The sequence below is a fragment of the Giraffa tippelskirchi genome, chromosome 14 (genome assembly GCF_054371585.1).
Source record: "Giraffa tippelskirchi isolate mGirTip1 chromosome 14, T2T-mGirTip1v1.2.pri, whole genome shotgun sequence".
Lineage (NCBI taxonomy): Eukaryota > Metazoa > Chordata > Mammalia > Artiodactyla > Giraffidae > Giraffa > Giraffa tippelskirchi.
In genome coordinates, this window is record NC_137288.1 from 22,177,501 (window position 1) to 22,754,216 (window position 576,716).

Genomic DNA, 576,716 nt, shown 5'->3' on the forward strand with positions numbered 1-576,716 from the left:
GCCCGGGTTTGATCCCTGGTCAGGGAACTAGATCCCACACGTTACAACTAAGACATTGCATGCTGTAGCTAAAGATTCCGCATGCTGCAACTAAGACCCGGGGCAGCCAAATAAATAAATATTTTTTAAAATTACAGCATAACAGAATGCGCTTCATGGCGACTCCACCGAGAACACTCTCAGAAGTGGTCCCTTCTTTAATTTTCCACTCCCACTTCTTCTTCAAGGCCTCAGATCATTAGATTCAGAATATTCACCCAACCTCATTGTGTGGGTGTTTAGATTAAAAGGCACCTCAGTGCCCAATTGTGTCATCAAATATACAATGTCGTTAATGCATTCATAGCCGATGGGGCTATTCAGCTGTCACTGCTTCTGGACTCTTCTGGTGGATAGAGCCAGGAAACTTAGTTTTAAATTTCATGAGTTTACACTGATAACTTTAATGCTAGCCTAGGAACACAGAGTTTTTCTCCTTGCCTCATTCCTTATTCGTATATCTCTTTTTCACAGTGAGAACCCTGGTTCCCTACAGCACCAGAACGAATGTATCTGTCATTTCCTCTACCCTGCAACCCCAGCAAAATAGTTTCATAATCACTCCTCAAGAGATACCACCTGCAGCATGTTGGTCCTACTTTACTACTAGGTGAAGTTTGAGTTCTTCTGTTTTGTTTTTCTGCAGTTGTTTTGGTACTTAGAATATAGCCTTAGTATTAAAATTCATAGAGAACTGAGTTCCAAAGTGGCTTGGATTAATTCTTCTTCTGTGTGGTTATATTTTTGATGTATACTTGGGTTCATTTTTCTGTGATCAATTTTAGTTTTATTTTTTAAATCCTTTAATTTTTTCTTTTGACCATGTAAAACCTGCATACCTCAAAAGTCAAAATCATCTAAAGAGAAATAGCCAGAGAGGTCTCCTTCCTATCCCTTTGTCCCATCTGCTTCCCACTAACCGCACATATAAATACCACCCTTAGTTTATGACTTATCCCTCATATTTCTTTTTTTTTAAATTTTTAATTGGAGGATAATTGCTTTACAATATTGTGTTGGCTTCTGCCATACATCAGCATGAATCAGACATAGGTATACACATGTCCCCTCCCGCTTGAACCTCCCTCCCACACACACCCCCCAACCCACCCCTCTAGGTTGTCACAGAGCACCAGGTTGAGCTCCCTGCGTCATACAGCAAATTCCCACTGGCTATCTATTTTACATATGATAGTGTATGTTTCCATGCTACTCTCCCAATTCCTTCTGTATTTCTTTTTGCAGTGTATACATTGCAATACATATATTGCTAAATATATACATATATATATGAAATTATTCCTCTTTATTAAAGAAGGGACAGAATGCTGTACATACTCTTTTGTACTTTTTTTCGTTTAAAGTATGTCCTGGAAGTCACTCTCCATGAGTTCAAAAGGCTCTTCCTCATTCTTAGTACTCCAGTATATGGATGTGCCATACTTTATTCAACCAGTTGTTCCCGATGTTTTGCTATCATAATAATGCCACAGTTGTTAAAAACATGTTCCTCGGTTGTTTTGTACTTGCACAGGTTCAGAGCAAATTCCTAGAACTAGAATTGCCAGGTCCAAGGGTCAGTGCATATGGAGAGTTTTGTTGCTCTTCCCAGGTTCTTTGTTGGGCGTTGGTCTCCGCCTCCTTGGCCATCACCTGTCCCTGGAGGATATGTGAGACCTGTCTCCCCAGAGGTGCTGTAGGATGCCTGTAACTTCTGGCCCACACTCCCCAGCATGCCCGAGTCCCACAGCTGTGATGCCCGGTTTCCAGGACACTGACAGCTGCCTACTTCCAGCACCTGTGTCTCCAGCCTCATCCTGAGGGGGACGCAGGAGTTCACTAGACCCAGAGGGGAGGCCCGTTTCAATGTGAGAGCACAGAGGTTGAAAGAGAATGTTTTGTTTGAAGAACAGCTTGAAATTCACTGCTGTGAATGTGACTGGAGTGTGTAATTTGGTAATTCATAAAGATCCATTGTGGACAAATTGTGAAGGACACCATATGCCATTTGCCAAAAGCAAACTCAAATGAGAGTGTCTGCTGTGTGTGGGACCTGTGTTCACAGTCACGTGGTCTAGGTGAAATGCTTTCAGTGCGTTCTCTCTCTGAAATTGACTTTAGCCATGACTTTCTCTTCCTCAGAACCAAGCACGTTCACATACTTTTTGTGCTCACATATTTTCATTCAGAACCCATTCAGGTCAATCAATACTTATTGAAGACTCTGTCCATATTTTCATGGATTGTTTTACTGCAGTAGGTTATACAAGGCTGACTGCAGCACTGATTTATCCACTCGATAAATAATTACTCATTTGCCTTTTTCATTTAAAATGTTCTTGTCTGATTGTAATATAATACATTTTCATGTGAAATTTGTAACTAAAGAGATTCATAAATAGAAAAATAGAGATTGCCTTTAAGGCATCAACCCAGACATCCACCATCATTTATATCATGGCATCATTTTCATTTCTTTAATCCCCCAGTAAAGTAATTCTCTAGTGGCAGGAAAAAATGGCAGATTCATTTTTTTAAACTCTTCCTTATCAAATGAAAGCATGCTCATATTCTAGAGAAAAAGAAAATATCATACCCATTCTACCACCTGAAGACAATGTAATGTATTTCTTCCTACTCTTTTTCTTTCTAAGCATAAGAGAAGAAAATCAAACCTTTGCCACTGTTTTACTGGTGTGGTGTCTTCTTTCACGTGCTGGTATTACCTGTGCTCATGTATCCTGCCTGCACAATTCCCCAGATTTCTTTTAAGTTATGGAGAAGAGGGAACTTCAATGTGTAGTATCTGCCGCTGTGTGGCGCAGGGGCGGAGCAGTGCTGCAGGGGCGGGGCCTGGGGGCAGGGGCTGCATGGCGGAGGGGGGTGGGGCGCTGGGGGTGGTGGCTGTGCAGCGCAGGGGCGGGAGCTGGGGGCTGGGGCTGCACGGTGCAGGGGGGTGGGGTGCTGGGGGCGGCGGCTGCGTGGCGCAGGGGCAGCGTGGCGCAGGCGCAGGGGCAGCCGGGAGGAGCTACCCCACGTCCAAGGTCACAAGCTGAGGCCGAGGGGCTACCCCACGTCCAAGATCAGGAGCAGTGGCCTAGAGGAGATACCCCACATCCAAGGTCAGGAGCGGCAGCTGCGGTTTGCTTGAGCAGCTGTGAAGAGATACCCCACATCCAAGGTAAGAGAAACCCAAGTAAGACAAGAGTGTAGGCGTTGAGAGAGGGCATCAGAGGGCAGACAGACTGAAACCACAATCACAGACAACTAGCCAGTCTGATCACATGAACCACATCCTTGTCTAACTCATTGAAACTAAGCCATGCCGTGTAGGGCCACCCAAGACTGTGGGGTCATGGTGGAGAGGTCTGATAGAATGTGGTCCACTGGAGAAGGGCATGGAAAACCACTTCAGTATTCTTGCCTTGAGAACCCCATGAACAGTATAAAAAGGCAAAAAGATAGGACACTGAAAGATGAACTCCCCAGGTCGGTAGGTGCCCAATATGCTACTGTAGGAGATCAGTGGAGAAATAACTCCAGAAAGAATGAAGGGATGGAGCCAAAGCTAAAACAGCACCCAGTTGTGAATGTGATGGGTGATAGAAGCAAGGTCTGATGCTGTAAAGAGCAATATTACATAGGAACCTGGATTGTTAGGTCCATGAATCAAGGCAAATTCATACAAGAGATGGCAAGAGTGAACATCGACATTCTAGGAATCAGTGAACTAAGATGGACTGGAATGGGTGAATTTAACTCAGATGACCATTATATCTCCTACTGTGGGCAGGAATCCCTTAGAAGAAATGGAGTGGCCATCATAGTCAACGAGAGTTCGAAATGCAGTACTTGGATGCAATCTCAAAAATGACAGCATGATCTCTGTTCATTTACAAGGCAAACCATTCAATATAACAGTAATCTAAGTCTATGCCCCAGCCAGTAATGCTGAAGAAGCTGAAGTTGAACGGTTCTGTGAAGACCTACAAGACCTTTTAGAACTAACACCAAAAAAAGATGTCCTTTTCATTATAAGGGACTGGAATGCAAAAGTAGGAAGTCAGGAAACACCTGGCGTAACAGGCAAATTTGGCCTTGGAGTACAGAATGAAGCAGAGCAAAGGCTAATAGAGTTTTGCCAAGAGAATGCACTGGTCATAGCAAACACCCTCTTCAACAACAGAAGAGAAGACTCTACACATGGACATCACCAGATGGTCGACACTGATGTCAGATTGATTATATTCTTTTCAGCCAAAGATGGAGAAGCTCTATACAGTCAGCAAAAACAAGACCAGGAGCAGACTGTGCTCAGATCATGAACTCCTTATTGCCAAATTCAGACTTAAATTGAAGAAAGTGGGGAAAATCACTAGACCATTCAGGTATAACCTAAATCAAATCCCTTACAAATATACAGTGAAAGTGACAAATAGATTTAAGGGACTAGATCTGATAGAGTGCCTGATGAACTATGGATGGAATTCGTGACACTGTATAGGAGACAAGGATCAAGACCATCCCCAAGAAAAAGAAATGCAAAAAAGCAAAATGGCTGTCTGAGGAGGCCTTACAAATAGCTTTGAAAAGAAGAGAAGTGAAAAGCAGAGAAAAGGAAAGATATACCCATTTGAATGCAGAGTTCCAAAGAATACCAAGGAGAGATAAGAAAGCCTTTCTCAGCAATCATTGCAAAGAAGTAGAGGAAAACAATAGAATGGGAAAGACTAGAGATCTCTTGAAGAAAATTAGAGATACCAAGGGAATATTTCATGCAAAGATGGGCTCGATAAAGGACAGAAATGGTATGGACCTAACAAAAGCAGCAGATATTAAGAGGTGGCAAGAATACACAGAAGAGCTGTACAAAAAAGATCTTCACGACCCAGATAACCATGATGGTGTGATCACTCACCTAGAGCCAGACATCCTGGAATGTGAAGTCAAGTGGGCCTTAGGAAGCATCACTACGAACAAAGCTAGTGGAGGTGATGGAATTCCAGTTGAGCTATTTCAAATCCTAAAAGGTGATGCTGTGAAAGTACTACACTCAATATGTCAGCAAATTTGGAAGACTCAGCAGTGGCCACAGGACTGGAAAAGGTCAGTTTTCATTTCAATCCCAAAGAAAGGCAATGCCAAAGAATGCTCAAACTACCGCACAATTGCACTCATCTCACACGCTAGTAAAGTAATGCTCAAAATTCTCCAAGCCAGGCTTCAGCAATACGTGAACCATGAACTTCCAGTTGTTCAAGCTGGTTTTAGAAAAGGCAGAGGAATCAGAGGTCAAATTGCCAACATTCGTTGGATCATCAAAAAAGCAAGGGAATACCAGAAAAACGTCTACTTCTGCTTTATTGACTACTCCAAAGCCTTGACTGTGTGGATCACAAAGAACTGTGAAAAATTCTTAAAGATGTGTCAACACCAGACCACCTGACCTGCCTCCTGAGAAATCTGTATGCAGGTCAAGAAGCAACAGTTAGAACTGAACATGAAACAACAGACTGGTTCCAAATAGGGAAAGGAGTATGTCAAGGCTGTATATTGTCACCCTGCTTGTTTAACTTATATTCAGAGTACATCATGAGAAACGCTGGACTGGATGAAGCACAGGCTGTAATCCAGACTGCCCGGAGAAACATCAATAACCTCAGATACACAGATGACACCACCCTTATGGCAGAAAGTGAAAAAGAACTAAAGAGCCTCTTGATGAAAGTGGAAGAGGAGAGTGAAAAAGTTGGCTTGAAACTCAATATTCAGAAAACTAAGATCATGGCCTCTGGTCCCATCACTTCATGGCAAATAGATGGGGAAACAATGGAAACAGTGAGAGACTTATTTTCTTGGGCTCCAAAATCACTGCAGATGGTGACTGCAGCTATGAAATTAAAAGATGCTTGCTCCTTGGAAGAAAAATTATGACCAACCTAGACAGCATATTAAAAAGCAGAGACATTACTTTGCCAACAAAGGTCCATCTAGTCAAAGCTACGGTTTTTCCAGTAGTCATGTATGGATGTGAGTGTTGGACTATAAAGAAAGCTGAGCACTGAAGAATTGATGCTTTTGAACGATGGTGTTGGAGAAGACTCTTAAGAGTCCCTTGGACTGCAAGGAGTTCCAACCAGTCTATCCTAAAGGAAATCAGTCCTGAACATTCATTGGAAGGACTGATGCTGAAGCTGAAACTCCAATACTTTGGCCACCTGATACAAAGAACCGACTCATTGGAAAAGATCCAGACTCTGGGAAAGATTGAAGGCAGAAGGAGAAGGGGATGTCAGAGGATGAGATGGTTGGATGGCATTACCGACTAAAATGGACATGAGTTTGAGCAAGCTCCAGCAGTTGGTGATGGACAGGAAAGCTTGGCGTGCTGCAGTCCATGGGGTCGCAAAAAGTTGGACACGACTGAGTGACTGAACTGATGATACTTTATATCACCATCTGTTTGAGGTGAGAACATCACAGGCAGTGCAGGAATTGTGAGTCTCAAAAGCCAAAGTTTAATACCTTTCTTAATGGCCCCTAAAAAGTGAATGAGTCCCCAGTTTCATGTCTTGGCAGGAGACACCTGGCAGTGGAGCACCAGAGAACCATCAAAGTTATGATATGTTATTGCCTTCTCTCTTTGTTTTAATTGAATTTTTAATTGAGATAATTGTAGATTCACATGCAGTTGTAAGAAATAATACAGAGAGACTCCATATATTTTTCACTCAGTTTCCCCCAACATCTTACAAACTTGAGTACAATATCACAGCCAGGACACTGACATTGGTGCAACCCACCTACACTATTATCACCTATGTAGATTTGCATATCTCTCTACTGTTTAGTCAAGATACTAAACAGTTCCAACATCATGAGGATCCTTTGTGTTGCCTGTTATAACAAATACTTCTCTTCCACATCACTCCCCATTCTTAACCTCTGGAAACTTCTAATTTGTTCTAAAATTTCTAAATTGCAAAAAATGTTTGTCATTTCAAGAATGTTGTATAAATGGAAAACATTCAATGTGAAAACTTTGAGGCTGACTTTTTTTACTCAGCATGATTCCTTGCAGACTGATCCAAATTTTTGCATGTATTGATAGTTTGATCCTTTTTATTGTTCAGTAGTATTATCCCATAGTATAGAATATACCAGATACCTGTCTTTTATTTTATTTGGAGTGAATGTAAATGGTATTATGTTTTAAATTTTGGGCTCTCTGTTATTATTTTTAGCATATGGAAATGCAGTTAGTCTTGTGGTGTTGATCTTGTATACTGCAAGATTATTGATCTTGCTTATTAGTTCTAGATGGAGAAGGAAATGGCAACCCACTCCAGTACTCTTGCCTGGAGAATTCCATGGACAGAGGAGCGGGACAGGCTTCAGTCCATGGAATCGCAGAGTCGGACATGACTGTGCAACTAACTCTCACTTTCATTAGTTCTAGAAGATTTTATAGATTTCTTGGGTTTTCTACATAGACGGTCATGGCCTCTGCAGGTAGGAATAGTTTTATTTCTTCCTTCCTAATCTGTATGCCTCTTGTTTCTTTTTCTTGCTTTATTGCAGTGGCTGGAACATCCAGTGCTATGTTGTATGTTGTGGTTGTTTAGTTGCTAAGTTGTGTCCAACTCTTTAATGACCCCATGGACTGTAGCTTGCCAGGCTCCCTTGTCCATGGGATTTACCAGGCAAAAATACTGAAGTGGGTTGCCATTTCTTTTACCAGGGGATCTTCCCAACCCAGGGATCAAACCCACATCTGCTGCATTAACAGGTGGATTCTTTACCTCTGAGCTATCAGGGCAGCACACCATGTTGCATAGCAGTGAGTAAAGCAGACCTCCTTACTTTCCCCCACAATCTTAAGGGGAAAGTATTCAGTCCTAGCTATAGGTTCTTTGAAGATGATTTTTATCAAGTTGAGGTAATTCCCCTGTATTTCTAACTCATGAAGGGCTTTTAATGTGAATGGGTGATATGCATTTTTCTGTCAAATGCTTTTTCCATGTCAGTCAATATGATTACATAATTCTCCCTCTTTAACTTGTTGATGTACTGAATTACATTTATTTGATTCTCAGATAAGAAGCAACTTTGGACAGGTAAAGAAGGGAGTAGACTATGTAAGACTTTGAAAATGAAACCAAGGTGTTTATATATGAATCTATTGCACAACATTTTCCAAAGTGTGTTCTGAGATGCAGCCTAATAGAGGATACATAAAGATGTAATTTCATGGTCAAATGGATTTGAGAAACAGTAGGTTAAACTAAATTCAGGGGGATTCTCTGCTGCTGAATTTATCAGGACCTTTAACACATTGAATGATGTCTGTATTCTAAAAGAGGAATAAAGTGTGTAAAGTTTCCAAAGCCAGTTTATCCACAAAAATCCACATTTTCCATAATCTCTGTGATAACTGGAAGATGCAGTTTGGGAAACATTGCCATGGGAAATAATTCTTCCTGTGAGAGTTTCTAACCTGGAGAGTGTCAGTGAGGAAAAGCAGCGCGCTCTGATGGCTCTTGCACATGGAACTTCAGACAGGTTTCCTACCTGCTGAAGGCTCACTTCATTATCTGTTGAGCAGAGGAAAAACCTGACTCCCATGGGGGAGCAGAGGGGTGCTTAGATGAAAAGCGTGTGCTCTACAGTCTAATCAGTTCAGTTCAGTTGCTCAGTCATGTCTGACTCTTTGTGACCCCATGGACTGCAGCACGCCAGGCATCCCTGTCCATCACCAACTCTCAGAGCTTGCTCAAACTCATGTCCATTGAGCCGGTGATGCCATCCAACCACCTCATTCTCTGTCACCCCCTTCTCCTCCTGCCTTCAGTCTTTACCAGCATCAGGGTCAGTCCAATATCTGAGTCCAGATTCTGGTTTTGCTACCTGAGATGTGTGGGGAACATTGAGCAAATTGCTTCAGTCTGTGCCTCAGTTCCCTCAAATGTAATGTAAGAATAGAAACAATTCCTATTTTCTAAGATTTTTAAAAGGCTTAGTGAATGACACATTTAAAGCATTAGAAAAGTGTCACTCACATGGTAACCACTTAATAGTGCTTTATACCTGTGCTGTTTATAGTTGAAGGATTAAGTGAGATGACCAGAAAAATGCCTAACATTTTTTTTTACTCAGAAAGTAGTTACTGAGGAAGTGGACCCACAGGTAGTTGTAGAATGACTTAGAAGCAGGTGAATATGCTCTCATGTTGGATGTTTTGAGGGTCAGTACAATGAGCGTGTGGACGGAGAGGTTGCTTTAAAATATTTCCTTTGCTTCTGTAGTACTTGGTGATTAACAATGAGGGGTTGAAAAAGACAACTCTAAGATGACACCAAGGTTCAGACTTCAGTTCAGTTCAGTCGCTCAGTCGTGTCTGACTCTTTGCGACCCCATGAACTGCAGCACGCCAGGCCTCTCTGTCCATCACCAACTCCTGGAGTCCACCCAAACCCATGTCCATCGAGTCGGTGATGCCATCCAACCATCTCATCCTCTGTCGTCCCCTTCTCCTCCTGCCCCCAAGGTTCAGACTTGGCATTAGGGAAATAGCTATTGTACCCCTGCCCGCCATGTATGAAGTGTGTCCTGAATATTAATGTGTCAGCCAGATAATTGTAACATTCCAATTAAAAAATCATAGATATTTCAATTTCTGGTTTTAATAAATGCAGGAAAATAAAGAGTTTCAGTCTGTTACGCTAAAGTATGAAATCGGATCAATGTTGGTAAAGGAACAGTCTGATTACATAGCTGTACTACAAGGAAAATTATGCCCGCGACACAACTTTGAACTCTGAGGACATCTCAGCTTTTTATTTAGGGCACTGATGTGGTGGAATGGCTCCTCAGAGGAAATTAAGAGAGAGAAAGGCTTGCTGGTGCTCAGGATGAAGAAAAACAATACAATGAGGAAGAATTGGAAAGGTCCCTAGAGAAATCAATAAACATAACCTAAAGAATGGGAGACAAGGAAAATGGGATTGCAATCGCAGAAAAGATTGAAGCAAATGGGAAAGTCGGTCAAATGACTGAAAATAAGCCAAGTGTGTACATTTTAACACACCCTGCAAGCAGAGTAAGGGACTTGACTTTGAGTTAGAATATAGCCCGATCTTGTTTTCATCTTATTTCTCATTTTCTTGTATACTGCCTTTGGATCCCAACTGTTGGGAACTGGCCAGAGAACAGAATGGTCTTACCTGTGAAACTAACAAGTCTAAAACATTTAAACGCAGGATATAAATATCTCAATGAGTTAGCATTTTAGTCAATAAATGTGCATGCATTTGTGTATGCTCAACTTTAAAGGTTTTCTTCTCTCTCTCTCTGCTTATTATCTCTTCTCCCAAATCACCTTTTCCATCAGCCCTCAGGACACCAAACTACAGCTCTGAACATCATGAATGAATTTTCTCAGATGATATTGCTTATTTCTGTGCGAAGTATTAGGGCTTTGAATAAACCAGAGTCAGTGCTTTGGGGAGGAATGAAGGAAATCAATTGATTTGCATTTTGTTGTTGTGATTGGCAGAATAGTGGCATCCCAAAGGTGTCCATGTCCTAACCCCAGGAACCTATGACTGTCTCACCTTTTACAACAAAGGAGACTTTGCAGATGTGATTAAAGTTCAGGACTTTGAAGTAGGGAGATGATCGTGGATTATCTGGGATGACCCAGGGCAATCACCGGATTCTTAAAAGTAGATGAGGGAGGCAGAGAGGAAAGTCAGAAGGAGCCGAGACCAGGGAAGAATGGTCAGAGAGAGGTGGTGTTGTTGACTTGAAAGATGGAGCAAGGGCTCCCTCTGGACCATCCACAGCTACCTGGAGCACGGATGCAGGGCATTTCCAGGGAGACCCTGGTGAGGAGGCTGCTTCCAACCCCCTCTCTGCAGAGCCCTAACAGCTGCCCACCACAGCTGAAGAACAGCAGTAAACATAGTTTCACAGAGAGCATGACTTCAGTTCAGCAGAAACGAAATTCTACTTCTCTTTTGATTTCCAGATCTTGTGCAGGTGCATTTCTTTGGCAGAATCTAACTTAAAATCCTCTGGCAGGGGTCTGGTAAATGCATTGCCCAGTATTCTAGCTCCTGAAATCCAGAGGAAAACATGGAAGGAGAAGACAGCACTGCTTGGCCAGGAGATGAGCTGGTACATCTGGTCGACCACAGTGTCCTGTCTCCTCCCAGGACTTCGTGAGAGCCCAGGAGGAGAAGGGGCTTCCCTGGTGCCTCAGACGGTAAAGAATCTGCCTGCAATGTGGGAGACCCAAGGTTGATCCCTAGGTCAGAAAGATGGCCTGGAGAAGGGAATGGCTACCCACTCCAGTATCCTTGCCTGGAGAATTCCACAGACAGGGGTGGTCTACCATGGGGTTGCAAAGAATTGGGCAGGACTGAATGACTAACACTTTCACTTTCAGCAGGAGAAAGCCTTAAACTCAAGCCAACACTCTTATTTTTTGCTTGTTTTTTGTTGGCCATTGAGATTGATTTCGTTACTGCTAATATAACCTCCCAACATCTGACCGACGCTTCATCCCCCTCGCCCTCCCAGCACAGTTTCATCATAAATATTGAGTGTTTCCATGGTCATGATTGTGTACATGCTCTTTCCACATGGTCCATCTAGGATCTCTGATGCTGTTTCTTTCTCGAATCCTCTTTGTTTTCCCTAAAGTTGATCGCTGCATTATTTTTCATTTGCTTAAAATTTTGTATTCAATCCTCAAATTCCTTCCAGTCTTCCAAGTCTCTTTTCAAATTGTTCAGATCTCATTTCTTTCAGAAATCCCTCTGCATCTTTGAAGGGCTTCAGTCTGGACTGATTGATCTCTGTGGCTAGTGCATAGCTATCACCTTGGGGTCACCTGGAGGTTCTGTTTGACTCTCTGCTGCCAACACTTATTTATCGAGCTCCTGTGGAGCATTTTGGCCCCCTTCCCCTCCCCTTATTCCAAAAACAACCTTGAGAATAAACGTTCGATCAGAGTTATTATTTGTTGAGACCTGCTGCATCCTGGGCATTGGCTTTGGGTTGGGGATACAGTTAGAGTGACCAGCTGCCCAAGTATGTCTGGGACTGTCCTGGTTTTAGCACTGAAATCCCAGGTCCTGTGAAACTGCTTGGCCTCGGGTAAACCAGGATGGCAGGTCATGCTTGGCACAACCATGAACAGGCAGTATTTGCTCTCAAGGAACTCATGTTCAAGTTGGAGAACCCAGAGACAGACACAAAACATGAGAATAAGACATAAGGCACAGTTTTACACATAGTGCAACATCAGGTTAGGAGAAATGTGAACTGTTTATATATTGGTTCATCTATACACATTTCTGTATATTAATTTTGCGTGCTAGCCCATGTATGTTTTGTGCTGTTTTAGAAAGTAAAAAATTTCTTTCAGTGACCTGGGATGCAGCAATATTGAGAGTGCAAGAGGCCGAATAAGATATTCAGAGCTTTGCGCCTGAAATTCCCCATGTGGATGGAGGGCATTGGCTGGGACAACATGAGGGTGGGATTTGCTGGCCTGGGTGCTCCCAAGGGACTGGCAGGGTTCGTGCTCTCAGCAAAACACTGGGAGCTGGAGGCCCCACGGCGCGTCCATGAAGAAGTGGGATTTGAACTCCAGTTCAGAGCCCACACTCTTTTGTTTATGGGGAAGTAACTCTTGCTCTTGCTCACTCACTAACCTTGGTGCAGAGGGAATATTGTCACTTAGCAGCAGCCCAGAGAGATGTGGGAAGCAGAGGGGGAAGGAAGGAGCTCAGTCAGGGGACAGCTGTGGGGATGAGATAGGAATATCTGCGAGTCCCTGTCCGTCCACGGACCGTGGCTTCTTCTGTTTCCTGGGGCCTCTGAACAAATTCCCAGAGAACTTAGTTCCTCACTCGGGCCTGATGCTCAGATCAGGAGCCCTGAAAATGTCTGTGCAATGTTTATTTTCTTGAGATCCTGAGACCATCAAGAGAGAGGAGAGGTATACATAGAGGAGGAGGAAGAAGACAGAGGCCAGCGGAGGCCCAGGTGCAGTCTGCTGGGCCCGGCAGTGCCACACCAGGTGAGGACAGGCCGAGGCTCCCGTCCTGGGCAGAGCTTTTCTGAATGGCTGTCTTATTTTTATGAGCATAAGTAAGTGTGTGTCAGTTGCTTAGTCATGTCTGACTCTTTGCAACTCCATGGACTGTAGCCCACCAGGCTCCTCTGTCCATGGAATTCTCCAGGCAAGAATACTGGAGTGGGTAGCCATTCCCTTTTCCAGGGGATCTTCCCGACCCAGGGATCGAACCCATGTCTCCTGCATTGCAGGCAATTATGAGCATATGTGTGTTGAAAGAAGTTCTTCACTTGGTACGTGACATATTTTGCACATTTAAGTAGAGATCTGCACAACCACCGAAGAACCGCAGAGCATCCCAACCTGTGGGTTTAGCACCGTGAGCTGAGCCAGTTCCCTAGAGAAAGGCACGCAGAGCGTTCCCAGCTTTCATTCATAGAAACGATGCTGTAATAGACATTTAGGTGTTTAAACACAGATCTTTGCTAAATGTGTTGTTCTGTAGGATAAATATCTTGCGGTGGCCTTACTGGGTCAGAGGAGACAGTAAGTCATAGCTTTAGTCTTCCACGTAGAAGCGGCATACCTGTTTGTGTCTACACTCACAGCATCTGGCATCTGTGTTTCTATCCATGCTTTTTTAAAAAAATTTTATTACTGTCAATTTACTTATTTGTTCGTTGGCTGCACTGAGTCTTGGTTGCTGCTCGGGCCTTTCTCTGTTGCGGTGCGCAAGCTTCTCACTGCAGTGGCTTCACCTGTTGCAGAGCAGGCTCTAACCTGCATGCGCTTCAGTAGTTGCAGCTTGCAGGCTCTAGAGCACAGTCTCAGTAGTTGTGGCGCACGGGTTTAGTTGCTCCGCAGCATGTGGGATCTTCCTGGACCAGGAATTGAACCCGTGTCCCCTGCATTGGCAGCTGGATTCTTATCCATCATGCCACCAGGGAAGTCCTCCATCTACCCTTGTTAACAATGATCACTTTCATTCTTTTCATTTATATATTTACATATGTGAAGTGGAAGTGGCTGAGTCATGTCTGACTCTTTGTGACCCGATGGACTATACAGTCCATGGGATTCTCCAGGCCAGAATACTGGAATGGGTAGCCTTCCCCTTCTCCAGGGAATCTTCTCAGCCCAGGGATTGAACCCAGGTCTCCCGCATTGCAGGTGGATTCTTTACCAGCTGAGTCACCAGGGAAGCCCAAGAATACTAGGGTGGGTAGCCTATCCCTCCTCCAGCAGATTTTCCTGACCCAGGAATTGAACCAGGGTCTTCTGCATTGCAGGCATGACATGCAAAAATTAGTTGGTCTTTGTTTTCATTTATTACAACTGGTGAGATTAAGTAGGCTTTTACACTTTTCTGTCTGTAGTCCTTCTGATGTGAATTAATGTTCAGCATCCATTGCCTGTTTTATATTGGGGCATTTGTGGGATTTTCTGGTCATTCATATTTAAGTACTTTGCACTTAGAAAATATTATACTTCTGTCACATCCCTCTCCTAATTGTCCCAGCTTTGGCTTTACTATTGTGTAATTTTTGCCAAGTCAGAGTTTTAAGTTTTTATGTAGGAAAAACTATCACATCTTCCCTGGCTTTGGCATTATATATATATGTGTGTGTGTGTGTGTGTGTGTGTGTGTGTGTGTGTGTGTGTGTGTGTGTGTGTGTGTGTGTGTGTGTGTGTGTGTGTGTATTGTTGTTTAGTCACTGTCAATATATATACTGTTTAATTGCCAAATCATATCTGATTCTTTTGCGAGCCCATGGACTATAGCCTGCCAGGCTCCTCTGTGTGTGGGATTATCCCAGGCAAGAATACTGGAGTGGATTGCCATTTCCCTCTCCAGGGGATCTGCCCAACCCAGGGATCGAACCCACATTTCTTGTATTGGCAGGTGGATTCTCTACCAATAGCCTCCAGGGAAGCCTAATATATATATATATATATATATATATACCCACATATACATATATGTATATATATATCTATATCTTAATATATTTTACATATATACATATTGCATGTGTATATAATCTCAAAGCCAAAATTCTGTCTTCACTCTCAGACTTGCAAAACTTATTCTCCCATTTTTAGAATATTTTCCCTATTCAAATTATCAATATATTTGAAATGTCAGCTGCTGTGAGGGCTGAATGCATGGATCAGGGTTCTTGGTCATAATTTTCCAAAACGCTTCTGTAAGTCGGGAAGGAAACAACTTGAATGGACTGGGGATGTGGAACAGGCCACAGAGTGAATGGGGTGAGTTGCAGGGAGCCAGCTCCGTGCCGCTGTACTGGCCACAGTCCGCCAGGACCGCCCCCCCCGTGGGCCTAGAAGACACCCCTGCGGCTGTCGTTCGGCAGCGGCAGCGGCCCCGCCACCGCCCGCACGGGGACAGCCAGCCCCCCACTGCCGGCAGAGCATATGCTGTCCAGGCCACGGGTGGGGCTGCAGCCCTGCGGCCCTCAGGCCAGAGCGGGGCTGTGGGGCCCTCCTGATATTTGAATCCTCAAGCTTTGGAGTCCCATTCTGATGGAATAAATGTATGGGCGGAGCCTAGGTCTGCAACCAGATGCAAGCTATGCGGGCCCTCAGGTGGCCGTGGGGAGGGGGTAGTCCTACTGCCTGGGAGTGGCAGATGTCCATGGGCAGGGATGGGAGCCAACGTCAGCTTTTCCCAGTAGCTAGGCACTTGCTCTAACACCATACGGTAGACAATGCATTCCTCCCCGCCCACCCCATGCTGAAATCTCACAGTTGTCATGTGCTGAAAATCTGCAGTTCTGTTTTCTTAAATCCCAATTGTGCTTAGTTGCTCAGTCGTGTCTGACTCTTTGTGACCCCATGGACTGTAGCCCGCCAGGCACCTCTGTCCATGGGATTCTCCAGGCAAGAATACTGGAGTGGGTTACCATGCCCTCCTCCAGGGGATCTTCCCAACCCAGGGATCGAACCCAGGTCTCCTGAATTACAGGCAGATTCTTTTACCAGCTGAGCCACACCAGGGAAGCAAACCCCAATTAATTCTGGGTTTATTAAAAAGAGGCCAACAACCTGACCTGCAGAGCCACCATCCACTGCCTACTCATTTCCGAAAAATCATTTTCCCTGTGACCTAACTACACATTATTTGATGCAACTTAATTATGAGAAAGGGCTTCCCTGGTGGCTCAGTGGTAAAGAATCCACCTGCAATGCAGGAGACATGGGTTCAATCCCTGGCTTAGGAAGATTCCCCTGGAGTAGGGCATGGCGACCCACTCTAGTATTCTAGCCTGGAGAATCCCCAGGGACAGAGGAGCCTGGCGGGCTACAGTCCATAGGGTCGCACAGAGTCAGACACGACTGAGCGACTAACACTTTCACTTTACTTTTCAATTATGAGAAAACATTTTACACATATGTGGACCATCTACCCAATCCTGACCGACTAAAACATCGGGTGACACAGGAAATGAGGTGTTAGCATTGGAGAGATGGTGAGCCATTCATCTAAGACAAAGAAAAACCCGGTTAGTGAGGTAAGAGAGTATTCCACGTCCCACAGGTGCCAGGAGCATCCAGGAGGGCAGGGCCCCTCTCCTCCTGCATGAGGCCTCTTCTCTTTGCTGGGCATCCTTCTGCGGAGATGGAAGGGCTTCTTACGCGAGCTGAGCTTCAACCACAGAGCAGCTTACTTCTTTCACTTGCTCCCTCATTAGCCAGAGGGAGCTCTGATGAAACAGTTGTAGACTGGCTTCCTTCAGGGTTTGCTGCTGATTATGACTTCAAGCCTGATGGAGGCAGAATGGCGATGCCTATGCAGGTATCCTTGCTGTTTCTTGGCCAAAGGAATGTAGCAGAGCCCCTTCCATTTCTTTTGCAATTGTTGAAGGGATCCTGGTTACTATTCAGAGCTGCTCTTTGGGCCACATGAGATCACTAGACCATCTTCATTTTTCAGGTTAGCAGCACCTTTAGGCCCAGTGAAGTGAAGTGAAGTGAAAGTCGCTCAGTCATGTCTGACTCTTTGCAACCCCATGGACAGGGGGTTGCAAAGAGTCAGATACAAACGAGTGATAACACCACCACCTCCACCAGACGTGGAAGGAGGGTGTTGGTGTAAGAAGGCTTCGAGGGCAGGCCCGCACATCTTGGCTGCAGCATCTGCCAGTATCACACACTCAGCACCATGTCACAGACGCTAGGAGCTACCTGTTCTTTTCCGAACAGCTGAACTGAATCTTGACCCCTGAACATATCTAGTTCTTTGGGTCTGCTTCTGAATTCTCAGTTCTAATAGAGTAAAACCTTTTCACATTGTTGCTTTATCTTGCATTTTAATATCTGGTAGTGCACGGTGACCTCATTCCATTTTTCTTCTTATTAAAAGTGCACTTTGCTCTTAGGCGTTTAAACAAAGCTCTTATTCATTGAGAAATGTTTGTTCTATGAACGTTCATACACACCAACCACACTGAGTGCTGATGAAAAGTACCCTGACTGCCTCCCATGGCCTTTGCCATCTCATGAGTCAACGAGGCTTTCACAATCAGTCTTTCCCAGCCCGACCTGCTCAAGAATATAGAAGATTTGAAAATTCCAGGTAAATTGAAACATTTTTGATATGTTTTCCCAAGATTGGTTCTTGCCATGGAGGAACATAGCATGCTACCTTCATTTATTCAAGACTTATACGTTATTTCCTTCAATAGAATTCACAGATTTTGTATAATTACTACAGATTCTTGAGGAACATTCATATATATTCATGCATACATATGTATATGCATAGACTTGCATATATATGTGTTCATTTTGCTACTCTTTTGATATGATATAAAGTAAAGCTGTTGAGCCTTATGAAATCATTTTGCTAGACATATCATTTATTCTTTTCTCAGTTCCTTTTTTGTTTGATTTCTGTGGTGTTCTCCACATACATTGTTGATCGTCTGCAAATAATAGTATGTTTAAAATAATTCAACACTTACAATTTTTATTCTTTTTTTAAAAACTTAGAACATCAGTGGAAACTTCCAGAGCAGTGCCAGATAGTGGCATTTGATAGCAGTCATCCTCATCTTAGGAATCTAATTACGATCCTTCTAGTGTCTTACCATCAAAGTTCACCATGTGTTTCTAATCAGTTTTCTTTATTATGCTAATCAGATTCCAAAATCATTCTGAGTTTTTATCAGGAAAAGATGCCTTTTGGGCATCTTCTGGATTAAATGGCATTTTCTCATGTTAACCATAATTTTCATTATTTATTGAGAACCCAAGACATTTGTCCTGTGGTATCTCTTGCTTTCTGTGTTCAGTTCATTGCTTCCTCACAGTCCCATTCTTCTAGTACCCATATCCCCAGACACTAGAGGCTGGTCCAGATGCAGGTTCCATCACTGGGGGGAGTCCTTCCCGAGTGGTGCTGTGTTCCCTTCCTCCACATCACGTCAGGAGTCCCTTCCTGTCTGGGTGGACCGTTTTAGTGCGATTAGGGTTGATCAGAAGTCCAGGTGTTGTCAGTCAAGAGTAAATGTCGTTATAAACCCCCCACTCACCTTTTGCCTAATGGCTTTAGCATCAAGTGACAATTGTCTCAAGCTATTACTTTAATTGGTGTTGAAAAGCAGTGATTTGAAAAGATCTATTATTGTTTTTTCCACTCAGTAGCTGAATTTTTCTTCAGAGAGAAATGTAGGTCACTCTGAAATGCAATTTGTATAGCAAAGGCATTTGTTACAACTTACCACTTGTTAGAACAACAAGTCGGTGCCCTGACCACCTTCGAGGAGGAAGGAGGTAGCAGGTGAGATGATGCTCTGTGCAGAGATGTGAGGATTTTAGCCGTGCTTTCTACTTCTGTCAACAAATGGTAACGTTAAAGAGTCTTGTGACTTTTAAACTGTTGAAGAAGTCCTTGATAAGAGTCAATGAAACCACTGGAGGGAGGACTTTTGCTCATCTCTCCGACTGGCAGATACCGTTCATCCTGACCCGCTGCTCTTCCTCGTCTTGACAGCACCGCGCCGAGTGGAACACTTAGAACTACCATTGTCTGGAGGTGTCAGGCAGTTTCATTTGCACAGGATGCTGTTATTGTCTGTTTTGGATTCATTATTGATTGTATGCTCTTTTAACGTTTCCCCTACTTGCTGAGCAAGACCTTGCTGGGGAGAACGTTGTTGCCTTCCTGGGGCCAAGACATTGAGATGCCAGTGTCCCCACAGGAGCAGATTCAAAGCTAATGGTTAGGTTCTCGCTAGATTCCGAAAGCCGCAAGAAGAAGCCAAAGGTGATCCTACAGAGAAGCAATAGAAACTGCCTCCGTTCCTCCTTCCTTAGTAATAGCAATAAATGTATTATGATACGGGTGATGATGACAGTGCATGCGTTTGCAGGTGGACGAAAACTTAGGAAGTGAGTATAGATGAGTAATTGTTGAAAAGCCCCTAACCTATATGAATCTGGATTTTGTGTGGAAGAATGAATTTGCAAGCCCAAGACCCAAGAAATGTAAATAAATAAAACCTACCGTTACAACAGGCTCTGATTGTCGATGCGATGTGAATCATCTGGGTAGATGGGGACGGTTCCCGGTGATGTTTGAGGTTCAGTTCAGGGCCTATTGTGTCATTTTGAGAAAGGGTTGGCCCCAGACTGCAACGTTTGTCTTTGGGTTGGTCCTGAAAAATCAGTGTGCATTTTGGACTGAGGCTTCTTCTTTGTCTTCTTTTTTTGTCTTATTCACTGGAGAAATAGAAAGATGAGACAAAAGAAAAAAAAATCACACCTTGGAATCGAGACAGATTCCAGATTGTAGTTAGAGCACATGTTGTGAAATCTAACAGAAGTCACCACTTCACCCACCCGCAACACGTTTTGATGGGACACCCACCACGTGCTGGGCACCGCGCCAGGCCCTGTGGATACGGCGCTGGACGAGAGCTCATCCTCACCTTGAAGGAGTTTAGTTAGGTATCATAAGAAATTCAGCAGCTAAATGGGCCATTGCAAAGGATGTGGTATGTGTTTGGATTCTCAGGAAATTCAAAGGAAGAATACCTCTCTGTCTTGGGGGATGTGCTCAGGGAGAGGACTCTGAAAGGGATGTCTAAGCTGAGACCTGCTGGGTGGAAGAAGAACAAGAGAAGTCACAGCAAAGTAACCTCTGCCCTTCAGAGTATGTTCCCCAAATTATCAACCGTTAGAAGGATCAGGAGTGCAGGAAGGGAGTGAGAGAATTTGTAAGACATGCGCCTCGAAAAAAAACGGCAGAGTTGAAGTGTGTCTGGCCTTGTAAGTCAGCGAGGAGTTGGATCTTCTCTTTGAGGATGGTGAGGCACTGAAGGGAGGACATGAGTCAGGCAGGTGCTTTGGGAAGCTTCCTTTGTCCCACAACAATGTGCTCGAAAGATGCTTGTGTAATAAAAGGCAGCACTTCAAGGTCTTTTGCACGCTTTCAGGCATCCACGTGGTCTGCGGAAGAGACCAGCCTGAGGCTGCGACCCACTGTTCAACGCTGGGGCCAGGTCATGCCTTCTCTTCTGTTTGATGCCACGTTTTCTTGCCAGTATTTCCACAAACTGCATGAACTCAGCCTCAGCCACAACCCTGTGTGTTGGTTTAACCTCCATCCCCTACTAAATCAAAAGAATGGTTAAAAACTAACTGCTGTCCTCTGGAACAACCTAGAAACTATTGTGTGTCTGAAACAAAGAAGCTGATAGATTTGTGGGGAAGGTTCTTAGGAAACAGCCAACCTGTGTGCTTTCTGTGTCAGAGAGTTGGAGAGGCAGAAAACAAAACCGAGAAGGGTACCTGGGAGGCCGTGCTCAGATCTGGGCAGAGATAAGCTTCCTGCGCCTCAGAGACTTCTGCCTCTGAAGTGCTTTGATTGGCAGGAAAACGAATGGGGAAGAAAAGGCAAAGGAACCAATTTCAGGTTTTTGCTTTGTGTGCGTGTAGTTTCAGTTCAGAGTTAGAACACTGAGAGTGAAAGTGCATCCTTTGAAACTGTAGAAGCTTACCAGGGGGAAAGAGAGGGACCAAGGCATATCTGACTTGGGAATGAGTCTGAGTGGCTGAAACAGTAGAGATGCTCCCAGAGAGAAGCAGGGCTGCCTGTTGATTGGTTTGAATCCTCCCGGGTGAAATACCAGTGATTTAACTTCAGCTCCGACCTAAGGGAGCCCTGGTGGAGGGGGCGTGGGACCAGGAGGCCCTGGGACGAACCAAGCCCCAGCTGCCCCCCGAGCTGCCCTTGCAGGGGATGAGTGCGGTGGGGAGATGGCCTTGACCGAGAGGGAGTGAGGCCAGGAGGCCACGGTAAACAGGAAGCCCTTACCCAAGACGCACACCGGGAAGAGGACTCAGAACGAGCCGAGCCCTCGCATCTCAAGGTTGGTGGTAACCTTCTAGACAAAGGCTGGATGTGGTCGAGCTCACACTTTCAAATTTAATACTGATCAGGGAGAGGGGGCTGTGGATCCAGAAGGATGACCAGCAGGGAAAGTGGGCAAGTTGCTGCAGGGAAGAGCTGCGACTGACTCCAGGATGATCATTTCCACGAGCATGTAAGTTTAACAGCAGGCGTAGTTTAGTAAAAGGGTGTCGCTCAGAGTCCTTTTTCTGTCTATTCCTGGGAAGGTCCGATAGTTTGGATCTTGAGAATAAGAAAACTGGGCCTTTTTACCAGTGTTAGGCTACCTGGCTTAACTTGGTCCCTTGCTAAGTCATGTCCAGCTCTTTGCCACCCTATGGACTGTAGCTCACCATGCTCATCTGTCCAGGGGCATCCTCCAGGCAAGAATACTGGGGTGGGTTGCCATTCCCTTGTCCAGGGGATCTTCCCCATTCAGGGATCAGACCCCAGTGTTCTGCTTTGCAGGCGGATTCTTTACCAACTGAGCCACCAGGGAAGCCCTCTGGCTTAATCTACCTGCCATCAACAAAGCCTAGGCAAGGATAACTTAGTCATAAAGGTTTGATTTCCAAGTGTAAATAACCCTAGGCAAGGACTGGTGAACTTCTTCTGCGAAGGGCTGGGGAGTTAACACTCTGGGCTCTGGAGGCCGCGTGGTGTCCGATGCAGCTCCTCATATGGCACGAAACAGCCGAACGGGCATGTCTAAGTTCCTGCTGAGCTGTCTCCAGAGATGGGACAGAGGGCTGGCTTGTTCTGGAGGATCCCAAAGCAAAGTCTCTGCCTTGAACGGAAGCACGTTTCCATGGCCCCTCAGAGGCAGCAGAACCTTTCCCAGGGGGAGGTCTGTGACTGGCCACCGGGCCCTGGTGGGAAAGATTCTCTTAAGGAGACTCGGTGAAGCAGGAGCCGACCCTGGACCCTGCTGCTCCCCCGATCGGCTGCGAGCAGGACCCACTGAGCAGCCAGGACCCCCAGCCACAGGCCCCGTCGGCTCTGCCTCTGAAAACCAGGGAGAGGACAGAGCACACCCGGTCCTGACCCTCCCGCCCCACTGCCTTGTTCTCAGGGCTTAGCCCAGGCTTTCTGTCTCACAGTCCTCGGGTCCTGGGCATGCGGGTTGTTGTCCAGGCTGGGGAGGAGGAGGTGGGAGTAGGGATGGGCTCCCGGACGCACCAAGACTCTCGGCAGGAGCCTGGGAGGGTGGACTTGGGGAACCGAGGAGAGAGCAGGATCCTCCCAGTCTTACTGGCACTTGGAAAAGCAGAACGCCTCACAGAGAGCAGAGCAGTGCAGCTGAGGAGGTGGAGGGGGTGGTCTGTGACGATGGCCAAAAGAGGGGCACCCAGCCCAGGACACCCAGCGGCCATCAGCCCTGTGCGATGAAGTCACACTTCTGTGGTTTGCGGAGATGCGGTCAACGGTAGAAAAGTCAAGGAATGTCTTGATTAATGCCATCCTCCAGAATGGGCTCTTTTACACAGACGGCTCTATTAGGAAAAATCTTTAAGCCCAAATCCCTTCATAAATCATACAAAAAAAAAAAAAAAAAAAAGGCTGCCTGCACAGCAAAAAATAGATCCTGTGCAGTTTCTGTTTGTCTTCAGCTAGATGTTGATCAATAGGGCACATCTTTAGCAAAGGTGTTGCAGCTGAACCTTATCTCCAGCCCCGTGTCTTTCTGAACCTTTAATTCACATCTGTGACCTCTAGGCCCCTTGAGTTTGGATGCTTCAGGTTGCAAGTGCCCTCTGCTCTCTTCACCTCTTAGTAAGTTGGCTGTGAATGCCTTGGGAATGAAGGGGTTACTACAAGTTGTTGTTAATGACACACCTTTCTCCGTCAGCCTCCTGCATTCCCCAGTCCTCACTCCCAGGGCGAGGAGATTCACTGAGGGTCTTTCTGTCTTTCTGATGTGAAGTGTAGATCATTTCCTTGATTCTTCTTGGGTCTACTCAGGCCCCACTTGGCTTCTCCACCTCCAGCCCCCAGATATGTCATAGTTCTCAGTAGAATGGCTCAGATCTGTCATGATATCCCGGTGGTGTGGGAGCCGATGCCCAAACTAGAACAGGTTTTTGTTAGGAGTGGGGAAAGGAAGATGGGTGATGCTCGGCTCTCTTTCTAAGAATTTAAAGCAGACCAGGTAACTCTGGCGTCTTAAGTGCCTCCAACAGCTTCCACTTGTTCCTAGAACCGTGTCAGAAGGTCTTCGAGGGCAAACAGCCTCATCCTGTCTTTCTGCACAGTTTGATCTCTTGTCATTTTCTGTCTCCGTCTCCCCTCAATGGCTCCAGCTGCAGTGATTTTTTACACTTCCTCCAGAGCTGGGATTCTTCGTGCCATCGACACATGTCCCAGGAATTGTGCTTGGTGCTGAAACAACAGTAGTAAAATAGCTGCCAAGTCCGAACTCCTCTCTGGATGTCGTTTAAGACGCTTTGGATCCAGACCCAACTTTATTTGTGTCCCTTCCCACCCCGCTAGGCTGTAGTCACATCATTTCCTGAAAATGCCGCATGTTATGCACCTTTATCTCCTCTTTCCATTTCTCTCTGTCTTTTGATATCATTCTCATTTTTCTTTGGCTGTGCTTGTGGAATCTTAGTTCCCCAACCAGGGATTGAACCTGGGCCCCATCGGTGAAAGCGTCCAGTGCTAACCACTGCACTACCAGGGAATTCCCCTCTCTTCCCATTTCTCTACTTGGAAAGTCTCATTCAGTTGGGAAAGCCCAGAAAGAGGTGCAACTTTCCTATGAAATCTTCCCCAAATCTGATAGGATGAATTTGTTCCTCTTTGAGATGTAAAACTGGATCAAACGACTTAAATAGAAATGATTTAGTTTTGTTATCATAAATTGCTCCTTGTATCTGTCTGGTGCGATGTGTTATGCGTGACTGGAAGGCAGAGACCATGCTTGTGTCTCCAGGACCTAATCAGGGCCCCTGAGACAGGGCTCAGTAAAATTTTTGTCAAATTGTTTCATCAAATTACTTACAAAACAAAGATGACAGTTGCCTCATCAGACTATGTCACAGAGCAGTTATAGGCACACATGACAGAGGGGAAATGTTTTGGAAAACAGAGTGCTCTGTAGACCTAAGGAAGCACCGTACGCTATTATATGGACACGTTAGAGTTTTGTTCTGACCGTTACTTTTTTTTTTTATAATTCTGTTTATTATGTTTGGCTGTGCTGGGTCTTCATTTCTGTGCCTGGACTTCTTCTAGTTGCGGCGAGCAGGGGCTCCTCTCTAGTTGCAGCGAGCAGGGGCTCCAGTCTAGTTGCGGTGGGCAGGCTGCTCACTGCAGTGGCTTCTCTGGTTGCAGATCACGGGCTCTGGGTGCTCAGGCTTCAGTAGCTGGGCTCCCAGCTCTAGAGCACAGGCTCAGTAGTGGTGGTGCATGGGCCTAGTTGCCGTGCCGCATGTGGGATCTTCCTAGACCAGGGATTGAACCTGTGTCTCCTGCATTGGCAGACGAATTCTTTACCCCTGAGCCACCAGGGAAACCCTATCATTACATTTCTGACATCACACTTGATTTCAAATTTCCTGAGAAAGTTCACACATTAGATACTGATGTGAAGGAGAAGATACGTACTGGCGAACTTTGGATGGAATCACGTAGGCTCAGAGTCAGCATCAGGCAAAGGTGCCTTTAATGGTTCCTGCTCCCCGTTTTCTCAATTTTGCCCACCTTTTATTTCGACCCTTTCATCAGGGGTCAGGTGCATGCTTTTTCATTGTCTCTTGTTACAGAGGCAATAATATATTTTCCTGCTGACATGGTAGTATGTTCCCAGCAAGTTCTCAGGAAATTGATTATTGTTTTACAAGAGAAGGAGGAGAGCAATGATGCACCTACTAGGATTATGTAAGACGAAAGCATCAGGAGAAATTGGGTGAAGGGTACACAGACCCTTTCTGTACTTTTTCTGCAAATTCCTGTGACTTTACAATTATTTCAAAATAACAAGTTAAGTTAAAAAAAGAACCGACAGTGGATTTGTATATGACCTGAGGCACAATCTGCAGAGCCTTCCGCAGTCCCTTAATTTACCCCCAAAGCAAATGCCTGAGGTCAACAGAGGCAGAGGTGACGGGTTGGCCACGACCCGAGAGCCGCTTGCGCTGGTGGAGTTCAGGCCGCTCACCGCGGCCGGCAGACTCTGCTCCCATCTCTTGTCCTCAGTGCAGGCTCCCCGGCCCTCCTTCCAGGGGAACACCACCAGCTTGTCCCCATCCACTGCCCTGCTTGGTTTTCCTTCATACACTCACCACCTCACTACACCGTGTACTTCCTTATTTTATTTTCTGTCTCCTCCCACTAGAAAGTAAGGTCCACGATGGCAAGGATTTTTTTTTTTTTTTTTTTTTATTCCTCCATGCTCATCACCTAGAGCAGAGCTGAGCACCAAGCACACACTCAGACCGTGTTTGTTTGATGAATGAATTTTTGTAGAAAACGAAAGCTTGAAAATATGCCATTTCTCCGAGAGAGAAGTAATTCAAATCTACCCATCCTTGTGCGAGAGTGAGCCTGACTTTGAAGCTCAGACCTTTTTTCCTGTGTTCACACTTCAGATAAAGAAGACGCTGCTGATAGGATCTGAGAGGAAGGAAGCAGTGTGTGGTGCCAGGGCTCTGCAGGTGACATTATAAATTGTCCTTCTAGAGACCGGCCTCCCCAACGGCTTCCAGAGATGGATTACCTCACTCTCCTCTTGGCAATTCTTTATGTGTACACAGGTAACGATAATGTCTTCATTTGAAGAATTTACTCCTTTTTCAAGTCTTATACTGTGACACGTTCAGAATTTATGATGCTCTGCGTTGGTTTAGATAACTTCTCACTTGTTCAGAAAAACTACAACTTGCAAATGCCAATAATCAGCAGTGGAAACCTTTTTAGGCTAAGGTAGAAACCGCCAACCTTTACCCTGATTCCAATTTATTTATAAATATTTATAACACTATCTTCCTAGGTCTAGAATAAGCTTCTGATATCTCTCTGGTGTTTCAGTCTCATTGAACTCACATGATGACGTGTCTTTCAGCACCATGTGAAGAGATTTTTTGGGACACGACTGTTAAACTTGCCAAGAATATGACCCTAGAATGTGTGTATCCATCAGCGGACACTTTAACCCAGATGGAGTGGTTCAAGATTAAGATGGAGAGAAAGACGGAGAGAGAGTCCATGGCCATCTTCAACCCTACGTTCCGTGGGATCATAAGAGAGGCCTACGCTGATAGGGTCTACTTCTCAAATCGCACCATGGCCTCTAACGACATGACCCTGTCCTTCCACAATGCCTCTGAGGCGGACGTGGGCTTCTATTCCTGCTTCCTGCACACTTTCCCACATGGAACCTGGGAGAAGGTGGTACGGGTGGTTCCATCAGGTAAGTGACGTTTTCATTTGCCTCTTCACCTGCCTCCGATGTTTGGTTCTACGGAGACCACGTAGAAGCTGTGAGACGCCTTATCCTATCTTTGTGTCATTGCCTAGTTGCACGTCCAGATTCTACATTGTTGAATCAATTCCATCTTTCTTAATGTGTATCATCTTGTGAATTCAAATGTCACGGGAGAAAGCTCAGGCTTTACCTTGTCTTGATGAGCACTTGAACCTCGATGAAGCTGGTGTGGACAGTGTTTGGGTTCGGGGCCAGTCACCCGCTGTGTGGTGGTCCCGTTTCCTTTTGCGAGACTCCAGGTGCTTCAGCCCTGCACGTTCAGTCCTTTCTGTAACAGCAAATCTGGCCGTATTCGTGCGTCCTGGGCAGGGTTCAAGCCCTGGCTCTGGTTTTCTCTTCACCCAAGTTTCACTAGGGAGGATGCTTTAGAAGTTGCAAGCTGTCATTTCAGGAAGAATCGAATGAGCTCTTTAAGTGTTTCCTGCCAGTGACTGTGGTTCAGGGCTTAGTGAGTGAGTGAGTGGGTCCTGCGAGGAATAGCCACATGGATGGGGTATTATATTTGGAAAAACTCGGTTTTAAAGCCTTTACTTCCTTTATAACCTTGTATTAGGTGCTCAGTCTCTCTGAATCGCAGGTTCCTAAACAGCAAATTGAATCAACAGCTCCATTCTCTTTGTTGAATGGTTTAGGGATCAGATATGTAAAGAACTTGGTCCTCGATAGCCGGGGAATCATTATTATCGGTATTATTATTGCCTGTGCTTTTACTTTTTTGGCTGTGCTGCATCTTCATGGCCGTGTGGGCTTTCTCTACTTGTGTGAGCAGGGGGTACTCTCTCGTTGCGAGGCGCCGGCTCCTCTTTGCGGTGGCTTCTCTTGTTGTGGCCCGTGGACCCGGGAGCACTGGCGCAGTCATTGCGACGCACAGGCTTGGTTGTCCTGTGGCACGCAGGTTCTTCCCAGACCAGGGCTCAAACCTGTGTCCCCTGCATCGGCAGGGGGATTCTTTACCGTTGGACCACCATTGTAGGCCTGTGCTTTTGGTACAAAATGACTAATGTTGACATTTTCAGATAGACTCGGGAAGGAAATAATTCAGGACTGTGTGTTTCCTGTCTGGTGTCTCTCAAGTTATATCCCAAACAGACATCCAGCAGAGCACATCGTATACCACCTGGTACAGTGCTTTCTTTTTAAGGAATCCATATGATAAAAGAACAATTTACAGTTGTATATAGGAATATCTAAGGGTCCAGAGGTGAGACAGACTTCCCTGTGTTAGTTTTCCCTTTCTCTTTAGGTGTAGCTAAGCTCAAGAACAATTCTGTGCATATGAATGAGCCTTACAGAGTGTCAATCAGCAAAATCTCTCCTTAAATACTCACTTATTAAAGACCCCATTTGTCACTCAAGCTCTCATTTGCTGGTAAAAGCTGTTAAAAGTTGTTGGCACATCTTGAGTGTCTCATCCATGCTGATGAGCGATGCAGGTGGAGCAGGGGACGGCAAGGGTCTTGAGGGTGAGCCCTTGGACACATGGCCTGAACCACCTGGGCCAGAGGCTGACGTGCCTCCCTACCCTGCCTCGTGCGGTGAGATTTTGTAGTTTGGGTTCCAAGTCAGGTATCCTGATCTCTGTCAAACAACAGTCAACTGAAAACAGGTGCACCTGAAACTGACCCAACACTGCAAACCAGCTGTACTCCAGTGAAATGAAAACATGAAAGTACTATGTCATGAAGCAGCAGCAAGGTGATATATTTTTCATGGGTGTATTTGAGATCTGTACAGATTTTTCTGCTTCTTTCAAGGTCTTGATTCAATAAGATTTATTAGCACTGTCTTCTTTATATGAAAAAAAAATGCTTTGTATAAAAGTTTGTGTTTTTCTTTCTCTAGAACTGACATTTCTATACTCAATTTTCTTAAAATAACCACTGTGAGTGAAAGGCTTTTCTTTAAAAAAAGAAAACAGTTAGAGCCCTGGTTACTAGGGCGGGGAGGTGGGAAGTTGGGGAGATATGTGTTGGTCAGAGTACAAAGCTGAAGTTATGTAGATGGAATCGCTCTAGAGACCCAACGTACAGCGTAAAGACCATAGTTAATATCATCATCTTGAACACTGGAGATTTGCTAAAAGAGTGGGTTTTGGGTGCTCTTCTCAACAACAGCAAATGTAACTGTGTGGAGAGAAGATGTGTAAATTAGCTTGACTGTAGCAATTATTCTACATATCATTTTGTGGTATAGGCCCTAAATATATACAATTTTTATTTGGAACAAAAACAAGTAGCTTGACCTCCTATGAAGGTTTAGGATACAGGGTAGCACTGAATTACTGTGAACTCAATTATGGTTGTCACCCCAAGGTAGGACTTTTAACATCATGTATGAATGACTTCAGCAATATTTTCCCATTTCTCTCATCCAGATTTACTTCTCCCTGTTGTTATTTTGAGGAAGAGGGAGATCTCTGCCGTATGGGACTTTTTCAGAGACTGTGGTGAGATTGTCAGTCAGTCATCAGTCGGAGAAAGGCCAGCTCTCCTTGTTGCTGGAATTCTGATGATGGTATTCTTAAACATATTTTGCTGTTGTTTTTGATCGTTTATATTTTTAAAGGATGGATTGCATTAACCAGCCAGTGAGAGTATTTCATTCACTTTTGAGATTTGGAGGGTTTCATTTTTTCTTTTAAGCTAAGAATGATAGTGAATTTATGAAATACAGTAGCTGTATTTCAAAATTAACCTTAAATATGCTTAAATTCTTCCATGCGTGCTTTATTTTTAGGACTGATTTATTCATTTATTTTTGCTGTGCTGGTCTTCCTTGCCACGCGCGGCCTTTCTCTAGTTGCGGCGGGCAGGGGCTACTCTCTAGTTGCAGTGCGTGGCTTCTCATCGCAGTGGCTTCTCTTGTTGTGGAGCGCTGGTGGCGGGCGTGCAGGCTTCAGTCATTGCCCCATGGCGCGTGGAATCTTCCCTCACCTGGGATCGAACCTGTGTCCTCTACCTTGGCAGGGGGACTCTTAACCAGGGGACCACCAGGGAAGTCCCACGTGTGCTTTTAGTAACAACATGTCAGGGTCTACAAACATCACCTGTTTGTATAACAGAGGGGTAGTTGATCTATTTAACAGTGAAAGATTGAACTCGGAATCCAGAGATCTTCATCTGTACAACAGATTGTACGATCTTCAAAAAGATGAAAGAATTGAGCCACATGCGCTCTAAATATACAGATTTCTCCTCTTTACTGAAAGTTGACAGTGTGTGAGGAGCTCAGTCAACCTTCCCGAGGTCTTGTCGCTTAACCCCCTTTCTTCCCCCTTGGACGTAGACGTAACTTTGATTTGTGGGTGAGGACGCCGAAGGGAAGTGAGGTCTAGTGATCTGCCCAAGTTCTCAGGCTTTGTGTCCACTGGATCAAGTTGCAAGTAGAGGACAGGAAGTGCTGGCTCAGGGGACATGTGAGCAGGCGGGGGCTGAGGGGACACCCATCATTGCCGGTCCCTGTGGTCCCTCTCCTTGAGTTTTCAGCGCAGAGTTGAAGAGCATATTGAACATCTCATTCTGGATAAATGATATTGTTAGTGCAAAATTACGTGAAAACGTGTGTTCCCTTCAGAGCGGGCATTTCTTAATCAGTAACTGATTTAGAGCATTTAATGGCAAGAATGGATACACTTATTTCAGTGCCTCATGGAAAACTATACTGAGGCATCTCGAGAGGGGACAGTTCAAAGGCAGCCCTTTCACGGAAGAATTTGTGGAGGAAGTGGGGTTGCGGAGAAAATGACTATGTAACCCACGTGTCTCTGGCCTCACTAGTCAGTTAGGGTGAATGTAGTTACATTGATGGAAATGTCCCCCCAGATGTGTGATGCACCCCAAATACTCCACCAGCTAACTCTGACTAGGTTAGCTAGCTGTAACTCACGCCAGGTGTGCATGAGGTAGATACTTATCCTCTGGTTTAATGCTCATGGAACAAGGTGGGGGGCGGAGGTAACGTGTTCCCGTTAAGTGTGTGCTGTCGCTCAGTCACGTCTGACTCTTGGCTACCCCACAGACTATAGCCCACCAAGCTCCTTGGTCCATGGGATTTTCCAGGCAAGAATACTGGAGTGGGTTGCCATTTCCCTTCCAGGGGATCTTCCCAACCCGGAGATTGAACTCACATCTCCTGCATGGGGAGGTAGGTTCTTTACCCCTGTGCCACCCGGGAAGTCCAAATACAGCTGAGGAAACCGAAGGGTCCTTAGCCAATTCAAGGTTGCCAAGTTGCAACACCAGGGTGAGACCAGGTGGTATTTTCAAAGAGGCAGAAATGAGAGGAAGGAGAGCGGATGCCAGCAGAGTGGATGTGAACAAGGAGGCTCAGGAGGAACAGGTCCAACTGGACCTGGAGGACTTGGAAGGATCTTTTTAAAAATTGAGATATGATTGCTGTACAGTATGATATAAGCTGGGCTCCCCTGGTGGCTCAGATGGTAAAGAATCTGCCTGCAACCCTGGAGACCTGGGTTCAACCCCTGAGTTGGGAAGATCCCCTGGAGAAGGGAATGGCAACCCACTCCAGTATTCTTGCCTGGTGAATCCCATGGACAGAGGAGCCTCTGGGTCCATGGGATCACAAAGAGTCAGACACGACTGAGGGACTAACACACACACGTACATACGATATAAATAACAGGTGTACAATGTAGTGATTTGCAGTTTTTAAAAGTTATACCTCATTTATGGTCATTAAAAAATATTGGCAATATTCCTCTGGTGACTCAGATGGTAAAGAATCTGCCTGCAATCCAGGAGACCCAGTTCAATCCCTGGGTCAGGAAGATCCTCTGGAGAAGGGAATGTTCACCTGCTCCAGTATTCTTGCCTGGAAAATTCCATGGACAGAGGAGCCTGGCAGGCTACCGTCCATGAGGTTGCAAAGAGTCGAACACGACTGAATGACTAACACTCCCTGTGTTGTACAATATATCCTTGTAGCTTATTTAATACATAATACATTTTTACAAGGGATTTTTTAGCATAGCCTGGGGGAGGGAAAGAGAGAAAATGGAGGGGAAAAAAGCGGGGGTGCTGATGGCCAGGAGAAAGGCGTGGGGAAGTGTGATTCAGGCAGACAGAGACTAGATGGTGTGACTGGATGGCAGAGCTCCAGGTCTCACCCGAGCTTCCTGCAGGGCCCCTCACGCCTGAGAGGCAGCCTCGAGGTCACAGAAGGAACTGTGATGGTGGGACCCTCTGCGCTCACAGCGGAGGTTCTCTGTGGGCCCAGTAAGGTTTTATACAGTAGATTCCATGTGTAAAAAAGAAGCCAAAGCCCACGGAGCAGCAGAAAGTCAGAGAAGAGCCTGGAAAGACTGGACAGCCCAATGTCGCTGTGCCTGATGGAGTTTGAACTTGACTCTGCAGTGTAGACCGTGGGGAATCTCTGAATGTTTTCAGAGGGAGACACATAATAACCCAGTTTTTTTCCTCACCACCTAGGTTAAACTCATTGCAGCCTTATAGAAGGGGAAGAGTTGAAGGGCGGGTGGACAAATATTAATAGTATTTTATGAGTTGGAACGCTTATCCACTGGTGGCAGGAGTGCAAGTTGGCGGATCTATTGTATTAATGATGATGGTAATACTCAGGGCTGTTCAGAGAAACAGAGTCAATACAGTGTGTCTGTGTATAGAAAGATTAATCGTGAGGAGCTAGCTCATGTGATTTTGGATAGTGCAGGGCGGGCCAGCAGATGGAGACCCAGGAGGATCCAGTGATGGTGCAGATGCCGTCGGAAAGCAGCCAGCTGAGGGTGGGAGGGGGGCGGTCTTTTTCTTGTATTCAGACTTTCAAGTGATTGAATGAGGCCCACACACATCAGGGAGACCAATCTTCTTGTTCAGCAGTCACCAATTTAAGTGTTAATCTTAACCAGAACGGACTCGTTGGAAAAGACCCTGATGCTGGGAAAGATTGAGGGGCAAAGCAGAAGAGGGCAACAGAGGATGAGATGATTGGATGGCATCACTGATTCAATGGGCATAAACTTGGGCAAACTCCAGGAGATGGTGAGGGACAGGGAGGCCTGGAGTGCTGCAGTCCATGGGGTCACCAAGAGTTGGACATGACTTGGCAACTGAACAACAACAACTTAACCAAAACCACTCTCCACCAAATTAATACCCTAAGTTAGCCACCACATCTATTTGGAAAATGATACTGCTTTAGTTAAAGAACCCGATTCCTAAGACCTAGTCATTCCACCCCCTTGTGTATTCTGGGGATTGCCCACATGTAGGAGACATGCCTGAGAAAGATTGGGCAGCAGGTCGCTGTGACAGCCTATGAATGAATGGCTGATCACGGCGCTCCCCGACCAGGATGAATCTGGGGAACGTCATGTGAAAGGAAAAAAGTAAGGGTTTCTGGAGAACACACAGGGTACGATTCCTTTCCTTTATAGTTTAGAAACATGCGGAACTAACGAATGTGTCCCTTAGAGATGCACACATATGCTGAGACTGAGGAAAGCAGGTTCCGAAGCACAGGCTGGAAGGAGATGAGTCAGGAAGAGATACAAGGGTCTCCAGTGTTCCCAGTCAGGTGTTTTTCTTATCCAGGAGCTTTGTTTCCCATCTGTCTTAAAAATGTTTTATGAAATTCATCTCAAATCTATTGAATTTCTAATAATAAAAAAAAAAAAACAGTGAAGAAGAATGCACTTGCGATTTTGAGCAGTTCACAGATAATTATCTAAGTTAAGGGTGAAATCTTCATTCCGATTTGGCCTGGAGGTCCAGAAGAGGGAAAACAGTCCAAATTTTTATGATCCAAGGGCTGAAAAATGATGGTTTCATTTAAAAAGATGGGAACTTAGGAGACTGGCTTGTTTTGGAAGAGAGGAAGTAAGTGCAAATGGTTTCAAATACATTGAGTTGAAAAGTAGCCTTTGGCCAGCTAATGGGTTGAGATTATGGAACAGAAAACCAAAAGAAAGTTGAGGACTGAAGACGTTTGGATGATCAGCCAGCACATGTGAAGACGATGGCTAACCAATCAAGTTCTTGTGAGTGGCACGGAAGCTGAGACCATAGCACCAGAGGATGGTCACACTGAAGCTGGTGGGGAGCATTCGTGTTAAAGAGTGGAGAGGGCGTGGGGTGGGGAGGGGGGTAGTGGGGAAGACTCGAGAGCAGGACGGGGGGCTCTTGGTTTGGAAGCTGATGTGTTCACAGGCGAGGTGCTCTGTGTTGCTGTATCACGTAGGTTTCTCGCTCTGTGATCTTCTACACTCCACTCCACTCCTCCCATCTCAACTCGGACAGTGAGGATGTTCCTCACTGTCTCCTTTTTGGTTTTGTGCTTTCCTGGGTGGGATGAGGCTCCCTGTATGTCGTCCATGCTTGGCCTTAGGTGGGTCTTATCGCTACTCCCATCAATGTCAATATTTGCTCTTGTCTTGCCAGTTGGTTTTTCTAAAGTTGGGGTATCTCAGGATTTAAATTTTATTTAAAGCTGGGAATGGGCAAGTGGCCCAGATCTGGCAGGTAGACCTGGCTGGCTGATTTGTGGGACCGACGTCACTCATCCACTAATTCACTCGTCAAGGCTTTACTGAGAGCCTGCTCTATTCAAGATAATGTCTGTGCTTGGGAAACCAGAGCGACATGATCTTAGCTCTAAACCGTACACAGAGTATTAGGAGAGATAGAAGTTGTATATCGCAAATTATAATTTAAAGCCAAGAGTAAATGCTATTTACTTTCAACTGGGAAATTCAGAATAGATTTCCTGGAAATGGGGAATTTGAAGTTTACCCTGATGGAGATATATCTGAATATTTGGATACGGAGATGGGTGGAGTAGCATTCAGGCGAATCGCTTCAAATATTATTCAAAAAATAGATAACTTTGGCTCTGCTTTAACCAACTGTGTAAGACAGCACCTAGGCGTGGTGCTCAGACGGTAAAGAATCTGCTTGCCATGCGGGAGACGCGGGTTCAATCCCTGGGTTGGGAAGATGCAGTTTATTCTGGTTTACAATTCATGGCTTGGTTTATTTCAACGTGTTGTTGGCTCAACGCTTCAAGAGGCATAGGAATCCAGATGTATTTGGTAATTATATTTTACAATCTATCTTAAGATATTTTCATACTCATTTCAGCTTGTGTGTTATCTATCCCAAATTCAGAAGAAAGGAAGAAAACAGAGAAACTGACACTACCTTATATATTAGTGACAAGAGATGGAAGAGGAGACTTAGTCTAAAAGGCTTCTTTGTCTATCGGTGGTAATTCCAGACGGGACTAAGTGGCCATGGGAAAGAGTCTTTCTTACTCTCCTATTACAAGTGTCACCAGGACACACCAGCATGTCTCATCCCTGCTGGATTCTTTCAGTTTTGCCCATGAGATGCATCGCTCTTGCTTTGAAGTTGGTTGGTTTTCTTTTTTTTTTTAAGTGAGGTAGAAACAAAAGAAAAAAATTCTGTAATATTTACTATTTAAAGAATTAACAAATAAGTACTAATAGATAACAATACATGATATTAATAAATACCAGGCTCTCTTAAGGTCCATTCTTACAAGCTCAGAAGTAAGTCATGAACGTTTCCCCATCTATACAACTGTGTGTTGTACACATATATGAGAAGAAAAAGGGGTTCCCTAAAATGTTACATTTCAGTAGCTTTTCATTTAAGGAAGCGAAAAAGATATTAAACAGTGTCAATAAGAAATAGTCAACTGAGGAAAACAGAAATATTTTAAAGGCTGAGAAATCTCGCTCCTTAATGAAATAAAATAGCAGATAGAGGAGGCAGACGACAAAGAGCATCTTAGGATGTATGGAAAGCGAGTTGATGGTCACTGCACTTCTCAAGGGTGAAAGTAATGGGAGCCTGAAAAGTGGAACAGTCGCTAATATGCGCGGGCCACGGTAGCTTCTGTTGATTGGCTCTCCGGTTGCTAAACCGAGAGAGGATGCTTGAGGGTACACATCACCATGAGATTCAGCTGTGGGGCTTCCGGGTAGAGCTCTGTAATCAAAAATCAAAAAGGGAGACATAAAAAACGACTCTGAAACAAGGCAATACTGGATTTGTATACAAAATTAAACTCAACAGTGGAGTGGCTGGTGAAGTTCAGTTTTGTTCTTGTCCAGTCACTCAGTCGTGTCCGACTCTGTGAGACCCCATGGACAGCAGCACACCAGGCCTCCCTGTCCTTCACCATCACCATCTCCCGGAGTTTGCTCACACTCACGTCCATTGAGAGCCATCCCGTCCTCTGCCTCGGTTTTAATGAGAGTAGTTTTTTCTGTTCATCCATCCCAGGGCATAGACCTCTCTCCCGGGTGTTGCCTGCGAGCCCTGTGAGGTCACTCAGCCCCTCCCACTCCAACGGGCATCTGCGTCCCAGGAGGGGATGGTCACTGCAGGCCTGTGGGAAGATGCACCCAGGCCGTCCAGAGCAGGGGAGGCCACACTGGCCGCGCTCTTTGTGCGAGCGCGGCCGTTTCTGCTGACCTCACAAGCCCTCCCCTTCCTTGAGCAGCTGCTCTCCGTTCCCGGGGTGGGGTGGCTTTGGCCCGACAGCCGGAAGGTGCGCTCCCGCCGAGGCTGGACCGCCGGCTGGCCCGCGGGCCTCGGAAATCACCTTAGTTCCACGCAGACACACAGCTCTCGGGTTTCCCTCCTCCAGCTCACACCTCTTTTGTCGCTCATGACCACAACCCTTCTCCTCTCCCCAGCGCTTAGGCGGCTGCCAACCGCAGCCTCTGGAACACGCTTCCTCTGCAGAGTGGGTGCTGCTGGCCTGTGGGTGTGAGTGCGGGGGGGGACTGTGGCTTCAAGTGTGAGTAAGAGCCCCCCACCCACTACTCCCGGGTTAACTGGAACCCCTTCAGCCCACACACGCCGAAACCTTCCCCTGCACCATCTCAGCTTCTAGAGTCTTTAAAAAAAAGTCCTCCCATCAAAGGGTGAGGAGGTGTGTTCACTGCAGCTTTGCTCAGAAGCTTCTCATAGGATTAGAGGTGGTGTCAGGGACTTTCAAAGAGACCTTACCGGGACAGGCATCCTGACAGATCGCAGTTCTGAGTATAAAGTGATACTTTGGCATTTTATTAGATAAAAATGCTGGATTTGGGATGTTAAAAAGCAGAGAAAGGAAAATAAATAACTGAAGCAAGGGGAAAGGTCAAGCTCTCACGGCCAGAGGCTTGGGGCTCCGCAACCCACTGTCTCTTTGAGCCAATGCTGGGAGGGCAGCTGGTTTAGCTTAGACGGAAAAATCGCTTGGTCTCTAAGCTCTGCCTTTGGTTCCTGGCTTTTGTTCTCCTTTAGTTTTTAGAGGGAGGGGAGGATGGCTCTTCTGTTCCTTCAGGCACGTTTCTGGAGACAGTTAAGATTTTGAAACAGTTAAGAATTTTAAGTTTATCAAGTCCATCCTTCAGGGATCAATGCGAAATTATTCCCCCAGGCACCATCTCTTCTCCTTACTCCACAACAGTTTTAATTAAATAACGTAGCTGATGGGGCTTCTGCTACTTCCCTGGAGAGATTATTCACTACCCAATAAATCTCAATGTGAGAAATTTTTCCCTGACTTCAGCTATTTAACCCACTTACATTAAAAAAAAAAGTCTTCATAATCTGCCTAGAGAGAAAGACCTGTGTTCCATAGAAGATTGATAGAGAAAGCTTTCTAAGGATGGAGATATTAGATGCAGAATTCACATTTAATAACTCTGTGAATGACCACATGCGTCATACCTGCTGGGCTTAGTGGGGCCAGTGAGGATGATGTCTGGGCATGAATTCTGTGAGTGTTTATGTGCACCGTTTAACTACCAGAATACTTAAGGAACTTAACAGTCTCATTTCAGCAAATTACCTCTTAAGACTATATTTGTCCCATATCTTGCCAGGCTACATGAAATCCTGTGTGCTATTAATACCAACACTGACATTTCCAGAATAGTGTACCAAAGGGGCATGCCTGTGTACAGGATAATTTCCTTCTTGACATAGAAAGACCCCAAGACTTCAGAAAAGTTTTGATTATCCACCTAATCCATTCCACTAATGGGGAGAGTACATTTATTTCTCTTTACAAACTGGACACTACAATTGAAAGTGGATGCACCTACCATTTTACATCTGAGAAGCAGCCAGGGATTCCATCCTTGTCTCTGAGGCAAAACTGAGTGACATTCGCATATGTCCCCAAATGAGATTATTTTGTGTCCCATTAGCTTGTGACACCACAATTTTCAAGTTATGTCCCTGCTATCTTTTAAGAAACATAGTTGCTCATTTAAATAAGTAGAAAGCATATTTATTTAACATAGGACTTGCTACTTCTTCCTCCCATTTTCCTGAAATCCTGCAAGTGTTTCCAGAAAGAATGAATATTTAATAAGATGGAAACATTTATAATCACTGGTATTGTGTTTCTTTAAGCTGGCACAGTGTTTGAATTTTGATTCTTAACACAGTCCTGACTATTATGTTTTCAGTGAAAGTAGTACAACTGAACCAGAGGGCTAGTTATTATACCTTATTGTTCGAATGACACTTTGAGATGTTCTTCTTTTATTGGATGAATGTTGATAACAGTAATGTAAAGCATTGTAAGTCCTCTCTGAAGATATTGAATAGACATTTACAGTTTTCTGTGATGAGAAGGAGAAACAAGTAAGAAGGTCATTATTTTCCAGAAGTTTATAATCTAAGACGGGGAAGTAGGTCCTATACATTATGTAAACACATGGACCAGGTAACCTTGATGTCCGGTGGAAGTTGATGAGTAGTGGAGAACAACACGTGGGGACTAGCTTACAGTTTGGGGGACCTTGAAAGATGTCTGCACCAACTGGGAATCTAGGTATGATTCCAGGAAAAAATGCATCATGGGAAGAATCCCATAAACGGGAAACACTCTTTGCATTTGGGGCAAATGAAGAATACATTCAATCGCAGGCGTGGAGGAAGGGCAGTGGTGGAAGGCGTAGCTTTGAACTTCTTCAGTGTTTAATAAAGTTTCCAAACTGTGGAAGTGGCACTTCAGTCACGATTGCAGCCGTTATTTGGGACCATTACTGCGGCAGGTACTTGTGGGCTCACTTAGAGGCAGGGCGGGGAGAAGAAAGATAGGAGATTAGGAAACAAGGGGAGAGAGTGTGCATGGCCCACCAGCGCAGTCTTCATGGAGTCTCTGTTTACCTCCCTAAGTCACAACCAGATACAGCTTTCTCCTCCTCAGGTGCCTGCTTCCTGCCCCCCTCCAGCTTTCCTTCAGTATATAGTTATGGAATGTTGGCTGTGTGCAGTTTGGGGGTACACAGAAATGTCCCAGTCTATGATCTCCAGCTCAGGGATTATTTGTAATACCATTCAATATACAGAAGAGGTGCTGGTAGTGACAGGGTGGTGGGGATAGCAGTATTTGTGTGTGTGTGTTGTGTGTTGGAAGAATGGTTGTTGGCAGGGATGGGGGTCATTTAGGAAGCCTCAGAGAACAAAAGATGCTTGAGCTTACTCATAGAAGGAGGTTAGAAACCTCTTAGGTTGGAGGATGATCGAGCTGTTTTCAGAGCAGCCCTCCTGCTAGAGGGAGCTCATGCTAATAATCGTTGTTGTTCAGTCGCTCAGTCATGTCCGATTCTTTGCGACCACATGGACTGCAGCATGCCAGGCTTCCCTGTCCTTCACTATCTCCTGGAGCTTGCTCAAACTAATGTCCATCGAGTCAGTGATGCCATCTAGCCATCTCATCCTCTGTCGCCCCCTTCTCCTGCCCTCAATCCTTCCCAGCATCAGGGTCTTTTCTAATGAGTCAGGCTCTTCGCATCAGATGGGCAAAGCACCGGAGCTTCAGCTTCAGCATCAGTCCTTCCAGTGAATAGTCAGGGTTGATTTCCTTTAGGATGGACTGCTTGATCTCCTTGTTGTACAAGGGACTCTCAAGAGTCTTCTCCAACACCACAGTTCAAAAGCATTAATTCATGCTAATAGTACAAAAAACAAATTGAGACTATGCTTGGGTGCCAGGCTGCTGAGTAAAACCCGAGTGTACATTAGTTTAAATGGCTAGTGATACCCAGGGGCAAGCCTGGAGGGGCTGAGAGCAGCAGAGAAGAAATTTGTTTTGTTTTCTGCAGGGGTTCCAGGTTTTGATTTGGAAGGGGTGGGGGCAGTTTTCAGAATACTCGACTTGGAACTGTGTGTGCAAGGCCTCATTCGGGCTTAGAGCGCAGCTTCTTTGCTGTGGGGCGGGAGCGAGGGTTCACTCTGGTTCCATCTTTGTGTCACAACCATACTCCATTCTATGATGTTCTACTTGATTTATTTTCTTTTAGGCAATGAAGAGCCGTTAAGAATTTTGATTAGTTGAATGATTTGCAATTTAGAGAAATCAGACAAGAGGCTACAGGGAGTTAGAGGTGAGGGGGATGTGGGGGAGATATGGAGGCAGTGGTGGGCTGAGTCACATCCCCCCCAAATTCATATATCGAAGCCCTGTACCCAGAAGGCGACTATATACAGAAATCGTCTGCAAAGAGAGAACCAAGCTGAGATGAGGTTGCTGGAGTGGGCCTTAATCCAGTATGACTGCTCTTACAAGAAGAGGACATTAGGATGCAGATACACGCAAAGCCAAGGCCACATGAAAACCCCGGGAGGAGCTGGCCATGCAGAAGCCAATGAGGGTGGCCTCAGGAGGAGTCGGCAGCTGGCAACGTGATGAGCGACTTCCTGCCTCCAGGCTTGTGAGAGCATAGAACTCTGTGGTTTAAGCCGCCCAGTCCGTGGCAGAGTCATACAGAGGCTAGAGAAATAGGTCAGACAAGAGAGGAAAAGGAGTTACACTGAGGCCACAGAAGTGGGGCTGAAGCAGAGGGGGTATATTTAAGAGAGAGTCTCTTTTTCGTTTTGGTTCTTTAAAATTTATTTTTCTATTTTACTGGAGGATAACTGCTTTACAATGTTGTTAGTTTCTGCCGTCCAACAGTGTGAATCAGCTGTGTGTATACATATGTCCCTTCCTCCGTGGACCTCTCTCCCTCCCCACCCCAACCCACCCCTCTGGGTCATCACAGAGCACCAGATGGAGCTCCCTTGTGCTTTATAGCAGGTTCCCACTAGCTATTTTACACCGATAGGATATAGAGTCTCTTTCTAGCATGCTTCTCATTATTTTGATTTCTTCCCTTCCCAAAGAGTCAAAACTTATATTTTAAAAAAAAAAACAAAAAAAATTACAGCTGCCAGCACTTTGGCTCAGAAATTGCTGGAGCACTGCTCCTCTGCCTTTGTTAGGACTTTGTTCACCTGCCTCTCCTGGTTCTCACTGTCTCTCTATCCTAAGCTGTTTTTTCCAACACACACCCTCCCATCTCTCTGAGAATAGAGACACACAGTGGTTTCATAATCTGTGTCTGACATTCTTATATCAAAAGGCTCTATTTCTAATGTGAGTTTTCCCCCCATTGCTGCTTCTTCCTCTTACTGCTTCATTTCCGTAAGGACTTGGCTGTTTTTGACTGTGTGCTGCTCATCACTCTTCATAAAGCGTTGCCGGTTGTTCTCTGAATGCAGGGACCTTCATTCACAGAGGCATGATCCTGCATTACTTTAGTCTTTGTAGAGCACCCGTGTAATGAGAATTTCGACTGAAAATTCACATGAGAACTGACTTGTACTTTACAGGTCCTCAAGGATTTTCTTTGTTTCCATGGTCTCCTAGGTGTGTGGATGAGGCCAGGTTTAGTTCTGGTTCATCCTCACCGTGAGGGTGTGCCCCCTCAGGCCTCTCAACAGGAAATCTTCTCGAGTCCCCTGCGAGGAGACCCTGGGCCATGACATCCGTGTCCCTTGCGTTGTGTGAGGCTCAGAGTCAGAGCCCAAGTCTGCTGAGACTGGCCAGTGTGCTTCTCCCACGTTCTGACCTCCCTAATTTCTTATGTGCTCCTAGGTTGCTCCTGGTGACTCCTATGTTGTTGGAAATCTGATGCTTTTAAGATATTTTAGATCACGTAGCACACCTATTCAGTTTTTAGTAGGAGGCTGAGTGCTAATAATGGAGCCTGGTATTTTACTAGAAATATCTGCATCTCTAAAGGAAATCAGTCCTGAATATTCACTGGAAGGACTGATGCTGAAGCTGAAGCTCCAATACTTTGGCCACCTGATGTGAAGAACTGACTCACTGGAAAAGACCCTGATCCTGGGAAAGATTGAAGGCAGGAGGACAAGGGGACGACAGAGGATGAGATGGTTGGATGGCATCACCGAATCAATGGATATGAGTTTGAACAGGCTCCAGGAGTTGGTGATGGACAGAGAAGCCTGGCGTGCTGCAGTCCATGGGGTCACAAAGAGTCGGACGCGACTGAGCGACTAAACTGAACTGAACTGACATTTCTAAAAAATAAACTCACCCCCCAATCTGTTCTGCTCCCAGTCTCTGTCACTGGAGTCACCATCTCTGGTTCTTTTCTTTTTACCTCATTTTCTCTCATTCTTCTTATCTAAGAGGCTAGACTCAAAAGAAGTATCTCATCCTTGTATCTCTGTCCATATTGTGCTATTATTTCTCACCTCTATGTATTTTTTAAAAAGTTTATTCATAATCTAGATGTGTTTACGTGAAGGTCTGATCTGAGTAACATAGCCTGTCATCTTCCCAGAATGACAGCATCTGTTGTCCTTGTTTTTGGATTCTGGACCTGCCAGGACTGTTTCCAGTTATCTGTGCTCCACATGCAGATAAGGGGTACCTAAATTCCTTCATTGCTGATCACCCCCAGATGAGGCAGGCAGTCTGTTTAGCCTCCTTATTTCTGGGAATGAGCTCAGATAGTGAGTGTGCAGCAAGAGAGTTGTGGAATGAATGTCGGGTGTGAAGAAGAAGGAGGATACTGGAGTGGTACCCAGTTTTAACCTGAGATCCCGGGCAGGCAGTGCTATCATTTCCTGAATTGGGGTGTATGGGGTGAAGGGTAGGTCTGGGGTGGGGCTGAGTGGTTTAATTCTGGACATCCTAGTGAAGCTGTCTCTTGTAAGTAGGAGGATTTTGAGTCAGAGCCCAAGAGAGAAATTGGGTTGGAGATGTAAACGCAGTGAAGTCATGAGTATGCAGAACTTTGGCTGGTGATTCTTTTGCATCAGTAACTGTGGTTTATTGAATGCTTATTACATGGCAGCCCTGGGCAGGGTTAAAGGCTTTACATGGATTCTTTCATTTAATCCTTGAAATACCCCATGAAGTAGATAGTCTTAATATAGAATTTTGAAAATGCATTAAAACAGAAAGTGAAGGACAAACCGTGAAAGTGTAGGGAGAAAAAGAACTTAGCACATAAGGGTGACTTGGTAAAACAGTGTTAAGTGAACATGAAAAAAGTATTTATTCCAGAGACAATTGTGTGAAACAGAATGCCCTCTTGTGAATAACTTCCTGAAGTGTAAAGTTCTTTCCTGGGTAGTAAGTAGAGATTTGATTTTCCCAGGTAGCACAGAGGTAAAGAATCCGCCTGCCAGTGCACGAGACGTGGGTTTGATCCTTGGGACGGGAAGATCCCCTGGAAGAGGAAATGGCAAGCCCCTCCTGTATTCTTGCCTGGGAAATTCCATGGACAGAGGCACCTGGTGGGCTACAGTCCTTGGGGTCACAATGAGTCAAACACCATGACTGAACAACTAACTTTCACTTCACTTTCTTCATATATAAAATAGTTTGGAGTACTTTGGGGTGTAGTTTTTTCCCTAAATAATTTAATTATTTATGTTAACTTCATTCTAAAAGATATGTAGAGGAGATTTTTTTTTACCCCAAAGTTTTCTTTCCATATACCCAAAAGATGGAAGCAACGCAGGTCTCCATGGAGGGATGAATGGATAAGCAAATGTGGTAGAGACATGAAATAAATGCTGTTTAGGCTTTAAAAAAGAAGGAAGTTCTTACACATGATATTATATGGATGAACCTTGAGGATATAATTCTAAGTGAAATAAGCCAGTCACAAGACGGCAAATACTGCACTATCCCTTTTTGTGAGTTACCTAGAGCAGTCAAATTCATAGAAACAGAAAGGACTGGGGTGGGGGTCAGGGGAAGGGGGCTCGTTTAGTGGGTGCAGTACAGAGTTTCAGTTTTGCAGGATGAAAAGTTCTGTGGATGGGTTACATAATGGTGTGGCTATACTAACATTATGGAACTGCACACTTAAGGTGGTGAAAATGGTCACTTAGATGTTACATAAATTTTATGACAAATATAAATACAGACATAGCATATATTAAATACACAATAGTGAGTTTAGTTACAGGATTAACTCATGGGCAATTTCACTGTTAACAATTTTCTGTTTAGAGAAATTCTCACTCTGGTTTGTGTGGCTTTTTGTCTTCGTGACGGTGAGAACGAAAATGGATCTGTTGGCAGAGGACTCTGGGTTCCGTTTCTGCCCTTCTTCCTAGTACTCCTGTGACATTGGGAAAGTCTCTTCCTTTTTACTGATCTTCCGTTTACTCATCTATAGAACAAGGATAGTAATGTGTACCTAGGGGGAAGGCTGGAGGATTGATGAGATCATGTGTGCAAGGCCCTGTGAGGTCACAGCAGATGCTGGGTACATGGTGGCCACATTGGATTCCCTTTCCATGCCCCCTAAAAGGTTGTATCTTCTTGTTCTGTGTCAAGAGCATTTCCACAGTGCTAGAGTTCTAATTTATATTCACTCAAAACTGTGATACAGTTCCATGTATTTTGGCATCTAGTATTATCACTAAAAGTCTAGAAACTCTGTTACCTTAGTGATTTTTAAAAATAAAATTTGAATGAGGCTTGAAACTTCTAATCCAATACTGAGGATATAAAGAAATACTATGTTTTACCCCCCCCCCAAATTAACGTGTGATAAAATATTATTAACTAAAGTATAGATTTTGTTCAAATTTCAAAAACAAAATTTTAAAAGCAGATCATATAGCTTGACCTCAATGGAAAGATATCTACAAAGGCACTGTATGAAAATATACCTATAAAGAACATAATAACTCCCTATTTTACAGGTTTATTGAGAGAGTTAAACCAGATAATATAAATACAATGTATAGGATTCAGTCAGTATTATAGCGGTACAGTGTAAGGTTCAATCAGTATTACCTATCATCACTGGTATTTGTTATATATGCAAAGAATAAAGGTTCAGCACTAATGTTAGAACTGATGCTGTTCATTATGTAAAGCACCTGATATATAATAAGCACTCAATAACTAATGGCTGAGTAAATGAATTACTGAGTCTAAAAAAAGAGATTATTTCCACAAATGCAGAGTAAGCAGTTACCAGTTGCCAGGCAGCCCATCAGGAACTTGAGATAATGTGATGAGTGAGAAGAAATAGCTCCTGCCCTCATCCCCATTATATGTTCATAGGGGAGAAAAACAGGTGGTCTTAGATCGTAGTATGATAGATGCTCTGATGCAGATAAATGCCAAAGGGGGCGGTCAGAACCATTAAGACTACCCTAGTTTTTCCCATTGTTCAAGCTGCTGACAGGGTATCTGACAATAAAAGGGGGGTAGGAGTTGGCCAAAGAGGGAGCCAAGTAGGCATGTCCTCTGTGGTAGGAGCAGCATGCATAGAGGTCCAGAGAACAAAGAACATGTGAGGTGTTAGAGATGGGAGCCCATGGTCCCGGAAGGTAAAATGGGAGGTGGGGTGAGGACAGGTCAATGGGAGAGGCAGGCAGGAACCAAACGTGATGCCGTTCTGTGTGCCAGGGGTGGGGGCGTGACTGAAGGGGAAGGGGAGTGGACTGGGCCTGGTGGGGAGGGGTTTGCGTGGGAGAAAGACTGCAGGGAGCCCAGACTGGAGGCTATTGTGGTAACAAAGTGGGAGCAGGTGTGACTGGACTCAAACAGGGCAATGGGAGTGGAGAGCAGGGGACATGCTTGACAAATGTTTAGAAGTAGAACTGACCTGATTGCATGGGCAGGGAAAGAAAGAGAAATTCAGATTGGTCCTAGATTTCTGAAAGCTGGGAGAGGGGGAAGGAGTCAGTTTGGAAAGGGGAATGTGGCTCTGCGGTATCTGTGACTAGAAAGTGGAGAAAGAAGTTCTGGAAACCTAAATTGGTGCATCCATTGGTGCTCCTTTGCTGTATCACTGTCTAGTTAGGAAATTCTAGGAGAAGAGTTGGATGTTCTGTTTGGAGAACAATGTTGCAGTGTCCTTTCTAGTTGCCATAGCATAGCTGCCTTGTGCAGGTGATGCTAGTGGTAAAGAACCCACATGCCAATGCAGGAGAGGTCAGAGATGGGGGTTTGATCCCTGGGTCGGGAAGATCCCCTGGAGAATCCCACGGACAGAGGAGCCTGGTGGTTACGAACCACAGGGTTGCAGAGTCGGACATGACTGAAGCAACTTAGCATGCATGCATGCCCGCACTAAGTGCTGTTCCAGTATGTTCTCCCAGTTTTCTGGACAGGAGGGAGCCTCAGTGAAGGCAATTTCATGACCTATCTAGACTTCCTGTGTTAGATGGTGCCTGCTGGAAAGATACTTGTTCTGAAGCATGGCACCCATTCGTAAATATCATGCACATTTCGTCAAACAAGTTGGGTCTAGCACCTGCAGAGAAACTTTGAGTGGAGGAGAAACTATTCCTGGAGAGGTCATTTCTCTGTTCAGTTCCTGAGTTAGGTCAGGTATTCATCATTTCCTTAAAGTAACCTGTGACTTCTCTGTTCTAATGGGGAAATTTGGAAATTCCCTAATGTAATAGCTTGGCCCAGAAAGATGGAATCAGATCATTCCTTAAGTGTCCTTATTCTCATTCTCTTTTTGTTCTCTTGAAAACTTGTGTGTGCTAGTTTCAAAGGCCATCAAGTTTCTGTCACTCAGCTTCTCTCTTTGATGTATTGTAAAACTTTTTGGCATTTATTCTGTAGTCTTTTGCATAGTGTTTTTCAAGTACTCTTTTGGCCTTGTTACTCATTTGTACCTCTGGGCTTCATCACTCTCAGTTGAAGGGTCTGTTTTTGGGTGAGAGCTTCATCTGTCCGCAGCACTTTCCCTTTGCCATCTAGCCCTGAGGGGTTTAGTTTTAGACACCCAGCCCTTTAGATCTGCAGCACTTACTTCCCCTGGGCTTTCAAAACAGTGTTTTTCAGTAGTCTTGGGGTTTCTTTTGGGATTTTTACCCTTTCAACTATATCTTTTATTTTTTTAACCAGGAAATGTGCATTTTGTTATCATTTCTACTTATGCAGAATTTCCAGTTTTTTAAATTTGCTTTTTAGTTAGAATTGCCTTTAGTTATTTGGATTGTGATAGGTGCTTCAAAGTGCATAGCATGTATTTATTCCCTTTCACAATGTGATATAAATTTTAAGGTATTTTTGTTTTCTGTGGACACATGGACCAGTTACATGTACGACTCAAATTCAGAGCATCGATAGCTTTTTTGGAAGGGGAATTCACGATGGAGTGTAGACACATCTAAGGAGTCCACTAGTTTAACTTTTCATTCCTCTTCCATTTTGCATAATATCTTCCTCTAAGTTACATAATATTGACTAGAAGGTCCAAAGAACAACCCAAGTCCAAGAAGATAGACCTTAAAGCTATTTATGTATAATTTTGTTAGTGAAACATTGTTTATGCCACCTACCTATATAAGCTTACTTCCTTTTGTGTTTTCTTTAACATTCAGCATTATATGTTGATTCACTTTTACCATTTTGAATTTCTCAATTAATACTTTCATTTTAAAATAACTTAGAGGAAAATACAAAAATAGAAAGAATATTTTTTTACTTACTGGTCTCTCCAGTGAACAAAATAAAATGATGATACTACTAACTTTCAAAAAAAAAAAAGAAAACCAAGAAGTTAGTGCCCACTTTGTAATTTGATGTTTCTGTAACATTTGCCTATTCAGACGATTTCTGTGTATGCTGTTCTTTTCTAAACGATGCTGTATCTGTCTCCCAGAAACATTTTCTTTTGTCCAAAGGCAAAATACCCCATTGATTTTTATTGAGTAACCCCTTTCCACCCCAAATCAGACATGTCGCTTCGATCAAGCTTGTCAGTTTCTTGTAAGTTTTCCATTAATCCACTGAATTTCCTTAGGCTCCAGGATAGGTGGAGATAAAGTTATGGCTTTCTGTTGGTCAATTCTTGGACTGGGGTGGGGTCGATGCAGACTTCACTCGGGGACTGCGTATTTTAAGAAAGGTGGAGATAAAGATGGATTTCTATTGGTCAGTTCCCTCCAGTCTCGACGTTCTGCAACCTGACTGCTCCTCTCCAACATTAGGCCATATTTTGCTATTTCGTTACCATAGTACTGCTTCAAATCTACTCTGAATGCCTCTCACTCTCCCATCTCCCACCTTAGATCTATTTGGGGGTGGAACCCTAGAGGGCTCCTCCCGTCCTGTTTCAGCACCGCGTGTCCCCAGTTTCGCCTGGGCCTGAGTATTTTGACTTGATGGGATTCGGGCAGAGAGGAGAGTGAGGTGGGTGTGGCGAGGGCAGAGAGGTGGAGCGGCGGACTGTGCTTGCGCCGGGGTGCTGGGCTGTGGGTCTGTGCAGCGGAGGCGGTCACCATCAGACTTACAACTGGGAAAGACTGCGCTCTCGGAAGAGAGGCGGATGTCTGTCTCCGTGGCCTGTGCGTGAAAAACAGATGCTGTTGAGGATGACAGTAACTGGTTGTAAGAAGATAAGAGGAGGACACCGATTTACACTGCACGTGGGAGATGACATTTTTATCGAAAGGGCTCCAGGATCAGTAGTTTATAGATGTCAAAGCAGGAGCTATGACGTGCTGTAAGATACACACCTACTATTCTGGTCCATCAGGAGCCTTTGGTTCTTTCTGTTAATCACATTTCGGATTCAAATACTGACTGTGGCTTCCATAGCCATGACTTTGTTAACCTTATCTTGAAAGTGAGAAGGATAAACATAGTGCCTTTAAAACATAGGGTGGTTTTGAGATTCAATGAAACACTCCCCAGATAGTGTCACATCTCAGGTCAAGGCCTAAGTACTGAGGACATGTTAAATATTATTTTCGTCAATTGGCCCAAATTACCACATCAAAGGGGCTTCCCTAGTAGCTCAGCTGGTAAAGTATCCACTTGCAGTGCAGGAAACCCCAGTTTGATTCCTGGGTTGGGAAGATCCCCTGGAAAAGGGATAGGCTATCCACTCCAGTATTCTTGGGCTTCCCTGGTGGTTCACACGGTAAAAGAATCACCTGCAAGGCAGGAGACCTGGGTTTGATCTCTGGGTTGGGAAGATCCCCCAGAGGAGGGCATGGCAACCCACTCCAGTATTCTTGCCTGGAGAATCCCATTGACAGAGGAGCCTGGTGGGCTATAGTCCATGGAGTCGTAAATAGTCAGACCCAACTGAGCCACTCAGCGCAGCACAGCACATCAAAGAGAATGTGCCAGAGTTGTTTTCTTTTGAGGGAAGAGCTAAGAGTAGTGCTGTGTAGAGTGAGAGATGCAGAAGACATATATTCATGAAAGTAAAAGAGAGAAGAGAGAAGATTCATCAAATAAGATAATAAGGAAAGAAAGGGATGCCCTAGGAGGACAATAAGGGCTTCTCGGGGCACCCTTTCATCTCATGTCTGAATGGACATTTGAAAGTAACAGAGTGTGCTTTCTTTCTTTCTTCTTTTTTAAGAAAAATTTTTAGTGGAGCACAGTTGTTTTACAATGTTGTGTTAGTTTCTACTACAGCAAAGTGAATCAACCATACATGTATGTATGCACGCATGCTCATCAGTCTCTGTGCGACTCCCTGGACTGTAGCCCACCAGGCTCCTCTGTCCGTGGGACTCTCCAGGCAGGAATACTGGAGTGGGTTGCCATTTCCTTTTCCAGGGGATCTTCCCGACCTAGAGATTGAACTCATGTCTCCTGCTTTGCAGGAGGATTCTTTACTGCTGAGCCACTGGGGGAGTATCACCTCTTTTTTACACTTCCTTCCCATTCAGGTCACCTCAGAGCACTGAGCAGAGTTCCTTGTATGATAGGTTCCCATTAGTCATATCTGTTTTACACATAGCAGTGTGTGTGTGTGTCAAGCCCAACCTCCCAAGTCATCTCAGCCCCCTCCCCCCTTGGTGTCCATGCATTTCTTCTTTATGTCTCTGTCTCTGTTCTGCTTTGCAAGTAGGTTCATCTGTACCATTTTTCTAAATTCCACAAATATGCACGGGAATGTGTTTTCTGTGGGGAAATTCCTGTGTTTCAGAACACGTGATGTGAAGCTTCGTAAATATGAGGCACAAAGAGACGAGGCCACCTTTTATCAGAACCAGGAAGGGAGAGCAGTGGGTTCATTTGCCGTGTCTTTCCTGAGGTAAGGGAGACAGGGAAGATTATCTTCAGTGTTTGCCAGTTTGGGGTTGAGTCTAGGCAGAAAGAGTGAGAACAGAGCAGATGACAGTAAGGGGGTGGTTCATGTTCCTCAGGATAATTAATTGACTCTCTTCTGGAAGAACTTGATTTGTAAAATCATCACGCAGCATCCCGTACTGTTCAGCAAATTCCACATCTCATTACCAGCACTCACGCACCAGCCACAATAAACCATCCTTTGTTGTTAGACTCCATGGTCTTGCCTTGTGTTGTTCAGCAAGATTAGGTGAAAATATGCTTTGCAGAAGGCCACTCACTTCACACAGAGATGATATGCTTGGTCTCTTCACCATTTATTTATTCTTAAAATTAAGATAATCTTCTTGCCTTGAGTTCTTTCAAAAAAATAGAGTCACGACTTTACAGTCATCAGCCATTGTTTGAAGGGTTTTGTCTACCTTCCAGATGACCCGGTAGACATCATGGTGCAAATGAAATATTTTGTTCTACGTGATAAATTTTCCTGACTCATGGCTTCCTTTGGAGTATGTTGGATATTCTATTGTAGTCGTGTAAAAGGTCAAGTTTTTTTGAAAACATTTCCCCAGCAGCTTTTCTGCAGCGTTTGAGTGGCTCGGGTTTCCCCAGCACTCTTGATGGAAGGACAGCGGCCGTAGCCAGTGTCAGGTCACCCTGGAGAAACGAGGCGGCAAGTTAGCCGAGATAATATCCAGTCTCATTCGATGCGGTGATTGAAGCCTCTCCCGTCAAAACACTTACCGTGTTAAGTTTCACCCTCTTTGTGGGCTTGACGTTTCTCTGCCTGTGGCTCTTTGGTCTCGTTTTGGTGGTCGGATCATTGCTCAGCTCCGTGGTTTCCCAAGTCTTCTTCATCATTCAATTTCTGGGCCCTACACACGCTCTCCTCTGCCTGTCTCCTGTGCTGGTTTCCCGTGTCCACACAGAGAACCGCATCCAACTCACTCCCCTGCACCATCACAGCTTTGCCCCAGACGTTTAATCTGCAAGACTCAGCATAAACGCACACACAGCCCTCCAGCCATTTCCAAGGTTTGACGCCAGGGGCGATCAGCAATTATCAAGCCCTATTACTCCTTTTCAGAGGAATTCCAAACTGCTCTTTTTTTAAATTTTTCACTAAACCTTCCCACTGTGATCTCAAAGCACAGCAAGCAATGGATGAATTATTACACTGGAGTCTCAGTTTCAGATCATTTTCTTTCTTTTTCCCTTTTGCCTGCACGCACGACATGTGGAAACTTAGTTCCCCAGCCAGAGACTAAACCCGTTCTTCCTGCTTTGGGATCGTGGACTCTTAACCCCCAGACCATCAGAGAAGTCCCTCTGGTCATTTTTAATGACATTTTTTTCTCTTTTGCCAACAAGTTATATAAGGAATTAAAAAAAAAAAGGTTTATACACAAAACTCAGGGCTTATCTGATGTTCTGAAGGATGAAAGAGAAAAGCAACAATTTGGAAATATGTAAATCAAACTGTCAAGACAAAATTGGGTAGGAAAATATGTAAGTCCTTCTGTTTTATTTTTTTAAAGTCAACAACTATACAGGCTAAACTATGGGCACAAGTTGAGGGAGGTTGGTCTAAACTAGCGGAAGGAGGAAAGGGAAGAGTGATACAGAGAAGCTTAACAGAAGAATCCACACCTGACTGCAAAGCCAGAGGAAGCAGCCAGGGAAGGGGCAGGAGGGAAGGATGGAGGGAGGTAGGGGGCGACCTCGTGTGAGCGGTGTGAGGGCGGGCAAGAGTGAACTCAGGGACGGGAGGACCGATGTGGACCATTGCCGCAGGGGCAGAACTGACCCCTTGCAGGCTTTGAGGGTACATTCAAGAATTTTGAACCAGGGGTTTACAGGGCCAGCCGTGTCTTTTCCCAGGATTGCTCTGACTCTGCGATGAGGGCTGGATGGAGGTGAAGTGGGCCTGAGTAGAATGAGTCGGTTTCAGCCTGTTGCTACCATCCAGGGCAGTGGGGACGGTAAGAATCTCCCAAGAGTGGGATGTAGGGAAGGGATGTGTGAAGGCTGTTAGGGAGCACAAGTGAGAGGATTTGGAGGTGTGTTAGCTGAGAGGGAGGAGCAGGGGAAGAGTAAGGTTGGCTTCTAACCAGGTAACAGGGCATGTGGTGGTGCTGGGTTAGTTGCTAAGTTGTGTCCAACTCTTCACGACCCCATGGACTCTAGTCTGCCAGGCTCCTCCGTCCGTGGGATTCTCCAGGCAAGAATACTGGAGTGGGTTGCCATTTCCTTCTCCAGGGGATCTTCCTGACCCAGGGATCGAACCTGCATCCCCTGCATTGGCAGGCAGATTCTTTACTGCATCTGGGGATGTGTTTACCAGCATAGAGACCATCAGAAGGATACCATGTCACAAAGGCTCAGAAGTGACATGCAGGAAGTCAGTTCTTTTAACACCTCTCAGAGCTGTGAGAGGTGTTGAGCTCATGAGACTATGACGAATGCTGATTACATACACATATTGAGTGTAAAAATCCTCCCTGGTGTTCTCTTGGATACAGAAGGCATATGTGTGTTCATGCCCTGAATAGGTTTCTGCTGTAGTTGATGAACCATTCAAGCATTCATCACAGAAGATGAAGTTAGATCTCTAATTCCTTGGGAATGACTCATTGCAAAATATTATTTTGTAGTTACCTTTTGTTGAAATATCAAGAAAATATATGTTTTCATATTACTCAAATGTAGGACTGTTTCTAGTTGAGATGATAAATGTTTTGAGTGATAGCTTTCTGGAAAACATTTTATTTCATGCAGATTAGCCTGACAGCCTAATTTTTTACCTTTTATTTTTAATTTTTTCAGAAGATGTATTTCATTTTAGAGTTGAAATAACAATTGGGGAGGGGGAAAATGGAGATGAGTGGATGGTCAATGTCATACTAAATTACTCCCTGAGGCTAGCATATTGGTAACTACTATTATTTAAAATCGGTTTTGGTTTATTTATCTTATATGATTTTATAAGTAAGTAAGCACTAAATTAATCTTTTCCTGAAATATGCAGTGAGGTTTTGGGTTTTATTTGTGGTGTATCACAACTCACAAATCATCATCTTGGTGGTTATTTCTGGTAGCTTGAAGCCACCAGCGATTTATTTTTATGCATCGCTTAGATGGCTAATTTAAACCCATGAGTGAATTACTTTTGCTCTTGAATACAGTTGATTCTATTGACAGACAAAAAAGATGCTTCATTCTCCTATCTGTTACTCTACACAGTATACTTCTGAAATGAAATAGACGTCTGTGATAAACCTCACCTTGATTGCAGCACATTTGGGAGTATTTGTAATCACCACGGCCAGCTCCAACACATCCTGTGATTAGACGCTGATCCCCCAATTGTACAGCTTTTTGTTTTGTTGTTAAAAGGCAAACCCATAAATGTGATAAATGTAATTTCAAGATAATGGAGTTAGGAAGCCATCACTGAAGGCAATTTTAGAGGAAAATGGAAAGTGTAAAATGATGACTTTAAAATTTTTAAAATGATGAAGGTGGAAATTAAATTGCAGACTTTGGAGGAAAGTCTCTACTGTGCAGGGGAATGGAAGTCACCCCTAATTTAGAGGAAGTGTTGGCAGCAAGATAGAAAGGCCGGGGAGATGGCAAATGCAGGGTTTAGATATAACCATTTTAATTAGTTTCTGCTTTTAAAAAATGACACATAACAAGAGGACATACACATTCCTAAGAGACATATTTATCTAAGTTCTTCAAGGCTGCAAACTGTGTTTGAGAACTAACTGTAATCTGAAAAAGAAATCTGTTTCTTTTTCCTAGTTCATATTTGCTTCCAGTGTTTACATGTTTAATGTGGCTTTTAGGTGAATTCTAACATGTGAAGAGCCATAGCAAAGAGAAAGTACCCAGGGTCTTTGGTCAGTGACTTTAATAGTGGATTCATTTATTAGACTAAAGAGTATATTGCAGAGGCTACTTGATCACTTATTACGATGCCTAAACTTGTCTGTGTATTTTCACTTACTAGTCAACTAAGGTAGGGGTTCCCTGGTGGCTCAGTGGTAAAGTATCTGCCTGCCAATGCAGGAGACATGGGCTTTCGATCCCTGGTCCCAGAAGAGCTCACATGCCATGGGGCAGCTAAGCCCCTGTGCCACAACTACTGAGCCCACGCTCTAGAGCCTGGGAGCCGCAACAGGAGAAACCGCTGCCATAAGAAGCCCGGGCACCGCAGCTCGAGAGCAACCCCCGCTCGCCACAGCTAGAGCAAAGCCCATACAGCAACAAAGACCAGCACAGCCAAAAAGAGATACACAGATAGAATTATAAAAATTAAGGTAGCAGTGATTCTAGACCCTGTTAGAGTCAATGTTACCTTTCATAATCAATACTTTATAAATCCCTGTAACTATTTTGAAATCATGTTCTTAGATAATAAAACCTACCTACACAAACCATTTTAACAGAGTAAACTTAGTGCTTTAAGCATAATTTCAAGGAGAAGTAACAAGAAATTAATTTATAAGATAGTCTATACTTTTCATACTGTTCATGGGGTTTTCATGATCAAACCAGTCCATCCTATAGGAGACCAGTCCTGGGTGTTCATTGGAAGGACTGATGATGAAGCTGAAGCTCCAATACTTTGGCCACCTGATGCGAAGAACTGATTCATTGGAAAAGACCCTGATGCTGGGCAAGATTGAAGGCAGGAGGAGAAGGGGACAACAGAGGATAAGATGGTTGGATGGCATCACTGACTCGATGGACATGAGTTTGAGCAAGCTCTGGGAGTTGGTGATGGACAGGGAAGCCTGGCGTGCTGCAGTCCTTGGGTTTGCAAAGAGTCAGGCATGACTGAGCGACTGAACTGAACTGAGTCTATGCTTTAATGCGTAAGTATTAAGGCTTTATTATGTGAAAAGCCAAATAAAGTGGTCAAATGTGTCCACTCCGGTTAGAATCACCGTGAGCCGTGACTTCATGTGCCACTGAAGATGCAGTTACCTTGAGTGGCGCTGTCACCAACAATGCTGTTTTCAAAATGGACAACTCACGGTGAAGTTCTGATACTTCAAAGTGAAATCTGCTCTGATTCAAACTGACCAGAAATAGAATTCCTAAAAATGTCAGGACATGTTAAAAGGGTTCAGAAATATTTCGTGGGCTTTTTCGTGTACCAGTTCATTTTCAGATGAGTCAGGACCTCTTACATTATTGATTGTAATCCCTTTGAATGTTGTTAGGTTTTGTCTCAGAACTCAGAACATTGTCTTAAATATAGTAGGTCCTCAATTGATGGTTATTTATGTGTTAGTTACTTTAGAGTGTGAACGTTGCTATTTTATTGGGAGTAACAGAATGACAGCTGAATGCAACTGAAATGGTTTTGGTTGTCATTCTCAATTAGAAAAAGGGCCAAAACTCTGGTCTCTCTTGGCCTTTCTTCTCTGTCCAATTTCTTTTGGTAGGACTACTTTTCTAAAAGAGGGATATATAGGACCTGGCAGAAATACTGAACTCTATAGCTCTGCAGTGAAAAAATCCAAAGAGCCCTTGCTAAGGAACTGCCAACCACAGGTTCAAATCGAAATAAAAATATTTTGCCCTGGGTCCATGCTGCTGCTGCTGCTTAGTCGCTTCAGTTGTGTCCGACTCTGTGCGACCGCATAGACGGCAGCCCACCAGGCTCCCCCGTCCCTGGGATTCTCCAGGCAAGAACACTGGAGTGGGTTGCCATTTCCTTCTCTAGTGCGTGAAAGTGAAAAGTGAAAGTGAAGTCACCCAGTCGTGTCCGACTCCTAGCGACCCTATAGACGGCAGCCCACCAGGCTCCTCTGTCCGTGGGATTTTCCAGGCAAGAGTGGGGTGCCACTGCCTTCTCCCTGGGTCCATGAATATATTGATGTAGGGTGTACACTGTGAGTTTCATTTCTCGTAGTGGTGATGAACTAAGTTCCACTGCTTCTTCTCATTGCCACCGGCACTAATAAGAGGTGATTGACAGGAAACAGTCAAGGAAGATCTCATCAAATTCCTCATGGGCTCAGCAATGCAGAGACTTTTTAGCACATGGTCACCTAGCAGAATAAGGGCTGCAGAGCTGTTTTGAATGTGGTGCACAGAATCCTTTTGTAGAAAGGATTTCAGAGCCAGAAAACGCCTACTTCCTGATATAAAATTTACAGACCCAACTCTTGGATAGTATTATAAATAATAGACACTTTTGACCACTGCTCTGAAATAATGCTAAGAAAATATGAATACAATAACACAGCTTTCCAAATTTTGGAAATGTTCTCTAATAACCATGAGGCATTTTCACCAACTTACTTTGTTTCCAGAAACTTCATTAGGATCACTAGGGATTATAGAGGACAAGCAGATCTGGCCCAGGGATGGAGAAGGCGTGAGATGCCAATTTCTTTCTTGCACACTTTGATGAGAAGCGTCTTCTTTCCTTCCCCCTTCTTCCTACCGGGTGGTCTGTCACCCTCAGTCTCTTGGCCTATCTGAGTTCTCTCCTGTTTCCTTTGGACGGGTTCTTTGCTCAATAACAACCATTTGACTAGGACTCCTGGGCCATGGAAGAAGCGTTCTGCATCCACAATGCTGGTGGAGGGACCACAACCACCCCCTTCTCAGCCGTCACTGGCGCTCACCCCGCTCTTCGAATGTAATGGTAAATGCTCTCCGGTTGTCACTCAAGAGCAAGATAGATAGAAGTTTGCCGATTTAAAGGTGATCTTTAAAAAAAATTTACACTTTAATGCATGAGCATGTGTGTGTGTGTGTTAAGTCACTTCAGTCATGTCCGACTCTTTGGGATCCTAGGGACTATAGCCCACCAGGCTCCTCTGTCCATGGAATTCTCCAGGCAAGAATACTGGAGCAGGTTGCCATTCCCTTCTCCAGGGGGTCTTCCTGACTCAGGGGTCAAACCTGCGTCCCTTATGTCTCCTGCACTGGCAGGTGGGTTCTTTACCACTAGTGCCATGTGGGAAAACCCACGAGCATAGATTATTCTATGCATGAGCATAGATTAGTGAAATCTGTTATGAATATATGCATGAATAGGTTAATCTATGCATTAATCGATGCATGAAGTGCGTTAATCTATGCATGAGCATAGATTAAGGAAATTCTGAATTTGCTGCAGGTAATTTTCCATTTTAGGAAGTAAAATTTTTTATTGGAGCGTAATTGCTTTACAATGTTGTGTTAGGTTTCTGCTCTACAATAAAGTGAATCAGCTATATGTTTATGTAAGCCCCCTCTCTCTTGAGCTTTCCTCGCATCTTCCATCCCCCCGACCCGGTCATCGCAGAGGGCTGAGCTACACTGCCTGTGCCATACAGCAGGCTCTCACTAGCCATCTGCTTTACATGTGGTAGTGTCTATACGTCAATGCTACTTTCTCAATTTGTCTCACCTTCTCCTTCCCCGGCTGTATCCACAAGTCCCTTCTCCACAGCTGTGTCACTTTTCCTCCCCTACAAACAGGCTCATCTACACATCTACATATGCATGTATTATTATCCAATATTTGAAATAGTAAACACTTTTGTTTGTTTTCCAATTGTAGCCAAGCCAGTCCTTCTTCCATTTTGACAAATGAGAAATATAAATGGAAAAATTATCCGATCTGTGATCTGTTGAGGATGTCAGATCCTCTAAGCATATTTATTAAAGGATTCATGTTGTGGTCAGAGCTCTCCCATTCTATGTTCTAAAACGCTCCTGTGTTCTTTTTTCTTTCTGTGACACCCTAGCTATTCTCCAGATCTCACTCTCTCTCTTTTCTCCACTGCTTTTAAAAATGTCATGTGGTGGAGGCTGGAAAGATGTCTTTATGAATCCGGATAAGATGCTGCTGGTGAAGCTGGGCCAACCAACCACGGGACAGAGGATCCCACCCCGTCAGGCCTGGGTCAGGGTCCCTCTCGGTGTGTTGGTTCCCAGGCACGGCAGGTTCCAGCCCCTGGGCGGTCCTCAGCTGCTGGCTGTTAAGGAGAAGCACACAGGGGTAGGCGCACCCCCACAGTGTCTAGAGGGCCCAGGGGGTTTGCAGGGAGAGCTGAAATCTCGTCAGTGTCCACGTCGAGCATGGCCCCTTCTCAAGTCTACAGAGCTCCCTGCAGTGCAGGGCTGTTTGGAGCTCACTGCTTGGAGACACCCAAGCAGGGAACCAGGTCTTTCCATTCTCCCCTTCATCACTTGCCTTTATCTGTTACGTAGGACACGAATGTCTGAAAATTCAAGCTCCCCAGAAGCCCTCTCCTTTCTTAGTGATGGCCCCATATGGTATAAGATGTTTTTCCCAAGTAAAAGAGGCTTATATTCAGATATTCAAAAGAGAGCTGTAAGAGTGAATATTCAGCTTGCTTTTATTTAAATGCTGTTGCTATTATTAATTGGAGATTTTTGCAAAGCCAAGGGAGATAAAAGGGCAGCAAGTTCCCATTTCCTTACTTAAAATGTCTTCTGTTTCATAGATCTTGTCTTCTGGCTGTAGAATTTTGCAGAAATTGCTTTCCAGTTTCTCAGAGAAATTTGAATTGGATAGGAATCCTGTTGGTAAAAATTGTGAACTCCCGATTTTTCTGAGCAGTGTGTTTTAAAGACTGGGTTTTGCAGTTCAGTTGATTTTATTACATCGTTTCCTTCTATGGCAGTTGAAGTAGGTGAGTCCTCAGACACGTTTATATAATGTGTGTGTGATGAATTGTGGGCATGTGCATGTGCCATTTCTGCTTTGCCCCTTTTAGCTTTATATCAGTTGCTCCTTAGTCATTTCTCATGTCATTCATCAGAAATTCTTTTTATTTGTTCTGCACAAAACCAACTGAAAATATTGAAGAAATGTAATGAAGTAGATACTAAAATAAATACTGTAAATAGTGATGTGCCAGAAAATGCTAAATGAGGAAAGAAATTGAACACGGGGTAAATGCTGTAAAACTTAATCAAGCATCTGCCTTTCATGTCCTCAGCAGATTTTCTTAGGGCGAATAACTTTGCATTTGGTCAAAGAGCCTTTGAGAGACCTTGGTGGGCCCAGAGTCGGCCTACAGAATGGCTTTCGGTTGGCTTGAAATCAAAACGACACTTTCCTATCCCAGGGTTTCTGTGAACATGGAGCCTCAATGGGCAATTTCTAGAGGCTCTGTTTTTCTAAGACTCGATTATGTGTCTGTTCATCCACTTAGAACTGTGCCTTATTTGTCTTTTTTTTAAAAATTGAAGTATAGTTGATTTACAATGTTGTGTTAATTGCAGGCATACAGTAAAGTGATTCAGTGATACATATATTAATATATATGTATAGCAGATATATGCATTGTTTTTTCAGATTCTTTCCATTTAGGTTGTTATAAGATATCAAGATAGAATTCCTTGTGCTGTGTATGCAGTAGGTCCTTGTTGTTTGGTTTGCCTCTCTCTAATAGTTAGCCATGTTGAGCATCTTTTCATGTGCCTTTTGGCTATCTGTATGACTTCTTTGGATAACTGTCTTTATTAATAGACCTTCTGCCCATTTTTTGATTTTTTTTGATATTGAGCTGTATGAACTGTTTGTATATTTTGGAAACTAAGCCCTTCTTGGTCACATCATTTGCAAATATCTTCTTGCATTCCATAGGCCGTGTTTTTCATTTTGTTTATGGTTTCCTTTGCTTTGAAAAAGCCTATAAGTTTAAGTCCCATTTGTTTATTTTTGCTTTTCTTTCTTTTTCCTTGGAAGAGTGACCTCATAAAACACTGATACGATTTATGTTAAAGACTATTTTTCGTATATTCTCTTCTAGGAGTTTTATGATGTCACGTCTCATATGTAAGACTTTCAGCCATTTTCAGTTGATTTTTGTGTATGGTGTGAGGGAATATTCGAACTTCATTGATTTACGTGTGCCTTACTTTATGTCAATATTCAGGGGTCTTTGTTGAATGAATGAATGACAAAATCAGTAAAACGTCATTGCCTCCCGTCCGTCATCCGTCATCCTGCTTGCATCTCCCACTGCCCCTTCCTGCACCCACAGGCGCCCCCCCTCCTCTCTGCTCCCCGGGGGGCACCGTGGCCGGTGAGAGGCTGGTTCCTGCTTCTTCTCTGTCCTCTGCTGCAGCCGGTCGCTCCAGGCCACCCGCCTGTGGGAGCCTGCCTCCTTTCCTTCCACCCAGAGAGCAATCTAATGGACAATTTCACACTAATGTGTGGGCGCCTGCCAAGAGCAGAGGTTGTTACGTGCATGTTAACAAGGACAAGTAAAGAAATTGATTTCTAATTATAGGATTTAAGGCATCATAAAATAAGATTTTTAGAGGCAAGGGCCTCCTGGGAGCCTATGTTGCCTTTGTGCGATTCAGCCTGGCTGCAGGTGGAGAGGAAAGCTCAGAGTGTCACGTGTGGTCCCTTCACCCAAGGTTTGTTGTTTTGCTTTAAAATACGTTGGAAAAGTTTAAAGTATCTGAGACCAAACATTTTAATGTAGTCTGGACAATTCACTAACACGATTTAGTCTCCAGTAGCTCTAGTGGTAAAGAATTCGCCTACAAGCGAGGCGGGTTCGATCCCTGGGTCGGGAAGATCCCCTGGAGGAGGGCATGGCAACTCACACCAGCATTCTTGTCTGGGGAACTCCATGGACAGCAGAGCCTGATGGGCTACAGTCCGTGGGGTCACAAAGAGCCAGACATGACTGAAGCAACTTGGCACACATGCACGGAAGGGTATGATTAGAGTTGGTGTTAATCTTTTGATTCTTTTTCTGGAAAACTCTGCCATGCAGAAACTCTGCATTAAATTTCCAAATCTGGGGGCGAGGGGGGTCAGTTGCTAACATTTTAGCAGAAAACAAGCCAACGTTCCTGGGCACTATTGTCATTTTTGGTTTTACAAGACCTCAGAACTAGACTATTTAAAATTCTTATATCCTGTGGGTCATTTCTTTTTCTAGTTGGGAGGAATTGCAGTGTATGCCCCAAAGTTAAACTATTTCAACAGACCTTATGGTACTGACTTAAATAAAAAGCATCATTTTCATTGTACCATGACTGAGAGATTGCAATGTGTTCTTTCAGCAATTAAAACCCATGAGGGTTAATTGGGAGGTTGGGATTGATGTATACACACTACTGTACATAAAATAGGTAACTAATAAAGAGTCTCTGTATAGCACAGGGAACTCTACTCAATACTCTGTAATAGCCCATATGGGAAAAGAGCATTAAAAAATAGTGAAATATATATGTATCTACATATAACTAAGGGCTTGCCAGGTGGCTCAGTGGTAGAGAATCCACCTGTCAGTGCAGGAGACACAGGAGTCTCGGGTTCGATCCCTGGATTGGGAAGATCTCCTCGAGAAGGAAATGGCAACCCACTCCAGTATTCTTGCCTGAAAAATCCCATAGACAGAGGAGCCTGGCAGATTGCTGTCCATGGAGTTGCAAAGAGTTGGACGCAACAAGCACACACATTTATTTTATGTGTATAACTGATATGTATATATAACTGATTCACTTTGCTGTACGCCTGAAACTAACACAACATCGCAAATCAACTGGGGTGGTGGTTTAGTTGCCATGTCGTGTCCAACTCTTGCGACCTCACAGACTGTAGCTTGCCAGGCTTGTCTGTCCATGAGATTTTCCAGGCAAGAATATTGGAGTGGGTTGCCGTTTCCTTCTCCAGGGGATGTTGCTGACCCAGAAATCAAGGTCAGGTCTCCTGCCTTGCAGGCAGATTTACTGACTGAGCTACGACGGAAGCCTGTAGTTAAAACAAAGCACCGCCCCCCCCAAAAAAAAAAACCATGAGGAAAGTTTGTTGTGTGAGAAGACCTGGTCATCCTTCACATAGCATCTAGGAGCTCCATGAAGCTGCTGGGGGCCGCCTGGGATCATGCTGGGGGTGTTGGGGCTGCAGCAGCTGCTTTGAATCATAGAGGGTTTTAATCACAAGTCTGGGCAGCCTGAGTTGCAAGACTTTTACTGTGATGCTCAGACAGAGGCATCACATTTTGGACATGAGACAAGCTTTGTCTTACTATGTAATTTTGGGGCTGAATCTCTGACTTAGCATCCAGGACACTTCTGCCTGATTCTAGTTACGTCCTGCATTTAAACAAATGACTGCGCTGGTCCTGCCTCCCTGATGGCTTTGTGGGCTGGTGTTTTTACCTCTTGACGCAGCTCTCATTCTTCCAGCTTTATCTGCGTGTTTCTGTCAAGCAGTCTTTTAGCTTATTTTTATCTTGTTTGCTTCCCTTACCTCTTATCTGCACTTTAAATGAAGGACATGGGGAGAGGATTTGTGAAGACCCCAGATTTCCCTAACCGGGTGGTCTTGCTTCTTCTGATCAGTTCTGGCGAGATCCAGATTGTACCAAAATTCAGCCACTGAAGTCCTCACTCCCCACCCCCCATTAGTCTTCTGGGGCTGCTGAAACAAGATAACAGGCTGGGTGACTTAAACCACAGAAGTGTGTTATCTCACAGCTCTGGAGGCTGAGCATCCAAAATCAAGGTGTCAAAGGTTTGGTTCCTCCCGAGGCTGCAAGGAGAGGCTGTGGCCTCCTGTCTCCCAGCTTCTGTGGTTTCTGGCCATCCTTGGCGTTCCTTGGCTTGTGGACGCATCACCCCGATCTCTGCCTGCATCGTCGCAGACAGACTCCCTGTGCGCCTGTCGGTGTCCCGCGTTCCCTCGTTTGCAAGGACACCCGTCCTGCTGGATCAGGGCCCACCGTGATCAGGGCCGACCTCGCCTTACCTGATGCCCCTGCGACCACCGTGTTTCCAAATAAGGTCCTATTCTGAGGTGCTGGGGATAGGACTTCAGCACAGGGATTTGGGGGCACGCAATTCAACCCACAACAGCCCAAACATCACCTGGGAGAAGTCCAGGTTTTGGAGAAATGCCGTCACTCCTTTTGGTGCTTCCTTGAAACGATGACACCTCAGGAATTTACGGCTGCTCAGAGCGTGTGGTCCATTACGGCTTCCTGTGGGCGCCCTATTTTAGTTCTGCTTGAAGCTGCTGGACTCTCGGTTCGGTGTGGCTCCGTGTCTGACCAGGCAGAGCTGGGGGGAGACAAAGTCACCCGTGGCCAATTCAGCCTTTGGGTCTAAGCTCTTCCTCCTGCCTGCAGCCTCTGCCTCCCAGTCCCGGTCCTGGGGGCCCCCAGTGGCCCCTGCTCCCCTTTCTGAACCTTACTGCCTGCTTGAGATCAGGAATTTGGGTTTCCACTTTTTTTTTTAAAGGAAGCTCTTTTTAATTTTATTTATTTCTTTATTTTCAATTTTTTTGACCATACTGCATGCCATGTGGGATCTTAGTTCCCCGACTGGGAATCAAACCTATGCTCCCTGCACTGGAAGCATGGATTCTTAACCACTGGACCACCAGAGGAGTTCTTGCAATTCTGTTTCTTTTGCTTGCCTTTTCCACCTTATGTTTTGCTTTAATTAATTAACTATTGAGATACAGTTGGCATATAGCATTATGTTAGCTTCAGACGTACAGCATAATGATTTGGCATTTGTCCATACTGTAAAATCATCACCCTATGTAGATACAGAATTTAAAGTTTTCTTGTGCTGAGAACTTTTAAGATCTATTCTCTTAGTGATTGCTTGTTTCTCTTTTTTAAAATCTTATAATTAAAGAAAATTTTTGACCTCACTGCATGGCATGTGGAATCTTAGTTCCCCGACCAGGGGTCAAACCTGTACCCCCTGCATTGGAAGCATGGAACCTTAACCACTGGCCCACAAGTCCCTGCTTGCTTATTTTTGAGAATTTTATCTCAGGTCACTTAAGAATACTTCCACAGTCCCATGCAGTCAACATTTTTTCTTGCGTTTGTAGGGGACACTTTATATTGGCGAGTTTTTAGAGAGGTTCTCAACTGAGCACTTACATGGTCTTGGCGCAGTTGGGAGTATACACGGCTTCTGCTCTGCTCACTTCTCATTAGCTGGTGTAGATGCGGTGCTCTTCTGTATGACGCAGGGAGCTCAGCCTGGTGCTCTGTGACAACCTAGAGGGGTGGGATGGGAGGGAGCTGGGAGGGAGGTACAAAAGGGAGGGGACATATGTATACCTATGGCTGATCCATGTTGATGTATGGCAGAAACCAACACCACATTGTAAAGCAATTATCTTCCAATTAAAAACAAATAAAATATTTTTAAAATGCAGTGCTCTTGCAGAAAGCTTCAGGCCACTCTGGCTGTTGAATTTTTATCCTGTTGGAAACATCAGCAGGAGAAGGTGTTGTCTCAGGCTCTGCCCTGGGGAGAGGTCTGACCAACCAGGGGTTATGGATGTGGCCTTTCTCGGGAGGGCGCGTGGGATGACCCAGGGATGGTGATTGCCGGGGCAGAGCAGTGGAATCCCGGGAGGACAACAGCGTTTTAAAAGACCAGCAAAGAAAGAGGGAAGGAGACTGGGACAGGTGAGGAAGGAGAGGGGGCAAGCAGGAAGTTTCTGTGTCACCGAAGCCGAAGCCAAGGCGTTTCCAGGAGGGCGAGCATTCAGTTCTGAGGATCAAGAGTGTGGGTGACTCTAGCAGCGTGGGGCCTGGTGGAAATGGTGCACCTGCGCTGAAGTCACGTCGGAACTGAGCAGGCGGAGTCCGGAGCAGCAGACGCCCTGCAGAATTCTGAACGGATGGGGAAGAAGAGGGTCAGGGTCCAAAGCAGGCTTTCAGGGCTGGGGGAGACCTTGTTCAGTGCTGAGGAGTTTTCTGTTTTCCGTCTTCCCCTGGAGTGTTGACCAGGGTGTCACATGGCACGCCTCTCTGCTCTTCGTAGGTCTGCAAATTGGTCCTTAGATTTAGAGGCTTGAGCACAGTCAGGTTTGATCATTTGGGCAAGGCTGCTGCTTCCAAGGTGGCGTTGTGGCGACTCCAGTGCCTTTGTTGTGAATTTGTCAACATGGATAATGGTTGCTGGGAAACATTAATTCATTTTGTTGTTGTTGTTTAGTTGCTTAGTTGTGCCCAACTCTTTTACCACCCCATGGACTGTAGCCCACCAGGCTTCTCTGTCCATGGGATTATCAAGGCAAGAATACTGGAGTGGGGTGCCATTTCCTTCTCCAGGGGATCTTCTCCACCCAGGGATCGAACCTTCATCTCCTGCATTGGCCGGCGGATTCTTTACCACTGAGCAATCTGGGAAGCCCTATTAATTTATTTAGGCATTCTAAATGTGATTCTAAGCACATTTCTTAATATTATCAACAGACACACATTGCATATTGTCTGCCAAGTGAAATTGCAATTTTTTTTTTTTGTTAGAAAAATATCAGTTGATGTTTTACTCTATGCCAAGCACCGCTCTAGCTCCTAAGGATAGAATGGTAAATAAAGGTCTGGGTTTATGAAGTTTGAAGTAAAACAAAACTCAGGGTTTTGTGAGGTTGGTGACTTTTGCGGCAGAGCTGCTCACATTGCAGGCAGAGCCAGTGAGGACTGTGAGGGAGGAGGGTGAGTGGCTAGGATGTGAGGTGGGCAGGCAGCAGTGGGATGCCCAGAGGCACCCAGGAATGCAGGTGGTGCCCAGGGACTGAATGGTGCTTGCAAACAGCAATGAAGCACTGAAGTAATTTTCAGAAATGACTCGTTACCTTGCCAGAAAAAAACACATACAAAGTGCAGAGGATTTCATCATGTTATTCTACAAAAAAAAAAAAAAATCACATGAAAGCAACACACAGACAAACCTATTAGAATGACCAAAATCCAGAACACTGACCATAGCCACTGCTGGCAGGAAAGTGGAGTGACAGGAACTCTCATTCTTTGCTGGTTTCCATGCAAAACGGTGCAGCCACTTTGGAAGAGTCAGTCCTTACACAACTAATCGTACTCGTGCCATTCAGTCCAGCAATCTTGCTTCTTGATGTTTGCCCATAGGAACTGAAAACTTATATCCACATGAAAACCCACACACGGTTGTTTATAGCGGCTTTATTCCTAAGTTCCCAAACTTAGAATAAGCTAAGATGTCCTGCAGTAGGTGAATGGCACTGTGGTACATCCTGATGATGAAATATTGCTTTGTACTAAAAAGAAATGAGCTATCAAACCATGCAAAGACACGGGGGAAACTTCAGTCGATATTACTAAGTGAAAGAAAAAGTGCAAGTGTTAGTCGCTCATTTGTGTCTGACTCTTTGCTACCCCATGGACTGTAGCCCGCCAGGCTCCTCTATCCATGGGATTTCCTAGGCAAGAATCCTGGAGTGGATTGCCATTTCCTTCTCCAGGGGATCTTCCCAACCCTGGGATGGAACCCAGGTCTCTTGCATTGTGGGCAGATTCTTTACCATTTGAGCCATGAGGAAAGCCCTGGGAAGAGACTACATATGGTAGGATTCCAACTGTTTGACATTTTAGAAAAGGTAAAACTATGAGGCAATAAAAAGCTCAGTGGTTTCCAGGATTGCGGGATTATTAGAAGCACACGGAGGGTTTTAGAACAGGGAAACTCTTCATGACATGGTAATGATGGACACACGTCTTTACACATTTGTCTAAACCATAGAATGTGCGACACCAAGGGTTAACTCTAAGGTAAATGATGGATTTTGTGTGATTATGATGTGTCATTGTGGGTTCAGCCTTGATAAAAGATGTTATCATTCTGTGTATGATGTTGATAATGAGGGAGGCTGTGTGTATGTACACACGCACACACACATACGAAGGCAGGGAAGTATCTTCCTCTCAGTTTTGTTGTGAACCATAAACTGTTCTAAAAAATAGTCTTTCAAACAAAAGACAACACAGACTATTCTACGTGTGCACTACAAATCAATATATAACTAAAAATATATAAAATTAACTGATTTTTATTATTTTTTGTTTCTATTTTTAAGCAAACTTTTCCTTCCCTCTTAATGATGTCATTCTGATCATTTAAGCAGATTTCCTTTCCAGTTCCAAGCACGTCCAGATGCTGGGTCGTCTTGTGCTTGTGGGGTCTCTCTGGTTGTTGCTTTCAGGGTCGTTTCATGTCGCTTTACATGTGCTGAGCAGGGGGACCCGGGGGCCTGGGCCCCAACAAGCCTGTGAGCAAGGCAGGCTCTGCAGCCCTCCTCTGGGTCTGGATTCTCATGGGACACCATCAGCAGAGGTTAACTGAGGGCGAGTCTGTGCTGCTGTCACCTGCCTCTGGGGTGGGGGCCTTGACCTTCACTTCCAGTTTGTGTCTAGTGACAGGTGGGCCTGTGCTGTGAAAACCTCCCTGTGCCTGCTCCCCAAGGGGCTGTCCACCCGAGACCCCGAGTGAGAGCCACAGAGGAGAACAAAGCAAAACAAACAGCGGCTTTGGTCCTGACGACAGATGGCAAAACTGCGGCAAGAGCAGGCGGGCCTCCTACTTCCCAGGGTCCAGCACGGCGCACAGAAAGTTTTGGGTTCTCTTTTTTGTTAAAATTGTTTCTGTTCTTTCATTCTCCCAACACGGTGCCCCCCTCTTGTTTAGCCTTTTATTTATACTGTCCCACGTTTCCTTCTCTTTTTTCATCCCTCCCTCTCCCTGTCTGAGTTTCAATTCTCATTTGTTTCCTTTAAGCTTTTCTTCTTCTGCATGTTCTCCCTTTCTTTTCTTCCCCTGATGTTGGGTCGTCTTGCTTAGAGAGGAAGTGTTTGCTCTGTGGAGTGTTAACTCTGGTGAATTGTTGTATGGCTGCAGATTGTAAACTGCAGGGCTGCGGTTTCTCTTTCCAACAGCATTTTGTCACATGGATCCACTCACTGAAGAGGAAGCTAGTTTTTGGCGGACGTGAGACTCGCATAGGCAGAGTATTTCAGTTTAACACAGATGGCATGTCTTATTGTGTTTTATAATAAACTGTTTTTTCAAGAGTGGTTTCCCTTCTCCTCTTCTGTCCTCTCATCTCTACTCTTTTTTTCTTTATTGGGAATATATTTTGCATGTAATATTATATTAATTTCAAGTGTACAACATAGTAGTTTAACATTTATGTACATTATGAATTGATCATCATGATAAGTCTTGTTCACCTGTCACCATACAAAGGTAGTACAATATTATTATTATTATTTGGCTGCTCTGAGTGGCTTGTGGGATCTTCGTTCACAACCAAGGATCAAACCTAGGCCCACATCACTGTAACTGCTGAGTCTAGTCCTAGCTCCTGGATTACCAGAGAATTCCCAGTACAGTAGTATTATCTATAGTCCCCGTGCTGTACATTACATACCTGTTGTTTATTTATTTTATAACTGGAAGTTTGTGCATCTTAATCCCTTTCCCCTGTTTCACCTAACCCCCCATTCCCTTCCCCACTAGCAACTACCAGTTTGTTCTCTGTATCTATAAGTTTGTTTCTGGTTTGTTTGTTCATTTGTTTTTCATATGGTATTTATCTTTCTCTATCTGACTTATTTCACTTAGCATGATACCTTCTAGGTTTATCCATGATGTTGCAAAGAGCAAGATTTCATTATTCTTTTTATGGCTGAGTATATTCCATTGTGTGTATATACCTCATCTTATTTATCCATTCATCTGTTGATGGACACTTCGGTTACTTCCATAGTCTTGACTATTGTAAATAGTGCTGTAAGGACTTCAATATTTCATTGTGTGTATATACCTCATCTTCTTTATCCATTCATCTGTTGCTAGACACTTAAGTTGCTTCCATAATCTTGGCTATTGTAAATAATGCTGCAGTGAATATACGGGTGCATTATCTTTTCAAATAAGTGCTTTCATTTTCTCTGGATAAATACGCAAAAGTGAGATTGCTGAATCATTTTGTAGTTACATTTTTAATATTTTGAGGAACCTCTGTACTATTTACACAGGCCGTACCAATTTATTATGTTCCCACCAATGGTGCACAAGGACTCCTGTCTGTCCTCATCCTCACCAATACTTGTTATTTCTTGTCTGTTTTATAATAGCTGTTCTGGCAAGTGTAAGGAGCTATGTCATTGTGGTTTTGATTTGCATTTCCCCGATGGTTGGTGATGTTGAGCATCTTTTCATGTGTCTGTTGGCTGTGTGTATGTCTTCTTTAGAAATATATCTGTATTTATGTCTTTATGCCAGTATCACACTCTTAGTTACTGTAGCTTTATAGAATAGTTTGAAATCATAAAGTGTAATGCCTCCAGCTTTATTCTTTTCCAAGATTGTTTTGGCTCTGATTCCATATAAATTTTAGAATTATTTGTTCCCTTTATTCTCTTAAAATTATCAGGGGCTCCAAAGAGTCTTTTGTTAATACGGCTTATAACTATCAATATTTACTGTATTAGAAATTAAAATGGTGTAAAACTGAAAAGATCAGAACTTACAAATTGTTGTTGTTCAGTCACTTAGTTGTGTCCAACTCTTTGAGACCTCATGGACTGCAGCACACCAGAATTCCCTGTCCTTCACTATCTCCTGGAGTCTCCTCAAACTCATGTCCATTGAGTCAGTGATACTATCCAACCATCTCATCCTCTGTCGCCCCCTTCTCCTCCTGCCTTCAGTCTTTTCAGGCATCAGGGTGTTTTCCAATGAGTCAGTTCTTTGCATCAGGTGGCCGAAGTATTGGAGCTTTAGCTTCAGTATCAGTCCTTCCAATGAATATTCAGGGTTGATTTCCTTTAGGATTGATAAGCTTGATTTCCTTGCAGTCCGAGGGAGTCTCAAGAATCTTATCCAGCACCAAAAATTGAAAACATCAATTCTTCAATGCTCAGCCTTCTTTATGGTCCAGCTCTCACATCATGTATGACTACTGGAAAAACCATAGCTTTGACTAGACGAACCTTTGTCGGCAAAGTGATGTCTCTGCTTTTTAATACATTGTCTAGCTTTATCATAGCTTTCCTTAGAAAAAGCAAGTGTCTTTTCATTTTATGGCTGCAGTCACCATCTGCAGTAATTTTGGAGCCCAAGAAAATAAAATCTGTCAATGCTTCCACATTTCCCCCTTCTATTTGTCATGAAGTGATGGGACCAGATACCATGATCTTAGTTTTTTGAATGTTGAGTTTTAAGCCAGCTTTTTCATTCTCCTCTTTCACCCTCTTCAAGAGGCTCTATGATATACTTTTAAATAACTTCTGTGTAGAGTACATCATGTGAAATGCCATATTGATAATTCTCCTGGCAATCTTGATTCCAGCTTGTGAATCATCCAACCTGGTATTTCACATGATGTACTCTGCATATAAGTTAAATTAGCAGGGTGACAATATACAGCCTTGACATACTCCTTTCCCAATTTTGAACCAGTCCGTTGTTCCATGTCTGGTTTATAAGTACATATCCCATTAGCCTTCAGAGCCTCTGAAAACATCAGTATATTCCTATATGATGAGTGAATTTCTAAGAATATATATATTCTTGTAGAATAAGATTTAAGACAGTAAGTTAAATCTTAATATAACTGTGAAAATAAGTTTGCTATTGCAGGTCTCAGAGCGGGAACTCCCTAGGGTCCTCAGACCATACTATAAGAACTACTGACTTAGGTAGCTGGTAACTATTTACTGAGCACTGTGTGCTGGGTATGCAGCTATGGTGGTAGGGAGGTGGGAAAGTATTAGAGAGCTTTCTTGGTATCCAGGAATTCATATCACATGTGGGTTCCTATTCTATCTACGCATAAGACAACCTGTATATCTGAAAGATGAGTTTATGTATATATTCTGTGAAAATGATTTGCTATCTCTTTTATGACCATTAAAATCTCAATCAGTAAGGTTACAATCTGTATATTTGATACTCAAACACTCAAAGTGTTTGAGTCAGCAGCTCAGCATCACCACAGAAGAGTCTTGTGAAATTGAGCCTTTTGACATGATCACCACCATGAAAAACTCCAGGGCGTTCAGTTATGTTTCCTATTGCTTGGTTAACCAAGGAAATCGTGAAGGAATATGTGTGAACAACCATATGCTCTTTCCTATTTGTGTTCCGGCCTCTTTCAAAAATCCTTTTCTTATAAAAAATGTGCTGTAAAGGTATCATTTACACTCAGTGAGACGATGTTTAATAACATCATCAATCATTTTCATAGAGTTTTCTGGGTATCTCCACCCCCACATCCAAGGATTTGAGGACCAAAATGTAATCACTTGCTTGTTCTTTTCAGACAGTTTTGAGGATGCTGGGCCACCAAATAGCCAGCTGGTCTCAGAACCTGGAAACAACGTCACGCTCACCTGCCAGCCTCGAGAGAAGGGACTGTTAGAAGAGGTGTCATGGGAAAAGGTCCAGCCCCAGCAGATCGACCTCTTAACAAGCTGCAACTTGTCCCAAGGAAGAAGTCACATGTCCAAGTACCCAAGACAGATACTGAGCAACTGCAGCCAGGGTATGAAAAAGGTCTTCGTCACCATGCCTAATGCTACAGGCTCCGACTCAGGCCTCTACCGCTGTGGCTTCAAAGCCAGCACTGGGCAAAAAGAAGCCTTCGTGATGAGACTGACCATAACCAACGGTGAGTAGGTGGCGTGTGTCTCCAAGTGTCAAAGATGGGAAAAGCCCGCTGCTCTGGGTCGGTTTCTTCCGTCTTTCTCATGATTTTCTCATACAGCATACCTTTAATGATTGAATTTGGTAAGTTGTCAGTTACTGAATGTTATTCTTTATCTTGCTGATCCGTCAATCACAGATTTAACCATAATAGAGCTTTCTGATATTTTTGGATCTGTCATATTCCAAAAATCTTTTAAAAATTCAATGAATCTGAAAAATACGTGGTATCAACACCCAATACGTTTTGACTATATAATTTCTTTTTTTAAAAAGTGTCTTTTAAAAAAAATTTATTAATTTAGTTAATTAATTGATTTCTGGCTGTGCTGAGTCTTTGTTGCTGCGCAGGCTTTTCTCAAGTCGCAGCGAGCATTTCTAGTTGTGGTGCGCGGGTTTCTCATCGCGGGGGCTCCTCTAGTTGTGGAACACGGGCTCTAGGGCGCAAGGGCTTCCGCAGTTGTGGCTCCTGGGTTCTAGAGCACAGCTCAATGGCTGTGGTGCCCGGGCTTAGTTGCTCCTTGGCATGTGGGATCTTTCTGGACTAGGCATCGAACCTGTGTCTCCTGCATTGGCAGGCCGGCTCTTTACCACTGAGCCACCAGGGAATCCCCTTAGCTGTATAATTTCTAACTTTTCAGTTCCGTTGAAACTTGCTAATGGTGGTGGCTGGGTTTTATCATCCTCATGGCTCCTCAGCAATGACAGGAAGGTGTTTGATTGGTGCCTGCTGAATCAGCATTGAGTAGAATGTAATAAATGTGTGGTAACGTGCTTGCTCCTTTGCCAGATCAGAGCTTTGGTTCCCTCACCTGTTTTCACACCTGAGAGCAGGAACAGACTGGCCTTGAAACTTGGAGACTGACTTTCAGGGCCTCTCACCTGAGCCGGCTCAGGGCCCAATGCTTATTTTCTATCAGTCATTTGTCTGCTGTGTCACAATGAAGCCCTAAAACCTGTGTGAGAGTAAGAAAAAGTGGTATTTCACCTGCTGAAGTGCAAATACAGAGAGACCTGTACGGACTTGTGTAGAAGTCAGTCCAGAGGCCCGAGGTACACCCGAGCAGGAGGAAGGCTGTGTCAGACTCCCCATTCTGCCTCTGGACAAGGGGAACCTGTCGGAGAAAATAATGTATATTTACCAATGACAGAAATTTTATTTCACTGTATTTTCACTCTACGTCCCTCCCTCTTCTCCTTCCTTTCTGCTTTCCTTCCTTCCTTTCCTCCTTCCTTCCTTCTCTCCATCCACCCATATCTCTTTCTCCATTACTTTCACATGCTTCCAGCCACCTCGTGTGCTTTGGCCTGTGTGTAGACTTTTGAGCCGAGGCTTCCTAGGACGTGGCTGCCCTGCATGCATTCTGCTCAGGCTGCCGGCCGGAGCACCTCCCTGCTTTGGGAAGAAGAGGAGGTTTCACGTGTACAGCAGCCTCTACAGCTGCGCCCCGGCAGCTGTATGTGTGAAGGATGTTCTTGGCCAGAGGTTAGCAGTTGTCAGAACATGATCACCTTGGATGGCATCAAAGCTTTCTTTGCTTCTCAAGTGAACAAGAGAGTTAATGGAATGTTTAGGAGGGAGGACATATTCAGGGGAGAAAAATTAACAGAGGTTCTTCATTTTAAATGTTAACTCCATTCCTTCATACATATAGAGAAAATGCTTCTTGCCTTAAAGAAATACTCTTGCATTACCGAAGTGTTGTTAACACCTGGCCGGAAAAAGAAAGAATAAAAGCAATCATTAAGGCTTCTCTGGTGGCTCAGTTATTGCAGGAGATGCAGGTTCAGTCCCTGGGTGGGGAAGATCTCCTTGAGAAGAAAATGACCACTCACTCCAGTATACTTACCTGGAAAATCCCATGGACAGAGGAGCCTGGCAGGCTACAGTCCATGGGGTGGTAAAGAATCGAACTTGACTTAGTGACTGAACAGTAACACAACAACAACAAATCTTCTCTCAGAGACCAAGGTAAGAGAGTGTTCTATTCAGAAAATGTCATAACCATTTTCAAACACATCTGAAATAAGATCTTGCCCATTATATGTTGAAAAAGTTATTATAAATATCTTAAATCCTGGAGAAAAATGGATTCTTAGGAGGTATAGTTATTTAACTCTAAATAATTAATAAAAATGTCTTTCATTTATCCAAACATGGTTAAATTCCTTGCACAAAGCTATTTCTTTCCTCTGTACATAAGCCACAGACAGTGTTGAAAATGACTGAATGTAATGATCAGTATAGTTAGGGTTCAAGTGTTTTGAATACTTGAAGAATGGATTTTTGACATTCAATTGACAGGTTGAAAGAATATCAACTGGGCCCATTAGTAAAATATAATTGACAGAAGATGATAGCTGTTGACTCAATATTTTGGTTTAATTTCTTTTCAAATTAACTGTAAGTAAAGATTGAAGATTAAAAAAAATCAGATGGAAAGCAAAAATAGATCACTTGTATTTCTTTGATATGATTTGATTATTTCAAGTCCTAGGGCTGTTTGGTGAAAAATCAATGTAGGGATGAAAGCAGAGAGACAGGTATGAGATGTAGAGGTGATCTAATTTATTTCAACTGTCAAGGGAAAGGTGATGGTGACACAGATTTTGTAAACTGCTGGGCATCCTTTTGTGAGCTCCCATCAACTTCTTTTATGGGATCCAAAAGAGATTTTCATGACTCTTGTATTCTACACACATGCACATGCATGTACACACACACATGCACATGTGTGCACATACACACACACATATACACACACGTGCCTCTTCCCCTGACTTTGCCTGCTTGCGTTCATCTTCAGACAAGTACCAGGTGCTGAGAGGCCACCAAAAAGATGATACGATGTCAACCGATACATCGAATATCCAGGCCTTGACTTATTTTGAACAGAGGCAGAAAGTGGCAGAAGCATTTTCTCTGCTGAATGAAATGTTTGTTTTCCCTTCTTTGTACTCAAGACCTGGGAAGTAGTCTAAAATGGGTCCAGACTGAAATTTCTGTATTTGGACCCTTGATATCCTCTGGATTTTCACTAGTCATGGGAAGAGTATTTTAACGTTCATCAGAAGGATTTTTGAGGTCTTCTAATATTAACTAAATAGCATTCTGACTACAGTTGTTTTTATTGATTATAAAAAGAATGAGGATCAAAGACATGAAAGCAGTCCTCTCAGCAAGTTTCTGGAGAAGACCTGTTTCTAACTCTGCTAAGAAATATAGTTACTTATCCTCCTCCAATCCTTTCCCACTAATGAGGGTATTCAGCTGAACCATCAAGTTTCAAATAAGACTTTGATGATCAGAGCAGAAGAGAGTTAAAGCAGAATCTGGGGACTTACACAGACTGCATGGGAAAGGAGGGGTTGTGTGTGTTGGGCTTCCCTGGTGGCTCAGATGGTAAAGAACCTGCCTGCAATGCAGGAGACCCAGGTTCGATCCCTGGGTTGGGGAGATCCCCCAGATAAGGGAATGGCTACCCACTCCAGTATTCTTGCCTAGAGAATCCCATGGACAAAGTAGGTGATTGCAATCAAATGACTAGGCTGGTGCTGAGATTCTGCGTTACAGGTTAATACAGGAGGTAGTCTCAGTTGAACGATAGCTTGGTGAAACTCTGGATGTTGTATAAGAGCAATGAAAGTTACTCTCAATCCTTGATCACAGGTGGCACAAGGATGTGTAAATCAAGTAGTATAGAATAAGAAAGAGAAATTGGAGACAAAGGGAATTAGCTAAGAGTTGGTTGCGACAGTCAGTGCATCAACAAGGGAGCCCTCAAATGGGCTGCCACTGTCACATTCTGGGTCTTTGGCCCACAAACAGGAGCCCACAATTTGATAGACAAATTACAAATGGCATATAAATTAGAAAAAGGTACCCCTTCCCTGCACCGAGGCGGACCCAAGCTCATATACAAGTTTGGTGATAGGTCCCAGGTCCCCTACCACTCGGCTGGGCACACGCAGCCTAGGGAAGCGGAAGATGCTGGTCAGACGAGAATGTCAGCCTGTGCTTGTCACCACCTCCACAGTCACTCACACCTTCCTACTCCCTCCTCTTCCTAACCCATTTACTCATTCTCACCACAGTCACCTCGGTTCCTTTAGAGTTGCAGTCAGATCTCACCATCTTCATGATATGTAGCTTCAAATGCTTCTCTGACATTGAACCATTAAGCAGCTTTAATTTCTCCAACTTTTATACTGGGAAAGCTGATATCCTCAAGTCATAGAATAACTGTATCTATTTGCAATGACCCAGACCCTTACATTAGAAATTACTTGAGATTGAGGATCATGATATCTCTGCTTAGAGATGTCAAAGTATCTTTCCAGAGTATGCTTAGTAAGTGTTCTTGACCCATACTGTGCATAACGATATTCCTGTATGTTCTGGTAAGAACTGTGTCTGTTTCATTTTCCAGTTTTCTAGCTGGATTGCTTCTGGGTTTTCTTCATCAACACTTAACATTTGAGATTTAGTGATTGCTAATCAAAGAAACCTGAGCTCTCAGAAGATCCATTGGAATGTTTGGGGAGAAAATCCTCATGAGCTTCGTTTACATATATATCTTTCAAGAAATATATCTTCTTTTTAAGCTTTTCTTGTTGTGCATGTTCTGTATTCAGTTCAGTTCAGTTGCTCAGTTGTGTCCGACTCTTTGGGACCCCATTAACTGCAGCACACTAGACTTCCCTGTCCAAAATCAACTCCCAGAGCTTGCTCAAACTCATGTCCATCGAGTCGGTGATGCCATCCAACTATCTCGTCCTCTGTCGTCTTCTTCTCCTCCTGCCTTCAATCTTTCCCAGCATCAGGGTCTTTTCCAGTGAGTTAGCTCTTTGCATCAGGTGGCCAAAGTATTGAAGCTTCAGCTTCAGCATCAGTCCTTCCAATTCTGTATTAATGGTGTGTAATTACTAGTCGATAGACATGAGGATAGAACTGGACATGGAACAACAGACTGGTTCCAAATAGGAAAAGGAGTACGTCAAGGCTGTATATTGTCACCCTGCTTATTTAACTTCCATGCAGGGTAGTACATCATGAGAAATGCTGGGCTGGAAGAAACACAAGCTGGAATCAAGATTGCCAGGAGAAATATCAATAACCTCAGATATGCAGATGACACCACCCTTATGGCAGAAAGTGAAGAAGAACTAAAGAGCCTCCTGATGAAAGTGAAAGAGGAGAGTGAAAAAGTTGGCTTAAACCTCAACGTTCAGAAAACTAAGATCATGGCATCTGGTCCCATCACTTCATGGGAAATAGATGGGGAAACAGTGGAAACAGTGTCAGACTTTATTTTTCTGGGCTCCAAAATCACTGCTGATGGTGATTGCAGCCATGAAATTAAAAGATGCTTACTCCTTGGAAGGAGGGTTATGGCCAACCTAGATAGCATATTTAAAAGCAGAGACATTATTTTGCCAACAAAAGTCCATCTAGTCAAGGCTATGGTTTTTCCAGTGGTCATGTATGGATGTGAGAGTTGGACGGTGAAGAAAGCTGAGCACCACAGAATTGATGCTTTTGAACTGTGGTGTTGGAGAAGACTCTTGAGAGTCCCTTGGACTGCAAGGAGATCCGATCAATCCATCCTAAAGGAGATCAATCCTGGGTGTTCATTGGAAGGACTGATGTTGAAGCTTAAACTCCAATACTTTGGCCACCTCATGAAAGAGTTGACTCATTGGAAAAGACCCTAATGATGAGTAGGATTGGGGGCAGGAGGAGAAGGGGATGACAGAGGATGAGATGGTTGGATGGCATCACTGACTCGATGGACATGGGTTTGGGTAGACTCCGGGAGTTGGCGATGGACAGGGAGGCCTGGCGTGCTGCAATTCATGGTGTCGCAAAGAGTCAGACGCGACTGAACTGAGACATGAAGATGGAATTTGTAAATGAAGATTGCAGAAGTTTTCACTAGGAAATCGTGGGCCCACAGTCAAGAGAATCTTCCCTGATCTTTCTTTTGTGAGGTATGGGTCGACAAAGGGGTAGTGTCGAGGAATAGCTGCTCTAGATTCTAAATCTTGCCTCTAATGGCTTGCAGAGATTACTGACTCTGGACTCTGTGCTCTTGAGTTGGACTATGAGACTGTTAAGGAAGAGGAATAAATTTCATTTCTTTATTTGGCCTTAGTTTCTGCTAAAATTCACTCCATTTTCTCCCAACTGATTTGGATTTCTAAAGAGTTTGAAGTTGTAGACAAAATATAAATTTCAGGGATTTATTAATCCAGAACTTTCTGTCCGACTCTTCTGAATTTATAATAGATGTGACTATTGTAGGCGTCGGAAAAGACCCTGAAATGGTAGGCATGGTGGTTGTCTGAGCTGATCCTCACCGGGCTCCGAGGTACGTCTGTTTCCATGACCTGATATAACGAACATCTGCCTTTTATGATCTCTTCCTCCAGAGAAAATCATGTCACGACAGCATATATGCTGGAACCACAGGTCAGAGTGCCGGTGTCACTGCCTGCAAGTTCAGCATCCTCTACCAGTACAGACCACCTACGGTTTTTAGCCCAGTTGAGTCATTATTAAAATTCTGGATGATAACTGGGTATCCAGATGAAACATACTGTTTCCATCATCACAAACGAGTTAGCTACTCAGTCAGGGCTCTGTTATGTCCTTGTAGCTTTACGTTGGGAGGAGAAAACGGCAACCCACTCCATTATTCTTGCCTGGAAAATCCCATGGACAGAGAAACCTGGTGGGCTACAGTCCATGGGGTCGCAAAGAGTCGGACACAACTGATCACACATCACAGCTTTACTTTACATTTGCCTCTGCCCACATCTTTCTTTTATGAGTCATCGAATTAAAAAAAAAAAAAAAGCAAGCAGTCAGTTTGTTTTATAAGCCCTACATCTTGATTTATTCATCTTTCCTAAAGCACACAATCCTGGAATTTTGGCCTGAAGTCATTTTTTGTACATACCATATTTATGTAGATAAACAAGATACTAAATTGAATAATGATAATGACAAGTTAGTATCAGAGAGAAGGAAATGTTGAAAATCTCATGTTAAACCGGTTTGATGGAGTTCTTGCATAAGGAACATTGTTGAGTGTTTATTGTCATCACTACTGTAAACAAAGTAGTTGGTGGTATTGTGTGTGTGCGCACATGTGTGCTCAGTTGTGTTCGATTGTTTGCGACCCCATGGACTGTAGCCTGCCAGGTTGCTCTGTTCATGGCATTCTCCAGGCAAGAATACTGAAGTGGGTTGCCATTTCCTTCTCCAGGGGATCTTCGTGACCCAGGGATTGAACCTGTATCACCTACATTGGCAGGTTGATTTTTTTTTTTACCAATGAGGCACCTGGGAATCCCTGAGTTGGTGTTATTAGAAAGCAGCTAATCCTAGGAACTGTTTTTCTTTAAGTGGATCTTTATCCTCAGCCTGAATTTTAAATAACTTTCATGACGCTTTCCTCTCCCTAGAAACTCAGAGTTCAGGTAGGAATTCAGATTCAGAAAAATGTACTGATTTTCCTCCCACTTAAAATCCATGACCACATTTACCTGAGAGACCTGTCTAATGACTCCAACTGCAAAATAGCCATTTGTTCTTCCTTGTCATGTGTGATTTTTTTTAAATTTTAAAACATCTGGGAATCGTTAACAGCTTATAATGATCTCTTAGAGCCTTATTAGGAACCGAACGTAGATGATTGTGTGAATTTTTCCCCAAAGGCAAGTAGAAAACTTCTTAAATTTTTAAAAAGACAGTTCTTTGTATAAGGTTAATGGCATTTCATTCTTAATATAAATTCTAGTTTTAAGTATTGCAGTTCAATTAGTCAGACAACTACTTCTAACTTCAACTGAGATATTTCCAACATGTCCTGACCTGACTCTTGACAAGCATTCAAAGGTGACCTAGTTCATTTGTAGAAGACTATACTATTTGAAAGAATAAGAAATGAAGAATAAACACAGGCCTGTCAGCTGTAGAGATAACATCTTTGAACCCCCATTTGTATTGTAAAGTTATGTATACTGAGATGATTCAGAGTTTTTTAAAGGTATTTATTCAACAGCATAGGGCTTCCCTGGTGACTCAGATGGTAAAAAAATCCACCTGCAATGCAGGAGACATGGGTTCGATCCCTGGGTTGGGCAGATCCCCTGGAGAAGGGAATGGCAACCCACCCCAGTATTCCTGCCTGGAGAATCCCATGGACAGGGGAACCTGGTGGGCTATAGTCCACGGGGTTGCAAAGAGTCAGACACGACTGAGTGACTAACACTTTCACATTCAACAGAAGAATATGCTTGGATAAATTTTTATAAAATAAATATTTTGCAATCCTCATTGATCCCTCTATACCTTATTTTCATAATTAATTGAATGTAGTTCACTTTGGCTAAAACTCAGAAGTAACTATGATGCTCACAATCTTTTAAATATAAAAGTGGTTTTATTTAATTAACCCACAGGAGACAATTCTTCCTTTCACGGATATAGGGTTGAGCTGTTTTAAGCTCTCCATAGCACTGGTCAGGAGTGTGAAATGGCTTTAGCAACGGTGAATAGAGAGTGAAATGAAAAATCCTTATCACAATGATGGACATGGGCAAGTAAAGAGTAAATGCTGAGATGAGAAGAAACTATATTAACAAAGGATAGGACATTTTTTGTGACTTCAAATCAAAGAATCTTAAGGATGTGATGGATATGCAAATGACCCCCAAATCAGGGCCACATAGGAGGCGAGTTTACAAATATAAAGCAATACAGGCTTGCAAAGTGTAATTATTCTCCTGTTGTTTTTCATGTTTTATATTGAGCATTGAGATAAATTCTTCACTCTTTTAATGTGCATGTGTGTATATGCATTTGTGAATTAAGATAACTGTGAATATTTGTTAGGAGGAACAATCTGCCAGATGGCAAACATTCAATAAATACATGTGCTTGTGTAGGCAATTTTACACTCACAGGAAACTCACAAGTCCCAAATACTTTAATCAAAACAAGTTGTTTTGCTTTTATGTTGATGACTATCTTTTCTTCCTGGTCTAGTAAGTAAAGATATCAGCTTTGAAATCCAACCACGCAATTCTTTTTTTTAATAAAATCACTGGCTATTTTAAAAATGGAGAGAATGGATGAAGAGTTAAACTCTAGAGAACAAAGCTGTAGATTTTGAAATTATTACCAGATTCCTTGTTTCTTATAACCAGATGTTGACTTTTGCATGTTTTGTAGAGCAATTAGTAAACATTTTTTCATGTAACATGACTTACAGTTGGGCAGAAAAATATTAATATTCAGCCCAATGCTTTCTGTCTGTTTCATATTCTGAAAATATCTGTATGACATTTATATATATGCCTTTATAAATGCCATATAGTTTGAGGTATAAAGTTTTCTAAGGACCCAAGGGAAAAGTTATAAATAGCAGTTATAAGAACTAAGTGGCACAAGGCTTTGTCTTGGCTACTATATGACAGACTTGCATATTATGTTTATGTCTGTGCCAGTCACTCTAAGACTTACTGATAATTACTCATGCCGTTGTCACAACAGCTCTATTATTATCCACATTTTATGGATGAGGAAGGTGAGGCATGAAGAGCTTAAGAAACTTATTCCAGGCTTCATAGCTGGTAAGGAGCAGAGCTGGGTTTCACAGCCATGAAGACGGGCTCCAGGGTTCTTGTTCTTAACCACGGCACTGTATTGCTTCTCCAAGTGGAAGGAAAAGAAAACGTTACTGCCACCAACAGCAGCGTCACAGGAGAAGCTGGCTACAGTGGAGTTCCACAGCCTTGCGCTCATCCTTTTGGGAGGTGCATAGGTGCCATAGATCACCTACTGAACCAACACATGGAGCAGGTGAGGGCAAAGGATGGGGGCTTTGATCACCCACTGTTTCTTCCAGCCCCCCCGTGCTTACGAGTGCTCAGGTCATCCAGGTGCTGTGTCTGTGGGTTCCCCACTGACTCGTCCCCTTTCCTGGGGCTTGTGAGTATCGTGAAGTCACGTGAGGGAGAGTGTTCACACAGTCTCACGTTGTGCAGTCACTAAGTCATTACTGACACTTGGCGACCCCATGGACTGCAGCATGCCAGGCTTCCCTGTCCTTCACTATCTCCCGGAGTTTGCTCAAAGTCCTGTCCACTGAGTCAGTGATGCCATCCAACCATCCCGTCCTCTGTCGCCCCCTTCTCCTCCTGCCCTCAGTCTTTCCCAGCATCAGGGTTTTTTTCCAATGAGTCGGCTCTTTGTATCAGTCTCATGAAGGACAAGCAAAATCAGGTAGCGAGTATTAGGGTCTGGAGGTGAGAGCTGGTCCAGTCCATGCCAAGAACTGATAAGGGGACTTGAGGAGTAACCCCTGAGCAAAGGCGAGTTAAGGTTCTTGCTGGAGAGAACTGGTGAAAGCTCAGCTCTCAGATGGCGTCTCGGCTTTGCAACCACCTGCCTCCTAGGTCTTCACCAGACCCACCCAGTACACTCTCCCCTTGGGAAAGCTCCGTTCCCTTGAGTGACTTCCCTGGAATCGGCTCAGAGTTCCCCACATCACCCTCCTTCCATTTTAAGTCTCTCCTCCGTCTCCTTCCTCTCAAATTCTGCTCTCCCTCTAGGTCTTGTAGACGATGAACAACCACTGAACCGAGAGCTAGAGTTATTAGCTATCAGAATAAGGGCCACGAAGGCTTAACCCTCAGAATCTCCCAAGGAAAAAAACAAGTTTCTTTTCTATGTTAAGTATTCTGAAGAGTTATAGTCTCTCATATTTATGGACCTTTACTTGAACAGCTAAATGCATAAAATATTTCAATGTTATGCCCACCATGTATGCCCACTATGTATGTATGTTATGCCCACCATGTCTTATTGCATGGGTGAAATGTTCATCTGGATTTTAGTGGAACATTTGAAAATTTTCCCATTATATCCTCTTGGATTAGCATAATAGTAACACTGTAAGGTAGAGTTACACTTGGTTAAACAACAGTAATAACAACAATGTGTTGGGGAATTAGTATTAGAAACAAAATCTTCTCCCTACCCAGAAAACGGCTCCACAAGGGTAGAAGGGAAAGAAAACAATTTTATTATTGAATAAGCATTAAACCAGAACCGTGATATGCGTCACAGGCAGTCCACTAAGAGACTGCAAAGATAGAAGGAAATCTCAACTTCTCATAGAGCCCCGCAGATGCAACTAAACGTACGTTCTCAAGGTAAACAGTAACTAGTCCTCAAGTAGGAGGACTTGGTAGCATCATTTGTCTCACAGAGCTCCTCCTAAATTCACCTGGTATCTGGAGTGACCACCTGTGTTGGCTAACTGGCTTTATCCAAAGGAAAAATGGGCTTTTTACATCTTTACACCAGAGGTAGTTTTGCACCTTGAAGCATGGTGCCCTTGGAACTTAGACTCCTATCCTCCCATAGAACTGGAAGATATGGGCTCTCTCTTCCTTGATGATTGCATTTCAAAGACATGGCCCTGATTTATTAGAGCGAAAGGATACAAAGGAATATCAGCTAATGGAAAAGATGGGTGGGGCAAAGTCAGGATTGGCTGATTCCCAGAAGGAAAGCAGGTGTTTAGCATAAACCACATTGTATCAACCATTCAGACTCAACAAACCACCTTGACAGTTAAGAAATGGTGAGAGTGCTCTCCAAACCCAACTTCCCACACACAGCCAAGGTTAAACCTTGTTAGCAGGGCTTTCTAAGGGCTGCAGTCCTGGGGCTACGACACTGGCTCTTTTCTACACACTGATTCACCATGGAAGTGAGCAAGATGTATGCAGGTGTTAACATTCTTGTTGTTGTTCAGTAGCTCAGTCGTGTCCAACTCTTTGTAACCCCATGGACTGTAGCACGCCAGGCTTCCCTGGCCTTCACCATCTCCCAGAGCTTGCTCAAACTCATGTCCATCAAGTCAGTGATGCCATCCAACTACCTCATCCTCTGTCATCCCCTTCTCCTCCTGCCTTCAATCTTTCCCAGCATCAGGGTCTTTTCTAATGAGTCTGCTCTTTGCATCAGGTGGCCAAAGTATTGGAGCTTCAGCTTCATCATTGGTCCTTCCAATGAATATTCAGGATTGATTTCCTTTAGGATTGACTGGTTTGATCTCCTTGCAGTCCAAGGGATTCTCAAGAGTCTTTTCAACACCACAGCTCAAAATCATCAATTCTTCGGTGCTCAGCTTTCTTTATAGTCCAACTCTCACATCCATACGTGACTACTGGAAAAACCATAGCTTTGATTAGATGGGCCTTTGTCAGCAAAGTAGTGCCTCTGCTTTATAATATGCTGTCTAGGTTGGTCATAGCTTTTCTTCCAAGGAGCAAGCGTCTTTTAATTTTGTGGCTGCAGTCACCATCTGCAGTGAGTTTGGAGCCCAAGAAAATCAAGTCTGTCACTGTTTCCATTGTTTGCTCATCTATTTGCCATGAAGTGATGGGCCTGGATGCCATGATCTTAATTTTTTGAATGTTGAGTTTTAAGCCAACTTTTTTACTCTCCTCTTTCACCTTCATCAAGGGGCTCTTTAACTCCTCTTTGCTTTCTGCTGTACAACAAAAGGATTCAGTTATATTAATACAAATATATATATATATACATATATATTCTTTTTATATATTCCTTTCCACTATGGTTTATTATAGAATATTGAATATAGTTCTCTCTGATATACAGTAGACCTTGTTGTTTATCCATTCTATGCATAATAGTTTGCATTTGTTAATCTGAATTCCTAATCCACCCCTCCCCCACCCCACCCCTCCCCCATCCCCACCCCCACCCCTTCCCCATCCCCACCCCCTTGGCAACGAGTCTGTTCTCTGAGTCTGTGAATCTGTTTCTGTGTCACAGATAAGTTCATTTGTGTCATATTTTATTTTACTTTTATATTTTTTAGTTTCAGCATTTTATTATACTTGTTTTTAACTAATTTTTATTGGAGTATCATTGATTCACAACGTTGTGTTAGTTGTGTCATACTTTGGATTCCGCATGCATGATCATACTTTTATTTTGAGGAGGAATAGTTACTATTCACTCTGAAGAAAAATTAGAGGTTGATGTCATGGTTCTTTAATTCTCTGCAAATAATTTATTGCGTAGGACCTTCTTGCTATAAAACAGGGAAAAGTTTCTGAAATACAGAGAATATAAAATTGATTTGCACAAAGAAGTTTGACCTTTGAAAACTTGGAATCATATCACCATGCCAAAACCCGCTTGATGCATATTGCAGGCATACAGGAAAGTTCAACAAACTCAAGGCTACCGTTATTTCCAGGGGTCCCCCAAAGGGACAGCCATCCTACACATGTTTATCAACACCCCTTCTACCTTTCCCCAGAAAGGTGAATCTAGTTACAGAAACAAACACCCTCTGTTTTACATGACTAGAACAACATGGAGTTTCAACATGAAAGAACAGAAGTTAGTTATTTAACTCTGATTTTGAATGCACGCATACAAAATATAAGCACACTCCTGATGATTTACGTTATGTGGTGCTTGAATATATAAAGCACCTCTACATGTTTTATCTATAGCCACCCCTTAACCACTCTGGTGTTGATTTCATCATTTTGCAGTTGCTAAGAAAAGTGTCCAGAAGTTCAAGTGTCTTGTATTGGGGTCTTCCAGGGAAAAGAATTAGAAGACAGAACTTAGACCCCAAGGCTTCCCTTCTCAATCTGCTCTTTTCAGCAAATCAATATCTAGCTTGGGACAGGTTGGATATTTGCATTGTACCGTGAGTCAAAAATTGAAGTTGACCTAATAATGCTGAGTCTGTCCACTCACACATCCATCCTGTGGGGACACACACGCTGAGCATACCCCATCTGTACCTAGAGTGAGCTCGAATACTTCTCCTGTTTAACGGGGTAATTCAGCACAGATAACTTTTACTGGTATCTACCGTGACCTACCCAGGGCTGGCAGGAGAGAGGGTCAGGACCTGTGAATTTTTCCCAGCATGTTATTTTGATCCAGATATTTAGGTTTTGAATTACCTGGTCTCCCCACGCCCTGACCCCACCCTAGACCGTAATAAAGGATGAACTGTAAACATCACTGCCTGCTCTTGCCTGCCTGGCTCTGAGGCAAGGACCAGGAAGCGTTTCTATCCGAGCCTTTCTAAAGAAAGGTTTATAACTCAGCCATAAATACTTGTCATCGGCAGAAACGTAGCTGGGAGGGCTGCAGTCCTGGAGTAAATTATTCATTTATGTCTCTCACTGACGTGCTTTAAATTGTTTTAACTGTATTTATCTTTTCTGATGGGTGGGAAATAATGGCTTTATGGTTCACGACACTTTTGTCCTCCCATGAATCAACACAGCATGGGGATGAAAGTTGGAAAAAAAAAAAATCAGCCAAAAAGTGGCTGCCCGAGATGAGAGAGTAATTTTTCTTTCTTTAAGAGAGGGGCTTGAGGGCTGACATTACTCAAGCTAGGATCTAGTAGCAGAATTTAGGAAAAAGTGAGCATTAGGAACTATTGACTGACTCCCTAAAGCTTCCACACCCGTTTGCTTTTCCCTTTTGTTTCTGGATTTAGTCACACAGGGCCCAGCAAGTTGTGTGGTCACACTAGCCCTGTCCAAGTATGGTTCACATTAAGGCAGCCAAGGAGTGGGAGGCACAGAAGAGGTAACAGTAGGATTACCCATGGACTGCCCTGGCAGGCCAGTGGTTAAGACTCCATCCTTCCAATGCAGGGGCACAGGTTCAATCCCTGCTTGGGGAACTAAGATCTCACATGCTGCACTGCCTAGCCAAAAAAATTTTTAAAAAAAGAAAATTTTAAAAATGTAGGATTGGCTTTAGGCTGAGATACCTGGATTGTCATACCTCTGGAGTGTGATTGAATCTCTACCAGACTCCCATGCTTTCTGTTTTTACCCACCAGTTCATCTCTAATGCCAGGTACACACGGTGCCTTAAAATACTGTGTTAAGAAATGAGTGAGTAAGATGGATCTGAGTCCAGCGTTTGCTAGAAGAGGTTGAAAAGAGCCAACACAGTTCACATGAAAGAATGCATCTGAAATTTAGATTTTGGTTTTATAAGTGAGCAATGTGAAACAAATTACCATACTTTTCAGTGGTTTCTACTTAATTATCATAATGCAGAGCCTACAAAGAAAGCCATTGTGATTCTTAAGGGTTCTGAGTACAGTTCTGCAGAGAAACTCTCTAAGTCCTGCACTTTAAATATAACCATTAAAAACTGGGAGAGTATTCTGTTTTAAGCAGGTGGACCTCTAAGTTTTTCTACTGTTTTTTTTTTTTTTCTGATTATTATCATTTAGTACATTTGGAAATAGCAAAAAGCCTAAAGAAATAATTGCTTTTAATTCTCTTCCCTGAAGCTCGTCACTTTAAAGTTTTGGCATGCTGTTGCCTGGTAGGCCTTTTTTCTCATAAGTTCTATCCTTGATTGAGATATCTTAGCATGCACATTTGTGAATTCCGGCTTTGAAATTTTACTTAACTTTCTATCTAGAGTCAACAGTTTGCCATTTCATTGGAATTCTTTACACATTATTCTAACGTCCAGGCCCTGATTCTCAAAGCGGTGGCCCCAAACCAGCATCATGCAGGACGTGCAAATTCCGGGGCCCTTCCAGCCCGCTGTGCTCAGCTGCTTAGTCGTGTCCGACTCTCTGTGGCCCCGTAGACAGTAGCCCACCAGGCTCTTCCGCCACCAGGTTCTTCTCTCCATGGAATTTTTCAGGCAAGAATATTGTAGTGGGTTGCCTTTTCCTTCTCCAGGGGATCTTCCCGACCCAGGGATTGAACTCAAGTCGCCTGTGTCTCCTGCGTTGACAGGAGGATTCTTTACCACCAGCGCCCCCTGGGAAGCCCTCCCCGGCCTGCTGAATCAAAAACTCCGAGGGGGGCGCTCAGCCGTCTGTAGTTTAACAAGCCCCCTAGTGATGCTAGTTACATTTGAGACCCTCCAATGTGTAGTCTTGCTTTAGTCTGCTCTTGGAAAATAAGGATTTTTTTTTTTTTGCTGTTATAAATGTTTCACAAAGCTCTTTGTTCACATTTCTGAACATTTCTGTAGAGAAAAATTAATCAAATGTGCAAGCAGCTCATGAAAGGATCGATGTACAGAGAATGCTTTCTTCCTGGAGGCTGGTCGCGGTAGATCTCTCTCCCTAAATTGAACTTGAGGTCATCCATCTTGCCACTGGCTTCCTTTCATGCAAATTTAAGTGCTTTGGTTAATAAGTTATCCATATCTTTCTTATTGTATTACTTAGCTTTTTCTTAATAGCAAGGGTATGTTAAAAATGCTAACTGATTTTTTTGTCTTTATATGTTGTTTGTGATGGCTTTGACCTCCAGATATTTTTCATTTTGACCCAGCTGATCCTATGTATTTGCTTATTTGTATAAACTGGGAAGTTATTTCTCACTTCAGAGATTAAATAATACTCACATTTTTCTCATGTTTATATTTAAACATTTAGATCTCTGTAGTCCACCCAGATCGGCTTTCTTTCTTTTTTTTTTTTACTGTAATTAAGATCTAAATAATATTTCAAAAAGTAGGTAAATAATTTTCCCAGAATACTGTCAATGAATTTTTTGATCATAACTTTCATTTTTTTTCACTACGATTGTCCATTTGACTTAACCTTAGCATCTACTGTATTCAAATTATGTCAGCATAGCAATTGTGGTCCTTGTATAAGCCTGTGTTATAATGCAGAATAACTTCAGATATTTTGTTTCCCTTAAATAATGTGCCAAGAACCAAAACATGTTAATTTCTTATTTGATTGGGAGAGAAATCCTTTTGCAGTGGTGATTCAATGTATTTTTGTTCTGAATAAAGTTCACTTTCCTTCTCCCCATCATATTTGAACAAAGCCCCGTCCTAGATGCTACGTATGAGGTCTTTAAAGTGGTCATATATTTTTCTAACTTTATTCACCTTATAGGTTAAACAAATTTAAAAGGTAAAAATAATGTTTATATGTGATTTAGCCTCTCTTTGTAGTAAACCTTAGCAAAGAATGAGTGGAGTAGACTTTGAGCTCTTATCATGAAAAAAAATCTCATCTAAATAGTGAGTCAGGAAGGAAGAAATCATTTGAATGAGAGATTGGGAAGACTGCTGTGAAAAGCATGGTTTTCAGGTTGCCAGGGGATTCCAGACAGCCTGGGAATCAGGAAATTAAAGCTCAGTTTCAAGAGGGAGAGCAGTTGTGCTGGTCTCTGCCATAGCTGCCCCTTTCCCACAGGAGGGGGGCCTGGAAAATTTGCCACCTAAAGAGAGATGGCCATAAAGACAGTGCCTCAGTTTCAATTCAATCCTACTTCCATCAACAACACATTCTGATGTCTTCTCGAAAGGAGCTCTGTGGGTGGCGGTGGGTGAGGGGTGCTGTGGGCAGGAGGACATCTGAAAGATGAGATGGTCTCTGATCTCACGGGATCTCGGTCCAGAGGGGAGCAAATATTGCCTCATGTTAGACTCTTATCCCAACTCCGTGATGTAATTAGGAGTGTTGGCATCACTTGACAGCCGGATGAAGACTGGCAGAGAAGGTTAGGAATTTGCTGGAGGTCAAATAGCTAAATAGTGAAAGAATCAGTGTGAAAATTTCAGATTTTCCCCTGACCAGTTAATCCCTGAGTTGGAAAAGTACCGTACTTTTCTTGATTAGTTTTATCCTGAACTGTCATTAAGTAGACAGTATTTCTTAAGCAAAATCCCACATATAATTATCAAAGTTACATACTGTTGTGATGTACTTATTATTATCAGAACTAAGAAGTAATCTTCATTTTTTAAAAAAGATTTTTTTGATGTGGACCATTTATAAAGTCTTTATTGAATCTGTTACAATATTGCTTCTGTTTTATGTTTTGGGTTTTTGGCTGTAAAGCAAGTGAAATCTTAGTTCACTGACCAGGAATTGAACCCTCATTGCCTGTAGTGGAAGGCAAAGTGTTAACCATTAGATCACCAGAGAAGTCCCAGCAGTCATCTTCATTTATATACTAGTTTGGTAGTTTCCTCCCCCCCCCAAAGATTTTGTGTTTCTGATTGGGAGTTCATTAGAATGAAGTGCTACCTATTGTGAGTAAATGCTTTCTATTATTCTCCTTAAGGTGTCAAACCCACCATAAGATCAAGGAAGTAAGGAAAATCTGTGAGGAGTCAGAGATACTTAGGAGACTCTGAAAGAAGAAGCCTTTCCCCCCACTCATCCTGTGTTTTTTAAATTGGATTCTTTGTTTTATATACATTGTTATTCTGTGATGATTAACATACCCCTTTTTAATTCCCCACCTTCCTCTCTTTTCTGGCTTTAGCTGAATTCCTAATTGCTCCTATAATTTATTTATTTTTTTCCTCCTAGGTGAAACCAAAACCCCATACATCCTCTTTGTGGCTGGTGGGGCAGTTCTGCTGTTGCTGTTGGTTATCCTAATTACCACCGTCACTGTCATTGCTTGTAAGAGGTGAGTACTGCAACCCCTCCTGGGTCTGGTTTCCCCAGGAATTCTGATGCTCGCGTTTCTCTATTGACGACCCATAGCTGGCCGAGCTGTCTTAGGACTCATGTACTGAGGCCACGTCCTTTGAATGCTGTTCTTAAAGGTAAAGGAGGAGCAGCAGGGGCTGTGGGGGTGTTAGAGGAGAAGGCTAGAGCAGTTCATCTCAGAATTAGGCGGAGTGGGCAGTCCGCCCCCTCATCCACAGGTTCGACTGCCTGTCTGTGGCTGTGTCTGTCTGCTTCCCCCTGCAGACACAAAAAGGCTGGCAGGTGAGGGAGGAGGTGTGTGTGTGACAGAGGGGTCAGGGAGGGGTGGATTCTGAGGACAAGACCAGGGCTGTGCACTGAATGCATGTGTGCTCAGCCATGTCCAGCTCTTTGCTACCCCAGGGACTGTAGGGTGGGACGGGTTCCACTATGAAATTCCCCAGGCAAGAATACTGGAGCGGGTGGCCGTTTCCTCCTCCGGGGATCTTCCTGACCCAGGGATCTATCCTGTATCTCTTGTGTCTCCAGCATTGGCAGGCAGGTTCTTTATCACTGTGCCACTTGGGAACCCCCAACACCTTCATTTATTCATTCATCAAATGTTTATTCTGACCATGGTGAATGAGATGTAATGGCATGCACATTCTAAGAAGCAAACAATGTGATTTTAAATGGTTATATAATGTCTGAAACAAGCAATATAGGTGCCTTTATTACAGATTATTGAGAAGAAAGGAGTTGGGAGGGGCTACCCTAGAGCGAGCAGGGGGCCCACCTGGCCTCTTCTAAAGTCTCCTGCCTTTTATTATCTGTGACACACTTGGGAATTTTCTGGGATGTTCTTGGTTGACTCTTTCCTCCTAGCTGCCCCACATTCATTGACTCACCAGTCTAGGTATTTGTTGCAATCTTATTTGTAGTCACATTAGGTTGGAATCATTCCTTAGAACTCATGATTCTGACTAATGTGTTAATTTATTTATTAAGTTATTTTTAATTGGATAATTGCTTTACCATGCTGTGCCGGTTTCTGCCATGAAACAACCTGAATCAGTTACTTATGTATGTATTCAGTTCAGTTCAGTTGCTCAGTCATGTCCGACTCTTTGTGACCCCATGGATTGCAGCACGCCAGGCCTCCCTGTCCATCACCAACTCCCAGAGTTTACACAAACTCATGTCCATTGAGTCGATGATACCATCCAACCATCTCATCCTCTGTCGTCCCCTTCTCCTGCCTTCAGTCTTTCCTAGCATCAGGGGCTTTTCCAATGAGTCGGTTCTTCGAGTCAAGTAGCCAAAGTATTGGAGTTTCAACTTCAGCATCAGTCCTTCCAATGAATATTCAGGACTGATTTCCTTTAAGATGGACTGGTTGGATCTCCTTGCAGTCCAAGGGACTCTCAAGAGTCTTCTCCAACACCATAGTTCAAAATCATCAATTCTTCTGTGCTCAGCTTTCTTTATAGTCCAACTCTCACATCGATACATGACTACTAGAAAAACTATAGCTTTGACTAGATGGACCTTTGTTGGCAAAGTAATGTCTCTGCTTTTTAATATGCTGTCTAGGTTGGTCATAACTTTCCTTCCAAGGAGCAAGTGTCTTTTAATTTCATGGCTGCAGTCACCACCTGCAGTGATTTTGGAGCCCCCAAAAATAAAGTCAGCCACTGTTTCCACTGTTTCTCCACCTATTTGCCATGAAGGGATGGGACCAGATGCCATGATCTTAGTTTTCTGAATGTTGAGTTTTAAGCCAACTTTTTCACTCTCCTCTTTCACTTTCATCAAGAGGCTCTTTAGTTCTTCTTCTCTTTCTGCCATAAGGGTGGTGTCATCTGCATATCTGAGGTTATTGACATTTCTCCCAGCAATCTTGATTCCAGATTGTGCTTCTTCCAGTCCAGCGTTTCTCATGATGTACTCTGCATATAATTTAAATAGGCAGGGTGACAATATACAGCCTTGATATACTCCTTTCCCAACTTGGAACCAGTCTGTTGTTCCATGTCCAGTGCTAACTGTTGCTTCTTAACCTGCATACAGATTTCTCAGGAGGTAGGTCAGGTGGTCTGGTAATCCCATCTCTGCAAGAATTTTCCAGTTTGTTGTGATCCACACAGTCAAAGGCTTTGGCTTAGTCAATAAGGCAGAAATAGACGTTTTTCTGGAACTCTCTTGCTTTTTCGATGATGATCCAATGGATGTTGTCAGTGTATGTATAGTATATCCCCTCTCTTTCAGCTTCCTTCTCACTCCCCATCCCACCCCTTGTGTTAAAGTCTCAGAGAAAGAAGGAATCAGACTTTTGATGTCTCTCTTTTGAAAGTCTGACACATTGTAGCCATTTATTGTATGCTTGTTGAGTGAATGAATGCATCCATCTCCACCCCTCTCCCCCAGTAATATTAATGTACACACACACACACTCGTGTGCTCATTGCTAGGGTTTCCCGCAGGGTTCTGCAGCTTGTTGCCGCGTCCCCAGGCTCCAGCTCTCGGAAGGCGACCCTCAGTGCCCACTGCCTTCTGAGACCCCTCCACCGTCTCTCCTGCTCCCAGGTGTCTCTGTCCTTCTAGCTCATCTGATGTTTCCTGGCTCCTCTTCTAAAAGTTAGACTGGCCACCTTGTCTCCCTGTTTAAAGACTGTGTATTGTCTTTCCACTGCCATCAGAATAATGCTAAACTCATTCACCTTGTGTCACAGGTGCCCTGTGTTCAGCCCGATTAATCTAACCTCAGTCTAATATTCAGGGACTTCCCTGGTGGTTCAGATGGTAAAGCGTCTGCCTATGATGAGCAGGGTTCAGTCCCTGGGTTCAGACCAGGGTTCAGTCCCTGGGTCGGGAAGATCCCCTGGAGAACGAAATGGCAACCCACTCCAGTATTCTTGCCTGGAAAATCCCATGGACGGAGGAGCCTGGTGGGCTACAGTCCATGGGGTCGCAAAGAGTCGGACACGACTGAGCGACTTCACTTTCTTTCAATCTAATGTTCATTTTTTTTTTCCACTTTACTTACTCTCCTGTTATTGACCAGTTGTATTAAAATACAACTTTTACTCTGTGAACACACCTGACTCTTCCCCTCTGTGATGCCAGCAAACTGCTGGTTCCCCCAGATTTAGCCTCAGCCCCGCGGATGTTCTCGGTGTGGGCGCGTGTCCCCTCTGGGGGCTGCCCTGCCCCCTGCCCCCTGCAAGCAGACGTGAGGTCACCGTCCAGAGTCCGGTTGCGCTTCTTACCCTCCACGCCTCGCAGCCTGCTTTGTAGTTTAATCATTTCCTCCTCACTTGTCTTCCCTGCTGTTCATAATCGCAGGGGTTGTGTTTTAGTCATTTCTTCGTCCTTGATGGCATTTAGTGCTAATCTTTCCACACAGTGGATGGTCCACAAGCATTTGTCTAATTAAGCTGAAACATGAAACCGTCGACGTCTCTTTCTCTGCATCGCGGGCTGCCCTCCAGTCAATCCCTGGTCAGAAATGAGCAAATCGAGGTGAGGAACCCAGGTCATTAGTGGCAGTGAGGGTTTCTCCCCTGCTTCACCTTGGTTGATAAAAAATGCCCCGAGGGCCGACGTGACAGCCGGAGCGCGTGGGAACACGGGGAACACAGCAGAGAGAGACTGAGCGACAGGCGGGTCTCGGGAGGGTCACAGGTGTCAGACAGGGTGGATTTTGAGTCATGAAAATGCATCACTTTTACATGAATGGCTAAATGGAACAGTAGAATATATTGTCCTACTTGGTTAAATGTGGTAAAAAGAAGATTAGTGGGCCTGAATGCACGATCATGGCCGAAACCACAAAGCAAAAATCGCGTGCTCTTTTCTACCCTGTCACTAATGTCGGTCTGTGGTCGTTGCTTAGAATAGAAATGTCTTGAAAAATGACCCAAGGGCCTGAACAATGACTTTCTGAACTCTGTTTTAGCAAACGTTTAAAATAATCCTGCCGCTTCAGCTTCAGATGTGCTGACCTGGAGAGAAGCCAAAATACATCACAGGGTGCCTGGAGGAATCGGAATTCTTCCTTCATGCCTGGCACACACCCAGAAGCCCCTGGGCACCAGGCACCCTTTCCTTCTCCAGGGGATCTTCCTGACCCAGGGATCGAACCCACGTTTCCTGTATTGGCAGGCAGAGTCTTTACTGCTGAGCCACCAGGAAAGCTCATATAGTGCTCTATGTCAGTTATATCTCAATAAAACTGAAAGAAAAAAATCATGTTCTCTTTTCTTTCATCACATTGTACACACTAAGGCTTATGTTAAAATATATTTGTTTACACATGTATATACACATATACACACACGTATATACATATTTATATATATTTGGACCTACTTGGAAAGTTAACTCTATATTATCATATAACAAGCCTTGTGAATGATAATTTAACAATGAATCAAAGGTCATAGATCTGCATATATTTCCTCACTTGTGAAAAGAGTTCAATCCCTGAGTCAGGAAGATCCCCTGGAGAAGGACATGGCAACCCACTCCAGTATTCTTGCCTGGAGAATCCCATGGACAGAGGAGCCTGGCTGGCTACTGTCCATAAGGTTGCAAAGCATGGGACACAACTGAAGGGACTCAGCAAGCAAAGCAATACAGATGGTTTAGTGAAATGCCTGAAAGAGTCTGTAAAGCTTAGTTATTTTGTCATTGTCATCCAAGAAGTTACACTGTGGGCATTTAAAAGGAACTTTTAATTGTGGGAAATGTCTGAGATTATTTGGAGAAGGTTGTCAGTCATATATGTAATAACCCACTCTGCACCATTCTTTAGTAAACTCCCTGAGATTAATTACTAAGCTCCACTACTGGATATCCATTTAGTTGCCTTTGCCATTTGTGGGCACATTGGAGAATGTAGGAAAAATGAAAAAATTTAGGTCAATGGAATTTTAACTGACTACATATAAAGTAGCTATGGACAACTTCAGCATAATCAGTAAGGGCATGTGGGTCAGGGTGCAGGTTAGGTATAGAGTGTTTGAAATAATGAGAGTTCTGGGACTTCCCTGGTGGTCCAGTGGTTAAGACTTCGCCTTCCAATGCAGGGGATACAGGTTCGGTTCCTGGTCGGGGAGCTGAGACCCCACATGCCTTGTGGCAAAAAACCAAAACTCAAGACAGAAGCGATATTGTAACACATTCAATAAGGACTTTAAAAATGGGCTACATCAAAAAAATCTTTGGGAAAAAAAAAAGAAGAAATACTGCTAGTGCTGACATGTCATTCTTAATTTCTCTTTTGTACATGTGTTCCCAGAAGGAGAAGGCAACAGAAAAGAGGCCTATTTAAAGAATCCTGGGAAATACAGAATAGGGTAAGTTTTCTCAGAATTGTCACTCACCCCCCGAACTCTTTCGTGCATCCTAAGTGTCTTGTCAAGTCAGTCCATTTTGCAGCCTGCAACCTTCTTTTTTATTCTTCTTTCAATAACCTAACCACACAGTCACCTGTTGTTCAAGTCTCAGCTATTTGATGAAGCAGTTCTTTTCTGAACTAGTCTCCTATGATTAATACCCTTGGACACTGTTTTACATCCATATAAATGAAGGAGCAATTACGCTTACAATAATAGCATTGCACGTTACCAAAATTTGTATTAGCTTCAGAAGCCTGCAACGACAAAATTACCACAAAGTGGGTGACTAGAAAGCAGAGTCCTGTTCTCTCACAGTTCTGGGGGTTGAAATCTAAAATCAAGGTCCCCGCAGGGTCGGGTCCTTTTCGGCAGGAGGCTCTGCTCTGTGCTTCTCTCAGTGCTGGTGGTTGTCCGCGATCTGAGGCTCGTCGACACATTGCTCATATCTCTTCCTCTGTCTTCACGTGGCGTTCTTCCGCGTGCACACATGAATGTCTGTGTCTCTTCTCCATTTCTTTTAAGGGCACCAGTCATATTGAACTAAGGGCCCATGGTTCTTCAGTACGACCTCATCTTAACCAGTGACATCTGAAGCAACCCTATTTCTACATAAGGTCACATTAATGAAGGTCTAGGAAGTACATACATTTGGGGGAGATGCCATCTGACCCGGTGCAGGGCATGATAATATTTCTATGTCATGAGGTTTTTGTGAGGGTTAAATTAAATTAAACTAATGCATAGCAAGCACAGAGAAGGACACAGTACAGGATATTCGTTACTGTGATGATGTTTGTATTAATTGATTAATTAATTAATGTCCAGATTATGAAGCTAAAGACCCTTCTGCTGGGTGGCAGGACTTAACTGTGACATTGTTCCCTTCATTCTACCTGCTCCTGCCCCTTCATGTTTAATTGAAAGAGGAGGAAATTTCCTTCTGGGTTTGCAGATAAGATGTATGCTTATTTTCACGCTCACTCATTGTCTCCACTGTAGGTCAAATATTCCCTCTAACGCACATTATTCTGTTTACCAAATCTTGCAATAAAACATTTCCCCAAGTGTTATCTAAAATTACATCCATTTCTCTTCAATTAAATTATTTGCACTTGAATGCTACATGGCCAAAACGTCCAGTACTAAAAAGCTTCTGACAATCCAGTGTGTGCGCTTCAGACTTCTTAATAATCTCTCAGTTTAGCTTTCTTCTTCTATTAAGGAGTTACTGTTTGCAAAACAAATTTTTGTCTTCCTCAATAACCCATGGTTTGCTTCTGGGCACCAAGTGCAAAGGCTGGAGAAGTCTGGCTTTGTTCTGTCACATACAATTTTTGGGTCTCTTCTCTGTCCTTAGCTGTTGTCCACTTAAGCCAATCCAAAGGCACACTTATTGCTATGAATTCCAGGGGAGGAAAGGCACTTTGCAACTTCCTCCCCTAGATATTCAATGCTCCCAGGCTTTTGCAGGCTTTTTGATATTTTGAGTGATGATTAGAAAGTTAGATAGTCAGCTGGTCTGTCAAAGATAAAGTAGTTAGACTTCCTTGATTCTTTGGGAGCTTTTTTAAAAAAGACAAATTGAGTAGATAGCAATAGCACTTGAACTTTCCTTTTACTGTCTCCTTGCAAACACCAAAACCACTCTAAATTTTTGAAAATTACTCACTACTCACCAAAGGGCCTCTCTCTCCTCCTCTTCCCTTCATTTCTGTCCCCTGCTCTCTCTCCCAGCTGTCACTTATGCCTCTGTATTTTCTGTCACACATATATACAGGTGGTCAAAGTGACTTGATTAGCTAGAGAAGATTAATGATTGTAAAACATCATCTTGAAAGTGAATGTCCTTTTGCTTTTGTAATTTTTAAGTTGTGTTCAGTTGTTTATTGTTAGGCCAGGACACGGTGTACTTTAAAAACATTTCTTTAATAATTCACCCATTCGACAAAAATTAATGGTTATCCACTATGGGAAAATACTATACAAGACCTTCCATATAAAAAAGGCGAATAATTGTTCTCTTTGAAATAGCATAACATCAGGAGAGAGAATTTTACATCTAAAGAGGTAATTTATATCACGTATATCAAGTGATAATCAAGACTAGTCTCTGTTGTATCTCAGAGTCGTGAGATCAAGAATGTGATTTCTCACGGAAAGTCCATGCAATGAAGAGAATGTTTTATGAAATTAATTGTAATAGAAATTTGACCTATATTATGGTTGAATTGAGGAGAAATTTGTTTTGAGTGTCTTAATTAAGTGCTGAAATGCAGTGAATTATTAACATCCTCTGTGTTTATCTTTCTAGGCAACCAACAACTACAGAAGTCCCGTCCCTGCCAATCCACCGTCAGATGGTGCAGGAGAGGACATTTATGTCAACTACCCGACCTTCTCTCGTAGACCAAAGGCTAGAGTCTAAGCCCATCATATGAGAATGTAAATGAAAACTATTATGCACATGGATCATCATATAATTTTCTTCCCACTATTTAATGTCTACCTTGGATATTGATTGACCAAATTTATTTAATTTGACAAGAAAAGTACTGCCTAACCATAGAGAGCATCCTTAACAGATATGTTTTAGAAAAACCTGACTCTAATTAGCTTATACATAAAAGGAAACATTGAATCATGTAACGGAACAACCCAGGGGAGATCAAGCTTCAGGGAAAGGTTATTGCCAAGGCTTAAAGATTATGTCCAGAATTAAGAATGGACATAAGACAGTTATTGGATCCCCTTTCACAGCATTGGATCTACTTCCCTTGATGTTAGCCTAACTCTCCTTCAGGCTTTCTGCTTGTGTTTCCATGACTGCCGACAGCTCTCAGCAAGTCATAATTCTTGTTTCTGCCTGGTAGAGAGCAAGCACATTTGATGACTTGTCCATCGTTAAGCAGTCATCATGGCCAGAAAGGAGATTAACCCTGAATATTCATTGGAAGGACTGATGCTGAAGCTGAAGCTCCAGTACCTTGGGCACCTGATGGGAAGAGCTGACTCACTGGAAAAGACCCTGGTGCTAGGAAAGATTGAAGGCAAAAGGCAAGGGGGCAACAGAGGTTAAGATGGTTAGACAGTATCAATGACCCAATGGAAATGCATTTGAGCAAACTCCAGGAGACAGTTGAGGACAGAGGAGCCTAGCGTGCTGTAGTCCATGGGGTCGCAAGGAGTCGGACATGACTTAGCGACTAAACAGCGATCACAGCAGCGTGGCCAAACAGGACGAGTGGGCTAAGTCAGGTAAGGGCTCGCCTCCAGAGCTGTGTAGTAGTAGGGCCCAAGTTCATTACTGGGAAGGAGAAGGGAAGAGGCTGAGGAGCGTGTGAGGAAGGAGGAAAAGAGACCAATGAATAGAAAGGTACAGAGAAGCTTTCTTTGCTTCCAAGTTTGACCAGGCACACAGTTGGGCCTTATGATATGACTCACAGAGCAATTAGACCATGCCTGTTGTCCAAGTTCTAGATGGAAGCAACAATGAAAAGTATCTGTGAAACTCAGCAACGGTCATGGTCACCTTGAAACCACAGTGATTTGGTAATGACCAAATACAGTGATCATTCCTGTCTCATGTCCTCATTGCTCATCTTTAAAAGATCCTCATTTCTAAAAGGTTCATCTCAAAGATTCATTTAGGTCTCAAAGTTGGAGACTTGTCATGATAATCTGAAATGAACCCAAAGCAAATTCTCACATTGTCTAGACAGATTCTTAAGCTGTAATTTACAGTTTTAGCAAGACAGTGGCTATGTTGTGGTTTTATCTTTAAATACCATGCACACCAAATAGTGTAATTATTCTGTGAATTATGGAAACTGTGAGTGCCCCTAACTGTTTCAGAAGGGAAAGAATAAAAATGATCACTCCCAGTTGTACTATGTATGCGCAACAAGAGTTAACTGTCATTTTTATTTGTTTGCTTATAGATATTTATATGTGGATTCAAGAAGTGTTTCCACAGATATATTTGTAACAACATGGGCAGGCAGTTTTACAAGACAACCGTCTACTGTTTTGTTAACTAGATCAGATCTATGGAAGTGTCCATGGCTGACTCTATGAGTTTGCATGGTGAAGCAAACTTGGCATCTTTTAAAAGATAAATGACTTCTTTTTCCTAAAAGTTAATCAAAATATCACTTTCTGGGAGATTCTGATAACCAGTCCTCAATGACTAAATGACATACATAAGAAGTAAAAAATTTCTACCATGGCAACATGATTTCAGGGAGGATTTTTATGTAATCCACTTAATGTATGATTTATGGAAACCACAATATTGGAAAATTGTCTCTTTTTCCATAGATGTTTTAACCTTTTTAAAAAAAGTCTCTCAAAACACTTATGAGAATTATTTACTCTGTCCCTTCTTTTCTAAATTCTTCATCTCCAGAGTTCAGAATTTTTAGGGATTTGGAACCTGCTTAAGTCCTGCTGAAATTTCTCCAACCTCCTCTGTAGATCCTGCTCCACTCTCAGCTAGTATGCCATCGAAACTCTGTTTGTTCATTTTCTTTGGACATCTTTACTTAACAAAGCACTTTCATTGTAGTCTCTTTAATATTATATTATACCTAACTTGCTAGAATTGTCAACTCTACCTAATATATTAGGATTGACAATTCTAGTTTTATATATACATATATATATAAAACTATGCCTACTGTATATATGTACAATATATGGTATCCATAGTAGGCGTATGGTATATATAGTATGTGTGTATATACATGTACACACACTAGCACACACACATATACAATTCCCTAACCTGTGGTACCTACTATTCCAGTTGTTACTAAGGCAACAGATCCACAGCAGGAAAGGTCAGAATTGAATTAAATTATGTTTTTAATCTTTTCTGCAAGGTGCTATTTAGGAAACAAATGCTTCCTAGGGTTCTTTTTTACATATATTTTTTTATTGGTAATATATTAAATAAAATCTATGTTTTATTTGAATGCCATTCTTTTAGTATCTACATTAAAGTAACCAATTATAGGGAGTTGCTGTGTGGTGACAAGATAGGTAAGTTTGTTAAATGCCATCATAGAGTACACAGTTTTGTCAGGGGAAGAAGACATCTTATTACCCTACAGTGATTAGGTATTGATTATATTATCATCAGAGAGACCTTGAAACATTATTTAAAAGCCTTTATGCACACTGGGAAAATAGAATAGGAATTTCATTAACTTGAAATCATGCTTATAAATGGGAGGCAGGTAGATGAAGTTATAATTTTTAGTTAGTAAATATTCATACTTATAGAATTTTAAGTAATTAAGTTTATTACTAAAATATGCATATACCTTTAAAATATATTATCAATTTATGCAGAATGAAATAAAAATGACTTAACTTTTATTGTAAACAGCCAAATTATGTTTGTTTATCTAAAACTGTATTAAATAAAAACTCCAGCTGCATTGCAGTAATTTTTAAATTGCTAGAGTCCACATTGAAATTAGAAGTCACTATGATCAAAGTGCTTCTTGATTTTTAATAATGTGCTGTGTTTTGTACCACTTGTATGAATTTCAGCAAGATTGAAGATACTGTAGAATACATATGCTTATAAAGTATGGGTGGAGGTGCTAAATTGTGAGTACAAAGTTAAGCTTTTTTCTACAATAATGATAAGAAAATATCTTTGAAAAAATATAAAACAATATAAACACGTATCACTATTGTTTTATTATCATCATTAGTTTAGCCACCGTTAGAATGTCTAGAAAGTATTGACCTTCACATTTAGGCTTTTTGCATAAATTAGTATACTTTTCCACTGATCTGTCATTGGATTATTCTCAATCAAGTCTCCAAGCTCTTATACCTTTTTCTTTTGCTAGTCATCCAATAGGTGGAACTGTAGCTTCTAGAATTAACTGAAATGCTTTCTAAAATTATTTTTTTACAAATCTTCAAGATTGGTTTACATATTTTACTGTCCCAGGTTTAAAGCACTAACTATGTTGTAAGAAAAGATCTAATTTGTGGGTATGGGTAATAAATGTCTGAAATAATCCCCATTTATTGTCTACTTTTCCCTGCTGGAATGATGCTATATAGTCACTCTCTTTAGAACATGTTTTGTTTCCAGTTTTATGTATAATTTTAGACTCGCGTTTTGTAGGGCATGCAAGTGTTTACCTTGATATACTATATTCTGTTGTTTGAATGAATAAAATGTAGAACTCCACCATCATTAGTTTCACTTGTTATCAGAGAATATTAGGGGAAAATTCCTGATAATATTAACATGATTAAATGCAGAAAAAACTCAAATGAGTGACACTTTGTAGCTTCTATCTCAATGCAATATTTAATGTATTTTGTAAGTGCATGTAGTTCAAAGAGTTGAAGTGTGCTGTACAAGGGTCATTTTGGCAAAAAAACAAAAACAAAAAACCCAAACAAAAAACCTGTCCTTCCGATTTTACCTCCATTGAAACAAAAAATTTCACTTCTGATTAGTTTTCGGCTGTTAAAAGAGTTTATTTGGCTGCACCAGGAGTTAGTTGCAGCATGTGGGATCTCAGTTCCCTGACCCGGGATTGAACCCAGACCCCCTGCATTGGGAACATGCAGTCATAGCCACTGGACCACTAGGGAAGTCCCTCTGCCTTTCTGAATCGTGTACATATATCACTACTAGATGTTTTTCCATTTTAGACATTCTTTATTGATTTAGATATCGTCTTTTCCACAAGCTCACCACACACACATACCTTTCTCCTGTATCCATCCTTCCAAAATATTTACATTAAAATTTTGATTATTTCAATAGTTGGTGTTTATTTTTTAATGATTTTGCCAGTGCTCTTCATGGTAAAAGTGATTGTTCATTCTCTCCAGAGTTAATATCTTTTTTTCTGTCTAGTGTTAACAGTTGTCTCTTTTCCTAGTTTACTATTTTGGTATTTACCATAACTTTGTCTCAGATTCTTCATCAGTGGTCTAAAGGATCTCTCCAGATGCTCTGAGATACAGTGAATATTTAGACAATCTCGTCTTCCTAGACCAGAACCTTGACCTGGGCTGATAATCAGTGGTTATAAGCACAAGTTATGACTGCATAACTGTCCTCCCGATGTCTCTCTTTATCCAGAAAAAAAGTGGAGAGAGGACCATAGAAGCTGGAATTGATTCTAAAAAATTTCCCAGTATAAAAGGATATGAGGTGGCAGATTACAGATTTTTAATCAGGGCCCAGAACATGGCACGATAAGAAGCCTGTTATGTTTGGGTTTGTGTCTATAAAAGTTGAGGGTATTGGTTTTAAGCATTAGAAGCAGATGTTGACTGTGTTATAGGAAAAAAAACCCAGTTAATTTATTTGAGTGATACAGGTGACTAATAGCAGTTCCAGGATGCTGATGGAGTAAGTTTGGAAAATGGAGAATAAGTGGCAACTCCAGGGGTCCACAAGCAGGGAACCACTTTGAGCATTGATAGCTTTCTTTCCTCACTCTTCAAAATTTGATATCAACTGATTCTGTATTTTTCTGCAAATTCAGTCTTAAGATGATCTCCTTGTTTAATCATTTATTCATAACAGTATTTATTCCAGATATTAAAAAATGCTTATAGTGAATAAGACCATTATCCTTTAAAGGCTTCCCTGGTAGCTCAGTTGGTATAGAATCCACCTGCAATGCAGGAGTCCCTGGTTCGATTCCTGGGTCCAGAAGATCCGCTGGAGAAGGGATAGGCTACCCACCCCAGTATTCTTGGGCTTCTCTTGTGGCTCAGCTCGTAAAGAATCTGCCTGCAATGCGGGAGACCTGGGTTTGATCCCTGGGTTGCGAAGATCCCCTGGAGAAGGGAAAGGCTACCCATTCCAGTATTCTGGCCTACAGAATTCCATGGACTGTATTTTTTAATATTCCAGATATTCAAAAATACTTAACAGTGAATAAGACCATTACCCTTTAATCTCATGACTGAATAAGACTGAACTCTCCAATTTACTCTCAATATTATTAAAATTTCTTGCTACAGTTTTTGATGTGGCTTCAGTTGAGCTAATTTATCTCACTTTTAAATTTTATTATTTCTAATGAAGATCTTCAGAAGCAAGTTTGAATTTTTTTACCTCATGTGGTAAAAGGACAAAGAGATATAATGGCTCAGTAGTTTCTAGAGACATACAAACTTCTTCTAGCCTTTTTATAATCTTGGATGTCTGTTTGATCATCATTTCAATGGTTAATGAATCGCAAGCTATTATAAATTTGGTTTATTGACAAAAATATCATTATATTCTTTTGCTGCGCACTGTCATTCTCAAAGCACTTTCTTACATTATTCTGTTTAATTTTTTTTAATTAGTTTATTTTCTATTTTTTAACTTTACATTATTGTATTTGTTTTGCTGTACATTGACATGAATCCACCATGGGTGTACATGTTTTCCCCTTCCAGAACCCCCCTTCCACCTCCCTCCCCATCCCATCCCTCCAGGTCATCCTGGTGCACCAGCCCCAAGCACCCTGTATCATGCATTGAACCTGGACTGGCGATTTGTTTCACATATGATAATTTACATGCTTCCATGCCATTCTCCCATATCGTCCCGCCCTTGCCCTCTCTCATAGAGTCCATAATACTGTTCTATTTATCTGTGTCTCTTTTGATGTCTTGCATACAAGGTTATCTTTACCGATTGACTAAATACCATATATATATGTTAGAATACTGTTTTGGTGTTTTTCTTTCAGCTTACTTCACTCTGTATAATAGGCTCCAGTTTCATCCACCTCATTAGAACTGATTCGAATGTATTCTTTTTAATGGCTGAGTAATATTCCATTGTGTATATGTACCACAGCTTCCTTATCCATTCGTCTGCCGATGGGCACCTAGGCTGCTTCCATGTCCTGGTTATTATAAACAGTGCTGCGATGAACATTGGGGTACACGTGTCTCTTTCAAGTCTGGTTTCCTCAGTGTGTATGCCCAGCAGTGGGATTGCTGGGTTGTATGGCAGTTCTCTTTCCAGTTTTTTGAGGAATCTCCACACTGTTCTCCATAGTGGCTGTACTAGTTTGCATTCCCACCAACAGTGTAAGAGGGTTCCCTTTTCTCCACATCCTCTCCAGCATTTATTGTTTGTAGTCTTTTGTACAGCAGCCATTCTGACGGGTGTGAAGTGGTACCTCATTGTGGTTTTGATTTGCGTTTCTCTGATAATGAGTGATGTTGAGCATCTTTTTATGTGTTTGTTAGCCATCTGTATGTCTTCTTTCGAGAAATGTCTGTTTAGTTCTTTGGCCCACTTTTTGATTGGATCGTTTATTTTTCTGGAATTGAGCTGCAGGAGTTGCTTGTATATTTTTGAGATTAATTGTTTGTCCGTTGCTTCATTTGCTATTATTTTCTCCCATTCTGATGGCTGTCTTTTCACCTTGCTTATAGTTTCCTTTGTTGTGCAAAAGCATTTAAGTTTAATTAGGTCCCATTTGTTTATTTTTGCGTTTATTTCCAATATTCTGGGAGGTGGGTCATAGAGGATCCTGCTGTGGTTTATGTCAGAGAGTGTTTTGCCTATGTTTTCCTCTAGGAGTTTTATAGTTTCTGGTCTTACGTTTAGATCTTTAATCCATTTTGAGTTTATTTTTGTGTATGATGTTAGAAAGTGTTCTAGTTTCATTCTTTTACAAGTGGTTGACCAGTTTTCCCAGCACCACTTGTTAAAGAGATTGTCTTTTCTCCATTGTATATTCTTGCCTCCTTTGTCAAAGATAAGGTGTCCATGCTGCTGCTGCTGCTAAGTCGCTTCAGTCGTGTCCAACTCTGTGCAACCCCATAGATGGCAGCCCACCAGGCTCCCCCGTCCCTGGGATTCTCCAGGCAAGAACACTGGAGTGGGTTGCCGTTTCCTTCTCCAATGCATGAAAGGAAAAGTGAAAGTGAAGTCGCTCAGTCGTGTCCAACTCTTAGCAACCCCATGGACTGCAGCCTACCAGGATCTGCCATCCATGGGATTTTCCAGGCAAGAGTACTGGAGTGAGTTGCCATTGCCTTCTCCAAAGGTGTCCATAGGTGTGTGGATTTATCTCTTGGCTTTCTATTTTTTTCCATTGATCTATATTTCTGTCCTTGCGCCAATACCATGCTGTCTTGATGACTGGGGCTTTGTATTAGAGCCTGAGGTCAGGCAGGTTGATTCCTCCAGTTCCATTCTTCTTTCTCAAGATTTCTTTGGCTATTCGAGGTTTTTTGTATTTCCATACAAATTGTGAAATTATTTGTTCTAGTTCTCTGAAGAATACTGTTGGAAGCTTGAGAGGGATTGCATTGAATCTATAGATTGCTTTGGGTAGTATACTCATTTTCACTATATTGATTCTTCCGATCCATGAACATGGTATATTTCTCCATCTATTTGTGTCCTCTTTGATTTCTTTCACCAGTGTTTTATAGTTTTCTATATATAGGTCTTTTGTTTCTTTAGGTAGATATATTCCTAAGTATTTTATTCTTTTGTTGCAATAGTGAATGGAATTGTTTCCTTAATTTCTCTTTCTGTTTTCTCGTTGTTGGTGTATAGGAATGCAAGGGATTTCTGTGTGTTAATTTTATATCCTGCAACTTTACTATATTCGTTGATTAGCTCTAGTAATTTTCTGGTGGAGTCTTTAGGGTTTTCTATGTAGAGGATCATGTCATCTGCAAACAGTGAGAGTTTTACTTCTTCTTTTCCAATCTGAATTCCTTTTATTTCTTTTTCAGCTCTGATTGCTGTGGCCAAAAGTTCCAAAACTATGTTGAATAGTAGTGGTGAGAGTGGGCACCCTTGTCTTGTTCCTGGTTTTAGGGGAAATGCTGTCAGTTTTTCCCCATTTAGGATAATGTTTGCTGTGGGTTTGTCATATATAGCTTTTATTATGTTGAGGTATGTTCTATTCCTGCTTTTTGGAGGGTTTTTATCATTATTCTGTTTAATTTTTAAACAACTCTAAGATGTAGGCAAGATAAATATTATTATCCCAATTGACATTTGAGGCAAAAAAATCCAGAGACACTGTGTGCCCAATTGTGTTTTGTCAGTTGGTTTAACAGAGGAACTCTTACATCCCAGAATCTCCTTTTTTAATGTGGTTATGGGTTAGAAGTGGCCAAAATAGAGCTTTCATGGGATGCGGGACACTGGGTATTGCTCTCTGTAGGTCATTTTGGACAATGTTGATGAACAGTTGGAGAAGGTCTATCAAGTTCTAGCTTGTCTTTGCCCACTGCTATTGTATGTCTTATTAATTTTTCTTATCTTTACAAAGAATCAAATTTTGGTTCCATTGATTTTTTTTTCTATTATTTTCAATTTCATTGATTTCTGCTCTGTGTTTAAAATTATTTTCTTTATTTGGCTTGCTTTAGGTTTATTTTGTTCTTTTTTCTCTGGTTACCTAAGGTGTAAGCTTAAGTTATTGATTTTAGATTCTTCTTCCTTTCAGTCTTGGCGTGTGTGTGTGTGTGTGTGTGTATTAGTCGTTCAGTCATGTCTGATTCTTTGCGACCCCATGGACTGCAGCCCACCAGGCTCCCCTGTCCGTGGGATTCTCCAGGCAAGAACACTGGAGCGACTTGCTATTCCATTCTCCATCAGTCTTGGCATATAATGCTGTAAATTTCACTGCACCCCCCAAATTCTCTGTATGTGTTAGTCACTCAGTCATGTCTGACTCTTTGTGACCCCATGGACTGTAGCCTGCAAGGCACCATGGAATTCTCCAGGCAAGAGTACTGGAGTGGGCAGCCATTCCCTTCTCCAAGGGATCTTATTGATCCAGGGATCGAACCCAGGTCCTCTACATTGCAGGCAGATTCTTTACCAGCTGAGCCACTCCGGTAAGCTATAATTTTATCAAATTAAAAAAATTTTGTATTTCTCTTGAGGCTTCTTGGGTTATTCAAAAATGTGTTTTTAAAATCTCTATATTTTCAGATTTCTCTGCTATATTTCTCTTATGGAACTCTGATTTAATTTTATTGTAGTCTGAAAACATTATTTGTATTATTTCTCTTCTTTTAGATTTATTAAGGTGTGTTTTATGGTCCAGAATATGGCCTACCCTAGGGAATATTTCATGTGAGCTTGAGAAGAATGTACATTCTGCTGTTGGATGTAAAATCCTATAAGTGGTCAGTAGATCAAGCTGACTGATAGTGCTGTTCAGGTCACCATACTCTTTCTGACTTTCTCCCTGTTTGATGGATCACATGCTGATAGAGGCAGGTTACAGTCTCCAGCCACAGCTATGGATTTGTTTGTGTCACCTCACATAGACGAATTTATAAATGTCACACAGACATTTTATCAGCTTTTGCCTCTGGATTTTGATATTCTATTATTAGGAACATATGCTTTCAGGACTGTCCATTTTTTTTTGGAGAATTGACCACCTTATCACATGTAATGTGCTTTTTATCCCTGATAACATTCCTTGTTCTGGAGTCTGCCTTGTCTGAAGTCAGATAGTTGGTCTGGCTTTCCTTTGAATAGTGGCAGCATCAGTCCACCTCCAGCTGTGGACTGCACCATGGCAAACGCCCCCCAGGAGGCCTCACAGGCGCCTGGCTGCTACACTCCGGAAGTATACACACTTGCCCTCCACGCATGTGCGTACATATCCCCCCTTGGCTGTGGTCATTCCTGCCCCTGCACGTCCTTTGGCCCAGAGCCTGGTCCCCACAGCTGGCTGTGCCTTCGGGGTGAGACCTCAGGGCACCGTGATTCTGACCGAGGGTTGGGGGGCCTTGGCATTGGCTGGGGCTTGCTTGAAAGATGTCATGAACTAGCTCCCATACTGACAAGTCTAGAATGAGGGCCTCCAGCAACTGGGGGGCCCCTGGTATTTCTCATCCAAGGGTTCTCATTCTCACCCCACCCCTCACCCCACCCAGGAGCTCCTGAGATCAGGAGACATCGGGCTCTGTCTGGGATGAATATTCCTGGCACTGACTTGGGCCTTTTCTGGGTTCCGCTTCCCTGCCCTGACCCTCTGCACATCTCAGCTTGTTCTCTACCTGAGCTTCTACCTGGACCCCCAATACACAACTGTGCCCACAAAGTGTGCCCTCCTTCCCTTCTTGGGAGGCTTCACGAAGAAGAAAAAAGACAAAAATGTACTGAGTACTCCTAGGTGCTGCTCAGAGAGATCGCCCCGCTCACAGCTCTGTGCTCTGCAGTCAGCTGTGCTTACACTGGATCCCTGCTGGTGTGATGGTAAGTGGTGGGGAAGGGGGTTTCTACCATCGTATAATTAAGTCTCCATCTTTCAGTCAGCCTGTGACTTGGTAAGGTTCACAGCTACCTCCCCGGTAGAATCTCTTGCCCTCTACCCCAGCTCCTGGCTGCAGAGTTTCCAGTCTATTTCCATGATGGCCTGGCACCTGCTGACTAGGTTATTATGATTATGACCTTTATTTCTCTCCCTTAGGTGAGACAGGAAGACTGCAGGAGTTGGGAGCAGGCTTGTGAATTGTGCTCTGACCGTGTCCTTTCCTCTGGACTGTTGTTGTTCAGTTGTTAAATCACATCCAACTCTTTGTGACCCCGTGGACTGCAGCCTGCCAGGCTTCCCTGTCCTTGACTCTCTCCTGAAGTTTCCTCAGACTCATGTCCACTGAGGTGGTGATGCTATCTAACCATCTCATCCTGAGTTGCCCTCTTCTCCTCCTGCCTTCAATCTTTGCCAGCATCAGGGCCTTTTCTAATGAATCAGCTCTTCGTATCAGGTGATCAGAGTACTGGAGCTTCAGCTTTGGCATATTGCTTTCCAGTGATGATTCCTCTGGAGTGTAGGTCTTTGTTACAGAGAAGGCGCTCAGCTTATTTCACAGTTTGATCCTGTTCTTTCCTGGCCAGATCTGTGAGGGGGTCTTGGATCCTCTTGGTGAGAATTCGGTGGCTTTTGGGTCCCTCTCAGACTGTGGTCCCCATGAGTTTCTCACACTCATATTCGTCCACAGCTGTATCCAGCAGTTCGTCCAGCTGACTGTTGAGGTGTCCCTGTTAGTTTTCAGCTGTGGCTCTCTGGCTCTGTGTGAGGAGATGCTGGTCACTGTAGGTCTCTGGATGGGTCTCTCTCTGCAGATTTTGGGGTGGAGGTTTGCCTTGGAACCTCGGTTTTCTGATAGGTTCAAGAAAAGAGATTTTAGTTTGTTCAGCCTTTTCTTATTGTAGTCATGGACATTGCCAAGTGCTTTCTGTGTTGGCATTAAAGCCAAAGTCCTTCCCCAAGTGCTTTTAATATGTATGTTTCCTGCTGTCCAAAATCACTGCAGATGGTGACTGTAGCCATGAAATTAAAAGACGTTTACTCCCTGGAAGGAAAGTTCTGACCAACCTAGACAGCATATTAAAAAGCAGAGCCATTACTTTGCCAACAAAGGTCCATCTAGTCAAGGCTATGGTGTTTCCATACAGTGGTCATGTGTGGATGTGAGAGTTGGACTATAAAGAAAGCTGAGCACCAAAGAATTGATGCTTTTGAACTGTGGTGTTGGAGAAGACTCTTGAGAGTCCCTTGGACTGCAAGGAGCTCCAACCAGTCCATCCTAAAGGAGATCAGTCCTGGGTGTTCATTGGAAGGACTGACGTTGAAGCTAAAACTCCAATACTTAGGCCACCTGATGCGAAGAGCTGACTCATTTGAAAAGACCCTGATGCTGGGAAAGATTGAGGGCAAGAGGAGAAGGGGACGACAGAAGATGAGATGGTTGGATGGCATCATCGACTCAATGGACATGAGTTTGGGTAAGCTCCAGGAGTTGGTGATGGGCAGGGAGGCCTGGCATCCTGTGGTTCATGGGGTCGCAAAGAGTTGGACACGACTGAGTGACTGAACTGAACTGAACTGAACTTCCCACTGTCTTGGTTTCTGACCTGTTTTTTCATCCTGATCTTGTGATGCTTCAGTAGGGTGGTCTGACACTAGACTCCCATGCTTCTGACTCTCTGTTCCATACTGATTTTTCGCTTACTTTCATGAGCTACAGATCTAGCTGACAAAAATATTTATGGTATATTAAAATTGAACACAAATAAAACATAGAATATAATCTGAAGGTTTGTGTGGATCATATGGTCATACTCAGTTTCCCTGACTATTCAGATCAACATCAGGCCTCCTAAATTTTTAGTCCAAAAAGAATCAAAAGGGGAGGGAGGTTCCAGAGGGAGGGGATGTATATATACCTATTGCTGATTCATGTTGATGTATGGCAGAAACCAACACAATATTGTTAAGCAATTATCTTCCAATTAAAGATAAATTAAAAAGAAACAAAATGTAGTAAAGTGACATTCCATCTCAAACCACAAGAAGACAGTGATGTGTCAAGTCTACCAGTCAGCAAAAACTAGGTCAGAGGCACTGTCAGTAACACCCACCCAATCAGAGAACAATGTCTGAGGCACCAGACTTAATGATTCTTTTTTTTTTTTTTTTTGGATTCTACTAAAATGAATGACTTTGGCCACTTGATGTGAAGAGCTGATTCATTGGAAAAGACCCTGATGCTGGGAAAGATTGAAGGCAGGAGGAAAAGGGGACGACAGAGGATGAGTTGGTTGGACGGCATCACTGACTCAATGGACATGAGTTTGAGTAAACTCTGGGAGCTGGTGATGGACAGGGAGGCCTGGCGTGCTGCAGTCCATGGGGTCGCAAAGAGTCAGACACGACTGAGCGACTGGACTGAACTGAACCGAAAATGAATGAAATGTGAGTCATAGGAAAGTGTTTTCCAGGTTACATGTATTCAGTTTTAATTTATTTTAAAGATTAGTTGCACAAAAGGTGAACACGAGTCGGCAGGATGCCTGGCTAAGAGGAAGCAAGGCGGCCACAGCGTGATCAGGGTGTGTGTCTATGGACATTACTCTTCTGTGGAAGAAACACACGGTGGAAAGCAAGGCAAACAAAACACAATGGCAGCTTGACAAAGTCCATACATCCGGAGTTACACAGTCCTAGTTAGTTATATGCTTTTATGAATGGGTGAAAGAGTCACTTTAACATGAACAATAGACCCAAGTCACAGTTGCCTTATAGCTTCTTTGCTCCATAGGGCCATAAACCAAAACACTGCAAAGAGTTTCTCGACAGATCATTGAACAATTTCTTCTAAAACATTACCCTCTTTCTCTTTACATGTTAATGGAGTGGTATTGAGGTTGAACATTTCTATTAAGTTAGGCTAAAAAACAGACAACCCACTACTGCCCAAGTCCCATTACCATCACTTCCCGATCAGGGAACAACGTTAATAATGACCACCAGTAGTTACTGTAAGACTCACACGTCATTTAAGCTTCAGGAAGGGATGGTGTCTAGACAGGAAATAAAAAAGACAAAGATGATGTCTTTTACTTAAGAGTCATCAGCAATGACCTGAATTATTTGAGAGCTCACAGTGTTCTGACTCATTCAAAATAATGCTCCAACCTCTATCCATAAGCCCAACTTAAACACTCGGTTAAATATAGCATATAAATGTTATTGCTTAAAATATCACACATCATAATATAAAGTCTCTTTAGGGCTACAGTGCCTCTTGGATAAATATACATTTTACATCTATATTGAAGGACAAATGTAGCACAAAGGATGGAATTTCTACATTTTGTTCACATATATAGTGAACAGTTTGTACTATAGGCAATGTTGATTTTACCTGAGATATCAAATATCACCCCAAGTAAGTCTAAAGTGTGCACAGTGTTAAAAGTAGCAGTGGACAAGCTTTTCTGTATCATACTTAGTCCTACCACTTACTATTTCTAAATTTACAATGATTTATTTTAGTTACATTCCTTAGAACCCTCAGTGGTCCATGCAATTTAAAATTTAGAATGCTGTCCCCTGTCAGTGTTCAGAAAGAGGGACCAATGGTGAGGAAGGAGGCGGGGGTGGGGAGCTGAGCAGAACATTCACAACAGCTCCTTTGCGGCATTGTTACTTTAGATTATATCCCTGACAGTGAGGTGGCTGTAGTTAGAGGGAGTGAAATGGATTATTTCTGGCTAATGGACCTAATGGGCTTCCCTGATGGCTCAGAAGTAAAGAATTCACCTGCAATGCAGGAGACGCAGGAGACGTGGGTTCAACCCTTGGGCCGGAAAGATCTCCTGGAGGAGGACTTGGCAACCCACTCCAGTATTCTTGCCGGGAAAATCCCATGGATGGAGGAGCCTGGCAGACTACAGTCCATGGGATCGCCGAGTCAGACATGACTGAAGCAACTGAGCCCAATGGCCCTAATATTTATAGTTTTGGATATCAAACTCTACTTAGGTCTCTGAAATAAAATTATATTTGTTAGAAAACTATAAACTTCAAAAATACCAAGGTACTTAAAACATTTTTTTAATGAATATTGAAACAAGGAAGGATCAAGGGACATTTGCTGAACAGCGCTAAACTGAATATACCTGCTTCATGACTTGAAATGCATCATCCATTTCCTTAAACTGAGTTCCTTAAAGGAGGATCCAAGTCTTATTCTCTTTTGAATATTCAGCTCTTAGACGATTCAATTAATGTTTTTTAAAATTAAATTTTGAGATAGTAGGTTTTTTTTTTTCTTTTGGCTACCTTATAATCAAAGTTTGCAAATATTCAGAAGAGTATTAAGTATGTAGAACAGGTCTCTGTAAAATTCACACAGACATAGAAAGTGATGGAGAGGGCGTATTTGTCTTATGTACATATTTGCATCAGGAGGAATAGGGAATTTTAGGAAAAGTGGTTTAACAAAATTTATATGACTGAAATAGCAAGAAGTAATTTTGGAGTTATGTTAGACTATGCTCCTTAATAATTTCCTGTGATTTAAAAAAAGGTGTGTCTAAATATTTAGGGGGGGTATAGAGAAAGAAGGAAGAGGAGGTGGGGGAAGGGGGAGGGGGAGGAAGGGGAGAGGGAAAGGATGGGGAGGAGGGGAAGGTGGGAAAGGAGGAGGAGGGGGAGAAGGGGAGGGTGGGAAAGGAGGGGGAGGAGGGGGAGAGGGTGAGAAAGGAGGGGGAGGAGGGGGAGGGTGGGAAAGGAGGGGGAGGAGGGGGAGGGTGGGAAAGGAGGGGGAGGAGGGGGAGGGTGGAAAAGGAGGGGGAGGAGGGGAAGATGGGAAAGGAGGGGGAGGAGGGGGGAGGAGGGGGGAGGGGGGAAAGGAAGGGGAGGAGGGGGAGGAAGAAATGTAGAGAAACAGTTTTGAGAAAGGGATTTAGGGAGCCTGATGAGCCTGGTCCCTCTTTCTTTCCCTCCTCCCTTATTTCTAGTCATCTCAGGTTTTCCGTGGAGGCCACATGCCCTTTTGCCATCAGACCTCACACCTGGCACTGATGTGTATCGAGTATTTCAAAGGAGGCAAGAACAAGAGCCAAGAGGTGTGGGCTGCCCTGTACTCACGTTCTGTCGGTAGCAAGCATTCGGGAAGTACTTAGCCACTGACTGGCCTTCGTGATCATATAAATCAGCAGCCTGGTTTCCTAAAATACCAAGATATTAGGATAATTCATGTTTCCATGAATATTAGATACTCTATCTAGTTCTTGCTCAAACATTTATTTAAAAAATTACCATATGGATATTAAAATTAGGTATACTGGTCTAATATTTTTCTTGAATACTTGGAAATAAAGATAGCAGTTTTTCCATCTGGGAGAATTACCAGATTTGGTTTTTTTGATACATTACAAAAATAGCATAGTAATTGCTATTGGGCTGTACCATCTGACATGCATTTATTCAATGTCTTATGTTGGCTCTAAACTTATACAAACTTTTGTACTTTTCATACCCTTTCCCCAGTAAACATGATCCCCATGATTTTAATAGTTACAGAAAGGGAAAGAAAACTCCATCAAGTTCACATCAGTTTGTTCTGAAAGTAGCACATAGAAGTCATAGACAGAAGAAATGTTTCATTCAGCATTTAGAAAGAATGAGTGTTTGCACCACCATTGCCTTCCTAAGCATTTTCCAGCCTTCTACTGGCTGCACGGAATTGAAAACAATCATACATTTTTCATTGCTTTCTTCCAATTCATGACCTTGTCCAGACCTGCTCAGAGCAGGACATTTCAGCGCTAGGACTGACCGCTTAATTCAAGCTTCCTCTCCCACTTTGATTTCTCTGATATTACGGAAGCTTCACTTTCTCTCTCTAAAGCCATGACTCTCTAAAAGGAAAACATATTCTGAACTAATTTGGTAATAGCGAATAAGAAATGCCCAGCTAGTATTTAAAGATGAAGTTTGAGAAACAGATTCTGCAAGTCTAAATCCAAGTAACAAAGGATTCTGTGTCATGAGATAGAAAGCAGTAAAGAAAGCCACTGATGTCTAGCACAGTCATGACCACACGCATTTCACTTTGGATGTTCAATCCTTTTCTACCAAATGCTCATTTTCAATAATTTTTTTTATTTATTGGAGGATGAGCATAGTTCTGGAAGAAAGCTGTTTTCTAGTTGTATGACACTGTGAAAGCCACTTAAAAATTCTCAATATGGCTTCACTAGTAAATGTGTTGATTGCCAATGTCATTGTCAACATTAATAATCTATGATTCTGTCAAACCAGAGTCAACCTAATAAAAATTATACCAGAGTTAGGAAAACACTGGAAATGCATAATAAATTCTCAGTAACCTTACATTTAATAAAGACCTTCCTTTACTTTATTTTGAAAATAGCAAGCCAGTAAGTGAAGGAATAAGTGACATTTTAAAGGTTAGCAGAATATGATTGTCAAAATTCTGTTTAATTACATAGTTACAGCTCATCACACAATAACAAGAATTAAGAAAATCATATACTATTACAGTTCGAACAATATCAAATAACTTGTGAGTAAAAACCATCAATTTAGATGTTCAAGATCTTAATCATGCAAAGTTGTATTCTTGAACTGCTTTTCCTTTTTTACAGTGGGGTGGGGGAAATTTTAATATTGTGCAACTATAACATCTTCCTGGTAGCCACATCTTTTGTAAATTTCTTAAAATTATGCATAAGATGTTAATAAGTTTTCTCTATTAAGGACTGAGATATAGAAACTATGAATTCAGAAAATGGTAATTCTTGAGCTATGCATTTCATGTATTTTACCAAGGGGAATAATCACACAGACAGATTTTTAAATAATTTAATTTCCTAATTTTATTATTGCCGCATTATAATAATATTTTCTGTTCTGCCAGAAATTCACATTTAGTTTCCAGGGACAGCTCTTCCTTTTCATTCCCTTTCCAAAGCTGGCCCAATGAGTATTTAAGTACAGATGTCCCCAAAATATTATTTATCTGGGATAAATTGTGATTCAAGATAAAGAATGTTAAATCACATATTTTCCAATAGAAGCAAATTTGCAATGGGTATTTTATTTCTTAACAAGGGCCTAGTGTCCAGTTATTTTTACGAAAATGCTCATAAACAGTAAATGGAATCAATGACAAATGACATATGTTTACAATGTACAGCATAAGACTTCACAAAGTATATATAAATTAATTTAAAAGAGTTTTACAGAAAGCAAACATATAGTACATAATTTAATATAGTTTGAAGATTCCTAGGGATGAGGATTTTACAAGATGGGATAATTCTGTGTGGACCTAAGAAAAAGATCATTGTAGAGGGACATAGAGAGTAGGTAAAAAGTCAAAAATGTGTGTGTGTGAGAGAGATAGGGCGTGTGTGGAGAGAGTAAGAGGTTCTCTGCAGGTCCCAGGAGGTCTCCAGTCATCTGCAGTAAAGATGGCACTGGCTTGCATGCATTATTTATTGTCAAGGGGTAGACTGATTTGTTGCTATGATTTATATACTGCCTGCTATAACTAAAATAATTGTATCATAACTGGAAAGAAATTATATTTCAGGTTGTCACAAAAAGTTGGAGCTCCATTTTGTCCCACTCCACCCACTGATACAGCCATATATATTTTTGATAAGAGAAAGCATCGTTCCTTGAATTTTGCAATATATATGTAAATCTAAATTTTATTAATCAAATTATTTTCAACCTATATCAATCATACTAATTTCTAATTCATATTTAATATTAAGATACCCCTGTCATTTTCACTTTTCCTGCCTTTTTAGCTTCTGTCAAATAGTTAATGATATTGAAACACCATAAAAACCCTCTCATAATGTTTTTTTTGAGAGAAATCCTACAGTGACTTTTAAAAAAAATTCTTTAAATCATCTCAGTTTTCTTTTTATCCTGAATTTAGGTTTTAAATGTCAGATTCCTGAAGATAAGCAACTCGTATGAGTCTTATGTGGATCATTTGAGTGTTAAGATAGTAATCAAGCTCTAGCATGAACACAGCTACAGAGATAGCATGGAGACCTTGTGCCATTTGACTCACAATTCTGTGTCTACAAAAAGGGTTGAATTTATGTTCTTTAAAATCATCCTAAAATCAGAGCACAGACTGAAGAAGCTAACTGTGTCAGCTACTAAACCTACCAAAATAACTATTAGAAAATTTAAATCCATTCATTCTTCTTCAAACCAGTACATGGAATATGGAGTAGCAGGCAGAGAAAACAAAGCAAAATAAAAACTTATTAGATAGAATTGGTAGAAGAAAGTTGGTGTATTTTGATTACAATGTATTATTCCTTTCCTTTAAGTGTATACAAGATGTTAAAATCTTCAACAAGAGAAAAGTGTATGAAAATCACAAGTAAAATGTGTTTTTCATATTATTTAATAATTTAACTTATTTACTTATCTAAAGTTAATTTAAATAATTGCCTACCGAACTGTGTAAGAAAAAACTTGATTTGTGAGGCATTTTAATGTAAAAAATGCCATTCCCCAAGTTTCAGTTGAAAATGGAAGCTTTCTGAGTTCCCAGGAAAAAAATGTAGCCCGGATATTATTATCTATCAAAGATGTGACAATTGCAATAAATAATGAAACAAAAGTACTATAGAGTGATAAAGATCCCCAAAACAATAATCATAAATATATATGATGAACTAGTAGGAATCCAAAACATAGACATCTACTTAATTTTTTTTGTTCGACTATCATGTTAGGATAAGTAAATCTGGATTTCCAACAAAGAACTCAGTGATAATATAAACGTAATAAAACTTACGCTAATCACTCATGACCTACAACCAGTCTAATGAATTGCCTCATCAAGCCTTTCTATTGAACTAGTGGTGATGGGTTCAGGAAGAGTTAGAAACATCTGAAAAACAGGGAGAAACACTTACATGTGCAAGGGCCTGTTTACTTAGAGGCCACGTGGCATTTCTCAGCTCCCACCATGTCTAACTGGGAGACGCCATGGAGCCAAGGAAACATTCCTGGATTAGAAGCCTGTAACCAGGCAGAACCATTCCTGACCATTTCTTTGCCTTTACATTAATTACAATACCAACAGGTTTGGGTTTTCTCCTGAGCAGAGCATAAAGTGGAAATGTTCTTCTACGTGATTGCTTTCAGAGCTAGCTAGCATTCCATCTATCTAGAAAAGGCGTCCAACATCTAATGATACTTCCTCAAGAAGTATCCCGTGTCTCAACTAAGTTGTAAAAATTGTAGAAATGTACAACAAAGATTCACATTCTCAGGTAAGAAAGGGAGGATTTGTGGTCATTTCAGAGAGCAAAAGTGGGTGAATCTTCTGACTATACTGATAGAGAACACACCTGTGAGGCTGTTGCCCTTTTAATTAGCCCCCAAGCAGTGTCACGGCTAATACACCTTCGTGTTGAAACTCAGATGAGGTTGACTGTACAGAGACGATCCTCGTGTTACTGAAGAGATGTTTAACCATGGGTGTTTTGTGATACACATTCTTTTGTGTGCAATAATTTTCACTAAACCGAAGGAAGCATACTTGATATGTGTTGTCTTTCTGTGGTGACTTCAAAACCTGATAAACAGACGTCTTCTTTCGATTGCATACTTAGTGTGAGGTGAAACTAGTAAAGGCCACGTCTGTGACATAGAACTGAGGTCATAATGTGAAGACAGCAGAGTCCCGGCGTCATGCTGGGCACTTCACTGGAGTCTCTGTAATTCTGTCTGAACTGTTGCTCTCCTGACTCGTCCCGCCATCTTGTTCTGCCCGCCTCCAGGGGACACTGCACTCCATACATTACATAGGCTAGAAGGGCATTCATGTGGCATATCACCTACTATAATTATTAACACAGGTCCAGTGGCAAATTTTTATCTATTTTGAGAAGGCCAAGGTCAGGGGATTGTAAAGTATACTAATGATTGGTAAAGTAATTTGAAATTGCAAGGTATTGCAAGTCATCATCGATTTGGAGAAAATGTCTAATTTTCACTTTGAGCAGTTTTCAGTATAATATTTGCTACAAGACACAAAGTGTTAGAGGCTAAGTTTGGCCCCACTGAATGTAGACTGCACATTTATTGTGCTGTGTTGTAAAAATCAAATCTGGACTATAATTTTTCTTACAAGAATATAATTTTCTCAGCTTCTTTTCACTGTAGCATTAGTGGTCCATTTTAGTAAATGGCTAAAATAACCTAGGAGTAGGGTACTCATGCTTTTTACTGACTTTCTGAGATTCTGGCCAAAGAATGAGGGGCAGACATCAATTTTTATGTTTTTAATATCTACTATAAAGATACCACATGCAATAGATTGGATTTGTAGAAACTACTAACAGTGCAAAGTTATTTATCCATCCATTGCTTCTATACTGGACAAAAAGAATAAGTGGCTAATCATTTTATAGGTGATAAATTATTTTCAAAACATAATTACCCAGTGAAGACAGAGGAAAATTGTACAAGATACAAGGACTAGCACTTTTTCACTACTTGGTGAAAAAGGTGAGGTTTACTTTTAATAAATACATTTCACTTTATTTCACATGCTCTATCAAACAGCATCTTCCCTAACATATAAGTAAATATGTATTTCTTATTTCATTAAGTTGAAATTGCTGTAGTGGCCAAAATCTACTGATTCATAAACATTTATTGCATAAACAATTTAGTTCGGAGTGCCTATTATTCATTTGATGAATAAGTGAAAGAAATGTTTTCTTTTCTTTCCCACCAGGATAGATTGGGTCAAAGTTATTTTGTACTTCTCTGCATAAATATAATCTCATGGCTTGGTCATGTGTACAGCAATTAATATTATCAGAAGAAAAAACGGGTACATAAAAAAATAAATCCCTTCAGATAATCCTTCCATGAAATATGTGTGTCTTCCAGGCTTTCTCTGCACTCAGAAGAGCCTCTGTGACTTGTGCTGGGTTCCTTGACCATGGTTTCTTCCAACCCAGTGTGGGAATTCTGACCACCTTCATCCACCTGTCTAAATCTGGATGGAAAGCCATCTGAGTTTCAGAAGGAGTCAAAAGATGTTTTCGGTTCATAACTGTCACCATGGCACGATGAAAAAGTCACATGTATATTAAAGAAGAAGAAAATTTCTGAAGGGAGAGAAATGCTTGCAAAGTGTAGAGGCATCTTGAGTCAAAAACCTACAACCTCGAGTGAGCTGGATACACGCCTATGACCCCTCTTCTGACTGCTATGGTTCTGGCTTTACGAAGTCCAGCAGACTGGTTCAGTAACTTTTCATCTTTGGTTTGTGTAGAACATTTATCTGCTCGTCACGTTGATTACAATGTGCATTGCCTTATGCCACGTATATTAGGTAAATATAAATTGTCCTAGCTGTTCATTTAACAGTTTTGACTTAGCTACAATTTTAAGTATAGCTAGAGGAGTAGGTTAGAATAAGTCTCCGAAAATTTACCATGAAATCTTTTATAGCATTAGTCTCACCGTGATGTAATTGAGTTAACGACACAGGAAGGAAATTTCTCTCTCACTGACTCTTTTTATGACACGATTCTCTGAATCAACTGGCCCAAGGTTATGCCTGATCTTTGGGACCCCCCTCAGTTACACTCACTGGTAATGATCACAAGCAAACGGTGTTCTGGAAACTACTTCATACAGGTATCGTGTCTCTCGCCAAAGAGACACAAGAGCAGACTCATCTAATCATCGAATCTCTCCCTCCCCCCGACACCCTCAGACATGCTGTCTGTACTGCTGGCACATTAATAAAGCTGAGACGTAAACCAGGACCTCTGAGGGTCTCTCCCCCTAAGTTCCTTGTAGAAACTTGTGGTCTCTAGGCAACAGCTCGACCGAGTGAGCCGCAGGAGGCTTGCTGTGAACGCGGCACCACTAGGAGCTGGGCTCAAATGGTCTCAGCCAGGGGTTGCTCTGGTGTGTTTCCCTAATGGCATCTCCAATGCAAATGCCACGTGCTCAAGTAATTCGGAGGTGTTCAACCCTGGAAGCTGGGACTTCAGGGATGGCTGTATGAACGTTAGCAACCAGTTTCCTGCTTTCCTGCTGTGTCAGCAAAAGTCACAGTGCAGAGCGTTTGAGTAATTTTGTTTTTACCCCTGAAAGCTTAGGATAATTATTTTTCACAGCCACATTAACTCTTATGATTAGCATCTTGATGGCATTTTAAAACTCATCTGAGAGATGTGGAGAGTCTAGGTAGTGGCTATAAGTGTGAAATTTATCAAGGGGGGACTGGATACTGCTTTTATCTTGTAGTAAATGTCTATAATGAACTGTCAATCTGCATTCAAGCTATGGGCATGGATGAAAGAAAAATCTTATCACAGGTCAGCAAATCAGGTACCCTTTCAATAGCCTAACTCTGAAAGCTTAAATAATTTTGATATTGGAAAAAACATCAGGTTTTCATCTTACAAAACCTAAGATCATGGTTCTTTAAATTCACTTTGGAGTGTTGGTGAGCTGACCATCTTAGGCATGTGGCATTGGACAATTCAGGCAGAATGATATTTATTTTTACTTGAGTGAACTCCAAACTAGAAAAAAAACATCTATGTTGACCTGAATTAGCCAAACTTCCCCAGTTCATGTGGGAATCACCACTTCCTTTTAAACCTTATAGGTCTGTCATTAGTCTCAGGGATGAAAAACTTTTTGTTGTTGTTGGATACATTTTCTCTTATAATCCCAGCTAACGCATATCCAGTCAAAGGGGAGTAAAACCCAGCCAATTCTGGTTACGTAGTAATTACAAGCCCCTGATGGCTCTCTGAGAACAGCATGTCGGACTTAGGAATGACACCTAACATCCTTTGCATGTTGTTCTTCTCCTGACTGCAAAATGTCTGAGTTCTTTTAAAGTGTATTTTTATCTCTTAATCAGATTGTCATTTAGAGTCCTTCTTTTCCTGCAGGTTAAATGGAAGCTGATTGGGGATCACACCCAATGCCCCCATTGTAGCTCAGAAGGGGCCCAAGGGAGAAACACCGTAAACAACAAGGGGCACTAAACAAAGACAGGGCTGTAATGTGACAAGCAGGACAGCCGGACTGGTTCCCTTGCTTCCAGAGTGGTTCCCTGTTCTCACACTGTCACCTCCGTCTGTCACAGGAGCAGACATGGCTACATAAATACTTTGCTAATAAGAAGCCTTTTTTTTTTTTTTTACAGCACTATTTTAAAAATAGTTGTTCAACATAACAATCTTAATTTTAATGCACCAAATTACAGTTTTCAACAATCTAAGTGAGCATATCCTGTCACTCTCGGGACACATGGATATATATGTGTTAGATATAGATGGGATACAGCAATATCCATATCTGTATTTGTCTACAGACACACACACACACACAGCACACACACAGAATAGAGCTACAAGGCCCTGCTTAATAGTGTTCTAAATTTCATGTTCCCTTAATTGTCACTGGGCTTACTTAAATGGAGAGTTGTGGTACCATTTGTAGAGCTTACTGAGTTTGTCCCTGTTGAAACTCTCCGAGCCATATAGCTTGTGGCGGGTCACCCTTCTGTCCAAAGACCTCTCATCAGGTGGGAGGACTGAGCCCAGAGTAATGCCAGGGCTAATGCCCTCACCCAGGTCCAATCCAGTCCAGCTTGGCAACTTCTCACCCTGCCCAGGTTCCTGCTGCTGTCAGACCCAAAGAATTTTATTTAAATGACTGTTCATACGATTTGGATTCTATTTTTGTAAAACACCGACTCCCCCCCACCCCCACCCCAAGAAACTCAATAAATAAAGGACTTAGCCACAGAATCAAGGAAGCAGAACTCCAGTTTTGAACCTTCCACCGGGACTGGGGCTAGACCCGACCCATTTCAATGTTCCCTGCAGTTGTTCCTCCGGGAGGCAGAGGGCGCGGGCCCCGCAGCCAGGCAGGCGGTCCGGACAGACGGTCTCTCTGGTCTCACCATCGCCCTGGGTGTCACTGGATGAGGCTGGAGCTGTAGCTGAAGCCGTAGCTGCTGGAGCGCGACAGGGCCGGCTGCGTCTCCTCGCTCTGCTCCGAGGCGTAGCTGGGGAAGGTCTGCGCACGTGACATCTTTGAGGGCCCGAATCCGTGACCTAGAGGGGAACAGAAGGAGAGCTGTACCGGGGGGCTGGCTCGGTACTGGGGGGCTGGCTCGGAGAGGCGCCAGGCGAGGGAGACCGCGAGCGTCCAGCGTCTGGTTACTGGGGGGTTACAATGTGGTCTTCAGGGCCCAGTTTTGGACTCGGGTGTGTCTTGTCAGAAATTCTGGATGCCGGAGAGCTAAGGAGAACTTTCTAGGGATCTCAGACTTCTACTGTCCTTCAGTCTTTGGAACAAAAGCACAAAAGCCCCCCCCCCTCCCCCCCGCCAAAAGCTGCTTTTGGTCGAGAACCTGTAAATGTTTTCTTTGATGGTCCCTTTTCAGCATACAGGAACGAATGACACACTCGTTAAAACCTTTTTGAGCAGCCAACTTCATTTTATCCTAACCAGTGTCAATTAGTAGGAAAAAATGCACAGGGATAGCATTTCAGTACCCTGGGTTTGCGAGTAACGGAACCCACTTCATGATGCGGTTATTAACCCAAATGATAAACCTCCATGGTTATTAGAGTGGTCTAAAAGCTAACTCTTACAGAAAATTTATTTTAAAAGATTCTATCTATGATTTTATAGCACAGAGGTACCCCGGCGGTGAGAACTTTGGTTAAGGCGAAATCCAAAGGTAATTACTGGAAAACTAGTGGAATGCTAACAACATCGGGAGAAAGGATGCGTTCTCCGGCCTCACGTGGGCTTCCCAGGTGTGTCTTCTAAATGAGTCAGGATTGTTTTTCACACGTGAGGATGAGTATCTGATGGATGATCTCAGTGCTGAGAGAAGGAAGAGACGTGCTCTCAGAGCTTCTGTGTCACACAAAGCCAGAAACGTACTGAGCTGGTTTATACGTATTCCAGTCTCCGTGGTGAGAAACCCAGGGAAGACGATCGGTTAACACAGGAAGAGCAAACTCTGCTCAGACTCTCAGGTGGGGCTACCTTTGCAAGCTTACGCGCTTCAAGCCAGTCTCATCGTCGGGTGTGTCTGACGACTCAGAACCCTATCCTTGTTGAGATCGGGGAGGAAATGCAGATACATCGGGTAATAATAAAAAGCTAATTAAAGTGGCAGAATCTCCTAACATTAATAAAAATCGTGAGAGCGAAGCCTTGCGTTCTAGATAAATATCCTCTTAGGTGCACCGTTGGCCTGGTTCTCTGGGTGAGCCTCAGAGCAGGGCGGAGAGGGCCCCACCGCCCGGCTGAGCCTGCGCGGCTCCCGGGCGTCCAGACCTTCCCACTCCCTCCCCTCCCTCTCGGGGTCCAGAAAGCCCGTTTCCTCTCTCTGCTCCTTCAGGCCCGAGGGTGGCGGGCTGCCTTGCTCTTGTCTGTTGCTCACACGTCCTCTTCGGCTCAGTAACTGGATCCACAGCTCATGTGTGGGTCCCACCGTTACATTTACGTGTCTTCTTTTTCCTGTTAGACCGTGAAGATGCCACCAGGAAAGGGAAGCCGAGTGTTGGGGGGAAGATGGAGCCACCAGAGGCGAGGTCAGGAGTGGGGTCTGGGGAGTGAGAACCCGCAGCATGGGAGCTGGCCCCGCGTGACCGGCTGCAACTGACTTGGAGAGACTTACTGGTGTCTGGGTTTCTCAGTTCCCTTCTCTGCATGTTCTGTATGACAGCAGTGGTATAATATGGCTTTTTGAGTCTGGAATCAGTGTGTATCAGTTAAATTCATACATGTTAAGTGAGTTATCCTGGGTGGCTCAGAGGTAAAGAGTCTGCCTGCCAATGTAGGAGAGGTAGGTTCGATCCCTGGGATGAGAAGATCCCCTGGAGAAGGAATTGGCAACCCACTCCAGTATTCTTGCTTGGGAAATCCCATGGATAGAGGAGCCTGGCGGGCTACAGTCCATAGGGCCACAGAGTCAGGCATGACTTAGCGACTAGACAATCACAAGTCTGTCGTCATAGCAAGAGACAGGTGCTATGGGGGACCTCCTCCAGTAGGGCCACCATAGGGGCAGTCAGTGAAGACTTACCCTAAGAGGTGGCCTTTTTACATGATGCTTGCATACAGGGTTAGGATACACTGACCTGATATTGGAAACTTCACTTAAAATTTTACAGATTGCTTGTTTATCTCATCACTGACTTGCTGGATGATAATTCACAGTTCTTATAAGAGAAGAAACTGGCATTCATGAGCAAAAACCAGTTGGAAGTCCTAATGTTAAGAGCATGTTCCTGGCCTTGGTTTTACCCTGTTACTTAAAAAAAAATCAGAAATATCTGAAAGAGAGCAATGTGAGAGCACACCTTTAATCCACATTACTTGTAGCCTGAAGGCTAAGGCTGAAGTTGTGAATATAGAAGCGTCTTTGCCCACGCACACAGGTTTTGACCCCGGAATGTTGGTGTAAAACTTCAATCAGTCATGTAAGAGACATTTGCCAAGCGGCTACTAAAACAGTTCAAGATTCCACAGGGAAGACAAAGTAGTGGAAACCACGGTCCCTGTGTTTCCGGGGTCCACAAGCTGCTTCGGGATGCTCATTACACAAGGACAGGCAGCAGCAGACATCCATTGCAGGGTCTGCAGCCAGTGCTGTGTGGGGGCAGAGCAGGAGGCCAGCGGGGCCCATGGGCTTGGTTCCAGGGCAGTACACGTCAGTCCAGCCATCACAGTGACCCCTGCTGCACCGTCTGTGCAGGCCCTCCATTCCCTCAACGGAAACATACAGCCCTGAGTTCAAAATCCAGCCCTACCATCCCTTTTTCAGCCTCATTTTCTTGCACAGACAGAACATACTTTCCTAAGGTATTTATTTATTTATTTTTGGCCATGCCGTGTGGCATGCGCGATCTTAGTTCCCCAACAAGGGATCGAACCTGAACCCGTGCTCCCTGCAGTGGAAGCACAGAGTCTTAACCACTGGACCACAGGGGAAGTCCCTTTCCTAAGGCGTTTTGAGGGTTAAACAAAACAACATGGGCTTCCCAGGTGTCACAGTGGTAAAAGAATCTGTCTGCAACGCAGGAGATCCAGGTTAGATCCCTGGGTCGGGATGATCCCCTGGAGGAAATGGCAACCCACTCCAGTATTCTTGCCTGGAAAATTCCATGGACAGAGGAGCCTGGCAGGGGTCATGGCATTGCAAAGAGTTGGACATGACTGAACACACATATATACTTTCAAACAAAACAACATACAGGAAGACAGCTGGGGTGATAGGTACCTAATCAATGTTAGTTTTTCCCCTTCTTTCTACACTGAATGTGTCCACACTCTTGTCTGACTTCCTATTCAGTGTCTCTTCTTTCTCCATCATTGCAGTGTGCTCTCCTCATTATGACAGGCTTTGAATATTATTTTCATTCAGTCATCTGGAAGATTTCTTCATCTTTACAATTTCTAGTCTAATTGGAAATGGTGAATTTTTCTTAATCATGTCTTTACAGACAGTTCATAACTGATGCTATTTAATACAAAAATAATATACCTCAATCAGAGCTGAACTTATGCTTAATAAATGCTGTTTGATTTTGGCAACAATGAGTATGAGAAGAAAAGAGAGAAATAATTAATCATTTTCTCAACATTCATTTGAATTCTGCCCCTAGGCACTGTTGATGAAAACAAAACAAAAACCAAAAATCAACTTTGTGGCTTAAATTAAAAACTTGCTGGAATAGACCTGTTCACTCCACTCAACAGAGACTCTATTTCAGTTCTTCCTAAACTTTCCCTCCAGTGCCTTGTGCTCAGTCGTGTCTGACTCTTTGCGACCCCATGGACTGTAGCCCGCCAGCCTCCTCTGTCCACGGGATTCTCCAGGCAAGAACACTGGAGTGGGTTGCTGTGCCCTCCTCCAGGGGATCAGGGATTATTATTTTCTTGACTTTTTCTCTGGGAGGTATTTGTACTTGCTAGTGAAATTCTTTAATTTGTTTTAAGATTACATAAAATAATTAAATATAACATGTAATTTTTCATCGTCAATCATCCAAAAAGAACAATTTTAAAGGTTGTGTCATGCTGCCATGTTTCTGACATAAACTGTCAATTTGTGTTACACTAATTTACGTGCCCACCTGGAGGGCATAAAAATACTTTTTATCCTAATGTTAGATAGATCTGGATTATTAGATTAAACAGTTTTGTCAACTTGAAGGATAAAAAATTGCATCTTGTTTAATTTCCTTTTGCTACAATAGCGTGTTTAAATTTTGTAGTCACGTCTTTGTGGTTTCCGTTTTGTGTCTTGAAATAAGTCTTTCTTTATCACAACATTATTAAAATGTTTTCTTACACGTTGTTTTTACATTTTCATAAATTTCCTCTACTGTCTTCAGCTTCTTCATTCATTGCGACTTTCTCTTGGTTCATGCCCCAAGGATCCCGTGTTGTGCGATGGTTGATTGTGCTAGCTCCGACCGAAGAGGACGTGGGTTTGAGTTCTCGCTCTGTCGCTTGGCTCTTCTGTCCCTCAGGTGTATAGTGGCAGTTATAATAGTTTCTGCCAATAGGATCATGTGTTAAATGTGTTAATTCATAATAGCATAGTCTACTAGTGTATTACGTTAGTGTTTGTATAATACAGTATTAACACTGAGAGCAGAGTACTATACTGTGGTATATGTGCACACACGGCCCACCAGTTCAGGCTTCACTGCCGCTACTGCAGGAGAAGCAAAGCGTTTGCAGTAGCACCTGGCACTGATCCTTTGTTATGAGGTTCATGAGTCTCAGTATGAATATTTTTCCAAAGGCTTTATGAGATTTTTTTTCAATCAAGGAACAAAGATGTCTCATTTCTGGGAAATATTTCTGGATTATCATTATAATTTTTGTTGATTATTTCCCTCCCACCATTTTTCTCTGCTCTCTCTCCCACCTCTGTTCTTTTTCTTACCTTCTTTTATTTATATGTTCTAGTGCTATTCTGATCTTACAATTTTCCAGTCTTTTCCATTTTCACGCTCTTTTTTGCTGCTTTATTTTGTGGTTTTGGTTTACTTTACCTTCCAAGCTTACTAAATTATAAAAAAGATTCTGCTGCTCTAATTTTAATTTGAAAAAGCTTTCTTTTCCCTTTGTCCTTCCCTCTCTTGTTCTCCTTTCTTTAATATACATTCATATTTTTTGTTATTCATAATGGCACTTTCACCCCCAAAACTATGGACCTTTTTGGCTTATTTCATAAGAAGATATTTAAATATTCTTTTTTCTTTTTTTAGGTTCTCAGCCTTTTAATGAATTTAGTATCTGAGGGTTATAGACTTTCTCTGAAGATTTTGGAAACCAAGACACCTGGATTCTAGAGGCTCATGCTAATGATTATCTTACAGACACTCACTCCCTCTGTCTCTGTGAAGCAGCACACAGCTGTTCATTTCCTGATGGTGAGCTCCCGGGACTTGGAAACAAGATGTTTGCGATGGATGCCCTTTATCTTTGGAATCCCTTCCTTCCTGCACTGGCAGAATCCAAATCTCTTGTCCTTCCACAACTCATATCTTTAAATATTGGAAAATTTTGAATGGAAAAATGCATATTATTTAATTCCATGTAGTACCCGCCTCTAGTTACGAGAGACTGGTGGGTTTGCAGCCACATTCTAATGCTGAAAAAAAAAATCAAACACAGTATCCTTTTAATACTTTAATTTGCTTTAAAGGTGGTTAAATTTGATTCATACAGAATTATGTTTTTAATACCCATTTCATACATTTTCTAGACCAAAAATAGTCTTCTGTTATTTTCATTGATGTAGCATTTACTTATTCCTGTTGTGTACATTTCATTTCTCTTGTATTCTAATTACCTACTGGGATATTAATTTTCTACAGCTGTGATATTAATTTTCTACAACAGTAAAATTTAGTTGAACTCTGTCAGCAGAATGCATTTGAATAGCTGTGGAATTTATAAGCAATCTGTGGCAGCTAATAAAATGGTAAATATTAACATGGGATAATCAAAGTTGAAACAGTAGAGAATATGTGAAAAAAAATTACTAATGGTGCTCAAAAAGAAGAATGGGATGATATTATAAAAATAAAAGTACATATATTTAGTTTTTGAGCTATAAATTTTTCATTGTTATTTTCAAGAGTTTAGGTATAATTTTTTTAATACAAAGTTAATATAAATTTGTTTAGTTGCTAAGTTGTGTCCAACTCTTTTATGACCCCGTGAACTGTAGCCTGCCAGGCTCCTCTGTCCATGGATTTCCCAGGCAAGAATATTGGAGTGGGTTGCCATTTCCTTCTCCATTAATATAAATGAGTTACATATTGATACACCTTTGTTTCCATTTTGAACATATTTATAGAAAGTTTTAGCAATCAAGGAACTATTCAGGATCATGAAGTAGGGTGCGCCCAGTTCAAGCTGAGATCTGCAGAACTATAAGCTGAAGTATTTTAACAAATTTACTATCTAGTCACATTAATCACCTGCAAAGTAATTACAAGAATACATATCAGCTGATCATCCTTAAGATGACATCTTAAGGAGAAAATGGAGAATTTCATTTGCTGTAATTCTTCTCTAAAGATTTTAAACGAATGCATAGAAACACTTTTCCAAGAGAATGGGGCTTTCCTATATAGTATATGAGATTTATTATGAGAGTTACAAATTAGAGATTTGATTTATGACAAATATTATAGAAAAAAATTGAATGTCACATAAGTTTACACAGGAGGAAGTTTGCAAAAAAAGACTAAATATGAGGGAGATAAACAAGTTGATTGAAAATTTACTGTCAGGTTTTCATATAACGTAGCACAGTTTTATTCTGCAGTGGATACATCTGAGGACTCTAAGATGAGTTTGAGGGTGTGTGTCCAGAAATCTTCTTAGCACTCAACACATCTGATTTCTCATCTCATTCTATGAAGAAGTTTGCCTTGAACTTCTTCTAGTAAGGAATAGGTTGATTTTTCAGAGATCTGGGAAACATTCTGATAACCACAAACAAAATTATGTCTTCTTAAGTTTAAAAAAGTACTTATTTGACAGCGTTGGGTCTTAGTTGTGGGCCCTTAGTTCCCTGACTAGGGGTTGAACCCACAGCCCTGCTATTGGAAGGCGGATTCTTAGTCACCAGACTACCAGGGATGTCCCTGTCTTCTTAGATTTGTAAATATTTTGTTTGTCTGTATAAGACCACAATACCCAAATAGTCATGGCTTTCAGACTGTGTAGCTCATCATTAGGAATCAGGCCGTCATGATGCTCATGATGAAAGATAAAGCTCTAGATGGTGAGTTGTAGCAGGTGGGATGGAAGCATGGGCACACCCTGGGGAGTTCGTTACATCTTACGAAACCGACCAGATATTTTTTCTAATGGATGAGGAAAACTTTTGAATGATTTAAAGATGAGTGATTGGATCAGAGTTGCTGGCTTACTCAACAAGACTACAGAGGAGCCATTGGCAATCCTTTTCCACCATCACACAACTGATAGATAAAATTTAGCCCCAGAGAAAACAGTTTCTCAGAGAAGGTGTTTTGAAGGTAGAAAGAAGCCTCTGATTTTATGTACATTTCCTTAGGTTTACTTATCATTCTTCCTTATTATCTCCAGCTAATCAGCATTCCTCCAAGTCCAATAGCAGAGATGAAAACTGCTGGTACCAGCCTGCACAAGAATGAGGCCAAAATGGGTGAGTGTGGTGAGAAGCAAGGATGTTCATTCTTGCTGAGACCTACGAGTACCTCTCAGTATAATTATATTCAATATTTTAAGTTTCCTCATGTAGTCAATAAACTGTGAGAATTTCAGAACCTGGAAATCTTAAGCCTAGAGAGTTTCTGGTTAGTAGCACTTCCTGGTAGGTCAATACTGCAGTGATTTCTCTAGTTGTTTTGAAAATATCCAGATAAATAGAGAATAGGAGATCTGAGATCCATGAAAATTGAGTTAAGGAGTACAGAGCAAAGGAGGTGATGTGGACATTTCTTCTCTTTTATGAAAAAGTACTGTACTGCAAAAATTCCAAAGTATTTTTCTAGGCAGGATGAAAAATTCTTGGTATGCATTTTACCATCAGTGTGCCCAGCACACAGCAATGAAAACCATCTTAATCCCCAGTTAGTTTTTAATTTTTTAAAAAATTAATTTTATTGTGTGTTTTGGTTGTGCTGAGTCTTTGTTGCTGCGCGCAGGCTTTCTCTGCTAAGGGTGAGCGGGGCTACTCCCTCGTCGCGGTCCACAGGCTCCTCCTGTGATACTGGTTGCAGAGCACCGGCCCTTGGGCGTGCGGTCTTCAGTAGTTCGGCTCCGAGGCTCGGTAGTAGTGGTGCATGGGCTCAGTTGCCCCGTAACGTGGTATCTTCCCGGACCAAGGATTAAACTCAAGTCCCCTGCATTGGCAGGTGGATTCCCAACCACTGGACCACCAGAGAAGCCCTTTTAATTTTTAATTAGTTATCTTTATTTTAACTCTGTGAGAGATTGAAATGTATTTTCATCAGTTATTTATTTTTTTAATATTAAGTACTCATGTCAAAAGGCTGAACTATGTTTGTGGATTTATTGCCATTGTATCATGTCATGTTGCCTGTAGTCATGGCACTGAAAATAGGCCAGGACAGGGAAGGGTTGGGAGCACAGCCTCTGAGGCTGGTACTGGCCTCACTGGGTGACCTCGGGTCAGATACCATCGGGCATTAAGTAGCCAAGTGCTCAGGTCATGATATTACTGCTCATTAATACCGAGCACTGTGTCCCAGGAAGCAGCAGAGGTCTCCCTTACATTGACTGACTTAATCTACCTGGTAGCGCTGCAGGACTGGCCCTCTTGCCCTGTCTCCTGGGTACACAGACACCAAGGCTGGAATACAGGCTGCTGGCTCTAAGCTCTTCACTGACCCCAGAAGGCTGTCAACCCCACAGTTAGCACAACAACCAGAGAAAAGGGCATGATTTTGCAAACAAAAACATATTTTAGAGGCAAGGGAACAAGCAGGCCTCATGCCTTTTTTTTTCTTTTAATACCCCTCAGTTATATTCATTTTCTAAAGTGCACAGGATAATCTGAATTACTTGTATTTCATGTTTCTTGACAATAAGAATATGGAGATTCACTTTTTTCCCCCAAGAGTCTATATTTCTTTATATGTTTTGCTTCAATTTTATAATTGTGAAAACCAGAAATGTTCATTTTTATCATTTTTTAAAAATATATTTAACAATCACTTACTAGAATAGGCTCAATGGTAGAGAATCTGCCTGCAGTGCAGTCGAGATGCAGTTTCGATCCCTGGGTCAGGAAGATCCTTTGGAGAAGGAAATGGCAACCCACTCCAGTGTTCTTGCCAGCAAAATCCCATGGACAGAGGAGCCTGGTGGGCTACAGTCCATGAGGTTGCAAAGAGTTGGCCATAACGAAAGCACCAGTAGCAGCTCCTAGAATAGGATGCTAAATCTTATAAAATTATCAGTAACTCCTTTGGATTGATCTTGGATTATGTCCACAATGGTGAATTGGCCATTGTTACTGAATTCACTCATTTTCACTACTGCTATGAAACATAATATTTTAATGAAAACCATTTATGTTTACATAATTAATAACTTAGTATAAATTGATAAATCATGTAAAAATTAAAATTTTCTAATTAAGTCAGCACAGAACAGCTTTATGGTTGCTCAAGTCTTCATGCCTCTATATAAGTCTATTCTAATTCTTATCAACTTCAAAAAATTTCCAGTTCTGGGAAATTTGGCCAGCTCTTTAAGGAAGCATACTAGTTTATATTCTTTCCTACATGATATATAAAAGTAAATTACAAAGACCTTGAAAAGAAGTGAAAAAATAAGCATTAAAAATCATTGGAAAGAAATTTAGGAAAATAGTTCAAATTGGGAGATTTTTCTAAGTACAAAAGCACTTGAAGTTAAAATACAGGATCATTTGTCACTGTTTGACAAGAAGTCTAAAAGGATTAAATTTTGAGTTTAACCCCTCTGAAACTGGACAGCATTCAGTTCTTTGAAGCCTCAATTTTAATGATTTTCCCAGGAAAGCAATCATTAGCTACTATTTATGTGTCAGAAATTAAAAGATGCTTACTCCTTGGAAGGAAATTTCTGACCAACCTAGACAGCATATTAAAAAGCAGAGACATTATTTTGCCAACAAAGTTCCATCTAGTCAAGGCTATGGTTTTTTCAGTAGTTATGTATGGATGTGAGAGTTGGACTGTAAAGAAAGCTGAGCACTGAAGAATTGATGCTTTTGACCTGTGGTGTTGGAGAAGACTCTTGAGAGTCCCTTGGACTGCAAGGAGATCAATCCTGAGTGTTCACTGGAAGGACTGATGTTGAAGCTGAAACTCCAATACTTTGGCCACCTGATGCGAAGAGCTGACTCATTTGAAAAGACCCTGATGCTGGGCAAGACTGAGGGCAGGAGGAGAAGGGGACAACAGAGGATGAGATGGTTGGATGGCATCACTGACTCAATGGACATGAGTTTGAGTAAACTCCGGGAGTTGGTGATGGACAGGGAAGCCTGGTGTGCTGCAGTCCATGGGGTTGCAAAGAGTCGGACACGACTGAGCAACTTAACTGAACTGAATGTGTCAGAAAACATTTTAGCTGGGTTGATTCACTGAGGGGTCCTGACAGTGGAGGTGAGTGGCCTTGAAGTGGTCAGAAAACTATTTTTGTTAAAAAATTTACAGGAAGTTACTTTTTTACCTGAGATAAGTCTGCCCAATGTGAGTACATTGTCTACTTTCTTTGCTTTGGATGGATATATAAATATATATGGGCTTCCCTGGTCGTGCAGTGGTAAAGAATCTGCCTGCCAATGCAGAAGATGCAAGAGACATGGGTTCAATCCCTGGGTCAGAAAGATCCCCTGAAGGGGGGAATGGCAACCCACTTCAGTATTCTTGCCTGGGAAATCCCATGGACAGAGGAGCCTCGCGGGCTACAGTCCATGGGGCCACAAAGAGTCAGACATGACTGAGCAACTGAGTCCACACACACATAAATATATATTTGTGTATATATATATATTTATTTCAGGCTGGTAATACTGTCATCTGACGATTGCAACTTTGGGTCTTAAGTCATGTGTATTTTTAAAACACCATTTATTTTTGGTAGACAATTCGTTCCAAACACGAATCTAATGAAACAATAATGAAAGAATCAGTGAAGATGCATGTAGCAACAAAGACAAAGAACAGGTATCTCGCGGGAGCTGGAAACACGGAATCATAGACAAGGGACCAGGAGGATGCTGAACAAAGAGAAAGGACAGCATTTCCGCTTGACCCCGTGAGTTCCATACAGTATTGTGTGGATTTGGCCACAGCAAATAGGCCCTCCTGTTTCCTTCCATCAGGAGGAGATTAGAAATTGTAATTTTTCAAAAGAAAATTAAGCCGAGAAGTTTAGCCGTGTAAGAAACATATTCCTCTCAGCCTGGTAGACTGGAGATGGCTCCTTGAGAGCTGCTGATTTGGCCAGATCAGCAGCCTTTCCTTGGTTGATGCCTCGAGCAGAGTTATCGAACAACAGTGTAAATGGTTTCAGCAGGTTTAGAAACACGACTGAGAATGGCAGAGCATTATACCTTCTAGAAACTTTGAGGAGAACCTGGATGGGGAACACGGGGAAGTTAAATAATTCGGCTGTGACAGACTTGAGTTCAGCATCCTGACTGTAACTGAAGCCTGAGGTTCCTCTCTATCTGTGGGATGAGAAGGGTCCTAGAAACCCCCCAGAGCCTTGAGCAGAAGGGAGACAGTGTAACTAAACCAGCAAGGGGGGTAGATCCCTACATGTTGTGTTAACGCCTCATTTCTGCTTCCCTTTTATCTGAAATGTGTTTCTAGATATTGTTGAATTGACTAAATAACTAGGCTCTGATACGTTGAAGAGATAAGTGTTTTTTTTCTAAAAATAGAGGAGGGAAAGGTGAGTTCCTTGGGGGTTATTGTTTGGAAAAGCCCGACAGCTGGAGGTCTGATGGCTGTAAGTTCTCTGTCACCTATGGACAAAGAATGAGAGGTTTTAAAAATGAAGAAAACCTTTGTGCCTCTTCATCTTGGCATTGATCGCTGAAACAGGAGAGCATGGCCAGGAGACAAAAGCTTGTCTGTGACTGAGAAGGGGTGTTTCAACACTGAACCCGGCATTCTTGCCCGATTTCCTGTCGTCCTGCACCCACCAACCCGGCAGCCTGGGTCAGAGGGCTGTGGCCATTCTGGTCTGTGTGCTCGGCCCCCATCTCCCTCCTGCCTTCGGCCACTGAGTCCTGCAGCTTCTTCCTCCCCGAAGCCTCTTGAATCCAGGTGCTTTCTTCATGCTCACTCCCTTCACCCTAAATTTCCCATCAGGTTTATGGCTGCAGCCGCCCAGCTGGTCTTCCTGACAACAGTGTCTCCCTTCTCGGATCTGTTCTTTGCGGGGGTGACTGTGAGCATCCAGCGGCCCCTCCCCTCTACACCTGTGCAGGATAAAGGCAGACTCCCCTGCACAGCACCTACGTACTCAAGGTCCTCAGTGCTGGGACACGGGTGTGATTAGAGGGCTCTTTACTCAAGCCCCAAGTGCAGAATCCATCAGTGCCACCCCTTTCCAGTAAAACTCCTTGTAAAAAACCATTGTTTTGTTTATAAATAAGCCTTAGATGTCCTCTAGGGCTTTCTTTTCCAGGGGCGGGGATGTATTTCCCTTTTATTTATTTATTTAAATTAATTTTTATGGGGGTGTAGTTGAGATGAGGTTGGGAGAGCAGGCGTGGAGGTGGAGACTGGGAAAAGTTGAAGCTGGAGAAGTGAGCGTGGCTCAAATTGCGTGAATATACGTGGAATCCAGGGCTTCCTTTTAGCCAGACTGTTAACCCTCAGACGCTCTCATATATAACACATGCTTATGAACATGTCAGAACGTCCCTTAATGACTCTTTGATTTCAGCCATGCTCCACCCCACCCCGGCTCCCCCAGACCCCTTCTAAAGGACACGCAGCTCCCTGGGAAGGCAGCTCCCTGCCCTGTGGCCCGGGCTCCTTCCTCTGTGGCAGTGTGCCCCCTCGCCCTCCTTTGCACCCACTCTTTCAGGCTGGTTCCTGTTTTTCTTGAAGAACTCATGTAGGAAGCCTCAGAGAGTCCTGCACACCGTCTCGCCTGGCCTGATTCAGAGCCGCTGCTCGGCACCCTCTTACCCTCTCCTGTGTACCCAGCTCACCTCTTAACTCTTTGCCTTCATGTCTCTGTGAGCTTATCCTGAACTTGAGGAAAGAAGGTCTATTTACCTTTGTGTCTGTGGAGCCTTGTGAAAGGCCAGGCTCACAGAGGGCACTCAGTAAATGTTAATGCATAAAACTATGAAAAATGCATGCAGCAGCTCTATGCAGAGAAGGTAGACTCATGTCTCATGGATCTCCTTGCACATGTTTGGTGGCTAGTAATTACTTTTTGAATCAGAATAATTGAATGATGTGGCCTGGTTCTGGCCAATGGGGAAATGATAATCCTTTTAAAAATGAGAATTTTAATAATAGTGTAAGACTAAATATGACTGTCACATGTATGCTATAGGTGTATAGGAGAATGAGGAAATGATTATTTTTAGCTAGCTCATAATATACTGACGCCGACAAATGTACCAATTTAAAAGGTTTTTCACAGTCTAAACAGATGTGAGTTTAGTAGAAAAATGAGGAAAGTGAGAGTTTGCTGGTAGACAGTCCTCCCTGAGCCTCCTGCCCCTCTGCATGTTTTGTGAGCAAAGGCAGGGAGGGCCCTTGTTCTGAAAGATGGATCAAGCATCTCCCTCCAGAGAAGAGGGAAGATTATGCCCCTTGCAGTAAGGGTGTCTCCCTCTGGGACAAAGTGTGGGCTGGATAATCACCCACTATAAAATATTAGGGTTCCCTATGCTGTGGTTCCTCTCCTGTAACACAACCTTCTTCATATGTGAGTGTCGCCTGATCCTCTCTGCATCTCCCTGTGAGAAATGGGACTCAGGAAACCGACAGAAATGCTGATACACTGGCTAATACTATTGCTCTGAGTAATAAAGGTTCCTGGGTCTCTGAGCCAGGCATCTCTCGTCTTCTGCCGGCACCCATGGAACTGCGGCAGGCCAACTGGCTAGCTGGTACATGGGGTGAAATCTTAGACCCTCACAGTTCTCGACAACGTTAATCAATAGTGATGTTTAATGCTTTTTTACCATAAGGGTGGGCTTCCCTGGTGGCTTAGACGGTAAAGAATCTGCCTGCAATGTGGGAGACTTGGGTTCAATCCCTGGATTGGGAAGATCCCCTGGAGGAGGACTCGGCAACCCACTCCAATAGTCTTGCCTGGAGAATCCCCATGGACAGAGGAGCCTGGCAGGCTATAGTCCACAAGGTCACAAAGAGTCAGGCACGACTGAGTGACTAAGCACATCACAGCATAAGGGCAGTGAATCCCAGTTTTTGTTAGATTTTCACATTGACTTATTATTTAGTAAGACTTTGCTAAGTTTCAGTGAAATTCTTCCTCTTGTGAAATCATGGCTTTATGAAATAATTTCATGATACTGACCAGCAGGACAGTTTCAGAGAAAGAGCTGAATAACTCCTTGATATGTGAGAGAGAGATATGCTGGAATTCTTACTGGAGAACAGAAAATTAGGTGAGTGGTTCTCTTACCACTCAAATTCATGGGGCAGAAATAGTTATTAATGAAAATTAATTTCCAATAAAGGTAGTCCAGACACCTAAGAATTATCCAAACTGTTTCTTATAAGGCACATAGATTTTTGTTGCTGCTACTGCTTTGATGTGGGGAATCTCTTTTTCAGATATATATTTTTTTAAACAATAGATAGCATGCTGTCAATGTAAAAATAAAATGGGGGAAAAAATCAGTGCTTATTTGATTTTCCCAGTGAAAAAAGAAACACTTGTTTTAGGACAAACACAAAGCAGAGAAAATGAATGATTCCTGCAGTTTTAGAATGAAGCTTTTATCCTGTTAGAGCCTTTGTTAAGAACAGCGAAAAGCATGTTTAAATTCTGAATATGGAAAATTGTTCTCGAAGATTTTCTACCCTTTAAAATTGCTCTAAGAGATGATTGCTACATCACAATAGGGAGCTTTAAAGATAGAAAATAAAGAGATTACAGGGTAAATAGCCTGCAAGCTGTGATGGTTAACGTTCAGGGGATGAGTCACTGGTGAATATATCACTTATCAGAGTTTTTTGGTGAATATAATTTCCTTTGTTTCCTTGACAGACAGTTAAACTGAACTGAGAAGATGCAGTCAGTGTATTTTAGAGGGTCCTGTTAACCACTGTTAGAATGTGGGGCAGAAAGCAGAGAAACGTGGCCCACACAGGAAGCATGGTGTAGGGGTTGTGGAAGCCGGTTGACAATCAGACAGCTTTGTCTATTGATAACTTTCAGTTACTGACTCGGTTCATTATTCTCAAACATTTTAACCACTACGTGTCATTGGTTGACATGGTTGACAGAATGGTTGACATGTGAGTCGATTGAAAAAATTTGATTGTATAATAAGTGAATGGTCAATGATTGTCATTTTGATATTCACAAACTTTTGAATGACTTTCCCTTTTGTTTAATAACAAAAGGTCCTGGCAGTGTTTACGTATTGCATCTGTATGTTTAAATTTAAATTTACCAGTTAAAGTTAGCACGGGCTTCCCTTGTGGCTCAGCTGGTAAAGAATCCACCTGCAATGCAGGAGACCTGGGTTTGATCCCTGGGCTGGGAAGATCCCCTGGAGAAGGGAAAGGCTACCCACTCCAGTATTCTGGCCTGGAGAATTTCATTGACTGCATAGTCCATGGGGTTGCAAAGAGTCGGACATGACTGAGTGACTTTGAAAGTTAGCACGACTTTAAATCTCTTGCGTAGAAAGAGATATGGTATAAAAACAGTAATCGGTGTGTGTTCAGTGGCTCGGTCGTGTCTGACTCTTTGTGACCCCGTGGACTGTAGCCCACCAGGCTCCTCCATCCACTCCTGGTGGTACTGCCGGACACCCCTGTGTACTTTGTAAGAATATTTTTTGCTTCTGTAACTACAGGCAGACATTCTCTGATACCAGTGCCAATGACAGTAAAACCAAAACTCTTGTATGTGTGCAAAATGTTTCTTTTTGGTCTCTTTTCACATGTATTGTTTTATGAAGCCTGCCTGGTAGAGACTTACTTGTAGATGTCCTTGGTGTTGTGCCACGGTGTCTGGCAGCCTTGTGCAGGGAGGGGGCGACTACAGGCTGAGTGGTCTTTCCTGAGTGTGAACCAGTTGGGCCACAGCCCAAGTTTCAACCAAACACTAACTTAGGTGCTGCTCTGAGGAGTTTCGTAGGTGATTAGAGTCCACAAGGAGGGAGATGATCCCAGAAAAGCTGGTGGAGCTGCTTCCATCTGGTGAAAGACCAGCACTGAGGGTGTCAGTCCTGCTTGTTAACAGCAGCTTCACGTTTGATAGTCAATAAAAAAGTGATACTCACAAACTTTTGAATGATTTGCCTTTCTGTTTGACAACAGAAGGTTCTAGTAATGTTTACATATTGCATCTATGTGTTTTTAAATTTACCAGTTAAAGTAAGCACAAATTTAAATCTCTGGGTGGAAAGAAATATGATATAAAAATAGCAATCAATATGTGCTCAGTTGCTAAGTTGTGTCTGACTCTTTGCGACCCCATGGACTGCAGCCCGTCAGGCTCCTCCCCGCCAGGCTCCTCCATCCGTGGGATTTTGCTGGCAAGAATACCGGAGTGGGTTGCCATTTCCTTCTCCAGGGGGATGTTCACATCCTGAAGTCCCTGCCTGCTCTTCCTGAGGTTGTGGTCTGTGGGTGTGTTTTAAAAATAATTTTACTGTTTGTTTATTTTGGCTGTGCTGGGTCTTAGCTGCTGCAGGCGGCCTCTCTCTTGTTGTGGCGAGCGGGGGCTATTCACGGACCGGCGGCAGGACGCTCACTGTGCATGAGCTCGTGATGGTCGGGACGCTGGGCTGAACTCAGTGGTTACAGGACTGTGGTGGGCTGAACGGTGTCCTGCTAGATTGTAACTTAGTTGAATGAGCTCATAAGAGTGAGTCCTTATCAGATAGCACTGGTGACTTCATGAGAAGAGAAAGAAGTCTCTCTATCTACATTCACTGAGGAAAGGTCATGGGAGTTCACAGCAAGACAGCAGCCATCTGGGAGCAGGAAGAAAGCTCTCAGCAAAATCTGACCCTGCCGATGCCCTCATGTTGGACTTCCTGCCTCCAGAAGTGTGAGAGAATAAATTTCTCATGTTTAACCACTCGGTCTACGGTATTTGGTTATGGCAGCATCAGTAAATTGTGGAGTGCTTTATTTTAGGGCCAAACATCCTCAAGGACCATTTTTATTATTGTCTTATTTATTAAGAAGAAAACTGAAGCTTTTTCACTTAACAAAGAGTTAACACGTCTGAACTGATCAGCAGTAGTGATCAGCGGTGATCGCTGACTGGCTACTGGAGGTGTACAAGGTGTTTCAGGAAAGAATAAGAAACAGATAAGCTGGGCTCAGATTCAAAGAATGAACACCTGCTGTGTAGGAACAGTCAAAATGTAACACCATTAAAAGCTTAGTCTGCACGTCCTTCTGATGCTTGTTGGAGCTGTGGGTCTACTGACTGTCTCACGGGTAACAGGACGTGCGCAGATTGTCTTCTCCATAAATGCTCTGCCGAATGCACACTCTTTTCCTTCGGGGTTTTCTTCAGGCTCACGCTGGTGGGTGCTGTTACCTTTGCTGCAGTCGCCTCCTGCAGCCCTCGCTGGGGCTCTGCTGTGGCCCTGGCTGTCTCTTCCTCTCTATGGTCCTCCTGGCCTAGCTTTCAAAGGTCAGAAACAATTCCTAAACCAAGGGCTCCAAAGACCTCCTCCACTGTGGACAAGTTCTCAGACCAAGGACAGGATTTGCTGATCTGGATTTAAATCCTGTTTGCCTGTAACTGGAAGTCACTGAAAGGCCCCAGGTTTTGCATTTTTTAAGCGGGGTAATATCTACCTTGCGGCTTAGGTTAAGTAGAAAGTGTTTTAAACAGAGTAACCCGTGTGAGGGCTTCGCAGGTGGCACTAGTGGTAAAAACTCCACCTGCCAGTGCAGGAGACGCAGGAGACTCGGGTTTGGTCCCTGGATTGGAAAGATCCCCTGGAGGAGGAAATGGTAATCCGCTCCAGTATTCTTGCCTGGAGAATCCCATGGAGAGTCTGGTGGGCTATAGTCCACCGGGCTGCAGAGAGTCAGATGCAACTGAGCACATGCATAACCCATGAGAAGTTCTTTGCACAGCACTTATTCCTGTAAGTGTTGTGTACACATTAGCTGGTTATATTTATGACCATGGAATAAGACACCCCAGAGCAGCAGATCTCCAACCTTCCTGGTCGTAAAACATCATCCGTTCACTGCAAATACGCTTTAAGGCTGTGGAGTTAACTTGCTAATTTGCTCATGGGGAATGGGTCTAATTATTGTGATATGTGTGGCCACTGTGTATTATTATGCACAGTTCTTGATTTTTGGAAGAGGAGCACACTGCACTGGAGGTGGAAAATGGTCAGTTCTGTTGGCCGAGAGACATGTAGGAGCAGCTACTGTCATCCAATGTCCAGCATGTCAGACTGGACAGGGGCTGGGCAGTGCCCAGGACATTCACTGCTGGAATTTGATTCTTTAGCAACACAAACTAGGAGCAATGGGATTGCCAAGGGCCTCCTAAGGGGATTCAGGAGCTTGTTTTATGTTTTAAAAATTATTACTGGATGGAGGATACGAATTAGGATGTTTGATCTGTCTCTAAAACTGATATTTGTTGTTGTTCAGTTGCTAAGTCATGTCTGACTCTGCGATCCCATGGACTGTAGCATGCCAGGCTTCCCTGTCCTTCACCATCTCCCAGTGTTTGCTTAAACTCGTGTCCAGTGAGTCAGTGATGCCATCCAACCATCTCATCCTCTGCCGCTCCCTTCTCCTCTTGCCCTCAGTTTTTCCCAGCATCAGGATCTTTTCCAATGAGTTAGATCTTCACATCAGGTGGCCTAAGTATTGTAGCTTTAGCTTTAACCTCAGTCCTTTCAGTGAATATTCAGGGTTGATTTTCTTTGATTGACTGGTTTGATCTCCTTACAGTCCAAGGGACTCTCAAGAGTCTTTTTCAGCATCATAGTTCAAAAACATCAGTTCTTTGATGCTCAGCCTTTTATATGGTCCAACTCTTACATCCATATATGACTACTGGAAAAACCATAGTTTTGACTATATGGACTTTTGTCAGCAAAGTGATGTCTCTGATTTTTAATATGCTGTCTACTTTGGTCATAGCTTTTCTTCCAAGGAGCAAGCGTCTTTTAATTTCATGACTGCAGTCATGACGCAAAGTGATTTTGGAGCCCCCTCAAAATAAAACCTGTCACTGTTTCCACTTTTTCCCCATCTGTTTGCCATGAAGTGCTGGGACTGGATGCCATGATCTTAGTTTTTTGAATGTTGAGTTTTAAGCCAGCTTTTTCAGTCTCTCACTTTCATCAAGAGGTTCTTTAGTTTCTCTTTGCTTTCCGCCATTAAAGTGATATCATCTACATATCTGAGGTTGTGGATATATATCCCAGCAGTACTGATTGCAGCTTGTGAGTCATCAAGCCCAGCATTTCTCATGATGTACTCTGCATAGAAGTTAAATAAGCAGAGTGACAATATACAACCTTGACTTACTCCTTTCCCAATTTTGAACCAGTCCATTGTTCCATGTCTGGTTCTAACTGTTGCTTCTTGCCCTGCATACAGATTTCTCAGGAGGCAGGTAATCTGGTCTAGTATTCCCATCTCTTTAAGAATTTTCTATAATTTGTTGTGATCTACACAGTCAAAAGCTTTCAGTTCAGTTCAGTTACTCAGTTGTGTTTGACTCTTTGAGACCCCATGAACTGCAGCACGCCAGGCTTCCCTGTCCATCACCAACTACCTGAGTTTACTCAAACTCATGTCCATTGAGTCGGTGATGCCATCCAACCATCTCATCCTCTGTCGTCCCCTTCTCCTCTTGCCCTCAATCTTTCCCAGCATCAGGGTCTTTTCAAATGAGTCAGCTCTTCGTATCAGGTGGCCAAAGTATTGGAGTTTCAGCTTCAACATCAGTCCTTCCAATGAACACCCAGGGCTGATCTCCTTTATGATGGACTGGTTGGATCTCCTTGCAGTCCAAGGGACTCTCAAGAGTCTTCTCCAACACCACAGTTCAAAAGCATCAGTTCTTCGGCGCTCAGCTTTCTTTATAGTCCAACTCTCACATCCATACATGACTACAGGAAAAACCATAGCCTTGACTAGATGGACCTTTGTTGGCAAAGTAATGTCTCTGCTTTTTAATATGCTGTCTAGGTTGGTCAGAACTTTCCTTCCAAGGAGTAAGCATCTTTTAATTTCATGGCTGCAGTCACCATCTGCAGTGATTTTGGAGCCCCCAAAATAGAGTCAGCCACTGTTTCCACTGTTTTCCCATCTATCTGCCATGAAGTGATGGGACCGGATGCCATGATCTTAGTTTTTTGAATGTTGAGCTTTAAGCCAACTTTTTCACTCTCCTCTTTCACTTTCATCAAGAGGCTCTTTAGTTCTTCTTCACTTTCTGCCATAAGGGTGGTGTCATCTGCATATCTGAGGTTATTGATATTTCTCCCGGCAATCTTGATTCCAGCTTGTGCTTCCTCCAGCCCAGCGTTTCTCATGATGTACTCTGTATATAAGTTAATTTAGCATAGTCAATGAAGCAGAATTAGATGGTTTTTTGGAATTCCCTTGCTTTTTCTATGATCCAGCAGATGTTGGGATTTGACCTCTGGTTCCTCTGCCTTTTTAAAATCCACCTTGTGCATCTGGAATTTCTTAGTTCACATACTGCTGAAACCTAGCTTGAAGGATTTTGAGCATAATCTTGCTAGCATGTGAAATGAGTGCAACTGTATGGTAATTTGAACATTCTTTGGCATTGCCTTTCTTTGAGATTGGAATGAAAACTTACCTTTTCCAGTCCTGTGGCCACTGCTGAGTTTTCTACATTTGCTGGCATATTGAGTATAGAACTTTCCTTAACAACATCAAGATATTTGATGATGACTTTTCTTAAGTCATAGTGTTTTACTTTTGGATACCATATCATATCCATAGAAAATAGCATTTTTCATAAATCCTAGAGGACATAAAATGCAGGAGAGAAAATACGGTTGTATAAATTGACACCAGTGGAGATTATTTTTCATGCTAATATGTTTAATCAGTGAAATGAAAATGAAACCAAAAAAGAGAATTTTAACCAAATACTGATAAATCTCAAGGTATATTATCTATTCAATAGAAAGATAAAAATAAACCATATAATATTTCAATTTTTAGGTTATGAACTGTAAAATATCAGAAATTTCATGGAGTACAAGCCTAAAATACATACATTCAGATTTTTATTTTTTTATTTTTTTTTTTTTTATACATTTATTTATTTTACTTGGGGGCTAATTACTTTACAATATTGTAATAGTTTTTGCCATACATTGACAAGAATCAGCCATGGGTTTACATGTGTTCCCCTTCCCGAACCCCCCACCCACCTCCCTCCCCCTCCCATCCCTCTGGATCATCCCACTGCCCCGGCCCCGAGCCCTTGTCACATGCATCGAACATGGAATGGTGCTCTGTTTCACATATGACAATACACATGTCTCAATGCCATTCTCCCAGAACGTCCCACCCTCACCTTCTCCCTCAGAGTCCATAAAATTGTTCCATGCATCTGTGTCTCTCATTCTGTCCCGCATATAGGGTTATCGTTACCATCTTTCAGATTCCATATATATGCATTAGTATACTGTATTGTTGTTTTTCTTTCTGGCTTACTTCACTCTGTATAATGGGCTCCAGTTTCATCCATCTCAGTAGAACCGGTTCAAATGTATTTTTTTTAATGGCTGAGTAATATTCCATTGTGTATATGTACCACAGCTTCCTTATCCATTCATCTGCTGATGGACATCTAGGTTGCTTCCATGTCCTGGCTATTGTAAACAGTGCTGCGATGAACATTGGGGTACACGCGTCTCTTTCAATTCTGGTTTCCTCGGTGTATATGCCCAGCAGTGGGATTGCTGGGTCATATGGCAGTTCTATTCCCAGTTTTTTAAGGAATCTCCACACTGTTCTCCATAGTGGCTGTACTAGTTTGCATTCCCACCAACAGTGTAAGAGGGTTCCCTTTTCTCCACACCCTCTCCAGCATTTATTGCTTGTAGACTTTTGGATTGGCTGCTATACATTCAGATTTTTAAAATGTGATTATTACAAAGTTTTTTTTGTCGTCTGTCAAACTTGGTTTGCTTTCATTTGCATGATTTATTCCTGTAACCATATTCTTACATCAGAGCAGGCAGTCATGTAGGAGCTGCAGCGCTGATCATGTTAGCTCTGCAGATGCTCAGACCTTCCTGGCCCCAGTTAATGGCTTCAGTGCCAATTTTAGCACACAGTTTCATAATATAGTATTGTTTATATTGATCTCTCTGTCTAAGTAATCCCTGGTGGCTCAATAAAGAATCTGCCTGTCAATGAAAGAGATGCGGGTTCAATCCCTGGGTCGGAAGATCCCCTGGAGAAGGAAATGGCAACGTCCTTGCCTGGAGAATCCTACAGACAGAGGAACCTGGCGGGCTACAGTCATGGGGTGGCAAAGAGTCTGACAGGACTGAGCGACTGAATCATCACCACATGTGTCCGTCTGGCTGCCTCTCAGTTGTGGCACAGGGACTCTCTAGTTCTAGCCCGCCGGCTTAATAATATCAGCACCCAGGCAGAACTGCCCCTCGTCACATGGAATCTTAGTTCCCAGGGACTGAACCTGTGTCCCCTGCATTGGAAGGTGGGTTCTTAACCACTGGGCTACCAGGGAGGTCCCTACGGTACTGTTTCTTATTTACATTTCTTTTCTCTGATGCGTTTCCAGTCACAAAAGGAATGCTTCTTGACTGCAGGGTGAGAGACCAAACAATACGAAGATGAGTAAAAATAAAGTCCACCTTCCCGCCTTCCTCCATTCCCTGTCTCTGTGCAGGTCTCCCCTGGGGCCTCCGACCTCACCTGCCCCTCGGCCTCCCTCCCTCCTGGAGCTTTGCTTTCCCGCCCCCTCGGTGGCTTCCCTAGGTGTACCAGGCTCGCGCTGGGCCCCCGCACCTTTCTGCTCTGGTCGCAGTGCCGGGCACCCGGGGACCAGCCCGTTTCCCCTTTCATTCTTACAGAGGTCAAACTTTCAGACTTGCCTGCAGTGATTTCAAAATTACCGAAGAGAAATGAAAATCCAGCCCCGACTCCACTGTGCCTTTCCCCCCTCATCCGGCCACTCTGGCTCTGCTGGTCCCGTGCCCCATGAGGGGCTGTGGCTTCATTTCCCACAGCGCATCCTCCCCTCCCTCCCGCAGCCGCCGCCATGTCTAATGTAGCCTTGAAAACACGTATTTGTTGTTGTTGACGTGCAGCTTTGCAATCATGAACCTCTCCTCCTGCCCACCGCTTTCACTTCTCTTTCTGGTTGGTACTGGTTACTGATTGCCAGCTCCTATATTTTTAATCAGCTCTTCTTTCAATTGTTTTTCTCAAGGCCACCCAGCTGTAGGCCAGGGTCTGTCCCCTTCTCTCCTGGGGCCCTCTCATCACCCCCCTAGCACCTGCTCCCATCACTTCCGGGTTACATCCTGTCCCTTGCTCTCTCCAGGGGGCCCTCCCATCACCCCCCCAGCACCTGCTCCCATCACGTCTGGGTTACACCCTGTCCCTTCCTCTCTCCAGGGGGCCCTCCCATCACCCTCCCAGCACCTGCTCCCATCACTTCCGGGTTACACCCTTTCCCTTCCTCTCTCTGGGGGGCCCTCCCATCACCCCCCCAGCACCTGATCCCATCACTTCCGGGTTACACCCTTTCCCTTCCTCTCTCTTAGGGCCCCTCCCATCACTCCCCCAGCACTTACTCCCATCACCCCCGGGTTACACCCTGTCCCTTCCTCTCTCCTGGGGCCCCTCTCATCACTCCCTCAGCACCTGCTCCCATCACTTCCGGGTTACACCCTATTGGCCACAGGTCTCAGTTTTGTTCAAAGTAGGAAAATGTTTATATGTTGCTGTCAAGCTTCAGATATTTTCACAGATAATTATTTTTTCAAACAATTATTTGTTATTTGTTATTAATTGTTATTTATTCTAACAACAGCACCGAGAAGTAAGAGGGAAGGCGTTGTTACTTGGTACTTGGAGTGACACCCTGGGGGCTGGTGTGACATTGCCAAGGTCTGTCAGGTGCCCGTGAGTCTACAGCCTAGATCGCCAAATTCCTGGTTGTGTGTCTGCTCCCTCACATCACACGCTAGGTGTCCTCTGAGCTCTGCTTCGTGGCGACTAGAATGTCAGATGTCTAACAACAAAGATCTGCTTAGTCCCCTTCCCCCATTTTGCGCCCCAAATGAGGTCCAGTTCTCCCATTCAAAAAGATTCAGTCATCTCTGTGAATGGTACAGGATATTCTCAGGAAGTCAGAAGATGTGAGAGTCCTTCTGACTTTATCGTCTAGTGATTTGTGTCTTCCTATTATTCAAAAAATGGAACAAAATGGGATGGGGTTGTTTGGAATTTAAGTATTCATCAGAATCACCTGAAGGTTTGCTGCACACGGTCTCCTGGGCTCCACCCCTAGAATTTCTGACTCAGTAGGTCTGGACTTGCATTTCTGACAAGTTGCCTGATGATGCGAATGCTGCCGACTTGGGGACCACACTGTAAGAACTACTTTGTTGTTTAGTCGCTTTAGTCGTGTTCAACTCTTTTGCGATTCTGTGGACTGCAACCCGCAGGTTCCTCTGTCCATGGGATTCTCCAGGCAAGAATACTGGAGTGGGTTGCCATTTCTTTCTCCAGGGGATCTTCTGGACCTAGGGATGGAACCCGCTTCTCTGGCATTGGCAGTCATGTTCTTCACCACTGAGCCACCTGGGAAGAAGCCCTTAAGAGCATGTGCCCACATAATCTCTAAATTCCCTTAAATACTAACCAGTTGTGATTGGAAGTGACAGCGCTCACCGTCAATGAGCTGCTGATGACACCGCGTCACTTGGCACTTTTGATGACGGTTAACTAGAGGCTGGAGAAGGAGGAAGCTCATGATAACACCCCCCAGCACTTCCTGCAGGTCTGCCTGAAGCTGGGTGTGAATCCAGTATTGGTCCTCTTTTCCATTTGATTGTATGATGAACTTGAATGGCTAGTGTTTGCTTTAGAAATTTGTAGAGACATAAAAGCCAGTCTGCATGCACTCTGATTCCTGAATGAGCTTTTCACTTAGCATAATATTCTCATATAATAACCTGCCTGGTGGTGTAAGTCTCCAGTTACCTTGCCTGCCTTGTACAACACTGATCCTTAAGGTTGATGGTAATGGTACTACAGTGACTGATGAGTGAGATCTTATTCTGTAATTCTGGGTCTCAGAAAATTAAACAGAAAAGGAATTTATTTGGGTTCTGTAGCTGGTTTCTAGTCAGGGCGGCAGCTGCAAAATTTATGTTTCTTATCTATGATTTTGCTAGGTTCATGGGTTCTGAGGGAAATAATCCTATTTTCCTGCTTAATAAATACAGGGTAGACCCATTAATTACACTGAGATTAATCTGGCATTTAGTGCAGACACTAAAAAGGGCACTGCATTGAGTATTTGACCTTTTACAATATTAACAGTTGGAATGGGCTAAAATTTAACATACAGCACAAGTCCAAAAATAGAACTAGCAGCATGCTCCAGAGAATTTTTGTATTTCATTCAGCAGCCTTCCAGTAAGAAATTACAGGCAGTAAAACCATCTAAGAAGACATAAATAAAACTGATTTTCTAAACTGTGTGGATACCATTAAATATATCATTTATTATACTAATTATATAATAGTAATTCTCTTTGGTGCTTTACTAGGTTAGAGAGCTAAAAAGAGGCCAGATAAGAAAGACATTTAAATGGGTGTAATGCAAATTTCAATTTGTAATTTTGAAATACATCCAAAAAATCTTTAAGGAAAAGTAAACAGTAAGGCTACACAATCTTTTATTTGTTTGTGTTTGGTTTTTTTAGTACACACATCCACACAACATAAACTCAGTTTCAGAAACCAAATAATAACTAAGGGAAATTATTATAATACCATGTCCTTTAATAATAAAATGAAAAAACTTGTTTGAAAGGACAGATACAATTAATGACTTTTCTTCAGAGTTTATTCATATATGTGTACCCTGAGACATTTCAGTTAAGCCTGTGAACCTTTGGCCAAAGTTCAAGAAAATGTTTATTGCTTGTTAATGGACATTGCTCAAGTTTTATCATGTATGTGCTTTCATCAGATCAAGCTTTGTTTGGGAGAAGATCTCTTTGGAAATACTCTGGCCTGTCTGAGTTTTTTCTTTTTTTTCTTCCTGTGTGTAAGAGAGCCATCTTAATAGTGCTGTGGTTTATCTGGAAAACTGAATAAAGATTACTGAACTGTAGAAACAAGTTCAATCCAAATTATAGCACCATCCACTTTGCATGTGGCTACGTGTATTGAAAAAGAGTCATGTCTGTTTTTTGCATGGATTTTGCATGGATTATTTCATAAATATTATTATTTCTTTCTCATCGCTCATTTCTTTCATGAAAACTTGCAGTGGCCTTCATACCCCTCTTCTCCTATCTCCATCCTCCCCTCACAGGACATAACAGGTGAAATAAGACCACTGTCTAGATGTTCATGAACTTTCCTCCTCTGAGATGGAAGTATGTTCCTCAGTGATGGGTTTTAATGTCTCGCCAGCATGTACACCTTCCTTTAGATTATAAACCCCAAGTGCAGGAGCCATGTCTCTTTATGTGCTGCCCAAGTTCTGACTTCTGATGGCAGTTAATCATAAGAATCGTCAAGTGAGCGAGCTAGAAAGTGCTCTTCCAAACGCCTCCATCTTGGCAGTAAAAGGATTAACTAGAGCTTGCCCTGAAATGTCGCTCTGATGTGCTTCCAGGGTGTAAGGAGTCCCCTTACCTTCTGAGCAGAAATGTATTTTGACCCTTCCCCTGTTACTAAACTTCTCCATTCTTTATTTTTATCCAGCCCTGCAGAGACTCCATTTGGTAGCTACCCTGCACCAAAGTCAAAGTTAGAAAAAATTTATGACACAGAAAACACCAATACCAGTTGGCTGCTGCTGCTGCTGCTGCTAAGTCGCTTCAGTCGTGTCTGACTCTGTGCGACCCCATAGACGGCAGCCCACCAGGCTCCCCGGTCCCTGGGATTCTCCAGGCAAGAACACCGGAATGGGTTGCCATTTCCTTCTCCAATGCATGAAAGAGAAAAGTGAAAGGGAAGTCGCCCAGTCATGTCCGACTCTTAGCGACCCCATGGGCTGCAGCCTACCAGGCTCCTCCATCCGTGGGATTTTCCAGGCAAGAGTACTGGAGTGGAGTGCCATTGCGTTCTCCGTACCAGCTGGCAGTCTGTGTTAATATCTAAGATGGCAGAACAAGCATATGTGAGACTAAAGAAATCCGTGGCTTACGATTTCCCGAGGAAGCTTAAGAGTTAGTTTGCGTCCAGTTATAGGATCCGTAAGTTGTGGGGCTATGAAGCACAGCACGGTGACTGTAGCTAACAATACTGGATTGTATATTGGAGATGCTAAAAGGGAGATGTTAAAGGTTCTCATCACAAGAAAAATATTGTGATATTTAATAGCAAAATAAACAGAAAATCAAACCAAAAAACACAAACACAAAACAGTCTAAATGTTTGACAGTGGGAGTTGTTTATATGGATTAATCTACAGACCTATGCTTAGAATATCATTTAGCTATTATAAGTGATGATATACAAAGATATTAATGATGTGGCATTAATATCAGCCATGGCACACTGTTAAGGAAAAGGCTGATTAAAAAGTAGTATAGAAGATAAGATACACTGAGTAAAAAACTCAAACTAAACAAAAAGACTGGATATATCTTTATACATAAATACAACATGATAGTCTCTGGGAGATGGTTTTAAACATTTTATTTTATTCTCATTTCTCATTTTATTCTCAGTGCTTTATTCTTTCACCAAATTTTCAATTCCCATACATTATTTTAATCAGAAGTATTTGTACTTACAGATAGATATAAAATAGTAACTTGCTGGAATAAATATTCTTGGAGAGTTTATAATTTTGTAATTGTATTGTCCTAAAATATGCCAGCTACTGTTTACTGCCTAGACAACTGCCCATTTTCCCTTTTCTCCTTGTGGTAAGAAGCCAGGGTGGAAATATTTTGATCTCAGGGAAGTCAGGATTTTCCCTCAGCCAAGGAGATAAATAGTGACTATGACTAGTACGCTCATCACAGCAGTTCCTTCCTCTTTGCCCAGTTACTAACTTTCCTAGCCTCCCTTGTCCACAGAGATGCCCATAATGTCAGAATTCTGGCCCATTAAATGGAAGACATCTGCATGGAAATTTGGAGAGTTTCCTTCACTGATTAAAAAATTAATAAGCCTCATAATAGAGAAGCTTTTTGTTTCTTCCTTTTGTGTTTTGAAAGTGAATGTGATGCCTGGAGCTCTGGCAGTCATCTTGAGAGCAAGAGTTACAAGCATGAAGGTGAAAGCAAACTGGCTAAGCACAACGGAACAGAAGCATCGAAAGAGACTGGATCCCCAATGTCATCACTGAGTAGCTAAACCCACAAGAGCCTCCAAATGATTAGGCTTTTTTATATGATAAAGAAATGAACTATTGGTGTAAATGACTGTCAGTTAGTAAAAAACATTCCTAAGTATTATATGAGGTCCACTAGCAAAGTTAGATGGTGGGATTGTAGCTATCTTTAAAAAAAATACTCTTAGAGCCGCCCCCCTTGTAAACACATTTTTTGAAAATGTATTTGAAAAGAGAGAATGTTGTAAACAATGTATTTGTTATAGCGCAGTCTGCAATTGTTTCTCTTTCTAATGTGTGTAAGATCATAGCATCCGGTCCCATCACTTCATGGCAAATAGATGGGGAAACAATGGAAACAGTGACAGACTTTATTTCTGGGGGCTCCAAAATCACTGTGGATGGTGACTGCAGCCATGAAATTAAAAGAGGCTTGCTGCTTGGAAGAAAAGTTATGACCAACCTAGATAGCATATTAAAAAGCAGAGACATTACTTTGCCAACAAAGGTCCATCTAGTCAAGGCTATGGCTTTTCCAGTATTCATGTATGGATGTGAGAGTTGAACTATAAAGCTGAGTGCCAAAGAATTGATGCTTTTGAACTGTGGTGTTGGAGAAGACTCTTGAGATTCCCTTGGACTGCAAGGAGATCCAACCAGTCCATCCTAAAGGAAATCAGTCCTGAACATTCATTGGAAGGACTGATGCTAAAGCTGAAACTCCAATACTTTGGCCACCTGATGTGAAGAGCTGACTCATTTGAAAAGAACCCGATGCTGGGAAAGGTTGAAGGCAGGAGGAGAAGGGGACAACAGAGGATGTGATGGTTGGATGGCATCACCGACTCAATGGACATGAGTTTGAGTAAACTCGGGTAGTTGGTGATGGACAGGGAGGCCTGGCCTGCTGCAGTCCATGGAGTCACAAAGAGTCAGACACTACTGAGCTGAACTGAATATTTGTATTAGTTGCTCAGCTGTGTCCGACTCTTTGTTACCCCATAGACTATAGACCACCAGGCTTCTGTGTCCGTGGGATTCTCCAGGCAAGAATATTAGAGTGGGTTGCCTTTCCCTTCTCCAGGGTATCTTCCCCACCCAAGGATCGAACCTGGGTCTCCTGCATGGCAGGCACATTCTTTACTGTCTGAGTCACAAGGGCAGCCCCTTTTTCCTAGTAGTGATCCCTAAAATGTTGTTCCCCTTGAGATCCAGCCAACTGGGGGCTACTCTCTGTTTGTGAGGGGACAGAGGCAGGCGGTGGCTTCCTGCTGTCCTCGGGTACCTGGTGTGGGAGATGCTGACGCTCCCTGCTGTAGCACAGTAAGTCTCGGGGCGGCGCTGGCCCCATGGGCTGCCTGCTCAAGGCTCAGCTGCCAGCCTTCATCTCAGGCTTGAGTTCTCATCTCACATGAATACTATAAATGTTGGTCTTGAAAAGTAAAAAGAAAAAACTTAAGTGGCCTTTAAAAACATTTATTTTTGGCTGTGCAGGGTTTTGTCGACTTGTGATGAGCAGGGGCTCCTCTAGCTGTGTCACTGCAGTGGCTTCTCTTGTTGCTCAGCACCGGCTCCAGGGCACACAGGCTCCAGTAGTTGCGGCACGTGGGCTCAGTAGTCGGGGCTCTCGGGCTTAGCTGCTCTGTGGCATGTGGGATCTTCCTGGATCAGGGACTAAGCCTGCATCTCCAGCTTGGCAAGTGGATTCTTTACCACAGAGCCACCAGGGAAGCCCCAGTGGCCTCTTAAACTATGGAGAAATAGTTGTCTTTTGAAATTTTTTTTTCCTGGAGTATACATTGCTTTGCACTGTTGTGTTAATTTCTGCTGTACAGTAGAGTGAATCAGTCACATGTATACACATATCCCCTCAAGAGGGAGGGGGCATATGTATGGAGCACCAAGCTGAGCGCCCTGTGTATACAGCAGCCTCTCACTCGCCGTCTGTTTTACATACGAGGCTGTATGTATGTCAGTCCTACTCTCCCCAAATATTCACCTTCGATAGTTTCTTGACAGTTAAGCAAATTCCCCACTATGTGGTACTGAAACAAGAGTCCAGTATTCTCTAGCACAGGGTGACCTCAAATGGGCAGTGTTCTCTGTGGATTAGCCCAAAATGTGATGAAAAGTTTAACAGCCAGAGAGTCAGAGATGCGGTGATACTTCTGGGAACTCTGTATCCAGTCGGGTGACTGTTTTGGTTTCCTACTGCTGCTGTAACGAGTGGGCACAGACTTAACGGCTTGAAAAGCACCGACTGGTCTCTGGCAGTCCTGGAGGTGGGGTGTGAAGGGCATGTCCCTGCACAGAAAGGCCAGCAGGTGGCGCCAGCTCCGGACTGTTTCCTTGCCTCGGCCTGTTCCTGCCTCACTGGAGGCTTATGACCCCAGCGCTCATCTTTCCTCCCTCTGCTCCCACCGTCGGCTCACCTTGTCCCTCTTCTGTAGCCACACAGGGTCTCACCAGTTCAGATCCTTAACTGAGTCGCCCCTGCAGAGACCCTCTGTCATGTCAGGTCCTGAGGATTTGGACATGATGGATGTCTTTGGGGAACCATTATCCAGCCAACCACAACAGTCTTAGACCATTAAGTAAAAATAATACTGACAACTGAGCCCATATTGTGTTCCATGCACTCTTCTAAGACCTTGAAAATGGGTAAAGTGAATATTTAGGAGAAAAATATTAATGCACTTTAATACTTGTGTGAAAAATATTAATGTACTTTAATATATGTGGTAAGTACTATAATTATTCTCATTTGACAGATGAAGATAATAAAGTGTGGAGACATTAACTAGTTTACCTGAGATCATAATGCTTGTAAGAGGCAGAGTGGTTCTTCAGTCCTAAACAAGAATCCCTACTCCTCCTCTGTGTACCACATGCCACCTTGATCTCCTGTGACTGGAGTTTCATGGGATGATGGGAGGGTTAGTAGAACTAGATAACCTCTGTATTTCAGGTTCTAATGGATTCTTTCCAACCCAAGGTCATAAATACATTTCGTCCAATGAGAAAAATTCTAAAGGTATCTTAGTTGTAGCAACAAAGTCATTAAAGCAAATGTTTCAAATCCATTCATTATATTCTTTGGAAAGAGTGTAGTGTAGGGGGAAAGTCACATTTTTTGAAATACAGACTTCACCAAAATGTTACTAATGACATGTCTAAGCTGGCCCAAAGTAAGCTTTTTGTAGGTGGGGTCTGAGAGGCCAGATTATGTATCAGACAGCTGATAACTAGTCACTGTAAAAAAGATACTCCATGTTTTTCAGAGGCCATGTTCATAAATGAATTTTAAAAATCTAGCATTCTGAAACTTATTATGAAGCCAACATAGGAAAAGTCTGGAGAAAATAAAACACATGAACATTTTTTATAAAATTATCAATTCTGACAGAATAAAGTAACAAAACTTTTTGTGTTAAGGCAAGCCTATTAGATATGTATACAGATAGAGTACATATGTTTAATAATAGCACTTAATATCTTTCCCAGAAACATAATGGGTAGTTTCTGAAGCATAAGTGATTTCTGAAAAGAAGAACTAAACAGAGGAAAAATAAATGTAGACATAATTTAACTTCTTTGTTATAAGCAATTTGAAAATATAATGGGGGAGAGCAGAATGTAATTGTAATGTAGAATGTATTTTAAAATTCCATTTATTGAGAAGCCATTTGGTAAGTGGTGTACCTAAAGAAAAATATTCACATACTTTGAAATTAGGGAAATTCATAGATTAGTGGCTTTAGAGTTCATTTACTGTTACAATGCAATAGAAAAAGGAAGCCAAATTGGCTCCAAATGTTGTGTTTTTATAGCACATGTGGAGATAAAGAAAAACTAAGACTAGTAAAAATAACTCCATAAAGATAAGCTGAATGTTTCTTTTCTGCTGATTTCAGTTTGTTGCCTTAAAATTGTAATACGCTGGGGATGGACTCCCACCCCTTGAAAGAGGGCTGTTATAATTACTCCTCTTCGTGTTTATATTCAAGTGATGTGGCTTGGGGAATGAAGCTGTGCAGTTCAGTTTAGCGGGTTTCTCAGCTGACGATATCTGCGATCCAGGCAGTCAAGTGTGAGGAAACGGTAACAGAGGTTAGGCCATCAGGCCGGCATGGATGTGGACGAGATGGGCTCTCGGCAGACAACCACACCTCAGGTGTATTATGCCGTGGCCTCTGCAGATGACGGAAGCAGTCTCATTACTCAGGAAGGTGATTCTTCGTGATCAAACCATTACATGTCAATGCCATGGCCAAAACTTGTTAAAGTAGTTTCCTTTGTAGAGCTAACTCACATGTTAGGGGCACTTTCTGAGCTTGGATGCTCATTAGGAAACTATCGGAGGTGCTCAAGCAATGCTAAGGAAGTATAGGTATCTTTCCTTTTGTATGGAAATTGACGGAAGAACACATCATACCTTTTATGACCTTTTTCAGAATGAACAGTTTCAGTGATTTTAGAATGGTGCTTTTCAAAGCCCATTTGTTGCCTTTTGGGTCATAGGCAAGCCAAAGTTAATGACTTCATTTATGTATGAAACGAGGTTAGGGGTTCCCAGATTTTAAAATATTGAATCTTTTCCACATATTGCTGCTGACAAAAATTTTTCTAAAATAAGAGCTGCTAATTTTGAAATATCTTAATAAATTTTAAAAGAACATGATTAAAGTATTTAAAATTCAAGTGAAAAAAAGTTTCCTTTTAGCTCACAACTCCATTTTCTTGCTTCTTGGTCAATATATTAGGATTAGGAGGAGTAGTTAGCAGTAACAGTGGAAGAATGATCATACCACTGATTTTAAGTCTATGATGTGCTAGGATTTATGGTTTCTATAAGCACATTAAATTCTGTTTACAAGCCAGTGACTTGCTAAAAGATTTTTAGTTCTATTTTGCACATTAGCAAACAGATTTATGGTAGGTAAGTTTTCTGCCCATGACTGCAGAGCTAGTACTCCAGTAAGGTTGGTTTGGCCCAAAACCAACACCCTCATCCCCTCCAAAATGCTAACAAACATGAAGTGAAAACAGTTGTCTCTGTAAACTGAAAACTTAGAAAAAAAACAATAAGCAGGGTGTTTCTTTCTAAATGTTACAATATTAATAATAATATCAATGAATAACATACTATTGTTTCAGTTTAAGAGATTCCAAAAGTATGCAAAACAGAAAATAAAAAAATTCTGTTCTCCTCAAATCTGGTAAGATCAACTTATGGCATTTTTGATAATCAAATTTTCACAAAGATTTGAAGACATTCTAATACACAAATATTATGTAATTAATACAGTTAATTTTTTAAATTATAGTTTTACTTTTTTGAGTCGTTTTAACTTCACAGCAAAATTGAAAGTGCAGAGATTTCCCATGCTCACTGCCCCTACACAACTGTAGTCTCCCCTGTTATCAACACCACCCACCAGATGTTACGTCTGTCACAACAGATTAGCCTAATTTACTTTCGGGTTCACTCATAGTGTTGTACATTCTATGGGTTTGGGCACATGTATAAAGACATTTATCCATAATTATGGTATCATACAGAGTATTTTCACTGCCCTAAAAATCCTCCTTGCTCTGTCTGTAAACCTCCTCTTAACTGACCCTGGCAAGCACTGATCTTTTTACTGTCTCTGTAGTTTTGCTTTTTTAAGAATGCCATATAGTTGGAATCATAATCACATAGAAAGCATAGTTTCGTGAATTACTATAAAGGGAACACAGTTAAAGCCATCATTCAGGTTAAGTAACGTAACTGTGTCTTCCCGTCCTGCACCATTCAGTTTGACCATCCTCATCACAGTCCTCTCTCTCCCTCCAAAATAACCACTCTCCTGACACTTACAGTCACTGCTTCCTTATGTTTCTCTATGGTGTTACCACTCAAGCGTGCATTCCGAGACACTGTGGTTCATTCTTGCCCATTTTAAAAAGCTTGAATATATCTTTTATGTCTCTTTAAGTCCACAGGTTCTCTCTCTCACTTTATTCACCTCACCACTTATCCGTTAAAGAACCCGGACTGACTGACCTGTGGGGTTGAGCTGCCCACAGGCTAGATTCCCTGTGTCACATTTATGGATGTGCAGGTCAGTATATTCTGCTCCTCTTTGTTTGCTGAAAATTAGCTGTATATGGAAACTTGATCAGATATATAAGATTGACAACTTATATAAATGATTTTTGACTAAGATACCAAATCAATTCAGTGGGGGAAAATGAAGTCTGTTTGATTTTTGAACAGCTTGTACTAGAACAACTTAGTATCTATAGAGAGTTTTTTTTAAAAAAAATCCTCTTCCTACTTCACCCTCTGTAGAAAAGTCAATTTAAGGTGAATCAAAGGCCTAATTATAATAGTGAGACCACAGAGCTGCTAGAATAAAACTAGGAGACAGTCATTGTGTTCTTAGGTGAGCATTTGTTCTTAGACAGGACTTAGTAAAGCACAAAGCACAGAAGAAAACAGTATGAAACTGGAGTTTCCAAAGTTAACATCTTCTGCTCCACAAAGGTCTGCATTCAGCAAGTACAGAGGCAAGCCACTGGAAGGGAAAGAGTTTGCAATATTTATACTTGACAGACAACTTATATCAGGAAAATATAGAGAACACCTACAAATCAAAAACAATGAGACCTAAAACCCAGGGTTGAAAGAAGCAAAGGGCTTGAACAGAAGTGGGCACAGAGAAAGATGTTCAGCTTAACACTCATGTCACTGGAGATAAAAAATTGAGCTGGTGCAGCCCACCTAGGAGAATCACTGAAGGTCAAATGTGAAACACCAAGAGGGGACGGGAAACAGCCATAACTACATGCCCACCTGAATGGCTGGTATAGGAGAGATGGACATCAGATGTGGAAGAGCAGCTGGAACTCTCCCAAGGGGTTGGTGGGAATGTAAAGTAATAAGGTTTGGGGGTTTCCTACAAAGTTAAACACACATCCAACTTATTACCTAGTGATTCCTCCCTGATTTACCCAAAAGCGATGAAACATATGTCCAAAAAGACTAGTATGAGATTGTTTTTCAGTTTTACTCATGATAATGAAAACTGGGAATAATTCATAAGATGATCAGCAAGAGGATTAACAAATTGTGCACTGGACAGTAATAGTTTCAATAAAAAGTTTCAGTAAAAAGAAACAAAACACTTCACCAGGGAACAGTCTAAGTGTCAAAAATTTGTTGCAAGAATGAAGCCAGAGACAATGATATACAATGTCTAATTGCATTTTTAGAAGTTTAAGAACAAGTTAAATTTCCATGGTGATCGAGGTCTGAAAGGAGTTGTTTGGTGGGGAATTTGATGGGAATGATACACAAGTGAGCTTTATGAGGTGATAGAAATGTTCTGTGTTTAGATGGTGGTTATGTGAGTGTAATTTCAAACCTCGAAGATCTGAACTTAGCCATCTGTTTATTGTATGTAAATTGCAACTATAAAAACTTGTATGGGAAAATAGTCAATCAAGTTGGTTTATTGTAAGAGCCTGTATAAAAGTCCAGAGTGTAAGCTGTGATGAAAATCTGCATCAAGAATCATGCTGAAAGAGGAAAATTGCATGGAGGCAACACCTTATTTTTCAGGCTTAAAGATTAATAAATATTTAATGAAGGAATGAACAGAAAGAAGAAATGAATGTAAGACAGTGATAGACAGGTGAGGAAGTAAAAAGATACTCCCTGCTAACTTCTAGAGAAAATAAACTATGTAATACTATTTGTAATACAAAATATGAAATAGTGTCACCAAAGAAAAACATTATGGCAGTTCAACAGGGAAAAACATTGTATTCAGTTGGGGGGATCTGTGAGAGAGAAAGCCTTAGTAGAAGAAGTAGAAGATAACTTAGCTATGGAAATCTGCATTAACAATTAACCTGTATCGTATATTTTAAACATTAGTATATTAAAAATTTTGAGCTATCTTTCCCCTAGTACTAAAAAATAGAAGATTCTGGCCCTACCTTCATGTATAAGGGTATTTTTTAAAGGTTAATGTCATTTCAAGATGTTAACATCCTGAGGTGACATTCTGACATTTTTATAGGCGTCCTGAATGGAAATAAAAAAGCTAAAAGGTAACTCAGAAAATGAGACATGGCTTATTTAGCATGTGGTAAATAATTTTCAGGTAAGTGTAACAAAAATGTGATAAAAATGAAAGTAAAGCAAACAATGATACATACTTTCCTAATTATTCCATTTTTTTCACATTTAATATGCATTTGGTGAGGGACATTTTCTGACTACAGTGATGGTGGCATTTTATTCCCATAAAAAGGATACAGCTGTTTTCTTAGAGAATTCTAGAAGATCTAGAAGAATTATGCCACAAAGAATTTCTACCTCATCTGCCTCCTTCCTTCAGTTGGTGAGAAGACCTGTGCCTCAGGATAGGTTTTGTGCAGGAGTCAATCACTGGCTTCTAATTCATTTCTCTTAAGTATAGGCAATTCCATTAGGAGATACTTTAGGAATTAAAAATAATAAACCTCTAAAATTAATCAACAGGTACAGTTTCCAGATGGTGATGGCAGCCATGAAATTAAAAGACGCTTGCTCCTTGGAAGGAAAGTTATGACCAACCTAGACAGCATATTAAAAAGCAGAGACATTACTTTGCCAACAAAGGTCCATCTAGTCAAGGCTATGGTTTTTCCAGTGGTCATGTATGGATGTGAGAGTTGGACTATAAAGAAAGCTGAGTGCCGAAGAATTGATGCTTTTGAACTGTGGTGTTGGAGAAGACTCTTGAGAATCTCTTGGACTGCAAGGAGATCCAACCAGTCCATCCCAAAGGAGATCAGTCCTGAATATTCCTTGGAAGGACTGATGTTGAAGCTGAAACTCCAATACTTTGGTCACCAGATGTGAAGAACTGACTCATTGGAAAAGTCCCTGATGCTGGGAAAGATTGACGGAGGGAGGAGAAGGGGACGACAGAGGATGAGATGGCTGATTGGCATCACCAATTCAAGGAATTTTGAGTTTGAGCAAGCTCTGGGAGTTGGTGTTGGACAGGGGAGCCTGGTGTGCTGCAGTCCATGGGGTAGCAAAGAGTTAGACACGACTGAGCAACTGAACTGACTGACTGACAGTTTCCAGAAAGTAATCACCATAGCGAGGCTGAGTCATCATGAGACATGAGCCAATTTCAAGAATCTTCCTAAAAAATACTCACACGGACCCAGGGTGATTTAACCTGAAGTGTACCCTCTGCACAGGACACTACCCTCTGCAGGAATCATGCAACAGCAAATAGCTTCCTTATCCTAGAGCACCCCAAAAGTAGGCTGTGAGGATCAGAAGCCATGGCCACCTGCAGCCTTGTCACTGGCTTGACAGTTCGGGGTTCTGACCACACTTCCTTCTCTGGAACAAGGCTGAGCCCCTAGCTGGATACATACATTTCCTACCTTCATTCATAACAGGAAATTTCAACGAGTTGCCGGTGACTTTTAAAATTTTTCTGTAAACTATTTAGGAGCAAGATTTGGTCTCTTTTGAAATGTATCAAGCTCAGCAAATTCTACTTCTAAGGATATGTGTGTTCAGACATCAGATCCTCCCAGGCTGACAGCGTTACCTCTGAGACGGTGGTCTTACGCTCTAAGAAGGCTGGTTTTGGGTCGGCCAAAATGTTTGTTTGGGGTTTTCTGTAACATCTCATGGAAAAACCTGAACTTTCTGGCCAACCCAGTATACAGGTGAAAGCCGACAGAAAAGATGTCATTTCTGCCAAATCCATGTGTTAGACTTACATGCAGCCTTCCCAGATGGCTCAGTGGTAAAGATTCTGCCTACCAATGCAGGACATGCAGGAGACACAGGTTTGATCCCTGGGTTGGGAAGATCCCCTGGAGAAGAAAATAGCAATCCACTCCAGTGTTCTTGGCTGGAAATTTCCATGGACAGAGGAGCCTGGCAGGCTACAATCCATGGGGTCTCAAAGAATCGGACACAACTGAGTAACTGAGCACCATACACCATAGACTTACTCCTTGTGACCCCATGGACTGTAGCCTGCTGGGCTCCTCTGTCCGTGGGATTTCCCAGGCAAGAACACTGGACTGGGTTGCCATTTCCTCCTCCAGGGGATCTTCCTGACCCAGGGATGGAAGTCACGTCTCCTGCATTGACAGGTGGTTTCTTTACTGCTCAGCCACCTGGGGAAGCCCCTGTCAGACTTACAAAGAGTACAGTGATTAGAACCGAGGGCAAGCGCAAACGTCCTCAGAGGCGGAGTCACAGTGACAACTGTTCCATCGTGTGGAAAAGGCAGAGTTAAGATTAGAGGAACTGGGACTGTGGATCCCAAACATCCTGAAAAGCAAGCCACGCTCACCTGTGTGTTTCCAGGACCTTTCTCCGGGTTTCTTCTCTGCTTCCCGTCATCCTGTTACGAGGCCCACGTGGAAGCGCCAGGGCCCCGCCGCTCTCTAATCCACTAGTGGGACTTCCCTGCGCTGCCCACACCCAGGTCACTGCTGTGACACTTCATTTCTCCTCTCACAGAGACACTCAGGCAGAAAGTTCATTCTTCTAGAAAGCGCCCCAGGCCCTGAGTTACAAGACAACTGTGGTTCACAGTGATGTGACCAGCTCTCTCTCTACATGGTTGGATTACTCAGAGGAAGAATAAGCCTGGACAGATACACAGAGCTGTTTCTCTCTGCTTTCCCACTTATCAGCAGGTAGTTAAAAGAGGACAAAAATTCTCATTAAAGAGCTTTACTTTGAGTGCAGCAAGACTTTCTATTCACCCTGTCTGCCAAATGAGTAAAATTCCCAAACTGTGGTCTCATTACGTGAATCCGTTTATATAGAAGGAACTTGGTCATACAGAACACCGGGCCCTTTGCCTGATGTACAGTCAGTGCTCAGGAAACATCTGTTACATGGACACAAGCATCCGAACTGGACCCCTCTTCTCACATTAAACAGTGTTTTCTGAGCTTTTTAATCTTTGTCTCTGCTTTCTCTGATGATCAGCTCACGCCATCTTTCAGGGGATTGTTATTAAATCTTGCAAACTGTTTCTACCTGCTGTCTCATAGTCAAAATAAATAAATTCTTAGCTTTATAGAACTATCCCCATATCCTTCATCGCACGTTTAAAGAGACTGAGGGATTTCTACAACCTCTGTGAAACATATACTGAGGGAGGTGGATTGAAGGGCTGAGAATACCAAGCTCACTGGACCTCAGCTACACCTGGGCCACATTTTACAAGAGAACCGTACAGTTCCGAGAGGTGGTCACCTTGTCCAGGGTTGTGTGAGAAGCTAACGACAGAAGCCAGATGGAAACCCAGGTCTCTCAGCACCTGGAATAACTGTCAGTAGGATCTGAAGGCCACGGGGTCGGGGAGTACGGCGTTCCTCGAGTCGCCCGGCACACCTGTTCCGAAACCCTGAGCTTCCATCTCCATCCGCACACTAGGCTGTGTTGTCACTGCTCCGGCTGCCAGGAATCTTACACCGAAATAGTGCTTCATTTGAGGAAATGGTATCGCTGGGTTTTAAAGCCAAAAAATCAAAATGATGGGGAAAAGCACATTTTTGTGCATTTGAAAAATAGATATTCAGTTTCCATAGAATTACTTTCTCCTTTACCTTCCCGGGTGGCTCAGAGGGTAAAGCGTCTGCCTGCAATGTGGGAGACCTGGGTTCGAATCCCGGTTCAGGAAGACCCCTCTGGAGAAGGAAATGGCAAGACACGCCAGTACTCTTGCCTGGAAAATTCCATGGATGGAGGAGCCTGGGAAGCTACGGTTCATGGGATTGCCAAGAGTCACACACGATTGAGCTTCACTTTGCCTACCAACATTAATACATCCCTCTGCTAGGGAGGTAACACTTAGCCCAGAACACCACAAAACATTTTGAAGAAACCAAGCTAAAATGTTTTGGATATCTGGTAGATCTTTACGCTGTTGAATAGTCCTATACAATAGTGCTACTACTGAATAGCCACACTTGGTGTGCTAGCAATGAAGATGGGACCCAAGTGATATATGTAAAGTGGGCAGGATCCAATGACCATGAGACATATAAACTTCTCATACTTATTTAAATAGACCATACTCATTTTCAGTGGAGACTATTCCTATTTTTCTATAATTTGCATCATGTAAAAATTATTTCCTAAAGGATTATTTGTAATCCTTTATTTGTAAAGAAGAAAAGGAAAGATATACCCATTTGAATGCAGAGTTCCAAAGAATAGCAAGGAGAGATAAGAAAGCCTTCCTCAGTGATTGATGCAAAGAAATAAAGGAAAACAAAGAATGGGAAAGACTAGAGATCTCTTCAAGAAAATTAGAGATACCAAGGGAAAATTTCATGCAAATATGGGCTCGATAAAGGACAGAAGTGGTAGGGACCTAACAGAAGCAGAAGATATTAAGAAGAGGTGGCAAGAATACACAGAAGAACTGTACAAAAAAGATGTTCAGGACCCAGATAATCACTATGGTGTGATCACTCACCTAGAGCCAGACATCCTGGAATGTGAAGTCAAGTGGACCTTAGGAAGCATCACTATGAACAAAGCTAGTGGAGGTGATGGAATTCCAGTTGAGCTATTTCAAATCCTGAAAGATGATGCTGTGATAGTGCTGCCCTCAATATGCCAGCAAATTTGGAGGACTCAGCAGTGGCCACAGGACTGGAAAAGGTCAGTTTTCATCCCAATCCCAAAGCAAGTTAATGCTAAAGAATGCTCAGACTACAATACAATTGCACTCATCTCACACGCTAGTAAAGTAATGCTCAAAATTCTCCAAGCCAGGCTTCGGCAATACGTGAACCGTGAACTTCCAGATGTTCAAGCTAGTTTTAGAAAAGGCAGAGGAACCAGAGATCAAATGCCAACATCTGCTGGATCATCGAAAAAGCAAGAGAGTTCCAGAAAAACATCTATTTCTGCTTTATGAACATGCCAAGGCCTTTGACTGTGTGGATCATAATAAACTATGGAAAATTCTTCAAGAGATGGGAATACCAGACCACCTGACCTACTTCTTGAGAAACCTGCATGCAGGTCAGGAAGCAACAGTTAGAACCGGACACTGAACAACAGACTGGTTCCAAATAGGAAAAGGAGTACATCAAGGCTGTATATTGTCACTCTGTTTATTTAACTTATATGCAGAGTACATCATGAGAAACGCTGGGCTGGAGGAAGCACAAGCTGGAATCAAGACTGCTGGGAGAAATATCAATAACCTCAGATATGTAGATGACACCACCCTTATGGCAGAAAGTGAAGAAGAACTAAAGAGCCTCTTGATGAAAGTGAAAAGAGGAGAGTGAAAAAGTTGGCTTAAAGCTCAGCATTCAGAAAACTAAGATCATGGCATCTGGTCTCATCACTTCACGGGAAATAGATGGGGAAACAGTGGAAACAGTGGCTGACTTTATTTTTCTGGGCTCCAAAATCACTGCAGATGGTGACTGCAGCCATGAAATTAAAAGACGCTTACTCCTTGGAAGGAAAGTTATGACCAACCTAGACAGAATATTGTGGAGAAGGAAATGGCAACCCACTCCAGTGTTCTTGCCTGGAGAATCCAGGGACGGGGGAGCCTGGTGGGCTGCCGTCTCTGGGGTCGCACAGAGTCGAACATGACTGAAGCGACTTAACAGCAGACAGAATATTGAAAAGCAGAGACATTACTTTGTCAACCAAGTTCCGTCTAGTCAAGGCTATGGTTTTTCCACTGGTCATGTATGGATGTGAGAGTTGGACTATAAAGAAAGCTGAGCGCCGAAGAACTGATGCTTTTGAACTGTGGTGTTGGAGAAGACTCTTGAGAGTCCCTGGGACTGCAAGGAGATCCAACCAGTCCATCCTAAAGGAGATCAGTCTTGAATATTCATTGGAAGGACTGATGTTGAAGCTGAAACTCCAATACTTTGGCCACCTGATGGGAAGAACTGACTCATTGGAAAAGACCCTGATGCTGGGAAAGATTGAAGGTGGGAGGAGAAGGGGATGACAGAGGATGAGATGGTTGGATGGCATCACTGATTCAATGGACATGGGTTTGGGTAGACTCTGGGAGTTGGTGGTGGACAGGGAGGCCTGGCATGCTGCAGTTCATGGGGTTGCAATGAGTCGGACATGATTGAGGGACTGAACTGAACTGAAAGGATTAGTTACCAAAATGATCATGGCCGACAAAACCTAAGTGAGCAGGTGATGTGTTGTCATTACAAAGCTCAAGAACTGACTGTTTTTATTCTTGATGGGTGTCATTTGCTCGCACACCAGGATCTGGTTCAGCTCCGCGTGCCTGCACGTATGCTAAATATAGACGACCGAGATCCAAGTATCTTCCATAGAGTTTAAAAGGAATTGCAAACATTCTTACATAGAGTATTGGCTTCAGCTATGCGCCACAATCAGTTATCAACATGGTCTAGATTTTGTCATGTGATTCTCAAAAACAGCACATTTTAAATGGCAGAGATGCCCAGTGCTTCTTTGGCCGAATGAGGAGACATCCTCCTCTTTGAGAAGATCCATGACCATAGGTAACAGAGGGCTAGGGGTTTATCCTGCACTCTGTTCGACTGTGAGGACGTGGGGCTTGTCATCTGCTGCAGCCACAAAGGGAAATTGGTGGTGCTTCTCAGGAGCAGGCATGTGACTATGTCACAGAGGAGAGGTGTTTTTGCCTCTCAGACACAGTTCCTCAGACTTGCCGCATTGCAGCCTCTGCTCACGTGCTCACAGCTGCATAGGGACCTTTGTGGCAGAATGCCTGCTGGATATTCAAATTAAAAAGAAAAAGTGTTTAAAAATTTATGCTGAACATGACATTCAGATAGTTCCAGCTGAAATCTTAGTGGTTACCCACAGTTACATTTGGAATAAAACTAGGTTTAATATATTTAATCTGGTTGGATATGACTAGTAAATTGATATATATTTCAGGAAAAGTATTGCAAAGTATGGCTGTGTTAATGTTCCTTAAAATGTTATTTTTAGCAACTCTGACAATCACAACCATAGTTTCAGTTATACTTTCAGTTATTAAAGAATAAATCTAGGGGGTATGATGAGCGTAGGGATTGTAGTTGACTGTATTATGTACTTATAAGTTGCTAAGACAGTAGATCTTAAATGTTTTTTGTGCAAAAAAGGGTAATTATGTAAGGTGGTGGCGGCATTAAGAAATGCTATGGGAGTAATCATTTCTCAGTACAAAGTATATCAAATTAACACATATACCTTAAACGTTCACAATAGTATATCTCATATATAAAGTTTTTAAAATCAAAAACAGATGTACAGTTAAAATAGGTGGTTTTGTATTTGGGGTTAGGTAACAATATAAGAGATGATAATTTTGTTTTAAAATTTTTTTTAGTTACATACACACACACATCTTACCAAATGGTCACACATCTGTTTATAGTGTATTTTGTGAAAATTTGGGGAGCTCTACCAATGTCTTGGGCTGGCCAAAAATTTGTTCAGTTTTAAGTAAAAGATATTTTTCATTTTCACCAAGAACTTTATCCATCAACATATTCCCTAACGGAATGAGCTTTTTGGCCAACCTAATAACTTAAGCATTTTTAGGATAGAGAAATTTAAATGGAACAAAAGAAAACTAAGATATACCCTATAAGATAAATGGTTTACTTGTAAAACCAGTTTATATATAAATGTTATCTATTTGACATAATAATTTACATAAATTCTATCAATAAGTACTAAATAGTGAAAAGAATTCAGAATCAGGGGTGAAAACTGTACTGCCTTCATTTTTCACAATCATCATACACACTTGGACTTTTATGATCATGTCTGTAAACAAAATATATGGGCTTGGTTTTGATTTGGCAACTTTTTAAATAGCAAAACATTATTTACCTTTAAGAAAGGCATGAAATGTCGCTCTTTCCTGTTGTAAGATATATTGGGCATGCCAAGCGGGTTGAAGTGAGAGGAAGTGAGGGACTCCATTGTGTTGTAATGAGTCACATTATTTCGTAAATGGAACGGAGCCCTCTGATCTCTTCTCATTACAAGGAGCCTGTTTATGCTCCTCAGCTGGGCCCACCCCCACAGGAATCCGTCGTTACTCCGTGTCTGAGCTAGGCGGTTGCTCAGGGGTGAGGGGGGCTCCAGAAACCCCTACGTTCCTGCTGACATGGGCGCACACGCTGCTCCGGCGTGGTTCTGCTCCCTGGAGGGCCGCTTAATTAACCTGCCCTGTGAAGAGAACTTCACGAAACTCAGTTCAGGAGAGACCCACGTCACCTTCAGTTATTCTAAAACTCCTTAGCAGTTCAGAGAAAACAGAAGTACAAGGCGAGGTGTTGATCTTTAGAGATCTGAGGGCTGCAGACAGGGTCCTTTCCTGTTTAAGCCGTGTCCACTGAGTGGGTTCAGGAAGACTGTGCCCTTGGAGGGTTTCCGAATATCCTAGAGGTGCCGCGTGACTCAGCACTTTCTTCAGAAATAGTCTAACAGAGGCTCACAGACTTAGAGAACGAACTTCTGGCGGCCAGGGGAAAGGAAAGGATAGTTAGGGAGTTTGGGATGGACATGTACACACTGCTGTATTTAAAATGGATCAGCAACAAGGACCTGCTGCAGAGCACAGGGAACTCTGCTCAGCGTTATGTGGCAGCCTGGATGGGGGTGGAGCTTGGGGGAGAATGGATACGTGTGTGTATGGCTGAGTCCCTGCACTGTTCACCTGAAACTGTCACAACGGTGTTCATTGGCTATACTCCAATACAAAATAAAAAGCTTAAAAAAAATACTCTTATGGATGCTAATAAGTAAACAAGAACCAGGGTATGGATACCCTCAGAAGCAGGTGTAACTTTGAAGCTGAATGTATTTAAAATACACTTGGACAGAAAAGGGAGGAGAATAGAAATTAGTTATAACTTTTCAAGGTGAGACTCGAAAGATCCTTTGCTCCTCTGTTGAGCTGACTTGGGTGTTTCCCCAGACCCTGTAGGGACCCAGATTCCCTCACCTCTGCTCACGGGGCCGCCTTCTGCAGAAGAGTTTGACAACAGGTTTGACTGATACTGGAACCACATTTTAGATGGTCGTTTGTTAGAACAGCCCAGAGTTCCACTACCGGCAGTGATGGGGAAATGGGCTAAATTTACTTTCTGATGGTGCTGTGCATGCTGAGTTGCTCAGTCGTGTCTGATTCTCACGACCCCATGGACTGTAGCCTGCCAGGCACCTCTGTCCATGGAGATTCTCCAGGCAAGAATGCTGGAGTGGGTTGCCATGCCCTCCTCCAGGGGATCTTCCCAACCCAGGGATCGAACCCAGGTCTCCGGCATTGCAGGCGGATTCTTTACCATCTGAGCCACAAGGGAAGCCCAAGAAAACTGGAGTGGGTAGCTTATCCCTTCTCCAGGGGCTCTTCCCAACCCAGGAGTCAAACCAGGGTCTCCTGCATTGCAGGCAGATTCTTTTACCAGCTGATCTACCAGGGAAGCCCACTTTCTAATGATAAACAACTAAAAAAAGTAGATGCAGTATATGAAACAACTGATTTTGGACAGTAGGCTGCACGAGAATGTGACCCCAGACAGAAGTAGAACCCGTGAGGTCTGCATGAATCCTCCTCTTTGCACACGGATTCACAGCCTTTCTTGCCTCCATACGGACAAGGGCAAGAGTGCGAATGGAGGCCCACAGCCCACCTCTAAATGTTCACGTGTTACAAATAAAGCCAGCACTCTGTCAAAGCACAGACGCTGTAGCCCCTGATCTTGACAAATAAACATTATGACAAAACAAGTGTATTGATCTTGCTGCTGGTTACAGTTATTTTGAGAAAATCATCAAGCTGTACATTCGGACCTCTGCGTTTTTCTAATTAGGTTGATTCATATGAAATTGCTTTGGGACTACAAAAATGGTCATCATGTGGTTCAACTTTGTATATATTAATATATGATTTTTATATGAATAAATATCTGAAAAGTATCAGTTTACTGATTTTAATGATTGAAATAATCCTAAGTACTTTTTTTTTTAGCACAAGGAAACTAGATATAAGTAAGGTAATGAAAATGGGAAAATCTACAAATGTGAAAATAGTAACAAACTCTTAAGGAGTGTGAGAATGAATAACAAGCTTGATTTTTTAAATTATTTGTGACCTACTGTAGTATTTTTTAAAAAATAGAAATAGTTCAGTAAAACAAAACTTGCTCTTTCATATTGGTGCAGCTTCTTCAGGGAGATGAATGAAGCTTTAGAAAATATTAAACACATGAAATTTCCAGAGAGCTCTAGGTTCAAAAAAAATTTCTCTAGACATAGAGAGAAAAAGAGGAGCTCACTTCTTCAAAATGTCTATTCTTTACTTAGTATCTATGTGTATTGATTCTACGCTCACGTGCTAACTCGTGTCCGACTCTTTGCAACCCCATGGACTGTAACCCGCCAGGCTCCTCTGTCCTTGGGATTCTCTAGGCCAAGAATACTGGAGTAGCTATTTTCTTCTCCAAGGGTTCTTCCCCACCCAGGGATTGAACCTGGGTCTCCTGCTTTGCAGGTGGATTCTTTACCAACACAGCCACCAGAGAGAAGCCATTCTCTCTATAATGTTTCCATTTTTTCCCATTGTAATTAAGATGCTTTATTAATTCTGGACCATAATAAAACAGCTACATTATTCTTTCTGATTTCTTATTCATCCTAAGCAAATTCCATATCACACATGTGAATAATGGACTGTCCAATTTTGCAAAGAACTCCTTTTCTTTAACAAAATCTCTCTCTTCTGTTAGAAAACATGTTATTTGGGACTTTATAGGTGGTCTAGTTGTTAAGAATCCACCTTCCATTGCAGGGGGAAGGGGTTCGATCCCTTTTCAGGGAACTAAGATTGCACAGGCCATGGGGCAACAAAGCCTGAGTGCCGTAACTAGAGAGAAGCCCATATACCACAACTAAGATCAACACGGTCAAACAAATAAATGAGAAAAAAAAGTAAAACACGGTGGAGTATGGCTACTGTGACCACCTCTTCTAACAGGTGGGGCCCAGTCACCTCTTTATAAAAAAGAAAGAAAAGAAAATATGTAATTTTAGTTGTTTACAACAAAGTTTTCTTTCAAAGGTAAATACCATGTCAAGGTATTCATTTAGATGAAAAGGTCATTTTTACTTTGATAAGTTTGCTTTTGACAGAGGAAATGTCACCATCTTAGAAATTTATCTCCCAAACTATTCCTTTTGTATAACTCAACATGATGATTTTAATCACACAAATTTCAACTAAAATGACCATTATTGTATAATTCCATTGATTATCATGTTAAGTGTAATTTTTAGCCTAGCTTCTCCATCTGTAGTGGAGATATTTATCTGCATAATATAAAAAATATCTAGTTACACTGGTAATGGAGTGTTTTTCATAATTTTACCTATCAGTCAGTCAGTTCAGTCACTCAGTTGTGTCCGACTCTTTGAGACCCCATGAATTACAGCATGCCAGTCCTCCCTGTCCATCACCAACTCCCGGAGTTTACCCAAACTCATGTCCATCGAGTTGGTGATGCCATCCAGCCATCTCATCCTCTGTCATCCCCTTCTCCTCCTGCCCCCAGTCCTTCCCAGCATCAGGGTCTTTTCCAATGAATCAACTCTTCACATCAGGTGGCCAAAGTATTGGAGTTTCAGCTTCAACATCAGTCCTTCCAATGAATATTCAAGACTGATCTCCTTTAGGATGGACTGGTTGGATCTCCTTGCAGTCCCAGGGACTCTCAAGAGTCTTCTCCAACACCACAGTTCAAAAGCATCAGTTCTTCGGCGCTCAGCTTTCTTTATAGTCCAACTCTCACATCCATACATGACCAGTGGAAAAACCATAGCCTTGACTAGACAGAACTTGGTTGACAAAGTAATGTCTCTGCTTTTCAATATTCTGTCTAGGTTGGTCATAACTTTCCTTCCAAGGAGTAAGCATCTTTTAATTTCATGGCTGCAATCACCATCTGCAGTGATTTTGGAGCCCAGAAAAATAAAGTCAGCCACTGTTTCCCCATCTATTTCCCGTGAAGTGATGGGACCAGATGCCATGATTCTAGTATATAATATACCTACGTGTTATATACGTAAAAACCTATGTTGTATATAGTTATACTATATATCTATGTATTATATAGGTATATTGCTGTTCTGTGCTTAGTCACTCAGTTGTGTCTGACTCTGTGACCCCACGGACTGCAGCTTGCCAGGCTCCTCTCTCCATGGGGATTCTCCAGGCAAGAATACTGGAGTGGGTTGCCAGGCCCTCCTTCAGGGGGTCTTCCCAACTCAGAGATCGAACGGGGGTCTCCTGCATTGTAGGTGGATTCTTCACCAGCTGAGCTACCAGGGAAGCTCATAGGTATATTGTATAGGTGAAGACCTATATTATAGTTTTGCCTTCTCTGCATAATCATAAGCTTAGATAAGTAAATCATAACAGCACTAACATTTACTTCTGACCACATACAACATATCTCTGATTAGCACTGATAAAACTGAGCTAGTTTACTTCAAGTTAGCGGTAATTTTGCAAGTAAAAGTATCCTGTGAACAGATGGTGAGTGACAACTTCCATATTTTGTTCAAGAAATCTAGAGAAAGTCACAGGAGAAAACAGCACAGTCAAGCTTACCCACCAAGACTATGTACTGCACTCTTCTTTCGGAAAACATTTTTTTTAACAGCAGTAAAGAATAATTTCTCTCATTTAAGAGTGCAAATTATTTAAGTTAAAGAAAACAATCTTCTGACATCTTCTGAACATTCTAAAGAGAAAAAGCAAATGAAGTTGGAATTTGGAAACTGTTCGCAAACTATTTTCTCTTGTTAGCCAAGTGCCTGCAGGTATAGCAGAGACACAGTACACATCATAATATTTCCAACAGACGGCCACCTGCCACTCCGTAAGCAGAGAAATCCACAGAAACCTCACCAGGCTAAACCAAGAAATTCCACAGTGACCACATGTGACTCTACAGGAGAGAGACCACGAACATCCACACCTTTGGGGCCACTGAAAAACAAACTGACCCAAAACACAGAACGTTTCCCATTCTATATGCTTTCAAAAATCTAAAACACGATTGCCTGGTTTTCACTTAAAATCCTAGCCCTATTTTATAATTTGCCCTGATCATGGGGTCAATTGTACAAGGAACTCTCATACATAGCAGGAGATATTGTTTACTGTTCTGTGTTGTATGCAAACAGGCTGTGTCTGCCCAAATTTTTATTCTATATTACTGACACATAATCTTCATTCCTAATTATAATTTTATAATTACATATTTATGCTTAAATATATTAGGCAATATATTGATATTAAATATACAATATCATATATAGGATACCATATGTTATATTACCATATATTAATGTATTATAGTGTATTATGTTAATATGTTATAATTAATGTATTAATATGTTTCATATATTATTATTTATTCATATGTAAAAGTGGGCCCACATTTTCATGTCCTAGTTTATACAATTATACAATCATTTATATAATTCAGATAAAAATAAGATATTTTCTTTTTTTAATATATTTTTTTATTAGTTTGTTTTCTCCATTTTTTAACTTTACAATATTGTATTTGTTTTGCCATACATTGACATGAATCCACCATGGGTGTACATGTTTTCCCCCTCCAGAACCTCCCTTCCACCTCCCTCCCCATCCCATCCCTCCAGGTCATCCCAGTGCACCAGCCCCGAGTACCCTGTATCATGCATTGAACCTGGACTGGTGATTCATTTCACACATGATAATTTACATGCTTCCATGCCATTCTCCCAGAGAAGGCAATGGCACCCCACTCCAGTACTCTTGCCTGGAAAATCCCATGGATGGAGGAGCCTGGTAGGCTGCAGTCCATGGGGTCGCAAAGAGTCAGACACGACTGAGCGACTTCACTTTCACTTTTCACTTTCATGCATTGGAGAAGGAAATGGCAACCCACTCCAGTGTTCTTGCCTGGAGAATCCCAGGGATGGGGGAGCCTGGTGGGCTGCTGTCTATGGGGTCGCACAGAGTCGGACACGACTGAAGCGACTTAGCAGCAGCAGTAGCAGCATGCCATTCTCCCAAATCATCCCGCCCTCACCCTTTCCCATAGAGTCCATAATACTGGGCCCACATTTTCATGTCCTAGTTTATACAATTATTTATATAATTCAGATAAAAATAAGATATTTTCTTTTTCCAGTAATAGTACAGTAAACAAGATGCTTTGCCTTCGCAGGTGGCTTTAATGGTAAAGAACACACCTGCTAACACAGGCAGACATAAGAGACGTGGGTCCAATCCCTGGGTCAGGAAGATCCCCTGGAGGAGGACACGGCAACCCACTCCAGTATTCTTGCTAGAGAACCCCATGGACAGAGGAGCCCGACAGGCTGCAGTCCATAGGGCTGCACAGAGTCAGACATGACTGAAGTGACTTAGCATGCACGCAAGGCCTCATTACAGCTGGTGTGAAAGGGACATGACTTAAAAATATTTCCCTGTATAAGCAAAAGCCGATTCTATTACAAGTAGCAAACTTGAGTTGACCTGACTCCTATTATTAGCTGGGAGTAGTGGGCCCAGCTGTAGCTAGGGAGCTGGCCGACCACAAACAGGATGCTATCACTGAATTCAGATGATTTTTTACAAACGTGAAAATATGAAAAATATGTCAACAGTAGATTCACAAGACAGAAAAGGTCAGGTTCAGGTTTGAAGGACTTTGAAGGCAGAAGTTGCTGGGCCACTAACATCATTTACCAGGAAAAAAACCAAGGAAGAACTTCCTAAATATGAAGTCAAATGAATTATGGTACAATGGCAGGTTACACACACACAGAGAGAAGGACAGGGAGACGGGGAGGGAAACCGAGCAGGACCCTGTGGGGCTCCTGGGCACAGAAGAGCTCCTGTGTCCCCTGTTTCTCGTTTGTAGGAAACAGATCTGCTTGATCTGTTTGATCTGTTTGATCTGCTTGATCAGATCAAGCAGATCTGCTTGACCGTCCCTGAGTTCCAAAGGGCAGATGTGAACAGTTGCTAATCAGGGAAGGGAAAGGATGCAGAGACAAGGAAGAGTAGTCAGGAAACAACGGTGCTGCCTTGGGACAGGTCCCCGCTCTGCCTTAAGGAACACACATAACGGTATCTTCAAGCTCTTTATAGCACTAATGAGGGTGAAAGAGGAGAGTGACAAAGCTGGCTTGAAACTCAACATTCAAAAAACAAAGACATGGCATCCAGTCCCATCACTTCATGGCAAATAGATGGGGGAAAAATGGAAAAAGTGACAGATTTATTTTCTTGGGCTCCAAAATCACTGCAGATGGTAGTTGCAGCCATGAAATTAAGACGTTTGCTCCTTGGAAGAAAAGCTATGACAAACCTAGTTCAGTTCAGTTCAGTCGCTCAGTCATGTCCGACTCTTTGTGACCCCATGAATTGCAGCACACCAGGCCTCCCTGTCCATCACCAACTCCTGGAGTCTACCCAAACCCACGTCCATTGAGTCAGTGATGCCATCCAACCATCTCATCCACTGTCGTCCCCTTTTCCTCCTGCCCCCAATCCTACCCAGCATTAGGGTCTTTTCCAATGAGTCACCTCTTCGCATGAGGTGGCCAAAGTATTGGAGTTTCAGCTTCAACATCAGTCCTTCCAATGAACACTCAGGACTTATCTCCCTTAGGATGGATTGATCGGATCTCCTTGCAGTCCAAGGGACTCTCAAGAGTCTTCTCCAACACCACAGTTCTAAAGCATCAATTCTGCGGTGCTCAGCTTTCTTCACCGTCAAACTCTCACATCCATACGTGACTACTGGAAAAACCATAGCCTTGACTAGACGGACTTTTGTTGGCAAAGTAATGTCTCTGCTTTTAAACATGCTATCAAGTTTGGCCATAACCTTCCTTCCAAGGAGTAAGCATCTTTTAATTTCATGGCTGCAATCACCATCAGCAGTGATTTTGGAGCCCCCAAAAATAAAGTCTGACACTGTTTCCACTGTTTCCCCATCTATTTCCCATGTAGTGATAGGACCAGATGCCATGATCTTAGTTTTCTGAATGTTGAGCTTTAAGCCAACTTTTTCACTCTCCTCTTTCACCTTCATCAAGAGGCTCTTTAGTTCTTCTTCACTTTCTGCCATAAGGGTGGTGTCATCTGCATATCTGAGGTTATTGATATTTCTCCCGGCAATCTTGATTTCAGCTTGTATTTCTCCCAGCCCATCATTTCTCATGATGTACTCTGCATATAAGTTTAATAAGCAGGGTGACAATGTACAGCCTTGACGTACTCCTTTTTCTATTTGGAACCAGTCTGTTGTTCCATGTCCAGTTCTAACTGTTGTTTCGTGACCTGCATACAGGTTTCTCAAGAGACAGGTCAGAACCTAGACAGTGTAGACAGAGACATTATTTTGCCAACAAAGGCCCATATAGTCACAAGATGGCAGAGTAGAAGGACATGCGCTCATCTTCTCCTGTGAGAACTCCAAAATTACAACTTGCTGCTGAAACCACTGACAGGAGAAGGTTGGATCCCACCAAAAAAAGACACTCCACATCCAAGGGTAAAGGAGAAGCCCCAGCAAGACGGTAGGAGGGGTGAAATCGCATTTAGAATCAAACTGCATACCCACCAGAGACACTCAGAGGGCTCAAACAAAACGGTGTGCACCAAGAGACTCCACTGAGACTGAGCCAGACCTGCCTTTGAGTGTTTGAGTGTCTCCTGCGGAGGTGCGGGTCAGCATGGCCTGCTGCAGGGGCAGGGGCTCTGGGTGCAGCAGACCTGGGTATGGTATAAGCCCTTTTGGAGGAGGTCACCATTAACCCCACCATAGAGCCACCAGAACTTACACAGGGACTGGGAAACAGACTCTTGGAGGGCACAAGCAGAACCTAGTGCACACCAGGACCCAGGAGAAAGGAGCAGTGACCACACAAGAGACTGATCCAGACTTGCCCGTGAGTGTCCAGGAGTCTCTGGTGGATGCATGGGTCGGAGGTGGCCTGCTGCAGGGTCAGGGGCACTGAGTGTGGTAGTGAATGTATGGGATCTTTTGAAGGAGGCCGCCATTATCTACCTCCAGGATAGTTTGGTCTCAGGTCAAAATACAGGGAAGGAACACAGCCTCGCCCATCAACAGAAAATCTGATTAAAGATTTACTGAGCATGGCCCCACCCATCAGAACAAGACCCAGTTTCCCCCACAGTCAGTCTCTCCCATCAGGAAGCCTCCATAAGCCTCTTATCCTTATCCCTGTCAGAGGGCAGAGAAAATGAAAACTACGATCACAGAAAACTAATCAAACTAATCACATGGGCCACAGCCTTGTCTAACTCAATGAAACTATGAGCCATGCCGTGTAGGGCGACCCAAGATGGACGGGTCTTGGTGGGGAGTTCTGACAAAATGTGACCCACTGGAGAAGGGAATGGCAAACCGCTTCAGTATTCTTGCCTTGAGAACCCCATGAACAGTATGAAAAGGCAAAAAGATAGGACACTGAAAGATGAACTCCCAGGTCGGTAGGTGCCGAACATGCTACTGGAGATCAGTGGAAAAATAACTCCAGAAAGAATGAAGGGATGGAGCCAAAGCAAAAACGACGCCCAGCTGTGGATGTGACTGGTGATGGAAGTAAAGTCCGATGCTATAAAGAACAACATTGCATAGGAACTTGGAATGTTAGGTCCATGAATCAAGGCAAATTGGAAGTGGTCAAACAGAAGATGGCAAGAGTGAACATTGACATTTTAGAAATCAGTGAAGTAAAATGGACTGAAATGGGTGAATTTAACTCAGATGACCATTATATCTACTACTGTGGGCAAGAATCCCTTAGAAGAAATGGAGTAGCCATCATAGTCAACAAAAGACTTCGAAATGCAGTTCTTGGATGCAACCTCAAAAATGACAGAATGATCTTTGTTTGTTTCCAAGGCAGACCATTCAATATCACAGTATCCAAGTCTATGCCCCAACCAGTAATGCTCAAGAAGCTGAAATTGAATGGTTCTATGAAGACCTACAAGACCATCTAGAACTAACACCCCCAAAAGATGTCCTTTTCATTATAGGGGACTGGAATGCAAAAGTAGGAAGTCAAGAGATACTTGGTAACAGGCAAATTTGGCCTTGGAGTACAGAATGAAGCAGGGCCGAGGCTAAAAGAGTTTTGCCAAGAGAATGCACTGGTCATAGCAAACACCCTCTTCGAACAACAATAGCAAACACCCGCTTCCAACAACACAAGAGAAGACTCCACACATGGACATCACCAGATGGTCAATACTGAAATCAGATTGATTATATTCTTTGCAGCCAAAGATGGAGAAGCTCTATACAGTCAGCAAAAACAAGACCCGGAGCTAACTGTGGCTCAGATCATGAACTCCTTACTGCCAAATTCAGACTTAAATTGAAGAAAGTAGGGAAAACTACTAGACAATTCAGGTATGATCTAAATCATACTCCTTAGTATTATACAGTGGAAGTGACAAATAGATTCAAGGGATTAGATCTGATAGACAGAGTGCCTGAAGAACTATGGACAGAGGTTCATGACATTGTACAGGAGGCAGGGACAAAGACCATCCCCAAGAAAAAGAAATGCAAAAAAGGAAAAATGGCTGTCTGAGGAGGCCTCACAGTTAGCTGAAAAAAGAAGAGAAACAAAAGGCAAAGGAGAAAAGGAAAGATATACCCATCTGAATGCAGAGGTCCAAAGAACAGCAAGGAGAGATAAGAAAGCCTTCATCAGTGATCAATGCAAAGAAATAGAGGAAAACAATAGAATGGGAAAGACTAGAGATCTCTTCAAGAAAATTAGAGATACCAAGGGAACATTTCATGCAAAGATGGGCACAATAAAGGACAGAAATGGCATGGACCTAACAGAAGCAGAAGATTTAAGAGGTGGCAAGAATATACAGAAGAATAATACAAAAAAGATCTTTATGACTTAGATAGCCACGATGGTGTGATCACTCACCTAGAGCCAGACATCCTGGAATGTGAAGTCAAATGGGCCTTAGGAAGCATCATTACAAACAAAGCTAGTGGAGGTGATGGAATTTCAGTTGAGCCATTTCAAATCCTAAAAGATGATGCTGTGAAAGTGCTGCACTCAACATGCCAGCAAATTTGGAAAACTCAGCAGTGGCCACAGGACTGGGAAAGGTCAGTTTTCATTCCAATCCCAAAGAAAGGCCATGCCAAAGAATGTTCAAACTACCGCACAATTGCACTCCTCTCACATGCTGTGTCAGGAAGATCCCCTGGAGAAGGAAATGGTAACCCACTCCAGTACTCTTGCCTAGAAAATTCTATGGATGGAGGATTCTGGTGGGCTGCAGTCCATGGGGTCACAAAGAGTTGGACACGACTGAGCGAACTTCACTTTCTTTCTTTCTTTCACATGCTAACAAAGTAATACTGAAAATTCTCCAGGCCAGGCTTCAACAGGACGTGAACTGTGAGCTTCCAGATGTTCAAGTTGGATTTAGAAAAGGCAGAGGAACCAGAGATCAAATTGCCAACATCTGCTGGATCATCGAAAAAGCAAGAGAGTTCCAGAAAAATGTCTACTTCTGCTTTATTGACTATGTCAAAGCTTTGACTGTGTGGATCACAACAAACTGTGGAAAATTCTTAAAGAGATGGGATTACCAGACCACCTTCCCTGACTCCTGAGAAATCTGTATGCAGGTTAAGAAGCAACAGTTAGAAACCGACATGGAACAACAGATTGGTTCCAAATAGGGAAAGGAGTACGTCAAGGCTGAATACTGTCACCCTGAATTTAACTTATATGCAGAGTACATCATGAGAAATGCCTGTCTGAAGGAAGCACAAGCTGGAATCAAGACTGTCGGGAGAAATATCAGTAACCTCAGATACGCAGATGACACCACCCTTATGGCAGAAAGCAAAGAGGAACTAAGGAAACTCTTGGTGAAAGTGAAAGAGGAGAGTGAAAAAGTTTCCTTAAAATTCAACATTCAGAAAACTAAGATCATGGCATCTGGTCCCATCACTTCATGGCAAATAGATGGGAAAACAGTGGGAACAGTGAGAAACTTGATTTTTTTGGGCTCCAAAGTCACTTCAGATGGTGACTGCAGCCATGAAACTAAAAGACGCTTGCTCCTTGGAAGAAAAGCTATGACCAACCTAGACATATTAAAAAGTAGAGACATTACTTTGCCAATGAAAGTCCATCTAGTCAAGGTTATGGTTTTTCCAGTGGTCATGTATGGATGTGAGAGTTGGACTATAAAGAAAGCTGAGCGCCGAAGAACTGATGCTTTTGAACTGTGGTGTTGGAGAAGACTCTTGAGAGTCCCTTGGACTGCAAGGAGATCCACCCAGTGCATCCTAGAGGAAATCAGTCCTGAATATTCATTGGAAGGACTGATGCTGAAGCTGAAACTCCAATACTTTGGCCATCTGATGCAAAGAACTGACTCATTTCAAAAGACCCTGATGCTGTGAAAGATTGAAGGCAGGAGGAGAAGGGGACAGCAGAGGATGAGATGGTTGGATGGCATCACTGACTTGATGGACATAAGTTTGAGCAAGCTCTGGGAGTTGGTGATGGACAGGGAAGCCTGGTGTGCTGCAGTCCATGGAGTGCAAAGAGTTGGGCATGACTGAGCAAATGAACTGAACTGATGATTTTTCCAGTAGTCATGTATGGATGTGAGGGTTGGACCATAAAGAATACTGAAGTCCGAAGAACTTACGCTTTTGAACTGTGGTATTCAAGAAGATTCTTGAGAGCCTTGGACAGCAAGGTGATCAAACCAGTCATTCCTAAAGTTAATCAACCCTGAATATCCATTGGAGGGACTAATGCTGAAGCTCCAATACTTTGCCACCTGATGTGAAGAGCTGACTCATTGGAAAAGATCTTGATGCTGGGAAAGACTGAGAGCAGAAGGAGAAGGGATGCCAGAGATGAGATGGTTGGACATCATCACTGAGTCAATGGACATGAGTTTGAGCAAATTCTGGGACATAGTGAACGCCAGGGAAGCCTGGCGCTCTGCAGTCCATGGCTGTCACAAAGAGTTGGACATGACTTAGTGACTGAACGACAACAAAAATAAAACTTATGCAACCACAATTCTAAGTTTTAAAATATTGGATGTTTGTGGTTTGAAGTAGCAAACTTTGAATTAGCATCTATTATTTATAGAGCAGTGGGTAAGTGCCAGAACTTCACTGAAGGCCACATTCCCACTTAAATTTATATTAACTCTGCAGTTTAATTTTAACAACCCTGGAGGAGGGCATGGCAACCCACTCCAGTATTCTTGCTGGAGAATCCCCTGGACAGAGCCTGGTGGGCTACAGTCATTAGGGTCGCACAGAGTTGGACATGACTGAAGTGACTTAGTATGCACGCATAATTTTAATGATGTGAATTTCCTGATGTTTCTCAGCTTTCCCTATTCTCCAATCATTATCAAGTCTCCAGATGTCATATTCTCCGGCAGACAAAGGAAAACAAGGGGGGATGTATGAAAAACAAGTATTTATATTAAATCTAGAATTAGGGATGGGATACATTTAGTTGAAGGGTAAGAGGCAGAGATGAGGTTAAAAAACAGAACAGAAAACAGAATCAGGAAGAAAAATACAAGTGAACTTTTTTCCTCTCAAGATTCTTCTATGTAGTTTCTAGTTTTTGAAACACAGCTTAATAGGTACATTTTCAAGAGAAGTGGTAAACATGGACATTAGTGAGCCAGGTGGTCCTGTGTGTGTGTAGACATGTGTGTGCATCATACATGTTTGAGCACAGGCAAACAAATCCATGACAGAGACAGCCGACCTTCTGTCATGGTTGTGTTAACCTTTCCTTGAGTTCATATTATGTACCAATTTTATTCCCTACAGAATAAAATGGAATATATTTTTTCCATAAAAGTTTGATCAATACAGAACCACATGTGTTACCTATTATGTTTAGAAAATTGCATGGTGGAAGCTTGATGGACAAAAATCAAGTAGACAGACCAAGTTTCAGGTTTAATTCAAGCCTGAAACTGAAGTTTCAATTTCAGGTTTGAATCAGATAGTGAAGCAGTCTGTTTGAATAAGGCCCTTGTTAGATTATCCCAATCTAATACACTATCTGGGAGCTCTGCGCCTTTTAGTAACTACTTTTTATATCTAACAGACCAGGATTAAGTGGCTGACTGTTATAATTTACACTGAGTTATACTCTACACTGAGTTATATTCTGTTTTCACTGTGCTAGACTTAATTAACTAAATCGTGCCTTTCACCTGTGGTCCAGCCAGTAGAATGTATGCTGTGATGAAACCGACTTGGTAATACTGGGATCAAGCAAAGCTGGTCTACCCGAGGAGAGGCTGTGCCTGCGGGAGGCACAAAGTGCTCAGAAAGGTTTCTCAGGAGACCGGTTGGGCGAATTGTCAAGAATGGATCTTGGGTGGGAAGGCGGGGTGGGGTGGGTTCACCTCTTCGTCACTGAGCTGAATAAAGTCCTTCAGGAGTTTTGCAACTCCCCAGCCTGGAAAACAGGGTCCCTTTTTCCTCAGGCTACAAGGACTGTGTGATGCAAACTTGGGAAGAAGAGCTGGTTTATACTGACGTGGGAAAGAAAAAAACGAATGAAGACTTAAGCCTGAAATTGTGCCTTTTCTTCTTGCATCAAAACCTTAGGGTTAGGTTAGAGTTAGATTTAGTTTTTCTGGAATTTCAGAAGTTGGAAATCTGTTTTTTTTTAATTTTTAATTTTACCGCCTTTAAAAAAATTATCTTTAGTTGGAGGATAACCGCTTTACAATGTTGTGTTGCTTTCTGCCTAATGACGGTGTGAATCAGCCATAAGTGTACATATATCCTCTCCCTCTTAAGCCTCCCACTCCCGGAGTACTATTATTTAAAGAAAGATTTTTATAAAGTCTTTAGAACAAAACAGAATTCTTCATGCATAGTGGAAACTCTATAATAACGTTTTAAAGTAAAAAAGTGGAATAAACTGGAGTAGGATAGCATGCTTCTCTTTGTCTGGGAAAGAAACTTCTTAGCGTGAATTTAATTTACTTCAATATATTGACAATGGTTAATGACTAGGGAACCTTTACACCTCATGTGGACAATCGCATTTAAGCACCGTAATAGGTACTATTATCCTTGTTTTAGAGATGGAGACAGTGATGCTTAGAAAGATTAAGTAAATGGCCCAAAGACACACAACTTAGCTCTGGTAAATATTCAAACTCAAATTAACTTAACTCCCAAACTCAAGATTGTAGCTTCTGCAGGTAGAGCCTCTTCATCATGACTGAGCCCCATTTGGCAGAGCCATGGGGATACAAAAAAAAAGAAATCAAAGTTGTTACCTCACAACGTAGTGGAAGAAGCAGGTTTGTAAACAAATACATTCATGTATGAAGTTATACCTAAACATCTGGGAGCCTGGAAGAGCGAGTGATGGACTGTGCGTGGAGTGAGGACATTTCACTCTGAGAATATCTGGAGCATTTTTATGATGTCTATTTTGGGGGTGCAGATACCCAGGGAGGCGCTTCCCTTGACTTACCCTTGGTAGGGTAAGGATGTGTCATAAGTTCTCACGTGCTGTTGTGCAGCGCTCAGTCGTGTCCCACTCTTCTGGGACCCCATGGACTATAGCCCCCCAGGCTCCTCCGTCCATGGGATTCTCCAGTCAAGAATACTGAGTGGGTTGCTGTTTCCTCCTCCAGAGGAATCTTGCTGACTTGGGCACCAAACCCACATTTCTTGCATTGGCAAGCAGATTCTTGACCGCTGAGCCATCAGGGAAGCCCAACATAAATATTCACATAGATGAAAAGTGATGATTCTAAAAACTGGTTCTTGTTTTTAACGGTTGTGGTAGAATCTTCAAAGGCAGGCTCGGCCCTAGGGAAGACGTATGATGTATTTGGCTGCCATGTACCCAGCCAGGCTGACTCACTCGACAATGTGCAGATCACATTCTGGGAAGACGGAACGTGGCTCTTGCAAGTTCCTTCCTACCACTGATGCAGATGTCTGTGTGTTTTATTTGCTGCGGGAGGCTTTCATTAACTTTGCAATTTGGAAAACATCGTATCATGAAAATTTAAACAGAAGACCTCGATGGAAGCAATTTAAAAACCACGCGAACTCAAAATTGAATGGGCAGTAAAGGAGGACAGAGGGTCAGAGCAGACTAAGAGTAAGTCAGTCCTTTGATTTACCTCCCTCGTCTCCGCCAGAACTCTATTTACTGTCTTCCAAAGGTTATCTCTAATTCTAATTGCCTGTTTGCATCCTGTCCTTCGGAGAAATTGGCGCCGCGGATGCCCTTTCGGCGAACATCAACTGCCTTCCGTGTAACCAGGTGCGCTGCTGTGCTGACGATGGGGGTCTGGAGCTAATTATAGACGGAGGGCGGGCGGCAGCGAGGCCGTTCAGAACTGGCACGTGAGTATTAATCAGTGTTAATGAAAGCAGAACTCCAAAGTTATCGCCTTTACAAATGGCACTTCCAGTGGTCCTTAATTCAAAGAGCAAAGCTGTTCAGGCTGTTCAAAAATGAGTCCCAGCCTATCCCATAAAAACTGGTGCAAAAATGAGTCATTAAATGTATCAGGGAACGTTGAAAGGTAACACCGAGTCCCTAAGCAGGCGCACGCGGCTCATTTCCGGCTCACATTCTCGAAGCCCCTTTCCATCACTGTGGCGGGCGGGAGAACTCACCCCGGAGGGGAGCGGCAGGTGGAGACGGAAACCTGGCTACCAACCAGGTGCAGGAGCCTCAGCATCTCACGACGCCTCCTGGGCCACCTAAGTGAGGACCAGCAGCCGCGAGCATCGGTGTCCAGTGAAAATGACGGGCCTGAAGCAAGCAGCAGACATGCCAACTGTGCATGCAGACAACTGACTGTGCAGGACAAGGGCCGCCAGGCCGGTGGGGCTGGACGCTGCTCCTTGAGACACAGGCTGAGAACTGTCCTTGGAGAGTGGTAGGGACGCCACCCCTCCCGATAGCTTTTCAAATGCATCTTCCATGGCAACCCGCTTTGGTATTCTTACCTGGAGAATCCCATGGACAGAGGACCCTGGCAGGCTGCAGTCTGTGGGGCCGCAAAGAATCGGATATGACCCAGCGACTAACACTACTACTAAGTTTAAAATGGGAACACTTTTAATAAGAGGTGTAAGTAAAGATGACATCAGTTTCATGTCTGATGCAAACTTGATTCCTCCCAGAATCTACTTTAAATTTGTACTTATGGCAAGTTTCTTTGTTAAATGCTGCATTCTATGTTAAATGCTGCTGCTTTTTTGTTAAATGCAGCATTTCACCATTGACCTAAAGGCTTCAGACTTTCCCCAAAGCTCTGTGCTCCAGAGCTCTGAGTGATGAAAGCCCCAAACCATTTGACATTCTCTGGGTGTCTCTGGTGGCTCGGATGGTAAAGAAACTGCCTGCAATGCAGGAGACCTGGATTCAAACCTTGGGTCAGGAAAATCCCTTGGAGAAAGGAATGGCAACCCACTCCAGTATTTTTTGTCTGGAGAATACCACAGATGGAATAGCCTGGTGGGGTACAGTCCATAGGATCGCAAAGAGTTGGACATGACTGAAGCAACTGACTGTTCCATAATCCGTCGTGTACATAAGTAGAATAGTGATTAAAAGTCATGTTGATGTATGGCAAAACCATCACAATATTGTAAAGTAATTGAGTAAGGAAAACTCTGACCCCCTTACTGGAAGCAGCTTCCTTGTCCCTTTTGTTTGTTCATCCCTGGTTTCCTTAGACCTTAATCATAAAGACTAGATCATTAGGCAACATTTAACGTGGCTCCTGATTTCTGCTTTCCTAAATATACACCTTAGGCTTCCCAGGTGGCGCAGTGGTAAAGAATCCGCCTGCTAATACAGGAGACTAGGGTTTGATCCCTGGGTTAGGAAGATCCCCTGGAGAAGGAATTGGCAACCCACTCTAGAATTCTTGCCTGGAAAATTCCATGGACAGAAGAGCCTCCTGGGCTAGAGTCCATGGGGTCTCAAAGAGTAGGACACGACTGAGCACATGTACACAAGTATATGCTTAACCTAACCTGTTGATTCCTTTCCTAGATTAGAAGGAATAATTAAGTAGTTAAAGAAGCTAGGTCTCTACCCTTAGCTTCTTCTCCTTTGCAAATCTGCAGGCCAACTCTGCCGGCAAGATAGCATCCCAAGGACGATGGGGAGAAGTCAGAAGGCCTGCATGCAAGAGAAAATGATGAATAATCTGACCTCCTGTCCCAATGATTAACTGAGATCGTTCCCTGTCTTTTCCCTTTAAAAGCTGTCATGGCTGAGCAGAATCTTGGGAGTTGGTCTCCAGACACAAGGCCACCATCTTCCCAGATCACCAGCTTTTCTGAATGAAGTTCTTTCTTCTCTGCCGAATTCTGCTCCTCGATTTACTGGCTGTTGAGCGGTGAGCAGCTGAACCTGTGCTGGCTTACATTATGGACTATTTTTTTCTTTTCCTCCCTCCCTTTCTTTTTGCTCTTCTGAGTGTTCTCATCTTCCCAACACATTTTCTGCTGAAGGCCTTAGAACTAGAATCACAGTTCTGATACAAGTGAAACAAATGGTGTGTTTTAAGCCTTCACTTTTGAAACAAGAGTTCCCTGAGACTAGAAAGAGCATCACGAGAAAGTGTTGTGACATAAATGTTTTTCATAAATGCAGAAGTTAGAGACATAGGAAAACTACCTTCTAATAAGAATCAATCATCCTGACTGCCCACTAAAAATCAAGAAAAGTCTTTATTAACACCCTCCACAGGAAGGGGAGTCAGAACCCATCACAGCTGTTTAGGGGCAGAGATTTTCAATAGCAGCAGCTTTGGATTTAGCTACTTAAAGGTGAATTATTCTGTTTGTAAATTTTTTTTTTTTTTTTTGACTCCAGAGAGCTAGCGTCCAACAGGAAAGCCATAAGAGCCCACTCTTTCTGAGCGCTCCGTGGGAGATCTGGAAGATTACATTGCACCTCTTTTCCAGACATTAGTGTAAACACAGGATGTCAGTATTGATATGTCAGTCTTTTAAGTCTATCTTGCCTCTCCGGTTATAAAGTAGATGACAGAAATGAGTACAGCAAAACCAAAGAGAGTGTAGTTTTGAGGGTGACAGGCAGCCGAAATTATAGGTAAGTCCTATAGAGAATGGATTTGTTTTCACACCAGGATTTTTTTTTCCCCATGGGGTCGCACAGAGTCGGACACGACTGAAGCGACTTAGCATAGCATAGCATAGCATAGTACATGTGCTGCTTACTAATGAATTCCCATCTATTAAACTTTAAGCATATTAACTTTTCCCCCGTTACCTTCTGAATGAAAGCCTGATGAATTTAATTCATCTTGACCTCAGCTTCACAGTGAGAATGCTAACAATAATGGTGAAAAGAGTCTAATGATATTTTTATTCCTCGATGCTTCCTGCAGTTTACTTGATGATGTCTCACCCACCAGTGCCAGAGTTTTCCTCTGACTCTGGACCATAAGTGATGACAGCCTCTTGGCTATGTTCCCGTCCTTGTAAAGAGGTGGTACCACTTTAAGGAGCACAAGTGAGGGGTGAGATGCAAAAAACCACTTTTATATGTAGTTTAGTGGGATGAAGGGGTGATGAGATTGTTTCTATTTTCCTTCTCTTTTAAAACATCTCTTTAGCTGGTAAAGAAACTGCCTGCAATGCTGGAGACCCTGGTTCGATTCCTGGGTTGGGAAGATCCACTGGAGAAGGGATAGGCTACCCACTCCAGTATTCTTGGGCTTCCCTGGTGGCTCAGCTAGTAAAGAATCCATCTGCAATGTGGGAGACCTGGGTTCGATCTCTGGGTTGGGAAGATCTCCTGGAGAAGGGCATGACAACCTACTCCAGCACTCCAGTATTCTGGCCTGGAGAATTCCATGGGCTGTATAGTATATGAGGTTGCAAAGAGTCAGACACAACTGAGTGACTTTTTCACTTTTACTTGGGCTTCCCAGCTGGAGCAGCAGTAAAGAATCCACCTGCCAATATAGGATATGCAAGAGACTTGGGTTCGATACCTGGGTCAGGAAGATCCACTGGAGGAGGAAATGGCAACTCACTCCACAATATTTTTGCCTGGAAAACTCCATGGACAGAGAAGCCAGGTGGGTTACAGTCCATGGTGTTGCAGAGTTGGACACAACTGAGCACGCAGGCAAGAGGTATGCAATGCAAAAATAAATGCCCAGCAGAGTGAAATGTACTCTGCATTGAATACATTCTACAGTTATCTGATTTACAGTAATTACCTTCATCAATGCATACATTTTTTGTTAGCTACAAACAACAACCAGAGAAGAATGTGACATTGAGATTGAAGGGGTTCAGAAGGAGCCCCCCCAAAACATGCCACTTTGGCAAGTGGATTATTTTGAGCCAAAGACAATCAAGGCCCAGAAGACTCAGGAAGAGTTTTTAACCTCCCTCTTAATTGCCTAAAAGAATCCAGACTGAGCGCCTGACTCAGACATGGAGCTGTTACCAGAGATAACTTTTATCAGAAGAACTGATCTGTGTGGCAGGGCAAATATCTAATTACCAAACACCTGTTCTTCTTATCCTCCTGTGTCCTGCCACCCACCTTCGCCCTTGGAAGCCCCAGGCCCCACCCCTTCCCTTAGCTCAGAACACCTTATAAGCCTCAGCCACCATTCCTGACTTTGGGTCTCATGGGAATCCCTAATGTATACCATTACATTTATTTTTCTCCTGTTAATTTCACATCAAGTTAATTATTAGACCAGCCAAAGAACCCCGAAGGGTAGAAGGTACATTTTCCCTCCCCAACACAATCATCTAAATAAATAGATCATAACTAATAAGGCATTTGAACCCCTTAACTGGAAATATTTGTGAGATAAATCATAGAGTATCTAATCACTTATTGATTCTGTTTTACTGTGTAAATCACTGCTGTCCTCCAACCAGTCTCATTGCAATGTTTTCAGCAATTTCACTGCCTTCTGGTATTTTCTGTTGGGCACTTATGACATTATTTCAGAAGTTATCCATCTAAATCTTAATGCTACCTTCAGAGAAAAATTTTCCATGTCACCATGAAAACCACAGTCTTTTATTTGCTGGAACTATAGACCAAAACCTTGTTAGAACCCAAAGTTATCAGTAGAGTTGTTCCAACCCATTTCCAATTTATTTGTAGTACTATCTCACCTTTTTGCTTAGAAATTTGTTTTTATTTTATTCTTTGAATATTCCATATTTTTAGCTTTCTTCTATTGAATATTTACAGATATATGATTACATTTAAATAAAAATAACCTTATATTAAAAGCATATTTTCTAATTATTTCTAACCACAGGAACAAGCAAGATGAATTTTACAAGATCACGACTCTGGCAGTTTAAGTGTGTAGTGCTGGCATTTCTGGAAGGAACCAACGGAATGAGAAGCACGTCTTCTCTGATTCATGAACTGTCAAGCAGTTTCCCCTCCCTTTCCCAGTCCTCTAATCCTTATCCTATTAAAGATCTTCTCATAGAAATAAATAATACAAAAAATAATCACGACCTGTTAAATACAGTAGTCAAGTTGGTGGTAAGACAGTTCATTTAAAATATCAAATGCAATTATCTTCCATAAGTGACTAAAATTGTTCTGACTGCTTTTTCCTGCAGAATGTATCTTTAATCATTCATCCCCACTCATTGAATCTCATTATTCTAGGTTTGAAACTCTGGCAAGCAAATATTGCTTAAAAAATAACACTATTTCAGGTTGCTTGTTACCATTTTTTTTTCCTCTCAAAACATTTAGTGTTGTTAATATGAGCAAAAGTTAATGCATAAAAAGAATATTCTGAGTGCCTAATTACGTTGAAGGTTATAACGGTCATTCCTTCACCTGATATTTATTGGGTACCTCCTACATTCAAGCCTATTGTGCTCAAAAAAGGTTTGTCTGAGGAGAGTTTTCAGTTGTGTTTTTTTTAAGCCTTATTTTTCCTAGTTCCTGCTTCCTCCTGTCTTGGTTGGTTATTAGTTTCTTGCAGCTGAATATTTTATTTGAAGGATGAGTTTATTCATTAAGGACAGAAGAGAAGAAACAGGAAGAAAACCATGGAAGCTGAGTTCTGCCGTTATTGATCAAATACCTGCCACTGTTAATCTGATTGATCTGCTAAGTCACATGTATCCAGTCAGTCAACCATTTACCATTAGGAAAAATACAGAAGCAACAGACTTATACTCCTCTCCTTCTGCCCTGCTCCCTCCCAAATGGTTTCGAGGTCAAAGCTTCGGCTAAACCTTAAAACTATGAGAAAGTTCATGGAGCATTACATTACGGAGCCAGCAGTCAGCCTCCTGGAGAAGGCAATGGCACCCCACTCCAGTACTCTTGCCTGAAAATCCCATGGACGGAGGAGCCTGGTAGGCTACAGTCCATGAGGTCACGAAGAGTTGGACACGACTAAACGACTTCACTTTCACTTTTCACTTTTATGCGTTGGAGAAGGAAATGGCAACTCACTCCAGTGTTCGTGCCTGGAGAATCCCAGGAACGGGGGAGCCTGGTGGGCTGCCGTCTATGGGGTCGCACAGGCACAGAGTCGGACACGACTGAAGCGACTTAGCAGCAGCAGCAGCAGCAGTCAGCCTCCTGAACAGACAGTCAACCCTCTTAACGGCAAAAAGATGCTAAGAAGGAAACCCTTTGTAAGACACAGCAGGAAACAGACCCCGGTATTAGCTACTTTTAGCTTCTGACAATGTTTTGTATCATTTTTTCAGTCCAATTCCTCCACCAAAGGGGCTCCTCGGCCCTTGGTTAGCTTTGGGATAGTTTTTACCGTGAGTCTATGAAGTAATAACTTTAGAAAAGCCACGGTAAGTCTCAGAGCTCCCACTGTGGCTGGGGACAGCAGATAAATGGAAATGCAGGAGAAGCAAGCAGGGCAAATACAAAGAAGACTGCGTGGCTCCTGGTTTCACCCCCAGCAAGCCCAGGCGGGGTGTTTCACGGCGCTACTTGCCTTGCAAACTGTAGATTTCTCCAACGCTACTCTGCCGGGTGATGTGGTGCCAGTAGGCGCTGCGAGGAAGAGAGATCGATTTGGATAACGTCATGGGTTCCGTCAAGCTTGTCTGAAGCTAAAAGAAAAACAAACTGTGTCTCAGTCTTTACTTAAAATATTCAACTGAAATCGGCTCTTGAAAAGTTCAGGGTTAAATATGAGTGTCACATAATAGACTCTGTTACAGGTTCCTGCAGAACATGCTGTTTCAAGATATCATTTTGGGGGGGGGCGGGGGGAGGGGCTGCGCTGGGCAGCTTGAAGGATCTTAGTTCCCCGACCAGGAATTGAACCTGGGGCCACAGCAGTGAAAGCGCTGAGTCCTAACCATTGGACCACCAGGGAAGTCCCAAGATCATCATTTTTAAGTAAGGAAAATTGCGACTTAAAAAATATGAAATGAACACTTGTAAACAATTAATCTCATTAAGAAGGGAATGAAAAGATGAAAGTCCGATTCCAAGGTGAATTCAAGGAGCTTACAGCTGGTCAGGAAAAACTGGCTAAACCTTAAAACTATGAGAAAGTTCATGGAGCATTACATTATGGAGCCAGCAGTCAGCCTCCTGGAGAAGGCAATGGCAACCCACTCCAGTACTCTTGCCTGGAAAATCCCATGGAGGGAGAGCCTGGCGGGCTACAGTCCATGGGGTCCCAAAGAGTCGGACACAGCTGAGCGACTAACACTTTCAACTTCAAGTGCTTCAGTCGTATCCGACTCTGCAATCCCATGGACTGTGACCCGCCAGGCTCCTCCGTCCATGGGATTCTCCGGGCAAGAATACTGGAGTGGGTTGCTATGCGCTTCTCCAGGGGATCTTCCTGACCCAGAGACTGAACCCCTGTCTCTTAAGTCTCCTGCATTGACAGGCGGGTTCTTTAACACTAGCGCCACCTGGGGCTGTTAGGGAGAAGCCAAGATGTCTGGGTTACAGAAGGGCAGTGGAGGGCTGAAGACCACTGCAAATTATTGGCAAGCCTGCGTTCAGAAACAGGGCCTCTAGGTTCCAACCTTTCACACACGGGCTGGCTGGTGACTGCTCTGACTGATAAGGTCTGGTACTGTGATACTGTCTGTTTCGGGCGCACCCTTTAAGACCCAGAAGGCAGTTTCTTCTTGCTTCCCTTGGTCTGAGTCACCAGGTGAGTCTCACTGCCCTGAGGCTGCCATGGGCTGAGGAAGCTCCAGCTCACTGTGTTAACAAGCCATTAAATCGAGGTTTGACTCCTAGAAAATCCAACCATTTTCATCTTGCAGATGGAAAATCCAAGTCCAGGAAAATTCAGGGATTTGCTCGAGGTAAAATCCTGGTTGCAGAAGCCCCAACAGAAAACAGTCCTCCTGACTTCTGAGTCCACTGCTTTTTATCCTGTTTATACGCTGATCTCTCCTGGGAAAGCGAGCTTCCTCCCGCACTAATGACAACATGTGACAACACAGCTTTGTGTTTTGAGAGAATCTTTGCTGCCTAGAAGCAGCAGGAAGGGCCTGACCACTGATGTGATTTTTGTGAATGCACACACTCCCAGCACCTCTTCCCATTTTACTAACAATATTATCCAGCTTACGCCACTGCCTTCTGCAATTTCCCTTCACTGTTCTGGGACCCCGCCAGCCCTTGTGATAAAACTTAATGCTTATTTGCTTTCACCTACATAAAATTCATGTGTATTAAAAAAAAAAACTGCTAAAAATCAATTTTCCTTTTGTGCTGCCTCTCCCTAATTATTGCCTAGAATTTAAAAAATCATATTAGCACTTGAGACACAAATTTATATGATTGTGAGAGAAGAAATTTACCATTTACAGATGAGCAGTTAGGAGTCATTCTCTCTGTGCCTTGACCTATGCAAACTGGTTTCATAGGTTATCTCCTTTAATATCCACATAAATTATCAACAAATGTGCCATCTGACTTTTACATACAAGGGAAATGGGGCTCTGGGGAGTCATGGGACTTGTTCATGGTGCCACAGCCGGTGGGCGATGCCTCTGGGGCTTGGAGCCCATGATGTCCTTCCCTCTTTACCACAGTTCATTGCAAAATAATTGATTGGAAACTTCCTATTCAAAAGGCAGGTAAGATGAGAATTACACCAGTTGGGTCAATTCCACTGAGGCAGGAACGTGAGCGCCTCTCTCCTATGTTTGAAAGTAGAAGACCATGATTTGTGTGGCGGAGGCTCAGAGCTAAGTCCACTGGCTCTGTGGTCAGCAACTTGTTATCAGATATCAACACCACAGTTGCCTAGCCATTTGACTTCAGGCAAGGTACGTAAACTTTTTTTTTTTTTTCAAGATTCAATTTTTCCTTATCTCTAAATTAAAGATAAGACATGTTAACACAATGTGCCTTCAGTGTTGTTGTACATATTTTATAAGATGATGCTTTTAGTATGAAAAGCACACTCATGTCCAAAGAGCTCAGTAAAGACCACCGATCTAAGTCTAAGAGCTCAATAGAAGTAAAAAAACTCATTCCACCCTCTCCTTCCCCTGCTGTATTTGTAAGTCCATAGACATGCAGCTTATCAGAAAAACATAACCCAATCGAAAAATGGGTGTAAGACCTAAACAGACATTTCTCCAACAAAGACATACACATGGCCAGCATACATAAAAAAGATGCTCAATATCACTCATTATTTGAGAACTGTAAATCAAAACTACAATGAGGTATCACCTCACACCCATGAAAATGGTCATCATCAAAAAAGACAAACAATAAATGCTGGAAAGGATGTGGAGATAAAGGGAACACAGTTGCACAGTTGGTAGGGATGTAAATTGATATAGCCACTCTGGAGGATCCTTAAAATACTAGGAATAAAGCTACCATATGACCCAGCAATCCCACTACTGGGCATGTACCCCAAGAAAACCAGTCTTCAAAAAGACACAGCTTCTCTGTATGATGAAGAGGGTTAAAAAATGCCTCATACGGGCAGATATGCCAACCAGTCCCTGGTTTGTCTGAGACAAGAGGAAATGGGTGGGGAAACCGTGTAGATGAGACGCACAGCAGAAATCCAGGTGGTGGGGCAGAGTGTTCGTGTGACGTGGGACACACATGTCAGTGTAAGGCAAAAACACGCTGCTGTATGAGGAAAAGCTCAACACCAGCGCACTACCTCAAGAACATTTGGTTTTATTTGTTTTTGGAAAAGAGCTCATGAAACTCGAAAGCTGCACAGAAATTGAAGCCCAGGAGACCGTACGCCAGCCAAGTTTGGCACTGTTAGGATTCGTTCAGACAGTCCTCTGAAGTTGGAAGGTTTATGGATGATTGGTTTCTCACAGACTTGACTAGAAGATACCTTGCTGAATTTGTACCAGACTCACAAATAAAATGTAGTTTATACAGTCGTGTATTGGAAGTTGTTAGGTGACGTTTAAAATTGGACTTTGTGGGATAGTATTTTCATTAACTTGAAACAAAATAGATGTCAGCATTACATATTTTGAGCCACGTAGTAACCAAAATACTTTCACAGATTGCGAAAAACAGCTGGACTTCGGAATAAAATCAGAAATAATTACAAACATCTACATAAATACTTTGAATGCCACTCTAACCGCTACTAAGTTTTTGTTTTTTTTTTAATGTTTTCAGCTTGCATCTTCTGCCTCCTGTTTTTGATGGCATTTTGTTGTTGTTGTTTTATTTTATCTGTTTATTTTTAGGCCATGCCATGCAGCACATGAGATCTTAGTTCCCCAACCAGGGATGGGATCCGCGCGCCTGCGGTAGGAGCTCACAGCCTTAATCACAGGCCCAACGGGAAGTCCCAGTAATGCTTCTAAGAATATATATTGTTTATCTATCTATCATCTGTAAGCAGATACATTTACAGAGCTTCCTTTGAATCTACGGAATATGATGAATACATTAAGTTAAAACATTAATTAAACATTAAATTTCATAGGTGTTTTAAATAAAAGTTTTGCTGTCATTTGATTCTGTGGTATATAGAGGCTGTAATACGTGTATGTAATTAGTTTCCAGTGTATGCATATAGTGAATTCTGGGATGAACTTTAGTGGTGGTTATAAAATTTTATCCATTTAAAATGAAAGGTTTTTCTTTTGCCATGTTATGAATTACCTCATAATTACTGAGCTTTTACTAAAGACCAGGTGGTAGTCAATCCTCTGAAGTGGATATTATTGCTTCGTCTTCCTTCTTTTAAGGAGAGATAGGCAAGGAACAGAGAAGGTAAGTGACTTGCAGGAGGTCACACAGCTCTGCTGGTCTTTCCCTAGAGTCTCCCTGGTTACCCACCATGCTGTGCAGCTTCCACATAGTGTGTATGCATCAAGGGATTGACAACTATGCTCACATTCTTTGAATGTAGCCTTGATGATCTTCTCATGCAATTCTTACATCAATTTCTTGGATTTTAGTTTACCCCTACTGGCCTACTCCCCACACCCATTTTACAGCATTGTCTCAAAGAGGAGTCGGTCTGATTCTTTGGGTTGTATGCATATATGTCATATATGTTTGTATGCTCAGTCATTTTTGACTGACTTTTGAAATTTGTTTTTTTTTTTTTCTCTCATAAGGAAATTACTCTTGTAATTGGGGCTTTCCTGGTGGCTCAGTGGTAAAGAATCTGCCTGTCAAGCAGGAGACTTGGGTTTGATCCCTGGGTTGCGAAGATCTGGAGAAGGAAATGGCAACCCACTCCAGTATTCTTGCCTGGAGAATCCCATAGACAGAGGAGCCTGGTGGGCTACAGTCCCCGGGGTTGCAAAAAGTTGGACACGGCTCAGTGACAAAACAACAACACTCCTGTAATTGCCAAGAGCAGATTGTATGCCTCTGAATAAGTAAGACTACTATAGTTCAAAGAAATGGAAAAAGAATGATTTTTGTAGATTTCTCTACAATTGTTCTATTCTAGCAATATAAATAAAAGAAAAAAAAATTGTGTCTTTTAAACACAGTTGAACTTTTTAATGTTAGAAATTAATTTTCCTTATACCTTATCAATTGTAATCAAGTTGATTATATGTTATATTGGAGAAGGCAATGGCACCCCACTCCAGTACTCTTGCCTGGAAAATCCCATGGACGGAGGAGCCTGGTAGGCTACAGTCCATGGGGTCGCTAAGAGTCGGACACGACTGAGCGACTTCACTTTCACTTTTCCCTTTCATGCACTAGAGAAGGAAATAGCAACCCACTCCAGTATTCTTGCCTGGAGAATCCCAAGGATGGCAGAGCCTGGTGGTCTGCCATCTATGGGGTCGCACAGAGTTGGACACAACTGAAGCGACTTAGCAGCAGCAGTAGCAGCAGCATATGTTATATACGTATATATGATATATAATACATTTTTTGAAGTGACATCTAGAGTCACATCAACTTCTAAAGAAAAAAAACCACACACAATCTAAATAAAATCTTGACCATCATGCTATGTCTCAGCACGATGTATTAGAAAAATTACATACTGCCTTCCTGTCATTTCCATCTCATTTGTGTCTTTATTGCAGATAGAAATTAGTATTTTCTTTGTTTTTGTTTTTGTTTAGAAACTAATTTTCCTTTAGTGTTCTGAAACATCAGGAACACAGGCCCACATTAGTTATCAACTATAATAATTTGTTCTAACTGAGCTTGTGTTAGTTTAATCAGTGTCGGCTAATCACTAAAAGAAAATTTCACAAAAATGCAAACAGCATTTCCCAGCAGGGAACCGGTCATTGTCAGTAATAATGAAGGCTCTTGTCTGCTAGTTAATAATTGATAATACTGAGCAAGAGAGTCAAGAATAGAACTTTGAAGAAAGAATTCACAAGCAGATATTCCTATATTTTGGTTATAACATACCATTTGCCATCATAAATCACACAGTTAAACAACTTATAGAATTTCATAACCTTCTATGACTAAACCTAGAAAGGAGATTGCAAAAAATGTTAACATTTTCCTGTCTATAGCTCATCAGATTATTTTGCTTCCAAATTCTTCACCTTTTCAGTATGGGAGAACTAGTTTTTTTTTCCCCCATAGCTGATAAAGATTTACGTAAAATGCAGGTATGAAGAATGCTGTCACTCAAAAGAAAGCCAGACTGCCCAGGATAGGTCCCATTCTGGAAGCTTTCTTATTTCTTCAAAATTTATAAATGGGCACATGGAACTCCTTGCCTTGTTAGACAGGGACTTGAAAGATATAATTTAGTGACAGATGGGAGTAACAGTTTAGAGTCTTCAGAATACTTATGACAAGTGTTATGGTAGTTTATACACTCTAGGATGCCGTCATCAGAAAGACACATGATTCTATGCAGCACAAGGAAAGAACAGTGCTGCTAATTAAACCGTTAACTCTCATCTGACTTGAGAGACATTAAACTGTGAAAAACATACCCATTGTGGAATTCATGCCATGGAATAGCATTGCCTTGGTCATACAGCTACTTAGACAAGAACTATTTCCTAGGCTGGTAGCAGTCAATACTTGGGTAAGATCTGTGATCACGTGTGAATCTGGAAGGGCAAAGGCACTAACTTCGAGTCACAGTCTAAGTCAGTTGTACATGATGCCAGCTTTGCTCTCCCCTCCTCTGACGCAGGCGGCATCAGACCTACTACGTGCCAATGGGGTGGCTGGAGAGGCAGACAGTGCTGCCTCCTCACCAGAAATTCTTTTCATCTTACATTATAAAAGGGAAATAAGATCATTTGTTTTTAATTGCTTACTGTTCAAAAGGCTTACTGTTTGGGGAACAGTAAAACTTTCTAGTTGGTTAAATGTGTGACTTTAACTCACTTTTATTTCTGGTAACAAGAGCAAGTAAAATGACAGATCTTAGAGAAAGAAAACGATTTGTTTTCTAGGAAGGACATTCTGTATGAGACTTTTATTGTTTTTCTCCATCCACTGGAGCTCAGGAAGAACACAGAGTGGTCGTTCTGGACAGCAGCACCTTTAAGTCCTGCCAGTGGTGTTTTTTAGGCATTATACGTGGTTTGCTATCTTGCTCGTATTTCAACAACATCGATGCTGCTTGTCCTTAAATTGTGCATGGAGCTTTTCAGGTGACCAGGAAGCAAGAATGAATGAAAACAGGAGAATTCCAGACACTGTGTTTTTAAAGGACAAACTGTAACTTTTGTTATGGGGGGTTCTTTGCTTTTAAATCACTTACATTGTTACGAAGTTAGAAATGACTAACAGCAATCCCCTCTTCCTTCACTTCTTTTTGATAAACTATAAGGGAAAACCTGTGTTTTAAAAATTCCATTTATGTCTTCTCATCACGTCCCTGTGGACATTTCATAGCACTTGTAAAGCTTAAGAACATACAAAGCAAATTAAAACAAGAAGTTTCTTTTATATTATTTGTGTTTGTGTGTGTAGTATTGAGTGTGTATGTGTGTAACAAATCCATTGAAATCCAAAATTAAATTATTTCAGGGCCTTTGAGGTCTTATTGACGATGAAGTCAGCCTACACTCACCCTCCGTGGGCAGAGCCACGCAAGCACCTTTGAGATGTGTTCTGATGAATGGCTGTTATCACCGAAACAATGAAAACTTTCCTTGATAATGCTGCAGATGCAAAGCGGAGCACCTTTGTTTTTGACAACAGAATTAGAAGAACTTGGAGTGTTTTATCTAAGATTATGACCTCCATAAAACAGAAACAAATTCAAGAGGTGCCATTGGTTTAAATATGTAGCTTTAATAATTTCCCCTGCGTTCTCAAATAATTTGAAAGTTGGTAGTCACACTTTTTCCCCTGATTTAAGCCACTGGATGACCAAAGAAGTCCTGAGCCTGCTATTTTAATATCTGTCCCCTTCCCCTTCCATCTTCAAGCCTCCAGATCTACGGTGTACCCCAATCCTGGCTTCCACTGCCTGAGATCTCAGTCGGTGGACCTTCCATCTGTATCATCCCCATCACAGCAATAGCCTCCCTCCTCTCCCCTGGACTGGCTTCTCAGTGGCACAGGATAAGACAAAATACAACTGCATCAATGGCAAAGGTGAATTAAATTTGGTGTTGCAAATCTTTTGGCACAAGGTTGTCAGGTGTACTTGAAAGGGACGAACATATTACTTAGCTACAGCTGGGAATAAAAATATCGTGTCTTTACCATCATTGTAGATCTTAAAATTATTCAACATCACCATCATAATAATGAACGTTTCATGGTACCTCCTGTGTGCCAGGTCTGTTCTCAGCACTTTGTATGTATTAATGCACAGACACCTCATTACAATCAAATAAGTAGAACGATTGTATCCCCATTTTACAGACAGAGGAAAATGAGACATTTAGAGGTTAAATGAGCTGCTCAGGATTATACAGCCCATGAGCGGGAGAACTAGAACAGGAAGCCAGCACACTGAGCGCTGTCCTTACCACAGACAATTACGGTTGCCTGAACGAGCTCTTGGACTTGGACTCCCCTTCATGAAAATACTGTCTAAGAGCCTCTACTTATGAGCATTTTGCCTATTGTACAACTAGAAGTAAAGAAGAACTATGCCTGTTGACTAATAGCAAATGGACATCACAGTTGTTCATTTTAGCTCAAAATGAACACCAGCAGATTGTAAATATGGGCTGATAATGACTGTATAAGTTTCTCAAATAATTCAAAATTTGGTAGTTACATTTTTCTCCCAATTTAAGCCATTAGAAAAATGTCATATTAATTAGATAACTGTTAAAATAATTTAAATTTAACCCAAATCTTTCTCAAGACTAAATCCTACCAACCTCCTGGAGGTGCTTCATCAATTAATCCCATAGTCTCGTATTAATAATCCTCTTTATGTTCTAGCTACTCTTTCACTTCCCACTGAAGGCCAAATGGAAGCCTGACTTGCACTTGCCACCCTTAGATATTAGGAAGGCTCTTTAAACCATATCTTGGATAGAGAGACAAAAATGTGTATGTAGTATTGACAAAATTTGAAATGTATTAAGAATAATGTAAAATCATTTCTTAAACCACTTTGTCTTCTTACATTTAAAAGATAATTTTACATTTCAAGTTATTATGTATTTCAGATTTTTCAAAGTCCAAATAAAATAATACTAGATAGAAAGCCCCCAAGTCTTTTAATGGAATAGAATTATGAGTATTTTTCTGGATAGTGACCCACCTATTTCTCAAAATTCCACTTTTGTCCTCTCACAGATGGGCTCTAATGCATCCCTATAAATTCTGCAGAAAGACAATATTGATCTCTTATGATGATCAATGACCAATAATAATTCTTTTCCTTGCTTTTCAAAGAAGTTAGTAGGAAAGATTATACTTTTTTTCACATACTTGTAAAATTTGCTATTTCAGCTTCTTTATGAAATTATTTTTAAGCTTGACCTTGAAGCTACAGCATAGTTCCAGGACAGGATAATAGACAACTGGTAAATAGTATAAGCGCCTTCTGCAAATATTTTAGTATTGGCTCTGAAACATGGACAGAAAGAGCTAGAAGTTTCAGAGAATCTAAAATAAATACAAACACAGAAAGAAAAATGGAATGCTTTCTGGTAGAAACCTATTTTCTCTGTTATTTTGGGTCCACATTCGCATCTCTGATTGTCTGGCTACATGTGGAGATATGCAGAGGGAACCGCTCCCTGTTTTACTCTCTGAGCACTCCATCCCTCCTTGGGTAACCATGGCAACAGGTCATAGGTACAAACACAAAGTGCATGGCTCCCTGCAGAGGCCACAAACAGCTTCTTTTGTCATAAGCTGAATAGAATATTCGAGAGATGAGGTTTGGTAATTGGGACAGGCTCTCAGGGTCGGGGGTGGGGGTGGATACTGGGGCGCTGTGCTGAATGGACCCACATATACACGATGCGCATTGGAGCTCAGTGACATTCATTTCAAGCTGTTAGGTTACCAAGGAAGGGGCCTTACCCGGGCCTTCTGCTCCATTTCTAGCATTAATCTCTCATGCTGCTCAGCTATGGCCAGTGTCGCAGAATGGACCTTCTGATAGATCATTTCTCCTTCCCTTGTTTGAAAAGTGAACAGTCCTTCTCCTGTGTCACACATTCTGTGAGAACAGAGACAGGGAAAGAGATGGGTCTTCATGTGCTCAAGTGCGTAACAGTTTTCCTTGCCCTATGATCCCCTCCACCTTGACCCACACAGGCATGAGTGAAGCAGATTCATCCTGAACCAAACCAACCAACCAACCAGCCAACTAACCAACCAATGCGTCTATAAATGGTGCACGAGAATGAAACTAAGGGTGAATATCCATGCACATTTGGAATTTCAAAGATGAAGTGTTCACAGCAGTGTAAAAGCAACTTCAGTTATGACAGTGCATGTCTTACCAATATTTAAAGAATAAAAACGAATTGTTGTTTTAAGAACCTTCACATTGATATCATAGCACTATCTCCTATGACTTGATAGCTCTTGAAATGTTAAGAATTTTATACTCATTGCAGCAGGAACCGAGGAGAAAACTTTAAGGATTTGCATACATAGGTTGAAGCTTTTATTCAAATTGAAGAATCCTTACGTAAATCTCAGTATACACTAAGAGGCAACATGGCAGAGAGGAGACTCAACATGGATGTAAGAATATTTGTTTGAACCTTGGCTTGGCCACTTACCAGCAGTGTGACCTTGAGCAAGCTAACCCTCCTTTCAACATCTCCAGCAGGAAAAAATTATAATACACATGTCATAACATCATTATGACAGTTAAGAGATGATACAGTATTTTTAGTGTCATTTAGCATGTACTATGGAGAAGGCAGTGGCATCCCACTCCAGTACTCTTGCCTGGAAAATCCCATGGACAGAGGAGCCTGGTAGGCTGCAGTCCATGGGGTCAGGAAGAGTCAGACACGACTGAGTGACTTCACTTTCACTTTCACGCATTGGAGAAGGAAATGGCAACCCACTCCAGTGTTCTTGCCTGGAGAATCCCAGGTACGGGGGAGCCTGGTGGGCTGTCGTCTATGGGGTCGCACAGAGTTGGACACGACTGAAGCGACTTAGCAGCAGCACTAGCACCAGCATGTACTAAGTGCTCAAAAATGTTGGTTATTATTATTTTCATCATAGAGAAAATATGAAACTAATCTCAATATCCACCAGAGAGAATCTGTTGGTTTAAATATAATATTTTTATCTGATGGGCTATTACAAAGCTATTATCATGTCATTTATGAAAGCACATAATAATGTTGAAACTCTTTTTCTTCTTTCAGCCATGCCTAACCAGAGATTCAACCTGGACCACAGCAGTGAAAGCACAGAATCCTAACCATCTGGCCACCAGGGAACTCCCTAAAATTCTTACAATGTAAATTCAAGAGGAAAAAATCAGAATACAAATTCCTTTTCAATTATTTAACTATGATTACTTTTTAAAACGGGGTTTCCTAGGTGGTGCTAGTGGTAAAGAACCCACTTGCCAATGCAGGAGACTTAAGAGACATGAGTTTGATCCCTGGGTCAGGAAGATTCCCCTGGAGGAGGAAATGGCAACCCATTCCAGTATTCTTGGCTGGGAAATCACATGGAGAGAGGAGCCTGGCAGGCTACAGTCCCTGGGGTCGCAAAGAGTAGGACATGACTGAAACAGTTTAGCACTTATGCACCTTTAAAACAATTTTTTCTTGGAGTAAAACCACTGACAGTTTCTCAGGCAGCAAGATTATGGATATATTTTACTAACAAAGACTAATTCTAAAATAAAAAATTAATTAATATTTTAAACCAGCTTTTAAAAATAGTTGGAGGCCTTCAGAAGGAGGCACTGGGTATCAATACGATGTTCCTATTCACAAACTGGATATTAACAGGACTGCCATGTTGTTGTTTTTAGGCTTGAACACCAAAAGATTTGCATGAAATACTCACAAGGCCAACCCCCATTTTCCAGCACCAAAAAGATTCTAGATTCTTCTCTATGATTCTCCGAGGAGTTTCAGTAGAAAATAAATGTCTCAAGAGGCTTTAGAAATTACAGAGGCTGTGACTGCCAGCCCTTAGGGCCCCATAGAGCCAGCACTTAGCTTCTGTGAAAGAGATCTTAATAAAATTCACACAGCGTGAAATGGAAAGTCTGAGGGAAAAATGAAGAGTTTTCACAAAGTGAAACAAATGAGCTTTCTTTGTTGATTCTGAAGAGTAAAGAACTCCAACAGGAAGAGCAGGCAAACCATTGATAAGTGGTGAGCCCATTTCATTTGAGGTTGAGTTCCGTTCATTGTCACTGGAAAAACACTGCTTATTAGCCTTTGGAAATGAGATAACGAAGACACAAATTGTTATTTTATACCCAGTCACTGAGATGCACAGGTCTAACCCTTTGCTACTTCCTGGGACTTAACTCTGCCTAGCAGGGGTGTCTGAAGGCTTACAGAAGGGATTATATTTTTTTCCCCCAGCCTCTGAAATAAAAACTTCATCCGTTGGTCAAGAAATCAGGAATTAGAACACACTGGCTTAAAAAAACAGAGAACTTTAGGGTAGATGAAGCTGTTTTCTCAAAATAGGTACCCAAAGCCAAGCAGAAATTACACTTCTTCAGTACAATTGGCTCAGATTTATGACTTCTGTCAGCAGTTGTTGGAATAAACAGTTTAGGTCTTTCCTAGTTATTATTTAAAACGTGTACTCTTGGGAGTAGTAAGGAACAGATACGATTTTTTGCTTATACGTCTAAACAGTTTTGTGGTAGCAAGCCAGTGCTAGAGAGGACAAGATGAGAGATGAAATCATTGTGATGACTGATGCCTTGCTCCGCAACGTGGATCCCGGACCAGCATCACTGGGAGCTGTCCAGAGTGCTGAAGTGGAACCTGCATTTTGACATTTTTATTTCATTTTTTAAAATTGGAATATAATTGCTATGACAAAGGATGCAAGAAGATACAATGGAGAAAAGAGAGCCTCTTCAATAAGAGGTGCTGGGAAATCTGGACAGTTGCATGTAAAAGACTGAAATTAGAACAGTATTTAACACTATACACAAAAATAAACCCAAAATGGATTAAAGGGGTAAATGTAAGACTGGATACTATAAAACTCTTAGAGGAAAACACAAGAAAAACACTCTTTGACATAAGCCACAGAAAGATCTTTTATGACCCACTTCCTAGAGTAATAAAAACAAAAACAAAAATAAACAAATAGGACCTAATTAAACTTAAAAGCTTTTTGCACAGCAAAGGAAATCATAAACAAGATGACAACCCTCAGAACGGGAGAAAATATCTGCAAATGAAGCAACGGACAAAGGATTAATCTCTAAAATATACAAGCAGCTCACAAAGCTCGATAAAAACAAGCCAATCAGAACCTGTATTGTGACAATATGCTTTGCACGCGCATTACAGTTTGAGAAATACTGGCCTATAGAACTCTTTCCATAGGTCACCATGTCATTCAAGGGAGTGGGGGATGATACTTGGGACCCATAGAGGGCAAATTAGGAGTGATATTTTTGCAGTTTAAGACTGTGACACGTGGACCTGAAAGAAAGGAAGAAGTATGACAAAATGGACAAAAAGCATAAAAGAACACTTTCCTTAATTTGGGAAGAACTAAGATAGAGGAGTAGCTTGCATAGTCAACAAAAGAATCCAAAATGCAATACTTGGATGCAATCTCAAAAATGACAGAATGATCTCTGTTCATTTCCATGGCAAACCATTCAATATCACAGTAATCCAAGTCTATGCCCCAACCAGTAATGCTCAAGAAGCTGAAGTTCAACGGTTCTATGAAGACCTATAGGATCTTCTAGAACTAACACCCCAAAACGATGTCCTTTTCATTATACAAGACTGAAATGCAAAAGCAGGAAGTCAAGAGATACCTGGAGTAACAGGCAAATTTGACCTTGGAGTACAAAATGAAACAGGGGGAAAGGCTAACAGAGTTTAGCCAAGAGAATGCATTGGTCATAGCAAACACCCTCTTCCAGCAACAAAAGAGAAGACTCTACAAATGGACATCACCAGACGGTCAATGCTGGCATCAGATTGATTATATTTTTTGCAGACAAAGATGGAGAAGCTCTATACAGTCAGCAAAAACAAGACCAGGAACTGACTGTGGCTCAGATCATGAACTCCCTATTGCAAAATTCAGACTTAAACTGAAGAAAGTAGGGAAAACCACTAGACAATTCAGGTATGACCTAAATCAAATTCTTTATGATTATACAGTGGAAGTGACAAATAGATTCAAGGGATTAGGTCTGACAGAGTGCCTGAAGAACTATGGACAGAAGTTCATGACATTGTACAGGAGGCAGTGATCAAGACCATCTCCAAGAAAAAGAAATGTAAAAATGCAAAATGGTTGTCTGAGGAGGGCTTACAAATAGCTGAGAAAAGAAGAGAAGTGAACGGCAAAGAAGAAAAGGAAAGATATACCTATTTGAATGCAGAGTTCCAAAGAATAGCAAAGAGAGATAAGAAAGCCTTTCTCAGTGATCAATGCAAAGAAATAGAGGAAAACAATAGAATGGGAAAGACTAGAGATCTCTTCAAGAAAATTAGAGATACCAAAGGAACATTTCATGCAAAGATGGGCTCAATAAAGGACAGAAGTGGTAGGAACCTAACAGAAGCAGAAGATATTAAGAAGAGGTGGCAAGAATACACAGAAGAACTAGACAAAAAAGATTTTCATGACCCAGATAATTACGATGGTGTGATCACTCAACTAGAGCCAGACATCCTGGAACGTGAAGTCAAGTGGGCCTTAGGAAGCATCATTACAAACAAAGTTTGTGGAGGTGATGGAATTCCAATTGAGCTATTTTAAATACTAAAAGATGATGCTGTGAAATTGCTGCACCCAATATGCCAGCAAATTTGGAAAACTCAGCAGTGGCCATGGAATGGAAAAGGTCAGTCTTCATTCCAATCCTAAAGAAAAGCAATGCCAAAGAATGTTCAAACTGCTGCACAATTGCACTCATCTCACACGCTAGCAAAGTAATGCTGAAAATTCTCCAAGCCAGGCTTCAACAGGACGTGAACTGTGAACTTCCAGATGTTCAAGCTGGATTTAGAAAAGGCAGAGGAACCAGAGATCAACCTGCCAACATCCGGTGGATCATCAAAAAAGCAAGAGAGTTCCAGAAAACATCTGCTTTATTGACTATGCCAATGCCTTTGATTGTGTGGATCACAACAAACTGGAAAATTCTTCAAGAGATGGGCATACCAGACCACCTCATCTGACTCCTGAGAAATCTGTATGCAGATAAAGAAACAACAGTTAGAACTGGACATGGAACAACAGACTGGTTCCAAATAGGAAAAGGAGTACGTCAAGGCTGCATATCGTCACCCTACTTATTTAACTAATATGCAGAGTATATCACAAGAAACTCTGGGCTGGAGGAAGCACAAGCTGGAATCAAGATTGCCAGGAGAAATATCAATAACCTCAGATATGCAGATGACACCACTCTTATGGCAGAAAGTGAAGAGGAACTAAAGAGACTCTTGATGAAAGTGAAAGGAGTGAAAAAGTTGGCTTAAAACTCAACATTCAGAAAACTAAGATCATGGCATCTGGTCCCATCACTTCATGGCAAATAGATGGGGAAACAATGCAAACAGTGAGAGACTTTATTTTGGGGGGCTCTAAAATCACTGCAAATGGCAACTGCAGCCATGAAATTAAAAGACACTTGCTTCCTGGAAGAAAAACTATGCCAACTTAGACAGCATATTAAAAAGCAGAGACGTTACTTTGCCGACAAAGGTCCATCTAGTCAAAGCTAGGGTTTTTCCAGTGGTCATGTCTGGATGTGAGAGTTGGACTATAAAGAAAGCTGAGCGCTGAAGAATTGATGCTTTTGAACTGTGGTGTTGGAGAAGACTCTTGAGAGTCCCTTGGGCTGCAAGGAGATCAAACCAGTCCATCCTAAAGGAAATCAGTCCTGAATATTCATTGGAAGGACTGCTGCTGAAGCTGAAGCTCCAATACTTTGGCCACCTGATGCGAAGAACTGACTCATTGAAAAAGACCCTGATGCTGGGTAAGATTGAAGGCGGGAGGAGAAGGGGACAACAGAGGATGAGATGGTTGGATGGCATCACCGACTTGATGGACATGAGTTTGAGCAAGCTCTGGGAGTTGGTGATGGACAGGGAAGCCTGGCGTGCTGCAGTCCATGGGGTCGCAAAGAGCCAGACACGGCTGAGTAACTGAACTGAACTGAATTGAAGATAGAGGTACTAGTTACATCTGAATATCCTAATCCCCACCACTAACACACACATTCCTCAACTGCACTGATGTGAAGAATAAGTAACAATAGGGATAATGTCTGTGTGTCCTGACTCCAAACTGGAATTCTTTTGATATGTATAGACAATGACAAATTTATCTCTCTTTATACTTAACAATGTATTTGCACAAAATTAATACTTCTTATCTAAAATAAAAGGTTAAAGAGTAGAATCTCTAAGGACACTTTCAGCTTTAAGGAACAATCTTGGGCCTCATAAAAATTCTCAGAAGTAAATAGGAATGGGCTTAGTTGCTCAGTTACGTCTGACTCTGTGCCCACCAGGCTCCTTTGTCCATGGGATTCTCCAGGCAACAATACTGGAGTGGGTTGCGCTGCCCTCCTCCAGGGGATCTTCCTGACCCAGAGATCGAACCTGCATCTCTTGTGTCTCCTGCATTTCACGCAGGTGCTTTACCACTAGCACCACCTGGGAAGCCTAAAGATATAGACAAGCTGGCAGTGCTGGGATTCAAACCGATGCCCCCAAAGAGACTGGAGGCTTAACCCAGTGTCTTAGACCGCTTGGCCATTCTACCCTGCTTGTAGTAGGTTGTTAATATATTTTGATGTAACAAGAATAAAAAAATTCCTAGTCTTTGCCTTAAATGGCTCTTTTCCAAACTGCATTTCTCTAGGGGTTTAAGAGGGAATGCTCTCTGTCTTTAGCTCACCTCACCACTCTGTTCCAGAACCCCTTGACATAGCATTGCTGTCAGTCTTGTCTCCACTGTGTTCTGTGTTCCACAGTACTCCTGCAGCACTCTTTACAATAGCCTGGATGTGGAAGCAGCCTAAAGGTGCTGCCAGATGGACAGGGAAGTTGTGGTACAGATATACAATGGGATATTCCTCAGCCATAAAAGGAAATCAATTGGGTTATTTGCAGAGACACGGCTGGACCTAGAGTCTGCCATACAGAGTGAAGTAAGTCAGAAAAACAAGTATCAGATATTAACAAATACATGTGGAATCTAGAAAAACAATACAGGTGAATCTATTTGCAGAGTAAGAGTAGAGATACAGACGTAGAGAATGGATGTGTGGACACTGTGCAGGTAAGGAGGGTGCGGGAGGAACTGGGAGAGCAGCTCTGACACATACGTACTACCAGATGTAAAACAGGTGCCTAGTGGGAAGCTGCTGTCTGGCACAGGGTGCTCAGCTTGGTGCTCCGTGAAGGTGACCCCCAATGTGGGTTGGGAGTGAGAGGGAGGGAGGTTCAGGAGGGAGAGTATATATATATATACAGTGACCGAGCCACTTCCTTGTACAGCAAAAACTAACACAACATTGTAAAGCAATTACATGCCAACAAAAAAAAAGAGAGAGAGAGAACCAGAGTTCACTGTGAAGGTCTGCATTCACAGGAAACTGAACTCCAGGCAGGCATCCTACTATGCATGGGTCCAAAGTTCCCTTCAAGGGGAGAAACAACCCTAAAAGATGGTGCCATGGAGGCAATCTCACTTGAGAAAAAGCCCCTGCTGTGTAATCACTACACCACTGCCTTCCTCTTGTCCTTAGGTCTCAAAATCAGCTCTTTATTTTTTTTTCCACTTTTTTCTTTCTCTTTTTATTTTATTTTTTTAAGGATAATTGCTTTACAGAAGTTTGCTGTTTTCTGTCAAACCTCAGCATGAATCAGCCAGAGGTTTACAAATATCCCTCCCTTTTGAACCTCCCTCCTCCCATCTCTCTCCCCATCCCACTCCTCTAGGTTGATACAGAGCCCCTCTTTGAGTTTCATGAGCCATAGAGCAAATCCCATTGGCTATCTATTTTACATACAGTAATGTAAGTTTCCATGTTACTCTTTCCATACATCTCACCCTCTCCTCCCCTCTCCCCATGTCCATAAGTCTATTCTCTATGTCTGTTTCTCCACTGTTGCCCTGTAAATAAATTCTTCAGTACCATTTTTCTAGATTCCGTATACATGCGTTAGAATACGATATTTATCTTTCTCTTTCTGACTCATGTCACTCTGTATAATAGGTTCTGGGTTCATCCACCTCATCAGAACTGACTCAAATGCACTCCTTTTATGGCTGAGTAATATTCCATTGTGTATATATATACCACTACTACTTTATCCATTCATCTGTCGATGGACATCTAGGTTGTTTCCATGTTCCAGCTATTGTAAATAATGCTGCAATGAAGAATGGGATACATGTGTCTTTTTCAATTTTGGTTCCCTCAGGGTATATGCCGAGGAGTAGGATTGCTGGGTCATATGGTGGTTTTATTCCTAGCTTTTTAAGGAATCTCCATACTGTCTTCCATAGTGGCGGTATCAATTTACATTCCCAGCAAGAGTGCAAGAGTGCTCCCTTTTCTCCTCACCCTCTCCAGCATTTATGTAGACTTTTTGATCATGGCCATTCTGACCAGTGTGAGGTGGTATCTCATTGTAGCTTTGATTTGCATTTCTCTAATAATGAATGGTGTTGAGCATCTTTTCATGTGTTTGTTGGCCATCTGTATGTCTTCTATGGAGAAATCTCTGTTTAGGTCTTTTCCCCACTTTTTGATTGGGTTGTTTGTCTTTCTGGTAATGAGTTGTATGAGCTGCTTGTATATCTTGGGAATTAATCCTTTGTCAGTTGTTTCATTTGCTATTATTTTCTCCCATTCTGAGGGTTGTCTTTTCACTTTGCTTTTCCTTTGCTGCGCAAAAGCCTTTAAGTTTAATCAGGTCCCACTTGTTTACTTTTGTTTTTATTTCCATTACTCTAGGAGGTGGGTCATAGAGGATCTTGCTTTGATTTATGTCACTGAGTGTTCTGCCTATGTTTTCCTCTAAGAGTTTTATAGTTTCTGGTCTTACATTTAGGTCTTTAATCCATTTTGAGTTTATCTTTGTATAGTGTTAGGAAATGTTCTAATTTCATTCTTTTACATGTAGCTGTCCAGTTTTCCCAGCACCATTTATTGAAGAGGCTGTCTTTGCCACATTGTATATTTTAGCCTCCTTTGTCAAAAATAAGGTACCCATAGGTGCATGGGTTTATTTCTGGGCTTTCTATCTTGTTCCATTGGTCTATATTTTTGTTTTTGTGCCAGTACCATACTGTCTTGATGACTGTAGCTTTGTAGTATAATATGAAGTCAGGTAGGTTGATTCCTCCAGTACCATTCTTCTTTCTCAAAACTGCTTTGGCTATTCAGGGTCTCTTGTGTTTCCATATGAACTGTGATTTTTTTTGTTCTAGTTCTGTGAAAAATGCCACTGGTAATTTGATAGGGATCACATTGAATCTGTAGATTGTGTTTGGTAGCACAGTCATTTTCAAATATTGATTCTTCCTACTGAGGAACATGGAATATCTCTCCATCTGTTTATGTCATCTTTGATTTCTTTCATCAGTGTCTTATAATTTTCTGTGTACAGTTCTTTTGTCTCCTTAGGTAAGTTTATTCCTGGGTACTTAATTCTTTTTGTTGCAATGGTGAATTGGATTGATTCCTTAATTTCTCTGATTTTTCATTGTTAGTATATAGAAATGCAAGTGATTTCCGTGTATTAATTTATTTACTGGTTAGCTCTAGTAATTTTCTGATACTATCTGTAGGGTTTTCTATGTACAGTATCACATCACCTGCAGACAGAGCTTTACTTCTTCTTTTCCAATCTGGATTCCTTTATTTCATTTTCTTCTCTGATTGCTGTAGCTAGGACTTCCAGAACTATGTTGAACAATAGTGGTAAAAATGGATACCCTTGTCTTGCTCCTGATCGTAGGGGGAATGCTTTCAGTTTTTCATGATTGAAAATAATGTTTGCTGTAGCATTAGTTGCTCGGTCATGTCTGACTCTTTGTGACCCCATGGACTGTGACCCACCAGGCTCTTCTATCCATGGGATTCTCCAGGTAAGAATAATGGAGTGGATTGCCATTCCCTTTGCCAAATGTTTGCTGTAGGCTTATCATATATGGCCTTTACTATGTTGAGGAAGGTTCCTTCTATGCCCATTTTTGAAGAGTTTTAATCATAAATGGGTGCTGAATTTTGTCAGAGGCTTTTTCTGCATCTATTGAGATGATCATATTGTTTTTATCTTTCAATTTGTTAATACGGTGTATCACATTGATTTGTGTATATTAAAGAATCCGTGTATTCCTGGAATAAATCCAGCTTGAATCATGGTGTATGAGCCTTTTGATGTGTTGCTGAACTCTGTTTGCTAAAATTTTGTTGAGGATTTTTGCATCTATGTTCATCAGTAATATTGGCATGTAGTTTTCTTTTTTTGCATTGTTTTTCTCGGGTTTTGGTATTAGGGTGATGGCCTCGTAGAATGAGTTTGGAAGTGTTCCTTCATCTGCAATTTTTTGAAAGAGTTTTAGAAGGATAGCCATTAGCGCCTCACTAAATGTTTGTTAGCTAATCTGATCACACGGACCACAGCCTTGTCTATCTCAATGAAACTAAGCCATGCCGTGTGGGGCCACCCAAGACGGATGGGTCATGGTGGAGAGGTCTGACAGAATGTGGTCCACTGGAGAAGGGCATGGCAAACCACTTCAGTATTCTTGCCTTGAGAACCCCATGAACAGTATGAAAAGGCAAAAAGATAGGACACTGAAAGATGAACTCCCCAGGTCAGTAGGTGCCCAATATGCTAATGGAGATCAGTGGAGAAATAACTCCAGAAAGAATGATGGGATGGAGCCAAAGCAAAAACAATACCCAACAGTGGATGTGACTGGTGATAGACGCAAAGTCCGATGCTGTAAAGAGCAATATTGAATAGGAACCTGGAATGTTAGGTCCATGAATCAAGGCAAATTGGAAGTGGTCAAACAGGAGATGGTAAGAGTGAACGTTGACATTCTAGGAATCAGCGAACTAAGATGGACTGGAATGGGTGAATTTAATTCAGATGAACATTATATCTACTACTGTGGGCAGGAATCCCTTAGAAGATATGGAGTAGCCATCATGGTCAACAAAAGAGTCCAAAAGGCAGTACTTGGATGCAATCTCAAAAACGATAGAATGATCTCTGTTCGTTTCCAAGGCAAAGCACTCAATATCACAGTAATCCAAGCCTATGCCCTGACCAGTAACACCGAAGAAGCTGAAGTTGAATGGTTCTATGAAGATCTACAAGACCTTCTAGAACTAACACCCAAAAAGATGTCCTTTTCATTATAGGGGACTGGAATGCAAAAGTAGGAAGTCAAGAAACACCTGGCGTAATAGGCAAGTTTGGCCTTGGAGTACAGAATGAAGCAGGGCAAAGGCTAATAGAGTTTTGCCATGAGAACGCACTGGTAATAGCAAACACCCTATTCCAACAACGCAAGAGAAGACTCTACACGTAGACATCACCAGATGGTCAACATCGAAATCAGATTGATTATATTCTTTGCAGCCAAAGATGGAGAAGCTCTATACAGTCAGCAAAAACAAGACCGGGAGCAGACTGTGGCTCAGATCATGAACTGCTTATTGCCATATTCCGACTTAAATTGAAGAAAGTAGGGAAAACCACTAGTCCATTCCGGTATGACCTAGATCAAATCTCTTATGAGTATACAGTGGAAGTGACAAATAGATTTAAGGGACTAGACCTGATAGACAGAGTGCCTGATGAACTATGGACAGAGGTTCGTGACATTGTACAGGAGACAGGGATCAAGACAATCCCCATGGAAAAGAAATGCAAAAAAGCAAAATGGCTGTCTGAGGAGGCCTTACAGATAGCTGGGAAGAGAAAAGAAGTGAAAAGCAAAGGAGAAAAGGAAAGATATTCCCATCTCAATGCAGAGTTGCAAAGAATAGCAAGGAGAGATAAGAAAGCCTTCCTCAGCGATCAGTGCAAAGAAATAGAGGAAAACAACAGATTGGGAAAGACTAGAGATCTCTTCAAGAAAATTAGAGATACCAAAGGAACATTTCATGTAAAGATGGGCTCAATAAAAGACAGAAATGGTATAGACCTAAAAGAAGCAGAAGATATCAAGAAGAGGTGGCAAGAATACACAGAAGAACTGTACAAAAAAGATCTTCATGATCCAGATAATCATGATGGTGTGATCACTCACCTAGAGCCAGACATCCTGGAATGTGAAGTCAAGTGGGCCTTAGAAAGTGTCACTATGAACAAAGCTAGTGAAGGTGATGGAATTTCAGTTGAGCTATTTCAAATCCTCAAAGGTGATGCTGTGAAAGTGCTGCACTCGATATGCCAGCAAATTTGGAAAACTCAGCAGTGGCCACAGGACTGGAAAAGGTCAGTTTTCGTTCCAATCCCAAACAAAGGCAATGCCAAAGAATGCTCAAACTACCGCACAATTGCACTCATCTCACACGCTAGTAAAGTAACGCTCAAAATTCTCCAAGCCAGCCTTCAGCAATATGTGAACCGTGAACTTCCAGATGTTTAAGTCGGTTTTAGAAAAGGCAGAGGAACCAGAGATCAAATTGCCAATATCCTCTGGATCATCGAAAAAGCAAGAGAGTTCCAGAAAAACATCCATTTCTGCTTTATTGACTATGCCAAAGCCTTTGACTGTGTGGATCACAATGAATTGTGGAAAATTCTGAAAGAGATGGGAATACCAGACCATCTGACCTGTCTCTTGAGAAACCTGTATGCAGGTCAGGAAGCAACAGTTAGAACTGGACATGGAACAACAGACTGGTTCCAAATAGGAAAAGGAGTACATCAAGGCTGTACATTGTCACCCTGCTTATTTAACTTATATGCAGAGTACATCATGAGAAATGATGGGCTGGAAGAAACACAAGCTGGAATCAAGATTGCCGGGAGAAATATCAATAACCTCAGATATGCAGATGACACCACCCTTATGGCAGAAAGTGAAGAAGAACTAAAGAGCCTCTTGATGAAGGTGAAAGAGGAGAGTGAAAAAGTTGGCTTAAAGCTCAACGTTCAGAAAACTAAGATCATGGCATCTGGTCCCATCACTTCATGGGAAATAGATGGGGAAACAGTGGAAACAGTGTCAGACTTTATTTTTGGGGGCTCCAAAATCACTGCAGATGGTGATTGCAGCCATGAAATTAAAAGACGCTTACCCCTTGGAAGGAAGGTTATGACCAATCTAGATAGCATATTTAAAAGCAGAGACATTACTTTGTCAACAAAAGTCCGTCTAGTCAAGACTATGGTTTTTCCAGTGGTCACGTATGGATGTGAGAGTTGGATGGTGAAGAAAGCTGAGCGCCAAAGAATCGATGCTTTTGAACTGTGGTGTTGGAGAAGACTCTTGAGAGTCCCTTGGACTGCAAGGAGATCCAATCAATCCATCCTAAAAGAGATCAATCCTGGCTGTTCATTGGAAGGACTGATGTTGATGCTGAAACTCCAATACTTTGGGCACCTCATGCGAAGAGGCGACTCATTGGAAGAGACCCTAATGCTGGGAAGAATTGGGGGCAGGAGGAGAAGGGGACGACAGAGGATGAGATGGTTGGATGGCATCACCAACTCGATGGACATGGGTTTGGGTAGACTCCGGGAGTTCATGATGGACAGAGAGGCTGGCCTGCTGCAATTCATGGGGTTGCAAAGAGTCGGACACGACTGAGTGACTGAACTGCACTGAACTGAAATGTTTGTTAGAATTCTCATGTGAAGCCATCTGGTCCTGGGCTTCTGGTTTTTGGGAGTTTTTTTTTTTTTTAAATCATAGCTTCAATTTCTCTTCTTGTAATTGGATTGTTCATAATTTCTATTTCTTCCTGGTTCAGTCTTGGAAGATTGACATTTTCTAAGAATCAGTCCATTTCTTCCAGGTTATCCATTTTATTGCCATATAGTCTCTTATAATCTTTTGTATTTCTGCGTTGCCTGTTGTAACCTCTCCTTTTTCATTTCTAATTTTGTTGATTTGATGCTTCTCTCTTTTTTTCTTGATGAGTCTGGCTAAAGGCTTGTCAATTTTGTTTCTCTTCTGAAAGAACCAGCTTTTAGTTTTATTAATTTTTACTACAGTTTCTTTCATTTCTTTTCCATTTATTTCTGCTCATATCTTTATAATTTCTTTCCTTCTACTATTTTTTTTTGTTCTTCTTTTTCCAGTTGTTTTAGGTGTAAAGTTAGGTTGTCTATTTGATGTTTTTCTTCTTTCTTGGGGTAGGACTGTATTGCTATAAATTTCCTCTTAGAACTGCTTTTCCTGCATCCCACAGGTTTTGAGTTGTCATATTTTCATTGTCACTTGTTTCTAGAAATTTTTTGATTTCCCTTTTGATTTCTTCAGTAACCTGTTGGTTATTTAGAAATGTGTTGTTTAATCTCCATGTGTTGTGTTTCTTACAGTTTTTTTCTTGTAATTGATATTTAGTCCCATAGCGTTGTGGTCAGAGAAGATGCTTGAAGCGATTTCAATTTTCTTAAATTTACTGAGGTTTGATTTGTGACCCAAGATGTGGTCTATCCTGGAGAATATTACATGTGCACTTGAGAAGAAGGTGTATTCTTCTTCATTTGGATGGAATGTCCTGAAGATATCAATGAGATCCATCTCATCTAATGTATCATTTAAGACTTGTGTTTCCTTATTAATTTTGTGTCTTATTGGTGTGAGTGGGGTGTTAAAGTCTCCTTCTATTATTGTGTTACTGTCTATTTCTCCTTTTATGTCTGGTAGTCTTTGACTTATGTATTGAGGTGCTCCTATGCTGGATGCATAGCTATTTACAATTGTTATGTCTTCCTCTTGGATTGATCCCTTGATCATTATGTACTGTCCTTTCATATCTCTTATAATCTTCTTTATTTTAAGGTCTATTTTGTCTGATATGAGGATTGCTACTCCAGTTTTCTTTTGCTTCCCATTTGCATGGAATTATATTTTTCCCTCCTTTCACTTTCTATCTATGTGTGTCTTGAGGTCTGAAGTGGGTTTGTTATAGACAGCATATATATGGGTCTTGTTTTTGTATCCATTCAGCCACTCTGTGTCTTTTAGTTGAAGCATTTAATCCATTTATATTTAAAGTAATTATTGATACATATGTTCCTATTGCCATTTTAATTGTTTGGGTTTGATTTTGTAGATCTTTTTTTTTTCTCTTGTATTTCTTGACTATGTAAGTCCCTTTAACATTTGTTGTAAAGCTGGTTTGGTGGTACTGAATTCTCTTAAATTTTGCTTGTCTGAAAAGCTTTTTATTTTTCCATCAATCCTGAATAAGATCCTTGCCAGGTACAGTATTCTTGGTTTTAGATTTTTCTGTTTCCGTGCTTTAAATATATCCTGCCCTTCCCTTCTGGTCTGCAGAGTTTCTGCTGAAAGATCAGCTGTTAAATGTATGGGGTTTCCCTTGTACGTTATTTGTTGCTTTCCCTCACTGTTTTTAATATTCTTTTTTTGTGTTCCGTTTTTGTTAGTTTGATTAGTATGTGTCTTGGTGTGTTTCTCCCTGCATTTATCCTGTATAGAACTCTTTGTGCCTCTTGGACTTGATTGACTCTTTCCTTTTTCATGTTGGGGAAATTTTCAACTATAATCTCTTCAAAAATTTTCTCATACCCTTTCTTTTTCTCTTCTTCTGGGACCCCTATAATCCGAATGTTGGTGCATTTGATATGGTCCCAGAGGTCTCTGAGCCTGTCCTCAGCTCTTTTCATTCTTTTTCCTTTATTCTGCTCTTCAGAAGTTTTTTCCACCATTTTATCTTCCAACTCACTGATTTGTTCTTCTGTTTCAGATATTCTGCTATTGATTCTTTCAGAGTATTTTTAATTTCTGTCATTGTGTTGTTTGTCTCTGTATGTTTATTCTTTAATTCTTCTAAGTCTTTGTTAATTGATTCTTGGATTTTCTCCATTTTGTTTTCAAGGTTTTTGATCATCTTTACTATCATTATTTTGAATTCTTTTTCAGGTAGTTTGCCTATTTCCTCTTCATTTATTTGGACTTCCGTGTTTCTAGTTTGTTCCTTCATTTGTATAGTATTTCTCTGCCTTTTCATTATTTTTTTTAACTTACTGTGTTTGAGGTCTCCTTTTCCCAGGCTTCAAGGTTGAATTCTTTCTTTCTTTTGGTTTCTGCCCTCCTAAGATTGGTCCAGTGGTTTCTGTAAGCTTCGTATAGGGTGAGATTTGTGCTGAGTTTTTCTTTGTTTGTTTGTTTTTCCTCTGATGGGCAAGGCTGAGTGAGGTGATAATCCTGTCTGCTGATGATTGGGTTTGTATTTTTGTTTTGCTTGTTGTTTAGATGAGGCATCCTGCACAGGGTGCTACTGCTGGTTGGGTGATGCCGGGTCTTATATTCAAGTGGTTTCCTTTGCATGAGTTCTCACTATTTGATACTCCCTAGGGTTAGTTCTCTGGTAGTCTAGGGTCTTGGAGTTAGTGCTCTCACTCCAAAGGCTCAGGGCTTGATCTCTGGTCAGGAATGAAAATTCCACAAGTGGTTTGTTATGGCATTAACTGAGATTAAAACAAATATCCAAAAACGAGAAACCAATGATGAACCCCTGACAAATGGCAATTACAAAATCAGGCAAATAATAACTAAAATAATGGAATATACATATATACATATACACTCATGAGCAAAGTCAAAACAGTCCAATCAAAATAAAGTAAGTAGACTGACCCGGCAAACAGAGGAAATAAAAAATTATATTTACCAGTTAAGAACAAAACTAACTAAAGCACAAACTGGAAAACAAAACTAAAGCAAGGTGCCAATTGGGGAATAAAGCAATGAAAACAAAACTAACAAGTATGTTGAGAGGAAAGGAAAGAAAGAAAAGAAAGAAAGAATAGATATGCAAAGTTAAAGAGAGGTAGATAAAGAAGATTTATATATATTAAAGATTAACTGCAAGGGGAAAAGAGCAGTAGGAAAAGCAAACAAAGGAATAAATGTAGAAAAAATAATAATAGGTTTAAAAAATTTAAAAAAGAGAGAGAAAAAAAAAAGGAAAACTCCACAGTATTGCAAAAGCCCAGCATAGAGGCAGAGGTTTATAACAACAATAAAAAATGTGACTGAGAAAAAAAACAAGCTCAAAAGCTTAATTAGATTTCACAGGGCCAATAAAATCGACATCTACAACAGAGGGGGAATAAAAAGGAAAAAAAAATCCCAAAGAATCTACATAACAAGTCAAAACATGAGAGTAACAAATGTTTTTCTTGAGTCACTGCTGTTGGAGTCCTTTCCCTCGCTGGGAGTTACAGTCCACCTCACCTCCCTAGGATGCCCTCTAACACTATGCCGATCTGGACCTGCTGTAGGGGCAGCTCAGACTATAATCTGGTCCTACTCCTCTTGCCTCCAAATGTCCACCGCTATCAGAACTAGTGCATTTTCTTTTGTGTGAGCTCTCACCTGTTGGGAAGATTTTGGGTCTTCTTCCTTAGCCACACTGCCCCTGGGTTTCAATTGTGGTTTTATTTCCACCTCTGCATGTGGGTGTCCACTGAGGTTTGCTCCTGAGGCTGCCCTGGAGGGCTTGGGTCTGCCCCTGTGAGGGGCAGGTGTGGAGGTGGTGCAGCTGCTTTGGTCGCAGGGGTTCTGGCAGCACCAGGTACTCAGGGGAATTGGCGGCTAGGGCAGCAGGAAATACAGTGCTTTAGAAGTGTATAGCAACCAGTATTGGCCAATACACTCCACTATTCTTGCCTGGAGAATCCCTCTGACAAAGAAGCCTGGCAGGCCACAGTCTACAAGGTCACAAACAGTTGGACACAACTTCAGCGACCCTGCACGCATGGACACAAGACTTTTTTTTGCCTGTGGCAGCTCTGCCCCAGTGAGAGTTGAGCGTGAAGGTGGCACAGCTGCTTGGCTTGTGGGGACCCTGGCGGTGCCAGGTGTGCAGGGAGACAGACTGCCTCTGCTGCAGGAGTTATGACCCTCTCAGAGTCTTTTTTTGAGCCCCTTGTAGTGGTGATCAGAAGGTCTCTTTGTCCAGTGTTTCTCCGTACCTCCGCCCGTTTAGGCGCTTAGAGGGCTCCCTTGCCTGGGCTCCTTCTCTGTTGTTTGGCTTGTCAGGCACTTAGAGGGGACCCCCAACCCCCACTGGGGTCCTACTCTGTAGATCTGTGCGTCAGGCACTTAAAGGGGCACCCTGGGTGGGGTCCTACTGTGTAGATTGGTGTGTCAGGCATTTGATGGGCCAGCCTCTCTATTGTTCAGCTGCTGATGCTGGGTGTGGGGAGAGAGAGGCTAGTGATGGCTCCGCCCCCTACGCATGACTCAGCAGTATCGCCTTGCTTCCACGGCTGCCTGGCTTTCCTCCACAGGTATTTCCCACCACAATCTCCTCCCTTACCTCCCCTGGATCCGTCTCTTCGAAGTAAATAGCAGCCTTCGCCCTGGGACTGCTCCACAGTCCCTCAAATCCAGCTCCCAGCCGCTGTGCCTTCCAGGGGCTCTGCATCCCTGTCTGGGGTATGTATGGCTGCGGCAAGGACTGTCTGATTCTCATTCCATTTAGGCCGCCACAGATCAGCTGTTTCACTCTCAGCCTTGAATGTTTCCCCTCTGACTCAGACAACTGCCCTGATGTGGGGACTGGACCCCTGCTTCAGTTTCCCCACCCGGTGAGGGCAGGTCCAGTCCTACTAACACTCCTGTTTCTCCCCCCAGTTCCTTCCTCCTACAGAGTTTTGCGTGGGTCTATATATTCTTTTCTGCTGGTCAGGTACTCCTGTCCACGCTCAACTGGTGTTCTGCATGCACTTCTGTGTCTGAAGGTGTATTTCTGATGTATCCCTGGAGAGAGACCGTCTCCACGTCCACCTACTCCTCTGCCATCTTGTTCTCTCCAAACTCAGCTCTTTATGAGTGAGGGATGTTAGAATTCCAGCCTTTCTTCCAAATGACAAGCAAAAGAATTTTGCCAAGAAGGAAACAGGTTAAGAAGTGAAAATGGATACTTTTAAAATAACTCTTTATGGGTCTTTAGATAAAATTTTGCTACAGGTGAACCTGTAGACCTCTGGCAATTCTGTCCATCTTCACACTGTGTCATTTCATTCCTGCAGTACATTTTGTGATTTTGAATGTATATTCAGTGACTATATATTTATTCTCTGTTCACACAGAAATTCTAAACTCTCTGCAATGGTGTTAAAACAGAGGCACTTTCCTGAAAACCCAGTGGTGCTTCGATTCATTATTGAAAATTTAATGTTTAATTATGGAAAGGAATGAAATTCTTAAAAGCACAGCTCTTCTGCAGAACAGTGCAAACCAATTAACACTTTTTTCCTGATAACAGTTTAATCTTTATTGTCACTCAACAATGCTAGCATTTTACTTTTTTTTTTTTTTTTAGCAGCCATGAAAAAGCCTGAAGTTTCTGTCTAAAGCTTTGGTGAGTCAGATGTTGATTTATGGTAAGAAATTATAAGCAAAATTAACAAACAGATGAAAGCAATAGTAAGGAAAGTCTAGAAATAGACTCAATTCATATGAGAGTTAAATACGTGGTACAAGTGTCATCTCAAATCTGTGGGGGAAAGCTGGACTGGTCAATAAACTGTGTTTGGACCACAGCCATTTGGAAAAATATTTCAATCCATATTTCTACTTCCACTGATATAAATTCCAGAAAAAAACAACAAAAAAGTAAGAGAAGAGAGTAGGAAAGAATTCCTATTTAAAGTTAGAAAATAGCGGGGTTTCAAGCTACAACCCAAGGCAAAAAGTGATAAAAGACTGATAAATCTGCCTGTGAACAATTAAAAAACTAAGTAGGAAATCATGAGCTAGCAAATGGCAAATTAAATACTAGGAAAAATATTTGAAATTCACAACACTAATAACTTCTGATGCCTGTAAGTTAGGTATACTATCAGTAAGTACTTTGTTCACAGGGTGTGTTTGATCATTAAATGAACTAATACATGTAAATCTTAAAACAGTGTTTATAATTTATTATAACTCATGAAATAGTTATTACTATGCTATTATTCTATAGAATAATAGTTATACTATTCTATTATTACTACTACTACCCAAATGGATATCTAAAACATCGCTAAATAAGTAAAAAAAAAAAGTGACTATAATGTATATAGTGTGCTAACAGTTTTGTAAAAAAAAGTACATGGGGAAGAGTTTATACAAATCTTCGCTTATATGTACATTAAACTGTGGAGGACCGCACGAGAACTGTCTTATTAGTTGGGGATGAAATGAACATGACTGGCAGTCCATGAGTATGGGAGAGACACTTCCCACTGATTCTTCTTTATGTAAAGCATCATATTAAATAAAGGAACACTATCAATTTATTAATTTAATTCAATTAATTAAAATTAGACCACATTAAAATTTACAGCAAAGGTCCAAAGACCCTCCCTCACAGGGTTTTTGTGAAGATGTGATGCTGACAATGTTTTCAGCTCAGTCCCTTGGCATAACAGGCTGCCCTTGGTAGTCATGGGGGACTGGCTCCAAGGGTGGATACCCAAATCCAAGGATGCTCAAGTTCCTTATATAAAGTGATGCAGTACGCTCAGCCCTCAGTATCAGCGGTTCCCCATCTGCAGATCAATGCTCAGTTGCTTAAATCTGTGGATGTGGAACCCGCAGATGAGTGCTGACTGTGCACTTTACTGTTATATTTGTACAATACTGCAGTAGTGATTTAAAGACATCCCTTCCAGCTTAAACACACACACACCATATATATATATATTTATATGCACATTTACTCTCTTTCCAGTGAGCACAGGCATCTCATCTGATTTTCAAGGGGACCAAGATTATGCAGAGTTCTGGCTTATAAATGGGCTTCCTTGGTGGCTCAAACAGTAAAGAATCTGCCTGCAATGTGGGAGACTCAGGTTTGATCCCTGGGTCGGGAAGATCCCCTGGAGAAGGGAATGGCTACCCACTCCAGTGTTCTTGCTTGGAGAATCCCAAGGAGAGAGGAGCCTGGAGGGCTACAGTCTGTGGGGTCTCAAAGGGTCGGACATGACTGACTGACTAATAACACCACCTGGGTTGTAAAGCACTGAGACAATACCCACTACCACAGCAATGAGGGGAATGATAATAGCTGGCTCTCAGGGAACAGCTATAGTGCCAGGCACAGTGATAAATGCTATGTACCCATTACCTCGTTGAGCTTCACAACACTCTACAAGGCTCTCATCGCTTCTGTTTTACAGAAAAACACCATGTTAAGGAGGCTAAGAAATTTGCCCAAGGTCATTAAAATCGAGGTGGCTGAGCCGTGATCTACACCCAGCCATATGATTTTGGAGGCTAGGCTCACTGCCACTAAGCTTGGTTGCATTCATTCAAGGTTAGCAGCAGAAAAGCATGCATAGTTCTTCCATCATGACACTTTTTGTAGTGTCATGACAGACCATAAGACAGGGCTTGTGATAAAACTTCTTGAAAGTTCTCTCCTTCTTTGCTGCAGTTCCATTTCTATCAAATCAGGTTTTCAAGACACATACCTCAATGGCATGGAGGAGGTCATGGCAACCCACTCCAGTACTCTTGCCTCGAGAATCCCATGGACAGAGGAGCCTGGAGGGCTACAGTCCATAGGGTTGAAAGAGTCGGACACGACTGAAGTGATTTAGCACACACTCACACACATCTCAATGGCATATGTGCACCAGGAAAATGCACATTAAGGTAAATCGATCAATCAGAACTGTTAAATTGGATGCAAACATGCCCTGGACTCCCAGCTTCATGTCAAGTTCTTTGTAAGGAGGAAAATATAATAGAACATCTGCCATCTTTCTCCTGACTGGACTACTGTACATGTTTAATGCATACGGTGGCTGTTCTTGCTTCTATCACTGTTGGTACCTTAGGGCTACAATGCTGTCTATCAAACAAGCTGAGAAACTCAATCCTGCAAGGACATCTAGATTTTAGTCCAGGCTCCGCTGCAAATTAGCTTGAAGTGACATTTTTGATCCTTTATAAAACTAGGTTACAATGAAAGAGTTGATATAAATGATCTCTAAGTTATGAATTTCTTCCAAAATTCTACAACTCCTCCACTTGTGTACTCAGTGATGACCAAATTATAGTCACACTAATTAAAATATCTCATCTGTACACATATTTTCCAAATTTTCCTACTATTCTATTTACTTTTTCTTATTGCCAAATGTTCTCTCTTGGTTTTCATCTCCGTGAAAAAGCCAGCTGAGTCTCCCTGAAGCAGTCTGAAGTTCTGGCTTCATAAAATCCTTGAGAAGATATACATATAAGATGTTCTTTTTCTTACCTTCCTTCCTACCTCAAAAATTGAGAACTGAAAAATCCACCAGGTGAGGATGTAAATAAGCCATAACACTAGTTGCTATTTAGAACCTCAAAATACGATCCTAGGGCTTCCCTACTCATTCAGTGGTAAAGAACCTGCCTGCCAATGCAGGATGGAAGTGGAGGTGTCAGTCGCTCAGTCGTGTCCGACTCTGTGGCCCCATGGACTTTAGCCCGCCAGGCTCCTCTGTCCATGGGATTCTCTAGGCAAGAATACAGGAATGGGTAGCCATTCCCTTCTCCATGGGATCTTCCTGATCCAAAGATCAAATTCACATCTCCCGTGTCTCCTCATTGCAGGTGGATTCTTTACTGCTGAGCCACTAGGGAATACTGATAACTGTATTCCTTAGAGCAAAGAACAAGTAATCAGGGTTTAGAAATTATATTTAATTCTCTTCTTGCTCTAAGTGTCAATTAAAATAATTTTTTAAATTATCTGAAAGATACTTTCACTGTTTCAAGTGATTTTGGAGGAAACTGCCTAAATTATAGCTAAAAGAGAAAAAAAGCAAGATTATACTTGATTTTATGTTGGTAATATTGCCTTTTCTTCTTTGCTTATATTTGGTGGTGGTTTGCTTGCTAAGTCATGTCCGACTCTTGTTACCTCATGGGTTGCAGCCTGCCAGGCTCCTCTGTCCATGGGGCTCTCCAGGCAAGAATACTGGAGAGGGTTGACATTTCCTTCTCCAGGGGATCTTCCTGACCCAGGCACTGAACTCAGCTCTCCTGCACAGCAGGCAGTTTCTTTACCAACTGAGCTACCAGGGAAGCCCAATTGCTTCTATTTATTTGTTTGTTGACACTTTTTGAGGGCAATCAGTTAATATAGTGTCAGGTTCTGTTTAGCTTCTAGACAATATTTTATTTTTTTAATCTAAAATGTCATTTTATTTAAAATTACAAAATAAAATTAACAAATAACAAATTATTATATAAAATTATTTTTAAAATCTGACACTTAATCTGTTTTGAAATATTAGTTACATAACATTCAGTTCAGTTCAGTCGCTCAGCCGTGTCCAACTCTTTGTGACCCTATGGACTGCAGCACACCAGGCCTCCCTGTCCATCACCAACTCCCGGGGTTTACCCAAACTCATGTCCCTCGAGTCAGTGATGCCATCCAACCACCTCATCCTCTGTCATCCCCTTCTCCTCCTGCCCCCAATCCTTCCCAGCATTAGGGTCTTTTCCAGTGAGTCAACTCTTCACATGAGGTGGCCAAAGTATTGGAGTTTCAGCTTCAACATCAGTCCTTCCAATGAACACCCAGGGTTGATCTCCTTTAGGATGGACTGGTTGGATCTCCTTGCAGTCCAAGGGACTCTCAGGAGTCTTCTCCAATACCACAGTTCAAAAGTATCAATTCTTCGGCGCTCAGCTTTCTTCACAGTCCAACTCTCACATCCATACATGACCACTGGAAAAACCATAGCCTTGACTAGATGGACCTTTGTTGGCAAAGTAATGTCTCTGCTTTTCAATATGCTGTCTGCTGCTGCTAAGTTGCTTCAGTCGTGTCCGACTCTGTGTGACACCCTAGACGGCAGCCCACCAGGCTCCCCTGTCCCTGGGATTCTCCAGGCAAGAACACTGGAGTGGGTTGCAATTTCTTTCTCCAATGTTTGAAAGTGAAAACAGAAAGTGAAGTTGCTCAGTCATGTCTGACTCTTAGCAACCCCATGGACTGCAGCCTACCAGGCTCCTCTGTCCATGGGATTTTCCAGGGAAGAGTACTGGAGTGGGGTGCCATTGCCTTCTCCCAATATGCTGTCTAGGTTGGTCATAACTTACATTCCAAGGACTAAGTGTCTTTTAATTTCATGGCTGTAATAACCATCTGCAGTGATTTTGGAGCCCCCCAAAATAAAGTCTGACACTGTTTATACTGTTTCCCTATCTATTTGCCATGAAGTGATGGGACTAGATGTCATGATCTTAGTTTTCTGAATGTTGAGCTTTAAGACAACTTTTTCACTCTCCTCTTTCACTTTCATCAAGAGGCTTTTTAGTTCCTCCTCACTTTCTGCCTTAAGGGTGGTGTCATATGCATATCTGAGGTTATGGATATTTCTCCTGGCAATTTTGATTCCAGCTTGTGCTTCTTCCAGCCCAGCGTTTCTCATGAGGTCCTCTGCATATAAGTTAAATAAGCAGGGTGACATTATACAGCCTTGACGTACTTCTTTTCCTATTTGGAACCAGTCTGTTGTTTCATGTCAAGCTCTAACTGTTGCTTGCTGACCTGCATACAGTTTCTCAAGAGACAGGTCAGGTGGTCTGGTATTCCCATCTCTTGAAGAACTTTCCACAGTTTATAGTGATCCACACAGTCAAAGGCTTTGGCATAGTCAATAAAGCAGAAATAGATGTTTTTTCTGGAACTCTCTTGCTTTTTCGATGATCGAGGGGATGTTGGCAATTCGATCTCTGGTTCCTCTGCCTTTTCTAAAACCAGCTTGAACATCTGGAAGTTCACGGTTCATGTATTGCTGAAGCCTGGCTTGGAGAATTTTGAGCATTACTTTACTAGCTTGTGAGATGAGTGCAATTGTGTGGTAGTTTGAGCATTCTTTGGCATTGCCTTTCTTTGGGACTGGGATGAAAACTGACCTTTTCCAGTCCTGTGGCCACTGCTGAGTTTTCCAAATTTGCTGGCATATTGAGTGTAGCACTTTCACAGCATCATCTTTCAGGATTTGAAATAGCTCAACTGGAATTCCATCACCTCCACTGGCTTTGTTCATAGTGATGCTTTCTAAGGCCCACTTGACTTCACATTCTAGGATGTCTGGCTCTAGGTAGGTGATCACACCATCATGATTATCTGGATTGTGAAGATCTTTTTTGTACAGTTCTTCTGTGTATTCTTGCCACCTCTTCTTAATATCTTCTGTTTCTGTTAGGTCCGTACCATTTCTGTCCTTTATCTAGCCCATCTTTGCATGAAATGTTCCCTTGGTATCTCTAATTTTCTTGCTGAGATCTCTAGTCTTTCCCAATCTGTTGTCTTCCTCTATTTCTTTGCATTGATTGCTGAGGAAGGCTTTCTTATCTCTCTTTGGTATTCTTTGGAACTCTGCATTCAAATGGGTATATCTTTCCTTTTCTCCTTTGCTTTTTGCTTCTCTTCTTTTCACAGCTATTTGTAAGGCCTCCTCAGACAGCCATTTTGCTTTTTTGCATTTCTTTTCCATGGGGATGGTCTTGATTCCTGTCTCTTGTACAGTGTCATGAACCTCCGTCCATAGTTCATCAAGCACTCTGTCTATCAGATCTAGTCCCTTAAATCTATTTCTCACTTCCACTGTATAATCATAAGGGATTTGATTTATGTCATACCTGAATGGTCTAGTGGTTTTCCCTACTTTCTTCAATTTAAGTCTGAATTTGGCAATAAGGAGTTCATGATCTGAGCCACAGTCTGCTCCTGGTCTTGTTTTTGCTGACTGTATAGAGCTTCTCCATCTTTGGCTGCAAAGAATATAAGCAATCTGAATTTGGTGTTGACCATCTGGTGATGTCCATGTGCAGAGTCTTCTCTTGTGTTGTTGGAAGAGGGTGTTTGCTATGATCTGTGCATTCTCTTTGCAAAACTCTATTAGCCTTTGCCCTGCTTCATTCTGTACTCAAAGGCCAAATTTGCCTGTTACGCCAGGTGTTTCCTGACTTCCTACTTTTGCATTCCAGTCCCCTTTAATGAAAAGGACATCTTTTTTGAGTGTTAGTTCTTAAAGGTCTTGTAGGTCTTCATAGAACCATTCAACTTCAGCTTCTTCAGCGTTACTGGTTGAGGCATAGTCTTCGTTTACCGTGATATTGAATGATTAGCTTATTTTAAATAAACTTTAAATAAACTATTTTCATCTTAAATTTCCAACAGCCAAAATATAGACAATACTTTATAAATCATATTTAAAAAGTAAGTAAATAATAAACATTAACTCATGAATTGCATTTGCTCTCATTATCTATCTACCCACCTACCTACCTACCTACCTTTCTATGTGCTTACTTTTTTATTTAAAAACTCAGCAAATGAGTAGATGGCTATATGAAATACATGACACAATAACACATGTAGAACTGAACTGGTTATCAACTTGCCAACATCTGCTGGATCATTGAAAAAGCAGCAGATTCCCGAAAAACATCTACTTCAGCTTTATTGACTATGCCAAAGCCTTTGATTGTATGGATAACAACAAACTGGAAAATTCTTCAAGAGATGGGAATACCAGACCACCTGACCTGCCTCCTGAGAAATCTCTGTGCAGGTCAAGAAGCAACAGTTAGTACTGGACATGGAACAACAGACTGATTCCAAATAGGAAAAGGAGTATGTCAAGGCAGTGTATTGTCACCCTGCTTATTTAACTTATATGCAGAGTACATCATGAGAAACGCTGGGCTGGATGAAGCGCAAGCTGGAATCAAGATTGTGGGAGAAATATCAATACTCTCAGATATGCAGATGACACCATCCTTATGGCAGAAAGTGAAGAGGAACTAGAGAGCTTCTTGATGAAAGTGAAAGAGGAGAGTGAAAATGTTGGCTTAAAACTCAACATTCAGAAAACTAAGATCATGGCATCCGGTCCCATCACTTCATGGCAAATAGATGGGGAAACAATGGAAACAGTGAGAGATTTTATGGTTTTGGGCTCCAAAATCACTGCAGGTAGTGACTGCAGCCATGAAATCAAAAGCGGCTTGCTCCTTGGAAGAAAAGCTATGACCAAACTAAACAGCATATTAAAAAGCAGAGACATTACTTTGCCAACAAAGGTCCATCTAGTCAAAGCTATGGTTTTTCCAGTAGTCATGTAGTCTTATGGATGTGAGAGTTGGAGTATAAAGAATGCTGAGCACCGAAGAATTGGTGCTTTTGAACTGTGGTGTTGGAGAAGACTCTTGAGTCAAACCTGTCCATCCTAAAGGAAATCAGTCCTAAATATTCATTGGAAGGACTGATGCTGATGCTGAAGCTCTAATACTTTGGCCACCTGACATGAAGAATTGACTCATTGGAAAAGACCCTGATGCTGGGAAAGATTGAAGGTGGGAGGCGAAGGGGATGACAGAGGATGAGATGGTTGGATGGCATCACTGACTTGATGGACATGAGTTGAGCAAGCTCTGGGAATCGGTGATGGACAGGGAAGCCTAGCGTGCTGCAGTCCATGGGGTCGCAAAGAGTTGGACATGACTGAGCGACTGAACTGAACTGAACTGGTTATTCTTATTGTGTTAAAGTTTTCTCTTGAGGTTTTTAGTTGATAGATCATTGATGCAGTATAACTTTTAGACTTTTACTGCCACTATCAAAACATGCCATCCAGTCAAATGGTACAACACATATCATTCTAAGACACTGAGGGAGAATACTAACTAGTATTCCAAAGGATGTGGGCATATCTGTAAACTACAGCTTTTCATTTGTTTAAAAACAGAAATTAAAGTTAACACCAGAAACTATAAAACTCCTAGAGGAAAACATAGGCAAAACACTCTCTGACATAAATCACAGTAGGATCCTCTATGACCCACCTCCCAGAGTATTGGAAATAAAAGCAAAAATAAACAAATGGGACCTAAAAGCTTTTGCACAACAAAGGAAACTATAAGCAAGGTGAAATGACAGCCTTCAGAATGGCAGAAAATAATAGCAAACGAAGCAACTGACAAAGAATTGTTCTCAAAAATATACAAGCAACTCCTACAGCTCAATTCCAGAAAAATAAACGACCCAATCAAAAAATGGGCCAAAGAACTAAACAAACATTTCTCCAAAGAAGACATACAGATGGCTAACAAACACATGAAAAGATGCTCAACATTATCAGAGAAATGCAAATCAAAACTACAATGAGGTACCATCTCACGCCAGTCAGAATGGCTGCTATCCAAACATCTACAAGCAATAAACGCTGGAGAGGGTGTGGAGAAAAGGGAACCCTCTTACACTCTTGGCAGGAATGCAAACTAGTATAGCCACTATGGAGAGCAGTGTGGAGATTCCTTAAAAAACTGGAAATAGAACTGCCATATGACCCAGAAATCCCACTGCTGGGCATACACACTGAGGAAACCAGAATTGAAAGAGACACGTGTACCCCCATGTTCATCACAGCACTGTTTATAATAGCTAGGACATGGACGCAACCTATATGTACATCAGCAGACAAATGGATAAGAAAGCTGTGGTACATATACACAATGGAATATTACTCAGCCATTAAAAAGAATACATTTGAATCAGTTCTAATGAGGTGGATGAAACTGGAGCCTATTATACAGAGTGAAGTAAGCCAGAAAGAAAAACACCAATACAGTATACTAACCCATATATATGGAATTTAGAAAGATGGTAATGATAACCCTATATGCGAGATAGCAAAAGAGACATAGATGTATAGAACAGTCTTTTGGACTCTGTGGGAGAAGGTGAGGGTGGGATGATGTGAGAGAATGGCATTGAAACATATATATTATCTTATGTGAAACAGATCGCCAGTCCAGGTTCGATGCATGAGACAGGGTGCTCAGGCCTGGTGCACTGGGATGACTCAGAGGGATGGGATGGGGAGGGAGGTGGGAGGGGGGTTCAGGATGGGGAACACATGTACACCCATGGCTGATTCATGTCAATTTATGGCAAAACCACTACAATATTGTAAAGTAATTAGCCTATAATTAAAATAAATAAATTTATGTTAAAAAATGAAGTTACTAAAATTTTTAAAATTAAATTTTTAAATTTCAAATGTAGACACTTAGATTTTTTAAAATAATTTCTGATGTCAGCAAACTTTAAACCTTAATTTTTAAACTTCCCGTATACTTTAAATTCCATTCTTTAAAAGTATCTGAAGTGAACATATGGTGAGCAGACAATCTAAATCACGTTCAAAATGAAGTTAAAAAATGAAATCAGTATTTCCCCTCAAATAAAAATATCAATTATTTTATATTGCTTGATATCATTAATCTTAGGTACAAGATTTTAGTGCTCATTAAGGTTCAGATTGAGGGTTGCCCCTCAATCTGAGGCTCAGTGGTAAAGTATCCACCTGAAAATCAGGAGACGTGGGTTTGATCCCTGGGTCAGGAAGATCCCCTGGAGGAGGAAATGGTGACCCACTCCAGTATTCTTGCTGGGAAAATCCTATGGACAGGGAAGCCTGGTGGGCTGCAGGGCATGGGTTCATAAAGAGTTGGACATGACCGAGTGACTGAGCACATGTTAGTACTAAAGGCACTTTTGTCATTATCAGAAAACCACAGAAAGAGCTCAAACCTAAGAATTATTCTCAGATGTCGAGCGTAGAGGTTAGATGTGCTAGAACAAGCTCCAGTGACCCCGATTTCAGACACTTCAGAGAAGAGTCCACATGGGAGGGTCAGGGGGGCAGTATTCGGGTGTTGCTGTCCTTTCTGCTGTGACCATTCACGCTGGGCGCAGGAGAGGGTGAATTAGTAAGCTACAAGCGATCTCTCGGGTGAGATTCATGCTTGGCAAGAAATGGGAGAAACAGTATGGAGTGAGAGAGAGAGCAGCAAATCAACAAAAAGTAAAAGAAGAAAAAAGTTGCTCAAGAAAGGTCAGTGAGTCAAATGGTGATAAACATCCACAAGGAGTGAGTGGAAATAATGATTATTCAAGCGGGAGCGTCCTTCAGTGAACAAGCTGGCTAAATCCTGAGGACGCGGAAGGGTCCAGGAGCCAGAGAGGAGGGAGTGAGGATCAGAACGAGCCAACGAAGTAGCCAACTTTAAAATCTAAGTATTATTTTCAGAGTTCCATCATCAGAGAATATTCTGGATTCTCCAGGCTTATCCTGTCCACAGCCCTGGCTGACATACTGACTGCATTGCCCTGATATTTTAAGGGAGTGGGTGGGTGAGACCATCAAAGTCTCCCTGTTTATTAATGACTTCAGCTATGAGACCCGGAGGTAATAACATCAGGGTTAGATGCTCAGGCGTGAAAGGAGAGACTGGGGAAAAAGGTGAACGGATATGGGTGAAGGTGTGCAGCCTCTTCCTGAATTTTAAGCTCTGCTTTACTCTGTCTGACCCCAGGTATACTTTGTTTCACGTGTTCAGGATAATGGGGACTGATTCTATACATTAAATAAACACTATAGGTGATACTTTTGCACATTTCAGCTTGAAACTATTTCTTTCAGAGCATGTCATGATGGTTTCCTGCTCCCCCAAATGTAGGAATGTAGGAGAGAACTAAGGGCCCCACAGGACCTTCTCACAGGACCAGATGCTCATTAGCGTGTTTATTCAATCAACAAACACTTATTTGTCCATCACTGTATGCAAGGCATTTCACCTGACTCTGAAAATAGCTGTGTAGAGCTGGGTGGTGATTTGGGAAAGGAACCCAAATGAATGAGATTCTGGTATTCTATATGAGTAGTTTATACTCTATCTTCCACCTCCAGTTCACCAATGTCTCCAGACCTGGACCCAAATACTTTCCCTTCATGTTTCCAGAAATATCTTCAATCATTAATTAAACATCTTCAGGGAAGTTGAAGGTCTGCTGATAGGAATGAATTAATCACTTAGAGTAACTGAGATGTATTTATAGAAATAGAGCTATGATTTTTCTGGAAAGGGCAATTTCAAATCTTTAGCGATGGAAACTACTATAATGTTGGTTTTAACTAGCCAGGAGGCTACCCAAAGATAATGGTGTCCTGGTGGATCTGGTGGAGGAAAGGAGCAGACACAAAAAAATCGCACATAACAGATGATGCCATCTTAATATTCCTCATGATTTCGGCAGGAGCCGGTTAAGGCACCTCATGCAGTTGACTGAACAACTGGACCTTTCTTAGGCTCTTCGGATTCTCCGCAGAAGAAGGGGCGGGCAGAGACGGGAGAATGCAGAGGAGCTGACCGCCAGCATCCTCTTCTCTAGCTGCCATCCCCACTCAAGATGAAATATTGGGGAAATGTCAAGGAGGTGGGAGTTTACTGGACTGTTTTCCACTGTTCTCAGCCCAGCACCAACTGCTGTAAAGAAATGAAATAAAAATGCCACAGGGCAAAGTAGTTGAGAGAAATTTACTCTTTCACCCTTGAGATCTAATGGGAATTGAAACAGTATACATTTATTTCATTTTTCTTAATGGTCAAAGCCCTTGGCTACTTCTTGTAAATATCTATCATGAATGGAAGCAATCATAGTGAAAAATATCCCTTTCCGCTTTGCTAGTAGCTCAAGCTCCATGAAGCTCTCGTTTGAAATGCCATCTTCTCTATGGACAAAAGGTCACTTGCTGCTAAGGAATATCTATATGATTTCCCTTTTCTTATCACATAAAAGGATGTTGCATGAGTGCGTGCTAAGTTGCTCAGTCATGTCCGACTCTTTGTGACTCTACGGACCGTAGCCCGCCAGGCTCCTCTGTCCATGGGATTCTCCAGGCAAGAATACTGGAGTGGGTTACCATGCCCTCTTCCAGGGGATCTTCCCAACCCAGGGAGAGAACCCATGTCTCTTATGTCTCCTTCACTGGCAGGTGAGTTCTTTACCACTAGCGCCACTTGGGAAGCCCCATATAAGGATGTTACAGAATCTGAACATTCTGTGTTGCTTTGTTGTCTACCATTGTAGATGCCTTGAGCTGTAAAGTTATCTTATGTTTATACAATTCATACTATACTATAGTATGAATTGTATAAACATAAGATATGTTATTCAATTATATAAACGAATTTATACAACTCATTTTTTTCTATCTAGGGATTGATTCCTGGTTTCAATTCCCGAGGCTTATTTATCTCGCTATTTTCCTACAGATTAAAGGTGAGAGGAATTTGCAAGGTAGTGAACAAAGGATCACTGAAAAGCACACCTCCTCCGATTGCTGTTTATGTCAGAGGAAGCAGTCAAGGTTTGGGGGCCAGGGTTAAGAGTCTGAGCAGCCCTGGGTTGCATGGACAGTGGCGGGTGGAAGCCACAGGGATAAGAAAAAACCTGGAGCAGACACCCAGCGTCCCAGGAGAAGACATGGAGGAGCCAAGCAGCTCGGGCTCAGCTTGGAGGCCTTGGGAAAGTCACCTGACTTCGAAGTCGGGCGCTCATCAATAAAACCCATGTCTTTTTTCCCCTTGTTTATAGCATCTTTCTTCATAATTGCTAAATGTTGGATGCAATGAAAATATCCTTCATTAGGTGAATGGATAAACAGTGTAAAACCATTTGTCTCACACACTCTATAGGATTGCTACGAGGATCAAAATGTGGAAGCATCATGGAAACTCAAGGACTATGAAATGAAGGGCATTTATCGACAGTGTGATTCTGTGAGAGGGTTTGGCCAGGGCACTCCTGCATCTGGGGAGCCCCCACTTCCTCCTTGGTGATGTCTTCTGGCTGCTCTGGAACAGCACCCGCCTCTGCTGCACCTCCCTGGTGAGGCTGCATTGTGAACGTTTGGAGATGATGCTTCCTGTTCTCAAACTGTGACTCGCAAGGCCTCTGGAAGGCTCGATCGCACCCTGGTGAATACTCTGTCCCACCAGCAATTGTCCCTGTCAGAGAATTTGCCTGTGAAAAACAGTTTCCTCTGGTAAAGTGGCAGCTTTCCACTGGGGAAAACATACCATTCGCTGCCACCAACACAGACAATATTGGAGAATGGAAAAGAAAACAGTTTGCTGTTTCCCCAGCTCACGGAAAGGTCATTTCTCAACCTGTTTCTCCTGCAGTGGAAGGTTTGATTTGTGTGGCTCTAGCAATGTTGCTTTTTTGGAAATTCATCGTTTCTCAAGGGCTGTGCTGTCTTCCCCCTACACCAAGTTTCATCATGTTTAGTGTAGAATGTGTAAATGATGTAGTTAGAATTGCAGGCAAAATAACCTATTCCCAACCCAGGGATTGAACCCAGGTCTCCCGCATTGCAGGCAGATTCTTTACCAGCTGAGCCACAAGGGGAGCCCTAAATAACCCATGACTATACACCACCCTTATGGCAGAAAGTGAAGAAAAACTAAAGAGCCTCTTGATGAAGGTGAAAGAGGAGAGTGAAAAAGTTGGCTTAAAGCTCAACGTTTAGAAAACTAAGATCATGGCATCTGGTCCCATCACTTCATGGGAAATAGATGGGGAAACAGTGGAAACAGTGTCAGACTTTATTTTTTTGGGCTCCAAAATCACTGTTGATGGTGATTGCAGCCATGAAATTAAAAGACGCTTACCCCTTGGAAGGAAGGTTATGGCCAACCTGGATAGCATATTTAAAAGCAGAGACATTACTTTGCCAACAAAAGTCCGTCTAGTCAAGGCTATGGTTTTTCCAGTGGTCATGTACGGATATGAGAGTTGGACGGTGAAGAAAGCTGAGCGCCGAAGAATTGATGCTTTTGAACTGTGGTGTTGGAGAAGACTCTTGAGAGTCCCTTGGACTGCATGGAGATCCAATCAATCCATCCTAAAAGAGATCAATCCTGGGTGTTCATTGGAAGGTCTGATGTTGAAGCTGAAACTCCAATACTTTGGCCACCTCATGCGAAGGGTTGACTCATTGGAAAAGACCCTAATGCTGGGTAGGATTGAGGGCAGAAGGAGAAGGGGACGACAGAGGATGAGATGGTTGGATGGCATAACCGACTCGATGGACATGGGTTTGGGTGGACTCTGGGAGTTGGTGATGGACAGAGAGGCCTGGCGTGCTGCGATTCATGGGGTCGCAAAGAGTCGGACACGACTGAGCAACTGAACTGAACTGAACTGATACCTATTGCCAACTTTCTGCATATTTAATAGAAACGCAGGCTGTAAAACTATGTACAGGTCATCAGGACTGGGCTGAATGAAATGGCTTGGTTTCTGACTGGATTTGGGTGACTTTATATATTTTTCTCTGGGGTTCTACTTAAAATATGGCAATTCAGCTTGGCATGAAGAGTAGGAAAACAATTTCTGTTAGTGAGAATGATTTCTTGGGGTTCCTGTTACCGTGAGTTCACTCTGAAGCAGGTTTACAGGCAAGGGGAGTGACGGGGCATACTTCCTCAGAATACTGTGTTGTCATTTGAGATTTTGGTGCCAAGTACTTGTCATTAAAATTTTAAATTAACATCAATGTGATTGAATCTAACTTTAGAAATATCAAGTGTTTTGCTATTAATGCAAACACAGAGCAAAGGAAAGAACAATTTACCATTTAAATCGTGTGGACTAGAGTCTTAGGAGAGAGAGAGCACAGGCTTCAAATACACTAGAGCTTCAGCTTAGAGGACTTCTCACCATGCGCTAAAGAGCACCTGGATGGAAGATGACCCCATAGGTCCTGTGCTCAGGACAGGAGGGTTAGCCTCGGCTCTAAAGGTCATCCAGACAGCCTTCTATCCTGAGGCATGACTGCCTGTGGAGCATGCCCTCAACAGCGTGGATCCTTCAGAAAACTGTGATACTGATCAGGCAGAGAAATTCGAGAGCTGCATCTTAAAAACTGGATGCTCAGTACATTCGAAATGTCATGCTTGTCCAGTCCCTGCTAAGTCTTAGAGGTGCCAAGGAGATGGGCATTTTGGGGAGAAGATATGGCAGTTGTCACTAAAGCTGAGTCTCCAGTGTCTTCTGAGGTTTAGATCAAAGGCTGGGACCTGAGGCTGGCATCCAATGTCAGTGTCTCTACATCAAGGGGGAGTTGCTAGACTCCTTGAGGGCACTCATTTGAGGTTAAGAATAATAACTTACTTGGAAAGCACTCTCTCCTATAAATATGAATGGAAATTTCAAAGGTAGAAGTGTGAATATGTTCCTGAAGAACATATTCAGGGTAGCACAGCTTTTCAGCAGTGACCCAGACCCAAATATATGATTTCATTTTATTGTTTTTCAGTCGCTAAGTCATGTCCAACTCTGTAACTCCATGGGTTGCAGTATGCCAGGGTTCCCTGTCTTTCACTATCTCCCAGAGTTTGCTCAAACTCATGTCCATTGAGTCAGTAATTGATGCCATCCAACAATCTCATCCTCTGCTGCCCTCTTCTTCACCTGCCCTCAATCTTTCCCAACATCAGGGTCTTTTCCAATGAGTCTGCTCTTCATATCACATGGCCAAAATACTGGAGCTTCGGCTTCAGCCCTTCCAGTGAATATGCAGTTGACTTCCTTTAGGATGGACTGGTTTGATCTCCTTGCAGTCCAAAGGACTCTCAAGAGGCTTCGCCAACATCTCAGTATTTGAGAGCATCTTCCAGTAAAGAATCTGCCTGCCAGGAGACGTGGGTTCAATCCCTGGGTTGAGAAGATCCTCTGGAGAAGGAAATGACAGCCTACACCAGTATTCTTGCCTGGAGAAGTCCATGGACAGAGGAGCCTGGTGGGCTACAGTCCATGGGTCTCAAGGAGTCACACATGACTGAGTGACTAACACTTCATTTTATTACTTGGAATTAAATTAAAATCTTCACTGAAAAGAGGTATAAGGTAACGCTGCATCTTCTCTGAGGGAGCTTTTAATTGCCTCCCAAGTTACCATAACATTCCAAATCGATGGATACCTTTGAACTGACCATTTTTTAAAATTTATTTTTAATTGGAGGATAACTGCTTTATAATACTGTGTTGGTTTCTTCCATCCTGTTTTTTTTCTAAAAGTTCTCTCATAATTTAAGCCTCTTTGTTTAAAGACAGATCAGGCAGGTTTTACCCAGTATATCCATAGCTCTCACTAGAGAGAATAAACTTTCAATGATCCTTTGACTTCATTCTATTTAAAAAGACAACGCTGTTTATATTATTTATATTTTTATGCTGTCTTTTGTAACCTCAAGAAAAACCACTCTTTGGTATTTATTTTCTCTGGTTTTTTTTTGTTGTTGTTCTCATCAATAAATGTATGAAATACATACTTTAAGTAAATTCATAATAATGCCTCCGCTGCATTTAAAAAATTCTTTCCAAGGGAGCTGGCTTAGGAAAGAACTAATATAATTAGCATTTTTTGATGGATGGCTCGTGTCAAGACAGAGAGATGAAAATGCTTTTTGCAGGGAGAGAATACACCTGAACGTGCACTGCATGCAACAGAACAAAGTGACTGAAGACAGTGAATTAAACTTACTGTTTTTGTTTTACATTACTGAAGCATTATTTTTCCTAGCTTTAGAATTTGTATTGTCATAAACACATTTTTATTGAAAACCTTGTCCTTATTTCTATGTTAAGTTTTGGCCAGATCTACACCTAGTTACTCTGGTGAGTACTTCATGGAGCCCCTGCCAGTGGAAGAGAAGGTAATTTAAAACAAAACAAAACAAAAACCTCACTACTCAAGTAAATATTTAACTTGGGCTGCAAACATCTTCAAATAATTAAGCAAATATTTTTTGTATGTCAGCTATGTCTCAGGAATATATATGCTTGTTGGCAAAAGGAAAAGTAGGGATATGTTTTACAACACTTACTAAAGTGATCTTCTGAAAGAACATTTTAATCTAGACGTTTGTGTAATGTCCTAGGTACGTGGCGATAGGCTCCTCTTATTTATGGCCTGATGGAGGCAAGCTTTGAAATTTATGTGCAGTTTTTATGCTGGTGAACACAAACAATATTAAGATGAAAATTATAAGAAAGTCAAGATTGAATCTCAAATACATTTTTGGGGCAAGCTGTCCATGGGGCACTTCTAAGATATACAAGTCATTCTTTTAGGTTGTATTTACTCTTCTATATAGAAATTCACGCTTTAGATGTTCAAGTATGTTCATCTGATTACAGCTGTCACTCTCGATGAACTGTCTTACGGGAAATCTTCTGAAGTTCTGACTTTCATTCCAAGGGAATAAGATAATAAAATCACCATATTAACTATATTTCAAAAACCAGAACACAGCAATTGTGAAATTTTGGAACTATATGAAGAAATAAATGAATTAAGTATTGAGTGTCTGTGCTAAGACACTTCAGTCGTGTCTGACTCTTTGCGACTCTATGGACTGTAGCCTGCCAAGTTCCTGTGTCCCTGGGATTCCCCAGGCAAGAATACTGGAGTGGGTTGCCATGCTCTCCTCAAGGGGATATTCCTGACCCTGGGATCGAACCTGTGCCTCTTATGTCTCCTGCATTGGCACGCAGGTTCTTTACCACTAGTGCTACCTGGGAAGCCTGACTTTAAGTATTATGTTCATTTAAATATTCTGAAATAAAATTCAGAAACATTTGAATACTAAATACATTTCTTAAAAGTAAAGGTTTAATATTTTCATACTAAGCTTTTATTAATAATTGCAAATAACAGGTATACAGGAAATGAGATAAAATAAAATATAAAATGTAGTGCTCAATGACACATCAAAAAGCAAGTGTCAGTATAATGACCACAAGGTCAGAATGTAAAACATAGTTAATTAGCATCCTAGGTGTTCATCCCTCCCAATTCCTACACCTTCCATGTTACACTATTAACCAGATGTTTATGGCAACAGTGTTCTGGGTTTCCTTTAGTTTTTCATGTAATTATGCATCATAAACATTGCAGGCTGGCTTTCCAGGGGGAGCTCAAGGTAAAGAATCCACCTGCCAAAGCAGGAGACATGAGATGAAAGAGAGGTGGGTTTAATCCCTGGATTGCGAAGATCCCCCTGGAGGAGGAAATGGCAACTCACTCCAGTATTCTTGCCTGAAAAATCCCATGGACAGAGGAGCTGGGAGGGGCTACAGTCCACGGGCTGGCAAAGAGTCGGACATGACTGAGCACAAAAATTGTTGGTTAGCACCGATGATTTTCCAATTTCATTCTTTTGTGTTTAGCGTCTGCTTACTCAAAATATTTTTAATCTATGTAGACTGTTGGATGTTCATTATTTTTGAATTATCCTATTGTTTAATTACATAAATTACTTCTCCATTCTAGCCCTAAAGCACATTCAGATTATTTTCATGTTGTGGTTCTTACCACATATATAAATACTTGAATCCATTCTCTTGGTGGACACGTGCAACATTTCTATTGAGTACATAACTAGAAGTGGAATTGCTTGGTTGTGGAGTATGTGTATGTTCCTGGTAAAACACATAAACTAGTGATTGATTGTACAAATCTCACTCCTACTACAAAGAATAAAAGTTCTAGTTGCTTCACATCCTCACCAATGCTTGGTATTGTCTTTTTTTACTTTAGCCATTACTGAGTGTGTATAGTCTTATCTCATCGAAATCTGAATCTGTAATTCCCAATAACACTGCTGAATGACTGTAGTGTTTTTATTGACTATTTGGATATCCTCTTTTGTCTAGTGCTTATTCAAAATACTTGTCTGCTTTTGTACTGGGTTGTCTTTTCCTCATTGCTCTTTTATTATATTGTCTGGATATGAGCCCCTTATCAATTATATATGTTGCAACCAATTCTTTTCACACTATGGCTAATTTTCATGCCTTCGATGATCTTTTGATTAACAGCATTAATATTGTTAATTTTAATATGGTCCAAACTATTAATTATGTTGTTAGTATTTTAGTTTTATTTAAAAAAGTATTTCTCCTTTGAGTACATGAAGATATTATCTGCTGGTTCTAAAAATTATATTAACTTTTTCTCATATTTTAAACACACAATTTGCCTGTAATTAATATTATTAGTATTATATCTGTGAGGTTGGATCACGTTACTTTTTCATCCCTATAGTTATCCAGTTGACTAAGCACCATTTACTTAAAAGACTGACTATTCTCCAGTGTTCTCTACTACTACCTTTGCTATAAAACAAAAATCTATATAAGGGTTTGTATGCGTCTTCCAATGGGCAAACATGTTTTCCTCTGCAAATGCTACCCTGCTGAAAATAATTAAACTTTATAATATTTCTAAACATCTGATAGGACTTGCCTTCTCAGCTTGTTCTTCAAGAATGAATTGGAAAATTCATATAACTTTTTCCATTTTCATTTCCAGACATCTTTTAGAATCAGCTTTTAAAGTTTCACATCTTTACTCATTTCATTTATCTTTATTCAATATTTCATTTCTAATCTTCTATCTGTGAACAGTTTCCTTTGGCATTGAGTCTATCTTTCTGTATGTCTGTATTTCCTTTGGCAAAAGGTCTGCTATCTGACTTGGTGTGTAGGAAACATTTTAATTTTGCATTTATTCTTGAAGAATTTTTTTCCAAGAATAGAATTTTGAGTGACAGTTATTTCTCTTTAGTACTGCATAGGTATCATTCCATTTTTTCTGGCTTTCATAATTTCTGTTGCACTACTAGCTATAAATTACACCGTAACCTCAGAAAGTAACCTATTTCTTTCTAAAGGCAGTTTTCTTTTTATATCTCCGTCTTAGGTTTAGTAGAAATTCTTCAGTCTATGATATGATGTTTTTTATTTTTGAAAATTCTTGGCCATTATATCCTCAAGTTTTGCATGTGTCCAATTTCTCCTGCTCCCTCACTCTAGAACTCCAATAAACAAGAAAATCCTCTACATTTCTTCTGTTCTCTTCAAGCCTTTGTCTCGTTGTGCTTTTTCTTCTGGATACTTCTACTATATTTCAGATAGTGGAAAGGGAACTGAAACATTATATTTACTAGCCCTGAAATCTTCATTTGCTCAATTTTAAAAAATTGCTTCCAGTTTTTTCACTAAATTCTCAATGTCTTCATTTATCACTTTAAAAACTGTAAATGTATTTACTTCAGTCTGTATATTGATATCTCCAGGACCTGGTGTCTCTTTGGGTTTGTTATTATTGCCTATTGTTTCTTCTCGTTGTTCTTCATGTTGTCTTATCTCATGTCCTGACTATTTTTTATTGTACAATAGACCTTTTAGTGAAACCAAGGCTTAAAACGCATATTATCTTCCTCTGAAGGTAATTTACATTTACCTTCTCCAAGTTCCTGCCTTTGTAAGTTCTACACTTTGAATTAGAATTGCTGACAGAATGATTCAGTAGGACATCTACTGAGTCTACTTTATCTACCCATGAAGGACATCTCAATGCATTATAGCATCAAAACTCATAATAAAGGCTTTCCCGGTGGCTCAGTGGTAAAGAATCTGCCTGGTAATGCAGGGTGACATGGGTTTGATTCCTGGTCTGGGAGGATTCCACATGCCACAGAGCAACTAAGCCCATGTGCCACAGCCACTGAGCCTGTGCTCTAGAGCCTGGGAGCCATACCTCCCGAAGCCCCTGCACCCTAGGACCTGTGCTCCAAACAAGAGAAGCCACCCCAATGAGAAGCTCGAGCACCACAGCTAGAGAGGAGCCAGCACAGCAATGAAGACCCAGCACAGCCCCAAAAAATAAATAAATAAGTAACATTATAAATAAAACATGGAATATAGGCTTTAACATTAACAGAAGTAGTCTGCTACACTAGGAAAGTGCTGGAAGGCTTGGGTCACAATGAAGAAGTTGCCCGCAGAGAGGGATGGTGAAGGGAAAAACACATGCCACATGGAAATTGCCTATTTTCCTCAGTTCTCAGACAGCTGCTGCGTGCTCCTACTCCAAGAGTATTTACTTCAAGAGTACCTACTCTTTTTCTCTCTCTCTATATATAAATAGATATATCCCTATCTATTTGTCTATCAAGAGATCACTTGTAAGTATAACACCATAACATCTTGTGAAGCCAGTAGTTACTATGCTTAAAAATGTAAGTCAGATTATAAAGTATATATATACCATCAATAAAGTCTTTTGTTTGCTAAATCATGGTTCCATGCTTAATCTATAAAGCGTGTTTTGTTCATGAGAATTAATGTTAATATAAACCACTCATCACCTACATGGAGCCTAGGATTTTAGATATTGATTACATTTTGCTTTCAACAATTTAGTTATATTCTTTGCTCTTCTAAGACTGCATAATTATTAAGGTCCAGAATATAATAAACCATTATTTTGTACTCCCAATGTCTTTTGAGCAGACTTTAGTTTTCCTTTTTGTCAGCGTCTAGTATTTTCACCTATCACTTTGGATGGTTATCCCGGTTCTTTTTCCCAGTACTGACCTAGGTCAATGCTATCTTTGATCTCATTAAAAAATTAGTGGTAAATAGAGTACTAGTGCATTGGAGATGAAGTAAGTGTCCATACTGAATACTAATGAACTTATTTGACAGAGGGAACTCGTGGCTACTATAAAACACCAGGCAAGTTCTCCTCTGTTAATGAGAAGTAAATGTATTAATGGGCTTCCCAGGTGGCGCTAATGGTAAAGAACTACCTGCCAGTGCAGGAGACAGAGGAGACATGGGTTTGATCCCTGGGTTGGGAAGATCCCCTGGAGAAGGAAATGGCACCCCACTCCAGTATTCTTGCCTGGAGAATCCCATGGGCAGAGGAGCCTGGCGGGCTACAGTCCCTGGGGTCGCAAAGGACTGGACACGACTGAAGTGAGTTAGCATGCATGCACAGAGCCATTAATACAATGGAAAGTGATTACTCACCCCATGAGCATGGCATAAAACATGTTTCCTTTTTAAAACTAAATAGGGGCCTCATCATAATCGTAGAGGAACAATTTCTGTAACAATTTAAAAACCTTGTTTTTTCCAAACCCTGCCTCAGTTCCTTCCTTGATAAAACGTGCTCTATTGTTACTCCCAATTCACAGAAGAGTTCCTGCTTTCTGAATAGTGACTCAAACGACTCAACACTTCCTCTGGCTGCATGGAAACTGCCTGCTCCCCCAGCTGTCACACAGCTGCTGTGTGCTCCTCCTTTCCTTCCATCCACCCCAGATCACTTCAAATGCATCGACATGCAAATCTACTCCTCACGTTTTTAAGACTCCATGTGGACCCCTCAGGTTCCTCTGTCCTTATTCCCATCTGCTGGGGTGACAAGGATTCTGCAACTTCCTACTGATTTTAAATACATTCCTACTGATTGTAAATTGTAAAGAAAGAATTATATTTCCTAAAGGAATAAACCTTAAAATAAATTACTGTGTTAACTATATCTTTATTTTCTGTGTTCTGATGCTTTGATTGTTGTTATTCAGTTGTTAAGTCATGCCTGACTCTTTGCAACCCCATGGACTGCAGCATGCCAGGCTTCCCTGTCCTTCACTATCTCCTGGGGTTTGCTCAAATTCACATCCATTGAGTCAGTGATGCTATCTCTCCATCTCATCCTCCGTCGCCCCCTTTTCCTTTTGCTTTCAATCTTTCCCAGCATCAGGATCTTTTCTAATGAGTTGGCTCTTTGCATCAAGTGGCCAAGGTACTGGAGCTTCAGCTTCAGCATCAATCCTCCCAATGAATATTCAGGGTTGATTTCCTTTAGGATTGACTGGTTTGATCTCCTTGCTGTCCAAGGGACTCTCAAGAGTTTTCTCCAGCACCACAATTTGAAAGCATCAATTCTGCAGTGCTCAGCCTTCTTTATGGTCCAACTCTTACATCTATACATGACTACTGTGAAAACGATAGCTTTGACTAGATGGACATTTGTGGGCAATGTGATGTTTCTCCTTTTTAATATGCTGTCTAGGTTTTTCATAATTTTCCTTTCAAAGAGCAAATGTCTTTTAATTTCATGAGTGCAGTCGTGATCCGTAGTGATTCTGGAGCCCAACAAAATAAAACTTTTAGGGTTCTGTAAACCCTAGAGGGACAGCCCCTCCCAGGGTTGGCTGATTCCTAGAGATGGCAAACCACCTGTAAGGACACTTCTCAAATGCAAACCAACCAACCCAGAGTCCACAACCCCAACCACCTTCTCTATGGGGCTCTCACACCTGGGCCACTACTCACCTGCCCTAAAAGCCCAGGGTCAGTACAAACACCTGGGACAGCTCCCCACTGAACTGATTCAAACCAACCAATCCTAATCCTGCTCATGCTGTCTTACCAGTGCAACAATCAAGACACTTGCCTCATCTTCCCTTTCTCCCTCTGCCTTCTGGTACTTTCTTTGTGCTCCCCTTGGCATGGTGTGTCCCTCCTCTTGGGAACTGTCAGTTCAGCTGCTCAGTCCTGTCTGACTCTTTGCGACCCCATGGACTGCAGCACACCAGGCCTCCCTGTCCATCACCAACTCCCGGAGTTTACTCAAACTCATGTCCATTGAGTCGGTGATGCCATCCAATCATCTCATCCTCTGTCGTCCCCTTCTCCTCCCACCCTCAATCTTTCCCAGCATCAGGGTCTTTTCAAATGAGTCAGCTCTTCCCATCAGGTGGCCAAAGTATTGGAGTTTCAGCTTCAGCATCAGTCCTTTCAATGAATATTCGGGACCGATCTCCTTTAGGATGGACTGGTTGGATCTCCTTGCAGTCCAAGAGACTCTCAAGAGTCTTCTGCAATACTACAGTTCAAAAGCATCAGTTCTTCAGCGCTCAGCTTTCTTTATATTCCAACTCTCACATCCATACATGACTACTGGAAAAACCATAGGCTTGACTAGATGGACCTTTGTTGGCAAAGTAATGTCTCTGCTTTTTAATATGCTGTCTAGGTTGGTCATAACTTTTCTTCCAAGGAGCAAGGGTCTTTTAATTTCATGGCTGCAGTTACCAGCTGCAGTTATTTTGGAGCCCCCCAAAATAAAGTCTGTCACTGTTTCCACTGTTTCCCCATCTATTTGCCATGAATTGATGGGACCAGATGCCATGATCTTAGTTTCCTGAATGTTGAGTTTTAAGCCAACATTTTCACTCTCCTCTTTCACTTTCATCAAAAGGCTCTTGAGTTCTTCTTCACTTTTTGCCATAAGGGTGGTGTCATCTGCATATCTGAGGTTATTGACGTTTCTTGGGAACTATCGGTGACCGATTATCTTTTCAGTGGCATTCATCTCCTGATCTGTGGGCCTCACCATGCTGTGTTGTGCTTAGTCACTCAGTCTGGACCGATTCTTTGTGACCCTATGGACTGTAGCCCACCAAGCTCTCCTGTCCATGGAATTTTCCAGGCAAGATACTGGAGTGGGTTGCCAAGCCCTCTTCCGGGGGATCTTCCCAACCTAGGGATCAAACCCAGGTCTTCCGCAATGCAGGTGGATTCTTCACCATCTGAGCCACCAGGGAAGCCTGAGAATACTGGTGTGGTTAGCCTATCCCTTCTCCATGGGAGCTTCCCAACCCAGGGATTGAAATGGGTTCTCCTGCATTGCAGGAAGATTCTTTACCAACTGAGCTATCTGGGAAGCCCAGGCCTCACCATATTTATATACTAATAAAACCTACTAAAATGATTACCCATGTACTCTAGTTCTTTGTTTATGAGAGCTTCTTGGGCACAATATGAAATACATTTCCCATTTTTTTCCTATTATTTTTATAAAATATTTATTTTTTAAAGCTTATGTTTTATTCACAGAGAAATATATTTTTAAATGTGGCTTAATAAATACTTCTGCATATTATTGTTTGTATTGCAAAAGCTTTTTGTCATAAGATATTGTATCAAATGGGGCTCCCCAGGTGGCACTAGTGGTAAAGAACCCACCTGCAATGCAGGAGACATAAGAGATGCGGTTTTGATCCCTGGGTCAGGAAGATCCCCTGGAGGAGGGCATGGCAACCCACTCCAGTATTCTTGCCTGGAGAATCCCAAGGACAGAGAAGCCTGGCAGGCTATAGTCTATACGGTCGCAAAGAGTTGGACACGACTGAAGCGACTGAGCATGCGTGTGCTGTATTTTTTGCATAGGGTTTCAAATTTAGTAATATGTCTATATTTGGAGTCCAGAAATTCATAGAATCAAATGAATCAGTCTCTGACTGTGATGCAAAAAGTGTGAGAGAATTTTCCTTAAAAGCAGAGCTCACTGGTTTATGTGAAGCAAGAAACTACAATATGTTTAAACTTCTGAAACTGGTATATAGATAAAAGAGCTGTAGTATATTCACACCAACTCCACTCTTGGGTATATATTCACAGAAACACGTGGTCCAAAAGGATACATGTACCCCAATGTTCATTGTAGCACTTTTTAAATAGCCAAGACATGGAAGCAACCTAACTGGCCATTGACAGGGGAATGGATTAAGAAGATGTGTTTTATATATATATACACACAATGGAATGGAGAAGGCAATGGTGACCCACTCCAGTACTTTGGCTTGGAAAATCCCATGGATGGAGGAGCCTGGTAGGCTGTAGTACATGGGGTCGCAAAGAGTTGGGCACGACTGAGCGACTTCACTTTCACTTTTCACTTTCACGCATTGGAAAAGGAAATGGCAACCCACTCCATTGTTCTTGCCTGGAGAATCCCAGGGATGGGGGAGCCTGGTGGGCTGCCGTCTATGGGGTCACACAGAGTCAGACACGACTGAAGTGACAGCAGCGGCAGCAGCATACAATGGAATATTATTGAGTCATTAAAAAGAATGAAGGACTTCCCAGGTGGCTCAGGGGTAAAGAATACACCTGCCAATGCAGGAGACGTGGGTTTGATTCCTGAGTCAGGAGGAGCCCCTGGAGAAGGAAATGGAAATCAGTCCTGTACCCTTGCTTGGGAAATCTCAGGACAGAGGAGCCTGGCAGGCTACAGCCCATGGGGCCACAAAAGAGTCAGACCCGACTGAGAGACTGAACAACAACAACAAAGATGGAATAATGCCATTTGCAGCAACATAGATGGACCTAGAGATTATCATGCTGAGTGAAGTCAGACAGAGAAAGAGAAATATTGTATGGTATAGCTTATATGCGGAATCTAAAAAGAAATGATAGAAATGAATTTATTTACAAAGCAGACTCATGGACTTAGATAACAAACCTACAGTTATGGGGAGAGGGGAGGGATAGTAAGGGCGTTTGGGATGAACATGAACACCCTGTTATATTTAAAATGGATAATGAACAAAGACCTACTGTATAGCACATGCAAAACTGCTCAATGTTATGTCGCAGCCTGGATAGGAGGGGAGTTTGGGGGAGAATGGGTACATGTGTATGTATGGCTGAGTCCCTTTGCTGTCCACCTGAAATATCACAACATTGTTAATTGCCTATACCCCAATATCAAATAAAAATCATGGAAAAAAGGAATAGACTCCTGTATATGAAGCACTATGCATATGTGTTAGTTGCTCAGCTATGTCTGACTGTTAGTGACCCTATGGACCATAGCCTGCCAGGCTCTTCTGTCCATGGAATTCTCCAGGCACAAATACTGGAGTGGGTTGCCATTTCCTTCTCCAGGGATGAAACACGATGGAAGAATCTAAAAAGTCATTATGCTGCGTGAAAGTAGCCAGACATGTACTGAAATGATATTTTGGAAAAAAGCAAAACTTTAAGGATAGGAATCAGGGGATGGGGGTGAGGTGGGTGGTTTTGCTTGCTTGGTGTTCATTTGGAAATTAGAAATAATTCACAAATGATTCTTAGCAAAAATAGAAGAATTTAAAATGCCACTCTAGTGCAGGAGTTATAAGTAACCAGGAGAGGGTAGTTCTGTCAATTTTGCAGAGCCTGTCCTCTTAAAGCAACTCTGAACAATGGAAGCATCTGAGAATGTTTTTGAAACAACACAGGGACGTTTTAAAGGTGGACATTTATAGGAAAAGAATAGTAAGGGTGTATAGCAGAGTCAGCAAAACCTGTTCAAATAAAGACAGAAAACAAAACTGTAGTAGGTTGAGATTTTCACCATTTCTATAGTGAAGAGGAAACAGAAAGATCTATATCATTAATAGAACTGCACTGTGACACATTCATATTAATAGTTAGTCATTTACAATTGTAATCGAAGTCAGTGATTTATTGTATTTATTAATGTTTCTCATTACACGGCGCCATTCTCACCCAAAATTTTCAGTGAAGTCCTCAAAGTGGAGCTTTGTGGAATAATATGGACTAAGTGGGCTTCAAATAAGGAATCCCCTCAATATTCAGGTAGGTAGGAAAAGGGACAGAGTTTTCTCTGGAAGAGTTGTGTTCACTCTGACCCCCCCGAGAAGAGAGACACTAGTTTTTACCCTGCTATGTAAAGGTTTGAGGAATATAAACGAATCCATTTGAATACCGTTGGGATTTGACTGCTGAAATTTCTTTAGACTTTATATTCACAAAAGTGAAAGTGTTAGTCTCTCAGTTGTGTCTGACTCTTTGTGACCCCGTGGACTGTAGCCCTCCAAGCTTCTCTGTCTATGGAATTCTGCAGCCAAGAACACTGGAGTGGGTTGCCATTCCCTTCTCTAGGGGATCTTCCAGATCCAGGGATCGAACCTGGGTCTCCCACATTGCAGGCAGATTCTTTACCATCTGGGCCATTGAGGGAGCCCACATTCACAAATAAAGTAGCTAATTCCAGCAGAATTACTAATGGTTTATTTTCTGACTCTTGCTGAGTGAACCAGCTTCTGCAAACTGTCTTAATAGCAATGCAGTGAATGCAAGCATAGTCGCCGGAGAATGCCTAAGTAGAGCGGGTTCAGAGTGGTAACAGGGAAACAAATAGACAGTCAGTGGGGACTTCCAGTGCCTACATGGCCCATCTGACTTGTTTGAAACACAATCCCTTGACAGAGCAATGGGGTGTGAGTCGTTCAAATGTAACATTAGAGAGAGGCTTTTATTTCAAAGACTGTAAAATTGGAAGAATCCATTCATCTGCAGAGCCTCATGTCAAAAGTTGTGTTTCTCATTCCTCCCCAGCCCTGTGGTTAACAACGCATCTGACTGACAGTTCTGCCATGCAGAACAGGGTGTGTGTGTGTGTGGGGGGGGTGTGTGTGTGTGAAAAGCTGTCAGTCCCCATGCTGCCTTGTTTGTTAGCATGTGTGCACAACAAGCTGGGATCCAATCCCTAATTTCTTTTAAAATAAAAAACTCTTGTGTCCGTTAAGTTCAGATACTGCCTTCAAAATTTAAAAGACACAATCGATCTAATTAATGATAACTGGGGCTCCTGCACACTGCGTAGCATTTAATTCTAAAAATGACCCTAAGGTCTTGGCAGAATTCATCTCCAGTTTTCAGATGAGGATCTGACATTTAAAGGAGTTGACGCACAAGAGAATTTTAATCCAGAATCGATTGCCTGAGATTTCATATTCTAGTCTAAACCACTTCCTTACATGAACTTAATGTAAGAAATTTATAATGCCACGGTGCCAAAGTTGGTCAGATAAAAAGGTTTTTTCACTCTAGAGCTTTTTCCTAGGTTACAGGTTTTCCAAATTACATTTATCACAACAAATATAACAAATAAAAATAAATATACAGAATGAATTTGTGGCAAGATTTGATTTATGCACACATGTATTATTTATATCCAATCCTTCTTGATTCATATACCCTTGGAATAATTCTGTGAACCAATGAAAACATAATTCAACTTATGTAAGTTCTTTACATGTTGACAAATATACTCATCATGTTTTAGAGAATGCCACTGCGTTCATAAAATATTTATTACATAAAAATATTGCTAAATATTTAATAATCAAGATGAATTGCCCTTCAAAATCTCCTTCTCAGCTCTATTTATCTAACTAGGATGGTATATTGGTTTTAATGTCTATTTGAAACATCTTTTTTATTTTTCTTCTGATGAATGTGTGTGCTCAGTCATATCTAACTCTTTGTGACCCCATGGACTGTAGCCCACCAGGCTCCTCTGTCCATGGGATTCTCCAGGAAAGAAATACTGGAGTGGGTTGCCATTTCCTCCTCCAGGGAATCTTCCCAACCCAGGGATCAAACACGCTTCTCTTATGTCTTTTGCATTGGCAGGTGCTTTCTTTACCTCTAGCACCACCTAGGAAGCCATATATATATTGCTAAACATATGTATACTTAGGGATTGATCATTTATAAGAAGTATTAATGGATCATAATGTCTTTCTGAATGTATCTGACTTATTCCCTGTCAACCATCTTTGAGCATATTGGGGATGAGCCAATCCAAAGGGTCAGACCATCAAGAGATTTTACTGAACATAAAATCTTATTCCAACCAAGAGGCACAGACAAAGCAGGAGAAGTGGTCAAGCTACTCTGGACCACTGAGAGCAGCTCCTCAGGACCTCCCCCGAGTGCTGATGTGCACAATCTGCTTCAGACTACGTGAGTTCTGTAAGTGATGCGTGTGACAGGCACACCCAACAGGGAGTTAGGAAAGACGTAGCTTTATTTTCTACCCCAAATATGTAGTTTAGGTGGTATCTAGCCTAGTGAGCACTGACTCAAGTCCACTGGTTGTAGGCCTGTTGACCACAGGCAGTCTTAAACCAGGAGCATCCTGCCAACAGCATTCTGTAGATTGGGATATCCTTAGTCTATTTACTAGGAGGTCAGTAAGCATTTTAGGGTTTCCCAGGTCATGCTAGTGGTAAAGAATCCTCCTGCTGATGCAAGAGATGTAAGAGACACGGGGTTTGATCCCTGGGTTGGGAAGATGCCCGGGAGAAGGGAATGGCAACCCACCCCAGTATTCTTACCTGGAGAATCCCATGGACAGAGGAGCCTGGTGGGGTACAGTTCATGGGGTCACAAAGAGTCAGACGTGACTGAAGTGACTCAGCATGCACGCACACACAGTAACCAAGTATACAAGACTAGACTGGACCGCTCGCTTTCTTTCTGTACCCTGCGCGTTCCTTCAGAGTTACTTGGGAGAGAAACGGATCCCACACCAGGAGCCTTAGTAACTCCTCTCTCCACAGTGGAATACATTGTTGAATCTGTAATTTTTTAAAATCATTTTGCTTGGACCCTTGTATCCTACATCAGCAGGTGGACTCTTTACCGCTAAACACTAGGGAAGTCCAAAAATATTTATGAATTTTAGATCTCACTAAATTAGAGTCATGGGCTTCCCCAGGAGGCTCAGTGGTTAAGAATCTGCCTGCCAATACAGATGACGTGGGTTTGATCCCTGGGTTGGGAATATCCTCTGGAGAAGGAAACGGCTACCCACTCCAGTATTCTTGCCTGGAGAATTCCATGGACAGAGGGGCCTGGTGGGCTACAGTCCACGGGTTTGCAAAGAGTTGGACACGACTGAGCACAATTCATATTTCTGTTTTTTATTTCTTTGTCAGGCTTTCCTTGAACCAGGTAACACATTTTAGGGATAGATTGTGAGCTAGGTATACTGTATATCCCTTCAAAGAGTAAGGGACTCAGTGACATTTTTTGTGTAAGAAAGAGTAACTGACACATTTTAGCTTACATAAATGGCATGTAAGCATTTTGAAATTTCTAAATTATAATTTTAGTAAATTTAGGACCCTGTGGCTTCATATATAAATTGATGTTATACATTCTTCTGTTTCAGAGTGCTAAGAGACTTTTTTTTTAGGTTTATGAGTGATTTATTTGATTTGATTTTTTAAGATCGATATGCTTTATTTATCAAGATACATATGCCTTATTTGGGCTTCCCAGGTGGCGCTAGTGGTAAAGAACCCAGCTGCCAATGCAGGAGACATAAGAGACCCAGGTTCAATCCCTGGGTTGGGAAGATCCCCTGGAGAAGGAAATGGCAACCCACTACAGTATTCCTGGCTGGAGAACCCCTGTGAATAGAGGAGCCTGGCAGGCTAGTCCACGGGGTAGCAAAGAGTCAGACACAACTGAGTGACTGTTTATTTACATTTATTTATTTATTTATTTTAACATTTATGCTTTATTTATCCTTTTGCTACACTGCATGTGGGATCTTGGTTCCCTGACCAGGGATGGAAGTGTGCCCCCTGCAGTGGAAGCGTAGAGTCTTAACCACTGGACTGCCAGGGAAGTCAGAGACTGTATGCTTAGGGAGACTGACTTCATGTGAAATTTTAACAAGTTTTAGGAGGGATGAGCTTGGAGAGAGTTTGACATTTTGGAGGTACTGGATCAGGTCGTGTCAGGTAGAAAAGAGACAGGGACAGCAAAACAGATGCCAACATGGATAATATTTATTTACGAGAAGAAAGAGAAAGGAGAGAAAGGGGGAGAGGTGTGGCAAGGGAAGGAGGGAGGGGAATAGGGGGGAGAAGGCAGAAGTGCAGAAGGAACCTTCTGTGAACGCGGGAAAGGTAGGCAGAGTCCCACACTGCAGGGAGTGTAATAATGAAAGGAGGACACAGGAATGTGCTTCCTTTCTGCCAAATTCACCCTCACTTCAGGAAACAGGAATATGTTTTGACTGTATCTGGAGACTAATACACTTGTTATTTAAGTCATGGGCAACTTAGACAGCAAAGGAATGAAAATAATACTCTTTCTTCATCTCTGTTAACTTTTCCCATGATTTGTGGTGCTGCTTCTTTTTCAGAGTTTGTTGTAATAGGATCCTTCATTCCTATTAAATGAAGAAACACCTGACAGTTGGAAATAACAACTGAGGTTTTGTTCTCACTTGTCTGCCTCTGAAGTGGCGGAACGGTGGGTATCATCTCTGCTGTCTCACTCGAGCCGAAAAAGCCTGCCTTAGAGACTTCTTATTTCCTGCTTAACTTGAGTGATCCAGAGAGTCTCAGAAGCGGAGCCGGGCTTCGGGTCTTGCACAGGACACTGCCCTGTTGTCCAGGGGTGGCGACTTCCCTCACTCCCGTGTCTCTTCACTCACCCCGCAGGCTTTGATGGCAGACCCCCGGCTCGTTGCTAGAAGCAGCCTCTCCTCTTACAGGACTCCGGGGGCAGCGTGGGGGCTGACAGGCTGTGCGGGACTTTGTCATCCATGTTCGGTCTCCGGGATAGAGGATCTGTGCAGGTCACTGTGGGAGCATCCAGGTCAAACGACTGTGTGTGCGTGCGTGTGTGTGTGCGTGCGTGTGTGTGTGTGTGTGTGTGAGAGAGAGAGATGTGGAGGGAGGGTTAGGAGGAGGGCAATTCCAGGGGGACAAGACGACAGGGACAGATGTGAAAGTGAGACGGATCGCAGGGGGTACAGAATGACAGGAGCCCAGGACGCGTGCTGGGAGGAGGGGCGCCCCTCAGGAGCGCTCAGCCCCTTGAGGAGCCCGAGAACGCTCCAAAGAGGAGGCGCACGGCAGAGGGGGGCTGCGGCCGTCCAGGGGAACCCCCGCGGCCCCCGCGGACGGCCACTCGGAGAGCAGCGCATTAGCGACGGCAGAAGCGGGGTCTGAAGCGGACGGGCCCCGAGCTGCAGCGCCGCCCGGCTCACGCGGGGGGCCAGGGGGCCCTGAGCCCGGGAAGACCCTGCGGGCAGGAGCCGGGCCGCGCGCAGGGGAGCGGACGAGGTGCGGCTGCTGGTAGCAGGGCTCCGCGTGCTCACCGGGCTGTCCTCCTCTCCTGCTGCGCTGGGTTCGCTGGCTTTCTTGAACAACTATATCACACCCTCTCCTGCATCAAGTCTCGACTACCTTTCCCTCGAGCCTCACAGTCAGTTACCTTGCTTCCTATTTGACCAAGAAAAGAGACACGATCAGAAGAGAACTTCCACACGCCTCTATCCGATCTTCAAATGCCTGCCTCCCCTTATTCCTCCATTATATCAGCCTCCACTACACTTTCCTGTTTAAACGGTTTTTTTTTTTTTTTTTTACTGTAGCCACTCACTTGTTCACTAGATCCCGTTTCCTCTCATCAACTCAAAGATACTGGTTAGTGATGTTTTCCTCTTTCTTCTGCTTTATTATTATTTTTTTCTCTTCATAGTATGACTCCCCTCTGCATGCAGATGTTTAATACAGCTTGCCTTCAAAAAAATTTAATGTCACATACTTTTCCAGCTATTCTGTTTTTCTGTTATCTTCACAATACAATTTCTTGAGCTGTTGTCCTTGCTGACTCCAGTTTCTCTCCTCTCATTCTCTTTGGAACCCACGCCAATCTTCTTCCCCCACTGAAATAGGTCTTTCCAAGGCCACCAGTGGCCTCTGATTTGCAAAATCAACATGACGCTTCTCAGGCTTCATCTTATTCATCCTGTCTGCAGCACTTAACACGGTTTTTATTATCTACTTCTTGAGGCATTTTGCTTCCAGAGTAAGTAGTGGATGTTTGTATCTTCTCTTTTCAAAAGTGAGGCATCCAGGTGTATAACTTAAAAGCCACCTACGTGCTGGGGACTCTTTCCTGATATTCAGACACATATATACAGCCACCTTCCGAAATTCCCCCTGGAGGTCCACAAGGTATCTCCAACTTACCATGTCAGAAAGCAAACAAGACTCAGGCTCACGTGTCATGGATTATTATGTTAGCTTATACATGCATAGAAAGAAAATGTAAGTAAAATAAGGTAGCCAAGGAATTTATAAAATCTTTGCACATACTAAGTCCAGCTCTTCTGAATCAACCCAGAATTATCAATGTCCTTTGGTTTTCTTTTTTTCACAAAATACTATTCCATTTGCCATCAGCATATTAGTGGTACACACTTCTTCATTAAAGAGTATCCTGCTTTTGACTTTAAAATTTTCTTCTAAACCCCTGACACCTACTCTACAAGTTTTATGCTGCCTGGTGAATATTTTATCTATCAGATAGTGTTCACAATAAGTTTTCTTTTTCTCAAATGGCCCTAAAGGTCTCCTGAGTGAGACGTTAGAGAGCTGACATGGAACTGAAATATAATTAAACTCATGAAGCGAAGCACCAACACTACTCATAGGTTCAAGAGAAGGGATGAAAACTCTGGCATCGATGACCAAGGCTGTGAACCTGTGGCAGTGGCAACTGTATCACTTCCGCCCCCTGCTGGCCACTATCGGAAGATGCCATTCCGTGTAAAGTGCCATAGTAGCAGGGGCTTCCCAGGTGGCTCAGGGGTAGAGAACCCGCCTGGCAATGCAGGAACCGCAGGAGAAGCGGGTTCGATTCCTGGGTCGGTAAGATCCCTGGTGAAGGAAATGGCAACCTACTCCAGTATTCTTGCCTGGAAATCCCATGAACAGAGGAGCCTGGCGGGCTAGAACATATAGGGTTGCAAAGAGTCAGACACGACAGAGAAGGCCATGAGCACACCATGAACACGCACAGAATTCTCCAGGCAAGAATACTTGAGTGGGTAGCCGGTCCCTTCTGCAAGGGATCTTCTGGACCCAGGGATAGAACCCGGGGTCTCCGGAATTGTAGGTAGATTCTTTACCATCCAAGCCACCAGGGAAGCCCAGTAGTAACTACACATATCTCAATTCCAGACATGTGAAAATAAGTGCATCTTTTAAATGAAGGAATCAATAAGCAATAAAAGAATGGTCCAACTGTTCTGAAGAAGCCAGCCTGCGTCTCCTGTGAGATGTAAGTCTCACTGGTGGATGTGGAGACCTGCCACCATCCAAGGAGATCAACCTGGAACTTCTCATTGATTTTCTTCCTCTTGATTCCGGCAATCATTCCTTGATTGAATGACTATTACTAAAGTTTAGGAACTTTCTGAAGGAGAATTAAAAAACCTAAAAGGAAGGCCAAATCTGTCATTGGAATCCCTATAGACCAATTAATGAAAAGCAATTCACACTAAAGCATGTGTGGGTTCAATAAAAATGTACTGAACTTTAAAGTTAATGGAGCAAAAACTAAGATCAGAGCCTTCATTTCTTGATAAGAACAGTTTCCTAAGTCATTTAATTAATGCTTTATCCTAGGGGGAAAAAATTAGTCCCAGGGTTGTAGCGGCAAGAGATTTAGCAAATTAGACACACCAACAGCAGACACCAGCATCCTAACTTTGTCTTAGCTTTACTTCTCTGGAATTAAAGATGAGCTTATACAGACGTGAATTTTAACATCACATACATCCTTGACGCAAATTTTCCAAGGAGACCTTTCTTATTCCCTATACTCTATAATAAAACTCGATTGAATATGATAACTCAATCTTTTTGTGACATCAAAAACCCCGTTAATTCTCTGAGATGCCTCCAATCATTTGTCAAATACCATGATGTTTTAGAGAAATAGAGATGAGTAACACGTACTCCCTGTCTTTAGTGAGCTCATAGGGTTCTTGGAGAGACCGATGGACTGATGGATATAATATAAAGTAGGAACTGTAATAAAAGAGATTTGGTGAGTAGGTATTGAATCACAAAAAGGTTATGGATTAGGAAAATAAACCACACATTCCATAGGGTCACAAAGAGTCGGACACAGCAGAAGCAACTTAGCATGGATGGTCTCATAGGCTGAGTAAGTAAAAAAATAATAAAGCTAACTTCAAACCTCAATGGCTTAACACAACAAATGTTCACTCCTCATTCAAGCTATATCTTATACATCTCTGGGAAAATCACCAGGGCAAACTGGATTCAGAAACTGAGGCGGCTGTGATCCTGTGGTTAAGACATCTCAACACTAGACCATTTCACCTGCACAGTGGGTAAAAGGGTGGGGTGACCCCACGGGCGGCAGCACGCCAGGCTCTCCTGTCCTTCACTCTCTCCCGGAGTTTGCTCACACCCATGTCCATTGAGTTGATGGTGCTATTCAACCACCTCATCTCAATCATCTCATCCTCTGCCACCCTCCTCTCCTCCGGCCCTCAATCTTTCCCAGCATCAGGGTCTTTTCCAGTGAGTCAGCTCTTCCCATCAGGTGGCCAAAGTACTGGAGCTTCAGCTTCAGCATCAGTCCTTCCAATGAATATTCAGGGAATGACGTCTCATGTGGCCCCACCTAATTGCAAGGGCAAAGGTAAATACAGGGGAGAAGGTGGAAATTAAAAGACACTTGCTCCTTGGAAGAAAAGTTATGACCAACCTAGACAGCATATTAAAAAAGCAGAGACATTACTTTGTCAACAAAGGTCTGTCTAGTCAAAGCTATGGTTTTTCTAGTAGTCATGTATGGATGTGAGAGTCAGACCATAAAGAAGGCTGAGAGCCAAAGAATTGATGCTTTCAAACTGTAGTGCTGGAGAAGACTCTTGAGAGTCCCTTGGACTGTAAGGAGACCAAACTAGTCTATCCTAAAGGAAATCAACCCTGAATATTCACTGGAAGGACTGATGCTGAAGCTGAAACTCCAATGCTTTGGCTACCTGATGCGAAGAGCTGACTCATTGGAAAAGACCCTGATTTTGGGAAAGTTTGAGGGCGGGAGGAGAAGGGGGTGACAGAGGATGAGATGGTTGGATGGCATCACCGACTCAACGGGCATGAATTTAAGCAAACTTCGGGAGATAATAAAGGACAGCGGAGGCTGGTGTGCTGCAGTCCAAGGGGTCGCAAAGAGTTGGACACAGTTTATCGACTGAACAACAACAAACAGTAAAACTGGGGACTGTACACTTAATCTCTTCTTTTTCTTGAGGCTGTTTTAACATACTTTTGTCACTTAAAAGACTTCCTTATCTCTTACTGTTTTGTGATTCAACATACTTTTCTGTGTTGCAGGGTTTTGATTTTTTTCAAATCCCTTTCATTTTTGCTTGCAAGTTCTCAAATTATCCCTGAGATCCTTTCTTTGCAGCATCTGGACAGCCAACAAACATTTTTTTTTTTCTAACTTCTTCTGCTCGATACTGTTGGGAAATACAGTTAAAAACAAAATCTTCTTCCAATCTAGAAGTCCTCTCCACAAAAGTAATAAAGAAAGAAAACATCCTTGTTATTGTTTTCATGTTAAACCAGAATATGATACACATCTCAGGCAATGTGCCGAGAGATGGCAAAGATAAAAAGACATCTTGCCCTTTTTACAGTCAAAACAAGTACATGTTCTCAAGATAAACAACACTGGTCTCAAGGTATGAGAGGACTTGACAGCACCATTTGCCAGACAGAAGTTCATCCTCGATTCACCTGGTAATTGTAGTGACAACATAGACTAGCTAATTGGCTTTATCTAGAGGAAAAACAGACTTCTCACACCTTTATGATAGAAGGGAGTTTTGCAATGTGGAGTCAAGTGCCACCGAGTTAGGTTCCTCCCCTCCCACAGCAACTGGGGGTTAGGGGCATTCTCTCCTTTGATGTTTAACTTTCAGAGATGTGGAAAATGAGTCCCTGAAATAAAGGCACTCCTGGTTCTTAAATCTGACAAAAACCTATTTTGTTTTCAAAAGGATTTATATACATTTCAAAGAAAGAAATCTTAGGGCTTCCCTGGTAGCTCAGACAGTAGGAGAGACCCAGGTTTGATCCCTAGGTTGGGAAGATCCCCTGGAGAAGGAAATGACAACTCACTCCAGTATTCTTGCATGTGAAACCCCATGGACAGAGGAGCCTGGCAGCTGCAGTCCACGGGATCGCAGAGGCCAACACGACTGAGTGACTAACACTTCACTTCAAAGAGGGAAGAAAGTACTAACAATTTTACGTTTTCTAAAGTAAATGTCCTAAGAAAAACGAAGGGGAGAGCAATCTTTCCCCCATTTTTAACAGAGAATGAAGCCTCTTTTTAGGTTTTTTTTTTTTTTTTGAGGAACTGCCGTACTGCTTTCCACAGGGGCTCTACAAACCTTACATTCCCACCAAGAGTGCACAGGGGTTTCACGTTTCCTACAACCACACCAACACATTGCTATTGTTGTGATTATTATTATTTTGATCGTAGCCCTCCTACTTGTGTGAGGAGGCATCTCATCATAGTTTTAATTTGCATTTTCCTAAAAGTCAGTGATGTTGAGCATCTTTTTAGGTGCTATTGTCCGTCTGCATATCTTCTTTGGAGAAATGCCTACTTAAGTCCTTTGTGCATTTTTGTGTGTGTTGTTTGTTTTTTGTTGTTATGAATTTTTTGAAGTTCTCTCTATACTCCAAACATTATGCCCTTATCAGATATAAGACTTGTAAATATTTTCTCCCATTTTTCGAGTTGCCTCTTTACTCCGTTGATAGTGTCTTTTGAGACACAAATTCCTTAAATTGTTAATACGTTACAATTTGTTTGTTTTTTTCTTTTGCTGCCTTTTGTTCAAGGAATCACTGCCAAATCCGAAGCTGTAAAGTTCTGCTCTGTATTTTTTCTAGGAGTTTTATAGTTTTAGATGTTAAATGTAGGTGTTCCATTTGTTTTAACTTAATGTTTGCGATACACAGTGGTGTCGGGCCAAATTCACCCTTTTGCATGTGGATATACAGTTTTTCCAGCTATTTGTTGAAAAGACTTTCACCATTGAATGGTCTTGGCAGCCTTGCCAAAAATCATTTGAGCATATATGTTAAACTCTCCTTTTTTAAAATTTATTTTTAAATTAAAACATTTCCACCTAGTAGCATTCACTCTTTGTGCTAGACAGCTCTCTGGGATTTGATAGATGTATAGAATGACATATCCACCACCACCATCAGGATAAATACGAGTTCCGCCACCCCCCTGCCATTGCCCTTCTGCTGTTTCCTCGTCAGTACCTCCCTCTGCGCAGCACCCCCTCCATGGCGATCACTGGTCTCCCTCCTGACCTTATAGCTCTATCCCCCATGTACGTGGCATCATAGAGTATGCTGTTTGTTGGCTCTGGCCTCTCACTTGAAACAAGGCATCTCTGATGCACTCGTTGTATATGTCATTCACTCCTTTTTGATGCTGAGTAACCAGTCCATCCTAAAGGAGATCAGTCCTGAATATTCATTGGAAGGACTGATGTTGAAGCTGAAACTCCAATACTTTGGCCACCTGATGCGAAGAACTGACACATTTGAAAAGACCCTGATGCTGGGAAGGATTGAGGGCAGGAGGAGAAGGGGATGACAGAGGATGAGATGGTTGGATGGCATCACCAACTCAATGGACATGAGTTTGGGTAAACTCCAGGAGTTGGTGGTGGACACAGAGGCCTGGCGTACTGTGGTTCATGGGGTCACAAAGAGTCGGACACAACTGAGCGACTGAACTGAACTGAGCTCTCTATAGGTTTATCATAGTTTGTTTATCCATTCAGTGAAAGATATTTGGTTTGTCCAGTTTTGGTCAATGATGAATAAAATGGCTAGCAACATTCATGTACTGGTTTTGGTATGAGCATGTATTTTTATTTTTCACAAGGAAATACCAAGAAGTAGGACCGTGGATCAGATCTTTGGGCAATGTTGAGGTTTCTTTTAGAAACCTCAAAGTTTCTTTACAAATCACTGTAGCATGCTGTGTTCCCACCAAAACTGTACGTGTTCCATCTGCTGTGCATCCTGGTCCACATTTGATATTGTAGGATTTTTAGCCACTATAATAGATATACAGTTGTATCTCATCATAGTTTTAATTTGCATTTCCCTTCTGAGTAATTGGAGAAGGAACTGGCAACCCACTCCAGTAGTTTTGCCTGGAGAATTCCATGGACAGAGGAGTCTGGTTGGCTAGAGTTCAGGGAGGGTCACAAAAAGTCAGACACGACTGAGTGACTAACACACACACACACAATGAACAATTAGGTTCAGCATCTTTTAGTGTGATTATTGATCAATCATATGTCTATTTTGGTGAAGTATCTGCTTACATTTTTTGCCTGTTTTTAAAGTTGGGTTGCTTTTTTTCTAATTTTTGAGTTGGAAATTCATCATATATTTTGGATACAAGTGCATTGTCTAATATGTGACTTCCCAATATTTTCTCTAGATTGGTGTCTGGACTTGCAGTTGCTTAAAAGTGTCTCCTGCAGAGACAAGTCTTTAATTTTGATACAGTCTTTTGAGGGGAGAGTAATCATGCTTCGGTATCCTATTTAAAAACTCTCTGCCTTATCTTTTACTTTAACTGAGTGGTCATACATTAGAGGAGGAAGGTTTCTCTTTGCATGACTGATGAAAAGGGTTTAAGGACAGAATAAGCCTCTATGACATCAGGGAATCCTTGATTATAGCAAACAGCACTTGCTTCTATTCACCATCTTCCTGTGGGAACCGCACTGCTGTTTATTTCCAATTGTTAAAAATCTGTAACCAGATTGTCTCCAGGCTTCTCAATAGAGACAATACTATCAGAGTTAGTAAGACATATATTTTAAGCACCGATTGTTACATTAAGTGTCTTGCTGAATTGGGAGGTTATGTTTTGAACAATAACTTTATAAAAACGGATTTGGGGATCATTTGAATCTTGCTCTGCAGACCTTTGAGCTCATCCTGATTTTTGCTTACAATATTTATGAGGTTTCATGAAGTGAAAAAGCCCCATTAGCAAATAAAAAAAAGTGGTTTTATCTTCCACAGGGTAAAATGGCACATTATCATGTCTCCTGTGATGTCCTCTACAGGTCTGGATATCTTGTTTTGATTTTTTGATTAAATAAGCTTGCATGGTAAACCGGGTTGCTTTTCACTTTTAAAGTGCTCTTTTATGGTTAACTAGCAATTACTCTAAGCAGGCAGGAGGCTGTGACTTCATCTCCCCAGGCCACACCCCTCGGAGTGAGGACAGTTCCCAGCAAAAGCTCCCTGGTCTTCCTCTCCTGTCCTCACCCGCATATGATTACAACTTTCACATGACTTGCATATGATTACAACTGTCAGGATGCGTAAGGTGTGTTCCTCCAGGAAGAATGATCTTGCTCCATTGCTACCATTCATGCTTATATTTTACTGATACAGTAGAATTTAAAATACATTTAAAAAAAAGCTCGTCAGTAGGGAGCCCCTATGCTGCAGCCCATGAACGCAGAGTCTGAGCTCTACAACAAGAGAAGCCACTGCAATAAGCCCGTGCACTGCCGCTGAGAGCACCCCTGCTCACCGCAACCGGAGAAAGCCCGGGCAGCAACAAAGACCCAGCGGGGCCAAGCAAATAAGCAAAATTGTACAAAGCCTGTCAGTAGAAAATAGGCTAGTTCGACACCCAGTTTTATCACTTTCCAGTACATGCAGTAGTACAAGTAAATGGCTAGAAACTGCCTCCAAATGCTGTGCCCTATGCAAAGAGGAACAAAATAAAACACAGAAGATGGAGATCTTGAGCTCAAGGTTTGCTGTGCTGCCAGCACAAAACTGACCTGCCAGTTTCTCTTTTAAACTGTCCCGTGTCATCACCCATGACCCCCCACAGCCTTTCTCCCAGTCCTGACTCGGGGAACTGGGTCGAGCATGGACAAAACCTTCTGCTCTTGGTTACTTTTAACAAGAGTGAGATCTCCTGGAGTTTACAAAACAGATGCACACAACAATGGTCAATATTCCAAGGGCAAGGGACACCCAGAACTCAGAGAAGGAAAAAGATACAAATGAATGGTACCCACAAGGACAAACCTCTAAACATAAAGAAACAAAGGAGAAAATAAAAAAAGATAACAAGATATCCAAGTCCTCTCTTAAAATAGAAACATCTTAAATCATCATTTTAATGCCTGTAGTTATGGGGTCAAGAACGCTCTTTGCACCATTAGAGGGTGTGTGAATTGAAATTGCTCTGAAAGCAATTTGCTATACTGTGAAGAACCTTGAAAACGTTCACAGCTTTTGACCTAGGAATTCTGCTTTAAAAAGGCTCTGCTAAGAAAATAATCAGATATTTGCACATCTTTTCACAGATGGTCAGTGTGGCTTTATTTATAATAGTTCATTTTGGGAACACCCTAATGTTAAATTAATGACAGTACAGCCATATGTTCAGATACCATATGATCACAAAAATCTTGACTTTATAGGACTTTATAGGAGATTACTTCTCAATATAATATTAAATGAAAATATGTTGATTTTTAAAATACATTGGAAGGAAGTACAGAAAAATATTAAAAGCCATTTTCTCAAGATGAAGAAATAGTAAGTGATTTTAAGCTTTTCTTTCCAACTACTCCCTCAAAAGCCTGGCTTAACTTTTAAAATCAGATGATATAAAGTATTTTTTAAAAATATTCATTTATTTATTTGGCTGCGTCAGGTCTCAGCTGCCGCACTCGGGACCTTTGGTGCGGCACCAGGTTCTTTGGTTACAGTGTGCCGGCTCTCTATTCGCGGTGCGTGCGCTCAGCAGTTGTGGCAAGCAGGCTTAGCTGCCCCACAGCATGTGGGATCTTTGATCCTGGACCAGGCATTGAACCTGCACCTCCAGCCTGGGACGGAGCATTCTTAACCAGCCGGTGGCGCTAGTGGTAAAGAACCCACCCACCAATGCAGGAGACATAAGAGACGCGGGTTCAATCCCTGAGTCAGGAAGATCCTCTGGAGGAGGGCGTGGCAACCCACTCCAGTATTCTTGTCTGGAGAATCCCATGGACACAGGTCCATAGAGTCGCAAAGAGTCGGACACCACTGAAGCGACTTAGCATGCAGATCAGTAAGGAAGTCCTAATGTCAAGTATGAAAACATCTCAATACTAAGGAAAAAGGGAGACCTACAAGGAAAACGTAAAAAGTGCAAGGCCTGCCTCAGGTTACAAGAACAGACTTCTGCCCTTACTGTACCTACCTAGGAATCAAGGCTGGCTGTCATGCACAGCTTCAAGGACCACCTTCGAACCCCCATCCGGAAATGCTCAGAGCTCTCTCCCTTTCCTTGGCCTCATTCCCCCCAGGGCAAGTGTTTTGTTGTAAAAGTGACAAATGCTCACCGTCAAACCTCAAACAGTGTAAAAGTGTATAAAATAAGAAGAGTAAATGCCCTCCTACTTTTTTCCCCACTGTTTTTCCATGTCAAAAACACTGAGGGATAATTTGCATGTTATGATGTACACTGATACTGAGTAAACAGCTCCATGGCTCTTGACAAATGTCAGGATACGGGCGCGGTCACCACCCCACAAGTCCTGTGTATGCCCTGGAGTCCATTCTCTACCAATCTGAGGCAACTATTCATTTGCTTTCTGTCGCTATAAATCAGTTTTGTCTGTTGCTGGATTTCCTACCAATGTTACAACGATGTTTCTGAGATTCATCCACGCTGTGTGCGTCATGGTAGGTAGAATTCTGTTGCATAACTATCTTAATTTGTCTACTCAGTCACATGGCGACTTCATAATTATCTTGTAAGGCCACCAATTCATTTTTAGAATGTGATAAAACATATCCCCAAGTGTGAATACATTAAACACTTCTTATATAGAATCCTCAAGCTTAAGTCTTATCTTGGATGAGTGACAAAAATATCACAAAGGGGTCACAACATAATGACTTGACATAGTTGATTGAAGCTCATGCCTAAATGTGTATCTGTGAATAATGATTGTGAAGCAAGCATTCATTTTAGACATTTATGGATTCCAACCATACGCTGTGATCAAGAAACCAGTGTATCTGTCTTGACATACTACGTTTAAAATCTGAGTCACACATTCCATAAATTATGGATTTGCCAACTTTCTTTTCAGTCATTCTGAATGAATATCAATATTTATACTTGACTAATGCTATTAACATAAACATCTGGATAAATGAATATTGCATTAAATTATCTCAAACCTAAAAAGTAATATTTAAGCAATTTTATATAAGACTCCTTTCAACATTTTTTCCTTTAAAAAAAAAATCCACAAAAATAATGCCAGCAAGGACATGCTGACTTTTATGGAAATCCTACTGCACCAAAAATATAGGAGGATGCACCCAAAATATAATACTGTAATAATTTCACAAATATATTGCATGATAAAAAATAATTATGAAACTAGTTTGATGCCAGCATAAGAGACTAAAGTTATTTTGAATGGGGTAATTAACCTGCCATAGAATTAACAGTTTCATTCAGATTATCAACAAGGATCTGAAGAAATTATATATTTGGTGACCTCTAACCTTTACAAAAACGATGATCTACCTGAGCACCACAGGACGGTACCTTGGTCCCAGGCCCCTCCTGCATGTCGCTTCTGCCCTCAGAACTTACCTTCCTGACTCAAACGTGAACCATGTCGAGTCCCGCCCATATCTCCTCAGTGAGCTGAGGGGCCACATCACCAGCTTGACCTTGGCATTGTGGATATCCCAGAGATAGATATTCTCGTGTGTGATCTGCATTGTGCATTCGCCATAAATGTCCAGATTTGGTGTAGGCATAAGGTACACATTGAATCGTTCTGCAAAGAGACAAGGAACGGAGACAATGAAGTGAAAAGAGGTGTGACTTTTACGGCAGCACTATGTTAACCTGTATACCTACCTACAGCCTGCAGAAAGGGTCACCGTGTTCCTTGGTGACACCGATACACATTGTGAAACCCTCTCTTTTTCCATTTTGTGGGAAAAGGGGTTAACATATTCTTAATCATTCAATCATTCACTCATTCTTCAACTTCTTGTGGCCTGCATCCTCTGTGTGTGTGTGTGTGTGTGTGTGTGTGTGTGCGTGCTCAGTTGTGCCTAACTCTTTGTGACCCCATGAACTGTAGCCCATCAGGCTCCTCTGTTTATGAGATTTCCTGGGCAAGAATACTGGAATTGCCATTTCCTTATCCATGCATCCTCTATGGTGTAGATTAAATGGTTAAACTGTACCATGGGAACATAAGGGCAAAAAGCGAATTGGAGTCTCTGCCCAAATGGTGTTACTGTCTGCTTCTTCACACAATCTTAAGCGGATGTCATATAAACAATTCCGGGGAGGAATGCCTTATCTATTTTACATAAGAACTTACTCAGTTACCTCTGTGGCATGAAGTGTTTAATGCCGACTCATACTGACTCTCCAAGTACAGAGTACTCACGGTCAAACTCGGCATATGATAAATGTAGATATTCATGACTACCTTCTGCAGAACTTCAGCCATTGTTTCAGTAAGCAAAATAAAACCACCTAACTGCTTCCATTCCTGGATATTTTGTAGTTGAAAATCTATTAGGCAATGATTCCAAACCCTGCTTCATAAATGTTTGTGTATGTCAAACACCACTGCAAAAGTCTGCAGCCCTCGATCCCCGTTTAAATGCATTAGATATACTTTATTTTGAAAGATAAGGTTAGTTGGTAAGTTCCAGGAAGTAAAGAACTACAAAGTAATGACCTACAAAGTAATGAACTACAAAGTAATGACCTACAAAGTGTCTTTATAAAATATCCCTAATTCCTAGTACCTTATCTTTGGTGTATAGTAAGTGATCAATAAATTATTAGTTAACTAATATTTGAATGAACTAATAAAATGTTAACTAACAAAATGAGTGAAATAAATATATCCCTGTCAATCTTAAAGAAAAATCAACCCTGAATATTCATTGGAAGAACTGACACTGAAGCAGAAGCTCCAATACTTTGGCCACCTTATACAAAGAGCTGACTCCCTGGAAAAGACCCTGATGCTGGAAGGACTGAAGGCAGGAAGAGAAGGGCCAATAGAAGATGAGACAGTTGGATGGCATCACCAACTCAATGCATATGAGTTTGAGCAAACTCAGGGAGATATAAAAGGACAGGGAAGCCTGGCATGCTGCAGTCCATGGGGTCTCAAAGAGTCGGACACGACTTAGCGACTGAACAACATGACAAATATCAGGGCTTCCCTGCTGGCTCAGTGGTAAAGAATCCACCTGCCAATGCAGGAGACTCAGGTTCGATCTCTGGGTCAGGAAGATCCCCTGGGGTAGGAAATGGCAACCCACTTCGACATTCTTGCCTGGGAAATCCCATGGACAGAGGAGCCTGGCAGGCTACAGTCTAAGGAGTCACAAACAGTCAGACATGACTGAGTGACTAACAACAATGATGAATATGGGGTGCAAGAATTGAGGAATTACAAAAAAATGAGTCATGACAACAAAAAGTTCAAGAATTACTGGCAGATACATTTTCGAGAGTTAGAATTTAATTGTGTACACTGCTTTAAAGACAGAGCTGTCGCATGAATTATTTGGAGAGGCATAATCATGCAGCTGTAGTTGGTCAAGGACTGAGATATTTAGGAATATGCTACCATCCATCAGGATGCTATGGTCTTAAACACTGTACGTTTGCTGGTCCTGAGCTGCAACTGTTTCTACAATGGAAAGAATCATTCCTGTTGCAGGTATTTTGTAAAGCAAAGATTTTCTGGTGCCAAGTTGGTTATATTTAACTTAAGCACAATAGTTTGAAATTTAGTAACCATATGAACACTATTTACGTTCAAGTGTCTAAATATTTTGGGACCAAAAATAATGATTCAATATTTTACTTAGATTGTTGACCCATGAAAGTATTATGGATATAGATTTCATATAATAATAATTTGAAATATAATTATTTCAAATAATTACAATTATTTCCTAAAGAAAAAGGAAAAATGAGATAAGTTGTATAGCTGAGAAATGAAGAAAGAACATTGTCCCATCAGTTATCTTCAATGAAAGCCTGTATCTGTATCTACATGTTGTTACTGTTGTTCAGTCACTAAGTCATGCCTGACTCTTTGCAATATCATGGACTGCAGCACGCTAGGCTTCCTTGCCCTCCACTTTCTCCCGAACTTTTCTCAAATTAATGTCCATTGACTCAGTGATGCCATCTAACTATCTCATCCTCAGTTGTTCCCTTCTTTTGCCTTCAATCTTCCCCAGCATCAGGGTCTTTTCCAATGAGTCAGCTCTTTGCATCAGGTGGCCAAAGTATTGGGACTTCTGCTTTAGCATCAGTCCTTCCAATGAATGTTTAGGACTGATTTCCTTTATTTTTTCTTTTTTTTTCTTAATTAGTTTATTTATCTATTTTTTAACTTTACAATATTGTATTTGTTTTGCCATACATTGACATGAATCCACCATGGGTGTACATCCCCTTCCAGAAACCCCCTTCCACCTCCATCCCCATCCCATCCCTCTGGGTCACCCCGGTGCACCAGCCCCGAGTACCCTGTATCATGCATAGAAACTGGACTGGCGATTCGTTTCACATGATAATTCACATGGTTCAGTGCCATTCTCCCATATCTTCCCGCCCTCGCCTTCTCCAATAGAGTTCATAATACTGTTCTATTTATCTGTGCCTTCCTTTAGAATTGACTGGTTTGATCTCCTTGCTGTCCAAGGGACTCTCGAAAGAGTCTTCTCCAGCACCACAATTTGAAAGCATCAATTCTTTGGCGTTCAGCCTTCTTTATGGTCCAACTCTCACATTGTATATGACTCCTGGAAAAACCGTAGCTTTTACTAGACAGACCTTTGTCAGCAAAGTGATGTCTCTGCTTTTTAATACGCGGTCTAGGTTTGTCATAGCTTTCCTTCCAAGGAGCAAGTAAGTGTCTTTTAAGTTCATGGCTGCAGTCACCGTCTACAGTGACTTTGGAGCCCAAGAAAATAAAATCTGTCACTGTTTCCATTCTTTTTCCCCATCTATTTGCCATGAAGTAATGGGATGGGATGCCATGATCTTAGTTTTCTGAATGCTGAGTTTCAAGCCAACTTTTTCATGAATGATATCTGCCTGCAATTTTCTTATGTTGACTTTTTCTAGCTTCAGTATCTGGTTATAGTGGCTTCATAAAATCAATTGTGAAATAATCCCTCCTCTTCTGCTTTCTGAAAAAGTTTGCATAGGACTAACATTATTTCTCCTTTAAATAGAATTCAAGAGTGCACAGTATGTGACTGGAGTTTGTGTATGGGAAGTTGTACATTTTTCATTTTAATTTCTTGAATGGATACAGGGATCTTTAGATTTTCTATTTTTTTCTTGAATCGTTTGGGTAATTTGAATCTCTATTAAGCAATAAAAGTTTTATTTACAAAGTCTATAATCAGAGATAATATTTTCAATTTTTCTTTTATGGCAGATGGAAATTAAAAACATTTTTCCCACTTTCTGCTCTGATTTTAACATTTATTATAATCTGAGCTCTGAGAATGTTATTACTACAATTAGGATTTTAAACGATGCTCAAAGAAAAATTCAGAACTTCATAAAATATATTTTAAAAGTGAAAGGCTGAAAATTAATGATCTAAACATCCACCTAAAAGATTTGAAAAAGAATCTTGCAATTAAACCCAAAATGGTGGAGCAACTAATGGTGATTAGGCATAGTGAGTGAGAGCAGAAAGCAACACATTTTAAATAATACTGAAAAAAGGTTTAATAAATAAGTTAATATCTGATGATGCTGACTAAGAGGAAAAAAAGCCACAAATAACCCACAGGAAGTAAAAAAGGAGCTATCAATACAGTGTAGACAGATATTAAGAAGGTAATACAAGGATGCTATTATTAAATTTATGTCAGAAATTTTGAAACTTTGCAAGAAATCATTCAATCATTTTAGGAATGATTTGCCTAAAATCATTGGTAGATGTTCTGAAGCTAATTTTAATAAGCAGTTTATTACCCTGAGTTTTCAAACTTTAGTGCATATTAGGGTCCCTGGGGTTATTAAAATACAGATATCTAGCCCAACATCCCAGAGATACTTACTTTAAAGGTGTGGGGTGAGGCCCAGAATTCTCTTGTTTAACACGTCTTGATGTGAATGAATCAAAGACATTCACAATATGCTAGAGAAATACTGACTTTCCTGGTAGACGTTGTGCTACTTGCTTTACATGTGGTATTTAATCCTTAGTACCATCCTATGGGATGTGTACCATCAGTACCATCCTCAAGTGCAGGAATCTGAGTTTAGAGCACTTTAGTCCCTTGACCCTGGCCCCACAGCTCATGAGATGTGGACAAGAACTTGATGATGTATTGAGTTTGGCCACTTATGTTCCTCAGGCTAAGGGTCTGACTTTCAAGCTTTACACTATAGTTTTACTGTAACAGGAAAATAATGAATCATGAAAAGTTGGATATACCCACAGTGATATTAGCGAATACTGAGACTTCTTTTCTTTTCTCTTTGTGTGTGTGTGTACGCTTGTGCTTGTTTTCTGTGAAATGAGGAGTCATTTAACCTGGTTTCTCATCATAGTTCAATCTATCGAGCTTTCTCTGTGTGACCAAGATCACGGCATACCTATGGCTGAAAGTTTGTAAGAAATGCAAGAAACTTTGCAAGAAATCATTCAATCATTTTAGGAATGATTTTCCTAAAATCATTGGTAGATGTTCTGAAGCTAATTTTAATCAGCAGTTTATTACCCTGAGTTTTCAAACTTTAGTGCATATTAGGGTTCCTGGGGTTATTGAAATACAGACATCTGGCCCAACATCCCAGAGATACTTACTGAGATGTGTGGCAGACACATCATGTTGATGTGTGGCAGACACCAACACAATATTGTAAAGCAACCATCCTTCAATTAAAAATAAATAAATTATTTTTTAAAAGATTTAAGAAACATAGAAAAATAAACAAGGGTTGATACACCTTGTGGGTGTGACTTTGTCTCGCTTACTACTCTGTGAGCCTCTTAAAAGTAATGGCCCTACTTTGTATGAAGGGAATGGTGACCCACTCAGTGTTCTTGCCTGGAGAATCCCATGGACAGAGGAGCCTGGAGGGCTACAGTCCACGGGGTCACCAGAGTCAGACACAACTCAGTGACTAAACCACCACCACACTTCCTCAGCTTAGTTCTCACACAGCAAAGCCTCAAAAACCTTTGATGAATGAATAATGAATGAGTGAATGACATACAAGCATGTCTGAGTGGAATGTAGGGAGCATGGTTACTAGGGTAACCCAAGTAAATAATTTACAAACAACACTGGAATACTGTTTTGCTCCCGGAGAAAGGTTATACACACATTCTTTGGCTAAAAGTAGGAATTCATGAGAATTCTAGCCCATTTCTAAGCAGGGACTCTTGGTCCTGGGAAAAAACCAAACCCTCAAATCTGCCTCTGAATTAACCAGATGACAAAGTCTGAGGTCACTTCTCCATTTTGTTCTGGAGGGTGATCTCTTGTATGAATAGCAGAACAGATCCTTGAATCCACTTGCAGCTGTAACAGCAGGAACTTCCTACAAGTGGCTGGCTTTTTGGGTGTGATGCTTACCTCTGCTATTAGTGATTAATACGTTCATTTGTTTCCTAGGATTGCTATTATGTATTGTGAGACTTCTTTCTAAATAAATATGATTGTAACACTGTACCGCAATATTTTCTAAGGTCAGCAGAAAAAAAAAAGTCGCTCAGTCATGTCTGACCCATGGACTATACAGCCCATGGAATTCTCCAGGCCAGAATACTGCAGTGGGTGGCTTTTCCCTTCTCCAGGGGATCTTCCTAACCCAGGGATCGAACCCAGGTCTCCTACATTGCAGGCAGATTCTTTACCAGCTGAGCCACAAAGGAAGTCACAAGGTCAGCCACAAGGTCAGTATAGGTTATCTTAAAATAGCTGAAAGATGTGAAGATTCTGAAACCTGTAAGAAGTTAAAGTTCAGATTGTCCACTTCATATGCACTCTTTTGTGGTAGTGTAATCCGAAGTCTAAGAATAAGTGTGTGTGTATGTGTGTGTGTGTGTGTCTGTGTGTGGGTGGGTGGGTGTGGCGTGCTAGCCTCCCTTACTTTCTCGTATACTGTGTCAGATTCTAAATCAATAGGAAAACAGCTGACAACATTAGACAAAGATGATTAAAGCAAAGAATTTAATCAATAACCACTTTTATCTTAGCAACACACGTTATACCTTTAAAAATTATTTGCAGGGTATATGAACTTGGTCAAACTCCAGGATGATGAGAGACAGGGGAGCCTGGCATGCTGCAGTCCATGGAGTCGTGAAGGGTCAGACACGACTTAGTGACTGAACAAAACCATGCCCAGTATATTAATAATGCAAATACACGGAAACTAGAAAAATGATATTGATGAACCCATTCGCAGGGAAGGGATGGAGATGCAGACATAGAGAACGGCTTTGTGGATACAGTGGGGGAAGGAAGGATCCAAACATGGAGAAAGAAGCATGGACATATATACACCACAATGCGTAAAAACAGATAGCAGGTGAGAAGTTGCTGTGTAACACAGAGTACCCAGCTAGGCGCCCTGTGACGGTCTGGGGGGGGTGGGGGGTGGGGAGGGGAGGGTGACTCAGTAGCGATGATATATGTGTAATTATGGCTGAATTGTGCTGTTGTACCGCAGCAACCATGACAACATTGTAAAGCAATTTTCCTTCAATTAAAAGAATAAATAAACAATTATTCGCACAAATGTTTATTCCTAGCTAGCCTCATAGTAAATAAGACCAAGCTGTTTAACGAGTCAGGAAAACATTCAAGGACAAGTAGCCATTTTGAATGTCAAGAAATATGCTGTGGTCGGGACTGAGTAGTGGTCTTCTCTTGGTGATGGGACCCCACAAGACAACCATGAGCCACGAACGATACAATAATTTATGACATCAATTCTGTACACATGTGCATCTCATTGCTTAGGAGTAATTTCAAACTGAATCCAAGCCCATCATTGATAAAATGTTAAAATAATGTTTCTGATGAAAAAGAAATGATAGAATTTAACTCTGAGATGCCTTAAGGAGAAGCCCCTGAATCTGTAATAAATCTTTCATAAAGGAATGATTCTAATCTGAACATGTTAATGACTTCAAGCATGTATCAGGAAGTTAAAGTTTTGTTTATATGAAGAGGTGTTATGATTGCAAACTGTGGAAGGACAGCTTTATAAGATAACATTGTTTTAAAAAATACTTGCGTTAGCTAAAACAACAAATACTTTCCCTGCATGTAGTAAAATGAGTGGGTGTCCTTTCTAAGGAACAGGTGTGTCCCTAAAGCAATTCTGGGGCTCAAGGGAGAAGGTTCAAGTTGACTAACGAGCAATCTCAGTCTTCAGCATGAGATTTTATAGATCACTTCTAGTGATTTCAGGGTGGACCTTGAAATGGGATTATCATATTTATGGAAGAGGTCCATTGATTAGGAAGTGACAAAAGTGGGGAATGCCAATAACAGACTGTGCCAATCTGTGTGTGTGTGTGTGTGTGTGTGTGTGTGTGTGTGTGTGTCTTGGCAGCATGTATACACATATTCACTGGGATTTTTGAGCTACCAATAGACGAGGCTGCCATTTTGACATTCTGTTGAGGTTTATGCCTTCCACATTGTCCTACGGTATAAATTACTGTCTTACAAAGTTGTAGCTAGACCTCAATGGGTCAAAAGAAATGAAAGAAAGGTGCTGTTATCTGGACTTCAGGAAGCATTTTAAAGAAAGTGTATGTAAACTGGAAGAGATGGGAGAAATGGCTATGTCCATGGCCTTGGGAGTCAGGGAGAAATTCACCCATGTGAAAGGTGCTTCCTAGGGATAAGAAATTCCCCAGCTATGATTTTCCTTTGAAAGATAAATATGGAAGAGTCTCAATGTGTGTGTGAGTGTGTGTGTGTGAGTGTGTGTGTGTGTGCCTGTGATGTCTGCGTTTCCTTTAGGGTACCATGTACTTTCAGGAAGTCATTTAAATGGATCAAACACTACCTCCTCTAACTAAGTATTCAGTTCAGTTCAGTCGCTCAGTCATGTCCGACTCTTTGCGACCCCATGAATCGCAGCACGCCAGGCCTCCCTGTCCATCACCAACTCCCGGAGTCTACCCAAACCCATGTCCATCGAGTTGGTGATGCCATCCAACCATCTCATCCTCTGTCGTCCCCTTTGCATGAATTTAGGATTATTTAAAAAGCATTGGATGACATTATAACTTTAGGTCTTTCTCATGGTCTTCGTAGACCGGGACCTGGGGAATGGAGTTGACGAGAAGAAGGACGCAGGGGACCCAAGTCTCGAGTGAAACAAGGGTACTTTACTTGCAGAAATGCATGCTTATATATCTTCAATAAAATGATTACTCAGCCATTAAAAAGAATGACATTTCATCAGTTGCAACAAAATGGACAGTCCTTTAAGTGCAAGGTCACTGAAGGGAGTCACTGAGGGGATTCCAAGCAGGCGCCCTGTCCCGTGGTCTCAGTCCTGAGAACTGCGTGCAGCTCTGCTCGCTCCTGTTGTCCAGGAACTGAGAAGGAACAGGGAGTCCTGAGAAATGGCACACAGAGGAAGAAAACATGTGGGATCCTTAAAGCTGAACGTCCCCTGACAGGTCTTCTCTAAACTATATGCAGGAATTAATTTTTGATTTCTTTATTTTTACTTGGGCTTAAATAAACAGACTTGTGCTTTTTTTTTTTTTTAAAAACTAAGCATCAGTTAGTCTTTATTTTATATGATCTCCTGTAACCATCATGATAACACCATAAATCAGTATTAGTTTATTTTTACACAGTAGCAAACTGAAATTAGAAGCGACTAAAGAACCTGATCTATTTAAGGGGTGTAGCCCACATTCAAGTTGTGTCCTAAAGAGTTTACTTACTAGGCTAAATCTGCTTGTGCTTCTTACATAGCTCTGGCTATTTAATTCTGTGTTTGTCCTATCCTAAAAAAATTTATATTAAAATTTTACCTTTATATAGTAGGTAAATTACTTTGACATTATTATCAAATCTGCAACAAAAATTATAATAACAAAAAGAGTACATTATATATTTGGATAGGAACCATATACCACTCCAGGTCTTTAAGGCAAAAGCATATAATTCGCACCAAACAAGTTGCACACAGTAATGATTCCACCCACAGGCCTAATTTATTCACTTTCTTTGTATTTTCTGTATGTAGTACTTGACAAATGTTTATTGGTAGAGTTTTTTCCTTCTTCCCTCAAACTGAGAATGAGCAGTGTATTTTAAGCAGTATGATTATGGATGTTCTGTACTTAGCACAGTTATCAGAAAATAAGTCAGAGAGATGAAATCCAAGAAAGTGTGGGAAAGAAACTGAAATATCAAAAAGAAGCCAGAAAAAGAGTCACAGGAATGCCTTCGTGACTTTCTGAAACTAGCAACATAGGCAAAGTTTGTGCCTGTATATGCTCATGATTAGTCAATGGGGAGAAAACATTTTCTTCAATTCAGCAAAAAACAAAAAGTAATGATTTTTAATGGTCTATGAGATAGTGATGGTTATCAGAATGTTATTAGTTTTTAACAAAATCACCATCAGTGTTATCCTGATGCATTTTTACCTGTGCTGTCTAGTGTATAAACCACAGATTATTCCAGAATTTCTTTTAACAACTAGTGTCAAGCTTCACCAATATCCCTCAGCCTTTTCAAAAACACTAGTCATTAGAAATTAATAACACTAGAAAGTTTCTACTTTCATACCACTAGATCTTCCAGTGATGATAGTTAGTTTTAAAAATGGAGGGGGAAGAAGCTCGTAACATTACTCTGATTTCATTATTCAGAGGCGTTAGGCAAGAAGGTGCAGTGTAAATTCTAAAGAGACATCATAAAAGTTAAATTAGAGAACAGTGCAGTAATATGTCACATAAACCTCAATTTTGTTATTTACACTCTTTGTTTTCATGTATTGTACTTCCTTAGGTATAGTATGGGCTTCCCTTGTGGCTCAGCTGGTAAAGAATCTGCCTGCAATGCAGGAGACCAGGGTTCGATCCCTGGGTTGGGAAGATTCCCTGGAGAAGGGAAAGGCCACCCACTCCAGTATTCTGGCCTGGAGAATTCCACGGACTATATAGTCCATGGAGTCGAAAAGAGTCAGACACAACTGAGAGACTTTCACTTTCACTTTCAGGTGTAGTATGGAAGTGTAGTGTGAAATTGGAAGTGGTCAAACAGGAGATGGCAAGAGTGAACATCAACATTTTAGGAATCAGTGAGCTAAAATGGACTGGAATGGGTGAATTTAACTCAGATGACCATTATATCTACTACTGCGGGCAAGAATCCCTTAGAAGAAATGGAGTGGCCATCATAGTCAACAAGAGTCCAAAATGCAGTACTTGGATGCAATCTCAAAACAACAGAGTGATCTCTGTTGGTTTCCAAGGCAAACTATTCAATATCACAGTAATCCAAGTCTATGCCCCAATCAGCAATGCTGAAGTTGAACAGCTCTATAAACACCTACAAGATCTTCTAGAACTAAAACTCAAAAAAGATGTCCTTTTCATTATAGGGGACTGGAATGCAAAAGTAGGAAGTCAAAAAATACCTGGAGTAATGGGCAAATTTGGCCTTGGAGTACAGAATGAAGCAGGGCAAAAGCTAACAGAGTTTTGCCAAGAGAATGCACTGGTCATAGCAAACACCCTCTTCCAACAACACAAGAGAAGACTCTATATGTGGACATCACCAGATGACCAATACCAAAATCAGATTGACTGTATTCTTTGTAGACAAAGAAGGATAAGCTCTATACAGTCAGCAAAAATAAGACCAAGAGCTGACTGTGGCTCAGATCATGAATTTCTTATTGCCAAATTCAGACTTAAGTTGAAGAATGTAGGGAAAACAACTTGACCATTCAGGTATGACCTACGTCAAATAGATGGGGAAACAGTGGAAACAGTGTCAGACTTTATTTTTGGGGGCTCCAAAATTGCTGCAGGTGGTGACTGCAGCCATGGAATTAAAAGATGCTAGCTCCTTGAAAGAAAAGCTATGACCAACCTAGACAGCATATTAAAAAGTAGAGACATTACTTTGCTGATAAAGATCCATCTAGTCAAAGCTATGGTTTTTCCAGTAGTCGTGTATGGATGTGAGAGTTGGACTATAAAGAAAGCTTAGCACTGAAGAATTGATGCTTTTGAACTGTGGTGTTGGAGAAGACACTTGAGAGTCCCTTGGACTGCAAGGAGATCCAACCAGTCTATCCTAAAGGAAATCAGTCCTGAATATTCATTGGAGGGACTGATGCTGAAGCGCAAACTCCAATACTTTGACCACCTGATGGGAAGAGCCAACTCATTGGAAAAGACCCTGATGCTGGGAAAGATTGAAGGCAGGAGAAGAAAGGGACGACAGAGGATGAGATGGATGGATGGCATCACCGACTCAATGGACTTGAGTTTGAATAAACTCTTGGAGTTGGTGATAGACAGGGAGACCTGGCATGCTGCAGTCCATGGGGTCACAAAGAGTTGGACACGACTGAGTGACTGAACTGAACTGATGCTGTGGACTGAATTGTGTCTTCCTCAATTCATAGGTTTAAGCCCTAACTTCCAAGGTGATAGGATCAGGAGATGGAGGCTTTGGGATTAATTAAGTTTAGATGAGGTCATGAGGATGGGGCCCTCATAATGAATTAGCACCCTTCTAAGAAAAGACAGGAGACAGCTTATTCGTCTCTCCCTCCACCACATGGGTCCACAGCAAGAATTCGGCCTCCAAAGCTGTGAGAAATTAATTCCTGTTTTACAAGCCACCCAGTCTATGGTATTTTGTTATGGCAGCCCAAGCAAAGATATAATATTCTCCACATTCCCTAAAATCTACTGAAAATCAACATAGGCCAAGCTTGTTTATTTAGACTTCAAATCTATGACAATGGTTTAAGAAAATGTAGGACTACTACTGTCCATTCAAACCCTTATGTACAGTGAGTTAATGTATTGATTATTTATTGAAATAAATGGCAATGTCACAGAGTAAGAATGTAGGGAACCTGGGCTGTACTTTAGCATTTTTCTAGGTTGTATGCAGTCTTGAGACAGATCCTTAATAGGTGAGGTTGATCAGTATACTTTCCTTTAAAAAGGATTGGTCTGATGTACCCCAGTGTTCATAGCAGCACTATTTACACAGCTAAGACATGAAAGCAGCCTGAATGTCCAACAAACATGAATGGATAAAGAACCTATGGTACATATACACAATGGAATATTACTCAGCAATAAAAAGGAAGGCATTTGAGTCAGTTCTAGTGAGATAGATGAACCTAGAGCCTGTTATACAGAATGAAGTAAGTCAGAAAGAGAAAAAGAAATGTAGTAATATTAACGGATACATACGCAATCTAGAAAGATGGTAAGGATGAACATATTTGCAGGGCAATAACTGAGACATAGACATAGAGAACAGACTTTGGACACAGTGGGGGATGGAGGGGGTGGGGCAAATTGAGAGACTAGCACTGAAACATATACGTCACCATATGTAAAACAGAGAGCTAATGGGAAGTTGCTGTATAATAAAGGTGCTTGTCACAAACTCAACCTGGTGCTTTGTGACAACCTGAAGGGGTGGGATGGGGTGGGGGCTGGGGGGGAGGTTCAAGTGGGAGGGGACCTATTTATACTAGTAGCTGGTTCACATTGTTGCATGGCAGAAGACAAGAAAATATTGTAGAGAGATTATCCTCCAATTAAAACTAATTAAAAAAAAAAAAAACGATTGGTCCAAAACATTTCTGAGGTCCTTTCAAAGTTCGACAACTCCTCATGCACTTTAAAGGGAAGGAAGGAGCCGCGCACTTACCGTTCTGTTCCCTCTGCACGCCTGCCGCCAGGAGATCGGGCTCTCCGAGGCTGATGTCATTGAGCCGGGTCCCCAGACACTCCATGCAGAGGTGTTTGCACCACTCCTCAGCCTCCAGCTCTGAAAAGAAGCACAGGCCATCAGAGTAGGCAAGGCTGCCTGGGAAGGATGGAGAGGACCGCTTCCCAAACCAACTACCCAGGTAAGCAGTGAGCCTTAAAAATCCACCTTCAGAAAACCAGAAGGCTATATTCAAGAAGTGAAATAAAACAGTCTCCACAATTGTTGCCCATGATTCGACATTATAACATTGCATCTATTGTATCTTAAAGATATTTCAGGTTATCCCTATGTAATTATCTTATTTATAAACAATAGACTGAGAAGATTTGTTTATTATCCAGTATACTTTAGATTGATTTAGTTTGGGGAGAGAACTTACTTAATTTAAATATTAAATATAAAAATTATGAAGTATATAATATTTAATTAAATATAAAGTAAAAATACGTAAGTGAATAGCTAGAAAATGTCAAACTAGACTAAACGCGTGAATGTCTTCCTGAATGTAACGTTGGTTTGTGCAGACGGAAGGTCTGATCTTTGAGCCATTCTGAACTGCAGTGGATCACAGATCAACAAAAGAATGTGACCACTTTTTTTCTACACACATCTTTAAAATATTAGGGATAGGATATTGAAAATAACTTTCCTCTTTAGAAAACTCCAATTGCCTAAAGATATTAATTAGATCACTCTCTTTTTACTGCCGTTACTCTGCCGTGTTTTCCCTTTTCTGAAAACATGAGAGTATCTCACACCTACACAGAATCTTGTAGTATCAAATGCTTCCACAAACATGGATGATGAATTTTAACCTAATATAAGACCTAGGTGGGAGAGTTTATATGCAGAGATCCAAAAGAGTGTAAGGTTAGAAATTTGGGACCAAGCCCCCAAACCGATTCACAGAAATTGAATAAGAGCTTTCCACTGACATCTGCCCAGAGAATAGAACTCTGTGGGAGACTGTGGGTTCTTTTTACTTTCTAACAATTCTCCATGGTCTTGATAAAAGGGGAACTTCTTACTTTTTCATGTAGTATAAATCTGTACTAGAGCCATTTAATATAGATTTCCTTCAAAGCTCTTGTTGCTCTCTGTGGATGACCCTCCAGCGCTTGCCTTGGGATTTTAAATCCCCGTAACAACATCATCTGTGACAAGGTTTCTTGACTCCAGGGATTTGAGCACCAACTTCTCTGCTCCATGGCCAACACCATCAAACCTGGCTAACACTTTCTTCCCGTGCTGGGTCATACTGCCTTAGCTTCAAAACTGAGTTTGACCAATGAGATGTCAAATCAAATTTGTCATTTATTTTTACTTTTATCAAGACCATGGAATATTGTTAGAAAATAAAAGAACACACAATTTCCCACAGAGTACTATTCTCATAAAAACGATAGTTCCCATCTTCCAATCACAAAAAGTGATTTTTCTTTGCAAAAGGTAAGGGTTGGTCCTCTGTGGTATTAGTCACTGCGCCTGCCTATGTCAAGGATAAAGTAGAGTCTCATGTGGCCTGTCTCCTTGCTCAAGAACAACCAGAAGCCAGGTTTGGGTGGTGGGCTTTTCCTCAGGAATCTAGAAAATAATCCATCCCAATCACTCTATGATGTTGTTTATTTGCTGAATTGTGTCTGACTGCGACTTCATGGACTGTAGCTCACCAAGCTCCTCTGTCCATGGAATTCTTAGGCAAGAAGTCTGGAGTGGATTGCCATTTCCTTCTTCAGGGGATCTTCCCAACCCAGGGACTGAACCTGTGTCTTCTGCACTGGCAGGCAGATTCTCTACCACTGGGTCATCAGGGAAGCCCAGGGCTACTATAATGACAAAAAGGCATTGCTGAGACTCAAAGTTTTCTAAAAATCCCTTTTTGTTCTAGCAACATAGAAAAAATTTCATAGAAAAAATTTATAGAAGCAACAACAGCATATATTGAAAATAATTTTTATTAGGTATATGAGTTTTGACTTATATAATTTATGAACGTTTTGAAAGCTTTTCTAACAATGATCAAAATCTCAAGCCAATTTCCATGACGTGTCTCTAGAAGTCCTTGACATTTCTGGGAAGGAAGACAACATGACTCCAGCTTTTTCTTTTTACATTTCAATGTTTGGAATGTTTCTCCGAACTACAATACTTTAAATCACCAGAGAAGTCACATGCAGTTAACACTTCATCTGCATGACTACCTTCAAGTATTTCCAGGACCCCAAAGACAGAAAGAAGAGTAGCCACTATGCTATTTGGGGTGAAAATAAAAGCGTTAAATATGACAAAGCACCTTTGTGCCAATGTTCCTTTTAAATGTTTGTGGTCTCATGGTCCAGTGGTTCACAGGGTGTGGTCCTAGGATTCTCATAATCAAGATTTCCTGGGAGTTTGTTGAAACTGGAGATCTCCCCGTCCCAGCCCTTGCTTGTTTGATTAGTCCCTCAGCTGTGTCTGAATCTTTGCAACTCTCTGAGGGCTATGGAGGAGAAGGGGATGACAGAGGATGAGATGGTTGGATGGCATCACTGACTCGATGGACATGAGTCTGAGTAGGCTCCAGGAGCTGGTGATGGACAGGGAGGCCTGGGTGCTGCAGTCCATAGGGTCGCAGAGAGTCAGACGTGACTGAGCGACTGAACTGAACTGAACTGAACTGAGGGCTGTGGCTGAGCCTGGAGGAGCCAGGGGTCCAGGACATGGGCTGAGCAGCGAGCAGGAAACCTGTTCAGGGACTTGCAGGGCGAGCAGGAAAGGGAGGGAGTGTGTGTGTGTGTGTGTTTTGGTGTGTGTCTTTGTGTGAGTGTGTATCAGTGCATGTGAGTGTGTCTAAGTGTCTATCAGTGCACATGAGTGTGTGTGTGAGTATGTCAGTGTGTGAGTATTTGTGAGAGTGTGAGTGATGAGTGAGTACGTGGGTCTGTGTATCAGTATGTGAGTGCGTGAGGCATTTGTGTGAGAGTATGAGTAAGCATTGTGTGTCTGTGTGAATGTGTGTGTCTGCACGGATGTGCTGGAGGAACCAGGCTGCATGGAGGGTGGCCAAGAATGAAATGGAGAGGCAGGTCCAGGAGCCACACCGCTGCCCGTGACCAGCACTGGTCAGCCCCGAGGTCATGGTCAAGTCTGAGAAGCAGTTGGCAGTCTGTCCGTCCTCTTCTGGGTTGTGTTTGGTTCAGTTAGATCAGCCCCAAACTTTCATGTCATGTCAAAAGTATTCACCTTTGTAGTCTACATACTTGATCTAACAGTCTTGTTGCAGACAAGTACATTTGTTTGAGAATTATACAAGGCTTTGCGGTTTAAAATCTGTTTTTGATGGTCACCTTTCAAATAATTATAGCTGTGCTTTCATTTGTTCTTTCTTAGGCAAATGCTCTGTATTGAAGTCCTTTAATATCTTTTATTGCATGTTAATTTACTTTGCCCCATCATTATTTAACTAGCGTTTTTCTCCCAGTTAACCTTACATCTTTTACCTTTCTATTTTCACAGAACTGAGGAGATTAAATACAAACGCAATAATCTCAACCCACTGCATTTTTAAATAATTATTTTTCCAAAAATTCAGTGCCTTTTGTCTTCGTTTTATCTTTCAAACGTCTATCTTGGTCTATACATATTGTGTAAATAATGAAATTTCTTTGTGGAGAAATAAAGGCAGAAAATGTCCTACAACGTTTTCTGCATTTTCCTCTTCATGGTGGAAGGGCTTTTTCATTTACATGTCTTTTTCAGGTAGCCTGCAGCTATGCTCAAATTCTTAATTCAGATAAATAACTTTTCTGTGGCACAGAAACCTAAATAACATTTTCATTATGTATCAGTTCAGTTCAGCTCAGTTCAGTCACTCAGTCGTGTCTGACTCTTTGTGACCCCGTGAATCGTAGCACGCCAGGCCTCCCTGTCCATCACCAGCTCCCAGAGTTTACCCAAACTCATGGCCATCAAGTCGGTGATGCCATCCAACCATCTCATCCTTTGTCATCCCCTTCTCCTCCTGCCCCCCAATCCTTCCCAGCATCAGGGTCTTTTCCAATCAGTCAGCTCTTCACATGAGGTGGCCAAAGTATTGGAGTTTCAGCTTCAACATCAGTCTTTCCAATGAACACCCAGGACTGATCTCCTTTAGGATGGACTGGTTGGACCTCTTTGCAGTCCAAGGGACTCTCAAGAGTCTTCTCCAACACCACAGTTCAAAAGCATCAATTCTTCGGTGCTCAGCTTTCTTCACAGTCCAACTCTCACATCCATACATGACTACTGGAAAAACCATAGCTTTGAGTAGACAGACATTTGTTGGCAAAGTAATGTCTCTGTTTTTTAATATGCTATCTAGGTTGGTCAAAACTTTCCTTTCAAGGAGTAAGTGTCTTTTAATTTAATGGCTGCAATCTCCATCTGCAGTGAGTTTGGAGCCCCCCAAAATAAAGTCTGACACTGTTTCCACTGTTTCCCCATCTATTTCCCATGAAGTGATGGGATCAGATGCCATGATCTTAGTTTTCTGAATGTTGAGCTTTAAGCCAACTTTTTCACTCTCCTCTTTCACCTTCATCAAGAGGGTCTTTAGTTCTTCTTCACTTTCTGCCATAAGGGTGGTGTCAACTGCATATCTGAGGTTATTGATATTTCTCCCAGCAATCTTGATTCCAGCTTGTGTTTCTTCTGGCCCAGCGTTTCTCATGATGCACTCTGCATATAAGTTAAATAAGCAGGGTGATAATATGCAGCCTCGACGTACTCCTTTTCCTATTTGGAACCAGTCTGTTGTTCCATGTCCGGTTCTAACTGTTGCTTCCTGACCTGCATACAGGTTTCTCAAGAGACAGGTCAGATGGTCTGGTATTCCCATCTCTTTCAGAATTTTCCACAGTTTATTGTGATCCACACAGTCAAAGGCTTTGGCATAGTCAATAAAGCAGAAATAGATGTTTCTCTGGAACTCTCTTGCTTTTTCGATGATCCATCAGATGTTGACAGTTTGATCTCTGATTCCTCTGCCTTTTCTAAAACCAGCTTGAACATCTGGAAGTTCATGGTTCACGTATTGCTGAAGCCTGAATTTTGAGCATTCCTTTACTAGCATGTGAGATGAGTGCAATTGTGCAGTAGTTTGAGCATTCTTTGGCATTGCCTTTCTTTGGGATTGGAATGAAAACTGACCTCTTCCAGTCCTGTGGCCACTGTTGAGTTTTCCAGATTTGCTGGCATATGGAGTGCAGCACTTTCACAGCATCATCTTTTAGGATTTGAAATAGCTCAATTGGAATTCCATCACCTCCACTACCTTTGTTCATAGTGATGCTTTCTAAGGCCCACTTGACTTCACATTCTAGGATGTCTGGCTCTAGGTGAGTGATCACACCATCATGGTTATCTGGGTCGTGAAGATCTTTTTTGGACAGTTCTGCTGTGTATTCTTGCCACCTCTTCTTAATATCTTCTGCTTCTGTTAGGTCCATACAATATCTGTCCTTTATCGAGCCTATCTTTGCATGAAATGTTCCCTTGGTATCTCTAATTTTCTTGAAGAGATCTCTAGTCTTTCTCATTCTGTTGTTTTCCTCTATTTCTTTGCACTGATCGCTGAGGAAGGCTTTCTTATCTCTCCTTGCTATTCTTTGGAACTCTGCATTCAGATGGGAATATCTTTCCTTTTCTCCTTTGCTTTTTGCTTCTATTCTTTTCCCAGCTATTTGTAAGGCCTCCTCAGACAGCTATTTTGCTTTTTTGCGTTTCTTTTCCATGGGGATGGTCTTGATGCCTGTCTCCTGTACGATATCACGAACCTCCGTCCATAGTTCACCAGGCACTCTGTCTATCAGATCTAGTCCCTTAAATCTATTTGTCACTTCCACTGTATAATAATAAGGGATTTGATTTAGGTCATACTTGAATGGTCTAGTGGTTTTCCCTACTTTCTTCAATTTAAGTCTGAATTTGGCAATAAGGAGTTCATGATCTGAGCCACAGTTTGTTCCCGGTCTTGTTTTTGCTGACTGTATAGAGCTTCTCCATCTTTGGCTGCAAAGAAGATAATCATACTACTGAGCTATTTGTCCATCCTTCCAACCAATATATTCTGATATTGGAGTGAGCACTTGGATATGGAAACTAATAAATAAATGTGGAGGGACTTCCCTGGTAGTCCAGGGCTTGAGAATCTGCCTACCAGTGCAAGGAAAATGGATTTGATCCCTGGTCCTGAAACAATCCACATATCATGAAGCAACTGAGCCTGTGCGCTGTAACTACTGAGCCCACGCTCTCTAGAGCTGGCGCTCTGAGACTCGAGAAGCCACTGCAATAGGAAGTCCATGCGCTGCAACCAGAGAAAGCCCACGTGCACCCATGAAGACTCAGCACAGCCAAAATGAATAAGTGAATCAGTAGATAAATAATTTTAAAAAGACTCAGCACGGCCAAAAACAAATAAATGAATGATTCAATAAACATTTTTTTCCCTAAAAAAGATCTTTTGTCTTAGTCATGTCCTCAAAAGGCCTAAAAGCAATTTCTTTCTATGCAGCAAGCATGAAGTACTTGAGAGCAGAGAGGAAAACATTTAAGAGGAGAGCTGTGTGTTGGAATATGGAAATGTTGCCAGTGCTGTGGTTAGCTGTGGAAGACTGACAGAAACTGCACAGAGCTCTGAGACAGTTTCTCTTGGTAGAGCGCAATTTATTACAAAGAGCCTTGACAGCTGCTCAGAGTATGGAATGGTACTTGGTCAACAGCCCCAGTGAACCTGGGCTTGTGTTATCCTCAGAGCTTCCAGAAAGGAACACAGCCTTGCCGGTACTTCAGTTTCTGCACAGTGAGCCTGCTGCTGGACTTCTGTCCTTTAGAATTCTAAGATGATGAATCTGTGTTGGTTTAAGCTGCTGCGTGTGGTGTCCTTTTTAATGTAAGAAACTGAACGACAAAACAAACAACAAAGGCCAATTAGTCCCTTCCTTTCTACCAGGAAAACCTCCAAGCAAGCAAATTAATTTAAGGGGATGTGATCTGTGAACAATTAGGAGGGTATATAGATCTGGATGGAACATGATGTGATTACATCTGCTTGACGCTTAAGAAATAAAATAATGAGGAAAGATTTGGTGTTCAACAGTGGGGTCAGAAGTCTCAAAACAGAGAATGCAAGAACTGCCGAGAATTAACCAAGAAAAAGCAGGGGGTTGGGGGAGGGATGCTGAAAGAGGACTGAGGCGAGGTGGAGCAATCACTGGAAAGATGAAACTTAGCTTGAGTCTAAAGATTTAAGAAAGGACTGGGTAACTGGTACCTGATCTACAGGGAAGGGATGTAAAGGACGAAGAGACATCATATAAAAGGCTCATGTGACTTAAAGGGACACGCTGGGTTTAGAGGATCAACAGTAGTTTTTGTGGATAGTCTTCCAATTATATAGCCTTTCAGGGAGGAAAAAAAAAAAAAAAGCCAAAAAGAAGAAGTAGCCCTTAGCAACTGGGTGGAGGAGAGGAAAAGAAGAAAAAGTAGAAAATTTACAAAAGTGATACCATGCAGTATTTGTCTCTCTCTGTCTGGCTTATGTCATTTACCACAATGCCTTCAAGGTCCACGTTTTCACAAATGGCAGGACTTCCTTCTTTTTAAAGGCTGAATAATATCCCATCGCATATGTACCACATTTTCTTTATCCGGTCAACTGTCAATGGACACTTAAGTTTTTCCATACCTTGGCTTTTGTGAATAATGCTGTCATGAATAGGGGAATAAATGTATCTCTTTGAGATAATGATGTCTTTTTCTTTAGATACATACCCGAAAGTAAGAAATGGCAACCCGTTCCAGTATTCTTGCCTGGAGAAATCCCACGGACAGAGGAGCCTGGTAGGCTACAGTCTGTGGGACCGAAGAGTCAGACACGACTAAGTGACTGAGCACCAGCACGCAGGAATATAGATCATGTGATAGCTCTGTTTTTAATTTCTTGAGGAATGTCCACACTGTTTTCCATGGTGTGTGCACCAAGTTGTATTCCCGCCAACAGTGTACACGAGTTTCCTTTTCTCCACATCCTGGCCAGCAGAGCACTCGTTATCTCTTGCCTATTGCATATATGGTCAGTTAATTTTCTAAAAAGGCACCAAAAATACACAAAGAAAAAGTTCTTCTTTATTGAAGTAAACTTTATAGTACCATTGAATGAGACTGAAAATCCTCTTATGCTTAGATTCAGCTAAAGCTCCCACCACAAAATAGTTCAATATCCTCACATTCTGAAAACATTCTAAAGAGATCACTACTGTACTCACTCACTCATGATCTAAAAGTAGAAATGTAAGACCAAGTGGCCACCTTCGCTTGCAACGCCTCCCGATACACATGCTGGAGTAAACCATCACTACAGAAATTAAGAGCAGCAATCTGAGTACAGATTTGGCAGCCTAGGAGAGAGGACCATGGAGATTCCTCCCTCTAATTCTAAGGGAGGCGCCACATACCCTATTCCTCACTCAAGCCAAGGGAGGGTGTGCTTCTGTGCATCTCTGTGTGTATGCGTGAGCGGAGGCCGTGGTGAGAGAACCTCTCCTACACATTAGTGGGTGAGGCTCTTGTTTTCACTCCTGGGCTCAGAATCTCCTTATTGAATTTGCTGTTCTACATATTTGTCAATTGCATGAGGAGAAAGACCGGAAAGAGACCCAAAGCCGGCACTGGAGGCCGACGGACATTCTCAGACACTGGACGGCAATATAAAACTTGAGTGTGTCCCAAGTGGACCCTGCTGGCTGGACAGGAGACCCAGTGACAGGAAGCTCTGCACAGACCCTGGTGGTGGTTGCTGGTAGGGGTCAGCAAGGGACACTTGACAGTTGAGTGCAGGGAGGCGGCCATCTGCTCAAAGAGCTCCCAAGACCCACCCGAAGAGACCCTGCGGCTCAGAGACCACGTGTGTCCGCGGCTCCCATGCTGACCGATCAAACATGCGGCGGAGTCTCTGCTTCCATCCTTCTTCTCTGGACCCAGCACGATACTGAAGCCAGAACGTGGGGGTGAGGAGACCACGGAGAGATTACGCCCCATCTTCCCTGAAGCCTGAGCCAGTGAGAGGGATCTGCAATCTAAGTCAAAATCTGGCAGGCCTGGATTTTAAGACTAAAGTGACCCAGGAAGGAGCTGGGAAGGGCAAGCTGACAAGAGACAGTTGAAGCTACACTGAGAGAAAACACCAAACCCCCAAAAAGCAGACTCTTCACTCTTCTGGTTCCATGCAAGTTCCCCAGTCATATTCTGATCAAAAAGGAAATATCCTTGCCTAAAGTAATTTCCTTAATAGGGAGCAAGAAAATATAAAATGGTGCTTTAAACTATGAAGAGTTTAAAGAGATTTTATATAAGAATAGAGAGGTTTAATAGACAAAATTGGTCATGAAATATTCTCTGACATTAAGATTGGGATTTATTAAAAGCTCTACTTCAGTCAGTACAAAACACATGACTGTTTCCGGGGGAAAGGATAGCAAAATTCCCCAATTCTTTTTGGAAACATGTTGTTGTCTAGCCGCTAAGTCACGTCCAACTCTTTGTGACCTCATGAACTGTTGCATGCCAATCTCCCCTGTTTTCCACTATCTCCTGGAGTTTGCTCAAATTCACATTCATTGAGTTGGTGATGCTATCTAACCATCTCATCCTCTTCCACCCTCTTCTCCTTTCGCCTCCAGTCTTTCCCAGCATCAGGGTCCAAGGGACTCTCAAGGGTCTTCTACACACACATCTCCCGAATGTCGTAGTCAAACATTTTCCAAACAGCGGTGCTTCACAATGTGTCTGTACTGTTATAATCAACCTGAGGATAACACATGGACCATCCAGTTATTACGTCTCACTGGCGCCTATTTTCACATCCCAGGTGGATTTTAGATTGAAGAGACTTCCTATGCTCAACTGACCTGTGAATTTTATATTCTCTTGTGGGATCTTAAAATAAAACTAGGGAAGGCACAGCCCTAGAGCAGAGCAGGACTTGGAGGATGGGGTGAATGCAAAATTGCTTCTGAGTACAGCGTGGTTTAGGGATTTCCCTAGGACTAAAGGGATTGGCTGAATCCATTCCACTTTTTAACCAAGTCCCTAAGGGTGACATTGGCCAGCGTATCTGCAGGTACAAGTTGGCTTTCACTTTCTTGTCTTTGTTAATAACTGCACTATCTTTTAAGTGACTTGAGAACCGAAACACTGTTCCAAGGAGATAGCATGAAATAATTTCTGAGCGGCTTAGAGATGTGACTAAAAAAACATTCTTTCATTTTCTTCATTAGCTTTGAAACTAAGATGAAAAATGTCACCTTGAAGGCTGGATCCATCCTACTGCTTAAATTCATTTGTCCTCAGTAAGTATTTCTATGAAAGCAACTATTTTAACTTGGCTGAAGGTTGGTTTTGTAGCAATATGTTTAGTATGGCTGTTTGATTATTGTAGAGTTGGTGAGAGAACAATGCTACATTGACATGGCACAAGAGATTAATCTTCAAATCATTACCACTTTGCTTACTTATGGGTCACAGTTGATTTTTTTCCCTAAAGTACAGATTTTCTACCTGATGATAAAAAGTTTCAAGTCACTTGATGCACACTCATGCAAAATTTGGTTTGGTTAAAACGCATCAATGTGAAACTGTGTACAAATATTTTCTATTTTCTGTTGGAAAGAAAACATCTCTCAAAAAACACTGGAAGATAAAAGACCCAAATAAACAAGAAGGACAGAGCTTAAAATTTGGAGAATGTAGTTACATTTTCAAGGAAAGACTCTCTTTACAGGAAATGGCAGTAAAGAAAGCAGTAAGTTATATCAGGCTCAAGCATTTAAAAAGTATCTAAAAGCACAGGCCAATTAAAATGTGAGTCTCAAGACAGAGTGTGGGAGAAAGGAGGGGAGAAACAGAAGAAAACAAAGATTTGCCCCTGGAATTCTGAGTCAAAATGCCTCGGGGGGATTCAATCCTGGGTTCATTCAGAAGAACTAAGTTGAAAATAGGCTAGCTGTTTCTCTTCTGATTACTTTTGTCTCCGTGCTAAGTCCAGAAGTTAGCTTCTCAGAGTGGTCACAAGGTGAGTGTAATTCAGATTTCTGATTCGGACAAACAAGCAAGAAGACGTCTGTAATGTGCATTTACAGCCTGGGGTGATTGATGACAATCTATCATGTATTTTATGCACTCTTTCTAGTTTTCCCTCATACTGTATCTGTGTTTTTATTCAGTTTTAAAAGTTAACCCAGTAAATTAAGGTTATAATTTAATAAACAATTATTTTAGGCAGGAAAACCAAAATTAACCAGATGATCACTAATTATGTCACATTTTGATATTTTTTGATAAAAACAAGCTAAATTTTACAACCATTATCCCAACAACTGCACAGAAAGACCTCTGACTTATTATTCTAGAGTGTAATCGAAAGGGGCTTCACTTTTTGTTCTTTTACCTTTTGACCCCCTCAACCAATCTGGACCTCTAGCACCATGAATCTGTTCTCTCTCCATATATAAGTTTGCTTTGTTTTTTTGTGTGTTTTGTTCTTAGATTTTACATATAAGAGATCATAAGGTATCTGTCTTTTTCTGCCTGACTTATTTCACCCGGCACAATGTCCTTGAGATCCATGCATGCTATTGCAAATGGTAGGATTTTATTATTTTTTATGGCTGAATAATATTTACACACACATATATATACACATACATACATATATACATATGTATATATATATTCATTGAAGAGACTATTCTTTCCTAATTAGAGAGGGGTTCTTCCTGAAATTTTAGTTCTGATGATTGTATCATTTGAGAGAGAAACATGAAATTATTTTAGTGATGGCATTAGGATCAAACTCCCCACAAACGCCAACCTGCTGCATTGGTTTGCTCCATCCTAAAACAGCCGACGAGAGAGAGGATGCCAGCCTCTTTGAGATTTGCATATTGGAGTCAAAACTTACAAGCTGGTGTTAATCTTCCATTCATTGATTTTATTCAAGTAGAGACACTGCATCCTACTCCTCTTACTCTGCAAAGTAACACATTTAGCTGTTGATTCAAGTCCACGTCCCCAGATATGAACAACTGGTGTCCCTTCCAGGCCATCACACCCAGCGTCAGTCTCACAAGTGCAGAAAACATCCAGAAGAGATTTAAAAGTGGCCTTCAGGGCTGCCCTGGTGGCTCAGATGGAGAAGAATCTGCCTGCAGTGCCGGAGACTGGGGTTTGATTCCTGGGTCGGAAAGATCCCCTGGAGAATCGCATGGACTGAGGAGCCCGGTGGGCTACAGAGTTGGAGCCGGCTGAACGACTATCACTTTCGGGAAGGAAGGATGCTGGGGCCTTTCCTGTCAGCCAGCGGCTCGCACATCGGTTTCTCACACGCGGTACAGCCGCTCCCAAGCGGATGGGGCTGCGCTGAGGGTGAAAGAGACTCCACAGCAGAGGCGCCCCCTCCCCTCCTCGCACGTCAGGGACACACCCCGAGCTTCCGCGTTAGCTGACCCAGTTCTACCCTTCACTGCTTATAACGCAACACAGGATTTCTGACTGTTCATCTGACTATGCTTAAAACCTGGCACTTACTCAGTGTCCAGAAAGATAGTCTCCTAGTCAGGTCCATCCAGATTAAGGTCCCTTTAGCCATTTCCAAGACACGCCCAGACACACCAGGGCTGTAAAGCTCTAGGCAGTGCGCGTTACCGCTGTCTGAGGCCCTTACTAGGTCACCGAGTTTAATGGTCGGCCTGCTCCTGTCCACAGCGCCCTTGACTTTATCTCAGGTGGCTTAACTGACAAAATTCCGCTGGTAAATGTGAGCACTGTGCATAGTTTCTCAGGGAATTGACTCTTAAATAAAAACACAAAGAAATGTATCGTGCAGAAACACGTACCATTATGTGATTATCTTCTTTTGCAAAATGACAGCATGTATAGCCTTCTTTCTCATATGTTCCTGGCCACTTCACCTGCTTCTTATGGACCCTATTTTTTTTTAATACTTTACTGTGCCTCCTTTTTAAAACAGTCACCTCTTGTAACAGGAAAGCCTGGATATTGCTAGCTTCTTCTGAAAAGTCAGAAGCAGAGAAAGTGGAGGTGGACCCACGGGGTTATGAGCTGGAGTGGTGGGAGCCCAGGCTGCCAGGAGCCCCCTTTCCATGTGGGATTCGGGGGCAGCAGAACCGGGTACGGTGATTGCACATGTACAGCGTTCTACCATTCAAACGCAGAGTACGAAGGAAGTTTTCAAACTGTGTATATTTGCTTTTAATATGTTTTCAAATGTTCAAAGTAGGAAAAAGTATCCCCTTAAGGGAACTAGAGGGCATTGAACGGAGTGATGCTGAAGCTGAAGCTCCAATACTTTGGCCACCTGATGTGAAGAGCTGACTCATTGGAAAAGACCCTGATGCTGGGAAAGATTGAAGGCGGGAGGAGAAGGGGACCACAGAGGACGAGATGGTTGGATGGCATCGCTGACTCGATGGACATGGGTTTGAGCAAGCTCTTGGAGATGGTGAAGGACAGGGAAGCCTGGCGTGCTGCAGTCCATGGGATCGTGAAGAGTTGGACACGACTTAGTGACTGGACAACAAGGTACAATTCATCTTTTCTCATTCCTTTTGTTTCTATCCCTGGGACCTAACTTTTGTGTGTGTTTATCTTGTAAGAAGCATATAACCAGATTTTTCAAACCAATGTGATATCTCTTTAAAAAAAGAGGTGAATATTTACATTTATTTGGATTTTTATCAACCATTTCAAGTTTTCCACTTGTAACTGTCCCTTCCCGCCCACCTTGCCTTGTTCTCTTCTCTACCAAAGGTTCTCAGACTTGGCTGAGCCTTCGAGTCACCCGGAGAGCTTGTTCAGTGGATTCTTGGACCCCTACTCACAGCGGACCTGATTCAGCAGTTCTGAAGTGGGGCCTGAGAACCTGCACTTCTTACAAGTTCCCTGATATGCTGCAGCATTAGCAGCATTTTCTTTATTTTCCACCCTTCTCATGTAGAAGAAAAAAATGATCTTAAAACACTTCAATAATTTCCTCTCCTCTTTGTACCATATTATTTTCCAACATTTGTAACTTATTTTAAGTCTCTTATCTTTAAAGTCCTAAAATAGTGATTATTTTCAGCATTTTATATCGACACTACTCCAAATTTAGCAATTGTTTACTTATACTCTTAGTCAACATTTATTGGACTTGTATTAATACTATTAACATGTGAAAGTGCTTTGCAAGTATTTGACTTGTTTTCCTCTCATAAGAAACTTGTGATGCAATGGCTATTATCACTTTCATTTTTATTTTATATGTAGAAGCTGAAGCACAGAGAGGTAAGTGATTTTTCTCTTAGCCACACAGCACAGCTGACTCTGGCACCTACATCCTTAACCACCCTCATCGCTGAGGCTTGCAACCTTCTTTCTGTTTTCGGTTTCCTTCTTCCTAAAGAATACATTTTTAGTACTTCTTTCTGTGAAGTGTCAGGTTAATACAATACATTTCCTTAGTTTTCATATTTCTGAAAATGTCTCTCTACCTTCACTCTTGAATGACATTTTGACAGTTATTTTTCTCCAGTATTTTAAAAATATTTTTCTAGTGTCTTGCTGCTGACATTGAGGTCATCTATTCATCTCCCATTTCTTGCTAAAGGTAGTCTGATTTTGGGGGGTGTTGCTATTAAGATTTTTTTTGCTTGATATTTAATCTTGCACAAGTTGGTTTGATGTTAACGCTGGAAGACACATATCTTTCTTCAGCTATGAGATTTTTTTTTCAGCTATTTTGAGTTTTGGCTCTCTCCTATTCACTCTGTTTCCTTCTTGGAAATCTTGTCAGATCTATGTTAAGCATATGTTGGATATTCGCCTTCTCTTTTAAAGAAAGTTATGTCCCATAACCTAATATTTCTGTCTCTTCATATTTTGTGCTGCATTCTTGATTTCCTCAGGTTCATCTTCTGATTAACTTGTAATCTCTTCAGTCTATTTTTTCAGTCCTTTCTATTTCAGTGACTTAAAAAATATCTAGAAATTCTAGTGGTTTATTTTGTCTACATCCTGTTTTTATATTACTATGTTCTTCTGATGTGATATTTATTTGTTTCTTATCATACTTATTTTAAATGCAAGTATAATATTTAAGATTCTTTTTAAACTTTCCTTATTATTCTTTGTTCTTAGGGTGCTAATTGGCACCCCACTCCAGTACTCTTGCCTGGAAAATCCCATGGATGGAGGAGCCTGGTAGGCTACAGTCCATGGGGTCGCTAAGAGTCAGACACGACTGAGTGACTTCACTTTCACTTTTCCCTTTCATGCACTGGAGAAGGAAATGGCAACCCACTCCAGTATCTTGCCTGGAGAATCCCAGGGACGGCAGAGCCTGGTGGGCTGCCGTCTATGGGGTCACACAGAGTCGGACACGACTGAAGCGACTTAGCAGCATACCTTTTTTCAATCAGCTGACTTTTTTTCATTGTGACTTTTTCATATGGTTTGTACTGTTTTATTGTAATTTCATCTTCAGAAAGTTTTTCCTTCCTCTGGAAATCTTATAAGCCTGCTATTCTTAAAGTGTCTGAACAAAAAAACACTGTTTCAGTTTTGCCTCCTTCAAAATCCTACAGCAGTAAGCACCTCTGTATAAACTCTGAGTCTAATCCCAGCTTGGGACTCTTTGCTTATGCAAATAGCTTATATTAATGCATTATATTCATCTGTGGGGCGAGCTCGAGCTTGCATTTCTGTGGCTCATTTCCGTCTCACCTCTGAGACGAAGGCCAACCCTTTTCATTGCCTTCTCAATCCTTTGTTGATCAACAAAGGAATCTCTGTCCTACTTCACAGAGGAAAGAGAAGTCATCAATACAGAAGACTTCCCATTACAAAAGGTACAAACATCTGCACCCATCTTTTCTATGAAGCCCCCTGCTAACAACAGAGGTGCCAAGAACAGCAGAGGTAAAAGGACAACGAAGGGCTTAGAAGACACAACAGAACCTGTCAATATTTTACAGACAGTACAACAAACTGACCGAGAGGCAAAATTAGAAGCTGCAAATCAGTGGAATGAGAAAAAAAATGGAAGAAATTGTCAAATAATATTTTAAAGACTTCCAATGATGACAGGCAGGAATCAAGCTCCCTTTTTGAATATCAAAAATAAAGAGATGATTCAGAGATCTTTCAGTGAGAGAAAAAAGTATGCCACAAGCAACAATCACCTATCAAAAATGGCTATTTCAGTTGCGGCATCACAAGCAAGAATGCAATGGAAAAATGTCTTCAGAATTATAAGATAAATTATTATCAATCTAGAATCCAATGCCTAGATAAATTATAGATTAAACATTAAAGGAAAATCAACAGCTTTTCCTAACATATATCCTCAACCAAGTTCCAAATATTCATGCATCTTTTCTGGACTATTCCTTCTGGCCCTCTCTGATGCTGGTCTGTTTGTTTACTCCAACAAGCCCAAAACATAGTTATAATAACCATGGCTTCTTAATATGTTTTGCTATCTAGTGGGACAAGTCTCTTCTTCTCCCCTGTATTTATCCAAATTTTTCTTATTTTTTAGTATTTTCCTTTTTTAATTTTGGTAAGAACACTAACTGTGTTCTTATTAAGAGGTCTGTCCTCTTAATTTTTCAAGTGTACAACACAGTATTGTGAACTGTAGTCACGCTGTTGTACAGAAGATCTGTACAAATTATTACCTTACTTAACTGAAACTTTATACTCGTTGGATAGCAAGGGTTTCTTCCCTTCACTGGATATGGTCATTTTTGATCCATTTTAACCAAAATATCACTGAAAATTTGAGAAGCCAAGACACAAACTTGTGAAAGTCTTTTCAGTTTTCTATTATTCCATTTAAATGCATAGCAAGCAACTTCCAGACATCTTCTGCACGGCTCCTTCCTGTTCAGGGCTGGTGTGGCTCAGCCGGGATGGGGGAAAGATGACTGGACTGCTCTCCACTCCCTGGGGCAGATGTTCTGTCAACAGAACCTGGAGTCCATGATCGGGGCAGGTGGTATCCTGACCCTCTGTCACTTCTCATTTGTGAGTATACTATGGTCCAAGACACACCCAGAAGCAGTACTCCCTATATTTTATTCATATATTCATAAAGTCAACAATGCTATTTTTTTTTAACAAGAAGGGAACTTTATAAGGAATTTTCAGAAATTCTTATATGTGCCTGTCTCATTGACCTACCTTACCTAAGAACAAAAGACAGTGGACACCGAGTGTTAATCCTAGGTACCTTTTCTTGGAAAGGAAACTCATTCCATGGTGGTTTTGGGGCATTTAAGCTTCATGCAGGGGACTCTAATGGGTGTCTATTGAAAGATCTATGTTAGAATCAGTTCTCATGTTTTATTTTTTTAATTGTGATTATTAGGGTTCCAGTGCACAAATAGATGAATATAGGAAGATTAAACATTAATTTACATTCTATAGAGACTTACATATTTTTATTCAGGTCTTATATGTTTCTCAAATTGTTTACTTTTAGGAATATGATGAGAGTGTCATTTCAAATAAAGTAATTTGTTTTTATTACCCTTTATAAATATGTATTGCTTCTTTGTAAGTCCTTAATTTCCATGTATTGATTTTTTATCAAGCCACTTTACTAAACGCATTGATTTAAATCCATTTTCGATTGATTTTATTTTGCACTTTCTAATTATACAGTCAGAATTTTCTGTGACTCAACTATTTAAAAAAGACAGTTATGCAGAAGAATTTCCTCACGGCAACATAAATTAATTGCCAAGCTCTGAAAGTATCTATTGAGGTTGACAAGTTTCTTCATCTTAAAAGAAGTGGGCAAACTCCTGCCAGTGAAAGGGATGCAACCACAGGACATGTCCCAGACGAATGACCCCTTTTCTCATCATTACCGTGGGTTTGTGCAAATTCAGGCCATTCAATGAAGAGCATCAGTTTTTAGACCTCTGACCAGGGACTTCGTTTATATCGTCACAAAGTATTTCTGTGAGAGCTTTGTTGTGATTATTTTTAAAACAAATTTAAAGTTACTATTTTTCTTTTCTACACGTAGACGAGCCTTTTAAATATAATGAGTGATAAGTATTGAAAAAGTACTAACCTCCCTCTCATGCCTGAGGTTTGCCTGTATTCCTAGAGAGAGACTCAGTCACAGGCCCTCAAATGGGAAGTTGTATGGATAATGAGAAAAGTTAGGGGCACTCTGTTGCCAGGATATGATTAGGTTATGCCATCTGGATAACACCATGCTCCAATGATATCATATCCAGTGGGACTGTGTGCTTAACAGCACAAACTTTGTCTCTCTCTCTTTTAGTAAATTCAGCTCATGTTCTCTCTCAATTTATAGGTTTTAAAAAATACTGTACATGTGAAATTGGCCAGGGATTTGACCTCCTGCATAGAAACCGAGAAAGAAAAAAGAATTTACTACTGTTTCCAACTGCTGTTGGGAATAGGAGGCTGTTTTGATTACTTTCCATGACCCAGGTCTAGGTACAACAGACACATATTGGCACTTAGTCAAGGAAAACTTGCATGCTCCAGACTGCGGAATCCCAGGCACCGAGGTGCTTCCTACCAGTTACTGTGGGATATTCAGTGCACTGATTCCCACACCCTCACTGTCTAATTCTCAGTCCTTATTCTGAAGATATTAAAGCATCACGGCAGCGTGCGATGCTCCCTTTGTCTCTTCCTTTCAATCTACAACTAGTAAAAACATCCATAAAGTAACAAAGGTGCCTCTATACAACACGCCAGGGTGCTGGAAAATTGCACCACCTGCGCCTCTGAAGGTGGGTGAATGGGAACACACAGAGGGGGAAGAACCATGGCAACAGTGGACGAGGTGCCTCCAGTCCTGGACTTCCAGCAGCGACAGCTGAGCCCACAGCCCAAGAGAATCTGGAGCAGCAAGGGAGGCAGAGCACCCAACCCCAGCCTTCTGGCTGAGGCTGCACGCGGCCACGGGGAGATGAGCAGCAGTGGCTGTGGCGCCTATGACCCCTTCATACGGCTGCAGAAGCTGTAGCAACTCTGCCCCCTCTTCCTCCATAGTGGCAGCTCCTGTGGACCTGACAACCTCACTGCAGTGGACACACGTATGACCCAGCACCCCCTTCGCCTCTTTCTTCCCCTGAAGTGGCAGAGCTTGTGACACCGGAGACCCCAAACGTAGTGGAGGTGCCTGCCATCCCTGTGCCCCAGGTGGCACCCCAGTGACATCAAGGTGCCAACTACCCAGAGGCACAAGCAGTGACAAGATGCTCCAGCACCACAAGAGGCTGCTCGGGTAAGGGGCACCAAAAACGTGCCCCTAGCGCCGCGCACTGGAAAAGAAGAGAAAGGACCATAACTACCAACTTGCTGAATCATTGTGTGTGTGTGTGTATGTGTGTTGTATGCTCAGTCACTCAGTTGTGTCCAACTCTTTGCAACCCTGTGGATAGTAGCCCACCAGGCTCCTCCGTCCATGGAATTCTCTTATAATCAGGAATCTCTTATAATTTAGTTAAAGAAGAATGGTGCTTGCTATTTCAAAGAGAAACAGCAAGAAGAACAACTCATCAGGCACTTTTTAGAACCTCAGTAACATGGCATCACGAAAAGAAAATGACAGTTCTGCAGAAACCAAAATAAATATCACGGATGCCACGATCTGATAGAGAATTCAAAATCTCGACCCTGAAGAAACAATGCAGTGTGAGAAAACTCAGAAAGGCAGTTCCATGAGCTCAGAATAAATTAATGAACAGAAGAAACACTTTACTAAAGATAGAGACTTTAGAAAAAGGACCAAAGAAATTCTGGAACTGAATAACTCAGTTAAGGAGATGAAGAATGTGTTAGAAAGCATTGGAAGTAGAGAAGACCATATGGAAGAGAGAATTTGTGAGCTTGAAAATAGAAATCTAGAAATAATACTGACAGAAGAGGAGAGAGAATTAAGAGCTAACAAAATGAAAAAAAAAATTACACCTTTACCCAACTCTATTAAGAAGAGCGATGTTAGGATAACAGGTATCCAGAAGGAGAAGAGAAGAGAGCAGCGAGTTTATCTAAAGAAATAATAGCAGAGAACTTCCCAAACCTGGGGAAGGAACTGGATATACAAGTCCACTGAGCTAAGAGAACACTCTCAGAAGTCCATGGCAAAGAATTTTAAAGGTAACCAGGGAAAAATAGGATGGTAAATGCAAAGAAATTGCCCTAGAGGTTTCTCAATAGAAGCCCTACAGGCCAAGGGGAGTGGAATGACATTCTCAAATACTGAAAGATAAAAACTGTCATCTAAGAATACTCTATAAACATGGTCTAGAGATGCAGGCTTTTGCAAACAAACAAAAGCTGACAGAGATCATCAACACCAGACCTGCCTTAGAAGAAATGTTGAAAGGAGCTCTTCTATTTGAAACAAAAGGCAAAAGGACACGAAGCTTTGAGTAATATGAAAATGGACAGAATTGGAAAACTGCAACACTATCCCAGATTTAGTTGTTAAATACTTAATTATAGCATAACTGTTAAAATAACTATAGCTACCCAGGCAAGAATACTGAAACGTGTTGCCATTTCCTTCTCCAGGGACTCTTCCCAACCCAAGGATCGAATCTGTGTTTCCAGCATTGGCAGGCAGATTCTTAACCAGTGAACCACCAGAGAGGCCCTATAGCTACTTAAACTTGGTAACAAATTCACAACATAAAGAGGAAAGAATACTTCTTAACTCATTTTAAGAGGCCAACACTACCCAGATTCCAAGACCAGACAAGGACAACACGCACAAAAAGAAGACTGCAGGTCGATATCTGTGATGGACATAGATGCGAAAATCCTGAACCAAATATAGCAAAGTGAATAAATAATAATTACAAGGATCACACACCATGATCAGATGGGTTTCATTCCAGGGATGCAAGGATGGTTCAACATCCACAAATCAGTGTGACAATACATTATCAAAATGAAAGATAAAATGCATATGATCATCTCAATAGATGCAGAAAAAAAGATTTTGATAGAGTTCAGCATCCCTTTATGATAATCCATTCTCAGTAAAATGGGTATAGAAGGAATGTACTCCAACAGAAAGTGAAGTCGCTCAGTCATGTCCGACTCTTTGCGACCCCATGGACTGTAGCCCACCAGGCTTCTCTGGCCATGGGATTTTCCAGGCAAGAATATTGGAGTGGGTTGCCATTTCCTTTTCCAACAGAATAAAGGCCAAATATGATAAACCTATATCTAGCATCATACTCCGTGTTGGATGGTGAATTTATCCTTCCAATCCTTTATTTTCCCAACAGAAAAGATAAAGAAAATGTGCTTTGCTTTGATTTTGTTTGTTTGTTTGTTTTCAGGAGCAAACACATTGTAACCCTGGTTTGCACTTAACTTACAAATATTATGAAATTAGGCACAATATAATTTTGAATTTAGTTTTTTAATAGTTACCTCAGCTATTATAGTACAAAACTGTAGGAAACTAAAATCCTTATGAAGATGTGAATGTGATCATAGTTTCCCTTTCTAGATGTATGGAGACAAAAGTAAAACAAAATTTTGAAAGTGCTTTTCAACAAGAAAAAGAGAAAAAAAAGGAGGTCCCAAGCTTCGTGATGATTCTAAACTTCAGTATCTTATAGCCTCTAAGTCACTGTACACTGATTCTAAAACAAAGCTACATATGCACGAACGAATAAAGATGAATTCATTCTCACTATGTCTGGGTGGTTCAAACACTGCCTTTACAAGTAGGGTCCAGTTTGCATTGTCCCCATCTGCAGTCAGAGGAGGGACTTTCTGTGGCCCTTTCATTCTATTTTCTACCGCAGTGTTTCTGCTGCCACACGCTATTACCCTGAAGGCATGGAGCTGGTTTCCAGGACTTCAGTTTTCAGAGGAGTCTTTTAAACATGTAGGGACATAAGCTTCCATGTCACCGAAGTCTCCCTAATGCATTTGCATCCTCTTTTCCATACCTTCACCTAAAAGTCTACAGGGACATGGGAAGTACTTGGGCAAAGTGGGGAGTAGTGTGGTGAAGAAACAAGATCATACTGTGTCTCAAACACACACACACACACACAAGCACACACCTTTCTCTAAAATCTTAGGTGTCTTACTCCCTGTGGTGATGTTTACCTAGCTTTGAATCTCATTTCTCTGTTTGTACATTCATATAACAATATCATTAACTATGAAGGAACTAAGATTTAGCCTCTTTACTTAGATGCTGTATATAAAAAGCAGAGACATTACTTTGCCAGCAAAGGTCTTAGTCAAGGCTATGGTTTTTCCAGTAGTCATGTATGGATGTGAGAGTTGGGACTATAAAGCTGAGCGCCAAAGAATTGATGCTGTGGTGTTGGAGAAGACTCTTGAGAGTCCCTTGGACTGCAAGGAGATCCAACCAGTCCATCCTAAAGGAAATCAGTCCTGAATATTCATTGGAAGAGCTGATGCTGAAGCTGAAACTGCAATACTTTGGTCACCAGATGCAAAGAACTGACTCACTGGAAAAGATTGAAGAGATTAAATCTTTCCCTGATGCTGGGAAAGATTGAAGGCGAGAGTAAAAGGGGATGACAGAAGATGAAATGGTTGGATGGCATGACTGACTCGATGGTCATGAGTTTGAGTAAGCTCCGGGAGTTGGTGATGTACAGGAAAGCCTGGCGTGCTGCAGTCCATGGGTTCGCAAAGATTTGGACATGACTGCGTGACTGAACTGAAATGATAGCAATTCCACCTGTTACCCTTTCATGGATCCTGGCTGAAGACCAGAAACTCTTGGGTCAGAGAAGAAGGACTTTACTACTGAAGACATAGCAGTCAGCATCAGTATCAGGAGGTTCTGAGTAGCTAAAACACTCTTAACAGAGAATAATAAAGTTGACAGATTCATTCTACACAACATTAAGACTTATGATGTAACTATAGTAATCAACTGTACAGTCTTGGCAGGAGGTAGATCATGGCTCACGGACTTACAAGTAAAAAGCAAAAGTATAAAACTAAATAAAAAGTAGAAAAATTCTTGAACAAAGACTAGACAAAGAATTCTTAGGTTTGACGTCAAAAGCATGACTCATAAAAAGAAAAAGTGGAAACACTGGGCCTCATCAAAGTGAAAAGCTTTTTTCTCTTTAAAAGTTCATGTAAAGAAGATGAAAATAAAAGCTACCCACTGGGAGAAAAAATTTATAAACCACTTATCTAACAAAGCACTAATATCTAGACAGTATGAAGAATTTTCGAAACTTAACAGTAAAAATATTCTAAAAATCCAGTTAGAAAATGGGCAAAAGATGCAAACAGATATATGAATGAAGAGAATGCATGAATGACAGATAAGAACGTGACAGCATCCCTTGCAATTAAGGAAACATAAATTATGACCACAATGATGTATCATCACACACCTATCGAAACGGCTAAAATAAATAATTGTGACAACAATAGATGCTGGGGGGCATGTAAAATGGGACAGGCATTCTAAAAAACATGCATCTACTATTTTAACCAGCAGTTGATCTCTTGAGCATCTATCCTAGGTAAATGAAAACTTATGCCCACAGAAAAACTTACACATGAATACCTACATCAGCTTTAGTGTCAAGGCTCCAAACTGGAAACAATCCCTAGGTCCTTCAGCAGGTGAATGATTAAACATATTTTAATAAAATCACATAATGAAACACCCAGGAGCAAACTACTGACACATGCAGGGAGGTATCATTCTACCTGTTACATGAATATAACAAGATATTTTCAAAGGGACTGTGTTGAGTGACAAAAGACAGTCTCTAAAAGTTACATACTGTACAATTCCATTTAGGTAACACTTTGAAAGTGAAAATTTAGAGATGGAGGTCAATTACTTTGGGTTAGAGACAGGGGTGGGGTGGGGTAGGATAAGAGATGGGTATGGTTATAAAAGAGTAACAGGAGAAATCCTTGTGGTGTTGGAGTGGGTCGATATCTTGATTGTGGTGGTGGATACACAAACCTACCCAGGTGATAAGTGTATAAAACTACACACACACACACACACACAGGAGAAAAATCTGAATAGATTGGTGGATTATAACAATGTCAGTATCGTGGTTGTGATATTACACGACAGGTTTACAAAATGCTCTCATATTTATTTCAACTGCACATGAATGTGCAGTAACTTTAATAAAAATTTCAATTAAAATAATATAAATGATTTATAACATTGAGTATAAAAGGAATCCATGAGACCATAATGCTACTAAGATCAGAAAGCAATCAAATAAAAATACATAAATAATAAGGAAAAATTCTTCTTTACATACTAAGGCCACCTAAAGATAGAAGTCATAGTAAAATCTCTGTTTTGAAGTTATCAGTGTGATATTTGATTCAGACAATGATCACCAATGGATATTTAATCCACTGGGCTCATGTTTGTGAGGAAAACATCCTAATTACACAGGGAAAGAGCTACTTTTACAGAAGGCAAATTTGGCAAAGTCTATCATCTCCAAGTGACAACAGCTGTAAACTCCCATAAGGGGACAAACTGACATTGTGCACCTTCTAATGACAGGCTGCGAGAAACAAGTCAAATCACTTACATAGTTATTCTTGAAAAAACGTTTAACCTGAGGGAAAAATACAACAAATCCAGGTTGAGGGATATTATAAAAGACAAGTTCCTGTTCTCTTCCACCATCTCAATATCTTAGAAGACAAAAAGGAAAAATGAAAAAAGGCAGGGAGATTAAATAAAGGAGATTAAAGATGACAACCAATGCAATGAGTCACTTTTGGGAGAACAGAATACGAAATAGAGACTCTATCATTTTATCAGTATTAAATGTCTTGTATATGATAATGCATTGTTGTTTAGTCGCTAAGTCGCGTCTGGCTCTTTTGTGACCCCATGGACTGCAGTCCGCCAGGCTCTTCTGTCCATGGGGTTCTCCAGGCAAGAATGCTGGAGAGGGTTGCCATTTCCTTCTGCAGGGGATCTTCCCAACCCAGGGATAGAACCTTCATTCCCTGCATTGGCAGGCAGATTCTTTACAGCTGAGCAACCTGGGAAGCCCTTGATAATGCATTGTACTCACATACATTTTTTTTTAATACTGAAATATACAGAGTGGGTATGATGATGTCTACAACCCACTTTCAAAAATTCAGTTGAAAAGTTCAGAGAGGTACACAGAGACAGGGAGAGGGAAAAGAAGTCAGTTAATATTGTAAACGAACAGCCACTGAGCTCAAGTGTAAATTCTATTCCTCCAATTTTCCTAAAGTTTTCGATTTTTCAAAATACAAAAATCCAGGGGCTATTAAATTTCCCTAAATAAAATTTTAAAATATATTGGCATTCTTGCTCTCAACAGAGTAAGGGAGGGTGGCTGGGAAGGAAGAGAACAGAACACACCATTTCACATCTTGGGTAATTACTCTGCAGAACACTTATGTTTTCCATGCTATTGCTTGTGCATGGCAAGATGGCTGTGGTAGCAGTTGGCTGTTTGGAGATTTAGGATCCTATGTCATTAAACACGGATATTTAAGGAGCTAGTTGAAAATTCAAGTCAAGAAACCATATTTTAAAATAATAGTCATAGACATGTACCCTAATGTTCACAGTAGCATTGTTTACAATTGTCAAGATATGGAAGCAACCTAAGTGTCCATCAACAGACAATGAATACATATATCACATCTTCAGTCAGTCAGTCAGTCAGTTCAGTCACTCAGTCGTGTTCGACTCTTTGTGACCCCAAGGACTGCAGCACGCCAGGCTTCCCTGTCCATCACCAACTCCTGGAGTTTGCTCAAACTCATGTCCATGGAGTCGGTGATGCCATCCAACCATCTCATCCTCTGTCATCCCCTTCTCCTCTTTCCTTAAATCTTCCCCAGCATTAGGATCTTTTCTAATGAGTCAGCTCTTCACAGCTGGTGGCCAAAGTATTGGAGCTTCAGATTCAACATCAGTCCTTCCAATGAATATTCAGGGTTGATTTCCTTTAGGATTGACTGGTTTGGTCTCCTTGCAGTTCCAGGGACTCTCAAGAGTCTTCTCCAACACCACAGTTCAAAAGCATCAATTCTTCGGTGCTCAGCTTTCTTTATGGTCCACATCTTACACACACACACATATACAATGGGATACTACTGAACCATAAAAATAATTAAATTTTCTCATTTGCAGCAACATGGATGGCTTTGGGAGATATTATACTAAGTGAAATAAGTGAGATAGAGAAAGACAAGTACTGTATGATATTACTTATAAAGTGAAATCTAAAATAAAACAAACTAGTGAATATAACAAAAAATAAAATAATAGTCATTTTGGGGCAGTGTTCTTTTTTCAGAGATTCTAATGTAACAGAATTAGCATGAGCAGCTGAAATCCAGCTCACAAGACAAATCATGATGATGTTAGGTGTACAAATACACAATAATAACAAGTTTGAATTACTTTCACGGTTTATCATCTGTTTCTTTAAACAGTTTCTAAGACTCATTGCAGACTTAATGAATTAAAAACTCCGTGGGTAGCTCTGGACTCTAAAATTTAATCTAATTATTCAATAACATTAATCAGCTAAGGTCTGTGAACCACTGGCATAAGATATTATTGCTATTGTTCAAATATAAAAATAAATGCAGTTACGTTGCCCGTTAAATATTTTTGTATCTAGTCAATGGTTTAATTGAAAACTGTTCATGGAATAACTTTGGTACTACTTCCTGTTTGTTTTGTCATTAAACTTGTGTTTAGTTTTTTATGGAGATAAGCAGAAACATGTATTTTAAAGCACACAGAGGGATTTCTTGGCGGTTCAGTGGTTAAGACTCTGCTTCCACTGCAGGGGCACTGGTTTGACCCCTGGTTGGGGAATTGAGATCCCACAGGCCCGGTGGCACAACAAAAAAAATTTTTTTTTAAAGTGTTTCAGAATAGCTATGAAATATATTTCACATCTGTTAAATTGGCTAAAAAAAAAAACATTAAAAGCCAGTGGAAAGCATGCAATTTTACTAATCTGTTACTGGGCAGCCAACATTGTTTAAAACAGGTGAAGAGTACACTGTTAAGAAAGAAAGAATAACGAACAGCATTCTGAAAGAGATGTCGGATGGCTAAATGGTTGTATCTTTTTATGCTCTTGGAATAAGACTGCATTTTTTCATGTCTTGTTAGCCACACATCAAACACAGACACTTGGCCACTTCCTTTAGTAAAGTTTGAGTCCTGATTCTACAAATATGAAAGCCCACCTACAATCCAATGGTCCCTTCCGTCCCTCGCCCCAGTCGCCTCCTCTCTTTGTTCCCAAAGTATGTTGTTGTTACTTCTGTCCCTCAGCTAAGAGGTGACTAAGCTTCTGCTCTGAGCAGGGAGGTTTTCCAATTGTCGCTGGCCATGCAAAGATGAACTAGCATGCCGTTTTCTCCATTCATCAATATGCACTACCGTATGTAAAGTAGATAGTCAGTGGGGATTTGTTACATAACTCAGGGAGCTCACACCCTGTGCTCTGTGAGGACCTAGAGGGGTGGGATTGGGTGGCAGGTGGGAGGCAGGGGACATAGGCATACCTGTGGCCGATTCATGTTGATGTATGGCAGAAACCAACACAATACTGTAAAGCAATTATCCCTCAATTTAAAATAAATAATTAAGACAAACAAAACTGAGCTATCACACTACTGTAGAAACCATGCTGCCAGCTTGGAAACGGAGGCTCTCAGTGGCCGGGCATTTTATCCAGTGGCGTGGAGTGGAATGCAGCACAGTCTTTCTGACTCCAGAGTGCTCTTACACAACTCTGCCTCTACAAGGCAGCTGTTGTTGTTTGGTTGCTACGTCGTGTCTGACTCTTTGCAACTCCAGGGACTGTAGCCCCCCAGGCTCCTCTGTATGGGATTTCTCAGGCAAGAATACTGGAGTGGGTTGCCATTTCCCTCTTCAGGGATCTTCCCAGCCCAGGGAATCAAACCCATGTCTCCTGCATTGGCAAGCAGATTCTTTACCTCTGAGCCACCAGAATGAGATAAAAATTGCTTACCAGGAAAACTCAAACTGATAAGGAAGTTTAAAGGCAGTCAGATTCTCTTTGAGATAGAATCTGAGAACCCCTTTCAAAGAATAGGTAGAGAATTGACAAGGGAAAAAGTGGGAATACCATACTGGGCATGTCTGTGAACAGCAATTTCTCAGGCAGCTGGCAATAAGACAGTAGCCCTCAGTAAGGCCAGAGAGTGAGTCTAGCTTGGCATGCAAAGGGCTTGGGGGCCAGCCAAATTATTCAGATTGTACTAGGCAATATGGAAACATCAATGGCTTTTTACTAGAACTATGCTGTAGGTTAATCAAACATTTTCATTTGCAACAAATTGAGCAGAGATGCTGGAATCAGGAGAACTAGATAAAAAGATCACCAAGGAACATTTGCTCAACGGTCACCTGGAAACCAGCTGTTGACCTTCATCATCCATTAACAGGGCCGTGATCCAGCTACGAAAATCAGAAAAGGATGAGGGACACTGTGGGAGATCATTCTCCTCTAGGTTAGGGACAGGAAAGAAACAGTAATGTAAGGGCTGGAGAAACTCAGATATTTCTTGGCCAATTAATAATGATGTCATGTCTCATGTGCCCTGTTGACACTCACATTTTTTTCTTTCTTTTCTCTCTTTCTGTCTCTCCTTCCCCTCCCCACACCCACCCTCCTTTCTTACCTCTGAGCTACCAGAATGAGATAAAAATTGCTTACCAGGAAAACTTGAACTGATAAGGAAGCTTAAAGGCAGTCAGATTCTCTTTAAGATAGAATCTGAGAACCTCTTTCAAGGAATAGGCAGAGAATTGACAAGGAAAAAGTGGGAATACCATACTGGGCTTGTCTGTGAACAGCAGTTTCTCAGGCAGCTGGCAATAAGACAGTAGCCCTCAGTAAGGCCAGCCCTTTCCATGCATTAGATGCTGTGCTTTGGTTAGTCCCTAACTGGTAAGCAGTAAAACAGTAAATAAAGCATCTCATTAGGATCCTGTCGTGTCTTATGGCAGAATTAGAAAGGTGTTATGAGGACCAGCATGCACAGAGATGCAAAGGTGTTGGCCAGGTTGTCAGAAAGCTGTGACAAGAACAGCTGGGAAAGACTTTACAGAGGAGACAGGTGAGGAGTCAGTTCTGCTCACTTCACGGGAACCCCTTTACCAAATTCTCCCCAGCCCCTTCCCTCATCCCCATGAAGCATGGGCTCTTGACCTGGCTTTCTTAAGTTACAAAGGGTCCTTCACGGCTGCAAAGTGTCTGCACTATAGCAGTCATAGGATTGGAAGACACTTAGACTTTTTGCAAATCTGTTTCTTGAAGTGGCTCTTAAAAGGTCTTGGATTTCCTTCTGTTCACACACTACTGGAGAAATGGACTCCGTGATGAAGTTTTTTTCTTGGTTCATATATGCTTCTAGCTCCTGTTATTACCTTTCTTTTATTCTTCTCTCCTCAACTGTAGGAGAAAGGGCACAGGATTTGACATTTAAAAGTCCCAGTTTCATTTACCAGCTGTGTGACTTGAGCCTGTTTTTTTCAGCTACAGAATGAGGACAAAAGACCCACCTCCCAGGATAGCAAATATCAAGTGAGAATCATGTATCTTGTCAGTGGTGCAGTAGCACATTAATTCTTATTACTATTTAATAGCTTATAAAACCTCATTTCTATTAGCCATCATCTCTCTTGTGATACGACATATACACATCTGTATGTACATATATACATACTTATCTTTTACATTTTCTTAAGCAGGCATCTGGTCCTTTAGAGCAGGGGTCCCCAACCTCCAGGATCTAATGCCTGATGATCCGAGGTGGAGGTGATATAATAATAATAGGAATAGAGTGCACAATAAATGCAGTCTGCTTGAATCATTCTGAAGCCACTGCCCTCACACTGATCTGTGGAAAAATTATCTTCCATAAAACCCGTCCCTGGTGCCAAAAAGGTTGGGGACCATTGCTTTAGAGGATGAGCCTGCATCCTTCTTTGAGCTACTCTAATAAACAGCTAAAGAACCAAGAATAAATCATTTAAGAGCTCACATAGCAACCAGGAACATAAACTGAACCACAAATCAATAATATAAATCATATTAATCTGCTAAATCAAATCGAAGCCAAACACTAAAGTCCTTTTGACTCAACCTTGACCTGACATGTTTTGGAAAAGTCATTATTAATCAGTTAAACCTGATTTATTTATGGAAATAAACATTTGTGGTTTCCTAATATTACAAAGCAAGATAACTATACCCTAGGCCAGTGTTTTGCCAACTTGTCCCTTGGCCAAAAAATCACCTGATATGTTTGAAAAGAATGAAGATTCCTGAGCTTCACCCTACATTAGAATCAGAAAGAAAAGAGACAACAGAATCTGTGAAAAAGTGAAAGTGTTAGTCCCTCAGTTGTGCCCATGCTTTGCAATCCCATGGACTGTGGCCCGCCAGGCTCCTCTGTCCATGGAATTCTCCAAGCAAGAATACTGGAGTGGGTAGCCATTCCCTTCTTCAGGGGATCTTCCCGACCCAAGGATCAAAGCGAGGTCTCCTGCATTGTGGGCAGATTTTTTTCCATCTGAGCCACCAGAGAAACCCACCAGTTCATCCCAAAGGCCAGGTGATTCTTATAACTCGGCAGATATATGACAGAGTGCATTATAGAAGCAGCTGGCCAACTATAGCTTGGGGGCCAAATCCAGCTTGTTCCATGCTTTTGTAAATAAAGTTTTATTGGAACAGAGTCACATTCATTTGTATTGTCAATTGCTGCTTTCACACAGCAATAGCAAAGTTGAGCAGTGTCAACAGAGACTGTATGACTCACAAAGCCTAAAATATTATCTGGCTCCTTATAAAAAATGGTTTGCCAATCCCTACTCTAGAGAAACATCTAAGGCAATAGGAAGATTACGGATTAGGGAATTAGGAACTGTGAGCTTATAGTTTACAGTTCTACAAAAAACAGTGGGCCCTAGGTAGGACATTCAGTCTTTTAGAAACCAAAGCTTGTGATCTGTAAATAGCTGAGCACGAGTAAAATGTAGATCTTCCCTTAGGAGATCATGGAAAGGAGTCTTTTGTTTTTCTTTCTGAAAACTTAGAAGTTTTCCAAATAAAATATCAAGATCCTTTGATATTTTGCTGCAAGTACTACTAAACCACCAAAATAAATATGTAACTCAATCAAAGGCTCTGAGAGGTAGCTCTATAACCCTCTGCTGAATAAAAACAGAGAAATCATTTATTGAGTGATTGATAGGATACTTCTCTCAAAACGTGTAAATATGGGGAGAAGTTAAAATTTTTTTTGTGATAAAATGCTTGAGAACTACCAAATTAGACGTTCTCTGATGTCCCTTTGAATTCTAAAATTCCGTGAACACAAATTCACTGCATGGATACTTCAAAGGCATCATGATCACTTCTCTTGTTTTTTTCTTCCTGAATGATGAGAAGGCCAAGGCACTGGGGAAGGAAGAGGGTGAATGGCTAAAACAAAGATTAAATGGAGTTATGGAGGCACATAAGTCTGGTAACTGCTGAACTGAATAAGGATAAAAGTGTCTTTTCATTGCTTTTCTACTCTCTTTTTAAAGCTTTAATATGTAAATGTGCCTGATGAATTTTCAAAAGGGAGACATAGTATATTGTATTTCCCAAACTCATATAACCATGAAGACTCATTTTTCTGAACATCTCTTGTGACTTCTTTTCTACAGAAAACACTGCTTTAAATAATGATGATCAGTGGGCTGTTACATTGATTTACAACAGAATAAAGCTAAGTGGCAAGAGCAGTTTGGCTGTAAGATCAAGAGGATGGGGGGTGGCAGGGAGAGGTTGGGGGTCTCTCTCCTGAAGGCTCCAGGTAATGCCTCTGGCACCAGGCAGTTGGTGCAGCATTGGAGTGAGGCAGGGGCTCTGGATTTGGGACTGAAAAATAAAGTCTTTTAAGGTCCACACACACCCCCATTCATCACAGAAACACATATATGTGCTACACTGAAGTCACTCCACCTACTTACACCCTCACTTTCCAGGCTATATTTTTGCCTCTCTGACCTTATTGTGGCTTTTAAAATGACTATGAACGTCTCTGAACTGGATTTCATTTGCATAAGTGCATGTGTTTTGCAGTTGTTTAGTCACTAAATTGTGTCTTACTCTATTGTGGCCCCATGGACTGTAGCCTGCCAGGCTCCTTTGTCCATAAGATTCTCCAGGCAAGAAGACTGGAGTGGGTTAGCCATTTCCTTCTCCTGGGGGATCTTCCCGACCCAGGGATTGAACCCTTGTCCCCTGCAATGGCAAGTGGATTCTTTACCATGAGCCACCAGAGAAGCCCCGAGAATTGGGTAATTAAAGCTTTAAGGATATTTCAGCTATGGAACACCTGATGTGGGTGGGCATGTTAGGAAATCAATACAAAATGAATCAGCAGGAAGGCTCCAGCTGAAGTTAGAGTCACTTTAGTGTGATTCTTTGACTCTTCTCAGCATTATGCCCTTGGCAGAGAACAGATAAAGCTGTTGCTGTGGGAAAGATAGATTTTATTGCTGGTACAGCACACACAGCATACAGAAGGTCAGTGGGATGAGGGGGCTGAGAGAGCTTGCATCTTGAACGTGGTGGCTAGACACGCCCAAGAAAACCCGAGTGACGCTGATAAAAAGAACGCCAGAAGGCTTACACTACCTGATCTCAAGACTTACTATAAATAAAACCCTAAGTAATTAAGACAGAGTGGCTTTGGCGTAAATACGGACAGATAACATCAAAGAGGAAGAGAGACTCCATAAAGAGACCCATCCATGGATGATTGATGGATTTTCTTTTAAAGCATTAATATATTTCAAAGAGTAGGACAGTCCATTTAAAACATGGTGTTGGAACAACTGCATATCTATATAGAAAAATGAACCTCAACTCCTTTCTCACTCCATACACTAAAATTTATTTGAATGGATGATGGCCCTACAAGTGAAAGCCTTGTGTCCACACCACCAGCTAACTCTTGCCCTCACTCATTCCTCTCCAGCCACACCACCCTCCTTGGTGCCTAGGCATGTGCTGTTTCCTCTGTCTAGAATCTCCAGGTCTGCTCATAGCTTATTCCTTGCTCAAGTCTGGTCTTTGCTCAATTGTCACCATTTCAGGTAGATCTTTCCTGAATGGGCTTCCCTGGTGGCTCAGACAGTAAAGAACCTGCCTGCAATATGGGAGACACAGGTTCAATCCCTGGGTTGGGAAGATCCCCTGGAGAAGAGCATGGCAACCCGCTCCAGTATTCTTACCTAAAGAATCCCATGGACAGAGGAGCCTGGTGGGCTACAATCCATGGGATCACAAAGAATTGGACACAACTGAGCAACTTACACTTTCCTAAATACCTCCCTGAAAACTGTCTCTGTACCCTTGGCCACTTCTCAGTCTCTAACCTTGCCATGTTTTTGTTCACTGCCCTTATTATTACCTGGAATTACATGCTCATTTTTTTACTTGTCTGTTGTCTGTCTCGCCATCCAGAATGTTTTCTCTGGGTCTGAATTTTATCTGCCTTGATCATTTCTCAAATCCCAAGCAAAGCGTAGGCAACCAGTAACTATTTATTGAATTAGTGACAGTAGCTGCTATATGTTCAGTCGTGTCCTACTTTTTGTGGCCCCATGGACTACAGACCACCAGACTCCTCTGTCCATGGAATTCTCTAGGCAAGAATACTGGAATGGGTTGCCATGCCCTCCTCCAGGGGATCTTCCCAACCCAGGGATGGAACCAGCGTCTCTCATGTCTCCTGCATTGGCAGATGGGTTCTTTACCAGTAGTATCGCCTGGGAATCCAGTTCACCCAATGCCACACTACAATTCTGTGCAGGACATAGTACTGAACTCAAGTTATCTAACTCCTCTTTCAGCTATTTTATTCTTGAACTTCTTTTTCAAGAGGAGAAAATAAGGAACCACGCTGCACTTTTTTGGCTGGAAGATAGCTGTCTGATATTCTTCTAGTTGAACTTTTGAACTGTGTTGTTGGAGAAGACTCTTGAGAGTCCCTTGGACTACAGGGAGATTCAACCAGTCAATACTAGAGGAAATCAACCCTGAATATTCATTGGAAGGACTGATGCTGAAGCTGAAACTCCAATACTTTTGCCACCTGATGTGAAGAACTGACTCATTGGAAAAGACCCTGATGCTGGGAAAGATTGAGGGTGGAAAGAAAAGGGGACAACAGAGGATAAGATGGTTGTATGGCATCACTGACTCAATGCACATGAGTTTGAGTAAGCTCCAGGAGTTGGTGATGGACAGTGAAGCCTGGTGTGCTGCAGTCCATGGGGTCGCAGAGTTGGACACGACTGAGCGGCTGAACTGAACTGATTCCTCTAGTTATGATTAGAATAAAGTCACTGCTAAATTAATAGCCTATTTTTCTTCTGTATTCTCATGCGAGTCTTTCAGTATTATTTTCTCTTATTTATTCTTTTCTTTTTTCCCAAAGCCTAGAACTGGTGAGCCAATGACAGCCATTTAAAAATGTTCCCATATTCATTATTTGATACAGAAGTTTATGTTTTGTTTTGAGTTAAAATATTTGTTACATGGTCTCACAAACATCCTCCAATACAAACTACTCATTGTAACATGTCTCCACTTTTGCCAGAATTCAAGAGTGGAAATGGCAACCTGGGAATCACTGAGTGATGAGTTAGATGGTTTTCTTTAATCCAATAAGTAAGTAGCTATGTTTTATGAGTTAAAACATTTGTTAGATATAATCTGCTTCATTTAAAATAGATTTGAAAGAAAAATATTAATTTTTTAAAATTTAAAATTCCTGGTCAATAAATATTTGGCATATAATTCTAAATTGTGGCCAAAATAACTTACAAGCTCGAACTTGGCTGCAGAATTGAGTATGAGAGAAGACAAATGGAAACCTACAGGGAAAAATACATTCTGCAAGACAAAATGAGCTATAGTCTCAAGAAGTTTAGCTTCATGGTTAGCAGTATAAGTTTTGCAAGGAGTCTTTGGGCTTATATTCTAGCTCTGTCAGTTATTAAATGTATGAGTCTGAGCAATTTCTTAAACTGCCTTACCAATATTTCCTCGTCTGTAAAATGTGAGTGTTCATTGCAGGTGATTATTGTGAGGAAAAGTAAGTTGAAAGTGAAAGTGTGAGTCGCTCAGTCGTATCCGACTCTTTGAGATCTCATGGACTGTAGCCCGCCAGGCCCCTCTGTCCATAGGATTCTCCAGACAAGAATACTGGAGTGGGTTTCCATTTCCTTCTCCAGAGGATTTTTCTGACCCAGGGATTGAACCCGGGGTTCGATCATGCTATTCTAAACTATCATGCTGTTCACTGAAGATCTCCAGTCACACATTATCTGTCAGTGCCTCAAATTCCATTTACAAATTACTGTCAGGATTCTGTTGGCCAGCCATTCGCTGGAGGTGTCCACCAGTGTCAGAAGATACTGTGGTTACACATTAACAATTATATCTTCTGTAAATCCATAGTGATCAGATTTCTCATCTATGGGGACAGTTAGCAAACATGCTTTTCCAGATAATCTCTGTTTGGTGTATCCATGGTTGGTGCTTGATTGAGGAGGAACGCTGAAATGCATCTTTAAAAGTAAAGACAAGAGTTACTTTTTCAAAGGAGATTTAGCTAGAGGAAACTTATTAGAACAGCAATAATTCCCTGGCAAAGAAATGCATCCTAATTCAACAATGAACACCACATTGGATGTTGCTTATTTAACGATTTGAGTTGACTCCTTCAGACTGCAAAATAACCCTCAGTTACTGGGATTTTTAAATGATGAAAGTTACTTGGGGGCATCTACTTTTTACAGCTTTAAGAAATTATCTGAGGAAAAGGCTTATAAATTTACATTTTCTGGAATAACACAGAGTATTCAACAATACCCAAAACATTTTGCAGAAGCATTTCATGGGAATTTGACAAAGATTTGTAATGTACAAGGCAATACATGCAGTCAGAGTATAATTTGACCATTCAGCAGAGAACAAAAAAAAATCCAAAATAATGCCTGGAGCTTTGAAAAGAGAAATGGATATAATGATTAATGCTCTGTGAGACATGGGGGACATTTCCTCAGGAAGAACCATATATCTACCCCCCATTATTATGATTTCAATTTTTTATGGCACTTTACATGGTAACAGCAAGGCTCTTAGTCTAAATTCAGCCCTTTGGCTATCTTCTGACAGTCTATTTGTGTTCTGATTTCATGAATAATAAATGACTGAATGTGAAGAAATATATAGCCTTTTTCACTCATGCAAAAAGTTTTAAGATAAAATACATTTAAACACTTTGCTTGTTGTTTAGTGGCTAAGTCATGTCCAACTCTTTTGCGACCCCATGGACTGTAGCCCTCCAAGGCTCCTCTGTCCATGGGATTTCCCAGGCAAGCATCCTGGAGTGGGCTGCCATTTTCTTCTCCATTTAAACATAAATGCTACTAATGTTTTTTCTTTAAATCCAAAGGAATAAAATTTGACAAATTGGGCCATTCTTCCCCCACCCCATTTCAAAGAAGCATAGTGAAATAAAAAGAGCAATGGAGTCAAGAAGTCATTTTCCAGCTGATCTTGGAAACACCATTAAGATGATCAGTCTGGCTGGATCTTTCAGACATTTCCTGAGCGTTTTACTGTTCACAAGTAAAGGTATGCCAGGGGGATATGTGTTCAGGGTAAACTTGCCTTGTTGTTGTCATTGTTCAGTTGCCAAGTCGTGTCTGACACTTCCTGACCCCATGGATTGCAACACGCCAGGCTTCTCTGTCCCTCACCACCTCCCTAATAGGTTGTCAATAGGAACTAAGAAATTATTAAAACATGACAAATGCAGAGTTGACTGTATATTACAGTTTCTCTTGGAATTGTGCTGGAGAGCTGAAGGTAATGAAGATCTGGGGCTGAAGGAAGGTTTGAATTGGGGTGCAGCATCCTCAGGACCCAAATGTCATCCCAGAATCAGTCTTTCAAGATAGAAATTATGGCTTCCAGCCTTTAACTACATGGGGATGGGCTTCAACAAGAAATGATGGATTCCAGCCCTTAAGTACACGGGATGGGCTTCAACAAGAAATGATGGAGTCCAACCCTTAACTACATGGGGACAGGCTTCAACAACCTCCATTTAAATGTATCGCTTTCTCTTCTTACTTCCATGTTGACATGATTTATCTAGTTTTTTGCTGTTGCTCAGTTGCGAAGTCATATCCGACTCTTTGTGACCCCATGGACTGCAGCATGCCAGACTTCCCTGTCCATCACTATCTCCTGGAGCTTGCTCAAATTCACGTCCACTGAGTCAGTGATGCTATCTAACCATGCCATCCTCTGCTGCCCTCTTCTCCTCCTGCCCACAACCTTTCCCAGCATCAGGGTCTTTTCCAATGAGTTGCCTCTTCACATCAGATGGTCCAAGTATTGGAGTTTCAACTTCAGCATCAGTCCTTCCAATGAATATTCAGGGTTGATTTGCTTCAGGATTTACTAGCTTGATCCTAGTTCCATAGAAATCGTCAATTCAAGTCTCTAGCTAATGGGAACAATGTTGTCCCCCGTTGGGCCATCCAAATGGAAACTCGTATAGAACCATGAATCTATTGTGGTTGGCAGTTATAAAAGAAAAATATTAACTAGCTCCTCAATGCCAAGTTCTATGATTGTTTTTATCCCACTTCTAAGTAAATTAATAGCACGATGAAATTATATTGCTATTTTCTCTCTCAAAAAGAATGACAGATGCTGGGAGAGAGATGAAGGAAGGAGTCTGTCAGGCTGCCACCCTTCTAATCAGGTACAGAGGTGGGATGCAAAATATGTCAGAAACAAGTTTAATACATGACCATGTAGTATGATAGGAGAGACTATCATATCAGAAATGAGCAACAATCATTTCCGATATCTTGTTCTGAAGCTCAGCGAGCCTCCATCTGAGCTTTTGTACACTGAGATTACAGAAAGACTGCCACTTGCTGTGGCTCTGAAGACCATAACACTCTTCTGTATTGCTCCAGGGGAAGCAGTCTATAAAGACAATAAAATGAAGCTACTGGATAGGTTTGGAGTTGCCCCAAAAGTCTCAGAACAGCTGCCGGGTTAATTTGGCAGGAACCATAATCCTCAAACTGGCAGACCCTCAACATTCCCTGTGATTAGCTAGGAGACCCTAAAATATTTCAGCCTTTGTGAATAAATTAGCAGTTGCTTTCCTACTATAGGATCATCCTTCCATCCAGGAGATAGGTGCCCGTTGGTGCTGTGACTAAGCACTTAACCTTGATGTCTGGTCAAGCACCTTTTTTTTTTTTTAACTTTATGTCCTATATACTCATTTTAAAATTTTTATTTTTTTAAACTTTTTATCTTGCATTGGGGTGTAGCCGATTAACAATGTTGTGATAGTTTCAGCAAAGGGACTCAGTCATACATACACATGTATCCATTCTCCTCCAAATCCCCTCCCATCCAGGCTGCCACATAACATTGAGCAGAGTTCCCTGTGCTATACAGGAAACTTTTGGTTACCCATTTGAAATATAGCAGTGTGTACATGTTCATCCCAAACTGCCTAAATATCCCTCCCCCCCAACCCCAGCAACTACAAGTTTGTTCTCTAAGTCTGTGACTCTCTTTCCGTTTTGTAAGTTCATTTGTATCATTTCTTTTTAGATTCCACATATAAGGGATGTCATGATATTTCTCCTTCTCTGTCTGACTTCACTCAGAATGACACTCTCTAGGTCCATCCAAGTTGCTGCAAATGGCATTATTTCACTCTTTTTAATGGCCGAGTAATATTCCATTGTGTAAATATCTGGAAAATCCCATGGACGGAGGAGCCTGGTAGGCTGCAGTCCATGGGGTCACTAAGAATCGGACATGACTGAGCGACTTCACTCTCACTTTTCACTTTCATGCATTGGAAAAGGAAATGGCAACCCACTCCATTGTTCTTGCCTGGAGAATCCCAGGGATGGGGGAGCTTGGTGGGCTGCTGTCTAGGGGGTCGCATAGAGTCAGACACGACTGAAGCGACTTAGCAGCAGCAGCAGCATAAACGTACCATATCTTCTTTACCCATTCCTCTGATCAAGCATCTTAATGTTCCCCTCAGCTGGACTCTAAGGCTCTGATATCCTGCTTACAGATATCTGATTACAGAGTCCAGATGGCCTAACCACAGAGGTCCTTCTCTCCCTTTTCATAGAGCATTCACTTTGTCCTTTTATAGGAGTTAAGTCTTTTTAAGAGTGTAACTGTTGGTTTTACTCACCAAGAATTACTTGACAGAATCTGTTTGAGATAGAACAATCTCCTAGTGTCTGTGAAAGGGAAATAGCCTCTCTTCCCTGGACGCCTTGCTCCAAGTTCCACAACTACCTCCCAGAGATGAGTACATTTACTTTTCCTCTGGGTTACACTAGTTCTTCCTGATTCTTGCTGGTTTTCTTGAAAGCACTTATCATCAACCTATTAAACATTTTACTTATTTGTTGTGATTGTTTTTTTAGCCTCCGTCAACTAGATTATAAGCTTCCTCGGTGGCTCAGACAGTAAAGAATCTGCCTGCCAATGCAGGAGACCTGGCTTTGATCCCTGGGTGGGGAAGATCCCCTGGAGAAGGGAATGGATACCCACTCCAGTTTTCTTGCTGGAGAATCCCATGGACAGAGGAGCCTGGCAGGCTACAGACCATGGGGTCGCAAACAGTTGGACAAGTAAGCACACACACATGTCAGGATGTCAACCAGATTATAAGCTCTTTGCAGACATGAATTTCCTTCTGCTTGTTTACAGCTGTATCCTTAATATCTGGAACCAAGTCTTTACATGGCAGACATTTAATAAATAAATTATTTTTGAATTAATGAAGGAAGAAATGTAGAAAGGTGCACATTTTCTTTTCAATGTTGTCAACTAACTTTACACCTAAAACAACTGGAAAAAGGAGAATAAAAACTGCCCAAAATTAGCAGAAGGAAAGAAATCATAAAGATCTGAGCAGAAATAAATAAAAAAGAAATGAAAGAAACAATAGTAAAGATTAATAAAGCTAAAAGCTGGTTCTTTGAGAAGATAAGCAAAATTGACAAACTGTTAGCCAGACTCATCAAGAAAAAAAGAGAGAAGAATCAAATCAACAAAATTAGAAATGAGAAAGGAGAGGTTACAACAGACAATGCAGAAATACAAAGGATTATAAGAGACTATTATGAACAACTAACTATACAGCAATAAAATGGATAATCTGGAAGAAATGGACAGATTCTTAGAAAAGTTCAATCTTCCAAGACTGAACCAGGAAGAAATAGAAATTATGAACAACCCAATTACAAGCACTGAAATTGAAGCTGTGACCAAAAATCTCCCAAAAAACAAAAGCCCAGGACCAGATGGCTTCACAGGAGAATTCTATCAAACATTTAGAGAAGAGCTAATGCCTACTTTTCTAAAACTCTCAAAAAATTGCAGAGGAAGGAACACTTGCAAACTCCTTCCACAAGGCCACCAACACCCTGATACCAAAACCAGATAAAGACAACATATAAAAAGAAAAATACAGGCAAATATCACTGATGAACATAGATGAAAAAATCCTCAACAAAATATTAGCCAACAGAATTCAGCAACACATCAAAAAGCTCATAAACCATGATCAAGTTGGGTTTATTCCAGGGATGCAAGGATTCTTCAGTATACACAAATCAACACCATATTAACAAATTGAAAGATAAAAACCATATGATCATCTCAACAGATGCAGAAAAAGCCTTTGACAAAATTTAGAACCCATTTGTGATTAAAACTCTTCAAAAAATGGGCATCAAAGGAACCTACATCAACATAATAAAGGCTGTATATGATAAGCCTACAGCAAACATTATTTTCAATGGTGAAAACCTGAAAGCATTCCCCCTAAGATCAGGAACAAAACAAGGGTGTCCACTTTCACCACTATTATTCAACATAGTTTTGAAAGTCCTAGCTACAGCAATCAGAGAAGAAAAAAAAATAATAAAAGGAATGCAGATTGGAAAAGAAGAAGTAAAGCACTCACTGTTTGCAGGTGACATGATAAAAACAGTATCAGAAAAATACTAGAGATAATCAGTGAATTTAGCAAAGTTGCAGAATACAAAATTAATACACGGAAATCATTTGCATTTCTAAAAACTAAGAATGAAAAATCAGAAAGAGCAATTAAGGAGTCAATCTCATTCACCATTTCAACACAGAGAATAAAATATCTAGGAATACACTTACCTAAGGAGACAAAAGAACTATACACAGAAAATTATAAGACACTGATGAAAGAAATCAAAGATGACATAAATAGATGGAGAGATATTCCATGCTCCTGGGTAGGAAGAATCAATATTGAGAAAATGACTATACTACCAAAGCAATCTACAGATTCAATGTGATCCCTATCAAATTACCAATGACATTTTTGACAGAACTAGAACAAAACATTTCACAATTCATATGGAAACACAAAAGACCCTGAATAGCCAAAGCTGTCTTGAGAAAGAAGAATGGAACTGGAGGTTATCAACCTTCCTGACTTCAGATTATACTACAAAGCTACAGTCATCAAGACAGAATGGTACTGGCACAAAAACAGAAATATAGACCAATGGAACAAGATAGAAAGTCCAGAAATAAACCCAGGCACCTATGGGTACCTTAGTTTTTACAAAGGAGGCAAGAATATACAATGGGGCAAAGACAGCCTCTTCAATAAGTGATGCTGGGAAAACTTGACAGCTACATGTGAAAGAATGAAATTAGAACACTTCCTAACACTATACACAAAGATAAACTCAAAATGGATTAAATACCTAAATGTATGATCAGAAACTATAAAACTTTTAGAGGAAAACACAGGCAGAACACTCGATGACATAAATCAAAGCAAGATCCTCTATGACCCATGACCTAGAGTAATGGAAATAAAAGCAAAAGTAAAGAAGTGGGACCTGATTTAACTTAAAAGCTTTTGCACAGCAAAGGAAACTATAAGCAAGGTGAAAAGATAACCCTCAGAATGGGAGAATATAATAGCAAATGAAACAACTGACAAAGGATTAATTTCCAAAATATACAAGCAGCTCATACGACTCAAGACCAGAAAAACAAACAACCCAATCAAAAAGTGGGAGAAATACCTAATCAGACAATTCTCCAAAGAAGTCACTAGATGGTTAACAAACACATGAAAATATGCTTAACATTGCTCATTATTAGAGAAATGCAAATTGAAACTACAATGAGATATCACCTCACACTGGTGAGAATGGCCATCACCAAAATGTCTACAAACAATAAATGCTGGAATGAGTGTGGAGAAAAGGGAATGCTCTTGCACTCTGTGGGAACATAAATTGATACAGCCACTATGAAGGATGGTGTGGAGATTCCTTAAAAAACTAGGAATAAAACCACCATATGACCCAGCAATCCCACTCCTCAGCATACACCCTGAGTGTTAGTTGCTTAGTCCTGTCCAACTCTTTGCGACCCCATGGACTGTCGTCCACCAGGCTACTCTGTCCATGGCATTTTCCAGGCAAGAATGCTGGAGTGGGCTGTCATTCCCTTCTCCAAGGCATATACTCTGAGGAAACCAAAACTGAAACAAACACACGCATCCCATTGTTCACTGCAGCACTATTTACAATAGCTAGAACATGGAAGCAACCTAGATGTCTATTGACAGATGAATGGATAAAGAAGTAGTGGTACATAAACACAATGGAATATTACTCAGCCATAAAAAGGAACACATTTGAGTCAGTTCTAATGTGGTAGATGAACCTAGAGCCTATTATACAGAGTGAAGTAAGTCAGAAAGAGAAAGATAAATATCAGCTACTAATGCATATATACAGAATCTACAAAAAATGGTACTGAAGAATGCATTTGCAGAGCAGCAAAGGAGAAACAGTAATAGAGAATAGACTTATGGACATGGGGAAAGGGGAGGAGAGGGTGAGATGTATGGAAAGAGTAACATGGAAACTTACATTCAGTTCAGTTCAGTCGCTCAGTCGTGTCCGACTCTTTGCAACCCCATGAATTGCAGCATGCCAGGCCTCTCGGTCCATTACCAACTCCCGGAGTCTACCCAAACCCATGTCCATCAAATCAGTGATGCCATCCAACCATCTCATCCTCTGTCGTCCCCTTCTCCTCCTGCCCCCAATCCTACCCAGCATTAGGGTCTTTTCCAATGAGTCAACTCTTTCATGAGGTGGCCGAAGTATTGGAGTTTCAGCTTCAACATCAGTCCTTCCAATGAACACCCAGGATTGATCTCCTTTAGGATGGATTGATTGGATCTCCTTGCAGTCCAAGGGACTCTCAAGAGTCTTCTCCAACACCACAGTTCAAAAGCATCAATGCTTCGGCGCTCAGCTTTCTTCACCGTCCAACTCTCACATCCATACATGACTACTGGAAAAACCATAGCCTTGACTAGATGGACTTTCATTGGCAAAGTAATGTCTCTGCTTTTAAATATGCTATCTAGGTTGGCCATAACCACATGTAAAATAGATAGCAAACAGGAATTTCCTGTATGGCTCAGGAAACTCAAACAGGGGCTATGTATCAACCTAGAGGAGTGGGATGGGGAGGGAGACGGGAGGGAGGTTCAAAGGGAGGGGATATATGTATACCTATGGCTGATTCATGTTGAGGTTTGACAGAAAACAGCAAAATTCTGTAGAGCAATTATCCTTCAATTAAAAAATAAATAAATTTTAAAAAAGAGTCAATGTGGATGGATTGAGTGGGGGTTTACAGTGATAAGGTGAGAGGGCAAAGGGCACAGGTTATGTTAACTAGTTTTTCTAATCAGGAGTGAATGGTGGAATTAGGTGTTATCTGAAGTCAAGGGTTTTAGCAGCATCTTTGATGTGAAAGTGAATAGAGGTATGGGGCCAAGAAAAGAGGTATGGGGCCACATTTCCCTACTCCAAGTCTCAGAATTCATTTAGTTCTAGTCATGAAAATACTTCCCTGGTGGCTCAGATGGTAAAAGCATCTGCTTGCAATGCAGGAGACCCGGGTTCAATCCCTGGGTCGGGAAGAACCCCTGGAGAAGGCAATGGCAACCCACTCCAATACTCTTGCCTGGAGAATCCGATGGATGGAGGAGCCTTGTGGGCTACAGTCCATGGGGTCATAGAGAGTCGGACATGACTGAGTGACTTCACTTTCACTTTTCACTTTCATGCACTGAAGAAGGAAATGGCAACCCATTCCAACGTTCTTGCCTGGAGAATCCCAGGGATGGAGGAGCCTGGTGGGCTGCCATCTATGGGGTAGCACAGAGTTGGACATGACTGATGCAACATAGCAGCAGCCAGTATTCTTGCCTAGAAAATGCCAAGGATGGAGGAGCCTTGTAGGCTACAGTCCATGGGGTTGCAAAGAGTAGGACACGACTAAGTGACTTCATTTTCACTTTTCATGAAAATACTTAACATTTTAGTGACTTTGCTTTCACAGAGATAATATTTATGAATTCAAATTTTGAAACAAAAATTAAACAGGCTTCAACATAATAGAGCATGAGTATATGAACATTTTCTCATAGAGAGCCAATATTTGAGGTGAACACTGAGTCCTGGTCCAAAGAAAGCATATGAAAATAACAGTGCTGCTATTACTGACATAGAAAAGAGTTAAATGATCTGCGTCTTTTCTGAAGCTAATTTAAGACACCTGCTTGGAAAAAAAAAAATACTTCTTAAGCTTTGAATACTTCTTTCTATTTTCAGGATTTGAACTTATACATAGGAGCATGTCCATTTGATGTTAAACTTATGAAACAAAGATAAATATTTATTATCAATATCAGATATAAGGAGTCTGGGGCAGGGTTGGCTGATATTGACGGGCCTTTGTTATGTGTAGGACCTACTGTAAAATTTATTCTTAAAAGCGGACTCTCAACCAGGACAACCGAAGGTGAGTCGCCCTTCTGAGAAACACGATCAGAGAACTGGATCAAGCCATAGAGTTTTATTTCCCTGACAAATTATAAAACAAACTTACTCTCTGGCCATAAAACATGCTCCTCTTAGGATTTTGACTCATGAAAATGTAATAAAACCACTCCAACTTGTGACCTTAAAGTGAATTCTAATTTGGTCTTGACACTAATAAAGAGTTTACTGCATCCTTAGGTCACCTACTCATACTGCTTTATAGCCTTTTAAGTGGCACTTGGGGTATTACCTATGTGATAAGGACATGGAAAATGCTAGGGAAAAAAATGGAAGAAAACTAGCTTTCAGATCTTCTCTAGAGTTGCCTTGTCGAGTTGTTCTAGAATGCATTTCAGCCTTCAGTATATTTTAGTAATGACCTTAAGAGCAGTACTTAAAAGATAAAAATTTATAGGTGATACCCAGTAGAATGAGATGTAGAGAGGCTTTAAAACAGTACTGACCTTCAAAAAGTTTGGAAAAGCAGACAGGAGGAAAAAGGACCATATTAATAAAATTAGGTATAACTCCTACAGCATAAAGTAAAAGAATGCACAAAACACTATTTTATATGTGAAAACTAGGAAGAAACTGGCTTCTAGTATGTAATCTAAAGTGATTCAAAAGCTAGGATTCATTATAAAATGAAAAGCAAATAAAATGGGATAAGAGAAGAAAATACTTATCAATAATTAATTTAAAACTATGGCCCCTAAAAATAATCAGAAAGCAATTCTCTGATGAAATTCACGGCTAAGCTTTTGTTTGGTTAACTGGATATGGTTTAGGTGAAACAGAGCAAGACTCTATGGTTCTTGTCCCCCACGTTCTCCACCTTCCTTTTTTCCTGTGGAAAAACTTTAGCAAAGAATAAATTTAATCAGAGAAAGGAGAACGTGCAGACACAAAGGAAAACAGTCAGAGGAGACCAAATAATAATAGTTTAGTCATTAAGCATGTCAAGGACCTTTAGTTCCTTCTCAAGGGCCATACACAATATTCTGAGCCATATCCTGTGAGCTATCATGTAGATACTGAAATCCCCACCAGGTGGAAGAAGTTAATGACATGATGACCAGACCATAGCTATGACATAAGCTGCTGCAATTCTGAGAATTGGTCTCAAAGATATGAGAACAAACTGACCCTGGAGGTTAACTATACTTAAAACAATCAAGATGATGCAGGTCAGACCGCTGATAACCAATTTCAAGATGACTGTCAGAGCTGGCTGTGCTGTTTCTACATGTAGCCTCCTCCCTCAGCCTATAAAACTCTTGCCCACTGATTGTCAGTGAGGGGGGAGTTGACACTTGGGAGAGTTGTCCGCCCCATCCCATCGCCGGCATCCAAAATAAAGCAAACTTTCCAACTACCTTTCCACCAATCTGGCCTCTTTACTGGCTTCTGAGTGGCGAGCAGTGGACCTGGGTTTGGTAACACAAGAATCTAATGGGATGGCCAAAGATTAAAGGGAGAGATTTAACATTTCCCTGGGTTCCTATCTGGTTTTAGATTACCAATGAATAAAGCTTGAAATACAATCCTGCTGCTGGCATTTTCTATAAGAAAAGCTTGCTATATTTTAAATCTATGTTAGGTCATTGTCTTTCTCAATTGATAGGTGAGAGAAGTAAAAGTCATAATGATTTACTAAATCTTCTGGCACCATAAGGGATGATGATGACACAGCTTTAAACTAACCTTTTTAAGGATAGATTTCGGAAAGGGGGAGAGAATTTCAGGGGCTAAAAAATAAAGCAAATCCACTTCTAAACTGTCTTTAGATTTATCTAAAAACATCACTTTGCCAACAAAGGTCCATCTAGTCAAAGCTATGGTTTTTTCAGTAGTCATGTACGGATGTGAGAGTTGGACTATAAAGAAAGCTGAGCGCCAAAGAATTGATGCTTTTGAACTGTGGTGTTGGAGAAGACTCTTGAGAGTCCCTTGGACTGCAAGGAGATCCAACCAGTCCATCCTAAAGGAAATCAGTCCTGAATATTCATTGGAAAGACTGATGTTGAAGCTGAAGCTCTAATACTTTGGCCACCAGATGCGAAGAGCTGACTCATTAGAAAAGATCTTAATGCTGGGAAAGATTGAAGGAGGGAGGCGAAGGGGATGACAGAGGATGAGATGGTTGGATGGCATCACTGACTCAATGGACATGAGTTTTAGCAAACTCCAGGAGATGGTGAAGGACAGGGAAGCCTGGCGTGCTACAGTCCATGGGGTCGCAAAGAGTCAGACACGACTGAATGACTGAATAACAACAAATAACTCCCCAAATAAGGAAATGGCACTGGTTCCTTAGTCTACACCAAAAATTGAGAGAAAACTGAGCCCAAAGTGGTGTAATTACCACAACGGGCTTACTCTATGCTAAGGACTATATATATCTACGACACCTTTCTGTATATGTGTGTCTGTGTGTGTGTTCTAATGTATTTATTAGAACCCACTCTAATTTTCTTGCCTGGAAAAGTCTATGGACAGAGGAGCCTGGCAGGTGACAGTCCATGAGGTCGCAAAGAGTTGGACACGACTGAGTGACTAACACACACACACACATATACTTTATATCTATGCTGCTATCCGTTAGCATCACTCTAAATTATTCCTTTTTGCAGATGACAACATCAAATTTAAAATATATGTAATGTAGCAACTAGGACTATAGTTTCCTAATTTACACCCTGGCTGTAGCACTTACTAATCATGGGCATCATCCCAGCTTCCCTGTGCCTTTCTTTCATCACCTCTAAAATGGGAACAACTGCCTATTACAAGTTCTGTGAGAACTGCTGTGAGATTAAAATGAAGCCACAGCGTAGAACACAGGGATGGAAACACAATGCATGCATGCCTGCTAAGTTGCTTCAGTCATGTCAGACTCTTTGCGACCCTATAGGACTGTAGCCTTCCAGGTTCCTATGTCCGTGGGATTCTCCAGGCATCCCAGGCAAGAATACTGGAGTTGGCTGCCATTTCCTTCTCCAGGGGATCTTCCCGACCCAGGGATCAAACCCACAGTCCCTTGTGTCTCCTGCATCAGCAGGCAGGTTCTTTACCACTAGCACCACCTGGACACCAGCCACCATTAAAGGGATTTAACATTTTGCTTGGAGTCACAGAGCAAATAATTGGCTGAACGGGATTCATCTGTTTCCTTCGCTTACTTTCATAAAAGATGGAGAACTTCTGTTGGAAATACGATGGTGCATATTATGAGCCAATATTAACTAGACAACACAGACATTTAATAAATTATTTAGACCTAAGTTGACTTTTACTCCCCTAGTTATGCTTTAGTTAGATTTTAACACCTTTTCCATACATGGGAAAACTTCCCCAATATAATACATGGAAGTTCACAATAATTATCATAGTCTATAGACAAAGTGTTGTGGAAATAGGGAGATGGCAATTCCAATGTGAATGGTTTTATTTCACTTTGATATGGTTCAAGAGTGGTAGTGATGAACATGAGTGATTTTTTTTCTTCCCAGTTGGGTTGGGTCAGTTCAGTTCAGTTCAGTCACTCAGTCGTGTCCAACTCTTTGAGACCCCATGGACTGCAGCACACCAGGCTTCCTTGTCCATCACTAACCCCTGGAGCTTGCTCAAACTCATGTCCATCGAGTTGGTGGTGCCATCCAACTGTTTCGTCCTCTGTCATCCCCTTCTCTTCCTGCCTTCAATCTTTGTCAGCATCAGGGTCTTTGTAATGAGTCAGTTCTTTGCATCAGATGGCCAAAGGATTGGAGCTTCAGCTTCAACATCAGTCCTTCCAATGAATATTCAGGACTGATTTCCTTTAGGATGGACTGGTTTGATTTCCTTGCAGTCTAAGGGACTTTCAAGAGTCTTCTCCAAGACCATAGTTCAAAAGCATCAATTCTTCAGCGTTCAGCTTTCTTTATGGTCCAACTCTCACATCCATCCATGACTACTGGAAAAACCATAGCTTTGACTAGATGGACCTTTCTCAGCAAAGTAATGTCTCTGCTTTTTAATATGTTGTCTAGGTTTGTCATAGCAACAAACCTATAAATTCTTATCTTCCTGAAGTTCACAAGTGAGAACTGGCCTCAAGGTCAATGAGTTTTGTTTGCTTGTTTGTTTTTACATTTGTATCCCTTAAACACTAACAGCTACTAGTTGTTCGAATCTCTGAATCTCAATTTTCTTTGTGTCATTATGCAATTTCCATTCAACGTCTTCAAGCTCTTTATCTGAAGAGTCCATGGTGACCTGCATTGTCTAATTTGCTGCTTACGTCTGCCTCACTATTTATAAGTGATATTAGTATGATTTAGTGAACGACAACTATGTTGTTAGAAGTAGTCCACCTAAAGACAGAAAAACATAGCTTGACGCAAATGGCAACAGAGTACTTAAACACAGAATCCTATTGCTCATTTCATAGCATTTTTCGTGACACACTAAGGAAACATGTGTCTGCTGCTGACATTAACAGGCAGCTTTGTGATATATTCTGCCCCCAAATTATAATTATCAAAGCAAACAAATCCTTCAGATATCAATGTGATGTGCGTCCATAATACAAAGCTGGAACTCACAGGAGACAAAGGTTATCAAACTGTGGACTAGATATAATTCTCCAGTTTCTATTTTCTCTCCTTATAGAGCTGGTGAACGTCATAAAGATATAGTGATGGGTTTATAAGCTAATAAGAAGGTGTGGGCCTGGAAAAAACAAAATATAGGAAAGACTTGTTTAAGAGATTTAATAGGATTTCCCATGAGACATTTCTTAGCATGGTACCAGTCTCAGTGGATGGTATGTGTTTCTAGCATCTAAATCTGTTGAAACGTGAAAAATTCAAAAGGGAAATTAACACAGTATCTGTTACTGTACTTAAGAGTATTTGCAAGTCATAAAATTAAAATAAAATATTTAATTATTATAAAATTATTATAATATTATATTGCTTTATCTTCTACTGCATGTGTGCTCAGTAATGTCTGACTCTTTGCAACCCTATGGACTGTAGCCCACCAGGCTCCTCTGTCCGTGGGATTCTCCAGGCAAGAGTACTGAAGTGGGTTGCCATTACCTCCTCCAGGGGATCTTCCCAACCCAGGGATGTAACCCAAGTCTCCTGCATTGGCAGGTAGATTCTTTACTGCTGAGTCACCTGGGAAGCCCCATGATTATTATAATATTATTATAAAATAATAATATTTTCCTAGTAAAAATCATATTCTCCCAATAAAGAAACACAAATACAATAGGATAAACTTTTAATGATATTACTTTAAATATATTTTAAAGTCATTTTCTCTTTCCAAACATGTGATTGGTAACAACACGGTTTGTGTGAAACTAATATGTGCCAGCCATCATCTTTTCTTGTTTAGGAATTAATTATTTCTCATAAGTGAAATTTCCAAATAACTGAAGCTTGTATCTTTCATTAAATCTATTTTAACACATTCCAGCATCAGACTTCACTTCTTATTTTTTCAGTTGACTCCATTGAGTATCTCAGCTCCACATCCTTTAACTCCATCACAACTACCAATCTACTGCTGATTCTACCTTATTTTCAAACTCAGTCACCCCCTGACGGCCCCACTCTCATCCTTATTCAATTTAAACTCTACTGTCAACATGATAGTCACTCCAGGCCCCCAAAGTCAACTTCCTTGACTCTCCCCCTTGCTGCTTCTTATTCACTTGCCAAAACAAGACAGAAAAATACATACGTTCCCAAGCACTCTGAATAGAGAGAAAAAGAGAAAGGCTACAATTACAAATATTAGTAATCAGAAGAGAACTATACAAGTGAAAGGAAATTAGAATAATAAGTTACATATTAATAAGAGATAACACTAACAAGCACTTAGGAAGCCCAGTCAACCTGCTCAGTGATTACCAATTTTAGTACCTTCTGTAATTGTCCTTTTAAAGATGACAAGGCCAAGGTTTATGGAAGGGAAGTTCCTTTCTCCTAAACACACCACTAGAAAGTAGAAAGCCAGTATTTGAACCCAGGTAGTTGATGACAGAGGCTGTGGTTTTGCCTGATCAGATACAAAGAACTCTGAAAACCAGGATAAAACAGACAGTGTTTCAGGAAAATAAAATTACCACAATGCCTGCAGCTGGAAGCAGAAACCCTGCCCAGCCATGAAGTCTATAAACAAAGTAATATGGTTTCAGAAGCAACATGGAAATAATATTTCACTTGTTTTCTAAACTGTCGGAGAGCTTAAAAACATGAACACTTGGACATTCATTTTTATGAACATTGATAATATTCTGATGTCAAACCCTGTCTAGGAAAGTAACAAAAATTCACAGACCCCCCTCAACTGTGAATATAGTTGTAAAAATCCTGTTACAGAAAATTGAATTTAAGTCTATTAAGAATAATGCTTCAATATGTCCGATTGGGACTGACTCTTGAAACATAAAGATGATAATATTCACTACCATTTGTCAAATGCTTAATATGTGCCAGGAGTTGTTCTTTTGATACTAAATTTTTATTACTCCATGAGGTGAGGTTGTTATTGGTCCCTTTTACAGAGGAGGAATTGGGACACAGGGAGCATCTGAACTCAGGGTGGCTCCAGAGTATGATTTTGGCCATGACTTTGTAGGAAATATATTATCATAATTCATCCTATTAACTGTTTCAGGGAAAAGAGCCATGTAATTATACTGCTGACTTTGAGGGAATCGACATATTTTAAGAACATGGCTTTTCTATCAGAAGTAGAGCATAATATAGCCCTGTAATGATATAAAATGAAGGAACTAGGATCACAGAAGTTCACAAATATGACAATGAGGAAAAATAGCAACTTTGCAAAGACTAGAGTATGAAATACAGTTTTACAAATTTCAAAAACATGTAAAATAATAAGCCATGGTTCTAGCAATAAATATAAATGTAATAAAACTATAATTCACAAATGTTTAATAACTAAAACATGCAATTACAATTTTAGAGATTATACAATGACAATAAAAGTATATGTTATCTATTTACAGTGTATTTGATTTATTTATTTCTTAAGGAGGTTGTTGGGGTCAGTTGTTTATAATACTATTACTTATATTGTTGGTTATGTATGTCATTTTAATAATATATATTAATTAATATTCTAATATAGTAAAGTAATAAGATCAATACATACAAATTAAACAACTTTTTAGAGAATAACGATATAAAGAGGATGTCACTGATATTTCTCAACCAAAACAAAGTCATAAATATGAATTTCAGCATTTCATGTTTTATGACACTCAGACATATTTGTGTGTATATGTGCCCTTGGGTTTGTGTGTGTTTATACACTTGTTCAAAATATTGGATCACCTTATAGTACATTTTATGAACTGCATTATTCACTTAATAAATGATCTCCATCTTTTCAAGTTAATCAATACAAATTTACATCATCAGTTTTAATTGCTACAAATTATTTTTTTTAAATCAGTGACAAACTAGTGGACAATTACTGTATTAATTTTTATGTTTCATAAAAAAGCACTGTAGTGACCTTCCTTGAACATAAATTTATCTATTTCCTAACTTTGATCCATGGTGCTTATTTGCTTATAACTTGATATCTTTACTGGCAAATCCCTATTTTAGAGGTTACCTGTGGGACTCCTGAGAAGTTATGTGCTACTGAAGGAGAAATATCAATACTGAGTCATTTTTAGATAAACTTCTGGGCTTGTGATGTCCAGGATCACAAAAGTAGTATAATGTTACAAAAATTCCAGGAAGGGCAGGAGAGGAAGCCTAGGAGAGGAAGTTTCCTAGATATTTTTCTTTGCTGGCATTTGAATATTTTTTTAATTAATGACTTTTTACTGAAAGCTTTGAATTCTGTTTCCCCAGTTTGCAGGAGCCCAGGCACTATCTGCTACTCTGAAGGCACAGCTGTGAAGAGCAAGGCATGTCCCATGTTCATTACAGAGATGAACCAAGGCTCCCACGTCTTGAAAGCTTTCTCCTCATTCCTTCTTTTTGTGGCACTTCCTTGCTCCTTAGAATAAAAGCTATGACCAATCTAGACAGCATATTAAAAAGCAGTGACATTCCTTTGTTGACAAAGGTCTGTCTAGTCAAAGCTATGGTTTTTCCATTAGTCATGTATCGATGTGAGAGTTGGACTATAATGAAAGCTGAGCACCACAGAATTTATGCTTTTGAACTGTGGTGTTGGAGAAGATTCTTGAGAGTCTCTTGGACTGCAAGGAGATCAAACTAGTCAATTCTAAAAGAAATCAACTCTGAATATTCAATGAAAGGACTGATGCTGAAGCTGAAACTCCGATACTTTGGCCACCTAATGCAAAGAACTGACTCATTTGAAAAGACCCTGATGCTGGGAAAGATTGAAGGCGGGAGGAGAAGGGGACAACAGAGGATGAGATGGTTGGATGGCATCACCGACTTGATGGACATGAGTTTGAGCAAGCTCTAGGAGTTGGTGATGGACAGGGAGGACTGGCATGCTGCAGTCCATGGGGTCGCAAAGAGTCTGAAACAACTGAGTGACTGAACTGAGTTTCTCTGTCTTGTAAGCTGAAATATGCACTTAAGTATTTGTTTTATTTTGCTTAGTGCTTACTTCTGTTTCAGTACATAAAGCAGCCTTATTTTTGGAGACAGAAAGCCTGTATCCCTTTGATAATCAGAAAAAAAAGTTTTAAAAAAATAACTTTAATTTGCTCCATTTGGACATGTTCAAAACAACATCCAAACTCTGGAGCTCCTTTCAGCTATTTCCATTCTTCTTCGTCTGCTCACAAAACTATTTTGAAAACATGAAGAAATTTCATCATTTCTTGTTTGCATTTATACTCAAAATTATGTTTTCTCTCCACCAATCTATTGAAAGCCATTCAAAGTCCTCCACAAATGACATATTTATATATATATAAAACTGAATAAATGAATATTTATTTATATATAATATATATTATATATAAAATAAATAAATTTATATATATAAATATACACACACACATATATATATAGGGATGTCTTTACTTTTAAAAAATGTTGTTTTATTCATTTACTCAGTTGTGCTGGATCTTCGTTGTGGCATTCAGGATCTTTGATCTTTGCTGTGGCCTGTGGGATCTTTAGTTTCAGCATGTGCGATCTAGTTCCCTGATGAGGGATCAAATCCGGGCCCCCTTCATTGGGAGCGCAGAGTCTTAGCCACTGGACCATCAGGGAAGTCCCTAATGACATATATATATATATATATATATATTTAAACCTGATTGGAAGCATTCTGCATTAGTACTGGGACTAATTAGTACCAGGACTGTCATAATTAAACAGACCGGGTGGTTTAATGCTGTGTGTGCTCAGTCATGTCTGACTCTTCGTGACCCCATGGACTGTAGCCCACTGTCCATGGGATTCTCCAGGCAAGATTATTGGAGTGGGTTGCCATTTCCTTCTCCAGATCTTCCTCACCCAGGGATGAACCTGTGTCTCCCACATTTCCTGCATTAGTGTGTGGATTCTTTACCACTGAGCCACTGTTGAACATTAATTGCTTAAAACATTTTCTAGAAAGCTTAAATAAGAAAATCTTACATATTTTTAAGCTTTTTTTTTTTTTTTTTACTGAGATGAGTTGCCTCTTTAAGAAACATACTCAGTTCTAAGTCTTCATTCAGCATTTCAAATTAAAATTTTTTCTGAATAAAAATATTCAAACCACTTTTCTGCTTTAAAGATTTCAAAAGTCTGGCACTCAATTATAGATGGCTTGCTATCTCAGAAAAGAACAGTTCCATATAACAGAATAACATATGGTACAATTTTGGAGTGACACATCAAAGGTAATAGTCTTTATGTAAATCCTGAAAATAAAGCAAAAGTACATTTTCTTAATGTGCAGGAATAAGGAATGACAACGATGCCTCCCCATCTGATCATTTTCCAGCTGACACCCTGTGGTAATTGTTCATAAAACTTGAAAAATATTTTGTGCAGTCTTGCCTGGAGAGCAGTTAGTTCTAACTTTTTGCAGCTTAATTGACTTTGGGGGAAATCTACTTGGTTTGCTCCAAGAAAGAGCATGAGAGCTGGCCAGGGCTTCAGAGTATGAATGATGGGTAGAGAACCATGCAGAGGCAGCCCTGCAGAGGGGCAGCTTGCTGGACCCAAAGATGGAGTGACAGGGGGATACAGGGTCCTGACACAGCAGATGGACAGTTAGCTGAAGCTCATTTTAGTGTGCACAACGTTCAAAAGTAGGGATCTAAGGGGGGTGAGGGCCTCCCAGGTGGCACTAGTGGCAAAGAACTCACCTGCTAACGCAGGTGATGTAAGGCTCTGGTTCTATTCCTGGGTTGGGAAGACCCCTGGAGGAGGAACTGGCAACCCATTCCAGTATTCTTGCCTGGAGAAGCCCATGAGTAGAGACTGGTGGGCTACAGTCCATGGGGTGGAAAAGAGTCAGACACGATTAAAGTAACTAAACAAAGGGGTGAAGGAGAGGGTGGGACGAATTGAGAGATTAGCACTGATAGAGATTTACACTATCATTTGTAAAACAGCTAGATAGTGGGGAGCTGCTGTATAGCACAGGGAGCTCAGCTTGGTGCTCTGTGATGACCTAGAAGGGTGGGGTGGGGGAGGGAAGGAGGGAGGCTCAAGAGGAAGGGGATACACGTATACATAGAGCTGATTCACGTTGCACAGCAGAAACTAATACAACACTGTCAAGCAATTATACTCCAATAAAAATAAGTTTTCGTTTATATTAAAAAAAGAAAGTAGGACCACGGTGAAACTGAAAAAGCAAACCACTGGAATTGGAACTTAAACAGAAGACTCTAGGGATATGTGTTAGGTTTAATTCTCCAGTTATCAATTTCTAGAGTTTATCAGTCTTTAGTGAGTAAACCAGGATTTATCAGTATCATACATGTTACACTTAATGGTATATGTTTTTGTTGTTGTTCAGTTGCTAAGTTGCATCCATCTCTTTGTGACCCATGGACTGCAGCATGCCAGTCTTCCCTGTCCTTCACCATCTCCCAGAGTTTGCTCACACTCATGTCCATTGAGTCAGTGATGCCATCCAGTTATCTCATCCTTTGCTTAATTTAACTGTTAATCAGCTTACACATTTTCCTCTCAAAACAAACTAACTTGTCTCGTTTTCAATGTCTCAAATCAAAGAACCTCTCTCAGGTGATGGTGCATTAGTCCCATTCATCCTCAGTCAGTTCAGCTGCTCAGTCGTGTCCAACTCTTTGAGACCCCATGGACTTCAGCACGCCGTGGGGTCACAAAGAGTCGGACACGACTGAGCGATTGAACTGACTGAAGGTGAATGGGACTAACGCATTCATCTTAAATGGCATCAACTCACCTCAGCCACATTCTGATGTCTACGAAGGGACTGCTCTGGACTGAATCTACAAGACCCACCCCACTTATCTCCATTACACATCAGAACCTGGACACTGCAGAGTAATAAGTCATTAACTTTTGCTCAAACCAGTTCTATCTTCGATTTGTTAACTAGCATACCAACCTTATAAAACCATGTCCAAATTTTACAAGATGCATATAGTCTTGTTATGAGAGGGTGCAACTGCAGGTTTGGCGTTTTTATTCCATGTGAGTCTAAGAAGAGCATTAAAAATTGAAAGTCTCATTACACTGTCACTGCTACACAGTGTTTCACTTTCTCTAAAGAAATAACTTGAAGATCACAACACATTTCAGATCACATAGGGCCACTAGCTTCTGTTTTTTTAATCACTTCTTCCAAATCTCATAGCAGGATAGCTAAGAACCAGATAGTTATAAACGGGCAATTCTATTCCGCAGTGACTGAGTCAGCTAGAAATGTAAGTTGTTACAACCTCATTCAAGTTGTCTTTTGGATCGAACAATCAATAAACCAAAAAGTCTCCCATTATCCCCAAAGTAAATAGACTGCTCATAAAAGAGCTTTCCTGATATCACTTGGACCTGAAGAAGTATGTTTACCCACAGACCATGTGACTGGGCAGCTGCCGGGAACTTTTTTCTAATGTCACACCTTAATGTCACACCCTAATGTCACACCCTAATGTCACACTCTAATGTCACACCCTAATGTCACACTCTAATGTCACACCCTAATGTCACACCCTAATGTCACACCCTAATGTCACACCCTAATGTCACACCCTAATGTCACATCCTAATTTGACTTCTTAAAGTGTTAGTCGCTCCACCATGTCTGACTCTTTGCGACCCTATGGACTGTAGCCCACCAGGCTCCTCTGTCCATGGGATTTTCCAGGGAAGAATACTGGAGTGGGTTGCCATTTCCTTCTCCAGGGGATCTTCCTAAACCAGGGATCGAAGCTGGGTCTCCTGCATTGCAGGCAGATTCTTTACCATCTGAGCCACCAGGGAATTTGACTACTTAAATGCAATACAGTTGATATCCCCCTTCATACTGGATCTATACCAGCTGTTATTTTAAGCTATGCAAGCTAGATTTTAACAACTGAAAGTCATATTTGACTATGAACTGAATAATCATCAGAATTTGTTAGTTGTTACACTAGCTTACTTTTATCAAATTAAATTTAATACTACAAACTTGAAAAGTTCTATAACTTGGGGGACACACTTGAGGTATAGAACCTTTCTGAGGAGACTTTCCTTCATTCTTAAGCAGAAGTTGAGCCCTAAAATAGTATTATCCTATTATTATAACTGTAATTTAATTACTATTAAGTAATCCACATGGTTCAAAGGAGTTCTTAATCAGGAAAGAGGAATTTAAAAAAATCAAATAAAAAACATTTTTGATAAAATAACACACACATATTTTATTATAATATTAATGAATAGTAATTGGATTTTATAGTAGTCCAAGAACATATTCTTACTTCGGTGCTTCTAAAACTTTAATGCAAATGTGTAACCAGTTCATTTCTAATATTCACAGGTTCGATGCCACAAGTGGGAGGCAATACAGGTTTTGCAATTGCATATACAATAAAAATGCTAGTCAAAAATGGCTTAAATGTGTGCCTATTACCTTTACTTAAATGTGTGCCTATTAGCCATTTTTGACTAGCATTTTTATTGTATATGCAATTGCAAAACTTGTATTGCCTCCCACTTGTGGCATCGAACCTGTGAATATTAGAAATGAACTGGTTACACATTTGCATTAAAGTTTTAGAAGCACCGAAGTAAGAATATGTTCTTGGACTACTATAAAATCCAATTACTATTCATTAATATTATAATAAAATATGTGTGTGTTATTTTATCAAAAATGTTTTTTATTTGATTTTTTTAAATCTAAATTTTAAATTTAAAATCTAAATTCAAGAATGATTTTTGACTGCATCCTTTTTGGACTCATTTGTGGGAGGAAAGAGTACTGGAAACCTGAGAAGCAGAAAAAATCATAGAAAATCCTCTGGAAAAAGATGTCTTCTTAAAACAATCAGTAATAAAATATAAGATACAGGTATATTTTACTGACAAATATAAACAATTACAGGGAAAGATATTATTTTAGAATGTAATGTTGTCTTAGAAACAAAGCTATAGGATTTGGAAAATACAATGTGAATAAACTGAAACAGGTATTAACTGATATCCAGGTATTCTAGGTACAAAGTATTATTTGTGTAAAAATTTTTAAAATTTTAATGATAAATATATCAATATATTGAGATTTGGGTTTTACACAAATATTTTTCATTTTACTGTGGGAGAATTTATTCAATTATGAATATTCCATTACAAATTCTGAATGGGAGAAATTATAAAAATAACTACATTACAGAATAAACTCAATGCTTCAAGTAATTATTTAGGAAATTAACCAAGTTGTTCAGACTTTAAATATTATTTGTTCTAAATTATTTGGAGATAACTTTTCAGATTTCATATACTGACAAAGACATATCTGAGTTGCTTTTTCCTTCTCTCTTTTCCTTAATGAAGATAACAGAATCTATTACCCAACCTCTGGGTTTCCAACATCTAAGCAATCTGCTTATTCATTGGAAGGACTGATGCTGAAGCTGAAACTCCAGCATGTTTTGGCCACCTGATGCGAAGAGCTGATTCATTTGAAAAGACTCTGATGCTGGGAAAGATTGAAGGCAGGAAGAGAAGGGGATGACAGAGGACGAGACGGTTGGATGGCATCACTGACTCAATGGACATGAGTTTCAGTAAGCTCCAGGAGTTGGTGATGGACAGGGAGGCCTGGCGTGCTGCAGCCCATGGGGTTGCAAAGAGTCGGAGATGACTGAGAGACTGAACTGAACTCAAGCAATCTGCTCCTTTAGTCACTAGGCAATGAGCATACCCCCAAAACAGAAGAATGAACAAAGGCTCTCTTTTCAAGGAATAGCAAAATGCAGAAATTTTCATTAGTATTCAAGAATGTGTTACTCACAGTGGTTACAGCAGACCTGGTGGGCTGCGGTGATTTGCACACACACACACAGGACACTGATCACCATCCCCCACTTGCCATCACAACACAGAGCAATCTGTTACTTGGCAATTTAAGTAAGTTTTTTCCATGGGGCAGTCAAATTAATCTCTCAAACTTGTTCTGAAAAACAATGGTCTCTTTAAAAAAGGAGAATGATAAACATATCATGATAACAAAACTGAAGTATAAACTTTACTCATTGACTAATTCAACAAATGGTCCTTAGCATGGTGGTGGGGGCAGTTCTGGTGGAGTGGGGGAGAAAGACTCCAGAGTCACGTGTTCACTGAGCTTAAAATTCCACAAAGCGGAGAGATTCCGAACAGAGTACAGGAAGTCCAGGTTCCAGTGCTGGGGGGGCTGGAGGCATGACATCCTAAGCTGAGGAGGGAAGGAACGGGGAGGTAGCCAGGTGAAGTGTGTGTGAGGGTTTACTAGTCTGGGGGAGCCCGTGCAAGGGCCACAGGTTAGGAAGGGAGCAAGACGCCCATATGACCGAGTGCACACGTGTCTTTGTGCTCGTGAATCATACACAAGTTGCACCGGTACACATTTAGATATATTTTTGTTGTTTGTTGTTATTACTGTCAGTTTCTTCATAGAATATTAGAATATTTCTGCAATTCTCTCCCTACTCTGTTTTTAACTTGAAAATATATCACAATCTACATGGCTAGTGGGAAACTGCTATGTAACACAGGGAGCCCAGCCTGGCACTCTGCGACGACTTAGAGGGATAGGATGGGGGGAGGGGAGGGAGGTTCGCGAGGGACGGGACATATATAATTATGAACGGTTTGCATTGTTGTAAGGCAGAAACCAACACAACATTGTAAAGCAGCTTTCCTTCAATTAAAATATGTTAAAAAATGAAAAAATATATCATAGATGACCTTACAGATAACTGATATAGATCTAATATTTTATTGCAAATTTTACTGAGATAATTGTAGATTTACATGTAGTAATAAGAAATACTACAGAGAGATCCTATGTATATTTTGCCCACTTTCCTCCAATGTTAGTATTTTGCAAAAGTATACTACAACATCATAACCATCAGAATGATGTTGGAAGACCACTGATTTTATTCAGATTTTCTCAGTTTCACTTGTGTGTGTGTGTGTGTGTGTGTATGAAGTTTGACACAATTTATCACTCGTGTGGGTTTGTGTGTGCACCACCATCATCAAGGTAACCACTCAGTTCCAACAGAAGCTCATGTTACCATTTTATGACCACACAGTCCTGCTCTCCAGACACCCAACTCCATCCCTAACCTCTGGCAACTAACATGTCCTCCATTTGTAAAATGCTTCCTTTCATAGATGTTGTATAAACGAAATCACAAAGTATAAGCTTTTGGGACTGGCTTTTCTTCACTGGGCATAATTCACTTGCGATTCCTCCAGATTGCTATATCTATCAAATGTTTGCTCCTCTTTACTGTTGAGGAGTAGTTCATGGGGTCGGTATACCACAGCTCGTTGAAGCATCTCTGGGCTCTTTTCAGTTTTGGACTATTATGAATACTTTTCGTACAGGTGTGTATGTGTGTGTGTGTGTATGTGTGCGCACTCATGCGCATATGTTTTCTTTTTTTTCTTCCTGAGATACATGTCCAAGAGTACAATTGCTGGATTGTGTAATAACTACATATTTAATTTTATAAAAAGCTGCCACCCATTTTCCAGGGTGGCTGTACCACTTGACATTCCTACCAGCAACGTATGAGTGATCCAGTGTTCCTGAAACCGTACAAGCATTCAGTGGTCTCACTAATTTTTTTTTTTATTTTAGCCATTTAGACAGATGCATAGTCATGTCTCATTATGGTCTAATTTGCATTCCCCTGATGACTAACTTTTCAAAAACTTCATGGTTACATTAACATATGCATGTGCCTGTGCTAAGTCACTTCAGTCGTGTCTGATTCTTTGTGACCTCACGGACTGTCGCCCGCCAGGCTCCTCTGGCCATGAAATTCTCCAGGCAAGAATACTGGAATGGGTTACTATGCCCTCCTCCAGGAGATCTTCCCGACCCAGGGACAGAACCTGTCTCCTGTGTCCGCTGCAGTGGCAGGCAGGTTCTTTACCACTGCGCCACCTGGAGATCTCACATATGCATAATTGCATACAAACAGGACAGTTTGTACGCTGAATATTTTCTTCTGTTCACTGTATTTTCTTACTTCTCCTTTTTGCTTGCTGATTTTACCCATCTTCCTTTCCATCCCACTTCATTATCATCTCCTCTCACCCAGGTAATGCTTGTGAAGACACGCACTCTTTCTCTCACTTTTTCTTTTACAAAATGTGATTATTCAGTACATACTTCTCTGCTGGTTGTTTTGCTTGAAGAACCACACTTCACAAAAATGCCTTTAAGTTAATTGGGTTAATTAGAATTCTTCCTAGTGATTGTATAATATTTCATGATAAGGATATACTATGATTTATTCAACGATTTTCTTGATAGGCATTCAGCAATTTTGTTATTATTACACATAATGTATAATACACAGAATACGTTCCCCAAAAAGTTCACCGAGTCAAGGGTATGCATGTTTACAACAGCAGTTGTCAGTTTTCTTGAAAAAATAATTGAAACAATTCACATTCCCACTAGCCATTATGACAGTACAATTTTATCTGCACTTTCATTACAAATAAATGTGAGATCTCTTTTTAATCCTGGCTTTAATCTTGTTATTTTGATTTTCACAACTCTGCTTTTCACTTTAGTCTGTTTCCATATAATTTTTTCATTTTAATAAAATATATAGACTACTGCATCTTAGTATCTATCTAAAAAACATAACTTCCAAGGAAAAGTACTCAAATTCCTTGTCAGTTTTTAAGTACTTCCTTTTTTCCCACTGGCATGCCACGAAGTTAAGACAATTTAAAAAAACCGTGCCATGACTTCTTAAACATTTTTACTACCATCTAAAAGTAGACTGTTACATCCACATATTAAACATGGTTTAAAAAATAATACCCTCAAATTAATCATAATTTAAGCTAGCTGAAAACTCTCTGCAAGAATTGCACACAAAAGCGTTCTTCATTTTTACACTTAGATCTTGCCTCAGCTTCACTGTCAGGAAACTCTTCTCTTGGAATTTAAGGCCATTTTCTTTGAGTGAAGAGACCTTCATTTCTCAAAATTCTTACATGAACTATGAAACAGCCACCGATGACAAAGTAAATAAAAACTTCCAATTTCAGACTTGGGGGTTATAGCTGTGAGCCTAAATTTCAGAATTATGGCAGAAACCAACACAATGTAAAGCAATTGTTCTCCAGTTAATAATAAATTAATTAAATAAATAAATTTCAGAACTATGTAGAAACATAATTCAATATCCTTCTTGTCTGAAATAATAGCCTCCAGTATTGCCTCTGTACCCGAAACACAATTCAGGACAATTAAAAATTGTAAAACAACAGTGAAAATTGAAACATACAAACAACAGAGAAAATGATCTTTTATCTGTTTTGGAAAACTAGTTTTCTGAGAGTTGTTAGATTTAACCTGAGACATTATTTAAGAGCTCAGAGAAAACTGAAGTGGTCAAGTAGTAAGACAGTGAACAAGAAGGCACAGATATTAATAAATGATTATTAATGGATATTAATATATGATACCAGCAAAGCTGGGACAGGTTCTATTATCACATGGGGATTTATATTACCAGAAAGACTTCTATTCAACCACCACAAAAGTCAATTCTAAATGATGAAATGAGGTCAGATGGCAAGTGAAGAAAGTATATAAAAAGGATAAAGGCATTCAAGGAAAGAGGAACACTTTGACACATTCTAATTCAATTTAGCAAAACTAAGATAAGTGTAGGTGAGTAGGTGCGAGCAATTTATTTAGGCAAAGTGAACTTATCAGTCTTGAATAATATAATCCAGTAATAAATACACCTATAAACTTTAACCATAAATACAGAAGCTTTACTCCTGTTTAAAAGTTACTGAACAAAGCATCTCCTAAAAGACTTAACTATCATTTTAAATTCACATCTTTCAAAGATGGTGCTTTCTGCTTCCATCAATTATAAAATGAAAACACCACTCCATTGAGAAAAATCTTTAAAAAACTATAATAAGCCAACTACTATATGACACAGCACAGGATTCCAGGGCTTCTCTGGTGGCTCAGCTGGTAAAGAATCCGCCTGCAATGGGGGAGACCTGAGTTCAATCTCTGGGTTGGGAAGATCCCTTGGAGAAGGGAACAGCCACCCACTACAGTGTTCCGGCCTGGAGAATTCCTATGACTGTATAGTCCATGGGGTCACAAAGAGTCGGACATGACTGAGCAACTTTCATGAGTGACTTTCACTTTTCACAGGGATTCCAAAATGAGAAACACTGCAAGTGCCAACGATAAACCGCCTAGTGTCTCAATAATGTCAGAGTGCATTTATGAACTGGGATGCTAAAATTCAATCTGAAATGTATTTAACTTGTAATACTGAGGATCCACGAAAGCAACCAATTGCTCACAGGTCTGCTCTGGAGCATCTAGGGACCGTGGCTGTGCCTGCGTGCCACACTCTTACACTGTTAAGGCCTTACCAACTGCCTCCAATGGCACTTGGCAAGAACCAGAGCACGCATCAGAAGCTTGCTCTAACAATCACCCCCACCCCCACCCCCCGCCAGCATTGTTTACTTAATTCTCCAAGCTTGAATGGAAACCTCAGGAGTCCTCAGACCACCTGGGAACAAAATCCAGACACAGCAAGATAATAAACAGGCACCCATAACATCTGTAGAAACAGAGATACCAAGCTTACTAATAGCTTTCCACAGCGCATTCTCACCACAATAAGCCGTGCAAGTCATAAGTGGACCTTAATCCATCCGGACTATTGTCTCAGAAGCAGCTCCATGTCTTCAAGCTGGAGACAGGGCTGTGATTGCTTACCTGATTCACAGGCAAATGTCTTTGATGTTTCATCATGAAAGATAATTGCCACTGCATGCTTCTTTGTCTCTCGAGGCAGCCTGGTTATATTTTTGATGTTGTGCAGTTCAGTTACCTTAAACGAAAAACATTTTTAACTTAGTATACAGTATATACTCTATGTGGGGTGCTCACACAAAATGATCCATTACTTCTGTTCTAAGCCACTTTCCAATGGGTATTTTTACTTGTTTCTAATTAACAGGAGTCAAATACCATGCAGAATGAAAACAAAAAATTTTTTTGATGCCATCAATTGTGGTTATGCTTTGCTCAATTTTGAAAGAGTCTAAAAATTATGTAGAAGAATAACTCTGAAAGCAAGGATTCCTGTGTTTTTTAAAAAATTGTATCTTTTGCAAACAATAGCCAGTATGGCGCACAGAAGATTCTCAATAAATTTCTATCAAATATTGATCGGATTTAACATCTCATCTCTCTCCTAAATCCCACTCATCATGCAAGTCCCTGGTAGAAATGCAGTCTAACTGACACCTGTCAATCAGCAGACAGTGACTCTAAAATTCTGGAAACATTACATATAAGCAATGGACTTCCTTCCCAGCCCAAACCACATAGTGTTCACAGACCCTCATGCCCCTGATCACCACCCTGTTCTCTCAGCAAGGCTCATTCATGATTTATGGACCCAGGTTAACAACTCTACTCTTTTGGCAACTAATAATTTTAATGAACAAGTATTTTAGCTCTCGGTTCTGTGGGTACACGTCTTTCCATTATAACTTTTGCATTTTTATTTTTCTCCACAGTCCCTGGAAATGAGCAGTTTGTCTACTTCTTCACTTACTCTGCAAACACAACTTTACGATAATAATGTTGTGTGAGTTAATTTCTAAAATGCACTTCTCAACATGCTACATGTCAGTATTTCTTCTCATAAAAGATCCAACAGGTTTGTTTTCATTTCCATTTAGTTCAAATACTTAAAAATTTCTCTAAGTTTCTTGGACCTATGTGCTATTGAGAAGCGCGTCGTTCACTCTCCAAGTATTTCAGAATTTTCTAGCTGTTTTCTATTACTGGTTTCTAGTTTCACTGCATTCTAGTCTGATTTCATATGGTCTGAGAGCAAGTACAGTACGGTTTCCATTGTTTTTAAAATTGGTTGTATTCTATGGCCCAGAACATGATGCATCCTGATAAGTGCTCCATGTGAGCTGAGAAGAGTGTGTATTCTGCTATTTGATGAGATAAATGTCCATTACATCCAGTTAATTGATGGTGCTGTTGAGTTCACCTGGTTCTTCACTGATTTTCTGCCTGTTGGGTCTGTCCACTTCTGAGTGAGGTGTGTTGAAGACTCTAACTATGACAGTGAATGCATCTATTTCCCCTTGTTTGATCAGTTTCTGCCTCATGTTGTTTGATGATCTGTTGTCACGTGCACCCAGATTAAGGATCGTTTTGTCTTGGGAAAAGTGAAAGTGAAGTCGCTCAGTCGTGTCTGACTCTTGGCGACCCCATGGACTGCAGCCCACCAGGCTCCTCCGTCCATGGGATTTTCCAGGCAAGAGTACTGGAGTGGGGTGCCATTGCCTTCTCCAATATGTAGTACTTAATAAAAACCCTTGCTTTGAAGTCTACTTTGTCTGAAATTAAAACGTACTCTTGTTTTCTTTTGATTAATGTTAGTATAGCATATTTGAAGAGGAACTAAAGAGCCTGTTGATGAGGGTGAAAGAGGAGAGTGAAAAAGCTGGCTTAAAACTAAACATTCAAAAAACTAAGCTCATGGCTTCTAGTCCCATCAATTCATGGCAAAGAGATGGGGAAAAAGTAGAAGCAGTGACAGATTTTATTTTCTTGGGCTCCAGAGTTGCTGCACAGAGTGACTGCAGCCATGAAATTAAAAGACACTTGCTCCTTGGAAGGAAAGCTATGACAAATCCCAGTGTTTTAAAAAGCAGAGATTCCTCTTTGTGACAAAGATCCATTGGGACAAACCCATGTTTTTCCCAGTAGTCATGGACAGATGTGAGTCAGTCATTTCAGTCGCTCAGTTGTGTCCAACTCTTTGCAACCCCATGGACTGCAGCACACCAGGCCTCCCTGTCCATCACCAACTCCCAGAGCTTACTCAAACTCATGTCCATCAAGTCAGTGATGCCATCCAATCATCTCATCCTCTGTCGTCCCCTTCTCCTACTGCCTCCAATCCTTCCCAGCATCAAGATCTTCTTTAATGAGTCAGTTCTTTGCATCAGGTGGCCAAGGTACTGGAGTTCCAGCTTCAGCATCAGTCCTTCCAGTGAACACCCAGGACTGATTTCCTTTACCATGGACTGGCTGGATATTTTTGCAGTCCAAGGGACTCTCAACAGTCTTCTCCAACACCACAGTTCAAAAGTATCAATTCTTTGGCGCTCAGCTTTCTTTATAGTCCAACTCTCACATCCATACATGACTACTGGAAAAACCATAGCCTTGACTAGACGGACCTTTGTTGGCAAAGTAATGTCTCTGCTTCTTAAAATATGCTGTCTAGGTTGGTGATAGTTTTTCTTCCAAGCAGCAAGTGTCTTTTAGTTTCATGGCTGCAGTCACCATCTGCAGTGATTTTGGAGCACAAAAAATAAAGTCTTTCACTGTTTCTGTTGTTTCTCCATCTATTTGCCATGAAGTGATGGGATCAGATGCCATGATCTTAGTTTTCTGCATGTTTTAAGCCAACTTTTTGCCTTAATTTTAAGGCAACTTTTTCACTCTCCTCTTTTACTTTCATCAAGAGGCTCTTTAGTTCTTCTTCACTTTCTTCCATAAGAGTGTTGTCATCTGCATATCTGAGGTTATTGATATTTCTCCTGGCAAACTTGATTCCAGCTTGTGGAATCCAGCCTGGCATTTTGCCTGATGTATGCTGTGTATAAGTTAAATAAGCAGGGTGACAACATACAACCCTGATGTACTCCTTTCCTAATTTAGAACCAGTATGTTGTTCCATGTTCGGTTCTAACTGTTGCTTCTTAACCTGCATACAGTTGTCTCAGGAGGCAGGTCAGGTGGTCTGGTATTTCCATCTCTTTCAGAATTTTCCACAGTTTGTTGTGATCCAAACAGTCAAAGGCTGTGGCGTAGTCAATAAGCAGAAGTAGTTGTTTTTCTGGAACTCTCTCGCTTTTTTGATGATCCAACAAATGTTGGCAATTTAATCTCTGGTTCCTCTGCCTTTTCTAAAACCAGCTTGAACATCTGGAAGTTCATGGTTCATGTATTTGACTTGGAGAATTTTGAGCATTACTTTGCTACCGTGTGAGATGAGTGCAATCGTGCGGTAGTTTGAACATTCTTTGGCATTGTCTTTCTTCGGGATTGGAATGAAAACTGACCTTTTCCAGTCCTGTGGCCACTGCTGAGTTTTCCAAATTTGCTGGCATATTGACTGCAGCACTTTCACAGCATCATCTTTTAGGATTTGAAATAGCTCAACTGGAATTCCATCACCTCCACTAGCTTTGTTCACAGTGATGCTTTCTAAGGCCCACTTGACTTCACATTTCAGGATGTCTGGCTTTAGGTGAGTGATCACACTATTGTGGTTATCTGGGTCATGAAGATCTTTTTTCGTGCAGTTCGTCTGTGTATTCTTGCCACCTTACGGATTCTTGCCATCTCATGGATGTGAGAGTTGGACCATAAAGAAGACTGTGTGCCGAAGAATTGATGCTTTTGAACTGTGATGCTGGAGAAGAGTCTTGAGAGTTCCTTGGACTGCAAGGAGATCAAACCAGTTGATCCTAAAGGAGATCAACCCTGAATATTCACTAGAAGGACTGATGCTGAAGCTGAGGCTCCAATACTTGGCCATGTCATGTGAAGAGCTGACTCATTAGAAAAGACTCTGATGGTGGGAAAGATTGAAGACAGAATGAGAAGAAGGCAGCAGGGGATGAGACGGTTTGATAGCACCACCGACTAAATGGACATAAATTTGGGCAAATTCTGGGAGACAGTAAAGGACAGGGACCCTGGCATGTTTCGGTCCATCAGGTCAAAAAGCTGCACAGGACTCAGTGACTGAACAACAACAAAGTATGGTTTTCTATAGCCACATATTTTTAATTTATAGATATCTTTACATTTATGGTGGGTTTCTTTATGATAGTGTATAGTTGCATCTTGTTTGATCCATTCCGACAATCCTCATCTTTTAATTGGTACATTTAAGCTATTGATGTTCAAAGTAAATATCGGTGTAACTGGACTAATATACTTGTCCTTCTTCTCTGTTTCTATTTTATCTTTCACTCTTTTTCTGTCTTTTGTGGTTTTAATTGTGAATTTTATGATTCCATTTTTCCTCCTTTCTAACATGTCAGCTATACCTTTTTTTCCCTTTTTTTTTAGTTGCTGCCCTACAGTATGTAGGCAATACATACTGTATGTATGAAATGGTATGAAATAGTATGAAATGGCAATCCACTCCAGTGTTCTTGCCTGGAGAATCCCAGGGATGGCAGAGCCTGATGGGCTGCCGTCTATGGGGTCGCACAGAGTCAGACACGACTGAAGCGACTTAGCAGTAGCAGCTACAGTATGAAATATACATTCTCAGCTAATTCAGTTCCAAACTACTGTATGTATGAAATGGTATGAAATAGTATAAGATGGCAATCCACTCCAGTATTCTTGCCCCGAGAATCCCAGGGACGGCGGAGCCTGATGGGCTGCCGTCTATGGGGTCGCACAGAGTCGGCCACGACTGAAGCGACTTAGCAGTAGCAGCTACAGTATGAAATATACATTCACAGCTAATTCAACTCCAAACTACAATATATTAAACTACACATATATCAGAGATATATACATATACATCTACTTATAATATATATATATTTATAAATGTATACAAAATCAAACACATTGTTGATGTTATTTTGAACAAACTGTCACCTGTTAGATCAATTAAGAATAAGAAAAAAATGAAACTTTTTATTTTATCCCTCTTACACCTTTTTGATGCTTTTCCTTTCTTTATATAGATCTGAGTATCTAACTTACATTATTTTTTTCTCCAAATAAATAATTTTAACAGCTTTTACAAAGTCAGTTTTACCAGCAATAAATTCAATTTTGTTTCAAAAAGTCAATATCTGCTTCACTTTTAAAGATAATTTTACAGGACACATAGAACTCTAGGTTGATGGATTTTTTTCATCTTAAAACAGTAAATATAGTTAGCCCTCGATATCCGAGGCTTCCACATCCTCAGATTCAACCAACCTTGGATTGGGTACTACTTTTACAATCCACGCTTGGTTGAATTTGAGGACACAGGACTCGCAGATATGAGAGTCAGCTGTACTCGCTATTTTATGTAAGGGGTTTTGAGCATCCATGGATTTTGGTATCCATGCAGGATACTGGAACTGACTCCCCATTAGATACCAAAGGATGGCTGTATTTTACTCTAATCTCCTGTTGCTTGCATAGTTTCTGAGGGAAAGGTAAACGTAATTCCTCTTTGTTCCTCTATGGAGAAGGTGGTTTTTTCCTCTCTCTGGTTTCTTTCAGGATTTTTTCCTTGATTTTCCATAGTTTGAAAATGACCAGGTGCACTTTTTGTTCATTTTTAACGTGGGGAGCAGTTATCCTGCTTGGGGATTCCTGGATCTGTAGTTTCGTGTCTGACATTAATCTGGGGAAATTGTTAGTTATTATTGTTTGAATTTTTCTTTCCTTCTTCTCATGTTGGTACTTCCATTATTCATATATTATACCTTTTATAGATGTCCCAACAGTCCTTGAGTGTTGGTTTTATTTTTACTGTTTCAGTCTTTGTTCTCTCTGCTTTTCAGGTTTGGAGGTGTCCTTTTATTTACTTACTTATGGCTGTTCTGGGTCTTTGTTGCTGCACAGGCTTTTCTTTAGTTGCGGCGAGTGGAGGCTACTCTCTAGTGGCCCTGCAGGAGCTGCTCACTGTGGCGGCTCCTCTTGTTTGCAGCACGGGGTCTAGGGCACAGGCTTCAGCGGCTGCAGCACATGGGCTCAGTGGTTGCAACTCCCCGGCTTTAAAACACAGGCTCAACAGTCGCGGTGCACGGGCTTAGCTGCTCCTCAGCATGTGGGATTCTTGCGGATCAGGGACTGAACTCGTGTCTCCTGCATTGGCAGGTGGGTTCTTTACCACTGATCCACCAGGGAAGCCTAGAAGCTTCTACTGAGACATCCTCAAGCTTGTAGATTCTTTCATCAGCCAGGTCCAGTTTATACGTTCATCAAAGGCGTCCTTCATTTCTGTTACAGTATTTTTTCTTTTTGGTTCCTTAAGACTTTCTGTCTCTCTTTTGACAGTCCCCATCTGTTCTTGTATACTCTCTACTTTATCCATTAGCACCCTTAGTGTAGTAATCATAGTTGTTTTAAATCCCTGGTCTGATAATTTCAACATCTCTGCCTTTTCTGATTTTGATGTTCCATCTATCTTTTCAAATTGTGTATTTTGAAGAGATATTTTCAAATATCTTTGAAACAATATTGGTATTTTACCTTTCAGTCATGCCTTGTAATTTTTTCTTGGTAGTCATTGATTTTTTTTTTTTTTGTAATATTTCCTTTTAAAATCGGTAATGATCTGGACTTCTAGCCTCATAAAATAACAAGCTTATCACTCAAGGTTGCTGTGCAGGCTGTCCAGAGGGGCTTTTATGGTCTCTGTCACAATAAATTTACAGTCTATAGTCTACATGCTGGAAAATTAATTTTAATATTTAAAAAATATTTATTTTTCTCTCTCTTTGTCATTATCTCATTTAAGGTTAACATGCGAAACTAAAATTGGTAAGGTAAGTGATTTCAAGTTAAATAAACTAAAAATGGTTTGCTTCATATATAGGCATGTATAAAAACACCTCCATATGTGCATATATGCATTCATATGTGAATTTATACATATACTATATCTATCTAATTCTCTAAAAAATATTCATTTTCTCTTCCGTGGAAGAAAAATCAGGCACTAGTATCTTATAGTGTCAGATCTAATATCCTGGGGAGAAAGATGAGAATTTTTTTGGAACAATGATTTGTATATTATATTTGAAGTACATTAAAGCATACTCTCAACAATAAACTCTTTTATTTTTAAATCATTTGATAATTGACTCAAGTAATAGTTAAGCCAAATTTTATCCTAAAATAGTAGATTAAAGATATTTTTAAAAGAGACACTATTTCCAAGTGTTATTAATTTTAAATAAGCAAATGATCTTACCAAAATTAAGTAGAGTCTAAAAGCAATGAAGATCATGTGTTGCTTAAGAATAGATATGGTCCATGTTAGGAAGCATAAAAGTGATACGCCACTATATAAGAGACATCATATATAATATCAATGTGTGCCAAACAATATCATAAAAACATTTATTATTCTGCTCAAAGTTGTTTTCCAAATATTTTTATCTACAAATATAAAAGAATATTGGAACTAATATTGTGGAGGACATCTTTTTTTCACTTCATAGCAAAAAATCAACAGAGCAAATTAATAAACAGCCTAGCAAAACGGAGCAAGCACTAGAGACTTTCTAACTTTTGTGCCTCAGGCAATCTGACAGGCAATGTAGTTCAAACAAAGTGTTTGCTCGTCTGTAAAATTCACATTTAGAAATGCAGAGAAGCTCTTCAAGCAGACATGGGTACACGGGTTTCCGCAACAGTGTGAGGCTTTCTGTTGATCAATAGGGCGATGCTCCTCACTTCAGTGTGTGCCCTGACACACTGCCGAGACGCCAGGAGGCATAAAATCTCACCTCTCAGACTGTCTTGATTAGGAGTTCAGATGTTCTATTAGATTACAAAACGTTACAAAATCATACCGGAAGATTTTCTAAGGACTTGGTATACCTTTGGAATTTGCAAGCATGCATACTCAGTCGCTTCAGCTGTGTCCGACCCTGCGACCTTATGAACTGTAGCCCGCCAGGCTCCTCTGTCCATGGGGATTCTCCAGAAAAGAATACTGGAGTCGAACGCTATGCCCTCCTCCAGGAGATCTTCCCAATCCAGGGATCGAATCTGCATCTCTTATGTGTCCTGCATTGGCGGGTGGGTTTTCTACAGTTAGCCCCACCTTGGAAACCCCTTGGAATCTGATATATCTTTAATTCAAAATATATTTTTAAAATATTTAGAATCATAGCAATTCAAGTCAAGATATATCTGAATCTCTTGTCCTCACTTTTCACTTTCAGTACTAAATGATTTTATGACCCAGTACAAAACTGTTTGCATTTTCTTAGAGGAAGATAATTTTTAAAATAATGTCTTTAAATGCTTTAAAATAAAAATATTTTTATTGGTCTACACAACTCAACAGTGTGACAGAAAACTGTGAACTTTTATTGAGTGTGAAATCCTTGCGTGCATGCTAAGTCACTTTAGCCCTGTCTGATTCTTTGAGACCCCATGGGCTGTAGCCCACCAGGCTCCTCTGTCTGCGAGATTTTCCAGGCAAGAATACTGGAGTGGGTTGCTATGTGTTTCTCCAGGGGATCTTCCAGATTCAAGGATTAAACCCGTGTCTCTACGTCTCCTGCATTGGCAGGCGAATTCTTTACCACTAGCACCACCAAATCCTAGAGCATTTCAATAATACATATCTATAAATTATTACATCGTTTAATAATTCAACCTATATTTCTGGAATATTAATTTTTCATATTGCTCTAAAAGGATAAAACATTAGTTTAATAATAAGGCATTAAAATAATTAAATATGAAATTAGCAGAATTTAATTAAAGGAAAAATTACTTGAAAATAATTTAGGTTGTTCAAGTCTAAGTCAATAAATGCCATAGTCAATAATTTAAAATACTGAGGTCTAGTAAGTGTATACAAAAACAGCATGGTGAACACCTTAAATATATACAAATTTTATTTTATTTTTTTAAAAAGAATACAGTAACTGGACTTTCTTGGTGACTCAGTAGGAAAGACTTTGTCTGCAATGCAGAAGATGTAGTTTCCATCCCTGAGTTGGGAATTTTCCCTGAAAGAGGAAATGGCAACCCTCTCCAGTATTCTTGCCTTGGAAATTCCTTGGACAGAGGAGTCTGGCAGGCTACAGTCTACAGGGTTGAAGAGAGTTGGACACAACTTAGTGACTAAACAACAACATTGTTTGGAGCCACTGCCTTTATTCCTGCTGCAGTTTTACCTATTATTGCCTTTGCTCCAAAACAAAGTGAAAATGACAAGTAATATGTTAGCGTTATGATGAAAAGAGTGCTGTCTGCGTAGACAATTCTGAGGTCCAGTGTTCCAAATACAGGCTTCTCTCGGGCCCACAACACCTGTTCTGTCCTGAAACTCTGCCAACGTCTATTCCACGCGCACTTCCCTTACCCCTTCCTCTCCACAACTTCACTACTTGTTCAAGAGCAAGACTCCTGCTCTTTCTCATCTTAAATATTTCCATTTGTTTTTCCATCTGCCTTCATACCCTTCATCTTCCATTATCTTGTTCACACTGGTCTTAGACTTATATTTTTAACCCTAACGTTTTATCATGCCTCTTCATTTATCATGCCTTCAGTTAGTTAGTCAGCATTAGATGATAAGTCGTGTCTGACTCTTTGCAATACCTGTAGCCTGCCAGGCTTCCCTGACCATGGGATTCTCCAGGCAAGAATACTGGAGTGGGTTGCCATTTCCTTCTCCAGGGGATCTTAACCCAGGGATCAAACCTGGGTCTCTAGCATTGCAGGCAGATTCTTTACCGTCTGAGCCACAAGGCATTAAAACCATTTAATTACACCTTAAAATTAAGTTCTCACTCCTTAGCAAGGACTTGATGACTTTAATGACTCAGTTCCTTCCTGGAAATTGAATCTCATCTTTCTCTACATTAACCTTGAACACAAGTTAGTGTCCAGCCATGTACAAAGTCTTTCAGTTGTCTTGAATAGAAATGTGCTCTTTAAAGGTGATGCTAAAGCTGAAGCTCCAATACTTTGGCCACCTGATGTGAAGAGCTGACTTATTAGAAAAGACCCTGATGCTCAGAAAGATTGAGGGCAGGAGGAGAAGGGGGTGACAGAGGATGAGTTGGTTTGATAGCATCACTGACTCAATGAACACAAATTTGAGCAAACTCCGGAGATAGTGGAGGACAGAGGAGCCTGGCGTGCTGCAGTTTGAGGTCGCAAAGAGTTGGACACGACTTAGCGACTGTACAACAACATTCAAAGGTTACAGGGTCTTTTACAGAATAATCTTCTTGGAGCTTACTTCAGCTTCTTATCAAGCTCACAATCATTCATCAAGACCAACGAACAAGCCTCCCTTAACCTTGCCTGAATGACTCATGCACAGTTAATAGCCTGTCACTGATGGTGGTGGTAGGTGGTGTTTCTCAAGCCCTTGACAGTGTGATCTGAATTCAGATGGCTTCTCGACTCATTATGAAATCTGGTTGTGTTCTTACAGTGGACTCAGTAAGTAAATTATTGAGTTGTTCCTTTATTAATTCATGTCATTTATTTATCAATTCTCTACATAACTAGACTTCTATATAGGATTTTTTTTTTTCATTTTAAGTATGTGCTTTTCACAGTGAAGACCATTAGACACCTGTTAAGTGATTGGCTCTTTCATATCTGATGAGAAAAGAAAAGATTAAAGATAAAGAAGAGGATAGCGTACAGCTGCACTGGGCTATATGTTCTGAGATGGAGGGCATACTTCTGTGTATCACTTAATAAGACCAAACAAAAGGGAAGCTGCTTCACTTGCAGATGAAAATAGTTCATTAGATTCTAGTCGTTCTGCCATTACCTAGTTTGTAGAACTTTCAGGAGGAATCTGATATGGGCTGAAGGGCTTTGTGATATTTTCTCCAATTAAGCCCAAGTTTTTCAGAGGATTTTCTTTGCATACTTAGCATAGTTAGAATGAACAAGTTAAGGTTTACTGTAAAATTTAAAAATCATCATACTATTATATTATATATCTTTCCCCTTAGCCTAACTGTGCATATTAAACTAAATATTCACATTCAATGCAGGTCTAACTCACAAGCATAAAATAAATTTTCACTAATTAATATACAGACAAATAACTGAAAAAAAGCATATTTGCTGATTTTTTTTTTAAATTTTAAAGTATCTCATCAGTTTACTGTCATGACAATTGAGATCAGATACTGCCTATTGAGGCATCCAGTTTCTTTCTTTAAAGATAATTATATTTTGAAAAGTCAAAGAACTTAACTTTCAGATTTTTTTCAAGTATATTCAAATGAACCAGAATACAAACTGCACTCTTCTTTCTTATTAATCTTACTAATAATTCTTATCTCTCCTGATATTTTACTAATCTCTTATAGTTGTTTTAATTAGGTCAGAGTTTTTATTTTTGAGAATAAACACTTTAGAAGATAGTTTAATAAAATTCTCTTCATTAGGACAGAGAATATTGATTTTCCAGTAAGAGAAAAAGGTGAGAATTTTACTAAAGTTTTAGATTATTTCAATTATTACATATTAATCTCTTTTGAAAGCCCGAGTCCTAAGCATTCATAATTATAATTTAAGTATTGACGTTACCCTATATATTGTATGCTTTAACATTCTGGTCACAATATTTGAATAGAAAGTGTATAATTGCTTCCTTCCAAAAATTTTATATCTATTTTCCAATAGCTGCTTCCTTATATTTGTCTCCTATCACTGAAAAATATGAAATGTGTACCATTGAAAAAAATCAATATAACTCATTTTTTAAGCTCTTTGTGATAGACTTTCATGCTTACTGTTTGACAATCCCAACATGTTCATAATCAATAATCACAAGTTCCATTGTCAGGTGGCACAGTGGTAAAGAATCTGCCTGCCAATGAAGGAGACACAAGAGACACAGATTTGATCCTTGGGTCGGGAAAATCCTATGGAGAAGGAAATGTCAACCCACTCCAGTATTCTTGCCTGGGAAATCCCATGGACAGAGAAGCCTGGTGGGCTACAGTCCACAGGGTCACGAAGAGCCAGACATACCTGAGCATGCACATGCCACTCAAATATTAAACTTCATTATGAAATGCATCTTCTAGAGAAAATAATTATGGATAAAATTACACTAGAATTAGAATTAACTATAACAGTCGCCGTTGGCTGTCTACTCAGCATCCAGTTCCAGCTCCTTCATTCCTAACAGAATCTGATTCTGTTTATTGTGCGCCCCTATGTCATGTCACCCAAATACCCAGGTAGGCATCGCTCACTCTCAGTATCATGGTAGAATTTGTTACTCCTAGGCTTATAGTCTCCTTGCTCATGATTAGTTTAAGACAATATGATCTAAATATAACCAGTGTCTTGAGAAGTCTTCTGATGGCTTCAGAGAAATGTTTTCTAATCTGGAGGTAACCACCAGATGAATCTAGCCCCTTCTCCGGGGGATGCTGTGTTGTCTGGGTATCACAATTCAGAGATGCTACAGCTATCATTCTAGCAGACTGAAGATGAAGGCAACCATACAAATGGCAGAGCAGAGACAGGAAAGGGAAAAAAAAAAAAGAACCCAGATCCTTAATTTTCATTCTTGAGCAAGAATCAAGAATGAACCTACCCTGGAGCCATTTTCTTTTCCTGGACATGCTGTAATACGTGATCATGCTCGTCTTTAAGTTGTTTGAATTGGGGTTTCTGTTGCTTTCAACCAAAATCATTCCCACTTACAACACAGAGAGCTGAGCTGCCCTCACTTCACCAGCAGGAAACGGCTGTCCTCTCAGGGTGGCCAGCACAAGCTAGAGTGATGGCCAGAACCTGGTCACGCCTCCTGCTTCCCACACTGGTGCTCTTTCCACCAGTTTATGCGATAGCTACTGCTCTGAAATCCACGCTATTTAGTAATGGCAAACAATGGCTAGCCAAGAAGTCATCCCAGGAAGGAGAATTCAACGACAAAAGAGCCTCTGATTGCAGGGAGGATGAAAGGTATCCCAGAAAACTCTTTATGTTATTACTCCAAGATTATTTTGAAGTTGTCTATTACAGAAAAAAAAAAAACCCAAAAAGATAATCCATTTTCAGGGCTAAGAAATGCAGAACATCAGTACAAAGGAAAAATAAGCTCTGAAACAGGAAATCTACATAGCTCTTTCCTCCAGCCTCCCTCCTGCCCCCCATCCTAGTCTCTCTCTCTCTACATGTTTCACTGACTCTAAAAACAAAAAGGCACGAAACAGCTCTGTCAGCCCTAGCAGCATTCTCCCTCTGAGAGGCAGAGCTTTGCTACACAGATACTAGCAGGGATACCACAGCTTCTAGGACTTTACTCAGTAGATGCACAACTTTAGATCCTTTAGTAACAGTGATGGGTTGAATAGCGCCCCCTCCCAATGATATGTCCAGGTCCTAAACCCCCAGAACCTGTAAATGGGAACTTATTTGGGAAAAGAGGCCTTTGCAGGTGTGATTAAGTGTAGGACCTTGAGATGGGAGCACCCTGGATTCAGTGAGGACACCGCAGCTGATGACCAGAGTCCTGAGAACAGAGGAGCAGACGGAGCTGTGAGGCAGGACAGAGTGGAGGCAGCCACGTGAGTGTAGGCTGAATGGACCCCTGGAGCCACCATAGGCCGAGGATCCTCTCAGAGACTCTGGGGGTGCAGCCCAGCCAACACCCTGACCCTTGACCTCTGACCCTCAGAAATGAGAGAAAAGAAACTGCAATTTTAAGATAAATCTGCAGTAGTCTGTTATGCTAACCTAGGAAACTTACATGATTCAGTTTAGTTCAGTGCAGTTCAGTCACTCAGTCATGTCTGACTTTTTGCGACCCCATGGACTGCAGCAAGCCAGGCCTCCCTGTCCATCACCAACTCCCGGAGTTTATGCAAACTCATGTCGATTAAGTCAGTGATGCCATCCAACCATCTCATCCTCTGTCGTCACCTTCTCCTCCTGTCTTCAATCTTTCCCAGTGTCAGGGTCTTTTCAAATGAGTCAGCTCTTCGCCATCAGGTGGCCAAAGTATTGGAGATTCAGCTTCAACATCAGTCCTTCCTATGAACACTCAGGACTGATTTCCTTTAGGATGGACTGGTTGGATCTCCTTGCAGTCCAGGGGATTCTCAAGAGTCTTCTCCAACATGATTACACAGTGTTATTTGAATTTGGACAGCCAATTTGTGCTTTAAAGTCAGTTGTCTTGAATGAAGGTAAAATGACAGGAAGAAAATGACAAAAAATGTGTACATAGACCTATTTCCCTAGTAAGATATTAGTTTCCTAAGAAGCAAAGAACACATCTGTATTTACTTTGAGTCACCTAAAGCATAGCTAACTACAGAAAGTGTCTAAACGTAGTTCTCAAAATTGATAGACTCCATGAGAAAAATCACATGGTTACCTCAGCAGGCTAAAAAAAAATAACATCATTGATACAGTTCAATACCTTTATGAGAAAAAAAACCCTAAATATATGAAGTATAGAAAGGGATTTTATTTAAAATTGATTCACCAAAACTTATTTTACTTTATGTACAAGTACTAGACATAGTCCCTTTACTACTGGAAGCATGGCAAAGGTGCTCTTGATCAGGTAGCGCAGGTCCTGGACAGGAAGGTAAGAAAAAGACTAAGAAAGGAGGAGACAGAACTGTCCATATTTGTAGACAATATGATCACTGATATGAATATACTAACATTATTAATAGAAAAAAACTATTAAAACAACAAAAGTATATAGCAGTTATCAAATATAGTTAACGCAAGAGACTAGCAGGATCTGTATACACTAACAATTGTTAATTAGAAAAAATTACCTTCACTGTAACAAGAAAAATTGTAAAGTACCTAGGGATTTTGTTGGAGAAAAATTTAAAACTTAAGAGAAAAGCTAAAGTAAAGTGAAAGTGTTAGCTGCTCAGTTGTGTCCGACTCTTTGTGACCCCAGGGACTGTAGCCCACCAGGCTCCTCTGTCCATGGAATTCTCCAGGCAAGAATACTGGAGTGGGGTGCCACTCTGTTCTTCAGGGGATTGGAACTCAGATCTCCTGCATTACAGTCAGATTCTTTACTGTCTGAGCCACTAGGGAAGCCCAAAGTAAAAAAAGCATATTCTATGTCCTTAGATAAATCGCTAAGGTACTTTTATGTGGTAAGAACTGAGTGTGTTTGGGAAACAATTGCTCTAACAAATGCTATAACATCATGTGATCTGGTGGCAATTTAAGACAAGTGGCATGTTAGTGGTCCAAGAACAAACATGCAGACAGTACAGAGTAGAGAAATCAGAGAAAACGTATGTGTGTGAGTATTGCCTCCTGGGAAGCCCTGTGAAATACATGCCACCTCAATAACTGAGAGAATAGCTCATTTAACAAATAGACTAGTGAAAACTGGGGCCCTAAGTATTAAAAAACATGGAGTTCCTAACTTGGTATAAGATCTGGACACCAGATAGATGAAAGACAAAACTATAATGATAATTGAATAAAATGTCGGATAATACCTTTGTGATGTATGGTGTAGGGAAGTATTTCTTAAAGAAAGCTGCTGAAGCCCAACTCATGACAAATTTGAATACATCCAAGTTTGCAGATTTCTGTTTAATGCCGGACTCCATAAAGTACATAGACAGTTGACAGAGGTGAGAATTTATTTTTAACATCTAAAACTGAAGTAAGACTAGTGTTTAGAATAGACAAGAAAAACCTCATAAAACAGCCAGAAAATAAAGGGACCCCAGTATGATATGGACCAATGATATGATCAAATAGTTCACAGAAGAATAAATTTGGAAAGCAATTATGCACAGGAAGAATTTCTCAGATTCATTGGTAATAGAAAAACGTATGTTTAAACACAATTGAATATCACTTCACACCCATCAGATTGGGAAAACTTAATGGTAGGTATCAATGAAAATGTGAGACTATAGAACCGTCATGTACCCAGTAGATATATAGAGTGGAGATGCCTTCCGGAAATTCATCTGGTTGGACATATTCAGGCACTCCCACACTCAACAAATGATCTCATTCTTTTTGTATATCCCAGAAAACTGCTCGCATTGGGTCATAAAGACACAGAACCAAAATCTTAATTACTGCACAGTCTGAGGTAATGAGCAGTAGTTGGCTATCTAGTTTCTATCACTGGGAAAAATGGAGAAGCAAAATATAATGGATGTAAACTATGGGGTACAATGTAACAGACGCAACTGACAAATAGGTCTTAAAAGCCATAATGCAGCAAGAATTAAAAATAAGAAACACAATAAATTATAATACAATATTACTTAAGTGAATTTACACAGCAGGAAATGGTCAAGAAATCAACAGTATACACTTATTCACAGAAAGTTTCCCATCAAACTCATTATAATGATAATGGAAGTGGAGAGATGAATGAGGTTAAGGAATGAAAATAAAATAGATTGATTAATCAAATATAATAGAGATGAATGATGATAGCAATTAAGTCAACCTTTGCAGCTGAGTTCTATCACACTAGAAAAACAAAAAGAAGGAAGGAAGGAAAGGGAAGAGAGAGAGGGAGAGAGGAAGGGAGGGAGGGAGGGAAATCTACTTCCCATAGAAAGTCAGCTGAATGATACGTGAAATTCTAGCAGGTCAACTGCTATTAATTATATGACTATTACAACTTCCCAGTGCTCTGGGTTAGTCTTCTGCTCAGCTCTCTATGGCCTAGTATGTGAGAACTCCTAATATAGCTAATGAGAACAATTATGTTTCTCTAGTAAAGGACATAGAGTGGAAAAGAGTATGATTATTGTTTTAGTTGTTTGGTCACTAAGCTGTGTCCGACTCTTTGCAACCCCATGGGCTGTAGACTCCGCTGTCCATGGAATTTCCCAGGTAAGAATACTGGAGTGGGTTGCCATTAAAGGGAAAGCAACATTCCAATTATTGTTCGAATGTGATTAAAGTGCATAAAATATCCAAGCTTTGGGGATAATAATGGGTTTGACTTCATGAGTTTACTTGCAAGGCGGGACTCGCATAAAAGATAGCAAAGTTGACTTTTAGGTCCACCATCAGTGAGTCGGCTGTAGCAGCCCTAAGACTAAGAGAACTTCCTGGTAGCTCCAGGATTAGGACAATTCCCACTACACCAAGAAAATCTTTTTATGAAAGGGTTAAAAGGATTAGTGGAGAATTACAGGCTACTGCAAATCTGATTAAATTTTAATTTTATAGTACCTGGATTTCTATGATTAACTTGTTTCAAAGGAAAACTAGGGGGAAAACAGTTGCACAACATTTAACAATCTCTCTCTTTTTTTCTCTGTCTCCAAATAAATGGCAGAAAAACAATAATTTCCCTGAATATTGTATATAAGGAATTCAATCACCTCTTCAGGACATCAAATTATGTATAAAAATAATTTTTATTTCAAAATTATTTTTACACATAATTTAACAAAGGCAATAATTATCATCATAACAAGAATTTCACTGATTCTCAAACCCTATGGTTCCCTAAACTAAGAATATGTTCTCTAAATAAAATCAGGTTAGAGGCTATTATTGGTTTGCAACTTAAGACTGTTTCATAGGCAATTAAAATTTTACCTTTTGCTATTGAAGTATTAGATGTAAAAAGGATTTATAATTTTTAAAATATTATATAAATTTGAAACAAATATTAAACACCACTATTTATAAAATAAAAGATGCTATATAGATATTTACAGCAAGGTACAAAGTAATAATTCAAGAATAGAGTCTCACTGAAACGTTCTTCAAATTGTAAGCTGTAAATAAATATGCATTCATTACTTGAAGTATAATACATAACATTTCTTTAATGGTAGAAAAACAGTTTATCCTCAGTGAACATTATGCAATTATCATTTCTCCTGCTGCATCTGTCACATATTAAACAATTAAGCAGACTTTGTTAATGGGTAAAAAGAGATTTTTAAAAACCCCAAATGCATTGATGATATTCTGAAATAATAATTAAGGGCACTGGATCTAAATCCATTAAATATATATAAAAATGCTTCAGAAATGATGGAAATAATGTCATAACAAGATCATGCTGTTGAATGTTCTTTCTCAAATTACTATCTGATTTACCACGAAAAATGGCTTGTTTGAAACTACAAGTTACTTTATCATGCAAATCGGTCTCAGAATTTTTCAAAAGTTGGTAAGAAAAATGTCTCTGGTTTCAAAGATGCAAAATCTGAGGCAGAAATGACTTGTACAACCATAACTGTTTTACATTTACACATCATCTTACATGAAATTGTCATCTCGCTTTCTGAGCTATAATATTATTTGATTTTACAGATAGGAAAGTGAGAGAAAGACATTGTTTAAATCACATTTTTCCGCTGATGTAGTACCACTGTGGATGGCTGCCTACACACAAGTGAGTAGTTTAGAAAAGTGAACAAAGACAGTCATTTTCCTAACATAAATCCTACTGCTGCATACTCTAAGTCAATTCTAGATTACTCTTACAGGTATTTTCCAGGAGTGTGATTCCATATTTCTCAGTGAAGAGATGACTCTCATGGACCAGTAAGTAATAAACAAATCCTGATGATGGAGTGGTTGCTTTTCTAAGACTTCCTTAAACCACACAGCACGATCATTACTGAAGATTTCTTAGATCCTGCAAAATTTCAACTGACCTTGACTCAAATATTATAAAGACCAAGTCTAACTCTGCAAGTTCCCTATTATTTTGAGAGCACAACTTCACAAATTCTCTCCATCCAGAAGTCTTTACCCATGGCCTCTATTGCTGATCTCTGGGAGCTTCTATTTATAATCCACCACCTCTGTCAGTCAAGTGCATGCAGCCTTGGGCATAGCCCCCCTTCATCTTATCCTACATCAAACCAACATTTTGTATTCCATTTCTATGAGTCTTCCCTGAATAACTAGTACTAGTGCTCAGATATTATGAGACAATTAATAAATGACCATGGATTAACTGTGACTGCTGCAGGAACCAAGGTGTGTGTCCATGGAAGCTTCTGTGCAAGAAACTGAGATGTCTTCAAACTAAGGGATTATAGAAGGATGAATGAATGAATGAGTAAATACACAAGTGGATACAATGCCTTAACCCAAATAAGTGAATATCACTCTGGGAACTTCTGGAGGGGTTTCAGGAGTATCCACACCGATGATCATTCTTCACATGGTGCCCAGGAGGTGCCCATCTAAGCATTAAGCCATTTCTTCATGGAATCAAAGTGAAAATCTTCAAGACACCACATTGGACACAATGCTGCTTTCACATTTCCCAATGCTTTTGCTTCTAGCATTAAGGATACGCTCTATTTATGGGTGGCTATTCTTTGTAAGGACATTTTCATCTTTTCCCCAATTCTCTTGGATGTTTACATATAGATAAATACTGACAACTCCAATAGGAGTAAAGTGGGTGAAATAAGATGATGTTTTCAATGTCAGGTTGTCGGGGATTTAGAAATAAGACTGGTCCCGAAACGAGCATTGCTTTTCTTGCATCATGTAGAATGGGAACTTCACATAGGTCTATCTTCATTCATCCTTCTAAGGGATTTTATTTATATTTTCCTCCCCACAGGCTGCACTCATATTTACTTTATTAAAATTTCTATAAACTGTTTCTTTTTTTAGGAAATTAAGGAAAATTTATTAGCTGATTCTATGTAAATTGCTTTAGCTCAGTTTTCATTGAGGATAAATTTGTTTTGAATATCTGTTATGACAATTATATACGGCTACATTTTCAACCCTAATGCATTTTTAATAACTCGCTTCAGCAGCTAGTGATTTGAATTTCAAATTTCTTTCTACCAAGAAGTAAAAAAAAGTACATACCATCTTATGGCAGTTTCATATAAAAACTGATTTATGCTGCAAGATCTCTCTCACAGTAAACAAATCAAATGTCTAAATGAGATCATTAATACTCATAAGCTCTAGAATATGTATGTTCCACATGGAGTATAGCATTAATTTAACCTTGGTGCAGAAATAATTGTATCTTTAGATTATTTTTCAGAAGCCCCTCACTTAGATTGGAAACATTTCATTTGATTGATTATTTTAATTAATTGCTATAGAACACTACAGAGTATTTTAGAGCATATCAAAATAACTGACTAATCACAAGTTTAAGGTATTTAAACATTAACAAATTGAACAATTTGGGAAATCCATAAAGGTCTATATCTTTCAGCCATCTTGAAAATGAAGTCTTTTTTTTCCCAATTCTGGTGATCTGATAATTGGATTGACCATCAATGCTTGAGGGAAAACAAAGATTTTTAAATATGCCACATTTTTTCATACAGAGATCTTTCTTTATTGACCTGACTATCAGAGGTTGTTGCTGCTGTTCAGTCTCTAAGTCGTGTCCGACTCTTTGTGACCCCATGGACTGTAGCACACCAGGTTCTTCTGTACTCCACTGTCTCCCAGAATTCGCTCAAATCCATGTTCATTGAGTTGGTCATGCGTCTAACCATCTCATCCTATGAGCTGTCTTCAATCTTTTGTCTCTCCTTTTGTCTTCAATCTTTCCCAGCATCAGGGTCCTTTCCAGTGAGTTGGTTCTTATCATCTCATGGCCAAAGTACTGGAGCTTCAGCTTCAGCATCAGTTCTTCCAATGAATATTCCGAGTTAGGATTGACTGGTTTCATCTCCTTGCTGTCCAAGGGACTCTCAAGAGTCTTCTCCAGCACTAAAATTCCAGAAGACTTTAGAATGATCACATTTTTCAGCTAGTAGTATATTTAAAGAGTCTTGGTAGTGACTATACATTTTATAAATAATTCTGGTTAGGATTTTCATGTTTATTTTACTGGCAGTTTCTCATTTAAATGGGGCTCTTCGTAATATTCTAACATTCCTTGAATTAGCTGGGGTTTTTTTTTTTAGTCCAAGTTTCCACTTTTTGGTTTGTAACTCTAGATAAATTTATAATTGAAATATCTGTGAAATACCCTGATGTCACCCTAAGGTTGGAACTAAGGTCAGTGTCTTTTAGAGAAAATGGTTAATTTTATACTGAGAAGGGGCTTCCCTGATAGCTCAGTTGGTAAAGAATCTTCTCCAATGCAGGAGACCTCAGTTCAATTCCTGGGTCAGGAAGATCCGCTGGAGAAGGGATAGGCTACCCATTCCAGTATTCTTGGGCTTCCCTTGTGACTCAGCTGGTAAAGAATCCGCCTGCAATGCGGGAGACCTGGGTTTGATCCCTGGGTTGGGAAGATCCCCCGGAGAAGGGAACAGCTACCCACTCCAGTATTCTGGCCTGGAGAATTCCATGGTCTGTATAGTCCATGGGATTGCAAAGAGTCAGACACAACTGAGCGATTTTCACTCTCACTTCAAGGCTTTTACAGATGTTAATATACGCTCATCTTCATATGAATTCTGTTCAGTTGATCTCCTGGGTAGTTTCACTATAATCTGGCTTCACTTCCAACTGTTTAATAGTAGATATGCGTATATACCATATAACTACCTCAAAACCTAACATGTGAACGATGACCTTTTCTTCACCCTGTCTCTGTGAACAGCACGACCATCCATCCCTCATCCAGTTCCTAAAAGGCATCAAGTCTCACTCCTCTCTCTTCCATTTCCCTGCTATCCAATCAGTCACTAGGTCTTTTTTCTTACTGCAGGGGCTTTACGGAGTTGTGTTCGTTCCTCCTGCACAACAGTGTGAACCAGCTGTGTATAGGCTCACGCCCCTCCCTCGGGGACCCCCTCCCTCCCCCAGTCCTGCCCTCCAGGTCATCACCGCCGGGCGGAGCTCCCTGGGCTCTTCTGCAGGCTCCCCTCTGTTTTCTGTGGCAGTGCATGGATGTCGGTGCTACTGTCCTGATTCATCCCCCCTCCCCTTCCCCCCATTCACATGCAACATTTGCATCTCTATCCCTGCCCTGGAAATAGGTTCATCTGTACCATTTTCCAGATCCCACATATACGCGCTAATACACGACATTTGTTTGTCTCTTTCTGACGTACTTCATTCTGTATGACAGACTCTCGGCCCATTCACGTCTCTACTAAATCTTCTCAATTCTCCTTGACTATCTGGAAAATATCACCAAAATCTATCTCCTCTCCATTCACTTCACCTTTCTCCATTCAGGAGTCTATTTTAGGGAAATGACAATATTACAACATTTACAACATTTAATTATATTGTTTCTCTGTGTATATTCTATTAGCCTATTCACTTGACGTGATGTCACACAATACGCATTTGAAGATATGAAAAATCATTTAAAACCCTTCACAACTGCTCTGTTGCTTAAAGGACAGAGGTTAAAGTCACATGGAAGGCATTTATGACCCTTCACTGACCCCATCCACGTCCTTCCAGCTTACCATCCATCACCATAGTCCTCCTCTCAAGCTTTGCCAACACTAGAGAGATCCCTCAGATTTTCTTCAACTCACCGTGCAGTGTAACTTCTTAATATGTTTAATCACCTTTTCTCCCTCATATAATGCATTCCTCTCCATTATTTTGCTTTGTCAAAAACAGAGCAATCTAAAGAAGCCGCTTGGAAAGTCCTGTTCTCCAGAGGTAGAAAACTGTTCCCTTATACTTTTTTTACCACGTTTCATCGTATTTCATTATAGTTAGCTATTTATAACCTTACTTTCTCAGATTGTAAAAACATAAGACAATAATGATAATTAACTCTTAACATTTTCTGACCGCTCTAGTCTCCAAAGAGTTCACAGGTAGTTTCTTATTTATGGCTCATAACTCACAGAGAAGGAGGGCAACTCTCCCTACTGGGAAAAGAAGAAGAGCATCTGATCTTCATCTTCTGAACTTCAGTGTCTATTTTGTCACTAGACAGTGTAGTCTCACAGGACTATGCATCTTGCTGTTGCTGTTCAGTCGCTAAGTCGTGTCTGACTCTTTGTGACCCCATGGACTGCAGTGTGCCAGGCTTCTCTGTCTTTCATTGTCTCCCAGAGTTTACTCAAATTCATGCCCATGGAGTCAGTGATGCTATCTAAACATCTCATTTTCTGCTGCCCCCTTCTATTGCCTTCAATCTTTCCCAACATCTGGGTCTTTTCCAGTGAGTCAGCTCCTTGCATCAGGTGGTCAAAGTATTTTACATATCTTATTAAAATAGCACTTTATTTGTTATACTGAATTGGGTTTGATTGTCACGTCCCAGTCTTCAGGATAAGGCTCTTTTCCTTCGTAGCGGAATGGAAATTACTTTTATAGGCAAGATGCACCTGTGTGTTCCTTATCTCATCCAGTGAAAGCAAGTATTTACATGGAAAGTTTTTACTTTAACTTGAGCAACTTTTACTTTAATCAGAGTCACCTAAAGGCGATATAATTTTGATGGCTATGTACAACTTTATCATGTGTGAGTGATAAAGAATGGCAGTATTGAATAATAGATGATAAATGAGACTTTAAATAATGCTAGTTGTATATTAAGAAAAAAAAAGAAGCAAAAATCAGTGTCATAGAACTAGTTAAGACTGTGGGAAGAAGAAGAGAAGTAGTGAGGCTGACACAAATATTTTGGTTTGGATGCCTAAGAGACATTTCAAATTTAACATACACAAAGTGGAAAGCTTGTGATTTTTCTTTTTTTTTTTTTTACTCTAAGCCTGTAATAAGACAGCCAGTCAAGCATTAGGCAAAACTTGCTAAAACAGTATCAAAATAAGAGAAGAGACTATTTATATTTTTCCTGAAAACACTCTTTAAGATTTCTTATTACTGATGAATCATGATGAAATTGTTCTTCCATATCAGAACTGGTCTAACTTCATGGTATTACTTTGCAATCACCATAGAAAAAATAAGATAAAATTTCTGAAAGGAAATTTAAACCACTAGGAAACAGAATTAGGCTCTCGAATACTGTGAAGGATAAGTTGTAATAATAGAAAACTTTAATCTTCATAACACAGCCACCAGAAAAGTAAATTTTAGCTGTCACATACACTGAATCTAGTTATTAATGTGCTTTAGGAAGCTCTAAGCTACAGTCAGTGATATCTGTTTAGTTATTTATTAGAAGATGAACCATTCCTATTCTCACTGTGCGCCACAGGATCTTTTGTGACTCAATTTTCACAGACTGGAGAAAGCTCACATACATAAATTGTGTATATTTTAAAAGTATTAGTGATAGTTTTCTAACATTAATTTTTATTTAACCCATTTATATCCACAGTCATTTTTTTCTTCTTTTTTTTGTTAAAATGAATGCTCTCTGGTTCTGTTAAAGACCAAACCCTATCATTATACACAGGAAACTTCTAATCATCACATTTTTGGTTTACTAGATTATTCCCACTGGCATACAAGGATATTTCATATTTTAAAAACATCTGTTATATATAGGCTCAATTTTACAGCAAAACATCTTGAAAATAATTGCCTGGGTAGCTGTCTGTTTCTTACCCCTCAATCTCATGTAAGCTACTCCAAGTGAAATTAGTCCCCGTATTTCACTGAAAAAACTCTTGGCAAAGCCATTGAAGACCATATTATAGATCCAACAGTCCCTTTTCTGTCACCTTTCTCAATCTCTACAACTAGACACAGATCATTCATTCAAAAATTTTTTTAGTCTTCTCTTAGTTTCCAATGGTCTTCAAGTTATTCTTCCTCACTACCGCCTGCTGTTCTCAGCTTTCTCTCCTGGCCCCTCCACCTCTGCTAATCCTCTAGTTGTTGGAATGTTAATTATCTCCTTTTTCTTCATTTTCTCCTAACAACATCTTATCCAGTGCTCCAGAGTAAAGTACTATGAACATGCCAATGACAGTCAAGTGAATAACTTTATCAGTGACATTTCTCCCACCCAAGCCCACATCTGTTTATCTAATTGACTACTTGACATTTTAGTTTGAATGCCTAATAAACATTTCAAATTTAACATATGCTAAGTGAAATCTTCTGATTTGTACTCAAAGGCTGCTCTTCTATCTTCCTCATCTTCATAAAATGTACCATCCTCATCACTGTTGCTCAAGTACATGAGTCCAACTCTTCATTTACACACTACATTTAATCCATAAGTACTTCCAGTCTGTTTTCACAAACTATACCCAAAATTTGTCCTTTAACCTCCAGCTTCAATACTATCACATTCATTGAAGTTACCATCATATCTAGTCTAGATGAATAATGGCCAATATTTGCTAAATTAACCATACGACATCTTTGTCTAGTTTTGGTTTTCAGTTTTGGTTTTATCACTCTGATAAAGTGAGTTGGAAAGGATTTCCTCTTTATATTTTCCTTAAGAATTTATGTGGATTCTTTTTTCACTTTAAATATGTTATAGTATTAACAAGTGAAATGATATGGAGATCAAGTTTTCTTGGTAGGAATATTATTGAACTATAAGTTAAAAGTTTTTATTAGATCTTGAACTACTGAATAAGCCTGGGTGGTTTGTGTCTTTCAAGGAGTTTGTCTATTTCATTTAATTTGTCAAAAATTTTAAATCACATTTGATCACAATATACTCATTATCCTTTTAATATCTGTAGAATTTGTAGTGGATAAGCCCTCTACTTATCCCAGTCTTTGATTTTTTAAAATATTTTTCTTGATAAGTTTGGTTAACAGTTTATCAAGTAAATGTTGTTGTTGTTTTTTGTTTTTTTTTGTAAAAGAAGCAGCTACGGAATTTATAAAATTTCCTTATTGTTATTTTGGTTTATATTTCATTGATATTTTCTCCTCCATTTATTGTTTCTTTCTAATGTAAGAACTTAAAGATATACATTTCCCTGTAATTACTCAGGTAGTTCTATATTCCACACATGTTGATATTTGTATTTTATGATTTTTGAGTCTAGAATATTTGCTAATAGACTCTGTGACTACTGCATTTCCTTTTTGATTATTACCCCTTGGAATATGCTAATTCCCAAATAATTAGAGTTTACTTGATAACACGAACTTCTAATTTAAATTATTTATGGTCAGAGAATATACTCTTTATGACTTCAGCTCTTTTCAATTTATTAAGACTTGCTCATATTGAATTAAAGTTATCTGCATATGTGTGTCTTTTCGCTGGAATACAAGCTCTTTCAGGGTACGTGTATCTCTGTATCCCCAGTGAGGAGCCCAGTGCCAGGTATAAATCAGATACTTTATCTCTGTCTAAACTATTAACCCTAATAAGTGGTTATGATACTGGAATGTTGCCATTTTTCAAGTAAAAGATGGCTGAGTCATGAGTACACGGACTCTAGATGCACTGACTAGAGAGTGTGCAGCCAGGATATATCAATGACCAGCAGGCAAGTGTTCTGATCAGGAATCCACAGAACATATACTATGCTCAGTCTTTCAAAATTTTACTCAATAACTAAATGTCACAGACTTACTTTCCAGTTTCTTATTAAGTCAGGTTTAAAACTATTGCCACGATCTTTATCATCATACAAAATATCAACATGACTTCAGGCTACAAATGTATTTTCCTCTAAAAATAGACATGTAATATAACAATTTTAAAATCCATGTACTCAAGAGAAAACCAAACTCCCATGAGCTTATAAGTGTTTTGGCAGGAACTTAAACTTGGATTCTCCAGTAGTAAATGTATATTAATATAGAGAGTACCTCATAGAGAGTTGGAAAAGACCCTAATGCTGGGAGGGATTGGGGGCAGGAGGAGAAGGGGACGACAGAGGATGAGATGGTTGGATGGCATCACTGACTCGATGGACATGGGTTTGGGTAAACTCCGGGAGTTGGTGATGGACAGGGAGGCCTGGTGTGCTGCGATTCATGGGGTTGCAGAGAGTCGGACACGACTGAGTGACTGAACTGAACTGAACATAGAGAGTTAAAGAAGTTCACATTTTAAGCCTTATGATACAGGTTCAAGTCTAATACAAATGACTGATAGTTATTTGTGTAATACAATTGGTTAGCACATTATTGCTAAATAATCTGTTTTTTAATAGATTTTACTTTTTAGAGCAGTTTTATGTTCACTGCAATGCTGAGCAGAAATTACAGAGATTTCCCGTTTATTGCCTGCCCCCACATGCACTTGGGCTTCCCAGGTGGTGCAGTGGTAAAGGATCCACCTGTCAATGGAGGACACATAAGAGATGCGGGTTTGATCCTTGGGTCGGGAAGATACCCTGGAAGAAGGCATGGCAGCCCACTCCAGTATTCTTGTCTGGAGAGTACCATGGACAAAGGGGCCTGGAGGGCTACAGTCCATGAGGTTGCAAGAGTCGGCTATGACTGAGCACACACACATGGACAGCCTCTCCCATTAGCAACATCCTCACCAGATGGCACATTTGTTATAACTCATGAATGAATCTACTTTAATACAACATAATCACCCAAAGTTCATATTTTAGGGCAAGGTTCACTCTTGGTGTTGTATATTTTATGGTTTTGTACAAATGTATAATGACATACGTTCACCGCTATAGGATAATAAAGGGTAGTTTCACTCTCCTAAAAACCTTTGTTGTTCAGTTGCTAAGTTGTGCCCAACTTTTGCGACCCCAAGGACTGCAGCAAGCCAGGGCTTCCGTGTCCTTCACAAAAAATCCTTGGTGCTGTGCTTATTTATTCCTGCCACCCTCCTCATCCCTTGAACACACTCTATTTTTTAATAAAAGAAGAAATTAAAACTATATATCACATAAAATAAACTCCACAGACCCATTACATTATTCAGGGTAACTTATCCTATGTTACCGCCGTGAAGGAATTAAAGTCTTTCCTGAGCTTATGTGGGCATTCTGTCAAAAAGCAACGCTGCTCCACAGTTCTTCATTCTGATCATGAATCCTCCACGTCACTATCAAATACCTAACTCGTTTTGACATTATCACCAGAGATAACTTTCAGCAGCACATTCAGTATCATTCTACGGCGATTTCTCACATACTTTAACTTTCAACTCATACTCACATATTTTTAGGAAATTGATATTTGACTCATAGGATTTATGCCACATCTCTACATATCAGCATGCACAACGATTGCTTTCTTGTTAAGTTGTAAACAGCAAGTGCCTTGTACATTAACAGTGTCATTAACACTGCTCACACCAGCCTCAAAAGTTTTATCTCCTAAACATTGCCCACAGTTAAAATCAAAGTAACAAACGCACAATTAACCTGAACAGAGGGAAAATGCCTACTCAGCACCTTGGGAAATGATCTGGTTGAGTTATGAGGCATCTCATTTTGCAAAGTAGCAATAAAAATGAGCCTTTCATTTTGCAGAGGTGCCACTGGCATTTACAGCAGATGATTAAAATAAAGGAGAAAAATAACTTTTGCATTTTATCAGCACAGGGACGTTTTATCCTGGCCATGCATTCTGGCCTCTGCAGATTTCATCTATCAAAAGAAATGTCTCCACAGTTGTTGCCAAGGGTCCAGTTATTCCCCAGAGATTCCAGAGACCGTGACTTACCTTATGAAAGTTCCTGAAATATGCTGCCTTCTCATCGGGAAATTTTTCTAGCCTTCTGGGTCCTTTACTAGATGCCTTCTTGAAAACCAACCAGCATCGTCTGAAAATCTGAAAGGAAATAAGGGAATCTTATTATCTTTCTTTTTGCATGCGTTTAGTAGCATCAGGGGTTTATCTATTCAATTAACCCAGTGGGAATAAATTGTTTTAAATGCACTTATTTTATAGAGAGAAAAAATTGGGATCATAGGCATGTTATTCTTTCAAATATCAGCAAAACTTTAAAACAATATTAAATGTAAAATTTTATATGAAAAAATTTTGTGTTGTGAGATTTTCAGTGCACTGGTTCCAATCCTCTTCAGTCTAATTAAATCATCTGGGTATCAACACCATATAAAACTCTTACCATTCTAGTGACACACAATTCTGTTTTCCGTGATCATGAAGTAACAATTTACTAACTTAAGCACTTCATAATGCTCGATTTCCTATCTTTGGAAAGACATCACATTTAAAAATTAACTTATCTGGTACTATTAATTTTTAAAAACCCAAATGCTCATATATTACTTTAGAAAATGAAAGAGAAATATTTTTTTATAATGAACACATCTGTTTCACCCTTTTATATTTTCATAGCAACTAGTATTTATTAAATTCTTATTGACACAATAGGCATTTTAAAATAAATTTTAAATAAATTAAAATATTTAGACACATTTAATCCTCATATTCACTATATGAGGTTGTCAGCACTTTAGGATAAAGATAGTTTAAAGTATCAGGATTTGAACATACATCTGTCTGAACAAACATCTCTTCAGCTTTAGTTAAAAAAAAATAGGGCTATGTATTACACAAACACAGGCCCTTCTCTCTGGACTTCCTCCTGACTTTACAGGACTGATTCTTACACTATCAGTTCATGCCCACTTTATCACCCTCCCTCCACAGGCATGTTTAAGGCAAAGCAATTAAAGGAGTCTCCTTTTCAACCACTGAAGAGGTCCAGAAATACAAATTTCCTATTTCAAAGTTTTATAGAAATGCATATTTTTACGGGAGTTAACATTCCCTATAGCTGGAAAGTCAGATCACTCTATTTCCTTTCTATTTATTTCTTTAAACTGCAAAGTGGCTATGCATGTGCAGGTTAAGTTGCTTCAGTCGCGTATGACTCGTTGCAACCCTATGGACTGTAGCCCTCCAGGCTCCTCTATCCATGGGATTCTCCAGGCAAGAATACTGGAGTGGGTTGCCATGCCCTTCTCCAGGCGATCTTCCTGACCCAGGGATTGAGCCGGCATCTCTTATGTCTCCTGTATTGGCAAGCAGGTTCCTCACCACTAGCGCCACCTGGGAACTAACAGGCCAGATACTGTAATTCCTCTGGAGTGTGCATTGTTTGTTTTTCACTAGAAGACAGTCTTTATCCTGTTCAAAGGCACTCAGAACAGTCACATGAAGACCTTTCATCATAAACGCAGAATAAATAGAATAACGATTCAAATATACAATTTCACTTTATTCTTGCCAGCTTTTCCAGCTCCTTCCTGGTGGCTTCGCAAAGTGAATGAAGGGCAGCCCTGGGCTTCCAGCACACATGACCGCATCTCTTCTCCACAAGGCGGAGATGTGTCTCCTCCCATCACAAGTCTCCTAACCCCTCCCTGGAAACAAGGAGTTAAGGCTTTCAGAGCTCCAGCTGTTCTTTCTACATGCTTGCGCTCCACAGGCTAAATTCTAGTTCTTTATTTGTTGACCCGGTACTAATCTCCATCCCAAAGTAAAACATTAAAAGAGGTAATATAAATGTTGATAGTAATATGATATCAGCATATGGTTTGTTGGATTCCTCAGCCCCAGTGTGATGGTTTGGAGGTGGGGCCCCTAGGGAGGTAATTAGGATTAGATGAGATCTTGAGGGTGGGGCCCTCAGGACAGGATTAGTGTCCTTATGGTTTATGTCCTTATGTAAAGAATGTGCCTGCAGGACACCACCTGCAGGGCAGGAGACTCAGGTTGGATACCAGGAAGATTCCCTGGAGAAGGAAATGACAACCCACTCCAATATTCTTGCTTGGAAAATTCCATGGACAGAGGAGTCTGGCGGGCTACAGTCCATGGAGTTGCAAAGAGTAGGACATGACTGAGCAACTAAACCATCACCACCAAGATAAGACACCAGAGAGCCTGACCTCTCTCCATGCCCTCCCAGAGAGGTCATGTGGGCATGTGGTGAGATGGTGGCTGTGGGCAAGCCAGGAAGAGGGCTCTCCCCAGAACCTGACCCCCCTGGCCCTTGATCTTGGACTTCTAGCTCCCAGAACTGTGAAAAAAATAAATGTTTGTTGTTTATGTCACTCAGTCTAAGGTACTGCATTATGGCAGCCCACAATGACTAAGACAGATACTTCTCCAGATTTTGTTTTATTAGCAGAGTAGTAGTATAGTAGTACTGTGAAAGTCAAAACAGTTACATGAATCTGAGTAGAAGTTTGAGAGATTGGAAGTAGATAAACATATCATTTGCAAAGTGGGACATATATAGATTATTAGTAGGGCATATATAGATTATTAGTATTTATCTCTTGATTATTTTTAGTGGATTGGGAATTCTAGTTGAGGTAGAAAGATCCTATTTGAATGGAACTGAGACTCGAAACTCTGGTAATACAGTTTCTGTTCTTTCCTACAGAAGAATTATTTTCCCTGCACCCTGTGCACTTTATTGCTCAGGAACCATGGCGATGTTCAAATGAAGTCTTGTAATGTTCTGGAAATACACAAATATACTGACTGCAGTGTCCCAGTGTTATGGGACAACACTATTTTCTGCTAAAGAGAGAGATAAACATTGTAAGAAAGCATAAGTATTTCCATTTAGGCACTTGATATTGCTATAGAACAAATCTGATAATGGATAATAAGGAAAAACAGATCTTATCTCTTTGCTATTACATTAACAGGCAACCACATATAGATAAAACTGATTGTTAAAGACCTGATGTAATAGACTGTTTATCAAGCAAAGGCCCTCAAGTTATTATTTTCTTGCTTTGGCATAATTCTAGATTTATAAAACATTAGCAAAAATGTAAAAGATTTTACCCAACTTCTCCTAATATTAACATCCTCAATAAACATGATATATTTTTCTAAAACTGAGAAATAAACATTGGTAAAATGCTATTATCGAAAATACAGATTCTTTTCAGAAATCATCAGTCTTTTCCACCGATGTCCTATTCTGCTTTGGATCCAGTCCAGGGTTTCCCTGGTGGCTCAGAGTTGAAGAATCCGCCTGCCAATGCAGGAGACACAGGTTTGATCCCTGGGTTGGGAAGGTCTCTGGAGAAGGAAATGGCAACTACTCCACTATTCTTGTCTGGGAAATCCAATGGACAGTGAAGTCTGTCCGTGAGGTCTCAAAAGGGTCAGACATGACTTAGCAACTAAACCACCGCCAGGTCACCATGTTGCACTCAGTCTCCTGTCTCCTTGTGTGTGGACAGTGCTCACCCGTGTCTGGCTCTTTGAGACCCCACGGTCCCTCCAGGCTCCTCTATCCATGGGATTTCCCCGGGAAGAATAATGGAGTGGGTTGCCATTTCCTCCTCCAGGGGATCTTCCCAACCAGGGATCGAACCTGTGTCTCTTACGTCTCCTGCACTGGCAGGCGGGTTCTTTACCACTGTGCCGCCTGGGCTTCCTGTCTCCTCCCTTGTCTCCTTAGTCTCCTCTGATCTTTGATAGTTTCTCAGCTTTTTTAGTTTTTATGACCCTGACGGTATGGAAGACTACTGGTCAGGCATTTTGCAAAAAGTTCCTCAATTTCTGTTTATCTCAATAAAATCATTTTTGATATTTCAAAAGTCTAATGAAAGTATCACAATAAAGTGATTAAAATAAAATAATTTACTGGGAAAAATAGTATGAATTATCATGACTGTGGACTAGTTATATTTTGATGTTTATTTGATTTTTAAATTATTTAATAAATGCTAATAAATGCAGAGGGTTTCATTTTTGGCTTTTATTGTCTTATGTTTTTTTCAAAACATTTTGCTTTGTGATGGGAGTCAGATAATATAAAGGGACTTGGTGCTGAGAATTTGCAAGTGCCATTCTGTGTCAATGTGAAGTCAAATTCAGCATGAGTCAGCACTCTGAAAGCCACCTTCAAGAAACACGCAATTCATGGGAGCATGAGGAAATCACCTCTCTGTTCCTCTTTACCAACAGGATTTCAAAAGCGTGCTATGCTCTGCTTTAGGCCCTACAGCTGATGCCTGATTTGATTATGTTGGCAAAATTCTGGAGATGAGCAGCAAAAATGACTGCTTTAGTACAGGAGGGCTGTAAGCTCTTGTGGCACAGTGGTAAAGAATCCGCCTGCAATGCAGGAGACTCGGGTTCCATCCCTGGGTCAGCAAGATCCCCTGGAGAATGAAATAGCAGCCCACTCTAGTATTCTTGCCTGGAGAATTCCACAGACAGAGGAGCCTGGCGGCCTACAGTCCATGGGGTCACAAAGAATCAGACATGACTGAGCAACTAACACTTAGACCTCCAGGAAATCACTCCTCTGAGAAGAAAAAATAAAGGAATAGGTCTTCTTCTGCTTATTTTTCAAGTGCATGAAAAAGATCCACCCCAATTAAATAGGTATTTTTATTTTTGTTCCATGAGACAGGACATACATCACTGCCCTTCATTAGCAGCGGGGGCAGACAGACACTGCTTGGCTTTTCAAGGGTATGCGAACATGCAGGGACCATTTGGATGGTTAGCGACAGGACTAATTGCCTGCAGGAAGATTCACCTTCTCATGAGTCCTGTCCCTTCTCGGAAGACATGCCTGCCATTGCTGTTCATGATGCTGCTTCATTCTCTCCTGGGGAGTTAACCCATTTCACCATCTCATTCAGAGCTATCTCCTAAACATGCCAGTTGTCTCACCAAACAGGCTCCTGGGTACCCTTCAGGTTTTCCTTCTAGAAAATTCCATGTTGAGGCCAGGAGTGTGGGAATCCCCCGGATACAAAACTGCTCCACGTCTCAGTTTTCTACTGCATTAGCCAGCCAGCCAGCTTGCCATAGTCAAATACCCTCTGGTTTCCCTGCCACCTGATGAAAAGCCTCTTACCTCATAGCAATCTCGTTTCTTTCATGCTGTCTCCTCTCCAAGATGATTTTACACAAAGGGCATCCTTTTTCCATTTAAGACTCACTGTCATGTAGACAGCTTGATTTCTTGGCTGGAGTTCCTAGCCATAACGATGCTACTTACCCAGAATCCATTCCTAAGATTTAACTTGACTAAAAGTTGGATTTAATGGGCTATTCCATCACAAGATGGTGACCTAATGAACTCTGCACTTCAGGTAGGATTTTGGTTAAAACACTTGAGAGAATTTTTCATTATAGAAGCTGTCAAATGTGAGGGTCCACTGCCCTAAATGGAGTGATGGAAATTTCATTTCTGGGGATTTCAGAGAATACAGAAGACAGTGGCATATCCAGAGCATCTTATATTTGTTTTCCCTTCTGAAAGCAAGATACTATATACATGATAACTTGGGGTATAGAATTCAATTGTTTACTTATAACTGCATATAAGATGAATATATCAAGACAACAAATAAACAACCAAATAAGTAAAGCCCATTCTGGAATAGTTACTGCAGGCTCATGCTATGAGTAAATTCAATTACTTAGTTCTGGGTCTTTGTCCTCTCACAAAATGTATATGGTACTATGAAAGACACACTGTGTTTTTGCAAAAACAGTTAATACACAGGATTAAGCTTAATGCACAGATGAGTTTAGCTTCAGCTATCTTTTCAATAGGGATATGAACTTTCAATACTGGCTTATATTTAATTGCTGTCAAATATATACCAATATTAGAATCAGTCTCAACCATTCATTCATTCAAAAAATACTTGAGAGCTCTTTGTTCCCTGGATATAGTAGTAAAAAAAAAAATACAGATTAAAATTATAACAGTAACAATAACCAAAAACACACAACTTTCTGCCCTTATGGAAACAGAGTTTTTGCCTCTTGGAACATTCATTCAACTGGGTAGCCAGATGATGGCAGATAAATAAGTGCATTTGTAAATAGTATTTTTCAGTCGTGCTAAGTGCTGTGGAGGGGTGGTGAGGGAAGGCTCACCCACCAGCCCACATTTCAGCAGTGGAGTAAGTGAGACAAAGGGTGATGCAGACATTTGGGGAAAAAGTGCTTCAGTAAGTCAAAACTGCAAGAGCAAATGCCCTAATGAGGGAGCCTGCCTGAACTATTATTCCAAGAACTGCAAGGAGCCAGTGTGGAGGGCAGTGAACCACAGAAAGGATTGTAGGAAATAAGAAAAATATTGGGAGAGCCAGGTCAGGAAGGATCTTGGCTTTAAGAATTCAGTCAGATTCATCCACTCTTTCTCTAAGTTATAGTGGATGTTCTTAAACTGAAGTCTAAGTAAATTTAGGATTATAAATTAAACGAAAGTCACAAACAGAATGAAAGTGAAAAAACAGAGGTACAGGGTCAGAAATATTAGGCATTTCAGGTTGATTTCTTTTAAATGCCTAGATTTTTCAAGGCACATGTCATCTCTAACTGTCAGACCTGCAGCTGTCAACTGCAGTGTCTACAGTCCTGTGGTTTCTGGATGTCTGGAGAATAGACTACTAGAATCAAGTATAGCCACTGTAAGTTCTCCTTTGTATACATTTGCAACTCTGGATATAGTTCACAGCCTACTGAGTTCCCTGAAACAAATGCACTGGCTCTCTGATAAATGTAAACCCAAAGGGTTTTTCTCCACCTGTGAACTGATTAGAAATACTTAAGAATACAAAAGCAATGAAAAGAGGTGAGCCAAAGGTAACTTTAAAGGTGTTATAAGGGGCACCCTGGTGGCTCAGACAGTAAAGAATTTGCCTGCAATGCAGGAGACCTCGGTTTGATCCCGTCAGGAAGATTCCCTGAGAAGGGAACAGCAACCCACTCCAGTATTCTTGTCTGGAGAACTCCATGGACAGAGGAGCCTGGTGGGCTGCAGTTCATGGGGTCCCAAATAGTCAGACAAGACTGGGCAACTAACACTTTCAAGCAGCCCACAGTGTAAAAAAGCAGAGTATATTTCTGGGGATGTGAAGATGTAGATACATTTCCTTAAATATCCATAAGTCTAAATACATTTATTTTTATCTGTAACTTAATTTAGCAAAAAGCTAATATCTCATAAAATATAAGAATTCATATCACTAATTCAAAGGTTGTTTTCATTAATATTTTAGTATTTTAAAAATACTTCTACTGGCCATTTCTGTTTTAGATTATATAATATTTGACTGTAAAAAGCAGAGGTCATTAAGGATGAGAGGAAGCAGTGTATATGGCTATCCATTTATGTTTATATATAAATGCATTTGCCCTTACATCTATTTGCCTTTTAAAATCTCAGTTTACATATGTATATAAATAATATACATAAATATGCCTCAAGCTCTATGTAAACACTCATCTATTTAAATATAAACCACAGGACAAAGAAATTAAAAACTTCTTTCCTTTCTCCTTGGAGCATAATTTAAGTTCAATTTTAAAAGAGAAAGTTCTCACCAATTTTGTTTACTCAAAACTTTGCACCATTCACCATTGTTAGATGCAAAATATAAATATTGCTATCTGTTAACAGTGAAATATGTATATCTCATTTTTTCTCATTTCATGGTTGTAAAGTCCAAGATAAGTATGTTCATCTTTTCTGTTTCTATTGTCTTGCTTTCTCTTTATCTTAATAATCCAGAAGAACAGTCAGAAATTCACAAAAAGCAAACGATGATTCCCCCAAGTCTCACCACTGCCAATTTTTGTGGAGGCCAACTGTTTTTTGTTTTCCGCCCAAATATACATAGTTCTCTCTACTGCATTTGTCTACCAGGCCATCCATGAAATGCTCGGAGAGAATACACACATGGTTTAGAGTCACAGCCAGAAACGAAACGCTTCACAGCAGCACCAAGTTTTAGGTGGAGAGTGTGAAATTGTCATCATTATCATGAGAATGAAAACCAGTTGTAGAACAGACCTGGGGCACAGTAACCCAAGCAGAGGGCAATTTTTAGAAACCATTAGAGCACTGGAAGGGTATCTACAATTACTCTCTTCTTGCTCCCCACTTTCAGACATGATACAGAACAAAATATCCTTGCTCTTTACTCAAAATCTCCAGGAAAGAACCATGTCTTCTGGCTTTTAGTTTATCTAAAATCAGAGTAACTCTTTGGCTCTATCAACTTAGTTTTTGGAAATTGATGGTGTTTTATTTTCATCAGTCAGCTGTAGAGTCATAACACTACTGTAAGTGAAAACTCGACTCCCAGGTACGACCTGTATGCTTCTGCTTTACGGACTCAGTTACTACGTGGCTAAGAAAATACAAGTCAAACATGCAAACCAAAGCTCAAAATATTTCCTCTTCATTTTACTTCTCCTTTCGGGTTTTTTTTTTTTTTTTAATTTCCTCCACATGTTAACCATATTTTTAGTCACATAAGCTTCGGATCTTGGTGCTGTCATTAATTTTCCCCTTTATCTGCACCATCCCAAAATCTGTGGGCAAAATCCAAAAACGAGAGGCTCCTGTGATGTAGTAAGAATGGGCTGAATTGAGGAAAACACACACACACACATACACACACACGCCCTTAGGAAAGAAATAAAGGATATAAATACAAATGGTAGAAGACCTTAAAAGCCAAAGAGAGTTTTCATTTCATGCAGCAGAAAATGGAGTCAACAGTTTCACATACACACACCCCCTTAGGAAAGAAATAAAGGATATAAACACAAATGGCAGAAGACCTTAAAAGTCAAAGGCAGTTTTCATTTCATGAAGCAGAAAACGGAGTCAACGGTTTTATTAAGGGAGTGATATTATGGGACTAATATTTTTAAAATATTAGATCAATAGCAGGGTTTATATAACGGTGTCCTCAGTAGCTCAGTTGTGTCCTACTTTTTGCGATCCCAGGGACTGTAGCCCACCGGGCTCTTCTGTCCATGGAATTTTCAGGCAAGAATACTAGAGCAGGATGCCATTCCCTACTCCAGGGGATCTTTTCAACCCAGGGATCAGATGACAATAGAATCATTTCTTTAGATAATCAGTACATTCACACCAGAGGAGATGAGAACTCAGCCACTGCTAAGGGCAGCAGAGAAAGAGGAGATGAAATCCAAGATGAAAAACATCACAGGAAAAATGTGAACTTCATAATAAACTTAATACAAGTGAAGAATTAAAGATATATCTAAGTTTTTATACCTAGATAGTTACGTGAATGATGGCATTTATGCAACTGTCACAAAACCTAAGAAATGAGTTTAGTTTTAGATATGCTGTTTAACACAATATTTAAACAACTGTGCTACCAAAACTGTTCTGAACAAAGTTAAAAACTGCAGTCTTCTGCAAAATGGATGCTTCCCACACTTCTAAGAATAACTTCTCACCATTAAACTATATCCTCCTTGTGAAAACAGTCTCTTACTTCAGTTTCTGGACATAAATTTGCAGACTCATTCAATGTTGATTCAACACCCAGTGCTTTTTTGAACACTTACTGCCTCATTAAAACTGTAAAGTGCAATATACTTAAAATGTTGAATCAGCAAACACGTTTCCATTACTTGTTTCAAATTGGTGTATCAACCTGACTTAAGTCTACATACCTCTTGAATTGTCTTGAATAAAAAGTTTAAACCCAGAATAAAATTATTCCATGCCTCTCGTAATCCACTGTTTTTTAAACGTAATGGTGCTATTCAGATGTTGGTTTCAAATGAGGAATGTATAGGAAGGTTTCAACTGACAACAGACAGGAGCTTTCTGGTAACAAATTTGATTATACCTGAAGGTACTCATTGCCCTTTCAGGGCCCGAAAGGGGGTTCTTGTCTAACATTTGTGAATGAACTTTCCGAGGAGACACACATGCTGACAAAGCAAGAGACTTCACTGGGAAAAGGCGCCTGAGGAGCGGAGAGCCAGAGGGTACGGTGCCCCGAGGACTGCTCTGTCACGTGGCTCATGCTCTTGGGTTTTATGGTGATGGGGTCAGTTTCCGGGTCGTCTCTGGCCAATCACTCTGACTCAGGGGCCTTCCTAGTGGCGCCTGCATCTCTCGCCAAGGTGGATGCCAGCGAGGAGGATTCTGGGAGCTGACAGGCTATGTGACGTCACCTTTTGATCTTTCCCAAATTCTTCCAGTTGGGGGTGGCTTGAGAGTTCTGTGTTCCTTACCAGGACCTCCTGTCCTGTAACTCACAGGAACGGTTACTATGGTGCCTGGCCAGGGTCGGAGGTATCAGTCAGTGTGCTTCCCTTAATAGTTTCATTTCAGTCCGCCATATATAGCTGCCAGATTTAGTAATGAACTTAAAGAATTATGAAAATGTCAGTTGTAAGAGAAGTTCTGTAATGATCTTTAAGAAATTCCAGATTGTAGGGTCAGTAGTTACTCATCATTAAATTCTCTTTTTCATATGTGTACTGCATATGACATATCTTGGGCTTCCCAGGTGGTGCTAGTGGTAAAGAACCCGCCTGCCAATGCAGGTTAAGATGTAAGAGATGTGGGTTCTATCCCTGGGTTGGGAAGATCCCCTGGAGTAGGAAATGGCAACCCACTCCAGTATTCTTGCCTGGAGAATGCTATGGACAGAGGAGCCTGGTGGGCTACAGTCATAATGAGATGGACTTGACTGAAGCAACTTAGCTCACACGCACGCATGATATATCTTAAAGTTAATGTAAATCCTTCCAATCAAAAACTTTAATATATCAACTATATCTGTATACCTTTATTAACAACATTAATTACTGTTTTTATATTTCACATTTTGCAGGATAGTATAAAATGTCATGTATGAAACATTATAAAGCCTAACACTTCCAATTATATGACAGAGCTTGTTAATATACTATTTTGTTGTTGACAGTCCTTGCTCTCAAGGGCTGGAAACCAGCCAGTGAGGAAGAATTACCCACTTATTCTGATAAACAGAAAACTTCAGCACAGCTACAACATTTAACGTCTAAAAACTCAACTGATGAGAGAGACAAAAAAAAAAAAAGATAATAAAAGAAGAGTGAAAAGAAGAAGGATCTGAAATTGACTTTCCTTCTTCTAAAGCCTACAAAACCTACAGGCAACACCGGGCTTGCTTGTCAGTAAACCCATGAAGAACTCTTCAATCCAAGTGCTTAGTTATAAATAAATGTTTGCCTCCCAAACAGACTGTTTTGAAAATATCCATTTGAACAACCTTTGTATCCTTTCATTTTAATAACACAAATCTTGTGCAGAAATAAGTGATATTTTTTTTAAAAAATATCAAGAATAAAGAAAGTATTAAGATCTAAACTAAATGGTTTTGAAAGTATGGGTTCCTTGAAGCCTTAGGCGTTAATCCACACTCAGTAGCTGAACAGAAGCTTGTTTCCTCATAGCATGAAAAAGACATGAAAGCTTCATGAGATGGAAAGTCCAGGGAAGAAATAGCTTAAAGGGTGACTGATTGCAAATGTATAAAGCTTGTTTTGAAGTGAAATGTCTTAAGTGAGAGGTTTTTTATTCAGAAAAGAAAATTAATTTCTTTGCAAAATGTACACAATGTTTCTTATCTACTTTACACTTTTTTTTTCTACTTTACATTTTTATGTCTCTCATTTACCCTAATTTAATTTTAGCTACTGTTTAAAAAATGTTCTGGCTTTCTGTTTACAGCTACATAATTAGATTTGGATGCTCTTTTCTTGGTTTAGTGTTATTTGAATTTTGTGGTTTAACCTGACTTTTTCTCTTTATTCAACATGTGGGGCATCACTTCAATCATGCAGCAGCAGCAGCAATCTTGACTTTTAATAAAAGTGACGATAAAGGTGGCACCTCAAATAAATACAGAAAGGATAACAAACATTTTAAATTTGAAAAAAAAAAGTATCAAATTTGCATCCATGACTTTGACCCAGCATTCTCTCATTCTAAATTTTACACCATCAATTCATTCACATTCATAACAGTGTTATGTAGATAAATGATATATTGCAGGGTTGCTGGTAATAGCAAAGTAACCACAATACCTGTTGATAAGAACTTACCAAATACACTGTAGTACATTTACAAAATGGGGTAAGACAGCTTTCCACGTTCTTACTGAAAATATCTCCAGGCTATGTTTATGTGTGGAGAAATGCCTTGCTTTTATCATACACGTGTCTTTTGCAAGAGGAAGAAAGAAACTGAAGAATATTCTGCCACATGTTCTTGGAACTCCATAAAGAAACACTAGAACTGCAAAAAAGAACTTTAATAATAGGTTCTACCACAGGATTGATGGGTATGGTCTACCAAGATGAGGGTGGGAGAGATACTTCTCAATTCATGAATTATGGGGCACTAATATTCCTTACCTCCCTGGTAAGGAATATTAAAATATGATCAACAAGGGTTTAAAGCTTCATAGACATATTTTGACTGCTAAAAGAAAACTGATATGGGCAGCCAATGGAGGCTCCACAGTCACATTTGCATTTTAGAATGGTTGACTCTGGCAGTGGGGTGCAGAGTAGGTTGATGAGGAAATGCCTGAGGCATGGAGGTCTCTTAGTTGGCTTTACTTCTAACAATAGTTGACATTCAGTTCCCTATTTTCTTATGTTAAGCGCTCTCTCACTCAACCCTCACACCAATATTGTGTGGTAATGACCCCTATTATTTCCATATTACAGATGAAGCAACTGAGGCTCAAACAAACTGTCTACAATCTTAGAGGACCAAGGACAACAAGTTGCATGGGGGAGGGGAGAGAAAGAATAGGGGGAAAAAGGAAGAAGGGGAAGCCAGACATTTAAAGGGAAATGGAGACACTGTACTGTACATTTGAAAGTTGCTAAGAGAATAGATCTTAAAAACTCTCAACATAGGAAAAAATTTGCTTGTAACTATGTGCGGTGGTGTATGCTAACTAAACTAGTTTTGATAGTTCTTTGCAAACTATATACACATATCAAAATCATTGTTAAACTAATACAATCTTATATGTTGACTATTGTTGTTCAGTCGCCCTGCAGCATGCTAGGCTTCCAGGTCCCTCACCATCGCCCAGGGTTAGCCCAAGTTCGTGTCCATTGCATCGGTGATGCCATCTAGCCATCTCATCTCTGACACCTTCTCCTTCTGCCCTCAATCTTTCCCAGCATCAGGGACTTTTCCAGTGAGTCGGCTGTTTGCATCAGATGACCAAAATACTGGAGCTTCAGCTTCAGCATCAGTCCTTCCAACATGTATTCAGGGTTGATTTCCCTTATGATTGACTGGTTTGATCTCCTTGCTGTCCAAGGGGCTTTCAGGAGTCTTCTCCAGCGCCACAGTTCGAAGGCATTGATTCCTTGGCGCTCTGCCTTCTTTATGGTCCAGCTCTTACAACCATACATGACCCCTGGGAAGACCAGAGACTTGATTATACGGACCTCTGTCGGCAGAATAATGTCTTGGCTTTTCAACACACTGTCTAGGTTTGTCAGAGCTTTCCTACCGAGAAGCAATCATCTGATTTCATGGTTGTAGTCACTATCTGCAGTGATTTTGGATCCCAAGAAGAGGAAATCTGTCATTACTTCCACCTTTCCCCTCCTATTTGCCATGAAGTAATGGGGCCGGATGCCATGATCTTACCTTTTTTAATATTTAGTTTTAAACCAGATCTTTCACTCTTCTCCTTCACCCTCATCAAAGGGCTCTTTAGTTCCTCTTCGCTTCCTGCCATTAGAGTGGTATCATCTGCATATCTGCTGATGTTTCTCCCGCCTATGTCAATTGTTCCTCAATTAAAAGTATATATAGAGATAAAGGGGAAGAGCAGGAACTGGGATAGATTGGGAGTTTAAGATGGACAGGTACACACTGCTACATTTACAATGGATAACCAACAAGGACCTACTGTAGAGCACAGGGACCTCTACTCAATATTATGTAACAACTTAAATGGGAAAACAAATTGAAAAAGAATAGAACAGGTACATGTGTAACTGAATCACTTTGCTGTACATCTGAAACTAACAAAACATTGTGAATCAACTGTACTCTGATACAAACTAAAAAATTTAAATATGCAAAAAATAATAGAAGAGAATGGAGGAAAGGAATTCCCAGGAAGACAATCAGAAAGGGAACAGGAGTAACTGAAGAGCTAATATTCAGTAATTAAGACAGTAGGAGTATAAGGGATGATGAAGTAGAAGAGAAATCTTCTAAGGTGTCTATTTTAACTAGTCCTCTGGGGGAAAATAAAAGGCAATGTGTAGCCTGCATGAAAGAAATGACACTAACAATGAGACAGCAGGTCCACGGTGGTCTCTGCTATAATGTAAATGTTACAGGATTTGCTTATCTGTCTCCTCACTCTTTTCATATTTATCTTCCACTTAGGTTCTCATACATCAAAATAACATTTCTACTGTCAAAATGTATTTTTCCAACCAATAAGATACCTGGGAAAAGAGCGTACTTAACTAGTTTTCAAAAAAATAATGACAGCCCTGTAACCTCACAGTATCTGTCATATGTCACAACAGTAAAATCAAATCGAACATAGCAGGTTTATTTTAAAATCTCTGCTTCGATACAAGTCCTTATGAAAAATCCTTCAATCATTCCTCTAAAAATATAATAACACAAAAAGCTTCTAAGGAGCTTATTTTTACTAGAAGCTCTATCTCTGATACATCTTAGACACCTTGGACTTTACTGTAAATGCCATTTTAAGATGTACTGCTATAAAAAATCATACAGAAGCAGAGAGAATTCCCTCTGCAAAAGAGATTTCATTGGCATCTTGGCCTGGCAACCACTGATGATGTCTCTGAAATGTATTTGCCAGATAGCAGTCATAAATTATTCTTATTCAAAAGCATAAAATCAGAACAGGAATATAAGTCTGCATATTTGTATAAAATTAACAGCCTTCTAGATGTAAAGGACATAATGGATATGAGTTTGAGCAAACTCTGGGAGATAGTGTAGGGAAGCCTTCACTGTCAGGGAAGCCTGGCAAGCTGCAGTTCACAGGGTCACAAAGAGTTGGACATGACTTAGTGACTGAACAACAAGACATAAAGGAATAATCCAACTCTTTATCAGTGTAACTTATTCATAATAGTGTTAGCTCCTCAGTCATGTCTGACTCTTTGAGACCTCATGGACTGTAGCCCTCCAGGCTCCTCTGTCCATGGGATTCTCCAGGCAAGAATACTGGAATGGGTTGCCATTCCCTTCTCCAGGGGATCCTTCCAACCCAGGGATCGAACCCAGGTCTCCTGCACTGCAGGTAGATTCTTTACCATCTGAGCCATCAGGGAACCCCTATCCATATTAAGTGCTCAATAATTATCTGAGAGTATAGATCCTTAAATGCAAATCAGCTCAATAAATATTCACAGAACACTGACTATAAGCTATTGTACTAGGCACTGGCCAATGCAATAATGAATGGATCCTGGCTTGAAGGAACATGCAGTCCAGTGGGGGAGACCAGCATGCAAAGACTAATTCCAAATCATTGAAGAAAGCACCACAGTAGTGATGCTCTCAGTGTACTGAGACAAAGAGGAGCATTTGATGCAGCCTGAGAAGAAAGGCTGGAGGAAGAAAAGCTGGTCAGAGAGAGATGGAGTTAAGCAGGCAACATCAGCGGCAGGAAGCAAGTCTTTTACAAAATCAAACTGAAATCATCTGACGAATCACTTTATCTGTGATTACTTGAATAGGATTTAAATAATACTTCTTTCTTGTATGTTAATGTGTATATTCTTTTGTCTGTATGGCAATTTTGATGAATTAATTTAAGATATATGAAATTGGTCCCTCATTCACACAATCATTAACTAGCTAAGTGATACTGGACAGCTTTCTGAACCACTTGAGGTTACTTATTCTCTCCTATAAGATGAAGCTGAACTAAGTAACTTTAGTTCTTTAGTCACTTAAGAGTCTTTTAAAACAAAAAACATCATGATTTATTGTGGATATTTTAACATGTGACTACACAGGCTGTATCTCTACCATTTATTGTTCAAGGTTAAGAATGATTAAGAATATTGATGTGATAATTTTTATAAAATAACATCTATAATAATTATAAAAATTTCAAATAGTATAAAAGTGCACAGAAGACAGAAAGTCTTCTAGCTATCAGGAATAACTAATTAAATGACCAAGATTTTATATACATTCTTTCAATGAAGTCAGAGATAATTTTACAAAATGAGATGTTTAATAAAACTATATCTAATTTAATAATAGCAAAATATTCATTTTACTTTTCTGTCTTAACTATATATATTTTGTTGTTCTTCAGTTGCTAAGTCATATATTTAGCACGTTGTATTTCATTAGTCATATTTTTACATATCAAATTGTATGGCATTTAATTTGCACTTTGGTAATAACTGAATAAATTATCTACAGATAAATGTACTAATACTATTTAAATTCTCTTACCATAGATTCTCTATTCCTGAGTTAATTATTCCCATGCAGTTTTCAGTGGGCCTGATTTTATTGCCAAGTTCTTTGTTCTAAGAAAGATTTGTAAGTGTAGTTCCTTGAATTCTTACATACTTGAATATTGTCACATGTCCTCTTTATATTCATTGACTATTTGGCTGGATTGAATTTCATGGTAAATGCCTGATTCTGTGAGACTTACAGACATTGTGTAATTATGTAGCTATTGCATCTGGCACTGGTCCTTTTCTATGACATCTCCATTTATTGTTTGGCAGGATTTTGTACTTCATTATTATTTTTCAAGAATTCTTTCTAGGTGTTATATAATTCCTAAGACATTTCTTTTTTTTTTTTTAATTAGTTTATTTATCTATTTTTTAACTTTACATTTCATGTTTAAAAATATAAGTCCGTACCACTGACATTTGGGTAATAATTTGGCCAAGTACTAATACAATATTTTTTGGATAACATTTCCTATCACTCAGAACTTTGTAGGTATTGATATACTATATTCTAGAATCCAAAATTCCATAAGAAAATTTTAGACTCATCTGAGTGATCCCATTGTAACTTGTTTTCTTTTCTGGATGGAAATCTGAAGAACTCAAGATATTTACTTCTTAGTATAGTCTAAGAGTAAAGACACTAATAATAAAACACAGAGGTAACATCTTTAAAATCAAGAACATGATTAGAATGTCCACTGTCATGTATGTTACATATAACTCCTAGGAAGTTCATTAATCAAGAAAAAAATATAAAAGTGTTAAGAAAACATTAAGGAAATAGAAGTGATCATTATTTATAGTTTATAGAAATTATATTGCCTGCATTAAAAAAACAGGTCATAATCATCATAATTTTTAAAATTAAAATTATAATTTTAGTAAGTCAGTCAACCACAAGATCAATATACAGTAATTAAATGCTTTTCCATTCACTAACAACGGTGTAGAAAAAACAAGAGGAAAATATAAGCTCTACAGTGGCATTGAAAATATAAAACGAGCATAACCTTAAGAAAGAAAAGTGATTAAGAGTAATAAGGAGCAAATATCCAACTTATGGGGGTTTCCCAGGTGGTTCACACAGTAAAGAATCCACCTGGAATGTGTGAGATCTGTGTTCGATCCCTGCGATGGGAAGATCCCCTGGAGAAGGGAATGGCAACCCACTCCAGTATATTCTTGCCTGGAGAATCCCCATGGACAGAGGAGCCTGGAGGGCCACAGTCCATGGGGTTGCAAAGAGTCGGACCCAACTGAGTGACTAAGCACAACACACGTGGTTCAGTGGGAAAGAATCTTCCTGGCAATGCAGGAGATGCAGGAGACTCAGGGTGGATTCCTGGATCAAGAAGATCCCCTTATGAAGGAAATGGCAACCCACTTCAGCATTCTTGCCTGGAAAATCCCACAGACAGGAGCTGACCAGCTACACTCCATGGAGTCACAAAAAGTCAGACACAATTGAGCACACACATACACACCTAACTTTGGGGGAAGGCATTAGAGTGTTAAGGAAACGGGAGATGTGAGCAATATGATGATTCACACTGATTCTCTTCACACTAATCTTAAAAATTGCAAAAAAAAAAAAAGACTTTAAGAGAAGAAAAATTTAATTTTATTCGGTTCACATCAGAGCATTTCATCATTCTAGTTCCTGCTCCCTCTCAAACTTGGGGAAACTAAATATTATTGCTTATAAGTTATGGGAGTTTCTCTGTCTCTAATAGGAATCAGAATGAATCCAGACTTTATTAGAATTTATTGTTTTAATAGGATTAGTGAAAGTGAAGTCACTCAGTCATGTCCGACTCTTTGCAACCCCATGGACTGTAGCCTACCAGGCTCCTTTGTCCATGGAATTTTCCAGGCAAGGGTACTGGAGTGGGTTGCCATTTCCTTCTCCAGGGGATCTTCCTGACCCAAGGATCAGACCTGGGTCTCTTGCATTGCAGGCCGATGCTTTACCATCTGAGCCACCAGGGAAGCCCTAATGCACCAGAGATTAGTTGGCTACTTGAGGTAAAATTCAAGGCATTCAATTAAAAATTTTCAGCATGTGGGCAAGGTATGGCCAAGAATCACCGTTAGGCTAAATTAGAGCCTGAACTGAAGCACATAGAAAGAACAAGGACTGTGGCTGGGAAAAAGAGAGAAGAATGTAGCTACTAAAGCAAACCAGTAGCGGAGGCCAAATACAACAGATGTTTCAGAGGCGGAGGGAAGAACCATAAACACAGATTGGCATGAGAGAGGGCAGAGTTCAAAACTCCTTAGCACCTGGTGAGAATATCAGATTGCATTCATGTATCGGCAATTTTACATCACGTGTATCTAAATCCCCATATGTCTTGGCTCTCAGAGCAATCGCTTTATGTAGACGATAATTAGAGCATGGCTTTCCCAAGCTGTGGACTGAACAGAGAACACACTCACATATTCAAACTCTCACAAGGTTCACTTTGAATACATTTTACATTAATTTCATCAAAATTTAAAAATAATTTTGTCCAATCCTTATTTATTAGGATGAAAAAGTAGATGTTTGTCTGTTTAAACATCATTCATCTAATGAGATCATCTAAACGATTCTACCTTTAATTTCATATATGAGAAAAGGGGGACAAAATAACTACCCTAAAATCATCATTACTTTGTAATTAAATATTTAGAATTAGAATTTAATTCTGCTGGTCTTGAGCTAGTATTATCCCCTTATTCCGTATACCTTCACATTAAAAAGTGAGACAGTAATACAGTGCTTCATACAGGGTACCTTGTTGACTGGCTAATTTAATTTTTATTATATATAAAATTCACACATAGATGAACATTTAATAACAATCATGAAGAAAAATTTTCATATCTAAAACATATACAATTTTGTTGTTGTTCAGTTGCTCAGTCATGTTCTACTCTTTGTGACCCTATGGACTGCAGCATGCCAGGCTTTCCTGTCCTTCACCATCTCCCAGAGCCTGCCCAAACTCATGTCCATCGAGTTGGCGATGCCAAACAACCATCTTGTGCTCTGTCGTCCCCTTCTCCTCTTGCCTTCAATCTTTCCCAGCATCAGGATCTTTTCTAATGAGTCAGCTCTTCACATTAGGTGGATGAAGTATTGGAGTGTCAGCTTCAGCATCAGTCCTTCCAGTGAATAGTCAGGGTTGATTTCCTTTAGGATTGACTGGTTGGATCTCCTTGCAGTCCAAGGGACTCTCAAGAGTTTTCTCCAACACCACAGTTCAAAAGCATCAATTCTTCAGCACTCAGCCTTCTTTATGGTCCAACTCTTAATATCCACACATGACTACTGGAAAAACAGCCATCTTGCACTTACATCATGTACAATAGTATATAGAAGTAATATAGGCTATATAGGTTTCCTGGGTGGCTTAGCAAAAAAGAATTTGCTTTGCAGGAGATGCAGATTTGATCCCTGGGTCAGGAAGATCCCCAGGTCAGGAAGATCCCCTGGAGAAGGGAATGGCTACCCATGCCAGTATTCTTGCCTGGAGAATTTCATGGACAGAGGAGCCTGGCAGGCTACCATCCATGTGGTCACAAAGTCAGACACAGCTGAGTGATTAACACTTTCACTTTTTTTTTCACCTGTGAATTCATATATAGGATTAAGTATCTTATTTTCTATGTTACAGAGAGATATAATTCTGGAGAACAGAGAGAGATATAGCATAGCCAGAGACCTGGGTTAAACATGCTACTAACAGCAGCAGAACTTGCAAACTAGTTCTTACTGTCTTACTCAGTGTCTCTTCAGTTTTGCTAAATTCAGGTTCAAGACAAGGATGAGTCATCTCACCAGAAGACAAATGCTCTGGCATGGACAATGATGCCTAGAAGTAAACCGAAGGCATAAACATTGGAAAGGAAGAAGACAATTGTCTGTATTTTCAGATAACATAATTTTATATTTTAAAGTGCTAAGAGATGTCTAAAGAACAATAAGAACTAACAAAATAACTATATTGAAAACAGGAATTCTACTGAAGATCTGAAATAACAATGACTGCTTTTCTGTATACTAGTAACTGACAATGGGAAAATAAAGTTTAAAAGGTAAAGCAATATAAAATACTTAGAAAAACACATACCAAGAACTAAGAAAGACTTCTATACTGAAAACTACACAACTCTTGAGAGTATTAAAGAAGCTGCATACAAAGGGACATTGTCAACAAAAGTCCGTATGGTCAAAGCTATGGTTTTTCCAGTGTTCATGTATAGATGTGAGAGTTGGACCATAAAGAAGGCTGAGCGCCGAAGAATTGATGCTTTTGAACTGTGGTGTTGGAGAAGACTCTTGAGAGTCCCTTGGACTGCAAGGAGATCAAACGTGTCAATCCTAAAGGAAATCAACTCTGAATATTCATTGGAAGGACCGATGCTGAATCTGAAGCTCCAATACTTTGGCCACCTGATGTGAAGAGCTGATTCATTAGAAAAACCCTGATGCTGGGAAAGCTTGAAGGCAGGAGGAGAAGGGGCTATAGTTAAGTATTTAACAACTAAATCTGGTGTACAGTTGCAGTTTTCCAATTCTGTTCATTTTCAAATCTGTTGTTCGGTCGCTGACTCATGTCTGACTAATTGTGACCCCATGGACTGCAGCACGCCAGGCTTCCCTGTCCTTCACTGTCTCCTGGAGTTTGCTCAAACTCATGTTCATTGAGTTGGTGATGCCATCCAACCATCTCATCCTCTGTGGTCTCCTAAGCGTAATGGTTAACACGTACATACTATTTATATTCTAGACTTTGGTTTTTGGCTTTATAAATATGCTAGTTACAAAGTGAATTGTGATTTGTTTTATTCCACTAAAAATCATCTTAAATACCCTAGTTATAGCTAGGGCTTACAGCCTACTCAGAATGCAATGAGACAAGACCGTTCTGTGTGAGTCTCTGTGTCCTTCAGTATCATGCTCAGTCCCTCAGTCATGTCCAACTCAGCAACCCCACAGACTGTAGCCGCCAGGCTCCTCTGTCCATGGGATTCTCCAGACTAGAATACTGGAGTGGGTTGCCATTTCCTCCTCCATGAGATCTTCCTGACCCAGGAATGGAACCCATATCTCCTGCATTGCAGGCAGATTCTTTAGGACTGAGCCACCAGGAAAGCCCCCATCTTTCAGTATATAAAAGCATTAATCAGCACACTGAAAGTTATTCAAAAAACTACATCCTATCCTACCCCAGTTTTTGTCTTGAAGGGACTAGGCACACAAACTCTTAAATAAATTAATTTGATTGTCTTAAATATATCAGAATTTATTCAAAAACAACTAAATCCAAGACCCAGAATATTCAAAGAAGGGATGAACAAGGCTTGTTTCCATGCAGGTCAGCTACACTAACCATGAAATAATATAGCTGCTATAATTCAGGTAAACACAGAAAGATGTGGAACTACAAACAATGCTGTGTTTTGCTCAACTGCTTTTCTTTCCAATTATTTTAAGTCCTTCTAAATAACTGGAGAACAAAGGTCTTAAGTGATACATCTTGTTATAATAATATATCACATTTAACATAGCCACAGATCAGGCAAAAAACTGACTTCCTTTATCTTAGAAAACGTGTAAGAATAGATCCATACGTGGCTGATCTGATTAGATGAGTGGTTCTATTCAATCTCTTGCTGTTTGAAGACACACATGCACACAAATACACACACAAAGGGATTTCTGGTGGTTCCCTCCGTCCTCCAGACATCCTGCTGGTAATCAAATATTTCTATTAAAGTATAAAAGACCAAGATTTAGGAATTCAAAAAACAAAGATAGTTTTCTTCATTTTAAACCAAGGGAGAAATAACTTAAATAGAAAATAAAGCAGTCTGCTTTAATAAGAATCTTATAAAATTTAAAAGTTATTATATAACAAATTTATGAATTATATCTTTTTATTAAGTACAAAAACAAGATAATGAATTTGTCTATACGGAATGTAGTCTAACGTGTATTAAATAAAATAATTACTTAAGTTTCTTTCCTGTAGCTGTCAGGTTAATGATCATATTTGCATAACAGGAATCTATTCTATTTTTTTACTCTTTTCTTTGCATAATTCTTAGTATCTTATTTTTATTCAGTTTGACTGAATAGAAAAACCTGTTGGTATAACCTTTGTTACTGCTGAGTCACTAAATTGTGTCCAACTCCTTTGTGGCCTCACTGACTGTAGCCCGCCAGGGTTCTCAGTCCACAGAATTTCCCAGGCAAGAATACTGAGTGGGCATAAGGCTCTTTGCTGAGAAAACAATGCTTATTTTGAGAAATATTTAATCACTACTGAAAAATCTTATTTTTAAAACAATTTTAGTTCCATATATATCTTAAGGCTATTGACAGGGAATGCTCCATTTAAAGAAAAGTATGACCTAATTTGTTAAGAAGACTATTATCTGACTTAGCCAATTACAGTTTTGAATGATGATTAAATATATTCTGACCAGAACTGACAGGAAAAGCCTCTATTTTCACTTTTTTTTTTTTTTTAATGAGAAAATGCCCCTTCTTTGGCCATTGTTTCATGAAGAGCCGTAAGGGTACTGCTGCGTAGACTGAAAATGGTATTGAGAACTTTGCCAGTACGTCTTCATTAAAGCTCTACCCTTGCCAGGGCATTAACTGTAAAACTGAAAGGGGGCAAGAGCTCTTTGTTTAAAGACGGCTCTCAAGTATCACCGAGTTCTGACGGAAACCTATGGGATGTGCTTTCACAAGTAACACCTCGTGTTTTCAACAGACAGGCATAACCTTGTTTTGTTGTGCTTCACTTTGTTGCGTTTCTCAGACATTTGCATTTTCTTTCCAAATTGAAGGCTTGTGGCAACCCTGCGTTGAAAAAGTCTGTGGGTGCTGCTTTTCCAACAGCAGTATTTTTAAACGAAGGTATGTACACTGTTTTTTAGATATAATGCTATTGCACACTTAATAGACTACAGTACAGTATAAACATGTAACTTTTATATGCACTGGGATAAAGAGTAGGGCCTGCATTAAAATCACATAGAAAATTAACAAGTTTTTATGTGTGTATATGTCATACAAAAAATTCCCTTGTTTCCTTAGCAAATTATGATAGGTATTAAAGTCTTTATTTTATTACTGGCCAATTAGGAAATTTGATTTGGCATACATTTATTTTCAAGGGCTCAGCTTAAATTAATATTAAACTATGAAATCAGCAGGTTCTTCCTGATGAGTGCCATTAGCCTACAAAATTACTGCCTGATGAAAATTGGCTCCCCAATGAAAAATTCATTCATAAAGTTCAGAAATTCTTAAGAAATAAAAGGTTACACTTATTAATAACTCTGACTGTTAATGCCCTTTTTAAAGAAATTCTCAAATAGGAAAATTAACCAATGGATTTATTCATTTATTTGTAAAATACCTGTTGGTAATAGACTTACTTCTGTAAAGATGAGCCAATTAAAATTTCTTAGCAAAAATTAAAAATGAAAAGCTATTGTATTTTTCAGAAAACCACTCTAGGGTACAATATTGATTTTCTGCTTAGTCAACATAAAGATGAAAATGTTATTAACATGCTAGCATACATGCATTGTTTTCATCAATTTATAACCATTTATAAGAATACATCAAAAAGTTATGTTTTTATTACTTGCTGTCATTATCTTCCAAAGAAAACATTCTACACATACCTGGACAATTAATTTTCTCATTAACTTTTAACAAATAGTGTAAGACGAGCCTAAGAGTCTAGACTGACTCTCTCTGGGATCCCTCACAACGAAGGTAAGCTAGTGAACCAGTTATCAACACACAGCTCCTAAGGCAGTGGTTCTCTAAGTGTGGTGCCCAGACCAGCAGTTTCAGCATCACCTGGGAACAAATGATGAATCAAAATCCCTGAGGGCGAGGTCCAGCAGCTTACATTTCAACAATCCCTCCAGGGATTCTGATGTATATGAAATGTACTATTTAAGAACGTATTTTAAGGGACTTCCCTAGTGACCCAGTGGCTAAGACTCTGTGTCCCCATGCAGAGGGCCCACGGTCATTCCCTGGTCAGGGAACTAGAATCCATATACCATAATTAAAGATCTTGCACATCACAACGAACACCGGGCACAGCCGAACAAACAGACCAATAAATAAAATTAAAAATAGCTCATCTGCACTATCTTTTTAAAAAAGAATGCATTTTTAAATAGAACATTAGATCATTCTTTGAGTCCACACACAAAAATAAACTCAAAGTGGATTAAAGACCTAAATGTAAGACCGGATACTGTAAAACTCTTAGAGGAAAACTTAGGCAGGATTTCTGACATAAATCACAGCAATATCTTTTTCCACCCACCTCCCAAAGTAATGGAAATAAAAACAGAAATAAACAAATGGGACCTAATTAAACTCGAAGGCTTTTGCACAGCAAAGGAAACCCCATAAACAAAACAAAAAGACAACCCAGAGACTGGGAGAAAATGTTTGCAAATGATGTGACCCACGAGGGATTAGTCTCCAAAATTTAGAAACAGTTCCTGAGGTTTAATATCACTGAAACAAACAACCCAATCAAAATATGGGCAGAAGACCTAAACAAACAATTCTCCAAAGAAGACGTTGCCAAGAGGCACATGAAAAGATGCTCAATATTGCTAATTATTAGAGAAATGCAAAGCAAAACTACAATGAGGTATCACCTCACACCAATCAGAAATGGATATCATCAAATAGTAAATGTTGGAGAGGGTGTAGAGAGAAAGGAATCCCCCCCACCACTACACTGCTGGTGGGAATATAAATTGGTACAGCCAATGTGGACAACAGTATGGAGGTTCCTTAAAAAAATGAAAATAGAGTTGCCATATGAGCCTGAAATCCCACTCCTGGGCACATATGTTCCAAAAGGATACATACATCCAAATGTTCATTGTAGCACTGTTTACAACACATGAGACACAGAAGCAACCTAAATGTCTATTGACAGAGAAATGGATAAAGAGGATATAGTACATATATACAATGAAATATTACTCAGCCATTAAAAAGAATGAAACAATGTCATTCGCAGTAACATGGATGGACCTAGAGACTGTCATATGGAATGATGTAAATCAGACAGAGAAAGAGAAATATAGTTTGATATTGCTTATATGCGGAACCTTAAAAAATGATGCAAATGAACTTATTTACAAAACAGAAACACACTTACAGACTCAGAGAAGGAACTTAGGGGGGGAACAGTGCAAGGGGAGGGGCCGTCAGGGAGTTTGGGATTGACATGTACACACTGCTATGTTTGAAATGGATAACCCCAAGGACCTGCTGTATAACATAGGGAACTCGATTCAGTATTATGTAACAACCTAAATGGGAAAAGAAATTTGAAAAAGAAAAGATACGTGTATTGGGTTTGCCAAAAAGTTCACATGGGGTTTTCCATAAGCTGTTATAGAAAAACTCAGACGAACTTTTTGGCCAACTCAATATATGTATAACTGAATCACTTCGCTGTACACCTGAAGCTAACACAACATTGTTAATCAACTCTACTCTGATATAAAATAAAAATTTTTAAAATGTATTTTGTTTAGCAATAATAATGAGCAAACATTTAAAGGAAGAAAACAGAGTCTTTGGGCAGAAGGTACTGATGTTCTGTTGTACCTGGGGTGATATCTTGCAATTACTGCCTTATACAGCAGAAGCTGGGACCCAGCAAATATTTGTATTCCTTTCCAACTTGAGGTCAGGATTCCTTAAGTGAGTGTTACGTGCATAAATAAGTGAAGACTGCAGAGGAAAGCTTCTTTAGATAATACAGTTTGGAGTTCACTGAGAAATGAAAGCAAGGTCTGAGATAAAAGTATAAAATTGTGCCGATGATGGGAATTCAAAAGAACTGGCCAGCGGAAGAAGTCATAAAGCAATGAAGAGAGTTACAGGTTAGTTGGACAGGAGAGTAAAGGAGAAAGAAAGGGAAATTGCAATTATTAAACAAAGACTAGAATGGGATTCATGGCGCTTTCAATAATGCCTGGTGTATTACTACAATTTGGTTTAGGTGGTAGGTCATCTAATTTACTATAGAATTTTATGTAATTTCCTTTCATTACAGATGGTGAGGAGGATATAAGTAGAAGTGTAGAGAAAGACGGAGAGAAAGAAAAAAAAAATCACAAGGAAAACAGGAGCACTAAAGCAATAAACAATGTTCATTGCAAGATTTGACCACAAAAATCCAGAAATGCAGGTGGTTTCTGTCTGGTGATTTATGCAGTTCTTGATTCCATTTATACTGCTAGATCCATTGTGTTTTGTTCTTTGGACCTGACAGGGCAACAGAAATTCACTTTTGTTTTCTTTTTTCCTGGAAAGAAGTGATAGTGAGCAACACGATGTAATAAGCACTGCCAGTTGCTCTAAAGCAATGCTTGTTTTAATAGTTTCCAACCGAGAAAGATGTTGAGCAATGTTACATATGTCATGATGGTGCTACAGATTAATTAATGTGGTCCAGGCAGAATTACAGCATGAATAATGAACACTTAGATGATGGAGATCCAATTTTATTAAACCTCACATTTAAATAGAAAGTTTGAACAATAAATGCTGGAGTGGAGGACTATTTAGAGACCCTTAGCATTGTAAAAACTGGCAGGTGAGAGCTTTCCTTGAGAGAAGTATTCTTATAATCAGTGAGTTAGGCTACACTTCGGGGAATCTCCTGGATCCATGCCAAACACAAAGTCCTTGCACTAATTCCCCTTGATTCAGAAGTCTAATATACCGTTAGACTCCCTCGAGGAGTTATTTGTTTCAAAGTTATTTTCTGCCTTATACAAACTCTAGTTATCTTGCGTGCTAAATCACTTCAGTCTTGTCCAACTCTGTGTGATCTCATGGACTGTAGCCCACCAGGCTCCTCTGTCCATGGGATTCTTCAGGAAAGAATACTGGAGTGGGTTGCCATTCCCTCCTCCAGGGGTTCTTCTCAACCCAGGGATCTAACCCATGTCTCTTATCGTCTCCTTCATTGGCAGGCAAGTTCTTTACCACCAGTGCCACCTGGGAAGCGCCTGGTTATCTTAGAAAATGTTAAATTCTGAAAGGAAAATGATTAGAAAATATTAGTTAATACTGTATCCGAGAGAATAGAAGATAAGAACATTCTTCCTAGAGTAGCCTGAAGGCTAATCTGGTTTCACCATTAATTTACTGTGATATTAATAATTTATGTATCTCAGTCTTGGTTTATGCATCTGTAAGATGAAGCAGTTGTATTAGAAAACAGTTTTACAATTATGCTTACCACTAAGTTTAAGGTTCCTTAATGGTGACTATTATTAAGGAATAGAAAATAGAATCACTAGTTTTTATGTGGGAAATCAAATCAACAAAAGATCGGCATTTGCCTTTTAAAAGAAGGCTCCCTATTTTTGTACAAGTCAGTAGTAATTAAAGGATTTTCAATTACAAGTATGTATATCTAAGATATATTTTCTTTATTTTCTTGGACTGCAAAATCACTGCGGACAGTGACTGCAGCCATGAAATTAAAAGACACTTGCTCCTTGGAAGAAAAGCTATGACCAACCTACACAGTGTATTAAACACAAGAGACATTACTTTGCCGACAAAGGTCCGTGTAGTCAATGCTATGGTTTTTCCACTAGTCATGTACACAGTGGGAGCTGGACCATAAAGAAGGCCGAGGAACTGAAGAATTGATGCTTTTAAACTGTGGTGTTGGAGAAGACTCTTGAGAGTCCCTTGGACTGCAAGGAGATCCAACCAGTCTGTCCTAAAGGAAATCAGTCCTGAATATTCATTGGAAGAACTGATGCTGAAGCTGAAGCTCCAATACTTTGGCCACCTGATGGGAAGAGCCAACTCACTGAAAAAAGATCCTGATGCTGGGAAAGACTGAAGGCAGCATGAGGAGAAGGGAATGACAGAAGATGAGATCGTTGGATGGCATCACTGACTCAATGGACATGAGCCTGAGCAAGCTCCAGGAGATAGAGGAGGACAGGGAAGCCTGGCATCCTGCAGTCCATGGGGTCGCAGAGCTGGACTCAGCTTAGGAACTGAACAACAACAACAGTATCTAAGATAGAATGTAGAATGTGACTAAATAATATAAATATCTGAAATGACCTCACTGAAGTGGGTGAGGGAATAGGTGCGGAATTAAGTAACTTTGAAAAGGAGGGGAGACTGTGAGATTAACAGCAGAAAGGATTATACAAATCACAGAATCTTATGGACAAAGCTGCTTCCCACAGAAGCTGTTGTTGTTGTTGAGTCACTAAGTCATGTTTTTGCGACCCCAAGAAGTGCAGCACGCCACTCCTTCACCCTCCACTATCTCCTGGTTTGCTCAAACTCACATCTGCCCACAGAAGTACAGGACACTCATTCTGAAACTATTATACTCACAACCTGGAATTAAAAAATTAGGCAAAGATGGTGGTGGTAAGTACCCGGTTTCTTTCTCACTGTTGGAAGGGGAGGTCTCAGATAAGCAAGGGGAGGAGATGGAATGATCGACATGATGATGGATGAGATATGCAGACATCAGTAGGAACTCACGTTTCACTTAATATAGAGATATATGTTTACAGTTATAAATATTTACACATATGAATATATACCTGGTTATATATATACCCCTATATTCCCTGTTCTCCCAGTAACTTAATGTAAAAGATATATATTCTTCCCAAGTGCTCATGAAACACCATCCAGGATAGACCATACGCTGAATCATAAAAGAAACCTTAATAACTTCAAATGGAATGAAGTCACACAAAGTGCCAAGACTACAATGGAATGAAATTAGGACTCACTAGCAAAAGAAATTTGGCAATTTTCTATATGACTCTCCAACTTCTCTGCTAGTGAATGAAGTCACTCAGTCGTGTCCGACTCTTTGCAACCCTACAGACTGTAGCCTACCAGGCTTCTCCGTCCATGGGATTTTCCATGCAAGAGTACTGGAGTGGGTTGCCATTTCCTTCTCCAGGGGATCTTCCTGACCCAGGGATCGAACCCAGGTCTCCCGCATTGCAAGCAGATGCTTTACCCTCTGAGCCACCAGGGAAGCTCTCTCTGCTAGGGCTATATCCAATAAAAATGAAAACATAGATCTACACATAAGTCTGTACATGAACATTCACAGTAGCATTATTAACCATAGTCAAAAAAGTACAAACAACCCAAATGGCCATAACATGATGAGCAGATAATCAAAATGAGAGATAAAATGAGAGACATAATAATGGAATATTATTTGGCAATATAAAGGAACAAAGTACACATACATGCTACAGCACTGATGAACCTTGAAAACACAATACTAAGTGAAAGAAGTTAGTCACAAAAGACCACATATTGTATGATTCTATTTGTATGAAATGTACAGAATAGTCACATCAATAGAAATCACTCACCAGCAGTTGTCAAGGCTTGCAGGAGAATTGTGAAAAAAATGGAAGTGACTGGTAATGGTTATGGAATTTCTTTCTACGGTGATGAAAATGTTCTATATTTGATTGGGTGATGTAGGAAAAAATCTGTGAATATTCCAGCAATCATTAAATTGTACACATTAAAGGGGTAGATTGTAAGGTTGTGATTTTTTTCTCAAAAAGCTGGTATTAAAATATAGCAAGGAAAGGAGGGGTATGTACAAATTTAATACAAAATGATTTTTATAAATATGACTTACTGAATAAATTTTAAATTGTGTAGATCAGTGGTATTAAAACTTTATGTGGCCCATACAAAATACAGACCACAGGCCAGATTTATGCATGACTCAAGTGGTGCAGTGGTAAAGAATCTGCCTGCCAATGCAGGAGGTGCAAGAGACATGGGTTCAATACCTATGTCAAGAAGATCTCCTGCAGTAGGAAATGGCAACCCACTCCAGTATTCTTGCCTGAAAAATCCCATGGATAGGGTAGCTTGACAGGGTACAGTTCATGGCGTTGCAAAGAGTCAGACACAACTAAAGCAAGTTAGCCCATACAAGAACCAAGAATAATTTTTACATTTCTAAATGACTGAAAAATAGGGGAATAATATTTTATGACAGGTGAAAATTATATGAAATTCAAATTTCAATATTCATTTCATTGGGCCCTAGCCATGTTCATTCATTTATGTGCTGTCTATGGTAGTTTTTACAATGCAGTGGCTCAGCTGAGTGCTTGTGACTTTATGGTCCACAAAGGGGCCTAAAATATTTACTATCTGGATTTCTGCAGGAAAAAAATGGCTATATTTCCCAGTCATGGTGAGGAGCCCAGAGCAGGGAAATATATAGTTAAGTGTAGCAGTGTGTATCAGAACTAAAGCGGATGCAGTGAAGATGAAAAGGAGATATTGGATTCAAATTAAACAGCATGATAGAGTAATTACACGTCTCCTGTGTTTCCTGTATGGCAGGTGGATTCTTTAGCACTGAGCCACCAGGAACTCTAAAGTAAACATTACTTAGAATCTACTTAGATAACTGAAGACCCTCATGCCATATCCACACTCTCTAGTTCATTAAGTCACTACACATTTCTACTCAGGAAAGACAACGTAACTGACACTCAAGCTTTACCACCCAACTTAGTAGAAGTGCTCTAAGCACCTTAAACTGTGTACAGACAAACCTTGGAGGTATTATGGGTTCAATTCCAGACCACCAAAATAAACAGAATATCACAATAAAGTGAGCCCACATGAATTTTTTTATTTGCCAGTGCATACATGAATTATATTTATACTATACTGTAGTCTACTAGGTGTGCAGTAGACTTATGGCTTAAAAAACATGGGTTAATTAAATATATTAATTAAAAATAATCTACTGCTAAAAAATGCTGATCAACTATGCCCTCAGTGAGTCATAATATTTTTTCAATAGCTACATCACAGATCACAGATCATGGTAACAAATACAGTAACAAAAATTTTTGGAATCTTGTGAAAACTACTATAATGTCACACAGACACAATGTGAGCAAATGCTATTGAAAAAATGGTGTTGATAGACTTGCTTGATGCAAAGTTGCCACAAAACTTCAATTTGGAAAAAAACTCATGATTTGTGAAGTGCAACAAAGCAAAAAACACAATGAAATAAAGTTATGTCTGTAAAATAACACATGAAATAGAAGAAGATTTAATTAAAGACACTTTCTGCTAAGGGGTTTGGCACCCAAAACACTTGGAAAGTACAGCTTGATTCATTTCTTATGTTTAGGTTGCTTAATCTAATAATACTTTCAAGTTTTTAATTTTTAATAATTCACTCTGTAACCTCCATACTTACCAGAACTGTCCAGTTTGACTAAAATAGCAACAAAATCACAAAACTAATACATTCCTCAAACACAAAATAAACACAAAGATTTCATCCATTTAAGGATACAGAAGTTACTGCATAAGACACACACGGATGTGAACAGAATCTTTGATAAGAGAGTTAGACTTCTTCACTTGTGCATTTGAAGACATCAACTCTTCACTCTCCCAGCTGCTGAAAAACTGAGATGGGAGTTGGAAAAACATTTGAATCTATAAATTTAAGAACAGGGAATAACTTTAGATCAACTTTCAAGTCAATATTTAACTTTTAAATCATGCGGACCTAATGCATTTGCAGATGGTGTGCTCAGTTGCTAAGTTATGTCCAACTCCTTTGCAACCCCATGGACTATAGCCTGCCAGGCTCTTCTGTCCGTGGGATTTCCCAGGTGAGAATATTGGAGTGGGTTGCCAGTTCCTTCTCCAGGAGATCTCCCCAACCCAGGGATCAAACCCACTCCACTGGCAGGCAGACTCTTTATCACTAGCGCCACCTGGGAAGCTCCATTTGCAGATTATGAGCAGATAATTTCTGTAGCTCGGATGACCATAACCATTACCAGAAAGAACCGAAGCTTCATGAAGCTACCAACAGCACAAACATCATTGCTGCTGACAGAGCAGTTCTCCTTTGGCCCAGTTAAAAAACCATACAAAAAAACATAAACAAAACAAATAAAACCAAAGAAACAAGGGGAAAAAAAACTTCACATAAAGAAAAAAATGTTTTTCTTTCAGAGCAGATCAGTATCTACAATGTCTGAAAAAAACATTAAAGTGAAAATATTTTTAACCATCAAGCAAAGCATCTGTTTTGAAATCAAATGGAAAAGCTTGGATAAACCAGTAGATCATATCTATGTCATTCCAATCCCAAAGAAAGGCAATGCCAAAGAATGCTCGAAATGCTGCACAATTGCACTCATCTCACATGCTAGCAAAGTAATGCTGAAAATTCTCCAAGTCAGGCTTCAACAGTACATGAACCATGAACTTCAGATGTTCAAGCTGGATTTAGAAAAGGCAGATGAACCAGAGATCAAATTGTCAACATCTGTTGGATCATAGAAAAAGCAAGAGAGTTCCAGAAAAACATCTATTTCTGCTTTATTGACTACGCCAAAGCCTTTGTGTGGATCACAACAAACTGTGGAGAATTCTTAAAGTGATGGGAATACCAGACCACCTGACCTGCATCCTGAGAAACGTGTATGCAGGTCAGGAAGTAACAGTTGGAATTGGGCATGGAACAACAGACTGGGTCCAAATAGGAAAAGGAGTACATCAAGGCTGTATATTATCACCGTGCTCATTTAATTTATATGCAGAGTACCTCATGAGAAATGCTGGGCTGGATGAAGCACAAGCTGGAATCAAGATTGCCAGGAGAAATATCAATAACCTCAGATATGCAGATAATATGACATTTATGGCAGAAAGTGGAGAAGAACTAAAGAGCCTCTTGATGAAAGTGAAAGAGGAGAGTGAAAAAGTTGGCTTAAAACTCACCATTCAGAAAACTAAGATCATGGCATCTGGTCCCATCACTTCAGGGCAAATAGATGGGGAAACAATGGAAACAGTGGCTGACTTTATTTTTGGGGGCTCCAAAATCACTGCAGATGACTGCAGCTATGAAATTAAAAGATGCTTACTCCTTGGAAGAAAAGCTATGAGCAACCTTGACAGCATATTAAAAAGCAGAGACAATACTTTGCCAACAAAGGTTTATCTAGTCAAAACTATGGTTTTTCCAGTGGTCAGGTATGGATGTGAGAGTTGGACTATAAATAAAGCTGAGCACCAAAGAATTGATGCTTTTGAACTGTGGTGTTGGAGAAGACTCTTGAGAGTCCCTTGGACTGCAAGGAGATCAAACCAGTCCATCCTAAAGGAAATCGGTCCTGGATATTTGTTGGAAGGACTGATGCTGAAGCTGAAACTCCAATACTTTGGCCACCTGATGAGAAGAACTGACTCATTGGAAAAGATCCTGATCCTGGGAAAGATTGAAGGCGGGAGGAGAAGGGGACGACAGAGGATGAGATGCTTGGACGGCATCAGCGACTCGATGAACATGAGTTTGAGCAAGTTCTGTGAGTTGGTGATGGACAAGGAGGCCAGGCGTGCTACAGTCCATGGGGTCACAAAGAGTCGGACACGACTGAGCAAGTGAACTGAACTGACTGATGGCATGTATTACACTAAACTAATCTTAGTTTACATTGAGATTTGTTTCTTTGGAGGATAAACAAGGCTATAAGTTATTTTTCAAGTGAAGTGTATATTATGCATATTGCTTGATTTTTCTAAAAACTAATTGGGAACTACTCCTGGAACACAAGCATTAAAATATGTTCATTTAAATTTTTCAATCAAATCGCCTCGTTCCTCATCCACATTTCATAAAATACTAATTTTAGATTAAGTTGGTGGCTCTGTGTATGACTTCTGTTGGTGGACTCTGTCATTCATGAAGATGAACTTTATTGAATCAATGCTTAGAAATATGGGCTTCAGTGAAAAATCCGTGGGAACCTAGAGGCATAACATAACAAGCCACAAAATAAACAACTTAGTAACAAATTTATGTACATGTTTCCAACCACTCCTACATTCTGTTTTGCCAGTTGACTGACTTCCTGGATCCCACCCACACCCCTCAGCTTTCTTTTTAGACTCTTTCCCTTTCAGAGCAATTAACCCCTGTCTCATTGCCTCCTTTCTTACCCATCACATCCATAACCAGGTTCAAAAAACAAGACAAGCTCCTGTTGGCATGATTTATCTTCCTTTGAAAGCAGAAAGGGAATTAAAAAGGATAGATTTATTTTCCTCTGTCACATTTTTGAACTGTAATTCAGTAAGTTTTGAAAAGCTAGAAGATAATTCAATAACGTGGAACAATGCTCCACATCTCAGAAGATATCATAAAAGCTAGGTAGAATCACATCTATAAATTTTACATGAGAACTATTACTTTTGCCCAAACCAAGTCAGTTACTGACATAAAAATGTTTATATGACAACAAATTATTTTAACTAATGAATCCAGAATGCAGACAGATAATCAATAATTCTATTTCTCTTGGCAAGAATAATTTAGTTTTGCAAGTATCTACATATTTTCTCCTAAAAGAATAAAGGTCCATTGTAAACTTCTGTTCCATAGAAAATTTTGAGCCTCTGTGTTATCTTCTCACTGTCTGTTAAAAATGTACTTAAAACACTATGTTTGACTTAAAAAAAATCCTTTCTTAAAGGTTGCTGCAAAGATGGAAATAAATCCACAAGTTTAAAAAATGACGGTAAATTTCAAGATATTAGATACAACAAACCTCCTAAAAGAAGCCAGAACACTGTCAAAATAATGTCAAATGATTTGGTTGACTTTTGTCTCACGTGACTTAAGAGAAGGATCTTTGATGATTGCTGCTGTTCATTCGCTCAGTCATGTCCGTCTCTTGGAGACCCCATGGACTGCAGCATGCCAGGCTTCCCTGTCCCCCTCTATCTCCTGGAGTTTACTCAAACTCATGTCCATTGAGTCAGTGATGGCAACCAACTATCTCATCCTCTGTTGCCCCTTCTCCTCCTTCCCTCAATCTTTCCCAGCATCAGGGTCTTTTCCAGATGATAAAGAAACCAAATTATATATACTACCTCACATAGTGTCAGAGCTAAGTATATATTATTATTTAAAACATGCAACAGTAAAATAAAATCTCAGACATTTATTTCTGTAGGGTTTAGATGCTTAAGTGAAATTTGATAGTATGTATAAATATTTAAGCAAAATTTTAAAATGCAGAATATCACTTTGCAACTACAGTGACATCTCATATATACAATAGATATTTTATCAGAACAATTCATTAAAGATTAAGCTTTATGGACTAACATCTTTTAACTCATCAGTGTGTTTATTGTTATTACCATCACATATTTCATGTTTCATTAATTGCTTTTACATCCTGCTTGTCAAAACATGAACAATGGAATGAAGGGACATTGTCTTTTTAATCATTTTATCCCACACAGTTTAGGTAGGACTTCCCATATTTCACAGTGGTAAAGTAAACTGAATTGAACTGAAACAAAATGTCCTAGCTGACCTCACCCTATTACACAGCTTTCTAAAGCAAAATAAAAAAAAAAAAGATCTGAACCAATCAGTGATTCAAAGAAAGAAAGAAATTAAGATTTAAAAACCTTAAGTCTGTGACATACATAATACTCAAGTATATTTAAAAACCTTAAGTCTGTGACATACATAATACTCAAGTATATTTAAAAATATACAAAGATGATATGATTTAAATCACTTCAGCTTACTCTAATAATACTTTACCCAAATCCAATACTGTAATAACTATTTTTAACCAGGGCAACTAATAATTAAGTGTTTTAAATAAGTAAATATACTTTCTTTTAAAAAAAATCATCTTTATCCATTCATCTGCTGATGGGCATCTAGGCTGCTTCCATGTCCTGGCTATTATAAACAGTGCTGCAATGAACATTGGGGTACACATGTCTCTTTCAAGTCTGGTTTCCAGCAGTGGGATTGCTGGGTCATATGGCAGTTCTATTTCCAGTTTTTTGAGGAATCTCCACACTGTTCTCCATAGTGGCTGTACTAGTTTGCATTCCCACCAACAGTGTAAGAGAGTTCCCTTTTCTCCACACCCTCTCCAGCATTTATTGCTTGTAGTCTTTTGGATAGCAGCCATTCTGACAGGCGTGAAATGGTACCTCATTGTAGTTTTGATTTGCATTTCTCTGATAATGAGTGATGTTGAGCATCTTTTCATGTGTTTGTATGTCTTCTTTGGAGAAGTGTCTGTTTAGTTCTTTGGCCCACTTTTTGATTGGGTCGTTTATTTTTCTGGAATTCAGCTGCAGGAGATGCTTGTATATTTTTGAGATTAATTGTTTGTCCGTTGCTTCATTTGCTATTATTTTCTCCCATTCCGAGGGCTGTCTTTTTACCTTGCTTATAGTTTCCTTTGTTGTGCAAAAGCTTTTAAGATTAATTAGGTCCCATTTGTTTATTTTTGCTTTTATTTCCAATAATCTGGGAGGTGGGTCATAGAGGATCCTGCTGTGGTTTATGTCAGACAGTGTTTTGCCTATGTTTTCCTCTAGGAGTTTTATAGTTTCTGGTCTTACGTTTAGATCTTTAATCCATTTTGAGTTTATTTTTGTGAATGGTGTTAGAAAGTGTTCTAGTTTCATTCTTTTACAAGTGGTTGACCAGTTTTCCCAGCACCACTTGTTAAAGAGGTTGTCTTTTCTCCATTGTATATTCTTGCCTCCTTTGTCAAAGATAAGGTGTCCATAGGCACATGGATTTATCTCTGGGCTTTCTATTTTGTTCCATTGATCTATATTTCTGTCCTTGTGCCAGTACCATACTGTCCTGATGACTGGGGCTTTGTAGTAGAGCCTGAAGTCAGGCAGGTTGATTCCTCCAGTTCCATTCTTCTTTCTCAAGATTGCTTTGGCTATTCGAGGTTTTTGGTATTTCCATACAAATTGTGAAATTATTTGTTCTAGTTCTCTGAAGAATACTGTTGGAAGCTTGATAGGGATTGCATTGAATCTATAGACTGCTTTGGGTAGTATACTCATTTTCACTATATTGATTCTTCCGATCCATGAACACAGTATATTTCTCCATCTATTTGTGTCCTCTTTGATTTCTTTCACCAGTGTTTTATAGTTTTCTATATATAGGTCTTTTGTTTCTTTAGGTAGATAGACTCCTAACTATTTTATTCTTTTCGTTGTGCTAGTGAATGGAATTTTTTCCCTAATTTCTCTTTCTGTTTTCTCGTTGTTGGTGTATAGGAATGCAACGGATTTCTGTGCATTAATTTTATATCCTGAAATTTTACTATATTCGTTGATTAGCTCTAGTAATTTTCTGGTGGACTCTTTAGGGTTTTCTATATAGAGGATCATGTCATCTGCAAACAATGAGAGTTTTACTTCTTCTTTTCCAATCTGGATTCCTTTTATTTCTTTTTTCTGCTCTGATTGCTGTGGCCAAAACTTCCAAAACTATGTTGAATAGTAGTGGTGAGAGTGGGCACCCTTGTCTTGTTCCTGATTTTAGGGGAAATGCTTTCAGTTTTTCCCCACTTAGGATAATGTTTGCCGTGGGTTTGTCATATATAGCTTTTATTATGTTGAGGTATGTTCCTTCTATTCCTGCTTTTTGGAGGGTTTTTATCATAAATGGATGTTGAATTTTGTCAAAGGCTTTCTCTGCATCTATTGAAATAATCATATGGTTTTCATTTTTCAATTTGTTTATGTGGTGTATTACATTGATTAATTTGTGGATATTGAAGAATCCTTGCATCCCTGGGATAAAGCCCACTTGGTCATGATGTATGATCTTTTTAATATGTTGTTGGATTCTGTTTGCTAGGATTTTTGTCAAGGATTTTTGCATCTATGTTCATCAGTGATATTGGCCTGTAGTTTTCTTTTTTTGTAGCATCTTTGTCAGGTTTTGCTATTAGGGTGATGGCGGCCTCATAGAATGAGTTTGGAAGTTTACTTTCCTCTGCAATTTTCTGGAAGAGTTTGAGTAGGATAAGTGTTAGCTCTTCTCTAAATTTTTGGTAGAATTCAGCTGTGAAGCCATCTGGTCCTGGGCTTTTGTTTGCTGTGGTACATATACACAATGGAATATTACTCAGCCATTAAAAAGAATACATTCAAATCAGTTCTAATGAGGTAGATGAAACTGGAGCCTATTACACAGAGTGAAGTAAGCCAGAAAGAAAAACACCAATACAGTATACTAACACATATATACAGTATTTAGTCAATCGGTAAAGATAATCCTGTATGCGAGACATCAAAAGAGAAACAGATAAATAGAACAGTATTATGGACTCTATGGGAGAGGGCAAGGGCGGGATGACATGGGAGAATGGCATTGAAGCATGTAAATTATCATACGTGAAACAAATCGCCAGTCCAGGTTCAATGCATGATACAGGGTACTCGGGGCTGGTGCACTGGGATGACCCGGAAGGATGGGATGGGGAGGGAGGTGGAAGGGGGGTTCTGGAAGGGGAAAACATGTACACCCATGGTGGATTCATGTCAATGTATGGCAAAACAAATACAATATTGTAAAGTTAAAAAATAAAAAATAAACTAATTAAAAAAAAAGTCATCTTTAGAAACATGACGGAGGGTACTAAAGCTGCAAGAAACTATACAATGCATGCGTGCTAAGTTGCTTCAATTTGTCCAATCTTTGCTCCCCTATGGAAATCTAGCCCACCAAGCTCCTCTGTCCATAGGATTTTCCAGGGCAAGAATACTAGAGTGGGTTGCCGTACCCTCCTCCAGGGGTCTTCCGGACTCAGGGATCAAACTCGCGACTCCTACATCTCCCGCCTTGCAGGCAGGTTCTTTACCACTAGTGCCACCTGGGAAGTCCATAAAATGCACTAGCTACCCTTAATGTAATAAACATTAAGGTTTTTGCATATAGTGAATTGAGATTAGAATTCAATGTATTCAAAGGTATTCATCTGCACAGAATTTTATTTATTTCACTAGTCTTACTTTAATTATGCTGCTCAGCCTAACAATGGCCTAGACACATTTTTTTGGCAGTGTTATTTTGTGCAATTAAATTGTAACAAGCAATAAAATTTCCCTTTAAACCTGGAAACTAAAAAACCCCAAAGTCCTACACATTAAATTATGTAACCTTTCTACTGAAGGTTCTATTATATTAACAATGCCGATATGACCGTTTATAATGATAAATATTAACACTAGTTTTCTTTATAATCATATTTATGTCACTCACACAACAAGATTTATTATGTTATTTCAAACACTTTCAAGAAAACTTTTTCTAGTTGTAAAAGTAATATGCCATTACTGAAAATTTAGAATAGTAAAATTTATAAAAATCATGTATTTTAATATCTACTTCCAAAGTAGCTTCTTTCAATATTAGTATACTTTTCCAAATTATATTAACATTTTTCCAAAACTATGGAGCTCCTTTTTAATGGGCTTTTTACACACACCATTTTAATCAACATCTTCCTAAAAATCTAAGCAATCTCCAAAAATCTCAATTTTTAATAACTCCATACAAATCAAATAAATGGATTTGATTTATTTAAATTTTGCGTATATTTGCGGCATTCAGTTAATTTTTATGGTATATGTGAATAATGAAAATAAAGCATTCTTGTATCTGAATTATTTTCTTCTGCTTCTTTATTCCAATTGCTTAGTTTTACTAGTAAGTGACTATAACTGTAATTTGGCACTTGAAGCCTTTTTTAAAAATTCAGGAGGAAATATTAAACTATCCCCCCCAAAGTCTGCACCAATATACATTTATCTTCACAGTTTGTAATTATGTTCAACACAATTTTATGTTCTAAATAATCAAAAGATAAATATTTCTTCTATATTTGTTTGTATATAATGAAACTTTAAATATGTCATTTTCAAAGTTAAACTGAGTCAATGTCTTTCACTGGGTTCATTGTATCAAATTATCCTTTCTGCATAGCATGATTTTAATGTTTAATCCTACCTTTTATTCTTTTAAGACATTTTCTGTCCTCTTTAGCCAAGAAGATGAGGCTCTGGAAAGATTCAGTTCAGTTCAGTTCAGTTCTCAGTCGTGTCCAACTCTTTGAGACCTCATGGACTGCAGCACGCCAGGCCTCCCTGTCCATTGCCAACTCCTGGAGTTTACTCAAACTCGTGTCCATTGAATTGGTGATGCCATCCAACCATCTCGTCCCCTGTCGCCCCCTTCTCCTCCTGCCTTCAATCTTTCCCAGCATCAGGGTCTTTTCCAATGAGTCAGTTCTTTGCAGCAGGTTGCCAAAGTACTAGAGTTTCAGCTTCAGCATCTGTCCTTCCAATGAATATTCAGGACTGATTTCCTTTAGGATGGGCAGGTTGGATCTCCTTGCAGTCCAAGGGACTTTCAAGAGTCTTCTCCAAATATTATCCACATATTATCTTGGCAAATATCTGTGAATTTTCTGCTGCTGACTCCTTATTTAATTTTCACACAAAATTTTGAAATTCAAATACCTGAAGTATAGTAATAATGATTCTAGGCAAAATGATCAATGTCGCTACTGAGTTATTTACACATTAAAATGTTTAAAACATGATGCACTGAAGTGCTTTCTCATAAATGAGCACAAAAAGGAAGATGCCTAAGAAGGAAGAGCAGGATAATAAGCAGACAGACAGGGAGGAGAACTCACGCTGGGGCTGTGTTGGAGCATGCATATTTTGGGGCTTCCCAGGTGACGGTAGTACCCTCAGTTTATCTGCAGGTTTCCTGTGAACTCCTCTGGAATAGAAACTTAAACCATGTTGGAAATTATAAAGCTTCAGCAAAGTGAGAATTGATGATCAGTGTTTCCTAAATAATGAAACCAAAACAATATATACTAAAGTGAGTACTGGTGAAAATTAAGCCTGGTCTAAAGAATATGGAAATGTATAACCATAGTCTGAGAACTTTATAAGACGTATTAGTGTGCTTGAAAGCTCTACAATGATGAAACACTCCCTCAGTTATAAGGCTTCCTAAACTTACTTAATTATAGAGAGCGAGAGCGAGAGCCTATTATTATTCTATGAATCTAGTCTTACACAAAAGGTTTTATTTTTCCTCCAAAAAGGCCGACTTAAAGTTACTCAGTCAGGGAAAGTGAAGTCAAAACACTAGTACCACGTATGTTCCACATCCATATTATTTCTCTGTGGACTGCTCTGAGTTTTCTCTCTCCTTTGTCTCATTTTAGACAGGTTTATTTTTCCAAATTCATTCTATTTTTGTTTCATCTGAGGTGTAGCAGAAACAGAGAATATTAAAAATAGCTTGCATGGTCTTTAACTCATGCCCGCACCCCTCATTTATTCAGCATGTCACCTACATTGTGCTAATGATGCCCTCAGAGGGCTCAGAAACAGAGGGAGACAAGACAGATGACTGACCGAGCCGGAACAAAAAGGGAGCTTCTCTGGTGACTATCAGGAAACACTGAGGCTGAAGGGGTGCTGAGTTTATTATCAGGTTCACCGTAGAACCAGGAAAAACTAGCTTATCTTTCCTCTTAGATGCATTAGACAGGTTATCTGACTGCAAACATATAGGAAATCTCTCTTTAGTTATACACATTTATATAATACAATGCTTTCAGGTCTAAAAGAAATCTCAGAAGAAATGGTAGACATGATAAATTGTACACAATTAAACATGCTGGATAAAATAATTTTGGTGGAAAAATACTTGTTTCATCTCTTGTCTTTTCAATATTACAGTGAAAATAAGGTAAGCATGTTAAAAAAGAAAAAAAAAAGAACCAAAACAGAAGACTTAACATTATCTTGACCTTAACAAGAGAATGCACATTCGAAGAGCCAATCTGAAGTCATTAAACATTCACCAGTCATTCCAACAGTTACTCACCACCCACCATGTCACCCAATTAATTTAGGGGAACTTCTAATTAGCCTGAGACAGAAGACAAAGCTGAGTGTTGTTCAATGGCGCCACCTACAAAGGCATATGCTGATGACCTGTGTGTCCAAAAGGGGGAACTCTAGCCATGAGGGTCTCAACAGGGAGGGAGCACACTGCCTAGTCACTTGGCGGGATGGGGCGTCACAGGGAAGTGACTTTGTCTTTCCTGCTGGCAAGAAATACAATCTGACATTTAGATAAAAATGGATTCTTAAAAAAGATAAACCATAACTTTAATGAGAAAAATGATGTGTAATAAACTAATACACTTGTAGCTCAAATGACATCAATTATGATTTTGAAAGTTAATGAACTAACCCCCTATTTGTTTGTTATCATCAAGGGTATCTATATGGGTTATATGGACTCGGTTTTCATTTTAAAGTTTCTGAATACATTACATGGCTTATTCATTACCTTTCAGGATTCAGTCAACTATTTGGCTAGTAAACAATTTTGCAACATGATATCCTATTAAAACTTTTAGGAATTCACCTCTCAAGAGGAAAAAATCTAAATGGAAAATGATCTTACACTTTTTCCTTTTTGCATATTTGACTCTTGAGTGACTGTTGCTTAATGTCTTAAAATATGTATTCAACAAATCATATGCACTGATAAAAAGTTAAAACCTAACCAGAGGGAATATGTATTTAGCCTTAAAATGGACTTGTGTGTGTGCATCCTCAGTCGTGTCCAACTCCTTGTGACCTCATGGACTGTGGCCCACTAGGCTCCTCTGTCCATGGGATTCTCCAGGCAAGAATACTGGATTGGATTGCCATTTCCTCCTCAAGCGGATCTTCCCCACTCAGGTATTGAACCCACATCTCCTGTACGGGCAAGCAGGTTCTTTACCACTAGTACCACCTGGGGAGCTTAAAATGGACTTCAGTTCAGTTCAGTCACTCAGTCGTGTCCGACTCTTTGCGACCCCATGAATTGCAGCACGCCAGGCCTCCCTGTCCATCACCAACTCCCGGAGTCTACACAAACCCATGAACATCGAGTCGGTGACGCCATCCAACCAACTCATCCTCTGTCGTCCCCTTCTCCTCCCGCCCCCAAACCTTCCCAGCATTAGGGTCTTTTCCAATGAGTCAACTCTTCGCGTGAGGTGGCCAAAGTATTGGAGTTTCAGCTTCAACATCAGTCCTTCCAATGAACACCCAGGATTGATCTCTTTTAGGATGGATTGATTGGATCTCCTTGCAGTCCAAGGGACTCTCAAAAGTCTTCTCCAACACCACAGTTCAAAAGCATCAATTCTTCGGCGCTCAGCTTTCTTCACCGTCCAACTCTCACACCCATACATGACCACTGGAAAAACCATAGCCTTGACTAGATGGACCTTTGTTGGCAAAGTAATGTCTCTGTTTTTAAATATGCTATCTAGGTTGGTCATAACCTTCCTTCCAGGGAGTAAGCATCTTTTAATTTCATGGCTGCAATCACCATCTGCAGTGATTTTGGAGCCCCAAAAAACAGAGTCTGACACTGTTTCCACTGTTTTCCCATCTATTTGCCATGAAGTGATGGGACCAGATGCCATGATCTTAGTTTTCTGAACGTTGAGCTTTAAGCCAACATTTTCACTCTCCTCTTTCACCTTCATCAAGAGGCTCTTTAGTTCTTCTTCACTTTCTGCCATAAGGGTGGTGTCATCCGCATATCTGAGGTTATTGATATTTCTCCCGGCAATCTTGATTCCAGCTTGTGTTTCTTCCAGCCCAGCGTTTCTCATGATGTACTCTGCATAGAAGTTAAATAAGCAGGGTGACAATATACAGCCTTGACGTACTCCTTTTCCTATTTGGAACCAGTCTGTTGTTCCATGTCCAGTTCTAACTGTTGCTTCCTGACCTGCATACAGGTTTCTCAAGAGACAGGTCAGATGGTCTGGTATTCCCATCTCTTTCAGAATTGTCCACAGTTTATTGTGATCCACACAGTCAAAGGCTTTGGCATAGTCAATAAAGCAGAAATAGATGTTTCTCTGGAGCTCTCTTGCCTTTTCCAATGATCCAGCGGATGTTGGCAATTTGATCTCTGGTTCTTCTGCCTTTTCTAAAACCAGCCTAAACATCTGGAAGTTCACGGTTCACGTATTGCTGAAGGCTGGCTTGGAGAATTTTGAGCATTACTTTACTAGTGTGCGAGATGAGTGCAATTGTGAAGTAGTTTGAGCATTCTTTGGCATTGCCTTTCTTTGGGATTGGAATGAAAACTGACCTTTTCCAGTCTTGTGGCCACTGCTGAGTATTCCATATTTGCTGGCATATTGAGTGCAGTACTTTCACAGCATCATCTTTGAGGATTTGAAATAGCTCAATTGGAATTCCATCACCTCCACTAGCTTTGTTTGTAGTGATGCTTTCTAAGGCCCACTTGACTTCACATTCCAGGATGCCTGGCTCTAGGTGAGTGATCACACCATCGTGATTATCTGGGTTGTGAAGATCTTTTTTGTACAGCTCTTCTGTGTATTCTTGCCACCTCTTCTTAATATCTTCTGCTTCTGTTAGGTCCATACAATTTCTGTCCTTTATCGAGCCCATCTTTGCATGAAATGTTCCCTTGGTATCTCTAATTTTCTTGAAGAGATCTCTAGTTTTTCCCATTCTGTTTTTTCCTCTATTTCTTTGCACTGATCGCTGAGGAAGGCTTTCTTATCTCTTCTTGCTATTCTTTGGAACTCTGCATTCAGGTGGGAATATCTTTCCTTTTCTCCTTTGCTTTTTGCTTCTCTTCTTTTCCCAGCTATTTGTAAGGCCTCCTCAGACAGCCATTTTGCTTTTTTGCATTTCTTTTCCATGGGGATGGTCTTGATCCCTGTCTCCTGTACAATGTCACAAACCTCTGTCCATAGTTCATCAGGCATTCTGTCTATCAGATCTAGTCCCTTAAATCTATTTCTCACTTCCACTGTATAATCATAAGGGATTTGATTTAGGTCATACCTGAATGGTCTAGTGGTTTTCCCTACTTTCTTCAATTTAAGTCTGAATTTGGCAATAAGGAGTTCATGATCTGATCCACAGTCAGCTCCCGGTCTTGTTTTTGCTGACTATATAGAGCTTCTTCATCTTTGGCTGCAAAGAATATAATCAATCTGATTTTGGTGTTGACCATCTGGTGATGTCCATATGTAGAGTCTTCTCTTGTGTTGTTGGAAGAGAGTGTTTGCTATGACCAGTGCGTTCTCTTGGCAAAACTCTATTAGCCTTTGCCCTGCTTCATTATGTACTCCAAGGCCAAATTTGCCTGTTATGCCAGGTGTTTCTTGACTTCCTACTTTTGCATTCCAGTCCCCTATAATGAAAAGGACATCTTTTTTGGGTGTTAGTTATAAAAGGTCTTGTAGGTCTTCATAGAACCGTTCAAGTTCAGCTTCTTCAGCATTACTGGTCGGGGCATAGACTTGGATTACCGTGATATTGAATTGTTTGCCTTGGAAACGAATAGAGATCATTCTGTCGTTTTTGAGATTGCATCCAAGTACTGCATTTCGGACTCTTTTGTTGACCCTGATGGCTACTCCATTTCTTTTAAGGGATTCCTTTCCACAGTAGTAGATATCTGAGTTAAATTCACCCATTCCAGTCCATTTTAGTTCGCTGATTCCTAGAATTTCGACGTTTACTCTTGCCATCTCCTGTTTGACCACTTCCAATTTGCCTTGATTCATGGACCTAACATTCCAGGTTCCTATGCAATATTGCTCTTTACAGCATCAGACTTTGCTTGTATCACCAGTCAATCCACAGCTGGGTATTGTTTTTGGTTTGGCTTCATCCCATCATTCTTTCTGGAGTTATTTCTCCACTGATCTCCAGTAGCATATTGGGCACCTACCTACCTAGGGAGTTCATCTTTCAGTGTCCTACCTTTTTGCCTTTTCATACTGTTCATGGGGTTCTCAAGGCAAGAATACTGAAGTGGTTTGCCATGCCCTTCTCCAGTGGACCACATTCTGTCAGACCTCTCCACCATGACTCATCCATCTTGGGTGGCCCCACATGACATGGCTTAGGTTCATTGAGATAGAGAAGGCTGTGGTCCATGTGATCAGATTAGCTAGTTTTCTGTGATTATAGTTTCAGTGTGTCTGCCCTCTGATGTCCTCTTGCAACACCTACCATCTTACTTGGATTTCTCTTACCTTGGACGTGGGGTATCTCTTCACGACTGCTCCAGCAAAGTGCAGCCGTTGCTCCTTACCTTGGACAAGGGGTATCTACTCACGAAGGCCCCTCCTGCCCTTGAATGTGGAGTAACTCCTCTCCATTTATTAAATTTTAATCTGTCAAATGTTACCATAAAATGAGAAATACATTTGATTACAGAGAGCTTAGTTTCTAGAAGACAACATAATTATCTTCTAAAGATAAAATATATTTTCACTATTTATTAGCTTTTTAAGATAAAACTGTAACACTGCAGTCTTACAATACTAAGAAATGTGTTGGTCTTCTAGCAAGTAAGAAATATTTATCATTGCATTTTTTTATAGCTAAGATATTTAGTTCAACTAAGATCTCATGATAAAAAATGCTATGCTACCTCTCTACTGCTTTGCTGCCCTGGAATTTTACCACAGTGCATATACTGACAAAAGTCTCTCCTGTTATGCAAGATTTTCTAATGATAAAAATGTCTCTTTGTGTTTTATCAGAGAATGAAATGTAGGCATTAGATCCAAGAGGAAAATACTGTTCTTCATCAGTGTTAGGTTGGATGGAAATGAAATGATTTTCTCTTCGGAGATTGCTTAAAGCTGGAAATTCCCATTATCTGGGGTGATTGCAACTTTCCATAAGCAAAGCATGGTCCCTACTTGCTGGGGTCAATTGTACCAAAGGGTGCTCCTCTGTCAAAACCCTAAATTAATAAAGTTCCAAACCTGACTGCATATATGTAACTCTGCCAGACATATACTCTTTCATTCTCTTATGTGCACGCACAAGCTGACAGGACTGAGCGACTGAAACAACATCATCAAAGAGCACTGAGGCAAGGCGGACTCAGAGATTTGAAAACCAAATGCATGTTGCCAAAGGAGAAACACTGGGGAGGGGTAAATTAGGAATTTGTGATTAACACGTACACACTAGAAGTAAGTGTGAGTCGCTCAGTCGTGTCCTACTCTCTTGTGACCCCGTGGACTGTAGCCCACCAGGCTCCTCTGTCCATGGGATTTTCCAGGCAAAGATATTGGAGTGGGTTTCCATTCCCTTCTCCGGGGGATCTTCTGCATCCAGGGATTGAATCCGGGTCTCCGAATTGCAAGCAGATTCTTTACCGTCTGAGCCAGCAGGGATGCCAACATACACGATACTATATATAAAATAGACAACCAACAAGGACCTACTGCATAGCACAGGGAACTCCACCCAGAATTCTGTAATAACGTACATGGAAAAAGAACCTGAAAAAGAATCAATATTTGTGTATATATAACTGAATTACTTTGCTGTATGACTGAAACTAATACAACATTTTTTTAACAATTTTTTTTTAAAAGGATGCTTTTTAATCCAAAAGACAGTGGGGGTGGGAGGGTGATAAAAAGAGTGAACAGAAAAATCAACTAATATCCACTATAATCAGCATCACTCTGACTGTCAGGATCAACTTAAAAAAATCTGCTCAACCGTAACCCAGTGGGTATTACCAAACAAACCTCTCTTCCATTCTGTATCCAAGCTGTACCAATTCATGTATTTCTCAGGATTATCTAACATTCTGCTAAAATGTGTTAATATAGGTATAAGAGGTTTAGTCTACTGGATGCTTAATTTGGAACAAAATTACATGAGTCACATTCTAGAAAAGATTTAGTGAGAGACAATATTAAGATAGCTGTATTGTATATCTGCAAGGCAAATTGTTTAAAATTTTGTAGGATATTTCCTAAATACAGATGAGATATGTCTGAGGTAAAAATCAATGGGATCACCAAATTTGAAACTTTCCATATGTTATGTGCCTTACCCAAATATTGCTACTGCTTGTTGTGTTGTTATTTTATAATAACAATAATAAATGGGAATAATGACAATGTGCCTATGTGTATAAGACTGCATCTCCCTAAGTGAATATCTGCATAAAAATGATAAAATCGAAGGAAGGGTTTATAGACTTTGAAGTTCTCTTACTTTTTTTTAACATGAGCCCTTCAAGTATTTGTCCTTAATTTCTAGGCAAGTAGTTGCTGGATTTTAACTCCCCAATGAAATTAAGGCTGAGATAAAAAGAATTGAAAAGAAATAGTCACATAAACACAATATTACAGATCTGTACCTTGTTCCTCATTTGGAATGTAATGCATTCCAAATGCATCCTTAAAATAAGGGACTATCACAATGTGTTAGAGTAATGTGCCAAGATATAAACAGCAGGTGATATGGGAGAGACATGGTTCAAGGTCATGAAGAGTTACATAATGCTATAACAATAGGGCGTGAAAGATATGAGAGAAGATATGTGAGAAGTCATGTAAACAGTAGTCACCTGTTTGCATAAATCACCTCTCCTTCCAAAATTAATTTCCTCTGCTAATGTTTTGTTTTAATTTTGCATTTTTTATTAATTAGATACCATTGCCAGAGTATTTGTACTAATTCCTAACCTGCCCACTTAACTTTACCCAGTCAATCAATTCTGAATATTCACTGGAAGGACTGATGCTGAAGTTGAAGCTCCAATACTTTGGCCACCTGATGCGAAGAGCCGACTCGTTGGAAAAGAAACTGATGCTGGGAAAGATTGTATGAAGGCTGGAGGAGAAGGGGATGACAGAAAAGAAGATGGTTGGATGGCATCACCAACTCAATGGACATGAGTTTGAACAAACTCCAGGAGACAGTGAAGGACATGGAAGCCTGGCATGCTGCATGCAGTTCATGGGGTCACAAAGAGTCATACACAACTTAGTGACTGAACAACAACATGATTTGGTTACATGTATAATTTTGTCCAAATACAAAATAATTTAGACAAAGAGAAAAAAAGAAGGGGGCAAAAGAAAAGATGAAGTTGAAGAAGAGAAGAAAAAGCAAAGATCAATAAATCAAAATTACAATAATTTTTTAAAATTAGTGCAGTAATGCAATCCCTTGAGTTAAAATTAGTTGTTAAATGGGTTTATAAAATGAATGATTGATCAAATTGACTAAATCAAATCTGATTTTCTTTCTCTTTTATAACAATTTAGGATCATAACACTTATTGCATGTTAAGTAAAGGTAATTTTAAAAATGCTTATACCTTGTATTGTTACCAATATACAGATATATACATCATTTTGGATAGACTACAAATTTGTGACATTCACATTGGTAATATCCATTCAGAAAACCCTAAAAAAATTAAAAAACAATTGGCTCAGTATTTGGCACTGAAATGTAATAAGCTAAACAACAAAGCTCCAACTCATTTCATTCATTAAAAAACATTTGACATTAATGTTTTAAAAGTAATTAGTGAAGAAGTTAATATAAATGCAGGAATCAATATTCACAAAAGAAAAATTGATGGGACAATCAGTGAGAGGCAAGGTACCCTGTTAAGAGATTAAAGATGTTTTCATTATTAAATGGTAGGTATTACCTAAAAGCAATATTGTACGATTCTAACATCACCAAAAAGAAATATACTAGTAATAAAGAATTAAACAGACAATACTCAGCAGCTCCAATTCAGTGTAATAAATTTACATTTTATTGCTTTTTGTGCTTAATAAGAATTCTGGGATTCATTTGTTGAAAACATTTTCAAATTTTAGCCAAAATGATTCTAAAATAATAATAAGCTCATGAAGCACAAATTAGGGTATTAATCTCCCACGAGAGTAATCGTAGGGTAAACTTTACACTGAGTCATTATTCTTCCATTAGACTTCTGTGCTGCAACATTGATTTAATAAAACTACCATCCAGACAGAGCCGTTCAACCAAACTGAACATTACTAGCATAAAACTGTTGCCGCTGCTGTGGTTCCTATAAAATTTCTTGGAAATAACGACAGCATTGCACATCCTTTGCTGGTGCATAAATGCACAGGACCCTGAGAGCATCAATAACAGCATTAATTGCAATCTAGTTGTATTCGCCCAAGAATAAAATCCTATAGGGAGTGCTTTATTTAAACTGGAGGAGTCATATTTAATTTAAGCTTATATATTACTCATATTTGGGGCGTGCTGGGGAATATTTTATGGGCGTGAAGGAGAATTAACATGTTTTAATCAAGTATTTCTATATAAAAATATATTGCTTCACCCTGTATTATGTAATTTCATATTCAAAGTCCTCAACTTTTTATTGTAATAAAATTGAGATATTAATGGAAAATTGGGGAAAACATTTAAATATTTTTCATGTGAAATCTCAAAATCCCTAGATCACAAGATCTGTAAATGATCTAAAATTCTTTAAAGTTTATCTGAATGACCCGTGTCTTGAAAACATGTTAGGTGTTAAACTATCATAAAGTGATAGTCATATAATCATAAATAAAAAAGATGCTTCTTTAAGAAAGAAAAATATTTCCTCTTGAATAGATTGCTAAAGAATATGTACTTGCATAAATACATTTTATATTTGAATATTATTCATTATATCCTCTTTCCATTCATAGTATTCATTGGGTGAAAAATGTTTATCACTGAGCTTAGTAAGTCCATTGATCTAGGTTATAAAAATAAAAATGGCAAACATTAAAATAAGCACTAACCAAAGGCTAGGGTCAGATAAGTATCAGGCATATGTTTAAATACTGTATTAAACTTCTTATATACTGTCTATTCCCTCCTTAGGTTAATTTCAAGAAAAGTTGTGTTTCTTAAGAGTTGTTGTACCTATTTTTAGCAATTCTGGTGTCATCTCCTTGCTTGTAGTTTGTTAAATGGAATGAGATGATTTGGATAGTTTCAATTCAGACTTGGAAATTTGCACTTAATAGATCTTTTGGACTCATGTATTTCTAAAAGATTTTTTTTGGAGAGTAACTACTCATCTAGCTGCCAAGATTAAATGACAGTCCTTTGCATTATAGGTACCTCACTAACTCTCAGAGCAGATGTGACTGTCAACTAGATTGGTAATCAGTTAAATATTTGACATAAAAACCTTTTGTATTATAACTTTCCATTGTGACTCGGTGGAGGATATGACTAAAGATTCATCATCTGAATCACCGAAAACTCACAGAATTTCTTTACTTCTCAAAAGTTATTTTTCTTGAAACAATCTTTTAGCCATGAATATAACATTTCCTCTATTGTTCAAGAAGAATAGTGACTGCTTATTCTTTTTTCTGTCTTGGAATCAAAAAATCAGTCTAAAAGATATTACTCAATACAAAAGGACATGTTTGTCAAATTATATTTCTAAATTTCCTTTTTGTAAATGAAATTAAAGATTTGCATTCTTTGTTAAGGTGATGGTATTGGTTAAGGTGAGACACATTAGCCAAAAGGAAATTCCTGTTTTTAAAAATACCACATGTATTGAGCTGAAAAATAAATATTTGTGCTGTTTTAAGACACAGTGTTCTTAAGTGAACAATGTGAGGAAATAAAGGAAAACAATAAAATGGTAAAGACTAGAGATCTCTTCAAAAAAGCTAGCAATCCCAAGGGAACATTTCATGCAAAGATGGGCACAATAAAGGACAGAAACGGTATGGATCTTACAGAAGCACAGAGATTAAGAAGAGGTGGCAAGAATACGCAGAAGAACTGTACAAAAAGGTCTTAATGACTCAGATAACCACAGTGGTGTGCTCACTCACCTAGAGCCAGACATCCTGGAGTGTGAGGTCAAGTGAGCCTTAGGAAGCATCACTACAAACAATGGAATTACAGCTGAGCTATTTCAAATCCTGAAAGGTGAAGACTGATAAAATGCTGCGCTCAATACGCCAGCAAATTTGGAAAACTCAGCAGTAGCCACAGGACTGGAAAATGTCAGTTTTCATTCCAATCCCAAAGAAGGGCAATGTCAAAGAATGTTCAAACTACTGTGCAATTGCACTCATTTCACATGTTAGCAAGGTAATGCTCAAAATCCTTCAAGCTAGGCTTCAACAGTATGTGAACCGAGAACTTTCAGATGTACAAGCTGGTTTTAGAAAAGGCAGAGGAACCAGAGATCAAACTGCCAACGTCTGTTGGATCACAGAAAAGCAAGAGAATTTCAGAAAAACACCTACTTCTGTTTCATTGACAATGCTAAAACCTTTGACTGTGTGGATCACAACAAACTGGAAAATTCTTCAAGAGATGGGAATAACAGACCACCTTACCTGCCTCCTGAGAAATCTGTATGCAGGTCAAGAAGCAACCGTTAGAACCAGACAGGTAGTGATTGTGGCTATTAAGATGGATAAGGCAGGGTTAGGAAGGTGAGAGCCAGCAGAGTGGGTATATTTCTGTGCATTTGACAGCATTCCTCCTGTCTGGTGGCTCAGATGGTAAAGAATCTGCCTGCAATGCGGGAGACCCAGGTTCGGTCCCTGGGTTGGGAAGATCCCCTGGAGAAGACAATGGCAACCCACTCCAGTATTCTTGCCTGGAGAATTCCATAGACAGAGGAGCCTGGTGGGCTACAGTCCATGGCGTTGAAAAGAGTCAGACACCACTGAATAACTAATATTGACTGATCATATTAACTAATTGCTGCTCATATTTTGATCATTATCCTTAGTTGCTCTGTCTAGAGCAGTGGCTCTCAAATTTTAGCATGCATTAAAATTCCCCAGAATGCTTATTTCAAGACATTTGGTGCTCTACAAACAGAGTCTATGATTCTGTAGGCTAGGAATTTGAGCTCTAACAAGCTCCATGTGATACTAATGCTACTATTCCAGAACCAGCATTGTTACTGCTCTTGGGTTTTTAAGGAAGTGATGTGTCTAACATTTTTCCATTGTGTATGATATAAGTTTAAATCAACAATTGGATGTCATCATGCTCTCATGTAAAAATACTGTGATTTTTATAACTTTAAATATTTTAAACTGTGCATTTTCAAAAAAGGAAATGTTATTCTTCCTACAGGCTGTATGTCTTTCTACATGAGATAATTAGAAATACAGATGCACAACACTCAACTTTTCAGTTTCTGTCCGCTACTGGCAAGATGATTATCTCTGCACTAAAAAAGAGATAGATTTGGGAATGAATGCTTTCTTACAAATATAGCCAAAATGAACCTATCTGAGCTCTCAGTTTAGAGATGTCTATTCTTAATATCTCTTTGGTTCTCTGCTGCACCATTGATTGCCATTTACTGAGTGGTAACATCTAGCCAGTTGGCAAAAAAAAATAATGATGATTTATATATTTAGATAGCATGGTACATTTCTGAAACATGCGTAGGCAACCTACTACACACAAATTCAAATTCAACAGATACAATAAACAACCTCCCACTACACACAAATTCATATTCAACAGACAATAAACAACCTCCAAGACCAAAGCTGTGTGCAAAATAACACCCTGATAAATGATTATTGCAATTTAGAAAACCCTCGGTCATGCTGGAATTAATATTCAGCACTGATTCTTAGTTCTTCCTTAGGAAATATACAGATAACAAACTAAATATTTTGCCAATTTATGATCATAAGTACATCACACAAAGGACATACAGTACACTAATGGGAACAAAGAGATGATATTCCAGAATCTCAAATTTAGCCCCATGCCGTTTTATTGAAATTTCAGAAAACACTCTTTCTAAGCCTGAAACTATTTTCAGAATAAGTATTCAAGAACACATTTAAAAAAAATCCATTACATAATGTACACAAAACATGTATCTGTTGTGTCATAAAATGATAGGCAATATAATTCCTCAGTTGTTAGCATTTTTCCTTCTGTGAAGGGCGTTTGAGCCAATCAAGACGGCAAAGTGCAAAAGCTATACATTTCCTCTAGGAATTAGTCAAGAAAAGTGTTCACTAATGATTTAAATAAACTCAGCAGATGTTCTGTACTGATAACATTGTTCAGTTTAGACAATTTCCATTTCATCGGTGTTATTACTATTAATAGCTGACATTTACTGAGTGCTTAGTATATGCCATGCCATGTGTGGTAATTTTACATTTCAACAAAGTTTTTATTTCAAGGAGTAGAGAATACATAACTTTCAGCCCCTGGTATACAATTGATTTTGAAAGTCATGTATAAGTTTGTATAATCACTGATAGTGTATAAATATCGGAGAAGGCAATGGCACCCCACTCCAGTAATCTTGCCTGGAAAAACCCATGGACGGAGGAGCCTGGTAGGCTACAGTCCATGGGGTCGCTAAGAGTCGGACACGACTGAGCAACTTCACTTTCACTTTTCCCCTTCATGCACTGGAGAAGGAACTGGCAACCCACTCCAGTATTCTTGCCTGGAGAATCCCAGGGACGGGGGAGCCTGATGGGCTGCCGTCTATGGGGTCGCACAGAGTCAGACACGACTGAAGCGACTTAGCAGCAGCAGCAGCAGTGTATAAATATATTAATTTTGCACATTCCTTTCAATATTAGAAATTATGTATACAAATTTTTCTTATCTTTCAGTATGTGTTCTTATATGTTTTGTGGAAGGAGAAAATTCTTATGTAATTTGTTAATATTGTTTTAGTGAAACAGCTAAGCGTATTCCTATCTTTTGTGCTATTAGAGGTGGAGGAAGAGAAAAATATAACAAGCTGTCATTCTATGTTTAGGAAAAGATATACAGTATGTTTGCATTTAAAAGTTTCAGTAGAATCAGAGAATATTTTGTCTGATCACTTAAACCAGAGCAGAAAAGTGTTTTTTTCTAGAGCTTTACCAATTCTGTCTTCCTAAGAAGGGTGAACCAGATGAGCCAGTGGTCAATAAGGCCTTTCTTCACTCTTCTGAAGGACCTGAGTATTAGATGATGACAAAAGTGTCACCCTCCCATCTCAGATGCAGACATAGGGGGAAGGATCACGCGGGCAATGGACAATGAGGGTTAGACCGCAGGACACCTGTGGCCCGATTTGCTCTATATGCTGGGCCAGTAGGACCGAGTTAAACAACCACCTGCAGCCATGACTCTCCAACTGTACAAGAGAAAGGACCAGTTTTTTCTTTTTTTTATCTATTAATAAGCTTTATAAGGTACATTAAAAATTAATATTTTAAAAATAAACATATTCAAAATGTAAATATGTTTACACTTAAAAAATCTGACATAAAATCACCCTGCCAAATGACTATGAAGTCTTCAATCCTGGTTCTCACTTTTGGCCCTAACTCACCTGGACTGAGAATGTGAGCTGTGTGTCCCAGCTCCACCCCGTCCACATCACATGCTCAAAAGTTGATTCAAGAGTCCCAAATCAGACCTTAAAGGTGAGTTCAGGATATGCTGTAAAATACAGTTGATCCTCATTATCTAAGAATTCAACACTTGAGAATACATCCACTGATATTTTTTGTAATCCCAAGATCAACTTGGGTCAAACAATGCTCACACATATCCAGTTGAGGTCTTATAACACAAGGCTCCATCTTCTTTGTCTCAAGTCTCTTAACTATAAACTAGTATATTTTTTTCATATTCTATTTATTTGCCACGTTTTTCACATTTTTGTGCATTTTGCGGGTGATTTCATTGTTTAAAATGGCCCCAAGCACAGTGCTGAGGTGCTGTCCAATGTCCCTGACCAGGCACAGGAAGGTTACAATGTGCCTTAGGGAGGAAACGGGCATGGCAGATAACCTTAGTCCAAGCATGAGTTACAATGCTGTCGGTGTGCGTTGTTCAGTGTTAATGAATCAACAATATATGCTAGAGTATCTTTAAACAGAAACATACTAAAAACATACTTAAAATAAATGTATGTGTTGGAGAAGACTCTTGACAGTCCCTTGAACTGCAGAGAGATCCAACCAATCCATCCTAAAGAAGATCAGTCCTGAGTGTTCATTGGAAGGACTGATGTTGAAGTTGAAACTCCAATACTTTGGCCAGCTGATGCAAAGAGCTGATTCATTTGAAAAGACCCTGATGCTGGGAAAGATTGAAGGTGGGAGGAGAAGGGGACAACAGAGGATGAGATCGTTGGATGGCATCACTGACTCAATGGACATGAGTTTGGGTAAACTCCGGGAGTTGGTGATGGACAGGGAGGACTGGCGTGCTGCAGTCCATAGGGTCGCAAAGAGTCAGACATGACTGAGTGATTGAACTGAACTGATGTATTGATTGCTTGGTGAAAATGCTGTGACCAGTCATTGGCAGGGCCCAAGTCTGTATTTCTTCTAAGAACAGTGGTTCAGTGTTAGCTAATTCAATGCTTTTTGGTGACTTTATAGAATGCAACTACCACGAATAAAGAGAATTAACTGCACATACAAGTCTTTCCTTAAATGAGTGTGGCAGAGTCATTTTTTTCAAGTCACACTAGAAGCTGTTTAAAAATGTAGTTTAAAAATACATTATATGTTTAGTTTTTCACGAGTCAGAAACAAAAATTTTTTAAAACATATTATCTGAGGATAGACCAAGCTTAAAATCCTTTTAGACTTAGCTACACTAATTCTTTAATTCACTTAAGAAATACCAAATACAAAACCCAAAAACATCTGGCAGAATTTTAGGACTGTACTGTCAAAGAAAGATAGCCTCTAAATTTAGGCTTCGGTCTCATCACCAAAAATAAATCAACAGAGTATCTCCATGCATACTTATGAAGCTGAGACATTAATTTGGATTCCTTCTATAAAATAAATATTTCAGTTGCTTACAGAATAGAGACTGTAAATTTTTTTACAAAGCATGCACATATTACATAGAAATCAGTTTGTCAAAGTGTCTTCTAAGAATAGGTTTCTATAAACCAACACAGGCTGATATATTCTTGTAAGACACTTTGACAAACTGATTTGTATTCTGATAGCCCTGATAGCTCAGTTGGTAAAGAATCTGCCTGCAATGCAGGAGACCCTGGTTCAATTCCTGGGTCAGGAAGATCTGCTGCAGAAGGGACAGGCTACCCACTCCAGTATTCTTGGGCTTCTCTGGTGGCTCAGCTGGTAAAGAACCTGCCTGCAATGTGGGAGATCTGAGTTCGATCCCTGGGTTGGGAAGATCCCCTGAAGAAGGGAAAGCCTACCCACTCCAGTATTCTGGCCCAGAGAATTCCATGGTCTGTATAGTCCATGAGGTTGCAATGAACTGGACACGACTGAGCGGCTTTCACTTTCACTTTTGAGGTAAGGCTTTGGCCTTAGGCTTTATAAATTAAGCAAACAGGGCCTTTCCTGGTGGCTCAGTGGTAAAGAATCCACCTGCCAACGCAGGAGACACGAGTTTGATCCCTGGTCTGGGAAGATCCCACATGCCTCAGGGCAACTAAGGCATGCACCACAACTACTGAGCTACAGCAGCAACTGTTGAAGCCCACACACGCAGAGTCTATGCTCTGCAATAGAAGAAGCCCCCACAAGGAGAAATCCACGCGCCAAAACCAAGAGTAGCCCCCATGCTTCAAAACTGGAGAAAAGCCTGTGCGGCAATGGAGACCCAGCACAGCCCAAAATAAAAGAAAGAAAGAAAGTTATTTTAAAAATAAAATAAACAGTAATTCAATATACGTTAAGGTCACAGGATGTCAGCAGAGAGCAGAATATCTCAACCTGTTGGCTGATAGTGTAGATAAAGAAAATATCTGGATTAATTCTTGAGTAGTTAAATATTCTTGGTTATTTGGAAAATCTAAAAAAGATGTCAATAATCAAATAAACAAACCCAATCTGGCATGCAGATTATTGGACAAAAACATTATTTTAATCATTAAAGAAAAGCAATTAATTTCTGTAACTAGTATGAACAAAACACGAAAGCCAACGTCTTTCTAATGTCTTACTTTACATTTTGTTATGTCAAATATAAGTAAAGCCTGCAGTGTGCTAAGGCACTGTTTTCATTAAGCAAGTGTAACCTGCGTGATGTGACCTAGCAACCTGGTGGGAACAGTTTCTGGAGGTTTGAACTTCACCTGCAGTTACCGAGAACAAAGGACTTCAAAGACTCTCATGTCACAAACATTCAGGAGACAGGAGTGGGCAACAGAAGCAAAATCATTGGATGATATAAATTTAGAGAATGACAATAATTATAGGAGAGGCTACAGAAATATTTTAAATGAGCTACCTCATTTCCATAAAATTTAGTCAAGGATGTATAACCAACAAATGAAAACTGTGTTATGTTCTTGTCACTACTGTATTGTATTCATATTCATATCTTTGAGATTCATCTCAAAGTGAGATAAAATGAGGCAAAAAAGAGACCATTTCCCATTTATATCATTTATGAGATTTAATCTTATAAATTACACATTAATAGGCTTTTAAAAAAATAAGAGCACAGTCTATAAGCTATTACTGAAAAATTAAACTTTATAGTTTATCTTTAAAATAGAGAATATCATTTTGAGGTAAGTTATCACTACCATTAAATACATTTACCTATTTCTATTAATATGTGATTAATAACAATCCATTCAGCTATATTAGTATGTCAACAAATAGACTGTAACATCTCATTAGTTCAGATGCTAAAGAATTAAATGAGTTTTCAGTGTGCCAATTTATCAATAACTCTTGAGGTGGACCTGCTCCCTCTTGATTTTTGTCTAAATTTATTAGGGGGGTTGATAATTAAATTAAAATCAGGTCATTACCACTTACTCACATGAGACTCAGCAGATGCAAATGAAATGTTTAATCACATTAGTGTCACCCTTCATTCAAAATACTTTGTGAATTTTAAGCATTTGCCTAAATTATTTTTATATCTCTACTTAAGAGTGTTAAATACTTTTTTCCTCATGGGAAGAAATTACAATTCCATGTTGACTGATACTATAGATAGCAAAGTGTATTTCCTTTTTTTAATGACAATGTGCCAAAGTTAATGAAGAAATTACCTGATGAAGAATGTTTTAACTTATATATATTAACTTTTACCAATGGGTCATTTTTCTTCCAATCAGTATCAGTTCAGTCTCTCAGTCATGTCTGACTCTTTGAGACCCCATGGACTGCAGCACGCCAGGCCTCCCTGTTCATCACCAATTCTCAGAGTTTGCTCAAAATCATGTCCATCGAGTCGGTGATGCCACCCAACCATTTCATCCTCTGTCATCCCCTTCTCCTCCCACCTTCAATCTTTCCCAGCATCAAGGTCTTTTCCAGAGTCAGTTCTTCGCATCAGGTGGACAAAGTATTGGAGATTCCGCTTCAACATCAGTCCTTCCAATGAATATTCAGGACTGATTTCCTTCAGAATGGACTGGTTGGATCTCCTTGCAGTCCAAGGGGCTCTCAAGAGTCTTCTCCAACACCACAGTTCAAAAGCATCAATACTTCAGCACTCAGCTTTCTTTATAGTCCAACTCTCACATCCATACATGACCACTGGAAAAACCATAGCCTTGACTAGATGGATCTTTGTTGGCAAAATAATGTCTCTGCTTTTTAATATGCTATCTAGGTTGGTCATAACTTTCCTTCCAAGGAGTAAGCGCCTTTTAATTTCATGGCTGCAGTCACCATCTGCAGTGAATTTGGAGCCCCCCAAAATAAAGTCTGTCACTGTTTCCACTGTTTCCCCATCTATTTGCCATGAAGTGATGGGACCAGATGCCATGATCTTAACTTTTTGAATGCTGAGTTTTAAGCCAGCTTTTTCACCCTCCTCTTTCACTTTCATCAAGAGGCTCTTTAACTCTTCTTCACTTTCTGCCATAAGAGTAGTGTCATCTGCATATCTGAGGTTATTGATATTTCTCCCTGCAATTTTGATTCCAGCTTGTGCTTCATCCAGCCTGGCATTTCACATGAGGTACTCTGCATATAAGTTAAATAAGTAGGGTGACAACATACAGCCTTGACATACTCCTTTCCCAATTTTTTCCAAAGAGTTCACAATTAAATCTCTAAAAATGGAGTGGGTAGCCATTCCCTTCTCCAGGGGATCTTCCAGACCCAAGGATCAAACCTAGGTCTCCTACATTGCAGATGGATTCTTTACTGTCTGAGCCACCAGGGAAGCCCTTACAAATGTATTATGGTGGGCATGTTATAGAAACATATCTGCAGTGAAATAAAAGTGGAGTGTAACACTGAACTCTAATCTCCAGAATCCTGCAAAACTTGGCTTCTGTATTTACTATCATGTATCAACTGGCTCACAATGTGCATTATATACTGAGGGCAAGGTATGAAAGTCTCATTCAATAATCACTCCAGCTAGTCCTGTTAAATGCACTACATGCTGCTAGACTGTCCCCTAACTTATATTATCCCATCTCCTCTGGATAACTTCAGAACTCTTTAGTGAATTCCATTCTCACATTTTCAACTGAAACCCTTCTGGACAAAACTGTCCACTATGAAATCAATATTCCCACTCCTCTCTCCCACTAACTAATCCCTTGTTCTTTGTTTACTCTATTTTTGTTTATAGAACCCCAGGTCGATAGGACAGACTTCCGGCATTTGTTTTTCAGTTACAACCTCCCCTACCTCCTAACACAAGCACTGAGTGGACTAAACATTCAAGAAATAGTTTAGCAAAAATGAAACTAACAAAATATATAAATTGGATATGTACCAAAAATATAGCTTAGTTGAAATCTACACCATCATCTGGCAATCTATGCCTACAATTGAAAAACCGTCAGGCAACTGAAGAAAAATAAGTAGGTGAAATGATGAAACCAAAAACATCTGCACAGCAAAGAAAACAATCTCTGCCCCTAGAGACTCCAATAGGATGACCCTGTCTCTACAGTCCTTTAGACTGATGCTCTCACCTGAAATAGATCTGTGAAACCTGTGTCTACACTTGAGACTTGATGGGATTCCCTCAAAGATGAAAGATCTTCCAACCTTTATTTCAAACAGCAGTGTCACCACTGGGTTATCATGAAACCCAGCAGTACACAGTCATCACTCCACCATACCCCTCTTTAAATATAATACTATCCCCATGCCACAAGCAGTCTGTTTGGAAGGCTGCCATGAAAACAGCTTCAGTGATGGGATCATTAAGAAGACTCATGTCCTCAGGACCTCCACTGACTTGTTCCACCGGTCCCCTCCTGAGTCCCCCTGTCTCACTGCGCCCTGGTCAAGCTCTGCATCCAGAAGCTGATCTGCATGGACTACAGCAAGGCCCTATGCTTCCAGCTGGTTCCAGCTGGGTTCTGACACAGCGAAGTTCCATGAGATATGGGAGGGGGGCTTGCACTGCGTGTCCCCTCACTTCCCCTCAGGCTTCAGCAGGCGCCACTGCCCCCTCCCCAGGCCACTCCTTTGGGTGGCCCCTCTGTCACCTTCAGCTCCTATCTGGCCATCAGTCCCTTCTCTTGTTCTTCATGCCTGGGCATGGCAGAGGCTGACTCTTGCTCTCTCCTGGCTTTTGTTGGTTTTCCTTACCCTCTCCATTACCCATCTCATCTACGGTAAGATTTCTCTAATTCCTTCTGAGAGGGCCATCTTTTCCCTCCAGGAACCCAAAATAACAAAGTGACAGTTACACGTAGTTTTCCAAGAAACCCCCTGACTGCTGTCTCATTCTTGGGAAAATAAAATAAGAATTCATGAGTTCTCAGATACTTGTATTCCTTATGAGACAAAGAGTTTAGGAATATCTGGAAAATGTTTTGCTCTTACATATATTTTTTCCATACAAAAAAATTCATGTGTGCATATATCTAGGAAAAAAATTATCCCTATGTGTTAAAGAAAAATTAATCAAAACATTGTAGAACTCTTTTACAATCTATATATGGATCAAATCAATTATACTAGAGTCACGAGAAACTACCTTTGAAGAACTGAATTTAAAATGTCAGGTACCAGGCAAAGATGCTCATATTGTTAATGCCTATTGAGTAGAGATGGAAGGTCAGTATTTATAAAGCAGAATAGAGACAAAGTTTCTCAAGTGGGCAGCAAGACAAGAATAGCTGTTACATATTTACTAGATGAGCTGATATGTCTAAAGACAAGTAATTTTCAAGCAGATATATAACTCATTATGATACCAGTAAGTGATTCCCTGGTGGCTCAAATGGTAAACAATCTGCCTGCAATGCAGAAGACCCTAGTTCAATCCCTGGGTTGGGAAGATTCCTCTGGAGGAAAGAAAGGCTTCCCACTCCAGTATTCTTGCCTGGAGAATTCCATGAATAGAGGAAAAGCCTGGCCGGCTATATAGTCCATGGGGTCACAAAGGGTTGGACACGATGGAGGGACTAACATTTTCACTTTTCACGATACCAGGGTCTTACACCTAGGGACGTGTCCAATGCAACACTGAGCAGCACAGCAGACACTGAATTTCTCTCTTCAAAATTTTAAATGATTTGCAAATAATTCTGTGATAAATGCTTTCTGTTTTTAAAAATTTGTTTTATACTTCCAATTTCAAAGTACTGTATGTTTTACTATCTCATTATGAACAAATCACAAAATACTAAGGAGGTATTTGTAATCAATATGAGTGCATTTCCACGGGGTCTAACCATAATGCTTTGTTTTCACTTTATGTCTTGTAAACCAGTTACTCTCTGTAAGATCGATACTTCTGGTTTTTCAAGTTTCCCAGTGAAAATAAGATTCCAATATTATCTTCTACTTAACCACAGTCTCCTTTGTTCTAAGATGATCGTATATGTTATACAAGTACCTTTTTATGTTGTACTAATGCAGATTAAAATATTGATGTATACATTGCTATTCATTAGGTATATTATTTCTTCAGTAGTGATTTGTTGACTTTTTCTTAATTTGTAAAAATCAACACAAATGTGCCCACCTGGAACTCAAAAGTTAAACATCTATCAAGCCCAGGATTTATTTAGAAACTTTGATAATGTATAAATTTTATCCAAGATAACATTTTTTTTCAAATATGTAGAATAGATAATCAATGTTTAATGAAACATTACATTCTGTCGCACATTTTGACTTGGTTCAAGTTTTAAGAAAATATCATTGACTGTAGTATTTATGAAGGGATTGTTTTAGCTTTATTATTGGCAAGAATTACCAGAGAACATTAATTTTTTATTTTTGACAAAAGTTACCCCAGCTCTGGATACACAGATTGGAAAACATTTCATTGGGAAATCTGTGGAACTATTTTAGTTATGCTATGTCAAAAGATTTTCTTGCCCAAGAAGCTAAAGGCAGTTTCAAAGGGAGTTATGTGTTGGTTTAAAAATGAAAAATGGCATTAAAAAGATTTTTGACACATTTTCTAACGAATAGGCTTTTGAAATATATTTAATCTTATTGAAACCATACCAGGAGTCAAATTAAATGTCCCATAGGGAAACATTTTATTTCAAAGATCCAAGCACGTATTCTCCGGATAAGCCTAAATAAAATAAATGTTTGTCATATGTATTAGAATAAAGTGACAAGTGAAAGTGAAAGGCGCTCAGTCCGTATCCGACTCTTTGCGATCCCGTGGACTACACAGTCCATGGAATTCTCCAGGCCAGGATACTGGAGTGGGTGGTCTTTCCCTTCTCCAGGGGATTAGAATAGGGCAGCCTGAAGCTGCTCTTTATCTCAAAATTCAGCACCAGGTTATTTAACCTTTCAAATGATTTTGTGCTTCTCTAATACAGTTGTTTCTTTAATTATGCACACACAATTACACGGTTTCCAAGAAAAGAGAGAGAAGAGAATGCATATGTGCCTGCATGACTCCCCTAGTGGCTCAGATGGTAAAGCCTCTACCTGCAATGTGGGAGACCCAGGTTCGATCCCTGGGTTGGGAAGATCCCCTGGAGAAGGAAATGGCAACCCACTCCAGTATTCTTGCCTGGAGAATTCCATGGATGGAGGAGCCTGGTGGGCTCCAGTCCATGGAGTTGCAAAGAGTCGGAGACAACTGAGCGACTTCACTTCCTTCCTGAAAAATCCTATTGCAGTGAAGCTTTTTCTATGGTTTTCCTTCTTTCAACAGGAAGGATAATACTACCTGAAATAAAGGGTCATTGAGTCTGAAGGATGGTTTTCTTGAATCTTCACTGTGTCTTAAAAGCCTAGGTATGTTGGGAAGGAAAGAATACTCACTTTTAAAAGCTCATTTTACACTGAAAAGCAAAGCATTAAGCCATTTCTGGAGGCCAAGGAGGCTAAATATATACAGGTTATTACTACTGACAGGAAGGTGCCTTCTGCGTTGGGAGGAAGAAAGAAAACAGGGACAAAAAAACAGGGCAGGATTCCAGAAACCACAGCCTTGTTTCCCTCAAACTTCCATTAGGTGTGAACTTCAAGAGGGCTGGTGACAGAAGAGCCAAGAAACAGTGAACAGGAGCTATAAGCAATAGGAACATGTGTACATCCTGGTTCCATCTGTAACCCTGCAGAGGTCTCCACACAAGCTATGTGGCCAAAGTGATCTCCAGCCACTATGAAGGTCAAGAAAGGACATGAAGCAGTGGTCTTAAGTCTCTTTCTCAAGTTTGTGACGTGGGAGGGACCTCAGACACCTGCATGTTACCCAGCAAGGACATGGGAGGGGCCCCCACACAGACCTCAGTGAGGGTCTAGCTGACCCCAGGGCAGAGACTCACGGCAATAGGTCCAGGACTGAGGCCAGAGGCACAGCACAGTGACGCAGGAGCATCTTCAGTGGTGGCAAGAGCTTAGGTGAGTCTGTGTTAATAGGGACCAAAGGATGTGACCCTGGAAATACATCAGGGACTATCACTTCACTACTGTGATTATGTAACCTAATTAGAGATACTTTAAGACCTTTTTCCTTTGTTGTCATTGTTAAGTCGCTAAGTCATGCCCAACTCTTTGCAATCCAATGGACTGTAGCCCACCAGGCTCCTCTGTCCATGGGATTCCCCAGGCAAGAATACTGGAGTGGGTTGCCATTTCCTTCTCCAGGGGATCTTCCTGACCCAGGGATCGAAACTGCGAAACTGCGTCTCCTGCATTGTATTCTTTACCACTGAGCCACTAAGGATGGCCTTTTTCGCCATTCAACCTTTAAACTTTTAACTAAAAATAGTTTTATAATTAAAGGTATATTTAGGGTTGTCAGATTTCACAAATAAAAACACAGATGTTGCATGAGACTTATACTAAAAAAAATTCACTGGTTATTTGAAATTCAAACTTAATTGTGTATCCTACACTCTATTTGACAAGTATATTTGTAATTAAATGGCAAGTTGAAACTCTTAAACTTGGGAAGTAATATTAGTCTCATGAAATATAGAATGTTAATCTTTCCACCTATGTCTGTACTGCTGAAATTTTTATTGTACTATATAAGGTAACTGTGCTTTCCTTCTGATGTATAGGTTAACACTGCTATAAAACAAAAGAAGTAAATGCCAGCAATTATCTTTGAAGTGGTTTCAAGATAGTGTTGAGATTCTCAATACAGCTCAGAACAGGGCGGATACAAATAACCTATGCTTGGAATTCTTTGTTTCTTATTAAGGAGTTCTTGAAATAGATAAGGTGTTAGCCTTTAGGCCAGGCATTTTTAACTGAGACAAATGGAAAGGGAAAAAATGTTTCTTTGAAGAAACAGGGAGATCAGACATGTGTGGGTTTTCCCCAGATATGAGGAAATGGAAAAGAGGACGAAGAGAAAAGGGTTCCAGAAATAACTGAAGACATTTTCTCCTCCTGACCTAAGTGAAGAGCAGGAGGAGAAGTCCCTGAAACCCGGGAGGAGGGGGAAGGACCAGCCAATTCCAAGGCCAGTCACTGAGGGAGCCCAGGCCAGAACTTCACAGAAACCTTAATCCCAGAGGCAGGACTATTATCTGCCTCCTTTTCTTCTAAGGAGGGTGGGTCCCAGGAGGGATCTTCAGCACAGAGACAGAGGACAGCACCCCAGGAGGGAGGAGGAAGCTGCATCCAGCGAGCATGCCGCTTCCCTGGGATGGGCGTCAAGCTCAGAACTTGGCCAAGGTCACCAGGCAGGCTCCACCTGTCCTTGCTTGTCTCCTTAGCTGCAAATGAAGGAACATCCCAAGTGTTTTTCTGATACTGATTTCTGGCTTTTCCTATGCAGGCATTGGAGGAATCATTTCTTAGGTGAGGTCATGCTTCGGTTTCCTTATACGTAAAAGGGGGCCGTCTATGTCACCTAACTGATAGCATTGTTTGGGAAACGGATATGAGATAATGCATGTAAAACACTGACCACAATCTTTGCTTAATAAATAAGTGCAAACTGGTACAATAATAACTTGATGATTATTATTATCCTATAACAACACTGCAAGGTGAGTGTTGGGGTGAAATGGAGGCAATATGAGGATAAGAAACTTGCTGTGAAAAACGGGGTAGGACAGAATTCTCAGTGTGAGCACACACAGGCAGATTTCATTAGCTGCCTGCAAAGATCTGTTATTTCCTCATCAACCAAAAACTATTCTGTTTCAGATAGCAGAAGGAAAATTCATTAATTCGATATTTACTGATTAGAATTTTCTTTCAAACGTGATAATATTATAACAGCAGCTTCAGTGGTCTCCCTGATTCTCTTCTGTCCCCTCCAACCCTCATCCACTTTTAACATAGCAGCCAGCTATGTGTGGTCCTGTCGCTCAGTCATGTCCCACTCTTTGTGACCCCATGGACTGTAGCCCATCAGGCTCCCCTGTCCATGGGATTCTCGAGACAAGAATACTGGAGTGGGTTGCCATGCCCTCCTCCAGGGGATCTTCCTGACCCAGAGATGGAACCTGCATCTCTTACATCTCCTGCATTGGCAGGCGGGTTCTTTTACCTGGGAAGCCCCTAAAGTCAGTATAAATGATAGCAAACCCCAAGTTCCTACACAAACCCTGCATTTCCTTCAGCACCAGCAGCACTGCCCTCAGATATATGGGAGAGAAAAGACATCACCTTCAGAAACAACTTTCACACAGCCTCCTTTGTCCCAAATATTCTAGTAGCTTTAAAATCTTCATTAGCTTGCTCTGAAGTATGCCATAGTTTCTCTCTTTGCTTTTATTTCAAAAAAAAAAATTCCCATTTTTATCCACAGTTGCACTTGTCTCATGGTATCCCAGCTGTTCTCTATACCCCCAGTTCTTTCCAGTCCATCCTCCATGAACGACTTGAGAATATGCTCCAGTCCATCTTGTATATGCAGCAGCAGTTAAATAGTTCAAACCTGTGACTATATCATAACATTATCTAAGTCTAAAACCTAAAATGACCCAAGATGTTATTGCATATTACAGTAAACAGTAAAAAGACATTTAATGTCTTTAATTTTCTATTTCTCTATCCAGCCTCATGTCTGCTTCTCATATACAATTATAATACAATAATAATATATATAAAATAAACATGTGTGTTAGCCACTCAGCGACATCCAGCTCTTAGCGACTCCCTAGACTGTAGCCCGCCAAGTTCCTCTGTCCGTGGGATTTCCCAGGCAAGAATACTGGAGTCGGTTGCCATTTCCTTCTCCAGAGGATCTTCCCGACCCAGGGATTGAACCACGTCCCCCGCATTGCAGGCAGATTCCTTACTGACTGAGCTACCAGGGAATACACATATATATAATACATATGCGTATATATATTTAAAATAACTATATATAATATATACACTCTATATATAGTTTCTACTGAATGCATTCTGTATGACACAAAATGTAGTACAAACCCCATCTATTAAGTCACACATTCCTCAAGGGTATGGGGCTTCTCTGGTGGCTCAGACACTAAAGAATCCACCTGCAATGTGGGAGACCCAGGTTTGATCCATGGGTCGGGAAGATCCCCTGGAGAAGGGCATGGCAACCCACTCCAGTATTCTTGCCTGGAGAATCCCATGGACAGAGGAGCCTGGCGGGCTACAGTCCATGGGGGTCACAAAGAGTTGGACATAATTGAGCAAGTAACACTCCTCAACGGTGCAGATACTGTCCATGACTTCTCACAGGACCTGGTTCATACCAGAGTATCAAATTTATTACCTGTGTTATCAATGAGTTGAGTTTAACTGAGTTACAAATTCTAAGTACAACAAAATTTAACGGGAAGACCTGTTCAGTGACATGTTTCTATTTGTTAAATAAGTATTCATAATTTGCTTCCTGAAATACAGAAGCCTCCTTTACTGTAAACAAGGAATGTAATTCCACTGTAATGAGAAATATCAAATTCCCACCATTATATAATGGCAACTGGATATATAATACAAGTCAGGCAGTGATACATGAATCATGATAATCACCAAAGGAGGATAAATTGTGAATTAATAAAGAGGCTCATAGTAAGAAACAAGGTAGATTTCTCATTTCATTTGAAAGTAATAGAATAACTTCAAAATTAAATCACTACCTGTCGCAGGCATAGGGCTGTTCAGAAGTGCCAACTGTTTTTCCATGCTATTACTTACAGTAAATTGGGGAGCCACCATACTCTTTAAATCAATTTGGTAACTATATCATCTATCACTTCTAATATAGATAGAGCAAGAACAATCACTGTTAATATCATGACTAGTGGTTAATATGTACTTCATAAAAATAACTAACATAAATGAAACAGAAAACAGTATACTCAGACTTCTGGTTATTTTTGGTATAGTAACCTTTGATTATCTGGTGGAATACAGAATAATATATTTTTTAAAAGGACCAACTTTTTCCAGTATATAAGAGATATAAGAAATTAACTGACTTGATAATATCTAAAGAGCTTCCCTGGTGGCTCAGAGGTAAAGATTCTGCCTGCAATGCAGGAGACCCAGGTTCAATCCCTGGGGCAGGAAGATCCCCTGGAGAAGAGAATGCCAATCCACTCCAGTATTCTTGCCTGGAGAATCCCATGGACAGAGGAACCTAATGGGCTACAGTCCATGGGACTGCAGAGGTCGGATGCAAATAAGCACACATGTGAGGTGTGTCACTAGACAGCTTTCTAGAAAACACATGTAAATTATTAATTTATAAACATTATGAGTCAAACACAGATTCACTGAATACAGACTAGGAAAGAAAACTCAGTGTTTCCTTCAGTTCAGTTCAGTTCACTCCTTCAGTTGTTTCCAACTCTCTGTGATCCCATGGACAGCAGCATGCCAGGCTTCCCTGTCCAGCACCAACTCCCGGAGTTTACTCAAACTCCTGTCCATCAAGTTGGTGATGCCATCCTAGCATCTCATCCTCTGTTGCCCTCTTCTTCTCCTGCCTTCAACCTTTCCCAGCATCAGGGTCTTTTCAAATGAGTCGGTTCTTTGCATCAGGTGGCCAAAGTATTGGAGCGTCAGCTTCAGCATCAATCCTTCCAATGAATATTCAGGACTGATTTCCTTTAGGATGGACTGGTTGGATCTCCTCGCAGTCCGAGGGACTCTCAAGAGGCTGCTCCAACACCACAGTTCAAAAGCATCAATTCTTCGGTGCTCAGCTTTCTTTATAGTCCAACTCTCACATCCATACATGACTACTGGAAAAACCATAGCCTTGACTAGATAGACATTTGCCAGCAAAGTAATGTCTCTGCTATTTAATATTCTGTCTAGGCTGGTCATAGTTTTTCTTCCAAGGAGCAAGCATCTTTTAATTTCATGGCTGCAGTCACCAACTGCAGTGATTTTGGAGCCCCAAAAAATAGTCTGTCACTGTTTCCACTGTTTCCCCATCTATTTACCATGAAGTGATGGGACCAGATCCAATGATCTTAGTTTTCTACATTAAGTTTTGAGCCAACTTTTTCACTCTCCTCTTTCACTTTCATCAAGAGGCTCTTTAGTTCTTCTTTGCTTTCTGCCATAAGGGTGGTGTCATCTGTATATCTGAGTTTATTGATATTTCTCCTGGCAATCTTGATTCCAGCTTGTGCTTCATCCAGCCCAGCGTTTCTCATGATGCACTCTGCATATAAGTTAAATAAGCACGGTGACAATATACAGCCTTGACGTACTCTTTTCCCTATTTGGAACCAGTCTGCTGTTCCACGTCCAGTTCTAACTGTTGCTTCCTGACCTGCATACAGGTTTCTCAAGAGGCAGGTCAGGTGGTCTGGTATTCCCATCTCTTTCAGAATTTTCCACAGTTTGTTGTGATCCACAGGCCTGTGATCCACAGGCTATCCAAAGGCTTTGGCATAGTCAATAAAGCAGAAATAGATATTTTTCTGGAACTCTCTTGCTTTTTTGATGATCCAACAGATGTTGGCAATTTGATCTCTGGTTCCTCTGCCTTTTCTAAATCCAGCTTGAACACCTGTAAGTTCACAGTTCACCCACTGTTGAAGCCTGGCTTGGAGAATTTTAAGTATTACTTTGCTAGCATGTGAGACGAGTGCAATTGTGCAGTAGTTTGAACATTCTTTGGCATTGCCTTTCTTTGGGATTGGAATGAAAACTGACCTTTTCTGGTCCTGTGGCCACTGCTGAGTTTTCCAGATTTGCTGGGATATTGAGTACAGCACTTTCACGGCATCATCTTTTAGGATTTGAAATATCTCAACTGGAATTCCATCACCTCCACTAGCTTTGTTCGTAGTGATGCTTCCTAAGGCCCACTTGACTTCGCAGAGTTTCCTTGGGAAACGAAGAATTAGTGTTGAAACTGCTCAGGTTTTAGTGTGTTTCACTTCTGTAACAGGACCACTTCACATTCCTGATTCAAGGAAAGTTTTACCTAATTCATTGCCAATTTTCACTCATGTTAAGGTAAATATTTGCTTCCTTACATTCACACTCACCTTTTATAAAAAGTCGTCTGATCTTACATGAGAGTATCAATAACTTTTGAAACTAATTTAATTTGCTGTTGCATAGTACACCATCTTTTATCAGCTATAAAGAATACTGTATATTTTAATCATTCTTTCAAATATTTACCAATCTTATCCTCCTCTTTATAGCATTATTAAATAAGATAATGGTCTGACTAGCACTTTCCCTGCATTAAAATATGTAGACAGAATGCATCCTTTCCAAAAATAATATTAATAATAATCAGTAAGGTTAAAATGAGTTATGGTTTCTAAGATGTTGTTGCCTATCTTCAGCACTGAGTGCCTTCATGGTCTCCCCTTCTTCCTACTTAAGAAAAAAAGGGAAGGCAAAGGAATCTTTATTTCCTTTGGTATCAATATAAAAGTAACTTGGATCAACACCTTACTCATCAGAAAAGAGTATTTCATTATGAACAGGAAGTCCTGCTTCCCGTCTCTCTCTCTCTCTCTCTCTCCAATTTTTGTCCACACAGTATTACATTATATATATGGCTAATTAATCATGAAACAAATTAGAGGATTCTCACTTCTTCATTCTGCTTTCTGTTTTTGAAAACCTTTCAAAGACAGAAAAATGTGTACAATTTTATTTTAAATTTAAGGGCCAAAAGAAAAATTCTATTAAGAACTTTGCGTATTCTTTTACAGTCATATCACAAAAATCCAAAAAGTAAATTCAGTTCCTTCTGTCCTAAATGAAGACATAAGTTTATCAATATCTGCTTTCCATGATTTTGGTATTATTAGAAAACTTAAGGTCCTCTGATCCAGGAGTGAAATCAAACATGCTGCACAACAAAATCAGTGAACTGGTTTCCAGTTGCACATGTGTGTGTGTGTGTGTGTGTGTGCGCGCGTGTGCATTTAATAATCAATTAGGTTATATTAAAATGCTATAAGGAAATATAAGCAATTTGATGAAATGAAAGTTAATTTGAAGTTCATGTGAAGAGCAATTACCTTAAAAAGCATGGTCTGAAATTTAAGCATAGAGATTATTTCTGATTTTGTTTTTCTTAGAAACAGACCCCTCAGGTCATGATTAGTTTTACATAATAATATTATACATCTTTAAAGATATTTCACAGTTTGCGCTGTTTATCAATTCAGGCTGGCTCTGCTCAAATTAGCCCAAATTGCAAACATTTTATGACAAATATAAGACATCTACAGCATTTCAGCTACTGAATGGTATGGATTATGCTTCTACAGTATCTTATAGATCATTTTCCTTCATTAATTTGTCAGAGCAAAATTCAAGAAACATCTCTGTCTTCGCCTGGAGATGATGAAAGAAAAGTATCAATATGCATTAGCTTCAGGCTCTCAAAATCTAACAAAAAGCCCCACTTAAAAAAGTCAAACAGTTGTCATCAAACTTTCAAGATACAGATAACTCTGGGAATAGGTTTCCCCTTAAAGAATAGAAAAGTGGACCTTTAATACCTAAAATTCAAAAAGCAAAATAAACATACCCCCTCCACTGTGATGTACACCATATTCACAATCTCCTGAGACAAGCTTTCAGCTAAAAAGTTTTCGCAAAATGCCAATCCCACATCAGGATAGGTGACAAATGATGGGAATTCACATCGATTAGATGCTTTCTTTTCAGATGTGAGTCTATCATTATGCAAACATGTATGAAAACAACACTCATGCTGTTAGGTTATTACACTTATTAAGTGTGCTACAATCACATTTGAAGCCCAGGACTCACTATGCAGTTTAAAAACTGCCAACTCTTTAGATGGCCCAGATCTTTATGCTTTTATGCCCAGAGTTCAGAACGCTAGAAATACAAGATGAAGCATTTTAACAAAAAGCTGACAAAAGTCTATAATAGATAATATTTTCAAACAAAAGCAGCAGTAATTACAAGGATGGCAGTTTAAGTTGTATTCGGTGTCAATAAGATGCTGAGCCCTATCCTGGTGATACAGACACACTAGCAAGAAATCTAAAGAGAGATCACAATGAAGATTGTAAGACATACACACGCATACACACACACATGCACACAAGCACAGGGCAAGAGACAGGGAAAGGCAAACTATTTATAGCACATAAAACTGAGACGTGCTCCGTGAACTTCTTTATCAAGTATCTTATTCAGGCGTAAGTTGGTTAAATGTTTCAGTTAAGTTTAACGAGAAAACTTTAGTATTTCATCTAACCAAACACATTCTTAAGAAGGAAGGGGAGCTGCTGAGGCCAACAGTAGGTAGCCACGTGCTACCTCCTGGGAGCTGACCAAAATATCGCGAGGAGTGGGAACAGGAGGGAGAGTGGGAGTGGTGACACAAACTGCGTGATGCTGAGCCAAAGACTATTGCAAGTACCACTGCTGAAGGTCCTGCAACACAGGCAGAGCTGCCTGCCATCCCTTCAGGCTCAGAGAATGTACAAGACAGGACAGTTCCTAATGGCTTGAGTTATTTGGGCATAGAGCTAAAATAATTGCTCATGCTCCCAAGAGAAACCACCTTTCCAATGCTTAAATGCTATTAATCTGGATTTGCTGAATTCTGCACAGATTTGAGGGCTTCTGTAATCTTCTAGCAGAAGGATTAATCAGTTAATATCCTACATGAATGTTCTATAAAGACATTTTTTAAAAGCCGAAGCAATTCACCAAAGCTTTTAGTAAAAATAAAAACCAGAAATCAAGCACAAATAGGACAGGAATTTTCTATCATTTACAAGAATGTGCTGAATAAATAAATCTAAATATCTATGACATTTAGAATTTTTAATACCTGAATGGAAAGAAGCAATAATGTAATCAAAATATTCATGGAAAGCTGATGCTTGAGGATACGTTTTGTAAATATTCTTAACCATCATACCCAAGGGGAAGTTCCAGGACAGACACACACACACACACACACACACACACACCAGGTTAAAAGGACCAACCACGAGGCAGAAATGTTGCTACCTTTGGAATTCCAAAGTGAGCAGGGACTGGTTGGAGATGAGAATTGAAAGACCGAAGTGGGATTTTAACACAATAAAAATATGGAAAGAAGATAATACATTGTTTAGCATAGATGTCACAATTCTATCAGGAGATGAGAATTGAAAGACCGAAGTGGGATTTTAACACAATAAAAATATGGAAAGAAGATAATACATTGTTTAGCATAGATGTCACAATTCTATCAGTTGTTTACAAGTAAAAAATAACAGATTCAGTGACTTAGTTAGAAAATCATAAATTCACAAAAGTGTCAGCTAACATAAATTTCTCATACTGCCCATGAAAAGGTATGAATGATATCACAATTAATATTTCAGATGTATTAATATATTTACATACAAATATACTGATCAAACCCACCTGGTAGTTTTACAGTATAAAGCCATTGTATATTTTAGTTTTACATGCATAAAAACTTCTTGGTATCTTTCTAATTGGTACTTTATATAAATATATACTAATCAATACATATGTTATGGATATATTATTACATTATTGATATGTTATATTACTTTGACATATGTATCTTCTTCTTATTGCATTATAACAGGATATAGTAATATCATTAGACTCATTTCTGGTGATGTTAAGTTTTATCATTTAAGTTGTGAATATTCTCTCTGTTATTTTGTCTCAGTGGTTGATGATGCCAGAGTAATTTAATTACTACTTTAGTAATTGTAAGAGAATATTTTTCTATTTCTGTCACTCATTTTGTGTTTTTATTGCTCATCCTTTGGTAAAGAAGAGTTTCTCTTCTCCCCAACATCCCTTATGTTATTTATCGTGCCAGTAAGTAAGGATGGGCTTTAAGACTGATGGGAAAATGGCTAGGGGACATACAGAAACAAGCTGGAAGAGGCTGTCATGGGCCACATTAGGGTCAATTTATGTATCAAAGTCAATAATGAGAGGAATTGACTACAAACTGATTTTTTAAGGCTCCATAAATGATATTAGAGAAATAAGAGAAAGTCATTTTTAAACACAAATAACATATTACTAGGAAAGTAACTCCATTATGTAATGACCTTTATCCATAGATACAACATCAAAGTAATGTTACATTCTTCAATAAAATTATCTGAAATACATAGCTTTATACGAATTACATATATGTAAGCCAAGTATCAGATGTAATGAATATACTGCTTTTGTATTTACATTGAGTTTTCTTCCTGACTGAATTATCAAACAGTATTCCTTGTGCTCAGTGACAGGAAAAGTTCTAAACACAGTGGGAGGAGCCTGGTCATGAAGATCATAAATATAGAAAGAGAAGACACTATACTCTGCTCTAATCACCAGTAGCAAGTAGAAACGTTCTGAGCACAGGTTCTAGGGACAAGGCTGACTAGGCTTTACCCTTATTTGAGAATTTGTTACTTACTCACCAGGGGTTTCCCCAGTGGCTCACTGGTAACGAATCCACCTACATAGCAGATGCAGGTTTGATCCATGGGTTGGGAAGATCCCCTGGAGAAGGAAATGGCAGCCCACTCCAGTCTTCTTGCCTGGGAAATCCCATGGACAGAGGAGCCTGGTAAGCTACAGTCCATAGGGTTGCCAAGAGGTGGGCATTACTGAGCAACTGAACACACACACACACACATACAAACACACACACCAGACACCTGGTTTCCCCAGATATAAAAAGAAGCATGTATTAAATTATTTAAAAAGTAAACGTCAAAAACATTGGCATATTTTAAGTATTCAATAAAGGTTAGTCATTTATTATTATTGGTGTTATCAACTGGATAAAATAACGACCAACAAAGAAAGAAGACAACAAGAAGAGAGAAAGTAGATTCAAAGTAAGAAAGAGTGCAAACCATTTAGAAAAACTGGCAAGTGTTGGAAAGTATACAAGGAAAATCTTATCTGTTATGGAATATAATAAATTAAATGGTACTTTAATGAAATAATTTATTTTTGAAACATATTCCTGAAGAAAAACAATGTTTTGCTATCAACGCTTTATTTAAAAGCACATTTTGATGCCACAGATATGGTTCTTCATTTTAACGCATGAATGAGAAACATATGTTTGTATATGGCAGAAACAAATCTGAAATCTTGTGTCTCCTCTATTTCAAACATTTAAAGTTCTTAATCCCTTCTTTAAACTCTCATTTTTAATCTAGATACACTATGTGTGAGTGTGCATTAGTTGCTCAGTCGTGTCTGACTCTTTGTGACCCCACGAACTATCCATGGGATTCTCCAGGCAAGAATACTGGAGTGGATTGCCATTCCTTCTCCAGAGGGTCTTCCTGACCCAGGGATCGAACCCAGGTCTCCTGCATTGCAGGCAGATTCTTTACTATCTTAGCTATGGAAATCTCTAAAGAACTGGCATTTCAAACTAGTTGTTCATTCTTTTGTAGAAAAAAAAGATTAATGTTGTGATTATTTGCATGGATTTAAAAAAGATAAATGAGTTCAAATTGCCCATAATTTACCTTTTGAATATACATGAAAAGCCATTTGCCAATACAGCTGCAGGTAATTTTACTGAAAGAAAATGATTGCCAATATTTTACATTTTATGCTGTGGCATTTGCCCTTAAAATGTTCTGCCTTTCTCATCTGCTGTCAGTTAAAATCCTGAGTCTCTAAGAATCTTACTTCCCATTTCTATGTAAAACAAACAGACATAGTGATCAAATTACCTCCCAACATACAACTGTGACTCTGGACAAGTCTAATGAAGAACATGCCACATATACCAAAAAGGGAGAAAGCACTTGGAAAGGAACTTAATGAGATATTCTGCAGTATGAATTATTTTATATAGGAATAAAATATAAATATAATATACATCACAGTCCATGAACAGGGGATGTATGGCTAGTCATATTAAAAGAATGAAGGTGGACCCTTTAAATGTTAGTTGCTCAGTCACGTCTGACTATTTGCGACCCCATGAACTGTAGCCCGCCAGGCTCCTCTGTCCATGGAATTCTCCAGGCAAGAATACTGGAGCGGGTTGCTATTCCATTCTCATAGGATCTTCCCAACCCAGGAATCGAACCTGGGTATCCTACATTGCAGGCAGATTTTTTACCACTGAGGCTCCAGGGAAGCCCCTTTACACCAGATACCTTACTTAACTTAAAGACTGAAAAAAAAAAGGAGTCAGTTCTTCATTACTGCATATTAAATTACATTTTCAAAATAGTGATACAAAAGTTCATAATGTAATGTCCACCATAAATGTGATTATTTCCAAGTGAGAATGAAAAATACTGTTCATAGATGTATTATGAACATGAAAAGCAAACTCATCCTGCACCCAACTCTTTAGCAACAAGTCCTTTGCACAGCTACCTAAGAATAACAAAAAATAATAACTAAAGACCACAAAATATAATAACTAAAGGACTAGACAATAAGTCAATTTTATTAATCACTAGAGAGAAAGAACTAGCCTGATTATATAACAGATAGTGAAATATAGTCCAGGTTACACCTTAATCCTGATTTCCTGACTGGTTAGCTCTTCTTTTTATTTTCAAAGTGCCTTGGTTTTTGTGGTGAATCATTTCATCATCCTATATATAGTTTGTACTTTGTATATTCTACTTTTTAAAAATGGGGTCATTGATATAGAAGGAACTCAATCAGTATTTGTTAAATGCATATTAAATATGTCACTTTTCATTATTGCTAATATTTGATTTTAAAGATATCACATTTCCTTACTATTCAGAACTCAAAAATATATTTAACAATCTCTCACTAAGAGCCCAGCATGGTCTAATCAACTATTAACACCCCATATGGAGTGATATTATCAAAACGGCGATGTAGGGAACTCTACACAAGAGAAGACTCTACACATGGACATCACCAGAGGGTCAACACCAAAATCAGATTGATTATATTCTTTGCAGCCAAAGATGGAGAAGCTCTATACAGTCAGCAAAAACAAGACCAGGAGCTGACTGTGGCTCAGATCATGAACTCCCTATTGCCAAATTCAGACTTAAATTGAAGAAAGTAGGGAAAACCACTAGACCATTCAGCTATGACCTATATCAAATCCCTTATGATTATACAGTGGAAGTGACAAATAGATTTAAGGGACTAGATCTGATAGAGTGCCTGATGAACTATGGACGAAGGTTCGTGACATTGTACAGGAGATAGGCATCAAGACCATCCCCATGGAAAAGAAATGCAAAAAAGCAAAATGGCTGTCTGAGGAGGCCTTACAAATAGCTGGGAAAAGAAGAGAAGCAAAAAGCAAAGGAGAAAAGGAAAGATATTCCCATTTGAATGCAGAGTTCCAAAGAATAGCAAGGAGAGATAAGGAAGCCTTCCTCAGCTATCAATGCAAAGAAATTGAGGAAAACAATAGAATGGGAAAGACTAGAGATCTCTTCAAGAAAATTAGAGATATCAAGGGAACATTTCTTGCAAAGATAGGCTCGATACAGGACAGAAATGGTATGGACCTAACAGAAGCAGAAGATATTAAGAAGAGGTGGCAAGAATACACAGAAGAACTGTACTTTTTTTGAAAACATCTTCACGACCCAGATAATCACGATGGTGTGTTCACTCACCTAGAGCCAGACATCCTGGAATGTGAAGTCAAGTGGGCCTTAGGAAGCATCACTATGAACAAAGCTAGTGGAGATGATGGAATTCCAGTTGAGATATTTCAAATCCTAAAAGATGATGTTGTGAAAGTGCTGCACTCAATATGCCCCCAAATCTGGAAAACTCAGCAGTGGCCACAGGACCGGAAAAGTTCAGTTTTCATTCCAATCCCAAAGAAAGGTAATGCCAAAGAATGTTTAAACTATCGCACAATTGCACTCATCTCACACGCTAACAAAGTAATTCTCAAAATTCTCCAAGCCAGGCTTCAACAGTACGTGAACTGTGAACTTCCATGTGTTCAAGCTGGATTTAGAAAAGGCAGAGGAACCAGAGATCAAATTGCCAACAGCCACTGGGTCATCAAAAAAGCAAGAGAGTTTGAGAAAAACATCTACTTTTGCTTTATTGACTATGCCAAGGCCTTTGTGTGGATCACAACAAACTGTGGAAAATCCTTCAAGAGATGGGATTACCAGACCACCTAACCTGCCTCCTGAGAAATCTGTATGCAGGTCAAGAAGCAACAGTTAGAACTGGACATGGAACAACAGACTGGTTCCAAATCGGGAAAGGAGTACATCAAGGCTGTATATTGTCACCCTGCTTATTTAACTTATATGCAGAGTACATCATGTGAAATGCCCGACTGGATGAAGCACAAGCTGGAATCAAGATTGCCAGGAGAAATATCAATAACCTCAGATATGCAGATGACACCACCCTTATGGCAGAAAGCGAAGAACTAAAGAGCCTCTTGACGAAAGTGAAAGAGGAGAGTGAAAAAGTTGGCTTAAAACTCAACATAGAAAACTAAGATCATGGGATCCAGTTCCATCACTTCATAGCAAATAGATGGGGAAAAAAATGGAAATTTTATTGGGCTCCAAAATCACTGCTGATGGTGACTGTAGCCATGAAATTAAAAGACGCTTGCTCCTTGGAAGAAAAGCTATGACCAATCTAGATAGCATATTAAAAAGCAGAGACATTACTTTGCTGACAAAGGTCCATCTAGCCAAAGCTATGGTTTTTCCAATAATCATGTATGGATGTGAGAGTTGGACTATGAAGAAAGCTGAGTGCCAAAGAACTGATGTTTTTGAACTGTGGTGTTGGAGAAGACTCTTGAGAGTCTCTCGGACTGTGAGGAGATCCAACCAGTGAATCCTAAATGAAATCAGTCCTGAATATTCATTGGAAGGACTGATGCTGAAGCTAAAACTCCAATACTTTGGCCTGATGTGAAGAAGTGACTCACTGGAAAAGACCCTGATGCTGGGAAAGATTGAGGAGAAGGGGAGAAGGGGACGACAGAGGATGAGATGGTTGAATGGCATCACCAACTCGATGGACATGAGTTTGAGTAAGCTCTGGGGGTTGGTGTCAGACAGGGAAGCCTGGTGTGCTTCAGTCCATGGGATTGCAAGAGTCAGACACGACTGAGCAAGTGAACTGAACTGAACAACTAGCATGAGGGCTTACAGTTCTGAATTGAGGCGTTACCAGGCTGGGGTAGCATTTGTCAGAAGCACTTAAAGGCAAAAATACTGGCCACAGATGTCCGAGTCAAGGGATAACAGTTAGGACAAGCAATAGACAAAAAGCCAGGGAGGAAGAAGTTGGGAAAGGAAATATGTGGTAAAATAAAAGCTTGTATAAGATGCGTGTCTATTGGGCAACTGCGAAGACCAAGCACATGCCCAGAGCTGTACACCTAACCCTGAAAAGAGCAGAGGACAAGCTACACATTCACCTCTTGTCACTTTCAAGGTTCCTGCAAGCATAGTGAAGGCTAAGGCAGAGCTGTGAATGACCTGGGTGAGTACTGAAGTACTGAGCAGAAGAAAGGAAATTTATAAAGACTGGAGCACCGATAAATGAACTAGAGGACAGAAAAACAACAGAGAAAAATCAACAAAATCTAAGGTTGATTCTTTAAAAAAATAAAGAGTAAAACTGACAAACTTTCAGTTAGACTAACCAAGAAAAAAAGAGAAAAGATTCAAGTTACTGTAATCAGAAATGAAAGTGGGAACATTACTACAGACCTTCTAGAAATCCAAAGGATTAGAAGAGATACTATGAACAACTGCATACTGAAAATTTAGAAAATGTAGATGAAACGAACAAACTCCTGGAAACACAAACTACCAAACTGATTGAAGAAGAAATAGAAAATGTAAACAGATTTATAACAGTTAAGAGGTTAAATCAGTAACCAAACTCTACCCCTGTAGGAAATCCCAGCATCAGATAGCTTCACCGGTAAATTATGCAAATTTTTCAAACAAGAATTAACACCAGTTCATTTCCACCTGCTCCAGATAATACTGATAGAAAAGGAGGAGGGAACACTCCTATCTCATGCTATTAGAAGACTGTTATCTTGACATCAAAGCCAAATAAAGACATCATAAAAAAAAACAACTATAGACCAATTCTCTTTATGAAAATAAACTCAGAACTCTTCAACAAAATACTAGCGAACTGAACCCAGCAGCATATTAGAACAGAGAAGGCAATGGCACCCCACTCCAGTACTCTTGCCTGGAGAATCCCAGGGACGGGGGAGCCTGGTGGGCTGCCGTCTATGGGGTCGCACAGAGTCGGACACGACTGAAGCGACTTAGCAGCAGCAGCCGCAGCAGCATGTTAGAAAAATTACACAACATGACCAAGTGGGATTTATCTCAGGAAGGCAAGTGTCATTCAACATATAAAAACCAATCAAATTAAGATACCACAATAGACTGAAGGAAAATCCCTGTCACATGATAATCTCAATTGATGCAAAAATAGCATGTGACAAAATCCAAAACGTCATGATAAAAACACCGAATAAACTAGGAATAGAAGGAAACTTCCTCAACCTAATAAAGGGCATCTACGAAAAATCCATAGTTGATATTATATTCAGTGATAAGAAACTGAAAGCTTTCACCCTAAGATCAGGAATAAGACAAGATAGACAGTCTAGTCACTAGTATTCAACATTGTACTAACCAGAACTCTTAGGCAATTAAAAACCAAACAAAGACACCCAAATTGGAAACAAGTAAAAGTATCTCTACTTACAGAAAACCTGATCTTATATATAGAAAATCCACACACAAAAAATTGTTAAAGCTAACAAAATCAGTAAAGTATCAGAATACAAGGTCAACACAAGAAAATCAGCTGTAATTCTATACACTAGCAATGAAAAATCTAAAAAGGAATTTAAGAAAACAATTCTATTTTGATTACATCAAAAATATAATACTCAAGAATAAATTTAACCAAAGAAGGACAAGACTTGTACATTGAAACTATAAAGCACTGCCCCCCAGATTCTTAAATACCTCAATAAATGGAAAGAAATCCCATGTTCATTTATCAGAAAACTTAATAGTGCTAAAATGGCAATACCCCAACTCCTGCAAGTGATCCACATAATCAATGCAATTCCCATCAAAATCTCATTAGCCTTTTGCAAAAAATTATATTATTCAAAATCCACATGGAATTGTAAGCACTCCAAATAGCAAAAATAACCGTGATAAACAACAGAGCTGGAGGACTCAGTTCTTAACTTTAAAACAGTACAAAGCTACAATAATCCTAAGAATGCAGTGTTGCCATTAGGACAGACATGTGGGTCAACAGAATAGAACAGTCTAAAAACAAATCCATACATCTGTGGCCAGTTGATTTTCAACAAGGGTGCCAGGACCATTCAAAAGAGAAGGAATAATCTCTTCAATAAATGGTGCTATTACCTGGAAACAGAAAAGAATAAACTGGAACCTCTCTCATACCACAGAAAAAATTAATGTAAAAATGAATCAAAGTCCTAAATGTAAGAGTTAAAGCTATAAAACTATTAGAAGAAAACATGGGAGTAAGTCTATGTAACACTGGATTTGGCAGTGGAATCTCAGATATGACACCAACAGCACAAGCAACAGAAGAAAAAATAGATAAAACTGGATTTCATCAAAATTAATTTTTCATGCATCAAAGTGTATTACCAAGAAAATGAAAAGAGGAGAGCCTACTTCAGAATAGAAGGAAAAATGCAAGTCATAAATATGATAAGGTCTATTTTTCCAGAACACATAAAGAAACTTAACAGTTCAACAACCAAAAACAAACAACCATCTCCCCACAAAGGACTTGAGTAGGCATTTCTCCAAAGATAAACAAATATCCAACCAGCCCATGAAATGATGTTTAAATATACACGTTCAACAAGTCACTAGAGAAATGAAAATCAAAACCACTAGAGAAATTTACACCCACCAGGATGGCCATCATAATCATAGTCACAACAACAAAGAAAATATCAAGTGTTGGCAAGGATATGGATAAGTTGGACTCTTCATACACTGCTGATAGAATGTAAAATGGAGCAGTCATTGTTCAAAACAGTTTGGAGTTTCCTCAAGAAGTGAAACAAGGAATTAATATTAATATATAAGACAGCAATTCCATTCATCTATATATATTCAAAATAATTTTTAAAGGTATCACCAAATGTTTGTACACAAATGTCCACAAAAGTACGATTTTCGATCACCCAAAGGTGGAAACATCCCAAATACCCATCAACTGATGATTGGGTAAACAAAATATGATATATTCATACAATGAAGCACTATTCATGCATAAATGAAATACACGCTATATAACATAGATGAACCTCATAAAAAGTCACACAGTATATGATTCTATTTATATATCCTGAATAGTTAAATGCATGGAGACAGAGGCAAACTGGTGACTGCTGGGGGCTGAGGGAGTATGAAATAGATAGTGATTGAGTACGGAATAGGGTTTTCCTTTGGGGTGATGAAAATGTTTTGGAACTGGACAGATATAACAGTTGCACAACACTATGAAAGTACTTAATTCTACTGAATGATACTTTAAAATGGTTAAGTTTATACTAATATGATTTTGCCTCAATAATATATTCTTTCTTAGGAAAAAAAAACTAGTATGGTGATCAGCGCTGCAGAGAGAGCAATAAAGATGACACAGATTCTCCCCTGTGAGGTTTTTAACCAAGTAAACCTCTGAGAAACAATTACAAAATGGGCATAGCTCATATGTGGGGTTGGAGAGTTGGGAAACGCATCCTTGGAAAATGACCACGAATTGAATCAACACCATATGTTGCGCCTTTGGCACAGTTGTGAAGGCAGCAAGTTCCTGGGTCAGATATTTTTTGACTCTTCAAATAGCCAGCCATCACGATATATCTCCAACGATCTTATATTGCAAGTGAACTGGCTTCGGTGGTGAGAGTCATACCTTCCAAAACATCTGAGGTCTTTAAAAATTCCAAATTGCCTCCTGAACGTGATCCTTGATTAGTGCAGCCATTTCCCTGAGGTCATCTAAAATTATCTTAAAACTTGCATTTTTAATTCCCTGCTTACTATCCATCCTGGCTTGCTTTACAGGCTACAAGAAACAGATATGGATTTAACTTTTTCCAGCTTAGGAAGAGTAACCCCTGGCCTAACCAGAGCTGTGGAGAACTGGGTCCCCCAGTATTTATAATAACAATTACACATACTTCTATAGTACTCTCTACTTGTATCTTTTCCAAACAAATGACTTACATGATTTAACTCATTTACTCATCACTCCAACACTATTTTGCAGAGGAGACTAGAGCTCAAAGAGGAGACAAATATCCCAAGGTCACATTGCTAGGAAGTGGTGGATCTGGGTTTCAAGCTGAGACAGTCTTGCTTTAGAATCCATACACTGAACCAACACGTAAAGATTCTCACAAGGTTTCTGTATTCAGGAGGTAGTCAAATTTCACATTCAGACACTAAAATCGTTTTTTAAATACAGAGATGGTTTAAAATCAAAATGTGATACAGTGTGCTCGGGGCTGATGCACCGGGATGACCTGGAGGGATGGGATGGGGAGGGAGGTGGAAGGGGGGTTCTGGAAGGGGAAAACATGTACACCCATGGTGGATTCATGCCAATGTATGGCAAAACAAATACAATATTGTAAAGTTAAAAAATAGAAAATAAACTAATTAAAAAAAATCTAAAAAAAAAAATCAAAATGTGGAAATCATGTTTTAACTCAATAGAGTCTATATAATTTTTAATTTTGAAAGAAATCAATTCAGGCCCTGAACTTACTGATGCATTCATTATGAGGTAGACTATTTATACCAAATGAAAATAATCTGAGCCATCTCCATTATTTTGAAATAAAATAAGTGTGAAATAACATTCATTCCATTCCCCATTTGTTTGTATATTAATTCAATATGTACTCCTAAGCACTGGCTATGGGTCAGCCTTGTGGTATAAGAATGTAGTGAGAAATAACGGAAGTGATCTTTAACCTCATGGAACCCACAGTTAGTGAAACAAACACTAAAACAATATTCATACAGGTGTATAATGTAAGATTATGATAGTTATTATGTGAGGAAAATGCAAGTGGCTTCAGAATAATGATCGGCATGTAAAAAAAATCAAATGGAAGTTAAATTTCTATTGCCGAAAAATAATTTGCCAAGCCCATTAGGAATCCTGAAAGATACTTAAAAATAAGAAGCCCATAAAAGATAATTCCAAATGATTTTGTTAATATTCATTAAGATAAGCAAATTTATCCCATTTTAGGGAACAAACATAAATCAAAATAACATTAATGGTGAAATGTAATAAAAATAAAACATAAGTAAAGAAAGCTTGATTAATTATGCAAGGATTGTACACAATTCAGAATTATCCAAATCCTCTGATCCCTTATTTTGTTCCCTTACTTCATCTCTGCTTATTTTAATCCCCAGCTTAAACCGTTATCTCCTTTCTAAAGTATCATTCTGAACTCTGCCCTCCTTCCAGCCAGCACAATTTGTTCTTTTCTCTCAATATCCAAAATACATTATTGTGTCTTTCTTAAGGCACTCAAAACATTTGGTGTTGCACTGTGTGTATCAGGGTTTTACCTCTACCTGAACCATCTCTTTTTATCACAGAACACCTGTAGTGCTTTTCACAGGCAACAGCTGTTGAGTGAACAATTATTCTGTTATCCCCTGGCTGTTGATACTTCTATTATAAAAAAGAATAACAGATTTGTAGCTACGTTTATTGCTACACCACCCAATGCATGTTCTAGTGAACCAAACAATATAATTCACTGACTCAGAAATAACTTGCAAATTTAAGTTACCTACATTAACCATATTTGAATGAGTCACTAGGGGTAGGTTTGGTATGGCTCTAAAAATTTTTTACAAGATATACATTTCAAAACAAGCAATTCATCTTAAGTTGTACAATAGATGTTACGTACAAGATGTTCTATTGAATTCATTTGCTCTTGTCATGTCATCCATTGAAAAAATGTTTCAAAAAGCAAAAAGGAATTGAGATCCTGAAACACCTACCACAAAATAGTACAACGAATAGAATGACATAATTTTCAGTTTCAAAAATTAAATACAGGGTGGTCCAGTGGTTAAGACTCTGTGCTCCCAACCCAGGGGGTCCAGGTTCCATCTCTGGTAAAGGAACTAGATCTTGCATGCCCCTACTAAGAGCTCAAGTACGGAAAACAAAGATTCTTTTGTTTGCATGCAGTAACTAAGACCCGGAGGAGTCAAACAGATTTTTTTTTAAGTAAGCACATATATAATAGAATACGTGGCATACTTTTATACTATTTTTGACAGTAACACAGTATTATAACAATAACTGCAATGAAATGGTACATTAACTTCATTTGGTATTGATATAAGGTCGGGTTTTTTTGGTCCGCTATTAGTTCTGATTTAATATAAGTTAAAAAAAAAATACACACAGAATTTACCAGGAATAGAAAGTACAGAGAGCTGATTTTAAAAGTTGAATCCTCATGTTTTTTTTCTATTGTAAATTCAAAGCTTAGAGCAGTCAAATAAAAAAAAATAATTAGCTCATTGAGAAACGGTGGGATTTGAAATATCCCAAGAAGCTGCTGAATTTCACTACCCACTCACTCAGTACTCTCAACTATACAACGAACAGTTGTTTTTCTCTTTAAAGATAGCAATTTTACACAATCATTTTTTGTTTCATGTTCAGGGTTTTTGATAGGTAAGGCAAGCAAAATACATGTTTTTAATAAGAATGGACCTTCGAGGAGAAAAATGCAATTTTTTACAGAAAGTGAAGAGAGAAACCAAGTTCTGCTCCTCAGAAGCAGTAAATGTTAGAAGACAGTGAAACTGTCTATAGGCGTTCTCAGTGAAAAAGGCTGTAACCCGAGAAATACAATCAGCTACATTTTCGCTACATTTATTTAAATATAGCTCAAGTTATTGTTCAAGTGTGAAAGTACTGTAGCAAGCAGATACTCCCACGGAGGCAATAAGTCAAAGGACAGGCATACCTCGTTTTGTTGCGCTTCGCAGAAAGCTCACGGTTTAAACATGGAAGGTTTGAGGCATTCCCGCCTCCAACAGGTCTATCGGCGCCATTTTTCTAGCACACCTGTCTGAGTCGCTTGTTGCTAATTCTCGCGATATTTCAGACCTTCTACCAGCAAAAAACTTAACTACTTGCTGAAGGAGTACATGATGGTTAGGACTGTTTAGCGGGGACGTGTATTTTAATTAATGCATGTGCATTTTTCAATACACTATAGCTCACTTAAACTACAATGTAGCGTGAACATAGCTTTTATTTTATGTATCTACTTATTTATTTTGACTGTGCTGGGTGGGTCTTTGTTGCTGCACAGGCTTCTCCCTAGTTGAAGCTAGCAGGGGCTGCTCTTCCCTGCGAATGATGTGTGAGCTTCTCATTGCAGGGGGCTTCTCTTGTTTTGGAGCCCGGACTCTAGAGCACAGGCTCAGTAGTTGTGGCACATGGACTTTGTGGTTCACCAGCATGTGGGATCTTCCTGGATCAGGAGTCTAACTGTGTCTCCTGCATTGGCAGGCGGACTCTTTACCACTAAGCCATCAGGGAAGCCCCGAACACGGCTTTTATCTGCTCTGGGAAACAAAAAATTGCCGGAACTTGACTGCAATATTCTCTTTCTGGTGGTGGTCTGGAAGGGAACCTCTGACGGCTTCAAGGTATGCCTGTACTCATGACTACTCTTAAAATGTGCTTAAAAACAACTACTTAATAATAGCATCCTGCTAATCCAATACCTTTCAAAATAAAGGAATCAAGAACAGGGAGGCTGTGATGGTTCACATAACGCAGTTAATATAGAACCAAGGTAAGGCGTAAGAATTATAATTACAAAACAAGATGTAAATATTGAAAACCGTAACAAGTTAGAATAATATGCAAAAATCAGGAAGGAGAGGAGAACTGTGTGTGGACTTTATCAATTTTCATAGCAGAGAATAAAGAGATATAATCTAAATTATCTTAAATATTATCTATAAATCTAAAGAAAAAGGACATATAAACAAAGAGAAGTTATACCTGAGAGGGATGAAACTGAGAGGAAAAAATACTAATGTAAAAATGTATCTATAAAATTTTTCTTGAATGCAGTAATATATACTCTGAAAATAAAAAATAATAATAATAAATTGGAAATAATTTAGGGAAAAATAAGCAAGCAAAAGTATTTTTCAGCACATTCATTAAAGGGCAAAGATAATACTTAATGCTCTTCTGCCTCCTCAACTTCTTATCACATCATCATCAATCCTGACTTACTGAAACAAAGCCCCAGTTCAAGACCCACCTCTGCACAGAATTCCTTTCCACTTGTCTACAATCTAATGGAAACTGTCTCTATCCCCGTAAGCACAGAACAGACAAATATAGTACTGTTGCCAGCAGTCAGTATTTAATTAGTCAAACTGTCAGTAAGATCCATTTTTACATTCTGAAGCCTTGCTGAAATACAGCAATATGTATATCTGCTCCCTCTTGTCTCAAGACAGTATTATATTATGAACGATGAGCTTAAAGTTTCACCCCTTCTCACTCAGTTTATCTCTGGGTTTGCTATCTTTTTATATATTCAGAATAACTGCAATATTAAAATTGTTCAAGTTAACAAGTTTTAGGCACATTTTTCACTAAAATTTTAATTACAATTAAACTGTAATGTATTTTTAAATTTTTTATCTCTTTTTCTTGGCTTATTATAACTTATATAGTTTCTTATAATTTAATGACCGTGGTTTGAAGAAACAATGTTTAAAGGCAGGATGCTGTTTATAATGAAGTAAAATTAAAAATAAGATAGAGAATTATTCTGTTTTGTAAGATATTAACTTAAGAGAACTGGATAAAGGGCATACAGAATTCTCTGTACTATTTTTGTAACTTTCATGTAAAATTATCTCAAATAAAAAAGTTATAAATTACATAACTTTGATACAATTCCACTTCTAAGACATTATCCATGAGGTAAGGGGAATCCAGCAGTAGCAAATATATTAAACTAATTATATAATATCCACAAATCATACCCATTGAAAATTGTGGGCCTCTGTATTTATTATGAGAAAGTAAAAATTATCTTCAACTGCAAACATCAGTCCTACTGTTTGCTGTGCTGTAATAAAAGTTCTGCCCTATATTTTATAATTTATATTCCCTACTGTATATAAGCCATAGTCTCTATATTTTATAATCTAATCATTAGTGCAATACAAAGCAGAATAAGCTAAAGGCTGGGCTTCCCGGATGGCACTAGTGGTAAAGAACCCACTGGCCAATGCAGGAGACATAAGAGATGTGGGTTCAATCCCTGAGTCAGAAGGATCCCCTGGAAAAGGAAATGGAAACTCATGCCAGCATTCTTTTTTTTTTTTTTTAATATATTTATTTATTTGGCTGTGCCAGGTCTTACTTGTGCCATGTGGGATCAAACCCAGGTCCATCTACATTGGGAGCATGGAATCTTAGCCACTGGACCACCAGGGAAGTCCCCACTCCAGTATTCTTGCCTAGAAAATCCTACAGACAGAGGATGCTGGTGGGCTACAATCCATGGCGTTGCAAAGAGTAGGACATGACTGAGTGACTAGGCACTAGGTCAAAATCACGTAAGTGCAGGAGCTGGAAACCAAATCCATTCAGTCGTTCAACAGTTAACATTTGTGTGTCTCCTTCTCAGAGTTGGAGAAGGCAATGGCACCCCACTCCAGTACTCTTGCCTGGAAAATCCTATGGATGGAGGAGCCTGGTAGGCTACAGTCCATGGGGTCGCTAACAGTCGGACACGACTGAGCGACTTCACTTTCACTTTTTCTCAGAGTTATCCATCGGACTGAGCACTGGTGGCGGCTGGGGGGTGATAGGCAAGAGAGGCAAGGTCCTTGTCCTACAGGGGCTTCTGGGGATGAGTTCCCTCTATTTCATTATTTGTTAAGAGTGTAGATGGGCTTCCCTGGTGGGTCAATGGGAAAGAATCTGCCTGCAATGCAGGAGATGCAGGTTCGATCCCTGGGTCAGGAAGATACCCTGGAGGGGGGCATGGCAACCCACTCCAATACTCTTGCCGGGGGAATCCCATGGACAGAGGAGCCTGGGGGGCTATGGTCCATGTGGTCACAGAGAGTCAGACAGGACTGAAGCGACTTGAGCACACACATACAGTAGTATAGACATGGCATCTACAGTATTTAGTAAATGGTCCATATTTTAGTCATGTTCATATTCTCACAGAAATTTAGACCCAAATGTTCTCTATAAGAACACAAAACATTTTTAGAAATTATCACTGGTATTTATGTTCACCAGTCGACAAAATGCTAATGTAAAAGACAGTTCATAATAGCTTACTTCTTAGTTTTCACTAGAAATTAAGGTTTTTAAGATGAGAGTTCTGATTTAAACATGTAGCTAAGATGAAAAGCAATAATATGGAAACACTTCAGTATGTAGTAGGGAGTAGGATATGTGTTTTCAATAAAGGAGGCTTTCATTTCCATATGGGTAACATTAAGGCATTGAAATATCATGTCTAAAGGTCATTTTTAATTGCATTTCCAATATTAAGTCAAGGAAAAGGAATTAAATTCTCAGTGAAGTTTCTGATGCAACTTAATAACAAATCCCAAAATGCAAATGACAAAAGATTAAAAATCCTGGACAACTTTGGAGAGGAAGTATTCATATTAAGCTTGCTGGAGGTAGAGAGTAAGATCGAGGCTCATTACACACGAATGAAGAGTGGGGAGAGAACAGGGAGCCCAGATACAACCCACAGAGATAGAGAAACTCCATCTATGAAAAATACTGCATTGAACCTGAAAGGAAAAGGATAGACTATTTAACAAATAGTGATGAGAAAACTGGCTAAATATTTAGAAACATAAATCTGATCATTATCTCACACTAAGCATTATTCCAGGTGAACTGACAAACCTACACATGAAAATTAAAATTGAGAATGGTTAGAATAAAATGTAGAAGAATATCTTTATGATATATAGTAGGTCAGGGAAGAAATTCTCCCAAAATAAAAAAGGTAAGCATGTATTTCTAGCTACAGTACGCTAAAGGTCAAATAATCTTAAAGATAGTCTTGCCCAAGGCCTTAGTACATAGAGAAATAAAATCAAGGGGGACACAATCAGAAAATCAAGTATATATCTAGTAAGTAAGTAAGTGAAAGTCGCTCAGTCGTGTCTGACTCTTTGCGACCCCATGGACTATAGTCCATGGAATTCTCCAGGCCAGAATACTGGAGTGGGTAGCCTTTCCCATCTCCAGGGGATCTTCCCAACCCAGGTATTGAACCCAGGTCTCCCACACTGCAGGTGGATTCTTTACCAGCTGAGCCATATATCTAGTAGAACAGCTTAATTTTCTGATTGTCCCCTTGATTTTAATAGTTTATGTGATTTCTTACATTTTAATTCAGAAACGGTTTTTCAATATTTTAAATCAGAATCACTTTGTATCTGATTATAGATGGTTAAAGGATGCCATTTTTTAAAATCCTTTTTTAAAAATAAGAAATTGCATTAATGATGATTTAATGAATAAAATAAAATGTTGTAAAATAAACTCAAATTTTCTTACATTTTAAACATCTTTTTTTGTTGTTGTTGATCTATAAAATAGATTAGACTCATCAAAAATACATACACATACGTGTGCAGGTACACATACAGACATGGGGGAAACATAGCTCTAAATTTTACAGTAGTTATCTTGGAATAGTGGAATGGCATTGTAATATTTCTAGGCTTTTGACATTTCTATGATAAACATGTACAACTTTTATAATCAGAAAAAGCCACAGCAAATTCTATTTTTATGTAATCATCAAAACATACATTAGATTGGGAAATAAGCTTGGAATTAAATTTATAAGTGCTAACAAAATAAGCATGATTGTGGGATAACTGTAAACAAATTAATTTCACGAGCAAATAAATTGAAAAGCAGGAAAAAGGTATATAAAAAAATAGGAGCAAAGCACTATAAACAACTGAAAAAAAAAAGAGAGGGAAACCACATACTGTTTAGAAATGATGGAAAAAGCTTTGTAAATGTAGTGACTTTTTAATGGTCTTCGGACTTCTGTGGTGGTCCGGTGGTTAGGAATTTGCCTGCAAATGCAGGGGAGCCAGCTGCTATCTGTGGTTCAGGAAGATCCCACATGCTTGGAGTAGCTGGGGGCATGTACCACAACTACTGAGCCCAGGCTCCAGGGCCCCTGCGCTGAAATGAAGTGGGGCCCCCATGCACCACAGCTAGAGAAACCCCACCTGCAGCAAGAAAGACCCAGGGCAGCCAGAAATAAACAACACGCTTTTAAAATGTATTTAAAAAGTTAAATGGTCTTAAGGATGGGTAGCACTGTGAGAAGCCATGACAGTGAGAGCAGGACAAACATGCCCTAGCATGTTACATACAAAGTGTATACAATCAAGAGGCCAGAAGTGGGAAAATCCACCCATTTTCTAACACACAAAAGGCACTATGACAGCAATGCCCTTCTCTATTTTTGCTGCCTATCCTGGCTCTTTCTTGCATTTTTTGGCTTGATTTCTATACAGCTCTTCACTTCCAATCTCGGTCATACCAACTCACACCTCAAATGCACAATTATGATTGTATTACTTACCTGCTTAAAATTCCTCTTCTGAAAAATCAATGATACACATCACAGTCGTAACTTACTATAACTTTAAATATCTTCTAAAATCCCCACTCCAGCACACTTTACACACAAGTGGTGCTGGGTCACTCATGGTTCACACACTCAGATATTCCGTGACCTTTGCCCTGCCCAGGTTACTCCATTATTCGCCCAATCCTTCCTTCACCCCCACATGATGAGCCCACCTCATTCATCAGAACTAAGTCACCTCCACTGTGGTGCCTTCTGGGTTCTCAGTAGCAAAATCCCCTCCTATCTTCTTCACCATTGTCCCTGGCAAAAAGTGCATGTGACTCTGCCTGGCAACTGTGTGTTTCACTTTGACCCCCTTATTAAATATGCTCCTTGAAGGCAAGAGTCCTGCTCTTTGCTTTGATGTGTCCTGGGCACCTAGATAGTGTCTGCACAGAGCAAGACCTCAACCCATTCAATATTGCATTAGATCCAAGATACGCAAAAACAATAGCTTTCCTCTATCAACCAATTAGAAAAACTCACTTAAAAAGATTTCATTCAAAACAGCAACAAAACCTTTAAAGTACATTAAGAGTAAACACAACAAAATGTTGGAAATACATGCAGACATGAAAAATTGGACCTGTTTAACAAGCTCATGGATAAGAATATTTAATAAATGAAGGTAACAAAATTGGCTCACCATAAGGAAACCAATAGATTACCAATGTAAAGCCTAAAATGAGGATTAATTGCAGGTTGATTAAAGATCAAAAGGTATACATAAATACATGAAAGCAACCAACTAAAATAGAAAAATAGCAGTATTATATTACCATGTGCAGTACCATTAAATAAGACACAGAAGGTACAAGCCATAAAGAAAATAAGTTTGATTTCATTAAAATTTAAAATATCAGGAAGACACAAGAGACTACAAGCAAATTTAAAGGCAAGTCATAACATGAGACAAGATAATTTATAGTTTATTAGCTGCATTTGAATAGTGTTCAAAATACAACGAGAACCCTTGTGAACCATTAAGAAAAAAACATCACATAGAAAAATGGGCAGTGGAAGAGAAGAGATAGTTCATAAACCAGGAATATCAACTGATCAACAAACATATGAAAACATGTTCAAACTGTAGAGAATATGTAACTTTTACACACTCACTTCCTCATGGAAGGAAAAAGTCTCATCTGAAAATCCCAGGTGTTGGTGAGGAGGCAGGGCAGAGGATATCAAACCCAGAAGAGAATATATCTGGATGGATCATCTGGGAACAATTTGGCAAAGTCTAGTTTGTGTCGATCTATGCCCAGAAATGGAGAAGGAAATGGCAACCCATTCAGTATTCTTGCCTAGAAAATTCCATGGACAGAGGAGCCTGATGGGCTACAGTCTATGGGGTTTCAAAGAGCCAGACACCACTGAGCAACTGAGCATACGCATGCCCAGAAAACCCGCCTCTAAGCGTATAACCTAGAAAAAAAGGAATTGATAAAGATCTGGTACAGATATACGATGGAATATTACTCAGCCGTAAAAAGAAATGAAATTGGGTCATTTGTAGAGATGTGGATGAACCTAGAGTGTATCATACAGAGTGAAGTTAAGTCAGTTAGAGAAAAACAAGTATCATATATTAATGCACGTATGTGAAATCTAGAAAAATGGTACAGATGAACCTAGTTCCGAAGCAGGAATAGAGACATAGACATAGAGAATGGATGTGTGGAAGTTAAGGGAAGGGTGGGATGAACTGGGAGAGTAAGACTGACACACACACACTACCATGTGTAAAACAGACAGCTAGTGGGGAGCTGCTGTCTAGCACAGGGAGCTCAGCTCAGTGCCCTGTGATGACCTAGAGGAGAGGAACAGGGGGAGCAGAAAAGAGGTTCAAGAAGGAGGCAATATATGTGTACATATAGCTGGTTCATTTTATTGTGCATCAGAAACTTGTGCAACATTGTAAAGCAACTATACAATAATAATAATAATAAAATTTGCACAATTGTACTAGGAAATACAAATTGTGTGATATTTATACCAAGGAACAACGTACAGAAGTAAAACTGAATAAACAGGAACTCCATCAAAATGACTAAAATCTCAAAAACAATCTTAAGCAAAGACAAATATTTTTCAGGAAGTTACAGAGTGTATGATTTCAGTTATGCAAAGCTGAAACTATGCAAAGCAATAGTACATATTATTAAAATAAATTTTAAAATGTAATAAATGTAGAAAAACTATGCATAGCATTATAAACTTAAGTGTACCTATGAAGTTACTGTGTTGGGATACAAAGTGAAAGTCGCTCAGTTGTGTCCGACTCTTTGCAACCCCATGGACTATACATTCCATGGAATTCTCCAGGCCAGAATACTGGAGTGGGTAGCCTTTCCCTTCTCCAGGGGATCTTACCAACCCAGGGATCGAACCCAGGTCTCCCGCATTGTAGGCAGATTCTTTACCAGCTGAGCCACAAGGGAAGCTCGTGTTGGGATACACAAGGGGCCTCGAATTGACCCATTTTATTTCTACTTTTAAAAAACTGAAGTAAATATGGCAAAATATTATTTTTAAGAGAGTTATACATACTCTGCTTGAATTTTTCATAATTTAAAATACGGCAATAGCTATTACTTCTGAGGATGTGATATAATAAGTTCTCTCATTCCACTGGAACAACTGGAACAATTATTTGTGAGCAAACTGAAAACATCTAGTCAAGTGAAAATACACATATTTTAAAAACTGCAATTCTACTTCGAACTACACTCCTTGGAAAAACTTGGATATATGGGATCAGGAAGAATTATATAGGTGTTATTTGTTGAAGTATGGTTTATAATAGCAAAAACAGCAAAACCTCAGTGATGTCCATTAACAGAGGAAGTGTAGTTTATGTATATAATACAGGACAATACAACCAATGAAATAAACTAGATCTATGTAGCAACATGGATAAATATTGAATACAGTTGTTCAATGTGTCAAAAGCAAGAGGTTCAAATGGGTCTTCAACTCTTAACATTTTTTCTATCTTAAAAAAATTGAAACAAAAAAATGCAGGATTAGACTGGTAAAATATGGGTAGTCTGCATGTGTTGGTTTGTAGTATGATTCTAGATAGTTTCCAGTATGTTTAAACATTATGTAATTAAAAAAAACCAAATGAAACAATAGTAGATATTGTCAATAGCTTTGAATTATAAGTTTTAGTTTAATTATTACTCTAGGTATTGAGAAGCCTGGTATAATTTAAGAGGGGGGAATTATATGTTTCAAAGTGAAATTTAGGAAAATTAATCTGGCAGGAGTACAAGGATAATTGAGCTGGCAGTAAAAAGAACCATTGGAAAATCTCACCAACATTTAAGCCTGAAGTTAAAGAAGCAGAATTTCAACTGGAAAGACCACAAAAGACAAAGACATCCCCAGTCAGCACCAGTAAAATACGGCATTTGGTTGCAGTAACTCAGAGAAATGGAAGAGCCATTATCACCTCCAAGGTCTGATACTGAGTCGTTTTGAAATGACTGACAGTGTTAATAGAAATATCTACTTATACATGTTTCTATATGACGAAGTGGCTGGTTTGGGGGAAAAAAATAAAGTATGTTCTACGTAGACTCATTGCATTGGGGGTGCAGTACGGGTAGTAAGCAGGAAAGTTTTCATAAAAATTTGGGCATGCCAATCTGGAGATTGGAAGTGAGGTTAAAGTTTAAAGTATCTACTTTAGATGAATCTTTTGAGAAAGACCAATAAAACTGTAGTGCATGCTAAGTCGCTTCTGTCATGTCTGACTCCTTGTGACCCTATGGACTGTAGCCCGCCAGGCTCCTCTGTCTGTGGGATTCTCCAGGCAAGAATCCTGGAGTGGCTTGCCGCTTCCTCCTCCAGGGGATCTCCCCGACCCAGAGATCGAACCCACATCTCTTATGTCATCTGCATTGGCAGGCGGGTTCTTTACCACTAGTGCTACCTGGGAAGCCCCAAACTGTAGGGCTCAGGACTAAATAGAGATTCTAAGAATAGGTTGAGTTTGAGAAACAGAGGATTTCCCCTTGAAAATTAGTTTGTGTACTTTGTATGGATGATAATTAAAAAAAAGTTTAAAACTGGAAAAAAAAAAGAAGCAGATGATTGAGAGTAGTCTTACAAAGGTGGGCGCTGGGAGGGCGGGGGAGGAGCAAAGGCCAGTGAAAGATGAAGATGTGGCCGAAAAGGCGGAGGGAGGCGCCAGTTCGGGGCGACCTTGCCTTCCGCACGGACGTGACAGCGGGTCTGAGAAGCAGATCAGGGGCAGTTATGGCTGGAAATCAGTAAGGTATATGTAACGGCAAGTCCAGAAGTGGAGGGCTTTCTAGGTGATACTACCCGTGCTTCTATTAGCTAAAACAAATTGGACAGTTGGAAAAAGACACAAAAAAACACTGAATGACAGAGAAGAGCTAGTCTTCAAAGTCCAGGAGGCTCAGCACTCCAGGAAAGGAAGCGTGGCAGCTCAATGCAGGTACAGCCAAGGTGTGATCACCCTGGCAACCCTCACTCAGGTTACCACGCCTTCACTCATATCAATCCGCAAGCGTCATTTTGCCAGACTAAAATGTCTAACACACCTTTCATCAAGTAATTGCTCTGGATTAAAATCCTGCCACGTTCCCACTGTGTAGCAAATAAAAAATCCAGTGAAGTGTGTCGCCGAAAGCAAAGAAAGAAGTACTGTCCCAAAGAGGTGAAATGTATTAAATACTCCAAAAAGATGGTATTTCTTCATTGTGGCAAGTCAAGTCTGTGTTTATTATTTAGAAACATTAATGTCAACAGGTTAAATAGTGTGTGGTCTATTGCGTGCCTGCACTTTGAATATTTTATCTTATTTACAGCTAACAGTAACCCTATAGAATAGTCTTTGGCGTGTGACAATCAATTTACAGATGAGATACAGAGCTGGAAAGTCAACAGACTCAACAAAAGGTCCTTCCAGAGCTTCTCCTCTCCATGACCCTGTGCTAATGCTGGAAGCCTGGAACTCTTGAATCGAAGCTTAAATCTTGTGAATAACCTGAAATACTGAGTTTTCCTCAAGCAGAGGTTTGTGGAGAGTTGTTTCAGGGACCAAAAGAATGTAGTCATCGCTAGAAGAGGGGGATCCATCAGTTTCATCTAAGCCATAAAGTGACATGTCAGAAAAGTGAACATCAAGGAGATGGAAGAAGACCTATTTCAGAATTATGCTTTTGCATATAGGACTATTTTTTATAACGGTTTTCATGTTTAACAACAAACAGTGTGAAAGTTGCTCAGTCATGTCCGACTCTTTGTGGACCCCATGGACTATATACAGTCCATGGAATTCTCCAGGCCAGAGTACTGGAGTGGGTTGCCATTCCTGTCTCCAGGGGATCTTCCCAACCCAGGGATCAAACCCAAGTCTCCTGCATTGCAGGTGGATTCTTTACCAGCTGAGCTACCAGGGAAGCCCTTAACAATAAAGACAAGGGAGAAAATTTCATAATTCCCAAACATATTTAAAGTGCTGCACACACCACGCTTTCAAGGCTGGAAGATTACATGCATCTCAAGGAAAGTGGTAACAAGATCTGAGGACCCACTGGAGACATTACCTTTGAGATTAGGAATTCAGACACAGTAGAGACAAAGTATTAGAACAGAGACATTGAATGGCTCTCAGCTACATTGGAAGGAAATCTACACAAAACAGGAGTTTCATAATTTGTATAGGTCATAAAGAAAAAGTATCATTCGTTCAGCCGTGTTCTGACTCTTTGTTACCCCAATGGACTGCAGCCCGCCAGTTCACTCTGCCCAAGGCATTTCCCAAGCAAGAATACTGGAGTGGGTTGCCATTTCCTCCTCCAGGGAATCTTTCCATGTCTCCGGCACTGGCAGGTGGATTCTTTACCACTGAGCCACCAGGAAAGCCCGAAGAAAAAACACATACCATGTCCTAATCAAGGATGCCACATCAGAGGAAAGCCTCTACGGGGGTGAGAGTGACATGCATTGTCATCAAAATGTATGCAGTGGTTAGCACTGGTATTCTGAGAAGAAACTAGAAATGACTGTAAAAGAATGAACCTTTGGACACAAAGTATTTTATCTTAGCCCGCTTAAAATCTTTCTGTAGAGAATGAAGATGATATCTGATCTGCCCAGTGAAGAATGTGCTATTTTAAAGGGGGACCATACACAAAAGCATGTTTTAAAATGTAAAATGCTGTAAAAATACAAGTTGTTGGTATGATTCTTAATGGAAAACTCCTCTTGCTCGAAAACAGTTGTCACAAGGTTCTAACTCCTATAACTATTTGAAATTTCACAACCAATATTAAAAATCAATATACACATAAAGCGTGGTCAAAATAGCAACTGAAACAAATAATACAACACAATATAAGAAATACATATGATGTTGTAGAACTTAATTTTTTTTTTAAATTTAAGTAGCCTTTAAACAAAACTTATTCTCTCCAAAAAACGAATGCACTTTGGGGGTTTTTGTTGTTAAATGGTGTGTTTTTGAAGAAGCTAAATTTTAGTGCTTTCTCAAAGAATTTTCAGAAAGGGTCTTTAGATGAAGCTAAAAAATATTACAGACAAATGAAGCACTGGGTAACATCTTTTAGGTAAGATGTAAGGCATATGCTAGCTGATACATTGCCTATTACAGCCTTTGTATTGCAATTCAACTGATATTCCTAAGGCTAATTATGAACAGGAAAATTACAAAGTGCCTCCAAGACAGCAGTGCCAATACTACTGTATGTGTCAATCAAAACCCTGGTAGTGCAGTTCTGAATATAAACTTACCTAAAAATTTAACAAAGATGTATTGACGGCCCATCTTTTTGCCAGGCCAGGCTAGCCTGACACTGGGTCTTGCTCATCTCAGAACCCCAGAGAGCAGACTACTAGACTTGCAGTTTGTTCAGTCACTAAGTCGTATCTGACTCTTTGTGACCCCATACTTCCTACTTTAGCATGCTAGTCCCCTGTGATAAAAAGGACATCTTTTTTTTTTTTTGGTGTTACCTCTAGAAGGTCTTGGAGGTCTTCATAGAACTGTTGGACTTCAGCTTCTTGAGATTAGTGGTTGTGGCACAGACTTGGATTACTGTGATGCTGAACAGTTTGCCTTAGAAGTGAACAGAGATCATTCTGTCATTTTTGAGATTGCATTTCAGGCTGCATTTCAGACTCTACTGTTGACTGTGAGGGCCGCTCTACTTCTTCTAAGGGATTCTTGCCCACAGTAGTAGATATAATGGTCCCCTGACTTGCAGGCATTGATGCAAACTTTTCTTTTTCTTCTTTTTACCGCTTCATCTTGATATATTTCATATTAATATATCCCTAGTTAATATATATTTAAAAATAATCTCGATATTTTTAATTGAAAAATGTACCAAATAGGTTACAGATTCTAATTACACAGAAAAATGATTATTTCCTTCACCACTTATTCTGAATCAGAAATGAGTTGTAGATAGCTGTACGCTTCAGGTATCATACTATTTTTCAAAAGTAATCTTATGGTTCCCCCTTCACGTCTATCCAGCTACTGAAATCAACCTGTTATCAGACAGCATAATAACTGAAACTGTTCCTTGGTGCTTTATTTGGGACTTCATTTACTTTGTATTCGGGCAGTTTTATTATCATTTAAAAAGGAGCTGCAATGAGGTATTATCTTGGGAATCAAAATAGCTAATGGCACTTTTTGGATGGGAATGTAGCCAAGTGGTCTCTTACTGGAGATATAAAAAGAAATTCCATTGAAATTGTTGCTGACCTTTATCTTCCTCTAAGTAATGGCATTTTCTAAAATTTGGACAAGGTGGCTGACTGAGTTCAGAAGCAAAGGCAGAGAAGTTTTCATTGCTGTTTGCTTTCACAGTCATTGGAGTATTCAGGCCGCTTGGCTCCTAGTAATTAACGTGTCCTGTGGGCAAACCTAGCTCATATAAGCCTTCTTCACAGAGTACACTCACTTGCAACTGCAAAATAATCAACATTTGTATTTTTCACAAATCAAAGAGAGAGTAAGTCTACTTCAAACTAAATAAGCTTCTACACAGCAAAAGAAACCGTCAACAAAATAAAAAGGCAACCTATGAAATGAGAGAAAATATTTGCCAATCATTTATCTGATAAGGGGTTAATATCCAAAATAAAACCTTAACAACACTATCACAAATGGGCAGAGGACTTAAATAGATATTTTCCTAAGAAGACATATGGATTTTATACAAATGAAATCACATAGTGTATAACCTTTGGGGATTTTTTTTTCACTCAATATAATTCTCACAAGATTCATCTTTAGGGGGTAACAAGAGTTTAATCTTTTTTATTGCTGAGTAGTATTACATGATGAGGATGTCCTACAGTTTAACCATTTATCCAATGATGGACATCTGGCTTGTTTTTGGTTCAGAGACATTTAAAATAAAGCTGCTATGAACATTTGTATGGTTTGCATGTGAACAAAAGTCTTCATTTCCCTGGGATAGGTTACCAATCGTACTGCTGATGGCCATATGGCCACTGCATAGTTTAAGAAACTGCCATGTTGTTTTCACGAGTGTCTGAACCAAATCACATCCCCAACAGCAGTGTATGAGTGATTCAGGTTTTCTGTTTCCTGCCAGTATTTGATGTTGTCACTGTTTTTCATTTTCGCCTTTCCAATAGGTATTTACTGATAACCCATGATGTTTTTAATTTGCATCTCACTAATGGCTAATAATGTTGACATCTTTTCATGTGTTTATCAACTTTTGTGAAATATCATTTCGTGTTTTTTGCCCATTTCCTAACTGAATTGTTGTTTTTTAAATTTAACTTAGAGTTTTAAGAGTTTTTTATTCACGTTATCTGTTAGAGACATGCAGTTTGTAAATAATTCCTCCCCCATAGCTTTTGAAAATTCTCTTAACAGGCTCTTTCATAAAGCAAAAATTTTCATTTTGATGAAGTTAATTTATCAAGTTTTCCTTTTAAGGGTCACACTTTTGTGTCAAGTCTAAGAACTCTTTGCCTAGTCCTAGTTCCCAAAGATTTTCTTTTATGTTTTGTTACAAATTTCATACTTTTACTTTTTACACTTAAATCACTAATCTATTTTGAGCTATAAGGTGTTAGGTTTATGTTGAGATTCATTTATTTTGCCTATGGATGTCCAATTTTTCCCAGCACGTTTGCTTGAAAGATATCCTTTCTTCATCAAATTGTTTTTGTATCTTTGTCAAAAATTTGTTGGGTATATTAGAAAATCTTTTTCTTAATTATATGGTTTAAATGTATGCTTCTGTCAAAGCTCCTAAACTTCTCCATGGATGAACAGAGTAATTCACTAAATATGCTCTAAATGTCCACGCTAGGAGTGACTACAGCAGAAAATGAATTCTAGCATCTGCATATTGCTAAGGACAATTACTTAATCATCAATGCTCTAAAAGTTAGTTACTTTAGAATATATTTAGCATATTTTGGATTTAAGTATATTTTAAAATTTAATTGCATCACTTCCAATAATGTTGTCTTATTTGTTGGGTGTCTTAGTTGCTACTAGTTATGATCAAAGCTGACACTGGCTGATTCACATGGGAAAACATTTATTTAATATTTTATTACCTCAAATCAGGAAGAGCAGGCTAGAGAACCAGGTAAAAACCACTGTATTCACAGTTGAATAGAAAATAGTGAACTGGAAGGACTTTCTATAGTAAACATCTATCTTGAATCTCTGAGACACAAAACTATGGAAAAAGAAGGAAAAAAACCAAAAGGCACGGGGCATGTGGTACAAACAATTTAACATGTGAGTCATCAGGAGAAAGAACAGACAGAATTAATGTGTGAAAGAGTAATGGTAGATCATCTTTCAGAGCTGCAGGAAGGTATCAAGCCATGGAATAAGCAGCACTATACACCCCCAAATAATGAACAGAATAAACACTACACCTCCACACTTCATACCAAGCCCCCTGAAAACCAGGAAAAGAGGAAGTTACAAGTAGCCAGAAGAAAAAATACCAATCCTTTTCAAAAGGTAACAGGATGCCTGACAGCTGACTTCTCAATGCAAACAATAATAGGTTGAAGAACTGGTTCTTCTCCGTGCTGAGGAGAAAAAAACAAATATGTCAGTGATTCTCAATCAGAGCTAGCCACTAGAATTATCAGTGTCTTTCCAAGACACTGAAACTCACTCCTATTTGGTCTCCTTGCCAGAAGTCCTACTTGACTGCAATCCTTTCTACACACCCAAGATTTGTGGATGTTGCTAATTTGAGAATGAACATTTAACCTTTCTTATAAACATGTTAGTGACATTCCAGATCCTCAGCATAGTGCAAGCCCCTTTAGTCTGGTCCTTTACCTCAACGTTCCATACCCATCCTGGGGACACCAATATACAGTCCCTCACAAATGCTGAGAACCATCTTTTTGGTTAAGGGCTAAGTAATGTACAGAATTCTGCAAAGTATCAGGATGCAACAGTATGTGTGTTAAGTAGCCTTTGGAGTTGTAAACAGTTGCTATGTTGCTATGTACAGAAGAGTACATTTCATACTTATTCATAAATTTGGTACCTTAAAGTTATACATCATGATTTGTAACTGGATGTACTTTTATTTGAGGCTCCCCTGAAAGGTCCATCTAGTCAAAGCTATGGTTTATCCAGTAGTCATGTATGGATGTGCGAGTTGGACTATAAAGAAAGCTGAGCACTGAAGAATTGATGCTTTTAACTGTGGTGTTGGAGAAGACTCTTGAGAGTTCCTTAGACAGCAAGAAGATCCAACCAGTTCATCCTAAAGGAAATCAGTCCTGAATATTCATTGGAAGGACTGATGCTGAAGCTGAAGGTCCAATACTTTGGCCACCTGATGCAAAGAACCAACTCATTGGAAAAGACCCTGATGCTGGGAAAGATTGAGGGCAGGAGGAGAAGGGGATGACAGGATGAGATGGTTGGATGGCATCACCGACTCAATGGACATGAGTTTGGGTAAGCTCTGGGAATTGGTGATGGACAGGGAGGCCTGGCGTGCTGCAGTCCATGGGGTCGCAAAGAGTCGGACACGACTGAGCAACTGGACTGAACTGAACTGGTGGTTCAGATGGTAACGAATCTGTCTGCTATGCAGGAGACCCAGATGCAACTCCTGGGTCAAGAAGGTCCCCTGGAGAAGGGAATGGCTACCCACTCCAGTATTCTTGCCTGGAGAATCCCATGGACAGAGGAGCCTGGTGGGCTATAGTCCACGGGGTCACAAAGAGCTGAACACAACTGAGCGACTAACACTTTTGGGGCTTCCCTGGTGGTTCAGACAGTTACAAAGCTAATACTTAAAGATACCAAAGTATAATGAAGTCGATAAAAGCATCAGTAAAATGACATGGGTCCTTTCTACAGAACAGTCCCAAGGGTCCTTAAAGCACTCAGAGAGATGTAATTCCTTTTTCCTAGTAAGTTAAATGAAAGACATCGCTTTTTAGGCAAGTTCAAATATGTCAAAAGTATGTTTTCATTGTTTTTCTTGAATGAAGTGAAAAGTTTTACTGGAGTTATATAGACAGAGATACAGAATTTTCTCTTACTGGCTGCCACCCTTTAAAGTTGTAATTTTAAAAAGATACACTAAAATTCAATTTTAAACTAATACCAAACATTTTTCCAAATAAAAGTATAATGTGAAGATGTAACAATGTATATAATAAATATAAGACATTTTATGAACATTTTATTCTCCTGGAGTAAGGCTAGGTGCCTTTACATTGTTAGGGAAGATAACAACTCAGCATGAATGAGGGCTAACAACTCATTTGGAAATATATACATATTGTACTTAATATACAACATATATTATATATATGCATGCATTTAAGTATGTGTACATATGTACATTCATAGACATATACACATACATATTTTAAAGGTTACTGAATGGTCAGAAGATGTATGACACATTTACAAAATAATCAAGAGAAAAATAACTATACATGTTTACATATGTAATACATCATATATTTAAACATTTACAAATACAAAAGTAAGAATGGCATATAGCCAATTTTAAAAAATAAGGAAACTAAGAAAAGAAAAGGAACATCATTTAAGTATGCATAATTCAATTCCTGCCACTTAAAAGCAGCTGGCTACAAAAATAAACAAATAACTGACCCCAGCCTCTTCGACAGCATTCACAGTATATTTCAGTGCTGTCTGATGTTAAAGACATTGGGCACCTTCTTGCTGAATAACTGTGTCACCCCTTGATTTGCCAGATCCCAGTAAATGTGTAGTATTTTTTAGTTGTGTTTTTCTTTAAATAAACTCACTTTCCATTAGGTTAATTCAAACATAAGCTTTTACATAACAACCTTAAATAAAAGACCATTTTTCATAAATAAAGCTAATGATAAACAGATTTAAATATTTTTAAAGCATTTGAAATTGTACCAGAACACTGTCAGTTTTTGAAATTTGTTTTCTTTTCTTAAAAGGAGAGATCGTCTGGGTTTTAGATGGTACAATGGAAATGAAATCATGACCATTCAAAGTGGACTAGAGAAATATCTGTATAGAGACTCCTTATTGTGGCATAGATTCTCTCGCTACGTAGCAGTATTTCTAGCTTTACTGAGATATAATTGACATATAACATTGTATACGTTTAAGGTGTACATCATAATGATTTCATATGCATACACTGTGATCTGATCAATGCCACAAGTTTGTGTGCTCAGCCACTCAGTCATGTCCGACTCTGGGCAACCCCATGGACTCTATGTAGCCTGCCAGGTTCCTCTGTCCATGGAACTTTTCCAGGCAAGGATACTGGTGTGGGTTGCCATTTCCTTCTCCAATTCACATGGTTTATTATGACCCAACTGGAACAACACATTAGAATAAAAATACTTCAAAACAATGGCCACTAGTTCAAATACATAGACTTCAGATTAAACCATTTTTTTACATTATTTTATACTCATCCGCGATGTCAACCTTTACAGAGCACCTCTGAAATACTCTTAAGGAAACCGGGAAAGTAAAACTTATAGACATGGTGCCCACTGTTTGGTTACCCTGCGTGCAGTTTATTTTCCAGATCTTCACCTGGAAGATCTCCCTGAGTGCTGAGCATAATCTTTGTTATCTGAGGGGACGCCATCGTTTAAAATTCACCTTGCCAGCAGTCATGTATAAACCTATCAAGAAAAAGCTGAGATGTGAACTCTCATGTCTCACCCCTGATTTAATGACTTCCCACAGGTATTGCATGGGCATAATCATTTCATATCAAAATCCAGCAAAATGTTTTGGTTTGGTTTTTACACGTCGGCTTACTTTCATTTTCTTTGCTTTTGGGCTTTAAGGTTTGAAAATGCAAAAAAAAAAAAAAAAAAACTTAGTCATGCCCAAAAAATCTCACTAGTGCAGATAATAGAGTTTCTTAGGATAGCTAAAATGTCATATACACAAACATATGGCTGCAAACAAATTAATATAGAGAAACTGAATAGCTGGTATACAAGACCATTTTCTACTCTAAAATTCTAAGAACAAGTGAGACTTGTAGACAGATAGAGAGATAGAGAAATAAGTGGCATGTACACCTAACATTAAACATATACATAACAGTCACCATGAATAAAAACCTGAATATAGCACAGAGAGCTCAGGTCTGTGTTCTGTGATGACCTAGATGGGTAGAATTGGGGGAAAGGGAGGTCTAAGAGGGAGGAGATATATGTATACATATAGCTGACTCACTTCATTGTATAGCCAAAAATAACACAACAATGTAAGGCAATTATACTCCAACAAAAAATGTGGAGCTAAAATAATTGTATACATTCTAAATCCATATTTAATGAGAATGAGATAAATAACAAATCATCATGTATAGAACAGATCCACTTCAGAAAGCAAAATGCCTAGCATACACAATATTTACAAATGAGCAAGGATTTAAAGGTACCCAATACAACTTCCACATCTTAAATCCTTAGATTGAGAACTTATACCTGTGGTAATGATCCTGAAAGTTCTTTCAAACTTTTGAGTGGTCAAAATTATTATGCCTATATCTTATACTAAATATATTTATTATATCTAATTCTTGGCAAACTAGTAATGCATTTCATACACAACATAATCTCTTTTCACAAAACAGTTTCTAGAGATCTGGGAGTCCAGAAACATTTTTAAATGCTCTAGGGACCAAAAATATGCAAATGCACACACAAAGGTTCCCATTTGTATTAATGAGGGAGATTTTATAAAGGGATAAATTTTCAGAAAACATGTCTCTCTTTCTCATGAAAACCTACTCTCTTCCATCATCAAGTAAAAGCTGTTTGTAAAAAGACAGGAAAAGTCAGAAGAGTTTACAAGAAGCAGACAAGTAATCATCAGACTAGGAATGGGGGTGTTTTGAGGTTTTAATCCAGGAGGGAAAGAGGGCAAGGGACAGACGAATCCATGATCGGTTGTTAGAACAAATGGAGACTGCAGAAGAGAAATCCCTGAACAGATGATGAGCTCATCAAGCTGCTGCTCATCAGATACTCCAGAAGTGTGCTCGACTTTCACCTGCTTCCTCTACAGCCAGATGGGGACACAGTGATTACCGTAAGTCCCCTCATACCAACCTTCAAGTTGCAAACTTTCAAAGACGCCAACGTGCCCCTGTGTGCCAGCTGTTGTACTGTACTACTGTACTTTTCAAGATACTGTACTGTAGAGTTAAAAATGTTTTCTCTTTTGTGTGTTCTTTATGTATAATTTGTGTGAAAAGTATTACAAACCTATCACAGTACAGTGATAGGTATTACAGCCAATTATATCAGTTGGGTACCGAGGCTAACTTTGTTGGACTTAGGAACAAACTGGACTTACCAGCACTGTTGGAATGGACCTCATTCTTACATAGGGGGCTTGCTGTATTCCTGACCTAATACACCATGAGTAGTGGTGATGTAGAAGGTGCTGTGCTGTGCTAAGTCACTTCAGTCGGGTCTGGCTCTCTGTGACCCTATGAACTGTAGCCCACCAGGCTAATCTGTCCATGGGATTTCCCAGGCAAGAATACTGGAGTGAGTTGCCATGCCCTCCTCAAGGGAATCTTCCCCACCCAGGGATCAAACCCATGTCACTTTACGTCTCCTGCATTGATGGGTGGGTTCTTCACCACTAGCACCACCTGGGAAGCCCCACTTACTGTTAATGATAACCCTGACTTAATACGACCTGACTCTAGAATATCCATACACACACACCCAGTGTACAAAACCTGACAAACAGTAGATGCTGCATAATTATTTAACCATTTGTTGAATGTGTAATATCACCCTATCCTGAGACACTCCTTCAATACCCACACATACCAATCCAACCTCTCGCCTGACTACTAACAACTAGAAAAAAGCTACATAAAATACTATCTGTGAACACCTGCCTGTGAATACGCACGCTGATGTATTTGACTAAAGGTCCTTGAGAACAATGATGTGAGAGCCTAGAGATAGTCAAGTTCCAGAATCATTGTAGCCTGTTTGCAGTCTGGAACTTCTGCACTGATGACAGGGATGGTAATGATGTGACGGCATTCCATTATGCTGCATTTACTGCTGCTATATTTTTAGAGTCAATAAGCTAAGTATAAAGTGACTAAGTTTCAGTGATTGTGTTCTATCTGCAAACCAAGAATAGCTTGGGTATATTGTAATATATGCCTTGTTGATTAAACTTAACCTGTTAGAGGTCAGAAGAAAAACAGATAATCAAGGCTAAGAAATAAACAATACTGACCAACATGCGTTTGCTTTGTTTATTTTAATTAGAGTTTTTAAGTACTCTTTTCTTAAAACACTGGCCACCATGGTATCCTGTGAATTATAACATTAATCATGCAACAGATAAGATGGTGAGAAGAACTAACCTACTGTAAAGGCTTTTAAATCCTGCAAAATGAAAATATATTATAGAAATAGTAATGTATTACAATGAAAAACAATACAGAATTTAAAGAAATGATTCTTTATGAGTCATGCCATGATATTTTTAATAATTTAACACCTTTAAAGATACAATGATTTAATAAGCAGATTTTTAAAGGCCTTAAAAGTAAAATTCAGGAAAATGATTCTATTTTTTTCTCAAAATTATTTTCTTGAATGGAAGAAAAACTGATTGAGTGAAGACAAATTTCAAAGCAAACAAAAACGTGTCTAATGTTTGCTACTTCATCCAACTATTTGGCTGAAGAACTATCCACAACAGGTAGCACTAGTTTCTATTAAGACACATGGCAGGGGCCCTTTCAAACACTGACCCGGAAGCACCTCTGGAAAAGTTGCCCCACAGGGTAGAGGGCAGGAAGTGCTTTTCTGCCCTCATTCAGAGTAAGGATAAGCACTAACTTATGAGGAGTAAAGGGCATATTAAACATTTTATCTCAAAATATATTTTCATGTCATCCTTTTTATCTCTGATATGATTGGCCTCATACCTAGCCCTTCTCCCTCCCCTTAGAATACTATAAAACTTGTTTCTAGAAAGCATGTCTTCTACCCATAGTAAATCAAATATCTGTGCATATTTAATTAGACTATTTAACCCATAAAAGAACTATTATGTATCCACTGAGTTAAAAATATTTTGCTTACAAAAGTTCATAGCTCTGAGCCCATAAAATTAGGAATATGTATTATTAACTATGAAAACGAATGCTTAGATAATTCCTATATCTCTGATTTGGGGTATGACTATACGTTTTCATTTTTAAGGCACACAATATTCACTTGGTGTTTTAACTATCTTAAGGGACCCATTTAAAACTTACTACGCTTTACAGAATCATGTGTGTGAAATTCTGTCATTTGAACTCCCTCTTTTGAATACTAGCATATTCTGATTAGAAAAGTTTCTTAAGTAATAATATTTTCCAAAACAGTCAAGGCTAATGTAGCTTAATATTTTGATTTACTATTAAAACTAAGCAAAACTGTTTCAACACCAACCTCTGAAGTTCATATTTCTCAAGCAGAAATGGAACACAAAAGCAAGTCCTCTGAACATAAACATGCTTTTACTGTTTTCTGGGTCCTTTACACAGGCATGATTCTACACAGTGAGTATGGAAAGACAGGCTTTGGAAAGGAAATGAACATTGGCACACATCTTTAGGGGGGAAACTGTCTGGTGATCTAAGTGGACATTTCAAAGGCTGCAAATGTCATAGTTACCCAAGAAGCATTCCATACCCTTCCCCTGGATCCTATCTTATAATTAAGTAGCAAATTCGGTTTTAATTGTAGGAAATCCTGGAAAGCTCTGACGGGGGAGGAATCCTACAGACTCCAAGGCCAAGTGCGCAAGGAGGGGCTTTCTCAGCGCTCTGTTCCTTATTCTGATTTTCACATACAGGGTTACTGCGCAACCAGACGCCCGTCTCCCCGGGGGGCTGAAATCACCCATCAGCTTATAGCCTGTGAGGTGTCAGACACAATGGAAATTTCGAGAGAGGAGCCAGAGTGCTGAGCAGGCAGCCTGTGGGAGAGCAAAGGGCGCCAAAGGTCAAGTTCTGAAACCCTTCCCACCTCGTCCCACCCCCACGCTCTAGCTCCGCACCTCCGGTCTCGGCTGATGGCTCTGGGGGCCATAGATGGAAGCACCGTGTCCCGGCCGCGCGCAGCTTTTCCCGGGGGGGGGGGGGGTTCTTCCTTCCCTCTCCGGGAAAGAACGCGTTCCTCTACCCAGAGGAGCCCGGAAACCTGGCCGAGGGCGCCCTCCCTCTCCCGTCGGCTGGGGCGCCAGGCTGGGGGAGAGGGTGGTCACCCAGCTCGGTGCTCTCCACTTGGACGGATCTGCTGGGGTTCGAGAGGGGGTCCCGTGTGTCCTTGGGGTACCGTCCGCATCTCGAAAGTGAAGCCAGCAGGGGCAGCACCCACAGGCAAGTCAGCCTGGTCCCTTCCTCCGGCCCCCAGCACCTGCGTCCACCAACTGGCCACGCAGCGGCTCCTAGGTGCGGGCGATCCTTCTTCTTTTAGGGACTCTGCCCTACCTTCGTTTTCCAACGATATATTAAATATCTAGCATTTATCTTCTCCTTTTTTCTTTTTCTTTTCCTTTCCTCCCCCTCCTTCCTTCCCTTGTAATGAGAAAATAAACGAAGTTCCCCCTCCTTCTCTCCCTCTCCAAGTTACGAGTGCTCATCCCTTCAGCAGAGAAAGCAGGGAATGTTCTCGGTCAAGGCCGCGTGGCCCCAGGATCCCGGAGCTCCGCAGAACTGGAACTCGGAGAAGAGTGAGGTGGAGAGACATCCAAGGAATCCGCAAAACGGGCACCCTGGCCTCCGCACATGGAGCGTCCCTCGCGCCCTGGACCGGCCCTGCCCTGTGGGTGTCAGGTGTTCAACTCCACGTCGCGCTCCCCCGAGGGAGGCCCCGCCCGGCGCTCCGACCGCGCCGCTCCCCACCCACACCCCCACGTCCCCCCGGTCGGGGCAGATCTCGGCCCGGGTGACCCCTCCTCTCCGGCTACCTCCAGTCCACATCCCGGGTTCTCTACCACCGTCTACGCGTTCCTCTTACCTCCTCCTCCAGTCACTAGTGAAGTTTTTACAACCCTCAAGGGTCTACACTGTCTCTCTCCCAAATCGGGCAGAGCATCTTTCAAAAGACCGTGAGCGGGTCTCCAGAAACTTTTCGGCCGCCGAGGCTCCGGGGTTAGCGGCCGTGAGCACACACCTGGCGTGCACACCCGGGCGCTGGTCCACCTGTCCCGGCGCACCGCGAGCGGGGGAGCCTGCCCGTCGGCAACCGGAAAACTCGCCGGCTCGCCCCGCAGGGCCGCGGGGCGCTAGCGGGACATTGAAAGAGAAATTGGAAATGGGCTGGGGCAGCGGGGACTGGGAAACGGTGACGATTCTGGATACACACTCACAGGAGCGTGTGTCCACGCCCTTCACACCGAGCTGTTGTACCCCGAAGGCGCACACTTCCCGAGATCAGAGCCCTGTGGATGCTCTGAATGTTACCCCCGCCTCCGGGGCGCATCCATCTCGGAACTGATCATCCTCTCGCCTAGGCGACTTCTCAGTCTGGGTCTGAACCAGCGCCGCGCACCGGAGGATGCGGATCCTGGTGCTCCCGGCGCCCTCGCCCCATCTTCGAGCCCCCTACTCCCCGACCCTCGAGGCAGGTGCGGGCCCCCAGCCCGGCAGAGCAACAAGCGGGCCGTGCGCGGGGGAGCCGGGTCCCTGTCCGCCTCCGTCCCCGTGCGGGTCACCTCTCCCCGCCCCCCACCGCCAGCCGCGCCAAACGGGCGCCGGGGACGAGAAAGCCGCGCGGGCGACTCACCCCCAGCTTCCTGCTGCGGATTTTCACGTAGCCCTGCTTGACTATGTCGTTAAAGTTGGAGGCCATGGTCGGCGCGCTCGGCTTCCCCGGGTCGAGAGCCGCCGCCGTCCGCCGCGGGGTCCGCGCAGGTCTCGCATGCAGCCGGCCGCCCCCGAGCTCCCGCCGCCGGGGACGCGGGCGGGGTGGCGGGGCGACCGCGGGCGGGGAGCGAAGGCGGCCCGGCGCCGCGAGCCGCGCGCGCCCTCCGCGTCCCGGTCCTCACCTCCGCCCCCGCCGCGCGCCGCCGCCGCCGCCCCCGGCCAGCACCCTCGGGCCGGCGGCTCCCTCGGCGGCGCGGCGCCGGCCGGAGCGCACCCGCGCCGGGGAGGGGCGGGCCGGGGGGGGCGGGCCGATTCGCCCGCGCGCCTCCCTCCCCTCGGCCCGCGCGGCGGCGGGGCCCGGAGACGCTCGCCAGACGCGCTCCATCACTCGCGGCTTGGGCGCCGCGCTCCTCCCGCCGCCCCGCGCCCCGCGCCCCGCGCCCCGCTCCCACCCCGGCAGCCGGGGCCAGCCGCGCTCTCCCCCGGCGCGGGGTTCTTCCCCGGGCTCTGGCTCTCCACGCCCAGGGCCGGACCCAGGGGCGGAGGTGGAGGGGTATGCTCCCCGGGAAGATAAACCAAGGGGGGGGGGGTGAGAAAATTGTTTATTTCGAGGGCCGTGTTTACAGTGCGATTTGATTCCTGCCGCACACGCTCCCGTGCCCGGTCTGCGCCCCGCTAGGAAGTGTAAAATCGACGCCGAGCCCTTCCCGGTGCACACAAAGAGACCGATCGTGCGCATGTGTCTAGTCCCTCTGCTGCTGGGGAGACTGGAGCGATCGGGCGAGGCTCCGGCCGCCGACGTCCTCTCCCGAAGAGGCTGCTGGCCCTGGGCTGGAGTGATGTGTGCCCGCGTTTTCCTGAACTGTGCCTAAAAGTGGCTCGTGGCTCCTCGTCTTCTAGAGGAAATGGAGACCACAGCCGCTCCTGGTGGATGCAAGTGATTCATTGAAACGTTCCACTCAACAAAGCAACGAAGAACTTTGTCCCCTTAATGTAGGAACACATGACATTTAAGTAGGCTCTTCTCGGTTGTAAAAGAAATCTTAGGCTAAAAATTGTTTGATAAGATTGGAGGAAAAACGACGGAGTATCAAATGTTGGCTGGAGGCAGTATATGGATTTGTGCTGTAGGAAAGGATATTTAATACCTTAGTAGGTAAGGATGTTTCTAATTAAGGAAAAAAATGTATCAAGATTGAAAATTTTCTAAGTGACTCCTTTATTTATGAAGAGTCAATGTTGAATATAACTTCAAAAGATCGTGTTTCTTTCTGCTTATTTGAGTGTGCAGTATTTTTCCAAGTTCTCAGATAAATTTTCTTAGCCCTATTGGGAACATAATAGTAAGAGAGAAAGCAAACTACTTGATTGAGGGGAGAAAAATACTAAAATTTGCAGGATAAAGTAACATGCCCTTCACCCAACTAAATGGATGCCCCAAGGGTGATTTTTGTCCAGACATTAGCAAGAGTCTCCATCTAAAACCGTTATAACCCGATGGAAACTCTTAACTTGTCTGAACAGCACACTATTCCTATCTGCTCATTTATGTAGCCAGCACTGTTTGAAGATGCAACCACGCAGAGGACCAGGTGGCTAGGCAGGTATAAATATACGCAATCACATGGCAATATTTCTTAGGCTATCACTCTGGAATGAGCTCAAATTCTGACCTTCCCAGAAAATTTGCATAAACTCCCTATTAACTCCATGTGTTTCCCCTTCTCCAAACACCTGGAGCATGTGGCCTAGTCCACAGGAGCTGCATCTCTTCAGCTGTGTGGGACTCTTTGTGACCCCATGAACTGTGCTCCTCTGTCCATGGGATTCTCCAGGCAAGCATACTGGAGTGGGTTGCCATTTCCTTCTCCAGGGGAGCTTCCCAACCCAGGGATCGAACCCACATCTCTTAGGTCTTCTGCATTGACAGGCAGGTTCTTTACCACTAGTGCCACCTGGGAAGGCCCATTTGCTCCTGTTTTCATACACTACATGGCTATTATTGGTTTTCTTTATCTGAAGACTGTTTTAGATTTGCAGATACTTTAAATACATTCAGCCCTCTTTGCAACCCAAGGAGACTTGCCGTTTAATAGATGAGGAAACTGAAGCTCGGAGATGTTCAGTTTCAGAAGCACAATTTCAAGACAGGTTTTGTGTCCACAATAATTTCCCTGACCACTAACTTTCACCATCATTTATATAATAATTGGTTTCCACAAATCGAATGTAAGCTGTTTGAAGTCAGGGATTAATTTTGTCTCAGCAACAATCTTAGGGCATACTCAAGGATAAGATAAGTGTGGTAGCTCTGGCTTTTAAAGATTATGGAAAGATGATGCCTTTGTTCATATGCTTATGTAGGTCTCTATAATGCCCTAAGATGATTTAACTATTATCTTGTATTTACTTTTGATTCTTAGATTCCTGGTATAGCAATTCGTGTGTGTATGTATATGTGACTGTGTTGTTACAGCCACGCGTTTTGGGAAACAAACTCACTCAGAAGGACAATGCAGGTAATGGAGGGCAGTTTATTACACCGGCGGGCCCAAGGCAGAGTCTCCTCTTAGCCAAGGACCCCGACCAGCATTTGTGAAAATCTTTTATACCCCATGTGTACGTGTCCGAACTCACCACCCCAAATTCCTTGAGACTTACATAAACAAAGGAAGGGTAAATACAATCACAATAATCTCATCATTTAGGTGTTATGTGTTCAAACAGTTAAACAATTGGCCAATAATCAATAAGCCCGAGGTTACACTCCGATAGGTACAGAAAAATTTACGGCCTGTCCAGAGACAGGGGTGATTAGTGTATGTTTTCTCTTAGGCAATGAGTAACCTGGATACGATCTTCAAGGTTCCCCTGTCCGGAGGGGGTCTTATCCTTCTATTGTCGTTTTCACAGGCACTAGGCACAGAGTTCAGAGTCCATTAGAGAGGTGGCCGAGCATGATCAGCACCAACAGGCCTAAGATGGAGTCCAGGCCCCAGGAATTCCTTCTTCAGTGTGTCTACAACAAAATTTCCTCTCTCTCTTTTTATACTGTTTGTTTGCCTCCTGAAAACACTAGGCTATGCAGTATAAATTTGTCATGTAAATTTTTCCAGATAAGGATTGGTTGTTTGTATTCTCATGGCATCATTTATTTTAGTCACCTAAGTCTCAAACTAGTAATGTGACTTAGACATTTGAGTACATTCTTCTTTTTATTTTCAAGAATAATTTATGAGGTGTTGTATATATCCTACTGAATCACATCAAGGATAACAAAATGTCTGATGCTCCCATTTATTGGAGAAATCAAGTCTTGTCAGCCTGATCCATACATTACAAAATTCTCCTTCAAACTTCCACTTAATGGCCTTGCAGCCTCTGATGATCACAGTTTAGATACATTCTTACAGATTGCATTGCTGTGATTTTCTGATTTGATTTCATTCCTGCATTTATGAACTATTTTCTTACAAAACTTTTTGCAAACTACAGGACTGCCCTGAAATAGATTCCTTGTAAGAAAGGCAGGGAATATGCTTGATTCTTAACCTTTATCAACCTTTTTTTTTTTTCAGAGATATTGACTAGGTTATAACAAACACAAAAGGAAACTCTGCTCCCTTTAGAATGCCATCAAAAATGGTGTTTTGTGTATGTGATATGTCCACCCTACCCAGTGCAAATTCTTTTCGCTGTTTGAATTCCTCCATCCTTGACCAAAAGGAGCTGCTTCAGTGGAGGCTTTTTGTGTTTCTGTCAGTTTCCCATGAACTTTAATAGCTTTGCTGTGATCAATCACAAGATATCTCAGGCTCATCTTGCACATTTCCAACTCAGGACCTGGAATCCATTATGTCTTCTAGGAACCTTTGTTCGTTTAATGGGAAATGAAATTCATTTCCCATAATCTGGTTACCAGCTTGTTCTTTTTGCTACTGATTCTATGCTTTTCAGTTATTGAGAAATGAAACACTTTTCTTTTAGGAATAAATCTTAAAAGAGAAAAATTCTCAAGTTGTACAAATATTTCCAGTTCAAATGAATGTTGACAGATTCGATATTTAAGGATTGCTTCTTTTCTTTTCAGGTTTCATTATGTGAGATATTTACAGATTTCCAAATTCAAACCTACCAAACAAGGTGCATTGAGAGATAGCAGCTCTGATTTCTGTCCCTTCCTTCTGTTTTCTATTTCTCTTTTTAGGAAGCCTTTTTTATTAGTTTGGGGTTTATCTTTCCATTGTTATTTTGGGCTGTATAAGACAAGACACATGTGTGCTCCTAGTTCTATATTAGTTACCAAAAATTGCATGCTGTTCACACTTTTATAACCATAGTACCCATTGTCTAAACCGGGACCTCAAGATCCCCATCTCTTGGCTTGATGGTCCATGTAATCCACCATCTGAGTCTGGCTGGATATTTTGATTAACTTCTAGTGGATGGAATGGCAGAAGCGATGGTGTGTCCTTCCTGCTGCTGCTGCTGCTAAGGTGCTTCAGTCATGTCCAACTCTCTGTGACCCCATAGACGGCAGCCCACAAGGCTCCTCTGTCCCTGGGATTCTCCAGGCAAGAACACTGGAGTGGGTTTCCATTTCCTTCTCCAATGCATGAAAGTGAAAAGTGAAAGTGAAGTCCCTCAGTCGTGTCTGACTCTTCGTGAACTGTAGCCTACCAGGCTCCTCTGTCCATGGGATTTTCCAGGCAAGAGTACTGGAGTGGGTTGGTGTCCTTCCTAGATTAAGTTATAAAAGACTGTGGCTTCTCTCTTGGGTGATCTTGGTTGGAGGCTCGCCCTTGGGGAAACCAGATGCCACAATGTAAAGCAATCCTATGGAGAGGCCCGTGTAAATAAACCTGGAGGTGGATGTCTCAGGCTCTCCAACAGCCAAGGTGACCTACCTCACACATGGATTCTCCCCAGTGAAGCCTTTAAAGACACCACCCAGACTGACAATTGGAGAAAGACCGAAAGACAATCAGCCACCTAAGTTGTTACTAGCTGTTACTAAATAACAGAAGTAGTAAGAAAACAAATGCTTGTCTCCATCCGCTAATTCAGGGGGAAGTTATTATTGTTATGCATAAATGGATAAATAAAACAGATTTTGTTACCTGGAAGTAGGGTGCTGCCTTAAACCAAAACTGTATAACTGGGGAATGAGGAGGGTATTGGTGAAAACTTTAAGTAACTTGCACACACTGTTTGCAAAATTATGGAGACTAAAGACACTGAGTGAGATCTTACAATGAAGTAAGGAAAATACTGGAAATAAGAGGAAGGAGCATTCTGGTTAGGTAGTGGAAGGAAACTTAGCAATATACCTTTTTGCAACTATGTGGAAACTAGGAATATATACCTCATAAACTGTGTCATCAAGATAAAATTTCCAGGCAAAGTATTGGTGGGGCAGTCTCTTTCTTCTTTATATTTAGTAAAATGAGAGAGGAGAGAGATAAATTGAAGAAAGGACCATTAAAGAAAAAGGAGCCAAGAACTGATGTTTTTTAATGTTCTCAGCCTTTCCAAGCCAAAACAGTGCCAAAATTAAGAAGGAAGGGCTTTTGAACAAAGATCTAATCTTGGGCACTACTATGAAAATTTGCTCTAAAGATATAGCCAAGGATGTGACTGTTAAATATGTAACTTTTAAGATTTCAGAAAATTAATGATTTTAATCACTTCCTTGGCTGTATCTTTAAACCAAATTTTTTGGCAGTGTCCTGGATGAGATCCAATAAAGAGATTCACAAGAAACCCACAAAGCTCTTAAAAGAGCTATATATGCAGGAACAGTAATAGACAAAGATCATGTAGAACGAGAGGCACTTGGACTCAGCAAACAAAAAAAAAGCTACCGTTCATGAAAAAGTAAATATGATTGATAACTCAGAAGCAGGAATTAAGTGTCTAGAAAGAAGAGTCAAGAATCGTGGAGAAGTATTCTTTGATCTTCAGAACTAACCTAGGAGCTTCCATCATTTTCTCATTTGGATTTCAGAATTGTTAGGAGCCATGATACTTCATGCTTTTTTCCTCCTCTTGAGCAGGAATGTGTATAGTGGTATGTGCTTGTCCCCCCCATTACATGTTGGAACTGTGGGAGGCAGATTCTTTGTGTTTTTAGATTCAAAAGTCTACAGCTTGAGAATGAAATCCACATTTGAGAAACTGCCTGAGGTACTACACTTGAAGACCCACACTGACAATAGCACCTGTTTTGTATGGCAAGATTTGGTACTTTCAGCTCATATTCTAATGAGATGAGAATCTGAGGGGTCTCAGGAAAGGTAAGCACATTTTGTATGTGAGGGACATGAATCATTGGGATCCAAAGGGCAGATTGTTGTTGGCAGCTTTGAAAAGGGCTCACAGAGATCCCCACTTCCTTGTAATAGTCTCTCCTGCAGTGTGGGCTGCATTTGTTGGATGAAGTCTAGCAAACACGGTTGGGCAGGAGTGATGAGATGTCACTTTCCAGATCAGGTTATCAAAACAACACAGGTGTATTGTCTCATTCTCTCAGGGATCTCTCCCCCATTTTTAATAGGTGAAATGAGCATACCTCTTCTTCAGTGGGGCCCTCTAAAAGTATTACGAATCCATGTAAAAACTCAAAATACTAGAAATATAAAATACACCACAGTTTTTTATTTTATTTTATAATTACTTTTTTAAGGAGTCCGGTTTTCCCTTGACTTTAGGATAAGTTTTGTTTATCAGGGGAAAGGCTGAGTTAAGCTGGCCTTCTTCCCTTGCATCATAAAGGGTTCAAAGGATGTAGCTTCTCAATGTATTCACCTTAACACATTCTGTGATTGACTTTCTAAACTGGTTCTGGTACCTATCCTCCAGTGAAGCTGGGCCGGGGAGGGCAGGGCTCCATGCCTGCTTCAAATACTCAGGACGCCAGGTGGGTGTCCTGCTATCCAAAGCACTTCCGACACGGTCTACCCAGAAACAGCATCGATATTCCGAGGGTTAAGAAACCCGACTCTTCCCGGACTACACCCCTTCCTTCCCTCCGCCCATCTCCAGGCTCCAGTCACAAGTCGAAGCAGTTACCGTACCTCTGACTGACTGCATATACAGCAGAGGTTGCCAAGCACCGCCCCCACCCCGCCCCTTCTCTGGTTTGAGTTTGATTCATTCGCTAGAGTGGCTCACGGAACCCAGAGAAACATTTTCGTTACTAGGTTATTGGTTTATTGTACAAGGATGTAACAGGCACAGCCAGACAGAAGAGAGAAATGGGACAAGGCATGGAGACAGCGCGTTCCACGGCCTCTCTGAGGTCACACTGCTCCCCCAGCACCTCCACATGTTCACCAACCTGGAAGCTCTCCAAATCTCCTCATGGAGTTTTTATGGAGGTTCCATTACATAGGTGGGCTAGTTACATAGGTGGCGCTGCTGCTGCTGCTGCTAAGTCGCTTCAGTCGTGTCCGACTTTGTGCGACTCCATAGACGGCAGCCCACCAGGCTCCGCCATCCCTGGGATTCTCCAGGCAAGAACACTGGGGTGGCGCTAGTGGTAAAGAACTGCCTGCCGATGCAGGAGACATGGATTTGATCCCTGGGTCCAGAAGATCCCCTGGAGGAGGAAATGGTAACCCACTCCAGTATTACTGCCGGGATAATCCCATGGACAGAGAAGCCTGGCGGGCCGCAGTCCATGGGCTGGAAAAGAGTCGGACATGACTGAGTGACAGAGGATGCACACACGCATATTACATAAGCGTGGGTAATTAAATCATAAACTTTAATTGACTCAACCTCCAGCCCCTCTCTTCTCCCTGGGAGATCAAGGGGGGGAGGCTGAAAATCCAAACCTCCAATCACAGGATTGGTTCCCCCAGCAACCAGCCTCCAACCTTAGGTGACTTCTGGGGATTCCAAAGTCACCTTATTGACATCACTAAAGAAACTATGACCTCTTGGCCTCTTAGGAATTTCCAAGGGTTTTAGAATCTCGGCACTAGAACCAAGTAGAAGACCAAATATACATTTCTTAAGTCACAATATCAGTCCTACTGGGTCTCCTTCTTTCCTAATATTTGAACTTGTTCCTGTTCATACTGTTAGAATTCCTCTCCTGGTTCACTTTTATTTTATTCCCAATAGGCTTTGCCTTTCAAAGAGTACTAAGGACTGAGGCCCAGGTCACTTACACATTTTGCTGTTGTTGTTTAGTTGATAAGTCACGTCCAACTCTTTTATGACCCCATGGACTGTTGCCTGCCAGGTCTCTCTGTCCATAGGATTTCCCAGGCAAGAATATTAGAGTGGGTTGTCATTTCCTCCTCCAGGAGATTTTCTCAGCTCAGGATCAAACCCTTGTCTTCTACATTGGCAGATGGATTCTTTACTGCTGAGCCACCAGGGAAGCCTGATGTATATGATGCAACATCACAAATATCTTCATGATTTTAAATTAATATTTTGTGTTATATATACAGCTGAAAAAAATACCTTTGACATTTGTATTTCTAGTCCATTTCTTCTTTCTAATAGTTTGAGTTCCTTTCTTTTGATTATGTTTACAAGATGTAACATTAAGGATCATAATTGATGCTTTTGAACTGTGGTGTTGGTGAAGACTCTTGAGAATCCCTTGGACTGCAAGGAGACCAAAGCAGTCAATCCTAAAGGAAATCAGCCCTGAATATTCATCAGAAGGACTGATGCTGAAGCTGAAACTCCAATACTTTGGCCATCTGATGCAAAGAACTGACTCACTGGAAAAGACCCTGATGCTGGGAAAGATTGAGGGCAGGAGGAGAAGGGGACGACAGAGGATGAGATGGTTGGATGGCATCACCGGCTCAATGGACATGAGTTTGAGCAAGCTCTGGGAGTTGGTGATGGACAGGGAAGACTGGCATGCTGCTGTCCATGGGGTGGCAAAGTGTCGGACACTACTGAGCCACTGAACTGAACTGAACAAGATGTAGGTCTATTCTTTTCTGATTAATTACCTGTTGTTTTTAGTAATAAGTTCCATTCATTTTATTTTTTGCTTACTTTTAACAAATAGCTTAAAAATAGGCCAAAAGATTTTATAAATTCAATAACTAGTTTCCAGCTATATGTAGTCCTAGTCCTATTCCTAGAGTCAGCCATATTTTAAAAGTCTTATGTTTAATTATTTGAGGGTTACTCCAAATTAAGTGAAAGCTTGCCCTACTGTTTCTTTATTTCTCAACTTTAGAATTTATCAGTTTTTTTCAAGGATTAATGCTTTTTCCCATATCTAGAGTTACACTATGGGAATCATTGATCTTGTAGAACTATATATTTGATCAATTGCTTAAGTTACCTAATCATCATTATTTTTATGAGAGGTTCAGTCACACATTTGATAATTTGAGAAACAATAATCTTGTAAAATATACAGAATGTAAGTAATATAGCTAGTAATGTTAATAAGTTCATAGTTGATTGTGCTGGAGAAGACTCCTGTGAGTCTCTTGGACAGTGAGATCAAACCAGTCAATCCTAAAGGAAATCAACCCTGAATAGTCATTGGAAGGATTGATGCTGAAGCGGAAGCTCCAATATTTTAGCCACCTGATGCAAAGAGCTGACTCACTGGAAAAGACATTGATGCTGGGAAAGATTGAAGGCAAAAGGAGAAAGGGGTGGCAGATGATGAGATGGTTAAATAGCACCATGGACTCAATGGACATGAATTTGAGCAAACTCCGGGAGATAATGGAAGACAAAGGATCCGGTTGTAGTGCACTCTGGGTGGTCGAAAAAAGTCGGACACAACTTAGGGACTGAACAAGAAGAACAATCTAAGTTAAAAACTTCCACTGGGTATGGCTGAATATCTCCCCAAGTCATCTGACCAATCATTTCTGCACCAAACTCTGTCTTTAAGAGAAAGTTCACTGGAGATTCCTGCACATACAGGATGAGCAGTGAGTTATCCTTACCCCTTACAGGATTCAGAAAGGAATGTTATCTTCTAAGGAGTTACATGGTTGGGGTCAAAAGAAGAAAATGATCTTTATGGTTGAGCACACGTTCTGGCATTGGGGAGGTCTGGTGAATGCATCATTCAGCTTCACACTTAGAGAGGAGGGAGGAGGCCCAAATAGCTAGAGAAAAATGTTATGTTTAAATTTTTCTTGTCTTGCCTTAAAATAGGATTTTTCCCCCAACACAATCCCTTATAAAAGAAAAATATGAACAGGAATAATAGGTGGGATGCTCCCGTGTTGGAGTTCCACAACCCCGAGGTTGACTACCCACTAGGACTAGAGAGATACTATCCTTGCAAATCTGTCTAGTTCAAGATAAACGCTCAACACTCCCGTCTGTACTAGTTTCTTAACAAATCTTTGATGCTGGCTCTTACATATGATGTTCAGATTCTCTGTTTTTCAAAAACATCATTAATCTTTGCCACTCACATTTCATCTCTGAAACCTTATTTGTTGGAGAAATAGCAAGAGCATCAGAGCAAGACAAATTATAACTTCCATGAGCCTCAGTTTTTTGGCAATTAACCAAGGTGAATATCAATGATTTAGAGATGTCTGTTAACATTAGGTAATATGATGTCCCTGGTACAGTGCCCATCACATAGTTTATATAAAAATGAATATCAACTGTCCTCTTCTGTCTTAAATAATTGTTTTGGTATAAGGGTTTAGCCTTTCTGTATTTCTAGGGACATTATATCTTGAATCACAGATAATCAGTGTTATCTAAATGTATCATGACTGTCCTCATTATTTTTCAACTTGAAGAGACAATTAAACTTTTTTTTAAAATAGCTTATTTAGTTCAAACTAATGACCAGTCCAAATATATATATGTATATATACACACTCATTGGTAAAAAACCCTGATGCTGTGAAAGATTGAGGGCAGGAGGAGAAGGGGGCAATAGAGAATGACATGGTGGAATGGCATCACTGACTCAATGGACATGAGTTTGAGCAAACTCAGGGACATGGTGAACCACAGGAAAGCCTGGTGTGGTGTGGTCCATGGGGTTGCAAAGAGTCACACATGACTTAGCGACCAAACAACAACAATGATCTTAAGTTTCCTTGGTAAAATTAAAGTGGATATACAATGCAAACAAAACGTTCCATATAATCGGTTTGATGATCAAATGACAGATGAAAGCAGCATAACTTTAAAGCATATTATAAATACATATTGCATTATCTATAACTCCAATTACTACAAATCATTTGAAAAATATTTAGAGGTTAGAGGAAAAAGAACATTTACTTCACCAAAGACTGCACTTAACTCTCTAAAGCTGCTGCTGCTGCTGTTGCTTCAGTCGTGTCCGACTCTGCATGACCCCATAGACGGCAGCCCAACAGGCTCCCCCGTCCCTGGGATTCTCCAGGCAAGAACACTGGAGTGGGTTGCCATTTCCTTCTCCAATGCATGAAAGTAAAAATTGAAAGTGAAGTCTCTCAGTCATCTCCGACTCCTAGCGACCCCATGGACTGCAGCCCACCAGGCTCCTCCACCCATGGGGTTTCCCAGGCAAGAGTACTGGAGTGGGGTGCCATTGCCTTCTCCGTAACTCTCTAAAGCAGACTTAGATAAATATCATAGATATTTGCTTGTTCATGGTGTGAAAAAAATTCAGCGTATCCAGCGTGGTGCCGACCCCAATCTTTTTGGTACCAGACCAGTTTTGTGGAAGACAATTTTTCCGTGGACTGGGATGGGGGAGGGTGGTTTCAGGATGATTCAAGAATATTACCTTTATTGTACACTTTATTTCTGTCATTATTACGTCAGCTTCACCTCAGAACATCAGGCATTAGATCCTGGAGGTTGGGAACCCCGGCAATATGTGATATAGAGAACCATTTAAATAAATAGAAGCAGTTACTGAATTAAAGTATGCAAAAGCGACTCATAGAGGGTACTTACCACACATTTTTAAAATAAAGAGAATATTGATTCTAAATAAAGAGACGGCATGTTGTATAAAAATAGAGCTGGATAAATTAAGAATGTACATAAAAGATGGAAGCTTAAAACTTCCTCTGAAAGAACAAGTCAGAATCATCAGAAAAGAAACTCAAATCAGTGACAAGAAGTTTATTTTTAAGGAGCATTTAAAAAGTGAATAGGAAAAAAGACAATGGGAGGAATTTTTTTGTTCCTCTGAGGATACGCCAGCATATACTAAGGCTGAATGACGGCTCTCTGGCTTAGTGAGTCATAGGAGATTTTATTGACCATGGGGACCAGGCAAGGCTCTGGGTCAGTCGTGACTCAGAGAGGCAATTTCTCACCAAGTTTCACAAACTCCAGTGATTCATCAGTGTCTTCCTTCTTCAGTCCCTTCTCATTACCACAGCAATTCATACAACTCAAGGGAGTCAGAAAAGGTGTCAGAGTTTATCTCCTATTCCCTGAATTTCAAATATCCATTGGAGCAAGTTTCTATCAGAGCACAGTTGTAAATATCAGGTGTATAATGTCATTTAATTCAGGCAAAGCAAGAAAAACAAGATCACTGGAAAGTGTCTGTGGAACCATCCGACTGTTTAAAAACATGCAGCATTTATGCTGTAATATCAGATCCCATTCCCCAGGTGGCTCAGTGATAAAGAATCTGCCTGCCAATGCAGGAGACTCAGGAGGCGGGGTCAGGAAGATCCCCTGGAGGAGGAAATGGCAACCTACTCCAGTATTATTGCTTGGGAAATCTCATGGACAGAGGAGCCTGGTGGGCTATAGTCCATGGGGGCGCGAAGAGTTAGATATGACTGAGCGACTGAATACTCATCAGATCCATGGCAGATAATTAAGGAAAGAACAAATGCAAAGCTTTCTGCTTACTTGAGTTCACTTCAGTACTATTTGAATATTAGGTCTCCTTAAGATTAATTTTAGGTCTTTATCATAGCAGTTCTCTGAAAATGAGAGGAGTTTAAAAGTAGCCTACACAACAGATAGAAGATGAAATAGATGGTAAGGAATCACAAAACAGGGAATTGTTTTTAAAAGACATAAAGTTTAACATCAAAAAATGATGGCTTTGAAAGTGAAAATTTGGAAAGTTTCACTAACTATATGTCATACTTTTTTATATCTTATAAGCCCACAATATATCCTAGAGATGTTTGTAATTCAAATGTGACTGTATTCTAGGTAATGTTAAATGTCTCAATTTCAAAAATGTAAAAATGTATAACAGCACTATATGAAATGAAACTGTCAAATTTCAATGAACCTGTAAAAGGCAGACAAAAATAAATAACATTTTACGATAAGTAGTAAAAGCTGTATATTAATTGTAAAGCACTAGTCAAATTCCAACCACAACTTTTTTTTTTGACAACTACTGAGTTCGAAGTGTATTTTGGTCAAAGAAGTAATTAAAGTTCAGTAGATTAATTAAAATATGTAATAAAGGTACATAATAAGAAAATACTATGGGCCATATACTCAAAGTTTACTAAGATATAAATTCATGGTAGTAAATTATATCATTATTAAAAATAAAGGATAAATTGAATGGAACGTATTGAGTGTACTTTGTAAGTAATCCTTCATTAATCTTCACAGATACCTGAAAGGTATTTATCACTCTAAAGATGAAGAAAACTCAAGTGTAGAGGAGTTAAGTAACCTGCTGCAAATACAGTTTCTATGTATTTTATCTGTCTGGATTAGGAACTTGCAATTTTTATTGCTGTAATTTTCTCAAGAATAGAAATAAAGAAACTAATTATTTAACAATAATACATTTTCAGTGAAATAAAATAGAAGGATCGTTATGCTAGTAATAAGTACAAGCAAATTAAAAAATAGCTAAATAGTAATATTGATGAGTCCAGGAGTGACTTATCAGTATTTCTGAAGATACTGATCTAATCATCAAAAGAAGATATATTATAAATACAATTGAAATGAAAGAACAAAATACATAATGATTTTTAAATGAAAAGAAAATAGTATTACATAGAAATTTATGCTGAACAATTTAATGAATAGAAACACATCCTTAAAGATAGAATCAAAACTGTTTTTAAGGTTAACAGTTTTAATAGTGTTAGTTGCTTAGTTGTGTCCCACTCTGCCACCCCATGGACTATAGCTTGCCAGGTTCTTCAGTCCATGGAATTCTCCAGGCCAGAATACTGAAGTGGGTAGCCAGTCCCTTCTCCAGGGGATCTTCCTGACCCAGGGACTGAATCCAGGTCTCCTGCATTGCAGGCAGATTCTTTACCGTCTGAGACAGCAGATTCATTCACAATTCAACAGATTAATTAACCTATTAATTAAAACAGCAGTTATACCCTGGGCATTGTCCTAAGCACAAAGCCTGTAGCTATGAATATCACGCAGACATGACCATAATGAGACATCACTTCATGCCTGTTAGAATGGCTACTATTAAAAAAAAAACAAAAACAAGAAATAACAAATGTTGGCAAGAATGTGGAGAATAGGGAACCCTTGTGCACTGTTGATAGGAGTGTAAATTGGTAAAGCCATTATGAAAACAGTATGGAGGTTCCTCAAAATATTAAACCTAGAACTTCCGTTGTTGTTGTTCAGTTGCTAAGTTGTGTGCAATTCTGCCACCCTATGGACTGCAACATGCCAGGTTTCCCCATCCTTCACTATCTCCTGGAATTTGCTCAAATTATTGTCCATTGAGTTGGTGATGCTATCCAACCACCTCATCCTCTGCTGCCCTCTTTTACCATTTCTGAATATTTATTTGAAGAAAATAAAAACACTAACTGGAAAAGACATAGGCACCCCCATGTTCCAGCAGCTTTATTTACAATAGACAAGATATGGAAACAACCTAAATGTCCATTAGTAGATGAATGAATACAGAATTTGTGAGATACACACATATAAATATGAGTATTATTCAGTCATTAGAAGTAATGAAATCTAGCCATGTGCAGTGGCACAAGTGGGCCTCCAGGTACTATGCCAAGTGAAATAAGTCAGATGTAGAAAGACAAACCCTGTATGTTTTCACTTACATGTGGATTCTTAGAAAAACAAACACTACATTCACAGATGTGGAGAATGGATTGGTAGCTGCCCTGGGTGAAGGGTGGGAGAAGTGGATGAAATTTTTTGTTGTTTTTGTTTAAATAAGTTGAATATAAAATTAAATTTAAAAAAGAGACCAACCTAGTTCAAGCCGTCATCTTTTTAAGTACAATATGAAGGAATAAGGGCTTCCCTGGTGGCTCAGTGGTAAAGAAGCTGCCTGCAATGCAGGAGGTCCAGGTTCAATCCCTGGTTCGGAAAGGTACGCTGGAGAAGGGAATTGCCATGCACTCCAGTATTCCTGCCTGGAGAATTCCATGGACAGAGAAGCCTGGCGGGCTACAGTCTGTGGGGTCACAAAGAGTCTGACATGACTGAGCGACTAACCTCGTGAGGGAATAAACTAATCATCATGGATGACACTGAAAAAATTAAAGTTAAATTCCAGTCATTGTTTGCTGAAACCAATAAATACCTAAGACCTGATCATTTCTTGGTACATTAAAGAAGAGGTTATTCACATATTGCATAGTGTGCTAGAGAAGATAAATATAAAAAGTGTTCAGATTAATTTTACATAGCTATTAGAACATTCTTTCAACCTGGAAAATAATGGTAAGAAAAATAATTAAGGGAAACTCATGGTGAGATTGGGCATTCTGTCTGCAATCTGCCCCAATCAGCTCCAGTGTTGTCGTTGACCTTCCAACATGGTCCTTTCGGCTGGTGTGGCTTATGTCAGTTGGAGATCATGTTTGGTGCAGAAGCCAAGGAAAGGTATACTCGCTGATCAAAGGATGGAGAGATGTGAGCCCAAGCTCCAGAACACATGCTCTCTAGAACAGGTGGTGGGCAGGGCTCCTTTGTGGTGAATCTCAACAGTTCTCATGGGACTGGTACAGTTCACGTCCAGATCAGTGTGCTGCGTGCAGTGTCTCTGCACTGGCAGCCGCCATCTTGAGCTGACTGTATGTCCTGTGAAGCGCTTTTGCCCATTGCCGGCAGCTGAGGTGTCGGGCGCCATTTTGCTCCAGGAATTCTGGTCTAAAAGGGCAGCTGTGAGTCCTCTGCTTGCCCCACCCTCTGAGCCGGTGAAACCACACTAAGCAAAAGGAAAACAAGGTTAGACTTTATTATCCAGATTCTATTTTTATCTCCCGGGCATTGTTCATGGGTTTGACTGGTGACAGTGTCCCTTTGGGGAGATTCCTTATTGTGGACAGTTTTGATAGAAGGCATCTTCCCACCAGGGGTTCTTCCCACCTCTCAAGGAACATCCTGGTTCCCAGACCCGTCTGCCAGGGTTCTGGATCCTGGAAGGACAAGCACAGGCTGCACCTGGGCCATGAGGCATTCTCTCTGGGAATCTTGTGTCTTGGCCTCAGAACAAGCTTGCTTCTCCTGTGTGCCTGGCTGTGACGGGCTGTCTCTCCATTAGAGCTCCTTTGGCTCCTGTCCTACAAGTCCAGTTTCAGCCTGCTGACCATTCTGTGTGTCCTCAGTAGTCACCAGTCAAGGTCTTCCTAGCTTAGGATGGCTTGTGTTACTTGCATATAATACCAGCTAGCAAGATAGGAACATAAAATTTTCAATGAATATTCTAACTGAAATGAAAATGAAGTTATAAAATTAAGATGTTAAATGTACTTCTTTCTTCTAAGAAGCTTAAGAATGAGTTAGGAGGAAATTCCCAGAAAAATAGAATAGGCAAGTAGACATTTCTTTAAAATGTGAAAATCTATTTGGTAAAATTCAATATCTACACATTTACTAAAAACTCATCATAATAGGGGGCTTCACTTGTGGTTCAGCTGGTAAAGAATCTGCCTGCAATGCAGGAGACCAGGGTTCAATCCTTGGGTTGGGGAGATTCCCCTGGAGAAGGGAAGGGCTACCCACTCCAGTATTCTGGCCTGGAGAATCCCATGGACTGTATAGTCTATGGGGTCACAAAGAGTCAGACACGACTGAACCACTTGCACTTTCGTCATAATTGGAGCATACATTTATTTATGTAACAAGGAAAGTCTTTTCTTATTTTGTAAGTATTTTCCAACTTTTTTAAACTAATTTTTGGGGGGTATAGTTGCTTTACAATATTGTGTTAGTTTCTGCTGTACAGTAAAGTGAATTAGTTACATGTATACATGCTTGTATGGGTGCTAAGTCACTTCAGGTGTGTCTGACTCTTTGTGACCCCATGGACTACAGCACACCAGGCCATGGTTCTCCAGGCAAGAATACTGGAGTGAGTTGCAATGCCCTCCTCCAAGGGATCTTCCCAACCCAGAGATCAAACCCACATCTCTTATGTCTCCTGCATTGGCAGGCAGGTTCTTTACCACTAGTGACAACTGGGAGGCCCCTATCAGTTCAGTTCAGTCGCTCAGTCATGTCCGACCCTTTGCGACCCCATGGTCTGCAGCACACCAGGCCTCCCTGTCCATCACAAACTCCTGGAGCTTGCCCAAACTCATGACCATCAAGTTAGTGATGCCATCTACACTGCTATAGGAAGCTGTATACTTATACATATATGGATTTCCTTCCCATTTAGGTCACCACAGAGCACTGAATTCCTTGTGCTGTGTAAAGGTTGTCATTTGTTAATCTATTTTATACATAGTATTGTATATATGTCAATTCCAATCTCCCAATACATTCTACCTTCCCCTACCCCCCTCATATCCATAAGTCTGTTCTCTATATCTCTATTTCTGCTTTGTAAATAAGTTCATCTCTATAATTTTTCTAATTCTGCATATAAGTGTTATTATATGGTATTTGCTTTTCTCTGCTTTACTTTACTCTGTATGACAGCCTTGAGGTCCATCCACATCTCTGCAAATTGCACAGTTTCAGTTTTTTTGGTAGTCCTTGTTTTATGGCTGAGTAACAGTCCAATGTAAGCCTTTGACTGTGTGGATCACGACAAACTGTGGAAAATTCTTAAAGAGATGGGAATACCAGACCACCTGACCTGCCTCTTGAGAAATCTGTATCCATGTCAGGAAGCAATAGTTAGAACTGGACATGGAACAGTAGACTGGTTCCAAACAGGGAAAGGAGTATGTCAAGACAGTATATTGTCGGCTTATTTAACTTATATGCAGAGTACATCATGAGAAATGCTGGGCTGGATGAAACACAGGCTAGAATCAAGATTTCCAGGAGAAATATCAATAACCTCAGATATGCAGATGGCACCACCCTTTTGGCAGAAAGGGAAGAAGAGCTAAAGAGCCTCTTGATGACAGTGAAATAGGAGAGTGAAAAAATTGGCTTAAAACTCAACATTCAGAAAACTAAGATCATGACATCTGGTGCCATCATTCCATGGCAAAGAGATGGGGAAACGTTGGAAACAGTGAGAGACTTTATTTTTTCGGGCTCCAAAATCACTGCAGATGATAACTGAAGCTGTGAAATTAAAAGATGCTTACTCCTTGGAAGAAAAGTTATGACCAACCTAGACCGCATATTAAAAAACAGAGACATTACTTATCCCACAAAGGTTCGTCTAGTCAAAGCTGTGGGTTTTTCCAGTGGTCATGTATGGATGTGAGAGTTGGACTGTGAAGAAATCTGAACACCGAAAAATTGATGCTTTTGAAATGTGGTGTTGGAGAAGCCTTGAGAGTCCCTTGGACTGCAAGGAGATCAAACCAGTCCATCCTAAGGGAAATCAGTCCTGAACATTCATTGGAAGGACTGATGTTGAAGCTGAAACTCCAATAATTTGAAGAACTGACTCATTTGAAAATACCCTGATGCTGGAAAAGATCGAAGGCAGGAGGAGAAAGGCATGACAGAGGACGAGATGGTTGGATGACATCACTGACTCAATGGACATGAGTTTGAGTAAACTCTGGGAGTTGGTGATGGACAGGGAGGCCTGGCGTGCTGCAGTCCATAGGGTGACAAAGAGTCGGACACGACTGAGCGACTGAACTGAACTGAACTGAATAGTCCATTGTATGTATGCAGAGGTCCAAAGAATAGCAAGGAGAGATAAGAAAGCCTTCCTCAGCGATCAGTGCAAAGAAATAGAGGAAAACAACAGAATGGGAAAGACTAGAGATCTCTTCAAGAAAATTAGGGATACCAAGGGAACATTTTATGCAAAGATGGGCTCAATAAAGGACAGAAATGGTAGGGACCTAACAGAAGCAGAAGATATTAAGAAGAGGTGGCAAGAATGCACAGAAGAACTGTACAAAAAAGACCTTCACGACCCAGATAATCATGATGGTTGGTCACTCACCTAGAGCCAGACATCCTGGAGTGTGAAATCAAGTGGGCCTTAGGAAGCATCACTACAAACAAAGCTAGTGGAGGTGATGGAATTCCAGGTGAGCTATTTCAAATCCTCAAAGATGATGCTGTGAAAGTGCTACACTCAATATGCCCCCAAATCTGGAAAACTCAGCAGTGGCCACAGGACCAGAAAAGGTCAGTTTTCATTCCAATCCCAAAGAAAAGCAATGCCAAAGACTGCTCAAACTACCGCACAGTTGCACTCATCTCACAACGCTAGTAAAGTAATGCTTAAAATTCTCCAAGTCAGGCTTCAATTGTACGTGAACTGTGAACTTCCATGTGTTCAAGCTGGATTTAGAAAAGGCAGAGGAACCAGAGATCAAATTGCTAACATCCACTGGATCATCGAAAAAGCAAGAGAGTTCCAGAAAAACATCTATTTCTGCTTTATTGATGATGCCAAAACCTTTGACTGTGTGGATCACAATAAACTGTGGAAAATTCTGAAAGAGATGGGAATACCAGACCACCTGAACTGCCTCTTGAGAAATCTGTATGCAGGTCAGGATGCAACAGTTAGAACTGGACATGGAACAACAGACTGATTCCAAATAGGAAAAGGAGTACGTCAAGGCTTTATAGTGTCACCCTGCTTATTTAACTTCTATGCAGAGTACATCATGAGAAACTCTGGACTGGAGGAAGCACAAGCTGGAATCAAGATTGCCGGGAGTAATATCAATAACCTCAGATATGCAGATGACACCATCCTTATGGCAGAAAGTGAAGAAGAACTGAAGAGCCTCTTGATGAAAGTGAAAGAGGAGAGTGAAAAAGTTGGCTTAAAGCTCAACGTTCAGAAAACTAAGATCATGGCATCCGGTCCTTTCACTTCCTAGAAAATAGATGGGGAAACAGTGGAAACAGTGTCAGACTTTATTTTTCTGGGCTCCAAAATCACTGCAGATGGTGATTGTAGCCATGAAATTAAAAGATGCTTACTCCTTGGAAGGAAAGTTATGACCAACCTAGATAGCGTATTAAAAAGCAGAGACATTACTTTGCCAACAAAGGTCTGTCTAGTCAAGGCTATGGTTTTTCCAGTGTTCATGTATGGATGTGAGAGCTGGACTATAAAGAAAGCTGAGTACAGAAGAATTGATGCTTTTGAACTGTGGTGTTGGAGAAGACTCTTGAGAGTCCCTTGGACTGCAAGGAGATCCAACCAGTCCATCCTAAAAGAGATCAGTCCTGAGTGTTCACTGGAAGGACTGATGCTGAAGCTGAAACTCCAATACTTTGGCCACCTGAGGTGAAGAACTGACTCATTGGAAAAGACCCTGATGGTGGGAAAGATTGAGGGCAGGAGGAGAAGGGGAAGACAGAGGATGATATGGTTGGATGGCATCACTGACTCAATGAACATGGGTTTGGGTGGACTCCGGGAATTGGTGATGGACAGGGAGGCCTGGCGTGCTGCGGTTCATGGGGTCAAAAAGAGTCGGTCACTTCTGAGTGACTGAACTGAACTGAATAGTCCATTGTATGTATGTACTACATCTTCTTTATCCATTTCTCTGCTGATGGACATCTTGGTCGCTTCCATGTCCTGGCTATTGTAAACAGTGCTGCAGTGAACATTGGGGTGCGTGTGTCTTTTTGAATTATGGTTTTCTTCAGAAGTGAGAGTTCTGGGTTATGTGGTAATTCTATTTTTAGTTTTTTAAGGAACCTCCATACTGTTCATATGGCTGTATCAAATTTGCATTCCTCTCAATATTGTACGAGGATTTCTGCTTCTCCACACCCTCTCCAGCAATTATTGTTGTAGATTTTCTTATGATGGCCATTCTGACTGATGTGAGGTGATACCTTATGGGGACAAGGACACTGACAGCAGAAGCCTCAGGAAAATATTATTATTACTATTATTTTGTTTGTTGTTACCAACTTTTTCATAATAAAAACAATCCATACTTATAGTAGAAAATCCAGAAAACAGGAGATTATCAGAAGATTAATTTGCATAAACCTTTTAAAGCACCTGGGCAACATGTGTGGTCATGTCAGCTTAGATAGCAATACCTTAAATGCATTAAGGTCACAAAAGTATCATTGTGCAAGATACTAGAAACCTAATCTCAGCTGACCCCAAGGCTCCTGATTGTAGGTTTGGGGCAGGCTTGTTACACTTTGGACTGTACTTCTAACTTCAACTGCATTCCAAATACTGCGTGGAAATCGTTTGATTGATATGATGAATCACTTAATTGTTGTCTTGTTGCCCATAGTATCCATGCTAACCTTTTTTTTTTTTCTTTTAATGAACTCAGTCTTTCTGGCATATCCCATGTTCATTTTTTTCCTTCAGTCATTCATTTATTCATTCAACAAATATTTATGAAGCACTTATAAAGGGATAGTGTATTCTAGACACTTGGCAAAACAGTGGTGAGCAACGCAAACAAGATCTTCTGCCCTTCTGGAACTGAAATTTTAGTGGGAAAAAAAAGAAAACAAAGCAATGTAGTGTTTTAGGTTGTGAAAACCCTAAATTTAACTCTAGACAGAAGGGAGCAAAGCATTCAACACATTTCTTCCAATATCTTTACAGGAGTTGCTAGACAGCTCTTACTGGAGGCACGGAGTAGGTACTGCATTTGTGTTACAGATGAGAAATTAGACTCAGAGATTAGATCGCTGTGGCGGGATACCTCACTTGTGGGACATTCAGCACCAGGCATCTAAGAGCAGAATCTGGAAACTCAGCATTTCCTCACATAGGGTAAATCTGAACTGTCTTTAGGAAAAGGTTCTTATTGGGCAAAGAGGAAGAACAGATCTTAAGAATTATGGGGACATTTTCCTCATGTCTGTGGAGTAATGAAATACTGTATGTGATGTCTGACAATCATTACTGAAGATATGGAAAGTAACTATGTATCAACGTAATTCATCCAATTCAAAGATATGCTTTTGTCTTAGATGACAGTCTATACTGTAAATAATCCAACTACTGCTCTTTCCTGGGACCTCAACTAAAATAATATATCTTCTTGAAGCTGTTTCTTTTTTTTCCTGACATCTTCATGTTTTCAGATAAAAGTCAATAATTTCTTTATCCTTTATAATAAAAGTAATTAATATTATATTTTGAAAATGCATTCAGTTCAGTTCAGTCACTCAGTCATGTCCAACTCTTTGCGACCCTGTGGACTGCAGCATGCCAGGCTTCCCAGGCCTTCACCAACTCCCAGAGCTTGCTCAAATTCATGTCCATTGAGTCAGTGATGCCATCCAACCATCTCATCCTCTGTCGTTTCCTTCTCCCTCCTTCAATCTTTCCCAGCATCAGGGTCTTTTCAAATGAGTCAGTTCTTCACATCAGGTGGCCAAAGTATTGGAGTTTCAGCTTCAGCATCAGTCCTTCCAATGAACACCCAGGACTGATCTCCTTTAGGATGGACTGGTTGGATCTCCTTGCAGTCCAAGGGACTTTCAAGAGTCTTCTCCAACACCACAGTTCAAAAGCATCAATTTTTAGGCATAGAAAATGCGTAGATTTAATATTTTCTAATATAAACACCGAATTATATATCCAACGTAATAAACTGAGTACTCCATTATTATAAAGACAATTTCTGATATGCCTTTCCGTATATACAGTTTTCACATATTAATTTGAATATGATAAATGTTCAGTAAAAATTCATATGTGGGATGAATCAATGTAATAACAAATTTTATAATCAGGAAAATAAGTGATAAAAAGGAAATATCAAATGTGACTGGAATCCTTATGAGAATCAGAACATTTTGAGGATGAATGTTGGACTTTAATTTCTTGTTTTTATGTGAAGCTGAAAATTGACAAAATTTTAGAATAAAGTGAACAAAACAACTCAGCTATCTGGTACACGGGTTAGTGTCAAATACATTGATTCTGCTCTAGGGCCAGATGACTCTTGTGAAGATTATAAAAAAGATATATTTTCCTTGAGTTTTATTGATTTCTTGACAAGGAATTTAAGCTTAAGAGGAGGGGGAGAAAAAAATGGTCGGATATATCTGTAATATGGGTAGGATGCAGGAAATCTTGTCTGTCAAGGGATAAACAAAATCAATAAAAGGAAGCCTCAGCAGTTCTTGGGAGAAATTATTATAAAGTATATCAGAAATCATGTTCATGACTTTGGATGGCACAACATATGGGTCAGAGATAGCATGAACTTGAGATTTAAATACGAGTAAAAAAATGCAATCACAAGGTATTATGGGATCCTGAGAGCTAGAATATAGGCGTGTAGAAATGTACATTGTACAAAAGGAACATGTCTGACAGAATGTGCCAATTATTGACAGCCATGGGTAGAAATGCACACCATTTGCCTAAGAATATAAGCATCGTAGACTACATGTGAGTGAGGAAGAGAGAAAGGAAGAGACAAAGAAATGAGAAGGAGTCAGAAAGAGAGAGAGACAGAGAGGCAAGAAGGAAGAGAGAGACTGCAGGAGAAAGAATAAAGGAACCAGGGAAGAACAGAGGAACAGAAAGCTAGAGAAAAGGAGAAGGGGTCCAGAGGGAGACAGGGAGGGAAAGAGGAAGGCAGGGGAAAGGGAGAAAGAGAGAGAGAGAGGTACTAAAGCTATTTTCCTCAGATGGAAAAGAATAGGTGATCTAAACAGCTCCTGTTTGTGTCTCCAATAACAGACTGTGATATGGAAGGCTATATTTTCAAAGATATGTTCAGATGAGTTCTTCTACCAAAGTCAGAATTATAATTATCTTCAAGTAAGTAGCTGGAATGAGTGTTTGAAAAGGAGATTTGAATTTTTATGGTCTTCAAGAATAAAGCTGGGATACAGAGATGGAATGCATAAGAAAGGATTTTTTTCTTCATTCACTACCGTCATTCAGAAATAGCTCTTTCTGAGCTATTCAGAAAGAGTGTATCCGATTTCACGAGATCATATTTTGCCACCAGGGGAAGTTTCAAGAGACTCTTATTCTTCTATTTCCTGGATTACTTTATAATAAATAACTTACCTTATCATTGCTATCCTGGGGAAGAAAAGACCCTTTTTAACTTTGTTTTTGTTCTCACGTTAATCACGTAGGAAAAGATAACGAACCCTTATTGAAGGGGTGAGGATGGCAGGGTAGAAAAACCTCAAACCATCCGTCATTTGAGTGTCTGTTTTCCTCAGATCTTTCACCTACGCCTTCTCATTCAATTATCCCTGATACAAGAAAAGTGTTATTATTTCAAACCACTTGATAGGAAAGCTAAATCTGGGTAAAGCAAACCGATCACGGTCCCAACTTGTTTCCTTGACTACACACTGCTCACTTTTCTCCACGGCACACTGCCTCTTCAAGCAGAATGACTCTGGGGGAAATCAGGTGTGTGCGAACCCCCACCTCATGGTATCCTGAAGTCCAGAACTCTTTAGAGACATTTTGCAGGTGGACACAAAAGGAGCCATCTTTCATTGTCTTTTCACTCGCTGATTCCTGGGTAGAACCGCTAAGATAACTTGACTCCACTAGACTTCTGTTGCATATGTGAATGGTTCTTCTGTCTCCAGTGATGAGGGACTTCAAAATTCATTTTTGAATTTATCTAGAGACTTTTTTTTGTGGGAGGAATCATGAAGCTCACTGCGCTTTTCATATTTTTGTTGAATATGGCCTCCCAGTAATACTTCATCGTAATACTTAATTACAGAAGCAGTATAAGTGTAGCATGGGTTTTTGGAACCAGGAAAAAGAAAGAACAAGCATTAGCAGTTGCACATTTGGGAAAATTTTAGAGAAGTGGATGTGACATTAAGGGTGACACAGGCATCAAGGTTGTCTGATTGGAGTGCAGATTGTAAAAACAGTATTTCCAGGTTCTCAAGGTATGAACATTAGAAAATTTAAGATGCCAAAGTAGAGTAGCAATAAGCTAGGACAGTAAGAAGAAATAGAAAGTCTGGTGATGGTGGAGGGCAGCTGACATACCTTCTTCTTATTATGTTTTTCACTGACTTAAAATTTTTTTTATCTATAAATGAATTCTATGAATTTTAATTAGCATAATAAAATGGTGCTGAAATATTCTGTCATATAATAGGGATTCAGTAAACATTTATTTAACTTAACCTGTATTCCATGACTTATATAGACTTAAATAGACTTAAATATTTGTATGTGGATAATTCTTATACCTAAGGCATTAAATTATAGTAGAAAAACAGTGCTTTAATGTTGCTAAGTATTTAAGTGTTCTCTGAAGGTTGTTTCTGAAAGCCTATTACTGCTTTCTTTAGGAGAGCAGTAAATTGTGAATACATTTAGCCTTGTTGTTCTTCCAAATGAAAATATGATAAAAAGGAGTAAGGCATTCCATCTTTTGGTTTATGATGAAGGTTAGAATTTGTCCTTTGGCTGGAGTCAATGTGGAAAATAAATTCTAGATGCCACTTGGTTTTAAAAATTTGTTTCTGCAGTATACTTTCTTATGCAACTCTTGCTGTCTTGGAAATGGAAGAGTAATGTTAAGGTAAAGAACACTGGAATGTGTGTGTAAAGTACTGGGTGGTAGAAATGTGGGGTTATTCAATGCCTATTCCTTACAAGGAAAGCTGTGACAAACCTAGACAGTGTATGAAAAAGCTGAAACATCATATTAAAAAGCAGAGACAGAACCTATGGTTTTTCCAGTAGTCATGTATGGATATGACAGTTGGACCATAAGGAAGTGTGAGCACTGAAGAATTGATGCTTTCAAATTGTGGTGCTGGAAAAGACTCTTGAGAGTTCCTAGGACAGCAAGGAGATCAAACCAGTCTATCCTAAAGGAAACCGACCCTGAATATTCATTGGAAGGACTGATGTTGAAGCTGAAGCTCCAATACTTTGGCCACCTGATGTGAAGAACTGACTCATTGGAAAAGACCCTGATGCTGGGAAAGGTTGAAGGCAAAAGGAGAAGGAGGTGGCCGATGATGAAATGGTTAGATTGTATCACTGACTCAACGGACATGAATCTGAGCAAACTCTAGGAGTTGGTGAAGGACAAGGAAGCCTGGCATGCTGCAGTCTATGGGGTTGCAAATGTTGGACGTGAATTAGTGACTGAACAATAACAACAATCCAAGTGAAAGTTCAGGAGAAGTCCTGAAATAAAAAGACACTCAGATCAGAAAAAACTGTGAAGTAGGTGTTTATACTTACAAAAGTGTTCAAACAACGTGCCACTTGAAGTTGTATGTTCCTCTGTCTCTGAGTCTATACCCTCCCAATCTATGCAAAGACCCGTGCATCAGGAACCCACCAGAACAAAAGCAATATTTGCCAAAGGTGATGTAACAAAGTCAAAATATTCATTATAGGGAAAATATTTGCGTGTAGGGAATTTCTCATAATAGCCTTAAAATCATGTGTCTGACCATACTGGATGGCAGACATCATTCCCATAAACATTAATTTTACTCATCTTTGTATTCTGTAATTACATACAAAAATATCCATATGTGTTGGATGAAAGTCCTAGGACCAAGGTTGAAGAGGACTAAGAAATGAAAATCAAATCAGTCTATCCTAAAGGAAATCAACCCTGAATATTCATTGGAAGAACTGATGCTGAAGCTCCAATACACTGATGAGAAGACCAGGATCTCATCTGGAAAAGACTCAGATGCTGGGAAAGATGGAAGGCAAAAGAAGAAGAGAGCAGCAGAGTTTGAGATGGTTGGACAGCATCACTGACTCAATGGACATGAATCTGAGCAAAGTCTGGGAGAGAGTGAAGGATAGGGAAGCCTAGCCTGTCTCAGTCCATGGGATCGCAAAGAGTCGGACTTGACTTAGCGAATGAATAACAACAGAGAAATGGAAGCAAATGAATGTAAGACTTGAGGGGTCCTAGAGAAAGAGATCAGAGTTAGAAAGAGTGTGAAAGAGTCCATGGTCGTTACCAAGCACTACTTCCTGGGTTATTCTTCTGATCTCTCCTTTTGCTATCTGTAAATAACTTGCCCATGCATTGTTCTCCTTAGAATCTGGGAGGTTCTTCCTTATCTGTGATCCTCAGTGGTCTAGTCTGAAGTCCATGATGGAGAAATTTCTCATAGAGGCTGGTGCAGGCATAGGACAAAGAGTAACTAGGAATTAAACAGTCATGTCTTTGTAAAGATCTGTAATTTCTGTGGCAATACAATTTCCTCAAGTTTTGGCGGTCTTCATGTCTATTTGCTTTCAATGCACTCTACATGAAGTTAATCATACATGTAGTTTTGAAAATTAATGACTCTCCTCTTTTATTTACTGGGACTCTTGTTTGCACATCTCTCTCCCCCTCAGCTTAATGGCAATTACCTTGAGGCCATGGGAAATAATAGACTTGGAGAACAAGGAGGACATCCTTAATTAGGTTGGTATCATTGGACTGGCTTGTAGACAGTCATCTCTCGTATATCTTGGGTTACACATGCAGTTGGCTTTTCCAGTCCTGGAAAGCTGCAAATTATTGGACTCTCAACCATTTTAAGTGGGAGTCCATAGCACAGAGAGCAACCTTTAGTGAAATTATATTCTTTTATTTTTCTCAAAATTTGATCAACTCTTACCTGAGCATGTCTTCTGATACCTTGTTAAAAGCATTAAGAAGCAGTCAAGGTATATCAATATTGTGATTTTTTTTGCCTACCCTGATAGCAACAGACTTATTAGGCAAAGTTTATGCTCACAAATTCTCAATTTAGCTCTATCAGAAATTCATTTGAACTTGTCCCTCACCCTCTTATTCCATTATGTACCATGTCTAATATATTTTAATTTCTAATTACTTCTCAAATGCAATAATAATTTCCTATCTCCCTGTAACCATGTGGACAAGCTGTTTAGAAGACTGCTGACTGGAGACAGAAATCATTTGGAAAATAAATTATTTTTTTGACAGACAAACTATATTCAAATAATAATCAAGGAATGACTATAGATCATAAATGTGTGGTTAGTTGAAAATAAATCTGCATTAGTTATTTCCCAAGGCTGATATTCAGCTGTATGAAATAGAAGAATAAAACACTAATTTGCAAAAAATACATTCTTAAATTGATAGATTCTGTAATTTCCTTATTGAGATCCTAAGAATGTCTACTAATGTCTTCCTATATGAGCTATGGCAATGAAGATAAATAGGGTTTTCTCTCTGGTCTTTAGGACATAAACACTGATTTGTTCATTTAACGAGTATTTACTCTTGTGTATTGTTTGTTCTGTACCCACGCTGTGTTGCATCCTGAGAATACATTAGGAAAGACAGATATGGAGACAGAGTCTGATAGAAAGATGGATTTTAAAGTGATGAAAACCCATGTGAATTTATAATTATGAAATCAGAAAGGTGTTATTAAAGAAAGAGGATGTTTTACATGAAGGAACAAAGCAGAGAGATCTTTATCAGACTGGGTTATCAGAGTGGACTTCTCCAAGAGAGTGCTGTTTAAAGCACTTTATCTGTTTATTTAACTTCACATTCTTGTATTTTATGGACATGCTTTTGGAATTCATTTATTAGAAACAAGCATATATTCTAAACAGAAGTTTCAGGTTAACCATGTCACCTAAAAATGTCAGATGAATCCTAAAATATTAGGAACTCGTTTCAAAATATTTTCATAATACAAATAATTGAAAACAACTTTTATTATTTTTCATTATACTTTTCTCTCTGCTTCTTTCTTTCCTTACCTCTAACCAAGTGAAATCCTATTGCTCTGTGTAATGTTTCAGAAATCACATCACTCTTCTGCTTAAAGCCCTCCAACATTTCACTTTGAACTCAGAGTCAACCCAAATCCCTTCTTTGGGGCTACAAAACCTTGTGTATGATTTGTGTCCATCTCCCTCCAATCATACTGCATTGTTTCCTCTCATATGCTGCTCGAAGAAATGTGATCAACACTTGGGAAAAGTGTTGAAGAAAGAAATTTGGATGAATATATTAAAATTAAAACTATAAAATCACTTCGACCCACTATTTGTCATTTATGGAAATGTAGACATGCTGATACTGATTAATAGAGACTTTGTACATGGAGGTTATTTTTAATTGGAGGACAATTGTTTTCCAAGGTTGTGGTGGTCTCTGCTATACATCAAAGTGAATCAGTTATAATTATGTATATTATCCCCTCCTTCTTGATCCTCTTTACTCCTCTATTCCACCCTTCCAGGCTGTTACAGAGTGCCAGGCTGGCTCCCTGTGGTATACAGCAGATCTCACTAGTTATCTATTTTACACATGATAGTATATATATGTCAATGTTACTTTCTCAATTTGTCCTACCCTCGCCTTCCTGCACTGTGTACACCAGGCCATTCTCTATGTCTACATCTCCATTTCTTCTCTGTAAATAGGTTCATCAGTACTATTTTTCTAGATTCCTTATATATGCATTGTGTATATGCATGCGTGTGTGCTAAGTCGCTTCAATCATGTTGGACTCTTTGCGACCTCATGGACTGTGGCCTGCCAGGCTCCTCTGTCCATGGGATTCTCCAGGCAAGAATACTGGAGTGGGTTGCCATCCCCTACTCCAGGGAATCTTCCCGACCCAGGAACTGAACCCGCGTCTCTTATGTCTCCTGCATTGGCAGGTGGGTTTTTTATCCCTAGAACCACCAGGGAAGCCCTATATATGCCTTAATATGCTATGTTTGTTGTACATGGAAGTTTAATGCAGAAGTTCTTTGTTACAGTAAAAATCAGTTAACAAACCCGGAAATCAATCTTAATGTTCACCAGTATGTGAAAGACTCTAGAAAGTCATTTTAAGGAAACCATTGTTGCCAACTACTAAGACATATTTGGTATTGATTTTAGAATGCATTTTTTCCAGGTATCTGGGAATAAATTTGTCAGGGCAAAGATCCGATGCTGTATGGTAGAGTGGCGTTGTCACAGTGGAGATGAGAAATGTCTCTGGTTGATTCAAATCAACTAGACATCTGGTTTTCCTCCTCTTCCTGAGTCTCCCTGTGAGCCAAGCTGAGTGTGAGCTAGTGAAGAGGGTAATATTCATCCAAACTTGAGCTTGAGAAGAAAAGACATGGAGAGAAAGATGAGAGAAGGAAGACAAAATCTTAAGAAATAACCTGAGTCAAAGAAAGTGAGCTGAGTAAGAGAGACATGCTTCAAAGCAGCTTAAATATATTATCCTTTATTAAGAAAAGACCCTGATGCTGGGAAAGATCGAAGGCAGAAGGAGAAGAGGGCAACAGAGGATGAGATGGTTGGATGGCATCACCGACTCGATGGACATGAACTTGGGCAAACTCTGGGAGATAGTGAGGGACAGAGAAGCCTGGCATGCTGCAGTTCATGGGGTCTTGAAGAGTCAGACGTGACTTGGTGACTAAACAACAACATATTAAGAATGTGAAAGTAAAGAATAAAGTAAAATATGGTTTAAAGTTCTTTGTGTGGTAAATCATGTATAATTAGATGAAACCAGGATTACAGTCTGGATGAAATATAAATGGGGTAGATTATGCGAAGTATATAGTTAGCTAATATAGTAACTTTATTACCAGTAACTTGTTCTTTTCTTCATAAATTTGAATATGTAAAATGAAGTTTTTATTTGGGCATTTAGCTACTGATTCTGGCTGAGGGTTGTACATCATCAAATTTGATAATGCATAGTGACAAGATACACAGTAAGATTAAAATTGGAGTTTAGAAAACTATCATAGCAATTCTGTAGATAAATAAAGGGTAGACCGATGGAAGAGCCTTATTTTTTTGTGAGTTCAACTTAGTGTTTAGAAAATCAGGTCAGAATAGTAGCTCAGAGAGACTGACTTTTGCAGTGGAGTTCTCTGTCAGCTTTGTTTAGAGGCTGCTAGAGGCTTCTGACAATATTTGTGCTGACAGTTTTCAAAGACTTCAGCTGATTTTTAAGCTGGGAAAGTTCAACTCTCTAGATTTTTAAAAAGCCAGCCTCATCTGTGCTTACAGATATACCTCTGTATTCCACAACTGAGTTTTCAATGTAGTTTTTAAGAAATAAACACTTACTCATGGCTGTTTTTTAGAATTTCAAGGTGAAGGATGACAAGTTCTTTTTTAATTAGCAATGTTATTAAATATATTAACAGAGTTTAGAATTGAAGGCACAAAAAAAATAACTCAAAGATGATTCCTTAGCCAATTATGGAAAGTACTAACTTCAATTCTGGAACTAGCTTTATTGATGCAAAAATTTGATTTAGAATTTATGCTTTTTGAAAAATAAAATACTTAGGGCAGTATTACATTAATATGGTGAAAACAAATTATCTCTGGTTGTGGAAGATATGATCTTATAGGAAAATCTTAAAGACTCCACAGAACAAAACCAAACTATTATAACTAATAAACAAATTCAGTAATATTGCAGGGTGCAAAATCAAGATACAAAAATCAGTTGATTTAGGTACATTAACAACAAATTGAAGAAGGAAATGGCAACCCACTCCAGTATTCTTGCCTAGAGAATCCTGTGGACAGAGAAGCCTGGTGGGCTGCTGTCCATAGGGTCGCACAGAGTCGAACACGACTGAAGTGACTTAGCAGCAGCAGCAGCAGCAGCAACAACAAATTATCTGTAAAAAAATTTTAAAATGTGAATAAAATTAAGCAAGAAGTGAAAGATTTGTGCACTGAAAACTATAAAACATTGATGAAAGGAAAGTTTAAAAGGTAAAAATAAATGGAAAGATATCCCATGTTCATAGACTGAAATAACTAATATTAGTAAAGTGTCCATTCATCCATAGAGTCAATGCGATTCTTATCCAAATCTCAATGGCATTTTCTACAGAAATAAAAAAGAAAGCCTAAAGTTCACATGAAACTACAAAATACCATGAATAGTTAAAACAAACAACTTTGAGACAGAGCAAAGCTGGAGGCATCACACATCCTGATTTCAAAATATATCACAAAACGACAGTAATTTAAAACAGTATTTTACTGGCATAAAGACAAACATACAAGCCAATGGAGCATTTGGATGGTCTAGAGCCATTTTACTACCCCCTCCCCAGATGTTCTGGGCATAAAGAAATTATTAAAGGGAGGAAATTAATCAATTCTAGCAAAACCAGTATAAAAATATCCTGCATGTATTACAGAAGGAAAGAAACCAAGTTAAACCAAGTTAAAAATGAGCTTGGATTTTCAGAAATCCAGCTGAACCCTCTTGAAAGGAATAAGACAATGGCAGAGGGAATTAGTGTGAGAAGCACATTCTGTGACTGTAGATAAAAAGCAACATAAAGTAATTTATGTTTCAATGTTTGGAAGATTCAAAAATTGGATAAAAATACCTCATGGCTTGTAGCTCCTCTGTCCATGGAATTCTCCAGCCAAGTATACTGGAGTAGGTTGCCATTTCCTTCACCAGGGGATCTTCCTGACTGACGGACCAAACTGGGGTCTCCTGCATTGCTGGCAGATTCTTTACCATCTGAGCCACCAGGGAAACCCAAGAGAAAAATCAACATAAAGTAATTTATGTTTCAATGTTTGGAAGATTCAAAAATTGGATAAAAACACGCATATTGAAGAGAACATGCAAAATTAGTGGTTCTTGCAGGCTCCTTTTGGCAAAGGTTTCAAAAGCATCAAATAACAGCTACAGATCATTAATCTGAAGGTAGTTTTCCAACTAAGGGGATGAAGAAGCATCATTACTAGGAGGTGGTTCTTGTAGGATTCAAGTTTTCCCATAATAAGAGGCAGTGGAACCAGCCACTGTGCCTTAGGAATTTGAAAGTTTGCTCAGAAAATTAATAGATCCTGTCTCATATAGACACAAACCAAAGTGCAACATTGGATCAGAAAAATGTGAGTCAGGGGAGAAATAGAAATTTCTACCTTTGGTTGTAAAATGGAGATGCTTCAAATATGATCTACTGCTGTCCTCTTTTCATTGGAATGTTCTAGATTTCTAAGACGCTAGTAGAATTTCAATGCCAAAATATGAGATAGAATATAGATGTATATTTAAGTCAACCTTTTCTGCAGATGCCGTATTTGCATATAAGGAAAAGTAATGCTTTGCAGGGTTGTTGCTTCCAAACAAATGTGAATTTATAGGCCATGGATTCTGAATAACAGAAATGGACCGGTTATCATTCTGGCCTGGGTGATTCCATGAAGATGATCTCTGTAAATTCTGTTTCTCCTGAGCCTCCTGATTTTCCAACTAAAACAATTTCATCTCTTTCATTTGGTTTCTGCTGTGGATTTTGGTAACACTGCGTACTGAGTTCTGGGAGTATAACTTTCCTGGGATTACTGCTACAAGGTCTCATGATTGTCCTGTTTTCCAAATTTTATGGTGATGGAGACAGCAAATTGAATATTTGGCATCGTATGAACCATTTTAGGGCTTCCTGGATGACTCAGCAGGTAAAGAATCCGCCTGCAATGCAGGAGACACAGGAGGTGAGGGCTCAGTGTCTGGATTGGGAAGATCCCCTGGAGGAGGAAATGGCAACCCATTCCAGTATTCTTGTCTGGAAAACTCCATGGATGGAGGAGCCTGGTGGGCTACAGTCCATGGAGTCACAAAGAGTCAGACACTACTGAGCGACTAAACACACATATACACATGAACCCTTTTAAACTAATAAAAGTGAAACTCTTGAGAGATTTGTTTTACCTCTAAGTTGTCAGGCCCTGAAGGATTCACACCCAGTGGAAAGAGAAATAGACCAAGCTGCTTCTGGCTGCTGTAAGGAGCATATTTCCAAGCAGTTATCAAGAACACCGCTGAATGAGATGAAATAGAGTAAGAAATTGAGGAGGACATGCTTTCCCCCCCAAATGTAACAAAACTTTAAATTTTAAGATTTTTAACTTATAAGAACAAAATAGTTGATTTTAATGGCATTGGACTTTTATCTTTAAATTTTAACTTGAAAAGAAGTTGCATAGTTGACCTTTAATTTCTCCCTAGGGATTTTACAATGGTGTAGAATTAAAATCGGGACATATCTCAATTGACATTTTTAAATGAGGTTTTTGCCTTAGGTTTTATTCATTTCATATCACTGTTGGCTTTTGACTTCACAGTACTTAGAGGCTGGACATGACTTTGGATTAAAAAAAAAAGGTATAGAATGGAAATGGGATGACTGAGGAGTATTTAAATCATATGCTTTTCTCACTCATGTTAAAGACCCAAGACCAGCGGAGTCCTAGAAAGATATCCAAAGGACCTGCATGTGGCATAAAAGGAGTAGCTTCCTGAAGGTGGGGCAGGGCTGCATTAATATGTGGTGTAAAATAGACAGCTAGTGGGAAGCTGGTACGTAGCACAGGGGTCTCAACCCAGTGCTCTGTGACCACTTAGAGGGGTGGGATGGGGGGTGGACTGGGAGGGAGGTTCAGGAGGGAGGGGATATATGTCCACTTATAGCTGGCTCACATTGTTGTATAGCAGAAACCACCACAACATGGGAAAGCAATTATCCTCCAATTCAGTTCAGTTCAGTTCAGTGGCTCAGTCACGTCCGACTCTTTGCAACCAGACTGCAGCACGCCAGACCTCCCTGTCCATCACCAACTCCTGGAGTTTACTTAAGCTCATGTCCATTGAGTTGGTGATGCCATCCAACCATCTCATCCTCTGTCGTCCCCTTCTCCTCCTGCCTTCAATCTTTCCCAGCAGCAGGGTCTTTACTAATGAGTCAGTTCTTCACATCAGGTGGCTGAAGTATTGGAGTACACACATCCTCCAATTAAAAATACATTTTAAAAAAATGAATAAAATAAAAATGCAGGCTTGTCTTCAATCTCAGGGAGAGCCATACCTCTCTTTAGAGCAGGAATAGTGATGAGGCACAAAGAATCCTAAGGCCAAAATTGTCTCAGATGAATGCAGGTGTCAGCCTGACAGGGAAGGCTGTTCCCTGCTTTCTCTTGTTTTGTGAAGAGAGAGCTTCTCCAGACCAACCAAAGTCAATCCACCTTTCCTTCTCTTCACCCTTAGCGTGGTGCACAAACTTCGTAGATTGGTAAACTTGGGGAAAAAAGAAAAAAAAAACTAGGTGTGTATAGCTCAACACTGCCCTCACTTTACTTTCTGGGAATCAGTTGCTAACAGTGAGAACATAATTTAATTTCGCTGGCAAATAGATGGAGAGTGTCATAATTCTGAGGTTTGGGTGATATTTGTCTTTTCCCAGGCTCTCTGCTTCAGTTTACCTTCAGTAATAAGCCGATGTTTTGGCAGACAGAGTTGTAATTGATTCTCAAACTATTTGGAATCTGATGAAGAGGTGTGATCATTACTGTAGGATCTTCCTTGAGGGGCTCTAAGCAGTGAATACTATTATTCCTATTTTAAAGAAGCAATAGAGGCACTGAGTTTAAATTATGATGTATAGGATCACACATATAAGTAGATAAATTGTGACTAAATTCCACGTAATCCTACTCTAGAGACGGTGTTCTTAACTATGTTATATTGCCCTGGTGAAAAGTTGAGTTTCTGAAAATGTAGCCACAAACAAAACAAAACAAAGGTAACGAATAAAAGCCCAGGATATTCAAGAGCAGTGTTGAGACTTTTGGCCAAAATTTTCACACTGTATTTCCCTTTCACTCTCACCTCCAATTTCTCTCATCTTCTGGGATTAATTTAGCCAAGGCTTAAGGGTTGCTGAAAAGTTAGACTTTGGGCTCCTTTCTGTCAGTTACTTGGCGAGAGCTGGTTTGAGGCTTTTGTCCTTACGTGGAAGAATTATGTGTCTGGAGATTATTAATAATAATGGGTAATACTGAAGAGGGGATAGAAAGTTATGGATCTTGGAAAGAGGTTGACCTGCCAAGATCTGTGTTTGCGATAAAGGAGGGTCAAACTCAACCTGCTATGTGTTTGTCTGATCTTCCTGTCTCCCTAGACACTGATAAGGAGCTTATTATGCGAGCCCTGCCTGGGAAGCATAAAGAACCTGGGAACAAGGATGTGCTTCAAAAGTAGCATTCGAAACCTGCTTTCTGATAACTGCTAGCACGTAGTTGTAGTTATTTAGTCCCTAAGTTGTGTCCGACTCTCTTGTGATCCCACGGACCATAGCCCGCCAGGCTCCTCTGTCCTTGGGATTTCCCAGGCAAGAATACTGGAGTGGGTTGCCATTTCCTCCTCAAGGGGACCCAGGGATCGAACCCCTGTCTCCTGAAATGGCAGGTGGATTCTTTACTGCTGAGCTACCCAGGAAGTCCCAGCATATAAACTTTACCTCATATCTCATGTGGCTTTCTACCACTGGAGAGCTGCTATCATTTAGGGTACTCTCCAGACTCCAGCCTTGTAAGTCCACAAAGAAATACAGATTTGTAGAGGCATTCTGAATGCAGAACACAAGGAAATTGTAAATGGAAAAGTAAAGCTGCTGGAAGATATATGCTATTAAAAAAATTATTATACTTGAGATTTAAATGGAGCCTACATAAGCACAGCTACTCACAAAATAATTCCTGGAGAAAACAAAAAGAAATGATTTCTCAACTGAAAATTTGGGGTAATATATTTAAGTATGGTCATTTTTTTTCTGTAGTAGCTGCTTGGTACATAAAATGCAGATATTAATATAAAACACAGAGCAAAAATTTAAAAGATATTAATATACACATACATATACAATAGATATACATATATATATATGCACATATGCATTAAGGTACATATATGTGTGTGTGCATGTGTATGTGTAAAAAGCAGAGACATCACTTTGCCGACAAAGGTCTGTATAGTCAAAGCTATGGTTTTCCAGTAGTCAAGTACAGATGTGAGAGCTGGACCACAAAGAAGCCTGAGTGCCGAAGAATTGATTCTTTCAAACTGTGGTGTTGGAGAAGACTTTTGAGAGTCGCTTGGACTGCAAGGAGGTCAAACCAGTCAATCTGAAAGGATATCAACCTTGAATATTCACTGGAAGGACTGATGCTGAAGCTGAAGCTTCAATACTTTGGCCAACTGATGCGATGAGCCAATTCATTGGAAAAGGCCCTGATGCTGGGAAAGATTGAGGGCAGGAGGAGTAGGGGGCAACAGAGGATGAGATGGTTGGATGGCATCACCGACTCAATGGACATGAGTTTGAGTAAACTTCGGGAGATAGTGAAGGACAGGGAAGCCTGGCGTGTTGCAGTCCATGGGGTTGCAAAGAATTGAACTTAGTGACTGAAGCCACTGAATAGCAACCCCACACATTTTCCCCAGGATGACATTTTAGGTCCCATGAGGCCTCAGTAGGCTTTATTGAAGGGAGACAGGTGGCAGAAGATGGTGGCAAAGCTGGTTTTGGACAAGAATACTAACACACCTTGGGATCAGATTTTAGGCACCATCCCTAACGGTAAACGCTATGAAAGTGAAAGTGAAACTCGCTCAGTCATGTCCGACTGTTTGCGACCCCATGGACTGTATCCATGGAATTCTCCAGGCCAGAATACTGGCGTGGGTAGCCTTTCCCTTCTCCAGGGGATCTTCCCAACCCAGGGATTGAACCCAGGTCTCCCGCATTGCAGGTGGATTCTTTACCAGCTGGGCCACAAGGGAAGTAGATGCTATAGATCTCACTAAATTCTGTAGCCTGAATATAGGTAAACTGTGTTTCTAAAACATTTTAGCTAACCATAAAATTGATCACATTTTTTTTTTCAATAAGAGCCTATTTGTAACATTTTTTGCTGAAAAACAAGTCAGTAATTTTTCCAATGAACATACATCTCTAACATTTACCTTGTGTTCAGCCACTGGCTTAGGAAGAATTTTTCTTTTTGTGTCTGACGCATAAAATCCTGCTTTTTGAATGTCATTATGTTTCCTTCGAGTAAACCACTTACAAAATATTCAATTCAGTTCGTACAATTAAAGCCCATAAATATTTTCTGAGCACACACTATCTTTCACAGATGCAAAATAATAGGAAATTGTCATAATCATAATAACCATCTTATGGCATTTAAGAATCTGCTAGGGAACGTTAACTTTGAACACCACAAATAGATACATAAAAATTACTGCAAACATGACAGAAGTGTTATTTTCAAATCATAGTAATTGGTCAATTCAGCATTTTCCCCAGGGTGGCATTGAGGTCCCAGGTGCCTTATGTAGCATTATGTCATTTGGGGGAGAGCATCTGGACTTCAGCTGGCAACTGCCCATGCTGTTAGCAGCTAAGATGTACATGATATATTATCCCTGTTGGGGTTTTAGTTTTCAAAATTACTCCATGCTGGAATCCCCTAAGAAGTTTGGATGAAATATGAGCTGCTGGGAATGTATGTATAAGAACAGAAGTACAGATGGGGATGGTCTACAGTGGGATCGCACTTTAACTCAGCTCACAGACTTCTCCTGAATATTCAGCACATGCATTTCCTGTTCTTGTTAGTAGTACACAATATCAGAAGAAGACATTTATGTTCTGAGAGCAAATAACGTAGAAGCTAATGTTCTGTAGCTATTCAACTAACCATCTGACAGTGAAGGGAAATGACTTATTCATATATGCAAGGCCAAGATATTTCCCATCACCTACTACTCTGGAAAAAAGTAACAGAAGTTGTATTCCATTAACATAAAAAAAATAAATCCAAGAAAGAAGAAGCTATGGGATATATAAAATATTGGAAAACTGCATCGTTAAGTCTAAATTATTATAGAAAAGACAACTTTTTCATTTAATGCAAATAAGAAATAGATGTTTTAAACAAGAAATTGGAAAGATAGTGATCTCACAATTAAAATTAGGAATTACGACAGAGCAAACTTCTTTTTTTTTTGGTGTATAGACAAAGGTTACCATCTTTGTTTAAAACTGCAAAACAAACAAAAAATAACTCACATTGTGTAAAGTGTTACATGTGTGTTCAGTTGTTAAGTTATGTCCAACTCTTTGAGGCCTCATCGACTCTACCCCACCAGGCTCCTCTGCCCATGGAATTTTCCAGGCAAGAATACTGGAGTGGGTAGTCATTGCTACTGAGGGGATCTTTCTGACCCAGGGATTGAACCTGCATCTCTTGCATTGGCAGACAGATTCTTCACCACAGTATAAAGTAATACAGGACATCTATTAATCTATCAATATATAATCTTTTGAGAAAATCAGTGGTTAACAGAGAATACACATTTTTCTTAGTATCCATAAAACATTAAAACAATTGACCATTTACTCAACATGGAAAGAAAAAAAGCATAATAAAGTTGAAAGAGGTGAAATCATACATATTTATTCTCTGAATATAAAATAAAATTTATTAAAAAATGAATAGTGCAAACTACCCTTCAACTGTTAAATTTGAGAGTTAAAATTAAAACACCTAAATATTTTAGGTTAATTTTTTAAAAATCAAGTTCTATTATAAATACATGAAATGAAAGCATTAAATATCAAACCTATGGAGTCTAAAATTATAGAGGCCAATTAAAATCTTAAATATCATAGAGAACAAAATAAACTGAGGATAAGTAAAAACACCTTTAAATTTGGGAATTTAGAGAAAAATAAAAATTTTAAAATAGGTAATATGGAGGATTTAACATGAAATGGAAATTTTAAATTAAGTACTTGGTTTATGATTGCTTAAGGTAAACAATACTTTGTTTACTTTAAGGCCAGTTCTTTGGCTACCTGGTGTGCAGAGCCAACTCATTGGAAAAGACCCTGATGCTAGAAAGGACTGAAGGCAAAAGGAGAAGGGGAGACAGAGGATGAGATGGTTCGATGGCATCACCAACTCAGGGGACATGAGTTTGAGCAAACTCTGAGAGGCAGTGAAGGATAGGTGGTCCTGGCATGCTTCAGTCCATGGAGTTGCAAAGAGTCAGACACAACTTAGACAGTCAGTTCCTAGGCAGGTTGATAAGACGTCTCGGGGTTGACAGAGGGGTCTGGGGTTCTCAAGGAGGAGATCGAGGTCTGGAATTCTCAAGGAGGAGGAAAGGACAAACTTTATTTTTTCCTCTACATTCCTTAGTGTTAGTCACACATAACATTTTTATCTTTAAGCCTGGAACTGATGATTACACAGCAAACAACTCAGTTTAAACTCTGTACTAAGGATTATATGACAGCAATGTATCCTGCTTGAGGACAGTTTCTCCTTCCTGAAAACTTTCTGGCTAATCCTTTTATCTTAAAATGTAAATTATGGGAGTGGGTCTAGTAAGATCTTTACAACCTCCAGATATTCTTTTGACTCATTGTAATAACTAATTAAAAAGTGTATAACTCCCTTGCTAACACTAGCAAAGGGGGCACTCTCCATCCCCCTTCTGATGTCTATGTCAGAAGCGTTCCCTATCCCTTTTCTTACTTTAATAAAACTTTATTACACAAAAGCTCTGAGCGATCAAGCCTCGTCTCTGGCCCTAGATTGAATTCTTCTCCTCCAGAGTCCAAGAATCCTGGTGTCTTTCATGGTTTAGCAACAACCTTTCATTAGTGACTGAACAACAAATAGCAATGTAAACAATATAATAATGTATGGATTTATGAGGCATAGCTCTCTGGAAAATGCCACATAATTTAAGCACAAAACTGGGCATGAAATAAAGATGCATGATAATGCAAATATGTCCTGGTCCAAGGACAGGACAGGTTTCTTAAAGACCTCACCTCTTCCTCTGGCTAAATAGCTTTCCCGTGTAAGAAAGGACAAGGGAAAATACCTTTGATGTCCCAGACTCCTATTCTTTTCACTCAGGTCTATTGATTATTTGTATTCTTTAATTTATTAGAAAAATTTAATACTGAATAAATTTTCTGATATGTGTGGGTCTGATTGGACAATTTCATTTTTTATGCTGACTTAGCTAGTAAAGGATGAAATTAAATTTCCCATTCTTATACACAGCAGAGCAACACAGATGGTTCTTGTCTCTTATGATATATTTTTGTTGTTGTTTTTAGCCTTATTAATCATCAAAGACCACTGTTCTACTAAGGTTCTGAAAAGAATTCATGCTCTACTTTTGTATCTTCATAAAGGTTCAGTCTATATTTTGCAACATTCATTACAACAGAAATTCTTGTTTCCAGTGAAGAGACTCCAGACATTCTATTTATTGTATCTAGACATATAAAATTTGCTACTAAAAAGTATCTAAAATAAATTCACCTTTAATAAAATACAGATATTTTATAGCAGATTTGCAAAGTTATCTTTTCCAGCATTCCCAAAACAAAATAAAAATTAACATTTGTTCAGTTCAGTTGCTCAGTTGTGTTCGACTTTCACCAGGGCTCCCTGTCCATCACCAACTCCTGGAGCTTACCCAAACTCATGTCCATCCAGCCATCTCATCCTCTGTTGTTCCCTTCTCCTCCTGCCCCTAATCCTTCCCAGCATCAGGGTCTTTTCCAATGAGTCAACTCTTTGCATCAGGTGGACAAAGTACTGGAGTTTCAGCTTCAACATCAGTCCTTCCAATGAACACCCAGGACTGGTTTCCTTTAGGATGGACTGGTTGGATCTCCTTGCAGTCCAAGGGACTCTCAAGAGTCTTGTCCAACACCACAGTTCAAAAGAATCAATTCTTCAGCACCCAGCTTTCTTCACAGTCCAACTCTCACATCCATACATGACTGTAGTTTATAATTTACAATCAAGTTATGTGTAAACTGCCTCAATGATAACAAGACATATTGAAGGGAGTTTCTGCAAATCATTGAATAAGGTTTATTATGGACTTTATCAATTGATTTAATGTAATTCTTAGAATCTTACTACACTAGGATTTATCTATACCACTTCCCAGGTGACACTAGTGGTAGAGAACCTGCCCAACAATGCAAGAGACATAAGAGATGCGGTTCAATCCCTGGGTCAGTAGTTCTGCACCATGCTATTCTCTCTATGGTTGAACAGTTTCTCAAACTCATGATACTGTGTATTGCATTTGTTGTTGTTGTTGATTAGTCACTAAGTTGTGTCCGACTCTTTGCAACCCCATGGACTGCAGCACATCAGGATTCTCTGTCCTTCACTATCTCCCTGAGTTTGCTCAAACTCATGTCCATTGAGTCGGTGATGCCATCCAACCATCTCACCCTCTGTCCCCCTCTTCTCCTCCTGCCTTCAATCTTTCCCAGCATCATGGTCTTTTCCAATGAGTTGGCTCTCCGCATCAGGTGGTCAAAGTATTGGAGCTTCAGCCTCAACATCAGTCCTTCCAGTGAATATTCAGAAATCTTTCAGTATTCAATTGATTTCCTTTAGGATTGACTGGTTTGATTTTGCAGTCCAAGGGACTCTCAAGAGTCTTCTCCATCACCACAGTTTGAAAGCATGAATTCTTCAGCACTCAACCTTCTTTGTGGTCCAATTCTCACATCTGTACAAGACTGCCAGAAAAACCATAGCTTTGGCTAACAACCCTTTGTTGGCAAAGTGATGTCTCTATTTTTTAATATGCTGTCTAGATTTTTTATAGCTTTTCTTCCAAGGAGCAAGAAGCCTCTTTTAATTTTGTGGCTGCAATCACTATCTGCAGTGATTTTGGAGCCTAAGAAAATAAACTCTGTTGCTGTTTTCACTTTTTCCTCATCTATTTGCCATGGAGTGATGGGACTGGATGCTGTGATCTTAGATTTTTGAATGCTGAGTTTTAAGCCAGCTTTTTCACTCTTCACTTTCACCTTCATCAAGAGGGTCTTTAGTTCACTTTCTGCCATTGGAGTGCTATTGTCTGCATATGTAAGGTTGCTGAATTGAGGAGATGTACCAAGGTACCCAGGAACTGGGCTTCCCTGGTAGCTCAGTCTGTAAAGAATCTGCCTGCAGTGCAGTAGAACCAAGTTTGATTCCTGGGTTGGGAAGATTCCCTGGAGAAGGAAATGGCAGCCCACTCCAGAATTCTTGCTGGAAAATCTCATGGACAGAAGAACATGGTGGGCTACAGTCCATGGGGTTGCATGAGTTGGACATGACTTAGCGACTAAACCACCACCAAGGTACCAATAGTCATTCTATCTATTTTTGGGAGAGAGTTGCCTTGTATTACCTTTTGGAGTTATGTTAATTACTGTTAAAATCCGTCACAACCCCAAAATAATATTCAGTTGCCTAAAACCTCAATTTTATGTAAAGTTTCAACAACAGAACTATGAAAAATACTAACAGGAAGGAGGAGAGAGAAGGAGAAAGTTGATGCCCACATGCACAGTTGAGGAGCAGAACAAGCACAGCTACTGCAGTCTTCATTCCCATCAGTCCTGATGAGACAGTCCTGGGTATTTTTAAACTTCCTTTTTCTACTATACCTGTGTGTTTTATTTCCTTTACCCTAATCCTCTGGTAGAGTGAACTAAACCTGCACTTCATTCAGATTTTTCAATCCTATACTTCTGGGTTAAAGTTGATAATTAGACAATTCAACCTGGACTACATAGCTGTGGATTCAGATGACAACAACATCATCCAACTAACATTTTCTTCAACTAACTTGCAAAATATCATAAAAATGCATTTGAAAAGGGACTTCCAGTAGCTGAGGACAATGGGGTCAGCATAGCTGTATTTATCCAAAAATATTCTTCCTAACCCATAAATAAAACCAAGAGAAAAGTAAATTCTATACAAAAGTACATCCTCAGCATAGCTTGAAGACAAAGAATGCTGAAACTACAAAATAAATAAAAGGAAAAAATGTCACCAAATTCTATCATGCTTTCTCTCAAACAAAGCTACCTCCATCCAGTAACAAAGGCAGACTAAGAAAAACTGTGGGGAAGACATAAGAGAGGGAAGCTAGTGAGAAGATCCCAGTGTAGTTTGGGGAAGGCGGGGGGAATGCCAAAAGATTAAATCTACCCTAAATAGGAATATACTGAGAAACTGTTCATGAGGATTTGGGCATAGAACAAAGGAAAATACTTCTAAGTATGCTCCATTTAAAGGTCTAGGTGCCATTTCAAGATCCAGAAACTATTTTTAAACATGCATGATTTAAAGGGATGTTGGTGGTTTAGTCACTAAGTTGTGTCCAACTATGTGTGACCCCATGGACTGTTGCTTGCCAGGTTCCTCTGTCCATGGGATTTTCCAGGCAAGAATACTGGAGTGGGTTGCCAGGCCCTTCTCCAGGGGATCTTCCCAACCCAGAGATCGAACCCAAATCTCCTGCTTGGCAGGAAGATTCTTTAGCACTGAGCCACCTGGGAAGCTGATTTAAAGGGATAGGTGTAATTAAATGAGGAATCTACTGAAATGTATAACTTCTAAATGAAGAAAAAAGGTCAAGTGAAAGGAAGAAACACCTTTGGCAATTGGGTGGTAAAAGGAAAACAAATGAAGAGAAAATTTAGGATCCTGAAAGACAAATATCAACAAAAAATCAAAGGGCTCTTTGATAGGATTCTTAGATATAATATCAAGAGCACAAGGAACAAAAAGAAAAAAAAATACATTGGACTTCCTCAAAATGAAAAACTGTTGTGCACCGAAGGACATTATCAAGAGATTGACAAGACTACATATGGGATGAAAGAAAATATTTGCAATTATTTTATTTGACAGATGTCTAATATCCAAAATATATGAAGAACACCTACAAATCAGCAAAAAAAGGGGGGTGGGGCAAATGACCCAATTAAATCATTGGCAAAATACTTGAAAAGACACTTCTACAAAGACATACAGATGATAAATAAATTCATGAAGTGCTCATCATCATTAGTCATTAAGGTAATGCAAGCATAAAGCAAACAAGTATACTTAAAGAAGTATCACTCCTATGATGGTAATAAAAACAATACTCTGGAAAATATCACGTGTTGGATAGGCTGTGGAAATATTAGCACACTCCTACATTGCTGGGAGGAATGCAAAATTGTTCAGCCACTGTGGAACAGTTGGAAGTTACTAAATGGCCTTTTTCCACTCTTAGATATATAGCCTAAAGAACGAAAAATAGGTACTCAAACTAGTATATGTGAATGTATCTTTAAAACAAACAATTTACAATATCCAAAAGATGAAAGCAGCCCAGACACCTATCAATGGATGAATGGATAAAGGAAATTTGATAAATACATGCAATGTAATCTAACTAACTCCAGTTTTGGTGGGATTAGGACAAGTAACATATTTATGTTTTACTCAGTCTTTCCTCTCTGAAATAGTAAATTAAGGATAACTAGGAATACATGTACATGATATTTTGGCCTGACTCTACTTTCTGAGGACTCATGGCCAACACAGATCAGGAAATCAGGGATGGACCTTCTCTTGCATGAAAATTATATCTCCAATACGGGGATATACAAAAGGATGGATCTTCTTTGTCCATCACAAAGAAGATCTGCAGGGTGCATCTGTTTTCCTAGCAATGTTAGAAAACCCTACAACTGAAGCAAAAGAGATCTCACACTAGTCCAGCACAGATGAACTTGATTTTAGATGGAATTTGAGAAGCCCAGACCTAAAGAGTGATTTGCAAAAATTTGATAATAAGACAGAATGACTTTATTTAAAGTTGAGCAAAAACTTACATTAGCTTTTAGAGTAGAGTTTGTTGGTCAATCAGAGAAAACAGTACATACAACAGCTTATAATCTATAATAAATGCAGGACAAAAGAAAGGAAGAAAGAAGCTGAGAATTCAGAAGAAAGTATTATTATAGAATTCAGTAATCATAGAATACCTTAACATACTGGCATTTTCAATAAAATGCAAAAAAGCTCAGGTACAAAAAAACTTGAGAATGTAGGCTAAGATATACATAGTCTGTAAAGGCTGCTCGGGTAATCAAATAGCATCAGATTAATTAAAATACAACCAAAAATAACTAACAAAATTAAAATATAAATCAGCTAAGAAATTAAAAAACAAAGGCAAAGTCTAGCATAACTGATAAAGACATATGTGATCCAACTATATGCTTTTCACAAGAGACACACTTTGAGATACTTTCAGAATAAAAAGATGAGAAAAAGTATGCCAAATATATAGTACTCTAATGAAAGGTAGGATAGCTATACTAATATTAATACAAACAAAATAGACTGTAAGGCCAAAATTTTTAGTAGAGAAAATTGTTACTGGAGAAGGACATTTTATAATGATAAAAAGATCAGTCCATAGGAACATAAGAAACTTATAAACATAGATGCACCCAAGAACACAGTCAAAATGCATGAAGCAAAGCTGACAGAACTGAACAGACCAATAGATAATAAAATGGCAGCCAAGGGCATGGTTCTCGTGCCTTCTTCCCTCCCCAACACCTCCCCCACAAGTGCCGCTCATTCCTGAGACTTGGAATGGAATGTACTGGTAGCAGTGATAGACTATTATACTGTTGTTGCAACTTTCCTGAACACTACTGGGACTGGGGAAAGAGAAAATCATCCAGTTCTATGTTCCATCTCAAGATGGCTAGATGGACTTCTTGTTATGTCATCTACCCTCTTGATTATTTATTTAAACCACAATGCCATTTCAACTAATTAGGCTTTATTTATAGTGTATTGATAGTTCCTTAAACATATCTGCTAAAGTTAACTTCATATTAAAATTCATAACCTCATTCTTAGTTTATTTTTTGTATGGTAATTTACATATGAAGTTAACTTCAGCAGATATTTTTAAAGGAGCTATCAATACACTATTAACAATCACTCAGTTGTGTCTGACTCTTTGCAACCCCATGGACTGTAGCACGCCAGGCTTCCCTGTCCTTCACCATCTCCTGGAGTTGGCTCAAACTCCTGTCCATTGAGTTGGTGATGCCATCCAACCATCTCATCTTCTGTCATCCCATTCTCCTCCTGTCCTCAATCTTTCCCAGGATCAGGGTCTTTTCTGATGAGTTGGCTCTTTGCATCAGGGGGCCAAAATATTGGAGCTGCAGATCAGTCCTTTCAATGAATATTCCGAGTTGATTTCCTTTAGGATGGACTGGTTTGATCGTCTTTCTATCCAAGGGACACTCAAGAGTCTTCTCCAATACCACAATTTGAAAGCATCAATTCTTTGGTGCTCAGCCTTCTTTACAGTCCAACTCTCACATCCATACATGACTCCTGGAAAGACCATAGCTTTGACTCTATAGACTTTTGTTGGCAAGGTGATGTCTCTGCTTTTTAATATGCTGTCTAGGTTTGTCATAGCTGGAGAAAGGAATCACAAAACCACTCCAGTATTCTAGTCTTGAGAACCACATGAACAGTATGAAAAGACAAAGAGTACTACTTAATTTATTGACTCTTCAGATATTTTGAAATTGGTTTGATAAATGCATGTTTCCTAGTTTACATCTTGTTAATGGTATTAAATTTAGAAGCTGAACTTAATGACTAAGAAATAGGTATTGAAATGAAGCATTAATTTGGAATTATTTATCACCAAATCTTGGTCATAATAATGGTTAGACATTTTCAAATTTTTTTGAGCCTAATAAAAGCTTAAAAAATAATTTACATTGTTTGAAAATTATGAGACTTAATAAAACCCTTAATTGTAATATTTTATCACAACTGAAAGATATCCTTTATTAATAAGAGAGCACTGTAACTAACCTGCTTAGTTGGCATTACCTAATAAATTAATTTGATTAATAGTCACTAATGTTAAAAACTTATACACTGGTAAATTTCAATGCTAATGTAATTAAAAATGCTTTCATCAGTGATATGTCACATTTGGATTCTAATGGTACTGAGTGTGATGGCTGCATATGTCTACATCTATTGAAATAATTATTAAATCTTTAATAATAATTCATTTTAGCTTAATCTGTGAATTGAGCATTAAAAAGTGATTTCAAGATGATACTGAAGTTATATGCATATTCAGTAGTTTCACGTTAGATTGTTGTATGTTTTTCAATTTGTAGAGTTGTATTTCCAATATTAAGACTTTTAAATCCACATTATATAAGAAAAGAGTATATTATAAATATATATTTTGGATAACCAAGTCATTTTTTCAATAAAACTTTTTAAATTCTTAAAGTTATAGTGAAATATATAACGTTTTTATTATTCTTCCTTCCCCCGAAATCCATTAAATTTACTAAAATATGAATACTATTTTTAATCCTGGTCCATGCTTCCCTGATGGCTCAGTGGTAAAGACTCTTCTTGCTAATGCAGGAGACGTAAGAGACACAGGTTTTGCTCCCTGGGTCAGGAAGATCCTTTGGAGAAGGAAATGGCAAACCACGCCATTATTCTTGCCTGGAGAATTCCATGGACAGAGGAGCCTGGCAGGCTGTAGCCCATGGGGTGTAAAAGAGTTGGACATGACTTCACAACTAAACAACAGCAACAGCAACGAATTGTATGACTATACCAGTGGTTATTTATTCTCACATTAATAGACATTTTGATCATTTACAGATTTGGGATATCTCATATAAATTATTTCTGTGATGTCACAGGGCCATATGTTTCAATATGTTAAATGGTGAATCTTTTTATACTACTATAAGAAATGAATAAAACTTCCAGTTTTTTCACATCATAGCCAATATTGGTGCTATCAGGCATTTTAATTGTTTTCCCTGTAGTGATTGTGAAGTAGTATCTTGTTTAAATTTTTGTTGTAATTGTTGTTCAATCACTCAGTCATGTTTGAATCTTTGTGACCCCATGGACTGCAGCACACCAGGCTTCCCTACCCTTCACCTTCTCTCGGAGTTTGCTCAAACTCGTGTCCATTGAGTCTGTGATGCTGTCCAAATATCTCATCCTCCGTTGTCTCCTCTTTGATTTTACTTTGATTTTCACCTGCATTTCCCCAAATAATCCTGATATAGAGTAATATTTTCTGAGCTTATTGACCATTTGTATACGTTATTTTTTGAATTATTTATCACATAGTTCCCCCTTTATTGTCTTGTATTTTTAAATAATTTTTCAATTGTTTGCTGGTAGCATGTAAAAACAACTTATTTTTGTATACTTATTGAAAGTGAAAATCACTCAGTCATGTCCAACTCTTTACGACCCCATGGACTATACTATACAGTCCATGGAACTCTCCAGGCCAGAATACTGGAGTGGGTAGCCTTTCCCTTCTCCAGGGGATCTTCCCAACCCAGGGATTGAACCCAGGTCTCTCACATTGCAGGCAGATTCCTTACAAGCTGAGACACCAGGAAGCCCATATACTTGTTACTGATCTTGTATTTCTACAAATAGGTATTTCATATTCACAGCAAAGAGAAAGACAGTAAAAGACCTGAGGAGGGAGCTGTTCCTGATTATTCACAGCGCACGGACCTGCAGGGCCTCCTTGTGATTCTGAATTTGAGGAGAAGCTGTTTTAGACTCCATTTTACCTTTACAGTGTCACAGTTGACCACCAAATAATATATCCCTGTACTTCCATTTCTTGTCCTTTGTGATTTTTTTTTAATGCATTTTGTTTCTTTATATGTTATAAACCCCCTAATACAAACAAATAACCAATGGTCCTTGAAGTGATTTTTAAAAGAAAAAGTCTATTATATGTAGAGGGTGGCAGAGGATGAGATGGTTGAATGGCATCACTGACTCAACGGACACAGTCTGAGCAAACTCCAGGAGATAGTGAAGGGCAGGGAAACCTGGTGGGCTGCCGTCCATGGGGTCACAAAGTGTCGGACACGACTTAGTGACTGAACAACAACAACAGATTCACATCCTGTTCTTTTCTGTTGCTCTTCATTTCTTTCCTATGTGCAGTTTTCCATGTTACAATGTTCTGTCTGCCCAAAGGAATTTATTTATCATTACTTAAAGTAATGATGTGCCGGTGATAAATTCTCTCGGCTATTGTTTTGTATTTTTTTTTGTTTTTGCCTGAAAAAATATCATTATTTTGCCATTAATTTTTAAAAAAATATTTTCACAGAATATAGAATTCTGGGTTGAGTTCTATCTGTGAGTATATTTTTCTACATCACTTAAGGCATGCTTCTCCATTGTTTCTGGCCAGCCAAAGCCTTTGTCTATCTGAAAAAGCTATTTCCCCTGTCTTTCAAAGATATTTCTTGCAAGAAAAGAATCCTAAGTTGGCAGCTTTCTTTTAATAACTTAAAGCTGTTAGTTATATGCATAAATTTCACTTACCACAGTTCAGTTAGGTAACACCAGTCTCTCAGCCATAGAGTTAAAATTTCAATTATCGTAGTGTGTTAAATGTGAGTAATGCCATAGAGTTATAATTTTAGTTATCACAGTATATTAAATGTGAGTAATTTCATAAAGTACAAATATTGCTTCCAGCTGTTTGATCCAACAATCACCATGTAAATAGTAGACACCTATTATGATTGGTGTCCAGTCACGTCATGTCTTTCAAATTCTCCTAATGATTGCTCACTGTGCACCTGTTACTTCAGTCTCACAAAGACAAAAGGTGTCTACTTGTGCTCCTAGCACCTCCCAGTGATAAACGTGTATGGAAGTTTATGGTGGATACTCAAAGAGGAAACTGGCCAATAAAGATGAACATGCAGCAAAGGAAAGAAAGGGACGACATTTGCAAGTGAAATTCAAGTGGAACATAAATCAAATCATGGAAGGAATAGCTGATTGTGGGGATGTTGACACTTGTTTTTCAAGAAGCTCTAGACATGCAGCCGGAGGAATGTCGTGAAAGCTAGTTTATCGATGTAATGAGGAAAGTGTTTTTGACAAAAATGGATGAAGATGTCCCACAGGAAGTGATGTCAGTACTGCCTTTTGTTTGTTTTATTCTCAGCTATGTTGTTGTTTTTGTTCACTCACTAAGACATGTCTGACTCTTTGCGACCCCAGGGACTGCGTCCTTCACTATCCCCCAGAGTTTGCTCAAATTCAAGCCCATTGAGTCAGTGATGCTAGTGGACCATCTCATTCTCTGTAGACCCCTACTCCTTTTGCATTCAATCTTTCCCAGCATCAGGGTCTTTTCCAGAGTTGGGTCTTCACATCACTCTTCTCAGCTGTGTGCTGTGTTGTGCTTTGTCACTCAGTTGTGTCTGATTCTTTGCAAACCCATGGACTGTAGCCCGCCAGGCTCCTCTGTCCATGGGATTCTTCAGGCAAGAGTACTGGAGTGGATTGCCATTATTTTCTCTGGGGGATCTTCCCAACCCAGGTCTCCCACATTACAGGCAGATTCTTTACCACCTGAGCCACCAGAGAAACCCAAGAATACTGGAGTGGGTAGCCTATCTCTTCTCCAGGGGATATTCCCGACCCAGGAATCGAACTGGGGTCTTCTGCGTTGCAGGAGAATTCTTTACCAGCTGAGTCACCAGGGAAGCCACTTCTCAGCTATTGTGGGTTCTAAATAAATGTTGTAATTTTAATCAATATTTTATTACTCTGTCACTGACTAGAAAATATAACTCCTTTTATTTTTTCCCAAGTATCATCATTTAGAGAAAACTAAGTTCCGTACATCAGGTCAGATATGCAATTTTTGGTAATGGCTATCCTGATTTTTGTGCCCATGAAATAATCTTTCTATCACTAAAACAATCTTTCCATGACCCTCCTAGCAGAATCAGCTATCTCTTACATGATTATTTTAGTGAATACCATCCCTCATCCATAAATCTTTTGTTATCATATTGACTTATGAATCAGTTGTTCACCTCTACATGTTAAATATGCCTTTGTTAGTCAAGGACTCTGACTTTAAATGAACAAATTGTCTTTGATTTACATCTTTTCTGAATGCTTACTGTGTGAAATGCATGTTTCTTATATTTTATTATGTTAAACTTTGGTTTGTTAACTTTATTTCGAATTAAACATTACTGAGCTTCCATGTTTCATTAGTACTGGGAGCATGAAAGAAAAATGTTGTTCCTGCTTTCACAGAATCCTCTGAAGGAAAAATTTATATAACATTTTCTTTTTAAAGAAATTCTTAATTATATAGTATAGACATTAAAGCATATTTTAGTTGGAAGATATCCAAATCATAAATTGAGAGTCATAGTCAGAAGATACACTTTCATAAGATATATTTTGGTAAGCTAAGAATTCTATAAGAATTATGGCTTTGTCATTTATAGTTTTTACAGAAAGAATCAATGATTATTTCTCTTATAGTCATGTAATTGGCATTTTCATTATATCCTCTTACTGAATATTTTTGGTGTCCAAAAATGTTTATCTTTAAAGGGATTCTATAGGGAATAGAGGACAAACCAGAGTATTGTAAATTACCTTCAAGGGTGTTTAATAAGAACATAGTAAGAGATCATAGTTGAACCTATTAATGATAGTTCTCAAAACTTTTGCAGACACTTAATTTAATAAAATCTAGGAAAAGCCAAATCATAACAACCACAAGAGGGAATGTGTACCTAGACAGAGTATTAAGTAGAAAATAATAATTTCCAGTGTGCTTGTCTTGAAGACTGATGACTAAAAAGGACTTGAAAAATATCCAACATTTTTTAATTTAGCTTATTCTGTTTTCAGTGCTAGGTGATGGAGAACATATATAGAAAACTAGACATGGATTCTGTTTTCAATAAGGGTTTGGACCATATCATGTTAAAAGGTGTAAAGTAATAAGTTTTATGTAGGGGATATTAATAAAGTATTGGGTTGGCCAAAAAGTTTATTTGGGTTTTTCCATAAGATCTTATGAAAAACTCAAACAAATCTTTGGTTAACTTTATGCTATGGAAAGTAGAAATAAATAATTGAAGTCTGATGGTGAATGAATAAAAGAGCTTCCAAGCGATGTTTCCAGTTCTTTAAAATGGTAAGGAGGAAGCATGCTAAATGTAGAAAACAAAGCCTGGAACAAAGTGAAAATGAAGAAAATAGAAAATAAACCAAGGTGTAAATAGGTGCCAGACATACCTTCTCCAACTGAAAAACAGACAATAACAACAAAAAACTATTAAAGGGAGGAAGAATATAACTGAAAAATTTAGGTAGGAACCAGATTGTGGATGAACTTGGTCTTCTAGGTTTCCTAGGGCCTTGGAGTTGATTCCGAGAAGGAATAAAAGATTACCTAGCTTTTGAGCTGGGAAGAGCTATAATCACAGCTATGTTTTAGAAAACTGAATCAAAACCATTGTATAGGCTACTATTTTTTTTTTAAATGACAACAAAATAAAGTCACATACATCCGTATTACCTTTGCATTATCACTCATATTCTGATGAATTTTATCTTAACTGGTAAAACTCCTTTAGAACACAAGTGGGTAGTTCATAATTAAACTTCTGAGTGATTTCTTAATTACTTACTTGGTTAGAGAAAGCAAATGAAATCCAGGGCTATAGAGCTGCTTTATTGCTCCGACAGGAGGGTAAATCATATGCAAGAAAGCAGAGAAGCTCCAATAGATTGCCCTGGCCTTTGAGCAGAGTGGAACTCTTCACTGACAGCAACCACTTTTTTAAGAACCTCCTGGAAGAAGAGGAAATAGATGAGAATATGAACTCCATAACCATGGCAGACACATTTTAAAAGTCCTTTCCAGTAAACTAGGGTGTTTTGTCTAGTTCCAGCCGGCCAGAAGACTATTTCTGCTGTCATGATGATAAATGAACCCTGACATTCTCCATATTTGTTGTATCTAGACTCAGTCATTATAATCTTCTTTATCTGAATATTAACACAGCAGGCAAATAAAACAGCAGTAAGCACAAAACAGAGCAGCTCCCCTTCTGATAGGAGCAAATCCTTCATCAGAATGGCACGTGTTCACCACTGCCACCAAACACAAGAGTCATACGTTGAAGGGGTCTGGATGACCTTCTTGAGTGAAGTGTGCCCTCAAGTTCATTATCTTTCCTTTCATAATGACTCAGATTTTATCAAATGCAGGATCATTTATCCCCAAACCGTTTTTTTAAAGTTTATTTTTCTGATAAGGACTGTTTTTAAAGTTTTTATTGAATTTGTTACAATACTGTTTCTGTTTTATGTCTTGGTGTTTTGGCTGCAAGGCATATGGGATCTTAGCTCCCTAGCCAGGGATCAAACCTGCACCTTTTGCATTGGAAGGCAAAGTCTTAACCACTGGACCACCAGGGAAGTCTGCTCAATACTATTTTTAATTTGATTGTTATATGAAGTAGTGATAATCTTGTGGAAAAAAAGTTACTTTAACCTTCAATAAATGGATACATGGCAAGTTAAATAAAGTTAAATAAATATCTGACTGTCATTTCCCCATTATTTCATAAAATCCTTAGCTTACAACATTCCCGCTTTGTTATTTGCACTACTTAGAAAGTTTCTTCTAAAAACTGAGCAGTATTTTTTCTTCATTGTAAATCGTGCCCTTAGGACTCAGGAATCAAATTTCTGCATGAATAATGCCATTTGCCAGCCTGTAAGTCAAAAGAGTTTGTTTTTTGTTTCCATGTCTATTTTTCCTCCTGGGCAAAGTTGCATATGTTAGAAATTAGGATTCACCAAAATCTTCAAGGGGTTTATGCCTAACTCTTTTAAGCTATCCTTTAACTTTTGAAATCTCATTCTTTGGCTGAGAAAGCAGGTTATCATACATCTTATGTTTTGTAGTGTATGTCCGAAAAATTAGGAGGCAGAAGGGGAGTGATATTTGGGATATGAAGGGCTGCAGTGAAGGAAAAGCCATATCTGAACTTCTAGGAAATACTATAGCACATTCTTATACCACAAGTTACCTGACAAACATGAGAAAATTAAAAATTTTTATAGTGTCTTATTGTGAAATTCTGAGAAGTAAGAATATGAACTAAGATCTAGTGAAATTTGAGTATGGACTAAGTATTGACTAGCATCAAAGTGAGACTTTTTCTTAACAGTGAGAAAAATAATACACTACTTCATTAGGTATTATAGTAACATGTATAGTATATTAGGTATTATGGTAACATTAAAGTTATATTCCCTAGCATATAATAAATATTTTAAAATATGAGTTAGGACTTTGTGGGATATCTTTATATAAAAATACCTCCCAGCTATTGATGCCTGTAGAATATTTGTATCAACCTTAACAATTTCATAGTATGAATATTTTCTATGAGAATGTGTAAATTATTCATATTTTATGATATTACAAATCACAGACAGATAAAGGCTTTCACAAATGTCTCACTGAATATTAATCACAGAGTCAAATATAGAACTCATTTTCTTACTCAAGATCAAATATTGAAAGATAATTTATTGTTTTTTATACTTTTCTTAAATAAGAAATATATTTTGTTGTTGTTGTTCAGTCGCCAAGTCGTGTCTGACTCTTTGCCACCCCATGGACTGCAGCACACCAGGCTTCACAGTCCCTCATCATCTCTTGGAGTTTGCCCAAGTTCATGTTCAATGCATTTGTGATCCCATCCAACCATCTCATCCAAAATTCAAAATGTTGCCAACATCAAATATGCTGCTTATAAACATAAGTATTTTCATAAAGCAGAAGAAACGTATTTATAAGCAGCTTATTCAATGTTGGTAGTATTTGCTTGAAGTTACCTGAAATTTGTGAGGCTTATCCCTCAATATCCTACAATGCAGTGTTTGCAAAAACGAATTTTAGTTCCACTTCTGGCCGTGATGGAATCAGAGACATGATTAAGTAGTTCACAACAAGCAACTGAAAACTGGACAAAATAGATTAAACAACCTTTGTTTTTCAGATATTGGATAATAAGTTGTTCAGGATCGTAATCGCTGAGAAATAGGAAATAAAATAGGATCGCTTTATTATTGCCTTGGCATTCTGCCTGGAGGCAGTGACTTTATGTATCCATACTTAAATTTACTTACATTGTTTACCTATTTGGGCTTCCCACGTGGTGCTAGTGGTAAAGAAACTGCCTGCCAACACAGGAGATGCAGGAGACATGAGTTCCATTCCTGGGTGGGAAAGATCCCCTGGAGGAGGAAATGGCAAACTCCTCCAGTATTCTTGCCTCAGAATCCCTTGGATAGAGGAGGCTGGCAGGCTACAGTCCATGGGGTCTCAAAGAGTCGGACATGACTGAGCAACTTAGTATGCATGCACACATTTATCTATTTATTTGACAATGGGACTGTTTTAAGAATTTACATAATTTTGTTGCTGTAGTTCAGTTGCCCAGTCGTGTCCAACTGCAATCCCATGTACTGCAGCACACCAGGCCTCCCTGTCCCTCACCATCTACAGGAGTTCACCCAAGTTCATGTCCATTGAATCGGTGATGTCATCCAGCCATCGCATCCTCTGATGCTGTCTTCTCCTTCTGCCCTCAATCTTTCCCATCATCAGGGACTTTTCCAATGAGAGTGACTATTTGCATCATGTGACCAAAATACAGGAGCTTCAGCACCAGTCCTTCCAATGAGTATTCAGGGTTGATTTCCTTTAGGAAAATACCATCTCACTTGAAATCTTGTTATATAAAATAAATTTAAAAAACTGAACTCCTTTTATTGAGGAGGGAAGGAAGATGAAGTTTGCTTTCACCACCCTGAACACATTCTTAATGACACTAGTAGCAGAACTCTAGAAAACACAGTTGGAAAAGCTGTAATAAGATAAACTTATTCTAGCATATTTAGGAGGTTGTAAAATCTTGGTAGCATGCATTGTTTATATATTCTGTCTATTGAATATACCAAGTTTTGAAATTTAATTATTTAATATCAAATTGAAACATATATACACTTGTTACATGATATAGGCTCTGTCCACATTACCATGGGGATTTGAATGAGTCTTACTGTTTGATCGACATTGATCAATCTGTTTTAACAAAGTTAGTGAAATCATTGGAGCAATATAACTCATCCTTTGAATACACTGCTTTACATTGAACGTGGTTGCTTCTGATAGACCAGATTTGCCATTTTGGGTGAAAAGTAATTTCTATATCTAATTTGTATTTTCCTGCAAATGCAGCCCACATTGTTGATGTTTATTTTTAGTCTGAATTATCATAATAAATTATCATTACTTGAGCATTCAGATTTAAGTAGATGATTAATGTAGAGTCTATTAAAGATGATGGATTAGAGTGATCTATAATGATAGTTTTTTATCACCATGATTTATTACATCTTTCCACTAATATAGTCAACCTTCTAAAAATTTATACCTTTTGGACAAAAGTGTACATTTTTATCATTTTCAAATGAGAAAATCATCATTTTAAAATTAAGTATATGTTTTAGGCTATAAAAGAAAAAGAAATTACAATGGCTAGCCTAGAATATAATTGTCATTCATTGAATCATTCAACTGCTTTCCTTTTAATATACTTACTTATCTTGAGATTTCTGTAAGAAATGAAAGTGTTTGTGATTAGTTTTCAGTATATACATATATGTATATGAATTTTTAACTTAAAATCATTGTTTTGATCTTTCTTATTTTGTCTAAAATGTGTTTTAAAGCTAGAATAAACATTCTGTATTTATTCTAATAGTGAATTATCTAATGATTTAACATTTTAAGGATTTTTAAACTTATCAACACATTAACTATATCCAATATTTTCTCTGGATGTATCTGATAGGAGGAAAGAAAAAACTTATATTTGAAAACAATTTAAGTTGCATTCCCTCCAGAACCCATAGCTCTTCTTAATTTTGACTCTTTTTAGTGGGAAGTATTTTGCATTTTCTTGGGACATTGGTGTACTATTTATTGATATAAAAGTCAAAATGCCTAACTTCTTTAAAAAAAGGATATGTACACATATACATTTATATAATAATATAATGAGTATATATGCAGACACATGCTATAATGTTATACAATAAAATGATATTTTATATATAAAATATTTATATATTATTATTCATATAATGTGGTGGTGGTGGTTTAGTCTCTAAGTCGTGTCCTACTCTTTTCAACCCCATGAACTGCAGCCTGCCAGACTCCTCTGTCCATGGGATTCTCTAGGCAAGAATACTGGAGTGGATAGCCAGTTCCTTCTCCGATTCATATAATGTAAATCATTCCAAAACTCAATAGTTAAATTCAATACAATTTTAATTAGAATTCCAACAGTGCTTTTCTGCATAGAGTGCAAGATGTCCATCTGTTCCACTGTATTTGTTGAACATACAAATGCCACGACTGGCATTAATCTTGTCCTTGAGCCTGTAGAGGAAACAAAATGTCCATCCTCAGGGTGTTTATCATCTGTAAGAGGAGAAATTCATTGTAAAACTACAACATGTAATGTCAGGTAGGGGGTAGTGATATGAGGGAAAAATGAGAAAAGATGCTAAAAGATATTAGAGAGATTGGTCTAGAACCATCTCCCTGAGGAAGTGACACCTAAATCAAGCCGTGAGTGAAGTACATGAATACTTAATAAAAACTCTTCAGCTACATGGAGGAAAAGAATTATAAGCAGTTAGTGCTAATGTCTGAGGTAAAAACAAGACAAAAATGTGTGTTTTAAGATCAGCAAGGAGGTCACAGCAGTTAAAAAAGAATCAGAAAACTGCCATATGACCCAGCAATCCCACTGCTGGGCATATACACCGAGGAAACCAGAATTGAAAGAGACGCGTGCACCCCAATGTTCATCGCAGCACTGTTTACAATAGCCAGGACATGGAAGCAACCTAGATGTCCATCAGCAGACGAATGGATAAGGAAGCTGTGGTACATATACACAATGGAATATTACTCAGCCATTAAAAAAAATACATTTGAATCGGTTCTACTGAGATGGATGAAACTGGAGCCCATTATACAGAGTGAAGTAAGCCAGAAAGAAAAACAACAATACAGTATACTAATGCATATATATGGAATTTGAAAGATGGTAACGATAACCCTATATGCGAGACAGAATAAGAGACACAGATGCATGGAACAATTTTATGGACTCTGAGGGAGAAGGTGAGGGTGGGACGTTCTGGGAGAATAGCACTGAAACATGTATATTATCATATGTGAAACAGAACACCATTCCATGTTCGATGCATGTGACAAGGGCTCAGGGCCGGGGCAATGGGATGATCCAGAAGGATGGGATGGGGAGGGAGGTGGGTGGGGGGTCCAGGAAGGGGAACACATGTAAACCCATGGCTGATTCATGTCAATGTATGGCAAAAACTATTACAATATTGTAAAGTAATTAGCCCCCAACTAAAATAAATAAATTTATAAAAAAAAAAAAGAATCAGAAAAGCACTGTAGGAATTTAATTGAAATTGTGTTTAATTTAACTATTGAGTTTTGGAATAATTTACTTTATATGATGTTAAGTTTTCACATCCATGGAATGTTTTTTTTTCATTTGTTGACATCTTTTTTTTTTCATAGTAATTTTTAGTTTTATGAAGGCCCAGGACTCTGTAAATGTATTTCTAACTACATCATAATTTGTTGGTGTGATGGAGTATTTTTCTCATCTCTGTCCTATATTCACAAAGAGTTGGACATGACTGAGCAACTGACCTGAACTGAATGGATCTCATATTCAGTCATTTTAATAAAACATTTAAGTCTAATGAATTCTATCTGTGAATTTAAGTATAAAATCAAAACATTAGAAAACTAAATTTCTGTTTACTTAATGTTTATAATTATTTTAGCTTAATACTTCTGTTACAATATTCTGCTGCTGCTGCTGTAAGTCGCTTCAGTCGTGTCCGACTCTGTGCGACCCCACAGATGGCAGCCCACCAGGCTCCACCGTCCCTGGGATTCTCCAGGCAAGAACACTGGAGTGGGCTGCCATTTCCTTCTCCAATGCATGAAAATGAAAAGTGAAAGTGAAGCTGCTCAGTCGTGTCTGACTCTTGGTGACCCCATGGACTGCAGCCTACCAGGCTCCTCCATCCATGGGATTTTCCAGGCAAGAGTACTGGAGTGGGGTGCCATTGCCTTCTCCTACAATATTCTAGATAATAGCATTTAATAATGTTGGTAAACAGGCAATGTCAGTGTATTCCCAGATATTTTATTTACTTAATTTTTTCTTCTATGTTATCTTTACATATTTTTCTATGTCGAGGCATTTTTCCACTCAATATTTTAAGCTTAATTCTGGGGTTTTACAGTTATCCTCCTGTATTCCATAATACCTAATGAAGTTTTGAAATTGTGTAATGTTCTTTGAATTCCAAAAGTAGAATTACTTTGATTCAGGTGCTGCTTTGCTCCTCCCTCATCTCTGTCTTTTGAGTAACTACACTTAAGTGTTCTTCTTGTAGTCTCTTTTTATGGTCCCTAGATGGATTGTTTTCCTTTGTTTGCTCCTTGGGACTAAGGTCCATCTACCAGGAAACCACGTGGAGAGTCAGGCCCGTGAGGGGGCTATGCTGTGTTTGCCATTGTGCTCTGGCCCTTTCGCAGATAGCAGGTGGCACATGAGCTTGCCCCTCAGTGGATCAGAAACACTCGAGAAGCTGTATTTGACTCCAGGTCTGTAGACAGGCTAGGAAGAACAGACAAGGTCATATTCTTCTAGGAATAGTGGTGGTCAAGGCTTTTATTATTGGTCTCTGGGGCCCATATCACCAAGCTTATCATTTCATTTCTTTCCCCAAATGCTTCTTCTTAGATTTTCGTTCAGTCTGAAGATCTGCACTTATCTTTGCAGAGGTAGCCAGAGTTGTAATCATCTAGCCATTTGCCTAGTAGCCCACAAGGAGCCTGACCTGAGAATGGTTGATGGATCCTGGGTTCTATTAAAAATAGTCTTTTCTCTATTATTCTTTTAAAACAGATGAAAATGTATGAAATTCTCAGACTTATCTAAAGTTAAAAATAAGACACTGAGGTTTCAGTTTACATAGTTAATTTATATGAACAACGATAACTCTGTAATATTCCAAATGCCTTTATTGGTACCTGATGAGTCTTTTTCTTTTATATTTAAACTCAATCATGATTTAATGAATGTTAAATGTGGTATATATTTATATATACAGCTGAATTATCATTTTTATACAAACAATTGATTTGTACTTTCATTTTTAAAGATGAAAAATTTTATTTATATTCCCAACGTATTGAATTTTCAGAATATTAAAAGAAAAAAAATGTTTAAAAATCAGGCAGTCCTCACTAAGTTTTAAGACATAGCTCTAGCCAAGCTACCAGATGGCACGATTACAAGGAGTAATCAAAATTTTATGAGCATGTAGTTGGAACTTTAGGAGCTGTTCTATTGCTATAATGGTGCTGGAGATTTTAGTGAACTGTTAATTATGGTTTTGAAAATAAATTAATTTTAGAGAATCATGGAATTTATCCCTGAGGGTTAAAGCTTAATCTCATAATAGAGCAAAACTTTAAAATATCATTCTGTGTGATATCAATAATGTCTTTATTTAAGAAAAAGGGGTAATATAAAGAATTTAATGCCTCAGTGTGGACTAAGAAATCATCTCTCTTTAAAACGGTGCTCTGGTCCCTAGATGCTTGTTGTATCATGATATGTGATGGTCTCACTGTTAATTAGGAAGACGTTGAAAGGTTATGGGGGCTGAAGAAATGAGTCATGTCTTATGTGGGGACTCATTGTCCCCAAGCTGTCCTTCCTTCCTCAGATGAGCCCTGTTATTTTATCCGTTCTATGTGTGGCCTCAGGCAGTTCGGCAGATGCTGAACTGATAGTCAAGGTTAAACATCTTCACTTGTGCCCTGCGACTGCCGTCAGCTGACGTGAGCAACCCAGTTAGCTAATTTTATATTTATTTAGTGCCTCATTTTGGAATAAAGTCCTTATATATGATTTGATTATAGCAAAAACTTCTCTGTCGTCTACAAATCAGTAAAAATCAGACTAAAGTCCTCACCTCAACATCGTGACTCATTGGGCTAGTATGCCTTTGATATTAGTATATTCACTGCAAATTTGCCATTTTATAATTTCTAGAACTTTTCTTGGGATTCCCAAGGGTGCAGTGGTAAAGAATCCACCTGCCAATGCAGGAGACACAAGAGACAACCGTTCGATACCTGGGTTGGAAAGATCCCCTGGAGAAGGAAATGGCAACCCACTCCAGTATTCTTGCCTGGAGAATTCCATTGACAGAGGAGCCTGGCGGGCTATAGAGCCTGGTGGGCTATAGTCCATGGGGTCACAAACAGTCGGGCATGGCTGAGTACCAGATAATTGCACCACATGATGAAGATATCATTTGTAAAGGTAAGCAAGATTTTTAATGTGGTTAAAGAAATCAAGATAATTTATTTTTAAGAAATCCTCTGTATTCCTGGTATTCATTCTTTGCTAGTAACTTTTTACAGTTACAAACACTAGAATCAGCCACGGATGTTGCAGGGTAGAATATTAAGATAATTTTTGCTAAAACATCACCGATAAAGGCATCACTGTTATTTCTCCTGACTTCTCCTCATTTATCCATGTTACCCCACTAAAGTACATTTGCTATCTTCTATTTTTGATATATGTCCTTACTCAGGTTTGGCCTCACAACTTGCTGGAAAATATGAGGCAATAACTCAAATGTCGGTGTGTCAGAAAAGAGGCCAATGAACAATGCCTTTTCCATGACAAGAGCAGATGTGACTCTGAGAATGCAACTATTGATAAAAGCTGTAGGAAAATGAAAAGATAATAGTAAAGGTTACTCTTTACTCTTGCCTAGTCTTTAAAAATTATGAAATTCAAGTGATTTCAGACAAGGTAAAAAAAAAAATTAGTAAAGAAGAGATTTTAAGAATGCATTTCCTCCATCCATGCCAAAGAATAAAACATCTCTTATAACACCTTTGTTTCTAGAGGGAAAATTGCTGCTCCCATGTAAAGGGCTAAATGATTTTAAAAATAATCAAACTTTTAATTTCAGAATCACTTTCAATTTCTAGAAAAGTTGTAAAGATAATACAGAGAGTCCCTTGTGCTCAGTTACTCAGTTGTGTCCCACTCTTTTCGACTCTATGGACTGTAGCCCGCCAGGCTCCTCTGTCCATGAGATTCTCCAGGCAAGAATACTGCAGTGGGTTGCCATTTCCTCCTCCAGGGGATCTTCCTGACCCAGGGATCAAACCCAGGTCTCCTGCATTGCAGGTGGATTCATTGACAACCAAGCCGCCGGGGAAGCCTACAAATACTATAGATATTGTCTATAGTAATTTATTTGACATATGTTTTTAGCAAATTTTTTCTTGCCTGCCTTTTGACAGCAGTAGCAGTAATGTGTGATTTGTAAGAATATGTTGTACAGATGGAGCTATATTTCTGATTTCATGATTTTGACTGAAAAAAAACTATTCATGTATAGTTCCCATTGATGTTGGCTTTAATACAGCTTTCAATTTTTCAATTAATTATGAGACAAATATTTATTAATTCAATTCATTTACTCAGTGTTTCAGCTCAGAGATTTCAATTTATTCCATTTCAAATTTTGAAAAGGTTAACATAATTGGTCATGAAAACTGATATTACATTTCTTTTCATTCTCTTTCTGTGCAAGAAATAAATCCTATCATTTTGAATTACATCTATTATAGAATGTTTAAATATTTTAACATTAGCTGTTGCTTATAACATGGTTCTATAAAGCACAATAAAGATTTGTTTTAGTTGTTTTATTAACTTGTAAACGATATTTGGGAAAGTGAGAGGATGAAGAACTTATTTCAGAGTATAGGACATCTCTTCCTGAACCTAAAAGATATTTCAAGGGTTTTTCATTTTAGGGAATGCTGGCGGAGAAGAAATTAAATTCATTTCTCAGGATTAAAGCTAAATTAATAATTTAATAAGGGAAATGAGGACATGGCATAATTGCTGAAATGTGCATTTGTGAATAGCTATCTTCACTCTATCATCTAGAGAGATCATCCTCAAACACAAATCTGGTAGAGACAGACCAATGCTCTGAAACCCTGCTTCAGTATCCTTAAATATCCTAGACTGCAGACATGTTGTACTTCTAATACCACCATTTAAACAGCTATTAACACCATAAACAGGTATGAGCTTTGGTTCAGTTCAGTTCAGTTCAGTTGCTCAATCATGTCCGACTCCTCGCGACCCCATGGACCACAGAATGCCAAGCCTCCCTGTCCATCACCAACTCCCGGAGTCCAGCGAAACTCATGTCCATTGAGTCGGTGATGCCATCCAACCATCTCATCCTCTGTCGTCCCCTTCTCCTCCTGCCCTCAATCTTTCCCAGCATCAGGGTCTTTTCAAGTGAGTCAGCTCTTCGCATCAGGTGGCCAAAGTATTGGAGTTTCAGCTTCAACATAAGTCCTTCCAATGAACACCCAGGACTGATCTCCTTTAGGATGGACTGGTTGGACTTCCTTGCAGTCCAAGGGACTCTCAAGAGTCTTCTCCAACACCACAGTTCAAAAGCATCGGTTCTTTGGCACTCAGCTTTCTTTATAGTCCAACTCTCACATCCATACATGACTGCTGGATAAACCATAGCCTTGACTAGATGGACCTTTGTTGGCAAAGTAATGTCTCTGCTTTTTAATATGCAGTCTAGGTTGGTCATAATTTTCCTTCCAAGGAGTAAACATCTTTTAATTTCATGGCTGTAGTCACCATCTGCAGTGATTTTGGAGCCCCCAAAAATAAAGTCAGCCACTGTTTCCATGGTTTCCCCATCCATTTGCCGTGAAGTGATGGGACCGGATGCCATGATCTTTGTTTTCTGAATGTTGAGCTTTAAGCCAACTTTTTCACTCTCCTCTTTCACTTTCATCATGACCTTTGGTACAACCACAATAAATGAGTTGAGATCCTATTACTGTGAGACACTGTGCTAATTTTCTCATTTGTTTTTACAAGTTATCCTTTCAATGAGCAGTAACTCTCAATTCCCTCCTCCATTTTGCACATGATTAGCTAAGTTTTGAAGAGTCTAAATAACCAGCCCCAGATAACATTTCATGTCTTCCCAAAGCCAGTGGACATTCCTTTCTCCATGCCACAGATCATGGCATGTTTTTGTGTGTGGTTTATACCCCCAGTGACATCTTTTCTCTTGTCTACCTCTTGAATTCATATGAGTTCCTTAAGATTTATTCCAAACATCTCAGTCAGCTCAAGTGCTTTCTGTTTAGGAAAGTCCTGCTGAGTTAAATGCTCCACCCTCTCTCCTCTTTATCTATTAGAGACACATTATATTTCATGGTAGCTTCCACATATAGGACCTCATGAAATAAGATTATAGAATCTTTCAGAGCCAAAATTGCCTATTATTTGTCTTGATTTCCATAACATCTAGCACAGGCTTGGCACATCCATGCCAATTTTAGAATCAGAATTATTATAATGTTTGTCTATATGATATCTTGTATTAAAAGGTGAAAATCAAAAGGGAAAATTCCACATGTGCATCTGAAAAATATTTTCAGTGTTACATGAGTGGGAGAGTACATGCAAACAAAAGTTAAGATATAGTAAATGACTGTTGCAACTAAAGCATAAGCCAAATGGAGTCTATGTCAAGTGCTTTAAAAACTGAAAGGAAAAACTGTTGGAGATGATTCTGACGTTCCCAATGTCCCAAGTCTGAGGAATCCATGCTCTTTTGATGTAAGAAAATAGATAAAGAATATCTTAATGTACTCTGATTCTTCAACTGTCATGTTGGGCTTCCCTTGACTCCAAATAGAATTTTATTAACTAAAAATTTTTTTCTAGATGAATTTTAGGAGCTGAATTTCATTACTCTGAAGTAATCTCTGATAAGTATGAAAACTCATGCACATAACAGCCCCTTGAAATAAGGCAAATATTTTATTTCACATCTCTTCAAAACAATGAGGATTACGTGAGACCAGATGATTTGCATGCCCGTTAATACTGCTGCTATGTTTTGAATCAGGGTATTATATCAGATTTTCAGCAGCCTGTCTTCTTTTATTGATGTAAGAGGTGAGTGCTGTTCCTCAACGGACCTTCATGTCATGCTAAGAAGTTTGCATTTTATAATGAACCAACGGTTTGTCGCTAAAGGAGGCAAGTAGCCTGTGTCTTATAAAAACCCTCTGACACAAAGTGGAAGGAGACTAGAGGCGAGGAGACAAAAATACGGGTGTATAATATTTCTGTCAATAAAGAGTGGAAGCCTTAGTTAAATACAGCTGGAAATGGAGAAAAGGAGGACATTGTTTGGAAGTACGTTTGTATCTATACGCACGTATGAAAATACATGGGTTTCCCTGGTGGCTGAGTGGTAAAGAATCTGCCTGCAGTTCAGGAAATGCGGGTTCGATCCCTGGGTCAGGAAGATCCCCTGGATAAAGAAATGGCAACCCACTCCAGTATTTTTGCCTAGGAAATCTCATGGACAGAGGAGCCTGGAGGGCTACAGTATATGGGCTCAAGAGTCTGACATGATTTAGCAACTAAACAACATGAAAATACATAGTCACACACACAGGCCTCTGCCCTGTAGAACCCTGGTAGATAAAACTAAAGCATGATGATGCTGTTTCCCCTATTAAAACTTACACTCATCTGAAAATAATAACAAAACAGACATTAAAGTAGATGTTTCTTGTGAAATCATATACCCTCATCAACTATATCCAGCTACAGAATTAAATTCATAAATACTTGAGATTGTTTCAATATCGTTCTGTTCTCATTAGTCTTTCCAAAGGACAGGACATATCGACCTCATTTCTTAATGAAATTTAGAGTAAAATCTTGCATATACATCAATTGCTTTCCAGTTGTAAATCTAGGGCTAAGGAGCCTCCTATGAAAGAATGAAGCTCGACGCTCCAGTCACCTTGATGCCCTATTAGGGACCAGATGGGACACTGAGCGTCAGGGAATGGTTAGCGGTTAGGTGTCAGTGCCTGTAGGTACCTGGCAGCCCCCATCGAGGGACTGTGATGAGAGGTGATATGCCTATTGAACCAGCAGCAGACATGGATGCAAACAAGCGTGAAACTTGCTGGTTCCGTGATAGCACCCACCAGCAGTGAATGGGCTTGTGACTATCCCTGGGGGTCCCATGATTATTCAGTGAATGGGGACATGTGTCAGTGGGGGTGGGGTTGTAGAGACTGGTGGGGAGTGCAGCCTGTGGGGGTTGCAACTTTGAGGGACACCTTATGCACCGAGACTACTTAGCCTGGAGAAATTTGTCTTATTTCTAAGAAAGTCATTCTCTCCATTCTCTTACCTTTTATCTTCATAGTCTTTTTCAGAGATCATATTGTATCTACTCTTTAGTTTGGAAATCATATGCTGGCCTTGGTCCAAAACCAATAAAATTTTTACTTGCCTAAGAATTATTAAACACTGGAAGAGGTCACTGAGAAATCGCTTTGAAGGGGACCTTTTAATTTTCACTGTTTTTTTTTTTTTTTGACAAAATTAATTGGGGTTGTGGGCATTCTTATTTGAAAACAAGGTTCAGCTTATTTAATGTAAGATTGTATAATGCCAAACCAGCCTTAAATTTCATGACAATAAAACATTCCTTTTAATCAGTCTTCCCAGCCACTTGACTTTGGTTTTGACTCAGACTGCTAAGAGCGTCAAGGTTTTGGCAGATGGATGCACACTGTTGAGCTGTCAGTGGTTTCTCCGTTCAACTTCATTGCCATTGTGTTGGCTGATCACTTGCTAAGCGACAGGCAGCAAGTACAGATGTGCCATTTCATCAAATTGATGTTAGATATTCAAAAGGTGGATTTCATCAGACCTCAATTCGCTTGTGTTTTTAATAAACCATTGTTAAAAATTCCATTTTATATGTACAAGGATATGGCTCAGAAAAGAGCAATTTAACATTATAGTTTTTAAAAAAGTGCTAGGTCTGCAACTGTGAGAAGTACAGAAATGAAGCCTGTTTCATATACTTGGAGGTGACATAAGGCCCATACGCTGGTTCCATGAATTTTAAGTCTATTGAATTGTCAGCACGAAGTATTCATCACGAAATAGGCCTACTTGCAGAAATTCTATGTAGTCTAAAGTTGGAGAAAAGGTGTGAAATTAACTTAACAGATGGAAGCAGGCTAAAGTAATTAAGCATTGAGAATTCAGTCCCTCTTATAGCTGCACAGAATGTTAAATCAGATGTTTGACCAGTGAGACCAGGCAAAGAGAGAAATGTGCTTCTGCTCACAATAATCTGTATATTTAATATATTCAAAGTGCTCTTGAATTGGTATATGGACCCTGGATATTGCCTTGGTAAGAGTAATTTTATTCTATATTATTTGAATCCTGCAAAATATGCTTATGGGAAAGTTTGGGTTCCAAAAGCAATTATCCTGTTATTATTTGTTCTCAGTATCTTGAATTTTTTTCAAATACAAAGAACACTTCTCTAGTTAAATCCATTTAGTCAATTCAGTTGTCAAATAAAGTAAGGGACATGGGAACAAACAGGCTTGTCATTATTCAAACAAGGTGGCCCTGAATAAAATATTCTATCTACACTATGGCTTGGAAAATGCATTTCTCTGTGATTTTAAAATCATAAATTTGTAATCATAAATACTATAATTTTGGCTAAGGAAGGATTTACAGGATTTACACTGTAAACATCTATAATTTAGAAAATTATAGAATATCTAATCTGATTTATTGAATTAAAATAACTTATATAAGCTTTGATTGTACTAGAGGGAGCCTTTCTGTTCCATTGTACTGAACAGACTTATGGACACAGGAGGGGGTTGGTGAGGAAAGACAGGGTGGGATTATGGAGAGAGTAACATAGAAACATACATAGCTATATGTAAAATAGATAGCCAATGGAAATTTGCTTGTATGACTCAGGAAACTCAAACCAGGGCTCTGTAACAACCTAGAGAGGAGGGAGGTGGGAGGGAGGTTCATGAGGGAGGGGATATAGGTATACCTAAGGCTAATTCAAAAGGAACAACGGACTGGTTCCAAATTGGGGAAGGAGTACATCAAGGCTATATATTGTCACCCTGATTATTTAATTTACATGCAGAGTACATCATGCGAAATGCCAGGCTGATGAAGCACAAGCTGGAATCAAGATTGCTGGGAGAAATATCAATAACCTCAGATAAGCAGATGATACCATCCTTATGGCAGAAACGAAGAACTGCCTCTTGATGAAAGTGAAAGAGGAGAGTGAAAAAGTTGGCTTAAAACTCAACATTCAGAAAACTAAGATCATGGCATCTGGTCCCATCACTTCATGGCAAATAAATGGGGAAACAATGGAAACAGTGAGAGACTTTATTTTCTTGGCTCCAAAATCACTGCAGATGGTGACTGCAGCCATGAAATTAAAAGATGCTTGCTCCCTGGAAGAAAAGCTATGATCAACCTAGACAGAATATTAAAAAAGAGACATTACTTTGCTGACAAAGGTATGTCTGGTCAAAGCTATGGTTTTTCAAGTCGTCATGTATGGATGTGAGAGTTGGACTTTGAAGAAAGCTGAGCACCAAAGAACCGATGCTTTTGAACTGTGGTGTTGGAGAAGACTCTTGAGAGTCCCTAGGACTGCAAGGAGATCAAACCAGTCTGTCCTAAAGGAAATCAGTCCTGAATATTCATTGGAAGGACTGATGCTGAAGCTGAAACTCCAATACTTTGGCCCCCTGATGCGAAGAACTGACTCATTTGAAAAGACCCTGATGCTGAGAAAGATTGAAGGCAGGAGGGGAAGGGGACGACAGAGGATAACATAGTTGGATGGCATCACTGATTCGACGGACATGAGTTTGAGCAAGCTCCGGGAGTTGGTGATGGACTGGGAGGCCTGGCGTGCTGCTTCCATGGGGTCGCAAATGGTTGGACACAACTGAGCAACTGAACTGAACTGAAGGCTGATTTATGTTGATGTTTGGCAGAAACCAACACAATACTGTAAAGCAATTATCCTTCAAGTAAAAATAGATAAATTAAAAAAAACATTTTAAGTTACATTATCTTCTAATCAAAATTTATTTAAGCAATTAGAATAATAAAATAAAGTTGTATTTGATTATAGCCCAAAGTGTGAAACTACTTATCCATGAATCCATATTGATATAAATAATTGCATAAATAGATAAATGGGAAAGGGTACAAATCTCCCCTGCAGGAGAATTGCACATAATTTATATCTATATGAATAAGTTATATAGATACCCTGCCCTTGAAGAGGAGATGCTTAACTCCCTAGTTCTTTTTTTTTTTTCCTTCACCACCCCATGCAGAATCTTGTTCCCTTACTGGAGATCTAACCCATGCCCCCTGCAGTGGCAACAGTCTTTTTTTTAAAAAAAAATGTATTTATTTTTAATTGGAGGATAATTGCTTCATAATATTGTGTTGGTTTCTGCCATATATCAACATGAATCAGCCACAGGTATACATATGTCCCCTTCGTTTTGAATCTCCCTCCAAAAAAAAAATGTATTTATTTTTAATTGGAGGATAATTGCTTCATAATATTGTGTTGGTTTCTGCCATATATCAACATGAATCAGCCACAGGTATACATATGTCCCCTTCGTTTTGAATCTCCCTCCACCTCCCACCCCATCCCACCCCTCTACGCTGTCACTGAGTACCAGTTTGAGCTCCCAGCATCATACAGCAAATTCCCACTGTCTATCTATTTAACATATGGTAATGTGTATGTTTCCATCCCTCAATTTTTCCCACCTTCTCCTTCCCCCACTGTGTCCACAATTCTGCTCTCTATATCTGTCTCCATTGCTGCCTTGCAAATAAGCTCATCAGTACCATCTTTCTTGATTCCATATATATATGTGTTAATATACGGTGTTTATTTTTCTTTCTGTCTTACTTCACTCTGTATAACAGGCTCTAGGTTCATCCACCTCATTAGAACTGACTCAAAATGCATTCCTTTTCATGGCTGAGTAATATTCCATTGTGTATCTGTACTGCAGCTTCTTTATCCATCTGTCTGTCAATGAACATCTAGGTTGCTCCCATGTCCTAGCTATTGTAAATAGTGCTGCAATCGGAAGTGTAGTCTTAACCATGGGACCCTCAGGGAAGTCCCCAAACTCCTTTCATCTTAAATCATGGCTGCAAACAGTAACTTCCTTCCAAAGAGTCAGTATGACAGGATGGGGAGAGAGTAACGTCAGAGAAGAGTCTACATCCTTCCTCAGCCAGCTCATCAAGTTCAAGTCAAGTCATGTGGATAGTATGTGTCTTTGATATGACCTGATAAAAATGGTGTGTAATCTTTGTGGTCTTCTTCCCCAATCAGATAATCCTGTTTTAATCAGGAGAAAACATCAGAGACATTCTGATCAAAGCACCTATTACAAAATGCCTGACCTGTAATCCTAACTATTAAAATCATCAAAAACAACAGCAGTCAGAGAGACTGTCACAGCCAAGAGGAACCAGGGGTGGGTGGTGACTAAATGTAATATGGCAACCTGGGTAAGATCCTGCAACAGAAAAAGGACCTTAGGTAAAAATTAAAGAAATCTGAGTAATGTATAGACTCCAGATAGTAGTGATATGTCAGTATTAGTTCATTAATTATAACAAATATACTACAATAATGGAAGACATTTAATGATAGGGAAACTGGGCACAGGGTGTATGTTCTTCTACTCAGTCTTTCTGTAACTTTAAAACTGTTCTAAACTGCCATATGACCCAGCAATCCCACTGCTGGGCATATACACCGAGGAAACCAGAATTGAAAGAGACGCGTGTACCCCAATGTTCATCGCAGCACTGTTTACAATAGCCAGGACATGGAAGCAACCTAGATGTCCATCAGCAGACGAATGGATAAGGAAGCTGTGGTACATATACACAATGGAATATTACTCAGCCATTAAAAAAAATACATTTGAATCGGTTCTACTGAGATGGATGAAACTGGAGCCCATTATACAGAGTGAAGTAAGCCAGAAAGAAAAACAACAATACAGTATACTAATGCATATATATGGAATTTGAAAGATGGTAACGATAACCCTATATGCGAGACAGAATAAGAGACACAGATGCATGGAACAATTTTATGGACTCTGAGGGAGAAGGTGAGGGTGGGACGTTCTGGGAGAATAGCATTGAAACATGTATATTATCGTATGTGAAACAGAACACCATTCCATGTTCGATGCATGCGACAAGGGCTCAGGGCCAGGGCAATGGGATGACCCAGAGGGATGGGATGGGGAGGGAGGTGGGAGGGGGGTCCAGGAAGGGGAACACATGTAAACCCATGGCTGATTCATGTCAATGTATGGCAAAAACTATTACAATATTGTAAAGTAATTAGCCCCCAACTAAAATAAATAAATTTATAAAATAAAATAAAAAAAAAAGATTTCACATATAAAACAAAAAAAAAAAAATAAAACTGTTCTAAAAAATAAAGACAATTTAAAATAATATTTTTTTTCTCTATTTTTTTTAAACAATATATATAAAGTATATGTATATATACATACATATAAAACTTAAAAAATCATCTGAAGTCATGATATAGTGTTATGACCAATAAGATTTCTATAGAAAAATAATAATTATATTAATTAGAGAATTATAACTCTCTAAACAAAGCTTTTAGTGACATGTATTTTTTTTCTTTTTCAGTTGACAACAATTGTGAAGTTTATTTTGAGGTGATTAAAATGATAATTTGAATGCCTAAAGTACAAATTAGGAGTTAATTTTATCTGCTGACAAGTTGCTAAGAACCATCCCTCAGATTCTCAGATTTTTGTGTTAGGTGCTTCTTGCTCAGCTTAAATGTTTGTTCAAGGCAGAGGAATTTATCTTTAAGCTATTTTTGAGCCTCCTCACAGGTATGTCATGAACATTTTCAGCTTGCCCAGTCTTTGAGAGTTGAAGGCATGTGTATAGCTTTGCTTTCAGGGAGGGCTTGTCAGGTACAATATGTTATTGTTTCATTACATCCACATCTTTTCCTCTGCAGAATTCTTACAGCATTTTATTCCCAATCACATTTTAGAAGTAATTATCGTGGAGCTTTTCCTAAGCTCTCAACCTTCTCCATCTCCTTCTTTGCACCTGTGATAGGCAGCAAAATGTGTTCCCCAAAGCCGTCCATGTCCTAATCTTCCAAAGATGGGTATATGTTAGGTCATATGGAAAAAGGAAATTAAGGTTGCAGATGGAATTAAGTTGCTAAATCTAATCTTAAGATAGGGATGTTATCCTGTATTATCCAGATACACGAACATAATCGCAAAGATCTTTAAATGCGGAAGTGGTGGAGAAAGAGGACAGCCAACAGGCGATATGACTAAGGGATTGAGGTCAGGGGGATGCTCTGATGGCTTTGAAGGTACGGGAGCAGCTCTTAAGGCAGGGAATGCAGCAAACCTCTGAACACTGCAAAAGGAAATGAATGGATTATCACTGTGAACCTATGGAATAGAACGCACCCTGCTGACATCTTGATTTTAACATAGTGAGACCCACTTCAGATGAAAATGATAAATAGCACATTTGTATTGCTTTAAGAGACTAAGTTTATAGTAATTTTTTATGATGGTCACAAGACACCAATACAATGACCCCAATATATGTTATGCTGTGCAGGCATTTAATAAGCATTCCTTCATGCTACTATGCCCTTATTTTTTGATTCATATTTTCCCAAAGGACTGAAAATCCTATAAAGTCAAGAAATATATATTTTTTCCGGGCGATACCATACTTGGGTCATGTTTTGGTGCTAAGTAAATAATTACTGATCAATAGATAATATGCTTATAACACATCAGACAAATGTTTACTCTTTGAGAAAGACAAGACTCTTAGCTTCTTTGATTTTTGGTTTCCTCACTTATAAATATCAAAATTGTGTTCTCATGGTTATTAATTAGAATATTAGAGTGAAATTGAATATTAACCTTGAAGGCATTATGCAGATAAAAAGTTTTATAATTTATATGGCAGTTAGTTTTCTGCTTGTCACTGCCCTTTTCCCAACAAGTCTGATAAATACTTGATAGAATTCTACCTCATTCATCTTCTCTTCTTCAGGATGAATCATATAGATTTTCTACTTATTGTTCAAAAATAGGTACCTAATTGTTATCTTAATTAGACATAGTAGATTTGAGTTTAAGCAAAGAAAGCATAATGAATTAAAAAGAGACAAAAAATTTATTGTTATCCTAAGAGCTATTTCTTGTCTTCCTTTTTCTGAATTTTCTTCTAAGAATGTGGCTCCTTCTTGTTTTAAATGTCTGCAGTATCATTCACAGTACCTTTTAAAAGATGGGTAAATGCTAGATGGTGACAATTGTATAATGATAGAATTATATGATTTACTTAACTCTATGAGTAAGAAAATAAGTTTGTGCTTGAATTACCCACAGCCACAGTCTCCACATATAAGCTATAAGGTGCAGTTCCCCATTTCTATACCATGTTTTAGCCAAGCATCTTTCAGTCAGGGTTATGGTAAAGGGCAAATTTCCAAAGCAAATATCCAAACTGTTGAAGATTTGGCACCTTATGTGAGTACCGCAGGGTCTCTACCTGAATTCCTTTCCTTTACCATGAAAACTTTATTTTTCAGTGAGGTGTCTAGAATTCTCCTGTTCTCAGTGACTTCCTGATCAAAGAAAAATATCACTCTTCTTAAGCCTACCAGGTTACTTGCAGTTTAAGGTTTTCAACTAACTCTGGGATGAAAAAATCTGGCTCTGCTGGAATGAATTTCAACCATCACTGAGCAAATTAGGAATGAAGATTTTGGAACCAGAGATCTAATTTTCTAAAATCTCATCACCCAGGCAGCAGCATCTTCTGCTGTCTTCTGAGACCAGCTCTGCTGTTCCTATTACTTAGCATATCAGTGTCAGAGCTCGAAACATCCTTGACCCTGGGAAAATAAGCAAAGTTCCAATATATCATATCTCTGCAAAAAGTGAAGTTTTTATAATGAGATTCCTTCACATAGTACTTTAATATCAGTGGTTTTGTAAGATTTAATCAGTACATTTTAAAAAGCATGTGGAGATCCTTTAAGGATGACACTTAACCAATAGAAAGATTTTCTGTTACCTGCTATCTTCTATCACATCACACACTAAAAAAATATAGCTTTGATATTTGATGGAAAGAGAAATGTGTTGGGGGTGGGGTTTCATAAGTGTTTTATGATGGAATAATGCAGATATATGAAATTAATTCATGAATGCAAGCAGTTTTACAATGCAGGTCATAAAAACTATATTTGATGAACAGTACTTGTTCAGAATTAATGTTCACATTTTCTCAAATTTCTGTCTGTCATTTAGATTGAAGTGATTTCACTTTAGATTTGCCAGTTCACTTAACCTCATGATTCTCTTCTATAATGTTTTGTCATTTTTCAAATTTTCAATTTCTATACGGCTTTTTGGCAGCAATAATTCACTGTCTACAAAAAGTGCCTGAATATGTTATATTATACCCTAAGCAAAATCTTCATATTACTTAAGATGTGCCTTGGTAATTTTCTATTGCCTAGAAACACTAATAAAAACTTATATATTTGGGGTCATTTCTAAATTTAACTATTAAGGTAGAAGTTATGCCTCAGTTCAGTTCAGTCCAATCACTCAGTCGTGTCCAACTCTTTGGAGTGCGACCCCATGGACTGGAGCCTGCCAGGCCTCCTTGTCCATCAACAACTCCCGGAGCCTACTCAAACTCATGTCCATTGTGTCATGATGCCATCCGGCCATCTCATCCTCTGTTGTCCCCTTCTCCTCCCACCTTCAATCTTACCCAGCAACAGGGTCTTTCAAATGAGTCAGTTCTTCACATCAGGTGACCAAGTTTTGGAGTTTCAGCTTCAGCATCAGTCCTTCCAATGAACATTCAGGCCTGATTTCCTTTAGGATGGACTGGTTGGATCTCCTTGCTGTCCAAGGGACTCTCAAGAGTCTTCTCCACCACCACAGTTCAAAAACATCAATTCTTTGGTGCTCAGCTTTCTTTATAGTTCAGCTCTCATATTCATACATGACTACTGGAAAAACCATAGCTTTGACTAGACGGATCTTTGTTGGTAGAGTAGTGTTTCTGCTTTTTAATATGCTGTTTACATAGCTTTTCTTCCAAGGAGCAAGTGTCTTTTAATTTCATGGCCATGAAGTTATGCCTGCTTACTATTAACTACATCTTCCAATACATGGAAACCAATCTATAAGCTATTTGTAGCAAACTTGATAAAGCTGAATCCAAAAGCCAAATGAGTCATTTACAGTCTGAAGACTAGGAAAAAGAGAAAACTGAGTTGTTTTAAGCTAGTTATGGCCAAATGGTTCACTAATTATTGTTGGCAAGTGTCAGTCATAATGATCAACACTCCATCATCATTTTAGGACACATAGACAAATAAAAAAACTATTATAGTGCTTGACTTTATTAGCTACCATGTTTCCTCCTGAGTTTCAATGCTAGAGTCAATTTTTGTCCAATTAATTGTCATAACAAGTTCTAATTATCAGTTCAGTACGTAGTCTCTCTCTTTCGATTTCTTAATTTCAGGGTGCACAAGTACTCAACAATCACACGTGCATCTGTGTTCAGTCATGTCTGACTCTTTACTACCCTATAGACTGCAGCCCACCAGAGTCCGCTGTCCATGAGATTTTTCAGGCAAGAATACTGGAGTGGGTTGCATTTCCTCCTCCAGGGGATCTTCCTGACCCAGGGATCGAACCTGTGTCTCCTGAATTGGCAGGTGGATTCTTTACCACTGAGCCGCCTGGGAAGCCCCAACAATTACATAGCCATAAGAAGGAACTCCTTAGCATGTGCCTTAAATATTAATAAATTCATTCTCACCTAAGGAGCATTTTACCATGAAGCTACTTTGGTCGTCAGTTTCTGCTGAAATCCAGAAATATAAATTATACATTTCAAAGGAGGATTCCAGACTTCTTTGTAATTCATGCAAAGATGGTTTCTGCAAATATCGTCAGTCAATCAAAGAGGAGAGAAGAGGTAAGAAAAGCATTGGAGATTAAGGAAGATTAACTGAAAAAGTTGTTACTCTACTGGGAGTTTGTCTCCCAAACCAAAGCCCAGAAAAGGTGCTTCAGCAGGGTGACCTAGATCCTTTGATATTGGTTTCCCATAGTGAAAGGGAAAATCCAAATCTTTGCAACCCCATGGACTGTGGCCCACCAGGCTCCTTCCTCCATCCATGGAATTTTCCAGGCAAGAATACTGGAGTGGGTTGCCATTTCCTTCTCCAGAGGATCTTCCTGGCCCGGGGATCGAACCCGAGTCTGCCACATTGCAGGCAGATGATTTTACTGTCTGAGCCACCAGGGAAGCCCACAGTGAACACGTGTTCAGTTCATGACTGAGAAACAAACACGCAAGAAGTTGGCTCTGTAACTTGTAATGGCAGGAAAAGGAGTGATGTTAGCGCTAGACACTATCTGATTGTGAAGTCAGGGGTCTGTGAGTGCTTCCCAGAGATGAGAGAAAATCAGCATGAAGTTGCCATAAAACTCATCTAGGAAGGCATCCTGGAGACCAATGGGAACTACAGGAAGAAGGAGAAAGAGAAGGAAGAAGAGGAGAAGGAGAAGTAGCATTGAAAGCATACATCCAGGTGCTCAGAACCTCCGAGTAGAGCGATAATGGGGAGAAGTGGTGATCGCCACAGAACCCCAGTACCTCGGATCAGCAGGAAAAGGGGCAGCTCTTTACAGGACTAGAACATGCAAGTGTGTTTCTCTCATCCTCCCAACAACCTGAAAGCTAAAGAGTCTCAAAATCAGAGTCAGCAAGGAGAGTGGAAACGCAGATGGAGAAAAAGGGAAGGCAAACACCTCCGCCCCTTTTCTTGAATGGTTTCCAGCAGCCAGAGCTGGGTGTGGGGTAGGGAGGGCTCCCTTTGAATGCAATTCGAAGATTTACTCATAACTGGAATCAAGTATATTATTTACGTGAACCTTTTTGTGAGTAGAAATAACTGAAGCTCCTCTTATCATCTGAAAATAACCAGAAGACTCATGAGCAACTATTTTATTTGTTGTCTAATGGAGCAGGGAAGAACTAGCGTCTAAAATAGATTGCTATGGGCTGTGGAGAGAGGAGATAAAATGCAGGGCTTTTTAAATCTGATCCTGTGAGGCCTGCTTTTTAAATCTAACAGAGCATGTGCGTGTGAGCTAAGTTGCTTCAGTCGTTTCTGACTCTCTGCAACCCCATGGACCGTAGCTAGCCAGGCTCCTCTGTCCATGGGAGTCTCCTGGCAAGCATACTGGAGTGGGTTGCCATGCCCTCCTCCAGAGGATCTTCCCCACCCAGGGATCAAACCCATGCCTCCTACATCTTCTGCACTGGCAGATGGGTTCTTTACCGCTATTGCCACCTGCCACCTGGGAAACCCCTAACAGAGCACATTTGGGGTAAAAATGAATGGATAAGTGAAAGAACAAATGAATGAATGAGCAAATAAAACAAATAAAAGCAAATAGTAAACACTTTTCTAAATCCAGTTTCCTCTACTGGTATATTCATCTAGCTCCTTATATTAACCGTTCAATTATAGCCCATTTTTTTTCTGAAAATATTACTTTATATGTATTTCTGTTGAAATGTTTCCTATTAATTTTTTTAAAAAATTATTTGGGTCTATATAGTATCAAATTATGTACCTCAAGGAAACTTGTAAAAATCAAAATTTCTTTGATTTAATGGCTTTTCATATATTCATCCTCAGATATGTTTATGAATTTGTCATGGCATTGTCATTTATGCTTTTAAGATTTCTTTATTATGAGATTTATAAACCATTTAAAGCCATAGATGTGACATTAAATTCTGTGAGAAACACCACTTTCAAAATTATTATTACATTTAAAGTCATTAGAATCAATCATTTGATTAAAATGAAATCATTTTAATTTTCTATTATTTAAATTAATATGCACTTTATATTACTTTAGCTTTATAAAATGTAGCCTTATAGATACATTAATATTTAGCTAAATTAAGGGTGTCCTCTTTATGCAAATAAATAGAATATATATGAAATAAATAAAATAATATTAACCAGATAATTCTGGATATTATATAACATAAGGGAAAAAGCGGCATTATCATTTATGCTTTTAAGGTTTCTTTATTATGGGGCATAGAATCTATTTCAAGTCATAGGTGGAAGTTAAGTGACGGTAAATTCTGTGAACAAATTAGTTGGGGAACAACATCCACCCCTTATGGTGAACATGAACATCTGTGGTGCTGACCCCACATTCTGCCTCCATTCACATCGTCAGAGGCAGCGCTGGGGCTCCAGGAAAGTTCCTCTCCTGGACATCAGCTCAGCATTTCAGTGTCAGTGCTTCTGGGTACTTCAACACTGGAGCCAGGAGGTAGATGCATGTGTACTGACCCAGGGAATCCTGGCGTGTTGCAGGCCATGGGGTCACAAACAACAAGAACAACATACTCACTCATACATATACAGGTCTGTCTATGTGTGTATGTGTGTGTATGTAAGTATGTATTTATGTCTGTCTGTCTGTCTATCCATAATGAGTTCATACTGACACTTCTGATTTCATTGCAGCATCACAGAGTTCTTTTTGGTCTTCTCTCTCATACAGAGAAATTATATTTTCAGTCTTTATATACACATAAAATAAATAGATTACATAAAATAGATTACTAACTAGATTACAACATTTATGCACAGCTTTTGTTTTTAACCTTACAGTGTCTAGTCAAGACACCATTTAAAATTTTTTCTTAGATTAGTTCTTTTCTCACCTTCCACTTTCAGCATGTTTATACTATAAATTTGTAATAGAGTTAGGTTTATTTGTTAGTGTTTATATTGCCTTTATGCTGCTGCTGCTGCTGCTAAGCCTCTTCAGTCGTGTCCGACTCGGTGCGACCCCAGAGACAGCAGCCTATCGGGCTCCTCCGTCCCTGGGATTCTCCAGGCAAGAGCACTGGAGTGGGTTGCCATTTCCTTCTCCAGTGCATGAAAGTGAAAAGTGAAAGTGAAGTCGCTCAGTCGTGTCAGACTCTTTGCGACCCCATGGACTGCAGCCTACCAGGCTCCTCCATTCATGGGCTTTTTCCAAGCAAGAGTTCTGGAGTGGGTTGCCATTGCCTTCTCTGATATTCCCTTTATGGGATCCTGCCAAATCTTACTTAGTTTCCTTTTTTATTTATATATGTTTTAAATTAAATGCTGCTTCCCCCTCAGGTTCACACTGTCTCCCACACAAGTTCTATGTTATCTTTATGAAGTCTACAATGTGGTTTTTTTTTTTTTAAGTTGGTCATTCAAGAGAAATTGATCTGGATGTTGCAGATGTACAGAATGTGTTAGGCTGTCTGGTTAACCTGTCACGTAGTTACTGAACAAGAACCATGATTGAAAGTGTGTTTAAAAGAAAGATGACTGACTGTAGTGATCCTCGGCTATTAGAAGGTAACTCAGAGAAACAATAAATGTGTGGATCAATATTTTACTTTGGCTTGTGAATCTTTTTTATATAATGGATATTTGGCTCCTAAAAAATGTCCTTTAATTTTCAAACGATATCTCTCTCTCTTATGGACTGCATTTTTGTGTTCTTCCCGAAATGCATATGTTTAAACCATAACCTCCAATTGGATGGTATTTGGAGGTGGAGGCGTTGCAGGTAATCAGGTCATGGGAGGGGGGAAGCCCTCATTATAGGGTTAGTACCCTTAGAAGACGAGATAGAGGGAGCTTGCTTTCTCTCTCTGCTCTCCATTGTGTGAGATCACAATGAGAAGATGGTCCTCAGTAAACCAGGAAGATGGCACTTGCCAAAAACCCACCCATGCTGGGCCCCTTGGGCTTCCAGAACTGTGAGAAATGAAGATTGTTGTATCAGTCACCAAATATAAGGTATTTTTGTTATAGTGGTCTGAACCACTAGATAAGAAACACAAAATCAAGGGCTTAGATTCTGACACTTGATTTGGAAGACTTGGGTGGTTTGGAATTATATTGGTAGCGTGCAAAAGACACTAGGCATGATACAATAGAGTCAAGGTCTGTCAGTCAGTAATGAAATAGTTAAAGAGGAAAGTGTGAAAACAACTTAAAGGATATTTTGATAAGAACCAATCCCAGAAACTTCAGGCTGTATAGGGGTCAAATTTAATCATCTCAGTGGGGGCTTTTGAAGACACTACTGTCATGACCAGCAAGAAAAATTCAAGTGATGAAGCCATACTGCATTTTTTCTAACATGAATTTAACTTTGTTACACATCAGAAGATTTAATTGCTAAGGTGAGCTGCCATTGGATAGATATGGATGTGAAATATTAATAGGTAGAGAAAAAGACACCTAACCTAGTGACAAGTTCAAAAATGGGATGATGCCTTCTTTACTCTCAGAGATGATGCTAAGATTCTCACTGAGAAAGAGTGGCTCTAGATTTTCTGTGTGTCATTTTCCTGTAAGTCTTGTTGGGAACATTTTTCCAAATGTGATAAAACTTGTAAATCAACCATACTCCAACAAAAATATTTTTTTTTAAAAAAATGTGATAAACTGAGAGAGTAATTTAGCAATGTATTTTGGTTTTGATATTTCAGGGCATTCTTTTATATAGAATGCTTCACTGCAATTATGTTCAAGGTGACAGCCTTCTATTAATTTTAATGTCCAGAAAAATTATTAAGAGATCACCACTTACCTTCATGAGTAATTTTATCTGAAGTTAGGAAAACAATCTAAATATCAGGTTATATGTACTAAATTGAAGAGGTATGTATCATATGCATTTATAGACAACTATTTGCTAACCTCGCTGTAACATAAAACCAATGTCTTATACATTATTTCCAAAAATAATATCTTTTTTATTCCCCATGTGTTCCTTTCTATCTCTCCATCTCTCCAAAGAAAAAAATATTGATGGTATTGGCAACTAAAAGTTGAAATTGGAAACCAAAGTATACACTTTTAATGTCCAGAAGAAGAAAAAAAACTGCATGGATTTAAAAATAAATGCTTGCTCTTATCAGTGAAATAGAGGGAGAGGGTTGAATCAACCAAACGTTCCAGGGTTCCATCCACCAGAAGGAAGGGAGGCATGTCCAGGTGAGGGGAGAGCTTGAGCAGTCCATTGTCTTCATCACAGACTTTCAGTTTGGGGAAGCAGATGCTTTCCCTGTGGCTCAGCTGGTAAAGAATCTGCCTGCAATGCGGGAGACCTGAGTTCCGTCCCTGTGTTGGGAAGATCCGCTGGAGAAGAGAACAGCTACCCACTCCAGTATTCTGGCCTGAAGAATTCCATGGACTGTATCGTCCATGGGGTCACCAAGAGTCGGCCACGAATGAGTGAGCAACTTTCTTTCTCTTTTATGTTACTTTATATGACTTGTCTCTCTTCTTTGGGGAAATTCTTGAGAATAAGTATCAAGAATTGCTTAACTTAGTGGTTACGTATAAAATTTTGGAATGTAATTCTTTGGGAATTAAATATCAAGTTAATTGTCCTTTTTGCAATAATGAACATGAGAGTGCAGATATTTTTTTGAGATCTTGATTTTAATACTTTTATATATATATATATACCCATAAGTGGGACTGCTGGATTATGTGGTAGTTCTATTTTTAAATTTTGAGGAAATTCCATTCTGTTTTCATAGTGTCTACACCATCTTGTTTTCCCACTAACCATGAATAAGAGTTTGAATTTCTTCACACTATCGCCAATACTTATCTTTTTTCTTTTTGATAATAACCATCCTAATGGCAAATAGATGGGGAAAAAAGGAAACAGTGACAGACTTTATTTTATTGGGCTCCAAAATCACTGCAGATAGTGACTGCAGCCATGAAATGAAAAGATGCAACTTGAAAGAAAAGCTATGACAAATCTTGACAGTGCATTAAAAAGCAGAGACATCACTTTACCAACAGAGGGTTCATATAGTCAAAGCTATGGTTTTCCAGTAGTCATGTATGGATGTGAGAGTTGGACCATAAAGAAGGCTGAGTGCCAAAGAATTGATGCTTTCAAATCATGGTGCTGGAGAAGACTCTTGAGAGTTTCTTGGACAGCAAGGAGATTAAACCAGTCAATTCTAAAGGAAATCAACCCTGAACATTCATTGGAAGGACTGATGTTGAAGCTGATGCTCCAATACTTTGGCCACCTGATTCGAAGAGCTGACTCATTGGAAAAGTTCCTGATGCTGGGAAAGATTGAAGGCAGAAGGAGAAAACAGCATCAGAGGATGTGATGGCTGGATGACATCACCGATGCAATGGACATGAACTTGGGTGAGGGACAGGGAGGCCTTGTGTGCTGCAGTATATGGGGTCGCACATTGTTCGACAGAACTTAGCGACTGAACAGCAAAAATTCTGATGGTATGAAGTGATATCTCATTGTGGTTTTGATGGGAATTTCCCTGATGATTAGTGATGCTGAGCATCTTTTCATGTACCTGTTGATTATATGCATGTCTTCTTTGGAGAAATTTCCATTCCAGTCCTTTGCCCATTTTAGAAAGTTTTGTTGTTGTTGTTGATTTTTTTAAATTTTGTTTTTGCTATTGACTTATAGACCTTTTGTTTATATTTTGGATATTGACCCCTTATCAGATATATAATTTGCAATTTTTCCCCCATTCCATAGGTTGCTTTTCACTGTGTTGAATTTTTCCTTTGCTGTGCAGAAGTTTCTAGTTTGATGTAGTCCCACGTGTCTATTTTAGCTTTTGTTCCTTATCCTTTTAGTATAAACCATTGCCTAGGCTAATGTCATGAGTTTTTCCCTTGTTTGTTTTTTCTAGGAGTTTTGCAGTTTAAAGTTTTACATTTAAATCTTTAACATCTTGCCTTTAAAAAGAAGGAACTCCTGACATACGTGACAACTTGGAAGAGCCTGGAAGACATTATTGTAAATGAGACAAGCAAGTCACAAAAGGACAAATATTGCTTGATTCCCTATATAAGGTGTCTGGAATAGTCAAACCCATAGAAACAAGGACTTGAACGGTAAGTGCCGGATATTGAGGGGAGAGTCAAGTAGGGAATTGTTCAGCAGATATAAAGTTTCAGTTACCCAAGATGAATAAGTTCTAGAGATCTGCTGTACAACATTGTGACCATAGTCCACACTGTATTGCGAACTTAGCATTTTGTTAAGAGAGAGGATCTCGTGTTAAGTGTTCTTGCCAAGATAAATAAATGAATTCAGCTTAAAACATACAGATGGCCAACAAGCACATGAAAAGATGCTCAACGTTGCTAACTACAAGAGAAATGCAAATCAAAATGACAGGGAGGTATCACCTCACACTGGTCAGAATGGCCATCATTGAAAAGTCTACAAATAATAAATTCTGAAGAGGGTGTGGCAAAAGGGAATCCCCCTACCTTGTTGATGGGAATGTAAATTGGTGCAGCCACTATTCAAAACAATATGGAGGTTCCTTTAAAAGCTAAAAATGGAGTTACCATATGATCCAGTGATCCCACTCCTGAGCATATATCTGAAAAAGATGAAAACTCTAATTCAAAAAGGTACATGCATCCCAGTGTTTATAGCAGCACTATTTACAATAGCCAAGACGTGGATGGAATCTAAATGTCCATTGGCAGGTGAATGAATAAAGATGTGTGGTGTGTGTGTGTGCGTGTGTGTATACACACACATATATACAATGGGATACTACTCAACCTAGAAAAATAATGAAATAATGTCATTTGCAGCAACATGGATGGACCTAGAGACTATCATACTAAATTGTAAGTCAGAGAAAGACAAATATATGACATCACTTGTATGTGGTATCTAAATAATGAGATGAGCTTATTTACAAACAGAAACATAGATATAGAAAACAAACTTATGATTACCAAAGGGGAAATGTGGCAGGGATAAAGGACTTTGGGATTAGCAGATATACACTACTATATAAAAAAATGATAAACAATAAGGACCTGCTACACAGCACAGGGAATTGTGTTCAATATATTGTAATAAACTATAATGGAAAAAAAAAAAGACTTGTATGATGTAAATAGGAAATAAAATAGTGTATTTTAAAATGTTAATGCCACAAGTCAGCTTGGAACATACCAAGTGAGTGGCAAAGTTTTTCATGTTGAATCATAACATTCAAATTTTTGGTTCACCAGGAATTAATTTTGTTCTGTGAAGTGAAGTTAGACTAACTTGATTAGGTTTTTCCTGAAGAAGAAGCAATTATAGCTGTACTATTCTGGCTTTCGGTTTCTATGCTTTTCTCTCTTGGTTTCTATGATTCATTTTACACATATTATACTATATTAACTTAGAAAAAGGAAATCTCCCAGCGATTATATGAAGGAACTGTTGCTTAATATTACAGTTACTTCTCTAATCATCTCTCCATTCCACTACAATTTATCCACTATAAATTTCACCTCAACAGCCATTCTTATAGATCTGTTTTGGGAGTGGTGGTGATTATTTTCTTTTGAATTTAAGTATCTGAAAATTCGCTTTTCCAGAAGTCTCTGGCTCCATGTTTTGTGTGTGTGTTTTATTTTATTTTTTTAATTATGGACCATTTTAAAAGACTTTATTGATTTTGTTGTTATTTGGTCACTAAATTGTATCTGACTCTTTGGCAACCTCGTGGACTGTAGCCCACCAGTCTCCTCAGTCCATGGGATTTCCCAGGCAAGAATACTGGAGTGGGGTGCCATTTCCTTCTCCAGTGGATCTGCCCAACCCAGGGATAGAACCTGAGTCTCCTGCACTGGCAGGCGGATTCTTTACCACTGAGACACCCGGAAAGCCCCACAATATTGCTTCTGCTTTAAGTTCTGGCTTTTTGGCCATGAGGTATATAGGATCTTAGCTCCTAGACCAGGGATTGAACCTGTACCCCCTGTATTGGAAGGGGAAGTCTTAACCACTGGACCACTAGGGAAGTCCCAGCCTCTGCACTTTTTAAGGGAAGAAAATTTCAGATTAAATGAAAATTCCTCTGACATTCAACTTAACTCTTACTGAGCAATCTTTCAGTCTCTTTCTTAAATTCACCTCAATAAACAACAGGATTAAAGCATGAAAAATATGGTAATTTATCTGAATTCTTCATTCAATTTCCCAGATTGGTCTTTGAGGATTGTCTACAAATGACCCAAATTCTAGCCAAGAGCAGCTCTACTTTATAGCCACTCTAATGTCACCTTATTATTGCAACATATCCAATCCCCCAACTCTGGTACTTGGTACAGGGATGTTAAAAAAGTTAAGCCATTTATTTTCTGTTGTTTTTCACTTGAATGACCAAAAATATTTTATTTTTACCCAAAATAACAGCAGCACACAGCTAGGTTTCTGCCTCAAGTTAATGTAAACTTCTAGTCCATATTGTAAAGTTGTCCACTGGCAAGTTGATGGATTTACTCTCCGAGGACATTGTCCTTGTCTGTTGAATTTATAACATCAAGTATGAAGTGACAAGTCTTTTACACCTAGAAGAGGAAGACAGCTAAGCCTCCTGCAAATCCATTACATTTCTGAAGTTTCTGGGTATCCAATGATAGGCCACAAGGGTAGATATGTGAAGAGCAAGGAGCTGTGTCTTGAACATCACACCAAGAAGGAAGTGTAGGAAGATCAGTGTAACTTTTTAGATTTTAAGTGACTAGGACCACCGAGTGAGTGACTTTCTCCAACTCATTTCTCTTATGACTCCCATACCTGTTTAGTACAATAGAGGGAAATCTTTACAGGTTCAGTAGTGCTTGAAGTATCTAGAGAAGAGGTGATGAACTTGAGGCAACAATTTTAATAGGAAAATTGCAAGAATTATCTCTTTGGGAAATTGGAACAAAGACATATTTTTCTTCATGCATGCCAAGTTGCTTCAGTCGTGTCTGACTCTTTGCAACCCCATGGACTGCAGCTCACCAGCCTCCTCTGTCAATGGGATTTCCCTGGCAAGAATACGTAAGTGGTTGCAACATTCTTTTCTCCAGGGGATCTTCCCAGCTCAGGTATTCGAACCCTAATCTCCTGCAGCTCCTGCTTTGGCAGGTGGATTCTTTACCTCCAGCGCCACCAGGGAAGTCCCTATTTTTTCTTGATATGTGTAAATAATTCGCATTTTGGAAAATAGAATTTGGTTTGCTTTAGAATCTACTGGAGTCTAAATACTTGATCATAGGTTATTAGATAACTTTTCAACCCAAGCTACACATTAAGCTGGCAGATAAATTATATATCTTGAAGCAAAGTTGATTTACCCCAACAGAGTGATATGTGTCCTCAAATTGTTTCCTTATTAAATGGCATCAGTATGAAACATTTGATGCCCAGTGTCACTGAAAACACAAGTTTCTTAAACTAGCAGATTCCTCAAACACTTCATGTAGATGTATCTGTGGCTCTAAAAATCTGAGTCCTAAAAATAAACACTTTCTGGAGTTTCAAAAGAGGTCTCTTATGATTATAAGATATAAAAAATAGTAATTCTTTTGTTCATAGGTATCTTTACAAGGAAACATTTTAGTATTCTGAGCATTCACAGGAGTGACTTCAGAAAAGACATCCTGGACATCAATTAGAGCAGGAAGTTGATTGCTTATTCTGCCTGGAAGGTGAGTTGGTGTGAATCAGGAACTGAACCTACAACTGGGTAGGTCCCCAAAGAGATCTGTAAAGAATAGAAAGAGGCAGAGTGTTTGATGCACAGTAGATGCCAGCCTCCAAGACAATGACATTATTACTGTCTCTTAGTTATTAATGATCTAATATATAACCCAGTCCTGGGAGATTTATAAGCAACCAATTGATTATAAAAGGCATGCCAACCCTGCTTAAATTCTCCAGGAAAAATAGCTAACTAATAACAGCTTGGAGAACTCTTGAGAGTCCCTTGGACTGCAAGGAGATCCAACCAGTCCATCCTAAAGGAGATCAGTCCTGGGTGTTCATTGGAAAGACTGACGCTGAAGCTGAAACTTCAATACTTTGGCCACTTGATGGGAAGAACTGACTCATTGGAAAAGACCCTCATGCTGGGAAAGATTGAAGGTGGGAGGAGAAGGGGACGACAGAGGATGAGATGGTTGGATGGCATCACCAACTCAATGGACATGAGTTTGAGTAAACTTCGGGAATTGGTGATGGACAGGGAGGCCTGGTGTGCTGCAGTCCATGGGGTTGCAAAGAGTCGGACATGACTGAGCAACTGAACTGAACTGAACTGAAATAACAGCTTGTGGTCATTCTAGTCATCACTTCCTGGTTGACCTATATATTTTATAGGTCATGAGATGGTTCCTTATGATTTCATACCTTTTAGAGTATCCTTATAATAAGTAAATAATTCTGTATCAGCTAAGATAATATGCATGTGTCTTTTTCTTTCAACACAAAATAATCTAACTTGTACAAATGAAGTAGAATAATGATCTTTAAAATATTAATATGTGCCACTTTCTTAGAGTTTCCCAGGTGACTCAATGGTAAAGAATCCGCTTGCCAATGCAGGAGATTCAGGAGACGTGGGTTCAATCCCTGGGTCAGGCAGATCCCATGGAGAAGGAAATAGCAACCCACTCCAATATTCTTGCCCAGAGAATCCCATGGACAGAGAAGCATGGCAGGCTACAGTGCATGGGGTCGCAAAGTGTCTGACACAACTGAGTGACTGAGCATGTATGCATGCCATTTTCTTAGACTCTGAAATCAAAGGTGTTACATCTGCAAAAGAAGGGGCTGTCATTTACTCTGGGGCTGTCAGATACATTGACACTTATGGTGGCATATTCTTAGTGACTAAATGCATAATCAAGATTTTTAAGGAAGATGTCAGGTTTCTTTTTTCCATTTTCAGACAAGACCTTGGAAAATAGAGGGAGAGGGATTTTATGTTGGCACAGGAGATGTTAGTGTTAAGTTTTACCCTGTACCTAAAGCTGCTGAGTAGAATTTTAAAATGAAGAGATACGGTAATATAAACCTTGAAATGTTGAGGAATTTGAGAATAGTATGAGTAGTTCTGTATGTCCTACAGTGTATACAAACAATGTAGACAGTTTTGGGAGAGAAATCTACTCCATTGTGAAGGAGCAGTGGGGAATAGAAACACCTGTGTCCTGTCTTCAGTGCATTATTCCAGATGAGGAGAGGTCTCTAATGAACGTAGAATACTTGGTTGTTAGAGACTGTGCATGGCTGTGTGTGTGTGTGTGTGTGTGTGTGTGTGTGTGTGTGTGTGTGTGAGTGACTGTTAGTTGCTGAGTCATGTCTGACTCTTTGCAACCCCATGGACCATAGCCTGCCAGGCTCCTCTGTCCATGGAATTCTCCAGGCAAGAATACTGGAGTGCGTTGCAATTCCCTTCTTCAGGGGATCTTTCCAACCCAGGAATTGAACCTGGGTCTCCTGTGTTTCAGACAGATTCTTTACTATCTGAGCTATAAGTTCGGTAATTCCTCGTTGGTCAGTTGAACCAGCTCTTTTATTTTAGCTGGACCTCCAAACTGTACCAGAGAAAATCATTCATGGTTATTCCTCTCAGCAACCAGTGTTTCATTTTTACAACTTAAATATAACAGTTATAAAATATAAAATTTGTAAATTATTGAAAGCTATATGAACAGTTAGATCACAGCACTCAGGATCAGGCCTGAGAGAAGAAGGGAAGGTTAGGCAGAAATAGGCAGCGTGTAAGATGTAAAAGTTACTCTTGCAGTCGTGATCCACTGTGAAACCTCCCCTCAACAGTGTTTAACTTGTTGGGAATTAGAAACCACACAATGAACAGTGCTTTTCTTGTGATGCTGTATCCTATCACTTCAACCTTGGGACCCTAGTGTATACATGCCTTTGTGATCTTTAACATTGTGTATCTTCCACTGGTGCCAAGATGATTCCTTTAAATATTAAGTTTTCAGTCTTACCACAAAGTATTAATTTAGGTCTGACAAAACTTAGGTTATGACCAACCTAGACAGCATATTTAAAAGCAGAGACATTACTTTGCCAACAAAGGTCCGTCTAGTCAAGGCTATGGTTTTTCCAGTGGTCATGTATGGATGTGAGAGTTGGACGGTGAAGAAAGCTGAGCACCAAAGAATTGATGCTTTTGAACTGTGGTGTTGGAGAAGACTCTTGTGAGTCCCTTGGACTGCAAGGAGATCCAGTCAGTCCATCCTAAAGGAGATCAGTCCTGGGTGTTCATTGGAAGGTCTGATGTTGAAGCTGAAACTCCAATACTTTGGCCACCTCATGCTAAGAGTTGACTCATTGGAAAAGACCCTCATGCTGGGAAGGATTGGGTGCAGGAGAAGGGGATGACAGAGGATGAGATGGTTGGATGGCATCACCGACTCGATGGACATGGGTTTGGGTAGACTCCGGGAGTTGGTGATGGACAGGGAGGCCTGGCGTGCTGTGATTCATGGGGTTGCAAAGAGTCAGACACAACTGAGCGACTGAACTGAACTGAACTGACAAAACTTAACAGAGAAACATTCCACAATATTCCTCCTTGTCACTATATATATATATATGAATATATATATATATATATGTATAGGTATGTATGTGTGTGCTCAGTCACTCAGTGGTGTCCAACTCTTTGCAATCCCATGGACTATGGCCCGTCAAGCTCCTCATGTCCATTGAATTTTTCAGGCAAGAATGCTGGAGTGGGTTACCGTTTTCCTCCTCCAGGAAATCTTCCTGACCAGGGATCAAACCTACACATCTCTTGCATCTCCTGCTAGGGCCACCTGGGAAGCCCCATGTATATGTGTGTGTGTATATATACATACTGTATATATATATAACATGGAATATCTTCAGAAATCTATCAAAAGGAAGTCAATTTTCACTAATGTATAAATTATTCCAACATACACTTGATCAATGGCAGCAACTTAACATTAATGAATTACTATATTAGAGAGACTTCAGGTGCCACCACATTTGAGTGTTTAAGACATTTCTGAGTTTCCATTCATGAAGGTATTTGTCCAAGAAATATTTGTTGAATGACTACTATTAATCAAAATTATTCTCAATATTGGGTATATAATGGCAAATAGATAATTTAAGAGTTTATAGAATAGTTGAAAAACATGACAATCAACAAATAAAGCAAAAAGATAATTTTAGATTACCTCAAGTGATATGAAGGAAGTAAATTGGATAATGTAATCCAAGAATGATTGTGAAGAGACCACTTTAGATAAAGTGGTCAAGTAAGGTTCCTTTCAGCACAGATATTTGTAATACCAGAAGAATGAAAAGCCACAAACCATTTGAAGACTCCACAAAAGAGCATTTTAGGTAGGAGGAACAAAAATTACGATGTACAACAATCCTGAGAAATATCATTTCTTTAAGTTATATGGTGCATAGATAGGTAGAATATAAGAATGGAAATATAGATCAGTTAAGAAGTTCATACAGTAATCTCAGAAAGAGATCGTGGTGTTTTGAAGTAGGATTAAAAGGTACTTAAGATATATTTTGAAGGTATAATTGACAAAATTTAGTAGTGGAATGGTTTGGGAGCCGGGAAGTAGGGAATAATAGAAAGAGAGATATAGCAATTAGGAATGCTTTGAGCCGCAAGTACCAGAGTACCTGACTGTAGTGGTTCAACATATGATGGTTACAGGAGATCTGGCAGCAAGTGTTCACTGGCAACAGTTCCATTCTTTACTAATTCCATCAAAGATCATGCTATATTCCAGGTCCTAAATCCTTCACTGGAGGAAATTTTACTCATTTATTTCCTGCCTCTTTGTCACATGAAAGCAAGCACAACTTTAGGTATCATGTCCACCTATTGAAAGAAGGGAAAAGTAAAGAGATTTAGTGCCATGAGTTACATCTATTCTTTTGATCAGGACCATAAAAATCAGCTTAGAAGCCTCAACATTTCTTGCTCTCTTTTACATTGATTGGAACTGGTCACATGGCAACCTCTGGCTGCAGGCATGAATGGGAAACATGTATTTCTTGTTTCCTAGACTAGAGAATGAAGAGTAAACGAAGAAAAGGGGATTGGTCAGTATTGAGGGGTTGCTGATGAAGTGTTATCCACAGGAGGGTTCAGTGACAATGTCCAGGTTTTCAGCTTGATCTAAACAGGGATGCTGTTTAGAAAAGAGAAGGGAAGCAACCCTAGAGGGGAACAATAAATCAAAAGTTTTGTTTTAGATGTGATACGGC

The 576,716-nt window shown here is 40.3% G+C and overlaps 2 protein-coding genes, 2 long non-coding RNA genes and 1 other non-coding gene across 25 annotated transcripts; 2 read left to right on the top strand and 3 right to left on the bottom strand.

Moving 5' to 3' along the window:
* Positions 1 to 12,940: 12,940 nt before the first annotated feature.
* On the top strand, positions 12,941 to 120,977 carry CD226 (CD226 molecule). Of its 8 annotated transcripts, none has more exons than XM_081562683.1 (8): positions 12,941 to 13,129; positions 26,135 to 26,299; positions 26,608 to 26,955; positions 71,543 to 71,890; positions 90,336 to 90,438; positions 95,743 to 95,800; positions 98,154 to 98,284; positions 120,091 to 120,977. In XM_081562683.1, exons 2-7 carry the CDS (start codon positions 26,254 to 26,256, stop codon positions 98,265 to 98,267), a joined length of 1,017 nt encoding a protein of 338 aa, XP_081418809.1. In that variant the 5' UTR covers positions 12,941 to 13,129; positions 26,135 to 26,253; the 3' UTR covers positions 98,268 to 98,284; positions 120,091 to 120,977. The 8 variants fall into 8 exon arrangements, with proteins under 8 accessions (XP_081418809.1, XP_081418803.1, XP_081418807.1 ...); XM_081562681.1 differs by lacking the exons at positions 12,941 to 13,129; positions 120,091 to 120,977 and adding exons at positions 21,077 to 21,696; positions 101,399 to 102,056; XM_081562682.1 differs by lacking the exons at positions 12,941 to 13,129; positions 120,091 to 120,977 and adding exons at positions 21,077 to 21,522; positions 101,399 to 102,056.
* LOC145534665 (uncharacterized) lies at positions 34,975 to 36,799 on the bottom strand. Its single transcript, XR_014074856.1, has 2 exons — positions 36,244 to 36,799; positions 34,975 to 36,017 (listed from the first exon to the last, which is right to left on the bottom strand). It is a non-coding gene; the product is annotated as an uncharacterized LOC145534665 (long non-coding RNA).
* DOK6 (docking protein 6) lies at positions 119,696 to 484,541 on the bottom strand. 14 transcript variants are annotated; one of them, XR_014074854.1, is made up of 9 exons: positions 484,270 to 484,541; positions 371,859 to 371,966; positions 343,389 to 343,503; positions 278,705 to 278,824; positions 265,368 to 265,557; positions 201,140 to 201,278; positions 191,193 to 191,310; positions 122,930 to 123,296; positions 119,696 to 122,892 (listed from the first exon to the last, which is right to left on the bottom strand). XR_014074854.1 is itself a non-coding variant. In XM_081562688.1 (9 exons), the coding sequence occupies exons 1-9, from the start codon at positions 484,333 to 484,335 to the stop codon at positions 158,569 to 158,571; spliced, it is 975 nt and encodes a 324-aa protein (XP_081418814.1). In that variant the 5' UTR covers positions 484,336 to 484,541; the 3' UTR covers positions 158,451 to 158,568. The 14 variants fall into 14 exon arrangements, 13 of the variants coding, with proteins under 13 accessions (XP_081418810.1, XP_081418822.1, XP_081418823.1 ...); XM_081562688.1 differs by lacking the exons at positions 119,696 to 122,892; positions 122,930 to 123,296 and adding exons at positions 158,451 to 158,591; positions 161,815 to 161,910; XM_081562684.1 differs by having other exon boundaries at positions 119,696 to 123,296.
* LOC145534664 (uncharacterized) lies at positions 126,127 to 152,300 on the top strand. Its single transcript, XR_014074855.1, has 4 exons — positions 126,127 to 127,739; positions 128,487 to 128,651; positions 130,846 to 130,924; positions 150,447 to 152,300. It is a non-coding gene; the product is annotated as an uncharacterized LOC145534664 (long non-coding RNA).
* Positions 191,507 to 191,579, bottom strand: TRNAE-UUC (transfer RNA glutamic acid (anticodon UUC)). Its single transcript has one exon. It is a non-coding gene; the product is annotated as a tRNA-Glu (tRNA).
* Positions 484,542 to 576,716: the final 92,175 nt, after the last annotated feature.

What these genes read in the sequence shown, in the direction of transcription:
- CD226 (XM_081562683.1), top strand. Translation starts at nt 26,254, where the DNA reads ATGGATTACCTCACTCTCCTCTTGGCAATTCTTTATGTGTACACAG. An exon ending in GAGACTGACCATAACCAACG is followed by an intron (nt 71,891 to 90,335) that starts GTGAGTAGGTGG and finishes TTTTCCTCCTAG; the next exon opens with GTGAAACCAAAACCCCATAC. An exon ending in ACTGTCATTGCTTGTAAGAG is followed by an intron (nt 90,439 to 95,742) that starts GTGAGTACTGCA and finishes ATGTGTTCCCAG; the next exon opens with AAGGAGAAGGCAACAGAAAA.
- DOK6 (XM_081562684.1), bottom strand. Translation starts at nt 484,335, where the DNA reads ATGGCCTCCAACTTTAACGACATAGTCAAGCAGGGCTACGTGAAAATC. An exon ending in ATTTCAGGAACTTTCATAAG is followed by an intron (nt 343,504 to 371,858) that starts GTAAGTCACGGT and finishes TTTTCGTTTAAG; the next exon opens with GTAACTGAACTGCACAACAT. An exon ending in GACATTTGCCTGTGAATCAG is followed by an intron (nt 278,825 to 343,388) that starts GTAAGCAATCAC and finishes GCTTCTTTTCAG; the next exon opens with AGCTGGAGGCTGAGGAGTGG.